The sequence below is a fragment of the Hemiscyllium ocellatum genome, chromosome 28, assembly GCF_020745735.1.
Source record: "Hemiscyllium ocellatum isolate sHemOce1 chromosome 28, sHemOce1.pat.X.cur, whole genome shotgun sequence".
NCBI lineage: Eukaryota > Metazoa > Chordata > Chondrichthyes > Orectolobiformes > Hemiscylliidae > Hemiscyllium > Hemiscyllium ocellatum.
The window spans coordinates 9,089,895-9,666,610 of NC_083428.1; the positions used below are offsets into that span (position 1 = coordinate 9,089,895).

The 576,716-nt window shown below is 43.1% G+C and overlaps 2 protein-coding genes across 33 annotated transcripts; one reads left to right on the forward strand and one right to left on the reverse strand.

Annotated features, from left to right (window-relative positions):
• The first annotated feature begins 6,204 nt into the window (after positions 1-6,204).
• LOC132828805 (CUGBP Elav-like family member 4) lies at positions 6,205-472,849 on the forward strand. Of its 32 annotated transcripts, none has more exons than XM_060845929.1 (15): positions 6,205-6,349; positions 52,754-52,836; positions 261,032-261,083; positions 368,786-368,800; positions 390,198-390,209; positions 415,557-415,685; positions 416,522-416,601; positions 420,669-420,815; positions 455,745-455,892; positions 461,179-461,328; positions 462,545-462,607; positions 464,040-464,042; positions 465,352-465,429; positions 467,399-467,482; positions 472,722-472,849. In XM_060845929.1, exons 1-15 carry the CDS (start codon positions 6,205-6,207, stop codon positions 472,847-472,849), a joined length of 1,317 nt encoding a protein of 438 aa, XP_060701912.1. The 32 variants fall into 32 exon arrangements, with proteins under 32 accessions (XP_060701912.1, XP_060701913.1, XP_060701908.1 ...); XM_060845930.1 differs by having other exon boundaries at positions 415,560-415,685; XM_060845925.1 differs by lacking the exon at positions 464,040-464,042 and having other exon boundaries at positions 462,545-462,613.
• A 40,643-nt stretch (positions 472,850-513,492) lies between these two features.
• On the reverse strand, positions 513,493-542,611 carry rgmd (RGM domain family, member D). Its single transcript, XM_060845973.1, has 3 exons — positions 542,400-542,611; positions 541,415-541,953; positions 513,493-516,714 (listed from the first exon to the last, which is right to left on the reverse strand). The coding sequence occupies exons 1-3, from the start codon at positions 542,485-542,487 to the stop codon at positions 516,055-516,057; spliced, it is 1,287 nt and encodes a 428-aa protein (XP_060701956.1). The 5' UTR covers positions 542,488-542,611; the 3' UTR covers positions 513,493-516,054.
• Positions 542,612-576,716: the final 34,105 nt, after the last annotated feature.

Consider the following 576,716-nt stretch of genomic DNA (forward strand, 5'->3'; position numbering starts at 1 on the left):
GTCTGTCTCAGAATTGTAACAAAACTCACATGTTAATCCACATCTGGTCAGCCAAATATTCCAGCTGTTAAATATGTTCAAGAAGGGCCTCTCAAATATACCAAGCACGCCCCCTTCCTTGGTAATGACTTCTTTCAAAAGGACACAACTTACAAAGAGACCCAACACCAGATTATCTGCCTCACCTCTGCCTTCTACAAACTATGGCAATGAGTGTTTAACAAAACAAAGCCTCTACAAGTCAAAGACAAAACTCCTGGTGTATAGAGCAGGTGTAATTGCCATGCTCCTGTACTGCAGTGAGACCTGGACTGTGCATCAGGAACGCACAAGAGTGTTAGAGAAAACCCATCAGTGACATCTCAACCACATTCATCGAATTCCAGTGAGGACCATTGAGCCCCTTTGTTGAAGCCAGGTCTATAACCATTCAGGCAAAATGCCTGGACAACTAAATACGATGCACTGGATACTGTCTGAATGGCCGAAAAGTGTCTCATCCACCAAGTCCCATTGTGTCTCAATTAAGTAGTCAACGTCCCAGAGGCAGACAAAGAAATTGTTTTAAAGACATTCTGAAGCTCTCCTTAAAGCATGACAGCTTTGACATTAATGTCTTTACCCTTGGGTGGGGAGTTCAAAACTAGAGGACATATTTTTAAGGTGAGAGGAGAAACATTTTAAAAGGACATGAGGGGGAATATTTTTACACAGGGAGTGGTTTGTATGTGGAATGGACTTCCAGAGAAAGTGGTAGCTATAGTTACAGTTACACCATTTAAAAGATATTTGGATAAGTTCATGAATAGGAAAGTTTTGGAGGGATATGGGCAAAGCACAGGCAGGTGGGATTAGTTTAGCTTGGGAACATAGTTGGCATGGATTGGTTGGATGGAAGGGTCTGTTTCCATGCTCTATGACTTTGCCACTATCTGTTCAAATTGTTGACAACTTACCCACAAAGCTGCATCATGCTTTGATTTATAATCTCTTAACAATGAAGCAAAGAAGGAAGGAAAGTGAAGCAAATCCTGCTTTCCAGATCCCATTAGCTCTTGACCCACATGCCCAAAGATCTGCCGGTTGAGAATTAGTTTGCTTGCTCACATAAGGATCCATGGCAGAAATTCTGACTCCAAATGGACAATATCCTCAAATCAGAGGACAGCCACGGATGATGACAATGCAGCAGCTGCATATCTCTGTACCTTATCTCTGTTTAATCAGGAAGGCCAGCAATGCTATTAAACAATGCCATTAATAAATGCAGCTGCTATGTGTAGACTACAGAGAGAAAAAAACTGCCACATCTCAAGAGGCAACCTGAATTTAACCCTTTAACTCTTAACCATTTGCAAATTTCTGACTGATATGTGGGCTAGTCCCAGTCTTTGTCCCATGATGAAAGGACCTGAAAGAAATAACATTCTGAGTGATTCATGTACAGAGCATGGACACCTCAAAAAAGTGAGAAGAAAATCTATTCTGACTTTCCAGTGCAATACTACACGAGTGCTGAACTGTTGGAAGTGCAGTCTTAAAGAAGCATTTGGAACTATTTTGAAGAATGAGAGGGAGTCCTGGAGTACTGGCCAATAGTTAGTGCTTAACCCAAACATCTCTGAAAATAAACAGATTATCTCAGAATTAGAGATTCACAGAATTGTTAGAGCACAGGAGGAGGCCACTTGGTCTGCACCAATTCTCCGACTGGTCAATATACTGGGTATCATTCCCCTGCTATCTCCCTGTAACCTTGAACATTCCTCCTTTTCAGGTAACTATGTAATTCCCTCTTTCAGTGTTTCAATGAATCTGTCTGCATTATACAGAGCATTTGAAATCTTAACCACTCCCTGTCTGAAAATATTTTTTCTCATTTCTCATGCCACGTTTTGCTTATTTTGCCAATACTTTAAATTTCTGACCTCGTGCACTTGATTGTTTCATGAACAGGGACAGATTCTCCATATTTGCTATGATTTTGAATACCTCTATCTGATCTTCTCTCAACCTTCTCTGCTCAAAGGAAAAAATCCCAATTTCTCCAATCCATCTTTATACGTGAAAATCTTCCTTCCTGGAGCCATCTCCATGATCTTTGGGGGTGGCACGGTGGCTCAGTGGTTAGCACTGCTGCCTCACAGCACCAGGGTCCCAGGTTCGATTCCAGTCTTGGGTGACCATCTGTGTAGAGTTTGCACATTGTCTGCGTGGATTTCCTCCGGGTGCTCCGGTTTCCTCTCACAGTCCATGGTTTGTGCAGGTCAGGTGAATTGGCCATGCTAAATTGCCTGTAGTGTTAGGTGCAGCATTCCGAGGGAAATGAGTCTGGATGGGTTACTCTTCAGTGTGGACTGGTTGGGCCGAAGGGCCTGTTTCCACACTGTAGGGAGTTCAATCTTTTCTGTACTTTTTCCAATACCTTCACATCCTTCTTAAGTATGCTGCTTAGAACTGGAGCTGAAAATGTGTTGCTGGAAAAGCGCGGCAGGTCAGGCAGCATCCAAAAAGCAGGAGAATCGACATTTCGGGCATGAGCCCTTCCTGAAGAAGGGCTCATGCCCGAAACGTCGATTCTCCTGCTCTTTGGATGCTGCCTGACCTGCTGTGCTTTTCCAGCAACACATTTGCAGCTCTGATCTCCAGCATCTGCAGACCTCACTTTCTCCCTGCTTAGAACTGGATACAACATGCCTCTAAGGGCTAAACCAGTGGTTTCCACAAGTTCAACATAATCTCAGCAGGTGTGTCAGCATGTGTGGAGAGAAATCAGACTTAACGTTTCAGGTCCAGTGACCCTTCCTCAGAACTGAGTTTTGAGGAAGGGTCACTGCACCAGAAACGTTAGCTCTGATTTCTCTCCACACATGCTGCCGGACCTACTGAGCTTTTCCATCAATTTCTGTTTTTGTTTCTGATTTCCAGCATCTGCAGTTCTTTCAGGCTTTTATTCAACAAAACTTTCTTTCTCTTTCTCTACATACTCATTAATAGATCTAAAATCTGCTGATGATCACATTGTTGCCTGTGTGATCTTGTAGTGCACAAATTGGATATCACACTTCAAAAGTGATTTTACTAACTGTAAAGCACTTGGACATTGTGAAAGGTGCTATATGAATGCAGGTTTATCACTCTTTCTATAATGGCACTACTTGATCCGAATAGGCTGAAAAATATAAAAACAAGTTGCACAAATAAAAGTCCATGCTGTGCCATAAACATAGTGGACGTGTGTTAATAAAGCAGCAGTTTCATTGGCCAAATTTCCAGCACAGCTATATCGTCGTGCAAAGATATTAATTTCCTGAAGAAGACCACACAAAATTTGAGAGGACAGTGACGTAAATCTACTTCTGATAGGTGTCCAATCTGGATTAGCCTGTACGGCCTGCAATGATGCATGGAGTGGAATTGGAGGATTTAATGGTTCAATCGGTCAGATAGTCTCTCTTTATCCCTGGGGCGAGGGTTCAAATCTGGCCCAAAGTGATAAAAGTCTGCTGGCAGTACAGGTCTTATGCGCAGTCTCAAACCAGAGAATTGGGAGGGGGTCAGGCAGGGTGTGAGCCATTGGTATTAAATTGGCAATCTTTGACAGAGATTGCTGGTATTTTGGAATGGAACGGTCATACTTATGCAGGAAATACTTTTAAGAAGATAGCACAGAGGCACATTGTTGGAGCAGAGCGGAGGAAGCTTTAGTCGCTGCCCTGGGGATTACTTGCTGCTGATATTGGGCATCTGAAATGGAAAGTGTGTTGTTGCCAAGCAGTGTAACCACTCACCTCAGTCAGCGTAAAATAGCAGGAAGAAAACTGAGATGGGAATGCAACATTTTATTTCACTTTCTTTCCCCCTCAAGTTCAGATGAAGAAAACACCCTAACCCTATCACAAAGAATGACTGATCAGCCATGTGTATTTTGATAACTGCAAGCTACGTTCATTGAATCTCTACAGTGTAGGAGCAGACCATTTGCCCCATCGAGCCCATGCCAACCTTCCGAAGAACATCCCAGCCACACCAATCCCCTGCCCTTCGCATGACTAATCCACCTAGCCTGCACACCCTGGACATTGTGGGCAATTTAGCATGGACAATCCATCTCACTTGCACATCTTTGAATTGTGAGAGGAAACCAGAGCAACTGGAGGAAACCCATGCAGACATGGGGAGAATGCACAAACTCTACACAGTTGCCCGATGCCAGAATCAAACCTGGGTCTTGACACTGTGAGGCAGCAGTGCTAACCACTGAGCCACCATGCCTTCCCAACACCTTGTATTCTGCCCTCACTTCTTTGGTTTTCTGAGCAGTTCTCAGATGTGGATTGACATTATCTTGATGTTTGGATAAGAACCAGTTTGTCTCTTTATTTATGCTCTCCCCTTGAGTTTAGGCTGAGTGTGTAGGGAGTGGAGAACCCTGAGGTTAAGCAGTTCATACAATCACAGCATTAGGACAGAAAGGAGTTACTTGACCCACTCAAAGGTGAACTTGAATAATAAACATTGACTGGTTGCTAAACTTGACTGGGAGATAAAGACAGAAAATGCTGGAGAAACTCAGGCAGGTCTGGCAGCATCTGTGAGGAGAGAAACAGAGTTAATGATTCAGATTTGGCATGTCTTTTCATCTGAACTTCAGAAGACATCATACCAGACTGGGAACATTAAGTCTGTTTTGCTCTCTCTCTGTAGACCTGCCTGAGTTTCTTTAGCCTTCCCTGTGTTTGCTTCAGGTTTCCATCATCTGCAATATTTTGCCTTAGTTTGGGAGATATGTGCGTGTGTCCTTTTCTGTGCTGACTGCAAAAGTGGCTTTTCTTTAGTTCAAGAATATACTTTATTCCTAAAAATATCTTTATATACATACATCATCACTAAAGCAGTTCAGTTCTGTATAGTTGTATATGAAGAAACAAACATTGGAGTTTGACATTATCCAGCAAACAAACCGAAGCATTTCCTACCTGGATGAGATTATATTCCCATGTAGCTGACACAGCGGAAGGGTCTGATAACTGAATGGCCCTCCATTTAACTTCAGCAGAAAGACCTTAGACGGTGGTCTTTCCCCACTGGGCCTGAGTGGCAGCTGTCCCAAGCTTTACTGTGCACCAGTCCAGCCTTCTATTCAGGACAGCTCATCCAAGCCACAAGTCAGTGACTGGGAAACGCTTTTAAATAGCATTTCAAAATGCGGATCCATGAAGCATTCAGCATCCTGTGGCGTCGGTAAGATCTCCAGTGAACCGGACATTACATGATCATACTGCACGGTCACTCAGGTGTACATTCAGGATGTAAACATGGGCAAGCTATTTTGAGTGATCCTCCCTGACTATCTGCTGTATCTTGAGCCTGAGTGTTATGTCAGTGCCCATGGTGTGCCTGACAGCCTTTAATTTCTAAATAGTCACCCACTATTTTGTCACAGGTGACAAAAACAGAAATTGCTGGAATAACTCAGCAGTTCTGCTATTATCTGTGGAGAGACAAACAAGATTAACGCTTCCAGTCCAGTGATCATTGATGACTGAAGAAGGGTCACTGGACTCGAAACGTTAACTCTGTTTCTGTCTCCACTGATGCTGCCAGACCTGCTGGGTTTCTCCAGCAATTTCTGCTCTTCTGTGTTCCAGATTTCCAGCACCCTCTTCTTTGTTTTAAATTATGGTTATGTTCTGAAATTGTTAAACACGACGTTGAATTCTGAAGGCTGTTAAGGTACCTAGCCAGAAATTATTCCTGCAATGTTCAGGCGGCTGGTTTTAATACAAATACATTCCCTTTACGATTTCTCACTCTGTTACCTTCGAACTGTTTTCATGCAAACGTTTTAAACTGGAGATCAAAAAGAACAACAAAGGAAAAGCATTTCTGCCTTCCAAGGGTTAATTAGCAGCGATCTCTTTAAACCTTGCTTGCTGCTAAACTGAAAGGGGAATATACAAACAGCTTTTCCAGACAGCCAGTCCTCAAGGGGTGTCACCACTGAGCACACAGGCTGAAACAGGAAGTCTTTTTTTTCTCTCTACAGCTGAGTGGTGCCTCCTGTGTTCTTCATTTTGTTGGTTAGCGATGGCCAGACTGAGAGAGGCAGACGGAGCGCAGCAGCAGCAGCAGCAGCAGCAGCAGCCTTCCCAGTACCATCAACCCATGAACGAGGCTGATATTCAGCTCAACCACAGCCAGATGAAGGACCACGACGCCATTAAGCTGTTCATTGGCCAGATCCCACGGAACCTGGAGGAGAATGACCTGAAGCCCCTCTTTGAGGAATTTGGGAAGATATATGAGTTAACTGTGCTGAAGGATCGGTTCACAGGCATGCACAAAGGTTTGAATAACATCAGCACCACCTACAGAATAAGGCAACAAAGCAGTTAAAGGGAAATCATAGGTTCTGATACCAATAGATTCAAAACAAGACCTTATTAATTGTGTTAATATTTCTAGTCATTTTAGTTTCTTTAATTGACTATTGATCAACCTGTTTTTCAGTTAAAAAAGACGATGATCAAATTAACAGAGTTGAATTAATCAAGGCACTTAGGCATTTGATTAAAATTACATTTAAAATGTCGCCACTGAATGATTTTTGTTTCACACTGATCGGCAGAAAAGATTCTTTTATTTACTGTACAGTTATGTCTTTCATTATATTGAAACTAATGCTCGGTGTTTTATTCAAGTTGAACCTGAAATCCAATCACTCTTTATTAATAAGGTTGCAAGTGGGAAAGAAATCATTTCATTTTAACTCCAGGATTCATTGCCCTAGTTATTGTAAATTCAGACGGGATAGTGTGAAGTGCATTCAGCCTATTACAGTGGATGGCCGTTTCGTTAACAATGCTCAGTTTTGTTTTAAGGATTATAAGTTGCATTGTCGTCCTCAATCGCAGTTTAGTTTAAAGAGGCACCGTCTTTAGTGCTTCCCTCGGCGTGAGAACGGTCCTGCTATATCCAGGTCTTTTACTCTGACGTCTCAAGTGATTAGGGTTTTTTTTCTAGCAACGCCACGACAACATTTGGTGCAATTTACCCTCCAACGTTACCCATTTACCAAATACTTTCCCAAAAAGGGAGTGATCCTTTTCAAGGTTTCTAACAGATCAAGCAATGGATCGTTTGTTTTTTTTTCATTGTTCCCCACTTCCCAACCTCTTAATGAAGCGCTGATGCTTGGGACTTGGGAATATTTCTTCATATCAACTTTTAATTGTAAAAGCTGACCATTTAACCAGTAGATCTTGTGTATCAAACAATGCTAAGAAGCCTGCCTTTCTCAAGGAACACGTTACAGATATCTAATTTTTATTTATGCACACATTCCCTCCCAGCGACCGAAGCTGAATTATTGCATGTTACATTAGAGGTTGTGCTGTAGTTAAGAAGATGAGCCTTGTCTAAGATTGTTGACTACAAATGGGGTAAATGATGTGTGTTCTGTGAGAGGTTGTGGTACGGGAGTATTACAGCAAGGAGTGCGTTACAGGGCGGATGTATTAGCTGTTTCCTGTATTAATGACTGGTTATAAACAATACGTTACATACAAGGTTGTAGTTCATCAGAGGGCATTTGAACGGGTTACCCAGTAAATGAAGGAATTATGAGCAGAGAATCCTGGTGTGTTTTACTGGTTCTTTGAGACAGTGTTTGCAGTGGGATATGTTATAGATAAATATTTACAATGTGAACGGTGTAATTTTTAAACAAATTTTAAGCTTAACTGCTTAAAAACTTTATTTACCAAATGGTACAATTGATAGTAAGAGCTCTATGCATTGCAACACTGCAACAAACTGCCCGTCTCATTACTTTGCTTCATATACTATGTTAAGAGCTGCACTTGCTCGATGTCAAATTTTCTTTTCCTACATGTCACGCTTTATAATTAAAATGAAACTGGCTCTAAGATCAGAATTATATATTTCACATTTTACGTTTATATATAAAATTATTTTTGAGTCCTGTGCCTAAATCGGGTGACTTGTCATTCAAGAGTCAAGGATGATGAGCCACTAAATTTGATCATTCAAGCACCAGACAGAAAGAGGTACAGTATTTTTGTTGCCCCTTTTCTATTAGCAGGTGGGCGGCTAGGCGTATATTGTTTTGTAACAGCGTGTTTGCTTGCCCTGGTTCAACATGATAGGGAATGTGCTTAGCATTTCAGCAACGCATGAGTCAACCTACTGCCCCTTTGGTTGACAAAGTCCTGTCGACTTCTCTTCATTATCCTGACATTTCGGAGATTTTTTTTGGTGCTCCCCTTTCATTCTTTGAACGTTTGAGTTTGATCATTTATCCTGTTTTGAACGTTTGAGTTTGAAAATTTATCCTGTTTTGTTCATAGCAAGCTGACTGCTTCTCTATATTTCGCAAATACTTGGGCAAACTCTATTTGGATATATGCACTGTAAGGTTTACCTTCTTGCCCTGTTCCCTCGTGCATTTAAAATTGACTTAACAACGGTTGTAAAGACTTCTTTTCTTCAGACTTGTTGCAATTAAAACTTTTCCAATGTTGAAAAGACCTTTCATGTGCTGGAGTGAGATGCTCATTTATCTTTTCAAACACAAGTCAGCATCACACGGTCTTTGATCTCGATTTACCTTTTCTTTCCTGTTCTTTTTGACCTTGCAAGTGTCCTGTGGTCTTGGTGCTTGTCCCTTCACCTAGGTGATGTCTATTTAAAGCAAAATTCAGCATTTGATCACTAGAAGTAATAGCAATGAAATGATGGGCTGCCTCTCTCTATAGTGGACTGATTTGCACATAGAAGGCATTCAATTTAAATTCTTTTTCCTTACTGCAATCTGCAGCTCTTTGTTAACTTTTAATTTTATTTCTCTTTTCATATTGTTTTATTAAAATATTTAAAATGGTGATAATTGTCCTTGCATTGAGTATTTATTCAAGTGATGGGCATCAATTGGGAATTCACCTGTTTCCAAATAAAAATAGATTGAAACAGTTGGTTGGGTTTGGAGGTGAGTGTTTATGATCTGTCATTAACTGAGCTATACCAGCAGGTTGGTCCTTGGCTCAGTGCCTGCTGATGCTTCAACCTGAGCTATCTTCTTGGCAGTTTTTGTTGTGACCTGTTGCCATTGCCTTCCACTTTGAGAAAGGCAGTTCCCAAGCCAGAAGGGGAATCGGACCTGCGCTATCAGAAGATGCTAGTCTTTTCAGCTTCAAGTCAATCTCTCATCACCTGTGATGTGCTGGTGTTGGACTCTCATCACCTAGCATCTGGAGCCGAACACCTGTAACTGCAACAGTGAGCAATTGATGTATTGTGTACATCAGTGATTTTATGGTGCCCGATTCTTTTTGCTTTCCATATTATGAAGAGGAATATTCTATCAATCAGATTCCTTTTGATACTCAAATCTCACCTAGGTGTTCTTAACCTAACCTTAAATTCTTTCAGTTAACAAGAATGCGTGAAGTTGGATCTGCAAAACATTTATATTCACTTTTTCAATTTTGTTTTAGTTAATTTTTGCAGCTTGTTTCCCTTTAAATAAAAAGATTCGATTGACATTATTCATAAACCTAACTTTCTCTTTGTTAACTTGACTGTCTTCTCTCTTTAGCACTACAAGCTATTTGCCTGGGGAAATCCTCTATGTAAGCTTGACGCTTCCATGAGATTACCTCCAATTCTCTTCTTTATCTAAGCGAATAATCTCAATTTTCTCAACCTTTATTTTAGTTAAGCTCCTGGTGATCTGAATCATATTGGTTTCTCACCCTCTCAGTTAACGCAGTGATTGAAACATACCATGGCAATTTAACAAACTTAATGATAATTAATTGCTAACTTCTCTTACACCATTCTTCATTTTCTTTTCATGTCAAGTCAATATAGTAGAATATCAGACCAGGTATGAAAGAAACTACTGATGGTTCTCTAGCTCATTTTGAACTCTTGAAAGACAAATTTTAATCATTTTTCCCCTTCCCAGTATTGTGAGTCCACCGACACCACATTCACTGAGCTGTGGTTTAAGAATGCTACTCATCACCACTGCTACCATCTTGAGGACTATTAAGGATCAACAGCAAATGTTGCTCTTGCCATTGATATCTACATTCCATGAAAGCTTATTTTTAAGGAAGCTGCCCTTTCTGTCTTTGGGAAGCTGAGACGGCTTCCAATACTCTTAATCCAATAAAATAGAAATGTCACTCTTGAAATGTGTTTGATTGTTCCTTCATGTGATATCAATTTGTAAAGCATACTTCCTAACTTTATAATACTAAAGGCGTGTCTGAACCCACTTTATGTTAGGAACAGACAGTACTATGTGTTGCATTGATCACATTTCTTGTTGTAAATCTTTTTTAGACTAAAATCTACAGAGTGCTACTCTATTGATTGTTCACCTCTGATCCCATGTTGGATTTTAGTTTGGAGAAAGGGTCCATCTTTAATTTAGCACCATTAACTCTTCCTCATTTCTGAATCTGGATTATTATTTCTATATTTCTTGTTTTGTGAAAAAGTTATTACTTGAGAATGCTGTACTCTTGACCACGGTCAGCTGGATTGAGTGCAAAAGGCAAATGTTGGTTCTGACCTTATTTCGAAAGCAGAGCTTTTCGGACTAGGTGTTTGTTGATTAATTAGGTAGCACACCCAGCGGATGGAGAAATCCATTGTAACATCAAAGTGTTATGAACCAAACTGCTGAGAAGTGTGCATCTGCACTGGTCTATTTCTCTGATGTTGAATGTGCAGTTTTCCCTCAGAGGAACACATCTCCTACCTAAATCCAGTGGGCTTGGCTGCAAGCTAGGAAAGCCAAGCTTTAGAGATCTGCAAGTGTACTGTCTAGATGTCAATACTCCTATTGCTTGGCACTAACAGCATGCATAAGGCAATGTGCCACAAAATCTGAACAACAACAGCAAATGTGTGGCTTATTTCTACTATAAACTTAAATGCCAACATCGGAGAAATGCTGAGAGTGACACTGATAATTGAAAACTTGTTTAACATGTTGTTTTTGTTTTAACATGAAATATATCAAAACGGATCATATTTTTGAGCCAAAATGAGTTACTATCACTCCTAATAAGTAGCACTTGCTGAATCAAACTGGACTGAAGCTCAGTGTAGAAGTCAGCTATGATTCAATGGTAGCATTTGCTGGTGTGAGTCAGAGTTTGAGTACCAACTGTGACACTGTCACCTCTGAGTCAGAGGTTTGGGGGTTTGAAGCCACAGATTTTAGCACAGAATCTAGGCTGATTAACTGCAATACAGAGGGAAATGCTGTACATTCAGAGTGAGCACCTTTCCTGTAGGGTGTTCAACTGAGGCCTTGTCTGCTTACTCAGGTGATTCAAGTCACTATCTGCAGAACAATAACAGTGTATCGGCTATTCTTTATTTCTCAGTAAAAGACAGATTGCTACTTGTAGAATCTTGCTAAACTTTTGGCATTACAAATACCTTAAGTTAAAACTAAAAAAAATGATATAAACTGAAAGAATCTCAAATTTGTGCTTTTTTAAATTCATTTGTGGAATGTGGACTTCAGTGGCTGGTTAGCATTTATTGCCCATCCCTAGCTGCTCTTGAGAACATGGTGGTGAGCTGTCTTCTTGAACTGCCGCAGTCCATTTGCTGTGAGTTGACCCACAATGCCCTTAGGGAGGGAATTTCAGGATTTTGACCCAGTGACAGTGAAGGAATGGTGATATGTGTCCTAGTCAGAATGGTAAGTGGCTTAGAGGGGAACTTGAAGGTGGTGGTGTTCTGTGTATCTGATGCCCATGTTCTTCCAGATGAAAGTGGTCATGGATTTGGAAGGTAGTCTATGAGGATCTTCAGTGAATTTCTGCAATGCATCTTGCAGATAGAAACTTCTTCAGCCAGAGAGTGGTGAATATGTAGAATTCATTGCCACAGAGAGCTGTGGAGGCCAGGTTATTGACTATATTTAAAACAGATAGATAAGTGCTTGATTGCCAAGGGGATCAACGGTTACATGGGGAAAGTGGGATTATAGGGTTGAAAAATCCATCAGCCATGATTGAATGGTGAAGCAGACTCGATGGACCGAATGGCCTAATTTCTTCTGCTGAGCATCGGTCATGGAGGCAGAGGATGCTTGTGGATGTGGTGCCAATCAAGTGTGTTGCTTTGTCCTGGTTAGTCCTGGTTAGTATCAAGCTTCTTGAGTGTTGTTCGAGCTGCACCCATCCAGGCATATGGGGAACACTTCAACAGACCCCTGACTTGTGGCTTGTAGATGGTGAACAGGTTCTGGGGACTCAGGAGGTGAATTACTCGCCCCAGTGTTCCTAGCCTTTGACCTGCTCTCGTAACCACTGTGCTTATGTGGTAAGTTCAGTCGAGTTTTTGGTCAGTGATAACCCCCAGGATGTTGATAGTGGGGAATTCAGTGATGGTAACACCATTGAATGTCAGGATCAGTGGTTAGATTGTCTGTTATTGGTGATGGTCATTGCCTGGCATTTGTGTGGCGCAAATGTTACTTGCCACTTGTCGGCCCAAGCCTGGATATTGTCCAGATCATGTTGCATTTGAACATGGATTGCTTCAGTATCGAACTAGTCCTGAATGGTGCGGAATATTGTGCAATTACTGCCAAACATCTGCACTTCTGACCTTATGATGGCGGAAGGCCACTGATGAAGCAGCTGAAGAAGGTTCTGTCCAGGATACCATCCTGGTGAACTCCTGCCCCCCCATGTCCTGGAGCTGAACTGACTGACCTCCAACAACCACGGTCATCTTCCCATGTACCAGGTGAGACTCCAGTCAGTGGAGAGTTTGCCCCTAAGACCCATTGATTCCAATTTTGCAAGGGCTCCTTGATGCCGCATGCAGTCGAATACAGCCTTGATGTCAAGGCCAGTCATTCTTACCTCACCTTCTGATTATAATCATGTAGCATCATGACTCTGAAATGATGCTAAAAGCATGATTCAAATTAATGTGATTTTTAAACAATTTGGGTTCAAAAGTCAATGAGCCATGACTTGTAAAAACCAATGCTCCCAAATTCGCATGACGTACTGCATTATCCAATAAATTCTGTCACATGGATTCTATGGTATGCGCACCAAGTGAGTCAGATTAAAATTAGCCCCTTAATGACTGTATCAAACAAACATGAAATGTTTTGGACTTTGACAGTGTTGGGATGAAATTGTTCCAGGGTTAATATAAAGATTTACATTCAATTTCCTTTGTGTCCAATCGGTTACTTTGAAATGTAACTTATTCTGTTGCATAGATAAACACTTTGTGAAAAATAACTTATAAAACTAATAATGAAGATGAATAACTAGTTTCTGATGCTGTGATTTGAAAAAGGAAAGTTGACCAGAACACATGGAAAATCCCTGGCTCCTTTTGAGCAATGACACTAGTACTAGGTCATTCTGCTCCACATCGGAACAGACAATTCCCAGGTGTTTCCGTGCTAAGTACTGATAGACACTGCTGACCTGTGAACTTACCTGAAAAGTTAGAAAATTGCTTCTAGACTGTAGCAGTCCACAGTTTATAATATGATCTTATCTGAATAAGATAGCATTATAGTTATCCTATTGGACTAGTAATCCAGTGGCCTGGATTAATGATATAGAGAAATAGATTCAAATTCTACCATGGCAGCTTGGGAATTTGAACTCAGCTCAATACAATGAAATAAAAGGAGTGCCAATGCCCACATCCTATGAAAGAATGTTTTAAAAATATCAGCACTATCTTCAGGAAAGGTGCTTGGCAGACTTTTTGGTCGGTTGGAGAAAACCTAAAGACGAGGGTTGCAAATATGCAATTCCTATCCTAACCTCAGGGTGTTCTAAGTGCTTTGTGAGACAACAAATGTTTTATTCCAGAAAGCCAGTGTTGAAGGAGGAAACTGGAACCAATCTTTACATTTGTTTATTGAATGAAATATTACAAGCATGTAGCTCCCAACTCAACCACTCACAGCTTCAGTAAGTGTCCCTTTTTGATAGATATTTTTAATAAACCTTTTCAGCCATATTACAATATCTATCTGAAGTAGGTGCGACTTGGACCCAAGCTTGTGGGTTAAAGGTAGGGACAATACCACTGCATCAGAAGAGCTGCAGTATCCCTTTTAACTTTTTGTTTGTAACATCCAGAAGTGTAATCACAGAGAACTGAAATGATTTTCTCCTGTCACTAAACCATTCATGGTATTTCTTCACTTATTAACAATCACCAGTACAAAGACACAAAGGGCAATACAGCACAGGAACAGCCCCTTCAGTCCGCCATGATTGCGCTGGCACATGATGCCTTCCTAAACTAACCACCTTTTGCCTCTATGTATCCTTCTATTCTCTGTCTATTCATATATCTGCCAACATGCCTCTTAAATGTTGCCCCCTCCCCTACCACTGGCAATACATTCTAGGCACTTAAACCCCTCTGTGTAAAAAAAAACTTGCCTCTCACATCTCCTTAAACTTATCCCCTTTAGCTTAAACCTATGTCCCCTAGATGCCCCCAGATTTTTATATCTTGACTCAGGGAAATAGATTCTGTCTATATATTGTATCCATGCCTCTCGTAATTTTGTAAACTTCCATCAGGTCATTCCTCAACCTTTGACATTCAAGTAGATACAAAGTAAGTTTGTCCAATCTCTCCTCATACTTTTTACCCTCCAAACTAGAAAACATTCTGGTAAACTGTTTCTGTACCCTCTCAAAAACCTCCTTTTTGTAGTGTGGCGACCAGGGCTGTACATAATATTCCAAATGTGGCCTAAGTGAAGTTCTATAAAGCTGCAACATGACTTGCCAATTTTTATATTTTATTCCCTGACCAATGAAAACAAGCATGCTATATTCTTTCCTGACCACCTTATTGACCGTGTTGCCACATTCTGGGAACTGTAGGCTGTGGTACGCTTAGATCTGCCTGTATCTTGATGTCACTAAGAGCTCTGCTAATTACTCTGTGATTCCCTCCTACATTAGATCTTCCAAAATGCATCACCTCACCATAAATCATCTCTGTTCAAAGCCTATTAAGGGTAAATCAGGTCATCCAAGGTGACGAGAGGGGGAAGAGTTTAAATCAAAGTGGAGTAGGAGGAGCAGACAAAGCACTGAATCCCCCGTGGTGCCCACCTGTCTCCAAAGGCATCAAGAGTATTGGTGGACACAGCATGCTCCCTCTCCAAGGACACCTGGGCATGAACATAGCTGCGGAAGAGGGGCAGCCAGTTGGCATCTATGAACCCCTCCACAGCCCACTGCCTGGAACTGGTACTAGCCATCTTGGCCATACCCAAGGGCAGACCAGGCTGGAGGAGGTTCTCTGACTTGCTCACGCTGTCTGTACTGAATGCCTGAGGAGCACTAGTGTCCATTTTTAATATGCTCAAGTGAAGTCACAATCATTACCCCTCCACCTGCATATAATTGAACATAGTCAATTTTATTAGTCATGCTGTAATATTGATATTTTTAATGTGTGTTATAAAATGCATCCAGAGCAGGTAGGACTTGTGCCTGATTAATTTAACCTTTTTAGATAAGTTATAACACATCTGACATAGGTGGGACTTGAACTAGGATCTTCTAGCTTAGTGGTGAAGACAGTACCACCATGCCACATGAAGGCTGTTTTCAGTCAGCATGTTCAAAAGTGGAATGACACACATCCGGGGAATGTGGGATTTGAACTGAACTGGGAGAAAGTGAGGACTGCAGACGCTGGAGATCAGAGTCAAAGAGTGTTGCTGGAAAAGCACAGTGGGTCAGGCAGCATCTGAGGAGCAGGAGAGTCAACATTTTGAGCATGAGCTCTTCAGCATTCCTGATGAAGAGTTTTGCTCAAAACATCAACTCTCCTCCTTGGATTCTGCCTGACACCCTGTGCTTTTCCAGCATCACACTGTGTTTGACTAGAACCTGAACTTCCTGGCCTAGTGACACCAGCACTGTACCACAAGCTCCCTGCTGTAGGTACTATTGTAATGCAGGGTTGTTGTGATTAGGGTTGTTTGTATGCTGCTAAATTGTAGCTCAAATTATATCACTTTATTACTTTTCAGACAAAGCTCAGAACTCAATATTTTTCATCAAGATGATGCTCTATTAAATTTAAAATGTGTAAAAGAATAGTGGAAATTGTTTGTTATACTTACCCCCCACTCCCATGCAACAAATCGTCTCCTATGGAATTGTCCTGGAAGTTCTTGCTATGGTTAAACAGCTCTCTGGTGCGTCAAGTTGACCATGCTTCAGATCTGAGCTTTGTCCATGTTAGAAGGGCTTTTGAATGTGGGGAGGGGGAGGCATCACATCGAAACCAAGAAACCTCTTCTCCTCACTAGACAACCACATAAGCCCATTTCTCAGCAGGAGATGATAATTAAGAACAAAAATAACACAGGAAAAGCAAGTGGTCCTCCCCCAGTATTGGCAGCGACATTGAGAACAGGAGCTGGGGTCTCCTGGACAGTGAGCTAACTGGAGGAGATTGGGCCTCAGCATGGCTAAACACTCAAGAAAGATTATTGAATTTAATTCCTTTATTTTTCTAGTTTATGTTAAGAAGGACTTCAATGTTAACTTTGACGTTATTTATTTATTTTTCTACTTATTCTATGAAAGTAATGCTTAATATTCTAATTTTGTTTCTCTCTTTTACTATTCTGTACCTAATGTTTTTGTACCGAGGCACCTTTGTACCGAAGATGGCACCAGTACACACTTTTCACTATACTCCTGTACTTGAATACATATGGCAATACAATCTAAATTATCAAGGTTTTTGCTTCCCTCCCTAGCCCTAGGATTTTTAAACAATTGCAGTGTCCCAGGTATCTTGATTGAGATCTCTGTGTTGTATGTCCAGAGCAAGAGTGTGACTCAATGCTTTAAAATGTCTGCTCTCATGCTTACAGCTACTTGCCTACAGTTTAGTTTCTTTCTTCTGCAACTAAACACAGATTTAACTAATCACACATAGGGAACCACAGACACCAGATACACATCATCAAATGCCGAGCCATTTTGAAAAATATCATCATGGGATGTGGGCATTGCTGGCTAAACCAGCATTTAATTAGCATCCTCTAGTTATCTTAAACTTTTCAATTGAGTTCAGATAGGAATGCTCCTCTGTTGTGTGTTTTGATTAATCTTCCTTGTATTTGTGTAACTTTCCTCCCACATCTAGTTTTCTTCTGAAGAAAGGCTAAGGTATTGTTTGATCAGGGCTGGTTAGTAACCTGGAGAGGATGCAGAGAAGGTTCACCTGGATGTTGCCTGGTATGGAGGGTGCTAGTTATGAAGAGAGATTGAGTAGATTAGGATTAGTTTCATTAGAAAGACGGAGTTTGAGGGAGAACCTGATTGAGATCGACAAAATCATGAAAGGTGTAGACAGAGTGGATAGCAAGAAGCTTTTTCCCAGAATGGCGGACTCAATTACAAGGGATCATGAGTTCATGGTGAGAGGGCAAAAGTTTAAGGAAGATATGCATGGAAGGTTCTTTACGCAGAGGGTGGTGGGTGCCTGGAACACATTGCCAATGGAGGTGGTAGAGGGGGGCATGATAGTGCCATTTAAGATGTATCTAGACAGATACAGGAATGTATAGGGAGCAAAGGGATACAGACCCTTAGAAAATACATGACGAAGTTTAGATAGAGGATCTGGATCGGCGCAGGCTTAGAGGACCGAATGGCCTGTTTCTGTGCCGGAAGGTTTTTTGTTCTTTGTTCTCACTTCCCTCATCTGTTGAAAGTTGACACCTTAACTCGGACCAGTTGTTTCCATTGATCAAGATAGCGAGTTGACATAAATTTAAGATTATAATTCAAAGTGTGAAGGAAATTTCAGGATTTTTTGTGTAAAGGGTATATGGAATCTGAGTTGAGAGTGTGTTGCTGGAAAAGCAGAGCAGATCAGGCAGCATCTGAGGAGCAGGAGAATTGATGTTTCGGTCATAAGCTCATCATCCAGTCCCTGTACACATTCATCTGCCACAGCAAAGGCCTCCAAGCCTTTTATTTCTTGCTCTCACACCGACCCAACCAGTACCCTTTCACTGACACTCTCATTCACCTGGCTGAACTGGTCCATCTCTACAAAGATCTTGAGTCTGGAATGCTTGACCAGAAACAGTGCTGGAAATGAATCTACAGTAGATTATAAAGATCAAGCTTTGAAAAGTAAAAGAACAAAACAGCATGTACTTTTTTTTCGTCAACAGGGTATAGCTAGGCCAACATTTATTACATATCCCTAATTGCCCAGAAGGCAGTTAAAAGTCAACCATATTGCAATGGTCCAGAGGTTGTGTGGAGCCCAGACCAGGCAAGAATGGTAGCTCTCCTTCCCAAAGAATATTAGTGAGCCAGTTAGGCTTATCCCCCTGACGATTACCCACAGTTTCTACAATTACAGTTACTTAATTCCAGATTTTTATTGAACACAGTTTGGACCCAGGTCCCCAGATCATTACCAGGATTGCTGGGATTAATCATCTAGTGATACTACCACTCGGGCATCACCTTCATTAATTGTACTTTACTTGATGTAGTGTATTGGGACATCTAGTGGCTGTACAGAGTGATAGATAAATCTTTTTGTATGGGGAAAGGATGGGGAATGGGCAAAAGTAGTTTGCTTGTCCAGGCAGGATGAAACAGCTGTTTCCCTTTGTGCTGTAAAGTGCATGATTTTCTGTATGTTCGTAGACATTGAATGTCAGTGAGCTTTCATTTCTGTCCGTCATTGCAGCTGAGCTGTGTACAGTTCTTTCTCAGCATATGTGTACACACCTTTCAACAGATAGCAGTCAAGAATGTCAACCCTGTCAAAAGATCAGCAAACTCAGCAAAGACTGGCAATCAAAGCAGGAATCCTCCTGCTCTGTGTAAACTGACAACACACCTGTAGTAACCACTTGCAGCTGCTGGATTTCCTGATGTGGTCTTTTAATTTCTTTCTAAAGTGCTTATTTGAAAACTGAAGACAGAAAAGAAATTGGCTGCCAGATAAAAGCTCTTGATTCATTTATGATTTGAGTCAAATGTTGCATTTTCTCAGCTGAGATGTTGATGGTTTTCCCTCCCATTTTTATACCCCTTTGACAAAATAATTTTGCATTCAGGGTTTGATAAACCGTTTTAAGGCCTTGAGGTAATCTTGCTCCTTTTAATCTATTTACGGAATCTCAGTGTCGCTGGCAAGATCAGCATTTGTTAACCATCCCTCCTTGCCCTTGGGAAAGTGATGCTGTGTCATCTTTTAGGGTGGCATAGTGGCTCATTGGTTAGCACTGCTGCCTCACAGCACCAGCAACCCGGGTTCGATTCCAGCCTTGGGTGACTGTCTGCGTGGAGTTTGCACATGCTCCACGTGTCTGTGTGAGTTTCCTCCCACAGTCCAGAGATGTGTAGGTTAGGCGAATTGTCCATGCTAAATTGCCCATAGTGTTCAGGGATGTGTAGGTTAGATGCATTAGTCAAGGGGAAAATGTAAAGTAATAGGCTAGGGGAATGGGCTGGGTGGGATACTCTTCGGAGAGTCAGTGTAGACTTGTTCTTACAAATGGCCTGTTTCCACACTGTAGGGATTCTATGATTCTTGAACCAATGCAGTCCATTTAGTCATGACACCCACAATGCTGTTGGGGAAGGAAGTGTAGGATTTTATTCCAGTGACACTGAAGTAATGGTGGTATCGTTTCAAGTCAGTATGGTATGTAGTCTTGGATGAGAACTTGCATGTGGTGTTTCTTTGCACCTGCTCCCCTTGTCCTTCTAGATGGTAGTGATCATAGGTCTGGGTGGTGCTGTCACGAGAGCTTTGGTGAGTTATTCCAGAGCATTTTGTAGATGGTACATACTGCCGGCTTTGTGCATCAGTGGTAAATCGAGCGAGTGGTGAAATTGGATGGAGTGCCAGTAAAGCAGTTGGTTGATGCTGGATTGTGTTGAGCTTCTTGAACACCAGAGCGGTATATATTCAGGAGAGTATTCCATCATATTGTTGACCCATGAATTCAATTGGCGAATAATCTTTGGTGAGTAAGGGGGTGAGTTAATTGCTGTAGAATTTGTAGCCATTCATCTATTCTTACAGTCACCATATTCAAATATAAACATAGAAAATAGGAGCAGGAGTAGACCATTTGGCCCTTCGAGCCCGTTGTGCCATTCAGTGTGATCATGGCCAATCAGCCAATTCAGTACACTGTTCCCATTTTCTCCTGATATCCTTTGATACCTTGGATCTTCAGTGTATTGATTAATAAAATTATCCCGGTACGCAGCCCAAGAATTCCTTGTCTTTGGTTTCGCTACTGATTTGATTAACGCAAGCTATATGCAGATTAAAGTTGCCCATAATTATCATTGTACCTTTATTATTTGTTGATCTGAGTTTCTTTATAATGCCTTCACCAATATTGCTACTACCACTTTGAGGTCTGGATGCAACCCTTACTATTGTTTTCTGCCTCTTGGTGCTTCAACATGTACAGATTCCACTTCACCAGAGCTAACATCCTTCCTCTCACTCACATTAATTTTCTCCTTAATCAGCAGTGCTACCCTACCTTCTTTTTTGTCTGTCCTTCTAAAAACTGAAAAATGCTTAATATTCTGTTCCGATTCCTGATCACCCTGCCACCACATCTCTATAATCTCTGCTATGTCCTACTCGTTTAGATCTTCTTGCATGACCAATTTGTCCATTTTATTGTGAATGCTGCAGTCAGTAACAATTAAGTTTCTGGGATGTTGATAGTGGGGCCTCAGTGATGGTAAAGCCATCAAGTGTCATCGGGCGATGATTAGATTCTCCTTTGTTGGAAATGTTTATAGCCTGGTACTCAAGTGGCATGTAATGTTCATGTCATGCTGCCAGGCAGTCGAGCCTCAATGTTATCCAGGTCTTGTTGCTTGTGGGCACAAACTGCTTCAGAATCTGGCAATTGTGAGTTCATCAGCGAACACCCCCACTTCTGTCCTTATGTAAGAGGGAAGGTCATTGATGAAATAGTTGAAAAGGTTGGGCCTAGGACACTCCCCTGAGGAACTCTGCAGTGATGTCCAATGGCTGTAACTGTTTCCCTTTGAGCTATGTATGACTCCAACAGCGGAGAGATTTCTCCCGATTCCCATTGACTTGACTCCTTGGTGTCACACTTAGGGAGATTTGATATCTGGGAAAGTCACTTACCCCTGGATTTCAGCTCTTTTGGCCATGTTTAGGCCAAGGTTGAGATGAGGTCTGGACCTGATTGCCCCTGTTAGAATCCAAACAGGATATTGATTGTCACACTTTATGAAGGAGTTATTTGATACTTATCAGGAGCTCTGCCTAAGAATAAATTGAATATTTACTTATAATTGTTGTTTGTTTCACCTTACAGATGAATATTGTGGTTTTAAACAGTAAGCTGATATCAGGGCTTTGAGGGCCAATGATTGAACTGAAAGAATAAAATAACCGCCACAAAGATACAGCGGTTTAAAGTTGGCAGTTTTACTAGACTCAATCCCTTGATGTCTTGATATGCACATTTTACGATAGTATTTGACCTGATTAACAGGGTTGAAACCACTGCTTATGGGGTGTCTTTGGTTCCTCAATAGCTGGTAACTTGCCTTCTGGAGAAGATAGAAACTATTGCATTTGTCCTGATACCTTCTGACCTTGCTGATTTTATCCAGTTTCAATGTTGTGGAGATTTGGAAAGAGCTGTTCTGAATGTTATTATCTCTTCATTGAAATTGGGACAAGATTAGTAGCTCAAGATATATGGAAATTAACAGAAATGTGGATTTAATTTCAATAGTAGTTAAATAATAAAATTAAACATAATAAGTGTGCAAGTTCCAGAGGCACTGGAATGTAGCTGGAGCACATTTACCAATGAGTTACAACTCATTCAAAGTTAAAAATCACACAACACCAGGTTATAGTCCAACAGGTTGAATTGGAAGCACACTAACTTGCGGAGCGACACTCCTTCATCAGTTGATTGTGTCTGATGAAGGACTGTGACAATCACCTGATGAAGGAGCGTCGCTCCAAAAGCTAGTGTGCTTCCAATTAAACCTGTTGGACTATAACCTGGTGTTGTGTGATTTTTAACGTTGTACACCCCAGTCCAACACCAGCATCTCCAAATCATGACAACTCATTCATGTAGTCCATGGGGCATTATTGGATGTTTCTGAGTATTCAACAAAGAGAAAAATCTTCTACATTCCTGTACTAAACGAACAAAAATAGAAAGACAAAGGGATGGTCTAATTGCCATTTTTCTGTCTGACTTTCCCTGCATAAACATATGAGTTTCTTGCTGTGGTCTGTGTTGAGTTAACAAATCTTGTTCAGGTGAGTATGGGGTGCCCTGATTGATAGTAAATACCCTTCCCAATGGGTGTAGATAGGGTTCTTCCTCTGATAACTAAGCTATGATCAAATTGGAACTTGTGTCTGAAATTGTGTTGGTATGTTCAAGTTTATATGTTGCATGTTGATGTGCAACAAAACCAGAAAATGATTAGATGGCAATTTCTTTGAGACCTTAGTTGGTGAGCACATTGCTGTGTGTGAAATTGATCTGTGGAGACCCTGAAAGTCAAGAGGCATGTTCGCTGACAATACCCAGCTCCAATCACTATCTCTTCTCCTGACACCACCTCCAGTGTTGCAAAATGATCAGATTGCTTCTCTGGCATCCAGTGCTGAAAATGGGTTGAAGTTTCCTCCAATTAAATATTGGAGAGACCAATGGATCCTACCCTGTTCCCCAGCTACCAACTCCAGCTCTCTCATTGGCAATGCTATGTGATTAAACCACTATCATCTTTAAGACCACAATTCCACCATAATGTTGCTTTCCTTCTACTTAACAGCCATCAAAACCCTCATGACCTCTCTAGATATTTTCTAACCAAATTGTTCAGATATGTTATTATAAACCTCTGGAGCAGGTGTGACTTGAACCAGACCCTAACTGCCTCAGAGGTAGGGACACTGTCACTGTATACAAGTGCCTTTATTGCCTCTAGATTTGGGAATTCCATGGGTTCCTTGCTGTCGATGTCTTAACTCACATTGGGTGCTGTTCACCATACACCCTTGTACTATTGACTACTTTAGTTCCTGGTCGAGCAATGCCCTGATTTTTAAGTTCTCACTCTTGTCTCTGGACCTCTCTGTGGACTCATAAAATCACAGAATCCCTACAGTGTGGAAACAGGCCATTTGGCCCAACAAGTCCACACCTAGCCTCCAAAGAGTAACCCACCCAGACTCATTCCCCTACCCTATTACTCTACATTTACCCCTGGCTAATGCACCTAACCTACACATCCCTAAACAGTATGGGGCAATTTAGCATAGCCAATTCCCCTAACCTGCATATCTTTGGATTGTGGGAGGACCCAGAATAAACCTACACAGACATGGGGAGAATGTTCAAACTCCGCACAGACAGTATCAGGCTGGAATCGAACCCAGGTCCCTGGCGCTGTGAGTCACTGTGCTGGGAGGGGTGGTGATGGGTGAGGACCTGCAGTAACTTGGATAGCCTCTCTTGCTCACTGATCTCCTTTAAGACATTCCTTAAAATGTATCACTTTGACCAAGCTTTTGGTCACTTCATCTAACCTCTCCTTCCAGATCAGAGTCATGTTTTGTTTTATAACACTACTGTGAAGTGTCTTGGGACTTGTTATTACATTTGAAGTATTTTATAATTATCTAAGTGTTGCTGCATTAAGCAACCTTGGCTTGAGCTTTTGCTGATAAATACAATAGGCTTTAGAATCTGGAGTTGGAGAAAGGAAAGTCAGGTCGAGTTTTACGTCACCCTGTAGGACGTTAATTGAGCATGAAGTTGGGTGTTACTGTGATGCATCCACGTGAGGAATACAAATGGCCAGGGCAACTCCACCCACCCCCAAATGAGATTCCAGTCCATCATCAGAGTAGCCATTGTTCACAAATGAAGGCATTGGTGATGATTGTTTTGGCTGGGTCAATGGTTGGGGGGGGGTGCAAGGGGCTCAATTGGTTGGACAGCTGGTTTGTACCACCAACAGCATGGGTTCAGATCCCACAACAGCTGCACTGTCATGAAGGACTGTCCTTCTCAACTTTTCCCCTCATCTGTAGCATTGTGACCCTCCGGTTAAATTACTATCAGTTGCTTCTCTACCAAGATAGCAGAACTATGGTAATTTTGCTTTCACTTTTATGATTGAGGGCAATGGGAATTTCGATTTTGGAGACACAGTCAATGCCATTATTTTCCAAGAGGATTTCTAGAATTTGCCAGAATTGTGATATCTGTTGAGCACCTTTTCTTAGTGTACTTAATTTTAAAAACCCTCTATTTTAATTAAATAAATTGAACAACTATTTCAGACTTTCAAAAGATTAAATGTCATGTGAACTGAAATGTGAGTCAGTTTGAAGTGTATATTAATGCTGTAGGGATAAGTTTAAAATTTTGTATGGTGTGGTGTTAAGTGGATGGGGATGGGGAGGGGGATGGGAGAGGGGGAGGGGGATGGGAGAGGGGGAGGGGGGATGGGGGATGGGGAGGGGGGATGGGGGATGGGGAGGGGGGATGGGGGATGGGGGATGGGGGATGGGGAGGGGGGAGGGGGGATGGGGGATGGGGAGGGGGGGGATGGGGGGAGGGGGAGGGGGGGATGGGGGGAGGGGGAGGGGGGATGGGGGATGGGGAGGGGGGGAGGGGGGGGATGGGGGGAGGGGGAGGGGGGGGGAGATGGGGGTGGTGGTGCAGTGTTATTGTCCTGACTTTTGGACAAGAAAGTCAAGGTTTGAGCCCCAACTCTTACAGAGGTATGTCGAAGCATTTCTAACAGGTTAATTTTTTAAAAATTGCTTATAATGTTGCTGTGAATTCAATGATATCATGAGACATCACACTAAAAGCATGCAATATATCTCGCAAAGCAGTCTGACCTCAAACTCTGTGCTGATAATAATCAGAATAGCTAAAACGGTGGAGTATGTTACCAGAAAAGCAATGTTGAATCTATGATCTGAAGATCTCACCATGGCTGTTTACTGTTCTCCCTAACACATTTGAGGTCAAATCTCAAGGCCCAATTAGGTTGCTTATAGATCATGGACTCTGCACCCATTGGATGAACCCACTATTCCATTGGATGAATTGGGCAACCCATGAAGAACTTCTTTAAAGCTTGCTTTTAAATCAGTCAGTTCAGACATAGCTTTGTGGAAGGTGGGATTTGAACCCAGAACTTGCTGGTTTAGAGGCAGAGGCAGAGCCAGAACCACTATGTGACAAGAGCCACAACCCTGCCTTTAAGGTTATGCTGATTTGGGACTAATTGGATAAAGCTTTCAAAAACCCAACATAGACAAGATGGGCTGAATGGTCTCCTTCAGTGCTGCATTATTCCATATGATTAAGACAAGACACTGACACAGTGTGTAATTGTTCTATTTTTAAACTCTGCTCTTTGCACTTTGCTGTAAGCCAAATGCATTATAGAAAGGTGAATTCCATGTCCATTTTAACCTCTTATCCACCCAGGATTTTAAAGTATCCTTTCAGTGTACCCACTACAACATCTTACTGTAACTTGAATATGTTTAGAGTTTGTTTTACTTTAACCAGAGACATTCCTTCAATTCCCACCATGGCAGCTGGTGGAATCTGATTAATAATCTGGAATTGAAAAGCTCGTAATGGTTGCCACAAAACCATTGTTGATTGTCATAAAAACTCATCTGGTTCACTAACATCTTTTAGAAAGCAAAACTTGTCACTTGTACCCAATCCTGCCTGTGTGTGACTTGAGACCCACAGAAATGTTATTAAATTCTGATGTAAATGGTATAGATGGGAATGTGGGGAAGCGGGGTAAGATAAGTAAGTTTGTGGATGACACGAAGATTGATGTGATGGTTAATAGTAAGGAAGAAAGTTTTAAGTTACTGGAAGATAAGAGTGTTTGGTCAGATGGGCAGATCAGTGGCAGATCGAATTTTACCCTGAAAAATGTGAGGTGATGCAGTTTGGAAGAAATAACAAGTCAAAGATGTACTCTGTCAATGGCAGGACACTGGAAAGAGTTGATAAAGTGTGGAGCTAGAAAAAGCGCAGCAGGTCAAGCCGTATCAGAGGAGCTGGGGAGGTGGGGGGGTCATCAGGACTGGATCTGACCTGAACCGTTGACTCCCCTCCTCCGATGCTGCTTGACCTGCTGTGCTTTCTCCTGCTCCACACTTTATTGATTCTGCCTTTGTAGCATCTGCATTTCTCACTATCTCCAGGACACTGGAAAGTTCGGAGGAACAGAGGGATCTAAAGGTTCTTGTCCACAGATCCCTGAAGGTGGCAGGACAGATTAATAGGGCGATTAAGATGGCATATATGGCACTTGCCCTTTATCAGTTGCGGCACACATTATAAAACCAGGAAGGTTATGCTGCAACTGTACAAACTTTGGTTAGGACTTAGCTGGAGTGTTGTGTGCATTTCTGGTTGGCACACTTTAGGAAGGATGTGATTACACTGGAAGGGGTGCAGAGGAGGTTCACCAGGATGTTGCCTGGGTTGGAGCATTTTAGCAACAAAGAGAAGCTGGATGAGCTCAGGTTAGAGCAGAGAAGGCTGGGAGGTGATTGGTTTGAGGCGCATAAGATTATTTGCAGAAGGAGTGAGTGTGGGCAGGGTGGATAGGAAGCAGATGCCCCCCCCCGCCTTAATTGACAAGGGGCATAAATTTGAGGAGAAGGGCAGGATTTTGGAGGGAATTTGAGAAAACTCTTTTCACCCAGAGGGTGATGGAAATCTGGAATGCACAGTCTGAGAGGGTACTTGAGGTGGGAAGTGTCACAACCTTTAAGAAAAAATGTAGATGTGCACTTGCAAGGCCATACCATTCAAAGAAATAAGCCAAGTGTTAGAAAATAGGATTAGTGTAGATAGGTCAGTGCAGACTCAGTGGTTCGAAGGGCCTTTTCTATGTTGTATGACTCTATTGACTCTTAACTCCACTCTGAAATGACTAAGCATGGCCTTCAGTTGAAGGGAAAATGGGCACGGACAAATTAGATATTTGAAACTCTGAAACTAGTGGTGTCAGGTCAACTGAGAATAGTTGGACAGAGAAATACACCATTTAAGGGCCAATTTTCTAAGATCATTCGTAATAGATGGCAGCAATTTTAGACTTCCTTTTCATGAAATGGTTAAAGCTTAGAAGGAGGCTATTTGGCCAATCGTGCTTCTGCTAGCTCTCTGAAAGTACAACTCAACTAGTCCCAGTCCTCTAAACCATTCCCCATAACTTCACCTATATTTTCTTCTCACTGAGACAGTTCCTCTTTGGAAATCCGAGAATTCCAGGTCCTAACTACTTACTGTGTCATACATGTTGTTCCCCATCCTACCTTTGATTCTTTTGCCATTCATCTTAAATCAATGTGTTCTTGTTCTAGATCCTTCAACCAATGGATCAATTTCTCCCTATCCACTGTGTTCAGGCCTGTGTTGATTTTGAATGCTTGATCAAATCCCCTCTCAACCATACATTCTCAAAGGAAAACTGCCCACTGCTCTAAGCCACCCGCTTAACTCAAGCTCCCTGGAGCCATTCTCTATTGCCACTGTGCATTTGTGGTGGAGGGAGTGAATGCTTGATGGAATCCAGGACCAAGCAGCCTGCTTGGTCAGCTCCCTATCCAATAACTTAAACATTCGCTCCCTTCACCAGCAATGCACAGTGGCAGCAGTGTGCACCATCTACAAGATTAACTGCAGCAACTAATCAAGGGTCCTCTGTCAGAATCTGTGACCTCCTCCACTGAGAAGGGTAAGAGCAGCAGATACATGGGAATGCCACCACCTCCAATTTGCACAGCATCCTGGCTTGGAACCATATGGCTGTTACTTTATTGTCACTCCATCAAAATCCTGGGACTAGCTTTTCAACAGAGCTGGAGGAAATATTCCCTGTAGGCTACAGGTCCACACACATCAAATGACACACCAATGAATTCATTTCTGGTCTCTCCAGCTGTTGCTGTGTACAATCCTCAGAGGTCAAGGGTGGCTGATGAAATTAGTGGACTGTAGGCTGTCGGTGTAGCTATATCAATGCACTGCAGCTGTTCAAGTAGATGGCTCTCCACCATCTTCTCTGCGGTAATGGGTGATGGGCGACAAATATTGGCTTTTTCAGTGGCAGCTTTATCCAATGAAAGATGTTTTAAAAAATATTCTTGTGAATCTTTTCTCTTAAACCTACACATCCCATCCAAAGTGTGGACACAATTCTCTGAGTTTGAAACAGTTCACGCCAAGTTCCTTGCTTTTGTGCCCTGCACCTCTATTTATAAAGACCAGGATTGAGTAAACTGGACTAAAACTCTTCCCCAATCTGCCCTGTCACCTTCAATAATTTGGGCCTATACACATCTAGGTCCCTCCGCTCAGGTAATCCTGTCCGAATTGTATCCTTTCTTTTCAAATTCATCTTGATATTCTTCTGCCAAATTGTATCACTACACACTTCTCTGCATCTACACTCCTGGAGTCTGGGAAAGACCAGTCCTTTCCTCCTGGTTTCCAAGTTACTTTTATCACTGATAAACACAGTATTCAAAGAAAATATGGAGAAGAAATGGGGGAGGGGCGGGGTGGGGGGGAAGGTGTAAAAACGAAAGGCTGGCAATTAAAAAGTGCAACTCTGATTTGTCTGTTGTGTTGGTCACAGCAGTATCTAGGGCATTAGAACAACTCAGTTCAGTTCAGTCAGTCCACACACTGCTATTGAGGCATGCCTCAACCTCCCTCACCTTGATTGACCTATTTCTTATGCACTTGTTGAGCTTCTTTGTAAATGCACTTCTAACGATACAATTCATTTTAACTACACCCTGCGGTACTGAGTTCTGCATTCTTACCACTCTCTGGGTACAGAAGTCCTTCCTGAATTCCCTGTAAGATCTCTTGAAAACTTGAATCCCCTGATTGATAACTTGGTAGTGAACATCTGTTGATGATCTCTAGCTGTGCTCTTTTCTCACTCTCCCCGACAAACACAACCACATGTTTCCGTCATCTTCCCTGCACCATCCCCACAACCAATGTGGTATAGCTACTTTCTTTAGTATGATTTAATGGATTCTCTAAAAACAATTTCTGAGAAGGTGCCTTTTTTTTGCTGAAGCACATTCTCAGTTACTCACTTTCTACTGTGATGTTTGGCTGAAGCTGTGAGCCTTCTGAATCAATCTTTGAGAGTCTACTCACTTCCGCTGATTGGGCAAGTGAATTATTGAGTGCCCCAGTCAAAGTTCCAGTCAATATTCCTTCATCACCCATCCCAGGAGCAGGTACAGGACCCAAAAACAGTCTCAGCTGCACCTAAATTTTTTTTTTGATTAGACTTACAGTGTGGAAACAGGCCCTTCGGCCCAACAAGTCCACACCGACCCGCCACCCACCCATACCCCTACATTTACCCCTTACCTAACACTACAGGCAATTTAGCTTGGCCAATTCACCTGACCCGCACATCTTTGTGACTGTGGGAGGAAACCGGAGCAAACCCACGCAGACACGGGGAGAACATGCAAACTCCACACAGTCAGTCGCCTGAGTCGGGAATTGAACCCGGGTCTACAGGCGCTGTGAGGCAGCAGTGCTAACCACCGTGCCACCGTGCCACCCACGGTGGTTATATAAATCGTCCAAAACCTTTCACAATTTCTAAGACCTCCCTTAGACCACCCCTCAGCCAATTACTTACAAAAGGAAAGAAAAACGCTATTCCTTTTGCCAAAAATGTGCTTTATTCACTATATCTGTAAAAATACATGACAAAACATTTCAGCTTGAATATTACCATGTTTGCAATAAAATTCAGCTTGACTCAATGCAACTAATTTCACTCAATATAATTACTGTAGTCTTAATATTTGCAATATACACTGTATGTTAGGTTTACAGCCCAAGGGCAAAACATTCTAAATTCAAAACTATAGAAAATGCAGTCAAAATAAACTTTTCACTCTACACCGTGTTCCACTCTGAGATGCCTCAATATATTTTTAATATTATTGAGTACCACATTCTACACTTTTTGTGAAGCAGACTGTATAGGTGATCCTACAGATTCCAGATCCTCAGTGGACTATAGCTGAAAGGCCTTAGACAGTGGCCTTTTCCTGTTTAACCTCAGCTGCAGCTGTTGTAAGTTTTATTGTGTCCCTCAGCACATAGTCCTGGAGCTTGACAGTCTGTTCATTATTTTCCTGATGAGTATAAGGTTCCAATTCTAGGGCTACCTTGTCAATCCTCTCTAATGCCTCCATGTTGTGTTTAAGATATGATGACCATCTGAGGTTGGTGGACGAGGCTCCCCATTGTAAGGTAAATAAAAGTATTGTTTCCAATTCCTTTACATGACTGCTGGGAATTTTTTAAGATGTCGAGAAAAACCTGCCAATCAGGAACATCGTGGGTGTGCATTAATTAGGAATCTGCCGTGTATGAGTAATGTCTTTATAACTTACTGCTGTGCGTGTGATATTCTATTCACAACAAAACCTTTTCTGAGGCTCCGGAAAATAAACTCACGTAGGATGTGGGATTTAGCAGGAAAGGTATGAATTCAGGAGGATAGATGTATTTTATTTTTATCTATTGGCTCGTTGGTATAAAGGTGCATACAACGGGGTGACACTCAGAAGGTATGAAGTGTCAGTTGCTGTGTAAACTTAACTTGACTGGGGCATCAGCATCTCTTCCTTGAAGGGTACTGGGGAATCATTGGATCAATTTTTCTCTTGATCCAGAGGCTTTCATGATATTTTTTTTCTCTGGCTCTGGGTCAAATTTACCAAATGTGAAAATTTGACATGGTAGGATAAAATCCTGCAATCTGCAGTTTTCCAACCATTACGCTGCTCAGTGCAAGATCGTGTTAACCGCATAGATTTCCAACTGCCCCTCACTCCAAACAGAATTGATACTGTGCAGAAGGAGACCCATTGTGTCTGTGCTATCCTTCCTGGGGAACACCTTTTTAGGCCATACCTTATATTAAGGTAAAGCGCCATAGTTGTCTGTTGCCCCATTGTGGCTCAAGCAAATGGTCATCCTCTCACATGAGTTGGATGGCTGTTGTAGCTCAGCGTTTTAGTGCTTGTGTCTTTAAGTCAGAAGATTATGGGTTCCAGTCCAACCCCAGGACTTCAGCATGTGATTCAAGCCAACGCTTCAGTGCCGTACCAATGACATGCTCCACTGCTGGAGCTGCCATCTCTTGCAAGAGATATTCCAGCAAGGCTCTGTCTGTTCTCTCCTTTGGGCATCAACATTTTCACAACATTATTGGAAGAACAGTAAGGTAGTTCTCCTTTGAGTCCTGACCAACAGTTAGTGCTCATTCACCTTTACTAAAGCAGATTACCTGGTCATCAGAAGAATTTATAATTTTGGGACCCAGCTGTGTACAATATTTGGCCACCATGTTTTCTTGTGTTGTGGCAGTGATCACACTGTAAGTAGTTGATTGATTCCAAAATCCTCTGGGCTGTCTTGAGAATGTGAAAATTGTGAGGTAATTCTAAATTCTTTCTGGGATTGTGTGTTTTGCAGCTCTGTGTCTGCAATTCAAGGAAGCTTCTTGTACGAGTCTGATCCTGTACTTTCTTAATCACAGCAAACAATATTCAGACACAAGTGCTCCCAGTTGGTCGTCCCCCTCTGACCAACTAAATACACATGATTGAATCTGCTCACTTCCCAATCTGTATTGCTTTGGGCAAAGTGTTTATTGACTGAGCTAGCAACACCGCTCTATGCCTCTGTTCCGGTCACTTTCATATTCACAATAATTTTAATTCACAAGAATGTTTAATTATTAAAGAGTGTGTAATTAAGTAATATTGTTTTGAGACTATGTGCCTTTATGTGATTCACAATTATATTTTGTTGGTGAATCTTCTCTAAGGCAGTCTTTTGAGATTGAGGATGACTCATATCCACTCTGGGTCTGGAATCTCTGATCAATCCATTGTGTCCTCTGCAGATTTTGCCCTGTGTGGGCAGTTGGAGTGTGATGGGTTGGATAAATGACTTGACTAAAGGTTTGTCTGCCCTCTTGACTTTGTCTCTGCATGTTCCTCACAAAATCTCTCTGTGTTTGGTATCTACCTGAATGAGTCTTCTCCATCTTGTTCAGTCACAATTCGGGGGGGTCTCCTGTCAGCATGTTTGACCTCTTCAGAGACATTCCCAAAACATTTCTGCTGTCCTGTTGGGAGCACTCCAAGTGGAGCAGTTGCTTGTAAAGCCTGATTTCAGGTAAATGATCAACATGTCAAGTCCAACAATATTTGTTTTGAATGAGTAACATTTTGATGTGGGGCAAGTTGACTTGGGAAGTGATGCTGCTGATCTATCGCCTTTCTTGTCACCAGATTTGGAGGATCTTGCAAGGGCACCACTAATGGTACTTATTTATGTCGCCTGTTTTAGGGTGTGGAGGAGCCCAAAGCAGGGAGGAACACACAAATCATTGCCTGGTAAACCTTTGCCTTAGTCTCAGTTTTGAGACATTGGTAATCAAAATCTTTGTTCCTCAGTCAGTCAGAGGCTCACTGGAGATGATAATTGAATTAATTGCGCAGAGGCTGGGATTCCGTCACCAAGTCACCTTTTAGCTACATGTGTACAGTGCATGGGCTTTGACCAGCCAGCTGAAAGCCAGTCTCTAGAATGAGGAGACTCTTTGAAACCCCTGTTTATTTGTCAGCCAGGGCTCCCTGATTGGCCCAGGTCAAAAAACCCAATCAGAGAACTCATAATCAGTGAGACCCAGCTCATTTTAATCACTACAATGATGAATTTCAAAATGGGTGCTGGTGAATATGAATATTAAGAAACACCATTAAGAATGAGAAGTGGGAAGCAGTTAGTTGGGTGATGATTTTCCTACACTAGAGCAATTGAAGAAATGTCTCTGACCAACTTGCTGGAAAAGAAATATTAGGGTTTACCGGGCTGAAGATGGCCATTTGACATGTTACACTTAATAACGTAGTTCAAAACTAATCTTCCTGACCTGCTCTATCCCCAAAGCTCTGCATCTCTCTCTCTTTCTCTGCTTGAAATATTTATTCAATTTCTTTTCTCCCTTGAATAACACAATGGGGTCCGATTCCACCACTCCCTTTGGCAAAACATTCCACATTCTGACAGTGTTCTGTCTAAAGAGGTTTCTGTGAGCCTTTCTTTTCATTCCCTGTAGCAATAGTTTTAAATTGATGACCCTTCATCTCTGACTTCCCAATAGAGGAAATGTAGTTCCATATACTGTATTAAAATCCTCATAATTTTAAAAATGTCTCTTAAATCTTCTCTTTGTCTTCCTGGCTTCAGTGGAAATTGTTCCGGTATATCAAGTTGCCCCTCAGAAGTATAGGTTTCCATCACTATTCTCATTTTAAGAGTCTGTGCTGTAGGATTTCAATGTCTTTAATGTCTTTTTATTTTGTAACAGCTGCCAAAAACTGCATGTAGGGTTTTAACTGGTGCCTAATCAGTGTTCTATATAAAATGAACATTATTTCTTTGCTGTTAGATGTCCTGTCACAACTTCTTTAGACCAGTACCAAGTATTGGCAGTTTTTTGATTTGCTGCGGGCTTTGGTTCAAAAATAACTAATTTGACCCTCAATTGGCAAAATGGAAGGGTAATGAGGCAATTTCCTGACATGACAAAGAGTGGAAGGGTAGGTGTTTAGAGGTTGAAAATCATGTCCAGATCTGGAGGACAGAGAGAGCTGTGTGGTCCAGATGATATTATCCTCTGTTGTGCCATCCTCTGGAATCAGGCAGCCATCAACTTGAAACAGATAGAAATATAGCCCTCCGAGGGGGAAGCTGGTATTGAACTTCAACTACCCATCCTCTGTAGTCTTCATAAATTGAGGAGATACTGAGTACTTTAAAGATACAATCTGCCTCAGCTCATGAGTTTTTTTATTGAGAAACCCCAACCTCCTGCTTATCTGAAGGTTACCCTAAAGAATGCTGCAGCACAGAACAAGGGGACATGGAACTGCTGCAGTGAATGATACAGCGGGGTCATCATTTTAATCGTATCAAATTCAAACCAGGCATTTCTCACAGAAATATCTCTATTCAATTTTGATGCTTGTGTTTTGATGGGTCTGTTTCACTTGCTGCATGGAAACTACATTAGCCCCACATCCCATGGTGTTCTTCAGTGAAAAGAAAGGAAATACTAAAAGGAGGGAACCATGCAGAATTGTAGCCCAAACAACAAGCTGCAGTCAGGCAAGATATGAAAGAAAGAGGAGGCAGAGGTACATGAGCATCAAGGTCTGTCAATGGCTGTGAGTGAAGGGTGGTCTGTGGGCCAAAGTCCCACTCCCTCTATAGAGAGATAATTAGTAATGGTTTAACCTTAAGGTCATTACATCGCAGGCAAAGAGAGAGGTTGAGAAGGAGGAACCTTCATTGGAGCATCAGTTGGAATGGGAGTGGACCCTGCACTGTTGGCACCATGCAGCCAACTGAGCTGGTCGTGCAATGCACGCGACCTGTTTCGATCATGTGTGTTCATTAAACTCAAAATCTCAGTAACAGTATTTGTCAGCTGCGGCTCCGTGGGTACTTAATTCTTCCCTCTCATGTTCTCCCCTCTTGAGTCATGAGGTTCTGGGTTCAAGTCCTGCTTGAGGGTGATTATGAAGGCTGTTGCTGCAGTGCAGTACTGAAGGAATACTTGACTGTCAGAATTTGGAGATGCCGGTTTTGGACTGGAGTGTACAAAGTTAAAAATCACACAACACCAGGTTATAGTCCAACAGGTTTAATTGGAAGCACTAGCTTTCAGAGCGCTGCTCCTTCATCAGGTGATTGTGGGCCACAATCATCTGATGAAGGAACAATGCTCCAAAAGCTAGCGCTTCCAATTAAACCTGTTGGACTATAACCTGATGTTGTGTGATTTTTAATTTTGACTGTCAGAGGTAATGCTTTTTGGATGAGACGTTAAATGGAGGCCCTATCTGTCTGCACTGGAGGATGTTAACAATCTCATGGCACTATTTTGAGGAACACCACAGGCATTCTCGCTCGATTTGAAGGAATGGCTTCTGATGATGGAACAATAATCTCGGGTATGGTCTCAGAAGTGGAGAAATGCAAGGATTATGGAGATAATGGCTATCATGAAGTTCACATCTCAGCTTTGATCCTGTGGAACTTCTCATGATAACAGTGCCCTTTAAGAAGCCCTTTCATAATAAAGCAACCCCTCACAGATGGACTAAAATGAGTTGTTATTAATTTGAGTTTTTGGGTGACAGGCATATGGATAAAGACTCAAAACTTCATGATTGATTTAATAAAAATAGAAAGTTTTTGTTTAAATCAATTACCATAATCTTGAAGATCTGATTTTAATGTAATAATGATCAAAGATGAGATTACAGTAAGATACAGAAGGACGGGTCATTTGGGCTGATCAGTGACAAATGCAACTCAATCCAGATAAATGTGAGGTGATGCATTTGGGCAGGGCGATCAAAGCAAGGGATCACATGATGCATGGTAGGACCCTGGGCAGCACTGAGCATCAGAAGGACCTTGGTGTGCATCTACACCGGCCCATTAAGGTAACGGGACAGGTAGATAAACTGGTTAAGAGGGCATATGGTATACTTGTCTTTATTAGCTAAGGCATAGAGTTTAAGACTGGGAGGTTATTCTTGAACTATGTAAAACGTTGGGCCACAGCTAGAGGATTGTGTTCATTTATATAATCCATATTATAGGAGGGATGTGATAGTGTTGGAGAGGGTGCAAAGGAGATTTACCAGGGTGCTGCCTGGGCTGGAGAGTATGAGTTATGAAGAGAGATTGTTTAGAACATAGAACAGTACAGCACAGTAACAGGCCGTATGGCCCACAATATCTGTGCTGACCATGATGCCAATCTAAGCTGGTCCCACATGTCTGCATATGGTCTGTATCCCTGTCATACCCTGCCTGTTCATGAGTCTTTCAAAATGCTTCATAAATGTTGCTGGCTGCTTTTCCAGGGAGCAGAAGAGACTAAGTGGGGACATGATTGGGATGTATAAAATTATGAGTGGCATAGACAAGATAACGAGGAAGGAAGCTTTTTTCTTGATCAACGAGCAGGGGGCATAGACTTAAGATAAGGGGCAGGAGAAAGTGAGGAAATATGTTTCCACCCAGAGTGTAGTGGGCTGGTAGGTGTAGGGAATGGTGGATAACTAGAGAAATTGAGGGTTTAGTTAAGAAAAAGAAGGAAGCATATGTCAGGTATAGATAGGATAGATTGACTGAATCCTTAGAAGACTATAAAGGCAGTACTTAAGAGGGAAATCAGGAGGGCAAAAATGGGACATGAGATAGCTTTGGCAAATAGGGTTAAGGAGAATCCAAAGGGTTTTACAAATACATTAAGGACAAAAGGGTAACTGGGGGAGAATAGCGCCCCCTCAAAGATCAGCAACGCAGCCTTTGTGTGAAGTCGTAGAAGATGGGGGAGATAGTAAACGAGTATTTTACATCAATGTTTACTGTAGAAAAGGACATGGCAGATATAGAATGTAGGGAAATAGATGGTGACATCTTAAAAAATATCCATATTACAGAGGAGGAAGTGCTGATGTCTTGAAATGCATAAAATTGGATAATCTCCAGGACCTGATCAGGTGTACGTTAGAAGCTAGGGAAGTGATTGCTGGGGCTCTTTATAGCCTTATGCTATAAATTCTGTGTCCTACAATCTCATACTCCACAACCACCTGATGAAGGAGCAGCAGTCCAAAAGCTAGTGTTTCCAAATAAACCTGTTGGACTATAACATGGTGTTGTGTGATTTTTACCTTTATTTACGAACAGCTGTGTCCACTTTTACACTTACCAAAAGCAACGACGTTCTTGACTTTACACTTAAATTCATAAGACTAGGAACTGGAATTTCTGTCATGTCCTTCCTGAAGATGTTGACTGAGTTATCGGTCATGCTTTTTTGACACATCGGTCATGTGTCTTTCAAAGTTAGGCATCAGTCTCAGGGTGTCCTCTTCCTGTTTCTTTGCTTCATGGGATGTAGATGTTGATGTCAAGTGTTGCCTGTCACTAACTGCCCTTTACTTAGCGTCTTGCTAGGGCCATTTCAGAGATTAATTCAGAGTCACCATGTTGCTATGTGTCTGGAGTCACATGCAGGCTAGATCGAATAGGTAGGCATTCCCTCTTCCCAAAATGATTTATTTTTTTATTTGCAACAATTGATGTTAGTTTCATGGTTACCATGAGTTTTTGATAGCAGATTTTTCCTTATGCATGGAATTTAAATTCTATGCATTGCTGTAGTGAGGTTGAACCCATGTCTCTGGGTCACTGTCTGTGGTTGTAGAATTATTAATCCATTGACGTTACCGTCTCTCCACCTTCGTCATACTATCGCCATTGTTTATATTTAATTGTCACTTCGTTGTACAGAGCTTGAATACAGGGTCAAGTAAAAGAGACATGCTGATGAAGTTATGCATTTTGCTGTCACCAGACAGAATCACAAGAATGCAAAATCTCAAAGGGAAAACATACTTAGTTTGAGGACTTTCCAAATGCAGCCTATCCAATATGGAATGAGCTGCCAGAGGAATTGGTGGAGGCTGGTACCATTGCAACATTTAAAAGGCATCTGGATGGGTACATGAATAGGAAGGGTTTAGAAGAATATGGTACAAATGGGACTAGATTAATTTAGAATATCTAGTTGGCGTGGATGAGTTGGACCAAAGGATCTGCACAGTTCTACGACTCTAATATCACTGAGATGGAACTGGGAAATGAGAATCACAATCTAATCTTACTCTCACTCTAAACCAGAGGCATTGTATCCACTTGAACCATCCACCTTACCGTCTCAGTTGAGATCTATTGAACCAGGGGGTTGGAAGCTAGGACCTTCCTAGTTTCCAGTGGCTGTACAATTGAACTCACCAAATAATTGCAGGAGCCACTAATTTAATGTTATTTTCATGTTTGTTGTCTTTTGGAAGTATTTTCAAAGCTTCGTTATTTTGGAGGTATTGCAGAGGAAGAAAACATTACAATCTACAGGGTCGTTCAGCATGAAATTGCTTTTCTCACTCAGCTGTCTAACCTGTCCCCCTCTGGGGTGATGTGTGCGCTAACTAACTCCAAGCTCTGGCTCATCACTTCTCTCAACTTCCCAAGTCCTCTCCTGAGACATGAATATAGCTTATATTTTATAAGTATCTGTTACTATGCCATAGGTTAAAAGGTTAATTTGATCCTCAACTCCACTTTTTTTTAGTGAAAACCACTTAGTCATTTAGCAATAGTTTAGGTCTTTTGCAATATGTTGTAAAATCACTTCAGATTGCCTTGTTCTTGTAAAAAGCTTTTAGCACCTTACTGTAAAAACAATTTTACATTTGCCTGTAGCCGTTTTGTCTCTCTCCATTAGTTTACAGCTTAACCATTCATTCTGCTGCAGAATGTCTTAAGGCTGATACTAAACGGTATGATTCTTCTTTAGCTCTAGTAATCCATATGCTCTTAAACTCCTGTTATTGATGATTTAGAGTTAGATATGCTTCTTTTATTTTAATTCTGAATGCTGTGCACAGACTTCACTTTTCTGAGTACAATATTGCATTCAGAGTTACTGAGAGATGGTGGTTGTATTGGTAATGTCATTGGGTTAGTAATTAGGAGGCTTAAACTAATGCTCTTGGGAATTGAGTTCAAATCCCAGCAAGGCAGCTGGTGGAATATGACTTCAATTAATCTGGAATTAAAAGCCAGTCTCAGTGGTGGTTAAACTTGTCTTTTTAAGAACCCAGCTGGTTCATTAATATCTTTTTAGTTGGTCTGGGCTACATTTGACAGCAGATGCACAGTATGTGGTTAACTGAGAATTGGCACCACCTCAGCTCAAAGGCAGTTAGGGACAGGCAACAGATTTTGGTGTGTTTGAACTCGTGTCTGTGGAACATTAACTGGGGTCTCTGGATGACAAGGCAATGAATGCCTTGCCTTGACTGACCCCTAAAAGAATGAGTAACCAGGAACACTTGAAGTACTTTGGCTTTTACTATCTTGAAGGAAGGCAACTTAGAAGTGACAGTGTGAAGGAAATAGCAAACAATATGCAGTAAGAAAATAAGGATCAGCTACCGACAATTTAACTCGTTCTGTTTTTGCGCACAGTAGGCATTGTCTTTGCTAACAGCTCTATTGGGGAAAGCTAAAACCTTAGCAACAATTCATCGATCAGTTGTATTGATGTCAATCAGTTGGCAAATTTGCTGCCTAATGTAGAACTGCAGCAACTCGCATTAAATAGTGTCTTCTCCAGGTACCAAAGTGCTTCACAAGAGTGAAGGTGGACATTGGGTTGGAGCAGAAAATCTAGGAAGGGGGGCTGAAGGCTCTGGATTTTAAAGAGGCTTTTAAGTATGAGGGAGTAAGTTGCGGTGCATTGAGACTTAGGGCAGAGGCTTCAGAAATGATGTGAAACACTCTGCTACTGATGGGAAAATGGAGAGTGGGGCATGTGAAGAGAAAGGTGTGCAGGAGCCAGACGATTGTAGGATATGGGTTGGAAAGTGAGCCGTACAGTTGGTGCTTCCCAAGTTCAGTTCAAAGTCTGTGCCACACTGGGCTGTCTCAGAGGGTGTCATAATGAGCCTCAGTGCTCTGGGCAGCAAAGCCACCAAGTATTGTACTCTTGATCCCTCAATTAAAGTAAACATAAGTTGATGGGGCTAGATGTTGGGTGAGGACAAGGTTGGGTTCCAGCCAACTGACCTCTGATGCCCATTATCTAGACTCTCGTGAGAATTGAATACTTTGTGGAGGTAGCATGTTCAGTTACTTGTGGGTTTGTGGTACCGTAGGACACCAGTGTTGTCAGGAAAGGAGCACATAAAAAAAAAACTGAAGGGGAAATAAATGTACCATTGCTACTCATATTTTAAAAATTGGTCTATATTGATCAGTCTTGTGCCTAACACTGAGCATTACTGGATTAACCAGATCTTGAATTAGCAATTCTGACTGTGATTTGACTGTGTTGAAAGGTCAATAACCTTTGTCTAATAACCCACCTTCATTAGTGTTCAGCTCCATCGCTAATAGTCATTACCTGTCTACCGTGGTGAGGAATAGGGTTCAAAGGTCAGCACAGCTGCACATTATTTAAGTGACACCACTTGTTCTGCACCACCCTCCCCCAACCAACATCCCTTCCCCTCCCTAAAGAGAATCAATAACGCTGTAATTTAACATTAATAGAGATGGCTGGTAGAATGAGCTACATGATGCTGTATTTGATCCAGACAGTGTAGCAATTTTCACTTTGGTTGAAGATTAGATCAGAAAATCAGTACCTTATATTTGATTTTAAATATCTGTTACATACTTGTGTGCTCGATATTACTGGAATGAGTTTGAGTCCTCGCTTGATAGATGGGAGAGAAATATTACTGTTACTACACAGGAGTCAAACTGGGTTAATCCACAATGTTTCAAGTAGCCGTTCTTGATTGACTAACTAGACGGGTTATATGTTATCTTAATGTGCTGGAACTTGGACTGAGGTTCTGCTCACTCCAATTCAGGAGAAAGGGTGGTGGTCAGTTCTCCCCAGGGTGGAGATGGTCTCAGCTGGGAGGACAAAGCTGGAAGTTTGTCAGTTGTGCACCTTTGGTTGGTTACACCGATACTATGACGGAGCCCCGAAAACATGCCTCCTGCTGACAAACACAGGTGCTCCATGACTTTTGTTATGTTCGCTGCTTCCCTGTGGGGGTCAGAGAGTGTACAATTTGCATCAACACTCAGTAACTCTTCTTGTTGTTAATTGCCCTTCTTACTTTTCGGTAGCAGTGGGTTTCTGCCTGTTCAGATGACCAGAGGGTAAGGATGCATCAGCTGTATTACCATGTGGCATTTGAATAAAGAACAAAGAAAGCTACAGCACTGGAATAGGCCCTTCGGCCCTCCAAGCTTGTGCCGATCTAGATGCTTTATCTAAACCTGTCGCTTATTTTCTAAGAGTCTGTATTCCACTGTTCCCTGCTCATTCATGTATTGTCAAAATGCATCTAAAGTGACACTATTGTGTCTACCTCTACCACCTCTGCTGGCAATGTGTTCCAGGCATCCTTTCCACACATGTTTCCTTTAAACCTTTTGCCTCTCACTTTGAACTTGTGACCACTAGTAATTCCCCTACTCTGAGGAAAAGGCTTCTTGCTATTCACCCTGTCTGTACCTTTCATGATTTTGTAGACCTCAATCAGGTCCGCCTCAACCTCTGTCTTTCTAATGAAAATAATCCTAATCTACTCAACTTTTCTTCATAGTTAGTGCCCTCCATCCCAGGCAACATCCTAGTGAACCTCCTCTGCACCCTCTCCAAAGCATCCACGTCCTTCTGGTAATGTGGCGACCAGAACTGTACTCAGTATTCTAAATGTGGTCAAACCAAAGTCTTATACAACTGTAACATGTCCTGCCAGCTTTTGTACTTAATATCCAGTCCTAAGAAAGAAAGCATGTCATATGTCTTCTTGATCACTCTATTAACTTACGTTGCCACCTTCAGGGAACAATAGACCTGAACACTTGGATCTTTCTGTATGTCAATTTTTCCATGACTTTTCTATTTAATGTATAGTTCGCTTTTGAGTGGATCTTCCAAAATGCATCATCTCACATTTTCCCGGATTGAACTCCATCTACCATTTCTTTGCCCAACTCTCCAATCTATCTGTATTCTGCTGTATTCTCTGACGGTTCCCTTCACTGTTGAAAATGTGTTGCTGGTTAAAGCACAGCAGATCAGGCAGCATCCAAGGAACAGGAAATTCGACGTTTCGGGCCAGAGCCCTTCATCAGGAATGAGGAGAGTGTGCCAGGCAGGCTAAGATAAAAGGTAGGGAGGAGGGACTTGGGGGAGGGGCGATGGGGATGTGATAGGTGGAAGGAGGTCAAGGTGAGGGTGATAGGCCAGAGTGGGGTGGGGGCGGAGAGGTCAGGAAGAAGATTGCAGGTTAGGAGGGCGGTGCTGAGTTGAGGGAACCGACTGAGACAAGGTGGGGGGAGGGGAAATGAGGAAACTGGAGAAATCTGAGTTCACTCCTTGTGGTTGGAGGGTTCCCAGGTGGAAGATGAGGCGCTCCTCCTCCAGCCGTCGTGTTGTTATGTTCTGCCGATGGAGGAGTCCAAGGACCTGCATGTCCTCGGTGGAGTGGGAGGGAAGAGTTAAAGTGTTGAGCCACGGGGTGGTTGGGTTGGTTGGTCCGGGCGTCCCAGAGGTGTTCTCTGAAGTGTTCCGCAAGTAAGCGGCCCGTCTCCCCAATATAGAGGAGGCCACATCAGGTGCAGCGGATGCAATAGATGATGTGTGTGGAGGTGCAGGTGAACTTGTGGCGGATATGGAAGGATCCCTTGGGGCCTTGGAGGGAAGTGAGGGAGGAGGTGTGGGCGCAAGTTTTACATTTCCTGCGGTTGCAGGGGATGGTGCTGGGAGTGGAGGTTGGGTTGGTGGGGGGGTGTGGACCTGACGAGGGAGTCACGAAGGGAGTGGTCTTTGCGGAACGCTGATAGGGGAGGGGAGGGAAATATATCCCTGGTGGTGGGGTCTGTTTGGAGGTGGCGGAAATGACGGCGGATGATACGTTGTATACGGAGGTTGGTAGGGTGGTAAGCGAGAACCAGTGGGGTTCTGTCTTGATGGCGGTTGGAGGAGCGGGGCTCAAGGGCGGAGGAGTGGGAAGTGGAGGAGATGCGGTGGAGGGCATCGTCGATCACGTCTGGGGGGAATCTGCGGTCCTTGAAGAAGGAGGCCATCTGGGCTGTACGGTGTTGGAACTGGTCCTCCTGGGAGCAGATGCGGTGGAGACGAAGGAATTGGGAATATGGGATGGAGTTTTTACAGGGAGCAGGGTGGGAGTAGGTGTAGTCCAGGTAGCTGTGGGAGTCAGTCGGTTTATAGTAGATGTCTGTGTTGAGTCGGTCGCCCGAGATAGAGTTGGAAAGGTCTAGGAAGGGGAGGGAGGAGTCTGAGACGGTCCAGGTGAATTTGAGGTCGGGATGGAAGGTGTTCGTAAAGTTGATGAACTGTTCAACCTCCTCGTGGGAGCACGAGGCAGCGCCGATACAGTTATCGATGTAGCGGAGGAAAAGGTGGGGGGTGGTGCCAGTGTAGTTGCGGAAGATGGACTGTTCCACATATCCTACGAAGAGACAGGCATAGCTGGGGCTATAGTCAGCTATGCCTGTCTCTTCGTAGGACAGTTATGCCTGTCTCTTCGTAGGATATGTGGAACAGTCCATCTTCCGCAACTACACTGGCACCACCCCCTACCTTTTCCTCCGCTACATCGATGACTGTATCGGCGCTGCCTCGTGCTCCCACGAGGAGGTTGAACAGTTCATCAACTTTACTAACACCTTCCATCCCGACCTCAAATTCACCTGGACCGTCTCAGACTCCTCCCTCCCCTTCCTAGACCTTTCCAACTCTATCTCGGGCGACCGACTCAACACAGACATCTACTATAAACCGACTGACTCCCACAGCTACCTGGACTACACCTCCTCCCACCCTGCTCCCTGTAAAAACTCCATCCCATATTCCCAATTCCTTCGTCTCCACCGCATCTGCTCCCAGGAGGACCAGTTCCAACACCGTACAGCCCAGATGGCCTCCTTCTTCAAGGACCGCAGATTCCCCCCAGACGTGATCGACGATGCCCTCCACCGCATCTCCTCCACTTCCCGCTCCTCCGCCCTTGAGCCCCGCTCCTCCAACCGCCATCAAGACAGAACCCCACTGGTTCTCACCTACCACCCCACCAACCTCCGTATACAACGTATCATCCGCCGTCATTTCCGCCACCTCCAAACGGACCCCACCACCAGGGATATATTTCCTTCCCCTCCCCTATCAGCGTTCCGCAAAGACCACTCCCTTCGTGACTCCCTCGTCAGGTCCACACCCCCCACCAACCCAACCTCCACCCCCGGCACCTTCCCCTGCAACCGCAGGAAATGTAAAACTTGCGCCCACACCTCCTCCCTCACTTCCCTCTAAGGCCCCAAGGGATCCTTCCATATCCGCCACAAGTTCACCTGCACCTCCACACACATCATCTATTGCATCCGCTGCACCCGATGTGGCCTCCTCTATATTGGGGAGACGGGCCGCCTACTTGCGGAACGCTTCAGAGAACACCTCTGGGACGCCCGGACCAACCAACCCAACCACCCCGTGGCTCAACACTTTAACTCTCCCTCCCACTCCACCGAGGACATGCAGGACCTTGGACTCCTCCATCGGCAGAACATAACAACACGATGGCTGGAGGAGGAGCGCCTCATCTTCCACCTGGGAACCCTCCAACCACAAGGAGTGAACTCAGATTTCTCCAGTTTCCTCATTTCCCCTCCCCCCACCTTGTCTCAGTCGGTTCCCTCAACTCAGCACCGCCCTCCTAACCTGCAATCTTCTTCCTGACCTCTCCACCCCCACCCCACTCTGGCCTATCACCCTCACCTTGACCTCCTTCCACCTATCACATCCCCATCACCCCTCCCCCAAGTCCCTCCTCCCTACCTTTTATCTTAGCCTGCCTGGCACACTCTCCTCATTCCTGATGAAGGGCTCTGGCCCGAAACGTCGAATTTCCTGTTCCTTGGATGCTGCCTGACCTGCTGTGCTTTAACCAGCAACACATTTTCAACTGTGATCTCCAGCATCTGCAGACCTCACTTTTTACTCGGTTCCCTTCACTGTCTGCTACTCCAGTGTCATCTGCAAATTTGCTAATAAGACCACCTATACCTTCCTCCAAATCATTTATGTATATTGCAAACAACATTGGTCCCTACACGATCTCTATGGAACACCAGTGGTAGCAGTTCTCCATTTTGAGAAACTTCCTTCCACGACTATTCTCTGTCTTATGTTGCCAGTTCTTTATCCATCTGGCTAGTACACCCTGGACCCCATGCAATTTCAATTTCTCCATCAGCCTACCATGGGGAACCTTAGCAAACACCTCACTGAAGTCCATGTATATGACATCATCAATTAACTTTGTCACTTCACCAAAGAATTCTATTAAGTTGGTAAGGCATGACCTTCCCTGCACAAGACTGTGTTGCATATCACTGATAAACCCATTTTCTTCCAAATGGGAATAGATCCTATCCCTCAGTATCTTGTCAGGCAGCTTCCCTACCACTGATGTCAGGCTCACCAGTTTATAATTACCTGGACTATCCCTGTTACCCTTCTTAAAGAAGGGAACAACATTGGCAACTCTCTCGTCCTCTGGGACCTCACCCGTGTTCATAGAACATAGAACAATACAGCACAGAACAGGCCCTTCAGTCCTCGATGTTATTCTGACGTGTGAATTAGTCTAAGCCCATCCCCTACATTATCCCATCATTATCCATGTGCTTATCCAAAGATTGTTTAAATGTCCCTATAGTGGCTGAGTTAACTACATTGGCAGGCAGGACATTCCACACCCTTACCACTCTCTGAATAAAGGACCTGCCTCTGACATCTGTCTTAAATCTATCACTCCTCATTTTGTAGCTATGCCTCCTTGTACAAGCCAACATCATCATCCTAGGAAAAAGACTCTTACTGTCTATCCTATCTAATCCTCTGATCATCTTGTATGTCTCTATCAAATCCCCTCTTAGCCTTCTTCTCTCCAATGAGAACAGACCCAAGTCTCTCAGCCTTTCCTCATAAGACCTTCCCTCCAGACCACGCAATATCCTGGTAAATCTTCTCTGCACCTTTTCCAGTGCTTCCACACCCTTCCTGTAATGGGGCGACCAGTACTGTACCACAATATTCCAAGTGCAACTGCACTATCGTTTTGTATAGTTGCATGGACTCCAACATCCCTCTGCACATCCACACTAAAGAATCTTTCCATTGACTCAATATTCTGCCTTCCTGTTATTCTTCCCAAAATGTATGTCCTCACATTTATCTGCATTGAACTCCATTTGCCAAATTCTCAGCCTAATTCTGAAATTTAACCAAGTCCCCCTGCAACCTGCAACATTCTTCCACGCTGTCCAATACTCCACCGACTTTAGTGTCATCTGCAAACTTACTAACCCATCCACCTGCATCCAAGTCATTTATAAAAATGACAAACAGCAGTGGTCCCAAAACAGGTCCCATTCAAGGATGGTGCAAAGATATCTGTTAAGGCCGCAGCTATTTCCTCTCTTGCATCCTTCAGTAACATGGGATAGATTCCATTCAGACCTGGGGACTTCTCCACCTTAACTCCTTTTAGAATACCCAACACTTCCTCCCTCCTTATGCTGATTTGACCTAGAGTAATCAAACATCTATCCCTAACCTCAACATCCATCATGTCCCTCTCCTTGGTGAATACAGATGCAAAATACTTGTTAAGAATCTCACACATTTTCTCTGATTCCATGCATAACTTCCCTCCTTTGCCCTTGAGAGGGCCAATCCTTTCTCTAGTTGCCCATTTGCTCCTTATAAATGAATAAAAGGCTTTGGGATTTTCCTCAACCCTGTTTGCTAAAGATATCTCATGATGCCTTTTAACTCTCTTAATTACTCGTTTCAGATTGGCCCTACATTCCTGATATTCTTCCAAAGCTTTGTCTGTTTTCAGTCGCCTAGACCTTATGAATGCTTTCTTTTTCCTCTTAGCTAGTCTCATAATTTTGCCTGTTATCCATGGTTCCCTAATCTTGTCCTTTCTATTCCTCATTTTCACAGGAACATGTCTCTCTGCACTCTAATCAACTTCTCTTTAAGAGCCTCCCACATATCAAATGTGGATTTACCTTCAAACAGCTGCGCCCAATCTACATTCCCCAGCTCCTGCCAAATTTTGGTATAGTTGGACTTCCCCCAATTTAGCACTCTTCCTTTAGGACCACGCTCACCTTTGTCTATGAATAGCTAAAACTTACGGAACTGTAATCACTATTCCCAAAGTAATCCTCTCCTGAAACTTCAACCACCTGGCCAGGCACATTCCCCAACACCAGGTCCCGTATGGCCCCTTCCCAAATTGGACTATTTATATGTTGCTCTTTTATTATTTCACTTCCTCTCTTCGACTTGCTTTTATTTTAATGTTTTCTAATCTCTGTTCGGCAATGTTGGATTTGAACCTGAGCTTCCTGGCTCAGGGGTAGGGTCACTACCACTACGTTGCCTGTGCTCTGCTGTGCCACCCACTGGTAACATATAACATTTTTTTATTAACCTATCTTTTCTAATCAACCTGTTCAGAGATGTTATTACAGACCTTTGGACCAGATGGACCTTTCAGCACAGGGGTAGGGATGCTACCACTGTGCCACAATAGGGCCCTACTGGTAACACTTTTGTTTTAATTTAACTTAATTTTCTAATCAACCTGTTTAAAGATGTTACTTCAGACCTGTGGAGCAGGTGGGATTTGAACATAGGCTTCTGAGGCTAGGGGTAGGGTTACTATCACTGTCCCATAAGAGGGCCCTACGTGTTCCACATTAAAAATAGAATTAACAGTAAAAACAGCTGGTTGGAATTTAATGCTCAAATTCAAGGGATGCAAGGGAGGGATTGTTCATCTTGCTCCATACAAATTCCTTGCTTTGTTCTCTCTGGTCTCCGAGTATAACAATATAATTCAGCGCCATCATCAGTTATCCTTGTTGCCAACCATCTGGTGTCCTGTGCATTTTTCGGTGCCAACTGTCTGGTGTCCTCCATGACTCACAATGCAAATAGTCTGGTACCCTGTGAGTAATTCTCTGCCAGTTCTCTGTTGTCCTCTGTGGCTGGGGTCCTGCGTGTAACTCATTACCAGACTCTGGTGACCTCCACATTACAGACGAACAAACATCTAGTGCACTGTATATAAGTCAGTGGCAGCATCTGGTGCCCTGTGTGTAACACATTGCAAGCCATCTGGCGTCTTGTGTATAACTCTCTTGCCCTGTATAACTCATTGCCAACTATCCAATGCCCTGTGCATGAGTCACTGCCAACCATCTGTTGTTCTACATATAATATACTACCAGCTATCCAGTGCCCATGCAATTGATTACCAGCTGTCTAGTGCCCTGTGTATAACTCTCTGCCAGTTCTTTAATACCCTTTGTATAACTTGTTGCCAGTTCTCTAATACCCTGTGTATCCCTGGCTGCTAGTTTGCTACATCTCTGTATATGACTCACTGCTAGTCTTCAGTTCTCCAACTCCAAAACTTAATACAGTCAACCATGTCCTTGACTCACACCTGCTAATTGGCTACTATTTTAGATAAGGCACATTTCTGGCTGCCTTTATATACGTCAGAGAAAATAACTATGAGATGTTACCTGGTGTGATTCAATATTGTGGATTGGTCCTTTAGGACAGGGAAGATCATTGAACTGGCTAAAGGATACTGAGTGACCTGCACCTTGGAGGAAGAAAGTCAGCATTATGATCTGGCAACCACTTTTAGAACATAAAAATGAAGAAATAGGAGCAGCAAGGGCTGAAGTAACACCACAGAGACCAGCATCCCATCACCAGGCCATGGTTTATTTACATGAGTGTAGTTCTTTACACTGATTCAGCTCTCAGAGTGAACAGAACCTCTGACACTCTTGTTTATTTTTTTTTTACAAGGTGCACAAATCTTTATTCAATTTCCACCACCAGGAAGATCGGAAAACACCCGAGTGGCCAGTGACAAGCAGTGCCCTTCACATCAAAGGGCAATGCTGTATGAACATTCCTTTTTATTTTATTTTGTTTCTTTATTTTTTTTGTGCAAGTGCGAGACGCAGTGAGAGACACAAAGTGCACAAATCTTTATTTAATTTCCACCACCAGGAAGAAAGGAAACACCCGAGTGGCCAGTGACAAGCAGTGCCCTTCACATCAAAGGGCAATGCTGTGTGATCAAACAGTGAAGGGGAGGGCAGGGACTAAATCAAAATAGAGTTGGAGGGGGAGACACTCTTGTTTACATCTGTCAGACAGGGCTCCCTGATTGGACCAAATTAACAGCTCATATTCTGTGAGGTCCACTTGACCTCGTTACAATCACTACAATGGACAAACTGTCGTTTTGAACATTTACCAACATTCAATGAATCAAGACTGATTTTGTGTGTCATTGCAAAGTTCCATCCCTGCCTCCAAATTGCTAGAGTCTCTTATTATAACAGAGATTCTCTTAGTGCCAAAAATCAATTGAACTTAGTCTTGACAGTATTTAACGATTGAGCATCCATGACCCCATGGATTTCAAAATGTTTGCTTCCTTTCGTGTGAAGGAATTTCTTTCCTCATCCTTAGTCTGAAATTATCAACCTTTTATTCAGAATTAGAAAATGGCTACATGCCCTTTTGAGTCAAAACTGGGTTGGATTTGACGTCGATGCCTCCTGTGGTTGAATAGCCTGCCAGTAATCTCCTTAGAGGGAGAGCGGGCGAAGCAGCATGACTGATGTGGTTTTACATTTAGAAGCAATTAATAAAATCATGTATGAAATATAAAAGACCAATAGGCTCGTTAAATCAGCTCTGTTTTGTCATGAATTCTATCCCAAACATTTAATCTCATGAGGAAAAAGTTTATATAAATTATTTCATGATCACTAAAAGTTGTTAAGCAAATACCAAAATACTTCCTGAACTAAATCCTCAGCATTCATTGCTGGCATGCTGCCTCCTACAGTAAATGTTTTGCCTCCACAGGTAGCAATCCTATGCTCCAGCCCACCAAACAATTTTCCAGTCACATAGGACTCTGCTGGCTCAGAACAGTATTCACAGAATGCACTTCCATTTATTTAGCTTCAACTGTACATCACACTCCTTCCAACTGAGGCAAGTTTTACAAAGAAAGAAATACTTTGCACTTCTCATGACCTTGGGTTCTCCTAACAGTCTGATAATTGAATCCCAAGCTAGATAATGAAGTCTGAAGCGAGACACAATTCCTTCTCTTGATGCTTGGTGTATTTGCAGAGTGCGATTGCATCTACCACTCGCTCAGTAACCCTAGCAGTCTGTCTTTAGTTATTTTTAATCAACTTGTTCAGACATGCTGTGAGACACCTCTGAGCCTTGACCCTAGAACTTCAGGTGTAGAGGTAGAGACGATACCATTATGTTACAAGATCTTAGTGGTCTCTCTTTTTTAATGAAACAGCCTCCAAATTGCCAGTGCGACCAATGACATTAACAGGCACTGCCCACGAAAGGGAAAGAATAGAAGGAGGGAAGGGATTAAATTGAAATGGAACAAGATCAGAAATTGCTGAAGAAACTCAGCAGGTCTGGCAGCATCAGTAGAGAGGGAGTCAGAGTTAACGTTTCAAGCTCAGTGACCCTTTGTTCAGAACTGAGTTTGAGTCATTGGAATCCAAACACTATCTTGGTCTCTCTCTCTCTCTCTCTCTCTCTGTCTCTCCACAGATGCTGCCAGACCTGCTGAGTTTGTCCAGCAATTCCTGTTTGCATGTCAGATTTGTAACATCTGCAGTTTGTGGTTTTAAATTAAAATGGAGTTGGAAATAAGGCATTCCACCTGCTGTGATGCCCACCTCTCTGAAGGCATCAAGAGTGTTGGTCAACATCACGTGCTCCATCTCTAAGGACTTCCAAGCACAAACGTAGCCACAGAGGAAGGGCAGGCAATAGGGGGCTAATGATCTTCTTTCATCACATACTGCATGAACCTGTTGCTGGCTACTTTGGCCAGGATCATGCCCCTAGTGTCTCTTTAAGTATTTTCCAGTCATCTTGTTCAGAGATATCATAACCCCCCTCTGGAGCAGGTGGGACTTGAACCCAGGCCTCCTCACTCAGAAGTAGGGACACTACCACTATTCCATAAACATCCTTACTGATAACTCTAAATACTAAATGAATTAATACCCTTCACCCATGTATCTTTACAATATTGTTAACATTGTCTGTAGCCAACAAAATATTTCTTGAATATAGTGATTGATGGAACGCATACAAATGTGACAGTCAGTATGGGTCCAGAAATGTACCACAAATAGCAGTCAATAAAGTGATCATCATTGATGTTGGCCAGACAATTATCTTGCTCTTCTTGGCTAATTGCTGTGGGATTTTAACAGTACCTCGATTTGTCATCACATCTGGAAGAAGGAGCTTCGGCCTGTGCGTGGTACTGCACTGGGGTGTCTAAATCTCTTGTTGTAATTTCTGGGGATGGATTTGAATCTGCAACCTCCTAACTCAGGAGATGAGAGCCCCATCACTGAGTCACGGCTGAAGGCAAGCAATTGTGAGGCATAGTCAAGATGTAGAAGGAGAGCAAAGTTGGAAATTGGCCAATACGGTTCGTGGGACCTAGAGGACTCAAAATACAATATTTTGCCATATTCATGGATTTGGATGCATGGAATTGTGAAACTCCGAAGTGGGAATGGCTAGAGCATATTTAATATTTTCTCAAATAAATAAAATCAATATTCTTTGGAACTCTTTTATCTAACCCTTGTTGTTCAGATGTGAAGACGATTGTTCTGATCCTGTAGACCACCATATTTCTTTTAAAATATTGGGAGGAATTGATGGAATGGTTGATTTGGCAATTCCAGTGCTGATATCCTGGAGCTTATATGAGCATAGAATTTAGGATTAGGTTGTTCAGTCCCTTGAATCTGCTCCCCCATTCATTAAGATCACGGGGTCTGATCTATTTATTCAATACTCCACGTTCAGATCTTTCCCGAATAAACCTTGATTACTCTGCCTCATAATAATCCACTAGGAGAAAGTGAGGACTGCTTATGCTGGAGATCAGAGTTGAGAGTGTGATGCTGGAAAAGCACAGCAGGTCAGGCAGCATCCGAGGAGTAGGAGAATCGACGTTTTGGGCAAGAGTCCTTCATCAGGAATACCCGAAATGTTGATTCTCCTGCTCCTCAGATGCTGCCTGACCTGCTGTGCTTTTCCAGCATCACACTCTCGACTCGTAATAATCCACCTCTGCTTTAAGAAATATTCACTGAGCCCCACCACCAGAGAGTTCCAAAGATGTGCAGCATTTCTCTTTGTCTCTGTCCGAAAAACCACACCAATTCTTGGTGCCTCAACCAAAGGCTCCTAGTTCTGGGTTTACCCACAGAAGCAAACATCTTTTCCACATCCACGTTGTCAAGACCTTTCGGGATCTTTGATACTTCATTCAAATCATCCCTCCCTCTTCCAAATTCCAGTGGAAACAAACCCAGTTTTGGGGTTTTCAAAACAACCTACTGTTTGCATTTTATCTAGTAATTTAAGCTTGCTCAATCACTTTACCGGGGTCAGGGACAAAATTCTCAGATTTGAAAATGAGATTTTTTTTCCTCTCCCAGGGAATTGTGAATGTGGAGGAAAGTAGAAGGTCATATGAGATTGTAGTATCTGATGAATGGACCTCATGATCTGCTGTAATCTTCTTTCTTTTTAACCTATCTTTTATTAAACATTGTAGTGTGATGCAATGAAATCTCATTTGATTATTTTGGTTTGTTTCTCATACAATACTTCTGTTCCTCCAGGCTGTGCCTTCCTTACATACTGTGCAAGAGAGTCTGCTATCAAGGCACAGAATGCATTACATGAGCAGAAGACACTGCCTGGGGTAAGTTGATACATTGTTGAATAGATTCATATTACGGTATTTCTCTTCTTTTCTCGTTTGCTGTTTGTTTTGTTTTCTGAACTGGATACTAACACTTTTCTTTTTCTGTAAACCAGCTTGTAGGTTAACAGACCTTAACCAGCTCCATCACTTTGTTTACAGCCGAGTGCGGCTGGAATATGTGTTTTCCTGGAGGCTTCATTGTAATTAATGTAAAGTAGACATCCCTCAGGGATAATTTTAGTCTGGGTAACTGCAGGAGATTATGATTAAAGGGCTGTTTTGAGGCCAACTGCTTCTGGTTTTTATTGGCATTGCAAATTTTCAGTACAACCAATCTGAGACCAATTTAGCATTATACGTACAAAAATATAGCAACTGGTCCTCTTGCATGTTTGTGGTTCAACTTCAACTCTAGCCTTCGGTCACTGGGTGGCTGGACTAGCTTCTCTATATTCATATGTTCTGGTGCATCGTCTCGAGTAACAAATAAACCTATCTCAATTTTACCTTAAAGATAGGCACCATTTTAAAAATTTCAGACTGAGGTGATGGGAGTTTCTTACTTGAGAGGGTCATGAATGTTTGGAATTCTCAAGCTTGTAGAGCAGTAGAAGCTTGATCACTGAATATATTCCGAACTGAGATAGACAGATTTTTGACCTAATGGGGGTGGGGGTGTGAAGGTTTAAGGGGAACATTGCAGGAGCTGAGGCCAATGTCAGATTAGACAAGTGTTAGGTGCATTAGTCAGAGGGAAATGGATCTGGGTGAGTTACTCTTCGGCGGGTCGGTGTGGACTGGTTGGGCCGAAGGCCCTGTTTCCACACTCTAAGGAATCTGATCTAATCTAATCATATTGAACGATGCAGCAGATTCGAGGGATGAATGGTCCTATTTCTTATTTTGGGATTCCAATGATAAAATAATTAAATAAATGATGTGCACATCATTTCAATGTGTTTGGACAAGTGATGACATTTCAGTGGTTTATTTTTATTGGTTTGTTGTAGTCACATGTATCTAAGTACAGTGAAAAGCTTTGTTTTGTGAGCAGTACAGACAAATCATTAGCAAAATGGCCATATAGATCATTGCGTGCTTAGACAGAGCGAGGTGCACAAGGTTACGGCTGCACAGGAAGTGCGCAAATCAAGGTCAACATTATTTTAAGTTAGAGAGATAATGAGAAAAGAAGTTTGAGGAAGTCATACCTGGAAATTGATCTGACGGTCTGGGCTGACACTCCAGTCAGCTGCTGACAGTGTGCTGCACTGTCACTGTTCTATCTTCGCATACGACACCAAAGAACCACCTCCTGCTTTGTTTGATTTTGGAAGGGCACACACATGCAGTTCTCCTGGTGGCTTGGCGAGCATTTTGTTACTCACTTGACTTGCTCAAAGCAGGCTGGTAACGTGTTCCAGTGCTGGTTGTGGGCTCTTGCTATTTCCTAAATGGACAGCCTTGTCCAATATAGCAGTCAAGTCACATCTCAAAATAGATTGTTGTTTATGAAGTTCTTTTGTGATGGATTTGAATGATTGTGTGAACTGTGCTATTTCAGTGCAAGTCTTTTAAACTTTCCTTTGTATGTTGGCTTAACAGCAGTGTATCCCATTTCTCTATTTTTGAACAGATTTAATCAGGTTAGATTTCCAGCTGGATTTAATTCTGTGTATCAGTAGCTTGGTAATTTGTGTACTAGGACACTCCCCAATGCAATAATGGAATTAAATACATACCAACCACTGCCAACCCCTGCTTCTGCTTTCCATGTCAGGCCCCAGGAAACTGTTGATTGTGGAAACTGCATCGTAATCAACTGTGCTACTGGGAGTTGGAAAAATGGATGTCTGTTTGAAAAGAAATGTTGGTATCTTGCTGCTGAAGAGCTCAGCACTGGAAATATGCTCATCTTCTGTCTTTTCCTAAGACCATCCTTCAAACCCATTTTCTGGTCTAATATCAAAAACAAAAGCAGGAATTGTTGGTGAAACTCAGCAGGTCTGGCTGCTTCTTCAGAACTGAAGAAGGGTCACTGCACCTGATTTCTCTCCACAGATGCTGTCAGGCTTGCTGCACTTTTCCAGCGATTCTTGTTTTTGTTTTGCTTCTGATTTCCAGCATCCGCAGTTCCTTTGGTTTTTATCTAACCTAATATCTCCTTGTGTGGTTCAGTGTCAAATTTTGTTTGTGAAGTGACTTGGGATGTTTTGCTACATTTAAAGAGGCTATATAAATGCAAATTATTATTGGTTGACAACTATGGATTGAAGTTTGCTCTGAGATTTGAAACGTGGGCTGAATGGCTTATTTCTGTTCCTATGTCTTATGGTATGTACCTCACCTCACTCAAGTAGTACGGAAGCTTGTGTTGTTCATGTTGAGATTCTAACGGCTCTGTTTACAGGCTGTCCGTAGCAGACACTGTCATGCTTGCTTAGTGTTTCTCTATTTTCTAATACAGACGTTCCATTAAAACGTGCGATTCATCAATGCAAATTCACTGTAACGTGATTGGCAAATTGGGGACACTTTCTAAAGCAGAAACTTTTAAAGCTTGTGTTGGCTATAATGTGATTACATCACCAACATTTGTTTCTAAAACACAATTTTAAATTTACACGGGGTAGCACAAGAGCACAACCATTGCGTTATAGAAGAACTGACGGTAAGAGCCTTTGGTGTTGCCAAGCCCTTTGACTGTGGCTCAGAAACTCATGGTTATGAACCCCTACTCTGCAGCCTTGAGCATGAAATCTAGGCTGACCTGCCATGTGGGGCTTGATGGAGGTGCTGCTCTGCCAGAGATGCCCCCACCTTTTAGATAGGGTACACAGTTGAGGTCTGGTCTTGCCTCTGGGGGAGGTTGGGGGTGTGGCCAAAGAAGATCCCACAGCACTATTTTGAGGGTTTGGGGGGTGGGGGGGTGGGGGGAGGGGTGTCGTTGCAATAGTTATCCTCAACCAATACCAGAAAGCAAATAATCTGGCCACTGTTGTTTGTGGGAACTTGCTTTGTGTGAGTTGGTTGCCATGATGTCTGCATTACTGCAGCAACTACACTGTGAAGACCTTTGGGATGGCCTGGAAAGTCTGCTGTATCTTTTTTCATCAATCCACAAGAACTGAAAATTGTCAAAATTGCTGTGTCACAGCTCAACACTGCTGTGAAGATGACGTCCTCTCTTGGTTTCAATTTTACTGAAGTGCCATCCCTATGGTTCAATAGATTGAGCTATACAGGCCACAAATGGTAGTAAATTTCAGCTGTTGTGGGTACAGCCAGCCAGTGTGTTTCTACTACTGACCTTGATTGTTAGAAAGAGTTGGTCATTGCTCTCAATTCTAATCACTATGGATTAGTTGTTTCAGTAACAGGAAACAAAGGGTGATCGTCAATGGCTGCCCTTGCAAAGGGAAAGCTGTTTCGAGCGATGTTCCGCAGGGCTCGCTCATGTTTTGTTTAACACATCAATGATTTGGCCTTGAATACAGGGGGCACAATTGGGAAATTATCGGGAGACACTGAAATTGGCCGTGGAGGGGATAGTGTAAGGGATGGCTGTAAGTTCCAAAATGATGTAAATGGGTTGTTGGAGTGGGCAAGAAAGTGGCAGATGGAGTTCAACTCTGATTACTGCGAGGTAATGCATTCAGGGAGGTCAAACAGTAAAAGGGAATATGCAATAAATGGAAATATATTGAGAGCAGAAGATGAAGTGAGAGCTTTTGGCATGCAAGTTCACAGGCCCCTAAAGGTAGCAGTACAGGGCCTTCAGATTGTAAAGAAAGCATTTGGAATGTCCTCCTTCATTTGCAGACGTTTTGAATAATGATGAAACTGTATAAAATACTGTTGAGGCCATAACTGGAGGATTGTGAGTAGTTCTGGACACCACATTACAGGAAGGATGTAATTGTTCTGGAGAGAGTGCAGGAAAGATTTACTGGAATATTGTCAGGGCTGGAGAATTGTCGCTATGAGGAAAGATTGGAGAGGTTGGTGTTGTTTGTCTTGGATCAGAGAAGACTGAGGAGTGACATGATTGAGGTGTACAAAATTGTGAGGGTTAGAGAGAGAGTAGACAGGAAGAACCTGTTTCCCTTAGCTGACAGCACAAAATCCAGGGGTCATTGATCAAGCTAAGTGGCAGAAAGATTAGAGGGCGTATGAGGAAGGATTTCTTTACGCAGATGGTAGTCAGTGCATGTCTGAAATTTGTTGCTGAGTTGGTGGTGGAGGCAGAGACCTTAAACTCATTCAATAGGTGCTGGGATCTGCACCTTAAGTGCTATAAGCTGCAGGGCAATGAGCTGTGTGTGAGATGGTAGGATTAGAAAGGGCACCTGAGTTTCTATGAATTGGCATAGACAAATGGGCTGAATGGCCCCCTTCTGTGCTGTATAATTTCTGTGGTTCAGTCTTTGGAAAGTGTGTGTTGCTATGTGCGTGTGTATAAAAATATTACTGAAGATTGTCTGTATTTCTGCTCTGATCAAGTATCGAGCTGATACCAATGGGCATGTACATGAAGTATGTGACACAAATGATCTATCCAAACATGATCTTGACTTTATAAAACATATAGAACGAGAATCTGCTTCATTTTAACCTCCTGTAATGCCAAGGCCTTGGCTGAATCTGCTGATGCAGGATTCCCCTGACTCTACATATGGAGATATTTGAAGTTAATGTCTAATTTGATTGCAGTTATGAGTTGGGGACTGTATCATAAATCTGTCCTCTTCCTGCCCCCACCCCATCCCAAGATAACAGACTGAATGCCATTTTGTTTCAGTTGCCTTCTTAAAGCAGAAGTTAAGTTATCTGGAAGTACCAGCTTTTGGAGCACTACTCCTTCCTCAGGAAGGAGCAGTGCTCCAAAAGCTAGTACATCTGAATAAACTTACTGGACTACAGCCTGGTGTTGTGTGATTTTTCACTTTCCGATAGGATGCGCAAGCAAAACCCTGTCTGCCCCCTCAGAGGGGCATCAACGATCGTATGGCACAAATTCAGAGAACAGGACCAAAGTTATTCCTGGCTTTCTGGCCAATATTTATCCTTAATATGAACATGACAATTAAAAAAAAAACAAGTACCTACAAATTATCATGTTTGCTTTATAGCTGTGACCACACCTCAAAAACACAGAATTGGTTGTAAAGTGATTTGGGACCACTGATGAGAGGTGCTGTACTATTGCAAGTCTTCTCTTTCATCACACCACTCCCAACATCTAACAACTCTAAAACAAGTGTTCTGAATATCTAAACTCTGTCTTCCAAGTGTTCAGCTTTGCCCCATTTTGAAGCCAGCTCTTGGCATCTGGATAGTGAATGATTTTTAGACTAAACTTGTTTTTTCTATTTCAGAGGACCATCTCAAAGCATTTATCCAGGCATCCAAAGGGTCTCTCAAATGTCCTTTCATTGTTTCTTACAAATATACAGGGACAGTACCTGATATAAAGTGCCTCTGGAGACTTTGAGATGGCCTTTGCATCTTTTGGACATCATTCCAAGTCATACTCAAACCTTTAAAATGATGAGAAGTTTAGAATTGAGATATGGTTCAAGTTGTTTATGTGATATTTCAGACACGAGAATCTGATCTCCGTTGGGACATTGATCCGAATAGAAAATGGGATAATGGCTTCATGTTCATGTAGCCATTGAATTCCTGTTGATGTCCTCAGGAAAGTACACTTCATCTGTGAAGTCCACTATGGAGGCAGTCTGTATCCATAGATCCTAGGAAAGGCTTTTACTTCACTTCTTGGTTAAAAATCACGCAACACCAGGTTATTGTCCAACAGGTTTACGTGGAATCACACTAGCTTTCGGAGTGCCGCTCCTCCATCAGGTGCTTCCACTTAAACCTGTTGGAAGTAACTTGGTGTTGTGTGATTTTTAACCTTGTACACCCCAGTCCAACACCGGCATCTCCAAATCATGACTTCATTTTTTGGCCAGTGTAGTGGAGTCTTAGGTCATCGGCAAAGCTGCCAAACTGCTTCCTGTTAACAGTAAGTCTGACTCAGCGCTGGAAATCTCCTCACCCTCTCCACCTCTCTCTTTCTCTAAGACATTCCCTAAAAGTAAGCGTTTTATAGGATAAAAGGTTGGCACAACATTGAGGGCCAAAGGGCCTGTACAGTTCTGTACTGTTCTATGTTCTTCTATGTTTGGCCTGATATCTCTTTGAGACCATGGGAACAGGAGTAGGCCTTTCAGCCTCTCCAGCCTGCTCTGTCATTCAATAGGATCATGGCTAATCCGATATTCCTCACATCCACTTTTCTGCTCTTTCCCGGTAACTCTTGATTCCCCTAGTTACTAAGAATCTATTTAAGCCTTAAGTAGACATAAGGACTCTGCCCTCACAATACTCTGTGGCAAGGACTTCCAAACTCTCTCAATCCATTGACAGAAGAAATTCCTCCTCACTTTAGGCTTAAATCCATGCCCTTTATTCTGAGACTATGCCCTCTGGTTCTAGACTGTCCCATGAGAGGACACATCATCTCAGCATTTACCCTGTCAAGCTCCTTAAGAATCATGGACATTTTAATATGATCACCTCTCATTTTTCTAAACTCCAGTGAGTAGAGTCCCGACCTGTTTAACCTTTGCTCATAAGACAATCCCTTCACACCAGAGATTGGCGACAATCCCTTTGTAGGCGGTTGAATCCTGAAAACTTGAAATTTAAGAAAGGGAGATATTTTAGTAAAGAATTCGAATTGAATTACCATGTTTAGAGATTAGAGGTGAGACTGTGAATTGCTGATCTGCGTGTTGCAGTGAATCAGTGCTGATTCTCAACACAAACAAAATGCTCTGGATGAAAATATATTTTATGCAGAGAATGATCTAATGTCTGAAATGACTGGTTGCTTTTGGGTGAAATTCAGTCGTGGACTGGCCTTGATTATTGTGCAGGGAATTTAAAAATGGGTACCGTTTCTGTAATTTGAATTCTGCAGGAGGCACTGGGAAGAGGGCAGGGGTGTGTGTGGGAGGACTCGGGTACTTTGACATTCGCTGAGGATTAAGAATACATGTTTAGTCGTCTCCCACTGTGCTCCAACAGCTGGTGCTAGGCTATGTGGGCATGACTGAGCCTACAGGCTGTTGACAGATTGTGGTAACCATGAGTCATACTCACGTGAATGACATACTGCTCATGGATAAACATGCACAGGAATCTTTACCTCTCTTTATCTCAGTGGCATTAAATGCTGCGTTCCTTTTTGGGATTTTGCTATTTTGGGACATATAGCATAGCTCTCAGCACCATTTCTCTTTAAGGAGTCAAGCAGCTGTTTAATACATTTTATATTTTGTTCTGTAAATTGTTCTTCGTTTCGTTACATAATCAGTGAGCGTTGATGCTGTTAAGTGGGTCCAAGGAATTACTGAGTCCAGCAGCATAAGGGAGCTCAATAATGATTTGTGATTTACTTATTAAACCCACTAAATGATGTGCTTACATTATATTGTTTATAAGATTCTCAATAATGAAGTGATAAATGGAAAACAACAAGATTTATTGTGGTTGAAAAGGCTATCACATAAACCTAATACCCTCAACTTCCTTCTTGGACATATTGACTTGCATATCTAAATAGGTCTAACATTTTTGATTACAGGACTTATGGAATCAAATCATTATATTATATCAATCATTATGTTATAATGTTATATCATTATTATTGCTTATCACTTTATCTTATGGATGTGACTTGGATATAACCAGTTGCCTAATGACAGCATTGTTGTGGCACATCTTGTTGTTCCTGGAATTGTAGACATTGCAGTCCAAAAGATCATTCAGCCCATCTTGTCGGTACCATGCTGACTCTTCAACTTAAATCCCATTTCCCTGTCCTTTTCCGATTATGAAACACTTCCAAATTCTCAAAAAGATATGTGATTGGACATGAATTTATGTTCTACTGAAATGCATTCTTGCCATTCCATAGGATTGTACAACACTGAAGAAGACCATTTAGTCCGTTATACCTCTGCTAACTATTAAATCTAATTCCACCATCCATTCAAACAACACATTCCAGATCAATACATAGTTTCCACGTGTTGCCTCTGGATCTTTTGCTTCATTCATTTGCATAATATGTCCTCATCATAGAATCCTTACAGTGTGGAAACAGGCCCTTTGGCCCAACAAGTCTACAATGACCCTCCGAAGAGTAACCCACCCAGATGCATTCTCCTCCCCTATTATCCTACATTTACCCTTGACTAGTGCACCTAACCTATATATCCCTGGATATCGTGGGCAATTTAGCATGGCCAATTCACCTAACCTGCACATCTTTGTACTGTGGGAGGAAACCAGAGCAAATCTACGCAGACACAGAGAGAATGTGCAAACTCCATGCAGACAGGCACCCAAGGCTGGAATCAAACCCAGGTCCCTGGTGCTGTGAGGTAGCAGTGCTAGCCACTGAGCCACTGTGCCACCCCATGTTGTTAAGCATTGGAATGTTTAACTTGGTTAAAGATGCTATGTAAATATAAGTCCTTGTTATTAACTGTTAATTATTTCGTTGTTGCTCAATGCATTATGTTGAGTGTTAAAACAGTTGCCTTGTTCACCTTCATAATAAGCACACTTCGAAGCTATTGAGTATGTGTGAAGAACACATGTTTGGAACAGCCTGATGTACACAATGAGGGTAATGTAAGTTGCTGGTCCCAGCGCTATTGTGTACTGTTGTTTCCAAAGAAACATTAACTGTTTCGTGAGAGAATAAAACAAAGGATTAAAAAAGGAAAGAAAAGATCTCCATTGATATAGCACTCTTTATGATCTCAAGATGTTCCAAAGTGCCTTATTGCTGATGAAATATGTTTGAAATGTAGTCATGGCTGTAATGCAGGAAACACGACAGCCAATTAGTGTACAAGCTCCCATAAAAGGCAACATGATAAATCCACTTTTCTGATGTTGATTGAGGGATAAATATTGGCCAGGGCACTGCGGATGATTTGCCCCCTCCTCTGTAAAGTGCCAGTAGGGTCTCTTACATTGGTCTTAGAGAGAGGAGACAGGATCTTGGTTTAACGCTATACCCAAAAGACATCATTCTAGCATGCCATCAATACTGAAAACAAAATGTTGCCTGGAGTTTTGTACTTAAGAGCTTCTGAAGTGGGATTTGAGCCCACAATCTTTTTGACTCAGAGGTGAGATTGCTACCATCTGAGCCACAACTAATGCCCACTCCCCCACCTCCTTTATTACAGGTGCTGGTTAATATTCCCATAGTTGAGCTGCTATTCCTGTTTCATTATGAACTGAACTATTGTGTTTTCAGGGCAAAGTAAATCAATTAAATAAGTGATTTTGTTTCACATTACTCTTTTTAATTTTAAAATGAGATGCTGTTCTTTGAACAGTGAATGTTAGTGACAGCATTGGGACAAATGGGTCTGGGAGAATTATGATGGTTGACTATTTAACTGATGATTTAATAGATTAATACACATGATGCAATCACTGAGGCTCGAGAGGTTAATGACGATTGTTACTCATAATTCATTTTCTTCAATGTACTGGACTTAGCAATTCCTACACGAGGCACCAGGGATGAAATCTTCACACACTATTTAGGTATGATATTTCCCTTCAAAAAAAGTAATGGAAATAAACAAAAAAAAATGTTGGTAAAGTTCATTCAAAGTTTTAATGGACCTTTCCTTTGGAAAATTGAATGCCCTGAACCATTTGCTATTCAATGTCCCACAATATGGGATGAAAATTTCCTCCCTCTTTTTCCTGGAGGTTGAGATCCAAAGTGACGTGTTTCCGGCAAGTTGCAGTTTCACAATGCAGCCCATGCCTCAGAGGTAAACGGTAACTTCCCTCTGGTGAAGGAACAACCTGCATCAGGGTTAGAGGTTAAAGTTTTTCCCAGGTTGTGGTGAAGGGCGTCAATCTGAAATGTTCACCCTGTTACGGCTCACTGATGCAATCTTTTCCCCAGTGTTTTCAGTTCTTATTTCAACTCTGCAGCTGCCAAATGATTTGCTTTCGTGTTAATGATTTCTTTCTGAGATTGGGCAGAGTGGAGAAAGTTCTGCTCTTTGTATGAGAGTGCTTGGTCTGACCTGAGAGTGTTTGATCCTCATGCCATGTAAGTCAATGGGAAGAAAAGCCTATTGACAACTTTGTGATACTTACAGAAGCTGAGATTATGCTCCTTGAAGCAGGGAAGGTTAATGGATCAAAAACAGAAATTGCTGGAAAAATTCAGCAGAGCTGACAGTAGCTCTGGAGAGAAAGCAGAATTAACATTGCTGGTCCAGTGACCTTTTTTCAGAATAACAAAAAAATTAAAGGACTGTGGGAGAAAGACACAATAACTCTTTCATAGAACTGGTAACTAATAATGGACTGAATGGCCTCCCTATATCGTGTCTTTAATGAGAAAAACAAACAAAAGAATAAGAAATGTCTAGAGAAACTGCCTGCAGCTTTCCACAACCTCTGCCCAAACAGGATTCAAGTTAAAATGATAGTAATTACAATTGTATTGTCAAGATCTGTGTAGTTTCATACTCCAATCCCAGGCCCTGAAACTGTCTACCTTGGTAGTACACTCAACAAGCTTAAAAGTTTGTTTTGATAGTTGCCGTTGTGATCTGTTTCTAACTTCACTCCTGTCTCCCGCTCAATGTCCATGTTCCCTGTACAAAAGGATTTTGAGATTATTTTCCGTTTGAAAGCTACTTCATTTTCATTGCTTTTGGAAAGTGGAATTTTTTTGCATTCAGTGAAACAGAGCCTAAAATTGTCATTACACATTGGGTTTTTCAATCTGTTTCTTCACATCTCCCAGGAGAGCACTTGATTCAGGGTGGATAGGGAGGGTCTGCATTGGGATGCTTGAGGTGTGCAATTTTGTAGGATAAGCTAGATGGACCAGATTGTCTGCTCCTGTCTGCAGCTATCTTTTAAAAAGCAAAGTCCTGCAGATGCTGGAGATCCGAAACAAACACCAAACTGGAGGGGGCTCAGCAGGACTGGTGGCATCAGTGGAGAGAAAAAAACAAAGTTAACATTTCGAGTTTGATGTGACTCTTCTTTACTTCTGAACAAGAACCATATAAGACTCAAAATGTTAAGCTTTGTTTCTATTGAAACCATTATTGATGTTTTAAATCAGACAATCAAATATGTTCTGTAATATGTTTGGGGCAGATGAGGTGTGAATCTGCATTTTCTGACCCAAAGGTAGAGACACTGCCACTGCTTCCCAAGATATCATTGCAGATACTTTCCTAATCAACCTGTTCAGAGACATTATGACCCACCTCTGGAGCAGGTAGGACTTGAACCCAGGACTATCACTAGAGCCGTCTTGCTACAATAGGACGTTTGCTTGTTGATATTTTCTTATCAACCTAGTTAGAGATATTATGATGCATCACTGAAGCAGGCAGGACTTGAACCATGAGCTGGTGCCAAAAGAATTGACGATATCCAGGGTTCAAGTTTCTCAAGACCAATGGAAGGATTTAACTGATTTTTTACATCCATTCACACCCCAATGAATCGATAAAATGGTTAGTTGTCAAATCAGGATTGCTCACAGCTGAAATTACTTTTGAATACACCTTAATGTCAATTAGCAGTGACCTTAATTCAAATAGAGTCCTATCTCAATCGATTCTCAATGAGGAATTTTTAAATGCTTGAGTTTAATTTTGGCTGACCAGTGGCTCAGCCAGGTGCCACAGGGAATTGGAATTTCAAACAAGATGGAGCTATTGATGAAGTGTCACTGCACAATGACCCTCTTGTAATAATATAAAGTACTGCAAACGCTGTGATTCCTTTTCAGAGAGCAACATCTCTTTTATTCCGTCCCCTCATGATGCTGTTGACTTGCACCAGACCCAGGAGGCGGTTGTTCTTTGTGAATCTGGATCATAGATGCTAACAGGCTGCTTGACTATGGAGGGCATCAGAGCTAACATAAGGCACATGCAAGTTCCAGTAGTCCTTGGTGGTGATCAGTAGCAGTAACTCTAGCTTGCGCTTCCAGAGGTTATAGCCTTCCCGTGACAGAGGCTGAATGCGATAGTCTTACTGTTAGCCAACTGAGATTGGGCAGTGCAACCTTAGCATTTTGTGAGCTTGGTTTGGCTCTACAATGATAAAGAAAGACTGTTGTGGAGTCATGACGTGAACAGCTAGACATGTGGGAGGGTTCATTGATTTGACCCCGTATTTTGTAATTTGTCAAGTGTCGTAGAAAAATGGACAAAGAGATTTCCTGAGCCATGTGATTTGATTTATTATTGTCGCAGGTACTGAGATATAGTGAAAAGTATTGTTTTGCATGCTAACTAGATAAATTAAACTTTATGTAAGTACATAGAGGTAAGAGAACAGAATGTAGAGTATATTGTTGCAGCTACAGAGAAGGTGCAGAGAAAGATCAACTCTCTCATGTGAGAAGTCCATTCATAAGTCTGATAACAGCAGAGACGAAGCTGTTCTTGAATCTGTAGATACTCATTTTCAAACCTTTGTATCTTCTGCCCGATGGGGGAGGGTGGAAAGGTGTATAACTGGGGTGGGAGAGATGTTTGATTAGGTTGGCAGCTTTCCTGGGGCAGCGAGAAGTATAGATAGGGTTATGGATGGAAGACTGGTTTCCATGGTGGACTGGGCTGTGTTCACAACTCTCTATAATTTCTTCTGGCCTTGGGCAGAGCTGTTGCTGTACCAAACTGTGATGCATCGGATAGGATGCTTTCTATGGGGTATCTGTAAAAATTGGTAAGAGCCATTATGGACATGCTGAATTTCCTTAGCCTCCCCAGGAGGTGAGAGGAGTTGGTGTGCTTCCTTGACTGTAGCGCCGACGTGGATGAAGTAGGATTGATTGTTGGTGTGTGTATGGTATTTCATTTTTGCATTCTCAGGAGGTAAGATTTGTTGAGGAGATGCGAAGATTTCTGCATGATTGAAGAAATTTGGGAGATTTGAGTGTCACCAAAGACCGTTGGTACTGAACTTGCTCTGACATAGGTTTCACATTACCAATCAAAAGCTTTCTCTGACATCCACATTCTGTGCACCTGTCGACATCACGTGTTAGTTGTATTCCTTTCTGCATCTGCCTTTTTATTCTGGAATAATAGACAATAGAAAATTCCTTCCTAACAACACAATGGACCAACGTTCTGTGGGGCAACAAGGCAGCACACCATCAGCTTCTCAATGGGCAATTAGGGATGGAAAATAAATACCAGCCTTGCCATCAATGCCCCCATCCTGTGAGTGAATAAAAAAAAGATGAATAATGGTTTTTCTCAGACTTGGACTCCTCTTTATATATGATAGACAAGTAATAAAATCAATCTGCAACATGTGAATATAAGAGAATTGCCACAAGTGGACATCATGTGGGGGGTGAGGGTGGGGAGAGGGGGTGGAATGCTGTCAGTCTTTCTTCTGTTAACTCACTGTATTCAAACAAATTAATAAGTAAAACTGGGAACGCAGCATTAACACAGACTTGGAATCGAACATGCGACCTTTCTGGTCAATGTGGCTCAGCTAATCACAGCCTCGTCCTAGCAAAACCTTCAGTGGAGCCCTTACACATCAGTCTTCACACAACAGTTGCCTGATTTTCAAATACGTTGGTCTTTTTTTAAAAAAAAATCAGAATGCAGACATTCTGTTTGGCAACAAATGAATAATCAAAATTAAAAGATTGAATTAATTGGCTTGATGATGAAATAATATTGGATTGCTACTGATAGAAAAATGCCCTTTGGGGTGGCGTGGTGGCTCAGTTGGTAGCACTGTTACCTTACAGCATCAGGGACCTGGGTTCAATTCTAGCCTTGGGTGACTGTTTGTGTGGAGTTTGCACATTCTCCCCGTGTCTGCGTGGGTTTCCTTCCACAATCTAAAGATGTGCAGGTTAGGTGGATTAGGTGCTGTGCTTTTCCAGCACCACACTATCCTCTCTGATCTCTAGCATCTGCAGTTCTCACTTTCTCCAAATTAGGTGAATTGGCCATGCTAAATTGCCCAGTGTTCAGGGATGAGTAGGTTAGGTGCATTAGTCAGGGTAAATGTAGAGTAATAGGGCAGGGGAATGGGTCTGGGTGGGTTACTCTTCGGAGGGTGGTATGGACTGGTTGGGCCAACGGGCCTGTTTCCACACTGTAGGATTCTATGATTCTATGGTTAAAATCGTACCGCACTTTTCAAAGTTCTGTCGTATCTGATTTATTGGTTGGGCTCGAAATCTATTAAAATGATCTTTTACTCAGACAGTGAACAGACCAGAAAATACACATCTTGTCAGGTCATGACATGGAGGGAGTTGAGCTGAAAATGTGTTGCTGGAAAAGCGCAGCAGGTCAGGCAGCATCCAAGGAACAGGAGATTCGACGTTTCGGTCATAAGCCCTTCTTCAGGAATCTGCAAGGATGCCTTCCTTGAAGAAGCTCTCTTCCTCCCTCTGAATCTCCTGTTCCTTTGATGTTGCCTGACCTGCTGCGCTTTTCCAGCAACACATTTTCAGCTCTGATCTCCAGCATCTGCAGTCCTCACTTTCTCCATGGAGGGAGTTGACTCAGTGTCAGAGTACCTGATGTTGGGGATTCCTGGATCTTTCACTCTCAGCATATTGAGACCTCAATGCAGGTGGCAACACCTTGTAGGAAGGGAAAACTGCTCCTTCTCTACTGGAACTGGGTTGAAGGGGTTCCCGAAGATGATGAGAGGGATGGGTTGGAACCTCCAGGTTGTGACGAAGCTTCAGACAGGACAGGGACATGGAGTTTGAGGAGAATTATTTGGCCCGTCTTAAGTGAAATGCCACACTTTATCCAGGGACTACCTCAGCAACTGTCAGTCTTTAACTGACATAATCAGTCAATCTTCCAGCTTGTGGACACAAGACAGACATTTCTATGTCATAGGAACATAGGCAGGTGATTCAGCCCATTGCATCTGCTCCACGATTCAATAGAATAGAATAGAATTGTCATTCCATTGGTTCAGTGTGGCAGTCTTGCCGTGGTATTGTCTTTTCCTTAACCCATGAGCTGTGAGTTGAACAAAGATGCACTCTGTCTTCATTTAAAAAAAGGTCTTTTCTGTGCTTTCTGTTACTAATACAGGTGCTGTGGTATGGTGACTTAAACACATTTCCCTATGTTTTTTAAAATAAAAATTACAAGTGGCAATAAATGACTATTGTATTTAGTATGATAATGGATGATCAAGGATTTCACTGCCTTTAACTGACCTCCATCCCCATGACTCTATATGCCACTGGTCATTCATAATCTCTCATCTCCACCTTTAATCAAAGATTGACCCTCTTCACCTCGCTGTGATATAAAATTTCAAAGCCCTCATGAGTAAAATAATTTCTGTTTAGTTTTGACTTAAGTGGCATCTATCTTAAATTTAAATTGTGCCCCTAGGTTTTAGGTCTCCAAACAGGGGAAGCATCTTACCTCCATCTACCTTGTCTGTCCTTTCAAGTCAATTGCATTGAGACTTTAGCCGACTGTTCACCAACCCTGCCTCGTCAGGCAATCAAGCTCACCGGTCCCCGCAATAATTTCCAAGATCACATCCACCATTGATTCTTGCCCTTTTCAAAGCATTTCTCACCTTGTGAAGAGAGGAGGCTGCAATCTGCTCATTTCCAGCCCTTGAGAGATTAAAGGACAGAAGCTTAGAGTTGGGTACTGTTTGGGGGCTTTTTGATTAAGTGATTGCTAAGACCGGTCTGTAATCGGCTCTTCTGAGGATGATGGAGAGAACCTCGAACAGTGACTGATCAAAAGGAACTGACCTTGGTGCTGATCTGAGGAAGCTGGATGAAGGTTTAATTTGTTTGAAAGACTATCACAAGTTAGGTGTAAAAGGCAGGATAAATTTTACTGTGAAGGTCAATAGTTTCCATTCCTTTCAAGTGTGCAGTTATCCTTTTTATGGACTTAATTAGTTTCATGAATATTTGAGTTGAAAGGGCACCCATTTATGGATCTGTCTGCTCTCCTATCTACCTAAAGCTTTATCATTTGTGCTCCATATCTATTTAGCAGCCTCTTTCTATGTTTATTGATTTCTTAGAACCAAAGGACTGGTGCCTGGCTCTCAACTATGCCACAGAAAGAGGTTCTTTAGAGGATACAGTCATGAATGGGTTAACACCATGGTGCAGGGATGATTTAAATTGGATTGTTTTGGACTGGGAATTCTGATTGAGAATTCTCTCCACCTCCTCACTGCTTTCCTGTTCTGGCCCAATGTTAAAATGGCCCAACTAATATTGCACTTGAATGACATTATCAGAACCCAATCTCTCAACTTATAAATAAAGAATATGTTTAATTTTAAATTGGTTTACCTCTTGCCTCTCAAGAGAACAGTTTAAGATCAAACCCGCAGGTTTCGTCTGGGATGTAGACAGTTGAGTCCATTTGCGTGATTTTAATTACCTGTCCACGTTTTGCTGAGTTGGGCAAGGTTGAAATGTCCCGTTAATTAATAACATCAATACTATATTACTGGACTTTTATGTGTGTTTTGATATTTTTATTTATGAGCAGAAGAAGTTAAAGCATAGTCAATGACCCCAACTGAAAACTCCATATTACAGCTGTTACTTTGATGGGATGCTTAACAAACCAATAAGCACATGTTGGAATGGGATTCAAAAGACTATCACAGATTTGCAGAGATTTTACTGTAAATATTTAGTTTAGCACAAACACCAGCTCTGAAGAAGTGTCATACTGGACTCAAAATGAGACTCTGTGTCTCTCCCCACATATGCTGCCAGACTTGCTGAGTTTTTCCATCAGTTTCTGTGTTTTGTATCAAATTTACAGCATCTGAAGAAGTTAGCTTTAATTTTTACCAGTTCCCGCTTTTGCCTTATGGATCCTTTCCCTGGCCCGAATCTCAGAACCGCACACACGCACGCATAGACACACTCTCGGTTAACCAACAATAACAAAAGTGGAGGAATGTGATTAAATTAAAATGCAGTTGTGGGGTGGGGAATAATGCACTCCAGCCTGTGCAGTGCTCATCTCTCTTTCAAGAATAAGAGAGTATTTTTGGGAACTATATTCTCCCTCTCCAAGACCACCTTGCAGTTGCAAAAGACAGGAAGGAAGTCAGGAACTATGACCCTGTCCAATGACCTTAAGATCATGAAACCATAAGACATAGGGGTAGAAGTTATGCCATTTGGCCCATCGTGTCTGCTTCACCATTCAATCATGGCTGATAGGTTTTTCAACCTTATTTTCATGCTTCCTCCTCGTAACCTTTGATCCTCATGGCAACCGAGAACTTACTTTTCTCTGTTTTAAATACACTCGATGACCTGATCTCCACAGCCTTCTGTGGTAATGAATTCCACAGATCCCAGCTCTCTAGCTAAAGAAGTTTCTCCTTATGTCTACTCTAAAGGAACTTCCCTTTACTCTAAGGTTGTGCCCTTGGGTTCTTGTCTCTCCTGCCAAAGGAAACAAGTTCCCAACGTCCACTCTGTCCAGGCCATTCAGTATTCTGAAAGTTTCAGTCAGATCCCCCTTTGTCCTTCTAAACTCCATCAAATATAGTCCAAGAGTCCTCAAACGTTCCTCATACGTTAAGCATTTCATTTCTGGGATCATTCTTGTGAACCTCCAAGTGCAGCTAATTTGTGACTTCAAGTTTAACTTGTAGGTGGTAGTTTCCCCAAGCATCTGTTGCCCTTGTCCTTGTTAGTTTCAGGGTTTGTACGATGCAACTGAAGGAGGCTTGGTAAATTGCTGCAGTGCATCTTGGTGTGTGACGATGGAGGAAGTAAATGTTTATTTTACAGTTAGCTGAGTGTTGAAAACAACCCTTTCCAAACCTTGAGGACCACAAGATTCTCACAGGTTAAATGAGTGCAAGTTAGGACAGAGTTAGTTAAGGCTCTGACAGCCATGTTGCTGGGCTGCATTGGGGCCATACGTACAGGCACGATACCCCATTCTACAAAGCCAATAGAATGAAAAAAAATGTTTTGGCCAAAGATTTGATGTTTATCAAAGTAATCAATGCCGTGCTGGCAAAGGTAAGGGATTTTTAGAAACCTTTTTTCTTGGTGAGTTTCATTGTTGTGGAGTGTCAGGCAAGTAGAGCCACAATTCAGGAGCGAGTGACTAGAGGTTTTTGTGGGGGTGGGGGTAGGTGTTCACTGTCTCTGTGTCTGTCTATTGTTAGCCCGTCATATTGGTTGTTGTTGAGGTGGTGGGATGAGGGGTTAGGAGAGAGGATCTGAAATTGTATTAATGTCTGATGGCACATTTATGATGAGGGGCAGGCTTTGTGTGAGAATTGACAAGGTGAGCACTCTGGGACAGAGGATGGAAGAGTTCCTTTACCCAGTGAATAGATTTTTACCATCTTGAGCATTTTGTTCGTCAAAGTGTAAATTGACAAATTAGGACAGGAAGAAAGTGAAAATTATAGTGGGATTTTATCAGAGCAGTGTTGTGGAGGTGGAATAATAAAAGAAAAATAAGTAGGTATTCTTTCACTGTCTGAGATAGATGCCTAATTGCTGCATTTGAGGTGTTTGAAAAGAATATTATTATCATAAGTTTCTATGTTGCTTGTCTCTGTTCCAGCAGTAAAGTTACAAAAAGGAAAGCCATGAAGATTGAGAATTCGAAATAAAAATAGAAAGTGTGGCAAACAGACAGTGTCTGAAAGAAAGATAGATTAATGTTTTGGTTGACAGACAAGCAGGAGAAACCTCTTTAAAGGAATGACTAAGGCAATGTGAGAGGGCAGGCATTTGGTAGAATGTACTTTGAGCTGCTATCAAGAGAAATTTAGCATATGAACTTTGTCCATATAATTTCAACTTGAATGTTGATGGAAAGTCTTGAAAGTAACTACAGCATTGCAGGAAAGGGATTAGTATAATTTGGTCTGTAAATATAGTGAAATGTTCAGTCTGGGCAAGAAGCAGTCACCTAAAAGGGAATTTACAACAGTAAGATATTCAGTTCTTAGGAGTAGCATTCAGTGCACGTAAATTGAAAATATTTGCAGAGAACTGTTATAGACTGCATTTGTGCAGCAGCTAACAGTCTTAAACTGGTCTTTCTGAAGTGCGATGTACTGTCTGCAGCTATACCAATGATTCAGTTCGAGTGCCAATGAGGTTATATTTGTAAAGGAGCTGTGTGCATACAATCCTGAATCCATACTGTGTGCCTAGTTTGTGACATTAAGATAAAATTGACAGAGATTGTGCTCTTGTGTAATATTAAAAGAATTTCATGGAAAATTTCAAAGAGTTCGCCAATTATAAGTTTTGAAATGATGCCAGAGTTATATTGTTACTGATGAGGCAAGATCCATTACAGGTTGCTTTCGGGGTGATTTCATGCGATCGCTTTATGCGACTCCACCTCTGTAGCCCCATCCAACTTGTGTCCTAGTTGCATTGGATCGATCCGCAACATGGAGTGCTCCTCCCTGTGACACTCCGATTGAACAGAACTTATAATATATACTTACAAAATACTTCCCTAACAATATATTTATGCCACCCAGAAATCCTTCTCTGAACTTGTCTCTTAACTCTATCACCTCCTGTTGTTTCATGTCCACTCCTGCCTCCCGACTTTGAGAAGCACTTTAAGAAGGTTGGCTGCGGCCTGGGATCTGTTTGTAGATATTTTTAAAGATGTAAAGATACATCTCTGGTGCAGGTGGGACTTGAACCTACATCTTGTGGTTGGGACACTGCCACTGCACCACAACAGTTCGAAATGATCTGTTTTTGTTTGTCACATAATGGCCCAAGGTGCACCTGAAATTGCTTTGCAACCCACAATTCTTGTATAACTGCAATACAGAAACACCCTGGGTAAGGTGAGTTCCTGGCTCTCCACAGTTATGATTGCTTAGAACTTAGCAGCAGCATTTATACTGGTGCTGAGTTATTATAATCCTGTGGCTTTGTTTATGGCCCTACTGGTTTGGCTGTGTAAGTAAAGCAGCTACTCCTACACTGGAGGCTTCTGGGAGCAGTCTTACTTGGTGCCACTCCTCTTGGGGTCATGGCTCTTGGGACTGTACAATGGGCACTGGAGTAGACCTAAAGTTTACCTCCTTCTCAAACTCTGGCACCCTTGCCACTGACTATACCAAGGGTAAATTCGTAGGCAATCAGGCACACAGTCTACAAAATGAAGCCAAATCAGAGGCAGCACATAATGGATTTTCTGCTCAGGTCAGAGAACCTAGAGATCCACAGTGGTGAGCACTGCTGCCTCACAGCGCCAGAGACCCAGGTTCAATTCCCGCCTCAGGCAGACTGAATGTGTGGAGTTTGCACTTTCTCCCCATGTCTGCGTGGGTTTCCTCCGGGTGCTCCAGTTGCCTCTCACAGTCCAAAAATGTGCAGGTTAAGTGAATTGGCCATGCTAAATTGCCCGTAGAGTTAGGTGTAGGGGTAAATGTAGGGGAATGGGTTTTGGGTGGGTTGCTCTTCAGAGGGTCGGTTTGGACTTGTTGGGCCAAAGGGCCTGTTTCCACACTGTAAGTAATCTAATCTAGTCTAATCTAATCCACGAGTAAAAAATGAGGTCTGCAGATGCTGGAGATCACAGCTGCAAATGTGTTGCTGGTCAAAGCACAGCAGGTTAGGCAGCATCTCAGGAATAGAGAATTCGAGTTTCGAGCATAAGCCCTTCATCAGGAATAACAGTTTATCCATATTTATGCAAAATGGTCAGATCTCTTTCTTTGGCTTGATGTCTGCTTTTGTTTGACTGTAAATTGTTGTTGCTCATTGTCTGTTCAAGCTTGGCACAATACCATGTGGTGCATTTAAATCAGGAGGATATTCAGGGAGCCAGGACATAATTTTATGATGGAATTTGTGACCGCATGATATTCTTTGTTAATGAACTGCGGCAGCTGACAGAAATAAAAAAAATCACCAGACAACTTTATCCCCTATTCATCCTTCATCCCTTAGAACAAACCAGTTCGATACGTATATGGAGATAGCATCGTGGTCAGAAACGGGTGGCACATGGAGATCAAAAAGGACTAAACCCCAGGTTGTGTGGAGTCAACTGATCTGTCTGCAGAGGTGGTCATTGATGTGCTGCACTTAGATCCCTCTGCTTGTGATCTGGGATGGAGGGGAGGTGAAACAGCAAATTGCTGTTAGGAAAACCAGTGATGCTCCCTGGACTGCTATCAGACTTCAGACTACTGTCCAGCAACCCCACAGGCAAGAGAGTGCTTGCATGGATTTCAGACAGACAGCATGTTTGTTGTGCTTCCCCACATTGTTAAATAGCCCCCATTTGCTGTTTGGGTGTGCAGATGAAAAATGAGTTACTTGGGTGAGGTGCGAGAGAGCAGCACATTGGCGAGTCTCAGTTTGTCTTGGGGAAGAGAAAAATCGAGAAGGAAAAAGCAATTAAAAAGAAATGAGGGCTGGCAAGAAGGGTTAGCATTAAATTTAATATTATCAGCTGTAAAAACTCCTCAGACGTGAACAGATTTTTTTTTAAAAAATGTGTGTGAGACATTGTGTGAGGATTAGAGACTGAATTATACTCTGTAGTTTTCCAAATGCAAGCTTGGCTGAAGAATGATTTGCAGCAAAATGTGAAAATTGAACAAGTTAGGATTTGGGACCGACATGAGATGGTTCATGGGTCAGTAATCTTCACAGTACAGTGAAAATCACACCAGAGAAATTTGTTTGAAGCGTTGACAGCAAATGAAACATATGTAGAACAGGAATATGTTACTTTGCTTCCCCCTTCTCTTTCAAGCACTGCTATGTTTGCACTACATCGATTAATGAGAAGCAGCATTTTCACAGACTCTCTCTGCTGTTCTCACTCCATCCTACATCTCTGACAGAAAATTCTCAGTTTGTTTCAGTTAGTGCGAGCCCTCATTCACAGCCCCTTCCTGGGGAAAAAAGAGGGAAGCTAAGATTAGTCTTTGTTGCAGAGTCCTGGTGAGATTGCATCTCTGTGGAAAAAAATGATGACATCTGCTTCAGAGAGGATTGCATTGAATTGTGAGATAATCACAGCAGGAGAGACTGAAGATAATTAGCATTATTACGGGTGAGGGCTTTAACCCCAGCAGCTAGACCTTTGACTGGATAGCTGGGCTGGCAGATGGGTTAGTTTAATAAATGTATTGTGTTTCTAGGTTCTGATGCATGAATAATTAGACTGCTGTGAATTCACCCACTGATTACTCATTAACTAAAGCTGGATACTAGGAACACACAAAGGAACATTGTGCTGAAGGAGTTAGTCAATCAAGCCATCAGCTCCATTAACACGGAGTGTTTTAATATTCTGATTGGATTTGAATTTACGGATATGTGCAAATGTAATTCAGTGCACAAATTGTAGAAGCTGGAGAAAACATAAAACAAAACTGGGCTGGTAGTGAAAGATTATATTCTGCTTGAAGTGGCGCCATTTTGCCACTATCAACAGAAATTTGGCTCAGACTTGATCAGAGCAGCTTTATCCTCAACTAGACGATGCTTTCATTTATCAGGGTACTAAGGGGCTTTCAGTGAATGAAAAAGCAAGGCAAATCCTTTCTGGTGTTCAGATACTGGGATGCAAGGTGCACTGATTTAGGTGTCAGCTTTGGCTCCATTTTGGGTATCAGCTGGTCGACTCTCCGTTCAGTACATAATCTCAGCTGACACTCCAGAGCAGCTCTGTGTTGTTGGATGTGCCATTGATTAAATGAGATGTTCAATCACAGCACCATCCAGCCAGAGGCTCATGTTAAATCTCCAATGGCAGTGTTCAAAGAAAAGCATGGCAGGTGCCCTGGCTAACATTGATCTCTCAACTCACATCAGTGGAGCAGATTATCTCATTATTTCAGAATCGCAGAAATGTTGTTGACTTTTAACTGACCTCTGAAATGGCCTGGCCAGGCACCTCACTGTGATAGTCAGGGATAGGCAATAAATGCTGGTTTTCCTGGGGTCACCACATCTCATGAAAGAAATGTAATAAAACACCTGACCATTTATCTCGATGCAGTTTGTGGTACCTTGCAATCAGTTGGCTTGCTATGATTTCCATTGTATGAAAAGTGTCCGTTTAGCTGTGTTATACCTTGCAATTGGATGTGCAAGTTGCTATGTAAGTATAATCTCGATTTCCTATCTAGGAATGTGCTAGGTTTCCATATTCACTCTGAATGTGATGGTTGCTGGGCTAAGGCATAGAGAAAATCAGGAGCTCTCATGAGAATTGCAAATGACCCTTAAAATAACTCCAAGATGGACGGTATCCCATCACCAAGTCACCCTTTATTTCTACGTCCATAGTACATGATACTGACCCAGCTAGTTCAGAGCTGGCTTTGAGAGTGAGCAGAATGTACAACACTCCTGTTTATTATCTGTCAGCCAGGGCTCCCTGATTGGACCAAATTAACAGCCCAATCAGGGAACTCCTATTCTATGAGGTCAACCTGGCTGACCTTGATCCATTCACTACAACCACCCCCCAAATTAAAAGTGTGAATATTTATTTCCTGTGTAGAAACAGATGGAGCAGTGACAATGATCCCCAGCAGCACAAGGAGTACAGTTCAGGTGACAATCTACAGCATTGTAGCCTTCTTTATTAGGCTGGTCTTTATTTTCTGTGCACTGACATCTGGGGTGGGGTGGGCTGGGGAGGGGTTAAATTTGGCACTTACCCCATGTATGTTAACAGAATTTCACAACTAAAAATGTCCAAATATTTTATACGACATTTGGAGAGAGTTTTTTTTCTTAAGAAAATTGAATTAAACGAAAGTAGAATCAGCACAGAATAACTTAAATAACTTTTACATGATTCAACTCTACCATCAGTTCAGTTTGGCTTCAGATAGCTAGGTGTTGTTTTAACCACATTCTGTTCTCCGTTAGCCAGTCATTGCTATGAGATGCAATTTGACCTTAGAAATTTCCAACCAGTAATCGTGAAGTGAATATGACTTCTCCTGACCTCAAGGCAGCATTTGATCATGTTTGGCATCAGGAAACCCTGTCAAAAATTGAAAATCAATAGGAACTGGGGGGGAGCATTCTGTCCTGACAGGCGTCACACCGAGCACAAAGAAAGATGGTCGTGTTTGATGGAGACCGATTCATTTTCAGCCACCAAACATCACTATAGGTGTTCCTCACCATTGTGCTCTGGACTCAGCAATCTTCAGCCTCCACCATCAATTTGCTGTTTGCTGTTGATTGGTGCTGACCATTTGCTCTCCTCAGGTAACATCACAGTCCTTTTTCATGAGCATTAGGCTCTGGACAGCATTCAGATTTGGGCTAAAAAGTTGCAAGTAACATTCATGCTTCACAACTGTCAGGCAGCGACCATCTCCAATGATGGAGAGTCTCATTACTTCGCTGACATTCAGTGGTGTTGCCATTGGTGAATCCCCCCATGTCACCATCCTGGGGACCACAGTTGACCAGCAATTTAAGTGGACCAGTCATATAAATATAATAGTTACAAAAGCAGATCAGAGATTAAGTTGGATACTTTACTTCCTGAATTCCCAAAGATTTTCCATCATCTGGAAGATAAAAGGCAAGATTGTAATGAAATGTTATTCCTTCATGAGATGTGGGCATCACAAGGAACACTGACATTTAGCGCCCATCCTTAATTGCCTTTGAACTGTGTGGCTTGCTTGACCATTCCTGCAGTCTGGATTCACATGTAGACCATTCCAATTAAGGACGATTGATTCCTTCTCTAAAAGAGTCATTGAATCCCTACAGTATTGTTAGAGGCCCTTCAACCCATTGAGTCTGCACTGATCCTCCCAAGAGCATCCCACTCAGAATATCTACTCCACCCTATCTCTGTAACTCTTCACTAACCTTGGCTAATCCATCTAGCATGTGCATTTATAGGGTTATTTAAGATGGCCAATCTACATAACCTATAGGTCTTTGGACTGTGGGAGGAAACTGGAGCACCCGGAGGGAGCCCATGCAGACACAGGGAGAATGTGCATGTTTCACACCAACAGTTGCCGTGGGTGGAATTGAACCCCGGTCCCTGGTGCTGCGAGGCAGCAGTGCTAACTACTGTGCCGCGGTGCAACCCTGAGTTTAAGGAAAGTCACTTTTTTTGAAAAAATGATGATGTTTCATGGTGAGAATTACTGAGATGAGCTGTTAACACCAGATTTATTAACTGGTGTAGGAGATCTGAGGAAGGGTGCAGGATCACTAGCTTTTAAGTTAATTCCTGGAGGAATTTCCTTCTCTGGGGTGCTAACCCTCAGAGGTAACTGTGTACTTTCCCATCACTCATACACCCACCATTAACCATTCATTCTCATGATATTCTGCCTTCTCATGTTGAATAGAAAGACGCCACACTCTCTAGCATCTAGCAGGATGTCAGATAATCTTTTAAAGCCTGCACACTGATATCTTCGGAGCTGATAACCAAACGCTTTGAAAGAAAATGGAAAAGCAAATGTGGAATTATTTCACTTTGCATTATCCCAGTAATTATTTTATCATGCTTATGCTCAGCATTATCTCGGAGTTTCATCTGTAATTCCTGGTGACTCGTGTTGCTACGTGAGTGTTAAACATTCAGGTTGGTGGGTGGCGTAAAACAGGAGGTCATTTGCTTGATCTACGAATTGTCTAATAACTAACTTCACTGAAATCAATAGATTAAATTTTGGGCACTGTGTAGAATTGGATGGCTGAGCTCATATTGTGTCAGTCAGATTTCTAGCCCTCATAGCCCTGGCCTACTGCAGAGATGATCCACTTGGGTGAGGCACTGCAAAGCTACTAGTATTTGTGCATTGTACCCCAACTAAAGTTCATTCCATCAAAAGAGAATGGCGGGGTAGGAAGCCTTCATTCCAGTGTGGAAGGCTTTCTGTGTTTAAGGTTTGGGCAGTTTACCATGTGTTTGTTACTCCAGAAACAATGTAAGCTTACACTAATGTGAAATATTGATCGCAGCAGTCCACCTACATCAATTCGGCTGCAATACCTTGTGCAGGAAAATATAATTATTGAATTGATTTTTCAATACATCACAAACCCTTCAAAATGGATGGGTTGGTTCATTGAGACTCTTGGGTTCACTGAATATTTCCCTGGATCTGAAAACTCATATAGAGTGAAGTCAAACCATATTTCATCCCTTGACATTTTTGATGGCCAGGTTCTGCTTGGATATGGTGTTAGATCTTGTTTAATCTGATATGTGGAAGGTACCGTGCACTGTAAATTTAGAAAGTGCAGAAGAGGACTGATAAAGGAATCAGAACAAAGAGAGAGTAAGAGAGTAGATTAGAGGGCAACATCGAAGTATTTTATAATATATAACCAGAAAAGGAAGAGTGGAGACTATTAGGGACTTGAAAGGAAATGATCTGGTGGAAGCAAAGAGTCTAGCTGATGCACTAAATGAATCCTTGGCATCTGTCTCATAAAGGAAGAGGATACTGGTAATGTCACAGTAAAGGAGGGGAAGTAAAGGTCAAAATAAATCAAGAAGAGGTACTTAAAATTAGACCATTTGCAGTTGGCAGCAGCCAATCATATTCAACCTGCTCGTGTTTTTAAGCCTCAGAGCATTGTGTCCAATTGATGTGATTCTGTAACTGGACAACATTTCTGGTCTCCTTCCTATCGGAAGGATGTTAAATAGTCAGGATTGTGCTAAGAATTACATTGGAAATTGATTTAAGATGATCAGTCAGGGTTGTCAGTGTAACACTGGGTGTGCTGGAAGCTACTTATATTTCGCCACAAGACCTGCTTTATGCGGACAAAAGGAATTTGTACACATATTACACATATTTCATTGGGGGAGAAAAAGTGATTATAGACTCTACCAATCTCTGCTGAATTCCCATTGCTAACTAATCAGACCAATCAGACACTACCTGCCTGGTCTAAGACTAAGATTGACATTTATGTGTTCTTGCTGCACCTCTATGCTAACAATGGCCCAGCCAATCATAGAGTCATAGAGATGTAAAGCATGGAAACAGACCCTTCAGTCCAACCTATCCATGCCGACCAGATATCCCAACCCAATCTAGTCCCATCTGCCAGCACCTGGCCCATATCCCTCCAAACCCTTCTTATTCATATACCCATCCAAATGCCTCTTAAATGTTGCAATTGTACCAGCCTCCACATCCTCAGGTAGCTCATTCCATACACGTACCACCCTCGGTGTGAAAAAGCTACCCCTTAGGTCTCTTTTATATCTTTCCCCTCTTACCCTAAACCTATGCCCTCTAGTTCTGGACTCCCCACCCCAGGAAAAGACTTTGCCAATTAATCCTATCCATGCCCCTCATAATTTTGTAAACCTCTATAAGGTCACCCCTTAGCCTCTGATGCTCCAGGGAAAACAGCCCCAGCCTGTTCAGCCTCTTCCTGTAGCTCAGATCCTCCAACCCTGGCAACATCCTTAGAAATCTTTTCTGAACCTTTTCAAGTTTCACAACATCCTTCCGATAGGAAGGAGACCAGAATTGCACGCAATATTCCAACAGTGGCCTAACCAATGTCCTGTACAGCTGCAACATGACCTCCCAGCTGCTGTACTCAATACTCTGACCAATAAAGGAAAGCATATCAAACACCTTCTTCACTATCCTATCTACCTGTGACTCCACTTCCAAGGATCTATGAACCTGCACTCCAAGGTGTCTTTGTTCAGCAACACTCCCTAGGACCTTACCATTAAGTGTATATGTCCTGCTAAGATTTGCTTTCCCAAATGTAGCACCTCGCATTCATCTGAATTAAACTCCATCTGCCACTTCTCAGCCCATTGACCCATCTGGTCCAGATCGTGTTGTAATCTGTGGTAACCCTCTTTGCTGTCCACTGCACCTCCAATTTTGGTGTCACCTGCAAACTTACTCATTGTACCTCTTATGCTCGCATCCAAATCATTTATGTAAATGACAAAAAGTAGAGGGCCTAGCGCTGATCCTTGTGGCAACTCCATGGTCACAGGCCTCCAGTCTGAAAAGCAACCCTCCACTATCACCCTCTATCTTCTACCTTTGAGCCAGTTCTGTATCCAAATGTCTAGTTCTCCCTGTATTCCATGAGATCTAACCTTGCTAATCAGTCTCCCACGGGGAACCTTGTCGAACGCCTTACTGAAGTCCATATACTCACATCTACTGCTTTGCCCTCATCAATCTTCTTTGTTACTTCTTCAAAAAACTCAATCAAGTTTGTGAGACATGATTTCCCACACACAAAGCCATGTTGACTATCCCAAATCAGTCCTTGTCTTTCCAAATACATGTACATCCTGTCCCTCAGGATTCCCTCCAACAACTTGCCCACCACCAAGGTCAGGCTCACTGGTCTATAGTTTCCTGGCTTGTCTTTACCATCCTTCTTAAACAGTGGCACCACGTTTGCCAACCTCTAGTCTTCCGGCACCTCACCTGTGACTATCGATGATATAAGTATCTCAGCAAGAGGCCCAGCAATCACTTCTCTAGCTTCCCACAGAGATCTCGGGTATACCTGATCAGGTCCTGGGGATTTATCCACTATTAACCGTTTCAAGACATCCAACACTTCCTCCTCTGTAATCTGGACATTTTGCAAGATGTCACCATCTATTTCCAGTTTATATCTTCCATATCCTTTTCCACAAATGTCACAGCAGTTTTAAAAGGGAGAAGAGCAGACAAAGGAAGCACATGGTGAGGACAGTACAAGAGAGAGAGAGAGAGAGAGAGAGAGAGAGAGAACCTGCACAGTTACTGTCTTTGCTGTTTGAATTCATGTATCGCTGGACATTGGAGTGCATCTGGGAAAATGAACAAACAGTGAAATTCACAACTAATCTTGGAGGAACTGTTGGGCAAAGTTCACAGCACAGAATCAGATAAGTTAATTATTGTTTTAAGTCTGTCCAAGAGAAAGGCTGCTGTAGTGAGTATAGTGGATTCTTTCCTGATTATATGTTTTTGGAGATAAGTCTCTTGATTAAACTTAAAATATAAGCCATAGCTATTAATTTAACCTGCGACAGTGTTTGTAGAGGAATAAGACGGTGTTATTTTCTGTGTTGCTGCTAGTTCTTTTGCCAGTTATGTTAAGGAGCAAAAATGGCCTTTGCAGTGACGTGTATTTCTTGTCAGATGTGGGAGTTTAAAGAGAGTTTAAGGGTTACTGCAGATTATATCTGCCATAAATGCTGTTGGATGCGAATCTTATCAGATCAAGTGGATCGGTTGGAGAGACAGATAGAAGCGATGAGGAATTTGCAACAGCAACAGTATGTGATGGATGGCAGATATAGGAAGGGGGGAAATTCTCAGATACAGCCACATAGATGGGTTAACTCCAGGAAGGGTGAGAGAGATTGGCACCTAGGGCAGGAGTCTTTTGTGGATTTCAATCATTACACTCTTTTCATGGTGTATAAATTGGTGTTTTTTTCCCCCAAGTTTAACTCTTGTATTTTTGTTCTGATGATTAGCTTTAACTTCACCAAACTTGAGAAGATTCTTGGTCCTTGAAAGACCACTCAGTCCAGGTAGGACTGTTGAGTGAAGGAACAATGACACTTGTGAAGGCTCTACTTCTGATTTTCCAATCCTCCTTGGTGGTAGTGCCAGTGGACCAGGGAAGGTAAATGTTGCAGCCTCGTTTAGCTCAGAAAAATGAAGATAGGCAATGAAGATGTAATTTTAAAAGGTGTCCAGGGAAAGTGATCATAACTTGCTGTGTGTTTTTTCTCATGTTGCTGCTTGTTCTTTTGCCAGTTATGTTAAACTGGTTTCTTCTGGTGACTGACACTTCTGTCAATTGAAAACAATTTCTTCAAATTTACTGCATCAGATCCTTCCATAATATTCTTTTATTTCTTCATACATGGGATGTGGCTGTTGGTGGTTGCATCAACATTTACTGCCTGTCTTTGCTATAAGAAGTGCAGCCCAAGCTAGTTTAATCTCTTGACAGAACTGAAGTTCCCAGTTATCACTTTACATTAGCCCCGGAAATTCCTAAAATGTGGCAATCAGAAATGGTCACACCATTCCAACTTAAGAAGTGCTTTCTGGATTTTGTACTCCTATACTTACCAATGCTTTTTAACAACATTCACAACTTGACCTGTCTGACACTTTTGAAGCTTTGTACATTGAACATCCACTTATAATTACACAAGGAATTTCCAATTATACAGCATCTTTCATGTTGTCAAATGTCAAGAAGACCTTCAGAAGAACATTTTGCGCTAAATTGCATGTGAGAAGATATTAGAACAAAACTTTGCTCAATGAGGAACTTCTTGAAGAAGTTAGAGAGAACTAAAGAGGAAATTCCAGAATCCAGGGCTTGAACAGGGTGAATAAAATCTGAGATGTGGAAGAAGCCACAATCTAATAAGGGCAGAGATGTCAGAGGCTGACAAAGTGGGAAACAGATTAGGAAGGGCAAAACCATATGGGAATTTGAAAACAAGAATGAGAGTTTTGTAATCAAGGTGTTTCAGACTGAGTCAATGATACATGGTCATATAGCACTGAAACAGACCCTTCAGTCTCGCTCTTCCATGCTGACCAAGTTTCCCAAATTAAATGAGTCCCATTTGCCTGTGTTTGTCCCATATCCCTCTATTCATGTATCTGGGGATAGTAAGAATTGCAGATGCTGGAGAGTCAGTGTGACTAAAGAGCCGAGCTGGAAAAAGCACAGCAGGTCAGGCAGCATCAGAGGAGCAGGAGAGTCGATGTTTCAGGTCGGAAATTTTCATCAGGACCTGAGACGTTGACTCTCCTCCTCCTCGCCCCCGGTGCTGCCTGACTTTCTGTGCTTTTTCCAGCTCAACTCTTTCTTCATGTGCCCGTCTTTTAAACGTTGGAACTGTATCTGCACCTGGCACTTTGTCTGGTAGTTCATTCCACATATGAAGCACCCTCAGCGAGTCTGGAGGAGGAGATGGGTGGGTGCCTGGGAACGGCTGCAAATGAGGGTACAGGCAGCTCATAGTAACTATCCTAGGTCTTTGTCCATTGGCTAAACTGAATTTTACGCAATTAGATTCCATAGAAAGTGAGAGATGGGGGCAGGGGTTGGTGTTAAGATGCTGCTGAGAAATCTTCCAACATTGAGTTCTTTTTGATAGAGAATTGAAAACTAGTTCCTGGGAGAAGTTTACTCCTTTGCTAAAGCTTCATTTTACTCAATTATTTTCTTTGGGGTTGTTTAATGTATTAGTCCTAATATGTCTCAGCAAAGGCACGTTTAAGACAGAACATTTATTATATATGCCTCTTAATTCATCGCATTAAATTGCTTCCACCACCAGCCAGACATGTACCAAACAATACTTGACCCTAATATTAAATGTAAGCTGCTGTCTCCAGGCGCAACTCAAGTTTGGTAAAATGCAATCCATAATTGCACGGCTGGATGTCTTTACATTTCAAGTAGAGGTGTCAAATGTCACATGTTTACCCTCATGCTTGATTAAAACCCTTGCTATGCTTTATTAAAACCCAAGTGGCATGGCTCTTCTATGCTTTGCTTGCCTTTTTAGATTCAAAGGATGTGACAGAAAGGCTAGTAATTCTGAAAACAGAAATATCTGGCAGAATTGCTGTATTATCTTAAGAGGAACAATTGTGGAAATGACCACTGAATTCCTACAGTGTGGAAAGAGGCCATTCAGCCCACACCAAGAGCATCCCACCCAGATCCATCCCATCCCTGCGTTTCCCCTAGCTAATCCAGTTAGCCTGCACATCCCTGGACACTATGGGCAGTTTAGTATGGCCAATCCACCTAACCTGCACATCTTTGAAATATGGGAAGAAATCCTCACAGACACGGGGAGAATGTGCAAACTCCTTACAGCCAGTCATTGAAGGGTGGAATCAAACCTGGGTCCCTAGCGCTGTGAGGCAGCAGTGCTAACCTCTGAGCCTATGTGCTACACTGTGCTGATCAAGTCTGTGAAAAGGCCATTCAGCCCTGCAATGATCCTTTCTGTGGTATTCTCCTTGTCCAGCATCCAATCTCATTTTTGCCACTCCACCCACTCCAATTTCCAGATCATTTCTAAATTTTATTACAATTTGACTGAATATGTTTTCCGCCCAATATGTTTTCTTGAAAACAAATCGAAATGTGAGGAAAAATTAAACAGTTTGGGGTCTTTTTCTTTTGAAATGAAAGACTTGGTCAATATGTTTAATAGGATGGAAAATTTAGATAAGGTGAACATTGCAGGGAATATTTCCTCTTGTCAGAGAGTTCAACAATTATGGGCCATAAGTACAAGATAGTTCATCATAAATCCGATAAAATGAGAAAGAGAAATATCTTTTCTATGAGATGGTTAGAATGTGGAACTTGCTTCCACAAAAGGTGATTTAAGACAAATGGCTGAGGTGCTTTCAAAAGGAAACGAGTACTTCAAGAGGGAGCTATTTCGATTGGAATATCAAACAGGAATAAGTGAGTAGTTTTCACATTCTGACCACACACTGGTGTCACAGCAACATTATAGACACAGGCATGAAGGCAAACAAATTACAATTAACATCAATTGAATTAAATCCTCCTTGTGAAGTTGATTTCTATTAGAGAAGGGTGCATCCTTGGCTCAGTTTATACCAGTTGCCTTCTGTGGGTTAGGGGACTGTGGGTTCCAGTTTCAGAACAGGAGCAGAAGCATTGATCCAGGCCAATAATCCAGTATTGAGGACACAACACTGCCAGACACGGTTCAATGTGAGCACTGAAATAGATGGATTGGTGTTCATCAAGGACGGGATCTTCATCCAGCTTGTGAAATTAACAATCCATCAATTTCTTGTCTGGAGTGAGATATAGGTACAGTGGAGTGGTTTAGCAAAAGTTCACCAGATGGTTCATGGAATGAGATGGCAGTTTAGTGATGAAAGGCTTAGCAAATTGAGCCTATACTTTTTGGAGTTTACAAGGAGGAGAGGTGATCTCAAACAGATGCAGAAGATTTTGATGCAGCTTGATAGTAGAGACACCAAAAGGTTGTTTGCCCTGACTGAGAAGCCTTGGATGTGGGACTACCAATTTTTTAGGGTTGCAATGAGGAAAGGTATCTTCAGTCTTTGAACTTTTGGAATTCTCTATCCCAAAGGATTATGGATCCTCCATCATTTAAGACTGACATTTTTAGCCTGTTGGAGATTGTGGGCGGCACGGTGGCACAGTGGTTAGCACTGCTGCCTCACAGCGCCTGTAGACCCGGGTTCAATTCCCGACTCAGGCGACTGACTGTGTGGAGTTTGCACATTCTCCCCGTGTCTGCGTGGGTTTCCTCCGGGTGCTCCGGTTTCCTCCCACAGTCCAAAGATGTGCGGGTCAGGTGAATTGGCCAAGCTAAATTGCCCGTAGTGTTAGGTAAGGGGTAAATGTAGGGGTATGGGTGGGTTGCGCTTCGGCGGGTCGGTGTGGACTTGTTGGGCCGAAGGGCCTGTTTCCACACTGTAAGTCTAATATGGGGAAAAGGCAGGAAAATGGAGTTGAAAGCAAAGATCAGAAGTGATAACACTGAAAGACAGAGTAAGCTCATAGTGTACTTTTGCTCCTGCTGCTCTGTTTTCATGTGTTTCTCTGTGGGACATTTTGATTCTGTTGTAGGATCTGGGCATCACTGGCAAGGTTAATCAAATTCACCCTAAATATGCATTTCAGAAGGCACTTGAGCGTCATAGAGTCATACAACACCGAAACAGGCCCTTCGGTCCAACCAGTCCATGCCAACCACAATCCCAAACTAAACTAGTCCCATCTGCCTGCTCCTGGTCCATATCCCTCCAGACCTTTCCTGTTCATGTACTTACTCAAATGTCTTTTAAACATTCAAACTGTACTTCCTTGGGAAATTCATTCCACACATGAACCACCCTCTGTGCAATATCATCGCTCTCCTCTTACCTTAAAATATGTATCCAATCTTGAAATCCCCATGCTGGGGAAAAGAGACCTACCATTAACCCCATCTATATCATGTTACGGTGGAGCTGGAGACACATGTAAGTCACACTAGGTAAGGGTGACAGAATTTTCCTTCCCAAGAAACCAGATGTGTTTTTGCATCAATTTTTGGTTGTAGCATTCCTGAGGCTAGCTTTCAATTCTGGATTTCTTTTCCTTCTTAATTATTTTAATTCAAATTCGATCAGCTGTTGTGATGGGATGTGCGTCCTGGAGGTATTAACCTGTGTTTCTGGATCCTGTTAGTCTGATAATATTACCACCACAGCACCATGTCCCCAGTGAAATCTGAAAGGTTAATAGCCTCCGAAGCACAAGACTGTATGGCTCATGCAAGGCATGCATTGTTGTCCAAAGTGTAAGGAGGACTTTTAAATGATGAGTCATGGAAAATTCCTTCCAGGTCAGCCTTGGATTGACAGGGACATGGATTCTGCTAATACCCATCCATGCACATGTGTGCTTGCAATTTCCTATGTGGGTTTTCTTTTAGAGGGGGCTGTCAGAATGCAGTAGGGCAATGATTCTGTCAAGGCTGGGAACATCTTCAAGAGATTAAATATGCAGCAATTTGCATGCGCTGTGTGCTTCTCTTAGAGAAGTGTTTCTTTTGACACAATATAAAAGGGAGGCAGAAAGCAGTAGGAAATGTTTATGTCAAGGCAACTGTTACATCACGATGTTGTTGCCCAGGTAACGGAAAGTTAATTAAGACCTACATTAAAGACCATAATGATTGCCAGCATTTTTGTGTGCCTCAGCAATGGAAACAAATAATTAGTAACTCCTTTCTCTGATGGATGATCAGTGTATCATTACCCCAACATTTCTGATCCATTAAATTGCAGCAATTTTCATAGAGAAAAGTTTTTTCAAAAAAATTACAGTAGACCAATTTGAATGTGAATACATTTTTTAACGGTTCCCTGAATAGATTGATGTGAGAAAACTGCATAATATCTTGATTGAAAATAATGTATTTCAAGGTGATCCTTGATTCTTTTAAGGCCCATATTCCAAATTACATATATATTTTAAAAAATCACTTTAAAATCCTTGGCGATTTCTCAGATGATGAAACAGTCCATGTTCAAATGCAGACAATATCCAGGTTTGGATGCTGAGTGGCCACTCCAGTGCCACGCTATTGACCATCGCCAATATGAGAGAGTCTAACCATTGTTTCTTTATGTTCAATGCCATTGCCATCACTGAATCCCCCACAATCAACATTCTGTGGGTGTTACCATTGACCACAGACTGAACTGTGCTAATCATATAAATACTGCGGTTACAAGAGCAGGTCAGAGGCTAGGAATCCTGCTGCCCCACACCATCCTGATTTGGAAATGTTTCACTGATCCTTCTCTGCCATTCATCCTGGATTCTCCCCCTGGTGGCACTGTTGGTATATCTGCACCACATGGACTGCAGTGATTTGTCATCACCATCTCAACAGCAAGTGGGAATGGACAGTAAATGCTGGCTCAGCCAGCGAAGCCCATTCCCTCTAAATGAAAAAAATTGTTCCCCACAACACAGAGGAGTTGGTGGCCTAGTGGTATTATTGTGGGACTGTTAACCCAGAGATCCAGGTAATGTTCTGCAGACCCGGGCTCGAATCGTGCCACGGGAGAAAGTGGAATTTGAATTCAGTTTTTAAAAATCTGAAATTAAGAGTCTAATTTTGACTGTTGGGGGAAAAGAAACATCTGGTTCACCTATGTCCTTTAGGGAAGGAAAATGTCCTTTCCTGGTCTGGCCTATGTGTGACTCCACAGCAATGTGTAGTTGACTTTTAACTGCCCTCTGGGCAATTAGGGATAGGCAATAAATGCTGGTCGAGCCAGTGACGCCCTCATCCCATAAATGAATAAAGAACAAAATTCCAGGAAGATCACTTGATATTTTAACCTATTATTCATTCTTAGGATGTGGATGGAGATCGAAAAGAGTGGTGCTGGGAAGCACAGCAGATCAGGCAGCATCCAAGGAGCTGAAGAGTCAATGTTTCAGGCATAAGCCCTTCATCAGGATGAAGGGCCTATGGTGCCTGACCTGTTGTGCTTCTCCAGCACTACTCTTTTAGACTCTGACCCTCCAGCATCTGCAGTCTGCACTTTCTCTCATGTGGGTGGAGATGGAAAGGCTGTTATGCTGAGTGATGATGGTTTTTCTGAAACAGAGTTGGTCACACGCAGTAAGTGGATGGGTCACTTCAGAGAGCAGTTAAGGGTTGATCAAAACGATGTGGTTCTGAAATTACACACAGGTACAGACTGGTATACGCAAGAGGTACCCTTGTGGTGTCTGTGATTTCCAGCTTTTCAAAATTGAAGTAATTCTGTAGTCTTGCTCTGAGAAGCTATAACAGCAGCAGCAACATAACATACCATTAATGTAGTAAAATATTCCAAGGAATGGAATCAAATAAATTTGATGCTGGGACTCTCAAAGAGATATTAGAGCAGGTGACCAAATGGTGAGATAAAAAAGTAGTTTGTAAGAATCAACATTGAGGGTAGAGTGATTTAGGAAGGGATTACCAGTGTTTAGGAGCCAAACAGCTGAAAGCAAGATCACCTAAAGTTAGAGTGATTAAAAATTAAAGATACCATAGAAATCAAACAGGGAGATGGTGGTGCAAAGTTAATGTCACTAGACACGTAATCCAAAGCCCATGTTCTAGAAACTGGGTTGAAATCCCACAAAGGAAGTGGTGATATTTGAACTAAATTAAAATCACTTAATGGTGACCATGTAGCTACTGCTGGTGTTTTGTTTTCCTAAAAATTACACAGCCTGGTTCACTGATGCCTTTTCAGGAAGTAAAATCTGCCGTCCTTACCTGGTCTGGCCTACATGTGACTCCAGACCCACAGCCATGTGATTGTCTTTTAGCCACCCTCTGAAATGCAAGCCACTCAGGTCAAAGGGCAACTAGGGATGAGTAATAAATGCTGGCCCACACCCCATGTACAAATGGGAAAAAGACTGGTTTAGTAACTGAATGTTGTTTGGGATGGGAGGGATGATTGCAGATTTGAATGAAATTTCTGCTTGTCAGACATGCAATCTGATAATTTGTCCAGAGTGGAGGACTTGACAGAGGTGGATGTTAAGGTAGAGCTGGCTGATATCAGCATACTTGTGAAAACCCGCACAGATGCTGCTGCCAGGGGACAGTTTGCAGGAGGAGGAGGAGAGGGATAGATCCCTGGGGAACTCTACAGACAATGGTGCAGGACAAGGAAGCAATGATATTGCCAGTCATAATTTGTTTATGATCACAAATAAATAAAAGTATGGCCTAATATTGACCATGGAACCACTGTTGATGCTTGTAAAAACCCAGCTGTTTACCTAATATCCTTCACTTAAGGATGGCAGATAACTTTTCTTCATCTGGCCTACAGGTGAGTCCAGAATTCTAAAACAAGCAATGACTTTCTGGAAACAATGGTTGAATATGTCTTTGCTTTAGGAATGGATAAATTTTTGAAAAGCAAACATTTAAAATGGCTTGCGGAAAGGGCAAGAGAGTGGGAATTAGTGGATAAAAATTTTGAGAAGAGGTAGAGGACCAGCACGCTGAATAGAGCCTCAGAGCTGGAAAACTCCATTAACTACAAGAAATTTGGCTGTATTAAGAAAAAAACGTTGTATTAGATTCAGGCATGAAAGAAACTCTTAGCGAGTGGCAATTCTGAAGGACAGAAATTCCAGTGTTGGACACTTAGGTTTGAAAATACAGATATCATTTTAATTCAAGTTTTGGTGTGTCTCACCACAAGAATTCAAATCTGAATGGAATAAATTTGCTTTCCAATGAGTTCCTTCATATCTAACTATTTGACCATGTTTTTAATCACCATTCCTAATATCTCTTAAGCACCTCAGTCTTCATTTTGTTTGATGATGCCTCCATGAGGTAGCTTGAGATGTTTTACTAATTCAAGGGCACTGTATAAATGCAAGCTCTTGATGACCGCAGGTCTGGCAATGGCAAGCGTCCATGCCCGTCAGCAGATTGATAGCCCCCTATTGAATTACAAAGCTAGCTTTGGACAATGGTCATTTTGGTAACTCCTTTTCTGAGGATCTTCCTATTCACCTGCATTTTTGTTTTGTTGACAGAATGTCCATTTTGTAACATCAACCAGACATACTAATTTGCTTTAATATGGAATGGTCACGATCATGGAAGACATTCCGAGGTTGGAGGGCCAAGGAAGAGAAATGGTATGGGACAGAGATGGGTTCTATGGATGATTTGAAAAGGAGCCTTGGGGTATGGGAGGGGTAAAGATTTAGGAAAGGAAATCCTTAAGTTTTGGATGGGGATGGCTAGAGACACAAGGTTACCAGTGGCAGAATGATAGCTGGAGGAATACAAAGGATTTCAGAGGATTGGGCAGACGGAGAGGGCTGTACATCTGGAGGAATAATTAGTAAGAAGGGGGGGTGGGGTGGGTTTAAGCTTTTTTGACATCAATCAATTGCTGTTTGGCTGGTCTGGCCATGAGATCTGTGTATTGGGAAGGGCTTGTTTGCAGGATGCATATTTAATACAATGTGTCCATGATGACTCTTCTTTGAGTTTAAATGTTTAGGATCTTCAATACTTACTGCAACATTACTCTCAAATTGTATGGATTAAATGTGCTCGATCCGAGGTTATTAAAGTTGCTTGGCAGCAGAAATTCATATCCACTACCCCTTCAGGCATTTTTAATGATTGGGAGAAGCATAAACAGAGAAGTTGTTTTATAAGCTTATTGTCAACTTCATGCTGTATCTTGAGTCAAGCACTGTGCCATCAGCAAGAATTCCATTGTTATCCTTGCTCTGATTCTTAATTATCCCGCTGGAAGTCTATAGAAAACATCATTGCGCATCTGCTAATTTTGCTTCGGACGGTACTACTAGAGCTCAGCTCAGTGTAATTTTGCATGGAATGAGTAAATATGGTGGCTTTTCAAATCTTTGCTATTGAGAAGCTGAGGTAAAGGATAAAAACGCCATCATGCAGCACAGCATTACACTCAAATGAGGAAGAAACAACAAAATTGAAGAAATAGCCCTTACAGAAATATTGGTCACAACACAGAGGAAGCCATGCAGTCCATTGTTTCTGTGCCAGCTCTCTGCAAGAGCAAACTAGATATCGCGTAACACTGTAATGTCTTCCTGCAATATTTATACATAGATTGTACATTGGAATAATAAGGGTAGGAGGAGGCCATTCGAACCCTCAAACCTATTCCGCCATTCAGCTAGATCATAGTCGATCTTCTACCTCAACTCCACTTTCCCAGGGTTTCCCCATATCTTTCGGTGGGTTGGAAGGCAAATTACAATTGGGTTCAAAGGCCTGAAATTAGGGGCTGTGAAGGGGCACATATATGGCAGATCTCAAACAGGAGGAGCAGAAATTTGGGTTGGCACTAGGCTGAGAGCAGGTATGAGGGGTTTGGGCATTGTTATAAACAGAACTGCGGAAGCTGGAAATCTGAAGCAAAAGCAGAAACTGCGGGGGACTCTCAGCAGGTTTGGTAGCAGTTGTTGCGAGAAAGCAGTTAAAGTTTCAAGTCAACAATTAAATTGATTAATGCTGCCAATTTTTCCTCCTGCTTTTCGTTCATGTTTCAGTCCATATGATGGTTCCCCCATTGATGTGGGTGATGTAGTGCACTGGTGAAGGGAAACCCAACATCTTTCAATTAGATGTTGCCCTGATATTCTACCTCTCTTGATGGCCTTTGTTCCACTGTCTGCCCAGTAATTAAAGTGATCCTGTCTCCAGGGCTTGGGTGGGCAGTTGTCAGTAAGATCATAAGAAGTAGGAGAAGTAGGCCATTCCGCCCATCTAATCTGCTCCACCATTCGACAAGTTCATGGTAGATCTGATCATCTTCAACTTCATTTTTCTGCATTTTCCCCATAACCCTTTAAAAATCCGTCCTTCTTAGTCTTGAATGTACTTAATGTTCCAGTCTCCACAGACTTCTTTAGTAAAGAATTTCACAGTTTCACTTCCTTCAGAGGGAATAAATTTCTCCTCATCTCTGCCTTAAATATGCAACCCATTATTCTGAGATTACGCCCTCTCATCCTAGACTCTCCCCCCAGGCGAAACAACCACTCTGCATGTAATCTCAAACCTCAAACCACTGCACTTCCAGCACTGGAGGTGGTTGCCTGGAATTTCACACAAGACCTCACCCCTCTAGAATGGTATTGTGAAATGCAAAGCTTGCATTTATATTGCCTCAAAGGACATCTCAGAGCTCTTTATAACCAATGAGGCATTTTGGATGTGTAGTTACTATAGCCAGGTAATCTGTCTTTGTGATAATGACCAGGATACTGTGCACAATCCTTCTGCTTTTCTGTAAAATAGTGCCATGAGATTTTCAATGCTCTCCTGAGAGGGCAGAGTGGCCTTGGTTCATATATAAACATATCCGCAAAAGATCATTGTGACTGATCATGGCTGTTCTTGACTTTCCACTTTTCCCCATAATTTTTGATGCCATGACAGATCATCATTCACCTATCTCAGGTTTCAACACTTTCGATGATGGTGCATACGCAATCCTCAGGGGAAGAAAATTCCAAGGATTTAGTGAAGAAATTATCCTCATCCAATCCTCAATGATCAGCCCCTTACTTTAGAACTGAAATCTTGTGTTCTAGATTCCCTAGTTGGGGGAAGCAACGTCTCGGTATCTCCCTCTCAAATCCTTTCATGACCTTGAATGTTTCAATGAGATCATCTCTCATTCTTCAAATCCTCAGAGAATATATACCCAGTTTTCTGAGTCTGTCAGAATAGTATAACCCTCTTATCCAAGGAACCAATTTAGTGGATCTTTGCTGTGTCACCCTCAGTGCAGGTATAGCCTTTGTCTAGACAAGGAGACCAAACTTACATGATTTGGAGCTGCCGGTGTTGGACTGGGATGTACAAAGTTAAAAATCACACAACACCAGGTTATAGTCCAACAGGTTTGTTTGGAAGCACTAGCTTTTGAAGCACTGCTTCTTCACATTCACAACAACCTGATGAAGGAGCAGCGCGCCAAAAGCTAGTGCCTCCAAATAAACCTGTTGGACTCTAACCTGGTATTGTGTGATTTTTAAAATTACATACAGTACTTAAAGTGGCCTCTCACAGAAGCCCCACACAATTGTAGCAAGACTCATTCATTTTTATGCTCCAATTCCCTTGCAATAAAGGCCAACACATCATTTATGTTCCCTAATTGCTTGTCATATCTGCATATTAATTCTTTGTATTCCTTGTATGGGCACATCCAAAATTCTCTGAATATCAACATTTTCAAGTTTCACACGTTGTTTAAAAAAGATAGTTTTACTAATCTTAAGACCCAAGGGAATAATTTCAAATTTCCCAACATCATAATCCTTTTGCCACCTTGTTGTCAACTCCCTTAATTTGCCTGCATCTCTTTGCAAGCTCTTTGTGACCTCCTCACAGCTTGCATTCTAGCTTTGTACTGTCAGCCAATGCAGATTGAATATTCTTTATGTCTTCATCTAAGTAGTTATTATAGATTGTAAATAGCTGAGGCACTATACTTTCATTGCACACTCTGCCAACTTGAAAATACCCCATTTATATCTCCTCTCTGCTTCCTGTCATTCATCCACAATCCCCAACTCTGTGAACCTTTTATCTTCTCTATTAACCTTTTACATGAGACCTTATTGAATACCTTTGGACATCCAACCATTGGTTTTCCTTTAATTATACTCATAGTTATAGGAAGTTTTGAATCAATGCACTCAGACATGTTGTAATGCACCTCTGGACCAGGCGTGACTTGAACTCAGGACTTTTGTGCTAGAGGTTGGGACACTATCACTGCATCACAAAATCCCTAGACAGCATCCGGACGGGTCTTGAACACTGGACATTCAGACTGAAAGTATGATATACCATCTGATTACCTGTGCTGCAATGGTTATATCCTTAAAAACCCCAAATAAATTTGCCAAACAGGATTTTTGATCTATAAAACCACATTGATGTGTTCCAATTATAGTATAGTTTTCTAAGTGCACAGTCAAGACTTTCTTAATAATGGATTCTATTGCTTTCCTGAAGTTGACTTGTGGTCCTTCAAGGAGATCTCCAGCAGTCCAGCCCTTGACTAGGATTTTGGTCTTTGAGTTTTTCTTCTGAGATCCTATTCTATGGTGGGATGTGAAGCCAGAAGCTTGCAGGCTCAGAAGTGAGGATACCACCCACCGAGCAACAGTTAATATTGTAGACCTGCTGATGAACAGTGTGATGTCAATTTCATGTTGGTGAGGATTCTGGGAAGGCAAAGCAGGTGTGGAGCCTGCGAGATGGGCCAGATCTGGAACCAGATCTACAGCCTTTCCCTGATTCCCTTCCATCTTGTGAAGAAGGGTATAACAACCCCCACAAGGAATGAACTCTATATGTAGGAAACCCAGAGTCTCCGTTCAGTCATTGACAAACATGACAACAATTCTATTTATGGCTGGCATAGACAGATATTTTTGGTCTCCCAGGAAAACTAATGGGGAGCAGACAAGAATATTGGGCTGAAACCCAAAATCAATGATAATCATACTGAGTGGTGGAGTAGACAGAACAGGCTATATGGTCTATTCCTTCCCCTATTTCTTATGCTTTTGTCAAATTCAGACCACTTCTACATCTTGCTGCGTGTAGCAATTGCCTGAAATAAACAATCAGAATTAAGCCGAGTATAAACTCCCTCCCTCTGTGTCTGTAGTTTGGGTTTAGTTCAATAGCACAAACATGAGCAACGTTAGTATAAAAGGTTTGTAACATGTAGCCATTAATATGAATTGTCTTCTGACATGTATGCAGTATAAATCCTGACACATATCTAATTTATTTTGCATAAATGTAAATTCACAGCAATTAGACTTGTCTTTCCAAGCCTCGCTGCTATTGGCCATGAAAGGAGCAGTTTAATGTCAAAACAATGGTGTTTAAAATTCAACATTTAATGTTTGCAGTGATCATTTTCATTTCTGAATACCTGCAATTGGTCAACAGTTTCATTTTTATCTCCCCGACAGGTATTGTTAATTTTTTGTTGTTGAGGATTATGCTCCACTGTCTGCAGAATAGCAGAAAATTTATTTACAGCTCATTTAAAAAAAATACTTTTACGTTTGAGCAACTATTCCCTTGCCCTCCCCTCTCCAGACATCCAGTGAGAAACGTTACGTTTGGAAATTGTGTAATTTTGGTGACAACTACTTGCATTCATATAACAGCGTTAGTGTAGGAAGACAACTCAATAAGCTTCATAGGGATAGAAGGCAGAAAGCAGAATCTAACACTGATATGTGTAAAGAGATAGTAGATGTCAAACAGCTTGATTTGAGGTTTAAGGGATGCATTGTAGGAAATGCGAAGTGGAGACATTTAGAGAGAGAATTTGTAGAGCTTAGGGCAAGATAGCTGAAGGCACAGTCACCAACAGTGGAGCAATTAAAATCGTGGATATTCAAGAGGCCAAAACTGAAGGAGCACAAAGAGGATTATAAAGGTTGAGGGAGATATAGGCATATTGAGGGTGAGGCCATGGAGAAATTTGAAAACAAATATGAGATGTTCTGAGCTGCATGTGTGAGTATCAAGTTGATGATAGAATGTGCTGTGTTCCTCTGTACTCAACACTCACACATGTACATTCGTCCACAGGGACTGTGGTCACTTAAACAAAGTATCAGAGGTTTATACATAATTGTCAGTCTATCTATTCTAATCTCTCAACAATTGACTGCAATCAGAAGGTCTTAGAATTGATGCCACGCTCTTGTAGCTTTCCGTCCATTCAAAAGCTTCTCTGGAGATAGTACAATTAGTGAGTTTAGTCTGGAGACAGAGAGAATGAGCGATGGTACTTTTTTTTTCTGGTTAGATTGGGAAGATTACTTATTCAATGAGTATAGAATCAGTATTCGTTGACCTTGTGTGATTTTACCAGACTTTTTAACAAGGCTTGTTTATTAGAAAACATCATTAATCATGGGCATGATTTTCTGATTTGGTTGTAGGTGTGGGGGTGAGCGTGTTGGGTGATGACTAACATGCCATCACTATGGGCAAGATGGCTAGGACAACTGGAGGGCAGTCAACTTGTTCAGACCTGGCGGGAGATTGTGGGTGAGAATCACAGGTCTCGAGTCGCCTCATCAGAACCTGCTGGCAATCAGAGTCTGGTGGATCCAGGCTCCTAGCAGTGGGCGGGCTTCTCCTGTGGAGCAACCAGTGGATAACATTTATACTCCGTCTTGTGGACTGGGGTCATTGGAAATAGAGGTGTCAGGGGTCAGATGCAAGGACAGGGGTATGATGTTTAGAGGCTGCCCCTCTTGACCCTATCTATGCCACTGCTCACCTCCTGATTGGGTTCCCACCAACCTCACCCCCGACCAACCTCAACACATTTGGACAGGTCACTGTTGTTTCCCAGTCAGGGAACTAGCCACTTTTCCTGCCAGCTAGCAAGGCCAGTGATCAAGGAGCTGGTGTGTTGAGGCTGTTCAGTCCCCATTGATTGACCATGTAATTGCTGGGGGTTCGGGAAGGTCACCGGAGTGTGAGCTGGCGAGAAGTAGGTGAGAATCTCTCCAGGGCCAACTCGCCTCATTATTTCCCTTTTAGCGGTCTCCGTGATGTAAAAACACATTTCAATCTAGAAGTAAGACTCTGTGCAGGCATTGCTCTAACAGTGAATTTTGAATAACATCATGGGTTTGTGGTGGGTACAATTTAAAAAGAGTTTCTGGGTGTTTTCCTACTCATTCAATTTGATGTTCTCACAGAGAAATGGGGTGGGAAACTGTTTAAGATATTGTCTGCCATTGTACAGAACCCAGCATCGGCTGGCATTGAAGAAATGTTCTAAATTTGATGAACCACATAATTATCACATAGAAGAAGCTTTTATTTTTGAGTCCCAAAATAGGCAGCCTGTGTGGATATCTTGCTGCAGTTGTACCCTCATTCCTGATGGAGGGCTTATGCCCGAAACATTGACTCTCCTACACCTTGGATGCTGCCTGACCTGCTGTGATTTTCCATCACTACACTCTTGACTCTGATCTCCAGCATCTGTAGTCCTCACTTTCTCCTGCAATTGTGTTGGGTCTTGGTGGGATCCCACTTTGGAATATTGTGTCCCGGCTTTTGTCTCCTTATCTGATGAAGTTAAAAATCACACAACACCAGGTTATAGTCCAACAGCTTTATTTGAAAATACTAGCTTTCAGAGCACTGCTCAACTACCTGATGAAGGAGCAGTGCTCTGGAAGCTAGTTCTTCCAAATAACCCTGTTGGACTATAACCTGATGTCGTGTGATTTTTAACTTTGTCCACCCCTGTCCAAAACTGGCATCTCCAAATCATATCTGATGAAGGATATTCTTGCTCTAGAGGGTGTGCAATTATATGGCAGGACTGATGTATGAGGAGAGATTGAATCAGATTATGTTCGCTGGAGTCCAGAAGAATTAGAGGGCATTACGTAGAAACCTATAAACTCTTAAGAGGACTAGACAGGGCAGAGACAGAAAGGATGTTCCTGGTGTTGAGAGACTCTATCACCATGGGTTGAAAATGTGTTGCTGGAAAAGCACAGCAGGTCAGGGAGCATCCTAGGAGCAGGAGAATCGACGTTTCGGGCATGAGCCCTTCTTCAGGAATGACCATGAGGTCATTGTTAAGGACATGGGGTAAACTATTTAGGACTGAGATGAGGAGAAATTTCTTCACCCAGAGAATGGTGAGCCTGTGGAATTTGCCACCACAGAAAGCAATCAAGACCAAAATATTGTAAGATTGAAAGAAGGTGTTATACACAGCACTTGGGGCTAAAGGGATCAAAGGATCTGGAAGGTGGGGATGGGGGTGGGGGTGGGGAGGGAATAAAGGAGGAACAGGCTGTTGAGCTGGCTGATCAGCCATGATCATAATGAAAGGCAAAGCAGGCTTAAAAAGTCAATTGGTTTACTCCTGCTCCTATTTTCTTTGTTTCTAAACCCAATATCCATCCTGCCTTCATGTCTACTTATTTACATTGGGATATCTACATAGGTGACTGGCATAAAAGATCCAAGTGTCTGGCTGGCTGCTTCAGATTTAGAAGGGAGGTTTTGCATTGCTAGGTTAAGGTGTTGCTGACTATGTGTGGATATCAGTCATGGGCATGCCTTGAATTTAAAGGAGGAGGGCAGACAGCTGTGAGACCAGAACAGGCAGCTCCTCTCCACTGCCTGTGCTAATGTGCTGCACGAGAGGTTGGTTTTTATTTCATTACGTCTGGCATCCGTGACTTGGAGTGTGTTCTTGGAATTGCTTATTTCCTTACTGTCATTTTAATTCCAAACAAGCAGCAATGAATGGGGGATGGGTAAAAAGCCCCGAACAAACTGGCCTTAAGTAATGTGCGTGTGTACATGGCGTGTGTGTGTGTGTGTGAGAGAGAGAGAGAAAAATGGAGATAGAGAGACAGACAAAGATAAAGTACAGGATTATGCTATGGCCTGCAGCAACTCAAGTGCCCGCCTGTTAATGGAAATAGAAATTTGATTGGATTAACTTGCTGATTAAACTGACCTAATATTGTGTAAGCCACAATATCAACAGTCCGATTTGGAATAATGCTCAATGTGTCTACAGTCGTTATACAGACATTAAATGGGTCACTGATTTTAAACCCTATCAGTCCTAAATTGAATGCCAACTCTGCTTGGGCATGTCTGCTTATATTGTTTTCTTCTAAGACTAACTGCCCTAACTCCACAAGCCTGCCATTGCCACACACAATCAGTCACGATTTTGAAACGCCAATGTCACACTCCAGTTGATAAGTGAACGAATACTTTGCTACCTAATTGGAAGATTGTTCCCTCAAGCATCCAATTTTTTCCCTTCCATCTAAATTCTTTGAGAATGGTAAACAAAGATATTCAAAGATCTACTGGCTTTTTACACATCATTTTTAAATGTTTGCTGTGATTATTTACCCAAGCAGTAGCCTGGAGTTGAACCTTCAATTCCTGGGCATTTCAGGGAGCTCCTGGAGTCACAGAGGGATGAGGTACAAAGGGAACATACATGGAGAAATTCTGTAGGTCTGCCAGCATCTATTGGGAAAGAAACAGAATTAGCAATTTGGGTCTAGCATTACTCTTTTTCAGAAGTACTATACAGAATTGTATGCAGGCAGTATGCACACACAACATGTGACTAGGAAGGCAAATGGAATATTGTTTATCATTGCAAGGACAATAGAACATTAGGTAGAAATGTTTTGCTGCTGTTTCATAATGTATTGGTAAGATCCCACCTGGAGTGTTTTGTACAATTTTGGTCTCCTTACTCAAGCAAGAATTTAACTACTTTAGAAACAGTTCAGAGAAAATTCACTCGACTGATTCCTGGGATGAGATGGTTATTTAATGAGGAGAGGTTGGACACTTTGGGACTGTATCCATTGGAATTTAGAAAAATGAGAGATGGTCTTATTGCAAGTCCTGAGGAGACTTGACAGGTTGTATGATGAAAAGGTGCTTCCCTTTGTGGGACAGGTTAGAATACGGGGACAGAGAGAACAATGGAAGAAATCATTGCATATTTTTAAGACAGATGTAGATAGATTATTGACTTAACACAGGACCCAAAGGTTGTCAGGGTGGGTGGAAATATGGTGGTGAGGCCACAATATGTTCAGCCATCGTGGAACAGGCTTGAGAGGCTGACTGGCCTACTCCACTTCCTGCTCCCAGTTCATTTGTTTGTGTAGAGGTATGGTGACCAAAGTTGTAGCTGTTTTGCGATGTGTTCAGATTACCTCATTAGCTGTTTTGTGATGTGTTCAACCACATTTTGGTGGAAGCACCCTAGTTGTTCAAATTTCCAACAGTTTCTAGAGTTATCAGTTTTGGCAGTCATATGACTGATGTGCAGGCCTGTCTTAGTATAATAGGCTTTTTGTTGAGATCTGTGGTCCCAATCAATTTTTTGCTAGCTTTCCAGATCAGGAATAGAGTGATGGGACACAGTCCTGCACCAATACTATGTAACGTAACTACCTTCTACATTCAAGCATGCTATTTAGGTCATTTGATAGAAATGGTTCTTCAGAAGAAATCCCTATAAATTACCAATAGTTTTATTAATTGACTCTAAATAAATGTCTAGCCACTTGTATCAACATCCCAGATCCTCATAGAGCTCACTAGCTGAATAACAAGTAACAGAGTGAGATGGTTTAATTGGATGGATATAGAAAAACTGTTTCCCTTTTTGATGGAATGCAGAATAAAGGGGCACAATCTTAAAATTATCGCAATAATCATTTTTCCAGATGAAATAATGAAAATCTGGAGCTTTCTCCTCCAAAAAGATGTGTTTGCTGCATCAATTGGTATTTCCAAGAGTATCACAGGGTCAATTACAGCATGGAAGGAGGCCATTTGGTCCAGTGACTGGATGCTGGCTCACCACAGAGCAATTCAGTCAGTTTCATACCCCCCTCCCCATTCCATCATCATAACCCCATATATTTATCTCAGTCATCTTTCTCCTTTTGAAATCAATGATTGTTTCCTTACCCACTGATCTCACAGACAGGCAGTATTAGGTAATTACTACTCGCTGCGTTAACAAAGGAAACACTTGCTCCTGCATTTTGTGCATAAAACCCATGTCCCCCTAGTCCTTGTGCTACCCACTAATGGGAAGAGCTTTTTCCTTGGTTTACTTCATGTAAGCCTGTCATAATCTCATTCATCTCTTTCAAATCTCTTCGCAATCCCATTTACTTCAAGGCAAAAATTTTTGAAAAATTCATTCAGGATGTGGGCTTCACTGGCTATATCAGCATTTATTGGTCATTGCTAATTGCCCAGAGTCAACTGCATTGCTGCATGTCTGGATTCACATGGAGGCCAGACCAGGGAAGGATGGCAGTTTCATTTCCTAAAGAGCATTAATGAACCAGGTGGGATTTTTTTTAGATTAGATTACTTACAGTGTGGAAACAGGCCCTTCGGCTCAACAAGTCCACACCGACCCGCCGAAGCGCAACCCACCCATACCCCTACATTTACCCCTTACCTAACACTACGGGCAATTTAGCATGGCCAATTCACCTGACCCGCACATCTTTGGACTGTGAGAGGAAACCGGAGCATCCGGAGGAAAGCCACACAGACACGGGGAGAACGTGCAAACTCCACACAGTCAGTCGCCTGAGGCGGGAATTGAACCCGGGTCTTAGGCACTGTGAGACAGCAGTGCTAACCACTGTGCCACCGTGCCGCCCATCAATTTTCTGGAGAATTGAGTCATGATCATCATTAGACTCTTAATTTCTGATTTTTATTGAATTCAAATTCCACCATCTGCCATGGCAGGATTTGAACGTGGATCACCAGAACATTATCTGTGTCTCTAAATTAATAATCCAGTGATAATACCACTAGGCCAACCCCTTTGAATGATCTCAGCTGTTTTAACCTAACCTGGTAACTAAATATCAACCCCCTCCCATTTCCAGTGCCATTCTGGGAAATGTTCCCTGACCTGCTCAAGGACATTTACAATTTGAGATCAGTAGTTTTTTAAAAATTCAATAAGTATCAGGAGTAATAATGTAAAAATGGAGTTGAGTAAAAGATCAGCCATGATCTCAGTGAACAGTGGAATAGTCTCAAATACCTGAATGTCCTCTGATGTACCTTTGATTCCAAGTTCTGCTTGCAATTGCAATTAACAGGTTGTATGTGGGCCCAAAGGCATATGGAATGAGGAGATTGCCAGGCGTTGGAAGAGGGAGGTGTGACAGGCTGCAAGCAGTCACGTTGCGAGTGCCGCTGGTGTGTATATATAGTATAGCAGGTAGGCAAAAGGCAAAGTATTGTGAAAGTATCTTGTCTTTGTAAATTACAGGAGATAGCCTGGTGAGCTTTTTTACAAGGAAGATTGCCAGCAAAAAAAATAGCAGGAGAAAATTGCTATAGATGCAAATGGAACTGGATTCCTCAGTTAATGCCAGAAAAAGATGGAATATTCAGGAAGGTATTAAGAATTCAGTTTGCACCACATATACAAGTCCTTTAATGTGAATTTATGATTTTTTAATTCTGATTTTGCTTCCAGCAGTTTCTGTACATTTTCATATTTTAATAGTCTTAGTATAAATAGACTGGCCAACCTCAAAATAAAAGCCTTGAAGTTATATTTTCTTTTATGACTGTATTGCTGATTCTTTGGCAAAGGGAAAAAAAGTCACAGCTTTTTAATGATCCTGGGGTAGGATGGTGCAGGGGTTGAGAACAAAACCCTTTACTCTGGAAGTGCTGGGTTTTGAATCCTTCCAGAGCAATAACACAAGATATAATCATGAAATATTACCAACCATTTTATACTATATCTGATACTGTTTAATATCCCTCTTTTATTCAAGCAACTATTTAATTCCCTTCAGAGAATTTAAGAAGTTTGCTTTGAGGTGTAAAGGGAGTCATATAAACCAAGATGATCTAACAGTTCACAATACTTTGACATCAGTAAAAGAAGACACTAGTCTAGAATGAGCATAAGAGAGAGGCCTTAGACATTACACTAGAAAGCGATATTCGATAACCTTATGTGTACGGATAAAAATAAAATAATGCCATAGTACATAAGAATTTGAAGAGCTGATTTGGACACAGACATACCCAGTGTCCCAGATGCTCTGAACCAGTCTCTCAACATACAGGTATTGAATTGAAATAACTTTATTGTCACATTTACTCACATGAGTACAGTGAAAAATTTATAAGTTGCCACTTATGGCACCATCTAAGGTACAAAGGAACCAAGGCACAGACTATTGAGTAGGAAGTCTTTAGAAATTAAAATAGAAAAATAAAGAAATAATAAGTTCAGCAGTACAGATCTTCAAAAGTACAAAATCATGATAATAAATTAGAAAGAAATAAAGAAATAAAAAGTTTGGAATAACAGTCCTTCCACAATAGTATAATAAAACCAGAAAGAAGTTATAAAAAAAGAGAAATTAGTCCATTTCACAGCTCTGGGCTCAAAGGCCTGACTCCCCCCCACCCCCTCTCCTTGGAATCCTGGGCCAGACCCCCAAAGTAATGTCGCCGCTTACCAGACCATAGGGCTGCTCTCCCATTAGAGAGAGATGAATGGTGGTGGTATAAACTCATGTTCACCACAGGGTAAAAACAATGACTGCAGATGCTGGAAACCAGATTTTGGATTAGTGGTGCTGGAAGAGCACAGCAGTTCAGGCAGCATCCGAGGAGCAGCGAAATCGATGTTTCAGGCAAAAGCCCGACTTATTCCTGATGAAGGGCTTTTGCCCGAAACGTCGATTTTGCTGCTCATCGGATGCTGCCTGAACTGCTGTGCTCTTCCAGCACCACTAATCCAAAATCATGTTTACCACATCTCAGTCATAAGGAGTGCATGTAAAACATGTTTCAATAATGGTAGGGAGTTCTGCATTTTTACTTTGCAGGGACCTTTTTCCTATGAGTTTTCCTTGGATTATTTTTGTTTTATTTTAAATTTATGCTTTCTCAAATATAGTTGGTGTTGGTACCTTGCCAAGCAGTAGAAACAATCAATCGCCCTTTCATTAATCATTGCCAGCCCCAGTTGACGTGGTGGAAATCTCCTACCTCCAGCAGGAGTCAGGACCACTTTAGGTATCCAAGAAAGTGGCCAGTTGGCCCAGTTAGACCAGTTGTCAATTGGAAATTGAGACAAATGCCTCAGATGAGATGCTCCCAGCTGGTCAGTTGAGCTGTACAGGCCATGAGGTAGCTGGTGTGAGAGCGATCCTATAAATTTTTATCAGATTGAGATCTTTACTGGAGCTTTGGGTTATGTGGCAGCTTTCAATGTCACATCACTACTGTGTTGCTAAGATTTTCCAATGTTATTTTGTGGCACAAATCTCATAACTTGATATGATTTGCAGGTGAAAATGGTCTTGCGAGCTAATGCAAATTGAAGGATGGTGGATCAGTTGAGTGTAAAATAGACTGCTAAATCTGTTACTCTGTGATGTAGCCCAGGGCCAGTTTTACCTCTCTGTGTCAATGATGTCACGTGGACCTTTCCCCCAGTGTCTCTTCCAGTTCTTTTCCTTATCTTTGCGTATATTTTCTAAGCATTATACAAACATTGTTGCCCTCCAGTTCTCTGCTTGTGATCTGTCTACAATTTGTCATTAAGTTGCGAATCCAGCCCACAAACTTTTGACGCAAGTTAAAATTCCAAAACTTGAATTATAATCTATTCTGGTTTCATAATAATACAGAATAATTTCCAGCTACACAGCCTGCTTATATAGGTCACAAGAGCCTTAATATATTCCCTTGCATAATTGTGCACTTCCAGGAATCTCAGAGAAAGTGGTTACAGCCCATTGGGTCCCTTTCTAATTTTCTGACTTGAAAGCACATTAAGATAAAACTTCAGATTTTTTTAAGACATATATTATGTTTGCAGATCAAAGAACTGCTGAACTGATTAACAGGCAGCCGATGTTTTTCTTGGGCTTTTCTATTCGAGCATACATGCTACTGTTAAATCACAGCTGATGACGGAGTGTGCTGTACAAAGCAATAAATAACATTCTTGCATTCCAGCCACTTAGGAGAGAGTTGGCAATTGGGGAACTGTGGAAAATAGCTGGAAGATTTGAGTCCAATCCAGCATAACATGACTCAATCTTCTATCTGATAAAGCAGACTATTCTAATATTCCTGGGAGAAGTGAGATCGACCAATCACTAATTTAGTTCCGGATTGACATAGGTACTTAGCATAAGGAGTGTAAGATGCCCCTACTTCTCCCCATTATACCCAGTAAATTCCAAAGACACACTTTGTATCATGCAGCCCCAAGATCTGGGTGACTGTCTCAAAATAATCCTACACTCAAGGCATCATACAGACATTAGACCCCTGTGTGCACATGTAAAGTTGCTGTTTTAATCATGGGTTCTCTTGTATGTTGTTGAAATAACTGCACGGAGGCCAGTATCCTGTCACCAACTCATCCTTTATTTACATGTGCATGGTATATTGGCTGTAGCCAGCCAGCTCAGAGTTAGTCCCTGAACTGAGGAGATTCTAAATCTCCTGTTTATTATTTTCTTTTCCTTTTTCCTGATCCAGCTCTCAGAGTGAACAGAACAGTGAACACTCCTGTTTATTTTAAAATTTTTTTGTTTCCCCCCCGCTCCCCCACCCCCAACCCCACTACTGTCTAACAGCGGTAGTGCTTATTTTCCCCCCAGTACTCATGTGGTGTGTGTGCAGGTGTCGGACACAGTGAAGAACAACAAGTGTGTACATCGTTATGTATATTTCACCACCACCGAAGAAAGGAAACACCCAAGTGGCCAGTGACAAGAGTGCAGTGCCCTTCTCAGAGGGCAATTCTGCATGATCAAACAGTGAAGGGGAGGGTAGGGAGGGGAAATCTCCTGTAATTTTTTTCTCTTTTTTGTTGTGTGTGCGCAGGTGTGAGACACAGTGAAAGACACAAGGCGCACAAATCTTTATTCAAATTTCCCCCACCAGGAAGAAAGGAAACACCCAAGTGGCCAGTGACAAGTAGTGCCCTTCACATCAAAGGGCAATGCTGTGTGATCAAACAGTGAAGGCAGGGCAGGGATTAAATCAAAATAGAATTGGACAGGGAAACAATACACTCCACTCCCTGCAGCACCCACCTCTCCCTGAACAACTCCAGGGTGTTGGTGGACACCGTGTGCTCCTTCTCCTGAGACACGTAACTGTGGAAGAGGGAGAGGCATTCGGCCCTAACAACCCCCTCCACAGCCCGCTGCCTGGACCTGTTTATGGCCAGTTTCACCAGGCCCAGGAGCAGACCCACAAGGAGGTCTTCAGACCTGCCTTCCCACCTTCCCGCCTTCCCCCTTCCATACCGGGTGTCCGAAGATCAGGAGCGTGGGACTGAAGTGCAACCAAAAACAGAGAAGGAAGTTTTTGAGGAAATCAAAAAGGGAGTGCAAACGCCCACACCCAGTAACCTTCTGTTAATTTTTTTACCATTTTTCTTTTTTTTCTTTTTTTTTCTCCTGAGTGGTCCAGTGACAAGCAGTGCCCTTCACATCAGGGGGCTGCGTGATTCTCCTGGTTGTTTTTTTTTCTTTTTCTTTTTTTTTCTTTTACACTCCTGTTTATTTTCTTTCTTTTTTACTGCTGTATCTTTTTTTTAGCTCCATTTTTTTTCTTTTCTTTACCCTCGCACTACCGCCTAACTGCAGTAGTGCTTATGTTTTCCCCAGCACCCATGGTGTGTGTGCAAGTGTGAGACGCAGTGAGAGACACAAAGTGCGCAAATATTTATTTAATTTCCACCACCAGGAAGAAAGGAAACACCTGAGTGGCCTGTGACAAGCAGTGCCCTTCACATCAAAAAGGGCAATGCTGTGTGATCAAACAGTGAAGGGGAGGGCAGGAACTAAATCAAAATAAAGTTGGAGGGGGAAATGATGCACTCCACTCCCTGCAGCGCCCACCTCTCCCTGAACAACTCCACGGTGTTGGTGGACACCGCGTGCTCCTTCTTCAAGGACACCCGGGCTCTAACGTAACCGTGGAAGAGGGGCAGGCAGTCGGCCCTCACGACCCCCTCCACGGCCCGCTGCCTGGACCTGTTTATGGCCAGTTTGGCCAGGCCCAGGAGCAGACCCACGAGGAGGTCTTCAGACCAGCCTTCCCCCTTCCATACCGGGTGTCCGAAGATCAGGAGCGTGGGACTGAAGTGCAACCAAAAACAGAGAAGGAGGTTTTTGAGGAAATCAAAAAGGGAGTGCAAACATCCACACCCAATAATCTCCTGTTAATTTTTTTTTCTTTTTTTTTTCTCTTTTTTTTATTTATTTATTTTTTTTTCTTTTTACCCCCACACTACCGCCTAACTGCGGTAGTGCTTATTTTTTTCCCAGCACCCATGGTGTGTGTGTGTGTGCAGCTGTGAGACACAGTGAGAGACATAAAGTGCACAAATCTTTATTTAATTTCCACCACCAGGAAAAGTAGGAAAACACCCGAGTGGCCTGTGACGAGCAGTGCCCTTCACATCAAAGGGCAATGCTGTGTGATCAAAACAGTGAAGGGGAGGGCAGGGACTAAATCAAAATAGAGTTGGAGGGGGAAATGATGCACTCCACTCCCTGCGGCGCCCACCTCTCCCTGAACAACTCCAGGGTGTTGGTGGACACCGCGTGCTCCTTCTCCAAGGACACCCGGGCCCTAACGTAACCGCGGAAGAGGGGCAGGCAGTCGGCCCTAACGACCCCCTCCACGGCCCGCTGCCTGGACCTGTTTATGGCCAGTTTGGCCAGGCCCAGGAGCAGACCCACGAGGAGGTCTTCAGACCAGCCTTCCCCCTTCCATACCGGGTGTCCGAAGATCAGGAGCATGGGACTGAAGTGCAACCAAAAACAGAGAAGGAGGTTTTTGAGGAAATCAAAAAGGGAGTGCAAACATCCACACCCAATAATCTCCTGTTAATATCAGTCAGACAGAGCTTCCTGATTGGCCCAGGTTAACAACCATAATCAAGGATCTCATAGTCCACAAGATCCACCTGGTTCCACTGACTGCACTTGTGGTACCAATTACTGACAGTTTGTGATTGGATGGCATGCTGCCACCGATCCATCTTTTTCACTCTTCTAAACAAAATATTAATCAGGTTTGACACCCCCTGGTGCACCTTCATACTCGATTAAAGCAGTAAACTTTAATTGTGATAAACAACTCTTGTTGGGGCCTGTAACAAAAACAAGATTTACAGTCAACGGAAACTTACAAAACTAGAATAAGAACTTATCGGATCAAAATAACACTCTGTGGGATGATGATGCATCCTCTGCAGTGCCCAGTAGTCTCCAAAGATCTCTATCACAATCCTTCTCTTCACTTTTTTAAAAGCGTTTTTAAACAGACTTAGAATGAAGTTAGGCAGCCCCTGGTGGGGTGCTGTAACAAAAGTACAAACTAATATTAATCAAAACTTATGGAAGGGAATGGAAACTTATCAAATGAAAAAAAAAAGTTGTCTCCCCGTGGAGCCCACTGCTCTGTAAAGATCTTTCTCAGAATCCTTTGATCTGCTCATTTTAAACTGTAAGTTAATAAGAATGGTTAAATGGTCCATGGTGGGGCACCATAATAAAAATACAAATTAATGGTCAATGGATAAGTGCATATAAGGAAATAGGAACTTCCTGAATCAAAATAATGCTATTGGGGTTGATGATGAGCTGCAGCCCCGACAGTGCTCTCTGGTCTCTAAAGACCACAATCACAGTCTGTCTTTGCATGTTGAGGCTTTGAACCTATCTAATTACCAGTGGCAAAGCATAACTCAACACTGAGTATTAACAAGAAAAGGCACCTGTCTTAACAACAGGATGTAGTTTATTGAATGGTAACATTAGATACAAGTTTTATTGCCTGGTTAAGCTTATTTATTAAAATTAACAGGAGCCGGCAATGACACATCTGACCCCACTGGGATCTAGTGCTAAACTCCTTGATTCTCCACCCAACACTGTGTGACATGTTCAGATTGGGTGGAACCTAATGCAAGTCTCCAACATTAACCTTTTCAATAACCTGTGTGGCATAGGTTTAATGTAAGAGATAGAAGACTAAGAGGAGAGTTGAAGAGAGTGGTGGGAGTGTGGAACTTACTGCCTGAAAGGGCAGATGTGTCAAAAGTTCTCATAACCGTTAAGCAGTGTTTAGATCTTCATTTCCAGGCCTAAAGCCTCCAGGGCTACAGGCCAAAAGCTGGAAAAGCTGATTAGTGGCATCTGATTGCTAATGAAACAAGATCTGCAGGTGCTGAAGAAAACAAAAGCAAAATTACTAGAGAAATTCAGCAGGTCTGCAGTGTCTGTGGAGAGAAAGCAGAGTTGGTGTTTCGAGTCCAGTGACCCTTCTTCAGAACCCAGTGACTCTTCGTCAGCAGTTGGTCACTAGACTTGAAATGTTGGCTCTGCTTTCTCTCTTCAGATGCTGCTGAATTTCTCCAACAATTTCTGTTTAAGTTGGACACTGTGAGCTGTATGGCTTCCTTCTGTGCTATAAATGTCCATGACTCAGTGAGAATCGTAACCTTATTGAACAGGGTTGGGAAACTTGCTTCCAGTAGTCAATATGTGTGCACTTCCTGGCCACCATTTTGCCAACTAATGCTGATTAGCTCTTGAGAAACTGGACTACACAACCTATTTACACATGGTTACTTGTTTCTTTACAGATGCAAATAGGAAATTTGAAAATGAATAGGACATACACCCCTTAAGCCTCCCCCAGTGTTCAATAAGACCATGGCTGCTGATCTTGTACACCAACTCCACTTTCCAACCCTATCACTATATCCCTAATTCCTTTACACAGTCCATTTGAATTACATTTTGTAATTGCATTTTCTTGAATTGTAGGATCTGTTAGGATCAGAAAGGGTTAACTAGCATCACAATGTATCGGCCTGTTTTAGGGAAGAGCTAACCAGCCTTTAGAGTTCTGAATTTGTTACCAATAATATGCGATAATGTTTCAACTATAGTAATGTGAACCTTACTCTTAAGTAGAGTCTGATGTCTCTTGCTGTAACCAACTATTAAATAATATGTAATAAACATATTAGGAAATGCGGCCTTTCTCTTTTTTATTAAACAGTTTTTGAGGGATAGAGGCAATGCTGGCTGGCTGGTATTTTTTGCCCATCCCTAAGTTGCCCTTGAGAAGGTGGTGGTGAGCTGCCTTCTTGAACCGCTGTAGTCCACTTGCTGAGAGTAAATCCACAATGGCATTAGAAATGGAATTCCAGAATTTTGACCCAGCAACAATGAAGGAATGGCAATATATTTCCAAGTCAGGATGGTGAGTGACTTAGACTGGATCTTGAAGTTGGTGGTGTTCCTATGTATCTGCTGCCCTTGTCCTTCTAGATGGAAGTGGTCTTAGGTTTGGAAAGTGCTGCCTGAGGATCTTTGGTGAATGTCTGCAGTACATCTTGGAGATAGTACCCACTGCTGCTACTGAGTGTTGGTGGTGGGGGGAGTGGATGGTTGTGGTGTGGTGCCAATCATGTGAGCTGCTTTGCCCTGGATGGTGTCAAGCTTCTTGAGTGTTGTTGGGACTGCGCCCATCCAGACGATTAGGGAGTATTCCATCACACTCCTGACTCGTGCCATGTAGATGTTGGGCAGGCTTTCAGGACTCAGGAGGTGAGTTACTCACTGCAGTGTTCCTAGCTTCTGACTTGCTCTTGTACACTGTGTTTATGTGGTGAGTCCAGTTGAGATTCTGATCAATGATAACTCCCAGGATGTTGTAGTGGGGGATTCAGTGATGACCCAAGATGTCAAGTGTGCATTCTTCCCTACTGAATATCAGTAACTTCGATTAATAGAATAGAAATGTATTGTCAAATGTACTTTTACATGAAAAAGTTTACAGTGTAAAAGTTTAATAAGTCACCCCACCCCACCTACATCATTGACAGAAGTCATACATAATAATTTTAAAAATGTAAAATCAAGATAAAAATCATCACAGTCCAGCCTGGACTCCTGGGCATGGGGAAAACTGATTAAGGAAAGATGGAATACCAGGAAGACACAGCTGGGACAAGAACACTATCCTGGGTTGAGACTATCATTCCAAGCTGTTGGAATGTCTGGAAGCCAATGCTGAAGACGACCTGTACATGGGGTTGAGATCTCTAAACCGAGACTAAACTGACGCACCAGCAGGCCATGATGCAGGACCATCAGAAGGATACCTGGCGGAGTATCCTGTGTGGAAAATAATTCTGCCGAGATATATATCTGGCTTAAGCCCTCTTGTCATTAATGGTTTTATAAATTTTGGCTGTATTGACTTAACCAGTTCCATTCAAGCGCAACCTCTGCATATGCATCTGTTTGAAACCTTTGGCATTTTAAAATTGAAAAGTGTTATGTATTTATAGTACAGTAAAACCCATGGGAGAAGAAAACCATGTGTTAAAAGCAGGGAAGGAAGGAAAGAGATTGGTTATTGTGTTCAATTCCTGCCAAGAAACTGCTTGGTCTGAAGAGGTTTCATCAATTATTAATTAAGTTCCATGTGCCTTCATTAAAAAGTAGGCCTTCGCAATGAATTTCTTATTCCCAGCTTTTTATACCGGTAGCTGATATCAGTAATTATGAGGAGACGTCGTGAATCCAGTGAAACTGTGTTTTTTCTCATTCCTGCATCTGATCTATACCCTTTTCACGGCTTCTTTTTTGCTGTTTTAGGGTCTTCTTCAACTTGCGAAATATTCTTTCACGAGAAGTGAGAGATAAAGCAGCATTTGTTCCCATCTTTAATTACTCCAGAACTGAGTGGCTTGTTAGGTTGTTTCAGAGGGACAGCTACTTTGCTGTGAATCTGGACTTACATGTCAGCCAGAAAAGGATGACAGATTTCCTTATTAATGGGTTTTTAACAGCAACTGGTGACAGTTTCACCATGACCATGGCTAGCTCAATATTCCAGATTTGATACTGAAGTTAAGTTCTATCAGCTGCCATAGGTGGGATTTGAAACCATTCTCCCAGAGCATTAGCTGGATCTCTTAGTTACTTGTACAGCAGTAACATTTCATGCCACCTAGTTGACTAAGTCTGACTTAGTAATCTCTTATGGTTAAGCGTTCCTTCCTTAATAAACCTTTCATGAAAACCTCTACCTTCTTCCTGTCGTGTCTGTTTCTAGTATTCAACCTGTGCTTAACTGAATCTATAGTTCCAAGAAATGTGAGCAGGGGTGTGGGATAGTATACTGAGAAAGGATATTATGATGATACCCAGACATGATGTAACAGAGATATTAGCAAACGTGTGTAAAAGATTGTAAAAAAAGAATGGAATGGTCTGAATTTAGAATAATGAGGAGGGGATCTTACAGAAACATGCTAAATTATGAAGAGAATAGATAAGATAGATGCAGGGAGATTGTTTCCACTGGCAGGTAGAACCAGGGGGCATTAGCCTCAAAATAAGGGGGAGCAGATTTAGGACTGAGTTGAAGAAGAACTTCTTCATTCAAAGGACTTTGAATCAGTCGCATTCTCTGCCCATTGAAGCAGTTAAGGTGAAAGTGGGGACTGCAGATGCTGGAGAATAGAGTCCAGATGAGAGTGGTGCTGGAAAAGCACAGCAGTTCAGGCAGCATCAATGGGTGGCATGGTGGCGCAGTGGTTAGCACTGATACCTCACAGCGCCAGAGACCTGGGTTCAATTCCCGCCTTGGGCAACTCTCTGTGTGGTGTTTGCACATTCTCTCCATGTCTGCGTGGGTTTCCTCCAGGTGTTCTGGTTTCCTCCCACAGTCACAAAGATGTGCAGGTTAGGTGAATTGGCCATGCTTAAATTGCCCGTAGTGTTAGGTGAAGGGGTAAATGTAGGGAAATGGGTCTGGGTGGGTTGCTCTTCGGAGGGTCGGTGTGGACTTGTTGGGCCGAAGGGCCTGTTTCCACACTGTAAGTAATCTAATCTAATGTAGATCCAGAAGCAAGGACCACAGCCAAACTCTGAGCATCCGAGGAGCAGGAAGATGAATGTTTCGGGCAAAAGCCCTTCATCGTTGCTGCTCCTTGGATGCTGCCTGACCTGCTTAGCTTTTCCAGCACTAATCTTGACAATGAAGCAGCTACGACTACCTTGTTGAATGCTTTTAAGGCAAAGATAGATTTTTGAACAGTAAAGGAATTAAGGGTTATGGTGAGTGGCCAGGTAAGTAGATCTGTGTCCATGAAAAGATCAGCCATGATCTTATTGAATGGTGAAGCAGGCTTGATGGGCCAGATGGTCTACTCCTGCTCCTAATTCTTGTGTTCTTATATATTATAATGAAAGGCATACTCTACAGATGACAGTATTATATGCAATAAGGCAAATGAAAGAGTTTGCAGAAACCTATCAGAGTCAAACAGCACCCATTCTTAGGTAGGAGGTGAGCATTACAGGCCACATGCTACCTAGAAGAGACAAGGAAAGTTATCTCTGCAATGAGCAGAATAGAACCTTAAGCTGCATAGCCTCATAACAACACAAACCCAGGGTGTAGATTCTTTGCTTGGAGGAGGAGAAATTTGAGAAAGGAGTTTAAGGGATAAAGAAAGTTTTATTTAATTTGGGGAAACTCGAGGAAGGAATTGCTGGAGTAGATTTTTGTCTTTGTTACCTGGGCAGTGAGCGTTGGCTTGGGGGTGCTCAGAAAGGTAGGGGTCATAGCAAGTAAGGCTTGCCTGTCACGAATACAATCCTTTGGAAACAGCTTTCATTGAAGTGGATGGAGGAAAATATAATGTCAGTTTACAAAGGGGTCTGTCATCTTTCTCTGACAGATCTCTGTACTTTGCTCATTTATTCCTTATTGTCCAGACGCTAAAGTCAGAAATTTACCTCAGTGTTGACATTCAATGTTATTTTTAGATTAGATTAGACTTACAGTGTGGAAACAGGCCTTTCGGCCCAACAAGTCCACACCGACCCGCCGAAGCACAACCCACCCATACCCCTACATTTACCCCTTACCTAACACTACGGGCAATTCTGCATGGCCAATTCACCTGACCCGCACATCTTTGGACTGTGGGAGGAAACTGGAGCACCCGGAGGAAACCCACTCAGACACGTGGAGAACGTGCAAACTCCAGACAGTCTGTCGCCTGAGTCGGGAATTGAACCCAGGTCTCAGGCGCTATGAGGCAGCAGTGCTAACCACTGTGCCGCCCACAAATACCAATGTTGGAAACACTGGCATGTGGGAAGGGAGAAGTCATGCATGTGATTCTGACTGTGGCTGGGCTATTGCACTGAATGGCCTTTTCTACTGTAAATTTGACTTTGTGGAAAATCCAGCTGTTTAAAGAACGCATGAGTTATTGTTCTCATTCATTTACTAGATACAAGTGTTTTTGCATCTCAGCATTTCTTTTGAAAGTTGATCAGATATTGATTTATTTGGAACAATGTTTCAGCAGTTTGGGTTTCCTTACCTCAAGAACGATATTGCCACTGGGGGAGTGCAGCAAAGGGGATAATCCAATGAAGAGAGATTGGCCAAACTCTGCCTGTATTCTCCAGAGTTTTGAAGAATTGGAGGTGATCTCATTGAAAATTACAGAACACATAAGGCGATAGTCGGGGTAGATAGAAGAAAGATGATCCCTTGGTCTGAAGTCTAGAACCAAGCGGGACAATTTCAAAATAAAGGCAATACCACTTTGGTCAGTGATGAGGAGAAATGTTTTTACTCAGTGGATTATGAAGCTTTGGAATTCTGTATTGCAGCGGTGTGGAAGCTCAGTCGTTGAGGATGTTTGAGATAGAATTATTAATATTGTACACGATTATGGAGTAATGGCGGGTAAAATGATTTAAAGTATTTGAACAGCCATAATTGAAAAGTGTTGCAGGTTCATCGGGGCTGAATGGTCTACTCCTGATCCTGTGCACCTATTTTGTTCATGAGTGGGACCTTATGGGAAGAAAACCTGCACCCGAACTTGGTCTGGTTCACATGTGACTCCAGACCCATGGCCATATCTCTGATTTTTAACTTCTCTCCAAAACAGCTGATTAAACCACTCTATTCCATAAAGGTTACGGTTAGGCAACAATTATCGACTTTGCCAGTGACACCCTCATCTTGTGAAAGAATAATTAATGCTAAAGAAGATTGGCAGAAGGCAGTGTGAAAGGGAACAGAAACATCAGGTCAGAGCCACTCAGAGGTGGGGCATGCTGCATTACTTATGAAAACCCAAGAGAGATTGGGCTCCACCATCAATGGCAGAGCCTTAAGGTGGAATTCTCTTCCTAAACTCTCCACATTGCCGGATCTCTCACCACATTCAGACGCATGCTTAAAGTTAGCTTTATTGGTCAGATATCCTAACTGTTCCCATTTACAAAGTAGTGTGCCAGTGGACATACTCATGGATTTTCATGTTAAAGATGAACACAGGATGTGAACACAGGCTCTTCTTATGGCAGGAACTGAACTGGAGTGCTTTGGTGAAGTGATTTATAACTCCCTCAGCTTTTCCATCCTTCACCTTGCTGAGCACAGATGGACAAAAATGATTGCTCAATAGTTCTCAGATATGGCTGATGTGCAGGCTTATAAAATCAGATATTGTCTTTTTAAAAGGCTTAGGACAGTGCTTCATTCCAGAGATTTACCCAGAGCCAAGCCAACATTACAGCTGCTGTTTTAGAAAGATAAGTGCTCCTGATGAACTGGATAAGTATTGATTATTCTGTGAAAACATCACCCCCTCAAAGTGGAAACCAATGCAGATTAAATAGTTTTTTTTTCCATTTCATTCCTATCTGTTGTAATGTGCAGATGTCTATTATTTGATGAGATGGTTTACCACAGACAGGCATTTACTTACATGTAATTCTGTCAGCAATCAATAGAGTAAGAAAATTTGTTGCCTGCATCTGCCTCAAGTTGTTGGGAAGTGAAAAGCGGTTTCTTACTACAAAGGACACTTATTAAGTCTACTTGTCATTTGAGACATCATGTTATTGCCCATTCTTCTTTGGAGTAATAAGCTTTTCTGGTAATATATTTGCTCAAAGGAAGCATTAACCTTTGTGCCATGAAGTGAGCTTCCAAAATCCATGCACGATGTATTCTCAGTTGGCATCTCTCTCACTCTGACTCACAAGATTGCAAGTCCACACACCACACCAGGGCTTCAAGAACATAACCACATAACCACAACGGATATTGCAGCACTGTCATGTCGTGATACAGCATTGTTGCTATTCCTTTTATTTGATTCTAGGGTGTGGGCATTGCCAGTTATGCCAGCATTTATTGGCCATTCCTAACTGCTCTTGCAGAGCTGCTTTGTTGAATCACTGCAATCTAAATTACGCAAGTGCATCCATAATGCTTTTAAGACGGAGCTTTCAGGATTGCGAGCCAGCAACACAGAAGGAATGGTGATGTAGTTCCAATTCAGGATGGTGTGTGGCTTGGAGACCTGCCTTTTAAATGAGATCTTAAACCAAGTCCTTATTTGCTGGCATCCCCAGTGGCTGTAACAAGTTTTCACACATCCACAAATACCATTCAAAGGAATCAGGCCAAAGAGCTAACCATCTTGGAATATTTCTAGACCAACACCCACTGCATGTGGTGCATTATGTCGTATCTTGTACTAATTCCTGCTTCCTTCATCTACTCCACCCCCACAGCCCTGTGTGACATCTGTTTATCTGATCATGAACTCTTGACCAGCCCCCAATCTGAGTAGCAAAAAAAAATTTAAAAATCATAACGCTCAGCAGGTCTGGCAGCATCTGTGGTGTGACATCAGAGTTAATGTTTCAAGTCGGGTGAATATTAACTTTGTTTCCTCTCCACAGACGATACCAGACAAGCTGAGCTTTCCCAGCAATTTCAATTTTTGTTTCTGATTTACAGAATTCATAGTTCTTTCAGACAACCTCAATGGCCTTCTTATTGGTGGTTTGGACTCTAAGCTCTTGAATTCCATAATGAAACTTCTCTGTTACTTTCTATCTCTCTTTCTTCCTTCAAGATGCTCCTAACACCTACCTCTTTGACCAGGATTTTGACTATTTATCCTAATATCTATTGCCCTATGTGGCTTAGAGGCAAATTTTTTTGCATAACCTTCCTGCCAAGCTACCAGTGGTAGAGAGGACAGTCAGATTAGAATAGATGGATGTTGATGATTGGCAAAGACACAATGGGCAAATCCATGCAGTAGAAGACTCCATGGCTCGTATGTCTGAGCGTACTTGTATGTATGGGGGAGAAACATGGAGATGAAACTTCTCAATACCAGTCATGTGGTAAGGGCTGATTGTTAAATGGCTGCTGTTTAATACTACTCCAGAGATGGTTAGTTTTCTTGAGGTATTTGATTTAATTGGAGAAAAACAGAGAGAAACAAAATTATGTTGTTATCATGATTTGGAGATGCCAGTGTTGGACTGGGGTGTACAAAGTTAAAAACCACACAACACCAGGTTATAGTCCAACCTGTTAAACATGAATTATACCTGTTGGACTATAACCTTGTGTGTGATTTTTAACTATGTTGTTATCAGGTTGAAATGTTCTCCAGAATACTTTTGCAGTTTAAGGCCTTGGTAGATCATTTCCATCTGCTCATTTTCTTAGCTCCAAACATAGGACCATAAAACCATAAGACATAGGAGTGGAAGTAAGGCCATTCGGCCCATCAAGTCCACTCCGCCATTCAATCATGGCTGATGGGCATTTCAACTCCACTTACCAGCATTCTCCCCGTAGCCCTTAATTCCTCGAGACAACAAGAATCTATCAATCTCTGCCTTGAAGACATTTAGCGTCCCGGCACACTGTCCTAGCGATGCAGAAAGCTTGGAGAAAGGTTGAAATGAATATGATGTCACACAACACAATGATTGGGCCATATAAGACTGGGATTTGAAGGATTACAGACAGAGCAGTTAAATTGAATGGACTTGTCCATGATTCTGCTTGTCGTGATGTCTATCATTTAAACAGCAATGTGTTTGCTGTGAGCTGCAATGGCTTATGTCAATTGTCTTTTTGATGGTTTTGAGATTATAGGGAACAGTGTGTTCGATGCAACAAGTTTTGATTTAAAGACAGCATTCACCGAGCAAAGAGAACAAAGGGAGAGATTTAAGATGGGAGATGGAGGATCGATCAGGTGTTACTTTGAGCAGTTTAGAAAAACCTGCCCTGACACCTCTGGTCAGAAATCTGGCCTTTCCAGTTTATTTGTTTCAACTGATGTGAATTTCACTCTGATCACTGACATTTAGCAATTCCTGAGACATAAGGACTATGTGGCTCAGTGGTTAGTACTGCTGCCTCACAGCAGCAGGTTCAATCTCAGCATTGGGCAAATGTCTGTGTAACATTTGTATGTTCTCCCTGTGTCTGCATGGGTTTCCTTGTGTAGAACAGATGAATTGATCATGCTAAATTGCTCATAGTTTTGATTCATTAGTCAGAGGGGAGATGGGACTGGGTGAGTTAGTCTTCGGAGGGTCTGCATGGATTTGTTGGGCTGAAGGGCTTGTTTCCACACTGTAGGGAATCTAATCTAATATATTTCAAGGAAGTACAAGTGCTAATTTTGGTGCATTCTGGGCAAAGAATCAAATTGGGATTTGAGGATTATCCAAAGCATTTCCAGTGGTGGGTTTGCTGCTTACTTTAAAATATGTACTGGAAAAGACTTGATTCACAATAGTGACTAACATTGTTCAGTTACGACTCTTCAATAGGGATGAAAGTGAAAGGCTCAAACTAAACAGAAACTGGCAATTTCATATTTGTTCGCCTACTCCAAAATGTTTAGTTTTGGATGCACGAATCAATTAAAAATATATTATTAGGTACTCTTTAGTCGTGATGATAGAAATGTGTTAGTCTGATTCAAGAGTGTAGAGACAGAGAGAAACCTGTGTGAGTCCATGCAGGGGATAGTAAGGGGATATAGCTGGTTAACGCTGAAAATGTGTTGCTGGAAAAGCGCAGCAGGTCAGGCAGCATCCAAAGAGCAGGAGAATCAACGTTTCGGGCATGAGCCCTTCTTCAGGAATTTCTGAAGAAGGGCTCATGCCCGAAACGTTGATTCTCCTGCTCTTTGGATGCTGCCTGACCTGCTGCGCTTTTCCAACAACACATTTTCAGCTCTGATCTCCAGCATCTGTAGTCCTCACTTTCTCCTTAAAGCTGATTAACACCAACCATGCAAAAAAGCAATTGGTTGCCGATAACATAACTGGGCTTTTTACACATTGGTTCAATGGGAAATAAAGTGGACATAAACCGTTGCACCCCACAGTCGACTCTCTGTTGTCTAGATGCATAGAGACCTTGACAAGCTGAGTCATAAGGAGAAAGTGAGGACTACAGATGCTGGAGATCAGAGCTGAAAATGTGTTGCTGGAAAAGTGCAGCAGGTCAGGCAGCATCCAATTCAGGAGAATTCCTGAAGAAGGGCTTATGCCCGAAACGTCGATTCCCCTGCTCTTAGGATGCTGCCTGACCTGCTGCGCTTTTCCAGCAACACATTTTCAGCTCAAGCTGAGTCATAGTCCAGCCCTTAGCCCCTTTTCCCCTACATCACACCCACTTAGTGCATGTTAGAGATGAAAACCTATTTGAGGAAAAAGTCAGGGATTGAACACAGTAGTAGTGAGCATCAACTTGGAATTGTTTGTGACTGGGACTGCAATAGAATGATATGATACCCTCTTGAAACTATGCCTTGAGTGTTACAATATCGGATTATAGGTAAGCGACACTTAATAGCAACTTGGATAGATGCACACCTTGAAAAATTGTGGGCTAAATACTACCCTTTATATTTTTGTATTTCCATTTGTTTCTCAATGTTTGTTTTCTGTATTAGCCAACACTGTAGAAAAAAATGCTAAAAGCAACTTGTCTAATCTGCCAGGTTTATGAAATTCCAGCAAATCAGTGAACAGTGATATCTGGTATTAGACTTTGAAGACTGAATTACTAGGTTCAGGGAGTCTAGTGCATATCTCTGGCTGGAGGAATGCTTTCTAATACTGTACTATAGACTTGAGGTACATGTAGCTAATTGATAATCCAGATGAGGCTAATTAAATTTTTGTCATGAGATACAAATGATACAGATCGAGCAAGTGATCTCAAAATTCATTTATACATGGGTGCGTCTAAACCGTTATCCTTTCATTACATCTGTAAGGAACAGACAAAACAAAAGTGTGCAAGTCTTTGTTGTTTGTGTGTCATTTTGTGTCCTTAGTTATAACTTATTTGGTATATATCAAAATTGTGCAAAAAAAGTAGAAAGATCTGATATATTTCACCAAAATGGAAATATTGGATGTTGGGAGAGATGATGATGATGTGGTGGTGATAATACTGAGTTAATACAGGGGCCTAGGCTAAATTTCTGGGGATGGGGTTAAAATCCAACTGTAGATTTAAATTCAATGAAGAGAGAATCTGGAATTAAAAGCTGTGCTTAGTGATGGTGGCCATGAGAAGTATCATCAGCTGTTGTAAAGAGATGTCAACAGAGGTTCCTGTTTCTGATCAATGTCTAGCGATTAGAACAAGATCAGGGGCATTCTTGTGGTGCAGTGGTAGTGTCCCTGGTACTGGACTGGGAGGTCAGGTTCAAGTCCTACTTGCTCCAGAGATGTGCCATAACCTCTCAGGACAGATTGATTGGAAAACTAAGTTACCTAAAAAACTATATTAACAGAACAGAATCAGAGTCACGTATGTGTGAAGTTGCTTCATGTCTCTGTTCACAATTGCTGCCGAGTTCATTCATGAGCAAGTTGTCAAAGAATAGTGGGTATCTGTGGATCAAGAGCCAAATTCTTGGCGGTTTGTTGATTACATTGTTAGAGATCTGCTGGTAATGGGCATTGTTTGATGAATAATTACGATCACATCCACTGGTATGCTTGAGGTCCTGTGTGACCTTTGGGCACTACAAGCTTTGATATGTATCATCTGTCCGCTAGATATTATTTCAAATTAAATTTATCTTCCCTTAGTAAGTTGTTTTTTACTCCTTTAAGGGGCTGCTAAGTGTCGTTTATGAATTAGTTTAATATTGTTCTTTAATTATTCAAATGTATGTAAAGGAAGTCAGGTGGGTCGGAAAGGTAGTAATTAGGAGGTAAAGATCAGTAAAACTGCACCCAATGACTAGGGGTCATAGCTGAAAAATAAAGAGGCTGTCATTTAAAATTGAGAGGATGAAACTTTGTTTTAATATCTGACATGTTTTTCTTCCAAAGGCAGTGAATGCAGAATCATTAAATATTTTTAAGGCAGTGGTAGCTAGATCTTGATTACTGAGAGGATGAAAGTTTTTTAAAAAAATTCATTCATGGGGTAAGGGGAGTGACTGGCTAGGCAACATTTATTGCCCATCCCTAATTGCCCAGTGGGCAGTTAACAATCAACCACATTGCTGTGGGTCTGGAGTCACATAGAAGCCGGTCTAGGTAAGGATGGCAGTTTCCTTCCCTAAAGGACATGAGTGAATGAGGTGGATTTTTCTCAAAAATTGACAATGGTCATCATCAGACCTTAACTTAAGACTTTTTTAAAAAAACGTCAATTGCAAATTCTACCATCTGCTGTGGTGGGATTTGAACCCAGGTCCCTAGAACATATCCTGTGTCCCAGACCATGCACAACCTCATCACCTCAGGGTATCTCCCACCCACGGCCTCCAACCTCATAGTTCAGGAACCCCACACCGCCGGGTTCTACCTCCTACCCAAAATTTACAAACCTGACTACCCTGGTTGACCTATCATCTCAGCCTGCTCCTGATCCACTGAACTCATCTCAACATACCTTGACAACATCCTATTCCAGGAACTCCGCCACCAATGTTCGGGATACCACCCACAGCCTCCACATCCTCCATGACTTTAATTTCCCTGGCCCCCAACGCCTCATCTTCACCATAGACATCTAGTCTCTGTACACATCTGTCCACCATGACGAAAGCTTTCAAGCCCTCCATTTCTTCCTCTCATGCCAACCCAACCAGTACCCTTCCACTGACACTCTCATTCGATTGGCTGAATTGGTCCTCACCCTCAAGAATTTCTCCTTTGAATCCTCCCACTTCCTCCAGACCAAAGGGGTGCCCATGGGCACCCACATGGATCCCAGCAATGCCTGTCTCTTCATCGTGAACGTGGAATAGTCCATCTTCTGCAGTTACACCGGCACCACTTCCCACCTTTTCCTCTGCTACGTTGATGACTGTATCGGTGCCACCTCGTGCTCCCACAATGAGGTTGAACAGTTCAACTACATATTCTACCCTGACCTTAAGTTCACCTGGACCATAGCAGACACCTCCCACCCCTTCCTAGACCTCTCCATCTCCATTTCCATTGACCAACTCGACACAGACATCTTCTACAAGCCCACCAACTCCCATAGCTACCTGGAATACATCTCCTCCCACCCTGTCTCCTGTAAAAAATGCTATCCCTCATTCACAATTCCTCCGCCTCCACCACATCTGCTCCCAGGAGGACCAATTCCAACACAGAACATCTCAGATGGCTTCCATCTTCAAAGACCACAATTCCCCCTCCCACATGGTTAATGATGCCCTGTAGTGCATCTTATCCAGTTCCTGCATCTCTGCCCTTGAATCTCACCCCTCCAACTACAACAAGGACAGAACACCCCAGTCTTCACCTACCACCCCACCAACCTCCAGATATATCCCATTATCCTCCATCATTTCCACCACCTACAAACAGATCTCACCACCAGGGATATATTTCCCTCCCCACCCCTACCTGCATTCTGTAAAGACCATTCCCTCTGCGACTCCCTTGTCAGGTCCACCACCCCCACCAACCTACCCTCCCCTCCTGGCACCTTCCCTTGCCACTGCAAGAATTGTAGAACCTGCACCCACACCTCCCCCTTCACCTCTGTCCAAGGCCCCAAAGGATCCTTCCACACCCAACAGAGATTTCCATACAAGTCATCTACTGTATACATTGCTCCCAATGTGGTCTCCTCTACTTTGGGGAGACAGAACATCTGCTTGCGGAACATTTCAGGGAACATCTCAGGGACACACGCATGAAACAACTCCACTGCCTCATGGCTGAACACTTTAACTCTCCCCTCCCACTCCCCCAAGGACATGCAGGTCCTGGGCCTCTCCACCGCCAAACCCTTACCAGCCAACGCCTGGAGGAAGAACAGACATCTTCCACCTTGGGAGTCTCCAACCACACAGGATCAATGTGGATTTCACCAGTTTCCTCATTTCCACTCCCGAAACTTTATCCCAGATCCAATCTTCCAACTCAGCATGCCCTCTTGACCTGTCTTAACTGTCCATCCTTCTTCCCACCTATCTGCTCCAGCCTCCTCTCAGACCTATCTCCTTTACCCCCAACTTCATCTACCCGGATGTAGGTTTGCTCGCTGAGCTGGAAGATTCATGTTCAGACATTTCATCACCATACTAGTAACATCTTCAGTGGGCCTCCGGATGAAACATTGCTGATGATTCCTGCTTTCTATTTATATGGTTGGATTTCTTTGGGTTGGTGATGTCATTTCTGGTTCTTTTTCTCAGGGAGTGGTCCAAGTCATAGAGTCATAGAGATGTACAGCATGGATACAGACCCTTTGGTCCAACCCGTCCATGCCGACCAGATATCCCAACCCAATCTAGTCCCACCTGCCAGCACCCAGCCCATATCCCTCCAAACCCTTCCTATTCATATACCCATCCAGATGCCTTTTAAGTATTGTAACTGTATGAGCCTCCACCACTTCCTCTGGTAGCTCATTCCATATACGTACCATGCTCTGTGTGAAAAAGTTGCCTCTTAGGTCTCTTTTATATTTTTCCCCTCTCACCCTAAACCTATGCCCTCAAATCAATGTGTGTGTTGATAGAGTTCCAGTTGGAATGCCATGCTTCTACGAATTCCCATACAGGAAATGACATCACCAACCCAAAGAAACCCAAACATACAAATAGAAAGCAGGAATTATCAGCAATCTGGAGGCTCACTGAAGATGTTACCTAGTATGGTGACGAAATGTCTGAGCATGAACCTTCCAGCTCAGTGAGCTAACTTATGTCCGGAACCTCAACTTGAGCTACAAATCTTCTCAAAGTTCATCTATCTATTGCATTCTCAGCTACCTCCCCACCCCCACCCCCAATTATCACCCAGACTCTTGGGCCACCCCTCATTCCTGATGAAGGGCTTATGCTCGAACAGTCGATTCTCCTGCTCCTCGGATGCTGCCTGACCGGCTGTGTTTTTCCAGTACCGTCTTGTATTAACAGTACAGCCATTATACAACTAGCTCCCGCCCCCTCCATTATTGGGCATATGTAGGAATGTAGATGGAGGTTAGAATCAGATCAACCTTGAATTTATTGAATGATGGTACAGGCTTGAAGGGCGGAATGGCCTACACCTGTTCCTTGCTTACGTGCTTGTGTCTTCGTGAATAGACCTACGATTAATTCTGAGAAATTGTGTCTTGTTTCACACTTCACTGTGTGGCTAGACCCATTTAATACCAACTACCTGACATTGAGTAGGCATGATCCTTTTTGAACAGTAGAACAGGTGAAGCCTGAATGGCCCACTGCAGTCACTACGATCTTCAGGAAAGTAGCAGAGGGCAGATAATTCCGCTGGTTGGAAGTGAGGAAAGGTTGCAGTATATTTGTGGCATTTGCATTCTCATTGGCAAAAAGCATGCAGATCAGGCGCTATATATTACTTATTCCTACTGATGTTAGTTCAGTTCCTTCAATTTTACATGAATTTGACATTAAAGTTTATTCTGATTTCATATTTTACCTCAAAAGAAATCTCATTGTGTCCTGTTCAGAAATTAGTGTCCTTTGACCCTTACAAAACACCAAAGAGCGAGGACTGGATAAATATTTGACTTTGCTCCCATCAAAGACAGAAATCATCAATTCTCATCTTAACACTCAGTCGATTTTTATTTTTCTTTGAAATGTGACCTCTCTTCTTGCAGCTGCTGTATTTTCATTGATCTTTGTGCAAAGCTCAGGCAAAACACAGCCTGCATACATGAGTCTCTGATAAAAATGACAGAAGACCCCATTCCTTTAAGATGTGGATTAAGTGCTGTGAAAAAGTAATAAGAATTCAGCAGGATGCAATCACAGGAGCTTTTCTCCTTATTAAGCAGTGGTGTGGAACCTCTTTATCTTGTTTTCACTGTTCCTATAGGTGGTTGTTTACATTTAACGATATGCTAGAGATGGCTTGGGGATTACCGGAAGAAATATTACCATCAGCAAAAGTCATTGTACAAACGCTTGACATAATGATGCCAAATTTGTCCCTTTCCGATTTTAAGGGAGACGGTAACTTATTTCAGTTAATGCCTTTGAAGAATCTATTGCAAACTGTCTTACAGCCCTCTTCCCCCACCCGTATCTCCAACAATACAAGGCACAAGCTCATGCATTTCTTTGTCACCAACTGATCAGCTGCCTTTGCTCTGTCCATCTGTTCCACAACCCCAGCAGACCAAACTTCCTCCCGTCATCCCTTCCTGCCTTAATACTGAACACATCTCTTTTTCGACTTTCTCTTCTGTCTCACTTTACCCATTATCACTGGGATCCACCTTCGGATTTCCTGATCGTCTTTCCACTGAAATTGCTGATCTCCCAATTCCCTCCTGAACCCCAAGCCAGCTGACAGATTAGATTAGATTAGATTAGATTACTTACAATGTGGAAACAGGCCCTTCGGCCCAACAAGTCCACACCGACCCGCCGAAGCGCAACCCACCCATACCCCTACATTTACCCCTTACCTAACACTACGGGCAATTTAGCATGGCCAATTCACCTGACCCGCACATCTTTGGACTGTGGGAGGAAACCGGAGCACCCGGAGGAAACCCACGCAGACACGGGGAGAATGTGCAAACTCCACACAGTCAGTCGCCTGAGTCGGGAATTGAACCCAGGTCTCAGGCGCTGTGAGACAGCAGTGCTAACCACTGTGCCACCGTGCCGCCCATGGCTCCCTGTATTTGGGTGTTTTTCCTACCTCCTTTAAATCATGTGTCATTGCAAATAAAAAAAACCCGTTGCTATTCTTGAAAATGACAGTCTATTTTCTCCTACCCTTACCCAAATTTTTGAATGTCCTATCACCTCCCAAATGAGTTCATACCTTCTACAGATCCCCATATCTGAACCTCTCCTATCAGGTCTCTCTTTCTCTGTACATTCCCACCACCCCAAATCCCTACTCCTGTTCAAACAATATTGAAATGACTCTAATTAGAGTAAAACATTACACCCAGTTTGAATTGGACCTCATTGTCTTTCTCAGCCTGACCTCCGTAAGATTGACCATCTTCCTCCCATGTCTCCTGCTGAGGTCTTCCTGGGTGGGACTCCCTCCTGGTTGCATTCTTATCTGTATAATCATAAACAAAGTATGATTGGCAATGTCATCACTTCGTTGTCCTGCACCATTGCCTCTACTGTACCCCAGGGATCTATCCCTCTCCTCCTCCTCCTGCAAACTGCCCCCTGGCAGCATCATCTGTGTAGGTTTTCAGAAGTATGCTGATAGCAGTCAGCTCTACCTGAACATCCACCTCTGTCAAGTCCTCCACTCTGGACAAATTATCAGATTGCATGTCTGACAAGCGGAAATTTCATTGAAATCTACAATTAGCTCCCTCCCACCCCCAGGCAATATTCAGTTACCAAACCAGTCTTTTTCCCATTTGTACATGGGATAAGGGTTTACGGGCTAGGCCAGCATTTGTTGCTCATCCTTAGTTGCCCTTTGACCCGCGTGGCTTGCATTTCAGAGGGCGGCTAAAAGACAACCACATGGCTATGGGTCTGGAGTCACATGTAGGCCAGACCAGGTAAGGACAGCAGATTTCCTTCCCTGAAGGGGCATTAATGAACAAGACTTAGTTTCTTTTTAAAAACAGTAAAATGGTCACCATTAAGTGATTTAATTTAATTCAAACTTTACCATTTACTCACATTCCCAGAGCATTCGCTTGGGATTCTGGATTACTACCCCAGTGACGTGATCACTACACCACTGATTGTACTCTTGGATTTATACTTGACCCAAGGTGAGCTTCTGGTCATAGATCTGCACTTTTACAAAGAGAATCACCTTCATAATATCACACCCGCCACAGCTCATTTACTGAGGAGAGGCTTGGACCCCATGATGGAGCAACTGTACTGAGTTATCCATCAGAGGAACACAATTATCTGTGTGCGATATGGGACTGGAGGATATTACAGAGAAGGCTGAGACCATGGGAGGGATTAGAAAACTAGAACGAGGATTTTAATATGAACTTGATGTAGGAGCAAATTACTGCAGATGCTGGAATCTGTTCTGAAAAGAAAAATGCTGGAAATCACAACAGGTCAAGCAACATCCATGGAGAGAGAGCAAGCTAACGTTCTGCGTCTAGATGACTCTTCATCAACCACATGCTATCAGCTCTGATGAAGATTCATCTAGATTATGAACGTTAGCTTGCTCTCTCTCCATGGATGCTGCTTGACCTGCTGTGACTTCTGGTACTTTTTGGTGTCAGTTTTAATATGAACATGTTGCTTGGCTGGGAATTAGTGTAGGTCAGTGAACATTGGTGTTAGGGGAATGAGACTTGGTGAAAACAAAAGAGGTGAACAGCAGAGACTTGGATGACCTCAAGTTTATGAAGGGTAGAATGTGGGAGAGCTGCCAGTTGTGTATTTGTATAGTAGCGATTAGAAAGGCAGGAATAAGGATGTCAGCAATCGATAGGCTGAGGCAGGGTGGAGTTAAACAATCTCACAGAGGTGAAAGAACGCAGTCCTAGAGATGACATGAGTACAAGGTCACAAATTCAACTTGGAATCAAATGTGATATTCAGCTCAAGAACTGTTCACATTTATTAAAATTCATTTGTGAGATGTGGGTGTCGCTGGCTCGCCAGCATTTATGGCCCATTCCTGATCGCCTTTGAGAAGGTGTTGCTGTGGAGAGAGTTGGAATCAGAAGATAGAGACTGGGGTTTTAACAAGAATATAAGAATGCTGACTTCAGTCTTCCCAATATTTAATTGGAGGAAGTTTCTACCCCTCCAATACCGAATGTCAGGGTGTTATGGACCAGGCCAGACCCCCTCAAAATATTTTTAAGAAGGTAGCTTAGACCCTAACTTTTTATTATTTTAAAGGCAGATGTGGAGTGGATATTCCAGGCATGATGCAGTTGGTCAAACCACTCGGCTTTAAGCGAAACAATTTATTTAAACACTATAGTTGAAACACAAACAAAAAAGGGAATTTAGAATAACAATTATTGGAAAATTAACCGACCCAATACAGCAACTTAAAGGAGCTGTTCCAAACTAGTAACATCCCATAAACACACTCCTTGGCAAAAAGGTAAATTTAAACACAGCCTCTTACAGGCTGGAGGGAACAACATACAGAGAGTTTTCAGAAGAGAAGGTCAGTCAGGAATCATTTACTGAAGCTGGCAACCTTCCTGGACTCCAGCATCTTGTGAGTGCCACAGCTAAACTAAACGAGAAAAAACCTGGACTGGGTGACCTGGCCACCCCTCTAGACTCTTCCTAGACCCCTCGGCACCTCTGCCTTTATGACCTCTCTTTAAAAAAAAACCCAAGGACAAAATAACTTTGATAAAGTGACAGCATTGTCACAAGGGAAGCAGTCAAATCATTTCGTGAAGTGGAGGAGTCGAGAGAGAGAGAGAGAGAAGGAGAGGGAAAGAGAGAAAAGGAGGGAGAGGTTCTGGTGAAGTTACAGCTGGCTGTTTGTAACTGACATGGAAAAGCCAACGCTGTGGCTTTGACGATGTTTCCAAGGGCTGTATGTTGTCGAGGAATTGGAGGCAGGCCAGGCATTGCTCTTTGGGAGATACCACCAGTAACAGAATAGGAAGGGAAGCCATTGCAGATGATTCTCTGACTACAGTTTAGATCGATAAAGAACAGAGCCAGGTGAGAGCAGCTACACTTGGCTGAGCATCAGTGGAGAGGCACAGAGGGAAGGCAGGAGTGATCACTGTGTCTAAGGCTGAAGAGAGATGGCAGACCTATCTGATGAAGGTTCCTCGACCTGAAATGGTTCTCTCCCGACAAATGCTGCCTCCCGTGACGGATATTTCTAGCATTTTCAGTTCTTAGTTTATATTTTCATCATTCACAACATTGTGTTAATATTGTGCTTGATGATAGCCCAGCCACCAGTCCTGTGCCCCTTTAGTTGAAAATATCTGAATGTTGTCCCAAAGGTAGTCTACGCAATGAAAAGAGGTGTGGGATAGAATTGAAAAACTGTAGGGGAGTGTCAGTATGCAAAGATGAAACAGATGGATTTTACCTACTTATGTGTTTGTGACTTGACTAAATATTGTTGTTGTTAACTGACCATACATTTGTCCTTTGAATGTTTGGCAAAATTCTGTGGCATTGACCCAATAGCTAGAACTGCAGTATTAAATTCAATTATCTGCTGATTTGATCTTACTTTTGTGTGAGTAGATGCCTGAGAGTCACATTCCAAGACGCGACTAAGCTGATATTGTTAGTATACAAAGATGGGCCAAATGTTGAAACCTTGTGAATAAATGGTAATATAAATCTTGCCAATAACTACCCAATTATTGATTAAGTACTTGGCATCCGACGTTAGTTATAGTTGATAGGGTACAAAGGTTGAGGCATTAGAAATTACAGGAAAGCACATCAAAATGAAAGGACAAATCTGCAGATGAAATAGACTGTTAGGCTGAAGACTTTGGGGTGGAATAGTTTGCAATTTTTTGTTGCCCCAGGTGGCATGGTGACTCAATGTTTAGCACTGCTGCCTCACAGTCACAGGGACCTGGGTTCGATTCCAGCCTTAGGCAATAGTCTGTGTGGAGTTTGCATGTTCTCCCTGTAGCTGTGTGGGTTTCCTTCGGGTGCTCCGGTTTCCTCTCTCAGTTGAAAGATGTGCGGGTTAGGTGAATTGACCATGCTAAATTGCCCATAGTGTACGTTAGGGGTGTTAGTTATGGGAAATGTAGGTTAATGGGTCTGGGTGGGATACTCTTTGGAGGATTGGTTTGGAGTTTTTGGCCTGTTTCCATATTGTAGGGATTCTATGATTCTAAATTGTGGCAATAATAGCTGCAGGTGGGGAATGAGACTTGGCCTCTGACTCTGGGTGAGACAGCACCACCATCTGGGCTATGTTCTTCCAGTTCCACCTGATTTTGCAGAATGAATGGTGACCTTATTGAATTAGGGGACTGAACAAGGGAAAGTCTCGGACCAGAGGACATCATTCTCAGAATAAGGGGTTGCACAGTTAAGGCAGAGATGAGGAGGAATTTGTTTTCTCAGAGAGGAGTGAATCTGTGGAACTCGTTACCACTGAGGGTGGTTGGAACGGGATTATTCTGTATATTCATGGTCAAGGTAGGCAGATGTTTAATCAGTAAGGGGGGGTATCGAGGGTTATGGGGCAAAAGCAGGAAAGTGGTGTTGAGGATTATCAGATCAGCCATGATCTCATTGAATGGTAGGACAGACTCGATGGGCTGAATGGCCTACTTCTGGTCTTCCTTCCCATGTCTAAGTTGTTCGGTTCCTCAGGCAAAGGTGGTTCCTTTGCAAAGTGGCAGAGAGGACTCCATGCCAGGTTCTGTCAGCTCTGAGCCAGACTAACCCAGATGGCTAAGTATGACCATTCTCTCAGCTTTTAAATCAGATTCTAAACCTGAAGAGCCATCCATGTCACAGCGGGGAGGGAAGGCTGGTGTTTAGCTGTGCACATGTCAGCTCCTGCAGCTTGTTCAGAGGCAATCTGTGCACAAAGAGGGGTTTGTTTCCTCTTTTTAAAAACGCACACATTTCTTGATTTCTCTCTTACATTCAACCACAATGACTCCATCTATCCCTGAAACACCCTCAACCCCCTCAACCCTGGCAAAAGAAAAAAAGAAAACAAATCAATTCTTTATGAGTCTGGTATTTCCAACTTCACAGTTCTGCCTGGAAACCTTTTCCATGTATCAATCAAAAGGCCTTCTGATATCACTGCTGTTATTACTCTGTTAGTGATTTGAACCCTTGCCTCTTTGCTCTGTATCCATTTAGCTCCAACTATTTTTTCAGGATAAAGCTGTCCATATTGTTGACTATCTTTGCATACATCCAAACGGTAAACTATCTCCTGTCCTAGACTGACAAGGAAAAGGGTTGACAGTGTTGTCTTTCAATCCTTGGGCCCCTGACATTGAAACAATCAGCCTTGTGGTTCCTCTCTACAATACCTTGTCTAGTATTTCCTGTGTTACTTGGTGACTAGAACTGATGTATATTCTAACTGGTTTGACAGTGATTTCCTTTTGCTTATACTATATTGCTGTAGAGTCATTACAGGTCATTCGGCCCATCGAGTCTTTGGCCTTGCACACCTGCAATCTCTAGAAAGATAAAGGCAGGGAAGGCATAGGAATATTGCCAGCTGCAGGTTCCCCTGTGAGTCACCCATCATCCTGACATGGAACTATATTGGCTGTTGCTCTTGGGTCAAAATTGTGAAATTTGCTGCTCCCCAGCACTATTGTGTACCACTTGGACAGCAGCAGTTCAAGAAGGTGGCTCCCTATGGGGCAATTAGGTATGGGTAGTAAATGCTGGCCTAGCCGGTTATGTGCACATTCTGCAAATGAATAAAAAAAATTAGTAATCCTTCGTGTGGAACTGTGCGAAATGCCTGGAGGCATTTTCCTGCAAATACCAGTTGATGTGGTAGAGATTGTGAATGAGTGATGGAGAAAGTGCATTAATAAGGGAACAAAAATGGAAAATATCCTCGAGGGTAAGAGTCCCTCAACCCCTTTCGGAAAAGAGTGTTTTATAATAATCATCCTCCTTCCTTCTTCATGGTGAAAGATTCCTGCACGTTGTGTGTGAGCTGTGAAAATGGCTGAATTTAATCAGTAAACCAGAATGATTAACTTGAGGTAAATAAACTGAGTGAGAATGGAGTACAGTGATTGCTCAGAGCAGCATCTTCAGAGACCAGTCCGCCCATAACTATCACATTAGCCTGTATAATGACACTCTCTGCCTTCCAATAAAAACACATGTAGTTCATCTTATGGAGTGCATGAAGTTCTTCCTTGTGGTGAGATGTTGTACGAATGTTTGTGTATTCCTGCATTGTATTTTTTTTTAAAATAAAAATCGAGAACCCTGGAGACGGACAAAGAGCCTCCAGATCTGACCTTTAATATCAGCAGCTCAGGCCGAAGGATGGGCTTGGACCGACAGCAGCTCGTTGGGAATTCCTTTGGTGCTGTTGCTTCCGAGGAAGAGTGAAGGGTAATCTTTGTCTCACCCTGTCATCCCAGCAATCACCACACCACCCTCCATAAATGGATATGTTTGTAAACAAGATTCTGCTGATCACCCACCAATTGGGAAATCCTTGATAATTATTTTGAAAGCAAAACAAACTTTTTAATAAATCCCTGAGAAGAGTTTGAGTGGAATTGTGGCATTATCGTGTTTCCCAGCACTGGGATGTGATGGGTTTATTTTGGGGTTTGTATGCTCCCATGAACTATTTATCCCATAATTATAGATTGTTTTATCCTGTACCCAAAAACCTTGGTTGTGATTACTGTTTTAACCAAGTGAAAAGTAACCCCCTGGTTCCTGTGATCCTTTCAGCAGTATTGGAGAAGACTTTGGCTGTTGGAAGCATTACAAGCAAACTGGGCTACAGTAGATTCATTTTCCTTATCCAATTCATTCATACATATTGTGAATAATTGTGGCCCCAGCACTGAACCCTGTGTCACTCCCATAGTTATAGGTTTCCAGCCTGTAAACATCCCCCTTATTCCCAACTCTGTCTTCTATTAGTTAGTTAATCCTTTGTCCATGCTCATATCCTACCCCAATACCTTGGGCTGGTATCTTATTAAGTTGTATAATTAGATTACTTACAGTGTGGAAACAGGCCCTTCGGCCCAACAAGTCCACACCGACCTGCTGAAGCGCAACCCACCCATATCCCTACATTTATCCCTTATCTAACACTACGGGCAATTTAGCCTGGCCAATTCACCTGACCTGCACATTTTTGGACTGTGGGAGGAAACCAGAGCACTTGGAGGAAACCCACACAGGCACAGGGAGAATGTGCAAACTCCACACAGTCAGTCGCCTGAGGCGGGAATTGTACCCAGGTCTCAGGTGCTGTGAGACAGCAGTGCTAACCACTGTTCCACTGTGCAAACACCTTCTGAAAATCAAAATATATTACATCCACTACTTCCCCTTTATCTAGCCTGCTCGTTACCCTCCTCATATAATTCTAGAAAATTTGTCAGGCATGGTTTCCTCTTTGTGAAGCCAAGCTGACTCTGCTTGTTCATACCATCCAACTCTAATGCTCTGCTGTTACAGCTTTTACAATGGACTCAAACATTTTCCCAATCATGGATATTAAGCTAACTGGCCTTTAGTTCCCCTTTTTAAATAAAGCTCTTACATTGGCAGTTTTTCAAATGTCAATGGAATCTCAGTGTAGATTATGTTCTTGGATATTGGAGTAAGACTTGAGGGCCTAAACTGATGACACAACAGCAAGGGACCATCCGTTAAGCTAAGCTGACATTTTAATGTAGAGATGGAAAATGGTGATAGAAGCTACTCTAGAAGTGATATAAAGATTGTTCCACAAGGAAATTGCTTCTGAATCTCTCTGTTTGGAGAAATACTTTTGTCCATTGTGATTTGCCATAGTCATGTGACCTCAGATGCCATTTCTTACAACTTAGAGGCAAACCATTAAAGCCTGCATGAGGTGTACTCTATCTCCCTGCTTTGTATTTTGGTGCAGCTTTATGGTGCTACTACTTGGGCGTCATTTAGCACAGTTAGCCGGATACTAGTTTGCAATGCATGGTGATGGGAACAACACAGATTCAGTTCCTTCACTGGCTGTGGTTATTATGAAGTCCTGACTTCTCAAACTCACTTGGGGTGTAGTAACCCTCAGGTTAAGCTCACCACCAGTGATCTCTCTCTCTCTCTCTCTCCCCCTAGGAGCAAGTGGGACTGTGGCTATTTTACCTTTATCTATTCCACCTACTGTCTGTTTGTTGTGAGTGGCCATATTGTTAGACAGAACAGCCCTGCCAAGGTCATGTGGCCAAACATACACAGGTTTTTAAGGGAGCATTACCTGTCTGGGTCTCTGAGTGACCCATTCCTGAGGTAGTGATTAGAATGCGGTTGACCAGGTGGCTCTCATTGACTGTGAGATCCCTCACTGGGGCTGTTAACCTGATCTAATCAGGGAGTCCTGCCTATCAGAGAGTCTCCTCACTCTAGGGACTGGTTCTGAGCTGGTCAGAGTCCATGTACCATGCACATATGAACAAAGCATGACTTGGTGATAGAATACCTGCCTTTCTGTAGTTAATTCACCTGGTTTGCCCCATAGTCATGCACCAGTGAGGGAACATCGCAAGATGATATTTAGTCCCTGTCCTGAGTGATCGTTCCTCCTGGAGATGAGTCTGGATGCTGGGTATAGGTGGGTTAGCTACCTTTGAGAGGCTTGGTATGGCAGATTCAACACCCTACCTCATCCACACGAGCATTTTAAAGCAGCAATCACTGGATTGCAATGAAGGATAGAATCCCTGACGGATATGTCCGACTCATCCTAGTATCAATGAGGTTAATTATATGGAAGAGATGGTGCAGAAATAGACTGGCCCATGCCTCATCTTCATTCTCCACTTGAGTCTTCTCTCATGTTTCCTCAACTAACTATAGTATTAACTTTCCATCCCCTCTTGTGTTACATAGCCATATGAGCATCTATGTTTTCTTATTCATCTCAATATTCCCCCTGGTAGTAACCTCCAAATTCATAAATGATAGTTGCAGCTCTCCAGCTGCCATTTTGGCAAAAAAACATGTTCCCATCATCATGCATTGCAAACTAGTATCCGGCTAACTGTGCTAAATGACGCCCAAGTAGTAGCACCATAAAGCTGCACCAAAATACAAAGCAGGGAGATAGAGTACACCTCATGCAGGCTTTAATGGTTTGCCTCTAAGTTGTAAGAAATGGCATCTGAGGTCACATGACTATGGCAAATCACAATGGACAAAAGTATTTCTCCAAACAGAGAGATTCAGAAGCAATTTCCTTGTGGAACAATCTTTATATCACTTCTAGAGTAGCTTCTATCACCATTTTCCATCTCTACATTAAAATGTCAGCTTAGCTTAACGGATGGTCCCTTGCTGTTGTGTCATCAGTTTAGGCCCTCAAGTCTTACTCCAATATCCAAGAACATAATCTACACTGAGATTCCATTGACATTTGAAAAACTGCCAATGTAAGAGTTGATGAGGTATGCGTGTGTCTGGATAAATCTGGTAGTAGGGGGATCTTGCCTTCAGTAGTCAGATCTGCAAGGGATCCGGAGAATTGTACTCACTGTTAACCGTGAGGTCTCCCATCGGGTAAACACGCAGTCCCAATAGGAAGTTGCAGTGAGCTGGAAAGGCCTTATTCTGCCCACAGTTAGCTGATCTTAGTCGAGGCAACATCTGGCATCCTATAATTAACCTGAGTGTCCCTTGGGGAAATCGCCCAGCGTTCCTGCTTCCAATGGCTATCCTGTGGTTTGGGAGTGGGGAGATTTAATATTCACACTGAATTTAACAGGCAGTTAAATAGGATCTCCGACTCAAAATAAAGCTATTCCAGGAACTCTGTCTTTTCCCCAAACGTAACAACGTCCTTGACAGACCTGTTTTTGACCTGTCATTTGCAAACCCGTGCACAATAAAGGTATCTTTTTAAAACACATTTAGGTGGGTTTTCTTTTGAGCTGCATTAACAGTTAATCCAGACAATTGCTTCTAGACCAGCTTTATATAAACAGCAGTGTCCCTCTTACCGAATTACTTGAGCTCGAGTCACAAGGCCTTCCTGAAGCTTTTTGAAATGGCGGGCAGGAGAACCTCATCAGGCAGGCGGGAAAAATTCAGTTTCCCAACAATGAGTTAAAGTTCCGCTACTAAACTTTCAGAACCTCTCAAGGTTGGTTGGTTTGCATGATCATAACCTCTTTTGCATTAATGTCTGTGGATATTCATAAGCATTCCAGCCCACTGGAGTTACGTTCATAGATTCAACCTTGTTAAGTAAAAACGGAGAGCATGTATTTACAAGCCCCACTCTCTATCTGTATTGAAACAGGAAATAGGAGTGGGACTGAGCCATTCAGCCCTTCAGACCTGCTCCGCCATTCAATATGATCATGGCTGATCATCCCACTCAGTGCCGTGTTCCTGCATTCTCCCCATACCCTTTTGGTTCCTTTAACCCTAAGAACTTACACATCGAATCTTAGTGTCATAAAGCACAGAAACAGGCCCTTCATCCCACCATGTCTAAGTCAGCCAACAAACACCAAATTACACTAATCCCATTTACCTGAACTTGGTTCGTAGCCTACTATGCCCCGGCATCCAGATGTTTCTTGAATGTTGTAAGGGTATCCATCTCTGTCACCCTCTCAGGCAATGTGCTCCATGCTTCTCCCACCCTCAGATCTCTTCAAAACCATTCACTCCTCACCTTATGCCACCTGGTCTGCCTTAGGGAAAGATTCTCATGGTCAACTCTGTCTGTGCCTCTCTCCATTTTGTACACCTTAATTAGTTTGCCCCTCAGCCCCCTCTGCTCAAAGGAAAATAAACCCAGCCTATCCAGTCAGTCCTCATACCTGTGACTTTCCATCCCAGGAAGCATCCGGGTGAATCTCATCTGCACCCTCTCCAGTGCAATCATATTCTTCTGATAGTATATGAGTAGAATTGCATACAGTATTCCTTCTGTTCCCTAACCAATGTTTTATCAAGACTTCCTTGCCCTATGTTCAATGCCTTTGCCTAATGAAGGCAAACATCCCATATGCCATTTTCACCACCCTGTTTACCTGTGTTGCCACCAGAGATACATTTCCCTTGCCACCTCCATCAGATTTTCGTAAAGACCATTGCCTCCACAACTCCCTTATTAGATCCTTGCCCCTCACCAACCCACCCTCCCCTCCCGGCACCTTCAGGGATCTATGGACTGGTACCCTCAGGCCCCTTTGTTTCTCAGTGCTCTCCAGGGACTTGCCATTCATTGTGCACATCCTTTCCTTATTACGTCTCCTAAAATGCATTGTCTCATACTAATCAGGATTAAATTCCATCTGCCATTGCTCTGCCCAATTTACCAACTGATGGGTATTAGACTGTAGCCTGAGACCATCCTCCTCACTATCAACAACACCACCAATTTTCATGTCATCTGCAAACTTACTAATTATACCTTCTACATTCACAACCAATTCATTAGTGCATATAACAGACAGGATCCCAGAATCAATCCCTGTGGTAAATCACTTTTCACAGACTTCAGTGTCAAAAACATCCTTCCACTATTACCCTTTGTCTCCTATTTGTGAGTCAATTTTGGATCCAGATTGCCAATTTGCCTTAGATTTCATGGTCTCTTGCCTTTAGGACCATCCTTCCATGTGGGACTTTGTCAAAGGTCTTATTGAAGTCCTTGTAAAACACATCAATTGTACTACCCTCATTAATATAGGTAAAAGTGAGGACTGCAGATGCTGGAGATCAGAGTGTGGTGCTGGGAAAGCACAGCAGGTCAGGCAGCATCTGAGGTGCAAGAGAGTTGACGTTTCGGGAAAATGCCCTTAATAGGAATGAGGCTGTGAGCTGAGGGAGTGGTGAGATAAATGGAAGGGGGGGTGGTGGTGGTGGGGAGAAGATAGCTGAGAGTGCAATAGGTAGATGGAGGTGGGGGTACTGAGGATAGTTCAGAGAGGAGGGTGGTGTGGATAGGTGGAAGGAAGATGGAGAGGTAGGACAAGTCATGAGGGTGGTGCCGAGTTGGAAAGTTGCAACTGGAATAAGGTGGGTGGAGGGGAAATGAGGAAACTGGTGAAATCCACATTGATGCCATGGGTTGGAGGGTCCCGGGGCAGAAGAGGAGGTGTTCTTCCTCCAGACGTTGGGTGGTAAGGGAGCGGAGATGGAAGAGGCCCAGGACCTGCATGTCGTTGGCGGAGTGGGAAGGGGAGTTGAAGTGTTCGGCCACACAGTGATGGGGTTGGTTGGTGTGGGTGTCTCAGAAATATTCTCTGAAGTGCTTTCTGAGTAGGCATCCTGCCTCCCCAGTGTAGAGGAGACTGCATCGGGAGCAACGGATACAGTAAATGACATGTGTGGAAGTGCAGGTGAAACCTTTTTGGATGTGGAAGGCTCCTTCGGGGCCTTGGATGGAGGTGAGGGAGGAGGTGTGGGAGTAGGTTTTGCAATTCGTGCGGTGCCAGGGGAGGGTGCCGGGAGGGGAGGGTGGGTTGGTGGGGGTTGTGGACCTGAAAAGGGAGTCATGGAGGGAATGCTCTTTATGGAAGGCGGATAGTGGTGGGGAGGGAAATATATATCTCGTGATGGGGTCTGTTTGTAGGTGGCAGAAATGGCGGAGGATGATACAATATATCCAGAGGTTGGTGGGGTAGAGGGTGAGAATTGGGGGGCTTCTGTCCTTGTTGCGGTTGGAGGGGTGGAGTTCGAGGGCGGAGGTGCGGGACATGGTGAGAGGTTGGACTGGGTGAGGGGGGTGGACAGGTTGAGGCAATCTGCACTTTCCTCTACACCACTGAAGCCAGGTGCCAACTCAAAGACACCTCCTCCTACTGCCCCACCAAACGACAAAGGACTCCAAGCCCTCCGTTTCTTCCTCTTCCAGTGTCCCCACCAGTACCCCTCCACTGACACTCTCATTCAGTTGGCTGAACTGGTCCTCACCCTCAATAATTTCTCTTTTGAATCCTCCCATTTCCTCCAGACCAAAGGGGTGGCTATGGGTACCCGTATGGGCCCCAGCTCTGCCTGTCTCTTCATCGGTTATGTGGAACAGTCCATCTTCCATAGTTACACCGACACCATTCCCTACCTTTTTCTCCACTTCATTGATGACTGTATCAGGGCTACCTTGTGCTTCAGGAGGAGGTTGAACAGTTCATCAACTTTAACAACACATTCCACCTGACGTTAAGTTCACCTGGCTTATCTCAGACACCTCCCTCCTCTTCCTGGACCTCTCTATCTCCATCAATGGTGACCAACTCAACACTGCCATCTACTACAAACCTACCGACTCCCACTGTTACCTGGACTACACCTCCTCCCACCCTGCCTCCTGTAAAAACGATAGCCCTTATCCTCAATTCCTCCACCTCTGCCGCATCTGCTCCCAGGAGGACCAGTTCCACCACAGAACACACCAGATGGCCTCCTTCTTTAAAGACCACAATTTTCCCCTCACATTTGGTTCATGATGCCCTCCAGTGCATCTCATTCAATTTGCACACCTCTGCCCTCGAATCCCACCCCTCCAATTGCAACAAGGATAGAACTCCCCTGGTCCTCCCCTTCCACCCCAACAACTGTATCAATAACCAAAGCATCATCCTCTGCCATTTTCGCCACCTACAAATGGACCAGAGATATATTTCCCTCCCCACAGCTATCCGCTTTCCATAAAATCCACTCCCCCCGCGACTCTCATGCCAGGTCCGTGACCCTCACCAACCCACCATCCCCTCCCAGCACCTTCCCTTGCCACTGCAAGAATTCGAAAGATGCACCCACATCTCCCCCCTCACCTCCGTCCAAGGCCCTAGAGGAGCCTTCTACATCCATCAAACTTTCACCTACACTTCCACATGTCTTTTACTGTATACGTTGCTCCTGATTCGGTCTCTTCTACATTGGGGAGACATGATACCTACTGGCACAGTGCTTCAGAGAACATCTCCGGGACACACATACCAACCAACACCCCACCCAATGGCTGAATACTTCAACTCCCCCTCCCACTCCACCAGGGACATGCAGGCCCTGGGCCTCCTCCATCGCTGCTCCCTAACCACCCGATGCCTGGAGGAAGAATGCCTCATCTTCTGCCTTGGGACCCTCCAACCCCAGTGCATCAATGTGGATTTCACCAGTTTCCTCATTTTGCCTTGCCCTACCTTATTCCAATTCCAACCTTCCAACTCAGCACCACCCTCATGACCTGTCCTACCTATCCATCTTCCTTCTGCACCACCCTCCTCTCCGACCTATCATCTTCTCCTCCACCTCCGTCTACCTATTGCACTCTTAACTATCTTTCCCCCAGCCCCATCCCCCTCCCCCTCCCATTTATCTCACCACTGCCTCGGCTCACAGCCTCATTCCTAATGAAGGGCTTTTGCCCGAATGGTTGATTTTTCTGCTCCTTGGATGCAGCCTGACCTGCTGTGCTTTTCCAACACCACACTCTCGACTCCACCCTCATTAATATATTTAGTCACCTTTTCCAAAAATAACTCAACCAAGTTACTCAGACAGGATCTCTCTTGGACAAATCCATGCTGACTAACTTTGATCAAACGCAAACTTTCTAAGTATGGATTAATCCTGTTGCTCAGAAGATTTTCCAGTGATGGATTTTAAAATCAATAATGCAATGGTCCCAGCCCTCCTTTTTTCTCCCCACACTGTCCCTAATCCCATTCCACCTGAAGCTTCTGTATTCTGGAAAGTTGAGCTGCCAGTCTTGTCCTTCCTTCAACCATGTCTCAGTGATTCCAACAATATCCTATACCCATGAGCTGATCAATGCTCTAGGTTCATCTGCATTACCAATCAAGCTCTCGCATTAAAACATACTTTAACTTTCTGGATCTCCCATGTGCCTTATCCTGGTTGTGTCTTTTCTGTCTACTCACTGGTCCAACCTATATCTGATTGGACCTTGCTCTCCACTCTACATTCCCCCTGCCAAATTAGTTTAAATTCTCGCAACAGCATGAGCAAACCTCACAGCAATGATATTTCCCTTCTTGAACCATCCAGTACTTTGTCTTCAACCACTTTCTATGGTAGAGAATTCCACAAATTCACCTCTGTCTGGTGAAGATGTCTTTCCTCATCTCAGTATTGAGTTGCCTATCCCATATCCTTAAACTGTGAGCGCCAGAACATTAGTGGAGGGTTCTGGATTACTAGTCCAATGACATAACCTTGACTCCGTTGCCTCTCCTCCCTCAGGCTGACTGTGTAGCTTGAGGCTTCCTCCAATCAGGCTGATCACACGCTGTGTGCAGGAAATCACCAGCGTGACAGCGATGACGGTGGGATCTGAGAGTGCAGTACACCAGTACGGCCATCACTGAAACAGACCAGCAGAGAGCCAATCTGTTGAAATATGAATGGCTCAAGGGCTAATGAAGCTTGCTGGTCCAGTCACTATTCTCAGACAAGTGGCCTCCCAGCAAGTCTTTCATGTTCCTGGGTGGGGATCAAAAAATACCAGAGAAGGTCACATTAAAAAGAAATGTAATAAGAGAGGAAAGGTCCCAGCTGATCCTAGTGTGACCTTTTGCCATTCCCTCCTTCTGATTAGACATGGGTTGGTGGGGGGAGCAGAGCAATGGTATTGGTGGAGGCCCCTGGACAAATAGATGAAGTTTTTTTTAATGCCATTTATTGGTCCAGCTAGTTATTAGCTCCCTGAGGTACAGTGAGTGGAGCAGGTTAAAATCGCCACAGTAAATACATGCATTAAGCTGCTTTGGCAGCTGCGAGGTCTGGAGAGGGATTACAGACATTACTTTGTGCCATCTGTCCATCACGTTGGTGCTGTGGATCATTTGCAAGATGTTTGAATACAGCAAAGTCAGGCTTCCATTTGCAGGGACTTCCAGAGTGCAGTAATATGCCCCATTCACATCTCTGAATGCACATTATGCCATTTAAAATCTCCAATTGTGCTTCCAAAGAGACTCAGCAGAATAAAAAGGCAGTGGTCACTGATTGGTATCTACAGTTGCTTCCTCCTACTTTGTTTCTCGGGCTTTATCTAGCTATGTAACATTTGCATAGTTTATGATCAAAGTCCTGCCATTGATATGGCTCGTTCTGTCTTTGTCTAGCATTTTCCTTTGCACCAGTGCCTCAATAAGAGGATGCAATGCCCAGCTTGTGATACAGACTCTTAGGAAGTCACTGGATCCAAAACATTAACTCTGTTTTCTGCCCCCACACATGCTGACAGACTGCTGAGTTTCTCTAGCACTTTGTGTTCTTGTTTCAGATTTCCAGCATCTGCAGTTGCTTGTTTAATTCTATAGTCATGCTAGCCTTTACTGCGAAACTATACCAGGAAACTATTTTCACTTGCAGTCAATAGAAGGTGTAGCTTTAAAATAATGGGCAAAAGAACCGGGGTAAGGGCAATGAGGAGAATATGTAGAGCTGGTAAGTCAAGCTTGTAACATTAGCTCATTTACACATTGAGACACAAACCTATTCTGTACAAACAAATGGAATATATTCATCTTTATGCCTTTTACTTTTAGTTGCCCAGGGGCTTGTGGGGGCCAATGTTTCTCGTTAACTTCTCCATGGCAATACATTATCCAATCAAAGTCAACCTGCCAATCAGTCAGCAAACTTTAATCATGTCATAGAGTCATAGAGATATACAGTACGGAAACAGACCCTTCAGTCCAACTCGTCCATGCTGACCAGATATCCTAAATTAATCTAGTACCATTTGCCAGCATTTGGCCCATATCCCTCTAAACCCTTCCTATTCATATACCCATCCAGATGCCTTTTAAAGCTGTAATTGTACCAGCCTCCACCACTTCCCTGGCAGCTCATTCCATACACGCACCACCCTGTGTGAAAATGTTGCCCCTTAGGACCCTTTTAAATCTTCCCCCTCTCACCCTAAACCTGTGCCCTCTAGTTCTGGACTCCCCCACCCTAGGGAAAAGACCTTGTCTATTTACCCTATCCATGCCCCTCATGATTTTATAAACCTCTATAAGGTCACCCCTCAGCCTCCACCGCTCCAAGGAAAATAACCCCTGACTATTCAGCCTCTCCCTGTAGCTCAACCCCACCAAACCGGGCATCATCCTTGTAAATCTTTTCTGAACCCTTTCAAGTTTCACAAGATCCTTCCTATAGAAGGGAGAGCAGAATTACACGCAGTATTCCAAAATTGACCTAATCAATGTCCTGTACAGCTGCAACATGACTCCCAAATCCCATACTCAATGCACTGACTAATAAAGGAAAGAATATCAAATGCCTTCTTCACTATGCTATCTACTTGTGACTCTACTTTCAAGGAATTATGAACCTGCACTCCAAGGTCTCTTTGTTCAGCAACACTCCCTTGGACCTTACTATTAAGTGTATAAGTCCTACTCTGATTTGTTTTTCAAAATGCAGCACCTTGTATTTATCTAAATTAAACTCCATCTCCACTCCTTGACCCATTGGCCCACCTGATCAAGATCCCATCTTCACTGTCTACTGCACCTCCAATTTTAATGTCATCTGCAAACTTACTAAACATTTCTCGCATGTTCACATCCAAATCATTGATATAAATAATGAAAATCAGTGGACCCAGCACTGATCCTTGTGGCACATCACTGGTCACAGGCCTCCAGTCTGAAAAGCAACCGTCCACCACCACTCTCTATCTTCTACCTTCCAGCCAGTTCTGTATCCAAATGGCTAGTTCTTCCTGTATTCCATGAGATCTAACCTTGCTAATCAGTCTCCCATGAGGAACCTTGTCAAACGCCTTCCTGAAGTCTATATACTACTCTGCCCTCATCAATCCTCTTTGTTACTTCTTCAAAAAACTGAATCATGTGGCATAAATTGTTGTGATCATTTGAAATTTGGCATTCTTACATTTGTCCTCACAAATGCAAGATGAGACGTGGTGTCTCTTTCTCAGCAATAGAATGTTTGTTTTACATGACAAGCTGTTCTGACCTAAAATGTATTGTCTGAAAGCAAAAGGAACAGATTCTATTGTAACTACTATAAGTAAACTAGATGAAGAGGGGCTTTATACATCTCTGCATAAACAGCAGGTCACATGGAATTAACTGGGTATCTATCCTGACCATTTGACACGTGTACAGCAGGAGTAGGCTATTCACCCCCTTGAGCTTGCTGTACTATTTGATAAGGTCATGGTTAATCTGTTGTGTTTTGAATTTCCCATTCCTGTCTATTTCTGATAACCCTCAATTCCCCTGCCTAACAAAAATCTCTCTACCTCCACCTTGAAAATGCTGGATGACCATGTTTCCATTGCCTTTTGAGGAAGAGAGTTCCAAAGTCACACAAACCTCTGAAAGTGAAAAATACCCACCTCATCTCTGTCCTAAAAAGGGAAACCCCTAATTTTGAAATCAGTTCTGGGCTCGCTTATGTGAGGAAACAGCCATTCCACATTGACCTTGTCAACACCATTTAGGAATATTTACACTTAAATCAGGTCACCCTCAATGCTTTGAAACTCCAATGGATGCCAGCCTAGCCTGTCCAACCTTTCCTTATAAAACCTTCACTCTTTCCAGATATCAATCTAGTAAACTTGCTGTGAACTACTTCCACTCCATTTGCATCCTTCTTGAATATAGATTCATGTGCGTCCAGTACTCGAGATGTGTTCGCATCAATACCCTGTACAACTGAAGCGTAATACCCTTATTTCTGTGTTTAATTAATCTTGCAATGAAGGATAACATTCCATTGGCCTCTGTTATTTGCTGTCCCTGCATGCTAGCTTGTTGTGGCTCATGCATGCAATCTGTTTGTACTTCGAAAAACTGCAGACATAAATAATTCTTCCTGAAAAAGTGAGTAATTTCAGTTTCCCAAGTTGTACCCATCTACCAGGTATTTTGCCCACTGCCTCAAATCTATCTACATTTTTAATGCATCTTCTTCATAGAGTCATAGAGGTGTACAGCACGGAAACAGACCCTTCGGTCCAACCCGTCCATGCCAGCCAGATATCCCAACCCAATCTAGTCCCACCTGCCAGCACCTGGCTCATATCCCTCCAAACCCTTCCTATTCATATACCCATCCAAATGCCTCTTAAATGTTGCAATTGTACCAGCCTCCACCACTTCCTCTGGTAGCTCATTCCATACACGTACCACCCCCTGTGTGAAAAAGTTGCCCCGTAGATCTCTTTCATATCTTTTCCCTCTCACCCTATGCCATCTAGTTCGGGACTCCCTTATCTATCTTTATGTGATTTGCAAATGTAATTACCATGCCTTTATTCCCCTCAATTAGTACATTGATAAAAATTATTAAAAAAAGCTAAGGCCCCAGTACAGACCCCTGTGGGACCCCACTTGTCACAAAAAATAATGACCCACTTAGACACAATCTTGCTTTCTGACCATCAGCCGATCTTCTATCCGTGTATATTGTGTGGCAACTTGCCAAATATCTTCTGGGAATCCAAGTACAGACCATCTACAGGTTCCCCCTTATCTACAACATGTGTTGCTCCTTCAAAGATCTGCAATGAATAGGTTAACCATTATTTCCCTTTCTCAAAACCGTCCTGACGTTTCCTGATCACTTCGAAAATTTGTAATGGCCCAGCTACAGTCTCTACACAAAGTGCGTGGAGAGAAGATTGGCTGATGGGCAGAAAGCAAGATTAGGTCAAAGTGGGTCATTTCCTCTTGTGACAAGTGGGGTCCTACTGGGGTCTGTACTAGGGCTTCAGCTTTTTGCAATTTCTATCAATGAATTAGCTTGGGGGAGTAAAGGCATGCAAGTTAAATTTGCAAATTGCACAAAGTTTGAGAAGAAAATATACTGTAGAGGACATAAAGAGGATGTACATCAATATAGGTAGGTTGATTCCCCATCAAAGATGTCAAGCTAACTAGTTTCCTATTTCCTGCCTCCTTCCTATCTTCAGTTGTAGTTGCTACTTTCTCAGCTATTTGATTTTCAGCAGAGGCTCCAGATTTTATTCTGTTTTCCCTTTCAGCTACCTGCCATTCTCGACTGAAGGGGGTGGGGTGGCAGGTATGATTTGTCAAGCTGCTTATGGATGTAAATCACCAGGTTCATCCTGGTTTCAGAGGGCAGCCAATGCCCATAAACTGTGAGAGTCGATCGTAAATGAGAGTTCATTAGAACTTCTTGAGAGCCATACCGTAGTCACTTTTAGATAAGACAGATACTGAGTAGAGAGAGTCCAATCCCTGAGAGCAGCTCCAGGCAGTAGGCTGTGGAGGGTACTGTTTGAACTGACTGTCTGCTCTCTTCTGTGGTTGCTCGGTGTCTAGGTGTCCTTGGAGTGGGAATGTGCAGAGTTTGCCTATTGACAAAGAACAACCTGTAGAGTAGAGGATCAAAACCAGGTGCCTTGATTTCATGGTGGGCAGAATCTGTGAGGAATCAACACTGTAAAGTTGTATCCGGGGCAGGAGCCCTGATACTGCCCTGATACACCCGGGTGAGTGTATCCAACTCCAATCCGAATGCAGAGACCATGCTTCCTCTCCCCCAAAACAACAGCCCTGCCCGTTACCCAACCACAGTGACCCTGCTGTCAACCCAAGCATTGGGCTTTCCGATTATTGGGCCCTGATTTATCACCTCGTCCCAGACCCTGGTGGTATCCACTATGCCAGTGCGATCTAGAGCAGCGGTTCAAAGGTTCAAACCAGGTGGGAGATGATTGAGGGAAATGCAAACAGCAAGAGAACATCTTGTGCAATGATTTTACTCTTCAAAGAGTAACAAATGCACTTTTGAGGAAAGTTGCAATGTTGTTGTATCTGGCCTCTGGCTTAATAGCAGGTCTGAAGTAATTCAATGCAATCTACTGTCACATAAATTCTTGCTTATGGCCTGCATAGTGCACTGTTGATTGCTGAAAAGTAAAAACACAGACCATGAAATTTAAAGGATAATAACTTGGCTATTGATTACCTGATTGTGTTGGCGTGAGACTGAAATGGTTAGCGGTGACATTTGCTTTTGTTAACTTGCTTTTTGTAACCTATTGCATTTGGAGGAGGACAGAGTCTTAAAAGGGGTTCTGAATGTTTGAAACCGGCAATGAGGAGGGGTCTCATGTAAACGGGGTCACACAGAGAGTTGTAGGATTTCAAAACAAATATTTGTAGATGAGGTTAATTTGAGATATTTCTGAGAGGTCTTTAAAGATGTAGGTGTCTCATAAATGTTTTTTTTCTACAGTTTTGGTGTTAGCTTTGCTGCTAAAGAACATTCATTGATATTTTGAATAGGTTTTGCACTGACACATGAAGCTTGATGTGGAAAACTAAACTTTTGTTTTCTGCTGACGTTTGTTTATATCTTCAAAGTCTTTGGCAAATCTGCTAGTAAGCTGTACAATCTCTCTCAAAACTAAGCAGGTGTCATTCACCTACCCATCCTCCATCTTTCTTGTTGTCATTCTTTTCTCGCGCCAACCCCATTTTAGGCTATTTCACGCCATCTGACATTCTCCACCACCTTGCTTCCTGCAGAACAGTAGTGGGCAGGTGATTGAATGGAACTGTACACAGTGGAAGCTTTATAACCCAGATTAGAATCATCTGACTCTTTAAGGTGGCCCAGGTGGATATTAACATGTCCAGGCAGCCAGCCTTGGAGGAGTCATAGAGATGTACAGCATGGAAACAGATCCCTCAGTCCAACTTGTCCATGCCGACCAGATATCCAAAATTACTTGAGCCCCATTTGCCAGCATTTAGCCCATATCCCTTTAAACCCTTCCTGTTCATGTACTCATCCAGATACCTTTTAAATGTTATAATTGTATCATCCTCCACTACTTCCTCTGGCAACTCATTCCATGCACACACCACTCTCTGTGTGAAAAACTTGCCCCTTTAGTCCCCATTTAAATCTTTCACCTCTCACCCTAAACCTATGGACTCCCCCACCCAAGGAAGAAGACCTTGGCAATTCACCCGATCCATGTGCCTCAAGATTTTATAAACCTCTGTAAGATCACCCTTCAGCCTCTGATGCTGCAGGGAAAATAGCCCTAGCTGATTCTGCCTCTTCCAACCCCGGCAACATCCTTCAAAATATTTTCTGAGCCTTTTCGAGTTTACCATTGTACTTAACTTCCTGCCTCTCTTTCTTGGACTGATAGCATGCAGTGTCTACCAGGATTCTTAGGCGCTGTGTGACTGTGGGGAGCTGGGGTGCCATATCATCCCCAGGAAACTATATTTCACCTGAAATTTCCTTTGAAATTTTGGATTTCTTTCGAGTGTGCCTTAGGAGTTGTTCATGCTAACTTTGATTGTAAAGGTATAAATGGCTGAAATAGGAGCCAATTGTAAGCTGTTGACCCCTTGAGCCTGCTCCAGCATTCTGTATGGCCATGGATTATTGGTTTTTGTTTTGAATTCTACATTCCCATTTATCTCAAGATCCTCTGATTCTCCTGCCTAATGAAACTGTACCCAGCTCTGTCTTAAAATATTTAATGTTCCCCACCCCACTGCCTCCTGAGGCAGAGAGTTCTGAAGTCCTACAACCCTTTGAGATAAAATCACCTCCTCATCTCTGCCTTTAAAGGGAACAATAGCTCCCCTTAGTTCAGGACACAGCCACAAAACATTCCTTCTCCGTTCACCTTTTCAGGACCATTATAAGTGCATTAGGGTAACAGAACAGAGAGTAGGACACAATGTTACAGCTGTTGAGAAGGTGTAGAGAGAGATCAATATTAATATTAAAGAGGTCCATTCAAAGGTCAGAAGCTTTTCTTGAATCTGTTTATCCGTGTATGCAAACTTTTTTACCTTCTATCTGATAGAAGACGGTAGATGAGAGTATAACCAGGGTGGGAAGGGCCTTTGATTATGTTGGCTACTTTCCTGATGCAGAAAGTGTAGATGGAGTCAATGGATGGAAGGCTGATGGACTGGGCTATGTTCATACCTCTCTGTAGTTTCTCACAGAGAGGTTGCCATACCAAGTTGTGATGCATTTAGATAGGCTGCTTTCTATGGGGCATCCATAAAAATTTGTAAGTGTCTTTCTGGACATACTGAATTTCTTTAATCTCCTGAGGAAGTAGAGACATTGTTGTGCTTTCTTGACCATCAGGTCGACATGGGTGGACCAGGACATATTGTTGGTGATCATCCCTCCCAGGTACTTGATGGTCTGGACCATCTGCACCTCAGCGTCACCACTGTAAACGGGGTGCATCTTTCATTCCACTTCCTGAAGTCAATAACCAGCTCCTTTGTTTTACTGTCATTAGCATTCACATCAATGCCTTGTACACCTGAAACATGACTGCCTTACTTTGATGTTCTGTTCCTATCATGGCAATGGATATCATCCCATTAGTCTTGATTGTGTGGTATTCCTGCACATTAACCTTTCATGACTCATGCGCCAGAATACTGAATGTCTACTGTACCTCAGGATTCTGCAGACTTACTCCATTTAGTTTAATCTGCTTTTACATTTTCCCTGCCGAAGTGAACAACATCATACTCCATTTGCCAGATTTCTTTCCCTATTCACTCAACTCATCCATATCCATCTGCAACTTCTTTATGTCTTCCTCCTCACAGACTCTCCTACCTATCTTTTTAAAATGGCAGGTTATTGCAGTTTGATTATTATCCATCTCTCATTAGAGAGGACATGCCATTGACCAGCTTTGCAGTGGCTGTAAAATCCTTCATTACATCACAGACCTGTAAGTGTTAGCAAAAAAAAAGCTGCTATCTCAACAAACTATGAAAACAAGAATACGCAGTCGTCATTCAGTTCATCAGTGAGTTGGAACCAGAAGCAGGAAGAGCACATGCCTGTGTTTGCTTCTGTGTGTCTCTGTGTTTCTCTCTCTCTGACCCTTTCTCATCCCCTACTGTAGCCTCTATCTGTGTTAACACAGCACAGTCTGGGAATCAGATTCTGCTTTCTTCAGTTGTAAGAGGCCATGCCAGACTCTGGGACATCAGGGAGTAATTTATCCCTTTATATCAGTGCATAACCATTCATGTGTTGGGATGGGGGTGGGTGATATTTCCAGTTCGTGCCTCGGCCTTGGTTTAATCCATCAATCTGTACGCCTATTCCCCATGAGGAACAGACAATTCCATTCTGTTTCCCTCCCCCACCTACTCCCCCCATGGCAGTAATCATGTTGGGGAAAGTGAAAAATTTACTGTCCCTTTTCGCTCCCAAAGGCTAACGGATTTTACTGGTTTTGTTACTGGCTGCAGGGTTAAGAGGTGATTAAATGTCATCTCCTAATTGATGAACAAAGACACCCAGCCCTGAATTGCTTCAATCCCCCCTCGAGTGTACCTGAAAGCTGCCGTGTGTTCATAAAAAGTGATCTTCACTGAAGTTTTAGAACAGACTGTGCAATTTATCTCATTTTTACAAGATATGTCATCACTTCCACAACAATAACCCAGGTGCGTGTGTGTGCGTCTGTGTCCGATGTTGTCAATACCTTTGCAATTTTGTTTCCCCCTCCCAGAAGGTACAGCTTAGCAGGCCCCACGACCTTGCCCATTAGGGCATTTTATAAGCCTTTAATCATGAGATCTGGAAAACTATTTGCCCTTGCAACTCCTGGCCCTACCTTTCACTTTGTGCAGTGAAATTTTCCTTCCATAGGGTTGACACTCAGGAGGAAGAGTCCGAGCTGATTTCTCCACCCCCTTATGTCCATCCCTGTGCCCCATCATCATTGAATTGAATTGAATTTATTGTCATGTGTACCGAGATACAGTGAAAAGCTTTGTCTCGCGAGCAATACAGGCAGATCACAGAGTTAAATAGCATAGATAAGTAAATAGTAGGTAAGCAGCCGTAAAGCAAAAACACAGTATAGGCGAATGCAAAGAGTTTTTGAGTCCATTCAGTATCACTAAAGTCCCACAGCTCCATCTCTTATTTCCTTTATGGACTGTGGACATTAATGAACTGGATGGGTTGTTTCAGGTTGGTTGTCACTAAACTTCAGTTTAATAGAATTAGTTTCCTTTTTCGGATGTGGACATTAGTGAACTAGTTGGGTTGTTAATGGTTGCCACTAGTTTATTTTTTTTTAAAACATTGCTTTAATGGGATTCATATTTCAGTTAAGATCAGCATAGTGCTGGAAAAGCACAGCAGGTCAGGCAGCATCTGAGGAGCAGGAAAATCGACATTTCGGGCGAAGCCCTTCATCAGGAATGATCTGCTGTGCTTTTCCAGCACCACTCTAATCTTGACTCCAATCTCCAGCATCTACAGTACCCACTTTCGCCCAGTTCATATTTCAGCTGCCTGATTTGAACTCTCATCTTGTCAGGATCAGCCTTGGTTTCTGGATTACTAGGCTTGGGACATTACCACAACGCAACGACTTCTCCCTATTCTTCATTCTGACATTGCCTGGACTTCAGGCACTGACTCTGGTCATGTATTCCACCATCTCTTCTTCACCCTTCAGTGCAATAACAGACTTCTGCTGCTTGCTGTCTTAAATCTTTTTATTTTTAACCTTACAACCAAGTCCCTAGGTTCTAGACTCATAACCACTGGAAACACTGTTTCTGTCCTATTCCTTCATAATCATAAAACACCCACCATCAAATCACCCTGTACTTTATTCTGTGTTTTCATACTCTCATCAAATTTTAAAAAGAATGGCTGACAGGCATTTTATCCGAATTCATAAATCAATATCGACTGAAATTAAAATTAGAATTTGAAGCTAAAGGGAAACATTGAATAAATGTTGAAATGCAATTTTTTCACCGATAGATGCTCATTACCAGATGATACAGACAGACAGTAGAGTTGCCAAGTATTTTAAGGAGGACTGGATAAGTGAGACTATGAACCTATCCATTCCCACTGTAAGTCAATGTGAGCACCCAGCAGTATTCCATTAGTGAATAGGTTGCTTTGCGGCAGAGATTCTCTTTGTTTGCTACTGCAGACCACTTTGTTCTACACTATTGCTGTGATTCATCTTGCTTGCATAAAACTGGCGTAGGCTGTTTCCTTCAGTGTGTATAACCTTGAACCATTGATGTCTCTGAATTGTATTCTAAGAATTGTGATGGAAAAGGATAGACCAGATCTAAAAGTTGCAGTTCTAAATTGAGGAAAGGCCAATTTTGACGGTATTAGGCAAGAACTTTCGAAAGCTGATTGGGGGCAGATGTTCGCAGGTAAAGGGATGGCTAGAAAATGGGAAGCCTTCAGAAATAAGATAACGAGAATCCAGAGAAAGTATATTCCTGTCAGGGTGAAAGGGAAGGCTGGTAGGTATAGGGAATACTGGATGACTAAAGAAATTGAGGGTTTGGTCAAGAAAAAGAAGGAAGCATATATCAGGTATAGACAGGATAGATCGAGTGAATCCTTAGAAGAGTATAAAGGAAGTAGGAGTATACTTAAGAGGGAAATCAGGAGGGCAAAAAGGGGACATGAGATAGTGTTGGCAAATAGAATTAAGGAGAATCCAAAGGGTTTTTACAAATATATTAAGGACAAAAGGGTAACTAGGGAGAGAATAGGGGCCCTCAAAGATCAGCAAGGCAGCCTTTGTGTGGAGCCACAGGAAATGGGAGGGATACTAAATGAATATTTTGCATCAGTATTTACTGTGGAAAAGGATATGGAAGATATAGACTGTAGAGAAATAGATGGTGACATCTTGCAAAATGTCCAGATTACAGAGGAGGAAGTGCTGGATGTCTTGAAACGGTTAAAGGTGGATAAATCCCCAGGACCTGATCAGGTGTACTCAAGAGCTCTGTGGGAAGCTAGAGAAATGATTGCTGTGCCTCTTGCTGAGATATTTGTACCATCGATAGTCACAGGTGAGGTGCCGGAAGACTGGAGATTGGCAAACGTGGTGCCACTGTTTAAGAAGGGTGGTTAAGACAAGCCAGGGAACAATAGACCAGTGAGCCTGACCTCAGTGGTGGGCAAGTTGTTGGAGGGAATCCTGAGGGACAGGATGTACATGTATTTGGAAAGGCAAGGACTGATTAGGGATAGTCAACAAGGCTTTGTGCGTGGGAAATCATGTCTCACAAACTTTATTGAGTTTTTTGAAGAAGTAGCAAAGAAGATTGATGAGGGCAGAGTAGTATATAGACTTCAGGAAGGCGTTTGACAAGTTTCCTCATGGGAGACTGATTAGCAAGGTTAGATCTCATATAATACAGGGAGAACTAGCCATTTGGATATAGAACTGGCTCAAAAGTACAAGACAGAAGATGTGGTGGAGGGTTGCTTTTCAGACTGGAGGCCTGTGACCAGGGAGTGCCACAAGGATCGGTGCTGGGTCCTCTACTTTTTGTCATTTACATAAATGATTTGGATGCGAGCATAAGAGGTACAGTTAGTAAGTTTGCAGATGACACCAAAATTGGAGGTGTAATGGACAGCGAAGAGGGTTACCTCAGATTACAACAGGATCTTAATCAGATGGGCCAATGGGCTGAGAAGTGGCAGGTGGAGTTTAATTCAGATAAATGTGAGGTGCTGCATTTTGAGAAAGCAAATCTTAGCAGGACTTATACACTTAATGGTAAGGTCCTAGGGAGTGTTGCTGAACAAAGAGACCTTGGAGTGCAGATTCATAGCTCCTTGAAAGTGGAGTCGCAGATAGATAGGATAGTGAAGAAGGCATTTGGTATGCTTTCCTTTATTGGTCAGAGAATTGAGTACAGGAGTTGTGAGGTCATGTTGCGGCTGTACAGGACATTGGTTAGGCCACTATTGGGATATTGCGTGCAATTCTGGTCTCCTTCCTATCGCAGAGGGTGGTACGTGTATGGAATGAGCTGCCAGAGGAAGTGGTGGAGGCTGGTACAATTGCAACATTTAAGAGGCATTTGGATGGGTATATGAATAGGAAGGGTTTGGAGGGGTATGGGCCGGGTGCTGGCAGGTGGGACTAGATTGGGTTGGGATATGTGGTCGACATGGACGGGTTGGACTGAAGTGTCTGTTTCCATGCTGTACATCTCTATGACTCTATAATTATGGAGAGCAGAGAGAGAGAGAGAGAGAAAGAAATGGAATATCGAGATTCCCAGAAGCGTTCAAAATTGAATGAGTTTTAGACTTTTCTAACTTACTTATGTGCTTAAATGTAAAGGTCAGGATCGTGGGGTTTTGTGCTGTGGTGTTCGTGTCCCTACTTCTGAGCTGGGAGATCCAGATTCAACTAGGCGAAAGTGAGTACTGCAGATGCTGGAGATTACAGTCAAGAGTGTGGTGCTGGAAAAACACAGCAGATCAGGCAGCATCCGAGGAGCAGGAAAATCGACGTTTCGAGTTCTAGATTCAAGTTCCACCTACTCCAGAGGTGTGTAATGACATTCCTGAACAGGTTCATTAGAACATACCTACAGGTGATAATCATGGGCTCTTGTGGTGCAGTGGTAGACACCATAGCTCTGAAGAAGGAAGCCAAGAATCAACTCCCACATGCTCCAGTGGGTGGCCTAACCTCCATACAGTTTGATAAAAAATGTTTTAAGGATGACAATCTTGTCACTATCACCTTATCCATGTTCTTTGGCCTATGTAACCCATAATCATTTAAAGATGAACAGCCCTCCAGAAAAGGCCAATCACAGCCCAGTTCCTGATAGGGCCACCCCCGAGTTCCTGTCAGTGGTCACCTGTCAAACCATCCAGAATTCCTGCTATCCAGCGACCTCTGCTGGGCAGCATGTGAATGCCACCCAAAGGGCAGGATCCTGTTTAATTATAAAACATTTCATTGACAGTCTGTATCTATGGTGCAGGCTTATACTGTATAGTGGGATTAGTAAGACAATAGAGGACTCATACTCATGAAAAACTGTGCCCCAGAAACAACCGTGCACCCCGGAGGAGATGGGGAAAAAGGAAAGCTGAGGGAAGAGAGGGGAAAGGATTGTGAAAGATGATGCCGATACAAAATTCAATTAATTGAAGTGTGCCATGTTGGAGGTTGGGGGAGGGGGGGGGGGGGTGCGTGAAGTGATGGGAATAGTTCTGCCATGTCAGCACTTTCATCTTTCAACTTCTCAAAGCCGTCTCAGCTGATTGTGTGCTTGCAGCCTAACGGCATTGTAATATGGAAATGCAAATGAATGATGTTGACAGAGAAAATCCAGTGTGAGATGGGGAAAGCAATCTAGACAATACATTTCCCTCTGAAGATTGATGGCATCATGAAGGGTGAGATGTGGGATGTACCACCGCTTCAGTCAGGAGGCTGCTGGTTGAAAATAAAAAGCCTGACTAAGCTTTTGTTAAGCCATCAAGAAACCACATGTGCTAAATTTCAAAGGAAGAGGCTTAGCAGCAATGTTAGGGTTAGAGAGATGAGAGTGGAGACTTCAGTGATTCACATGAAAGCCTGAAGGTGTTTAAACTTTGCTTTTGCTTTAATATTCCTGTCTTCAGAATTGGAGGACAGGAGTGACAATTCAGTTGTGCTGTGCTATTCAGTTCATGACTGAATGTATACCTCAGCACCATGTGTCTGCTGTCTCACTATATCTCTTAATAAATCTCATTGACTTAATAAAACTCTTGTTGATTGTAGTTTTGAATTGTTCGACAGTGTCCACTACCTTTCGGGGGGAATTGTACCACTATCCTTTCTGCGGAAAATGTGGCCCCGATTCCTCTCAGCAATTCTTTAATATGTGCTGCAGCTGCCTTGTCCCTGCCATCCCACTGGGCCTTCAGTGGTAGGTGAGAGGGTAGGTGAAGAGTCCTGCCATACGGGTACTCTGTCAGGGTGCAGTCAATGAAATTGGGTGAACCACGCTTGATGCTGAGTCCTTCAGCAGCGGCTGTATCAAGGCTCCATTTTCAATCAAGATGCAATTGCACTGACATTTGGCTTGGTTAGTAGACTGGAACAGGGGGTAATGAGGAAAGAAAGGTTGTCGAGGAGAAAGAAATGTAATAATTTACTTGTCTAGCACCTTTCACAACTTCTGGATGTCCCGACTGTTTTACAACCAAGAAAGTATTTTTTTTTATATTGTCGTGCAGGGAAATGCACCATCAATTTACACACAAAAGCAGCAACGAAATAAAGACCGTATGTTGTCTTTGTGAAAAATATTGACTGGGACATTGGGGATAACTCTCCCTGTTCTTCTTTGCGATCTTTTTGCATCCAATTGAGAAGGCAGACAGGATTGGTAATGTCTCATCTGAAAGATGGCACCTCCAACAGTGCAGCACTCCCTTAATGCTACTCTGGAGAGTCAGGGTAGGTTACAAGCTGGGTATCTCTGATGGGGGATGCGAACCCGCAACCTCTGACTTAGAGGCAAATGTGCTTCCTATGTTGGTCTGGTGAAGAGAAAAGGAGACCTACAAAAAAGTAGAGCTCCACCACTTATTGAACAAGACACCCACACAATTGACACTGACCACAATGGGAGAACTGCAATATATTTGAAGACTCCGCAATTACAATTGTGAAGTTACTTCAAGGGGAAGCTATATCCCTGGCACAACAAGTTGAGACCGGCTAATATTCAGAGCAACTCAGAGGCACACAGCTATGTTTTAGGGCTCTGCAGTCAGAGAAAACCAATGTACCTGAGCAGTGCTCAATCAGCGAGGAACTACTCACATTTCCAAATCTTATTGAATGGCAGAGAAAACCTGAGGGCCAAATGGCCGCCTCATGTTCCTATGACTTGGGTTTCAAAGCACCTTTCAACTGTACACACTGTCATAATCCTAGGAATGCAGTAGCCAATTTATACACAGCAAGATTCCATGAGCAGTGGTGCAACAGATGTGGCCAGATGTTAGAGACAGGGCAGACAGCTCTTTGCCTCCATAGCTAGGTGGAGTTAGTGAAAAACCCAACCTCCCAAATCATCAGACTGAACACCTTCCTATATAAGAGCCATCATAACCAGGTGGACAGGATCCCGGTTTAGAGCTGACCTGCAGACCCCTGCAATCTTTTAGTAGGCACATTGATGCACCATGTTCCATTTGGACATCAAGTCCTGGTCTCAGACTTGGTAAAGGGAAACTGATGGCTTAGAGAAGATTTTTCCAAGCGTCTTAAATATGGCAGCGGCAGAATTCGCAGATTCTGGGATGCTGACTCATTGGGAGTAATAGGTTGGAGATAGAGCCGTGCCATTGGATGACGGAGAGTGGGTATTTAAGAGAATGAGATTTAAACAGATGCTGAACCTCACTCAGCACAGATTGTGGTCAAACCACAAACCCTAACCGAAACCCTAACTCTAACTCTCACCATATTGCAGTGTGCTCTTTAGGATCCCGAATTCTCACCCTGAGCCTTAGCAACATGTCTGGTTTGAGAGATTTGCTTTTGCATTTTGGTGTGTAAATGTGTACCTCCCTCCCCTGACTGTGTTTGAATAGTATTCTGACCCTGCCTAACAAGATTCTCCGTGAATGATAGCCACTTTGATGATGTACCTGAAGGCAGCCAGTTTCTGTGGAACGTTACCCCAGTGAGGAATCGATGCCCTGAGGACAGGGAAGGAAAGAAAATTGACAGAGGGGAGGGAAAAAAAGGGACTAATTAAAATGGAAAAATCTTTCAAGTTTTAATTGAATGGCAATAATAAACTCCTTGTGTAGTGTCTTAATTGCCAGGTTGATAGACTGGATGATTGACAGACTTGACCTTTTGGCTTGATCTTAAGTCATCGAATCTCTCCTCACTTTGGCAACACAATGCACGTGTACATCTGCAAATGCCTAATTAATACAATAGGGAAATGTCACACGCCCAGAGAAGAACTGTGCCGTTCTAAGTGACAAGCTGGTTTAGTTAACCAGCACCACATTGGAAAAAAGAGCAGCTACAATTTAAAGATGGGTGTCCCAGATGGCTCGGGTGGTGAAGGTGATGACTTGCAGAGTGGAAAAAACACTGAAGTCTCCAGTTCGGTTTCCCACTCTGTACTTACTGATCACAGCTGTGGTGCTACTGGCGATCTTAAATTTCAGGAGTAGAAAGATCTGCCAGAGTTCCTGATCACTATCCAGTGACTGGTTTAATCAAGCTGAGAGCTTTGGCATCACTGTGATGCCTCCTGAGGCCAAACAGCCTGCCAACATGCATTATTGTGCGCTTGCCTGACAAACAGGTGCTTACGTGAGGTCAGGGAAAATGCACGGCACCTGATGTGAAACAGACACAGCAAAGAAAATTGCTGGAAATAGAAAGGGGGTAAAGAAATTGAATAGTTCTTTTTCTTCCCCTCACTCTCTGTGCTGCTGCTTCTTCCTGCTGCTGGAGCTGGTAGTCCACGGTGATGCCCCACGTAGTTGAATGACCTGCCAAAACATCTTGTCTTTATTCATGCTGTGCTGGAGTGCTGTCTTCTGCCAGTGGATCAGATCACAACAGTAAGCACTGTGGTGGTGGCAAGGGTAGGATGGAAGAGTTATTTGTAGCCCTAAAGCCTGGAGAGGGCGAACTCTAAGGTATTAAGTGCTCCTTTGATGACAATTGTGATTTGCGCACTAGTATTTGTCACAAGTGGTACTGCAAACAGGACTTTGGTGAGACCACCCTGGAACACTGTGTGCAGTTTTGGTCTCCACATTGTAAAGCGAAATATGCCTGTTTTGGAGTCAGTACAGAGGAAGTACGCTGTATTACTCCTTGAGATAAGGGGGTTGTCCTATGAGGAGAGGCTGTGTAAATTGGGTCCCTATTCTGTGGCATTTAGGACAATGAGAGGTGATTATGTTGAAGCATACACAATTCTGAGGGAGCTTGACAGCTGTAGAATAGATGCGGGGAGATTCTTTCTGTTCATTAGGGAATCAAAACACAGGGGCACTGCCTGACGATAAGTGAGCAATTATGTAGGACTGAGATGAGAAGAAATTACTTGATGGGTTGTGAATCTTTGAAATTCTCTGCTGCATTGGGTTAAATTACTGAATACAGAGGGCCCCTGATTTACAAACACTCATACCTACAAACACAATCTCGTACAGGGATGTAATTTTAATTCCTTATATTCAAATTTTTCCTGTGCTTGCAAAGAGTTCCTTTATATTGTCCTGCATTGTGTTTCGACTTGTGTGAAACTCAACTTGTGAATGGACTATAGACAGATCTGGCTCGTAACCCGGGGTCTGGTTGCAGATTTAAGACGGGGGTTTCAGCAATTCAAGGCATATGGGGATAGGGTAGGAAAGAGGACTTGAAGCCCAGGATCAGTCATGATGATACTGAATGGTGGAGCAGGTACAATGGACTGTCTGGTCTATATCTGCTCCTATTTCTTCTGAGCTTTCTGTTTAACATTGTCCTCCTCACACAGCATATCGCTTCTGTTATCTGGGCTTTAAGTGACATTTTTTGGTCTAAAATCATCGGGCTGTAGGTCTGATGTTGCACTCTACAAAACAAAAACCAACCAATCACAACTGACAATCTCTGTTAAAACTATGCAGAATTGATGGTATGAGTCCCTGCTGGTTTTGTGTCTGACCTTGAGATAACCTGAAGAAGGTTTTTTTTGAGATAACGTGAAGAGCCAAGGAGCTGCCAATATAACGAAATACCCAACAGCAGCATTAATTAGCCTCGAATTCATCTTGGAACTTATTTAGACTGTGTCCCCGTAGGGAGTATCTGAGCAAGTAGCCTTAAAGGGGCAGGCCGGGCTATCCCAGCCAAACATGCTCCAATCTCCACTGTCACTGAGCAACAGTGATCAGCTAATATTATATCAAAACTGAATCTTTATAGTGGCAGTATTTTTATCCAGGCTGGCTACATTGTCATTTTTGATAAAGCAGTGATACTTTGCAGTGTTTTCATTAACTGTTTTGATGGCTCTCATGAGATTCTTCAAAGCATTTAATGAAAATATTGGAAAGTGTCCGTATTTTATTAAAGGCCGTGTCACATCCGAACGCTTGCTCATCCGTAATATTGAGACTGAAGAGCTAAAGTAAAATAATGGTCTCACCACAGAAAAAAAAATTACGCCTTCAATTGCCGCACGCTGACTGCTTTCTTCTGAATTAAACATTGCAAGGTTTGTGAAGGTTTGTAGCTCAACATTGTTGAGCTTTTCATTCATCCTGGACATGCTCGGTCTCTTTTCTCACTGTGTGTAGCTCTCTTGATCCCAGGTTAACTCTCTTTCCCCTATAAAGTGAAACCCGTAAGTTTGTGAATTCACTTCCAGGCTTCAAGTTTTATAACGATTTACAAGCAGTCAGATTCATCAATGGGATGGCAGGACTGTAGGGTGGATATGTTAAGATGGGCTAAATGGTCTCTTCTTTTATAATTATTATGGGTGAGCACTTTGATTAGATTAGGAATCAGGCCCTTCGGCCCAAACACTGACCCTCTGAAGAATAACTCACCCAGACCCATTTCCTTCTGACTAGTGCACCTAACACAATGGGCAATTTAGCATGGCCAGTTCACCTGACCTGCCCATGTCTGCACTGTGGGAGGAAACCAGAGCACCCGGAGGAAAACCATGCTGACACGGGGAGAATGTGCAAACTCCACACAGCCAGTTGCCCGACGCTGGAATCGAACCTGGAACTCTTATGTTGGGAGGCAGCAATGCTAACCACTGAGCCACCGTGTTGAAGTTAGGACTTTTTTGCTGGTTGTTCTTAACATGTGGACTCCAGTAGTAAGGCCAGCACAGATGGCAGTCAACGGCTTGTGTGCCCAGTTGGGATTGACCCAGGGCGGGGGGAGCAGAGAGAGAGAGAGAGAGAGAGAGAGAGATACGATGTGTGGAAACCCCCCAGTCTGGAATGACTGCAGCATTTGGAAGGACTGTCATGTTTATCTTTTACTTTCATTTCCTTATTTTACTAATTTATATGATGAAGAACTGTAATGCATAACTTTTAGCCTTTTTTCTTTATTTCTCTATTTTTGTACCTAATCTATTTTAGTACCTAAGATTTGTAACCAGGTGCCTTTCTGCTTAAGGTGGCGCTAGGTGTGTGTGGCAACATTGCACACTTTTCACTGTACTCTTGTACTTTTGTACTTGAGAATACATGACAATGAAACCTAATTCTAATTCTTCTTGTCCATCCCTAATTGCCCTTGAGAAGATAGTTGTGACCAACCATGGTATCCCACTGCAGTCAGTGTGGTACAAGTTCAGCCTCCTTGCGATAGGGAACGGGATGAGGTAGGGGTGGAAGTGGACTCCCAGATTTTTGACTCGATGGTAGGTGAAGGGATTCATGACAGATCAGAATTCTGTCATCCTTGGGACGGGCCTGACAAACTGTGGGGGTGCTTCCAGGAACAAAGGCCACAACATGCTATGGAAGGGAGAAGAGATGGCCTGGTGGTAATGAGTTCGTAATCCAGCTGCCTCAGTTAATGCTGTGGGGATGTGGGTTCACATTCCACTATAGCAGAATCAAAAATAAAAAGTGGCCTAATGGTAACTTGATTAACTCATTTGACAATCTATTACATTTTACAGCCATTATTATAAAAGCCCATCCGGTTGTCCAATGACTTTAAGGAGATCTGCCGTCCTTACCTTACCTTCTCATCTACATGTGACTCCAGACCCACAGCAATGCTACAGACTGCTAACTGTCCTCTGGGTGATTAGGATTGGGCAATAAATACTGGTCTAGCCAGCAATACCCACATCCCATTAATGAGTCATAATTTAAAAAAGACCTAGAGGCAAGTTGCTGTCTTTGGACTTGGTTCACTTTCCCTCGAGGACATTGGTGAATGAAATGGGTTTTTCCATGACATTTAACAATGGTTTCATGGCCATCATTAGAATCTTAACTTAATTCAGATTTCACCATCTGCCATGGTGGGGATTTAAACCCAGGTGCCCAAATCATTACTGGGGTCTCTGAATTAAAGTCTAGCCATAGGACAACCACTAGGGCATTGCCTCTCCAATGGATACAATTCCCAAACATGGCCTCACCTGAGCCCGGTACAATGACAGCAAGACACTAGTCTAGTCCTCCACCTCGTGCAATAAAGTCTAAGATGTAACAAAATCAGAAATTGCTGGAAAAGCTCAGCAGGTGTGGCAGTATCTGTGGAAAGAAATCAAAGTTAATGTTTCGGGTCCAGTGACCCTGCCTCAGAACCCGAGCCCAAACGTTAACCCAGATAATGCCAGACCTGCTGAGCTTTTCTAGCAATTTCTGTTTTCGTCTCTGAGTTCCATCATCCACAGTACTGTCGGCTTTTATAAAGCCTAAGGTGTCATCTTCCTTCCTAAATGATTGCCGTACCTACATAGTAAATCTACCATTATACAATTGGTGTCTATGGGATCTTACTACGCAAATGTTGGCAGTTGAGTTTCCAGTTGACAACACTGATGTAACATGAAGGGCACTTCATTGGCTGTGAAAGGAAGCTCTTTTGGCTTTCCTGAGATTCCAGAGATCCAGCTGTAGGTTGTCAGCTCGCCATTCTCATCTGCAGAGTGGCCCCATTGTGGGGGGGGTGGGGGCATCTGGGTGGGTTGGGGATTGGTGGGGAGTGTCAGGTATTTATGGAGAGAGAAAATTAACGTACAAAAGAGTTAGAAACTATTTCTTGGTGGATATTCCATTACAAGGAGCATTAACCTCTTGACACATTGAAATCCAATGCTGTGCTTTTGACATCCTCCATTTGTTTTTCTAAAGTGTTGTTCCCCGAGGTTCTCAAAGGATGAAGCAATCCTTTACACAGGACGGCTAGCAAGCTGTTTCAACCATCAGAAGTGTATTGGCAACAGATTGAGCCTGGCTTAAATGCACCATGTGGCGATTTGCTGAGTATACAGGCAGGAGAGTCAACATTTTGATCCCTGATTTGGGATTAATGTTGCCAGGATTGTCCTGAACTCTCCAGGAATTTTAAATTGATTTCCCTAGACACTGCTGCCTGCAATTCCAGGAGAAAAGTTATTGGAGCATTAAAAATTAAATGTTTATTTCTGAAAAATAGATAGGCTTTCAAAGAATTTGTTGTGCACTCATTAAGATTAATGCAAATTTGGAATGGTCCCAACCAATCAGCACCTATTCCTTCCTGCAGTGCACATTGTTGTGAAGATTTGAAATTTAGTAGCTTGGAGAAAGTGAGGACTGCAGATGCTGGTGAGTTAGTGTCAAAATGGCTGGCACTGGAAAAACACAGCAGGTCAGGCAGCAACTGACGAGCAGGAGAGTCGACCTTCTGGGCATAAGCTCCTCATCAGGAACCCTTCCTGATGGGCAGGGTGCCTACCTTGGATTATAGCATCTGCAATATTTTTGTCTTTAACCCTGGCACTGTGAGACAGCAGTGCTAGCCACTGTGCTACTGTTGGATGTTTGGGGGTGAGAAGGAGAAAGGCTAGCACATCCCTCCCTTAGGTAGGGGTAGCGGGGTGCTAAAACAGCTCATTATATTCCAAAGTAGGCAGGCAGGATGGCCTGCTGTGTTCTTCCAGCCTCCTGACCCTACTTTGGATTCCAGCATCTGCAATTTTTGTCTCTACCCATAATATTCCAAATACAGATTGACTACAGTACCCTGTTCCTGTGTTGCTGTGTAAAAGTGCTGCACTGTCAGAGGTACCATCTTTGAGATGAGATGTTAAACCAAGGCTCTGTCTTCCTCTCTCGAGTGGATATGAAAGGTTATACAAAGCACTGTTTCACAAATAAAGAGCTCTCTCCAGTATGCTGGGCAGCACTTGAACATCACAAAGCAAGGTTAGTGGCCTTTGCTATTGGTGCTCGTTATGCCATTTTGTTATTTATATTGTAGTAGCAACTGCACTCCAAAGTGTTTCATTCCTGTAAAGCACTCTGGAATGTCCTGAGGTTATGAAAGGCACTATACAAATGCAGGTCAGGTGCAAGGAAACATGTTCAGTGCAGAATCCACAGCAGTAAAATAAATTGACCTCACTGCAAGCAGTTTCATAAATATTCCAGCACAAATTCTCCTTCTAGTCCAAGCATTGGCAAAAATCAAATTACAGCTATTTTCGTGAATGCCTGGGTGTGGAATATTTTTAGAGTCGAGTCACCATCAGTGACTGTAATTTTGTTCATCGCACATGGAATATTGGGCGGCATGATGGCTCGGTGGTTAGCACTGCTCCCTCACAGGGCCAGGAATATGGGTTTGATTCCAGCATCGGGTTTCTGTCTGTGTGGAGTTTGCACATTCTCCCTGTGTCTGTGTGGGTTTCCTCTCACAATCCAAAGATGTGTAGGTCAGGTGAATTGTCAATGTTAAATTGCCCGTAGTGTTCAGGGATGTGAAGGGGGAATGTGTCTGGATGGGCTAATTTTTGGAGGGTCGGTCTGGACCTGTTGGGCCAAATGGCCTGTTTCCACCCTGTAGGGAATCTAATCTAATTGGGGTCCAACATATCCAAGCAGGGCAGTTACCTGTGGCTTGCATGCCATTGTGATCTTCAAGCCTGTTCCTTTTATGTAATGTCCCTGCTCGGATTTGTGAGGGATGATAATAGGTAGTAACGGTCAGAAATCTTCAGGATAACATCACAAAGGCAGGTGCACTGCCTAGAAATGAACCTTAATACTGCAAATCTGAAGGATCGGTTGGTTTCCTGGCAGTAGGAGAATTTCCACTTGGTGTCAATGTGATCATGGAATGAAGTTCGTTGGTCAAAGGTGACATCTTTGGAGAATGCCTCACATTGATGTACAGGGAAATTAAGGCACGAAATAGGCCATTCAGCCCAACTAGCAGGTCTTTGCTGGTCTTTATGCTTCACAAGAGCTTCCCCTGTACCCCTTTCACCTTGCCTGATTTGGTATGTCACACGATACTGTAGGCACTGGTTTGAGGATCCAGAGCATCCCAGGCGAAGAGGTTGACCATTTAAGACTTGAGAGGATGAGAGATTTCCTCACTCTGAAGAATTCCCTACCTCTGGGAGCAGTGAGGGATCAGTTTGAATGGTTGCAAGGCAAGGATCAGTACAATTTGAACATTAATGGAGTCAAGGGATATAAGATTACTGTGGGCCTGGAGTCACATGTAGGCTGATGCACAAAGAATGGCAGATTTGCTTCCCTGCGGTATATTAAGGAACCAGATTTTTGTTTTAAAATAACAATTAACATGGTTGCCTTTAAGTTAACTTTATTTTTGAATTCCAGATTTTTATTGAATTCGCTGTCTGCCATCGTGGGATTTGAACCCATAGTCTCAGAACATTAGCTTAAGATTCTGGATTAGTAGTGCTAGTTAATTACTACTGCACCATCATCTCCCTTAATGTAAATCTCTCCAGCCGCATTCCGGAGATGCTTTAATCCTGAATTTATGGAGAAAGTCGTGGCACCCAGCACAGGACAGTAGGACAAGATGTATAAGGACAGACTATGTCAATTGGGATTGTATTCGCTGGCGTTTAGAAGAAATAGGGGAGATCTCATCAGAAGACTGTGAGATTTGAACAAGACATGGCAGGTTAGGTGCAGGAAGGATGTTCTTGATGGTGGGGGAGTCTTAAATAGGGGGTGGGGGTCATAGTTTAAGGATAAAGAGTAGATCCTTCAGCACTGAGATGAGATGAAATTTCTTCACTCAGAGAGTGGTGAGTCTGTGGAATTCATTGTCACAGAAAGTGGTTGAGACCAAAACATGGTGTTTTCAAGAAGGAAGCAGATATAGCTCTTATAGCTAAATAGATCAAGGAAAATAGATGGGATTAGGGTATTGAACTCAATGATCGCATTGAATGGCAGAGCTGGCTCGAAGGGTTGAATGGCCTACTCCTGCTGCTATCCACTATGTTTCTGTGACTGGTTTGGAGGAGCTGACGGTTGTCTACTGTCTCTGAGCTGGGAGCTTGAACTGATGATGGTGAATTTGTGCAGGAATGGCCAATCCCGAAGAATGCTGGAGCAGGAACAAATGTGCCCTTTCCCCACCATTAACCCAAAATCTCCACCAGTCTTCACTAAAGCAGACAAGTGGGAGCAGCAGCAAGCCTATGAAATTCACTTCTTAGCAAGACTGAAAGTTGAGAGCTTTTCCTTTCCCAGCCCAAATATACATCAACATAACGAGCAGAAAATTCTCAAAAAGAGAGACTCAGGCACAATATATTCCTCAATACATTCATTATTTTATATTTATTAAAAAGGTGCTGTGTAGTGGGATTTTCAATTATTTAATAAATTTAAGGTTGTCAAATAAATTATAAAACAGTGGATCACAATATCCATGAATATATGAATAAGTCATTAAATAAATAATGTAAAAATGAAATCATTAAATCAATAAATCATCAAATATGGCTTTATAAATAAATTAGCACAAATAAACGCCATCGTAGCATGAAAGAAAATAACAGAGAAATGGAGCTCATCATTCAATGATTTTTTCATTGAGACTCTTTGGAGTCAGGGCTTTGTTGTTTTTGGGTTAACCCAGTTTTATTGTTACTATGTGCCAGTAAATGCAAGTGGTAAAATTATGAGGGGAAATACAGGAATCAAAATGGATGTTATTTTTCCTTCACCTACTGAATTAATTAAGTTTAATTGAGCTCCATCTTAACAAATGTTGCTTTGGTTTAGTGTTCATTCATTTGTACTGCATTTCTACAACATAAATAAAAATACACTCCTCCAAAAAGTAATTGATTACATGAGAAACATCTTCTGATACTTTGATAACATTATATGTCCCTGAATGAATGGAATTTTATGCTTTAATTCAGTTTCTTTTTAGACGTCATTTAAGTCTGGAATGAAAGAAAGAGGAAAAGAAAGCTAGTGTAATAATGACCATTGTCAAATGTTGTGAAAACCCACCTAATTCATGAATGTCCATTAGGGAAAGAGATCTGCTGTTCTGGCTTACCTGTCACTCCAGACCCACAAAAACGTGGTTTACTCTTAACTACCCGAAGAGCATTAAAGGTGACCAAACTAGTGACACCCACATCCAATGAATGAATAAAAAAAATTCCTCGTCTTGCTTAAAGGAGAATTTTTATCCTAATGACTCAGCATTAACCTCTCAGTTATCATTCAACAAAACAAACTCTGGATGGTATCCAAACCAACTTGTAAATTAGCAGTAAAGGAAAATTATACTGAATTTCAACGTGTCCTGCAGATTCAAGGGAAGGTCTGAAGTGGAGGGATACAGTGAGACTGCAATTGAAATAGAGAACGAAAACAGGGAGGTAGATAGGACCCAATGGCTTCTTCCATATTGGAAACATTCTTGTGCCCTTCTGGAAGCCCTGGAGGGGGGAAGTGAATGGAACTGGGGTGGTTCCAGCCTTTTGGGTGTGGAAGGGTTAACAAGCAGGAAGTAAGTAAGGAAGTTCAGGGAGTGAACTCAGGTCACGATAGAGAAGCTGATCTGAGAGTTTCGTCCATGGAAAGTCCTCACCATAATCATCCTCTGATGCACCAGGAGACAGGCTTTGTCTTATGGGTGGAAAGTGATTATAAAGTAGTCCTGGTAAAATGCACAGTGTATGTTCATGTACAGCCTATGTACTGACAGTGTGGCAGTTCCGCAGTAATAATGCAATGCTGTGTGTCACCACTTACTGCAGCTACCCTACTGACCTGCAGAATGAATAGGGTCAGGACTGCAATGGCCTGCTTTCATTTATATGCAAATGACTCTCTCCTTTCTGCAAGGCTGGAGGGTATATTTCTTTCAGTCCTGCTTTCATGGATGTAGGGTTTGCAGTGATTTAGGATCGGGAAGGGGGCTTTAATCAACAACAGTCTTCTTTCTAAAGTAGTTTCCTCGTGGTAACACAGATTCGCACTGGGGCTATGAATCTGTAGGTCCCACAACGTTATCACCATTTTTCAGGTGCCTACATCAGCAGAGTGTAAGGACTTGTCACAGCCAAGTTTCATCCTGTCCTCATATAGGAAACAGGAGCAGGAACCCCAAATAAATTCTTACCATCTCTGTCACGACTGGACCTTAGACCAATGGGAAGCTCTCAGCTGCTTTCTTTCTTCCTGTGAACCTCTTGGTCCCTTGAATGGATTGAGCGACCATTTTTAGAGAATTTAATAAGCCACATTCAGCCCATCACCCCTGTATCAACCCAGAGAAAGAGTGACGGATTAGGTTCACTCCCCAGCTCCCCTCCAAAGCCCGGCAAATGTTCGTTTTAAAAATGCTCCTGTTTGCTGTTTGCTGTTTAATTTCTACCTCCCTCTTTCAGTACATTCCACATTCTCTGCGTGTCTGCGTGGGTTTCCTCTGGTGCTCCCGTTTCCCCTCACGGTGCAAAGATGCGCAGGTTAGGTGGATTGGCCCCATGCTAAATTGTCCATAGCATTCAGGATATGCAGGCTAGTTGGGTTAGCCATGGGAAATGCAAGGTTACAGGGGTAAGGCATTGGGGGTGGGTCTGGGATGGGTTGCTCTTTGAAGGGTTGGTATGAACCCGATGGGCAGAATGGCCTGCTTCCATGCAGTAGGGATTGTATGATAACATCTAACAGAGTAAAAAAAAACTACTTCTCTCCATTGTTAATTATCTCAAATCTGTGTCATGGAGTCATAGAGACATACAGCATGGAAACAGACCTTTCGGTCCAACACGTCCATGCCGACCAGATATCCCAACCCAATCTAGTCCCATTTGCCAGCACCTGGCCCCTATCCCTCCAAACCCTTCCTATTCATATACCCATCCAGATGTCTTTTAAATATTGCAACTGTACCAGCCTCCACCACTTCCTCTGGCAGCTCATATCCTTTATTACTGTCAGTTTCTCCATCTCTATCAAAACTCTTCAAGATTTGGAACAGCATAATTAAAACTCCGTTAACCTCCTTCACTCTGAGGAATACAGTCCCAATTTTGCTGGTGTCTCCAGGGGATTAAGTTCCTTCACTGGTGTTAACCCAGTTCTCTGTGTTTTTGTTTTAAATTATTTCATGGGATGTGGATGTCACTGGAAAGGCCAGTATTTGTTGCCCATCCCAAATGGCCTTTGAGTTCAGGGGCTTGTTACAATCATAGGCCAGTTCAGAGTCAACCACATTGTCATGGGGCTGGGGATTTGGAGTCAACAGATTTCCTTCCTTAGAGGACATAAGTGAAGCAGCTGCATTTTAAACAACAGTCCATAGTGGTTGATATGGTTACCATCACTGACACGTGAACTCCTACCCCACTAATAGCTGCCATGTTGGGATTTGGGCCATTTTCTCCAGAGCTTTTGTTTGGGCCCCTGGGTGACTTGCCCAGCGACATTACCAATGCACCACTGTTTCACCATATCATATCAGAATTTGTATCTAATTCGGCATCACATGACAGTCTGTCTCAGTGAAGCCACAGCACACCTATTATAAGGATTGGAAACGCCATGGCTCATTGGTTAGCACTGCTGCCTCACAGTGCTAGGGAGCTGGGTTCTATTCTCGCCTCGGGCAACTGTCTACGTGGAGTTTGCATATTCTCGCCACATCTGTGTGGGTTTCCTCTGTGTGCTCCAGTCCTCTCACAGCTGAAAGTAGTGCAGTTCAGGTGGATTGGCCTTGCTAAGTTGCCTGGTAGTGTCCAGGGATCTGCAGGTTATGTGGATCAGCCATGGGATAATGAAACATGATTGGGTAGGGGGAGGGTGGGTATTTGTGGGACATTCTTCTGTGGGTTGGTGTGGACTGATGAGCTGAATGGTCCGCTTTCCCACTGTAGGAATGCTACGAATAGTCCATCCAGGCAAATTGGGATTTGTTGGGAAGGAACAGAGGGAGGTTTACTCTGCATTTTGCTAAACTTGGACTGAGAGTGCGTAATGTTGGGAGCTTGAGAGAGAATATATGCCAGTCCCAATGCTAGTGAACAATCTCCCCCATCCACACATGAAACAACACCACCATGTACACCCCAATCAATCCCCCCCACCAAATGTCTCCCCCACCCACACCCCAAACAATTTGCCCACCCACACACCAAACAACACCCCCATCCACACATCAAACAACCCACCCACATACACCTCAAACAATCCCCCCACCCACACCCCAAACAACAACCCCCCACCCACACCCCAAACAACCCCCACCCACACTCCAAATGTCTCCCCCACCCACACCCCTAACAGTTCGCCCACCTACACCCCAAATAACACCCCTCCCACACCCAAAACAACCACCCACACACACCACAAAAAATCCCCCCACCCACACCCCTAACAACTCTACCCACACCCCAAACAATCTCACACCCACACACCAAACACCCCCACCCACACCCCAAACAACCCCTCACCCACACCCCAAGCACCAACACCCACCCCCACCCCAAAAAACTCCCTCACCCACATCCCAAACAATCCCCCACTCACACCCCAAACAACCACCCCCCCACCCACACCCCAAACAATAACTCCCCCCACACATCCCAAACAAGCCCCCACCCACAACCCAAACAACCACCCCCCCACCCACACCCCAAACAATAACTCCCTCCCACACATCCCAAACAACCCCTCACCCACATCCCAAACAACTCCTCTACCCACACCCCAAACAATCCCATACCCACACACCAAACAACACCCCCACCTACACCCCAAACAACCCCTCAACCCACACCCCAAGCAACAATCCCCCACCCACACCCCAACCAACATCCCAATGACATCCCAAACAACACCCCACCTACACCCCAAACAACAACGCCCCACCCACACCCCAAACAACTCCCCCCACACATCCCAAACAAGCCCCCACCCACACCTCAAACAACTCCCCCACACACATCCCAAACAACCCCCCCATCTACACCCCAAAAAAGACCCACCCACACCCAAAACAGCACCCCCCCACACACCCCAAACAACTCTCCACCCACACCCCACACAACCCCCTACCCACACCCCAAACAACTCCCCCAACCACACCCCAAACAACACCTCACCCACACCTCAAACAACACCCCACCCACACCCCAAACAACCCCCACCCACACCCCAAACAAACCCCCAACCCACACATCAAACAACCCCCCACCCACACCCCAAACAACCCCCCAACCCACACCCCAAACAAATCCCCCACCCACATCCCAAACAACCCCCTTCCCACATCCTGAACAATCCCCACCCACACCCCAAACAACTCCCCCACTCACATCCCAAACAACACCCCCACCCACACCCCAAAACAACTCCCCCATCCACATCCCAAACAACCCTCCACCCACATCCCAAACAAACTACCTACCCACATCCCAAACAACAACCCCCCCGCCCACACACCAAACAAACCCCATCCACACCCCAAACAGCCCCCAACCACACCCCAAACAACACTCCCACCCACAACACAAACAACCCCCTACCCACACACCAAACAACCCTCCACCCACACCCCAAACAACCCCCCACCCACACCCCAAACAACTTCCACACCCACACCCCAAACAACCCCTCACCCACACCCCAAGCACCAACCCTCCACCCCCACCCCAAAAAACTCCCTCACCCACATCCCAAACAATCCCCCACTCACACTCCAAACAACCACCCCCCCACCCACACACCAAACAATAACTCCCCCCCACACATCCCAAACAAGCCCCCACCCACAACCCAAACAACCCCTCATCCACACCCCAAACAACACCTCACCCACACCTCAAACAACACCCCATCCACACCCCAAACAAATTCCCCACCCACATCCCAAACAACCCCGTTCCCACATCCTGAACAATCCCCACCCACACCCCAAACAACTCCCCCACTCACATCCCAAACAACACCCCCACCCACACCCCAAACAACTCCCCCATCCACATCCCAATCAACCCTCCACCCACACCCCAAACAAACTCCTTACCCGCATCCCAAACAACAACCCCCCGCCCACACCCCAAACAAACCCCATCCACACCCCAAACAAACCCCATCCACACCCCAAACAGCCCCCAACCACACCTCAAACAACACTCCCACCCACAACACAAACAACCCCCTACCCACACACCAAACAACCCTCCACCCACACCCCAAACAACCCCCCACCCACACCCCAAACAACTTCCACACCCACACCCCAAACAACCCCTCACCCACACCCCAAGCACCAACCCTCCACCCCCACCCCAAAAAACTCCCTCACCCACATCCCAAACAATCCCCCACTCACACTCCAAACAACCACCCCCCCACCCACACACCAAACAATAACTCCCCCCCACACATCCCAAACAAGCCCCCACCCACAACCCAAACAACCCCTCATCCACACCCCAAACAACACCTCACCCACACCTCAAACAACACCCCATCCACACCCCAAACAAATTCCCCACCCACATCCCAAACAACCCCGTTCCCACATCCTGAACAATCCCCACCCACACCCCAAACAACTCCCCCACTCACATCCCAAACAACACCCCCACCCACACCCCAAACAACTCCCCCATCCACATCCCAATCAACCCTCCACCCACACCCCAAACAAACTCCTTACCCGCATCCCAAACAACAACCCCCCGCCCACACCCCAAACAAACCCCATCCACACCCCAAACAAACCCCATCCACACCCCAAACAGCCCCCAACCACACCTCAAACAACACTCCCACCCACAACACAAACAACGCCCTACCCACACACCAAACAACCCACCACCCACCCCCCAAACAACCCTCCACCCATACCCCAAACAACCCCCCACCCACACCCCAAACAACTTCCCCACCCACATCCCAAACAACCCCCCACCCACACCCCAAACAACACCCCACCCACGCCCAAAACAACCCCCAACCCACACCCCAAACAACCCCCACCCACAGTCCAAATGTCTCCCCCACCCACACCCCTAACAGTTCGCCCACCCACACCCCAAACAACACCCCCTCCCACACCCAAAACAACCACCCACACACACCTCAGAAAATCCCCCCACCCACACCCCAAACAACTCCTCTACCCACACCCCAAACAATCCCACACCCACACACCAAACAACACCCCCACCCACACCCCAAACAACCTCTCACCCACACCCCAAGCAACAAACCCCCACCCACACCCCAAGCAACTCCCCCAACCACATCCCAAACAACCCCCCACCCACACCCCAAACAACAACCACCCGACCCATACCCCAAAAAAACTCGCCCACCCACATCCCAAACAATCCCCCACCCACACCCCAAACAACAACTCCCCCACACACATCCCAAACAAGCCCCACCCACACCCCAAACAACAACCCCTCACCCACACCCCAAACAACAACCCCCCACCCACACCCCAAACAACAACTCCCCCACACACATCCCAAACAAGCCCCACCCACACCCCAAACAACAACCCCTCACCCACACCCCAAACAACAACCCCCCACCCACACCCCGAACAACTCCCCCAACCACATCCCAAACAACCCCCCACCCACACCCCAAACAACAACCACCCGACCCATACCCCAAAAAAACTCGCCCACCCACATCCCAAACAATCCCCCACCCACACCCCAAACAACAACTCCCCCACACACATCCCAAACAAGCCCCACCCACACCCCAAACAACAACCCCTCACCCACACCCCAAACAACAACCCCCCACCCACACCCCAAACAACAACCCCCCACCCACACCCCAAACAACAACTCCCCCACACACATCCCAAACAAGCCCCACCCACACCCCAAACAACAACCCCTCACCCACACCCCAAACAACAACCCCCCACCCACACCCCGAACAACTCCCCCAACCACATCCCAAACAACCCTCCACCCACACCCAAACAACCCCCCACACACACCCCAAACTACCCCCCTCCTACACCCCAAAAAAACCCCAACCCACACACCAAACCCCCACCCACACCCCAAACAACCCCCCCACACCCCAAAAAAAACCCCAACCCACACCTCAAACAACAACCCCCACCCACACCCCAAATAACCCCCCAACCCACACCCCAAACAACTCCTCTACCCACACCCCAAACAATCCCCCACTCACACCCCAAACAACAACCCCCCACCCACATCCCAAACAACTCCCCCACCCACACCCCAAACAACTCCCCCACCCACACCCCAAACAACCCCCTACCCACATCCCAAACAACCCCCACCCACACCCCAAACAACTCCCTGACCCACACCCCAAACAACTCCCCCACCCACACCCCAAACAACCCCTCAACCCACACACCTAACAACCCCCCATCCACACACAAATCAACCTCCCCACCCACACCCCAAACAACAACTCCCCCACCCACACCCCAAACAACACCCCACCCACGCCCAAAACAACCCCCAACCCACACCCCAAACAACCCCCACCCACAGTCCAAATGTCTCCCCCACCCACACCCCTAACAGTTCGCCCACCCACACCCCAAACAACACCCCCTCCCACACCCAAAACAACCACCCACACACACCTCAGAAAATCCCCCCACCCACACCCCAAACAACTCCTCTACCCACACCCCAAACAATCCCACACCCACACACCAAACAACACCCCCACCCACACCCCAAACAACCTCTCACCCACACCCCAAGCAACAAACCCCCACCCACACCCCAAGCAACTCCCCCAACCACATCCCAAACAACCCCCCACCCACACCCCAAACAACAACCACCCGACCCATACCCCAAAAAAACTCGCCCACCCACATCCCAAACAATCCCCCACCCACACCCCAAACAACAACTCCCCCACACACATCCCAAACAAGCCCCACCCACACCCCAAACAACAACCCCTCACCCACACCCCAAACAACTCCCCCATCCACACCCCAAACAACCCCCCAACCCACACCCCAAACAAACCCCCCACCCACACACCAAACAACTCCCCCACCCACACCACAAACAACCCCCCCACCCACACCCCAAACAACCCCCCCACCCATACCCCAAACAACTCCCCCACCCACACCCCAAACAAACCCCCCATCCACACCCCAAACAATCCCCCCACCCACACCCCAAACAACCCCCCCACCCACACACCAAACAACTCCCCCACCCACACTCCAAACAACTCCCCTACCCACACTCCAAACAACTCCCCCACCCACACCCCAAACACCCCCTTCATCCACACCCCAAACAACCCCCCCACTCACACCCCAAACAACCCCCCCACCCACACCCCAAACAACTTCCACACCCACACCCCAAACAACTCCCCCACCCACACCCCAAACAACTCCCCCACCCACACCCCAACAACTCCTACGAACTGAAGCAGCCAGCTACGATATGGGCATTCAACCTCTTGCTACTCTAAGCAAAGCTGCACTCAGTGTAATCATTTATTTTTCATTTTACTTTCGCATTTCCCCAGTTGAAGTCTTGAATTAATGCCATTCAGTTTCATTTCATTTAAGGATATTAATTTGCAGTAGTGGATTTCAGCCGGTTCTATTTGCCGTTATAGCAGCGGCCTGTAATTGGTCAGCTCTTTGTCAGCTTGCTTATACTCTGAATGTTGCAGCTTGCTATTCTCTCCTCGTTTTCTCGTTTGGTTCTGGACTTGATTATGCACAGGGACAGGAAGAAGCCACTCAGCCCCTCAATTGTTCTGCTACATCGAACCTCACAGCTCTCTGTGACCTTACTTGTAACATGTGTTGCCATTGTAAAAAAAGACTATTTCCTAATATACCTGTTCAGCAATGCTATTGGACGCCTCTGGAACAGGTGGGGCCTGAACCTAGGCTTCCTGACTCAAAGGTAAGGATGCTACCACTGCACTACAATACTCTGTGAGTCCAGGCTGAGGCTATCCATCTGTCTGAGTATACCCACCCTGGCCATTCAGTTTTTATGTGGTGGGTTGGTGACCATCTCGCTGGACAGTGACCAGAGGAGCTGATTCCCCCCTTCTCCAGAGGGACTGTAACCCCTTTACCTGACCTTGTTGAGATCAGATTAGCATGCAGAGCATGGATAGCAGCAGATTCCCAAAGTCTGTTGGACAGTATCTCACCACAACCCTGAATGTAAAGATAGCTCTGCATCCACACCCTTTTTGCCTTCAGCAGTACATGATATTACAAAACCCGTAGCCATTTGAAAATGGATTACTAGCCTGGTCGTTTTACCTTTACATCTGACCCTCGAACTTATATTCACGTTGCTCATTACCACATTCCCAAATAGTTTCCCAGCCTCTGTGAAAATGAAGGAAAGACACTCCAAAGAGGAGGTGATGATAAAACAAGGGGCAACGGAGGGTGGAATTTATCCTGTCAATTCTGATGAGCCTTCCCAGAATTGGGAGCAGTATTCAGGTCCTGGACTGAGAGTTGAGAATTCCTGAATTTTGCAATGGTGGCTCGAGCAGCTGAACAGCGAATCCTTGACGTATCGAGAGCTCCTGTCAGTGGGTATTTCAGCCAGAGCTGAACCTGTCCCTGGCTGCTGTGATTACACAGTCCCTGGTAATATGACAAACTCATGCAGACTCGAGGATTATTTGACCCTGGCATCTTCTGGATAGAATCAAAATTGAAAAGAGGAGACCGAGGTGATTTGTGCTGTCCAGACAAATTATTGCTGTCCGTGAGAACTCCCTCAGGGACAGTGCTTACCGGTCATCTCAGCCCTCATAATATATTGATACATCCTGTGTGATATGCAGTAAATATTTGTGACATCTCAAAGTAGAGACGAAGGGAGCTGTAAACAAATTGGGGTCAATGTGAGGTTGAGGCAGGGTGAATTTTTATCTACAAATTCCACTGAAATTTATAATATTGACAATCCTTCCGACATCAGCCAGTGATTCTAATTCAACCCACCAGCAAACTGAATGCTCCCTCTCACCACATAAAGATGCTGATTCATACAGGGGACTCGCTATGTGGGTCTTGTGTGTACCCTGCCACAAAACCTTTCCTATTTCTTCCTCTCCCTCTTGAAAATCTTCCTAAAATATTGATTCCTTTGCTTGTCTTCAGTATGTCTCCTTTAACATTAAGTGTCTCTGGATTGTTCAAGCACAGCAGCATCACAGTCAAATCGAACTCTGCCATAAGGATATAAGACCACGGAGCAGGAGTAGGCCATCTGGCCCCTTGAGCCTGCTCCATCATTCAATAAGATCATGGCTGATCTTTTCGTGGACTCAGCTCCAATTACCCGCCCTCTTACCAAAACCCCTAATTCCTTTACTGATCAAAAATCTATCTATTTTTGTCTTAAAAACATTCAACGAGGTAGCCTGAACTGGTTCACTGGGCAGGGAATTCCACAGATTCACAACCCTTTGGGTGAAGACATTCCTCCTCAACTCAGTTCATATCTACTGCTCCTTAATTTAAGGCTATACCCCCCAGTTCTAGTTTCACCCACCAGTGGAAACAATCTCTCTGCTTCTATCTTATCTATTCCCTTCATAATTTTATATGTTTCTATAAGATCGCCTCTCATTCTTCTAAATTCCAAGGAGTATAGTTCCAGTCTAATCAATCTCTCCTCATAAGCCAACCCTCTCAATTCTGGCATCAACCTAGTGAACCTCCTCTGCACCCCCTCCAGTGCCAATACATACTTTCTCAAGTAAGGAGACCAAAACTGTACACAATATCCTTGGATGCTGCCTAACCTGCTGTGCTTTAACCAGCAACACATTTGCAGCTGTGATCTCCAGCATCTGCAGACCTCATTTTTTACCCCACAATACTCCAGGCATGACCTCGCCAGCATCCTATACAACTGAAGCATAACTTCCCTGTTTTTAAACTCCATCCCCCTAGCAAGGACAACATTCCATGTGCCTTCTTAATTACCTGCTGCACCTGCAAACCAACCTTTTTTGTGATTCATGCACAAGGAAATCCAGGTCCTTCTGCACAGCAGCAGGCTGCACTTTATTTACCATTTAAAAAGTAGTCCATTGTCCACATAGGAATCCCCATCCTCTTCCCCCCACCCTCCCCAACTATCCTCCACACTTCATGAGAAAAGAATTCAATTGCAGTTGCCCAGATGTGACTTCAATGCTAACACGTAGTCCAGAACTTGGGTTTTGCTAAACAGAGAGACATGTTATCTAGTTTTCTTTTACCTTGGACTTATCAGGATAAATGCAAGAAAGCTAAATTTCAGACAATCTCAATTTATGCTCCGGGGAAAGTATGCTGATTAGCATTGGGGAACTATAGGTCCCCGAGTAACTCAAAAATGAGGCATGGCTTCATCCTATTCCTTTTGTTGCAATCAGAAGTGACAGGTTGTCAAATTGTTATGATCGTTTGAAATTTGGCATTCTTGCATTTGTCCTGGTGAATGCAAGACAGAAAGGTTCAGCAATAACTCTCTCTATTCACTGAAATCAGTACATTTGGAAGCTTCTGATCTGCATGACTCTGGTACGCACTGAATCAAACATTGTGAGACTTGGGAACAGCTGCTGTCTGTCAATCAGTGGATGCTGGTGAGCTACTCCACAACGGGAGCATCGCTAGTGCATCCGGGTGCCTGCCTTCATGTGACACCTAAATATCTGGCAGAAATTGGAGATTAGCAATCAGTATTGGAAGCATTAACTGATTTCCATCGCTATCCTTAATCCTGGTGGTGCTGAGTCCAGAGTGCCATCTTTATTCCTCCTGAATTATGATTAGTGAACTCTAATGGGGATGAAATCTGAGATATTTTGATCTGAAGGGCACAATGCCCCACGATGCAACCATTTACGAGTAGCGTTTGATTTTCTTCTCAATATTTGTTTGTGTGCTACCCAGCTGTAAAACGTGTCGTAATGGAGGGATAGGGAGATTTGGACCCTCAAACCTGTTCGACCGCCATTCAGTGAGATCATGCCTAACCTCTGACCTCATTCCATATACCAACCTTTGGCCCCTTATTCGTCAGCATCTTTTATTGAGTGATAGCTATCACTCCGTTATTTAGAGTTCTCAACTGCACATGTGGGCGGCACGGTGGCTCAGTGGTTAGCACTGCTGCCTCACAGTGCCAGGGACCTGGGTTCGATTCCTGCCTTGGGTGACTGTGTGTGTGTGGAATTTGCGCATTCTCCCCATGACTGTGTGGGTTTCTTCCGGGTGCCCCAGTTTCCTCCCAAAATCCAAAGATGTGCAGGTCAGGTGGCTTGGCCATTAAATTGCCCGTAGTGTTGGGTACATTAATAAGGGATAAATATAGGGTGGGGGAATGAGTCTAGGTGGGTTACTCTTCAAATGGTCGGTGTTGACTTGTTGGGCTGAAGGGCCTGTTTCCATACAGTCGGGAATCTAATCTAATCACGTGTGTGCAGAAGAGAATTCCAAACTTCAATCACACTCCGTGCGTGGAAATGGTTCTTATTTCATTGCTGATAGATCTGCTTCCAACTTTGAGGTTTTGGTTGAGGGATGAATCTTGATGAATGTACATAAAGAATTCTCCTGCTGTTTGGTTAGTATCATTGGAACGTTCCCATTTACCCAGACAGGCAGACAGATGTATGAAAGCTGCTACATCTGACTGCCCAGCATCCCACCAGAACTACGCTGAAATGTCAGCCTCAATCATTGGCTCAAGGATCAGAATGGAACTTCAACCTTCTGGCTCAGGGAGGAAACAGCTAGCATGGAGCTAGGGTAATGACGTTTAAAGTATATGGTTACTTGGGAATAACCTGTGAATGATTTGTAAATAAGAAAGAAAAACACAGGAACAAATATTGGATTCAATATGAATATTAATATCTCATGGTGAAGAATGAAGCTTCCTACAGTTGTTTGCTGCACTCCCTTTCCTGGCTGTGCTGATAATGTTCCAGGTACTAAGTGCCCGTATTTCATGGCAGAATGTTGGAAGGTGTTTTTTTCCAGAAGGCCTCGTTGCTGAAATTCTGAAAGCGCACATCTTCCTGTGGTGGTCATTGATGAAGAGCCCCTGCTGATTATTATCCCTCACAGAGGCATTATAGTCCCTCTCCACCCTGGTGAGATCAATTTAATCCAGAATTGCAAATTAGCCTTTCAGAGAGAAAAAAAAGACTTGAACAAGACACTAGTTAGGTCTCAGGAGAAAGTGAGGACTGCAGATGCTGGAGATCAGAGCTGAAAATGTGTTGCTAGAAAAACGCAGCAGGTCAGGCAACATCCAAGGAACAGGAGAGTCAACGTTTCGGGCATGAGCCCTTCTTCAGGAAAGATTCCTGAAGAAGGGCTCATGCCCGAAATGTCGACTCTCCTGCTCCTTGGATGCTGCCTGACCTGCTGCGCTTTTCCAGCAACACATTTTCAGCACTAGTTAGACCTCAACTGGAGTATTGCGTACTGTTCTGAGTGCCACAGATGTGAACACATTGGAGACAAGCTAATTACAAAAATTGGTCCAGGAATGACAAGTTCCAATTATGTGGATAGATTGAAGAGTTGTTTGGGGTGTGCGTGGGGGAGTTGTTTGGGACTGTTCTCCTTGGAGAGAAGAAGGCTGAACATAAGAACATAGGAACCAGGAGCAGGAGTAAGCCAAAGCCCTTCAAGCCTGTTCCGCCATTCAATAAGATCATGGCTGATCATGTCATGGACTCAGATTCACTTACCCGCCTGCTCACCATAACCCTTAATTCCTTTACTATTCAAAAATCTATCTATCTTTGCCTTAAAAACATTCAACAAGGTAGCCTCATCTGCTTCACAGGGCAGAGACTTCCACAGATTTGCAACCCTTTGAGTGAAGAGGTTCCTCCTCAACTCAGTTCTAATCTGCTCCACCTTAATTTGAGGCCGTACCTCCCTAGTTCTGCCAAACTGAGAGGAGGTTTGCTGGAAGTTTTCAAACTTCTTAATGACTGGATAGAGTATGTGGGGAGAAGCTGCTTCAGCTTGTTAAAGAAACAAGAGAAAGAAAGGAGTGGGCATAGCTTTAACATGATGTGCAAGAGAACCAAAGATGAGATGAGAAAAGAAAACATTTTCACACAGCGAGTAGTTAGCGTACTGCCTGGAAATGTGGTGGAGGCAGGTTTTAATGAGACATTCAAGAGGGCGTTGGATAATTATTTGGATTAAAACATTGTGCAAGGCTATGGGAATAAAGCAGGAGATATGCAGTCACTAGCGATGTTTGTCTGAAGAGCCAGTGCACGTACAATGGGCTGAATGGCCTCCTCCTGTACTGTAACAATTCTACAATTTAACGGCACGTGTCCTGTTCACAATACAACCCCAAGTGCTTTACATCCCATGAAGAAATCTAGAAGAAATGCTGTCACTGTTGTAATGTAGGAAACACTGTCTTGCCACGTGTTTTATGCAGTGGTGCGTGGTTACATTCTGCACAGAAAGGGAATGATCTGGTACATTTTGGATGATGGTTGGTGTAGTGATGCTGTCAGTGGGAGAATAATCCAGGTTACTGCTCTGGGGGCATTGGTTTAAATCTCATAGTGGCAGCGAGTAGGACCTAAATTATTTTAATAGATTAATTGGGTTTAAACGTTAGTCTCAATAACAGTAGCCAAGAAACCATCAACAATCGTCATAAAATGTCACTCATGAAATTTAGGGAAGGAAAAGTTTGGTCTACTCATAATGTTAGACACACACTAAAGCTATTAACTGCCCTTGGAAAAGGCCGAATAAGCCACTCACCTATGAGAGATGGGCAATAAAGTCTGGCCTCACCTCATTCCATGAAAGAATAAGCCAAACTAAACAGCTACAGCCTGTGTAAACTGAATCCTATAAAGGGTTGAGTCTGCACATTTGAAAAGAAGGGATGTCAAAGCTGGGAAGTAGATTTATTTCCTCAACCTATCCCCACTGTCAGCATTGTATGATTTGAAAACAAAAGAGAGAGGGGGAAGTGTCAATGCAGAATTCTATCTGCCCCAATCCTTTTGCTTCCTTCAGGGGTGGATTTGCATACCAAGTTCAATAAGAGACCTTCACTTTCCGTGATGTTCAAGTAGCAGTGTGCTATTGGGGATTTGTCCAAGCTCTCTCACTATGGATTAGCTTAGAGCAGTGGGAGTTTCACAGTGGTATTATAGATCCCAGCCTGCAGTGCAGACAAGGTCTTTCTCAGTTCAGGTCAAAAGTGCAGAGTTGTAGGTGGAGCTTACATTGGTAGTCATGGGATAAGCTTTTGCTGATTCTCTGTCAAACCACTTAGCAATTTTACATACTGGCGATTGTGGTCATTTTGTTTTAATAATGTAAGTATTTGGTTGTATTTCAGCTGTCAGCTACATGAAGCAAGATGGTACTGGGAAATCAGCGCTTCAGTACAAATAACAGGTGGTAAATACCGGTGTCTAAATTAGCCAAGACAGCAATTCACCTTCAGTCTATTACACATAGAACATAGAACATTACAGCGCATTACAGGCCCTTCAGCCCTCGATATTGCGCCGACCTGTCACACCAATCAGAAGCCCATCTAATCTACACTATTCCATGTACGTCCATATGCTTATCCAATGATGACTTAAATGTACTTAAAGTTGGCGAATCTACTGCCGTTGCAGGCAAAGCATTCCATACCCTTACTATTCTCTGAGTAAGAAACTACCTTTTGCTTTATAGATGTTTTCTTAATAATTTACTACACACAATCTGGATCAGGATGGGACTTGAACGTAGGACTCCTGACTCGGAATTAGGAACTACATCACAAGAATCCTCTAAACACAACCAAGAACTTGGGGTGGGGTATTATCACAAGAAGATCAATCCAGGGGCCCAGATAATATTTTGGGATTCTATGTTCAAATCCTGCAAAGGTAGATGGTGGAGTTCGAGTTCATTGAAACATCTGGAATTCAGAGTCTGATGATGACCATGATATTCAGAGGTAAAAGCCCATCTGCTTCACTGATGTCCTTAGGGAAGGAAACCTGCTGTCCTCACCTGGATTGGCCTACATGTGATCCCAGACCCACAGTGACGCGGGTGACTCTTAATTGCCCTCTGGGCAGTTAGAGATGGGCAATAAACTCTGGCCTAGCCAGTGGTACCTACACCCTGTGAATAATTGTTTTTAAACTTGTACAACAAGCACTGAGTGAGGGCTCATCTGTGATTTGAACTTGAAACTTCTTGTATGTTGTTTCATGATACATCCCAAAGTGAGAATCATATCCTTGGACCAAAGCCTTTTGTTCTTTATTAATGTGCCCCAAGTCTGCTAATTATGGCTGAATTATGCCCAGATGGGTACTCCCATCCATTAAAACTGGACTGTCACTGTTGTGTAATGGAGATTAATTAATATCCACATACTTTACATTGTAATTACTCAAGCACCTTGGGTTAATGACTGAATCTCTCTGATCATCACATTACACTTACAGTGTGGTGTTCAAGAACTCCATTCAGCTATTCACAGCCAATAAATATTAATCCATGTGTGCCATGGAGAAAGATGTAGGCTACAATGTAATGGAGAGGAATTGGGTGGTGTAATCATAGTACTGCCCTTACGTCTGAGTTCAAGTCCCACCTTTTTACAAAAAATAGTTGTTCCTGTGGGATGAGGGTGTCACTGGCTGGGCAGTTTATTGCCTAATTGCCTCCTTCACAATGAATAGCTTGCTGAGTCATTTTGAAGGGCACTTAAGAGTCAACCACATTGCTGTAAGTTTGGCGTCATATGTATGCCAGACCAGGATGACAGATTTTTCAGCAGATGATGGAAAACATTTTGCATTCTACCCCAGGTTGCCATTTATCTTGATGATGTGCTAATAATAGGGGAGCACTTCGAGAACTCAGAAACAATTCTTAGACATTTCTCCCAGGCGGGCACATGCCTTAGAGGGGAGTAATGTGTGCTCCAGGCACCCCAACTGACCTACTTGGGCTACAGAGTTGACAAGACAAGGTCACACCTGTTGGAAAATAAAGTGAGGGTGATCAAAGGCGCCCTGGCCCCTGTATCTGTTCTGGAGCTTAGGTCTTTCCATGGGCTGGTGAATTATTATGGAAAGTTCATACATACAGCATACATCTTGTCCCAAACTCAAAGCATTTAATCTGTTCCTCTCTCCACAGATGCTGTCAGACCTGATGAGTTTCTTAAGCACTTTCTGTTTTTATTTACTGCAGATAAAGGCTGTTGTTCTTGTGTTGATGAATCCCGTCTAGAGATTCAGATGGCTTATACATAAAATAATGAACACTTGGAGTGAGTTATAAGCTATAACTGAATCCAAAGAGTTCAGATGGTTGAAATATAAAATATTGGATAGGTAGCAGTGGGTTACTGGCAGGAATTTAATCGAGGAATTTGGATAGTTTTTATATAGAATAACAGATACTGGGGAGTGAATTACAGTCTGGAATCTAATTGAAGGGTCAGGTTGGTTTATATATGGAATGATAGATGCCTGGCAGTGAATTATAGACTGGGATTTAATCAACGGCTTGAATGAAATCATAAACTGGAAGACTGAATCGTGAGCAGATTATGACTGCTATCAGACCTCCTCAATTAGATAATTTCCTTGAAACCCTTATTATTTTGCACTGTAACTTTCATAGGGTAGTTTTATTCAGCATTTTTGCTGGCAGCTGACATAAACTAACTTAAACCTTTCGAAGTTGATAACGATGACATCTGCACTTGATCTTGAGCAACCAATAGCAGGGAGAAAATGCAAAATGTTTCCCTGGTAATCATTGGCAAATGCTGTAGCTAATAATTATATCCGGACCGTGAATTCTTAAAATCAAATAATTTTGGTAACTAATATTGTTGTCTGTGTAACGTAATGATTCACTGCATCATGTCACCATAGCCCATTCCTCAAAGCTGGAAAGGTCACAAAGCAGCAGCTACAATATCCCACAAATCTCTTCATCAGCTTTGTTTCCTCAGGGTCAGGACCTTCAGTTTATCTAATCTATTTGATGTATTTTCTATTGTCTCTCTTCGTATCTCTCATGCGGCATGGGGTGTTCACTGACGTGCATCTTCCTCACTTTAAAGAGATGTGGGTGACTGCTGGGGAGCAGTGCAGTCCCACTCACCTCTCCCCTTGTCTGGACACAAATTTACCGCAAACTTACCATCAGAGTAGTGAGCCTGAGGGACCGGGGGATTCTAATCAAACATGTCATCCAGAGGGGATCTTTGGGAGTAGTCCTGTCCCCAGCAAGAGAAGGGACTGGTGGTAATGTCACTTGATTTGTAATCTTAGCCTGGGATGATGGGTTCAAATCCAACCTCAGCATTTGAAAGAATGCCAATTCAATGAATAAATCTGGAATATAAAGTTACTTTCAAAATGATGATCACGGCAGCTATTGTCCATTGTTGTAAAGCCCATCTGATTCACTCATGTCCTTCATGAATGAAGGTTTGCCAATTTTACCCATTTTAGATTATATGTAACTCCAGCTAAAGCCCCACCCGAAAAGGGCTAGCAAGCCACTTAATTTGAGAGCACGTAACGATGGGCAACAGATGCTGATATTGCCAGTGAACCTGCATCTTATGAAAGTATAAAGGGTGGTATTCCTACAGGCTGCAGATGTGGTCCGTGTGATTTGCAGATTATCTGTAACAGGGAAGCACTAAGAATATTAAGGCTTTCAATTACTGAGACCACTTTCTGCCTTTGGAGAATTTTTCCCAGGGAATCCAACCCACATGTCCAGTTTGTAGTTAAAATTGAGCTGGCCTGTGAATTACGTAATTAGACTTTTACATCTGCCTGAGCCTCACACCTTCCTGAGGTAGGGACCGTGTGGGCCACCAATAGAGTACTTGTTAAAATATTAGGGAATAGCTGAGTGCTGGCTCTTAAACAACCACATGTGTTTTCTCTCTCCCTCTCTCTCTGTGACACACACACACACACACACACACACACACACACACACACACACTCTCTCTCTCTCTCTCTCTCCCTGTCTCACACACACACACACACACGTATACATAAGCACCCATGCACACAGTCACAAAGACACAAACACACTTGCATCAGATCTATGCTAGATGTAAGGGATTAAATTGGGGACACACAGTTTTATTCAAAGTTTGGGAGAAGATTTGTAGCTCGGGTGCTAGTTGTTGTGGTTCTGTTCGCCGAGCTGGGAATTTGTGTTGCAGACGTTTCGTCCCCTGTCTAGGTGACATCCTCAGAGCTTGGGAGCCTCCTGTGAAGTGCTTCTGTGTTGTTTCCTCCAGTATTTATAGTGGTTTGTCTCTGCCGCTTCCAGTTGTCAGTTCCAGCTGTCCGTTGCAGTGGCCGGTATATTGGGTCCAGGTCGATGTGGTTATTGATTGAATCTGTGGATGAGTGCCATGCCTCTAGGAATTCTCTGGCTGTTCTCTGTTTGGCTTGTCCTATAATAGTAGTGTTGTCCCAGTTGAATTCATATTGCTTGTCATCTGCGTATGTGGCTACTAAGGATAGCTGGTCGTGTCGTTTCGTGGCTAGTTAGTGTTCATGGATGCGGATCATTAGCTGTCTTCCTGTTTGTCCTATGTAGTGTTTTGTGCAGTCCTTGCATGGGATTTTGTACACTACATTGGTTTTGCTCATGCTGGGTATCGGGTCCTTCGTTCTGGTGAGTTGTCTGAGAGTGGCTGTTGGTTTGTGTGCTGTTATGAGTCCTAGTGGTCGCAGTAGTCTGGCTGTCAGTTCGGAAATGCTCTTGATGTATGGTAGTGTGGCTAGTCCTTTGGGATGTGGCATGTCCTCATTCTGTTGTCTTTCCCTTAGGCATCTGTTGATGAAATTGCGCGGGTATCCGTTTTTGGCGAATCCGTTTTTGGTGTCTTGTTGCATCAAGACACTATTCAAAAGGGCCACAACACACTGCATACACCAGAACTGCAAAAATAGGAAGAAGAACACCTATACAATGTATTCGCCCAAAAAGGGATAGCCGCGCAATTTCATCAACAGATGCCTAAGGGAAAGACAACGGAACGAGGACATGCCGCAACCCAAAGGACTAGCCACACTACCATACATCAGGAGCATTTCCGAACTGACAGCCAGACTACTGCGACCACCAGGACTCATAACAGCACACAAACCAACAGCCGCTCTCAGACAACAACTCACCAGGACAAAGGACCCGATACCCAGCATGAGCAAAACCAATGTAGTGTACAAAATCCCATGCAAGGACTGCGCAAAACACTACATAGGACAAACAGGAAGACAGCTAACGATCCGCATCCATGAACACCATACTAGCTACAAAACGACACGACCAGCTATCCTTAGTAGCCACACATGCAGATGTCAAGCAACATGAATTCAACTGGGACATCACTACTATTATAGGACAAGCCAAACAGAGAACAGCCAGGGAATTCCTAGAAGCATGGCACTCATCCACAGATTCAATCAATAAGCACATTGACCTGGACCCAATATACTGACCACTGCAGTGGACAGCTGGAACTGACAACCGGAAGTGGCAGAGACAAACCACTATAAATACTGGAGGAAACAACACAGAAGCACTTCACAGGAGGCTCCCAAGCACTGAGGATGTCACCTAGACAGGGGACGAAACGTCTGCAACACAAATTCCCAGCTCGGAGAACAGAACCACAACACAGTTTTATTGATAGAGCTGATGTAATCGATTGCCATCTGGAAAAAAGACTTGACTTGACTTAAATAAACAAAAGCTGTATTTTCATTGCGGTCTTTACTTTTTGATTTTTCTCTCGAGCAGCTTTGATTGAGGTACAGTTTCACTGGCACTAACTGTCCTATTGGCCACTGTTCATGTATCACCACAGATAGTGAGTCTCAGCCACAAAGCCTGTCTTGAAACAGTGGCTTCATTGTACTAAAAATGCACAAGCACTTCATCACACCAGTGACAACTTGCATTCCTATAGCACCATCGCTGTAATGAAATGTCCTTGCGCGCTTTGCATAGATATAATAGATAAGATAGATGCTGAATGAAAGAGGGAGGAGGCATTATCCAGACAAAGATTTATGAAAAGAGGAAAGGACAGGAAGGCGATTGGAAAGTAATTCCAGAACATGGAGCAGGGTAGATTAAAGGCATGGTCACCAGTGATGTGGCAAAGCAAGTAGAGGATGCATGTGGCTGGTGACTGAGGGAGGTGTAGGGAGGGGTAAGGATTTGGACAAATGGACAGGGCAGGGGGAGCGGTGTGCAGGGAGGAGTGGGGTTAGGGGCAGTTTAGTTCAGCAAGGACAGGAGCGGTGACCTTCGAGACTTGAGAGGTTGTGACCATCTCGATTTGGGATGTGCTGAAATTTATTATGGATGAGAAATTGGCCGCGGATATGTTGAAATAATCTGGAGTTGACAAAGGCAAGTTGTTCAACTGTGCAAGACATCACAGTTGACCTGATTTTGCCCTCACTTGATGTGCATCTTCTAACAGGAGTAATTGGATATTGATTAAAAGCAGGCAACTGTGGTAGTCTTTACTCTTCCATAGCTCAAGGACACTGAAGTGCTGAAGGGCCAATTAGGGTGCCACCAAGGTTGAAGAGAGTAGCACAGGAAAAAAAGATAAATTAATAAGTAAGGACTTGGTGACACAAAGACTGGGTTTTAAAATCTTATAGAATTGTCTGAATGTAGAAGTGTGGAAGGTTTTGGAGCTTTGACAAAGAATAAGGTAACAGGTTGATGAATCTTTATATCAACAAAGTAAGGATACATGGAAGAGGAAGGATTTGAAAGAGGGCATTGAATGAAGAATAGATAAAATAAAATAGCATTGTTCAGAGGAACAATGATCATAGTAGCACAGGCAAAATACAGAATTAGGAAAGGAAGGAGATGGAACATGGAAAAAAAACTTCATATCCCACCCAGGATTTGTGAATGACATGGCATGAGTGTGAGACTTCCTTAGGGAGGATATTGTACCTGCATTTCTTTTGAAGGTGTGAACATAGACTTCAGACCTTTGGTGAAAGAATCAGAGGGGAAACATAGAGAAATCTTTCAGTATCCAGTTCTGAGCTGGAATGTGCTCAGCAAGGACAGGAGCGGTTTTCAAAAAGAAATTGAATGTCTCCCCAGGGTAGGGGAGGCCAAAACTAGAGGGCATAGGTTTAAGGTGAGAGGGAAAAGATTTAAAAGGGACCTGAGGGGCAACTTTTCATGCAGAGGGTGGTGCGTGTATGGAATGAGCTGCCAGAGGAAGTGGTGGAGGCCGGTACAATTACAACATTTAAAAGGCATCTGGATGGCTATATGAACAGGAAGGGTTTGGAGGGATATGGGCCAAATGCTGGCAAATGGTACCAGATTAATTTAGGATATCTGTTTGGTGCAGCCATGTTGCACTGAAGGGTCTGTACATCTCTATGACTCTATATGGTATTGACAGAGGCTATTCAGCCCTTTATGCATGTACTAGCTCTTTGAAAGGGGTTTCCAATTAGTGGCTCTCAGCCTGCTCTGTCTCCACAGACCTTTTCTGGTAGGTGGAGAATTCACACTTGAATGTTGTTGTTAAATCTGCTTCCTTTCAAGCAGTGTAATGATATAGTAGAACCCCCTATATCCGTGGATTCGGTTTGTGTGGCTTCGGTTATCTGCGGTTTAATGGCCCAAATATAATACATGGAACAGTACAGAAACAATTCCAGGGAGCTGCTGGGGAGATAGGTTTCCCAATTAAATGATAGGTTTCGCTACTAACCGCGGTTTTGGGCATCTGTTGTAGGTCTTGGAACATATCACCAGCAGATACGGGGGGGGGGCGGGGAATTTCTGTATAGATAACGTTGCTATAGCTCTAGCAGACCATTGGGCTGCTTTCTCACTGGAGAGAGAGAGAGACAGAGAGAGAGAGAGAGAGAGAGAGACAGAGAGAGATAGAGAGAGATGACTGCTACGGGTATAATCTGAGGGTCACTATGCCTCAGCTGACAGGTTATGAAAGAAGGGCCTTCATGATAACCTTGACTGTGGAATTGAACACCCACTATTGGCATCACTCTGCATCATAAAGCAGCTGAGTGAAGTGACCCCCACCACCTCCTTGACAGCCTCAAACAAGACAGGAAGGGAGTACTTTGTTCGGATAACTGTTTGTTCAGATAACTGATTATTTGGATAATGGATAAAGTTTTTAGGGGACCTTGAGATCTTGTTCGGATAATCTGAAATTTGGATAATTGATGTTAGGATAATCAAGGTTGTTCTATATGTATACTTGGAAAAAGAAGTATTTTCAGGGATGAGGAAAGAGTAAGGGATTGTGACAAATTGCATTGAACTTTCAGACATCAAGGATTGAAAAAAATGAGTGAAATACTCTCATTTTTGTCATAAGATTCTAAAAGTCACCGTGCAAGTTTAATGTCAGTGCAAGGCTAAAGCCATTTTAGATTGATGTTAAGCCTCTCGCGTGACTGCACTGCCAGAAATCATAGTGGACATTGATTACTTCTACCTCACTAAACTATATGGGGCTGCAAAGTACATAGAGGCACAGTCACGTCTTCAATGGTGTGACTGTTCACTGGACTTTAAGATTCTTCCTTGACATTGTTTTTGCTGCAGAATAAGAGACCATACAAACCTTAGGACAATGGTGATCAGCATCACACAGTGATGAACATGTGGACTTCAGGTCTCTCTGGAGGATGCCTTGACCTATAGAAGATAAAGACCTATAGACAGATGGTCCAGAGAATAGAGAAATTCGCAATAATACCTATGTCTTGGCAATAAAAAAAGCAATGAGAAACTGTGCAACGTGTACTTTACTGTGGATGGGATATTTGTCCCAACAGAAAATTCTAAATCTAAATAAATCAAATTGTTGGTTAAAGACAATGACGTTTGCTCTATAAGTGATCTATGGAGTTAAGACTTCAGAGATGAAAGTCACATGTCCTTTCCCAGATGAGAATATATAAAACATAAGCTATTTTTATCCAAGTCCTACACCCTCACCCAACAAAAATTCACAACTTAAAAGTGATTTGATGGATGTACAACCTTAAGCTGCGTCCCAGTCACATTACAGACTACAACCCATGACATTAAGCATATCCAGGTCAGATGCAGGTCAGATGCACTAGAGGCTCCTCTTTCAATGCATATTAGTCTTGACTGTTGCAGTATCACTGGGTTTACAATCCTGTTTCTGGATCATTGCAGCCTTCTTCCCGAGATGAAGTCTGTTACAGTTTCTTATTGACCTTCCCATCCCCACATGTCTTTTTTGTGATTGTTAATAGAATGGTACCTTTCCCTGGTTACTGGATAGAATTGTGCGTTGTGCCCTTTACCTGTGGCCTCTTGGAACAGAATTGAGACTGAACAAAAAACACGCAGGGTTTGAACCCTCTATGGCAACAGGTTTTCTTGTCACCCACCTCAGGCTGGATTTGAAAACGGGTACTAGAGGCACAAAGGCAGTAACTAAGTATATGATTTCAATGGTGCAGCAAGCTGATCTTAAAAGAAAGATATGGACACCAAGTTTTGTTGTAATTCTTTTGCGATCCAAGGCTTCCTAACAAATACCAAAGCATTTGGGTAATTTTAAAAATTCGCAAGCTGATACTTCAGTGCATTACTGCAGGAGTGTGGCAGGAGTGCTGTATAGTTGAAGATGCTGCCCTTCAGTTAATCATGAACTGACATTCCTATCTTTGTGATTGAAAGGAGAACAGGGTTTTGGTTTTACAATTCCATGATCAATATTTCTTCTTCAAACACCATTGCCAAATAAGAGGCTATTCATTTTCTTCGTCTTTGTGGGATCTTACAGTGAGAAAATTATACTCTGTGAAGGGGTCATCTCTGCTCAGTTATAGAATGCATGCCCTTAAGTCCAAAAGATGCGGTATGAGATGTAAGCTGACCCTCTAGTGCACTTTTGAGGGATTTCTGCACCATCGGAGGTGTTTGTTTAAGACAAACCAAAGCTTTGTTTGACTTCCCAAGTCGATATTATGTGAAGAAGAACAGGGTCTTTCTTCATGTGGTTTCAGTGCTATACCTGAGAGTTTGGGTTCAAGACAAATGAGGAAAAGATGAGGTCAAGGACTGTCTTCAGGCTTAAGCATCTTTAGAAATCTGATTCTTGCATATTAACACTAGATACAGGTATACATGGTAATTGGAGAGATACCAGGCTCAGAGTTTATTGTTACATTATTAAGACTTAATTATCTACATTAGCCTCCCTTCAAAAATAGTTAACATTGCCCACACTGTACTATTTATGCCCTGTGAGCAGCAGCTCCCTGACCACATTGTAGGTTTGTTGCAGGGTCATAAAGCCTTTATGTGGCACAGGGGAGTTCTCTCCAGTATCTGGCTGATATTGATCTCTCTCCCCACATTGATAATGTGGATTAATTGATTACTATTGCTTTACTGTTTGTGGGAGCTTTGTGTGTGCAGATTAGCTGCTGTCTTTTCTACATTACAATAATCGCACTTCAGCATTAGATCATTGGCAGATAGCTTCTGATGACGGACAAACACACACACACACACACACACACACACACATCAATACTATCACTCTAGTACAATAGCGCCTCGACATACGAACGACCCCGTTCACATCGGTTTATGAACAGGATTGTACGTAAAATTTTGCTTCAACGTACGTACGAAATTCAAGGTACGAAAACGCAAAAAGCCTGTGTGCAACCACGTGGTTTCATTGTTCTGCTTTGCTATGCGCTTGTTGAATGCAAAGGCTCTCGGTTCGTCTTTGGCGCGTGCGCTGTGAACAGCGTTCGTTGCTATGTCCAAGCATTCCGAACAATGGGAAAAATTGATTCAGTTCGCGAACTTTTCGGTTCGCGAACCGGGTCCAGAACGGATTAAGTTCGTAAGTCAAGGCACTACTGTACAGTCCCAAGGACTGATGCACTGTAAGAGGTGATGCTTTTCAGACGAGACATTACATTAAATCGCGATCTTGCTGTTTGGGTGAACGTAAAAGATTTCACAGCACATATTCCGAAGGAGAAAACAAGGAGCTATCTCTGGCTTCCTGTCCAATATTTATCCTTCCTGCAACGTTGCAAAAATAGATTAAATTGAAATTAACACATATTTGCGGAGCTTCTTGTACAAATTGTGTTCCTTCCATTGCAACACGGTGACTTTGTTGGTGGTAATGCTCTCTGAGCCATTGAGTCATCATGAAAAGTGCCATCCATACATTCAAAAAAGAACAACATCAGTGCTGGAAAACCCCAGCAAGTCAGACAATATCTGTGGAGAGAAACGGGAACGTGAACCTTGTTTCTTACTTCACAGAGGCTGCCTGACCTGTTGAGTTTCTTCAGCACAATTCCTGTTCCTTTGTAGATTTCTGGCAACCTGAACACTTTGTTTTTCTATAAATGCAATCCTCTCATTCTTATGGAGTTTTCTACAGAGAATTATGGCATATCAATAAAGATAGCATGGGTAGATTTGTAATTTGTCATCCTTAAGTAAAACTATCATTGAGATCTGTCACCCATTATAAAACCTGGCCAAGTTTCAGAAAAGAAGATATAATGGAGTTAATTCACAATGTCACTTTTCTCCAGAAGCAGGGCATTACAAGTGTATGTCCAGTGATACATAAAATTATTGCTGAAGGTATTGTATTTACTCTTGAACAAAATTGTCTTGATTCTGATTTCTCAGGTTATTGGGGGATAAATACCCACACTAACCACACTAGAATTCTGTTTACTTTTCTGTGAGCCAAGTTTTCAATAATTTACTGTGATCCTTGAAATGCTCAGCAAAGCAATCGGGGAAAGGAAAAAACATAGATTAATGATCTCGTCACTTACTATCTCTGTACTGTCTAGCATTACAGTCCTCTGAGATGTGTATGCTCTTCCAATTCTAGCCCCTTTGCACATCAGCAGTTTCATCATCGCAACATTGACAGCTGTTGCCACAGACCCAAGGCCTTAAGTCTGGAATACTTTCTTTGAATTAATATGTCTTGCCATCTTTCCTCTTTTAAGACCCTCCTTAAAGTCTACATCTTTGACCGAACCTTCAGTCGTATGTCCTGGTATCTCTTTGTCTGATTTGGAATCAGAGTTTTGTTGAAGTACTTGCCATATGCCTTGGGACATATCAATCTGGTTAAAAGTGGGGATCGGGACTCTTTATCACAACCGTGTGACTCAGTAAGGAGAAACCTCTTTTTATACAGATAACCTCCAAGGTAAACGAGGTTCATGAGAGAACATAAGTTTATGATGATGTGAATTTGGCTTCAACAGGGCATTTTACTTATGAAAACGTGTTGTGAGGAAGTTATGTTATTGAAGAATCCAGCAGATGTTTATGATACACAAACCTTTGATTCCTCAGATGCACAAGTGTCTGGGCTGATATTAAGCTATTCTGTTACAACAGAGAAACATGCTTCCAGTAGAGTATCATGCTTCATGTGACCTGAGATAAGATGGAGTGTGACACCTTCGTATCCTCAGGTCACATGCTTGACACAATGACAGTGTCATGAATGTGTTTCTTAAATGTAGACTGACAATGTGGCATATCACATAATGCTTCAAATTCTGAGGTGAAGCTGGAATGAAGGGAAAGGAATAACTAATATCTGGAGGTGGGGAGGGGAGATATTTAGCAAAGCAGTGCCAGAACTTGGAGCTGATCGCATGGTCATTAGCGATGGAGTGATTACAATTGCAGATAGATAAGAGGCCACAATTGGAGGAGCAGCGATAATTGGAGGGCTGCAGGCCTGAAGGAAGGAAGAAGGATATTGATTTTATGGGATTGTTTCTTGGCTGGTCATCCAAAAAAAAATGAGAATTCAAATCTGACCAGTTTGGAAATTTAGTTTCCATAAATTGGAGCATTTGAAAATTGTGTGTATTTTACATTTTATTTTAACACTTTATTTTGACAAACGATTGCTAATTAAAATCAAGGTGATATCAGAAAAAAAATTGATTTTGTCCAGATTTCCATAGACCTACCAGGCTACAGGGCTGCTCTCTCATTAGAGAGGGATGACTGTTTTTGGTATATAACCTGATGGCCACCACATCTCGGGCAAGGGGAAGAGATTGAGAATGAGGCTCTGGGCTGTGCAGCACTGCGAGGTTGCATTCACTGACATATAGAAGCCACTGCCATGTACTCAAGGGTCCATCCAGTAGAATAAAAATGTAGCGGGATGTTGGACTTGGTCAGGTTTGTGAGTGATTCCATTGCCACACCAACATGATCGACTGAGCTCAAGTGGTTTAACAATCCATGCAGTTGATATGGAGAAGGCCATCTACCAACAACTTCTTGGGAAGGCATGAGATGGTCAGTGTTGAGAATAAACATTAACATAGACTAGATGGGCCAACCGGTCTGTTTCTGTAAATTCTATATAAATACTTCAAGAAAGTACTCATTCTGAGGATGAAATTAAAGAAAGGATATTGGGAAAAACAACATAATAAGACCAGAAGGCACAGGAGTAGAAATTAGGCCCTTCAGCCCATTGAGTCTGCTCCACCATTTGATCATGGCTGATAAGTTTTTCAACTTCATCCTCCAGCCTCTGCCTGTAACCCTTGATTCCTTTGACAATCAAGAACCTATCTATTTCAGTCTGAAATACTCAATGACCTGGCCTCATGGCAATGAATTCCATAGATTCACCACTCTTGGGTTGAAGAAGTTTCTCCTTATCTCCGTTCTAAAAGGTCTTATCTTTACTCTAAGGCTGCGCCCTCTGGTCCTATCAGTGGAAACATCTTCGCAACATCCACTCTGTCCAGGCCATTCAGTATCCTGTAAGTTTCAATTAGGTCTCCCCTCATCCTTCTAAACTCCATTGAGTATAGACCCAGAGCCCTCAAACGTTCCTCATATGTTAAAACATTTCTACCAATGATCTATTAAAGAGATGTCTTCGATCCAACATCCTATCTTGAGGTCTTGGACAATTTTTGGATGTAGACACTCACCTCCATATCCTGGAGCATCACGTGATAACTGTGAGGTTTAGCTGCTAAATTGTCCTGTCCCTTTAACGTACTTTGAGTCCTTCCTGTGGGAACTGAAGTAATTGTAGCTGCAGCTAAAAGTCAGTGAACTGGTTGTAAACTTCAGGCTTCAGGCTGGTGACTAGTCTTTTCCTTTTGTATTGTCTTGCTTTGCTTGTGATAAATAAGAGATTGTGTTGTTTTAAGGGGTTGCGGAACATTGGGTCTGGAGCGAGGCCGAAGATTTTGGATCAAAGCTTTCAAGAGATCTCCTTCTGGATAGTATATTAATTTTTTTAATGCATTGCCAAAGCAAGTAGCATTTTCTTCAGCTTCCTTTCAGTAGGTAACAAAATCCTTTAATTAAAATAATCATTCCCTACATTTCAATGAGAGAGAAACTTTTGACTGCTCACCCTTTTAGGGTAAATACATCTTTTAGACTAAAAGTGAATTTTTTTTTCTTATATACATTTCTTATGGGACCACATATTGGTTTCATTAATTGATTTAAAGTTTTCATTATAATTGATCAGAAGAATCAGGAAGCTTAGCAAACATTTTGAATAAATTGCAGAAGTCAAGAATTCATTTCCAAATTCGTCATTTTCAAGTTTCATTTGTCACGTGTGTACATGCTGTCAAATCCTTTGAGCTCAGTAACCTACATCAAGAAATGTTAATTCTGAGAAACCTGAAGAGATCACTGTTTTCCATGTTATGCAAAAGTAGCAGCTTGTCTTTAAAATAATATCTCCTGGAGTGTGGGCTGAATTGTTCATAAAATGATAACAGCACAAAGGGAGGGTTTCTGGTCCTTATACACGAATGATTGTTGTGAAAGAACCATCCATTAGTTCTACTTTCATGCTCTTCCCCCACACCCCCATAAATGTCTTGAAGCATTTTCACCATTTCTTTTGAAAGATATTCTTGTTCCAAGTGCTTCCATGATGTATACAATTCGAGGAACTTACAAACTCTCATTCCTGACAGACTCTGAAAGGTCAGAGTTGCTGTCAATATTAAGGAAGTCCAGATGGACTCAAGTCATAAGATTGTTACAGGAGCAAAGTTCTTCAAAAAGAAACATGAATTCAGTAATGTAAAGTACAGAATGTCATTGTGCTTCATAAACAATTTTGCTTCATTCTATTTTTCACGAATTTATTGCATTACAAGCATTTCCTGTATCAGCCTCTTAACTTGGTAGGGAGAGCATGACTCCACTGAAAATGATTTTATCCTGATATGTACTGAGAATCTACAGTGCACTGCCTTAGACCCTGGTGGAAGCAAGTCTGATTGTGGTTTTCAAAAAGAAAATTGGCTAATTATTTGAGGAGAGAAACATCATCAGAACTGTGAGAAAAGGGAAAGGACTGGAACTAGCTGGGTTTCATCTGAGAAAACAGGCACAGACAAGACAAATTAACTGACCACCCTGTTTGCAGCAAGCATTCTGTGATTCTCTGTAAACAGGGTGTAAATTAGGGCTAATTTAATTTAATGCCCTTTTCGTTTGTATTTAGTGGTCCATAATTTCAAACTTTATTTCTTTCTGCATAATGTATTTCTTTGTTCACACAATCTTCAGCTGAACTCTTTAGTTTGAGTGTCATGTTCATAAATCAGGTGCAGACATAAGGCAAACATTTGCAGGTAATAGGCTCTGACAGCCAAAGTATAAATGTGTAATGTTTTGAAATGTGACAGATATACAACTGATCGTCACAAATTTCCACTTTCCACTTGCCTGGATGAGTGCAGCTCCAACAACACTCAGGAGGTTTAACATCTTCTAGGACAAAGTAGCCCACTTGATTGGCATCCCACACACCACTTTCAACATGCACACCCTCCACAAGAGCACGGTGACAACAATGTGTACAACCTACATGTACCATATCAACTCTCCATTCAGTGACACCTTCCAGATCCACGATCTCTACCATTTAGAAGGAGGACAGCAAAGGATTTTTAGGAATGCCACCACTTGCCCATTCCCCTCCGAACCTACACAGTATCCTCATTTGGAACTACAAAGCCATTGCTTCTCTGGGTCAAAATCCAGGAATTACTCCTTTCCGCATTGTCAATGTGTATCTGCAGATAGACTGCATCAATTCAAGAAGCTGGCTCAAAAGAAACTTCTCAAGAGTAACGAGGAATGGGCAATAAATGCTGAGCTAGCTAGTGGCACCCACACCCCATAAAATAATTGTTAAAACATTAATTTTTGAATTCTTTTTGAGTTGTGGGGTGGTTTTCATAAACAAGCAATGGTTTGCAAAATCTTCTTGGATTAATGGTCACGTTGTGATATCCTGTAATTCCTTCCTCAATTTCACAAAAATAAAAACATTCACAGGTCTTTATTTGCTTCAGACATTTCTTCCACCTACAATGAAGACTAGCGTTTGCTGAAACACTGATATTTGATTCATCTTTTCCTGTCTGCTACAATAATCAACTTTCTATTGTGTTGTATCACTTAGTGGGTCTTTCTCCTGACTATCCTGATGAAAAAGGTCTTGCCCTATCCATCCAAGACCATCTGAGCTTTCCCTGAAGACAACTGCACTGCACGTGAACTGAGCTGTGAAATGCTGGGGGGGTCACCAAAGATCTAGAATTAGCCTCTGGAGCCTTCAGGGATTAAATATATAGATCTAAGATGCTGCTCTGAGCAATAGCCAAGAGAAACTCATCGGGGCCACCATTAGCAGAATCTGAACTGGACCAGCAGTACAAATACTCAGGCTACAAAAGCAGTGGGTAACTCACCTCCTGCTTCCCCAAGCTTATCCATCATCTGCAAGGAACAAGTCAGGAGTGTATGGAATCCTCCCTACTTACTTGGATGAGTGCAGCTCTAACAACACTGTCCACCATCCCAGGACAAAGCAGCCTGCTTGATTGGCAGTCCGTCCATTTCCTTCAATGTTCACTTGCTCCACCAGGAATATGAAGATAAAAGATACACTGCTGCAATGCACAAAACCTCCTCCAAAGGTACTTTCAAAAACCTGTGACTGTCCCCACGAGAAGAACAAGGGCAGAAGTTGTTTGGGGTCAGTATGACCTGATTGTTCTCCCCCAAACCAAATAGCACACTGACTTAGAACTGTAATGCTATTTCTTTACTGTTCCTGGCTCAGAAACCTTTGTTCCTTTGCTGACAGCACTGTGGGTGTTCCTATACCACATTGCAGTGTTCAAAAAGGCCGCTCTCCATCAAGGACAATTAAGGATGGATGATAAATACTGGTTTTGCTCATATCTCAAGAACATACAATAACAAAGCATTGAAAATATGGTTCTTTCAGCTTCTTTAATATTGTTATAACCAAATATTCGGTGATGGAGAAAAGAAACAGATTATTTGACCTGGCTTGGCTGTTGGAGGTAGAGTGACTGTAATGCAGCCTTTAGGAATATATATAGTACATATGCAACCGTAAGAGCAGGTCTACATTAAAGTGGGACATCAATTTATTGTGAACTGGGCTCTGCCTTAGGTTAAGAATGCTGTAACTTGTCCTCCTTCATCCTTAATGACTAGACAATTATTAGCGAATGTGTTTTTTTGCAAAGTGTCTGTGAATCCATCTCTTTTATGCACCCACTGGGCTGACCATACTTATTCTGCAAAATGTCAGTAGGCCTTTTATTTTGTTTGCAGTGCAGTTTGCCTGCTAAATGAGTTATGTACCTCAGCTGGGGCCAGCGCGTGTGAGTAGAAGATAGCTGACTCACTGAATGGGAACACGATATCACAGGGCTGCCTGCAGTCTCATCTGACATTTTCACTTCCACTTAATTGACAATCCTGCCTCTCCGAGAGATTCAGTCTCAGGGATCTTCAAAGCTGCAGCAAATGGCAACCATTTCATGAGGCACAGAGAGAAATCGCCTTGGTGGCTTGGCTATCTTATAAAACATTTCCTAGTTAAATGCGACAAAGTCTGTGCATCTGTGCATTTATTATTGCCTTGCTTTGTCTAAGCTGTTTGCTGCTTTGTCTTCGGTTGAGTCTGTACGAGAACGGTAAAGCATGAATTGTGCATGTCAAACTGTAATATTTGTTGATCTCTCGCCATTGCAGGTCAGCTCCCAGCCCCCACCTCCACCCCAATGCTGCTGTGGGATGCTGAGGGCTTTTGTCAGCTCCTGGCCTTGGATGGGGCCTGAAATGAAAGAGCAGTGAAGGATTCGGTCTTTATTTCCACCCCTCCCAGCCTTTGCTGCAAACTCTCCTGTCTGCTGAGCAAACAGTCAGTGTGTAATCGTTACTACATGTCCATTTTGTTCAGCTGAAAGTTTATCACGCTAAAACCTGCCTTGCTCGTAGCGAAGATGGGGAAAAGAAAGCAAAAGTTTAAAATGGCACAGTCATAGAGATGTTCAGCACAGAAACAGAACCTTTGGTCAATATCCTAAATTAATCTGGTCCCATTTGCCAGCATTTGGACTGTATCCCTCTAAACCCTTCCTATTCATGTACCCATCCAGATGCCTTTTAAATGTTGCAATTGTACCAGCCTCCACCACTTCCTCTGGCAGCTCATTCCATACACGCACCACCCTCTGCGTGAAAAAGTTGCCCCTTAGGTCCCTTTTAAATCTTTTCCCTCTCAACCTAAACCTACGCCCTCTAGATTTGGATTCTCCTACCCTGGGAAAATTGCTTTGGCTATTCACCCATGCCCTTCATAATTTTATAAACCTCTATAAAATCACCCCTCAGCCTCCGACGCTCCAGGGAAAACAGCGCCAGCCTATTCAGCCTCTCCCTATAGCTCATACCTTCCGACCCTGACAACATCCTTGTAAATCTTTTCTGAACCCTATCAAGTTTCACAACATCCTTCCGTTAGGAGGGAGACCAGAATTACATACAGTATTCCAAAACTTCTTCAACTCTTTGCATTCTCGTCCTCCAGATATAAAGGCCAATAGTCTATCAGTCTTTTCTCTCCTAGAGCTTTTAATGATCTGAGTATCCTAAGCCTAATGTCTCTTTAAACTTCCCTGTTTCAAGCTTTTCATCATTTACATCATAACCCGTTCTAGCCATTTTTAGGTTAAAAGTGCCTGCATTGACATTTACATACATTAAAATACAATTACCACAGGTTTCCCATTCTCTTAACATAGTAATATTTTTTCATAATTTTATAATGGCATTGACTGCTTTTCTGTGAGCAATGGAATACTTGAAATGAATTACCTTTGGGGCAATTTTGCCTGCTATTTCCTCAGAATAGTAGCTGTAGAAACTGAAGAACCCTTGGGATAATTCCGTAGCTTGGAATTCAAAGATAGGGCAAGCAAGTGGCAGAATTTCACCCCCAATATCTTAAATGTCCACCTAAACAAGCCAGCCTTACCCGAAAGGCTTTGCAAAGTACACCCTCGGGGGTAATCTCGCTTCAACTAAAAAATACAAAAGCTACCCAGGAAGATAGATAAATAGCTGCGTATTGGAGCGCTCAAGCTGAGAAAAGAGCAGCTTCTCCAATCTCTGTAGTCAATCTTTGTGACAGCAACATGGAGGCCTCATTCAACGTGAGATTGCTCTCAGACTGAGGGCACAGCGACGAAGGAGTGACATTGAACAGAATGGTGGATTGGGATTATGACAAGAACACATTTGTGCTGACTGTCCTACCTGTGTGCCCTCTGACTGTGGATGCCTTTGGGAACACTGGCTAATTGAATCTACCAATATGTTGCAATATTAGTTAAAGATCACAATCTGCCTTGTGCTTGAGGCCCTCTCTCAGAAGTGGATGATAAAGATGGGAATCGATTCCTGTCAATGACTTGTTTCTAACCTATTGGAAATCTTCTAGAACTCTGAAACTGGACTCTGTATTGCTGAACCAAAGACCCTGGCTGGAAAATGCAGTTCTCTGAAATGGGCCAAATTCACTTATTTTACAGGGTGCAAGAGGACTATCAAAAGTAGCTTAATGTTTAGCGTGGGCTAATTCAGTATTTATTTATTCTATACAATTCACACACAATATAAGTGATCATTACATGTAGTTTGTGTTTGTAATGGGATAGGAAGGTTGTCAGCTGCAGCTCAAACCATCATCACTGAACTGCAGAGTTCTGGGTTGAAGTTCCACTCCGAAGCTTGAGTGCATAAAGAAAGGCTGACAGTCCAGTCCAAAGCAGTACTGAAGGAGTGCTGTACTGTTGGAGGTGTCAACTTTAGAGATATTAAATTGAGGTCCCACCTGACTGTTCAGGTGGATGTGAAATATCTCATATAGGGGAGGCAATGACTCACTAGACTATTAATCCAGAGAATGAGGCAATGTTCTGGGTTCAAATCTTGTCATGTCAATAAAAATCTGGAATTAGGAGTCTAAAGATGATCAGGAAACCATTGTTGATTGTTGGGGAAAACTCATCCGGTTTACAAATGTCCTTTAGGGAAGGAATTTTCCATTTTCACATGGGCTGGCCCACATGTGATTCCAGACACACTGCAATGTGGTTGACTCTTAACTGCTCTCTGGGCAATAAATGCTGGTCTAGCCTGTGACAGCCTCATCCTGTGAATGAATAAAAAGGAAACAAGATTAAAGATGAACAGGGGCTTGCTCCCTGGTGTCCTGTCCTGGCTGATACCTACTTCACAACCAACATCCCAGATTGTTGACCATGTACATGGTTTATAAATAAACATCAGCAGAATACAGGTAGTCATGTGTCATGCTCATCATGACCACACCAGAAACAGAAAGTTTTTTGTTTGAAGGTTGCTTCAACTCATGGGACAGATGCATGAGCCATGACAAATCAATCGGAAAGGAAGTTGAATGGTCATGGTTAATATGAAGACAACAGAAGTCAATTACCGTGCATGAATTTACACATTTACAAGGGCAGAGTGCTGATTCAAAAGAGCAATACGGGTGTGTATTGAGAGCAGTACTTGTGACTATTTCAGAACATTTAAAAAAATATTGTGGTTGTTTAAGAGACCAATGGTCAGATATTTAGTGGTTTTATTACCACTAAAAATAATCATCAAGGTAAAACATTTCATCTTCAACTTAAACAACATCATTCAATAGCAGCTGGTGTAATTTCAATTATTAATGTGAATAATTAAACAATTAATATTAATTCATGCATTAATAAATGTGGAAAATTAAGCTAGTCTCAATGCTTGTGCAACCACTCTCAATTGTCGTAAAACCCACCTGACTCGTTAATGTCCTTCAGGGAAGGAAATTGCCTGGTCTGGCCTATAAGTGACTCCAGACCCACAGGAATCTGTTTCACTCTTAACTACCCTCTGGAATGGCCTAGAAAGCCATTCATTTTAAGCTAATTAGGGACGGGCAACCAATGTTAGCTGTGCCAATGATGCCCACATCTCATGTAAGAATTGAAATTGCTTAAATTGAAACAGGTTTGTATACTCAGGGAATTGGTTTGCACATATTTGGGGCAGTAAATCTAATTGCTTTATAATCTAATGTAGTGTTTTGATGGACCACATATACGGTAATGTCTAGTAAGGTGGTTGAGAATTGGAGAATTCAATTGAAACACTTTTGTAGCCAAAAAACAGCAAACTGAGCACCCAGCACTGTGCCCTGGGACCTCATGAGTTGTCTTTGGATACAATGATTCTAAATATCTACATCAACAAGAACTTGCATTTGGATAGTGCCCTTAGCATGGTAAACCATGTCAAGCTGTATCATGGGTGTATTAGCAGAAGAAAACGCCATGAGTTATGTATGGATATATTGGAGCAAACAATCCAAAAAACTTGGCCCAAGAGGTTTTCAAGAGCCTGTTAAAGATAGAAAAGGTTACAGAGGGAATTCCAGTGCTCAGGCCTTAGGCAGCTAAAGGCATGACCTCTGGTGGTTTAGTGAAATAGTATCAGGGATAAAGGTAAGGGCAGAATCGACCACACTGGGTAATAATTACAGGAGTCACTCCTTAAAGTTAGCCAGATGGATTTTTATGGTGTGCAAAGTTGACACTTTTACAGTTTTTCACTTCCTGATTGGTATTTTAAAATTTAAGTCCCAGTTCTCAAACTGTTGTGTTCTCTTGATTATTTTAAAGTAAGACTGCTGTAGTACGTGTTCAGCAAAGGAAGCATTACACTACAAAACCCACTGCCATGCAAATCTGTCGACAACTTGGCACAATGTGACACCAATCTACTTTTGGAGTAGATGCAAAATAAATCAATTGGCGTGTATCCATCTTGCCGCTCCTTATCTCTGAGCCCTTGTCCCTTCTTAGCTTCCCTGTTGAACCTCCCATGATTTATTCCCATGGTCAAGATTTGAATTGGACTCTGTCAAAATCTTACCTGAAAGTTGAGGATAGTGACATGTTACAGTGCATGTGGTGACTGTAGATACTCTGGGCCAATTCCTCATTTTTAGAGGTAACAAGTGCATTGGAAGAAAAACATGGATAGTAAAAACATGTTTCCTGTCTCTGTATGAATGTTAAGTGGTGGCCCCACATGTTAAATGCCCACTTTAAGACGAGAACGAAGATTAAGTGAAGCATTTTTTTTTCACCACAGGGTTTTTCTATTGAACAGACTTCATTTGAAGTACAGATGGTATAATGGCAGCGCTGATAATACTCCTGACCATCCGTGGCATAGTTCGAGTAATCATAAAGACCCAAGAACAATGCCGTAACCAGCATTCCACATGTGACTAAACCACAGGGACTGCTGGAAGCAATTCCATCAAGACATTAAGTAAAATTGAGATAATTAAACACACAAACTCTAACGACTGATACAGGTCCAATGTGAAAGGACTGCAGACTCACAATACATAGGACAGTCAACAAAATAGTGTGAATATAGAAAAATAGGATGATGACTGAGTGGCGAAAGAGAGAGGCAATTTTTTTTTAAAAAAGGAAAATGGGAAAAGATGAAGAAAAAGTAAATGGAGAAACAGAAGGAGACAAGGAAAAGACGTGAGAAGGCAATAGAAATTTGGTTATCCCATGTCTCATTCCAGGAAGGATGCATCTGTTGATGTTAGAACAGAACATCTGCAACAATTAAATTGCCTCCTGTGGTCACCAGGTGATATGGCAACAAAATGATGTTTCATCATGAGAAATAGGAGCAGGAATAGGCCACTCAGCCCATCAAGCTTATTCTCCCATTCAGTAATATTATGGCTGATTTGATTGTGGCCTCAACTCCACTTTATTGTCCAACTCTAAAAGCCTTTGAAAAAGTAGGATTAGCTCTTCGTTTCCTCTTATACCAAATGAGATGCAGGTTCTTTGTTTAATTGATTATTCATGTTTGCATGGGAGGTGTACACGTCAAGAAAATGACAAACAGGTCAAATATTTATTCCAAAGGCTTTGTACATTTTTACAAGTGACAAGTTTCAATTGACTATTCCAACAGATGATAATTTCCAATGGAAAGGTTACACATTTACTTAACCCATCTCTACACAATCATGTTTGCATAGTTCAAGTAAATGCATGTTATAATATAAATTGTCTAATTTTATAATTCCACATTCACAACTTGAACTATTAGTACATACCTGGGGTAACAGAAAAATCTGTCCTATTTATTTTTCTCCCCAATCACCTTGAAAGCAACCAAAAATTTGCCTTCTCAATCTTGGAAATTTGTGCACTGAAAACTCCCACAGATAATGACCTAGCCTCTAATGTCCTTTGGAGAAGGATATTCCTCAGACTAGTGACCCTCTGAGAGAAGAAATTCCTTCCATTGTCTCTTAAATGTGAGATATCTTATTTCTGATCTGCACCTCCCAGTTCTAGATTCTCCCAAATAATTCTTATCCTTTTCATTCCCATTCAGGATGGTGAATGGAAAGCTATAGATGCAATTAGACTGGGTGGAGTCTATGTAAATGCTTCACTGACTGGTTGGGGTCAAAAAGCCTGTTACTCTGCAGTAGATTTGATGTGATTCATTGTGACTGCAGGCAATCAATCAATAGTTAGTTGACTCTTTGTCCTTTGCCTCACTCTTTCTCCCCTTTTTGTCCACGATTGGTTTACAGATATTCTCCTCAACAAAAGACTTCAGTCCTAAAACTGTCAAAACGAGATTGAGTGTGTACCGACATACTGCAGATATCTTGCAGAGATGGGTCTTGAAATTGCTCTAGAGATTTTCGTTAAAACTCCAGCAAGACCCACCAGCTATGAGTAAAACTATTTTGTTTCTTTTAATAGCTTCAATACCAGATGCTTTGAATTTAGCTCCGGTTAATTATCCAATAATAACCAAAATGCTGAAGCTTCAGCTGGGAGAGACCTGGTGTTCTCTGCAGCATGAATACTCCTCTGAATAACAGTGCTTTTGAGTCCGATCTGTAGTAGTAGGAATTGTTTATTTTGTGACACCAAATGGGCTGTGTCTGCTGAATAAAAGTGAAAGGGTTTGAGTTTCTAGACCCTTTGGTTGGCTTGCATCTAGTGTGAAGTTTTAGATACTACATCATAAAAGTGACAAAATAACTTTGTTCATTAAGACTGTCATAATTCCCCAACTCTCTCTCTTTCTCTCTCTCTGTCTCACCTCCATCTTGTTTCTTTTACCTTGCTATCAGTACTATTTGCCACATGTGTGGGTGCACAATATTATGAAAGAGCTATAAATATCAAATTAATCCAAGACCTAATCCAGCAAGTGGGCAGAGTATTAAATGGCATTTCTCTGCTGGTTTTAAGTGTAATATTGGATGCACCCTGTTGCCAAATGCCCTCTTTACTGAGGACCTGAGTATGCGGGCCCTGAGAAAATAACAAATAGAAGACTTGTATTAATGTAAACTCCTCCTACACACCAGGGACGCCCTGAACCATTGACAGCTAAGTTATCTGTTTGTTGGAAATTTTCATGCAGAAAGCTCCCACAAATGAACCTGACCATTGGTTTCATTGATGTTGGTTGAGGGACATGACACCCGGATTCTCTGTCTCAGACAACTGCGGAAGCTTAATCATCGAATGTGTTCAAGATCAGCTATCAATAAATTTCTCAAAATTGAAGACATCAAGGGATATGAAAATTGTGAAAGAAAATGGCGTTGTGGTAGAAGATCAGTCATGGTCTAGTTGAATCATAGAACAGGCTGGATGGACCGAATCAGCTACTGCTGCTCCTATTTCCTCTGTTTTCTACTTTCTTCCTATGTTCCTATTTGATCTGCTGTGGAACTCTCCATTTAAACCATTGTTACTCTGGATTATTTTGGCATATTCCTGGCCAGGCCTCCCATGTTCATCCAAAATTGTATATTCCAAGTTCTAACATCCACTTAGTCCTGTTCAATCCCATGTCCTCTGTTCTGATTCCTGTGTAAACTGTTAATATTTAAAGAGAAAACTAACCACTGACGGAAATATTCACGTGACAGGAGTACTTGTTTTAAGACTTTTACTATAATAAACAAATTGAAATCAGCATCAACTAAGCATTACTTAATAGGCCAATAAGCACACAAAACTACTGAAAAGGTATTTGCTATTAACCAATTAACAGAGCCAAAAACCTAACATTATGTTTGTACATCATGTCACACTTCCAGCAGGTATGGAACTTTGGAGTTGGAGTCCCAAACTCCTCCTGGTTACTCAGCTGGTCCTCTTCTCCCTGTCTGGGAGTGTCTTCAGCACTGAAAATAACAAAAACTAGAGATCACAGCGGGTCAGTCAGCATCCAAGGAGAGAGAACCAGCTACCCTTTTTGGAGTCTAGAATAGACGACTCTTCATCAGAGCTGGTGAAGTGTGGAGGGGCCAGAGTTCTGCTTGGTGGTTAACACTCTATCCCTCCACATGACACAACGATAGTTGTTTTTGTTTCTCCGTTCTGGGTCCCTCAGTTTGCCTGAGTTTAGCTCTCTTTTTGTATCCAGGTGTGAAAACTAATATTTGAGTTTCTGACTCTTGACCTGAACCTCTGTTCTCATGATAACTGAATTACACTGATGTGCTTCATAGGCTGACTCCACTGGGTTTTCACCCATTAAGGACATTCTATTCTGTCTTAAAAACAGTTCACAACATGATCATCTTGTAAAGATTTGCACTTGTATTACCTCACTGAACTATATTGGCTCCTGGTTAAGCAACATGTCAATTTTGAAATTCACATCTGCATTTCCAACTATCTCCCTGTCTTTGTAAATTCCTCTTGTGGCCCTTCTCTAATTTTCAGTCTCTCTGATTTTAACCACTCTGTTATTGGTGGCCTTGCCTTTAGCAGTGAAGACCTCATGTTCTGGAATTCTTTTGTAAACCACTCTGTATCTTATTCCTTCTGAGCTCTTTGGCCAAGGCTTTGGCTTTGGCATCACTGCATTTTAATATGAATTTTCTGTGCTATCTCGCTCTACACATCTTTTCTGAAGAGCCCTATTACATTAGAAGAACTACAGAAATCCAGCTATTGCAGGAGTGTAGTGATTATTATATCGGCTGACAGTTGCGTTGAAAAGGAGAAAGTGAGGACTTCAGATGCTGGAGAGTCAGAGTTGAAAGGTTATGGCGCTGGAAAAGCACAGCAGGTCAGGCAGCATCTGAGGAGCAGGGGTGTCAACATTTTGGGCATAAGCTGTTCACCAGACATTCCTGATAAAGAACTTATGCCGAAACGTTGATTCTCCTGCTGCTCGGATGCTGCCTGACCTGCTCTGTTTTTCCAGCACCACACTTTCCGACTTGAGTGGAAAATCAAGGCTGACATTTCGGTGCAGTACCAGGAGAGTTCTGCAGAGGCGCTGTCTTTCAGAGAAGCTGGTTAAACTGAAATCCGGCATTAAAAAATTCCTATGACATTATTTTGATGAAGATTTGGGAGGGTTGCCCTGGTATCCCAGCCAATATTTATTCCTCAATCAACACGGCCCAAATACATTACTGCATCACTGTTTGTTGGAGCTTGCTGAGATCAAATTGGCTGCTGTCATTCCTACATGACAGCAGTGATTGTACTGAATAAGTACTTGCTGGCTATAAGGTCCATTAGAAGTCCATTGGTTACAAAAAGTGCTGGGTAAATGCAGATCTTTTCATGATTTAGGTCTTAGTCTATTCACTTCCCCGTATTGAATTAAAATGTCTTCTGTCTGCTGAATCTCTTCACCATTTATTTAAGCATCTAATTAAGAAAATAATTTGAGGAAACAGTTTGTCACTAAGATCTTCACTGTCAACATGGTATGGAAGTCAGTGCGGAGAAAGCAAGAGAGACCTTTTAAATAAAGTATGGATCAGATGGCCATTAACAGGAGCTTACAAGAACTGTCAGTGTGAGTGCCAGAGTCTGCAAGGGATCGTGCGTCAGAAATTTCTTCTGCCATCATTCTCAGCTGCATATCGAAGCAAGCCTGGAGGAAGGATTTTGGAAGTGATACAACCACACCAAAGCCTTCCACACACTCTCAGCTCAGCCAGAGGAGATCTGAAGCATATTTCCCCTTCTTCTCTTTAATTATCTACACGGTCTCATCAGTGTTCACCCGCGGGTGTTGATGCCATTATTACCTCACCACTGTTTTGCCAGTGAGCTCTCCACAGGCTGTCCGACTGCGGAAGACATCGTAGTTGAACCCGGGTCTAGAGTGACATCCATGATTGTTCACTTTAAGCACCTTTTCAAAGGTATTTAGGGATGTGGAGCAAATGTTGGCCCTGTAGCACTCGGACCCTCTAAAATAATTTAACAAAGAACACCAGGTTTTTAGATTGTGATCCACTGTTGCTAATTTGCTTTAATTTTGACCTTTTATTCTGGCTTGAACAATCCTCGTTCTTTGTTCTAACAGAATCATTCCTGCTGGAATTGCTTTTGTTTTCAATGACCTCCCTCTGCACTTTTTTTATTCCTCAAACTGGATCTACCTCCTTACTTTATGGAAACTGTACCCTCAGCTGGAGGGAATGAAGGCTAGTTGGGATAGCTCAGGTTTCCGGTAAACACGAGGGTCACCTCTACCAGCTTGACATAGTCTTGATTCTTTCAGAGTTAAAGATAACCCTCTCTGTCACTATTGTGCTGTGTCATGTTAGGATTCTAATTTTGGGAAAAAAACCATCGAGAGTATTTTAAAATTTTATTATGGGACATGGGCATCACTGGCTAGACTAGCGTTCATTACCCAACATTAATAGCCCTTGAGGAATTAGTGGTTTCCAATTTTTTTTTTATCAGATTAGTAAGAATAAATAACTAGGCAAATGAAAAGAAATTGGACATTAGAATAGAGCTGGTTTGATTGACAGTTCCTCCCAGTGGTGGAAGGATTAAAAGGGTGGCACGGAGACTCAGTGGTTAGTACTGCTGCCTCACAGTGCTAGGGACCTGTGTTCGATTCTAGACTCAGGCGAGTGTCTGTGTTGAGTTTCCACATTCTCCCCATGTCTGCGAGTGTTTTCTCCTACAGTCCTAAGATGTGCAGATTAGGTGGATTGGCCACAATCTAAATTGCCATAGTATCCAGAGATGTGTAGGTTAGGTGGACTAGGCATGGGAAATGCAGGGATGGAGGGTGGGGGGTGACACGAGGTGGTGAGTTCGGGTAGGATGCTCTTCAGAGAGTTTTGATGGATTTGTGGGGCTTAATGGCCTATTTTCACACTGTAGGTATTCTATGGAAGAGGACACAATGTGGCCTGCCAACAGAATAGGACAGGAAGTCTATGTCACTGACATCATCAATGTGCACCCAATGGAACAGGAAGTCTGTGTTACTGATGCCATCATGATGCATCTACTCCACAATAAAACAAGAAAGCGGTGCCCAGGATCTAGTGGTTTGTCATCCATGGTGTTATCTGTTGCTTTCCAGCGAGGCTCTGGCTCACTCACTGCCCTCCCTCTCTGCCCCCCATATGATCTCCTTTGCCCCTTGTTGTGCTTATTTTTCTTGGAGTTTAGAAGAATGGGAGGTGATCTTATTGAAACGCAAGATTCTTAAGAGATAACTTGATTTGGAAAGGTCGTTTCCCCTTGTGGAGAATCCAGTACAGTGGGCATAATCTCAGAATAAAAGGTTGCCTATTTAAAATTGAGAGTAGTGAATCTTTTGAATTCTTCACTACAGGGGGTTATCGAGGCTGGGTTATTAAGAACATTCAAGGCGAGCTAGGCAGCTTTCTAATAATCAGGAAAGGAATCAAGGATAAGGCAGGAGAATGGATTGAAGATTACCAGATCACCCCCATTGCATTTAATGGTGCGGCAGACTTGATGGGCTCAATGGTCTACTTCTATATCATACAGACTTGCCACTTTGTCTGAAGAGTGGAGCAGTGAGTGAGGTGGCTTCGAGGCAGCAAGGGCACAGGGATTAGGAGGATTGGCGTGATGGCTCGACAAGAGAGGCAGTGAGTGGGAGATGAGTAGGGCGATAAGTAGGGCAGTGATTGAAGGGCATTCAAAATAATGTCCTTTGCTGCAGGCAGTGACAATACAGGCACTGTTGGAGGTGGTGGGTTTTAACTTAAAAGCCTGATTGACAGTGGCGGTAGAGAGATTATGACTGAACCTGGACTGGTTATACTCAATTACTTGTTTTATAAGGGATTAAGCAATATGACTGAGATAAAGTCATGGAGCATCAAGCCTTGCCTTTTAACCAGCTTGCCTTAGCACACTACAGCCTCCGAACATCTTCCAAGATCATCAAGCCTGGTTACTGATACAGCACCACTGTCACCTCCCCTTCCAACTCCCCACTACTCCACCTATACTAAAGGCTCTCCTGAGATAGAGCAAAGATTTGGCCCCTAGATATAGTTTGACCATCACGTACTCTTGATATCCCATCACGTAACCCAGAGAGTAATACTCTGGGCCGAGTGTGAGAATTTGTTACACTATCCTGTTTCCTTATGTTGCTATTGTCTTTGAGCTGAGTGGTTTGCTTTGTCATTTCACAGTCAGCTGCAATGCATTGGGTCTGGGGACATATGCAGGCCAGAGCAGAGTAGGTTGGCAGATTTCATTCTCTGAAGGACATCCATCAAGCAGCTGGAACTTTATGATAATTGGTGATGGTTGCAATGGGAATTGATTTTTTTTTTAAAAGGTTGTTCATGAATATGAGCAAGACCAGTCTTTATTGCCCAGTTCTAACTGCACTGGGACTAAGGCTAGTTGCTGCAGTGGGATCTAAATTCCAGTCCCAAGGGAATTTACTTAACCCTAGAGTACTAGCCTGGTGGCATTACCTCTACCATTGTCTCTTCTCTGGTTTATGCCAAAATGAATTGGCTATGTGTAAGCATGTGTGGAGGCTAATATTAAACTCATTTGGAAAAGTATCTCAGACACATCTGGAAACCATAACCACGCAGGAAGAACTTTGGGAAATCTGTGATGTAGCCACAGAGTTATTAATGACTGAAGGAGACAGCTTGGCCCAATGTGTCTGCACCAGCTGTTTGGAAACTGCTGTCCCGCATCACTCCTCATTACCTTTCCCCATCACCTTGTGGTTTTCTTCCCCTTTTCAGGTTTACATCTGTACACTTAGAAAACTACTTGCGTAATACATCAGCATCTTAAATACAACATACTGACTGCCAGAGTTGCCAGTGAAACTATGTGCTTTAACTTATTACAAGGCCTTTAGTTTTTGGTTTGCAAGTAGAACAAAGTGTAATTGGATACTCAAAAACATTGGAATCCCATGTAGTGGGAGGAGCGTTTTAATGAATCATCAGGCTGCGATGGGTCAGCAGCTTGGAGTTGATGATCGTTTAAAAACTTTCATTTCATTTCAATATACATTGCACAAGTATATGGAATAGAACGGTAGTGCACACACCTTTAGTCCTCTACACACCAATTTTCGAAACAGAAGTTTATATCATAATGAGCAGTAATTTGACACTTAAAGATGAGACTCAACGAGTATTAAGTTGCTTTGAAAACAATGAGGACTAAAAATTAAGTCAAATATTTTCTTGTATAAAGTACAAACATCAAAACTCTTGTTATCTGATCTTCCCCCACAGAACAAAATTAGCATTCCAAAATTTTAAATCTTCATTCTTACAATTTTATACTGTAATTTGGAGGCAAATGGAATGGGCCTCCGCTCTTGATGATTGTTTATTGAAGAGCTGGTATTTGTGGGCCCATGAGCTTTTTAAGCTGCTCCGTCCCTTCGGTGTAACATTCTAATATGCCATTCACAAAGGGAGCTCTGTCTTACGGTGATCACACAAATGTGATTGACAATATGCAGCTCAAGAGAGTATCTCAAAGCTCCCATCTCCTGCCCCCATTCCCCGTAAATAACATCAGCCTGAGCAATTCCCCTGTAACTCTTAGGGATCAGATTTCCCCACCAGCTAATCTGTTGCTGTAACATGTCCTTTCCCCCACTGCCATAATCTCAATACAATTGTAAATTCATTGGACAGAGTGAAGAGATGCATTAATGATGTGGACAGGGTGTATATATATAAATGCTTAGTGACAGCGAACCAGTTGAAAAAAAACAAAAATAATGTGGACAGATAGGTGAATCGAGGTTAATTGAAAATGGTTGGGCTTGTTTTTTTCTCTGGTGGGATTAAAATTCCTTGCGTACTGGCTGTTGAATCCACACATTCCATCAGGTCAGAGCTCAGCTTTTAGTGTTGTGATTTTTGATGCAGGATTCGGGGTTTCAATCTGAGGGAAGAGAGGGTTCAGAAGAGTTTGACTTGAGCTGTTCAAAATTATGATCTAGGAAAATAGATGGGGAGAATTCTTGCTGCTGGTGAACACTTAATTTAAGATGTTCAGCAAAAGAATCAATGCTGACAAGAGGAAAAGCTTTTTTGATGCAGCGAGTGGTTTGGATCTGAAAGTGTACATCTGTACTTTTGGAAAACGAAGTTAAATATCACACAATACCAGGTTTTAGTCCAACGGGTTTATTTGGAAGCACTAGCTTTTGGAGTGCTGCTCCTTCATCTGGTGACAACCACCTGATGAATGTGCGGCGCTCCAAAAGCTAGTGCTTCCAATTAAACTTGTTGGACTATAACCTGGTGTTGTGTGATTTTTTTTTAGCTTTGTACACCCCAGTCCAACACTGGCATCTCCAAATTTGGAAAATGACTACAACTGCATCTTAAAAAGTAAAATAAGCTTTCTGTCAAGAGTTGCCAGTGACTATTTGGTTTGACTCATTACAAGGCCTTTGGTTTTTGGTTTGCAAGTAGAACGAATTGTGTAATTGGATACTCAAAAACATTGGAATCCTGTGTAGTGGAGGAGCACTTTAATGAGTCATCAGGCTGCGGTGGGTCAGCTACTGTCTCACAGACATGATTTGCAGATTAAACCTGTTGGGCTAGAATCTGATGTTGTGTGATTTTTAACTTTGACTCACAGACAGGCATCTTGGAGTCAATAATCGTTTATTGAGGAGCTGGTACTTGTAGATCCATCAGCTTTTAAAATTGCTTGGAATGTTCCAAAATGCCCTTCACAAAGGGAGTTCTGTGTCTAACCCTCATTGCACAAATGTGATTAATGATACACAGATCAATGAAACAGTGGATCTGGAAATGCACTGCTGGAGAGTATGGTAGCGATAAGATTCAATTATAGCTTCCGAAAGAGAATTAGGGAAATATCTGAAGGAAAAGGTACATTTGCAGAGCTATAGGAAAAAGGGCTGGAGAGTGAGGTTAGTGCAACTGCTGTTCCAGAAAGCCAGCATAGAAACAATGGGCTGAATGGTCTCTTGCTGTGCAGTACCTTTTCTGTGATTCCATGAATTGTATGTTTTGAGAAATTGGCTCTGAGGTGAATGTGAAATTGTCAGTATTAGTGAGACTCCTTTGGGCCATATTCCAGTGAGTAGGGTTGCCAACTCTGGTTGGACAGATTCCTGGATATCATATGACCCTCTGGCTCCGACCGCTGTGCTCCCTACACAACAACTGAAGACAGATCGAAAAGAAAATACTTGCGGTTATATCGCATCTTCCTTGACCTCGCGGTGTCTCAAATCGTTTTTAGTGTGTGCAGGAAATGCAGCAACTAATTTGTGCACTGCAAGCTCCCACAGGCAGCTATGGGATAGTGGGCTTTTGTCCCAAAATTTGATATTCCTTGCTGTTTGGATGCTGCCTGACCTGCTGCACTTTTCCAGCACCACTCTGACCTTGACTCTGATCTCCAGCATCTGCAGTACCCACTTTCCTCTAGCTAGTGAAAATGACTGGCTCATCTGTTTTAGATTGAAGAATAAACATTGGCTAGGTCTCCAGGAGGAATATCTCCCTTCCGCTTACTTTTGTTTGAAATTGTGTCCTGCTTTTTTTTTGCCCAGCCGAGAGGGCAGACGGGGCGCTCCCTAAGAGTATCTTGTTCGGAAGATGCCATCAGAAACATTGCAGCACTCCTTTGGCACTGCCCTGGCACTGTTGGGCTGAGGTTAACCCCCTCCTCCCCTTCATTGCCTCTGAGGCCAGAATGGGGCACAGCTGAGCCCATGCTTTTCAGTAGGGCCCAAGGATGGCAATATTGTGGGCAACGTCCAATCAGAGTGCAAAATAAATAAGTGACAGTAAGGATAATGTAGTGATGGTGAATCGGACCCTTTGGGAAATCGGTTCTAAAGATGCTTCTAAACATCACTAACGTGAGTGTAATTAGAGCCAAAGTCCCTGTGTGCTGTTATAATGTTGTACAGTCTCCCGCTATTACTCATCCTTTGCAAGGAGCTCCTCGATCGGACTGGAAGATAAATGATAAGAATTAGCTAGGTGCAGCAGCCTTTGATAGCTGCTTCTTTATTCTGGGTTGCTATTTATTTATTTTGTACTTGTAGAGGGTGGGAGAGTGGTGGCTGAGCTGTTATAATTGGTTCCAACAAGAAGGCTAACCTGGCAACTTTGTTTCATCTGACATATGAATTCAATGTTATTCTCCTTTTTCCTGAATACTCTGACTCTCTACTGGAACTGCAGTGGCCAACCAGCTCTCCCACACCTTGGCCCAAGACTTGGTTGGACATTTGTGGGCGGCACGGTGGCACAGTGGTTAGCACTGCTGTCTCACAGCGCCTGAGACCTGGGTTCAATTCCCGACTCAGGCGACTGACTGTGTGGAGTTTGCACGTTCTCCCCGTGTCTGCGTGGGTTTCCTCCGGGTGCTCCGGTTTCTTCCCACAGTCCAAAGATGTGTGGGTCAGGTAAATTGGCCATGCTAAATTGCCCGTAGTGTTAGGTTAGGGGTATAGGTGGGTTGCGGGTCGGTGTGGACTTGATGGGCCGAAGGGCCTGTTTCCACACTGTAAGTAATTTAATCTAATTTGCATGCAGTAGCCATTACAGCCATGATTCTATTCTGACCACATGACATGGCTGTGCAAACATGGGATCGCCTTAATGAAGATGCCTGGTGTTAAATCATGGGGACACTTTCCATTCTTTGCACACTGGGGTGGCCCACCACTAGGTGTGTACCAGGAATGATACTCTCTTCCACTGAGTATGTCCTCTTGGGTTGAAACATTGTAATATGTTCCATTGGCAAAATAACACAGTCATCAACTTTAATAAAAGAGTCATAGAGTAATAGAAATGCACAGACCCTTCGGTCCATCTGTCCATGCCGACCAGATATCCCAACCCAATCTAGTCCCACCTGTCAGCATGCAGCCCATATCCCTCCAAACCCTTCCTACTCATATACCCATCCAGATGCCTTTTAAATGTTGCAATTGTAACAGCCTCCACCATCTCCTCTGGCAGCTCATTCCATATACACATCACCCCCTGTGTGAAAACATTGCCCCTTAGGTCTCTTTTATATCTTTCCCCTCTCACTCTAAATCTATGCCCTCTAGTTCTGGACTCTTCCACTCCAAGGAAAAGACCTTGCCTATTTACCCTATCCATGCCCCTCATTATTTTGTAAATTTCCAAAAGGTCACCCCTCAGCCTCCGCGCACCAGGGAAAACAGCCCCAGCCTGTTCAGCCTCTCCCTATAGCTCAAATCCTCTAACCATGGCAACATTCTTGTAAATCTTTTCTGAACCCATTCAAGTTTCACAACATTCTTCCGATAGGAAGGAGACCAGAATTATAGAGTCATGTGTGATTGGTTTGTCTTCACTTCCACATTCATTTCCTCCTGTATTCCAGACAGTTCCTGCTATGCTGTAGTGCTGGCTTTTCCATTTTTTTTTGTTCTTTATTCATTCACAGGATGGATAGGCAGTGTCACTGGCTAGGCAGCATTATTGCCCATCCCTAAATGCCCTGAGGGCAGTTAAGAGTCAACTACATTGCTGTGAGTCTGGAGTCATATGGAGGCCAGACCAGGTGAAGATGGCAGGTTCCTTCTCTAAAACGATTTGGGAACCAGATGAGTTTTTCCTGACAATCCACAGCAGATTCATGGTCATTATTAGATCTGAATACACTAATGCCATGGCGGGATTCAATGCCAAGTCCCCAGAACATTATCAGGATCAACAGTCCAGTGATAATACCACTAGGTCATCGCTTCCCCTTTTCTTTACGGCTGCTTGCTGTTGTGTTCTGGGGCAGTCTCCTGCCCTTTGTGCTGTATGTTTTATACATTTCATTTGCTTCAGACCAATGAGAAATGCCACTGGTCTCTCAGTGTGCAGGAACTATATTTAGGGAACTTGATACAATGCTTTAAAATTCCTATCCATTTATGTTCTGAGCAGCTCCCTGCTTCTTCTCTGGTTTACTGTATATTCTTCTCTGAGTCAGCACCCGGTCTCAAACAGTCAAACACAGTGAGCATACGTCAATTACCGGACTCGCACACTCCAACACAAAACACTTGAACCACATAAGTCTGCATTAGGATACCAGAATTTGGATAAAGGATTAAAAAGGAATGCTTGGTATATCTAGTGTAGAGATGGGGAACTGGTCATTGCAATGATCCAGGAAGCAGTCTGCTTTCCCTCAAATTCCCAAAATCTGCTCTCATGGTAGGATATGCATCAATGTGCCTAAAGTTCTGTTTTGGAATGGAACAGCTCTATGTGAAATATACACTGCAGGAGTGAACAATAGTTCTGACTGATATTAGTGGCCAAGCTGAGCTTTCCATAGAGGTCCCAATTCCTCAACCTCACCCCTCGCCTCTGGTATAGTGACCTTCAGGCCGAACCACCACGAGTCGTTACTTTTAATGAGAGAGTAGCCCTATGGTCCTCTGGGACTATGGTGACTTTTCTTTTATCTGAGGTCCACAGGCACTGTGGTGGCTCAGTGCTGTGATAGGCTGAGTTCAGCCAGTGATGTTCCGGTCACCCAGTTATCGGAAGGATATTATTAAGCTAGAGAGGGTTCAGAAGAGATTTAGTAGGAATTTGCTGGGTATGGAATGTTTGAGTTATAAAGGAAGGCTGGATAGGCTGGGACGTTTTTCACTGGACTAAAGGAAATGGGGAGGTGACCTTCTAGAGGTTTATAAAATCATTCGGGGTGTAGATAGCGTTAAGGGTAGGTGTCTTTTTCCCTAGGATGGGGTATTTAAAGACTAGGGCCATATTTTTAAAATGGGTGAAGTGAAGATTGCTGATGCTGGAGATCAGAGTCAAGATTAGAGTGGCGCTGGAAAAGCACAGCAGGTCAAAAAGCATCTAAGGAGCAGGAAAATCGGCGTTTCGGGCTGGAACCCTTCATCAAAAAAATTCCTGATAAAGCTCCTGCTTGAAACTTTGATTTTCCTGCTCGTCGGATGCTGCCTGACCTGCTGTGCTTTTCCAGCGCCACACTCATCTTGACCCATATTTTTAAAGTGGCAGGAGAGAGATTTAAAAAAGACATGATGAGCAATTTTTTTATACAGAGTGTGGAATGAACTTTCTGAGCAAGTGGTAGGTGTGAGCACAGTTACAAGGTTTAAAACACACTTAGATAAGTACATGGATAGGAAAGGTTTTAAGGGTTATGGGCCAGGAGCAGGCAGGTGGGTCTAGCTTAGTTTGGGATTATGTTTGGCATGGACTGGTTATACCAAAGACTATTTAGACTATGATTCTATGTTCTTGGGAATCACGAGCTGATGGGCCATGTATGCTCAATCTCTGTCCAGTGACCTGGGATTGAAAAAGCACAGGCCTAGCAATTAAGTGAGGGCAGAACCGGGATCAATGTGATGCCTACACAGTCAAATAGGCCATCAGCATTCAATGCTCAGGCTAGCACATAAAAACTGTTACTTTGTGATCTGCTGGAGGACAGCTAGTCAAGTCAGAAGGTTGTGGATCTTCGGAATCTTCTGTCCCAGAGAAGTCTGCTAAGCCATCAAGTGTATTCAACACTGAGATCAATTGATTTTTGGTCATTGTGGGAATCAGGATATATAAGGATAGAGAGAAATATCAATGTGTCAAATTCTGCCACAATCTAATTGCAGATTGGAGCAAGCCCCAGGCAGGTCCCATGCTTTCCCCTTCTCCTATTTCTCTTTTCAATCCTTCAAGAGAGGCAGTGGTGGAACCCAGCTGAAAATTCAACTAAGCCCCACCACCCAACCATACTGTTTGGGATGAAAAATCAATTTACTTGGACCTGATGGTGAACGTGGAATTCAATAGACAACAGTAGTGAGAGAGAGAGAGAGAGAGAGAGACAACTGAATGTGTATTGGGGAGTATGAGTAGAATCCAATAATGCCAAAAGCCAAGAACAAGAAACAAAGATAGGAATTGCTGGAGAAACTCAGGGACGTATAAGCGACTCTTGGATAGGCACATGGAAAATGGTACAGTGAAGGGTATGTAGGTTCGTCTGATCTTAGAATACAAGGCTGGTACAACATCGAGGGCTGAAGGCCCTGAACTGTGTTGCACTGCTCTGTTTTCTATATTCTATGTCTGGCAGTATCTGTGGAGAGAAAGCAGAGTCAACGTTTCAGGTCCAGTGACTCTTCTTCAGACCTGTTTGGGAACTGAATTGTTAATTCTGTTTTCTCTCCACAAGTGCTGCCAGATCTGCTGCATTTCTCCAGCAATTTCTATTTTTGTTACAGAGGTGATACAGAGTTGAGTGTAAGGGCAGATAGGTGAGAGTGAAGACCTAGGAGAGAAGTTGTAAGGGCCAAAAGGAAGGTTGCAGCAATAATGGAGAGATGATAGTTGGGATTCTGGAATGTGTAATAAGGAAGCTGTCAGTCACTGTAATTGACAAGTAAGTGTTGCACAATGGGAAGGAATTTTCAGATTAGTGTGTTGAGAAATAAGTTGAAGTTGCTGTCTCTCCAGAAGATACTACCTCTTACAAGAATGCCGTTCTACAGGTCCTGACAGAGCTCTGGTACCTAACCATGTGGCTGTTTTTGGTGTGCAAGCTATTTGACTACAGACAGGGAAAAACAGCTGAGTGTCACCTAGCCTGAGCTGAGATGATTGGATGTGTGTGAGGAGTGGGAAACCTCTCTAACCTAGGGCAATATGGCCAACTACAGACCTCCAGCTACCATTATGTCAACAGCCAACTCATACATGACCAAATTTGGGATTGCCTGACTTGGTCCAATTCCCCATTAAGAACAAAACCCATTGGCAGGGTTTGAGCTGCAATCCCTTCTCTCTCCACTTGTTGGAGGCAACCCCCCCTCGCCCCCACCAAGAGATATAAATACAAATACATGTAACATTGTAACAGGTAAATTTAAATAATAAAGGTTAAAAGCACATACATGGTCTCATTCATCATAGCAGCACACAGACAGGTTCAAAGATTTTATGAACACTTTGTAAGTTCAGGTCAGGTTGTTATATCGCTCAAGTTGGCTGTGGGCTTGCAGTGCAACGGGAGTGTGTCTGACTCCAGATCAGAAGGTTGCGTGTTCAAATCTCGTCAGGCTCACTGTGCTTAATTGAAGCTAAATTTCTGGGGTGGCATGGTGGCTCAGTGGTTATCACTGCTACCCTGCAGCACCAGGGTCCCAGATTCGATTCCAAACTCGGGTGACTATCTGTGTGGAGTTTGCACATTCTCCCCGTGTCTATGAGGGTGTGCTCCAGTTTCCTCCCCTATCCTTTGGAGGGTCGGTGTGGACTGGCTGGGCCAAAGGGCCTGTTTCCACACCGTCGGTAATCTAATCTAAAAAAAAGTTTGTCACAGCTATGTAACTTACTTGCAGCCAGCAGTACTCTTTCTGATGTATTTGAAATATAACAAGCTCCATATACTGTATTGTTCACAAAATAATCACTTGGTTCGACTATCTGGTGATGCAACAGGTAAAAATCGAAAGAACTGCAGATGCTGTAAATCAGAAACAAAAACAGAGGTTACTGGAAAAGCTCAGCAGGTCTGGCAGCCTCTGTGCAGAAAAGTTAAAGTTAATGAACCATTATCTTTTATTTCTCTCCGCAGATGCTGCCAGACTTGTTGAACTTTTCCAGTAACCTGTTTTTGTTAATGCAATAGGTACCCTCCCTAACCCTAGAACTGGAAGATCTCAGGTTTACGACCCATTCCAGATACTTGTTGACCAAGAATGGTTTGTTTGTAATGTGTCCAAATAGGGTTGAGTATCCATCTGCAAATTCTCCCAACAAACACCAATGACAGGTGGTAAGCTGCCGAGGTTCCTGGTTGCCTATGTAATGGAAAGAAAGGATCCGCTACCATCGCTGTCTCTATCTCCAGATTACCATCTGTATGTAAACGTATGTTGACATAGCTACTTGGACTCCTTGGGATAATCGTTGGCTAGGTGGCATGTCTGGATTGGATTAATCCTGCTGGGAGCTGTGACCCCCGAGGTGATTTTGGTACCTGCCTCCTTGCCCAATTGTTCGAGGCACTTGCCTTTAGCAGAGAGCAGAAGAAGAATAACTTGCTTGTACATAATAGTTCTTCCATCGTTGATAACCTTGACCGTAACAGCTTTTGTGCTGTAGTAGACAGCTTGATTGAAGAAACTCAAAACAGTCAGAGATGGATATGGAACTGATTGTTCATAGAATCATACAGCATGGAAACAGACACTCCCATGCCAATCAACTTCTCCAAACTAAACTAGTCCCACTTGCCTGATTTGGCTCGTATCCCTCCTTACCTATTCATGTACCTATCCAAAAGTCTCTTAAATGTTGTAATTGTATCTGCATCTACCACTTCCTCTGGCAGTCCATGCCACCTGTGAACAATGCTGTACTCAGGGACCTTAGTTAGAAAAATTAAGTTTGAGATGCGCAGTAATTGCTGAGGATTGGGAGCTTAAGAATTTTTTTCTTTGAGGAGGAGGAGCCTGAATGAAGACAGGGGAACAACACCAATGCAAAAGAAATCAGTAGAAGCTTCCACAGTCATTGGGCAAGCAAAGATCATTGATTGATCAGAGGTTGAATGGGAAGAGTACAAAAGGAGAAGAGTTTGATGAGGTCTGGGAAAGGAGACAGCCGGTTGATGAAACTAGAACAAGGTTGAAGGAGGGGTGCATCAGGAACAAAATAATTTAAGGTTATCAATGATAATAAAACTATGAGTAAATGGGAATCGGTTGATCTGGGGAGATGCTGGCCTTGTGATATTATTGCTAGACTTTTATTCCAAAGACCAAGGTAATATTCTGGGCCAAGAACTGAGAACTAACTCTGATTTCTGTCCACAGATGCTGCCAGACCAGCTGAGCTTTTCCAGCAATTTCTGCTTTTGTTTCTGATTTGCAGCATCTGCAGTTCCTTCAGTTTTTAATGTTCTAGGCACCTTGGTTTGTATCTCATTTGGCAGTTGTTGGAGTTTGAATTCAAGTAATCTGGAGTTAAGAGCCTGATGATGATCATGAATTGTTGTCGATTGCTGTAAAACACTTTTGGTTCACTAATGCCCTTTAGGGAAGGAAATCTGTAGTCCTTACCTGGTAAATATGTGACTCCAGACCCACAGCAATGTCCCCTTTGGGCAATCAGGGACAATAACTGCAAGCACATCCTCATCTTATGATTGAATTTTTAAAAATCAGGAGTATGGAAAAACACTGGAGTCTTTTCCAAAGGATTTTGAATTCTTTGGGGAATGTATGAGGGAGGATAGATGAAGGAGAACCAGTGGACGTCCTGTATTTGGATTTTCAGAAAGCTTTTGATAAAGCCCATATAGGAGGTTATTGTGAAAATCTCAACCCATGGGATTGATAATATTACATTGACATGGATTGACAATTAGTTAGTGGACAGCAGACAAAGATAAGGAATAAATGGGTTCTCTCAGGAATGGAAAATGGTGACAAAACCACAGACTTGTTATAGTGGAGAAGGAAGTCATTTTCCCCATTGTGTATGCAATGGCTCTGAGTATTTTAATTTGGTGCCAATCCCCGGACCCTTAACATTGTTTCTATTTAAATAGCTATTTCATGCTCTCTTGGAAGCCTCAGTTGAACGTGCCTCCACCCTGATCCCAGGCCGGTACCTTCCATATTACAACTATTACACTTTCTCACCTCACATTTGCTCTTTTGCAAACTAATTTTGAACATGAATGGGAACAATTTCACCTGATCCATGATGTCCAGACTGGTCATATTTTTGAAAACTATCAAATTTCCTCTTAGCCTTCTCCTCTTAAAAAAAAATCCCTATCTCTCCACTCTTTCCACATTCCTGACATGTTTCATCCTTGGCACTATTCTTGTGAAACTCTCCTGCACTCTGTCCAATGCATTCACCTCCTTCCTCTACTGTCATAGTGTCATAGAGTCATACAGTCTACAGTCTAGAGTAAAAGTGTCATAGGGCTATACAGCATGGAAACAGACCCTGAGATCCAACTTGTCCATGCTGACCAGATATCCCAACCCAATCTAGTCCCAACTGCCAGCACCCGCTCCATATCCCTCTAAACTCTTCCTATTCATATACCCATCCAGATGCCTTTTAAATGTTGCAGTTGTACTAGCCTCCATCACTTCCTCTGGCAGCTCATTCCATACATGTACCACCCTCTGTGTGAAAAAGTTGCCTCTTAGGTATCTTTTATATCTTTTCCTTCTTACCCTAAACTTATACCCTCTAGTTCTGGACTCCCCATCCCATGAAAAAGACTTTGTCTACTTATCCTATCCATGCCCCTCATGTTTTTATGAACCTCTATAAGGTCACTCCTCAGCCTCCGATGCTCCAGGGAAAACAGCCCTAGCCTATTCAACCTCTCCCTAAAACTGAAATCTTCCAACTCTGACAACATTCTTGTAAGTCTTTTCTGAACCCTTTCAAGTTTCCGATAGGATTGGCCCCCAGATTGTACACAGCGCTTCAGCTGAGGTCTAACTTAGATATATTTTATATAGGTTTATCAGGACTTGCCTCTGTCGTACTCCATGACCCATATCGTGAAATTGAGAGTATTGTATGCTTATTCACAGCTCTCTCTACCTCTCCTGTCATTTTTAATGACTTCTGTTCATATGCACCCAGGTTTCCTGGCTCCTGCACATCCTTTAATTAGTCGCCTTTATTTTATACTGTCTCTCCATGTCCTTTCTACCAAAATGTATCACTTCACACTGCTCTGTAGGTAAAGACAGCTGCAAAGTATTCATTTAACATATCACTGCCATGTCTCTTGCCTCTGAATGTTAACCCCATCTTATCCCTTTTTGGCCTATTCCTCCATTTGCCACCTTTAACTATTGATAAACTTATAGAATGTTTTGGGATTTTCTTTTAGCTTAGCTGCCAGTCTTTCTTCATGCTGCATTTTCTATGACAGTGTTGGACTGGGATGGACAAAGTCAGAAGTCACATGATACCAGGTTATAGCCTAACAGGTTTATAGAGGAACCTCGATTGTCCAAACGACATGGGTGGGGATTATTTTGTTCAGATAATTGAATGTTCAGGTAGTCGAATGCCGGATAACACAGTTTAATCAAGCATCGGGACCTTGTGATCTTGTTTGGATAATCTGAAATTCAGATAATTGAATGCCAGATAATTGAGGTTCCTCTGTATTGGAAATCACAAGCTTTGTGATGAAGGGGCAGTGCTCTGAAAGCTTGTGGTTTCAAATAAATCTGTTGGCCCAAAACCTGGTGTCTTATGACTTCTTTTCTTCTGATATTTGGTTTTTCACCACTCTTCTAAATCTGCACTCAGCTTGGTCCTTAACAGTGTTTACCACCTGGCACCTGTCATAAGCACACCTTCCCTTCTTTACCTTAATTTCTGACCCCTTAGTCATCCAGGGAGTTCAGGACTTTTTGTCCCACCTGGACTGCGCCTGATCCATCTCCTCTTTGAAGTAGACCATTGTTCAGCTACTGTTTTTTTTCTGCCAATCTTTGGCTCCAATCTGTCTGGCCCAGTTCGGTTCTCGCCCCATTGAAGCCTGCTCTCCACAGTTGATTATTCTTATTCTGGATTGACCAATGTCGTTTCTCACTTATGATACAATGACCTCAAAATGTCCACCCACTGTCTCCTGGTTGACGTGGTCCATCTCTTTCCCAAGAGTCAGATCTTGCTTTCTTGTGGACTGGACACATACCATTGTAGGAAATCCTCCTGAACACAATGTAGAAATGTTTGCTCCAACACTACTACTTTCCCAATCGATATACGGATAATTAAAGTTACTCATAACTAGTCTCTGATGTTTACACGAGTGTGTAATTTCCTTGCAGATTTGTTCCTCTATATGCTTCCCAGTCACTGCTGGTCTATATATTACATCAAGCAAAGTAATTGCACCCTTCTCATTTCTTAGCTTGAGCCAAATCAATTCTGCCCTTGAACCCTCTGAAGCATCCTCTTTCTCCGGTACTGCAATGCTCTTCTTAATCAAAAACACCCATCCCTCCTCCTCTTTCTTTTTTCCTATCTTTTCTGAACACCTTGTAACCAGGAATATTTAACACGCAATCTTGCCCTTCCTTAAGCCAAGCCTCAGTTATCACCACAACATCATAACCCAACAGGCAATCTGTGTCTTTACCTCCTAAACTTATTAACTAGACTTTGCACATACATATAGTGTAACCGTGATTCCAGCTCATTACTTTCTCCCTTACTCTCATTCAACCTAATAACTTACTATTCTCTCTCTAAATGTAATCTGCCTCTCTCTGTATTTTATGCACCATTGTATTACTGTGTTATATTCTCTCCCAGTGTTCATACCTCTCTTGTTTTGCTTAAACCCTCTGGAAGTGCTCTAACAAAACATTCTGTCAGGAACTCAATCCCAGCTTTGTTCAGATACAACCCATTTGGCTTGTCATCTTGCCCAGAGCTGGTCCCAGTGTACCAGGAATTTGAAGCCTTCCCTCTTTCATCACCTTCCTTGCCACGCATTCATCTGTCCTATCTTCCAGATTCTGCACTCACTCACATGTGGCACTGGAGTAAACTGAAGATCACTACTTTAGAAGTCCTGCTCACTTAGCTTCCTAAATTCCATTTGGAGGTCCACATTCCGCCTCTCACCTCTGTCATTAGTGTCAATCTCGACCATGACCTCTGGCTGTTTGCCGTCCTCCTGAAGAATGTCCTACAGTTGTTCTGTGACAGCCTTGACCCTAGCACCAGGGAGTCCCAGTGACGGCTGCAGAAGTGCCAGGGAATACCCCAGAATATCAGGAGCAAAGAATGGATGATGTGGTGGTTCAGGCTATTTAGATGGTTTTAGGTAGAATGTCCATAAGCCTACGGTGCATACTGAGTAAGATGAGGGCTGGAGAAGAGATGGGGTTTGAGTGGCTTGGTATAAAATAGATATCAAAGACATAGTATCCATCAGAGGGTAGATCATGATGTTTACCTGATGCATTGTCAACTCGAATTGGAAATTGGCCAGTGTACTGCTGTTAGGAAGCTGTAAAAGCAAGTCATAGCTTGGTGCCTGAATTTCTTGCAATACCTTCCTCCAACACACACACCATGTCTCACACACACACAGTCTCCACATCCTGACTGAACTGTCTGTGGCACTCAAGTAAAACAAAGTGTGTGTGGGAGGAGAGTGAACAAATAAATAACATCTTGAGAAAATAGAATTACTTGTAGAAAAATGTATCCCATTATTATCAACTTCACAGACCTGCCTTTTATTGCTAAATATTTCTATTATTGAGGTTGTAACATAATCCACTTGAATATATGTAGGGGCTTAGTCAGGGGTTTTGTGTGATCATATATCTTATTAATGAAGTTTAACAGGACTCCGGAAGATCTGAGCTTTGTTGTATTATTAAAATGGTGCAGAAATGCTATTACTGTACTCAAAGGATTATAAGTCATGTTCCATCTATCTCCATAAACTTTAATCCTTCAATTTAATAAACTGTGTTACCAAGTCAACTATTGGTACATGCATGTGTACACACGGATGTACTACTGCAACTTACTCACAATGTCATCTCTCTCATATTCAGCTGCACCTTTTCAAACCCCCTTCTTTCTCTCCTCACCCTCCCAACGCTGAGAATTGGTCTTTGCATTGTTTTCCTTACACCATCCTTTCCCAAGGCCTTGCTTCCCTTGAAATACCTTCTACCTAAATGATCAAGAGTTTAAAAGTATTGCAATGTATCACTTTCTTTTGGTTTGATGCAAAGAGATAAATAATAGACAGCCAAGGAATGGCAGGACAGGTTTGAGGGGCCGAATAGATTTTGTAACACTCCCTGATGGGACAGAGGGTGGACACTTCAGTGAGGTTCTGTCACCAGTGTTACACTTTAATTTGAAATCTCGTCCCTGGCCATTGCTGTTAGATACTTCATTGACCAAAAGTAGGAAAATGGAAAGCAGGAAAATATTAGCCATTGCTTTCACGAGCACATCATGTGTGTGTGATTTCATTCGACTGGTTTTTCTTGCCTGAGGGGACCATAAGGTGAATGCTGTAGAGTTTCTGCTCCCTGACCCTTTTCTTTCTTGGCCCAGGAGATTAGGTGGCAGCGTGAGGGAGTTGAGGGCATTCAGAGTGCTTTGGCAGCCATGGTGCGGAGGTGCCGGTGTTGAGATGGGGTGGCCAAAGTCAGAAGTCACACCTGAACTTCACCTGATGAAGGAGCAGTGCTCTGAAAGCTTGTGATTTAAAATAATCCTGTTGGACTATAACCTGGTGTCATGTGACTTCTGACTTTGTCCACCCCAGTCCAACACCGGCACTTCCACATCCTCACATTTTCCCCACATCACTTCACACCTAATGTTAGCATCCAACAATCCATGATTTAACATTAAGAATTGATCTAACATCGATTGTTGTTTGCAGAGGAGAATTCCAAATTTATTCCACTCTCTCCCAACTTATCCGAATGTTTCTAAATCTAACTCCCAAAAGGTCCAGCTGTAAGTTGTTAACTAATCCTTCAGTCCTAAAATTCTTAACCAACAGAAATAATTTGTCTCACTTTATCCAATCTGTTTCCTTTACTGTTTTGATAACTTTGATCTCCTTAACTTCCAAAATTTTAGGAAGTATGACCACAGTGGGCCCAACCTCTCCTTGTAACTTAACCCCTGGAGGCCAGGATTTATTCTGGCAATTCTGTCCTGTACTCCTGCCAAGGCAAATATACCCTTAATGTTTTAATGAGACAGCCTTCAACAGTTATGACCTGAGCTTGTAACCATGAAGTCACTGAGATAATGAACCCAAATGTCCCTACTTATATTGTGGAAATCAAAAGTAATGCTTCTGATGTTTGTTCCGACTCTCAGAAAGCATAATACACCAGAATACTGGGCCAATATTTATTGTCAAAATAAAATGAATAAGATTCACTTAAGGAGAGAAAAACACTGATGGCAACATGCTGATAATAGAATAGTTCAGAATAATTTTAAAAAATCAGATCTTGGGGCTGAGTTATCCTTTTTAAAAGTTTTGCCAGGACAATAAGCATCACCCTGTTTTGGGCGATACAATCTTTCACAGTCGTGTGTGTGTGTGTGTGTTCAAATCTTTCACTAAACTGAAAGACATCTGAGTAAATTCAAGTTTATTTGATCATCCCGGTTGAAAGACACCACAATGCAATTCATTGATTAGATTACTTACAGTGTGGAAACAGGCCCTTCGGCCCAACAAGTCCACACCGACCCACTGAAGTGCAACCTACCCATTCCCCTACATTTACCCCTTTTACCTAACACTATGGGCAATTTAGCATGGCCAATTCACCTGACCTGCACATCTTTGGACTGTGGGAGGAAACCGGAGCACCCGGAGGAAACCCACGCAGACACGGGGAGAATGTGCAAACTCCACACAGTCAGTCAACTGAGTCAGGAATTGAACCCGGGTCTCTAGCGCTGAGAGGCAGCAGTGCTAACCACTGTGCCACTGTGCCGCCCACAACCAATTGCATTGGTCGTGATGGACACACATGATTCGATGTCAACTTGTTCTCATGCACCTGTGAAAACCTAACTAGCCTTAATGAAAAAAAAACTTGAGAGCTTGATTACTTTGAGGAGTAAGAACTTACCTGAATTCCACAAAGCATCCATTTTGACCTCAGGTCAATCTTCCCTCCAACGGTTCTGAAATGGAATAGAATGTAGAAATTCAATTATTTTGGTGAAACAAATCTCCTGTCAGGTAACCAGGAGCTTTGACTGACACCGCTGAAAATGTGTTGCTGGAAAAGCGCTGCAGGTCAGGCAGCATCCAAGTAGCAGGAGAGTCAATGTTTCGGGGAAGTGCCCTTCTTCAGGAAGAAGGGCTCATGCCCGAAATGTCGACTCTCCTGCTCCTTGGATGCTGCCTGCCCTGCAGCGCTTTTCCAGCAACACATTTTCAGCTCTGATCTCCAGCATCAGCAGTCCTCACTTTCTCCTTTGTCTGACAATCCTTAGTTGTGGTGAACCCAACTCTGTCCTGGATTTGTTCATTTCTGTGCTTGACTCTTGTCTGTCCCCAGAAATGGTCTCGCAAGCCACTCAAGGGCATTGAGACATGGATGACAAATGTCCCATCCCAAGAAAAATTAATTGTCACAACGTTATCTGGGAAGAGTTTAAGGACAGCATCACTCTGTATACCTGGTCTTGGATATGCCTAATGCTGATCTTGGGGGCTTGAAATGTAGACAAAATTAGCATCAATGACTGTACTTATAGATATTTTTAATCAGTGCTTTCAGACAAGTTATTATATGACCCGGGAACATGTGAGACTCCAGCCCTGGTCTGCTAGCTCACAAATAGAGATATTAGCACTGCATCCCAAGAGCCATCAAATTTGTATAATGCTTTTACTGTGGTAAAACTTCCACAAATAGGGGTGTATTTGAACAAAAATTGGATCAGTTAAGGAGACATTTGGGCAGATGCTTTGTCAAAGTGGTACGATTCAAGGTTGTTCTTAAAGGAATGAGAGAGAGATGGAGGGAGCGAACATTGGAATTGCAGAGACAAAGGCATCAGTAGCATGCCAATTAGTTGGCGGTGTGTAAGGTGAGGGAGAGGGTAGAGATGCAATGTTGAATGGAAAGGGTGAGGGGGCAAATGAGCAGAGTTGTAGAACTGCAGATTTCTCAGAAGGTTGTAGCCATCATGGATTGTCACCCCCTCACCTCACTAAGTGCAAAGTTCACGAAAAAATGTCTTTAAAAACCATCATTAAATCAGAACCCATTTCACATTATTGGCAGCTGTGTTTATACCATGGTGTGATCATTGCCATTCATATTTTGTTCAACTTCAATTAGCATCACCCTGTTGAGTTTTTTGAAAATTTACCTCTTTTATGACCAGAAATATAAACATTAAGAGTATCAAAAAAGTGTACAATCTTTTCAAGATGAAGAGGCTAGCTTCAGTGGAAAAGCAACACCCTGTGTCTTACTGACCACCATAAGTCATAAAGTTATCATTTGCAGGAAGATTTTTGGTTCTTTATTGCTTTGTCTGAATTCAGTATCAATATTTGACCGGTGAGTGACTAAGTGAGTAACCCCACTGGTTAAAATGGACAAAGGGGACTTTATTTCTGCAAGCTTAAATGGAGAAATTCTGAATTTAAATGAAAGTATGCCATCTGATCAGAGTGGAACATTTGATTAACTGTTACTCACAAGACACCAACATATTCCCCACTTCAGCAATTACGATATGTAAAATGATAAAGAAAAACTCCCTCCCAATAGGAAGAATCATATTTCCTGTTTTACACGGTGCAATACTTCTTGCTTCACATTTGGCATTCATTCTGTGCATCTTTTAAAATCAAAGCTAATGACTTGGCAGTCACTTTGAATGATTGAAAGAACAAAAGAAGTCCCACACTCTCAATGTCTGCAGCGCTTTTAATTGACCTTGGCACAAACAAAGCCAGAATTTGGATCTTCAGTCCGAATAGTAATTAATCTTTGATTGAACTCATTCGTTGATGCCAATCAGACTTTATTGCCTCATTGAATGCACACCATGATAATAGCAGCAGTCAGATACAATGTACTTTACATAATATGGGGCTCTTGTGGTGCAATGATAGTCTCTTTACCTCTGAGCCAGAAGGTCTGGGTTTAGGTCCTGCCTTCTCCAGAGGTATATCGCAGCAGGTTGATTAAAAATGTCTACTTTTTATAATATGATACATCTGCCCTTGCAAAACTATACTTATGTTTGAATTCCAATATAAATTCTGATTTCTCATGGAAATTGCCTGTGTGAAATTTCACATTTCACCGTGCACTTCTGCAAGTGGCAGTGGTGTATTGCCCCCATTGGCAGGAGGTTGCAATTACAGTTTAATCATAAAGAATGATGTTGTCAGATTCACAATGGAATAAATGAGTAGGAAGTCTATTTAGATGTATTTTTATTTAGATGTGCTTGGGGGGTGGGGGGGTATCTAATTATTTTTAAGTTAAATGGTGTAATTTACTATAGACTGTAAATTACTGGAGGAATGCTGGTGGATCTGGAGAATCCAGGACTAATAAGGAAATTCCACAATCACTTGGATATCTATAGCAAAGCATCAGCTCTCTATTTTGCGCCATGATAAAGTAGCTGATGAATGCTTAAAGTCATTAACCTGAATGTTGTTCCTTTACAGGTGTTAACTAGTTATACAAGATGTTTCACTGAGATATGGAGAAAATAGTTTTAGTTCAACCACATTTTTGAAAATCTTGCATTTATATAATATTTTTCATGTCTGTCTCAAAGCATATGGCAGCCAACTCGTTACTTTATTGAAGGACCTTTGCTGCTGGTAAACGGAAGGTCTGTACACAGCAGAAAATAGCAGATGAGATGTGTTGTATGGGTGTGCCAGGTCACTGTGCTATATCAACTGTTTCTTACGTTGAAGGTTGTTAATCACCAGCCTCTTTAAGTGTAGAAGTGTATGAACCCAGAGAGGAAAACTACTTCCAGGTCTCCCAGGAAGAGTCTCTTGAAATGATCAAAGTATAGAGTAATGCATGTCATGAACCAATTACAGCTTAGATAGAGGAGGAGGTGATGTTATACAATAGGATCATAAGCAGGCCATTCAGCCGACCAAGTCTGTCCCACCATTCTATGAGATCATGGCTGAACTGATAATCCTTAACACCACTTTTCTGCCGATTACCCATAAGACTTGATTCCCTTACTGATTACAACTCTGTCTATCTGAGCCTCAAATATACTCAATGACCTACCCTTAATGGCCCTCTGTGGTAAATAATTCCATTGATTCAAACCCTCAACAGACAGTTGAGGAATGTCAGATCTGCCACGATCTCATTGAATGGCAAAGCAGACTCAATGATGTTGCTTGCTTTTGCTCTGACATTTCTGGTTGTGGGAGTGGATATTATTGTATTTACATTGTCAAAAATATTCAGCATTTCCTCTTCTCACCACCTCAAGCTTACAACCATTGCATGACCAACAGATTTGTTTCCATTCATGTGAAATTTGTACAAATGAAAGTATTTTTCATAACTTTTGTCCCTTCGATTGTCTGGATTTACGATATAATGTCAGATTGACTCAGCCTTGGCCCATTGTTGTGAAATGATGGATACCATAATTTCAGCTCTTGTTCATGTCAGATGATGCTGTGTTGCAGTGTTGAGGTTGAGGGGACGATATAAACTGTGGTTTTATTCAATGATTAGCAGTGATGGATGTGAGGAAGAATATCTTCGCACAATGATGTGGGACACACTTACTAAGAGGTATTGGAAGTAGGGATGATGAACAATTTCAAAAGAAAATCAGATGGACACTTGTGGGAATTGAACTCATGGGGCTGTAAGGAGCTAGTGGGGGCATGGGACTGACTGGACTCTTCAACGAACTCAGTGAACTAAATGGCATCTTGTACTGCAGTGACACTATCTTAATGATCCCAGGACAGTATTTAAAGGTTTGGTATCCAAAACTAGGGCTCACTATTTCAAAGTCAGTGATGATCCAGTAAGGAGAAATTTTCTTTTCTTGGAAGGTGATGAGTCTTTGAAACTGTCTTCCCAAAAAGTGGTGGAAACAGATCCTTTGAATATTTTTAAGGCAGTGGTAGACAGTGATCAGTAAGAGGTAAAAAGTTATTGGGTAGTAGGCGGGAATATTGAGTAATCAAATCAACCATGATCTTATTGCATGGATGAGCAAGTTTGAGGGGCCAAATGGCCTACTCCTATTCCTAAATCCTATGCACCTTTGCAGGTGGGATTTGTCCTGATTAAACAATTGTCATTCAACCAAAAGAATTGATAAATCCCTCACATTGGGGCTTGAGAAATTGGAATTAGATTAGTTAGGTGATTGCATCCTTGCCAGTAAGAACCAATGGCCCAAAGGTCCTTTTTCTGTGACGTAGATCTCTATGATTCTAAATTATTGCACACAAAATGGCTGCCAATTTTAACACAACAGCTGTCCCCATGTATATGAGTCACTTTGAGACATTTTGGAAAGTTATGACTAGTGGCAGTGTCAATCCCAATCCCCCTTTCATGATGAATTATTTGCCTAAACTATAGTTTTTCGGTGACAGTCACATGTCCCAACATCCTCACTGGCCAAGCTATATGCTAAACACTCACAAAATGGCTGCTTCCACCATGAGGCAGGCTTTAAGTTTGGACAATGTGAAAAGATTTGAGCAGCAGCCAATTCTTATTTGAGTTCCCAGAAGGAAGATGATTGAGGGAAGCTTTGGTTTTCTCTCCAGAATTTCTCTTTAAAAGATAAATAACAAGCTTAAATGCGCTGTGCTACATAACAGGCTGCATTTGCTATCTGAACACTGCTGAAATATTTTCAGTTGGTTTTTTTTTGTTTGCTTCCAGAGTGTAGTGTGCCTCTGGCACACACTCCTGTCAGGAGACGCGCCAGAGCCACATTGAAATCTTTTGGCATGTCTCCATAATGAGTTTTCTCTGGGCAAAAGCTCATAAGCAGATCTGGTTTCTGGAAAGTTAGATGTCTGAGCAGAATGTTATATTCCCCACCTTCTCCATAATCTTCCGCCACCCACCCATCCCCGCTCCACCATAGCCTCCCCTTCGCATGAATGCTTTGCTTCTGCCATCTTAAGCTGCTTCAGTAGCTAGAGGCAAAGCACAAAGAGATGGGAAAATGACAAACTGTTTTATTTTTTTGCCCGAGGCAGGTTGAGACCCTGGAGATAAAGAGGGCTGTTTTAACCAGATCGACATTGTTCCCAAATACAGTAGATACTGCATTAAAATATCCATTAGGGATTTGGTCTCTTACAAAAGTTGTGTCATATGTGTGTACAATATATACATATTTTGCACTTGTGCTTATATTGCATTAGATTTATGGTATGGCCGGAGAGGGGGAGCAGTGAATAGAGATTTCCTCAGAGCATGGTTGTAAACAGTTGACACTTTAGGAAAATAAACTGAATGTTCAGGCGCCAATCATCATCTGAGAGAAAAATTCACGTTAACATTCTCGGCGAGGATTGGTTCTTCCTCTTTCCGGTGTTATTCAGTCAGCTGTGCTTTTTCCAGCACTTTCTACATTTAAAGGAGAGGAATGTTGCTTTACTCTCAGACGGTAATAATGAGGCATGCCGTTGTGGTGCCAGTGGTAGTGTCCCTCCCTCTGAGTCAGGAAACCTGTGTTCAAGAGCCACCTGCTTCAATGGTGTGAGAAGCATCTCTGAACAGGTCAATTAGGGGGAAAAGTGGACTGGGGTGATGGCCTAGTGGTATTATTGCTAGACTTTTAATCCAGAGACTCAGGGTTGAAACTGCACTGCGGCAGATGGTGCAATTTGAATTTAGTAAAAACATCTGGAAATAAGAGTCTAATTGTCAATTGTAGGGGAAAAAATCCATTTGGTTCATAATGGGGGCATTTTCCTTGGAGCGTCAGAGGCTGAATTTATAAAATCATGCAGGGCATGGATAGGGTGAATAGTCAAGGTCTTTTCCCCAGGTAGGGGGAGTTGAAAACTAGAGGGCGTAGGTTTAAGGTGAGGGGAAAGATTTAAAAGGGACCTGAAGGACAACCTTTTCATGCAGAGTGGTGCATGTATGGAAGTGGAAGAGGCTGATATAATTGTAATATTTAAAGGGCATCTGGTTGGGTATATGATTAGGAAGGGTTTAGAGGGATATGGGCCAAATGCTGGCAAATGGCATGAGATTAATTTAGGATATCTGGTCAGCATGGATGAGTTGGACCGAATGTTCTCTTTCCATGCTATACATCTCTATATCCCTTAGGGAAGGATACTGTTTGTCCTTACCTGGTCTGATTTACATGTGACTGTAGATGCACAGCAACATGGTTCACTTTTATCTAACCTCTGGAGGTAATTAGACAAAACTGCTGGTCTATCCAGTGATACCCACGTCCTGTGAAAGAAGGAAAGAAATTCCATTGGCATTCAGTCCCTTGAGCCTGTTCTCCCATTCATTTACACCTCTGCTGCTGTGTAATCTTACACCATTTTTAGATACAATGGTGCCATATGCATGGCATAGAAAGGGTGGACGATGGGAAACTGTTTCCATCAGGCGGGGATACTAGGACACATGGGCACAACCTTAGAATTCGAGGGGGTCAATTTAGAATGGAAATGAGGAGACATTTCTTCAGCCAGAGAGTGGTGGGCCTGTGGAATTCGTTGTTACGGAGCGCAGTGGAGGCCGGGACGTTAAATGTCTTCAAGGCCGAGATTGCTAAATTCTTAATCTCACAAGGAATTAAGGGATATGGGGAGAATGAGGGTAAGTGGTGGTGAAATGCCCATCATTCTAGATCAGTGGTGCTGGAAGAGCACAGCAGTTCAGGCAGCATCCAAAGTGCAGCGAAATCGATGTTTCGGGCAAAAGCCCTTCATCAGGAATAATGAAGGGCTTTTGCCCGAAACGTCGATTTCGCTGCACTTTGGATGCTGCCTGAACTGCTGTGCTCTTCCAGCACCACTGATCCAGAATCTGGCTTCCAGCATCTGTAGTCATTGTTTTCACCTCGTTGAAATGCCCATCAGCCATTATTGAATGTCGGAGTGGACTTGATGGGCCGAATGGCCTTACTTTCACTCCTATTTCATATGGCCTTATGGTCATATCCTTTTGAAGCGTTGTGTAACAAATAGTTTTCAATCTCAGATTTAAAATTAAGACTTCTACTATGTTAGTGGGAGAGAGTTCCACATAACTACTGACTTTTACACAAAGACCCATTACCTAATTTCTCTCCTAAATAGCCTGGCTCTGATTTTAGACTCCCCACCAGCTGAAAGAAAAAAACCTCATTATTTCTCCTGTCTGTTCCTTTCAAGGAGACGTGCTTAGTTCATTCCATAAAAAGCATTATAGGTGATGGCAGTATGAAAAGCGAGAATTAATTCACTCAGAATTGTTACGAGATGTTAAACCATCTGCTTGTTCCAATAGCTCCAGTGGATATTAAAGATCCCATGACACTTGTCAAAGAAGAGTAGGGAGTTCTCCTTGGCCATGATTCATCCACTAATTAAAGCAATGAAATAGAACTCAGCTGGTCATTTATCTTAATCTTAATCAATGGGATCTTGCTGTGTGCACATTGATGATTGGGCACAGCCACTGTGTTACACAATTTTAGCAATGTGTCTTGAATCAACATACTGTCTTTTTGCAATAAAATCTCCTAAGGCCTTTCTCAGAGATATTGGGCTGAAGTTCTTTCAGGTGTAGAGGTGGGCTTTGGTGTGCGAATGGCCACACTTAGTTTTGTTTTGTTGGCAATCGGACTTTCTTGCACATTTCTGAGGTGAAAATTGATGTAAATGCCATTTGCCTCTGGCCTGTGGGCGGGTGGGGAATGCTGAATGTGAAAACATGCATCCTCTTTGTTAGATAACTTTGCAGTTCTGCCAGTAATCCTTTTGTTTGGTGATGTAAAGTTTTGAAAATCCATAAAAATGTTACTAGATTTGAGAGTTTATGCAAAAAAATTGGACACCCTGCTTAAGTGTATAAAATAGTCTGAATGATAAATATAAAGGGTTTTCACGCCTTCAAATATCACTATTAGGTGCCACAATATTAGATTAGATTACTTACAGTGTGGAAACAGGCCCTTTGGCCCAACAAGTCCACACCGACCCGCCGAAGCACAACCCACCCCTACCCCTACATTTACCCATTACCTAACACTACGGGCAATTTAGCATGGCCAATTCACCTGACCCGCACATCTTTGGACTGTGGGAGGAAACCGGAGCACCCGGAGGAAACCCACGCAGACACAGGGAGAACGTGCAAACTCCACACAGTCGCCTGAGGCGGGAATTGAACCCGGGTCTCTGGTGCTGTGAGGCAGCAGTGCTAACCACTGTGCCACCGTGCCGCCAAACTGTGCCACCGTTTATACTTATAAATTATAAGTATATTTTTAATGTAGCGATTCATTATAGGCATTTATCCTTTAAGGATCCTGTGTATTTGTTCACAGGCACTGCGGTGATTTTCAAACAGAGAAAGGAGAAATATTACCAAATGCCCTATTAGTCTTTGCTGTAATTCTTTTTCTACTGTGAATTAAATGGCTCCAGCCCATTTAAGAAAAAAAGCTTTTTAACATTTGAAGGGAATCTAAATTTAATTAATCAGCTGTTACCTTGCATTGTTTAAATGGCACTCTGCTGTTAACGTGAATTGAGCATCTTTCGATGGTTCGTTATCCCAACTTGCGGTTTATTGTTTACACAGCTGAATGCTTGGCTGAGTTTCAAGTGTAGAGGTTTTCCAATCATGTGAGAATTAATTTTCAAGAAGTCATTAATAATTGATCATTCTTTTGATGTGGCTTTTGGTTTGTTGACGTTATCCAATAGATTACAATGATTGTAATAATGCTTTCACATGGTGGAATGTATTATTTCAATATTAATGATAAGTAGGTTTTTAATAGATAAGGCAAAGATTTCTTTTCCCAAGGAATGTAGGATATTTTCCATTGATAATCAATGGGACTCTGAGGACTATACATAGTGTACACTTGGTGAGTGGCCATGGAACATAAACGGGGACCATAGAGATGGTGTGGACAGTCTAAAGTAGAATGGGCTGGCGTTTGGGGGTGAAAGAGTTGAGGGATGGGTTTAGGGGGTCGTTAAAACACTTTCAGGAGCTGAGGTGCTGTGTTGGGCACCTAAGGCTGCCCTTCTAACTGATCCATCTCCACGTCCACTCTGTCCACAAACTCCACTGTGATTCTTAAACGGCAATGATCCCAGTGTCACTGACAAAAATGAAGTGGGAAGTCGGCACGGTGGCACAGTGGTTAGCACTGCTGCCTCATAGTGCCAGAGACTGGGTTCAATTCCCGCCTCAGGCGACTCTCTATGTGGAGTTTGCAAATTCTCCCCGTGTCTGCATGGGTTTCCTCCGGGTGCTCCGGTTTCCTCCCACAGTTTAGGTAAATTGGCCATGCTAAATTGCCTGTAGTGTTAAGTGAAGGGGTAAATGTAGGAGAATGGGTCTGGGTGGGTTGTGCTTCGGCGGGTCGGTGTAGACTTGTTGGGCCGAAGGGCCTGTTTCCACACTGTAAGTAATCTAATCTAATCCAAAAATCTAAAACATGGGCTGGATGTGAATTTGCCAGCTGCAAAAGTTGCTGTTTGAGTTTTCCTGAGCCCAGAGGAAGCTTCAGAAACTTGCATCAGAAAACAAATGTTTGGTCAGAGAGATATAGAGTCATACGGATGGACAGCACGAAAACAGACCCTTTGGTCCAACTTGTCCATGCCATTCAGGTATTCTAGATTACTCTAGTCCCATTTGCCAGCACCTTAAATCCATGCCTCTAATTTTGGACTCCCCTATCCTAGGGAAAAGACTGTCTATTCACCCTATCATGTTTTTATAAACCTCTGTAAGGTCACCCCTCAGCCTCTGACGCTCCGGAGAAAATAGCCCCAGCTTATTCAGCCTCTCCCTGTAGCTTAAACTCTCCAACCCAAGCAACATCCTTGTAAATCTTTTCTGAACCCTTTCAAGTTTCACAACATCCTTCCTACAAGAGGGAGACCAACATTGTGCACAATATTACAAAAGTGGTCGAACGAATGTGCCGCAACATGATATCCCAACTCTTACATTGAATGCACTAAATTTTATAGAGTGACTTAAAGAAGGAAAGAAATCAAAGTAATGTGGGTGGAGAGGTGTATTGCAAGCTTGTTTCCTGGACCAAAAATTGATTATTCTCAAGAAGCTGGAATGAGAGGGCTCAGAGAATTGTCGGGCTATTGGACATAACAGAACCTCTTACAGACATTTCTAAGAGAAGGAATGGGGATCTATGCAAATGCAAATCGAATTCAGTATTAGTTTTTGTATCTGTACACTGTACTGGGTGGGTTGTACAGATCCATAGTAGAGGAGTTGACAATGGCTATTACTGTGTACTGTTTCTTAGAAGCAATTGTCATTTAAATTGAGCATGTCTTTAGCCCAAAACTTTCATATCAATAAAAATTTTATCCGATTGCAGTTAATAATTGAACTGAAGTTCACAAGAGTAATGACGTGGATTAGTAAAGAGCGGACACATATTTCATGCTTGAATGCATTCTCTAGTTATCAAAGTATCTTTTACATTTTATACATAATATGCATGCATTTTCTGGATAACGCTATGTAATTCATATAATCGTACAACTTTCCATAATATGTGAACCCAGGGCTGCTATTTATACAGCTGAATAAACAATATATTTCAGATACATATTTTAGCTGTCATAATTGCCACACAGTAACATAAAGACAGCAAATTCAATAGGACGTGTGAATTGTTTATCTGTCTGTGTACCAATTCCTCTTGCAATATCTATATATATCTAACTGCCTCTCTGGCTCCATGTCAGTTTATTTATCTCTCTGTCTCTCTATCTATCTAACTGTCTATCTATCTCTGTCTCTTTATTGGTCCATCCATCTTTCTGTCTCTCTTTCTGCTTCCATTACAGTTCAGTATCTCAATGACCATGGCAGTCTTTAATGAACAAAGGGATTTTTTTTCAGGTTTTCTCAATTGCTTCCTGATTCTTTCCCTTTCAATCTTTTGACGTTCTAACCACATTGCCACCTTAGCTCTGTCTTGCCACTTTGTCCCTCGGTCTCTCCCTATCGCTCCATTATTACGTCTTGTCTGGCACAACAGCTACTTGCCACTGCCACCTCCTCAGTCCCTGGCATGTACAACATTACAGTGGAGCCTGAAATAGGGAGCAGATGTTTGCAGATTTCAAAATGTATCTGGGGACAAACTGTTCTTGTTGAGTAAAGGGTTAATTATACCTTTACTCTAAGAATAATTACTTAGCATATGCATAGAGAGCTGTCTCATAATGGCATCAGATCACATGGAGTTGGAATCAGAGTCTGGAGGGTTTCAGAGAAGTCCTCTCTTACTGTATCATGTAGATAATATGTTCAATTAAACCTATTCCTGTTCATTCACATGAGAGTAGACCTGATATTGCTATAGCTCAGTTGTAGGAGGGTCAGTATTTGGGGAACTTGAACTGATTGCAATGTCGATTCACTCGATTTATACCAGGAATGAGTGGGTTGTCCTATGACAACTGTATGAGTTTACAGTTTACGGAGTTTAAAATAACAAGAGATTAATGTATAGAATCAATAGAATCATTCAGTACAGAAGAGGCTTTCAGTCCATCAAGTCCACATCACCAAAATGCTATCTCAATCTACACTAGGGGAGGTGATGTCTGAGTGGTATTATTGCTGGTCAGTTAATCCATAGCTGAAAATGTGTTGCTGGTTAAAGCGCAGCAGGTCAGGCAGCATCCAAGGAACAGGAAATTCGACGTTTCGGTCATCCTGATGAAGGCCTTGTGCCCGAAACGTCGAATTTCCTGTTCCTTGGATGTTGCCTGACCTGCTGCGCTTTAACCAGCAACACATTTTCAGCTCTGATCTCCAGCATCTGCAGACCTCACTTTTTACTCAGTTAATCCAGAGACCCAGTAATGTTCTGGTGACCTGGGTTTGAATCCTGCCATGGCAGAAGGTGGATTTGAATTGAATAAAAAAAGAACTGGTATTAAGAATCTAATAATGACCACACAACCATTGCTGATTGTCAGGAAAAGCCCACCTAGTTCACTAATTCTTTGAGGGAAGGTAGCTGCTATTTTTACCTGTGAATCCAGACAGAGTCAATGTGGTTGACTGCCCTCTGAGCAATTAGGGTTAGGCAGTAAATGCTGACATGGCCAGCAACACCCCTATCCTGTGAATAAATAAAACAAAACTTATCCTACTTTCCACCCCTTAGCGCAATGTCTTGAATGGTATGACGTTTCAAGTCCTCTTCCTCATACCTTTCAAATGTTGTGAGGTTTCCCTCCTCATCTGCCCTCCCAGGCAGTTCATTTCAGATTCCTAAACCCTCTGGGTGAAAAGAAAATTGCTCAAGTCCCCTCTAAACATCCTGCCTTTCACCTTAAAATGATGCCCCCCTTGTGATTTACCCTTCAGCTAAGGGGAACATCTGCTTCTTTCCCCATCCTGTCCATGCCCCTCAGAATTTTGTACACTTCAATCTCGTCTCCTCTGAGCTTCCTCTGCTCTAAAGAACACAACTTGAGCTTATCCAGCCTCTCCCATAGTTAAACTGCTGAATCCCAGGCAACATCCTGGTGAATCTATTCTGCACCCTCTCCAGTGCAATCACATTCTTTCTGTAGTCCAGCTATGGCCTTACAGAGTCCTGTTCAGTCTCAACATGACTTCCTACTCCAATAAGCTATGCTGTGATGCAATTGAAGCTTAGAAGATTCTTAGTTGTCTTGACAGGCTAGAGGCAGAGATACTGTTTCTCCTTGCTGGAGAGTCATGATCATATTGAATTTGGATTAAAGGGCCAAATAATTCTTGCTCATATTTCTTATTTTCTTCACTGAGCAAATAAATAAATGGGAGGTGAGGAGAATGTTGCAGTCAGTTGTTACAGTCTAGAATGTTCTGCCTGAATGGATACTGGATGCAATTTCTATAAAAAAATTGGGAAAACAAAATTTGAAGATGGAAAGTTTTCACAGTATTAAGAAAGAACAGGTGAATGGGTGTACTTGGATGGTTCCATTGAGAGTAGACTCAGGTAAATGGGCTGAATGGCCTCCTCATTGGTATCAGCTTAGTCTTCCTCGGCTGAAAGTTAGGGTGTGATGTTTACATGGCTTTAGGATCCATGGTTGGTCAATTTGCTTCTATGGATCTGTAGCTACTGGTAAATTTAGATTAGATTAGATTACTTACAGTGTGGAAACAGGCCCTTCGGCCCAACAAGTCCACACCGACCCGCCGAAGCGCAACCCACCCATACCCCCACACTTACCCCTTACCTAACACTACGGGCAATTTAGCATGGCCAATTCACCTGACCCGCACATCTTTGGACTGTGGGAGGAAACCGGAGCACCCGGAGGAAACCCATGTAGACACAGGGAGAATGTACAAACTCCACACAGTCAGTCGCCTGAGTCAGGAAATGAACCCAGGTCTCAGGCGCTGTGAGGCAGCAGTGCTAACCACTGTGCCACCGTGCCGCCCAAATTGCTGCAGTTAACTGGAAGTGAATAAACTTCTTGTGAATTTCAGGCTGTCAGCCAGAAGAATCTACAACAAATTGCCTAACATTCTCTCATTTAAAAATAGTTTTGTCTTCTTAACAAAGGATGACTTGCTTTGCTGCAGAGACAAAGAAACTTTGAAAAATATATTAGAAGTGGAAGATGGAATCTAAATGCAGTTTACAATTTCCAATTAGTTGTGTATCCTTAAACTCTCAAAATGTGAAGATGTTACAGACATGCCAGTATCCATTATGGAACTTGCATAAGAATAAGACTCTGGTGTTACTTAACAGCTATTTTATTAGGCAATAGATCCCAGATCAGACTGGCCTGTTTCTTTAAGGCAAATCCATGGCATCATGACATGTGGTGTTCTTGTATAAAGGTACCTGCCTTTCCTGCAGTCATTCTCCATGTGTAATGGAGTCAATGTAGTCAGCTGGTTATATGTATGCACAGTAACATCAGTAAGCACAGTATGTGTAACCCTGTAATAGTGTAAATAGTCATTGTTGTAAACGTCAAGACATCTGTCTCAATAACAACCAACTCGTTGTGGTCTGTGTTGCACAGGCTAAGATATAGGAAACCTAAAACTGCGTCAATGGTGATCCATTAACCAGGTTTTGTGTCTAAATAAAAATGTACTTCAAAAGCAGAGATGGGAGTTTGAGTGTCAAACAGAAAGACCCAATGTTCAGTCTCCAGATCATGTTGATTTCAACACCACATGCTTAAAAGCTTTTGACTATCTAAATCAATTTTGATCTTTTCAGTGCATAAGGCTAAATATTTTTAACATAGACATAGAATCCCTTCATTGTGGAAAAGGACATTTGGTCCAACAAGTCCAAACCGACCCTCTGAAGACCCAGACCCATTCCTCACCACTAATACTCTACATTTCCCTTGACTAACCCACACGTCCCTGAACACTGGAAAAATTAGCATGGCCAATCCACCTAATCTGCACATCTTTGGACTGTGGGAGGCAACCCACTCTGACGTGGAGAGAATGTGCAAACGCCACACAGACAGTCACCTGAGGCAGGACTTGAAGCTGGGTCCCTGGCGCAGTGAGGCAGCAATGTTAACCACTGAGCCACCGTACTCTTAGCTTAGTGTATGGCTCTGATCATTAATGTTGCAATGTATTTTATAATTAGTTCTTGTAATTGCTGATCAGTTAAAGTCAATCAACATCATCTATTTTGAGGGTATTGAAGACCTTTATATTTCAGTCCTTTACTCTCTTATGGTCCAATCCATAAATTTCAAAAAGTGAAACCTCTCTGGTTCACTAATGCCCTTTAGGGAAGGAGACTCTCTATGTGACTTCAAACCCATAGTAATGTGTTTGATTCTTAACAAATAGGGATATACAGTAAATGCTGGTTGAGCCAGAGAAGCCCACATCCTATGAATGAATAAAAAAAAAACCTTGAGGCATTTTGTTGTGTTAAAGGCATTATGTAAATTCAGGCTGTTATTATGTACTATACCTATTTGTGGGTGGCACTGTGGCACAGTGGTCAGCACTGCTGCCTCACAGCGCCAGAGACCCCGGTTCAATTCCTGCCTCAGGCACATTCTGCCCGTGTCTGCGTGGGTTTCCTCCGGGTGCTCCGGTTTCCTCCCACAGTCCAAAGATGTGTGGGTCAGGTGAATTGGCCATGCTAAATTGCCCGTAGTGTTAGATAAGGGGTATGAGTGGGTTGTGGGTCGGTGTGGACTTGTTGGGCCGAAGGGCCTGTTTCCACACTGTAAGTAATCTAATCTAAACCTATTAGTACAGTAGCATTGAATTTCATCCCTGTTTCCTGATCCAGCTGTTTATAGTCCAAGCCTGTTTCTGTGATAGCCTGTGATAGATTGACTTCCATATTTGACTATTTTTGAGGCTAATTAATACCGGGAGCTTTCATTTGCAATCTGGACCCTTCCATTTATCACCTAGCTGACGGTAATAGTTGCTGCTAACCTGAAGTCATAGCTTAACAAATAGTTTGCCAGAATCTTAGTTGCATTTAAAGGGGCAATGATACCTGCTCAGATGCAGAGTGGGGTCCGGCAACTTCAATTGTCAAAATTGGTCAGGAACAACAAAACTTCTGTTCTTACTGAATCATGATTTAAGTATTATCTCTGCAGGACGTTCATAGACTATTTTTGTTTTATGTAATTATGGAATGTAAGTGTCACTGGCTAAGCCAATAATTATTGCCCGTCTGAAAGCTCCCTTGAAAAGGTTCTAGCGAACCACCTTCTTGAACTGCTGCAATCCTCGGTGTGTAGGGACACCCACACTGCTTTCAAGAGTGAGTTATTGGGTTTTGACACAGTGACAATGACGGAACATAGAACATGGAAAATTACAGCACAGGAACAGGCTCTTTGGCTCACCACGACTGTACTGACCATTCTAAACTAATCCCATCTGCTTGCACAAGGTCCATATCCCTCTATTCCGTGCCTGTTCATATGTCCACCTCAATGTCTCTTTAAACACTCCTATCGTATCTGATCTTATCACATCCTCTGGCAGTGCGTTCCAGGCACCTCCCACCCTCTGTATTAAAAAAAACTTTCCTCACACATCTCCCTTAAACTTTCCTCCATCACCTTAAACCAATGCCGTCCAGTATTTGACATTTCCACCCTAGGAAAAAGATTGCAGCTATCCATGCTATCCTCAATCTCCAATGCCCTAGCAAAAATGAAACCAAGTTTGTCCAACCTCTCCTTATAGATAACATACTCCAGTCCAGATAATATCCTGATGAACCTCTTAAACACCCTTTCCAAAGCCTCCACATCCATCCTATAGTGTGGTGACCAGAACTGCACACAATACTCCAAATATGGCCTAATTAAACTTTTATAAAGCAGCAGCATGACTTGCCAACCTTCATACTCAATGCCTTGATGGATGAAGGGAATTGGGCCCACTTTACCACCTCATTCACTTGCGTTGCAGATTCAGCAAGCTACAGACTTGCACTGCGAGATCCCTCTTTATATCAGTACTCCTAAGGGCCATTTACAGTATACTTTCCTCTTGTATTTGACCTCCAAAAATGCATCACTTCACACTTATCCAGCTTAAACTCAACTGATCTATATCCTGCTGTATCCTTTGACAAGCTTCCTCACTATCCTCAACTCCACCAAACTTGGGTTGTCCTCAAACTTACCAGCTGAAAATGTGTTGCTGGTTAAAGCACAGCAGGTTAGGCAGCATCCAAGGAACAGGAAATTCAACGTTTCGGTCCAGAGCCCTTCATCAGGAATGGAGGAAGAGAGCTTCTTCAAGGAAGGCATCCTTGCAAGAGGATTCGCAGTAGGTTAAAATCTTCGAGTAAAAAGTGAGGTCTGCAGATGCTAGAGATCAGAGCTGAAAATGTGTTGCTGGTTAAAGCACAGCAGGTTAGGCAGCATCCAAGGAACAGGAAATTCGACGTTTCGGGCCAGAGCCCTTCATCAGGAATCCTGATGAAGGGCTCTGGCCCGAAACGTCGAATTTCCTGTTCCTTGGATGCTGCCTAACCTGCTGTGCTTTAACCAGCAACACATTTTCAGCTCTGATCTCCAGCATCTGCAGACCTCACTTTTTACTCAAACTTACGAATCAGACCACTTATATTTTCATTCAAATTATTAATAGGCATTACTAACTGCAGAGATTCTAACACTATCTTGTGGAAAACTGGTCACAGACCTCCAGTCACAAAAACACCCCTCTGTCTTCTATGACCAAGCCAATTTTGTATTGAACTCACCAACTCACCATAAATCCCATGTGACTTAATGTTCTGGACCAGCCTAACATGAGGAATCTTGTCAAATGTTTTAGTAAAGTCAGTGTAGACACCACCCATTATCCTACTCTCATTAAATTTCTGAGACAAGACCTCCCCCGCAAAAAAGCCATGTTCCATATGACAGTGGGTTTGATGGGGGCAGCCACAGCACCGTGTTTCTTATATATCTCAGCCCTTTCTTTCTATCAACATAATACTCTCCAGCCTTACATCCTCTGTGACCTCTCCATTTCTCTAATATTGTCCTGTTGAACATTCCAAATTTCATTCCTTCATCATTAGTATCTTGTGTTTAGCTACCAGGGTCATAAGTTCTGTATCTCTCCCTTCAAGACAGTCTTTAAAACCTACATCTTTGACCAAACCTTTTGTTGCCTGTAACAATACCTCATCATGTGGATTGGTGTCAACTTTTAGTTGACGATTCCTCCTAAATTGTCTTGGAACTACACCGATGGTGCTGTTAGGAACATTGGAAATGAAAGGCAAGTGAACCATAGAAACAGAACTTTCCCCCTTTTTACATGGGTTGTGGTTACCTGGTTAGCACTCAGTCTGTTCTCTATTCAGGACTTTTGTTGAATTGAAGCTTCACCACCAGCCATGGTGGGATTTGAACCCATGCCGCAAGAGCATCAGATTGGGGTTTTAGACTGCTAATGCAGCTGCACTGTTACCTCCCCTATAACTGGCCAACTACCTTTACATATTCACTTCTCATCTCTGTTTAAAATGGTCAGAGAGCTGAGTTGAGATTTGTGTGGCTGAGTGCTCCGTTCTGCGGTGTAAAAGATGGGAGAGGATGTGTGGGAGGGATTGGTCTCTAATAACACAAGAGAAAAAGCTAAAATTGAGCTTTAGTAGATACATGCGCTACTTAGTCTAGTGCTGACTTGTAATAGATTTGAAAGCCGTAGGAAAGATTATTGTTTGGTATTGAATTGATTAATCTGAGCTCAAGGGGATAATCAGGTTATCATGAGAGGCTTGAATACTGGTAGAAAAGGGAAATATATAAGGGAAAATGTTATGAACATGTGAAGGAGATGGTAATGGAAAGCTATTTGGATAAAGAGGGGGGTCAGTTAGCTCAGTGCGCTGGGAAGCTGGTCTGTGATGTAGAGTAATGCCAAAGTCATGGGCTCAGTTCCTACAGGCTGAGGTTACCACGGAGGACTCTGCCTCTCCAGCCCTCCCTTACCTCAGTCATGGTGGCCCTTAGGTTAACTACCATCAGCTGTCTCTCTAATCAGAAAGCACCTGTCTAGTCTGGCCAGACAATGGTAACTTTACCTTTGTTGATAAAGGAGTCAGAGAAGGCTTCTGAGGTGCTAGTATACTGGCATGGACCCAGTTAGGCTGAAGGGCCTTTCTCTGTGTTTAAGTACTTTGCAATCAATTAGATTTTTCATTTATTGTTGTTCATGCATTTCCTCTTATTAATTTTTATTCATCCATTGGATATGGGCGTCACTGGCTTGGCCAGAATTTATTGCCCATCCCTATGTGGTAAGAGTTAACCACATTGCTATGGGTCTGGAGTTGCATGTAGGCCAGACCAGGTAAGGATGGCTGTTTCCTTCCCTAAAGGGCATTAGTGAACTAGATGAGATTTTACAATGGTTACATGGTCATCATTAGACTCTTAATTGCAGGTTTTTAAAAATGTTGAATTCAAATTCTACCAGCTGCCATGGCACAATTTGAACTCATATCCCCACAACACTGCCTGGGTCTCTGGATTAATAGTCTAGTGATAATACCACTAGGCCATCACCTCCCCAATTTACAGTGATATGTGTCTAGATGTGGGTGACAGGGTTGGACAATTGATTCCTTCTCCCATATGAGTGTATTAGTGAGTGAGATAGAACATAGAACATAGAACATAGAAGGATACAGCGCAGTACAGGCCCTTCGGCCCTCGATGTTGCGCCGACCGAATCTTACCTAACCTATACTAGCCCAATAACTTCCAAATGCCTATCCAATGCCCGCTTAAATGACCATAAAGAAGGAGAGTTCACCACTGATACGGGCAGGGCATTCCATGAACTCACAACCCGCTGTGTGAAGAATCTACCCCTAACATCTGTCCTATACCTACCACCCCTTAATTTAAAGCTATGTCCCCTAGTAACACCTGACTCCATTAGCGGTAAAAGGTTCTTAGTATCTACCCTATCTAAACCCCTAATCATCTTATACACTTCTATCAGATCTCCCCTAAACCTTCTCTTCTCCAATGAGAACAGCCCCAAGTGCCTCAGCCTTTCCTCATAAGATTTTCCTACCATTCCAGGCAACATCCTGGTAAACCTCCTCTGCACTCGTTCTAAAGCTTCCACATCCTTCCTATAAAGATCTCCAGAGTAACTCACATTTGTGGAGTTAGAACTTTTAGGAAATCAGAGGGAGGAAATTGTAATTGGCAGTAGAACAAGGGAGCATAATCTGAGAATTAGGGCCAGGACATCTGTTTGGAAGCACTTCCACCCAGAAAGGGTGGTAGATGTTTGGAACTCTTTGCCATAAACAGTAGTGGATGCAGGATCAGTTGTTAATTTTAAATTTTTTCTCAATAAATGTTTGCTACAGTATTAAGGGATATGGGCCAAAGGCAGGTATATGGAGTCAAGCCGCACATCAACCTCGATCTCATTGAATGGTGGAACAGGCTCGAGGGGCTGAGTGGCCTACTCCAGTTCGAACCATTTGGGAAATGAAGCCAATTTTCCTTTTGACACAGCAATTCGGAATACACCGCCTGACAGCGTGGACGAATCTGATTCAAAGTAAAGTCAAAAAGAATTTAGGCATAGCATTAGAGGGGGCTGACTTTCAGAGCTGTGGAGCAAGTGGGACATTCTGGACAGTCCTTTCAAAGATTCCTGAAGAAGGGCTTATGCCCGAAACGTCGATTCTCCTGCACCTTGGATGCTGCCTGACCTGCTGCGCTTTTCCAGCAACACATTTTTCAGTCCTTTCAAAGACACTAACAGTCCCGATGGGCTGAATGGCCTCCTTCTGTGCTGCATCATCCCGTGCAAACATGGATTTGAAGTCAGTAAGTGCAGACAAAAGAAACTTGACTCTGTAAACAAAGGGTTTCTAGATAGTGTTGCTGCTGTTGCTTGTATCTGGGTCATTGCCCACACAGTGCCAGTGTTCTGCCAGCAGCGACGGTGATGAGCCCTAGATTCAAACCAGTTCTGAAAGCCTGTGACAGGATGCAGCAGTATCATCAGGAAGGACGTGACTGAGTCCTCAGTGAAGCTTATACTCCGCAGGCTCAGAGCCTCTCCCCAGCAATGTCAGCTTTGCTGCACTCGCAGACAGTTCTAGTGAGTATTTACAACGGTTGAATTTATGGGCTAATGTTCCCACTCTGGGTTTAGTCATTTTCAAGGTGAGGTTGGGCACTATCAGCAATAAGCGAAGTCATCCCTGCCTGCTCCCCCATATATCAGATTATTATTAGGACATTTTGAAAAGCCATTATGGAGTTCTCCTTGAAGAAGTGTTTATGGGATTGTAATGACAGTAAAACAGATCTTTTCCACGACTGTATTGGGACTCTTTGGAGACAACAGCAACATGCAGGGTAGGTCATACTCCCTTAAAACTGCTAAGATCCAAAACTGAGTACTGTTTGATGTGGAGATTTGTGTTGCCACTAACTGGCTGAATTCGATTCACAAAACAGTTCTGGGTTTCACTCATTTTTTCGGGCTGATGTCTACTGAAGGAATATATGAGCCATGGTTAATTGCCAGTTGATGATAATAGTGGCAAATGCTTAATGTATTTGTAGGGCACTCTTCTTCAAGCTATTTTAAGGGAGAGATTAACCCACTTACTCCTAACAATGAGCTCAACCCCACTCCAGGACTTGAGCACATAATCTAAGCTAGCATTTTAATGCGGCATTTTAATTTAGACAAAACTTTAAATTAAACCAAGTCTGCTCTCTCAAGTGAACATAAAAGATTCCATGGTCACTATTTTGAAGAAGTTGTAAGATGGGAGTGGTTCTCCCCAAGGGCCCTGGTCAATATTTATTCAGTAACCCTCATAGAACACGTACTATCATGTCATTATCACATTGCTGATTGTGAGATGTGTAAATGTGTTCCTGTGTTTCCTAGAAGTGCTTATGTCGAAATTTTTATCAGTTCATAGAATGTGCGTATAATCACTGAATTTTTAGCCCATTACTAATTACCTTTGAAAGCCTTAGTCTGTTGATTGGAGGTACATTCACAGTGCTGTTAGGAAAGACGTTGGATGCTGGCTGCATAGTCTGGTTTCATCCCATTCTCGTTTTACAGTTTTAATACAATGGAGCATCTTGCTAAGCCACTGCTGTAGGTCTGGAGTCACATGTAGGCCAGAGCGCGTCAGGGTGGTGGATTTCCCCTCTCTAAAGAACATGTGTGAGCCAGACGAATTCAAAATTCACCATCTGGCGGGGCAGGATTTGAAACCATATCCCCTGAGCATTAGCCTGGGCCTTTGGGTTATTTGGTCCAATGACATGACCATGACTGGTCTATCTCCCCGATTGATTGGCTGGGAAGCATCTTAGGACACTCTAGGAATGTGGAAAGCACCAAATATATGGATGTTTTATTTTCTTTTAATGGGTAATGTTTCTGCACAAATTGGATGGAGAAAGATTCATGAATGCATTAACTGCAACCCACTATTATGGAGAGGGGTTTCCAACCTCAAATGGTAATGAGGAGGGAAAGTGGAATGAGCCACAGACCATGAGGGGTCAGGGTCAGCTCTCTCTAATGGAGGCAAGTGCCTACATACCTTGGGGTTATCACCCAATGTCCAGCATGAGCAAAGAGGTAGACTTCCATGGACCACAACTGGGGCACTGGGACCGAACCCGTGCTGTTAGCAACGTGCTTCAGCTACTGAGTCAGTTGGTGCAGGCTGACCACACTTTCAACTCATACTTTTCTATAGAATGAAACAATACTGGGGGAGGCCATTCAACCACTCTTTGAAAGAGCTCTCCAGATAGTCACACTCTCCTAATGTTTTCCCTTTGACCCTTGATTTTGTTGTCCATCTCCTTGTATCGATTTGATCAATTTCTGACGATAGCATGGATTTTCAAAAGTGGTACAAGGAAGCCCACAGCAAAATGTTAGGAGCTCCAGGCAGCACAAAGTTTTATTCACTCAGTCAGGGTTGATATTCTCCCTGTACCTTGTGACTTATTGGAACATTATTTCTGTTGTTGTACACAAATAAAACTCTTTAGCTAAATGAAAAACACTACACTAATGAAGCCATCTATTGAAGGTTAAATAGGAGGCCCTATGGATGTATTCACATTTGCAGGCTATCCCAGGGATGTGTTAATATTTATGGTGAGTCCCAGAATTATGTTAATTTTTGTGGGGGGGGGAACGGTGGGGGGAGTCCCAGTATGTGGAATGAACTGCCAGAGGAAGTGATAGGTTACAACTTATAAAAGTCTTTAGGTAGGTACATAAATCAGCATGGGCAGCATAGTGGCTCGCATTGCTGCCTCACAGCGCCAGGGACCCGAGTTCGATTCCAATCTTGCGTGACTGTCTGTGTGGAGTTTGCACGTTCTCCCTGTGTCTGCATGGGTTTGCTCTGCTTTCCTCCCACAATGCAAGGACAGGCAGGTTAGGTGAATTGGCCATACTAAATTGCCCATGAAGTTCAGGAATGTGTAGGCTAGATGCATGAGTGCAATGAGTCTGGCTGGGTTACTTTTTGGAGTTTCGGTGTGGACTTGTTGGGCTGAAGGGCCGGTTTCCACACTGTAGGGACTCTAATTCTTAAAACAAAATCAGAAAAGGTTAGAGGGAGATGGGCCAAACTCCCACAGGCAAGTGGGACTAGGTTAGTTTGGGAATCTTGGTCAGTGTGGATGCATTGGGCCAAAGTGCTGCAGTTTGCATGACTCTCTGAGAAGTGTGTTAACATTTGTGGAGAGTCCCAGAAGTGCATTAATATTTACAGAAGGTCTCAAGAGTGTGTTAATATTTGTGTAGAGTCTCAGGAGGGTGTTAATATTTGTGTAGAGTCTCAGGCGTGTGTTAATATTTATGGAGAGCCCTAGGAGTGTTTACAAGGGTACCTGGGTCTGTGATAGTATTTGTAGGATGTCCTCAGTTCTGCCTGAATATTTACAGGGACCTCCAAGGAGAGGATGAGGATGTGCATTTTGTATCTTAGTATTTGCAGGATGTCCCTGTACGGTGTTAATATTTACAGGAGATACCGATGATTGTGTTAATGTTTGCATGATGACCTCAGGTGTGTGTCACTGTTTACTGCATATCACAGGAATGTTGCCAACCTTCATATGCCTGCATTGTACACAGCCTTCATTGTGGGTATCCCTCAGTTATATTGTACTGCCTCACATGTATCATATACTATGGAAAAGTATGGAAAAGTTTTCAAGTGGCTTGCACATTACCTTTCCAATTATTGTGTAATCATGCATAGGAACATTGCTCTGGAGCACATTAGTAGTAGAGAGCGTTCTTACATGTTAATATTTCCAAATGATTACTGATTAGACTTACAGTGTGGAAACAGGCCCTTCGGCCCAACAAGTCCACACCGACCCGCCGAAGCGAAACCCACCCATACCCCTACATTTACCCCTTACCTAACACTACGGGCAATTTTAGCATGGCTAATTCACCTGACCCGCACATCTTTGGACTGTGGGAGGAAACCGGAGCACCCGGAGGAAACCCACGCTGACACGGGGAGAACGTGCAAACTCCACACAGTCAGTCGCCTGAGTCGGGAAATGAACCCAGGTCTCAGGTGGCGTGAGGCAGCAGTGCTAACCACTGTGCCTGATCCCCAGGACCGTGCTGGTGTTTACACGACGTCCCTTGGGAACACATCAAAGTTTCCAGAAGGACTTGGGGAGCATCTCCCCATTTACAGAGACTCCCCAAGGGTGTTTATTGTGGGGTCCCTAGGAATGTGTCAGTATTTACAGGCAGATCCCCAGGAGTGTGTTAGTATTTACAGGTGGGTCCCTGGGAGCGAGTCAGCATTTATAGGGTGTCCCTGGGAGTGAGTCAGCATTTTCAGAGAGATCCTGAGAGTTTGACAGTATTTATAGGCATGTGTCCAGGAGTGTGCCAGTATTCCAGGGCGTAATACAGAGAGCCCCTGAGGACTGTATCAGTATTTACTGGTGTGCACCCAGGAATGCGTCTGTATTTACAGGGGGTTCCTGGGAGTGTGCCACTATTGACAGATGGATTCCCAGGGAGTGTGTCCGTATTTACAGAGGGGCCCTGAGGGTGTGATGGTATTTGCAGCGCTTCCCGGGAGTGATTCAGCATTTTCAGGGGATCTTGGGGAGTGTGTCACTATTTACAGGGAAACCCCAAGATCAGTGGATTGAGTACTTGCTGGAGGGACTTGACAGGGACTCCCTGGTGTGTGTCGGTGTTTCTAAAGGATCCCTGGTATTTGGGTACCAATATTTGCAGGGGGTGTCTGAGAGTGTGACAGTATTTATGGGGGCGGGGATTCCTGGTAGAATGTCAGTATTTATAAGGGGTCCTTGGTGTGTGTCTGTATTTACAAGGGGTCTCTGGAATTATGTTATTAGTTAGAAAGGATTCTTCCAAGTGTATCAGTATTTGCTGATAGTCCCAGGAGTATTCTGCTAAAGTACTAATGATTTCTGCTATAGTCATATCAAAGCAAAATTGCACTTTTTAACAATTTGAAAGCACCATTAGCTGGAGGGATGGCTGGCTCCACTTGGAATATGGTAGCATCCCTGCTGGGAGGAGACATAGGGGACATTAGAAAAGAATGGAGCATTATCATTTCATGTGATAGTCTCTGGTACCTGGATAATGGACAGTGATCAAAGTTCTTATCATCTTTGACACTGCCCTTTATTCATTGTTTGGGATGTTTTGGGATGGTGCAGTGGCTCAGTGGTTAGCACTGCTGCCTCACTGCACCAGGAATCTAGGTTCAATTGTAGCCTTTGGTGACTGTCTGTGTGGAGTTTGCACATTCTTCCTGGGTCTGTCTGGGCTTCCTTCGGGTGCTTCAGTTTCCTTCCACAGTCCAAAGATGAACGGGTTAGGTGGGTTGGCCATGCTAAATTGCCCATAGTGTCCAGGGCTGTGTGGGTTAGATGGGTTAACTGTGGGAAATGCAGGGTGGTAGGGGGTGAATCTGGGTAGGATGCTCTCCAGAGAGTCGGTTTGTACTTTGGGGCCAAAAGGCCTGTTTTCACCCTGTTATGATCCTATGAGATATCTTGGTGACAGTGTTAGTGGAGGCTGGTGGGTGGTATTGGGGTTGGGGATGCTGAATGGGAGCTGATGAGGGTGATGGAGGTGCATGTATGGAGGGGACTAGGAGGTGAGGCTAGGAATTTGAAGACCCTTTCCTATAACAGCGCCTGTGTCCTTTCTGTGCTGATCCTGGGTGTGGTGTGACAGCCAATTGCTGGGGAATTAACAAAGACAACTTTTCATGTGTAGTTTCTTGTGTTTCAGCATTCTGTTATTCTGTGCATAGTAGAAATAAGTTAACATTAGTGACACTGTAAATGCTATTGTGTGAGAATAATGATAAATATAATGTGTCTTGAGGACTTGTAAGGTTTTTCTTGTCCTTCATCGATCTTATATAACTTCAATAACATGTTCCAGGGAAGAGATTTCTGTGTGCATGATTTGGACTGTAAGTTTGACAAAATGTTGAACAGAAATATTCAGTCTGAACTTTTCTGTTAATGAGACTGACTCTCAGAATTGATATTTAGAAAGCACCATTTCCATTTTCTGGTCATCTCAAAGGGCTTCTCCGTAACGAGTTATTTCTGCAATATTATTATGTTTGCTCATTGACAGTCATAAAACAGAGGAACAGAAGTAGGCCATTCAGCCCATCAGGTTTGCTCTGTCATTCAATGAGATCATGACTGATTTTGATTATCCTCCACTCCACTTTCCTGTCTTTTCCTTTTTCCTTGATTGCACACAAGGTAGGAAGACTCAAATTTATGTAGCACTTATCATGACCTTCAGAGTGTCTCAAAGTGCTTTTGAAATGCAGTCAGTGCTGTAAGGTAGGGAATCCAGCAGGATTGTGCTCCAGCTGCAATGTTGTAATGACCAGACTATCTGCTTTTAGGGTGTTGTTTGAGAGATGGGTATTGACCATTTTAATCATTCCCTCGTTGTTCTTGAAAATAATGTGACGTGATCTTTACGAGCACCTTAAGCAGGTGGACAGGGCCTCAGTTTAACATCTCACTCAAAAGCACTCTGACAGTGCAATAACCGTCAGCAATATGTCGTAATGTCTGCCCAGATTTCTGCATTCAAGTCCTAGACTGGGACTTGAACTCTCAAACATCTGACTCGGAGGTGACAGTACTGTCAAAAGAATTGCTAATGATAGTCAGGTCCCACAACAGCTGAAGAGTGACTTTCTTCGGTTTGATGGATTAGTATTGGTCAGTGAAACTCCCATACTCTTCTTCAAATAACTGTCATAATAGAGTTAGCTCAGTTGGCTGGATGACTGGTTTGAGTGTGTGTTGCTGAAAAGGCACAGCAGGTCAGGCAGCATCTGAGGAGCAGGAAAATCGACGTTTCGGGTCAGAGCCCTTCATCAGGAATGAGGCTGGGAGCCTTGAGGGTGGAGAGATAAATGAGGTAGCCTCCTTCTCCCCACCCCCACCCCTCTCCCATTATTCTCTCCACCCTCGAGGCTCCCAGCTTCATTCCTGATGAAGGGCTCCGGTCTGAAACGTTGATTTTCCTGCTCCTCCGATGCTGCCCGATCTGCTGTGCTTTTCCAGCAACACGCTCTCAACTCTGATCTCCAGCATCTGCAGACCTCACTGTCTCCTGGATGACTGGTTTGCAATGTGTAAATAATGCCACAGGTTCAATTTTCCCCAACCAGTCGAAGTCACCAGGAAAGCATTGCCTTGTCAATCGCTCCCCTTACATGAGGTGTGGTGGCCCTGAGCTCAAGCTAGCTACCTAATGGCGGAGTTACCTCTGGGACTGTAGTATCTTTCATGGAGGCAGAAGGGAACTTCAATTCATCACCTCACTTGCTGAACATCATCTGCAATGATGTAGTACTCCCTCACTACTGCACTGAAGTTTCAGACTGGCTTATCTGCAGTAGTCCTGGAGTGAGGTTTGAACCCATGATATGTGAACAAGAATCCTGTCACTGAGCCAAGGCTGGCATGATGCCAAATTGAAATTGCTGTTACCAAGAATATCAGCCATAAACTGTGTTCTCCTCTTCCTAGTGTAAAGTACTTGAACGTTATTATGTGTTAGGCCCTGATTTGTCACTTACGGGACTTGGTCTCAAGTCTATTGCAGACCCATGGGATGAAAGATTCAGAGAATTAGAGATTGGTGTATTACAGTTAGAAGCTATTTGGCCAATTGTCCCATGTTTTGCAGGTTGTCCAGGCCTTGTTTCACTTGGGCATGGACTGCATCAGTACCTGAGGAGTTAAGAGAAATACAGAACATTGTGCACACATCAGTGAAAACTCCCATGTCTGACCTTTTGATGGAGGGAAGGTCATTGATGAAGCAACTGAAGATGGTTAGGCCAAGGACACTGTCCTGGGGAGCTCCTGTAGCAATGTCCTGGGGCTGACATTACTGACCTGCAACTGTTATAACCATCTTGCTTGTGGCTAGGCATTGGGCGACTAGCAGAGAATTTCCCTTAATGCTCATTGATTCACTTTGATAGGGCTCCTTGATGCCACACTTGGTCAAATGCTACCATGATGTCAAGGAGCAGTCACCCTTACTTCCCTCACTGGCTACTTAATTAATGTGATAGTACAAAGCTTCCTCTAGCTGGAACACTCACACAGGAAGATCATAGAAAGTGTGTTAGAAATGGAAAATGTCCCCCTCTCCCAACCAGGATTATTCTTCTGAGGTTGGAATTGAGGCATATTGTAGTGTAATAGTAACACTATAGACCATAGGATATAAGAACAGAATTCGGCCATTCGGCCCATCAAGTTTGCTCCACCATTCAATCATGGCTGATATGTTTCTCAACCTCATCCTCCTGCCTACTCCCTGTAACCCTTGATCCCATTACTAATCAAGAACCTATCTATCTTAGTCTTAGATACACTCAGTGTTGTGGCCTCCATGGCCCTCTGTGGCAATGAGTTCCACAGATTCACCACCTTCTGTCTTCGTAACTTCTCCTCATCTCAAGTTCTAATGGGTCATCCCTTCACTCTGAGGCTGTGCCCATAGGTCCTAGTCTCTCCTAGTAGTGGAAACATCCTCTCTACATCCACTCTGTACAGGATGGAGTTTGATGTTTATTTGCAGTAACTTTCCTGGGAATGTTTAATACTACGGTGAATGTGTTTAATATTGCATTCGGTTGTGGGAATGGGTGGAATTTTTCTCCACAAAACTGGGAGAGGGATTACAGTAAAAACTGCAGGAATATGAAACTGGATTGCTGCTTTACCATCCTCACCAGGATTTTCTTCTTGCTAGAAGTACTCTTGTAGCGTAATGAAAATTACATTGTGCATTTTGTTCACTTGAGACTACCATAGGTCTATGTACCAGCAGAGAGGGTCTGCTAAGGAGAGATAAGAAATGATCCATGTTTTACAATTCATGCTGGCTAACTCCGTCTCGGGCTGAATAAACATAAAACCATTTCTATCTAAGAACTTGACATCCCTGTACTTTTCTGTGCTGAACATGTGACACCACTTGCTGAGATTCCCAGTGCAGCTTCCTATATCCTGTCACAGATGCTGCTGCAAGGAAATAGCGATAAACTCTCCCTCTACCACTAGTGCACAGTGGCAGCAGTGTGTTCCATCTATAAGAGGCATTGCAACAACTCAGCCTGATTCGACAGCACCCTCTCAACCCCCATGACTATTCCCTTGGAAGGGCCAGGGCACATTTATGGGAGCACACCCTCCAGGCCACACCCCATTTTGATTAGGAGGCAAATTGTTGTTCCTTCAGTGTCATTGGGTCAAAAACCTGGGAACCTCCTTCCTTATTGCACTGTGAATGTACCTACACTGCTTGACGTGGAACGGTTGAAAAAAGTAGCTCACCACCTCCTCCTTAAGGGCATTTGGGAATGTGAAACAGTGGTAGTCTCCTTACCTCTGGTTCAGGAGACTCACACCCAAGTTCCACCTGCTGCGGAGGTGTGTAATCACATCACCGAGCTGATGGATTAGAACATTTTTATGAAAAGAGAATAGGGGATGAGAACAGACAGGGCGATCCAACTGGAGGAAGAGAGTCTTGTAGAGGTTGGCTCTTTTGCCTTCGGTCACCCTAACGCTGACCTGTTGAAGGTTCCATACTGAGGGGAGGGCTTGAAATGACACTGCTAGGAATCTAGCTAGAAAACAAAAGAACAATGGATGCTGTAAATCCGAAATAAAAATGGAAAAGCTCAGCAGATCTGGCAGCATCTGTGGCGAGAAATCATGGTTGATGTTGGGTTCTGAGGAAGGGCCACTCGACCTGAAATGTTAACTCTGATTTCTCTCCATAGATGCCACCAGATTGTTCGAGCTTTTCCAGCAACTCCTGTTTTTGTTTCTGATTTCTAGCATCTGGAGTTCATTAAATCCCTGCAGTGTGGAAGCAGGCCATTTGGCCCTTCGCATCCACACTGACCCTCTGAAGACATCTCACCCAGACTACCCTTCAACGCCATCCCTGCATTTCCCATGGCTAACTCACTTAGCCGACAGATTAATGATGGTAAGATTCACAGCAAGACTCCATTATGAGTATTGACTGAGAAGTGGATTCATGGATGTCCCACATTGCTGGATCTCCAACTCAAAGAGGAGAATTGGCATCCTGATTCTTTAGGATAGGTGAGCACAGAATGCGTCATGGGCATTTAATGCTGCTTTTGTGGAGCACCTCTCATCTAACAACATGTTCATCCACCAACTCCTGCTTTTGAGCTCTGAGCAGACTTCTTCCCATCCATTGCAAAGCCACAGATAACCAGACACACCCTCTCAAACCTCCGGAAATGATGCACCTTGCCTGAAGTAATGTGAATCACTGCTGAGACATTCAGCAATTATGCCCTTCAATCACTATTCCAAGAAAGAAGCTGATTAGAAAGCCCTGGATAATACGCCTTGAAGAAAATATTTATTAACTCAATACAAATCTCATTCTTTTCTTCCCTAGTGGAATTGGTAATGTCTCTCGTGTAACAATGCAGCAAGGACTGTTGATTCTAATTTTTTTTTGCAAAGTAAGACGTTGTCAATGACTTGAAATGTACGACTGGTGCCTTGAAGTGACATTGTGATTTATAACACGCTAAAGATGCTACTTTCAATAGAAATTCTAATCTCCAATTCCTCTTTTTTTATCTTCTAGATGAATCGACCCATTCAGGTGAAGCCTGCTGACAGTGAGAGTCGTGGAGGTAGTTGTCACTGTTATTTTATTGAGGGGGGAATATCAGTCACTTGGACTTCCTTCATATTCTAATTTCACAGCAACTGCAATGAACGCAATGCATTGGGTTGAAGGTGGATTTAAGTATTTATATTCCAGTTGCCACACTCATTTACCTGGCTCCCCACCCTCTTGCCAAACTGCCCTCCAGAGGTTGGCTTTTGAGACTGCATTGATGCCAACAGAGCTTCCTCTGAGGGAAGAGAAGGTCTTAAAAGTGAATAACTCCACACACATGTCCATTATCAGGGACAAGAACTATGGCTTGTTCTACCTAAAACCAAAGAGGTTGTGGAGTGAGATGAGTTATAGTGTCCATTGCTGTGGCCTAATTGCAGTCAGCTAGTTTAACACTGATTGTGCCAATCTTGAGACCTTGCGATGGTACATGGTTCGGTATCTCGTCATGAGACACACCTACCTTTTAATCCATGGAAGTAAATAAATAGCCTTTTCATTTATGAAATGAATAATATTTGCTTGAGCTGCATTGTTGTTGGCACAGTGAGAATCATGGGTACATGTGATATTTCAGCATACCTTCAAGATGGCCATATCTACTGGAGGTTAACTCTTGTGATATGTTTATGATTCTTAATTAAACATAGTCTAAGGTTTCAAATTGATGCGAAACATTTTGCGATGTTTTTCTACACTAAATGTATGAATGCAAATTTTTGGTTCAGTTAGAAATTATTACCTCAATGTTGTATTGTAGAAAGTGGCCATTTGGCCCATCATGCTAATGCTGGCTCTTTATGAATGTAGGCCATTCAGGTTGTCAAGTCTCCCTCAGCATTTGGTACAATCATGGCTGATCAAACAGTTTCATGTCATTTAACCCATTCCTTCCCCATCACCCTGTTCCCCCACTGATAATCAGAAAATTATCAATTTGTACTTAAATGTACTCAAAGATTGAGCTTCCACAGCCCTCCATGATAGACAATTCCAAAGACTTTCTGTTCTCTCATTTCGGACCTAAGTGGCATCCCCTTTATTTTTGAATTGTGTCCCCTGGTTCTGTACACCCTGACCAGCCAGTCTCCAGTCACGCACACACACCCATCTCCCCACACTCAGTCCTTCCCCATTTCTTTTATCTTTCTCAAGTACAATCTGGCTCTCATTTGGAAGGGAATCTGATTCCACTCCCTCCCTGTGCATCCAAAGTATATAAGGGTGGGTTGGCAGTAAGGATACTATAACTGGTCTCACTCTGTTTGAGAGGGAGAAAGGGAAATGGTTCTGGCTATTGCTTACTGTGTAGTTATCCCAAATGGAAACATGCTTGAACAGGGAGCTGGTGTTGATGGCTGGAGTGTGCTTAGACTTGGTCATTCCTCCATGTTGCACTAATGATACAAGTCCATGGTGGGATAAACTGATATTACATTATTGGTTGTATCATACAAGTGTTTGAGGTACAGCATCTTGTGGACGGCTTTCTCAGATGTCAATACCCCTTTAATAATTTCATAATATTTTGATAATGGATACTTTGGGGAGAAGTATGGGTGGATTGTGAGGAGCATCAATATTTATGCCTCTGTGGTTGCGATGACTTTATTAAATGCGCAGTCACATTTTTTAAGACGCAATGAGCAATATGGGTGCCTTGTTTTACAGGCAAAATTGATCTGAAAATCAACAAAGGAGCTATTTAAAATTCTGTTGTACCACGACACAATCTTTGTTAACAAGAACCTATTGAGGCAGTTTCACGCCCTTCCAGAAAGTGCCAGCTCTCACGAAAAATGACAGTGTTATCACGGTCACTTTCTCAAAATTCCTGGAGGAGGTGAAATGAGTGGACCGCAGCAGGATTGGGGTGAATTGAGAGCCAATCTTTCACCCCACTTTTCATTCCACAGATATTCACAGAAGAAAGCTGAGATTCATAATGTAGATTTGCTCGGGCAGAATTTTACAGTACCCCAGCTGGTGGGATTGTAAGCGGGAGTTGGGGGCTGTATGCCTAGATTGTTGTGCTGTTGCTCTCTGCCGGAATTTTTTCTGGGGCGTTGGAGCTCGCAAGGTTTCGGTGTTCTCCTCACCTTCGACATAGCTGTAGCCCTTAAGTGGACAGTTACGTACCACGTAAGGACTGCTTCCTGCTCAGTTTCAAACTTGAGGTTGGCTGGAGGAGAGCAGAGCAGTGGGTACACCTGGCAGGTCATCCTCTTCTGGTCACAGGTGTTAAGAATCCCTCCCCAACCAAGACTATGATGGCAGAGTTTGCGGAGCCACTCTCTTGCAGATACTGTAAAGTCTTATGCAAATAATAATGTTTAGAATGTTACAATCTCTAAATTGTTTGTGGGGAGAGAGGTGGCTGAAATGATTGGATACCAACCGTATGAAATGGGCTGGTGGTCAGTTGTCCAGTTCATTCTTCATCACGTATAAAGTGCCTCCCTCCTAATCTCTCCATCCAGAATGCCCCCTGCTCAGGTCTTTGCCCATGAGCCCCCTGAACAACCCTTCCCCAACACTAACTAGGTTCCAGGCATTAGAAATTGGGGACTGGACTACTACTCAGAGCTAGGCGAAAGTGAGGACTGCAGATGCTGGAGATTAGAGTCGAGAGTGTGGTGCTGGAAAAGCACAGCCAGTCAGGCAGCTTCCGAGGAGCAGGAGAATTTACATTTTGGGCAAAAACCCTTCATCAGGAGCTACTTCTCAGAGCTACTGACTAACCAGCTTGACCAGCTGGTTTCTGAGGTAGGGCTTCCTCTGGAGTAAGAGTTGGGTGTCCCATTTCCAGGCAGTTCCAGTATTCACATTGCTGCATTGATCGATGGTGATCTGTTCCTTCCCGTCTCTTTGGGTAGCAGTGCAGGAAACCCAATCAACACGAAAAGTCCTGCCCTCACCTCCCTGTCCCCTCGACCTGCTTTGGAACTAAAATCCTTGGCAGCATTTTGTCCAGGGATGTGCCCGTTAGGTGGGAATAGTCAGGATTAAGAAAAAAAGCCTGGGGTTTACAAAGATAGGGTGGTTTTGGATATGATCTCTTTGGAAGGTCAGTGTAGACTTTATGAGCTGAATAGCCCCTTTCCCCCCTGTAGGGATTCTAATCTATGATTTTCCAAGTCATTTGGAATTAAAAGCTGGCGTGGGTAAGAGGTTGCAATTTGTCATGAGTCTGTTTGCTGTCTGGTGGGTCTGAGCCAGTCTCACTCCCATGATTTTGTCAATCCTTGGTATCAGTTGTTACTTTATGTCTTGACTCTTGGCTGTGATTAGAGGAATCTCATTGGGCTTTGTTCTAGATGGCACATGACGTTGTGAGGAACATTGGGAGGGTGGCAGTCAAAAGGCAGGCGAGAGTTGCTCAGTGACCAGCATGAATGGCATTGGCCAAATGGCCTCCTCCTGTGCTGTCAACTCCACAGCAGTTTGATGCTTTTACCATTGTGCATTATACATTTTAATTATGTTTTGCACAGGAGTGACATGAATTACCTCTCCTTAACCCTGCATTCGCAAAGCGCCTCTCAATTAACTTGTGAATCATCAGATAGAAGTTGATATTTTCTGCATTATAAAATGTCACTCTTGCCCAGCCAGATCAAGATGGCAGTCAGGGGCAACATTACATTTTGTTTTAGCCAGCGTGGTGTTGGTGGACAAAATAATTGATGCACAGGTGAAGTATCTGAGACAGCCAGTGTAGAAACTACAAAGCTTTTTTTCCATCTAAAAATAAATGAGGTTACAATTCGTACTTATCTCCAGCAGCAGCAGCATCTCTGCTTGTGCAGCTGTGCTGTGTTGTGTGGTAGCAGTTACCAGCTGTAAATTAGGGAGGGATAAAAAAACCCTGATTGCTTTATTCAGTCATGAGGGATGACAGGACGGGAATGAATCAAGTCTGACCTTTTCAAATTGACCTTCCAGTTCCAAAGAGCCATCCTCATCACCACACTCGCTTTTTTTTTTGGCCATCATTAAATGGGACTGATTCAACCCAGGGCTGCTTTGTTCACAATGTGCTTCTGTGGGGTGCTATTCCCCATCTTTTTTTCCTTTTTCCTCTAGCCTTTGAGCAGCGAGATGATTTATTGTTGCAGAAAGCCCGGGAGGACAAAGTAAATTAGTTTTTTTTTGCTTTGTGAAGTAGAGGCAGGCAAACACAGCTTGAGCCGAGACAGCTTGGGGTCTACAGCAAAGCTTTTATATCTTAAAACTGATAGAGATTTCCTCCTGTCTCCGTCCCAGAGCGACTTCTTCTGTGCTAGACTGCTTGCTATGTACCAGCCGGCAACCAGTGCTGTCTGTCTTTGTACACAAAGGGAGATTATCAAGTTGGAAAATGTTCTGGGCTGCTCTTCATCAACTCATCCTTTTGTTTATCAGTTTTTTTTTGGCAAACGTTTATGTTGTTGATTTGCGGTTTTGAGAATATCAATGCTAGGAATGTCTTTTTAGTTTTGAGCTCAGCGGCATTACTGGGTAGTGTGGCTCAGCATTAGAACTGTGTGTGATGGAGCGATTCAGAGTGAGACCAAGTGAGGCAGAGAGAGAGAGAGAGAGAAAGAGAGAGGGGGACCGAGAGATGGATGATCAATGTTTCATTCCATCCTGCACTCTCAACCGAAGTCAAGCGACCCTTCATGAATTCCCTAAATTAAACCCAGTCTGAAAACCTGTGTCTGAAACAGAATCATTTATCGACAGAATATACTTGACCTACTTTGTTTTGGAAAATGGGTAGTAATGTTAACAATCAAGGAAGTCATCTAACTCATTGGTAAAATTGAGAGGTGCTATGCCATCTGCTGTGCCACAGGAAGATTGTCGATTGAGTTGACATTCAGTGCTGTTTTCTCTTTAACGTCTCTCTCCAAGTAAGAATAGGCAACAGGTGGCCCAGGATTATCCAAGTAAGCAAAAGATTCCAGTTAATTTAGAAACACAAGGATATTGCTGGGCTTGGAGGATTTGGGCTACAGGGAGAGGCTGAATAGGCTGGGCCTTTTTCCCTGGGGCATCTGAGACTGAAGGGTATCTCCTAAGAGAACGTTTATAAAATCATGAGGGGCATGGATAGGGTGAATAGCCAAGGTCTTTTTACCAGGGTAGGGGAGTCCAAAACTAGAGGACATAAGCTTAAAGTGAGAGAGGAAAGATTTAAAAGGGACCTAAGGGGCAACGTTTTCAAGCAGAGGGTGGTGCGTGTATGGAATAAGCTGCCAAAAGAGGTGGTGGAGGCTGGTACAGTTGCAACATTTAAGAGGCATCTGGATGGGTACATGAATGGGAAGGGTTTGGAGGGATATGGGCCAAATGCTTGCAAATGGAACTAGGGTAATATAGAATATCTTGTCGGCATGGATGAGTTTGACCAAAAGGTCTGTTTCTGCGCTGTACAACTCTATGATTCTAAATTATATTTTACGCAGAATGAGCTGGGAAATGCTCAGCAACAATTTTCATCCAGGATCTTTTATGCATTTCTTGCAGTGGCTACTTTTGTTTTGGTAACATTCCTCTGATCTGAACTTTGCTCTGGAGAGCTGCTGGTGGGAGCAAAAGCACTAACATTGAAGTGAGCTCATTGCCTTGTTAGCATGTCATCTCCATGCTAATCTGGTTTCTGATAATTCATTTGGTAAACTAGGGGCCATTAATACAAGGTAATGACTAATAAACCTAATAGGGATATAAGGAGAAGTGTCTTCACTCAGAGGGTGGTTGGAATATAGAACTCACCGCTACAGGAAGTATTTTAGGCAAATAGCTCTATTAAGTTCCAAAACAAGCTAGAAGAGCAAATGAGAGAAACAGAGAAGGAAAGATCGGCTGAAGGACTGGGGTGAATGGAATAGGAGAAGTTTTGTGTGGCGTGTAAATACCAGCAGAGATTTGAAACAAAAACAGAAATTGCTGGAGAAACTCAGAAGGTCTGGCAGCATCCCTTCTCAGGAAGGGTCACTACACCAGAATCATCAACTCTGCTTTCTCTCCATAGATGCTGTCAGACCTGCTGAATTTCTTCAGCAATTTCTGTTTTTATTTCTGATTTCTAGCATCTGCAGATTTTTTGTTTTTTTTTTGACCGGCAGAGATTTGTTGGTCTGAATGAGCAGTGTTGGTTCTTTCAGATATTTCTATGTTAAACTGTGTTGGAACAAGTTTTGTCTGACAGAGGTAAGGCTTGCGCTATAGAATATGACCTGAGTCAAAATGTTTGCTGAAATCATTTTAGTTGCAGAGGTGGCTGGATATTAATAAGGTCCTTCAAATCCTGCAACCTTCTTTTGCCATTGAGTTGATTAGCATGGTTGTGTAGATCTCCCGAAGGAAACATAAACATATTGTTTTAATATATAAATACTCAATGGGAGTATTGTATTCAATTCTGGTCACCTCACATTTGGAAGGATGTCAAGGCATTGAATAAGGAACAGAGGAGAATGTCGTGACAGGTATGTGGCAAGACTGGAGAAGCTCGGATTATTCGCTTAGAGTAGAGAAGGTAAAGGAGAGATTCAATAACATTGTCCCACAATACATGGATTTTTTTGAAAGGTAAATGGCAGGAGGATTAGAAATTGGAGGAAACCGGTTTAAAATATTTCACAAAAGAACTAGTGAGGAACAGTATTTTATTTATGCAGAGACTGCATAATGTGGGGTTGATTTCCTTAGAACAGAAAAGTTCTGAGGGACATTGACAGAGCAGGTAAGGAGAAAAGTTTTCCTTTAGTAGAGGGCTCAATAACCAGAGGGCACAGTTTTAAGGAAATGAACAAAGAGATTTAGAGGGAATTTGAGAAAAAGAGTGATGGGTATCTGTCAGAAAGGGTTGCAGAGGCAGGAATCAGCAAGACGTTGAGAAACTAATTTAGATGAACACTTGAAACACGCAGGGCAACATGACAAGTACTGGAAAATGGGATTACAATAGATGGATATTTGATGATTGGCTTGGACATGATGGACCATGTTCTAAAAACTCTATTACCCAATGAATTGTTATAAACTAGAATGCGTAGCCTTAAAGGGAGATGGAAGAAAATTAAGTACCATTCAAAGGAGGATCGAACGGTTATTTGAAAGGAAAATTGTGTAGAGTTTTGGGAAATAGGGTCATGTGTGATTGAGCTTTCAAAAGATTCCCTAGGGACAATGGATCAAGCTGCCTTTTTCTTGGATGCCCCACTCAAGGAGATGGGGAATTTTAACTCTTGTTTGGGAAGCAATTACTCAAGGGCCTCCGATCTGAGACTTGATCGAAACTGGCCACAGTGCATTTCCAGCTGACTGGCCATTCTGCCCACCTGAGACAGGTGCGACATGGCAGCGGCCTACTGTCAAACGGGCAGAGGTGACAGCAAGTGGGTAAGGCATACAGGTGTGGATGGGCAGTGTCTTGTGTGTGGGTAGTGGACTCCTGGACTTTACAATGGTACAGAATTTCCTTTTGGAACGGCTCCTGCTCTTCGAGGCATCACCAAAGCTTAGTTCAGAATGTATAACTGTTAAGACCTCTGCTCTGTTAGCTGACCTCTGACCTGTGGAACAGAATCAGCAAATGGCTGCAGCACAGCAGCTCACCATTCGGCCCATCGTATCCATGTTCTCTCCGAGCCCATCCTTTTTCCTTAGCCCTTGAGATTTTGCCTCCGCTGTACTCTCAGTCAGTGTACCCTTTCTAAAAAATCCAAGACAGATCAAGGCTCAGTTCAGGAACCATAGTGATCATTAACATGGGAAAGCAAGAAAATAGGAACTAGGAGCAGATGCATGGCCATTTTGCCCCTCCAGCCTGCTCTGCCATTCAACAAGATTCTAGCTGATTTGATTGAAATTCCACATGCTCATCTACCTCAATAACCTTGGATTTTTGTTTGGGCAAGGGAGTCTATCTATCTCCACCTTAATAATGCCAATCACCCACAGCATGACGGCTTACTGGTTAGCACTACAGCCTCACTGCACCAGGAATCCAGGTTCAATTCCAGCGCCAAGCAATGCCTGCATGGAGTTTGCACATTCTCCCTGTGTCCGTGTGGATTTCCTCTGGGCACTCCACTTTCCAAAGATGTGTAGGTTTGGTTGATTGGCCATGCTAAAAAAAAATGTCCCTGAGTGTCCAAGGATGTGCAGGTTAGGTGGGTCACATGGAAAAAATTGCACGTGGAGTTATGGGGATGGGGTGGATGGGCGGGATGCTCTCGGAGCGTCATTGCAGACTCAAAGGGCCGATTGGCCTTGTTCTGCACAGTAAGGATTTAGTGATTCTACCTTCTCAGGCAAAATATTTCAAAGTATCTCCCACCTCCCTTCCTGTATAAGCTTGTGGTCACAGGGGAGGCAATGGTCTAATGTTATTCCAGAAACTCAGGAAATGTTCTGGGTCCGGGCTCAAATCCTGCCACAGCAGATGGTGGAATTTGAATTCAATTTTTAAAAAAATCTGGAATTAAGATTCTAATGATGACCATGAACCCACTATTGGGGTCGGACAAAACCATTTGGTTCACTAATGTCCTCCAGGGAAGGAAATCTACCATCCTTACCTGGTCTGGCCTACATGTGACTCCAGATCCACAGCAATATGTGCCCTCTGGGCAATTAGGGATGGGTAATAAATGCTGCTTAGCCAGTGACGCCCTCATCCCGTGAATGAATATAGAAAAAAGAAAATGGGTTGACTGTGCCCTAAATCTCAGTAACCAGCATTCACCATAACCTGTCAATTGCAGGAGCACATAGACACATTATTCCCATTCCACATGTTGTAAAACATGGAGAACCAGCCCAATATTGTCCAGAATCAGCAGTGATTCCATTGCGCATGGAGTTGAAGATTCAATGTTGAATGATGGAATGGTTTTGAAAGATGGGTGACCCTCTCCTGGTCCTGTTTTGCATGTTTGTACGTACAAATGCTGTTGCTGTAAACCTCAGAGACTGTACCTCATTGCTAAGCAGGAAATCAGAAATGTTTTTGATTTCTATGACCTGTCTGATGTGCAGATTATATAGTTGGTCTATGCAGAGGAGGTGTGTAAATAGCTAACCTCAGCTCCCAGTGGCCAGTGTTGCTGTGCAGAATCTGCCTGATGGTGTCACGTAGCATCTGGTCTAAGGTACAAACTGAGCAAGCTCAGGAATGAAGCTGTGTTTCATGAATCTAATAACTAGCCAGGTACTGAGTGACGGGTGGAGAAACAATAGTAAAGCACCAATAAAGTGACGTCACTCCTTCCAATTTTACATACCATGCTTACCTTTCAACCCCAAACAATGGAACTCAAATTTAGAATACAGAGGAACCTCGATCATCCGAATGAGATGGGTGGGCACTATTTCGTTCGGATAAGTGATTATCCGGATAATCGAGGTTTCTCTGTAGTCACTAATAAACACAATTCGGAAGATACGCCTTTACCCAGGGAGTGGTGAGGATTTGGGTCTTGCTCACCAATGCAGTGGTTGATGTAAAAAGCCTAGAAATATTTAAGAGGAAGCCAGATAAGCACAGAGGGAGAGAAGAGAAGGATGTGTAAAGCAGTAGTGAAAAGGTTAGCTTGGAGAGCACTGACAGAATGTCAGCAGTCACACAACACCAGGTTATAGTCCAACAGGTTATAGTCCAACAGGTTTACTTGAAATCACAAGCTTTTGAAGCGATGCCCCGTCATCAGGTGAACCTGACAAAGCAGCAGTGCTCTGAAAGCTTGCGATTTCACATAAACCTGTTGGACTATAACTTGGTGTCATTCGACTACTGACCTTGTCCACCCCAGTCCAACACTGGTACCTCCACATCATGGCTACTATAGAATTGACAATGAATGGGCTGAATGGCCTTTTTCTATACTATAGATTCAAAGTAACATTGTAAATCTCCATTGTATTAATCATAGGAGGGTGGTTATGGAGTGGATCATTCACCAACATTGACACTGTGCATTCTCAGACCAGCCAGTGATCAAAGTTCATTCCCTTTACCTTGACACGTAGCTCCGACTTCCTGAACTCAGAACAACATTGCAATCTGACTGCCTTCCACATTTTGTACATGGCATTATTAAGACAGATGTTTCTGATGCCTCTCCCTGCCATGCTAACTCAATCATTGACCTGTTTTATAACACATTTTGTTTTGGACAACAGTACCTGCTAACCTTTGGTGCCAGTTTGTTTGAAATCTTGGACGGTGGTGCTTAATGCCTCCAGGATCTGGTTAAAACAGTCCAGACCCTGGTTCAGGTAACAGCTAGCATAGAGAGGTGGCTATCAACTTGTCAGCCTGAGCTGGAATCGAACCCAGATGCCAGTATGACCAGGGCAATGTGCCAGCCCACTACACTACACCTTTTCTGTGTATTTTAAACTAAATTTGAGTTAGTCAGTTTTTTGTGCAGTAATTCCCTTGACACTTTCTTGTTCACACCTGGCCCACAGCAGCTCTTCCTGCTTTGCCTTCCCTCTGAACAAGTGCTCCCCCAAATTTCCATTGATCCACCAGAAACATCACTCTTCCCCATCCACTCTCTCCTGGAAAGCTATTTTCTCAGTCAAGTCTTTGGCCAGCTGTTCTTATATCTCTCCAAACAGAAACCCAAGGAACTGCTGGAAATCTGAAACAAAAATAAAAACAGAAATTGTTGGAAAACTCAGCAGTTCTGACAGCATCTGTGGAGAAAAAGCTGGAATGAATGTTTCTAGTTCAGTCACCCTTCTTCAGAACAGTTCTGGAGAGGGATTACTGAACCAGTAATGTTAATTCTGCTTTCTCTCCACAGATGCTACCAGATCAGCTGTGTTTCGCTGGTAATCTCTAATATCGCCTTAAATGACTCTTTGCCAAAGATTTGTTTGAGACTGCTTCTGGGATTCAACTTAAGATGCTGTAAAACATTAAAGATGGTATATTCGAGATCCAAGATGGCGGCGACTCAGCAAGTCTGAGTTTACAGTGCTCTTCCCAAAACCTGGGTAAAGTGAGTTACTAACCCCCACCACACTTACCAAACCACCCAAAAAAAATTTCTAACCTTAATTAGCTGCTTACTATTATATTTAAGCAGTTTAATATTAAGTGGGTAATGAGTAAACCAAAGGGATCCCGCAGCTCTCAGAAAACAAAGACCCCTCCCCCACCCTCCTCTCCTCCTCCGGCTGCAGCTGATGTAAAAACAGGCCTTGAAGAGATGATTGCCAGGCTGGAAACGACACTCGTCAATTTCATCGCAGAATCCAGACAGAGATGGAACTCATTCGAAGAAAAGTTACAAAAGCACAGCCAGGCTCTCGAGGAATTACAGGGCCGAGTGAAGGGGGCGGAGCTAATGGCCACGACCTCCGAGGCTGCAGCACAAACAGCTGCAGAACAGGTGCCAGCTCTGGAGCAGAGAATCAGGGCCTTTGAAATCTACATGGATGACCTGGATAATAGAAATCGGAGAAAGAATATCCGTCTTCTGGGCCTCCCTGAACAAGAAGAGAAGGGACAGTTAGTAGTATTTCTGGAGCGATGGCTGCCCCAGCTTTTAAACCTGGGGGCTGAAACGGACCGGGTAAGGGTGGAGTGGGCCTACCGGGTCGCAGTACGCGGATCTGGCCCAAACCAGCGCCCACGCCCGGTCCTGTTCCGGCTGCAGAGTTATAGGGAGAGGCAGATACTCCTGGACGCCTCCAGAAAGCTTGGAAAGGATCCTAAAGCTATAATTCATGAAGGATCCAAGATTATGTTATTTCAGGACTTCTCCCCGGCTTTGGCACGAAGGAGGAAGGCGTTTGATGAGGTGAAGAAATGTCTAAGGAACTTAAATATTCAATACACCTTACGCTACCCAGCGACGTTATGCTTTAACCACGAAGGATCCGAGTATAATTTTAGATCACCAGAACAGGCTAAGGAACTTTTAGACTCGTTTAAATAAATCATAAGAGACAATTTATGTTGGCTTGCCTCTTCCACACTCCGTGGGGAGAAATGGATACTTTACTTTACTTTTGCTTCTGGGAGCAGGATTGTCTTCCCTTGCTATTTTATGTTATTATACTTAACTGTAATTTGTTGGAGTTGTAATTTTATAGTTATGTGTGTTTGTACGTGGCATTGATGCTATCAGATATACTCAGGTATGGGTGGGGAGGGGTGGGGGTGGGGCGCTCACTGTTAACTCTAGCTCGGTATTATATCTAAATCCTATTAAGGAGCGCCCGGGTCAAGGGTGGGACACTGTTTGGGAGAGGATATGGTGGACCTTTAGAAAGGAAGTAAGGCCCCCTGAGAACAAGGGGGAGGATCTCCATTCAAACATGTTTTATTTTTTTTGTTCTTATTGTTTGGAAATAGTTTCCTTTTTATTATACTGTTATGAGTGTATTAGAGAACATTTTCTCTTGTTTGAAGGATGTAAGTGACTCAACTATACACTCTGGATAATTGTGGATTAGATTAGTAGTTAACTGAGTTTCATTGTTTTTCTTTCTTCTTTAGTATCATTCCTTTGAATTTTGATGATTATATATTTAAGATCTATTTTTATATTAATGTTTGTGCTTGAAAGTTCTGTTTATTTTTGTAAATCTGTCAAAATATTAGATTTCTAATAAAAATATCTTTAAAAAAAAATGGTATATAAATGTAGTTTGGCATTGTGCACACAAATAGGATGAGATGAAATAAACGAACTGCGGACACTGGAAATCAGAAGCAAAAAAATAAATTGCTGGAGAAATTCAACTGGTCTGGCAGCATCTGTGGAGAGAAAGCAGAGTTAATATTTCCTCTGCAGTGACACGACACTGCTTTCCCTCCACAGATGCTGCCTGACTGACCAAGTGTCTCTAGCAATTTCTATTTCTGTGAGTAGGGTAGGTTGCCTCTCTACCTAGGCTCTCAGAAGATTGAGGGCAAGAAGATGTGAAGATGGTTTCTGAAGGTTGTCCATCAAATTTCCTCCTATGTTATAGTGCTGTGACCTATCTCTACTCACTGCGGTTGTGCTGTTCCATTGTGAGTTGGGGGAATGCACGTCACCTCCCCATTTTGGTCCTAACATCACTTCGCCACGCGGGAGCGCCTCCAGGGTAACACGCTTTTTCAAAACTGGCAATTTTGCAGCAAACTAACCAAAGACACACTGCTATACTGATTGGAACTGAGAAAATTGAGAGGCAACCATTAAAGAAATATACAATGTTCTCAGGGTACTAAGATTCTGAAGAGACCTGCTGGCACAAGCTTGAGAGGCTGAATGGCTTTCTTCTGATTATATTCCTATGACTTAGCTGGGTAGATATAGAAAGATTGTTTCCTCTTGTGGGGGAGTCTAAGACCAGATGGCATGGTCTTAGAATAAGGCATTGTACCTTTTAGACAGATGAGGAGGAATTTCTTCTCTCAGAGGGCAGTGAATCTGTCAAATTCATTACTGCTGAGGAGTGTCAAGCCTGGGTTATTAAGTGTATTGGAGGCTGAGATAGACAGATTTTTAATCAGCTAGGGAATGAAGACTTGTGGGGAAAAGCCAGAAAAGAGGCATTGAGGATTATCAGATCAGCCATGATCTCATTGAATAGCAGAGGAGACTTGATGGGCTGAATGGCCTACTTCTTCTCCTGCATCTTATGATCAAGTTTGTGCCCTGGGAGAACAATACCAATACAGCCTCTCAGTTATGCCATCCTGTAATTAAACAGTGTTCTGTCATGTCAGTGAGGTGTGGAGAGAACTGTCTCTGCTGTATGTCTGTCCATTGACTGTCCATGTTCTTATTCAAGGGTTGTCAATCCTCCAGGATTACCCTGGAATCTCTAAACAGTCAACATTAAAACTCTCGGATACTGTACAATCGACGAAAAAGAAAAATCAATAGAGCATTAAAAAAACAGCGATTTTAAAAATATCTTTCTGCATTTTTCTTTTAGGGTTATAAAAATTGAAGCTGGGCAATTAGACTAATTGATTAGGTTGGAAGGCTACAGGTCATGCCATTAAATGTCCAGGAATGCATCCAATCAAAGTTGGCACTGTACCATTGCACAGCTTGATACAACTTTTTAAGTCAGGATGTAAAATCAAGCTAAGTTTATAAGGTTAGGTTACACTGCACAGTTCTGATCTCTGGTTTTATATATGGAGATTGGAAAGGGTGCAAAAATATCTTAACATTAACACCAAAACTGAGAGAATGTACTTATCAGAAAAGACTCAAGCGTTTCATCTAGAAACAAGTCTGTGAAGTGACTTAAAAAGATCCTGAAAGTAATGAAAAAGTTTGAAGGGGTAACTGAAGAGAGAATGTATGGGATTTAGTGTTAAGTTGTTCTGTGTGTATGGGAGTCCGGTAACTAATCTATGTTCACTGTGCTTGATTGGTTAGGCCTGGGTGTGGACTCAAAGCAAAGTAAACAAGACACAACAGAAACTATAAGAAGCTGAGCTCCAAGCACAAATGCAGACATTCTGTGATTGCAGAGATATTTTAAATAAGCCTGCTACACACTCAGTAGCTAGAGTCATCTCTGCATTGCTCGAAGGTAAATAAAATGGCCAAAAACTTCGCAACTTCCACCAATGAAGGGGAACACCACCACTGTCTGGTTTCACCTCTAACCTCACTTGGGAATATATTGCTACTCCTTCCCCTGCACTCTCCCGGAAACCCCTGTTCCTGACAGTGCTGTGGGGGTACCCATACCACAAAGATTGTAGTGACTCAAGAAGGCAGCTCACTACCACCTTTTAAAGGCAGTTAAATGTAAAAAAAAAGTCAGACCTTGAAACGTTTGAAATAAGAGGGTGAATATATAATATTGTCACTTATGAATCTATTAGGGAGTTCAGGATGAAATCGTTCTTTCCCCTATAAGATGGGAAAATGTGGAATTCTATAGTCCGGAGTAGTTAAGCCTCAAGGCATGTATGTATTTAAGGTAAAGCAAAATAAGCACGTAATGAGAGAGAACAGAATTGGGTTATGTGTTAATGATAGGGTTAGATGAAGAAGGAGAGGGAGGGGATTCATGTGCAACACAAACACAGGCTAGTTGGGCTGGATGGTTTGTTCATGTACTTTTGATTTGATCCAAGTTGATCTAAGAATAAATGTGGTAAGCATTGTGACCTGGCATGTTGTCCAAGGTATGTGGGGCTGTGTTGATGGGTGGTGTACTTGTCAGACTGTTGACGTGGGCTTTGCTTAACTGATGGGAAACATGCAAAAGCCAGCCTCTGCTACACTTGGCAGTGCTGAGGTTGTTCACATTTTAAGAATACCAAAGGTGGCGTGAAAAATATGTCACTGTAGCTCTGCTAATCATATCCCATAAAAGGCAAAGATGCTTTCAAAAGACAGAGTGGGATTGGGCAGTGCCATTTTTCTGCTGGCCGTGTGAACTGCCCTGTTATTACAGGGCTCCGCCGTGTGGCCTGGAGGAGGAATTACAAAGTGTGTTCCCACTGAGGTTGGTGGGCTCTGTCAGCTCGTTCTAGAGCTTTGAAAGAAAGACAACTTGCATTTATATAGCACCTTTCATGATCTGAGGATGTCCTAAAGTATGTTGCAGCCTTTGATGTATGTTTGAAATATAGTCATGGAAATGTGACAATGAATTTGTGCACAGCAAGCTTCCACAAACAGCAATTCATTTAGTGACTGAATGATCTGAATTTCTTTTCCTGATGTGGGTTGAAAGATAAATATTGACCAGGCAACTGGGGAGAACTGTCCTACTGTTCTTCAAAAATAGTGTCATGTAAATCTTATCTGTTCAGTGGAAGTGACAGACAGGTTGACCTCATTAATCTGCATTGCAAAGGAGTTCTCCCATGTGCTATCTGCCTCTATCATAGCCATCACAGTCTCCAAACTACCCAACAGTTTTGACACAATTTCAATACAACCTCAATGTTTTGATCAACCAGGGTCCAATCCTGACTTCCCGACTCAGGCGACAGACTATGTGGAGTTTGCACATTCTCCCCGTGTCTGCATGGGTTTCCTCCGGGTGCTCCGGTTTCCTCCCATAGTCCAAAGATGCAGGTCAGGTGAATTGGCCACGCTAAATTGCCCATAGTGTTAGGTAAGGGGTAAATGTAGGGGTATAGGTGGGTTGCGCTTTGGCGGTTCAGTGTGGACTTGTTGGGCCGAAGAGCCTGTTTCCACACTGTAAATAATCTAATCTAATCCTATCCATTGCTAAGATTGTTTACCTCCCTTATCTCCTTGCTCCCATGCTAACATTTCTATCCTGGGTAGAAATAGGCTTACTAATAGGGTTATTATTATAGCCTAATGCAAGCTGGAGAGTCAGCAACTTCTACTTAGACATTTTACAGTCTTCAGAACTCAACATGGAGTTCAACAACGTCAGACCGTGAATGCTGACTTCCATTTTATTTGGACCCTTTCCCCTGATGTCTTCTTTGCATGGTTTTGTTGTCAGCAGGGTTGTACTACCTCCTGCTGTTAATGCTTACTGCTCATCTATGTCATTCATCTAATATCATTTGCACTCCCTTTGAGCACCATTACCACCCACTCCACCTGTCTTACTTTTCTTTTCAGCAGCATAAAACCCATCACCTTTCAATCTTGTTTCAGTTCTGAAGAAGAGACTGGACTTGAACTGTTCACTCTATTTCTCTCTGCATAGGTGATGTCAGATTTGTTGAGTTTCTCCAGCATTTACTGTTTTATTTTGTTTATTTCCAACCCCTGAATCCTGCTCATTTTTGTCTATTCTGCCATCGAAACACTTAACTATATTTTCATCACTTTTTGACTTGATCTCTCCACACTTTATCCTCACTCAAATAGAGTCGTTGAATCATATAGCATCGAAACAGACCCTTCTGTCCAACTCGTCCGTGCTGACCATGTTTCTCAAACTAAACTAATCCCGCTTGCCTGCATTTGGCCCTTATCTCTCTAAATCTTTCATATTCATATCTCTGTCCAAGTGTCTTTTAAATGTTGTAACTGTACCTGCTTCTATTACTTCCTCAGGCAGTTCATTCAATATATGTATCACTCTCTGTGTGAAAAAGCCTCCCTTCGGTGTCTTTTAAATCTTTCCCCTCTCACCTTAAAGCTATGCCCTTTAGTTTTTACTCTCTGACCCTAGAGAAAAGACCTTTGCTGTTTACCTTATCAATGCCTCTTGTGATTTTATAAATCTCTATAAGGTCACCCCTCAACCTCATAAGCTCCAGGGAAAAAAAAGTCCCAGCCTATCTAGCCTCTCCTTCTAACTCAAACCCTCCATTCCTGTTAACATCCTTGAAAACATCTCTGCACCCTTTCCATTTTTATAATGTTCTTCCTATAGCAGGATGACCAGAACTGTACACCGTACTTCCCATTCACTTACCAATCACCATCCTCCCTGCCTCAGTGTGAATGGATTTAATTTCAAATCTTAGCCGTCATCTACAAACCACGAATCCACGTTCTCCCTCCCCCCATCACTCTCAAGCTTTATATGGGATCATAGAATGGTTACCATACTGAAGGAGGCCATTCAGCCTGGCATAAATGTGCTAGTTCTCTGTAAGAGCAGCTCATCTAATGCTGCTCCCTCTGTAAGTTCTTAGTTCCAGATAATGATCGCGACCCTGACCACCTCTTCATTGTTTACTCACTCCAAATCCTAAGCACAATAGCAGCAGTGTGTACCATTTACAAGAGTCACTGTGGCCAGATACCAAAGTTTCTTAGAAACCACTTTCTAAATCCATCATCACTGCAGTCTGGGACAGTTTATACATGGAAACACCACCACCTCCAAGCCATTCACCATCCTGTTCCTTCAGTGTTGCTGTTTCAAAATCCTCAAACTCCCTCCTTAAAGGGTTTTGGGGGTATACCTCCATCCCAAGGATTGCAGCAAGTCAAGAAGGCAGCTCTCCAGCACCTGCTCAAGGGCAACTAGGGATGGGCAATAAATGCTGGCCTAGATAGTGACATCACATCCCACATCTAAACAGATAACCATGATCTCTACCATCTAGAAGGACAAGGGCAACAGTACATGAGAATACCATCCCATGCAAGTTCCCCTTCAAGCCATAGACCATTCTGACTTGGAGATATATTGCTGTTTCTTTATTGTTGTTGGATTAAAATCCAGAAAGTCACTTCTTAACAGTGATGTGGGTGTCCTGAGGGCTGCAACAGTTCAAGAAGGCTGCTCCACCACTACCTTTTTGCGAGGAGTTAGGAATGGGTAATAAATTCTGACCAACCCAGTGATTCCAACATTCCATTAACAAATTTAACAAAAAGCAATAAATACTCTTTGTTCCTCTGACTCTGTCCTCCATCTCTCTAATCCATCTTTGGTGATAATGCCTTTAGCCATCACAGCCCTAACCCTTGAGACATGCACACAGAACCCTTTTGTCCAACTTTTAGCTTTCAGAAACCATCTCAAAACTCATGGTCTGTGCTGTCCACTTCTGCTGGATTACTCAGGAGGGCTCGTCTCCCATCCCATTTCTCCATCAGCAAAGCCTGGGCGCATTGATAAATGTCACACGTTGTTGTTATCACACAGTACATCTTCCCTGTGCCTAATTCTTCATAGACATTCACTTTTATTCATCTGCTCAGTGGAGAACAAGTTGTTTTGTTGAATGCCACAATGCTCGGGGGGGGATTGCAAACAGATTTTCTTAGCGGGAGATATAATTCAGAGACTACCTGTTTCTGATAGACGGAAAAGGCTGTTGATGAACTTTTTCTTCTATAAAGAAATAACTGATTCGATTAAAATTCTGCTTTGTCTTTTTCAAATGTTATCCCTCTTACCCCTCTCCTTCACCTGAAAATGCCACAACGTGCAAAACCCTGGGACTGCTTGTTCACTGCTACCTAGGCCTTGTGACCACAATTCACAGGGAATTCAAAATGTTATCATTTTCAATGGTGAAGGTCTCCCCTAAACCCTGGAATTGCTCAAATAAATTACTGTATGCCTGTTTATGACCCTTTCTCCACTGTTAAGACTCATTACTACTCACCTCAGTGAACCATTTTCTGGATCCTCATTTTAATATCTTCTGACATGGCTTCATGTCAGGTTTTGTTTGATAAAACTTCTATGAAGTGTCCTGGCATACTTTGCCATGTTAAAAATGATATGGAAATGCAAGTACCTGAGCATTCCACTAATGGCCCTGAGCTGTCTTTGATCTTTCGTCTATTCTGGGATGCACAATAGAAAGCCCTCTGTAACAGCAAGGAGCTTCCCCAATATCCAACTCCTTTCGATCATCGTCATTACCCTCCCCCTCTATGATTCATCAGACACACCATTCCAACACTGGGAAACAGACCTCAATTGGACATCAAGAGTCAACAGCAGACAATCCTGGGACAAGCATAGGACCAATGCACTGATTGATGTGATAATTAACCACACAAAACAAGGACTTCTGATGTTAAATCTTTTCTGATCTTTCCCATGGCAACAAAAGCATTTTTAAAATAACAGGCTAATGTGTCTCCAGCCTAAGGAAGTGTGAAAAAAATGATTATCCGGTCTTTCCATTCCTGATTATTCCGCAGGAGTTTTCCTAGGACTGAGGTTGTAGTGGGGTGAGTGGTGACAGTTTGGTGGGGAAATTGCACCCCTCACCCACTTGCTGATGAGATGCCTGAATATTCTTGGTGATGGAGCCTGAGTACTATCTGTCGGTGAGGAACGTTCGGGCAAGTTGACTTAGCTCGCAGGTAAGCGGGAGCAGGTTATTGTGCCCTTCCCAGCACTCTCCTCCCCCAGGCTCCCCAGGTGAGGGAGACATCATTGTAGCTATCTTTGGTTCCCTTAATAGCATTTATTTGGATATTCTGCACCAAGGACCAATGTGTAGGGCGAATAGCAGATCTTCTGTGTGATAACAACAACTTTTGGCATGTCTCAATGTGTGCTGTGAAAAGCATGTTGGCATTTCTCATAGAAGTAGAAGCCATTTTTCGATATTTGAAGCAGGCTACACTACCTTTTGCAACCAGGAACACTGGGTACTCCGCTCAAAGAGCTCATGAAAATGGAATTGCATGGATTAAAACTCAAGGGTATGCGTTAATAGCAGAATGTGGGTTAGGTCAGCTGAGAGCAAAACCAAGAGAATCTGACAATTTGTGGGAGTGGGAGGAGGTTGGACGGTGGTGGTACAAAGTGGAGGATGGAGTTTGCCCTCTGAACTGTCCCTAACCTGTCCTTCTGTTCCATTTGCTCCTGAACTTTTTTATTCTACAGTGTGCCTAGTTAAGCCAGTCAGCTGGATGGCTGGTCTACAATGCAGAGTGAGGTGTGTTACAATGAAGGAATCCCCTTCTCAACTTTACCTCTTGCCTGAGACTTGGTGATTCCCCAGTTGGCAATTTTTAATGTGAGACCAGCTGTATGGTCTGGTAAGACTATCAGGGAACTCTTGTGATTGCTGTGGTAGCATCCCTACCTCTGAGCCAGGAGGTCCAGGTTCAATCTGCTCTTACTCCAGGGCTCAGTTATAACATCTCTGAGCAGGCTGATAAGGAAATATCAAGTTAAAAATATTGTTCTACATATTGCATCAGTGTATTGTTCAACATATTGCACTGTGATCTTTTGTTATAAACTGTGTGTCCTATGATCCTACCTCACTAGCGACCTGACAAAGGAGCAGCGCTCCGAAAGCTTATATTTCCAAATAAACCTATTGGACCATAACCTGGTGTCGTAGGATTTTTTTTAACTTTGTCCACCCCAGTCCAACATGGGCGCCTCCAATCAAGGAAATATTGAAAACACATTACCTCCTGAGCTTTTTTTTTCCATTTGTGCATAAGAGACATTTTGGATTCAAAGCATCGCCTCTGTTTCTCTCTCCACAGATGCTGACTTTCTCCGGCACTTTTTATTTATGTTTCAGATTTCCAGCATCCGCAGCCGTTTGATTTTGATGTAATATTTTCAAGGCCTTTAAAACCTACTTAGAACCAAAGCTGTTCTGAAACCCTCTCTGAACAGCTGAAAACTGACCCTGGTTGCTCTCCATGGTCCTGAATTCAGCCTGCTGACTGTGTTATATTTGTCCGCGTTAATAATCACACAACACAAGATTATGGTCCAACAAGTTTAATTAGAAGCACTCGCTTTCGGAGTGGACACCACCTGATAAAGGAGCAGTGCTCCGAAAGCGAGTGCTTCTAATTAAACATAATATACTATAACCTGGTGTTGTGTGATTTTTAACTTTGTGTACCCCAGTACAACACCGGCATCTCCAAATCATATTTGTCAGAGTCATACAGCATTGAAGCAGACTGTTCACACATCTCGTCCTGCTTTACAGAACATAGAATCCCAATAGTGTGGAAACAGGCCATTACCATATTGAGTTCACACTAACCCTTTGAAGAGCATCCTACTCTATCCCTGTAGTCTTACATTTCCCATACTAAGACACCTAACCTGCACATCCCTGGATATAGGCAATTTAGTCTGGCCAATCCACCTAACCTGCACATAGAGTCATAGAGATGTGCAGCACGGAAGTAGACCCTTCAGTTCAACTCATCCTTGCCGACCAGTTATCCTAAATTAATCTAGTTCCATTTGCCAACACTTGGCCCATATCCCTCTAAATCCTTCTATTCGTGTATGCATTCAAAGACCTTATAAATGGTGTAATTGCACCAGCCTCCACCACTTCCTCTGGCAACTCAGTCCATACATGCAACACCCTCTGTGTGAAAAAATTGCCTTTTACGTCCCTTTTAATCTTTGGACTGTGTGAGGAAACCAGAGGAAACCCATGCAGACATGAAGAAAATGTACACATTCCACACAGACAGGTGCCCATGGCTGGAACCAAACCCATGTCCCTGGTGCTGTGAGGCAGCAGTGCTAACCACTGAGCCACTGTGATGCCCCTAGGCTCATAGAGTCATTTGTTCATGATATATTGGCATCTCTGCATTCATTGTCCATCCTCAGTTGCCCAGAGGGCAGTTAAGAGTCAACTACATTACAATGTGTCTCTTGTCATGTGTCAAATAAGGATGTCAGATTTCCTTCCCTAAAGAACATTTGTGAACCAGATGGGTTTTTACAAAAATCAACAATGCTTTCACAATCACCCTTAAGTTCCCTTTTAATTCCAGATATTTTAAAATTCAGATTTCACAATCTATCAGAATGGGATTCAAACCCATATAGGAGAAAGTGAGGACTGCAGATGCTGGAGATCAGAGCTGAAAATGTGTTGCTGGAAAAGCGCAGCAGGTCAGGCAGCATCCACGGAACAGGAGATTCGACATTTCGGGCATAAGCCCTTCTTCAGGAATGAGGAAAGTGTGTCCAGCAGGCTAAGATAAAAGGTAGGGAGGAGGGACTTGGGGGAGGGGTGTTGGAGATGCGATAGGTGGAAGTAGGTCAAGGTGAGGGTGATGGGCTGGAGCGGGGTGGGAGCAGAGAGGTCAGGAAGAAGATTGCAGGTTAGGAAGGCGGTGCTGAGTTTGAGGGATTTGACTGAGACAGGGTGGGGGGAGGGGAAATGAGGAAACTGGAGAAATCTGAGTTCATCCCTTGTGGTTGGAGGGTTCCTAGGCGGAAGATGAGGTGCTCTTCCTCCAACCATCATGTTGTTATGGTCTGGCAATGGAGGAGTCCAAGGACCTGCATGTCCTTGGTGGAGTGGGAGGGGGAGTTGAAGTGTTGAGCCATGGGGTGGCTGGGTTGGTTGGTCCGGGTATCCCAGAGGTGTTCTCTGAAACGTTCCGCAAGTAGGCGGCCTGACTCCCCAATATAGAGGAGGCCACATCGGGTGCAGCGGATGCAATAGATGATGTGTGTGGAGGTGCAGGTGAAATTGTGGCGGATATGGAAGAATCCCTTGGGACCTTGGAGAGAAGTAAGGGAGGAGGTGTGGGCGCAAGTTTTGCATTTCTTGCGGTTGCAGGGGAAGGTGCCGGGAGTGGAGGTTGGGTTGGTGGGGGGTGTGGACCTGACAAGGGAGTCACGGAGGGAGTGGTCTTTTTGGAACGCTGATAGGGGAGGGGAAGGAAATATATCCCTGGTGGTGGGGTCCGTTTGGAGGTGGCGGAAATGACGGCAGATGATATGCTGGATATGGATCTAACCCATATAGCCAGTACTAAAGCCTTGGGTTTGAGATTACTCGCCTAGTGATATTAATACTAGACCATTGCCTCCCTGTTAGTACTTCTGATGTTTGAATGAGAAATGAGCAATTGTGAAAAAGATTTGCATCTCTTCCCACCAACATTAGCTCAAACTACATGAAAGGTTATGGTATTTTGGGCAAACAATGAGGGCTTAATGCGTACACAAGAGTAAAAGATAAAGTTGCCATAGTCCTACCAGACCATAGGGTGTTCTGTTAGTTAGAGAGGGAGAGACAACTGGTGGTGGTTTCACCTGAAGGTCACCATGCCTTAGCAGAGGGAAGAGATTAAGAAGGAGAGTCCTTCATGGTAACCACATTCAGTATATATGGTGTGTAGAACAGAGATTTTTGAATAACGTATACAAAGGATCCAAGCTAGTAGTCTGTCTTTTTTCTCCATGGGGAAAATGTAGAGAGGAGTAGGATTAATTGGATTTTTTTTGCAAAGAGCTAGTACAGTCATGCTGGACTGAATGGTCTCCTTCCACATTGTATCATACTGTGATTCTAGAATTCTCAGCAGGATTTTTTATTTAATACATTAAATATACAAACCTCTTTGGACTGGGGAAGGGCTCTACTTCACCCTCCACAACAATAACACAAATTTATGTAGCACCTTTAACCTATAGTATAATGTCCCAATGTGGACCTCAGGAGTACAATTGGACAAAAGATAATGTCTGATAAAAAAAATTGGACAAGTACAAAGATATCTCAGACGCTGCTAACTTTTTTTCAAATTATCACTGACTGGGTCAGCTTTTAATGCCCATCCCCTTGAGAAGGTGTTGGGGGCTGACTTCTTGAACTACTTCAGTTCATTTGCTGTAGGTAGACCCACAATGCCATGAGAAAGAGAGTTCCAGGATTTTGACACTGAACAAACGGTGATATGTTTCCAAGTCAGGATGGTGAGTGGCTCGGAGGGGAGCTTGCAGAATCTGTAACTCAAGGAAGTTGACAAGGTAAGAATGGGAGAGGCCATCAATGACTGGGCATTTGAGCATTCCCCTAAGACTGTCATGCATCCTGCATGGAAACATTGACTGTTGATTGGGAGGCTCCTACAAAAATTTAACTTTGAAAGCAAAATGCTGCGGATGCTGGAAATGCAAAATGTAACCAGAAAATACTGCAAATGCTCAGCAGGTCTGGCAGCACCTTTAGACTTTAATTTGATTCTTATTCTAAATCCTAAATTTGATGAGATTCATCTAGACTCAAGCAAACTGACTAACAAAATAAACACTGGAGAATCATATTAAAGAGCAACTGCAGATGACTAATTGCCGAAAGATTTTTTTTTAAACACAATTAATGGAAATCAATGTGATGTCCAAATTGATCGGTGCTGTGCTAATTTTAACATTGCAGCACCCAAAAGCTCTGTCATACTTGCTTATCAGTAGTTAGAATACAGGTGTCTATGTTGGAAATGTTTTCATCTCCTCCTTCTGCCCCACTGAATGCACGGAATCAATTCTAACAATCAATAAGTGCTGGCTGTTTTAAGAAAGTCATGCATCGAGGAAGAAAGTGCTGTAAGACAGTGAGAGACAATATTAGGTACCTCAGGAACTGCAGGAGATGTAGAGCTGGTTTTGATGGTGCTTTCTGCAGACCAGCTGAGTAAGTGTGGCAGATGGTCTGAGACACAAGGGCATGTCACTGGGATTGAAAAGTCATTTGCAGCGTGCGTGCCTTTGTTGCCTGTGAGATGTTCTGTGCAGTAGTTTCTCTCCAAACTGTCCTGCAGTCAGGTCATTGGCAAGGTTGTTAAAAGTTTTCAAAAGTTGTATGTGAAGTTTTCAGTGTTCCAATTTAATATTCTCGGGAGTTGAGCAGTGGGAAGGCTAAATCTCCTTGATTCCTTTCCTTTCCTGAAGGTGCTGCTGGAGCAGCAACAAACATTTGCAATTATGCAGCACCTTTAATGTAGTAAAACATTCTGACACATTCTTCTGGAGTGTTATCAGACTTGCACTTGGGTAAGTCAGCACTGATGCTACCAGTAGCTCACCACAAAGCTGAATACAGGAATGTAGGGTGTGACTGTTGACAGCTAAACAGCAATGAGTTAGTGGTCAGATGAACACGGAATTAAGAGATGGTACTAGCTTTGTACTCACAGATCTCCTTGATTGTGTACAGTTCTGCCCCCTCACCAAGGCTGGATGTAACAGTGCCTTTTCCTTCATCAAATGCTGACTGAGCTTTTGTTGTTAGGGAGAGCAGATTGGGGCTCTTTTCCTCCCAAATTGTGTATTTGGACCAGCGACTACTAGCCAATAGATGAGACAGAATGGAGTATAGAGAATGGGACAGATGCAAGTGCCTTCCACGACATAATTAATAAATACATTGCCTGAACCATAAAGACAGAGGTCACTGGCATGATCATGAATGAATTTTGCTGTTTTGGAAATGATGGTGACAGGTGAATTATATGAGAAGGTTTGTTTCTCTGATAGTTGGTGACCAGTGATTGATTTACAGCTGCTTTAGCAGTTTGGCACTGGCTGAGATCTCCTAGTTTAGATTTGCTCTGGTATAAGAAACAAACAAAAACAGAAATTTCTGGCAAAACACAATAGGTCTGTGAAGAGAAAATGCAGTTCATGTTTCATTAATATTTCAACCATAGTTCTTTGTTTACTATGGTATAGAGAGATTCCTTCTACTCTCTATGTCTTTCTTCAGCCTTCTTGTGTCTATTTGATTTGAGCTTGTAGGTTTTGCCCCTGGTTCTTGCATTCTAGTAGCAGCCTCCTACTTGCATCCCTGTTGTTCAACATCAGCTTGGATGAGCTGTCATTCAGCCAGTCTTTGAAGTGTTTGCAACTCAACCTCCCTTAATTCACTGACGTGTGGCATTCTGGAATCCTCCAGGATTCATATCTTGCCCAACACAATTAGTTTTGTGAAAGCAAAATACTGTGGGTGAAATCTGAAACAGACACAGAGAACCCTGGAGAAACTCAGCAGGTTTGGCAGCAACTGTGGAGAGAGAAAGAGAGTTAATGTTTCAAGTCTGATATGACTCTGATGGCAAGCCATATCAGACTCAAAACATTAACTCAGTTAATGCTGGACCTGTTGAGTTTCTTCAGCATTCTGTGAGTTAGTTTGTAAGACAATACATTCGAGGTTAGGCAGACTGAATGTATTGAGGACTTCATTGTGATGTATTTTTGAAATGGATAAATTATGAAGTAGTCAATGTGGTGAAGACTCAGGGGAAGCCAGAAGATTGGAAAGCCTCTAAAAGTCAGCAGAGGATAATTTAAAAAGCAATAATGGGAAGAAGATGAAATATGAGAGTAAGCTAGCTAGTAATATAAAAGAAGATTGCAAGATGTTATTTTTGAGATCAAAAAGGTAGGAGAGAAAGCCAAGAGTGGAAACTGGACCACTGAAAAATGAGGCTGAAGAACAGGTTGTTCTGCTATAATGTGCATTTCCTCAGCGCAAATATGCTGTAACACGAGTGACAAATTGGGGACATTATTTGTAAAGTGCAAAATTTTAAAATGTGTGTTGGCTGTAACATGATTACATCGCTGACACTTTAAGCACTGGTCCTGAAGTGCCATTTTCCTATAACGCGGGGTTGCAGAAGAACGTGACCATCGCATTATTGAGAACTGACTGTAACAGGGAACAAAGAAATGGAGGAACTAAAAAGGTACTTTGCATCAGTGGACCACACCAGGGTAAGAGACAAGGTACTGGCAGAAAGCAGAGAATAAGGATAAAGGGATCTTTTCAGGATGACAGTGAAGTTCTGCAGGGTCTGTGCTGGTACAACTATTCATGTTATACATTAACGATCTAGATAAAGAAATTGAGGGTTTCACTGTTAAGTTTGCAGATGACACAAAGATAATTGGAAGGTTGAGTAGTGTTAAGGAATTGGGGAGGCTACAGAACGACTTCAATTGGCTAGGAAACAGGGCAAAGATATGGCAGCTGGAATACAATGTGGGAAAATGTGAGGTTTTGCACTTTGATAGGAAGGATAGAGGTGTAGACTATTTTTTAAATGGGGAAAGACTTCAGGAATCTAAAGTACAAAGGGATTTTGGAATCCTAGTTCAGAATTCTCTTAAGCATAAATACAGGTTCTGTTGACAGTAAAGTTAGCATTCATTTCGAGAAGGCTAGAATACAAGAGCAGAGGTGTACCGCTGAGGCGGTGTAAGTCTCTGATCAGACCACATTTAAAATATTGTAAACACTTTTGCCCCTGTACCTAATGAAGGCAGTGCTGGCCATAGAGGGGGTCCAGAGGAGGTTTACGAGAATGATCCTGGAGATGAAGGGCTTGGCATATGAAGAGTGGTTGAGGACTCTGAAGCTGTACTCGATGGAGATTAGAAGGGTGAGGGAGGATTTGATTGAAATCTACAGAATACTGAGAAGTCTGGATAGAGCAGACATGGAGATGTTTCCACTCGTAGGAGAGAGTAGGACCCATGGGCACAGCCTCAAAATAAAGGTAAAACCTTTTAGAACTGAGGTGAGGAGGAATTTCTTCAGCCAGAGGATGGTGTGAGACTCATTGTCACAGAGGGCTGTGGAGGTCAAGTCATTGAGTGCATTTAAGACAGAGGTAGATAGGTTCTTGATGAGTAAGGGGATCAATGGTTACGGGGAGAAGGCAGGAGGCTGTGGTTGGGAAACGTATTGGCCATGATTGAATGCCAGATCAGATTCAGGGGGCTGAATGGCTGAAGTCTGCTCCTTTATCATGTGGTCTAACAAATGAAGAAGAATTTTTTTTATTGTTTAGTTTCAGCCTTCAAGTTTCCATGATCACAATTTAAGAAAAATCATTTGATCTATCTCCATTCATTGATTGGGACATTAATGACCATAAGGCACAAAATATGGGGAGGCTTAACCATGTCCATTCTATTCCTGTTATTCTTTTCATTTTGGCAGGGTACTCTGAACTTGAACATTTTAAGCCAAATCCAAACTTAAAAGACCACAGTATGAGTCTGCTGTTCTCGCTGCTCACAATATGGTTTCACCTCGATTGAGGAGACGAAATGCAGACTAGGTGACAGCTTTGCAGAGCACCTACGTTCTCCTGTAAAAATGATCCGAACTTCCGGTTGCTTATCACATCAACACACCACCTTGTTCCTGGCCAATATTCCTGTCTCAGGCCTGCTGTAGTGCTCTAGAAAAGTTCAGAGCAAATGAGAAGAACAGTACCTCATTTTCCATTGGTGGATCCTGCAGCACTTCAGGACTTAATATTGAGTTCAATACTTTTCGAGGCTGAGTATCTTCTTCCATGTCCTCCCCACCACCTCTCACTCCCCAGGCCCTTTCATGGTATTCAGCACCTACTCATTTTCACTAACTCATTGTCCCCATTAGCAGCTATTCTCCTTTCCTGGCTCACTGTCAACCATCCTTTGTCTGCCCAACTTTCTCTCTTTCTGGGCTCCATCTCCACTTATTCACTCACTCCTTTCTCTCTCACCCATCCCTGTCATCAGCATGAATGCCACCTTTTCCTAGCTATCATCAGTCTTGAAGAAGGGTCATTGGACTTGAAAAACTGACTCTGCTCTCTCTCTATGAATGCTGCCAGACCTGCTGACTTTCTCCAGCAACTTCTGTGTTTATCTTGGGGATCATGTGTTCTATTCCAGCTGTTGTGTTCTCTTGCTGTCTGAGATAGCCAACCTGGTGGGAAATGCCGACACCTCCTACAAGTTCCCATGCAGTTTCTTTTGAGAAAGTACAATCTGAGAGAATGACACAGGTTTGATTCTTAATAGCTTAAACTCCAGCAACCTGAAGGCTTGTAAGAGTAATGTCTCTTTACGATAAATTTGATCACAGAAAATGTCAATAAAACTATAGGATTTGAGGCTGTCAAGGGGACTGTAAAATCACTATTGTGACATTTAGAATAAATCTTTTCAAGGAAAGTATTCCATACGGACCGGCCCCTTGAAAAATGTTTCCCTGGAGGTGTCTTCAGTGAAGAATAATGACGATGTGTAGTGTCAGCATGCCTGTGACTCTGTGGGATGATGGAAGCCATCATCCTCATAACTGGAAGAAAATGTCATGAATAGCTTTGCTTAACCATTATAATACCAGACAAGAAGTTTAAGTTCTGGGCAAGAACAAATTATTTAAACCTTTGTATTCTGGTCACATATCTCCCAAAATGTGTGCATAAAAATGTGATTCTTTTATTTTACAGCCTTTTTAAAAAATACTCAACAAGGTGAGCATTGACAGTTCTGGGGAAATATTATATTATATAAATTTGCATATTTTCTAATGGACCTGAACCTGTGTTTTCTGGCTTCAAGGCAGGGACACTACCTCTGCTCCACAAAAACACCTTCCTTTCTTGTATCTAATAACCTGGAATCATGTCTACAATCTCAACTCAACCCCAACAACAGGTTTTAATCCCAATTTTGGAAATGGTCCCCATGACGGTGAACGTGTAGATTGCTTACTGAAAGGAAAACAGTGCTGGAGATTACAGTGGGTCAGGCAGCATCCATGGAGAGAGAGTAAGCTAATGTTTCGAATCACTTGATTACTCTTAGGAGCTTGCCAGCCACCTAGAAAAAGAGTGGCAATTTAGTCCGTCATTTTGGAGCAGTTGGTTGTGTTTTTTTTTCTCTTTTTGTTCTCTTGATCTGCCGGTTCAGAAATCAAATGCCGCTCAAGACTATCAAAGTGATAATGAATCATTTCTTTAATAATCCACTGAACTCTCAGAGAAACCAGCCTTCAAATGAGATATTAAGCCGAAGTCCCATTCCTCTAAATATTTTACTAGTTTCATCAATTATAAATGTGCCATGGCACAATTTGAAAAAGAGTGGGACATTGTGTGGTGTTTAGTTCCTACTCACTCCTGTTAAAATAGATTGACTAGCCATTATTCTTACTATAGCTTGTGGGATCTTGCTGTGCGCAGGTTGGTCAATGCCTATGCTGACATAATTGCACTTCAGAGAAGTTCATCACGAAATGAAATATTGCACCAAGGCATATTAAGCCAGCATTTATTGAGACATCTTTAGTTTCATATGTGCACTGAAAAATAACAAGAAATGAGTTGAAGCTTTTAAATGCCTGAAAGCTGTGTGAGAAAGTCTTCCTTCCAGCAGCCTGAGCTGGATATAAATGCCAGTTTCTGTATGTCAAGTTGTTGTATTCCAAAGCTGTAGAATCATAGAGCACAGCAGAAGGTGATTCACTCCATAACTTTCCAGTTTCATGCTGTATTAGATTAATTTACGCTTTAGTTGATTCTGGATCCTATGCTACTAAACCTACTTTACTTTGGACTTGAACCTCTTTTGTATAGTTCTTACTTGCTCTGGTTCTGATGTCCATCTTGCGCCTTGGCCTTGTGTTCTTGTTTTTCAGTTGTTTAATGGAATAACTTGATTTCTTTCTTGCTGTCCTTTCCCTTCTAATTTCTTCCAATACATATTTTTCCCTCAATTGAACCATTGGTTCCTTACTTGTGTCTTGGAATTTCAATACCTTTCCACTGAATGAAAGGATTGGCTGTGATTCAACAAAGCTGGGAAACATCAAAATCCATTTGGTGATTGATGAGTGACGAGCTAATTTGGAATGAATGAGATTAATAAATGTTGACCAGAGCATTTGATTAACTTTTGGTCATATGAACTGTAGCAAGTTCCCAAATCTTTGGAGAGGAAATAGTTTCCTTGATTTAATATCTAATTCAAATGATGGCACCTCACAACATCAACAACTTGTAATTCACACTTTTGTTGAGATCATTTGCTAATATATTCATTTAAGTATATAATTGTGTAAACAGTTAAGTCAAAATATAGTGCAAAGTCACTTGATGCACCAACTATCTTAACCTGCAAAATGAACAACATTTAACAAAATGAGTCTCCCATTAATGTCCCATGTTCAATCCCTCAGCCTGCCTTCAGTCCTGCATTAGTCAGAAACAGATAATATGACAACTTTTAGCACAGTGAAGCACAAAAGTACTTCAGTTATCAAACAAAATTGAACATCATAAGGATATACTTAGACACATAACCAAAGAGGTTGGTTTTATCAAATGCCTTAATTATGAAAAACAAATGGTTGGATCTTCCATGCTTCAAATAGGTGTGTTTATGATGGTCAGGGGCATTGAAATAGATTGGATACCCAATCTGCCATCTTCCTGCCAACCCCCAAACCCTGAAATCAGCATATAATTAAGGCAATAATTAAGACTGAAATGAAATCTCAGTATACTCCCTATAATACATTTCTTATGCTGAAATGTGCCTGGTGGAGAGATGGATGGGATAGTGCAGCCTTTTTGTAAACACAAAGTTGAGAAGGGAGGTGGCACCCTCCTTATGGAGACACACCATGTGTGCATCATGGTATCCTACATGGTGCCAGCATCTCCTTCCTTCCATTCCATTTTGACCAATTGAGCCTGGCCTCCAACACCCCTTTCCCTGCTCCCTGGACTCTACGATCCCTCCTGACTGTGAAACCTCTGGAGGATTTACCTTCCAGGGGAGTCATGTTCCCCTTTCCTGCAGTTTTGGTAATGCCCAGTACTGAGCTCTGGAGAAACTGGGCGTGATGGGAGTTCCCAGCTAGTCTGTGGCTCCCAGCTCCTCAGGTACTCCTGAATGAGGGGTGGAGGAGCTTCCACTTTTAAGCAATTTAGCCCACCCCTACTGTCCATTCACCCCGTCTTCCCCTGTCCCATGTAGAGCCAGAGAATTTATGAATTCCAGTGCTTCATACCCAGGTGGCTGAAGGCATACTGCCAGTGTTAGGATGCAGAATATTGATGAAGTGGTGGAAGCCTGAATTGGAGGAGCACCTCAATCTCAGGGAGCTGTAGGACTGGAGGAGATTACAGAAATATTGAGGGGCAGGACCGTGGAAGTATTTGAAAGCAAAATTTAAATTATGACAACAAGGAGTCAATATAGGTTAGCAAGCAGAGCATTGAGGGTGAGCCGGACTTGGTTTTTGACTTTGGACTCAGGAAGCAGAACTCAATCAATTTCCTTATCCCAGAACAAATAGCGTACCGATGGAGCCAAGTGAAAGTGCAAAAGTTAAACCTTGTTCATTGTGCATGTTTAAAGGTTGCGCCTAGACTTGTGGAGTTAGGACTCCCAGTGATAACCTGAAAGTCTTAGGGATTTGATCAAGAGCTGAAGATTGAAAAGGTGAGATGCTGGAATTCCAGCAAATCTGAAAAGTCTAAAATCATGCAATTCTGAGTAAGATTGGCAGCTGAGGATTTTGTCCGAGTTTGAAATACAGTTTGTGTTGTGCATAAACTAGCCAGCCTGAGAATTTAACATCAGGCAACCAAATCCTCTCAAAGTCAATGTGAGAACTGACTTTTCTTTTCCCTCTAATCCTCACAAAAAATGCTGAAGTCCTGACTATCCATTAAACGTCATATACTGAAGCATCCAACCATACAGTACACAGGCCTTGGATGGTAGCAGAATAATCTCGCTCCTGTGTCGATAAGCCTTCTATTTAATTCCAGTCTGAAAGTGGTTACGATTGGGGCTGGTGCCAGAGACCACTATTTGAGCATTGGAAATATTCTGAGTGTCATTTTTTAACAAGTTAGAGACAGAAGTTGTCTCAGATCTTTGGTCAGTTAACCCTGGAATATGTAGTGCCTGAGGAAGGACAGTTTGTTACGTAGAATTGTCAGCACAGAAACAGGTCATTCAGCTCACCTGCTCAATGCTCATTTATGCTTCACCTGAACTCTTATCACTTTATCACTAAATACTTTTTTAATTTCTCAGTATTTACCTAGCTTCCTTCCTTTGCTATTCCATTAGCATTGTCTGCATTTCTTTCCGTACACCAGTTAAGGACAGAAAATGAACAATAGTTTGAACTATAATCATTTGGAATGTGTTGTGATGCTTCCTGTTTTAACAATCTCAGCAGATCAGAGAGCTGACCATCGTGACTAGCGTTGAGGAATTGCATCCTATCAGAAATGTTTCAAAGTCACCCAATAGCTGCCCATTTCCCTGCATCAAAATTGAATGTTCTGAATTCTGAAAAGCTGCTCATAGTCAGGATGAGCTCCTGCTGTCAGTGTGGTTAGAGAGGAAGTCCCAACACCAATGAAGGAATGTTGATGTAGTTGCAAGTCAGGGTGGGGTGCTACTTGCAGGGGAAACTTGCCAATGCCAGTGTTCCCATGGATCTGTTGCCTTTATACTTTTAGGCGGTAGAGATTGTCGAAGTTGCAGTTGAATGAAACTTGGTAGGAAGAAAGTTTAGATTAGATTCCCTACAGTATGGAAACAGGCCCTTCGGCCCAACAAGTCCACAACGACTTGCCGAAGAGTAACCCACCCTGTCTCATTTCCATCTGACTAATGCACCTAGCGCTGTGGGCAATTTCTCATGGCCAATTCACCTGACCTGCACAGCTTTGGACTGAGGGAGAAAACCGGAGCACCCGGAGGAAACCCACGCAGACACAGGGAGAATGTGCAAACTCCACACAGACAGTCACCCGAGGCTGGAATTGAACCTGGGGCCCTGGTGCTGTGAGGCAGCAGTGCTAACTACTGAGCCACTGTGCCACCCCTTTTTTTTTGCTGCATTGTTTCATGTAGATGGTGGAAAGAGCGAATATTGGAGGTGGTAGAATAGAACCATCCAGGCAAAGAAAAATATTTCATCACACTCCTGAGTTGTGGTTTGTAGGTGATGGACAAGTTTTACGGAGTCAGGAATGGGGTTACTCACTGGTATTCCCAGTCTCAAACCTTTTGTAACCATTGTATTCATATGGCTTGTTCAGTTAAGTTATTTTGTCAGTAGGGACACCCAGAGTGTTGATTTTAATATTTATTAGTTCATAGGTGTTATGTGGCATGGCTGGGCCAGAATTTGCTTCAGAGTCTACTACATTTCTGTGGGCCAAGAGTCACATGTAGATTAGACCAGGTAAGGTCTCTCTTCATGGAGTTGATCATTCTCCAAATTGTTTACCATAACTTCAATAGTAGGCAGTGCAACTGCATTGTTAAGTGGCCTTATGCTTTTTTTCCATTACTCCTCCATCTCAGATAGCATGGAGAAGTAGGAGTGCTTCTGAGGAATGTCCGATTGGTTCTATGACAATGGTCTTTGATAATATGAAAGAAACATTTAAGTTGACAAGATCATTGTTTTAATGACATATTGTAAATAAGCGGTATATAAAATAGCATTGATCCGATTATATGACTTATGTACATGAATAGGGAAGGTTTAGAGGGAGGTGTGCTAGGAGCAGGCAGGTGAGACTAGTTTAGTTTGGGTTTATGTTCGGTATGGACTGGTCAGGCCTAAGGGTCTATTTCTGGATGTAGGTTTCATCGCTGAGCTGCAAGGTTCATTTCCCGACGTTTCGTCACCCTACTACATAACAGCTTCAGTGGGCCTCAGGCGAAGCACTGCTGATAATTCCTGCTTTCTATTTATATGTTTGGGTTTCTTTGGGTTGGTGATGTCATTTCCTCTGGCGAAGTCACTTCCTGTTCTTTCTCTCAGGGGGTGCTAGATGGGTTCTAACTCGATTGTTTGTTGATAGTGTCCTCTAGAACCTCAACCTGAGCTACAAATCTTCTCAAAACTCACTGGGGTCTATTTCTGTGCTGTATGACTCTAAATTGCATTGGGATTTTAATTATGGTGCCACTTTAAGGTGGTCATTAGACAGGATTCAGCTACATAGCAAGTTTGACGTTGACGGGTTTGACACTTTGATAATTGTGTCAGGCTTATGCCTTGCAAGGTGAAGCATCTCCCCATCTCAAGCTTGCTCATGAGATCTCATCAATATGGACAGGAAACTGAGTCAGAGCCATATTTATTCTCCAGAACACTTCCCAAGAAGAGGTGTTTTGCTGCATATAATCATAATTAAAGTACAACACAAGAGAAAGGCAGACATTATAAAATCTCCCCAATCATCAACCTTCCCTGTAGGGAAAGATCTGTATAAATGCTTCCTGATCCCAGAGACTATCCAGCACACCTCAGAATATTCATCAAAAGAATTAGAGAAATTTCCTTTGCTACTGGGCACCTTTTTCGTTATGTACACACATTTGCCATTTACTGTTCCAACATGCATTATCTTCTATTTATTTAGCTGCACTGTTTCCTGATTAAACAGATGGGCTATTGCATGATATCAGTCGGGGAAATTTGTCACTGCTTAGACAATCATTTTACTTGTCCCACAGATGGCAAATCTGGTCAAGGTTCTTTGCACGACACTTCAGCAGGTGACAGGGAGTGGGGATTGCTGCTTTGTTGCTATAAATAGAAGGAGCATGGTCAGACTGAAGGTCTGTCATCTGTGGACTAAGGGTTGATGACCAGCCCCAGGAGGTAAGATGGGTGCAGTCATGGGCCACATTGTACGCAATGACACTGAGGTTGGCAAATTGACAATCTTGGTTGGAGTGGCTTCAAGGTGACAGATATAGGAAGTGAAAACTGCAATGTCACAGAGTTGCAGAGTTGGGGCTGGGTAGAGCGAGTATAACATGTTTTATTTCAATTGTCTCCATTTCAGATCTCTACTGTGAAAGCTTAGCTCATTTGCAGACAAAGTTGGAGGCTCCTATTTCTCAGTCAGATCTGGTTAAATTAATCTTGTCATTTCAGCAGGAATATACTTGCACTGAAATCAGCTTGCAAGGTTTCTGGGATCAAAGGGCTGCTTTATGATGGAGTGTTGAGTAGGTTGGGTCTTGATGCATTGTGAAACAGGACCTTCAGCCCAACAAGTCCACACTGACCCTCTGAAGAATAACCCGCCAAGACCCATTCCCCTACTATCCTGCATTTACCCTGACTAATGCACCTAACCTACACATCCCTGAACACAATGGGCAATTTAGCCTGGCCAATTCACCAAACTTGCACATCTTTGAATTGTGGGAGGAAACCCACGCAGACATGGGGAGAATGTGCAAACTCTACACAGACAGTCGCCTGAGGCTGGAATCGAACCTGGATCCCTGGTGCTGTGAGGCAGCAGTGCGATCTCCTTATTTATAAAGGATGTAAATGCGTTGGAGACAATTCAGAGAAGGTTTGCTAGCTTGATATCTAGGATGAGTGGCTTAGCTTATGTGGAAAGATTGAACAGACTGGGCTTGTTTTTGCTATTGCTTAGAAGAGTGAGAGGTGATTTGAATGAAGTTTATAACATTCTGAATGGTCCTTGTGAATTAAACATGGAAGAGTTGTTTCCTCTTGTGGCTGAGCCCAGAATTAGGGGACACTAATTTTAAAATTAATGGTTTCCCTTTAAGACAGGAAGGGTTTTTTTCTCTCTCAAAGAGTTACGTGATTTTGGAATTCTCTGCCTCAGAAGATGGTGGAAACGAGGTCATTCAATAAATTTAAGGCGGAGGTAGATTGATTCTTAAATGAAATTAAAGTATGGCAGATGCTGGAAATCTGAAATGAAAACAGAAAATGTTGGAGAAACTCAGAATGTCTGGCAGTATCTCTGCAGATGGAAACAGAGTTAATATTTCAAGTCCACTATGACTCTTCTTCGGAAATGAAAGGGGCTGGAAAGCAAAGCTGTTGACAGGGGGGAGGGGGAGCTATTGGAACAGATTGTGATGAAAGGAGTAATATAAGAGGTAGAGGAGAAATAGCCATGGAAAATGAACACTTTTCGGTCTTTTCAATTTGGGATCATCGCTCTGTTTCCCTCTCCTATCTCTGGACAGATTCTGCTTGACTTGCTGAGTTCATCCTGCATTTTCTGTTTTTATTGCAGATAGATCCATGTCAGGCAAAGGAATCAAAGGCTATTGGGGGTAGATGGGAATGTTGAATTTGGAACACAAACAAACCTCTTGAAGGACTGAGTGGTCTACTTCTGCTCCTGATTCACGATATGTGTATTTATTGCAACATGAGGCTTTGGAGGGACTTGACAAAGTACATACTGAGTGAGGTAGCCCAGTTCCAGAATAAGGGGCCACCCATTTGAAATGTAGATTAGATTAGATTAGATTCCCTACAGTGTGGAAACAGGCCCTTCAACCCAACACTGACCCTCCGAAGAGCAACCCACCCAGACCCATGCCCCTACATTCACCCCTGACTAATGCACCTAACACTACGGACAATTTAGCATGGCCAATTCACCTAACCAGATGAGGCAGGGTGGAAAATGAAGTTATGATCACAATTCAATAGGGCACGATCTTCAGAGCTGGTTTAATGCTCCATCTCTGCTCCTGCTGCTTCTGATGCTGGTGTTGGACTGGGGTGGACAAGATCATAAGTCACATGACTCCAAAGGTTAGGGCTTGTGATTTCAAGTGAACCTGTTGGACTATAACCTGGTGTCGTGTGTCTTTTCAACCTGCTTTTTATGAATTGCTTTTCTGATGGGGTTGTTAACCTTTAGGATTCTCAACCTCATTGCTTCCTTCGGCACTCATTGCAGAGTTACATGAAGGTCATTTTAATTAAACTGTTTAGGAGTGGGCCTTTCAGATCGGATCGAATGCTGGGTGTAGACCCTGTTCAATATTGCTATATGTTAACTTTAACAGGATATAAAGCCTGATGGGCATTGCTGCAGGTCCCATCAGTTTTGCGACAGGTTGGTTAGAGTTGCATTGCTCCCAAGACCATTGTTCTGAAGCACTGTAATGACAGAGACAGGCTGGCTGATAAGCTATGTGTTTACTTCCATTTGTTATGTCCGCCTCTTACAATTTGTTGCTGTGTGTTACAATGAGACAGCACGCTGTGCCGCTGACTGACAGCCTTGCAGTTTAAAGCCTTCTGAAGGGCAAGCAGCTTTCCTTTTTGGGAAAAAAACAACCCACAATCCTAGAATTATCTGATGTGAAACCAGTCAGTGTTTTTTTTAAACAAAATCCAATTTCATTTGGGTTTCTCCCTAATCTCAGCAATAGTTTGAAGCTGGTGGCTGATGGGATATCACCCTGTCTACTTTGAGAGCGGATCTGTGAAAGGTCTATTAATCTCAGCTGCAACAATTCTGGCACTCAGTAGCTGGCCGCTGTAAATTCACCAGCAGTTGCTGATCTTAAACTTTGCGCAGTGTTTAAGGAAGTTGAAGGGACAATCAATTCCCTCTTTAGTGTGCTGAGAGAAATCTGCATAGCCAAGTAAAAGGGCAGGAAATCTCCACAAAGCCAAAATGAAGCATTACTGTACACTGAATGCCCTGGGAAATAGTTATTCATTAATTCCATCTTTCCAATTGACTGAGAGACACTAAATGTCTGTAGTACATCAAGCTCTCCATAGACTGTACACACAACTCTCTTCCCCTCGTAGGCTCCCTTCCCTTCACTGGGTGTTCAGTCCACTGTGAAGGTCCTCACTGTCTTTCATTCATGAGAAACTGATCCCCCTCATCCCACCCTTCACCAGATCCACTGCGATTCCCCTACTCTATTAACCAGATGCAGACTTACAGTAATTGCCATCTCTCCTGCTCTCCTTTCTAAGAAACTAATCCCAACTGCAACACTTCTTCTGTATATCTATCTAGTAAATGTTCTCACATGATTGCTATGTGTTGTCCTTACCTGCAAACAGATTAAAGAACTGACAGTTTCCAAAAGTTAAGATGACATGTGATAATATCCAAGTGTCAGCAGTCAGCTCTGAACAGGTGTTATAACATGTACATGCACAATTCAGTTAATTAGATGGGAGAATTATTTTGGCCTGAACATAGGCAAGGATGTGAGTGAAGGAACCCCTGCAGGGTGATAGCATCTTGAAGTTCTGTGCCAAGCTTTTAATGTATCTTTAGACAGTGCAAGGGGAATAGTGGGGGTTGTAGGAGCCGAGTACGAATGGTTAATGTTACACATGTTTAGGACAAACTAGCAAGGGAAGGTTTCTGTTTAACCTATCTTGGCCAGTCAGATTGTTCAACTTTTCCTGGCACTGCCCTTAGTGCTGTTACAATTCTTGTGACACTCACTGCAAGCCCATTCGCTGCTTAGTCCCACAGCCTCTGTTAAATCTCTGACTCTGTATTGGAGAAACAGGTTGTGCCTGACAATACTTCTGACATGGCTTTTGTATAACAGTTTTCTGGAAATGCAGGATGGAGACGAAGGTGGAAAATCAATGTTTAGATTCTACAACAGTGGATTGTTTCCTGTGCACTGTATCAGAGAGCTCCTTACCTCAGACACCACCTGTGCCTTGAGCACACCCACACTGAGAAATCACTTTGACCTCACAATTTGTTGGGGATGGGCGGTTGCTGAGTTACAGGCCCACAGGATGAGTTTGGTTTCTCCGTTACTCTAATTCAGCTTAATCACAAACAGAAAATCTATGAAAAAGCCCCAAAGAACTATGAATGCTGGCAATCAGAAATAAATTGCTGGAGAATCTCAGCAAGTCTGGTAGCATCCGTGGAGGGAAAGCAAAGTTAACATTTTGCATCCAGTGAGCCTTCTTCAGAAGAAAATCTATGAATGTTATTTTTGAAACTGTAATCTATTTGTTGCACTTTGTGTAGGTTATAATTGGGGAACATAAGTAGTTATTTTGCTTATTAATTATCTTGCAAGCAATGGATATTTAAACCTGCCTGTGCCTTCCTAACCCCATTTGTCTCTGTATTGGGCTCCACTAGAGACATCATCTGCCAATGGTTGCTTGTGGTTCACACTTCAGGAAGGAGGTCAAGGCTGGGTCAAAAATTCTGGAACTGTCTCCCTAACAACACTGTGGGTACTTCCAATACCACATGTACTGTGGTGGTTCAAGAAGGCAGCCAACCAACACCTTCTCCAGGACAGTTAGGGATATGCAATAAGTGCAGGCCATTTCAGAAACTCCCATATCACATTAATGAATTTTATTTTATAAAGGCCTTAGAAGAGATTTCATAGATTGGTATTTGAGTGAAATTTCCACTTAGTTGGAGACAAACTGGGGTTATTCGTAGGGTCAATTAGGAGAGAGTGAGGGCTGCAGATGCTGGTGATCAGAATCAAAAGGTGTGGTGCTGGAAAAGCTCTTCCTGATGAAGAGCTTATTCTCGAAACGTTGACTCTCCTACTCCTCAGATGCTGCCTGACCGGTTGTGCTTTTTCAGCACCGCACTTTTTGACTCCTTATTCTTAGGGTCGTTAACCCTTTGGGATTGGTCTCTAGGAATTAATGATCAATTTTGGGGGCAGTGCTGTGTACAACATTGGAGGAAAAGAAATATAGAGACATTAAAAAAAAAGATCTTTCTTGACCTTTTCTTTGAAAAATCCTCTTTAACAGACATTCAAAAGGGGGTGGAAAAGCCTGTTTGGCCGGCCCTGAAGCATGATCCAATTGGAAAGGGGATAGATAATGACTTTTGTTGCTTTCTGATTGGTGTCGGACAGTAATGACAAGCAATGTAGCATTCTGAGAACTGCTATTGCTTCCTTAACCTGTGGATTATCTGGGGATATAAGAGAATTAAACACTCTCAAATTTTGAAATGACTTTCCAGCATTGGTTTTGGTTTTGGTTTTGGTTAACATTTGACCCTTTTAGTTCTTCATTCCTGGCATATGGGTGTTGCTGGCAGGAGCTGGTGAGCTGCCTTTGCAAACAATTGAAGCTTGTATGGTCAGGAAAGGAGATCAGGCATTCTCTACCCTTGGGTGACAATGCTAGTAAAATGCTATTTTAATTGGAGAATGGATGAATATCTATTTTAAAAGAAATAATTTTGCAAAAGGATTGAAATCTGCATTTCAAGAGCAATGGGCACTGCGGGAGCTGGAGCACATGATTTCCCCTTCCAACATCATTTTGTTTTGTTAATATATTTATTAGCAAATTTTTTTGACTTTACAAACATATAAAATTATTGAAAAATACAATCAATAACAAATATCAGTATAATAAAAAGAAAACAAACACAAAAACAATACAACTACTGTCTCCTAACTATTAACCCACCCTCTAATACAAAACAAACCCTAACATTGTGCAAAGCAACCTCCGGGTGCTCCGGTTTCCTCCCACAGTCCAAAGATGTGCAGGTTAGGTGAATTGGCCACGCTAAACTGCCCGTAGTGTTAGGTAAAGGGGTAAATATAGGGGAATGGGTGGGTTGCGCTTTGGCGGGTCGGTGTGGACTTGTTGGGCCAAAGGGCCTGTTTGCACACTGTAAGTAATCTAATCTAATCTAATCTAAAACAAAAGAAAATAAAAAAAACCCCTACAGAATGCAGATCAGCTATGCTTAGCGCAAAGCTCCCAAATAGAGGAATGGGAGCATTGTATATATACCTGTATTAACACAGGAGACCTCCTCCAGGGCCCAGCTCTTGACAAATTTAACCATCCTAGTTAAACAAATGCCCGAGTGAAGACAACTGACAAATCTGTTTCCAAATAACTCAAGTAGGGCTGCCATGTCTTATAAAAATGGTCTGTTTGTAAAAAGGTCCAAGGGAATGTGCTCCATAATTAATTTCTGCCATCCCAGCAAGGTTCTCAGACACCCAATTCCCGACATCGTTTTAATTTAGTTCCTCACTCTTCCCCTAACCTTCCCTTTTGTTATTGTTGGTGATGCAACGTGTTCTTTTATCTGGTGACACGGATGATTTGGTGGTGTTTTATTAAACGCAGGTCCAGGGTTTTGACCCAGTGATGATGAAGGAACAGTGATAGAGTACCAACTCAGCATGATGCGTGACCTAGAAGGTTCTTGCATTTCGTTGTGCTTCCATGTGTCTGCTGGCCTGGTCCTTTTTAGGTGAGGAAGGGACATTGAAGAAGCCTGGATGACATGCTACAGTGCATCTTGTCGATAATTCACACTGTGGTGTGGTGATGGAGAAAGTGAATGTTGAGGTGGTGGATGGGGTACTATCCAGATCCAGTTTAGTCTTGGATAAGAGACCGCATTGCTGGAGAGTGGGGTTGCTCCTCCCGACTGAGTCATAGCCAAGCAAGAGATAATCTTGACTCTCCTGCTCCTCGGATGCTGCCTGACCTGCTGTGCTTTTCCAGCAACACACACTTGACTCTGATCTCCAGCATCTGTAGACCTCACTTTCTCATACCCAAGCAAACTGAAGAATAAAGCTGATATTGCAAAAATCCAACCTCAGTTCAGTGGCACTGAAGTGGCAAGACAGTTTCCACACCTGCCACCCTTGTGTTCTATTGAGTGGGTTTATCTACCTACTGCACAAGTCAGGAGCTGCATTGCGATATGACCAATGCTCCATGGCAATTAAGCTACCGGGTCCAATCCCATTTCACGCTGCATCCTGAAAGTTAACTGACAGAGTGAGACTTTAATGCAATCCGCCCGGGATAGATCTTACTTTTTCATGCAATGTTTGACACTAAATTGATATTCATAAACAGGCGGTGCTCACAGGTTTGCTGAGTGTGTGAAACTCTTGCCAAGAAACTCAGCAAAAAAATGCACCCAATTCTTTGCTTCTGATTTTGAAGCAACTTGTCTGATTCCTTCTGCTCTCCTCTGCAAAGTATCTGTTGTCAAGTCGTAAACATTTATCCAGGCCATTGAATGTTCCACCCTTTCCACTCTTGCTCATTTGCAAACAAACCATTTTAAAAGCTGTTCTCCCTTTCCTGCTATCTCACTACATTGAAACTGTGACTCTTTAATATCATCCTTCGCTCCCTTCTACACCCATCCCACCTTGCTTTAACACATGCCTTCCTAAAACTGGGAAAACTTCCCCTTCAAGAGTCTGTCTTCCCTTCCCCTACAGTCTTCAGTCTTTCTGGGGCATCCATGTCCAAATACAACAAGACCAGGTTAGCTTCCTGCCTTGGGCTTCCAATTGTCAAATAACATTCATGCCATGTAAATACCAAGCAATGACCATTTCCAACAAGATAGAATCTAATCTTCACCCCTTGACATCCAATAGTATCTGAATCCCCACTGTCAACATCATGGGGGTTACTCTTGACCAGAAACTAAACTGGACTAGCCATGTAAGTACTGTGGCTACCAGAGCAGGTCAGAAGTTAGGAATCTTGCATTGTGCAGCTCCAGGAACATTTAAGGAGCTTGACACCATCCAGGACAAAGCAACCTGCTTGATTGACACCACAAACACGTTCAGCCTCCCCACCACCAATGCTCAGAAGCAGCAATGTGCATCATCTACAGGTTGCACTTGGAAATTCACCAAAGATCCTAAGATAGCATCTTCCAAACCCACGGTCACTTCCAGCTCAAAGAAGTAGGACAGCACATGCATGGGAACACCACTTCCTGCAAGTTCCCTCCAAGCCACACAGCACCATGATATGGAAATATATCTCTGTTCCTTCACTCTCATGGGTCAAAATCCTGGAACTCCCTCCCTAATGACATCATAGGTCTATGTACAGAACAGAGGTTCAAGAAAGCAGCTCACTATCACCTTCTCAACGGCAACTAGGGATGGGAAATAAATGCTGACCCAGCAACTGAGATGCTCACATCTTGGGAGTGAATAAAACAATGAACCAAACATGGCTCTGGATTTCTTAGCTTCCCCACCCTACTTCACCTCCAGTCACCACCTAGGCAATGCCAACCACCCTACAGGCTCCCCAGAGGGCAGGAGAAGATGGCCTACAAGCATTGAGTAGACAGTTTACACAATTGAAAGTCTGTTAAAAGCATGGGTTGACTGTGATTTCCTCTTCCATCCAGGTTCCGGGAGATGATAGGGCAAGAGTCCAGTTGCCCGGATATGAACTTCCATTGTGTTCTCAATTGAGCTGGCTGCCAAACCTCCAGGCAGTGTTAGAGACCCTCCTTCTTTGCTCTGGCTTAACAATCCCAGATAGCCTTGGTGGGGGCGCGGGGGTGGGGGTGTTGGGTTAGGGGGTTTGGGGGAGGGGGGTTACCCTGCTCCAACAGTGTTGACCTGACATGACCACAAAAAGCCAGTTATTAATTTGATATTTTGAAACTATTAGAGAGAGAGAGAGGGGATGGTGCCATTTTAAAGCACATTCTCTCTTGATCGCCTGTCATGCCATCCTGCTGCTGCTTTCAAGCTGGTGGATTTCAATAGGCTCGACGGCATTGAGAACTGCCCTTGGGATGGTGAGCTGCCAGTCCGGCCATTAATTGGCTGTTCCAGGGAAAATCACATTGAGTGACTGCACAGATCTGACCCACATCCGAGCCTGACAAGGGGATTCAGAATCCCACAGGGAAAATTCTGTTCTTCGTGTCACTAAACTCTTACTTGTTAATATATAAATATATATTCTGTTTTTAATCGCCCCTTCAGCATGTATTTTCCTCCTGAGCTGCCTTCTTCTTTCTTTCATGTCATTGACTTTTCATGATTTTTGAAAAGGTTGGGTGAATATTAATTATTTATGTTCTGTCTCAGTGTTCATTTCCTCAACCACTTTCTCCTTCTTTCCTGCTTTTCTCTTCGTGTTCTTTGACTTTCATGACTGTTGTCACTTGGTCTTCCTCGGCCATTTCTGATGTGAATATTATCTTTTCCCAGGGATCATTGGCTTCACTTTCACTTTATTGCCTTGAATTCCTCTTTTATTTCCCTTTGCTTCCATCGGGCTGTGTTTCTTTCTTTCAATTCTCCCTTCGTTTGCTTTCCTTCAGCCTCCCTCTCACATTTTCTCTTGTGGTAATTTTAACCCAGGGTGATATTGCAAATGCAAAGTGTTGAATCAGTCACTAATTATGCACTGTGCCTGCTTTTCACTTCCACCGAGTTCAATGGAAAGCTCGATCAAGTGGAGGACTTTCAGTGCCCATTTTTACCGCACACCCCATTCATTAAAATTGCCCCCTCTCGCAAGCTGCTGCTCTTTGCCCGCTCTTGCGTGGTCCTACTTTCTATCTGTTCTGCCATCCTCTCTTCTTCTCAGTAAAAGCAGAGCAGTGTGGATGCTGGAAATTTGCAACAAGAACTAAAGCTGCTGGAGAAACAAAGCAATTCTGGCAGCAACTGTGGAAAGAGAAACAGAGTAAATGTAAGAAGAGTCATACTGGACTCGAAACGTTGGCTCTAATTATTTCACCACAGATGCTACTAGATCCATTATCTTTCTCATCTGCTTTACCTCCCATCATGGGCATAATTTCCACCATCACAACTTTAGCTGGTGGAGTGGATCACCTTGTATTGTAAAACATGATTAGTAATGTGCTTGTAAACTGTTAATTCGAGTCATAGTGATCTACTGTACACAAAAGGCCCTTCAGCCCATCTTGTCCAGCCCATTCACAAGTAACCGTCTGACTATTCTAGTCCCATCTTCTCGCACAAGTGCATCACAAGTGCACACCTAAAATACTTCTTTAAATATTATGAGGATTTCTGCTTCTATCTTACAAGCAGTGAGATTCCCACTACCCTCTGGGTGAAGGGTAAACACTAGAGGCACTATTGAAGGGAACATGTGTATTGCAGCACAGATCTTCCCAATTCACTTCACTCTATGTCCCCATTTTGCATTGTCATGGCCCTGTTGTAGATAGGGTGGAGTACTGTGAGGATGAGAAGGAGCTTGTCAAAATTAGAAGTTGTTATGATTTGGTCAGAGCTCCCCAACAACTATTTATGTCTTGGCGCTTGTGGCCCCCAAATTTAGGCTTGTGGTCATTTGACGTCCAGTACCCTACTCTGAGCAGTACTGTTGTAGCAGGCAACTTCTGGGATTTTTCCTGGGGAATCAGTTTTACAAAAACTGATGGGCAGGCTAAAGGTGTAGAATGCATATGCTGTTTTTTATTCATTCATGGATAGAGGGTGTTGTTGGTTCGGCCAGCATTTAATGCCCATCAATGATACCCCAGAGGGTATAAAGAGTCTGGCACATTGCTGTAGGTCTGAAGTCGCATAAGGTCAGACCGGGTAAGGATGGCAGATTTCCTTCCCTAAAAGACATTAGTGAACCAGATGGGTTTTTCCTGACAAAATTGATAAAGATTTCATGGCCGCCATTAGAATCTTAAATCCAGATTTTTGTTGAATGCAAATTCCACCATCTTACTTGGATCTCTGGATTAATATCCAGCAATAATACCACTAGGCCGTCACCTCCTCATGACATAATTTTGAAAAGAGAGGTTGGCAACACTGACATCAGTAGTCACAAGGGCAGCAAATACATGGGAAGAGCACCACATGCAAGTTTCCTCCAAGCCATTCACCATCCTGACTTGCAAACATGTCACTGTTTCTTCAATGTCACTGAGTCAAAAATACAGGAACCCTCATTATGGGTCTACCTGTAGCAAATGGAGTGCAGCGGTTCAAAAGGCTGCTCACTCCCCACCTTCTCAAGAGCAACTAGGGGAGGCTCATAAATCGTGGTCCAGTCAGTGACAGCCATATCCCACATTCAAATAAAAATTATCCTATTGAGACTCAGAGAAGGGAGGCTATAGTAGAATAACCTACACTAGAGGTGTAAGTATCATGTGTGATAGTGAGTAAATAAAATAATTTGTCAACACCCCTCCTTTCATCAGTGCAGTCAGACAATGGTCACTCCAGATAAGACAGAGACACATTGAAGCAGCCCATTAAGTAAAGATGGTACTGTCTGAGGCAGCAGTCTCTCAGCAGTGTGGCACTTCATTCCTTAGCTCAAACCTCATGGCAGCTTAGTTCAGCAGGGGGCAGCTTAGTTCAATAGAGGGTCAGTCAGGCAAATTGAACTTGGTGTTACTATAGTGCAGACAACTCAAATCAGGGAGTATGTCCACCTTAGAGTCAGAGATTTTGGATCATGCCACAGTCCAAATTGTCCAACCACAACATCTCACTTTTTGGGATCGGACATGAAGGCAGTGGAGGCAGAGCCATGGAATAATTTTTAAGGCAGAGATCTTTGTTCAGAAAGAGAATCAAAGATCATCAGGATAAATGGGAAGGTGGAATGCGAAATGAATCAGCCATGATCTTATTGAATGGGGAAGCATGCTGGAAGGACCGAATGGTCTAGTTCTGTTCCAATTTCATTTGTTTGAATGCCAGTAAATAAAGCCCATTGCCCCCTCCCCCTTAAATAAATAAAAGAAATCATCACAACACAATTCTTCTGGCCTCTTGTGTATGCCATCTTTACTTCCCAATTGGCAGCTGAGCCTTCAGGAGTCTAGGCCTTAGAGTGGAATTGGCCACTTGAATCATTCTCCGTATCTCTGTTCCTTTGCGATCCTCCTTAAATCCCAAGTCAGCTTCAGATATTTTAGCCAAACTAGTTTTTTTCTTTGGCTTGGCATTCCTGTTTGTCTGATTACTTCCTCATGATGCACCTTGAAATACTGTTCTGTGTTATAAAGCCCCTGTAAGTTTGAGTTATTAGTTCTGCCATTGCCTTAATCATAGAGGAGCTAATTTGCTGCTGTTATTGTTTGCTACGTATGTTTGTGTCTTCGTAAAGTTGGTATTGTGATTTTTTTTTCCCCAGGGCCTGGTCGGCAAGTTGTGACTTTCTTTCTTTTCTGTGTCTCATTCTAATTAGCAGCAAACTTCCTCTGAATAAAGTTCAGCACAGTGTGTCCACAGGTTGATTATTTGTTCCCTGCTTCATCAATACCATCATAGGCCTCGATTTTGATCTTCTTTTTCCGCTGGAAGGGAAGGGAAATTTGTTGGCGGCAGCTTAGTTGCAGCTGTCAAGGAGGAGAGTCAGACTGTTTATGTGAATCACTTCACCTAACTTATGTAGCTATTTAGCTATTCCATCTGTCTTGGCTGTGATTGGGAACAAACTGATTGGACTTCTCGTAAAAAGACTTTTATCTAGGTCAGGAGCAGGAGTACTCTGTTTTTAAGTTAAATCTTCCTCCCCTGTGCCCAGTGCTAATGACATTGGTTGAAGTGAGAAGGCAATGAATGGGAAGTTGTTGCTGCTAATTCTCATGTCTCCATCTGTCACGTCCATCTTGGCACTTGCGGGAGGTAATTGTCTTCTCTCTGTGTCCTATGTGTGAGAGGTTCATTAGCTAGATTAGTGCAAATGCAAAGGATTCTTGTCTGCGCTGGCTTAATGGCGGATTTGAAATCAGGTGCTGTTCTACTTCTGTCTCGTTTCTTTTCCTTCTTCCTTTTGATCTGCTGAGACAGTGATGACAATGGCACTAATGACTAATGAAGCCAAATGAAGCCTTGACGGAATGAAAGGGGGCAGAGCTAATTCTGCTGATTGGGAAACTGGATGCTGTCCAAGATTGAAAATACTCAACCCAGAACTGAGAAACAACATTATGTTTTCCCCTTTTTTTTCCTTTAAAATCTGCGGAATGGAATGCATTTTCTGATGCATGATGCCAACATCCACCGATCCCACAATTGATCACAACTCATTTAGTTCACTCTGAGAAATCAGGTCAGGATGTCGGAGATAATCTTGCATTAAAAACATGCCGCTTGCAAAATTACAGCATGTGCAGCTAGACTTGAATGCCATTTAGGCTTAGGGTGATAAGATTGTAGGGTATACCTCCCTGTCTTCTCTCTCAACCTCCCGCAGTATCAGATGAGCACCCGATAGCTTAACGGTTACCCATGTCTCACATCAACTATCCCGTAGTTGCTTTCAATATGATTACCAACTCAGTTTTAATTGTGGATCTAAGTAGATTCAAATGTCAAATGTGCCTTTCAGATCCCATTTGAAGACTGTGCTTAGAGACAAGAATATTGTGTGATGCCTCATTGTCAGGTATGCCATTATACTATTAAAAGATACAGTATGGCACTTACAGACTCCATTTTAACTTGGAGCACTTGAAGCATGGCATGCTGAATGTTACATCCTGTGACACAATAAGTAAAAACTTGAAAAGCAGACAGAGGCTGATTTTTAACAAGTGATCTGAAAGATGGCACCAAACAGTGCAGAACTCCCTGGGTTCTGGCACTGCAATGTCAACCCAATTTGTGTTCTCGTATCACTGGAGAGAGCCTGAGAACCAAGGCCCATCCCACTCTGAGATGAATGTACTATCAGAGAGCCACATCTCACAATGAAAACAGATTGAGCACAAAGCAGCATTAACTAGCTGCCTTGTTAATAGGACATGGCATGGTGAAGGAAACAGCCCAAGCAGAAACAACAATTTCACAAAGTATGAACAAAGGTGCATTAGAAATGCTAGTGTGCTATCCTACTTTCATAGACACAAATTAGAATGGGAGGTCATGCTACTGTGCACCAAATAAGGAAGTATTAGATTTTTTTTTTAGATTAGACTTACAGTGTGGAAACAGGCCCTTCGGCCCAACAAGTCCACACCGACCCGCCGAAGCGCAACCCACCCACACCCCTACATTTACCCCCTACCTAACACTACGGGCAATTTAGCTTGGCCAATTCACCTGACCCGCACATCTTTGTGACTGTGGGAGGAAACCGGAGCGCCCGGAGGAAACCCACGCAGACACGAGGAGAACGTGCAAACTCCACACAGTCAGTCGCCTGAGTCGGGAATTGAACCTGGGTCTACAGGCGCTGTGAGGCAGCAGTGCTAACCACTGTGCCACCGTGCCGCCCATAGTTCCAGTCTTTCTGAGAAGTTCTTTCCATGTCACAATTCTTGAATTGTACTCCATTGCATTTAGGAGCCAGTCATTCAGTTCACAGCTCTACACTAGTGTCCATATTCTCTCTGAACATTCTCCCAACCATCTACATTTAAGTCTATCAACATATGTATCTATTCACTTTCCTTGCTTTATTTTTCTAACTTCCCCAGAATGCGTGTCTCTCAGCTATTCCTTGTAGTGAGTTCCATATTCTAACCATTTGGGGTAAAGAGGCTTCTCCTGAGATCGTCACTGAATGTATTAGAAACTGTGAATACCAATCCAATTGTCCTAGAAATGACAGAAACATTTCTGGAATGTAGTCCCTTCAAGTATTGAAGTCTATTAAATCAGTCAGCCCAAAACCAATCAAGGTGGTTCTGAAGGAGAGTCAAATTGGGTTTTCTCTCTCAGTTTCTCTCTGCATCAATGTTGCCAAATCTGCTGAGTTTATCTAGCTCTTCTTGTTTTTATTTCAGACTTTCAGCACCTGTGGTTTTTTGCTTTTATATCTGCTCAGAATCAGATTACTTCAATCACTAAAATTAATAAGTTGAAATAAGGTTTGTGTCCAGGCAAATAATTGTCTCTATTGATCAATGTATCTTTCCTCATTTTGTGAAGACTTAGGTTATATTGCCAGAAGTTGATCCCAGAGCCAGACAGATACTTGATTCCAGCACTTAACCAATTATAAGAAGCTTCTCTTCATAAAATATGTTAACCCATGGTCAGGTTGTAGTAACTGGCAGAGATCTTGCCACATGATATGACCAGGGGCAGTCAGTTCTCCTAGAGAACTTCATCCCTGAAACAAGAATAACTCATCACCTACCACATTGCTGCTTGTGGGAGCTTGCTGTGAGCAGGACAGCCACTTGTCTGCACTTGAACTTCATTCATTGTGTGAGCTATTCTCTGATATTTCTGTGAGATTGTGTAAGATCCACAACAAATGGGAATCTTCAGTTGGAGCTGTGAAAAAACAACTTTTCTTTGAAATGAATATTGCAGCAAAATCATGACTTGGAGCATTTTAATGCTTGTGGTGAAAACGTTAAAGAACTACTAATATTGCCAGGGTGAAACTGTCACTTCTGACCTAGAAAGTTGTAGGTCCAAATCACACTCCATAGAGTTGAGTATATTGTCTATACGAACACTGCAGCAGCAATGATGGAGTGCTGCACTGTCTGAGATTTTGTTTACCCATTCAGGTATGAAAACAATGAAGACCTTTCTTCCCTTGCAGATAGACATAAAATATCCATAGGTGGTATTTCAAAGAAGGTCAGAGGATTTCTCCAGAGTGTCATGGTCAATACTTAACCCTTAGCCAAAATTAAAATAGACAATTAGCTTATAATATTGCTAATTGTATATGGCAGCTTGAATTAAACATCTACTGCTGTGCTTTCTGCAGTATAACAGTGACTACACTTCAGAAAGTACTCTATTGGCCATAAGATATTTTGTGACATTCTGAGTTTTGTGAAATGTGCTACGTAGATGGAAATGTTTCTTTCTGTACCGTCCAGTAAATATTTTTCTCTTTTAAAGAAAGAATTTTCAACTTTATAAACCTACGTATCTGCTATTATTTGGCTGCATTCCCGCATCAAAGCTAATAACTTGCCAATGGCACATAACCTGATTCTTTTCCTACTTTATTACCTGTTGGTATATAGTGCTGTTACCATGGATACTTATGTCAAAGTCAATGTTTTTGAGACTGAACGTTTAAGTGAAAAGACAAATAATACTTTCTAGTGGTTGAAATTCATGTTGTGTTTGTGGAGCGTAGTTTTGGTAGCAGGGTTTGAGCTTTAGGGAGAGCCTGAATAGGCTGGGACTATTTTCCCTGGAGCTTTGGAGGCTGAAAGGTGACCTTATGGTGGTTTATAAAATCATGAGGGGCATGGATAGCCAAGGTCATTTTCCCAGGGTAGAGGAGTCCAAAAGTAGAGGGCATGGATTTAAGGTGAGAGGGGCAAAATTTAAAAGAGACCTAAGAGGCAACGTTTTCATGCAGAGAGTGGTGCATGTAGAAATTAGCTGCCAAAGGATGTGGTGAAGGCTTGTACAATTGCAACATTTAAAAGCCTTCAGGAGGGGTACAGGACTAGGAAGGGTTTAGAGAGATATGGGCCAAATGCTGACAAAAGGAACTAGATTAATTTTGGGATGCTTAGTTAGCATGGACAAATTGGACCGAAGGGTTTATTTCCACGCTGTATGAGTGGTAAGACTCTATAATTGCTGATTGTGACCCTGGCGCTGGTTGCTGTCCATGGTGCTGGATTCAGCAGGGAATGCCTGGCATGGGCTGTCTTTTGGTCCTTCTGAGGTTTAAATGAAAAAAGAGCAACTGAGAAAAGGACACACGTGTGGTCCAACAACTCCACTCCTAAAACTAGTCCCAGGTATCTCAAAAACGAAGGATTTTTTGGTCCAAAAGACTTTTACATGAAATCAGTTGTAACTTGAATGTACAAAATAGATCAGGAAGGAAAATAACTTCATGGTGCTCCAGTAGTTTTGCATCAGCATTAACACATGGGACAAGGGTTTCATGAGCTTGGGGAGGTTGTTTATTTTTCCTTTCCTTATTTTGGGCTTTGTTAGCTTAAGTTGATTTCCTTTTCTTCTAGTTTTAGTTGATTATTTATTGTGATATCGTAACAGATAAGTGTGTGAGTGTAAAGCCTCCTCTGGCTTTTCTGCTTTTTTTTAAGGGGAGCCAGTGATATTCCAGACATGATTTTGTTTTCATTCATAGAAATAATGTGGTTCACCAACAAGGACAGCATTTAATTTTCATTTCTAATTGCCATTGAGGAGATGGTGGTGAGTTGCCTTCTCGAACTGCTGCTGACCTTTTGGTGTAGGTAGGTCTGCAACACTGTTAGGGAAGGAATTACAGGATTCAGCCATGGTGACACTGCAGCAACAGCAAGATATTTCCAAATCAAGATAGTGCAAGGTCATGTGATGGTGCATGTGATGGTATTCCTATGATTCTGCTGCTCTTTCATTCTAGATGGTAGTGGCTGTGGGTTTGGAAGGTTCTGGCTGAGGACCCTTAGTGAACCTCTGCAGTATTTCTTGTACAATGGTCCTACTGAGCCTCAGCGATGGAGGGAGTGAAGTGGATGCGGTGTCAATAAAGTGAGCTGCTTTGCCCTGGTTCCCTCCTTTAATGTCCCCTCTTCTTTTCGAGGAGATGTTGAAACCTGTATCTAGCCCCTTGTTGCTTAATCTGAGCTGAGAAGAAGAGAATTCAAACAAATGATTTTCCATGCTCTCTGATGATAAAATGATGCAGTGCAGGTGGAAGGCCACTTTGCCTATTGTGCATCTCCTGTCTTTTGGAAGGCTGGTTTTGATAATTCCTCTTCCCTGCTCTTTTCTGATCCTGTAAATTGTGTTGGATAATAGGACCAAAAGAAAGAGATGTCCCAGCATCTCTCTCTTTGAGAGTGACTGGTGGTGCCATGCAGTGGCACTTTAATATTAAAAGAAAATCAAGGAGTTAGTTTTACCAACATCTAACTGATACCTCAAATGATTCCTTTGGCCATGTATTAGCTGCTAAATGTGGGATTGGAAGTGCCAGTAGACAGTCTGGGTAGACATCCCTGGCTGAATTCAGGACCACAGACACCAAACTAACTGCTTTTTTTGGCCTACAGTACAACATTGACGAGACTTCAAGATTATTTAATTGAATGTAAAGGGCAATGAGACTATTCTGAGGAATCATAAGGTAATATATAGATGCAAGCTTTTTCTGTCATTAAAGTGTAAATAATGGTGGGGGGTAGGGGAGCAGGGTGTGGAGTTTGATGAGCCTCTGTTGCTTTCAAGTGCCCCTTAGGGGTCAGAAAATGATACAAGTTTCAAAGGCTCACACCGTATACCTCTTGCCTCAGAACAGGTGGAGTCTGGGGAGAACAGAGTCCAAAGCTATTTCAGCACAAAATTGCAAAGAATTGATCGAAGCAGTCATGAGAATTGATGATGTGTGAAATGGACAGTGTATTTACTCAGAGTAAGAATGAAGTTTCTGACTCTGGTGCAGACAACGGGTTGTAACAAAATGGGCATTGTGGCCTTGTTCCTGATTGTGCTGCCTGCTGGCCCCAGGGGTTCAGGAGTAATCACTTGCATTACAGATGTGATCAAAAAGGCATTGTGCTCAATAATACAACAGGGCCAACTGTTTCCTCCATTGACTTTCAGTTTGCCAGTAATTATTTGGATTCAGAAAAGGTTTAAGAAACCACTTCCTGCTTCACCTAAAGTAGATGGTATAATCCAGCTTTGGAGTGGGAGTCCTCAATACCCGTGGAATGCCACAACATTAGATTAGATTACTTACAGCCTGGAAACAGGCCCTTCGGTCCAACAAGTCCACACCGACCCACCAAAGCGCAACCCACCCAGACCCATTCCCCTACATTTATCCTTGCACCTAACACTACGGGCAATTTGCGATGGCCAATTCCCCTAACCTGCACATTTTTGGACTGTGGGAGGAAACCCACGCAGACACGGGGAGAATGTGCAAACTCCACATAGTCAGTCGCCTGAGGCGGGAATTGAACCCGGGTCTCTGGCGCTGTGAGGCAGCAGTGCTAACCACTATGCCACCCTAAATGGTGGCACATCTTGCCATCTTGCAGTTCAGCCTTTGAATGAGCTCATTTGTGGTTGAAAAATATCTTTAGGCACTAATTAGCCCTCATTGCCAAACCCATCATTGGAAGAGGTGGAGGTGAGAGTTTGTTACCAAACACGAGAGAATTTCTCCCATAAGATCATTTCAATTATGTAAAACATTCTGGTCATTCTGTGCAGTTAATTGAGAAATTCTCAGTCAATCACCTGATGACCTGGATAACCACCTGATGAAGGAGCAGCGGTCCGAAAGCTAGTGCTTCCAAATGAACCTGTTGGACTATAACCTGATGTTCTGTGATTTTTAACTCAGTGGAGACATTTTTGAAACTGTTAATTCACTTTTCAAGAGTGCTACTTGAGAAGATTAATGATCTGATAGAGCTGTATGCACCCCACTTTATGTATCTTTTCATTGCAGTGAGAATGGAAATATATTTCACTCCAATGGGAGAACGTGTTTGGAAAATGTTTAGTTTTGTTTAAGGGGGCCTAGCCAATGTGCAAATTTGAGACATTTGAGATGGGTTTGGGCATGACTATAGCTCTAAACCTAATGGATGGTTTGGTTGAATTACCCGCATAAATAAAAGTTTTAATTAGTTTTGCTCCAGACATCACAGACCAATGTCTCAAAAATATCAGGAAAATGGAAAGAGAGCCAGTCATTCCCTGTCACTTCGACCTGAACTGCACTGGAACACTTTTAAATACCCATCCATCTACAACAGTGATTAGCCACTAATGGATCTCAGGATATTCTTGATTGCTCAACCATGAAATAAGGAGACTTCAAGGGAACTGGACACGTTTAAGACAGAGCTACACATCAAGAACAGAATGATTTTAGTTTCACCTTTGTAATGCCATCCACCATTGTAACATCAGTGAGCAATGCCACAGAGTGTCTACTTGTAAACAGAATAATGAACAGCAAGAGTAAGTTAGAGGCTGAATTCTACTGCCTTGGTTTGGATAGTTTGCCGATGAGGAAACTTTGTTTTAAATATTCAACCATAGGACAATGGTTGGCACTGGCTAGGCCAGCATTGTTTGCACATTCCTCATTGTTAGGGGGGCAGTTAAGAGTCAGCCATGTTGAAAATTCAGGGTGAGAGTTGCAGGTTAGAATCTCATCCAGAGTTAATGCACAGAATAATAGATTCCCTAAAGTGAGTTTCAAGGCAGAATATATCCCCAGAAATTGGAATGTAACTGAGAGGTTCACACAACTTGCACATAGAATAATGGCGCCCCAGAGTGTTTACAAGCTGGAGTAAAATTTGAGGGTTTTAGAGTTTTCATATGAATGGTTATGCATCAAGGAATGATGAAATCTATCTGAGATGTTGAGGTGATTTATACATGTAGTAGATATCTGTAAATGTTACAGATGGAAATTGAAGGGTTCAGGTCATTTTATATATAAAATAATGTGGAGCTAAGGTGAAGCACTGTCTGCCAACATTGGGAGAGGTTTTGATAAGCTAACTCTAGAAGAATAGAGTAAGTTACAGGGCAGAAATAAATCCAAGATTTAGATGCTTTATATATGGAACAATAACTACCTGGAGTGTGTTACATCCAAATCCTATTAGGGTTCAGATCAGTTTTATATAGATTAATGGAAGAACCTAGGAATGAATTACAGTGTGATATCTAACTGAGGACTTAAGAAAATTTGTGTCGTGCTGAACATGAGTAAGACTAGAGTCAGTCCATGCTGTGGTTATTTTTTTTTGGGAACAATACATGTTTTTTTTATGGCTGTGGTTTTTTTGTCCATTTCATAATGATGAATCACACTGAAGGATTAACGATAGTGCAATCAGTAATTTGCAGTTAGTTAATGAGCAATTCTAAAACCAGTACAAGTTTTGGCTGATGCATAGAATAGTCCCATCCATTATTCCGACAATAAACTATCCCAGCTCCTTGATTAGACTCCAGCCTGTAACTCACTCTTGGATGTTCTGTGTATGAACTGCCCAAATCTCAAGTCAGTAATCACTTGTAGATGTCTACTTTTCTATCTGAAACCCTCAATTACATTCCACTCTGCAACAAACCTTCAATTATCATCTTTATCACTGGGTAAACTGCAAGATTCTGCTTTGTAATGCTTTTAGGATGTATTTCTGAGTGTTTTCACAAATTAAACCATTATATCTGCTTTGTTTGGTGAGTTGTGGGGTGGTTACTATCTTGAAATCTGCTCAGTGACAAAACTATGTTTGATGGCAGTCTTCTTGTTAATGGTAACACCAATGCACAGATTTGAGTGACTTGGTTGGTGGACATAGAACTGTTCAGTTGGGCTATGTGCAAAATAAGTTTCTAGGTTTGCCTGGCTTGTGGGTCTGAATTTTGTGATATTGTCTAAGTGCACTGAGGTTTTTGGAGGGTCTTTCATCAGGAGGCCTAACAAGATTTTTTGCTTAGCTTATCAAATTTGTCATATCAATGACCTACCCTGCTCCAATGTGGTCCTGTCATTCAATTCCAGCCCTATATTGCCACCAAATCCAGAAAACTCACCAGTCATTGGATATCAGATCTGCATTCCTCGCACCCATGCCATCTTTAACAGGCCGTGTACTCATGGACAGGTGTAGGCAGTCCAGACTTGCCCTTCACTGGCAACAGAGTGGTGCAACAGCCACAAAGCTGCATTGCTCAAGGCTCATAGTAAGTGCAGCTGACACCCTCTTGCATATAATAGCCCGTTCTGTCTCCATCATTATGATTTAAGCACCAAGGCGCACTGTTGATCTGTCCTTAGCTACATCTTGTCTAACCACTCTCTGTAATTCACCACTACCCTGTTCCCACTGGCCACAGGTGACCTGTATCCTGTTGATGTCCAGTAGGGAAACATCATGTGCAGGTAAGCAGTTTGGACAATTCCAGACATAAGCAAACCTACACAAATATGAAAAAAAATATGAAAAGCTCCAGCTGCTGGAATTCTCAAACAAAATTAGAAGTTGCTGGACAAGCTCAGTGGATCTGGCAGCATCTGTGAAGAGAAAGCAGAGTTAACATTTTGGTTCCAGTGACCCTTCTTCAGAACTGATTGTATTGGTATATATGCTGAAGATGCCAGGTTCTCCCCCCACATCCCCATCACCACCATGTCTTTTTTCACCTCGCACTACAGAACCAACCCATTTTCACCCATCCCCTCCCCAATGCAGAGACTTATGTCATTGGTCTCCGACTCTAACCCTGAGTGCCAACTGAGTGCTATCTTTGTGATCATCCCCCCGGTTTCTGCCAATGGCCCCATCCCCTCCTCAATGCCTTCTGATGCTTTTCTGCCCAATACCTCATGTGCCTTGTTTTCCCTTGTCACCACCCTTGTCTTGACCTTTATACATGCCTCTGCTCCCCTCTGGCCAACTGAGACACCCCAAGCCACTTTTGGCATCCCCCCCATTGCTCCTATAGCACCTTCCCCTTTGCATCCTCCTCAACGCATTTACCCCCAAGTCTGCACTTCCCCCAGATCTCTGACGTTTCAAGCAGATGTGAGATATGACTGACAAGAATGCTATGTTTACAGCTTCCCTCGAATAATAAGACTGATTACTCTGGCTGTTTGTGATGGCCCTACAAGACTGACTGATGCCTACTGTCCAGTCTGTACTTGGATATATCTCCTGACTCTACCCAGCACGAGTGTATGACTGATCCTCATAGTGCCCCTGGACTGTGTGTGGACTGTGCCCAACATTGTTGAATAACTGTGCCGTGTATTTGCTGTGTTGTGCAGCAAGCTGTTACCTCACCCCCGCCCTCCTGATCTCCCTGTGTGCCTGCACAAAACAGTGCATCAGCGTGGCAGCATTTAGACTCTGGCTGAAGTGTCATTGCACGAACAGCGTGGCATGGCAAGATGGGATGGCAAGGCACAGATGCTACATGCATGCACGTTGGCACTAAATGGGCAAGTGCTCAGAGAGAACACAAAATGAACTCCAGTCCAGTCCATGCCTGTCTGTGGGTGCAGTCTGTCCCATGCTGCTCTTATGCAGCCTGTAGGTGGATTGAAGAGATGCCAAAAGGATTGTGAGATGTTGGCAAATGTTGGATTCCAATGTCCATGGATGAAGGGTGTGTCCTGGGGTGTTCTTCGGTGCTGAACAACATGGAGGTTCTTTGCGGCCTGCAATGATCTATATCGCAAGGTACTTGCTCTGACTTCCATGTCAAGAATTCTGGACATTCAAATTGCGAGCTGTGTTTGGTGAGTTAGTAGCTGAATATTAATGAGGCAAATTAATAAGGTGTTTAACAAGCAATAATCTCCCTTAATTGTCAACTTGCTGCTGCCTAGTGAGGAACTCACTTCGCTCCCTAGCAGATATGTAACAAATATAGCAAGTTGCTCTTGATGCACAGACAGGCCTTACCAGGAGTAGGTCATGCAGCCCTTCAGATCCGCTCCACCATTCAATTGGATCATGGTTGATTTTCTATGACAGCATCATGTTCCTCCTTTCTCTCCATACCCCTTGATGCCTTTAAAATCTAAAAATGTATCTCTTTTCTGAATATATTCAGTGACTGACGAGAGCATTGAGAGATTACGGCTTCACCCCATCAGTGGCTGAGGGGAAATTGGAGGCATCGGGTAGCTGGACGACTCCAGAGATAGCCATGAGTGGTCAGGAGCATGCTGCAACCCTTGCCAGACTTTCTTTTGCAGTCTTTGCCAGTTGTGAAGAAAAGGTGATAGGGAGAAGCTAGGGAAAAATGTAAGGTTGACAGTTTTAAATTCTCACTCACTCACTGTGCTTTCTCATTCCTGCTGCTGACCTCTTTGCTGAATGTAGCAATTTTGCCTCCACAGCCTTCTATAGTCAAGAATCCCCCAGGTTCGCTACCCTCTGACTGAAGAAATTGTTCCTCATCTCAGTCCTGAATGGTCTACCCTGTATCCTGACACTATGTTCCCTGTAACTAGACTCCCCAACCCAAGAAAACATCTGTCTAGCCCTGTTAGAATTTTATTTGTTTTGATCAGATCTCCTCACTCTTCTAAATCCTACTAAATAGAGGGCCAGATGTTTTGTTTAATTCTGTCACAAATCCAACCGTAGCCCACATGCCTCGGACCCCTGTATGATTCTGCCTTTGGTGTGTGTCAGTGACAGAGCTTGGTTTTGTAAGAGGAACATTCAGTCTGCTGCTTCTGCAGTGTCCAGCCACCCCTGGGTGCTGAGCTGTGAACACTGGGTGAGGGAATTCTCGGTGATATTCATGAACTAAACAACCCACTGGCAGTCCTTGTTCAACCTCATACATGACAGACCTGTGAACTGTGTCCCAGCAAGAGCCAGAGTGCATATTACTAAGAAGAAAAGGAGGCAAGGAGATGCCAGAAGAGATTTAAGATTGACAGTGTTCAAGTCTTGTATTGCCAGGTAACCTGTGCACCAGCAGCCATTAACCATCATGAGCTATTATTTATTTTGTAGGCGCCCAGGGTCAGAACACAGCAGTGCTTAGATGTTGAAACACATCTGACAGGAGCATTTAGAATTTGAGGTTTGGTGGACGTGGCAGGAATAAAACTAACAAGAGCAGCACATTTCTGGCAATAGCAGTCCGTCAGCACCTATGCACCATCCAATAAAAAGAAGGGAGTACTGAGAGCTGACTGACAATTATCTTCACCCCATCAGCGGCTGAGGGAGAACTGGAGGCATCAGGAATCTGACTGACTTCAGAGACAGTGATGAGTGGTTGCGGGCATGAAGCTGGTATGTTTGCCTTTCAAGGTGACCTGATTTTTTAAAAAATCAACCTGACCAGACATATTATGTCAGATGTTGAGTGGGACTTGAACCAGGGCTTCTAGCCATGAGGTAGGGACATTACCACTGCACCACAAGAGTCCTCAAAATGACCTGATAATCCTGAGCTGATCGTCGAGTTACTATCTGGAAGAATGCATTCCAGACAAAACTATTTGCTTTCTGTTGCTGAAGATGCTAATATGAGGCAAACCAGACACTGTGTAGGCTGTTTGACCTTGGGGTGGGGTTTATAGCTAAAGACTGATTCTGTCCCACATTTTTGGCAAACTTCACCAGCAGGACCTGTGGTGGATTTTCCCTTGAACAGACCATGTGTGAGAAGAGCAACATAGCGTTCAGTTGGTAGCATGCTTGCTCTTTATGTCCAGGAGGTTATAGATTCAAATCCCACTGCAAATCTACATCACTGAACTCTCAGCTAATGTTCCAGTGCAGCACTGAGGGAGCACTACACTTCCTGAGATGGCACTGCCAGATGAAATGTTAAACTGAGGCCCCGTCTACTCTCTCCGGGGAATGTAAAAGGTTCCATGATATTATTTTGCAGGCAAAGAGGGATTCTCAGGAACCTGTCCCTCAATGAAACCTGTTAAAACAGACTAGTGGGTCACAATGACATTGCTGCCTTTGGAAATTTGGCTGTGGCATTTACCACACAATAATAGTGATTACACTTTAAAAGAGCTTCAATTAATCATGTGGTGATTTTTTTTAAGATTAGATTCCCTACAGTTTGGAAACAGGCCCTTTGGCCCAACAGGTCCACACCGACCCTCCGAAGAACAACCCATCCCCCTACTTACTCCTGACTAATGCATCTAACACTATGGGCAATTTAGAACTTAGAACAAAGAAAGTATACAGCCCAGGAACAGGCCCTTCAGCCCTCCAAGCCTGAGCTGATCCAAATGTACTGTCTAAACCTGTTGGCCAATTCCCAAGCATCTGCATCCCTCTGCTCCTCACCTATTCATGCATTTATCCAGACGCATCTTAAATGAATCTACCATGCCTGTCTCAACCACCTCTGCTGGCAAAGTGTTCCAAACACCCACCACCCTCTGTGTGAAGTACTTGCCACGTGTAACCCCCTTAAACTTTCCACCTCTCACCTTGAAAGTGTGACCCCTTGTTTTTGAATCCTTCACCTGGGAAAAAGCTTATCTCTATCCACCCTGTCTATACTCTTCATGATTTTGTAACTCTCAATCAGATCCCCCTTTAATCTCCTAATGAAAATGAACCTAACCTACTCAACCTTTCTTCGTAGCTAGCACCTTCCATACCAGGCAACATCCTTGGTAAACCTTCTCCAAAGCGTCCACATCCTTTTGGTAATGTGGCAGACAGAACTGTACACAGTATAGTTTGGCACAACCAATTGACCTGGCCTGCACATCTTTGTGATTGTGGAAGGAAACCAGAGGAAACCCATGCAGACAACACACAAGCTCCACACAGACAGTTGCCAAGGTGGGAATTGAACCTGAGTCCCTGGTGTAGTGAGGTTGCAGTGCTAACCACTGAGCCACTATGCTGCTATATGAATGCAGCTCTTTCTTCAGAAGATCAATGGGGCCTGTTTTGTAACACAATCACATGTATTTATACAGCATCATTAAGGTATAAAATGCCTTGAGGTGAATCTCAAGAATGTTATCAAACACAAGTTGACACTCAACCTTTTATGGAGATAATAGGATAGTTGACCAGAGAGATATAATTTAGGCAAGTCTTACCACATAGGGTTGCAGTATGTTGGCACTTGTTACATAGAACGTTGCACATGGCTTACGAGACATGACATAGAGGAATTAAAGCAACATCACAAACTGTCAAATGCAATAGCTGAGACATTTATCAGTTAGACTATTATCCTGATCTCTTTGCATTCTTCAAGTAAACACCATCTTTGTTACTCAGTGTAACGCGACTGGGTAGAACTTGTGAGGGCAGTTACACAATGTGTTTCCTTGAACTTAATTATCTCCTCACATCAGGATCACATTTCCTAACTGTGACAGATTGCCTGAATGTGTGATGTGTAAATAACAGGGAATGTTAAATTTATGTTTAGCAACACGCAGAGTTCAAATTCCAATCCTGATATTGACATGGGATATGCAGGTGGTGGAGGAGGAATAAAAGAAAGAAGTGCATCTATATAGCACTTTTCATGAATATCACAAAAAGATTTTATGGCAAATGAGGTATTTTTGAAGGGTAATGACTCTTGTAATTTAGCAGCCAATCTGCAGACAGCAAGCTCCCACAAACAACACTATGACAATAACTAAATAATCGATTTTTGTGAAGTTGACTGAGGGTTGAATATTGAGCAGGAAACATGAGGCTAACTCTCCTGATCTTCAAAAAAGTATTATTGGATTTTTCACACCCACCAGAGCCATCCGTTTCATGACTAATCTAAAAGAGGACATCTCCGACAACAATGTATTCCATCAGTTTTCACTGGAGTACTGCGCTGCATTCTTTTCCTCAAATGACATGGGTCCGTTCAGTTCGTTTGGGAGTGGTAGGGAAGTGGGAAAGAATGAGTGAGCATGTCATTGAAGAGAGATGGAGAAAGAAGAGGGAATAGGAAAATCAGAAATGCAGAATATTTCTAATATGGGAAGAGACTGGAAAGTGTCAATGTTCAATAGGATTTGGGTGTATCTGTTCATGAGTCAGTGAAAGCTAACAGAAAGGTGCAGCAAGCAATTGGTAATGCAAATGGTATGTTGGCCTTTTTTTTGCTGCAATTGCATACAGCCTTTGTGGGTGGCACAGTGGATCAGTGGTTAGCACTGCTGCCTCACAGCATCAGGGACCCAGGTTTGATTCTATCCTTGGGAGTTTATGCATTCTACCCATGTCTGTGGGGGTTCTTCCAGGTGCTCTGGTTTCCTTCAGCAGTCCAAAGATGTGCAGGTTAAGTGGATTGGCCATTGCTAAATTGCCCATAGTGTCCAGAGATGTGCAGGCTAGGGGGATTAGCCATGCAGGGCCATAGAGATAGAGTAAAAATAGGTGGGACTAGGTGAGATGCTATTTGGAAGGTCAGTATGGACTTGATGGGCTGAATAGTCTGCTTCCACGTTGTAGGGATTCTGATTGGATTATTGTATAATTTTGGTCTCCTTGTCTAAAGATAATATCTGGTATAGAGCAAATGAAACAAAGATTCACCACATGGAATCATGAGAAGACATAATTATTTTATGAGGCAAGGTTGGAACTGTATTCTCTTGAGTTTAGAAGAAAATGAGGAGTCTGGATTGGAACATATAAATGATAACGGGACTTGACAAAAATATGTGGGAATGGTGATTTCCCTAGTTGGAGTTTGGTAGGGGTTTGGTCTAGAACAGGGGACACAGTTTCAGAATAAGTGGTAAGCCAACTAAGATTGAGATGAGGGAGAAATTTCTTTACTCAGGGAGTGTTGAATTGAATCTTTAGAATTGTCTTCCATTGGGATGCTGGTAGTGGGCTGGATATTCTGTCCTTGAGAATGGTCATAGGTGAGATTGTTGCATTCTTTGGCTGGAGGGGAATCTTTATTAATTCATGCGATGAGGGCTTTGCTGGCTAGACTGGCATTTATTGCCCATCCCTAATTGTCCAGAGGGCATTTAAGAGTCGACCACATTGCTGTGGGTCTGGAATCAGATACAGGCTGGACCAGGTAAGGATGGCAGTTTCCTTCCCTTTGGTATCTTTGTTATTCTCTTTGGTATCTTTGGTATTCTCAACCACAGAGAGCTACTGACTAAGTTCAGAACAGATATTGATTGATTGTTAGAGATTACAACCGTCATGGTTTATAGGAAGAATGCAGGAAAATGGTGTTGAAGTGGAAGATCAGCCATAGTCTGGTTAAACAGCAGAACAGACTCAAGGGGATGAATGGCTAGTTGCTATTCCTATTCCTCACATCTCTAAGTGAAGAGACACAAAATGAGAGAAACGGTAAAAGAGGATGAGAGAAGTGAAATGGCTATGTTGGCACTAAACCAATGAGTCTGATGTCAGTGGTGGCTACGTTATTGGAGGGAATTCTGAGGGACAGGATCTAAATGAATTTGGAAGGGCAAGGACTGATTAGGATAGTTGACAAACTTGGTGCGTGGGAAATCATGTCTCACCAACTTGACTAAATTTTTGAAGAAGTGACAAAGGGGATTGATGAAGGCAGAGTGATGGAAGTTGTCTATATGGACTTCGACAAGGTGTTCAAAAAGGTTCTGCATGGTAGATTGTTTAGCAATCTAGGGAAACTGGGGATAGATAATGATTTTGGTTACAAAAATTGGCTTGAAGATAGGAGACAGAGGGTGCTGGTGGAGGGTTATTTTTCAGCTTGGAGGCCTGTGACCAGTGGTGTGCCACAAGGATCAGGGCTGGATCCACTGCTTTTTGTCATTTATATAAATGATTTGGATGTGAAAATAGGAGATATGGTTAGTAGGGTTGCAGATGACACCAATATTAGTGGTACAGTTGACAGTGAAGAAAGTTACCTCAGAGTACAATGGGACTTTGATTAGAAGGGCTAATGGGCTGAGGAGTAGCAGATAGAGCTGAAAATGTGTTTCTGGAAAAGCGCAGCAGGTCAGGCAGCATCCAAGAAACAGGAGAATCGACGTTTCGGGCATAAGCCCTTCTTCAGGAATGCCTGACCTGCTGCGCTTTTCCAGCAATACATTTTCAGCTCTGATCTCCAGCATCTGCAGTCCTCACTTTCTCTTCCGAGTAGCAGATAGAGTCTAGTTTATGTAAATATGAGGTTTTGCATTTTGGTAAGGCAAATCAGGGCAGGACTTATACAGTTGATTGTAGGGTCCTGGAGAATTGTGCTGAACAAAGAAAAACCTTCATAGTTCCTTGAAGGTGGAGTCACGGGTAGACAGGGAGCGAAGAAAGTATTAGGTTCATTTGCCCTTATTAGTCAGCGCACTGGGTAAAGGAGTTGGGAGACCGTGTTGTGGCTGTACAGCACATTAGTTAGGCCACTTTTGGTCTTCTGCATTTAGTTCTGGTCTCCCTGCTACAGGAAGGATGTTGTTAAACCTGAAAGCGTAAGATTTACAAGGAAGTTTTCAGGTTTGGAGGGTTTGGGCTATAGGGAGAGGCTGAAAGGCAAGAGATTATTTTCCCTGGAACATTGGAAGCTGAGGTGGTGATCTTATAGAGCTTTATAAAATCATGAGGGACATGGATAGGGTGAATAGCTAAAGTTTTCTTCCCAGAATAGGGGAGTCCAAAATTAGAGAGCATAGGTTTAAGGCAAGGGTTTTATGCAGAGGATAGTGTGTGTGTAGAGTGAGCTGCCAGAGGAAGTGGTGGAGGCTGATACAATTACAACATTTAAGAGGTATTTGGAGGGGTGCTTGAATAGGAAGGGTCGAGAAGGATATGAACCAAATGCTGGCAAATGGGACTAGATTAATTTAGGATACTTGGGACAGCATGGATGAGTTGGACCGAAGGGTCTGTTTCTTTGCTGTACAACTCTATGACTCTAAGGCACATCTCAAAGCTGCATTGAACTGTGTCTCTACTTGGTGTGAGGCAATGTTGTAGGTAAGTGAGAACCTCTCATCTGAGATTTGTCCAATCTTGAAAGCTCTGAAAAGCAGTAAAACCCAAGAGAAGCATGTGAAAGATTTAGGATAAAAGGATTAGCTTCAAAGGAAAGGCCCTGAAGGTGGAATAGGAAAGCTCACTTGTTCTTAAAGAAATTGTGAAACTGAAAGCTGGAAGAATCCCCAGGGTTTATTTCTTACACTCAAGGAGTTAAATAATGAGCGAAGAAAGAAGTGAGGTGCTCGGTAGAGTTCACTCTGAACAGCCTTATCCAAACATATCATGCAGCTAATGTACTGGACCATTGGCAGATGGATGAACAGTGTGAGCCCTCATTAGCAGACCATGCAGCTCTGGGTAATTGAGAAACCTTCATTAAAGCTTCATCTGCAGATACAGGGGAAGGGCCATTACAAGCTCAAAGTGCATTTTATAACACTCATATCATAATTAGCTTCAATTTGTATGACAAAATAGCACAGAGTGCAACAGTGACATAAATCTGCAATGTGACTCACCACAGCTTTGATTCCATTTTCATATTCACAGTGAAATGGGCCTTCTGTTAGCCATTCCTAATAGAGGGGAGAAAATAAATGAGCCATTTACTATTTAACTAAACACTTAATTCTGTGGTATTCTTCTCAATTGCCTACATCCCTTTGCAGGAATGTTTTCACCTGAGGATCTTATAATAAAACTGTCTGCGTCTCACTGTACAAATGGTTGAGTGGGAAATACATAACAGCACCACTAGCAACCAAAACAGGAAAGATGGTGGGTTAATGTCACTCCTGTCAATCGTTCTGAAGAAGGATCTATTTTTGGACGTTTAAAAGCATAAGGCTTGAAATCAGTGGCTTGGAACTGGGGCTATAGAATGATTACAATATAACAGAAGGCCATTTTAAAGAATTCATTCATGGAATATGGGCCAGCATATATTGCTCATCCTGAGTTGCCCTTCAGAAGGTGATGCTGAGTTGCCTCCTTGAACTGCTGTAGTGCAGGTACATCCTCAGTTCTGTCAGGGTTGGCAATCCCAGAACATTACTAGTGTAGTGATGCGAATAGTGTGCTAAGTGATGTTGGTTTAGCTCAGTTGGCTGGACAACTGATTTACAATACAGAGTAATATCAACAGCCTGGGTTCAATTCCTGTACTGATTATGATTACCACAAAGGGCTCCCCTTTTCAACCTTGCCCCTAGCTTGAGGTGTGGTGACCCTCAGGTTAAACCGCCACCAGTTTTTTATTTCTCTCTCCATTGGGACCATGGTAACCAACTGCACAGATTAAACTTTGATGTATCAAGTCAGTTTTAGTCTAGAGTTTCACTTGTCCAATATTAGCATCAACTGAGTTCATAACAAAGTCGAGAAGTGACGGTTGGATTCTGCCTTGTTGAAGATTGTCATTGCCTGGCATAAATGTTACTTGGCATTTATCAGCCCAAGCCTGAATGTTGTTCAGGTCTTGCTGCATTCGGCCATGGACTGCTTCAATGTCTGAGGAACTGCAAATAGTTGGTCATATTGGTGCCAAATCATTGTAGGTATAATTCACCTCATCCCATTCCCCTGCCCACACAGCCCTTCAACTATATTCTATTCAGATAATTATCCCGTCCCTTTTTGAAAACCCCAGTTGAATCTACCTCCATTGCTGTTTCGGATTATGCATTCCAGATCCTAACCATTCGCTGCATAGAAGATGTTCCCTTGTGTTGCCATCATCTTTTTTGCCCTTCTCCTTAAACCAGTGTGAAGTTGAATCTTAAATAAACTCTCCTTGATAAAGCAGCCTATTAATGCCCTGAAGTTCTCCACATCACTGAATCACTTCTTCAGTATCCTCACTGCTTTTTAGTAAATGCACCCAATTTGTGCATGAGGTCCCACAAGTGGCAATGAGTTAAACGATTAGTTAGTCAGTTTTTCATTTGCCTGGTCTAGGCGGAGAAATAAACATTGGCCACCAAACCTGGAGGCCTCTATGTCCTTCCACAAGAGCTGCCATAGTAATTTTTAACAATACTGCAGCTTTCCCCAGCCTGTATCCCTGCCCATATTTTACCCCTGCAGAGTACTTCTTGACTGTGCCGCGTGTAAAGAAAACGGTGACAAATAAGCTTCCAAAAAATAGTTTCCAACTTATGGAAACATTTGCAATTTATGCAGTGTAAACAGCAATGATACCGGTTTCCCTTTCTATTTGGGAGTATTTCTGGGATTGTTGACGGGTTTTTGGAATGTGCAGACACATGGGTTAATATAGTCCGGGTTGTACAGGAACACACAGTGCACCCCTCCAAGTGCTCACTACATTGACCCCTCAAAGGATAGTTTGCTAATGATTAGATGCTCAGTAGAAAGGGTCTATAATCTTCCTGAGTTTAGAAGATTGAGAGGTGATGTCAGTGAAACATGTATGATTATGAAAGAGCTTGACAGTGTTGATGCCAAGAGGTTGTCTAACCATGACCGGAGAGTCTAAAGCCATGGGGAGAAATCTCAAGGCAAGGGTAAATCAATTAAAACTGAAGTGACAAGAAATTTCTTCAATCAGATGGTATCGAGTCAAATCTTTAGAATTCTACCCTTGAGGATAATTAAGGCTGACATTGTTAAATTTTTGGGCTGTTGGCAAGTCTAAAGATAAGGGATGGATGGGAAAGTGAAGATCAGCTGATGGGTTATGAAAGGCTATATGGCCTCCACTTGCTCCCTTTTTTAATGTTCCTTGGGTGTCAGATTTTGGAAGAGATTTCTAGAAATATGTGAATGTTTGCGCAGAATTCTGTGCGTTGAAAGGATTCAGATATGTGTTCATGTAATGCTTTTTAAACAGCTCAGTGCTGGCCTTATTAGCTCACCAAGTATTCACTTAAAATATGCCATTGTGCGCTGCCTTGATAGCCGTGTGTTAATAACTGAAGAGCTGCTGGGTTCTGAAGAGTTCACTGTGAGGGCCTTGGCTGAGCATGAGGTTCTTGCTTAGAATCAGCTACAGGTAAACCAGAATACAACAATGGCGGCTTTTACTAACACACTCACTACTCTGCTTTCTCCTTACTTCTTCTTACAGCTCCATCTACTGGTGTTTGCTGTATGGCAGCTACAAATGAACACTATACAGTAAACAGATTTCGATTTGTCTTTTATTTAAAAAGACACATTTTGTGAAGCTGTTCATCCTGTACTCATCAGGACAACTCTCAAGAATACCAGTTTAAATAGAAAACCAGCGTTTTTATTGCATGGGAAGAGGGTAATGAGTGGTTGTCTCTGGAGTCTGATTGATAGAGATGTCAATTGACAGACGACTGGCATGGCCCACTTTCTATTTATGTGTTTAGGTTTCCTTGGGTTGGTGATGTCATTTCCTGTGGTGACACCATTTCCAGCAATCATGTTATTTTCAGTTCTTTTTTCTCAGGGGATGGTAAATGGGATCCAAGTAAATGGGTTTGCCATGCTTCTAGGAATTCTCACGCATGTCTCTGTTTGGCTTGTCCTCGGATGGATGTTTTGTCCCAGTCGAAGTGGTGTCCTTCCTCATCTACATGTAAGGATACTGGTGAGAATGGGTTTAGTCTTTTAGTGGCTAGTTGATGTTCACTTATCCTGGTGGCTAGTTTTCTGCCTGTTTGTCCAATTTAGTGTTTACTACAATTCTTGCAAGATATTTTGTAAATGATATGAAGCATGGCATTCCAATGGAACTCTATCAACAAACTCACTGACTTGGATCCCATTTACCAACCTCTGAGAAAAAGAACAGGAAATGACATCACCACAGGAAATGACATCACCAACCCAAGGAAACCTAAACACATAAATAAAAAGGCTACTACCAGTGCTTTGTCCGGATGCTCACTGATGATGTTAACCACTGTGGTGACGAAATGTCTGAATATGACCTTTCCAGCTCAGTGAGCAAACCTACATTCAGAACCTCAACCTGAGCTGCAAATCTTCTCAAATCTCGCTAATGTCGATTGACATTTAATGGCCAGTTTTGTTTAAATTTTAAATAGTATATGTTGACTTTGATTAATCAGGGCATTGCCCTTAAAAATGAACCAGTGAGCAGATGTAATCTGTTTGTTGGTTGAATCAGGCGCAGTGCATGTTCTTTTAGTCTGCAAAAAACAGAGCTCTGTGCATTAATATATGTTACTGTTGGCGTGCACATGTACACCACGCTGTGAGCCCAACTGAAAATTGCTAATTCAAAATAATACAACACTACTTTCACAGATTCATCTCCTTGTTTATCTTGAGTTAAATAATTTCACCTAGTGTGGTAAGTAATGCAGAGCTGCAGTTGATTTCCATGTTTCTGTATAAATGAGGAGTAACCAGCCAGAATACCATTAGTATCATTGGAAAGGAAGGCTGGTCATTTATAACTTGTCGATATCCCAAAGTGCCAATGACATAGTCCTACAACAGCAAGATCCAACAAACTGCCATGAGATCATGGTCAGATTTTATTGATGTTGGTATAACACATCGTGGAGAACTCTTGTACTCATTTTTAATTGCATCCATTTGAGGAGGCAGACAGTCAAAGGAAAAGACAAGACCTTCTGGAGCCCAGCATTCCTTGGGATGAGCTGCCAGAGGAAGTGGTGGAGGCTGGTACAATTACAACCATTTCAAAAAGCATCTAGATGAGTGTCTTTGCTACCTTCCCCCACCCTCCTCTCTGACCTATCACCTCCATCCCCACCCCCATTCACCTATTGTACTCTATGCTAATTTCTCCCTACCCCCACCACCCCTCTCAGTTATCTCTCCACCCTGCAGGCTCCCTGCCTCTATTCCTGATGAAGGGCTTTTACCTGAAACATTGATTTTCCTGCTCCTCAGATGCTGCCTGACCTGCTGTGCTTTTCCAGCATCACTCTAATCTATATATATGAACAGGAAAGGTTTAGATGGGTATGGACCAAATGCTGGCAAATGGGACTAGATTTAGTTAGGATATCTGGTCAGCATGGATGAGTTGGACTGAAGGGTCTGCTTCTATGCTGTATGACTCTATTCGTAGTCCTGCGGTAGGAGCATCAGCTTTGCTTCTATCTTCAAATAAAAGACTTGCTTTCAGGTGGTACCATTGCTGACTTCAGGATGTCCCATGTGTTTTATAACCAACGTAGCTTTTGAAAACTATTAATTGGTGTAATATGAAAAATGCAACAGTCAGTTTGCATATGGCAATTTCCACAAACAGCAATGCAATAATGAATAGTTGTTTTAATGGCACTTGGTAGAAGTTCAATTGTGACCAGAACTCAGCAGCGATCTCTCCTTCTTCAAAATAGTTTCATAGGAATGATATAGCCATAAGACTTGCTTTATTGAAAAATAGCACCTTTGGTAGCGCAGCATTCTCTCGGTATTGCAGTGAATTTTTCTTTTTGAGTGACAGGAGATAGAGAGGCTTAAGCGCACAACTTTTGGACTCTACTATCGGAAGGATGTTGCAAAACTTGAAAGGGTTCAGAAAATATTTATAAGGATGTTGCCAGGGTTGGAGAGTTTGAGCTATAAGGAGAAGCTGAACAGGCTGGGGCTATTTCCGCTGGAGCATTGGAGGCTGAAAGGTGACCTGATAGAGATTTATAAAATTATGAGGGGCATGTATAGGGTAAATAGACAAGGTATTTTCCCCAGGGTGGGTGAGTCCAAAACTTAGAGGGGAAAGATTAAAAGGGACCTAAGGGGCAACTTTTTCACGCAGAGGGTGGTGCATGGATGAAATGAGTTGCCAGAGGAAATGGTGGAGTCTGATACAATTAGAATATTTAAAAGGCATCTGGATGGGTATACGAATAGAAAGGATTTAGAGAGATATGGGCCACATGCTGGCAAATGGGACTAGATTGGGTTGGGATATCCGGTCGGCATGGACAAGTTGGACCAATGGGTTTGTTTCCGTGCTGTACATCTCTATGACTCTATGACTCAGGTGATAATGCTACCAACTAAACTAACTGATACTATGAACTCACTAGTGAGCTAACAACTCCCTCCTGCAACTCAATGTTGAATGAGATTGGAAGCAGGCATTTTGTAACTTTGCCCTCCCCCTGAAGATGAGTGTGTGCTGATGCCGTTTAGAGTTGCACATTAAAATTCACCACTGAGGCCAGGTAGCACAGGACAAGTGTTCCACGAGGGGAGGAAAATTGGCAAAGAAGAAAAATAATCTTAACGATAGGTGGCATTCTGTTTGGTGTTAAATTGCACTGTCTGGTGGTAAGTTATAGTGTAATATTCAACTTGAATTTCCTAATTGTCTCTCTGCTCTTATGAGCAGATACCTATCCTTAGGACATGAGGATCTGATGGATAACATTTTCACATCCTGACTCTTATTGTGGCAAAAAGGTTTTAGTTAACAATCACTGGAGATTGTCTGAAAAGCATTCCAAGGGATTCAATTGGTAGATAGTTATCTAATTGGACCAATCCAAAAGAGCGAGTAGATGTCAGAATAAAATAAATGAACATGCTGGAAAATACTGAGCGGATAGAATTAGGTGATCATAGACAACCCATTGATACAGCTATTTGCTAAACCAAATGATCTCATTATCATTAGTTGGAGCTTACTATACTTTCAAAGAAAAAAAATCTAAGAAGTGTTTTGCGAGTGTAGAAGTCTGTTCTTGGGAGCAATGTTTTGGGGGAATAGTGGGTTGGCTTTTATAATGCAAGTCTTTTCATCAATCTGGAATGTTAAATCATCTTTTACATGACCAAGTGAAGTTTTATCTTGAGATTGAAAATATTTATCAGATGGCTAGTTCCATTTTGGAATGGAAGAACATCTAGAAATAGTGATATAAAAAAGTTATTGGTATGTCCTTGGGGATGATTTTCTTTGGGTTTTCTGGAATGTTGAGTTGGTGTTGGCAGCTCTACATAAAGTTCTTGGCTCCTTTTCTCCTAAATCTTCCTCCCTTCTGTCAAGTCTTTAATGTGATCTTCTTTGTAGTGCTGCATCAAACTTTCCATATCTATACTTCCTCTTTTGTACTTCAGCTGCCTTGAATTTAAAGGATTTAGCTCTGCTTTCTGGTACATCATACTTCACACGGAGGTTAAGCTTGTGACCTCATCTCTTATGTAAGAATCCATTAAAGCAGGGCTAGGTTGGCTTTTCCTCCTTTTTTTTTCAATTCTAACTGGATTCAAGCAAAATGCAGAAGTCTTCACTATGTTTGTGTTGTTTTATCCATCCTTAGACGTCTGAGTGAGGTACAAGAGGCAATTGAAATTTTTCGACATGGTTGAGCTACCTGAATTTTCCGTTGTATACCTCAGAATTTTTGTCCTGTCACTCATTTTGTCTACATTTCTTTCATTTCGTGAGAGCTTTGCTGGGATGGTGTTTGCTGGTTTATTTGAGTGTACACTCACATATAAGCTTAAAGAATGTGAGTTGGTGGATTGATGGACGACAAAGATGTGACAGCCATGCCTGACCTAATCCTTACCAACCATCCTTGTGAACATCCTTCCTCAAGGACAGCTGAATAGCAATCAGAAACTTGGCTCATGTTTCCCTTCCCAATTCAGGAGTACTGAGGTAATTGTAACTCTCTAACACAGCCTCAACTGTAACTAACTACCTGAGTACAATGGATCATAGGAGACCATTTCGTACATCATATCTTTGCTTGCTCTTTGGAAAAGTTATCCAATTTAGTCCCATGTCTCTGCTTTCTCCTCATAACTGTAAAATGCTACTTTTATTAGAAGAAAAACTTTCTTTTTGTTTGAGAGATTACACCAATTCTTTGAGAAACTCTAAACCTACACTCAATCCTCCATTCTTGGATACAACTGAAATGTAACCTTGTTTTTGAATTTGGCATGCACAGTGGAAGAGGCTGAAAGTTATACAGCCCTATGCATAGAAATAGTTCGTTCATTGTAAAAGTCATCCAACAGTTTTCTGGATGCTGAAATAAAGTCCTTGCAGGATGTTAGACATACTACTTTTCTCAAGCCTGGCTTTTTGGATCCATGGTCCATATGGGCCCTTGGAGATAACACTTGGCTCAATTCACAGACAGGGAATAAATAGACTGTCACCCAAGCTGCTATCAGGCAATCTGGAATCCTGGCAAGGCAGGTATTCAACAAGTATTTTAATAAAGGCAGCAATTTGAAAAAAATGCAAGAGATAGCAGGATATATTTTACCAGCTTGCACTCCAGGGACAGAAACTAATGGCCTCTCACAAAGGGAGATATTTAATCAGGAGGCAAGGATTTTCTGTCTACATGGAAATTTCCTCACTGTTTCTTTGTCTTGTCTCAAGACACATAATTAACTCATTGCATTTTCCAGTATGTAAAGTATTACTTCATGGAGAATTATTTCTGTGGCAAGGATCTGATAATGATTCTTAACCACCTTAAAAGTATAGTAAGTGCATGTTCGTGTTGATAAATCACAGGCTGATCACACAATTTCTCAACATGCAAGTGTATTATCCCCTTGGATCACCCTCGTTATTGACCTACCTCCCACCCAAGATCTGCGTGGACCGAATACGTTTTGCTCGTCATTTATTTTAATTTCGGAGTCAAATATGGGGGCGCAAATTCATCTCAGATGGTGGCACAAAATAAAAGTCATTTGATCGGGCCAAAATTATGCACCACAGCAGAGATGAATTACTGTCCCAAGGTCTGGTGTCGAGGTGCCGGTATTGGACTGGGGTGGACAGGTCAGAAGTCACACAACACCAGGTTATAGTCCTAGGACACAGTAAGGATTGTAGATGCTGGAAGTCAGAATCAGTAGATGTGAAGCTGGAAAAGCACAGCAGATCAGACAGCATCTGAAGGGCAGGAAGATCAATGCTTCGGGCCAAAATGGATGCTATCTGACTGCTGTGCTTTTCCAGCTTCACATCTACTGACCAGGTTATAGTCCAACAGGTTTATTTGAAAACACAAGCTTTCGGAAGCACTGCGTCTTTGTCACCTGACGAAGGGGCAATGCTCTGAAAACTTGTTATTTCAAATAAACCTGTTGGACTATAACCTGGCGTTGTATGATTTCTGACCTTGCCCCAAGATCTGTACAATTGTCTCTTGTCTAACGTGTTGGCATGTATACTTTGATTGTTCCGAGGACATGGTGTCCTGCCTGGTCCTAGCTGAATGTTCTGTTTATGCCATGCGAGAGACTGTTAGTCTAACGATAGCTACGGTGCCAGTATTAGCGATTGTGCGCTGATTAATTTTCGACCTGGCAGGGGTCCGTTGCTGAAGCGGCAAGCTTGTGGCACACTCTGATGGCTCAGTCAGGGTGCACTGAATGGAAATGAGAAGCTCTGCAGAGTCACCAAATGATAAACACAGGCTTCCTGCAGAGATCTTTAACAGAAATCAAAGGAATTCAGCCAGCCCCTTGACTGCAACCGTTTACTGACTTTTGTCAACCAGAGTGAGATTAACATCTTACCGCATATTGGGGCACACTGAATAAAACCTTTTCAAATGTGTTCCATTGATATAATTCCACTCAGGAGTCATACCTAGAGTCACAGTTATGGACCTGCAACCCATCATGAATTGAACCATGGAATCTATTCAACCTCAATACAAAGTGTCAATTTTCTTTTAAAAAAAGTACTTTATTTTCTGACAGATTCATTATTTCATGAGGTAGCTGTTGCAGTGCTCTTGGTGGGGAAGCTAGTAGTCTGTGTACGTGCTCCTCATCCTCCCAGTATCTTCATCCTTGTAGGTAGGCTGTTATGATGCTGAATTTTGCTAATCAGGGCTACCTTTGTAAAACAAGATGGCAGCCTTTTTTAACGTAAATGCTGAATTTGGAATGTCACCTCAGTGAAGCAGTACAAAATGGAGTAGGGATGAACGTCTCTCCTCGCCTGGGTGGAATGCAGACGCATCACACAAGCTGCTGCCTTACAATCAGTACCAGTGGATATCTTATCCTGTACTTAGGGTTGGGTTAGTTCTCACAATTTTTCATTTTAAATACCTCCCCCCACTTCAATCCTCTCTGGCATGCCATGGAAGATTAATGTTACCTCCTTTATATTACCTCGCAGTAAAGCAACAACAACTTGCATATATGTAGCACCTTTAAAGGGATACAGCCCTTCTGCTTTATTTGCTCTGAGCATTTTCAGCGGTCCCAATATGAAAACTGAATAAGGGAGTGATGACCCTTGTGTGACCATGGGTCATCCTCCTGTACTAATTGTACCCAGGCGTTATGCTATCATGACCCAATAGGTGACGACTTTTGTGGACTGACTATGGGGATTGTATTTTGAGGTGCATGACTTTTCCTGACTAGAGATCTGCATTGAGCTGCTGGTGGATACAACCAGCTATTTGGGGTCTTCAGTGAGACTTTCTCAGAGTTTATGGTTTGGATGTTTGGTAAAATAGAAGGTATCATGGTACAAACAAGGGGAGCTCTTCAGTTTCTAATACCTTGATGATTGATTATTCCATTGATCAGAAATGTAGCTCCCTATTTCGAATGAACATTTGAATGATGACAGAAGCCACAGTGGAGCATTGGTGCTGACTCATTCTCTTCACCCTTTGTCAGAAACAAATTAAATATATTTTTTAAAAAAGTCTTTGTTAATGAGGCTTCTGTCAGCATTTATGGACCATTAACTGGAAAGGAGATTGAAAATCCTACTTTGAAATCCCAAAAGTGGGAAAAGCCTCTATTTAATTGAAGGGGAGATGGAACAGGAAAAAAATGAAGTTAACTGGAATGGCACTAAAATTTGAATCTTCACAGATTAAAAGATTAAATCCAGATATTTGTTTTTTAATATTTACTATGAGCCATCTGGTTAGCAAGGACAAGGTTTTAAATGTCCTCAAGATTGTATCTTCATGAGAGGTGCGCATTGCTGGCTGCACTAGAATTTATTTCCCATCTTGAATTGCCCAGAGAGGAGTTAAAAGTCAGCCATATTGCTGTGAGTCTGGAGTCACATGTACTACAGACAAGAAGAGGGTGGTACATTTCCTTTCCTAAATTGTTAATGAACCAGATGTGTTTTCATGAGAACAATCAGTGGTTGCATGGTTAGCATTAGACAGGAATTTTATTTAAGTTTTTTGTTGTATATTGAATTCAAATCTCATCATCTGCCATGGTGAGATTTGAACCCAGATTTCCCTGCCATCCCCTGACTCAGAGGCCTGATGAGATCCACTAAATGCAATGGGGTTTCTCTAGAAACTCTCTCCCTGAAAAGGTTAGGGTAACAGATTGGAAAACTGAGGGAATTCACCTCCCTTTCCCTTTATGAGCAATTCAAATTGCAAACGAACAAAAATGGAGTTTGGCAGCTTTAGCTTGAGTTTCTGAGCTCAGGTGCAATGCAGTGGCCCTGAAGGCTAGAGTTGATTGTTTTGTTATGTCCTCCTTCATGCTGTCCTACAGTACATTACAAAGCTGCTTCTCCTTGGCTGTGTCATTTCAGTAAAATGCCATTACTTGTTCAAGTTGAAATAAGCAAAGCATCAATGCCGAGAGAACTCATTTCTTGAAAGTGTCCTGAAAATATTTTATGTGTGGTGGTTTGTGATGAAATTTCCTGGGATGACGTTACTGCCCTATGAGGAAATTTTGGACCCATGTTCTACGGAATTTGAAGTGATCACATTGAGTTCTTAAAGGGATTGACATGGTCAATGCAGGAAGGGTGTTACCCCTGGCTATATGGTCTGGAACAAAGGGACAGACTTATCAGATTGGATACTGCAAAGGCTACAGGCTCTGACAAAATTCTGGCAAAGCACTGAAGATGTGCTCCAGAACCTACCACACCCCTAGCTTGTTCCAATATAGATACAACATTGGTATCCACCCTACAATGTGGAAGTTGCCCAGGTAAGTCCTGTACTTAAAAACAACAGCAGGACAAATCCAATTAATGCTCCATCAATCTACCCCCGATCATCAATAAAATGATGGAAGAGATTTTCAGCAGTGCTATCAAAGAGCACCTGCTTCACAATAACCTATTCACTAACATAGAGTATGGATTGCAACAGGGAGAAAAATAATCTCCCTGTTTAGGCATAGTGTTATAGTGTTATTGTCGCTGCATTAGTAATCTCCTGACACCTAAGTGGCAGTCTGAGGATATGGGTTCGCATCCCACCCAAGCAAGTCTCTTTTAAACAAAAACTGAATTAGAATCAAATGAAAACATTGAAACCATCTGGTTCATTAATGTCCTTTAGGGAAGTAAATCAATGCTATTAGTGAGCAGCTTCACCTCTTGGTAGTGTAGCGTTAGTTGATTTCAACAATTATCATTAATAGTCATAAAGTTATAAAGGGCTGAAACTGACGCTTCAGTCCAACTCATTCATGTCAACCAAGTTTTACAAACTTCATCTTGAGTGTTTCTGAGCTCAGGTGCTGGGAGAATGAGCCAGGGTCCATATTGTCAATGTAAATTGTGTACATGTAGCGAATAGGGGATCAGTTGTATTGATTCACACTGTTGACTAACTCACTGTCTGGGAACCCACTTGAAGAGGGGAATTTAATTGGTCCATCATCATTGGGGCCTATGACATTGTGTGCGTTGGCATGAATTCCAACTGGCTGGATTTCAGAGAAAATTGGAGAAAAGAGAAACTAAACGTTAAGTTCCACAGGAAAGAGAAGCTTCTTTTTCCAAGTGATCAGAAAAGCTAATTAGAGTTTACCTGACTTTTTGTGAATCTCCATTAATCTGAGGAGATAGATTCACTTTGTCAGGCAGTCTACAAAAGTGCAGGAGAGAGTTAGCTTTAATATACCTCCCGCCAGGAGACATTCTTATTTGATGGCCCTCGCTCTGTCACTTTACACATTTTAACATCACCCTTAAAACTTACCCTCATCATTTTAATTGAAAGGAAAACACTTCTGAATTGAAATCGCAGCTGAACTGGAACCAAATTCATTTTTCTAAAGAAAAGTTTAGATTGCATTTGAGATCAAAGTTGAGTTTAGGTACAAATTATCTTGGAACAGAGGGGATGGACAGACATGGTCTATTTGGAGATGACCTTCTGCATAATCTCTAATTAATTACTGCAGTTAAGTGACAGGAATGTGGTTTAAAAAAAACTGTAATGTCTCACCATTTAAAGGAAGGGGGAAGATTTGCCAATTTTAGAATTTGAATCCAAAAATGCTCATTCGGTGAACATTTCAACTGTGACAACAATTTCATCCAAAAGGCACCTTTTGTGGAAACTGGGAAGGAGTTATGTTTAAAATGACCAATCTGGAAATAATTCCTTGAGACACTGCTCATCTCATGGTTTCTCCATTATCTTCTCCTTCCTAGGGAGAAATAGGTGCAGCATAAAGGAAAAAGGACAAAGAAGTACGAGACAGAAAGGCAGGATGATAGTGGGTAGGAGGAATAAGTCATATGAAGCAGTCAGAGAGAGAGAGATGAAAAGGATGAGGGTGGCAAATCATGGGGTAAAAAAAGCAAAACTGGGCAAGAAAGCAAGTTTGAATATTGGCTAGAAAGACTCAGGAAATGCATAGGAACATAGAGGAGTAGAGCAAGAGACGCAGAAGGGAAAATTAGAGAAATGTGAAACAAAGTGAGAGAAAAGTAGGGTCCAAAGTATGTGGGAATTCCGGTTAATGCAGCATAAAAATGAGGAGCAGGAGTAAGCAATTGACCTTCTTGAGCTTGCTCTGCATTCAATACAATCATGATCTCATCTTGATCTCAAGTGAATTAGTGATTGATTGAAAGAGAAGAGACAGGATCACAGAGAGTGTGAGAGGAGCAAAAGAGAGCAAGACAAATTAAAGAGAAAGGAGCCAGAGGGAGAGAATGATGGGCAGCACGGTGGCACCGTAGTTAGCACTGCTGCCTCACAGCGCCAGAGACCCGGGTTCAATTCCCACCTCAGGCGACTGACTGTGTGGAGTTTGCACGTTCTCCCCGTGTCTGCGTGGGTTTCCTTCAGGTGCTCCGGTTTCCTCCCACAGTCCAAAGATGTGCAGGTCAGGTGAATTGGCCATGTTAAATTGCCCGTAGTGTTAGGTTAGGGGTATGGGTGGGTTGCGCTTCGGCGGGTCGGTGTGGACTTGTTGGGCCGAAGGGTCTGTTTCCACATTGTAACTAATCTAATGTTGGTCTGTATTATTGAGGACAGTTGCGAATAAAAATTAGTAGCAAGTTAGTAGACCATGCTAATGGCCTATTTGTTCATATTTAGATTTGCAACAAAACCTCCCACTCCTTCATTGACAAAAAAGAACTTTACTCTTCCTATTAAAATGAATGGACTGTAAAACAGTCAAACTAACAAAGTGGCTGCTGTGCCCCAGAACAGACATGAGCTAAATCAAGGTGAAAGTTTCAGACTATCACCTCAGTAGTTGGAGTGAATAGGGATTATGTGAAGTTATGCCTTTAATAAGCATGCTACAGTGGGATAAGATGAAGGCTGAACACAACTTGTCAACGCAGAGGGCATACTTGCTCCTGTTTTAATCTAGAGAGACTTCTAACATCCATACAGTTGTCAGGATACAGCAATTGTCAACCAGATCTAGGAGTTCCTCCACTATGGTCTATGATGACTGCTCTCCATAAAGTACATCCTGGAGATTGGATACCAACAGTGGCAGTATTTTGACTTATACTCTGACCACGGCAGAAGTGGGTACTGCAGATGCTAGAGATTAAAGTCTAGATTAGAGTGGTGCTGGAAAAGCACAGCAGGTCAAGCAGCATCCTAGGAGCAGGAGAAATCAATGTTTCAGACAAAAGCCATTCCTAATTTCTGAAATATTGATTTTTTCCTGCTCCTCAGATGCTGCCTGACCTACTGTGCTTTTCCAACACCACTCTAACCTTATACTGTGACCATGCTTTGTGACAGATGTCATTGATCATTTGCTTAATCAATGCACACTCATTGGTCAACATCAGCACACCGTGTTCCAATTATAGAGGGATGTGAATGTCGATGTGGAACTCACACTCCAACAATCTCTATTATAAAAACTAGACTCACTGCAGGCATAATGTCTGGATTACCATTCACCCCAGGAGGACAGGGCACTCTCCTCTGTGCCAACTGATCTCTCACTAACTGCCCACCATCAGCACCTCAATAGGCAGTTCTCATGTAGAGTCACCAGACTCGAAATGTCTGCTTTCCTCCCAGGACCTGCTGCATTTCAGCAGCAAGTTACTTCTGTTTCACAGTATGCTTGTTCTTTAGTGTCACAGGGCAACTTTGCATGAATGCACGGAGATGCTTGCTTTAGGTGCAAGTGTTGAAGAATAATGCTTAGATGAGTGCTAATCTTTACTAGTGCTTTATAAACCACTTTATTCTTCTTACTCAGTGTACAGAGTGGATGGGATATTGTGAGAATGTAAACACTTATCCTCTTGGGCATTGTTATATCATTAAAATTAATGCAACAGCTTTACCCCAGGGTAGAGGAGTCTAAAACTGGAGGGTTTAGGTTTAAGGTGAGAGGGGAGAAATACAAAAGGGTCCAGAGGGGCAATTTTTTCACACAGAGGGTGGTGAGTCTCTGGAATAGGCTGCCTGAGGGAGTGGTGGAGGCATGTACAATTTGTCATTTAAGAAACGTTTGGATAGGTACATGGATAGAATAGGGATATCGATCAAAAGCACATAAATAGGACTAATTTAATTGTGAAAACTGGGCTTAGATGGATTAGATGGACCAAAGGGCCTGTTTCCATGCTGTCAACCTCTACAACTTCATGACATATCAAACGAATCTAATCATTGATGATAAAGGCACAAACCGCTCTATCTGCTTATCTGTCACATCTCCAGAATTCCAGTACCTTCCACATTTTTCCTTCTGAATAATTCAACTATTACTGTGTCATGATTGTTTCTGTTCAGATAATCCATCGCCTGTTCCATTGTGTGTTTTTGATATTTGGCAGTTTATGACAATACATTGGGAAAGAGGGTGGTGCAATGAGACCTGGGTGTCCTTTTGCACCAATCACTGAGCATGCAGGTACAACAGACAGTGAAGAAGGCAAATGGTATAAGCCTTCATAGTGTGAGGATTCAAATGCAGCAGGAGGAATGTCTTGCTGCAATTGTGAGACCACACCTGGAGTACTGTCTACAGTCTTATCTGATGAAAGATAATCTGTCAATGGAGGGAATACAAAATAAAGGTTTACCAGATTGATTCCTGAGCTGGCAGGACTGATGAATGAAGAAAGACTAGATTTGTTAGGACTATATTCATTGGCTTTTAGAAGAAAGAGTTTGGAACCACATAGAAACTTATAAACGTTTCTGGACTGGACTTGGTAAATGCAGGTACAATGACTGGGGAGTCAAAATTTAGAAAGCACAATCGGAAAATACGGAATAGGACATTTTGGACTGAGATGACAAGGAATTTCTTCACTCAGAGCAGTGAGTTTCTGGAATCCTGTGCTACAGAAATTGGTTGAGACCAAGCCATTGGATCTTTCCAAGAAGGGGTTAGGTAAAGCTCTGAGGACTAAATGGATCAATTGGTATGGGGGAGAAAGCAGGAACAGGGGACTGAGATGGATGATCAGCCATTGTCATATTGAATGGTGGAGCCAAATGTCCTCCTCCTGTTCCTATTTCCTACATTTCTACTCCTATTTGTTTATGCAGTAGAGGCATCAAAGACTTAATGGAATTTACTGCGCAACCCTAGTTGTCCTTGAGAAGGTGGGTATAAGGCACCTTTCTTAGTTCAGCTGATGAAAGAGTTTCTACAGTGCTGTTGTATGTATGATGTACTTTGGGTAACTTTATAACTTCAATTTCTGCATTACTTGTTGCAATCTTTTTGAAGTTTAAATTTGTCACTATAACTTTGAAGTCGGCACCTTTAGATATTGCTGCCTGATATGTCCCTGCATAGCATGGGCTGTACTTTACAATGATATGAGTGCTAACCCTTCTCTCAGTTGCCCATCTCCTTTCATTCCTCCAACTTATTCCTTAGAGGAATTGACTGTCTTGGTATATATGGAAACTGGTTCTCCAACCTCTTTCTCCATGATGCAAACACAGCCTGTCCCTAGTTGCTAAATTAGACAATCCATAATTTCCACAATTAAACTGCACATTCCACCGTTTGTTAATGGACTCTTTGTTTTTTACATTTATCCCTGTTCAATGACTCCTCGACGGGTGCTAATTTTCCACGAGCACAAGTGAAATTGCACATTTGGAAAGTATGGGGGTTTGTGATTTTAGCAAGTTGTGAATTATAATAGAAAGATGAAGATTTCTGGGAAATGTTTAGTCTGTTTTCTTTTGTAGCGCATACAGACACATTCACCACAAAATGCAGACTGGACAGATTGACCAGTGGCTCATGGGCTTTAACCCACAGCCATCTGGCTGGGAATTAAGCGCTGTTCTTGCTCACTTACTTCGAAGCTGTTTCCATCCACCATACTCTCTGACCAAATTACTATACAGACTAAGGCAGGAATTATTTTCTTTTCCTGAGTTACTTCAGGATCATAAAGAGGGAGACAGATAAATACCCTCACTGTTTATACACAAAACAAATGTCCAAGAATACTATATTTCTGAAAATGAAAAATGACACTAGATTCATGTCGGTGCTGAAATCTGGAGTGATTTTGAGACGCTGTGAACAATTAATTTTAGATAATGTTAAGTAAAGGAAATGGGATCTCTTAAATGTATAATTTACTTGGACCTTATTTTATACACTTGAGTGTAATGTGATTGCCTTACAGATTTATGAAGATTACAGTGGGATGGATATTTTACACAACTGACCTCCCTTGCCATGAATATGATAAAAATAGCAAAGAATTAGATGACCGAGGCAGTGAGTCATATATCCAGGACAACCCATGGTACTGTTTTCCATCGTTGCAAAACTGGTGTTTACCAATTACATGGAATGGTGAATTAAACCTTGCTTGTAAGCAATTTCTATATTGAAATCTGGTTAAGGTGATTGATTTGGATTGATCTCTAAATATTCTGGAGGATTATATCACAGCTGAGAGGTAGGAGCTATCAAGGTACTCTGAGCTGGCTAGAGCTGTTTTCTTAAGGAAAGAGAGGGCTGTGGGTTGGCCTGTTTGAAATCTTTAAATTTTGAAGGGGTTTGACAAGACAGACCAGGGCCAGGGTTCAGGGGTCTGGGTTGGGGGGGTTGGGGGGAAGCTTGAACATTAGATTTTAGATTTAGATTAGGTCCCCTACAGTGTGGAAACAGGCCCTTCGGCCCAACAAGCCCACACTGACCCTCCGAAGAGTAACCTACCCAGGCCTATTTCCCTCTGACTGGTGCACCTAACACTATGGGCAATTTAACATGACCAATTCACCTGACCTGCACATCTTTGGACTTGGGAGGAAGCCGGAGCACCCAGAGGAAACCCACGTAGACACAGGGAGACTGTGCAAATTCCACACAAGACAGTCACCTGAGGCTGAAATCGAACCTGGGATCCTGGTGCTGTGAATTAGGGCTTTAAATATAAGATCATGACTAATTAAGGATTTGATAGAGTGATTGGGATGTGATTGGGAACACGTTCAGTAGCTGAGGCGAATAACATAGATAACCTGAAGGGAAACTAGCTAAACTAGCTAAACATGTGAGGGGGAATGGAATTGAAGGCATGAAGACAGAGTTAGCTTAAATATAGTGAGAAGCCAGTGACATGAATTGTAAAGAATAGTACAGAGCAGTTGTCTAGTTTCTGTGACTTTAAATTCTCCACAATTCTATATAGTTGAACTATCACCAGGACTGAAGGTATAATCTCCCCACCATGTGGGCCAAGAACTGAACAAAGGGCTAACATTTTAAACAGTCTGTTATTGATTTGCTCTGTTTACCTGGCTGATGAGTATTAGGTTTTGGGAGTTTGTGCTCACAGTTACCTCATATAGTTGACCATTTGTATATCATATTCCAATAGTTTATTAAATTTGCTAAGAACTATCAGTTTAGGTATGATACATTAGTCAATTAAACAAAGAAGGTATTTGAGGAATAGAGGAAAGTTAATTGATTTCAGAATGACAAATAGGCTATTGGCGCAGAATGTGTCCACCTTCTTAAAGATATGAAGACAGCATCCTGCTCTTCCCTGGGTTTTCCTTGTCCTTTTCTGGTCCATTTTTCATCTGAAGAAGACAACTCCATGATGAGGACTGCTGCTACAAGGACCACCTGATGAGGACCACCCCTCAGCACTTGTTGATGTACCCCATTCTAGGAGAAAGTGAGGACTGCAGATGCTGGAGATCAGAGCTGAAAATGTGTTGCTGGAAAAGCGCAGCAGATCAGGCAGCATCCAAGGAGCAGGAGAATCGACGTTTCGGGCATGATCCCTTCTTCAGGAATCCCAGTACCCAATTCTAGGACTGGTAGCTCAAGCAGCATCAATCAACTGTCTGACTCCTTGTGCCAATGACCTTGGAGCAGCTGCACATAATGTCGAATGACCATTGTCCCCTTGCCATTTGAAGATTAGCTGTTATTCCTTCTAAGACCAAAGTAGCCTATTTTCCAAACACTGCATTGATAATGGGATAATGTGGCATCCAATAATTTTTTTAATGTTTGTGGGAGGCTTGTTACTCCTGTAACACAGTTAATAACCCATGCTACCGAGGAAATACTAAATATGAAATACAAAAAGAGCTCAGTTTTAAAGGGGATCCCAAATTCCGACATTAGTGAAATCTTTGGGCACCTGAACAGACAGAAACTGCGAGTGAATATTTAGATCTTTGTGGTTTCATTAACACCTGAATTGGACAGAGTTGAGAATTGTCATTAAGCCCACCCACCTCTTGCATTAGATCTGATGCATCTTGATTTGTTTTCTCCTGAACCATAGAAACATCTAGAACCAGGGAGTGTGGAGGTTTACAGCACATGAGAGGCCATTTGGTCCAACCTGATTTTACTGACTTAGGTGGTGCTGGATTTGGTCTTTGTTTTATAGCAGAATGTCAGCCCTAACCATCAATTCTCTTTTGGAAAGTTTTAGGACTTGGCGCAAAAGCAAATTCACACAGAATTTCTGAAGCTGGGATTTGTCATTCACGGTGCTGCCAGAAATAAATTGTGGACTGCCTCTGTGGAGCCATCCATCAGTAAGGTCAATTGGTCTGATCTGACTGTGTCTTTTTATGTGCTGGAATTGGTGATGGAAGCCCTGTAAATGGTTAGGCCTTCCATCACCCAGAGGAGAGAGACAGCAGATACATGGGAGCACCATCAACTGCAAATTCCCCTCCAAGCTACTGACCATGCTGCTGTGGAAATATATCACCATTTCTTTATTGTTGCTGGGTTAGCATTTTGGAACTCCCTCCCTGAGAGCATTGTGGGTCTACCTACAGCGCATAGACTGCAGCAGTTCAAGAAGGTCACTCACCAGTTATAGCTGGGCAGCAAATGCTGATCCAGTTAACAAAGCCCATGTACCATGATTGAATTATAAAATAAGTCAGAGCTGAGTTTTTAAAAGTGATCTGCGTAATAACTTCTGCTCAACAAGCATCATTCTCCTGAAAAATGAATAGAATATTTCTCAATTATGATAGACACATAGAAACTAGGGACAGGAGTAGGCTAGTTGATCCACTGAGTTGAAGAGTGTGGTGCTGGAAAAGCACAGCTGGTCAGGCAGTATCTGAGGTTCAGGAGAGTCGACATTTCAGGCAGAAGCCAAACGTTGATTCCCTCCTGCTCCTTGGATGCTGTCTGACCTGCTGTGCTTTTCCAGCACCACATTCTTCGACTCTGACCTTCAGCATCTGCAGTCTCTCACTTTCTCCCATTTGACCTACTGAACCTGTTGTGCAATTCATTTATAATCATCGGGTTCATTCAACTGAATAGCTTGTTTCTGTTTTTCCTCCATAACCTTTGATCTCTTTAGTCCCAAGTGCTATATCCATTCCTTCCTGAAAGTATACAATATTTTAGCCTCAACTGCTTTCTGTGGTAGTGAATTTCACAGGTTCCCCACTCTGTGGGTGACAAAATTTCTCCTCATTTCAGTCCTAAACAGCCTACTCCATATCTTTAGATTGTGACCCAGGTTCTAAACTTCCTTTCCATTGGGAACATCCTTCCTGCACCTTCCTGTCTCACCCTGTTAGAATTTTATAGACTTCTGTGAGATCCCCTCTCATTCATCTGAACTCCATCAAACCCTAAGGAACTCAGTCTCTCTTCACTTGTCAGTCCTGTTATCCCAGGATGATAACTTACTTGAATTCCTAAGTTAAGTGTTATAAATTATTTAAAAAGAAACAAAGTTTGTTTTTGATATTTCATTTATTTAATGTTAATTCCACATGTAAGTTCTGAGCTTTATTTCACTTGCTGTAATTCTTTATAAAAGAAATGATTTGGTTCCTTTCTTTTCTGTCAGTGAGAATGCTTTAATTTGATTGGCTGCTTAGTTTGAAGTTCACCACACTCTTACACACCTTCTTATGTTCCCCCACCTTGCTCTCCCTTCCTGCATCTATAATCTTCTTTATGTACAGGTTGTTCCACTATAAAGTGCATTTCCTCAACATGAATCTGTTGTAATGCGATTGTGTAAAGCATGAATTTTTAAAATGTGTGTTGGCTGTTACGCAATTACAGCGCCAACACTTTAAGCACTGTTTCCAAAGTGTGATTTTTCTATAATGTGAGGTTGCACAAGAACACAACCATTACCTTATCGACGAACTGACTGATATTTAGAGTTTTGGACCTTCTTGCTTGTTCAGTAAATTTACCATCTCTTCTTCCAATACAATTTTTGCTTCTGCAAGGCAGCTTGATTTTTTAAAACCACGTTAAGAAGCTATATAAATGCAAGTGATTCTTATTCTCCAACTGGAAAAAAACTGTGAAAGTCATGATTGATAATGGCCCTCTGAATTGGTGTTCATGCAGCAAGTGTCACATATTGAGAAACTTCACCTGGGCAGCAGTACAGCCTACATGAGGAATAACCATCATATTTATTCCAACAAAGAATAATGCAATGGCTGGTTAATATATCAAATCTGTTCCAACAGATTTGATAAAGTTTACATATTCTATTCATATTCTAAATCAAGTACTGCAAAGCTTAACCATAGAATCCCTACAGTATGGAGGCAGACCATTCAGCCCACCAAGTCCACACTGATCCTCCAAAGAGCATTTCATCCATTTCCACTCCACTACCCTATCCCTGTAATCCTACATTTCAAATGGCTAATCCACCTAGCCTCCACTTCCCTAGACGCTATGTGCAATTTAACATGGCCAATCCACCTAACCTGCACGCCTGTGGACTGTGGGAGGAAACCGGAACACCCGGAGGAAACCCGCACAGACACAGGGAGAATGTGCAAGCTCCACACAGACAGTCGCCTGAGGCTGGAATCAAACCTGGGTCCCTGGTGCTGTGAGGCAGCAGTGCTAACCACTGAGCCACCTGACACTCAAGACTGTTTGAGACCTAACTTACTGAGCATAAGTGAAGCTGGAAAGAGTTAGAATTTCTTGTTGGTACAGAGCAGTTCAGAATCATAGATGATTCTGAATGATTTTCTGATTTTCTAAAGCCTATCCACCTTCTACAAATCACTAGTCAGGAGTGTGATGAAATAATTGCCCGGATGTGTGTGGCTCCAACTCTCAAGAAGCTTGAGACCATCCATGACAAAGCAATGTGGCTGATTGGTATCCCACCTAGCATCTTTCACATTCACTCCTCCCGCCATCTGCACAATGGCAGCAGCAGGTGCTACCTACAAGATAAAACACACTGCAGAAACTCACCATGACTCCTTGAACAGCACCTTCCAAATCAACAACTATCACAATCTGAAAAGGCAAGGACAACTGATGGATTGGAACAACACTACCTGCGGTTCTTCCACTGTCATGGGATCAAGATCCAAGAACTCTCTGTATAATTGCACTGTGGGTGCCCCTACACCAAACGCACTGCAGCGGTTAAAGAAGGTAACTCCTTTTCTAGAGAAATTAGGGATAGATAATAAATACTGGCCCAGCCAGCAATACCCACCTCTCGTGAGTGAATGAAAATAAAGTTGCACAAATCAGTCTCTTAGTGACAAATTGTAACCAGAGGTGGACCAATTATATCATGGGAAGGAAAGACATGCATTTCTATAGATCCATTCAGAACTTAGGAGAGTCAATGAAGTAATGTATAGTCACTATTGTAATGTTGGAAAGGCAGTGGTCAAATTACGCAAGCTCCACCCAGGACATGGAGCAGAGGGGTATCAATAACTGGGGCCCAAGGGTCTCATGGGCCCACTGTGTACAGGTCAGTGGTCGGGGCCTGGGATCAGGAGCAGCATAAGGGTCTGTGATTTGGCCTTTCCCCAGCTCCCACAGATAGCAATATGATAATAACTGGATAATTTTGCTTTCAGTTGGCTAAAGGATGAATATTAGCCACAACATTCAAGGATAACTTGCCAATTTTTCTTCAAAGTAATGGGATCTTAAACATCCAGCAGAGGGGCAGATGAGGACTGGATTTAACATCTCGTTAAAAGATGGTATTTCCATCAATTCAACAGTTCCCTCAACACTGCCTAGATGTTGTACTTGAGTCCTTTGAGGGGAATTGAATGTGAAATTGATCCTAAAGGACTCTGCAGGCTAATTGATTATGTTCAAGACAGAAATTCATAGATTTCTAGACACTAAGACCTCAAGGGGTTGAAGATAGCACTGAGAAAATAGCATTGAGGTAGACGATTAGCCATGTTTGAATTGAACGGCAGAACAGGCTTGAGGGGCCGAAAGTTGTACTCCTGCCATTTCTCATATTTGTATATTTCCAGACTCATGAGCAAGAGAGAGTGACTGACAGTGTGACTCTGTAATCTGGGTCTACTTGTTAAGCATTAGAGTAGCCACTGGTTGCTAAAAAGAATGATGGTGTGCGGTTCTTTTTCTAGAAATGAGATTTCTAGGATATTGAGACTGTTACATGACCCAGAAACTGATTCTGTTTGAGAGCTATTAATGAGGCCAGCATCACCCTCTTTAAAACAATGAGCTGTCATAGCTCCTATAAACACTGTCACGAGGGGGAGGTCCCATTTGGTTGGAATGGTAGACAACGTAGATCTGAAGAGATATGATGGTGGCTTGTCAATGACATAGAGCCCAGATGCGTTTGCTGAGATGAATGGGTGAACTGACTGAGCAGGAATGCTCAGAGCTGGGCATTCAGATCTCAGTGCTTCCAGCATGCTGCCAAATGTGGCACGACACACACATAATCAATCCTATTAATAAACTGTGATCTTTTTAATGTGTGCTACAGGTTTCCTTTCTTCACCCTCATCTTACATGTTTAATGCTCTGACTTTGGCCTTGGGTACAGGTCCACAGCATTCTCTCAGCACCTCGGCCCAACTAATTGCCAATTCTTTACTGCGTGAGGCTGGGTCCTCTGTGAATGTTTCACCGTGTTTGCCACTAGTAGGTGGAATCAATCCGACATTGGTTGATGACAATGTGCAAAGCTGACTGTTGTCATATAGCCCAGTGATATCCAACATGTGTAGACCCTCGTGGGGTCTTCCGGGAGGAAGATAACTGATTTCCTGTGGAACCTTACGAATTGTCTTCGGGCAGGAAGACAATCCTCAATGTTCGATGCCGAACAATGTGGTGGCAATAGGCAGCGTAAAGCATTCATCCCACAAAACCTCACAGAGATGTGTGCATGTGGCACACTCAGTGCAGACAGAATTCAGAACGCAATCGTATTGTATCCTAGCAACCTTAAATCATAGAAACAAAATAAGTCAATGGTGCCTACTCCTTTCATTCGTGACTACGAGTGCTTCTGACTTTGATGAATTCCCTGAAGAATTCTTAAATGGCTGTGAGCATATGTTGTGCACTAAAAGATAATTCACACTCAAGTGCCTTTATTGCCTCTCTGTTTCTTCCTTGGCTGACTTGGTAGCTCTCTCCCTCTGGGTTAGAAGGTTGCGAGATCAATTTCCTTGCCAGAATTTGAGTTTGCAATCTCAGCTGACAGTCCATTTCAGTATTGGGGGGGGGGGGGGGGGGGGGAGGGGCTGCATTATCAAAGGTGCCACCCTTCAGATGGGTTATTAAACCAATGTCCAGTCTGTCTGTCTGATTAATTAAGGTGGATGTTAAAGATTCCCGGGAATTACTTGAAGAGGAGCAGGAATTTTCCCGGCAGGTGCTATTTAACCTTCCTTCTTCAGCCAACTCTGCAAAATAAACAGATTAGCTTTGCTGTTTCCACTCTGGGGAACTTTGTTGGTTCACTGTTATGTGATTGTTTGTAACAAACCACTCAAATAGACAGGAGATAGTGAGGACTGCAGATGCTGGTGAATCAGAGTCAAAAAGGGCGGTGCTTGAAAAATACATCAGGTTAGGCAGCATCTGAGGAGCAGGAGAGTTGACTTTTCAGGTATTCAAATCCCTGCAGTGTGGAAGGAGGCCATTCAGGACATCAGCTCTGTACTAACCCTGTAAGCCCACATTTACTGTGGCTAGCTCACCTCGCCTGTACATCCCTGTGATACTGTAGCATGGTCAATCCACCTAACCCGCACATGTTTGGACAGTGGCAGGAAACTGAGCACCCGGCAGAAACCCACACAGTGTGAGAGGAGAGAATGTGCAAACTCCACACGGACAGTTGCTTGAGGCTGGACTTGAACCTGGGTCTTTAGCACTGGGAGGCAGCTGTGCTAACCACTGAGCCACTGTCTTAACCCAGCAGGTTTATAATATATTTGTGCTTAATGGGAGGCTTTAATGATAAGTACAGAAGGGAGAAAGAAGAATAATATGGTGATTGAATGAGGTAAGAGGGAGCTCATGTTGGTTATAAACATTAGTCACAACTCTTTGGCAGAATGGTCTCTGACTGGGCTATGTAAACCTGGGGACCTCATGCTGTGAAGCACTTTGCAAGTGAAAAGGTGAGTTTAAACCTTTCTTTCCTCCAAAACCAGAAGTACCTCAGCTTTCTTTGTTCACATTTTCGTTCATGCATGCCGCACCCTTCAAAAAATGGCAAACAGCTCAAATCTTTATTCCAAGAGCAAAGGCCTTATACTGTTTATACAAGTAACAAGATTCCGATCAACTGTATCCACAGACAATAATAACCATTAAAAGGTTATGTACCTATTCATTCATTTCTCTATTCAACCATGTTCATATAGTCTGTATTCTGAGGTTAGTACACACATGACTGTATTAACCATCATATTCATGTGATGACATCATCCAGTCCAATAATTACATGTTCACATCTTTGATATGGACCGTGTGATTATCATTAAACCTATCATGTCTATTTTCCCTTTCAGTAAGTTTCTGAGAGGTGTGAGAGATAGAATCATGGCATCATACAGCGCAGAACAGGTCCTTCATCCCATCAAGTCTCTACTGTCAAAAATACACCACTATCTACTCAAGTCCCACTTTGCCACAATAGGCCTATATGTGGAAAGGGTATTATATCAATGGAGATACAGCAGTCCCCTGTACCCGGTGGGGGGGGGGGGGGGGGGGATATACTCCAGGACGTACAGCGGAAGGCCGAAACCGCGGATAGGAGCAAACCCATTAATTTAAATGGGAAACGTACCTCCCCAGCAGCCTCCAGGTCCCTGGTTCTGGAACATTCCCTTTTATATGTTCAGGCCGCAGGAAACTGTCGGTAACTGAAACTGTGGAAAATGATTCTGTGGATATGGAGGCTGCCCTGTATTATCAATGTATTACCCTTTGGGAGTGTTAAACATTGGCTTGTGTACTTACAGTGCTGGAGAGCACTGGATGTAGTAGGCTTTCCGAAAACATGAATGTCCAAATACGTACTCACCATAGGCCACGAGGAGCTCAATGTGTAGCTGTAATGAGACTATCAAGGCAGTGACACATTCCTCCTTAGATACTGCGAAAAAATTGATGGGTACTCACGAGAATATCAAAGTCTGGAAGCCTACCCATCTACTATGAGATCATCAAGGACTCATCAACTGAGATTACACAGATACTGTCAGATGACCAGGTAGCTCTTTCTAACCTCTCACGAGGCTAGGTTTGTCAGCTGTGATTGAATGTATTCCTGGAGGTTTCAGCATGACGTGTGCCTACATTGCAGCCATTAGTCTTCCACCACATCCATTCTTGCGATACATTGTCACCCTATTCCAAATGGAAAGCAAAAATTTCAGTATCCAATTAGATGATGCTTGACTGTCAACCAAACAGACTTTACATTTTCAATATATTTATGTCTGGTAGAGATAAACATTCAAAAAAAGATGTGAAGGGGTATGGGGAGAAAGCACGAACATGCTACTGAGTTGGATGATCAGCCATGTTCATATTGAATGATGAAGTAGGCTTGATGGGCTGAATGGCCAAGTCCTGTTCCAGTTTTCTATGCTTCTATGTAAAATGACATAAAAATCATGTTTCCTTTTAATGTCGTGATTTTTCTCCAGGTTACACATCGCAGTGGCCTGGAGATTAATCTCCCATCTCAAACAACTCTATGTCAATCCTAGAAGGTTGACAACCAACCTGAGACTATGATGATCTGAATAAGATGATGTCGCTAGGGATCACAGATCAAATATAAATTCAGTGCTGGATTAGCAATAATCTTTTGCTGATCCCATTTTTCCAAAGAGAATCCACAAATCTATACATTTATATAGCCTTTTCAGGAACTCAGTTCAGATCTTCACTACATCACATGTTTTTGCAGCAATGTGACTTGTCATTGTTTATGGTGTTGATTGAGGGATAAACATTAGTCAAGACACCAAGCAAAATCTCCAGTTCTTCTTCGACAGGTGCCACAACGTTTATTACCAGCCAGGAGCAGATAGGTCTTGTTTAGCACGTCACCTGAAAAGAGAACATATTAGAAGTGGCATCTTGAATTGCACTCGAGTCTTTGGAGTTAATTCTTGGTGAAATGTGGACACAATGGAAGCATTAACACTGGCATCGGAAGTGAGAACTAAGTGCCCCCAAATAATAACAATACATTTAGAGATTGGCTGCCTTTAATGTTGTGGTCATAAAAGTGGGAAATCTTTGGTTGGATTTGGTCGCTGTTGTTGCTCATATACATAGGGTTCAGTGCAGTCGGTCACACCAGGGCGTGCGTTAGTGAGCCTTCTTGCTTTTTTCTGCACAAATCATTTACACTCCTTGTCTGCTGTCTTGCTTCTGAGTTGGTCAGACTGGGCATTTGAGTCTAATTCCAGGGCTTAAGCAACAAAGTCCAGGCTGACATTCCTGCAGCACTGCAGGGCTGCTGAACCATCAGCAATGCCTTCATTCAGATGGAGTGTCAAAGCAAGGGACTGTCGGCCCCTTCAGATGGAGATAAAAGATCTCATGGAATCATTTTGAAGAAGATCAGCTGAGTTATCTCCCTGCTGTCCTGACCAATATCTGTGTCTCAGTCAAAATTGCATGTGGTCACATCATATTGCTGTTAACAGGATTGTGTTGTGTTGAGTAGGTTGGGCCTGTACTTGTTGGACTATAGAAGAATGAAAGGCGACTGTAAAAATATTCGAGATTCTTAAGGGATTTGACAGAATAGATGCAGAAAGGTTGTTTCTCCTTGTGGGAGAGTCCAGGACCAAAGGGCTTCAGAGGAGGTGATGCCTGAGTAGTATCATTGCTTGACTAGGTAATATTCTGAGGCCTCAGGTTCAAATTCATCCATGCAGCATTTCAATTCAGTTAAATTCTGGCATTACCATGTAACCACTCTTGATTGTTGGGTAGAAACCTATCTGGTTCATGAATGTCCTTCTGGGAAGAAAGCTGTTGTCCTTACCTGGTCTGGCCTACATGTTGCCTTTGATCAATTAGGGATGGGTAATAAATACTCATCTAGCCAATGATGCCCTCATCCTGCGAATTAATTATAAAACAAATCTCAGAATTTCACATTTAAGACAGTGATGAGAAAGAACTTCTCTCGGAGTGTTGTGAATCTGTGTTATTAAGTATATTCAAAGCTAAGATAGATTTTTAATCAGGAAGGGAATCAGATGTTGTGGGGAAAAGGCAGGAAAGTGGAGTTGAAGATCATTGGATTCAGCCACAATCTCATTGAATGGTGGAACAGACTCAATGGGCTGAATGGCCTACGTCATCTCCTATATCTTACACTCTCATAGGAGCTTGCTGAGTGCAAATTCATGGCTATGTAGCTTACATTGCAATGTGACTACATTGCATTAACTTAAACTTCAGGATATTCTGTAGGCATGAAAGGCACTATATAAATGCAAGCTTTTTTTGTCCCTTTTCTTTTTGCTCCAACCTAGAAATAGTCCAAATGAGTTTCGAGGCAGGGGACGATGCTGAGATTAGATTAGATTAGATTAGATTACTTAGGATTGGGTTTGCTATTTAGCCCTGTTAAAAAGAGATACTTTTCAAATTTAACATTGCTGCTTGAAACTCTCCTCTATTTGATGAAAACTTGCCAAATTTTGGGTATCTTTGTTGGCGCCACTTTTCTCACTGCTACTTAATAATGTGTGCAGCGCCGCATATATCAGGCAGATCCGAATAGGTTGGCTGGCTATCCATTAACAATCCAAGTCGGGGAATGTCATTCAAAGTCTAGCAACCCTATATCAAACATCCCTTCTAACGATGAGGTGACAATTGCTATCAAAATAATTGTTTACTATCATTATTTAAATCAGCCATCTATATGGAGGATTGATTCTTTCATTTTTAAGAAAAGAAAATTACTCAGAAGTCATGATTATTTCAACGGTTTTTCTGTGTGTATTTTCTTCAGCCTTGGCTATTTTCCCATTGCAGTGACTTCAGCTGCAAGGTCTGGCGTCTGGTGTTTTAGACTTTATATTTCACTTTGAAGAAATGCCACATTTGTCAATCATTCCTGTCTCTCATAGAACATTTAGATATAAATCCGTTTGAAATTGACTTGAAAGGTGGGTGTTTTAAAGTCAGACACCGCAGTGTGTGAGGGTGAGTGTGTGTGTATAAGAGAGTGTGTGGCGGGGGGTGGGAGGTTGGTGGTGAGTGAGGCAGAGAGAGAGAGTGAGAATCAGTGGTGGCAGTCTAGACTACACTATCAGAGTGTATGGCATGCTGCAGTTTCAGTTTTGGACTAGGAAAATCAAAGACCATGAATCTTACCAGGAAACTGAGTTCAATAAGTCTGTGGGCTAGAATCAAGAAGCATGATGGTAAAAGGTGATGAATTATCATAATTTTATTATCCATCCTTTAGAACCTAGATGATCTGGCTAATAGATTGATTCATATCTATTCTTACATCAGGTTGCTTATGTCCTGAGTTTCTGTAGATTACATAGATACAGATAGTCTTCAAACAGACTACTTGGCCCAAGTAGTCCATCTCGGCATTTATGCACCACTCAAGCTTCTTCCTGATCTTCCTCATCTAAATCCATCACCATAATTCTCTATTCCCTTCTCCTTCACCTGCTGGATTAGCTTCCCTTTAAATCCATGAATAAATTCACCATGATCCCCTCCTTGTGTTGGCACACTCCACAATCTCACCACTCTTTAGATAAAGAGGTTGCTTCTGAATTCCATATTAGATTTCCTGGTGATGATCTTATATTGATGGCCTCTAGTTATGGCCTCTAGAGGGCAGTTAAGTGTCAACCACATTTGTTGTGCGTCTGGAGTCACATGTAGGTCAGACTAGGTAAGTATGACAGTTTCTTTCCCTAAAGGGCAGATGGTTTTTTCCCCAACAATGGATTCATGGTAATCATTAGACTCTTAATTCCAGATTTCCTTTTTATTGTATTCAAATTTCACCATCTGCTGTAATAGGATTCAAACCCAGGGTCTCTAGTTTTAACTGTCCAGCAATAATTCTACTAGGCCACTGCTTTCCCCTTGACTGTGGAGTGTAGTTGTGTTGTGGCAGGTCTTTGTAAGATCACAGTTCAGTTTCTCTGAGACTGCAAACTGAGAGAAGTGACTGAGCATCTTGTGTAAACATTTCGCAAAAGATTTCCATCTCTCCTAAGTACTGAAGCGAGTCTGTGGTTAGTCGTCAGGTTGTATTGATCTGCACAATGGATGATCCTGTGGGGATCTTCTCTTTTTATGCACACCCAGTCTATTTTTCTATTTTTCTCGTCATTGCCATTATCAACCTTTTTGGTCATGCATCACTCCAAGAAATGCATCATTTTGTTTTGACGTTATTACTCTCAGATGATCAGTCAGTGGACACTGGCGTGTCAATATTATGCTTGATGCCCCTCAGAATGATATATATACTGGTGCTGTATTAATATCAGACTATACATCACTATATTGAACACTTTTGTCAGACCTGGGTTGCAGTTAGAAGATTGTTTTGGAGATTTTTTTTTCTTCGCACTGCGTTCTGTATGAATGGAACCCTGAAGAACACTTTTCAAGTTTAGATCCATTTAGGCCTTTGCTACAGTTTGTATTCCTCATCCACTCTGTCGAAGGTTCTTTCCCACAAAAGTGCTCATGTGGAGGCAAAAGATTGCTAGGGCATCCACTGCCTACAGGAGGTTAACTGCAGATGGGAGAGGTTGTTTCACTTTCAGACCTTACCTCACCACTATCACTGTCCTCTCATTTCTAAACTTCTTTTTAACAAGTACACATTTTTGGCCTCTTCTGGAGCCTATTACAGCTCTTAATCCCCCTGTGAACTTACTGGTTACTGATAGTGCCCATGTTATCTTATTTTGCTATGCTTTAAATGAACAATGCTCCAACCTCATATTGCCATCACTACTTCTTGTACAACAATCTTGTTTCCTAATATAGAAAAAAATATATTTAGTTTGCGCAGAAAAGAAACAAAAACTGGACAACTAAACTGAAGTTAAGGAAGTAAAAGTGAAAATATTAGGAAAGTAACCAAAAGCTTGCATATGTTACACTTTCATTCACCGCCTTCCTAAACTGAAAAACCTGAGAAAATGTCTACTTACAATCTAGTCTTTCAGAGTAGGGATCAAATTTCCATTTGCCCGGATGAATGAAGCTCCAACTACACGTAAAAAGTACAACACCATCCAGGACAAAGCAACTGATTGTAGCCTTGTCCAACATCGTAAGACTATGTCCCCTTGTCCTAGAAAGCAGTACCTCTACTGCATTGCTCCAAAATGACCGGCTAATGTTTTGACGTTGGGGGTGGTGGTCTATTCAGAGGGTACTGCATTAACCACCCAGACTCCAGGCACTGGTTATACACAGTTAGCTGCATTCGGTGAACAACATTGACCACTTGCCTGACAAAAGACATTCAAACAAGCTCTCCAATCTGGAGAGAAACACCTGGGAAGGAGCCAACCTCGCTGACAGGCCCTGGTGCAGGGTAAGTGCAAACAATGGAAGAAAATGGGCGGCGTGATGGCCCAGTGGTTAGCACTGCTACCTCACAGTGCTAGAGACCCGGGTTCAAATCCCGCCTCAGGCAACTGTCTGTGTGGAGATTGCACATTCTCCCCGTGTATGCGTGGGTTTCCTCCAGGTGCTCCAGTTTCCTCCCACAGTCCAAAAATGTGCAGTTTAGGTGAATTGGCCATGCTAAATTGCCTGCAGTGTTAGGTAAAGGGGTAAATGTAGGGGAATAGGTTGCTCTTCAGAAGGTCGGTGTGGATTTGTTGGGCCGAACGACCTGTTTCCACACTGTAAGTAATCTAAAATCTGTAAGTGCACATTCCATCCACCTACATCTTCACCCACCCACTTGCCCCATCATGTGGTAGGGTTTGAGGATCCAGCACCTGACTGCTTAGCTTTCTTAGGAACCATAACTCCAGAGTGGAAGAGAGTGACCCTCAGTATTGAGAGAAAAGCCCAACTAATAATTAGGTTTATTTGAGGGAGTGGGTGTGGTCTGGAACACGGCGAATGAATATTTGTGATTTAGATGAGATGGCAGTCCAATGGGCTGCTTTGTTCTGAATGGTTGTAGAGTCATAGAAATATACAGCGTAGAAACAGACCCTTCAGTCCAACTTGTCCATGCCTAGCAGATTTCTTAAATAAATCTAATCCCATTTGCCAGCACTTGGCCCATATCCTTCCAAAACTTTTCTAAACTATATTAACATATCCATTCAGATACCTTTTAAATGTTGTAATTGTACTAGCCTCTGCCACTTCCTCTGGCAGCTCATTCTACACATGCACCACCCTCTGCACGAAAAAGTTATCCCCAGGTCCCTTTTATATTTTTCCCCTCTCACCCTAAACCTATGCCCTTACTTCTGACTTCCCCACCCCATGGAAAAGATCTGTCTCTTTGAATGGAAACTAGCGATTGTGGGTCCTGTCTTTTGGTGGCTAGCCCACACACCTACCAACTTAAACAGCAACTAATGAACCTAAAGGATCCATTAGATACTGCCAGTAAAACTAACGTCATTTACAAGATACCATGTAAGAACTGTAAAAACCATTGCATCAGACAAGCAGGAAACATGCCACCAGGATGCATGAACACCAATTAGCCACTAAAAGACGCGACCCACTCTCAACAGTTTCTATACATACAGACAAAGAAGGTCACCACTTTGACTGGGACAACACACACATCCTAGGGCAGGTGAAACAAAGACACACATGAGAATTCTTGCAGACATGGCACTCTAACCAAAACTCCATCAATAAACACAGTGATTTAGATCCCATCTACCTTCCCTTTTAAAAAAAGAACCGGAAATGACATTACCCACCTTAAGGAACCAAGACCTATAAATAGAGAGGTGGGACATACCACCAGCACATCACCAGAGACTCTCACTGATGATGTTACCTAATATGGTGATGAAACATTGGAAAACAATCCTTCCAGTTCAGTGAGCTAACTTACATACTGATAATATCCTTCTTATAACTAGGTGACTAGAACTGGACATTGTATTACAGATGATGTTGAACCTCTTGAGTGTTGTTGGAGCTGCACCCATCTAAGAAAGCAGGGAGTGTTCCATTACACTCCTGACTTCATAACGGACAGGCTTTGGGGGAAGTTAGGTGAAGAGTTATTTGCTGCAGGATTCCCAGCCTCTGAGCTGCTCTTGTAAACATAGCGTTTGTATGGCAATTTCTGGTCAATGGTGACACCCATGATGGTGATAGTGAGGGATTTAAAGATGATAATGTCGTTGACTATCAAAGAAAGATAACTTGGTTCTTTGCTGAACGAGTAGGGTGTGAAACCTATCTTGTAAACAAAGGTTTTCACTGTATCTCGGTAAATGTGACAATCAATCAGTCAATCAATCAATCAATCTAGTGCCACCTCCTGATTGAGATCTTTTATCCTTAAACTTTGGACAGTTCCTGCTGAACTTTTCTGAAATGTAATCGCAAAGAGACAAAAAAAAGTTTCTGCCTGATCCAGTGGGATAATACAAGCTCTCAGATAAGTAGTCATGCGACCTGACATGTAATATTTGCTGCAGAAGCTTTTTTCTGTTAGATTAAGCTATCCTGTCCCCTCACCTCAGACATTTGTCTAATTCTGAGCAATTAATAACCTGTACAAGAGAACAGCTAATACCAGTGTGCGCCTGAGGCTCAGCCCAAGACTCTACAACTACTTGAAATATAATAAGATCACATATATAATTCAACAATCATTTATCTTTGTCACGTACAGTTTAGTTTGGCAGCTGAGGCCCTTTATATTACACAGCACTTATGGCTGCTGTCCGTTTGCATTGAAAATGACATTTTACTGATTGAAATCAAAGCCTTCTTGCTTATGTGTTCTGTCAGAATACCTAAGATGGTCCATTGGGAAACAGTAATCTGAGAACGAATCTAAAACAAATCAACACGATGGTCCTCAAAGTAAATAATCTCTCACTTCTGACCAATTTTCATCCCTCCTGTCCCTGTTGGCATTGACTGTCACTGAGGTCCATTTCCAAAGGCACCACCCGCACTTTAGAGCTTTCCCTCCCTCGACACTTGGGTTTGGAGGTCATTATATGTGCATAAGAAATTGGAGCTGGAGTCAGGCCATTCAGCCCTTTGAATCAGCTTTGCCATTCAGTGGATCGTGGCTGATTTACCTCAACTCCACTTGCCCACATTATCTGCATATCCCTTATCTCACCACAATGCTGCCGGACCTGCTGAGTTTTTCCAGCAATTTCTGAATTTGTTTCTGAGAAAATGCTTCACTGGTGGGGAATCTAGAAAATGGAGCCACAACCTGATAAATGGGCCAGCCATTTATTAGTGAGATCTTCATTCAATGGGAAGTGACAGCTGAGTGGTATTTTGGTCTACTGTTTATCCAGCGACCCAGGTAATGTTCTGGCCACCTCAGTTTGAATCCTGCCACAGCAGATGGTGGAATTTGAATTCAATAAAAGAAATCTGGAAGTAAGAGTGTAATGATGACCATGAATTTGTTGTCTGATTATTGGGAAAAACCCATCTGGTTTATTAATGTCCTTTAGGAAAGGAAATCTGCCATCCTTACCCGGTCTGGCCTACGTGTGACTCCAGACCCATTGAAATGTGGCTGACTCTTAACTGCCCTCTGGGCAATTGAAGATTGGCAATAAATGCTGCCTAGCCAGTGATATCCTAATCCCATTAATGAATTTTTAAAAATGTTCTGAGCACCCCAAAACCTCTGTCTTTCGACGTCTGTTTTGAATAAACTGAATGACTGAGTATCAATAGCTCGCACACACAGAGACTGCCAGAGCTCCTTAAGCAAAGCACACAACTCAGCTTTGTGAACATATGTCAATTCTAAATCATTTGTTTAAAGGTTTGAAACCGAGAGTTACAACGTTAGCCCTCATGTAAGATGACACACCAAGAACAGTGCCAAGGGAGTGCTGCATTGCTGGAGGTGTCATCCTTTTGATAAGACACCATAAGGAGCCTCAGCCAGCGCTGTACTCTTAGAAGAAAAGCCAAGTGTTCTCAGATATGCTGGCTACATCCCTTCCTCAACTTACACCATAAAAGCAGACTAACTGATCAATCATTTCTTGGCCATCAATGGGGTATATTAGCTCTTTATTATCTTTATGGAAGTTATAATATACAGACAGGCAGTTCATTAAATACTATATAGGTTTATGTTCTAACTATATTCAATCAATCTGTTCCAAAACTCTTCAACCCTTTAGCCCTTTATCTGCTTATCCAATATAATCTTATATGTCGACATAGTTACTGCCTCAATGACTAATGTAGGAAGTGAATTCTATAGGCTCTGTGTCAAGAAGTTTCTCCCGCTCTGTCCTACATGAGATGGCAATGCAGAAAGATAAGAAAGGCATAAGTCACCTGAGTCCTCAAACCTGCGCCGTCAGTAAATAAGATCAGGACTGAGCCTCTGCACTGACTCCACTGATTCACCTGATCATAATATCCCTGAATTCTTTCGTGCCAACAAAACAATGAATCTTCAAATATACTCAGAAACTAGGCATCCAGGTCTCTGTAACAGAGAATTTGGAAGGAAGAAAATCTAAGTGAAAAAATTTCTTCTTATCCTAATCTTCGATGGCCAAACTCCCTATTAGCCTGAAACACTGATTTCTTATGTTTTCTTCTGTGTCCTTGGCAACATGAATATGCCCCATTGGCCATTGGAAACTATCTGTTTCAGTTTATTCTCCAGTGTAGCTTGACTTCATCCTGTCATTATTTTAATATCGTTCCACGATTTTACTACTGTGCTGTATGGTGTTTGAATGAAAATAACCCAAGAGTTTCCCTTCCTGGTTGTGTTCATGAGATGCATTGCAGAAATTCACCAAAGGATCCTCAGACATCGTCTTCCAAACCCACGACCGTTTCCATCTAGAAGGACAAGGGCAGCAGATATATGGAAACACCACCACTTTCAAATTCCCCTCCAAGGCACTCACCATCCTGACTTGGAAATATATCACCATTCCTTCATTATTGCTAGGTCCAAATTTTGGAATTGTCTCCCTAATGGCAGTGTCGATTAACCCACAGCAGATGGACTGGAGTGGTTCAAGAAGGCATCTCACCACCACCCTCTCTCAAGGGCAACTAGGGACAGGCAGTAAATGCTGGCCCAGCCAACAATGCCCACATCCCAAAATGAAACTTAAAAATGCAAATAGCAGCCCAGGGATTTGGAATTGTGTGCTTTTTAAAGCCTTGATATCCTTCCCATGGTGTGGAGCCTTTGCAAAGGTCATTTTTATTTAATGTAGGGACCATTGACTAGGCAATCACTTATTGTCCATCTGTAATTTCCCATAAGGCGGTTAAGATCACATGATGGATTCCAATAACAACATTCGAGAAGCACCTTGAGGAATACATGAAGAGGCTTGGACAGTCGAAGGGCCTGTTCCTGTATTGTATTGTTTACATTGTGTGGGTCTTGGAGTCACATATAGGCCAGACCAGGCAAGGAAGGCAAATTTCCTTCCCTGAAGGACATTAGTAAAGCAGATGTTTTTATTTTGCAAAAATTGACAGTGACTACATGATTGCCATTTATTCCAGATTTTCTATTAAACTCAAATCTCACCATCGGCCATAATGGGATGTGAGCCCATGTACCTCAGAGCAGGGTTCTAGGTTACAAGTCCAGTGACATTAACACTGCGCTACCACCCCTACCTCTCCCCAGTTTACGTGTTGTGTGAAGTTATTTTGGTCATATTGGTTTATTAGTGTTATCACAACATGCTTACATCTTGAGGGAAACTAAGAGAAATATATTCCTTTTACCCCCTCATATATCGGAGAGTCTGTATGGACTTGTTGGGCTGAAGGGCCTGTTTCCACACTGTAAGTAATCTATCCATAGTTCTACATCTTCTAAAACAGTGGTGTCACCTTGTAAACAGTCATGCCATGGTTCACTGTACCCCCAGCCTGTGATCTAGCTGCATGGATTGGCACTAACGAGTTAGTCTTGCATAGAGAGAGGGCACAATAATGAGTGTCACATTCCAGCCGCATTCCTTTCAGACCACCTTTAAAGGGCACAGTGAGAGCAGAGTTGAGCAGGCTTTGACTCTGCCCATGGCATTTCATCTTCTGCTCAAAGTGCCTTCCCTTCTGCGGCAAGCTCAGGAACGGTTTCAGCCGATGTACAGGGGATGGGAAGTCGGGCTGCCCGGAGCTCACTTTGACCCAACCTCGGCCAGAGAGGAAACAGGTTTCCTTCCATTTGTCACTCTTTCCAGCTCCCACCTGTCGACGCTGAAGCCATTGAATTAGTGCTGTGTTCGGTTAAATTTTGTGCAGCAGACTCCTCGGACTGATTTCCATTTGGAACTGGATTGAGTCTGCCACAATTCATTTCACTTGTGAATCTTAATAGCCGCCAGAAAGAGAAGACATTCATCCTCACTGTCTGGGACAGATTCAAACCCAAGTCCCAGGGGGAAGGCAGCCAATAGTAATAGGCAGTGGAAGATTCTCTACTTTAACATCCAGTGACAATATTAAAGGCTCTTAGATCAGGTATGGCATTGTGACAATTATATAATCAATCCCTGAGGCAAGAGATGACGCTACCAGGCAATTTCATGTACTGCATTCCCAGAATTACATAGATCTCTGTCCGTGATTCCACGTGGAATTTTATAACGTCTCGGGAGACTAAATGAATTACTCAATGTCCAATGCTCTGTGGCTCTTAAAAGGACAGTGCTGCCTGAAAATGGTTTGGTAAACCCGGGGTTTTTTTTTCAGTACTTGGTCTTGCACAGTTACGGCCCACCATCAGTTTCCTGTCTGAAAGGTTATGCTTTATGTGTCAGGCCAGGCCTGGTTGGTTGGCAGGCTATTTGACTGCAGAGGCGTCATGGCTACACTTGCTGAGAGGGCTGACTGGATGACACTCAGCAACGGGAACACCAGTAAATTTTTCCCCCACCCGTGTGGTTCCCACATTGATTGTCCCATCCCTTTCTGCTGTTACTGCTGATTGGCTGACTCAAAACGTAAGCCAGTGATCAAATCTGGAACTTTCTCGAGTGTGGTATGGGGCACATTACCAAGTGCAGTCCTTATATTTACTCCTTTGTGGGCACCCTTGTAAGTGAATAGCATTGGAAGTGACATCAGTCTGTTCCACGGGTGCCAATGTGTATGCCATGAAGGAGGGAGTCACTGAGTGTTGATCGCACTATTGCTGCTGGAAATGCCTAAGTGGGCAAGTTGATGACAAGATTGGACTTTACTATGATGCTCCCATGGTTGAATAGTTTACCCGTTCTCAAGGTAAGTAATGGGTCTGGTTTGGTCAGTTGGCTGACTGGTTTGTGAATGTAGAATCATAGAATCCCTACATTGCGAAAAAAGACTATTTGGCCCATCCAAAGAGTGTCCCACCCAAACTGAACCACCCCCCCCATAACCCCTCATTTCCCATGATTAATCTAACTACAAGCAAATTTAGCACAGCCAATCCACTTAACCTGCACGCCTTTGGACTGCAGGAGGAAACCAGAGCATTGAGTAGAAATCCACACAGACATGGGGAGAACGTGCAAACTCCACACGTGCAGTCATCTAACGCTGGTGTCAAACCTGGGTTCCTGATGCTGTGCAGCGCATGTGCTAACCACTGCACCACTGGAGTATGTCAATGTAAAGTGTTCCCCACAGCGTGGATTCGAATTGTACACTGCCTGAGGTTACCGCGAAGGTCCTGCTTTCTCAACCTCTCTCCTGAGGCATGGTGACCCTCAGGCTAAACCACCACCAGTCATCTCTTTCTAATAAGAGAGCACCCCTATGGTCCTCTGGGTCTGGGGTACTTTTAATCATCATTTGTCCTACTTCAGAAAATACACTCAAACAATAGGAATCCTACAAGAGAGAAAATACAGAGAGGTGATTGCTGAGAAATAAAAGGTTGAAAACCTACTGCCAAGACCAAAACTAACCACCCCATTGTCTGCAAGTGTCTTTTTAAGAATGGTTTAGGAAAATAAATATATAATAAAAAGAGACTTGCAATAATAATCAGTTCTCAGAAACAAAGTGATTGGCACAATGAACAGCCATGAAGCTGTTATTTCTGCAGTTGTGTTGTCAAGTGTGGAAGCCATTTTACTTACAACAAATACATTTTTGTTGAGCTTTTTTTCCAAAATCCCATGAGCCACGGAGCTGATTAATCTAATTGTAGTGTTGTTGGTTGAGGGAGGAAAGAGATCATTGAGATGAAGTACATGGCGAACAACTATTACAATTAACTTGGGTCAAAGTGGCTCGTTGCCAAGAGAACCTGTTTGATTGGGGGCAGCCATTTTGTTTGCACTGAGCCAGTGTGTTGTCACGACTTGCTCCCAGCTCTGGTTGTCTCTGTGGCAAACAAAATCTTCTTTAGTCTGTGATGGAGTTAAATTATGAATTAAGTGGTAATCACAAAATATTAGACAACAAAGCAGCCACCAGCCAAGTTTTGCTGCTGTTCTGTGCTTCAGTGTAAATAGCTCCCTTGTGACAATTAAACAAGTAAATTACTCGGGTTACTGACACATTATTGGCAGAATATTGCGATCTGTATGAGCTGCGGTTCACGATGACAACAGCTAAGTACATAAGAAACTGAGACTGCCCTTTACTTCATTGTGAAGGTTAAGGGGCATTTGACATGATGTTTTACGGATTTTATAAGGAATTAATAGGGTGGAGAGGGAGAATCTTTTCCTACTGCTGGAAGATCCAGGACAAGGGGGCATTACTTGAAAACTGCAGAAACTGGGAGAGATTTACTCTCAGAAGTGGCCGGTCGAATGTGTGATAGTCTCCACAAAGAAATAATAAAAGCTGTTTGTTCAATTAACTGTTTTAAAATCTGAAATTGCTGGGTTTTTGCAAGTCAAGGATATTAGGGATAGGAATGGATAAGTGATACTCACTCAGAGAATCCATTCAGTCCAGTGAGTTCATGCTGCCACTCTGAAGAGCTTCCTACCCAGACCCATTCTCTACCCTCTCCCAGTGACCCTCCATTTCCCATGGCTAGTCCACCTAACCTACACATCCCTGGGTACTATGGGTAATTTAGCTTGGTCAGTCCATCTAACCTGCACAACTTTGGACTGTGCAAGGAAAGCGGAGAACCTGGAGGAAACTCACAAAGGCACGGGGAGAACATGCAAACTCCACATAAACAGTCACCGGAGGGTAGAATAGAGCCTGGGTCCTGCTGCTATGAGGCAGCAGTGCTAAACACTGAGTGACCATTGTGCCCCATACTCATTTCCCAAAGATCAACCATGATATCAGATAGCAGAGCAGGCTAGAAGGGCTGAATGGTCTCCTTCTATGTTGTTCAGTTCCTTTGAGCAAACATTTTGTGACCTGGCAAGGTGTGAGGTGAGAGATTAGATTAGATTACTTGCAGTGTGGAAACAGACCTTTCGGCCCAACAAGTCCACACTGACCCTCTGCAGAGCAACCCACCCAGACCCATTCCCCTTCACTTACCCCTTCATCTAACACTGCGGCAATCTAGCATGGCCAATTCATCTAACCTGCACATTTTTGGACTTTGGGAGAAAACCAGAGCACCAGGAGGAAACCCACACAGACATGGGGAGAATGTGCAAACTCCACACAGACAGTTGCCTGAGGTGTGAATTGAACCCAGGTCTCTGGCACTGAGGCAGCAGTGCTAACCATTGCAGAAGGTCAGCTAGGCTTGGTACCTGTTATTAACATCACATATTCTCACGCCTGATGCAATACAATACAACTGCTTCCCTCAGCCATGCTTCCTAAACCCTACCTTAGCCATTACGTTATCTCCCCAGATGAGCTAGACAAGATTAGAGTGGTGCTGGAAAAGCACAGCAGGTCAGGCAGCAAAGTTTCGGTCAAATATCCTTCATCAGGAATGAGATTGGGAGTCTCAAGGGTGGAGAGGTAAATGGGAAGGGGGTGGGATTGTGGGGAAGGTATCTGAGAGTGCAATAGGTGGGAAGGAAGGTGGGCCCTGCAACCCCATGGTATCAAAGTGGACTTCACCAGTTTTCTCATTTTCCCTCCCACCATCTTACCCCAGTTCCAACCTTCCAGCTCAGTACTGTCCTCATGACCCCCATTTGTCCATCTTCCTTCCCACCTATTCGCTCCACCCTCCTCTCTGATTTATCACCTTTACCCCCACCCCCATCCACCTATTGCACTCTCAGCTACCTTTCCCCCAGCCCCACTCCTCTACCATTTATCTTTCTACTCTCCGAGGCTCCGAGGCTCCCAGCCTCATTTCTGATGAAGGGCTTTTGCCTGCTCCTCGGATGCTGCCTGACCTGCTGTGCTTTTCCAGCACCACTCTAATCTTGACTCGGATCTCCATCTGCAGTGCTCACTTCTGCCTTGGTGAGCTAGACAGTCAAGCTACATTGATTTTATTCTTTCATGGGATGTGGGTTTTAAAGGCAGGACAGGATTTGTTGTCCATCGTGAACTGCCCTTGAGAAAACGCTGGTCAGCTGCCTTTTGAACTGCCCTAATTGATGTGATGTAAAGTTAGATTTAGATACCATTTAGGTTTTATTGTCAGATGTACTCAAATACTATAGCTGCAAATGTGTTGCTGGTCAAAGCACAGCAGGTTAGGCAGCATCTCAGGAATAGAGAATTCGACGTTTCGAGCATAAGCCCTTCATCAGGAATAGTATACACAATAGTAGAGTGAAAAATATGCACAATGTGGCTCCATCGTAGGTATGAAATATCTAAGTACAAAAGTTTAGTTACAGAAGTAGAAAAATAAAGATATAAGTTAAAAAGTTTAGCAATATAGTCCTTTCTTAAGCCATGGGCCTGATAGGAAGATAGCCCCAGGATCTTCAACTGGTTACTGAAGAAAAAGTGGTATAGATTCAAGTCAGCATTAATTAGTCATTTGGCAATACAGAGCTTGAGTATTGCTGAAAAAAAGCCACATTTTGACAATGATTTTGTACTGGAAGTTGCATCTCATTTCACAGGGCCACATTCTTTGCAGGTGGAAAGAACAGATACATGTACTGTGCCTGTTTCAACTTCACAAAATAGGTGACGTCCATTTGATATCCAAGGGCACTGCCTTGCCCTATCCGAATCAACTTGCCTAATTTAAAATTTAAGCAACTTGCAAGTTAACTGTTAGTCATCACTGACTGGTACATTCTTCATGGCAACACCTCTGCTGATCAGAGTCCACTTGTCAACTAATCAACACTCTCTTCTCATACAGTATGAGTGTTGATTTCCTCTTACTTTGGCATTTCTTGCAAATTGTCCTGCTGAGCGAAAGGTGAAAAGTTGTCTTTTCCCCAGCAATAGTCAGGATTAATTCCTGTGTCCCTCTCAAGGGTTATGGAAAGTGGAGTTGGGGCGGCAAATAGATTTGAGACAGTCTTATAAATGGCAAAGCCGGCTTGAGGAACTGAAGAGCCTACCCCTTCCCCTGATTGTTGTGTTCATGAGTTGTTGAGGTATGTAACGTAGAGTGAACTTACAGAGGGTCAAATATTATGAGCAGAGGAGATGCTACTTTTATAATGGAGAGGAGTCTGCAGATTATATCTGGTGAATTTTAAGATAGGAAATGACAATAAAATGGTGGAATACAAAATACAGTTACAAAGTTTGGAGTTTATTGCTGCGTTCATATCAATATCTCAAAGTGTATTCCACAGTTGGCGATTTTTGAGAAAATTTGTAGCTCACGTTGATGATAAGTATGCAAGTTAGCTCGCTGAGCTTGGAGGTTTGTTTTCGGACATTTCGTCACCACACTAGGTAACATCATCAGTGAAGGTTTCTGGTGAAGTGCTGTAGACAGGGTCTAAATCTCTTGAGAAAAAAAATAAACGGAAATGACATCACCCACCTTAAGAAACCAAGACCTATAAAGAGAGAGGTGGGACATACCACCCGTGCTGCACAGAACACTCTGACTGATGATGTTACCTGGTATGGTGACGAAATGTCTGAAAACAAACCTTTAAGCTCAGCGAGCTAACTTACATACTTGTTTTCCACAGTAAATGGCTTTTCTTAAGGTACGGCCATGTTACTGTGTGGACAAACTTAACAAGATGGAAACATGCCATGAAAATACTAACAGCACCAGTTATATTGTCAAGGTTCACCAAACCTACGAAAAGCCTCGAGACCAGGAATTGGAAAACTCTGGAACAGTATGGCCAAATGCCTTTGAATTCCTGAAACAAAACCAGAAATTCCTGGAAAAGCTCAGCAGATCTGGCAGCATCTGTGGAGAAAAAGTTTGGGTCAGGTGACCCTTCCTCAGACCTCCTTCCCCCCTGAATTCCCATTGTTTCTTAGAGTGCTCTGGGCTACTGAAAACCTTTTGTTGAAGACTAAACAAGAATTATTGAAATAATATTCATTATTTAGGGGGAAAAAGTGAAGGAATGGATTCTAGTCATTGCAAATTCTGAATGGCTGTTCTTTCTTAATAATTCTTATATACATTACTGAAAATATTGAACGAATCTCTGAATAGCAAATTAATAAACTTTTTATTCATTCGTGGGATGTGGGCAGTGTTAGTGTTTATTGTTCATAGGACAGCTAAGGATCAACCAAGCTGTGGGACTGAAGTCACATGTAGGCCTGAGCAGGTAAAGGTTGCAGATTTGCTTGCTAATAGATAGTAGTGAACCATGTGGGTTTTTATGACAATCAAAATCACCCTTTAGCAAGCTTTTTGATTCTAATTTTACCATCTGCTGTGGTGGGATTTGAACCACACCCCTAGAACATTAGCCTGACATTCTTGAATTACCAAACGCAGTGACATCACTACGATAGCATCATTGAGAGAGGCAAACTGCATGAATTCTATCACTCCGTTTCTTTTCAGAGGTATTGACTTTTGCCTTGGGAAACCTCCACATGAGGCAGCAGGTTCACTTCTATATGAATAATGTGTGAACTTGGTGACAGACATTCAATGAGTTTGCCATTGTTGGATCCCCCACTGTTGACATTCTGCGGGTTGTCATTGACTAGAAACTGAACTTGACCAGCCATTGAAATACAATGGCTCCAAGAGCAAGTCAGAAACTGGAAATCCTGCAGTAAGTAACTCATCTCCTGATACCCTGAAGCCTGTCCACCATCTACAAGGCACAAGTCAAGAGTATGATGGAATATTCCCCAGTTGCTTGGATAAGCAGCTCCAACAATACTCAAGAAGTTTAACACCATCCATGACAAAGCAGCTTGATTAGCAGCACATCCACAAACATTCAAACCCTCCATGATTGAAGCTCAGTAGCAGCAGTGTGTTTGATCTACGAGATGCACTTCAGAAATTCACCAATGCTTCTTAGCACCTTCCAAATGTCACAAGGATCGTTACTGGGTCCACTACTTTTCATCATTTTATAAATAATTTGGATATGAAGATAGGAAGTATAGTTAGTAAGTTTGCAGATGACACCAAAATTGGAGGAGTAGTGGAGAGTGAAGAAGGTTAACACAGATTACAACGGTAATTGATCAGATGGGCCAATGGGCTGAGAAGTGGCAGATGGAGTTTCATTTAGGTAAATGTGAAGTACTGCATTTTAGGAAAGCAAATCAGAGCAGGACCGAGACACTAAATGGTAAAGTCCTGGGGAGAGTTGCTGAACAAAGAGACCTTGGAATGTGGGTTCATAGCTCCTTGAAAGTAGAGTTGCAGGTAGATAGGAAGATGAAGAAGGGGTTTGGTATGCTTTCATTTATTGGTTAGAGTATTAAGTATAGGCATTGAGAGGTTATGTTCCGGCTGTACAGGATGTTGGTTAGGCCACTTTTGGAATATTGCATGTAATTCTGGACTCTTTCCTATCGGAGGGATGTTGTGAAACTTGAAAGGGTTCAGAAAAGATTTACAAGGATGTTGCCAGGCTTGGAGGATTTGAGCTTTGGGGAGAGGCTGAATAAGCTGGAACTGTTTTTCCTGGAGCGTTGGAGACTGAGGGGTGACCTTATAGAGGTTTATAAAAATTATGAGGGGCACCGATAGGATAAATAGACAAAGTCTTTTCCCTGGGGTGGGGGAGTCCAGAACTAGACAGCATGGATTTAGGGTGAGAGGGGAAAGATATAAAAGAGTGCTAAGGGGCAACTTTTTCACACAGAGGGTGGTATGTGTATGGAATGAGATGCCAGAGGAAGTGGTGGAGGCTGGTACAATTGTAACATTTACAAGGCATTTGGATGGGTATATGAATAGGAAGGATTTGGAGGGATATGGGCCACGTGGTGATAGATGAAACTAGGTTGGGTTGGGATATCTTGTAGGCATGGTCAATTAGACTGAAGAGTCTGTTTCCATACTGTACATCTCTAGACTCTATGACTTTGACTCTATGACATAGTGAGTGAGTATGGCTGTGATCTCATTGAATGGCAGCGCGGATTGGAGGGACTGAATGGCCTTCTGCTCCTATGCAGATAAATGATGACATGGGAGAATCCAGACCTACTTTTACAACAGCAGAAAGCTCCCCCTTGACCGATGGGGATGCAAACACATCTGCAGACTGGCATCAGGCTGGCAGGAAACACTGTGCAGGGAGTTGGCCACATTGGCATGAGATGGTGCCATGAGACAGCCATGTCCTTGGGCATTACTGACAGGAGACTGTGAGGGAATCATGCCCGCTGAGTGAGAAGTCTGCCTGCTGTCATTAGCTCACACGAGTAGCTGGCACATCTGCCAAAGGGACCCTCGTCACCTTGGCACAGTGCCAGCAATAAGTTATTGAGCCAGGTTGCTGCAGATTTGAAACTCGAGTGTCCTAAATCCTTCCTCGCACGCCCACCCCTATCCTCTGTGCCACACATTATTCTCTGGGCAAAAACCAAACCTGTAATGATGTGCTATCCAATGCCAACAGGAAAGAGAACAATAAAGATAGTCATTTTGATTTTGTTATAGTTTAGTGTGTAATATTTTGGCTACGTTAGCATTACTTATTGGGAAAGCTGCATATTTGCTTTCTATTGTAAAAACATTCTCATGTCCACAACAAGAGAGGACATGTTGGCATCTGGTGCCCAGCAGAAACTGACAGAAATGATATATTTCTTAACAAATTAATTTCTAGATGAAGCAGCAAGTAACTTTGTAGCAAAGAACAGAAGATTTCTTGGGTTTCAGAACTTACCCCTGTCACACTGAAGAAGTGCTGCATTGCTGGAGACTTTAAACTGAGGCCTTTTTGATGAGTGAGGGAGCTCTCCCAGTGTCATAGCTCACATCTATCCCTCAAATGACACCATTGTGGAAGGGTATACTTAAATGGAGAGGGTTCAGTAAGGATTTACCAGGATGTTGCTGGGACTGGAGGGTTTGAGGTATAAGGAGAGGCCATATAGGCAAGGACTTCTTTCATTGGAGGGTAGGAGGTTGAGGGGTGGCAAGAAGGAGATTTACAAAATCATGCAACATCAGGTTATAATACACCAGGTTGATTCGGGAGCACTAGCTTTCGGAGCGCCCATCTTTCAGGTAGGTGATGACAACTATCTGATGAAGAAGCAGTGCTCCGAAAGCTAGTGCTTCCAAAATAAATCCATTGGACTATAACCTGGTGCTGTGTGATTTTTAACTTTGTCCACCTCAGTCCAACACCGGCTCCTCCACATTGTAAAATCATGAGGGGCATAAGTAGGACAAATAGCGCTTTTCCCTAGGGTATTAGAGTTTGAAATTATCAGGCATACTTTTAAGGTGAGTGAAGAAAGTTTTGAAAGGGGCCTGAGGGACAACTGTTTCACACAGAGGGTGGTTATTATGTGGAATGAACTATCAGAGGAAGTGGTGGCTGAAGGTACAATTACAACATTTAAAAGACGTTTGGATAAGTACATGGATCGGAAAGGTTTGGAGGGATGTGGATCAGATGCAGGCAGATGGGACACATTTAGTTTGGGAAACAAGCATGGACGAATTGGACTGAAGGATCGAAAAGTGTGGTGCTGGAAAAACACAGCAGATCAGGTAGCATCTGAGGAACAGGAGAGTCGACGTTTTGGGCATAAGCCCTTCATCAGGAATGTGGGGGAGGGGACAGGGGGCTGAGAGACAAATAGGGGGTGGGGATAGGGCTGGGGCTGGGGGAAGGGTAACTGAGAAGACGATAAGTAGATGCAGGTGTCGGGTGATGGTGATAGGTTGGAGGGGAGAACGGATCAGATAGGTGAGAAGAAAGATGGACGGGTGGGACAGTTCAAGAGGGCAGTGCCGAGTTGGGGGGTTGGATCTGGGATGAGGTGGTGGGAGGGGAGATGAAGAAACTGGTGAAATCGATGTTGATGCCATGTCTGTTTCTGTGCTGTGGGACTCTATGACTACTATCTCTGGTTACTTGGGTCAGCTATGGCTCAGTTGAGAGTGTTCTTGCCTCTGCTCACAAGCCTTTGCATCAAATCTTCATCCAGGACTTGATCAAACAATTAAGGCTGGCACTTGGTACTAATGGCGTGCAGCATGGGTGGAGATGGCAGTGTTCAGGCAGCACTTTAAGCTGACCCGTATCTGGCCTCACAAGTAGATGTCAAGGATTCCAAGGTGCTACTTTTAAGAAGAACAGGAGATATCCGACTTGGTATCCTGATCAATCCTGGGTTTGTCTCTCAATCGACATCATGCAGAACAGATTGCCTCATCATTAACACATTACTGTTGGTGGGAGCTTGCTGTGCTGTGCCCAAGCTGGTTGCCTTGGAAACCGCAGGGATGACACTGTAGAAGTAGCACGTTGGTTATTTAGTGTCTGAGACATCTAGGGGAAGTGAAATGCATTTAATTAATTCAAATTGTTCTTTCCTACTGTGAGCAGTGAACTGATCTTAACTGTGTATTGAGATAGAGATAAAACAGCCAGTTTTCCTGGGAGGTGATTAGCATCCCCTGAAGAACATGTGTGTTTGTGGACACTGGGTGATGACAGGGCCAGGTTCAATGTGATGCTCCACAACAACAACTTCCACTTACGTAGCTCCTTGAGCATAGTAGAAAATCCCATTGACTTCACAGGAGCTTTATCAATCAAATGGTAGCCACAAGCCACATAGGAAGATATCAGGAGAGACAAATGTTTGACCAAAGGAACACTTTATTAAGCAACTTAAAACAAGAGGGAGGTGTAGAAAATTGGAGAGGTTGAAGAGTGAATTCTAGAGCTTAGGGCCAACACAGTTGCTTGCCTAGCTGTGATGGAACAAATGAAGTTCGAGGGTGTATTAGATGCAAGAACTGGAGGAGCGCAGATATCTCAGAGGTCGTGAGACTAAGCAGTGAGGCCATGGAAGGACTTAAACACAAGGATGAGAATGTTAAATTGAGGAATTGTCACGGTGGTGCTATCATGGGTCAATGAGCATAGAAATGATAAGTGATTTAGACTTAATACACGGTAGGGTTTGGGTTATTGAGGTTTGGATGAGTTCAGATTTATGGGGGGGGTGAAAGGCCGAAAGCCAGAGAGAAAGTTTCTTTGATTTAATCATGGAGATGTGAGCTCTGATCTCTCATTGTCCTTGAAGTGAACAGCTTTCTCAGTTGTTTCAAGATTGGCTACGAGTTGACCACATTGCTATGGCTCCATAGTCATGCACAGACCAGACTATGGAAGGATAGCAGTTTTCCTTCTCTAAAGAACATAATAATGACCACTGAGCTGAGAGTTCAGACGGATCAGGAGATTGTGGGAAGAATGCAACTAGAAGGGAATCAGTGACTTGAAGAGGGAAAGGAAATAATCACCAGACTGAATGCATCTGAAATGAGACTCACTTACAAGTTCCCTGTTCAAATTACCATTATCCATGTGTGAGCCCAGACAGTGAGGGTCCGTTAGAAAAGAATTGGAAACCATGGCTACTTCCACACCAGAGATATAGTGGCTGGGTGTGGCGCCAGTGGTGTTTTTCCATTTTTTTAACAGATTCTTGAGGTGTGAGCGTAACTGATGAAGCCAGCATTTGCTGCACAACTCTAACTGTCCTTAAGAAGATGCTGGTGAGCTGCTGTAATACATCTGATGTTGATACCCCCATATTACTGTTAGGAAGGGGGTTGAAGGATTTTAATCAAACGGCAGTGAAGGAACTGGAACACAGTTCCAAAGCAGGATGGTGTATTTCTTGAAGGGGAACTTTCTGTGATGGTGCTCCTGCTATTATAAATCTACCAGGTCGGGGTCACAGTTTGGAAGGAGCTGTGGTGATTGTGGATGGTGGACTTTGCTACCACTCTGTGCCAGGGGTGAAGGGACTGAACACTTAAGGGGTTGGATTGGGTGCCAGTCATAGGGTGCTGTTTTCTAAAAAAAAACTGAAGGAATTGCAGATGCTGTAAATCAAGAAACATGAACAGAAGTTGCTGGAAAAGCTCAGCGGGTTTGGCAGCATCTGTGAATTGAAATCAGAGTTAACATTTCAGGTCCGGTGACCTTCCTCTGATAATTTGTAGATGGTGGACAGAATTTGGGCGTCAAAAGGTGAGTTACTCAGCACAAAATTTCTAGCCTGCTTTTGTCGCAGCAGTATTTATATGGCTGACACTGTTCAGTTTCTGGTCAATGGTGAGTCCATGACATTGACAGAGGGGTATTTGGTGATGGTAATACCATTGAATATCAAGGGGAGATGTTAGATTCTGTCGTTGCATGGCACTTATGTAACATGACTGATACTTGCAATTTATCAGTTAGTTTGAGAGTTGTCTACATTTTGCAGATTGTGGGCACAGATTGTTTAATTTAATACAGTGTTGTCTCGAAGTGAAAGTTGAAACCCTTCAGCAGAGAACTTCAGCATATTAGATTGTTTATGGAGGGGCATTACTGGGGCACATTGTAGGATATTGAGCCTGCACAGAATGGGAGAAAGGAGTAGACTCCATATAAATACTGCTGCTACAAAAGCAGGCTAGAAATTTTGTGCTGAGTAACTCACCTTTTGACTCCCCAAATTCTGTCCACCATCTACAAATTATCAGAGGAAGGTCACCGGACCTGAAATGTTAACTCTGATTTCAATTCACAGATGCTGCCGAACCTGCTGAGCTTTTCCAGCAACTTCTGTTCTTGTTTCTTGATTTACAGCATTTGCAATTCTTTCAGTTTTTATAAAACAGCACCCCATGACCGGCACCTAATCCAGCTCCTTAAGTGTTCAGTCCTTCCTAGCTGCATTTACAGCTAATGACAAGGATTGAACTGAAGAAAAATCAGACTGGATTCGATTCAATAACTCTGTCTCTCCATTGATGCTGCCAGACCTGCTGAGTTTCTCCAGTATTCTCTGAGTTTATTAAGGATTGGTCTGTATAACTTGTAGTCTGTACAATTACATTACATACTGAGCTGAATTTATTTCCATTTTGCCAACTATTTATTATAGTTCTGACAAGCATTGTTAATTGTGTAAAGGGATTACTAGCAACAAATGTAATTATTACTTTATAATTTCCTTGCTATTCATGCTACTTCTAAGTGTTAGCTTTCGGGGGTAATAGAAAACTCCAACACTGGATGATTAACTCATTTATTGCCTTCATTGAATCATGTTTTGAATTTAATGGACTCGTTTTGCACACAGAAGTTTCAATGAAAATGTTCATCAAAACCTGCGCTTTCTTCAATTTTATTCTTCATGCTCTGTCCTTCCTGAGCAAGCTGAGGTAATGACCAGATAGTGAATTATGGAAGGCTAACTGTCCGTGGAGTATATAGATAAGTTCCATGCCTGTGGTACAGAAAACGCTCATACTTCTTGCCAGTTGACTCTCAATGGGCATCCTCTGAATATCATTGAGATTCACAGTGTCGCACTGGAGGCTTGGGAACATAATCTAGGCTGACACTTCCCATGCCATTACTGGAGGAGTGCTGCACTATCAGAGATACCGTCTCTTGGGTAAGGCGTTAAATAGATGCCCTGACTGCTGTCTCCCCGTGGTCAGAAACAATGACACTGCAGGTGTTCGCGGACTTAACTGATTTCCATTGATGTTTGTGGCACTTTTTTTTATTCATTCATGAGATGTGGGCAGCACTGGCCAAGCCAGCATTTCTTACACAGAGGGCAGTTCAGAGTCAACTCATTATTATGGGTCTGGAGTCACATGTAGGACAGACCAGGTAAGGATGGCAGTTTCTTCCCCTAAAGGACATTAGGGAATCAGATGAGGTTTTACAATCCTACAATGTAGAATCAGGCCATTGGCCCAACAAGCCTACACCCTCCGAACAGTATCCCACCCAGATCCATTTCCCTCCCCCTATTCCTCTACATTTCCCCGATTAATGCACCTACCTACACATCCTGAAATTATGGGCAATTTAGCATAGCCAATTCACCCTAATCTGCACATCATTGGACTGTGGGAAGAAACCGGAGCGCCCAGAGGAAACCCATGTAGACACGGGAATAATGTGCAAACTCCACACGGACAGTTGCCCAAGGCTGGAATTGAACCTGGGTCCCTGGCGCTGTGAGACAATAGTACTAACCAGTGAGACACCACGCTGCCTGTGTTTGGTGCAACAATAGTGCTTCATTAGACTCTTAATTCCAGATTTTTAAATTGAATTCATATTCCACCGTCAGCCATGGCAGAACTCAAACCCAGGTCCCCTGAACATTGTACATGCACACACAGAAATTGCTGGAAAAGCTCAGCAGGTCTGGCAGCATCTGTGAAGAGAAATCAGAGATAATGGTTTGAGTGACCCTACCTCAGTTCTGATTTCCAACTCTGATTTCTGTCCACAGATGCTGCCAGACCTGCTGAGCTTTTCCAGCAATTTTAGCTTTCTGATTTACAGCATCCACAGTTCTTTTGGTGTTCCCGGAATATTATCTGGGTCTCTGGATTCAATAATACCACTAGACTATCGCCTCCCTGAAACTGTGAGTATAACAGCCAATGGAGAGGTGAGAGAACCCAGGGTGGTTCAGGCCCAGAACTGGAGGAATGCAGAGTTTGTAGAGCATTAGCGTGCTGAATGAGGTTACAAAGCTGGGGCATGGAGGGGCCATGGAATGATTTGAAAATAACAGTGAGAATTTTAATTTTGACATAATGCAAGTAACCAAACACAGTTACAGTGCTATCTTTAGGTACCTTTTACTACCTACGCATACTGTTGCCTGGTGGCTTCCTGCACTCATTGTCAAAACCAGGTCACTGTAAAGTAGAACACTTCCCCGATGGAGAGTAAAAAGCCAGGACATTGTGCTGGGAGGTATCAGTTGTTATAGGCCAGACCAAATCCCCTACAAATATACAAAGGAGATAGCCTAGACCCTAACTTTAATCGTATTTAAAGGTAACTGTAAGGTACTGTGTTCCGGATGTAATGTAAGTCACACTACTCGACATTAAATTTTATTCTTACCCCAAGTTAAAACACAAACAAAAGATAGAAGAATTGGAATAACAACTCTATTGGAAAACCTAACAGAGTAACAGATTATTTAACTATTAAATAGTAACTGTTCCAATATATTAACATTCCATAAACATATCTTTGGCAAAGATCACACAGATTGTCTCAAATTTGAGACAAAAGAAAAGAATCCAAGCTTTTAACTGTAACAGAGAGAAAGATGCAGTATCTTCCACAACCAGCAGCCACTGAAAACTTAACCAAAACCCTGGTCCTGTAGGATCCTAACTCCACCCATGCATGCTGTTTCTAATGTTCCGATTTTTCTAAAAAGAAATCCCCAAGGCCTCACAAGCTGTTTGCTTTATTGGCTTGGAACATACCACCCGTCACCTCTGCCTCAACTTCTCTTCATAAAAAATAATCAGGACAAAAGCCATAGTATCATCACACAGTTTTGAGACTCACTATCCGTCAGAACAAGTTGGCTGAACAGCAAAGGTTAGGGTGACAGCTGCAGCCTGCTTTTCTCTTCCAAATCCCTCCATTTTGTGTTATGCACAGGCTGACTGTGAAGTGACAGGAAACACAACAATTACACCTGACGCTCAGGGTTCCGAGGAAGAGTCACTGGATCCATTAACTCTGCTCTCTCTCCACAGATGTTGGCAGATCTGCTGAGTTTCTTCAGCAATTTAAGATTTCCAGCATGTGCAGCTCTTTGTTTTGCTTTAGAGGTACACTCAACGTATTCTCTGATGTGGCAAACCGTGGGACCCTGACCTGTGACCTTTGTTTCCTGAAGCGAGCAGTTCAGCTGCTGTGGTCTCAGTTGGAGCCTAGGCCCATCACTGAGCTTGTTCAGGGCCTGCTGTTCAACTATATAAATGTGCCATTAAATTCCAAATTAAAAATTTATCAGTGTAATCAGAGGCAACATTAAAGTTCAAATCAAATGATTGAATATTTATGTGTTAAATACTGTTCATCGATCACTGCAGTTACCACATGTTGTAGAATTACAATCACACTCACATTCAGGCCAACATCCTCAGATAAATACTCACAGACATACACTCTTTCAACAACAACTGGTACTGATATAGTGCCATTCACATAGTGTGCAGTGTGTATGCAGGACAATAAAGGGCTCCTCAGGTTGGCCCTGTAGCTGTGCTTGGTTTGTTGCTTCCCAGTCCACCGATGCTTCAAATTTAAACTTGGGAAAGGCCTGGGAGCTAATATCAATTTGCAAATATGGAGTTCACCAGGACTTGTGAGTGAGGATAGAGATAGCAGCATTTCAGATGACACTGAGGGTGTTTGGACAAGGTAACTGAGTAGGAGAGCTGCAATTCATTGGATTTCTGCTGTCCGTGCTGGAATTCAGGCCTGTAAATTTACAATTGTCTTTGAGTTTGCTGGTGGTCTCAAGATCAGGACCTTGAGGAATCGATTCCACCTTAACAGGAAAGGAAACTAATTGGACAAATTGAGGCTTTGAGCTGCTCACTCTGCCAGGCAAGTGGTAAATCTCCAAAGGGTTAGCGGAGGTGACGTTAAATTATAGGAAGTTGACAGAGAGTAAATAACCTTAGAGATGATGAATGCACGGCTGAAAGACAAGTGTGAGAGAAATGGCTTTCTATTTACAAGGCACTGGCGTTGGTATTGGAGAAAGTGGAAGCTGGCTTGATGGAGCAAGGAAAAGAGATAGAACTCAAGAATTTGGATAAGTCCATGAATAGGAAAAGTTCGGAGGGATATTGGCCAGGAGCAGGCAAGTGGGACTAGTTTAGTTTGGGATTATGTTCAGAATGGGCTGTTGGGGTCAAAGGGTCTGTTTCCTTGCTGTCTGATTCTATGATTCCTATAAATGTCAACCTGCACTGCCATATTATCAAAAATCCCACTGAGTTTACATTTTTGTTTTTTACTGTTTGTTTTATTCTGTGCGCTTCACAATTCATTCTTCGAGATCATTGTCCCTGATAAATAAAGTTTCTATGGTACTCACTATCAAGATATTGATGATATGGAAGAGCCAATGTTGGACTGGGGTGGACAAAGTTAAAAATCACAAAACACCAGGTAATAGTTCAACAGGTTTATTGGAAGCACTAGCTTTCAGAGCACTATTCTTTCATCAGGTGGTTGTCCTGATGAAGGACCAGTGCTCCAAAAGCAGATGCTTCCAAATAAACCTGTTGGACTGTAACCTGGATTTGTGTGATATTTAACTTTATTGGGGGCCTTTGGGATGAGAGCAGCTCTGAAGAAAGTTCAGTAAAACAGATTGTCTCATATGCAATTTTGGCAGCAGAGAGAGAACGCAAGCTTTTCACTTCCTCCTTAGTCAGTTATGAAATCTCCAGCTAGTGTGCTCATCCACACAAGTAATGCATCATTGCTGCAATCTTAGATTTCCTTAGATGCCAGGCCACTCCTTATCTACCCTGGGGCTCAGTTGCACAGTGCAACTTTAGTTCTGTTTAATGGAATTCTTCCCATCTGTTTCAACTGCAACACAGAACTTGTTCAGTTAGACAAGAAACAGAAACAAATGAAAATATTATTCTCCAAAATTGAAACCAGCCAAAGATTTTTACCTGCAGAGCAAGCGTTAATAGCTTAGCACTGCTGTGTAATTTACCAAGAAATCATTCATTAGTGTGGAATGAGAATCAGAATGCTTTACTTTGTTCAAACAGTATCCATTTCTGAAATCATTGGACATTCAGTATTTTGTCTCAGTTAATGTATTTCTTAAGTGGTAAAATGGCAATAAGATAACAAAGGACCATTGGAATAGGAGGTGGCCATTCAGTCCCTTTAAGCCTGTTCCACATTTTGATTAGATCATTGCTGATCTGTATCCGTTCTCTATCACTTTGAACTTTGCAATCGATCTCTTGTCTCTCTGTGGAGACAGTTCCAGATTTCCATTATCTTGGGGGTGGTGAGGTATTCCCTAGCATCACTCCTGAATACTGGCTCCAGCTTTAAAGTTATGCCTCCTTAAAAAGACGTAGGTTACCATTGGAAATAGTTTTTCTCTACCGACTCTGTCATCTAAACACTCTACATTGTCTATAAATCCATAAGATGTAAAAGCAGAAATAGGTCATTCAGCTCATTGAATCTGCTGTGCCATTATGACATCATGCTGATCTGACAATCTTCAACTCACTTTCCTGCCCTTACCCCATAACCCTTGATTTCTTTATGGATTTCTGCCTATTCAGTCTTGAAATTATAGAATGTCCCAGCTACAAAAGGTCTCTGTGGTGAAGAATTCCACAGATTCACCACCCTCTGAGAGAGGAAATTCCTCCTCATTCTGTGTCTTAAATGTGTGACCCCTTAGTCTGCAATTATGTCCCAAACTCTCTCACAATATTTATGCATCTTCCCTGCCAAATCCCTTAAAAAAATCTTACATGATTCAATATGGTCAGCTCTCATTCTTCTAAATTCCAATGAGTATAGGCCTAATCTAAATCTCTTCTTATAAGATAGTCCCTTTATCTCTGATATCTGCCTGAAGAACCTTCTCTGGACTGGCTGCAATGCCAACATACCTTTCCCTAAACTGGATCATCCTGCAATCTTCTATCAAACAATGTTTTCTTCACATTGTTTTTATTATTAACACTGAGTTTATTTAGTTAGCATCTTATTTCTGTCTAAAAGACAATGGAAGGAACTTTCTGGAACTTTACTGAAAAAGTTCTTCTGTAAGGACTGAGTTGGTTCGACTATAAAAGGTTGATTTTCAACTTGTCGTCCAAGCATAAAGCTAGCATTCACTTGTCCTCAAAACTGCTGATATTCATTTCCAATAATAGCAAGGAAAAACATGTAATTTTATAAAGTGCAGCTAATTTGCATTGTTAGTTTGAAGGTCTCATGGCAAGTTGAACACTTCTGGGATCTGGATTTAACTCCTCAGATTTATAGATAACTTCACCTCTAACACTCAGCTGCAGCATGGTTAGTAATATCCTCATCTCAATAATGAGGAAGCTTTTGTTTAAAAAATGCTTCCATGGAATGTGGCTCAACCAGCATTCATTGCCAATCACTGATTACCCTTAAGAAGGTGGTGGTGAGCTTCCTTTTGGGATCATTGTAATCTTTGGGGGTAGGGACTCCTACAGTGCAGTTAGGAAGGATGCTACAGCACTTTAACCCAGCAACGTTGACGGAACAATGATACAGTTCCAGCTCAGTATGGTGTGGGAGTTGCAGGGGAACTGATGGTGAAAACAACAAATGCTGGAGATCACAGCGGACCAGGCGGCATCCATGGAGAGAGAACAAGCTAGCATTTAGAGTCTAGACAACTCTTCATGAGATAGTGGTGTACCTATGCATCATCCCGGAGGCTTAGTGGTAACCTTATAGAGGTTTATAAAATCATGAGAGGCATGGATAGGATAAATAGTTGAAGACTTTTCCCTGTGGGGGAGTCCAGAACTAGAGGGCATAGGTTTAGAGTGAGATGGGAAAGATATAAAAGAGACCTAAGGGGCAACTTTTTCATGCAGTGGGTGGTACGTGTATGGAATGAGCTGCCAGAGGAAGTGGTGGAAGCTAGTAAAAAGACATCTGGATGGGCATCTGGAAGGTTTTGGAGGGATATGGGCCAGGTGCTGGCAGGTAGGACTAGGTTGGGTTGGGATATCTGGTCGACATGGATGACTTGGATCGAACTGTTTCCATTCCATACATCTCTATGACTATGACTCTATGACTATGACGATGTCTCCTTGTCTGGGTTATCTGCTCCTCAGTGAGACTTAGAGCTGTGATACAGCTTGCAGCAGTTTGTCATCAATGCTGATAACAGGTTTACTACTCTTACCTTGATCAGTCTTTTGATTCAGATCTGTTGATTTTACATAGTTTTGCTGCTGAAAATGGAACAAGTTGCATTTCTATCTCACATCTCTTTTTGCGTTTCCACAGAAGTATGGAAATGAAAAATGCACAGTCATTCTGGTTTACTCAGGACTTCAAAAGTTGCAGACTACAGTTTTAATTCTCCCGAGTGTTTATTTTTTCAGTAGCTGGCCATGTTGCAGCTCTGAACATTCGTACAGTCTCAGCTTCACATTTCTGACAACATAGTTTAAGGAATTTACAGCAGAGTTCGAGATTACATAGCCGCAGTAATCAGCAGTATACAATGCACAATACACTTCTCCATAAGACCAGACATCCTGCTGTTACTTTATTAAAGAAAGGATGTTAAATGAGGGTGAAATGTTGGCAGGGTACCCCGCCCTTCTTCAAAATAAGTGCCCTGGTATCTTAAAAGTTCAGCTGAGAGGGCAAAAAGAATCATAATGCAGACATAGAGATGGACTTCTCAGTCTAAAGATCTCACCCTGGAAGGGCAGGGTACCACCCAAAAATTGAAGTGAATTTTGGCTTTGATGGGTTTCTGTATTTTTCAGCAACATTTTGCATTTATATAGCACCTTTAACGTGGTAGGGGTGTCAGTGGTAGGAATGTAGCATTACCACCCCTTAAACAAGATGGGGCTCAATCTTCTTTCGCCCCTGTGCCAACCAAGCCCCACTCCAGGCAAAAGCAGCAGTCTGTTCTTTCCAACTTGCCACATGAGCTGCTCTGTGGTCTCCCAGAGACAAGCTGTTTAGTACCAATTAATGCAGAAATATAGAACTTGCAGCTATTAGGTGCTGGTTTGGAAATCTGCTCCAGCATCCTAAGTTACAATCTCAGGACAGGCATTTCAACACATCAAACAATGCACAAATTAGGTGAAGATGTTTGTTTAATCTGAGGTTGGAATCAATACGCATATTGAACACTCTTTGAGCTTCAGTAAACTACTGGCATTGGTTTACTGAAGAAAGCTTGACAGTGCAATAACTACACATTGGCTTGACTGTCAGCATTAAACACTGTCACTTGTGCAGAATCTATTTGCAGTTAGTCCTTAACTGTGGCCAATACTTCAATATTAATGATAATGAGAGGCAGAGAAAAGCAGCTGCTTGGAATTGTGCGGTTCAACTTTGCACATTAGTATGCAATTCTTCTGGTTTGCCCTGGGACAGTCAGACTTGTATTTATATGGTGGGGTGGTGGTGGGGAGGGGAGGGGGTGGGGGGGTCGTCACAACATCAGAATGTCCCAAAGCACCTACAGCCAAAAGGTACTTTGGAAGTGCAGTCACTACTTGAATGTTTTGTTGGTGTATAGGGTCGCATGTACAATGTAATGGGTTTTAAAGGGTTAATGTTTGAGATCCATTGAGCTCTACCCAGACTGATGATGTCACACAGACATTAGGTGCAGAATCTGATGGACTCCAGCATCATCCCCTGGAGGAGACCTATGTTTCTCATCTACCTCGCATTTGAAATAGTTAATGTAGTTAAGGGGTAATCCAACCTAATTCTCTGTACATATTTGCTAAAATCTAACTACCATGTTCTGATATCTAAGACAAGAGCCTCTTCTGTTATGATCTATTCATGGTCCATCCTCCACCACAGACTACTGGACAGCTCCTTTCACAACCAATAATATCATTGGCAACATTCTACACCAGCCATAGACTCCAGTGCTTGTTACCCAGACAGCACACTAGAATACCACAGAGTCTAACTCTCTTTAGTCTCCCAAAGCATTGTTGCTGGGGCCTATGCATCTTTCTGCAAGAAGTAGAGATCCACAGGATGTGAAACACTAACTCTGCTTTCTCTTCACCATTGCTGCCAGACCTGTTGAGTTTCTTCAGCCATTTCTGCTTTTGTTTCAGATCTTCAGCAAATGCAGTTCTTTGTTTTATAGAACATAGAAAAGTACAGCACAGAACAGGCCCTTTGCCCCACAATTTTGTGCCGAGATTTAATTCTAATGTAAAATATTGATTGGGCATTGGATAAGCATATGGAGGTTATTGGGCTAGTGTAGGTTAGGTAGGCTTCGGTTGGCGCAACATCAAGGGCCGAAGGGCCTGTACTGCGCTGTATTTTTCTATGTTCTACGTTCTAACTTAACCTACGCACCCCTCAACTCACTGCTATCCATGTGCATGTCCAGCAGTCGCTTACATGTCCCCAATGACTCTGCTTCCACCACCACAGCTGGGAACGCATTCCATGCATTCACAACTCTCTGCGTAAAGAACCTACCTCTGATCCTCCTAATATGTTCAAACTATGACTCCTCGTACCAGTCAATCCTGCCCTGGGGAAAAGTCTTTGGCTATTGGCTCTATTCCATTCATTATCTTGTATACCTCGATCAGGTCTCCTTCCTTCCTCCTTCTCTCCAGAGAGAAAGGTCTGAGCTTATTCAACCTTTCTTCACAAGGCAAGCCCTCCAATCCAGGCAGCATTCTGGTAAATCTCCTTTGCACCCTCTCCAAAGCCTCTGTATCTTTCCAAAGTAGGGCGACCAGAACTGGACACAATATTCCAAGTGTGGTCTCACCAGGGACTTGTAGAACTGTAGCAAAACCTCGTGGCTCTTAAACTCAATCCCCCTGTTAATGAAAGCCAAAACACCATCTGCTTTCTTAACAACCTAGTCACTTGGGTGGCAACTTTGAGGGATCTATGTACTTGCACACCCAGATCTCTCTGTTCCTCCACACTGTTAAGAATCCTGTCTTTAATCTTATATTCAGCATTTGAGTTTGACCTTCCAAAATGCATCACTTCGCATTTATCCAGTTTGAACTCCATCTGCCATTTCTCAGCCCAGCTCTGCATCCTGTCTATATCACACTGCAGCCTGCAGTAGCCTTCGATACTATCGACAACACCTCCAACCTTTGTGTCATCTGCAAATTTACTAACTTACCCCTCAACCTCCTCATCCAAGTCATTTATAAAAACTACAAAGAACAGAGGCCCAAGTACAGAGCCCTGCGGGACCCCACTCAACACTAACCTCTAGGCAGAATACTTTCCATCTACAACCACTCTCTGCCTTCTGTCAGCCAGCCAATTCTGAATCCAGATAGCCAAATCTCCCTGTATCCCATACTCCTGACTTTATGAATGAGCCTACCATGGGGAACCTTATCAAATGCCTTGCTGAAGTCCATATACACCACATCCACTGCTCGACCTTCATTGACCTGTCTTGTCACATCCTCAAAGAACTCAATAAGATTTGTGAGGCATGACACGCCCCTCACAAAGCCATGCTGACTGCCTTTAATCACACAATGCTTTGCCAAATAGTCATAAATCCTATCCCTCAGAATTCTATCCAAAGCTTTGCTGACCACAGATGTAAGACTGACTGGTCTGTAATTGCCAGGGATTTCCCTATTACTCTTCTTGAAATGAGGAACAACATTCGCCTCATTCCAATCCTCCGGTATGACTCCCATGGAGAGTGAGGAAGCAAAGATCCTCACCAGTGGCTTAGCCATCTCCTTTCTCACTTCCCGGAGCAGCCTAGGATAAATCTGGTCTGGCCCTGGGGACATATCAATCTTAATGTTTTCCAAAATTTCCAGTATATCAACTTCATCAATCTTGATCTGGTCAAGACTGTACCCCACTCCTCAAAATTTTCATTCACAACAATTTGTATTGTACTACTTAGGGAAAACAGCCCAAGCCTTTTCAGCCTCTCCCTATATCTCAAATCCTCCAACTCTGGCAACATCCTTGTAAATATTTTCTGAACCCTTTCAAGTTTTACAATATCTTTCTGATAGGAAGGAGACCAGAATTGCATGCAATATTCCAAAAGTGGCTGAAGCAATGTCTTATACAGCTGCAACATGACCTCCAAACTCCTGTACTCAATACTCTGACCAAAAAAGGGAAGCATACCAAACGTCTTCTTCACTATCCTATCTACCTGCAACTCTACTTTTCAAGGAAATATGAAGCTGCTCTCCAAGGTCTCTTTGTTTAGCAACACTTATCATTAAATTTATAACTTCTGTTAAGATTTGCTTTCCCAAAATGCAGCACCTCGCATTTATCTGAATTAAATTCCATCTGTCACTTCTCAGCCCATTGGCCCATCTGATCAAGATCCCATTGTAATCTGAGGTCACCTTCTTCAAGGGTTCACCTACCTCCAATTTTGGTGTCATCTGCAAAGTTACTAACTGTACCTCTTATGCTCGCATCCAAATCATTTATATAAGTGATGAAAAGTAGTGAACCCAGCACCGATCCTTGTGGCATCCACTGGTCACAGGCCTCCAGTCTGAGAAACAACCCTCCACCACCACCCTCTGTCTTCTACCTTTGAGCCAGTTCTGTATCCAAATGGCTAGTTCTCCTTGTATTTCAAGGGATCTAACCTTGAAAGATCTAACATCTTGAAAGCTTTGAAGATATACTTTGAACCCTTTATTAATGTTACTTATGAACGATATATGCACAAATTTGGAACTTAAGAGACTATTAATCAGTATCAGAAGTCACATGACACCATGTTATAGTCCAACAGATTTATTTGAAATCACAAGCTTCCGGAGTGCTGCCCTTCAGGTGAAGTGGCAAAGGAGCAGTGCTGTGAAAGCTTGTGATTTCAAATAAACCTGTTGGACTATAACCTGGTGTGGTGTGAGATCTGACCTCAGTCATCCAGTCCAACACCAGCACCTCCACATCGTATTGATCAGTATGAGATGGCATGGATGCATTCAACCAAATCCTATGTCTGGACAACGGAAACATAATCTAATTAGTGATAGGAAAGTCACCGGCACAAGAAAATCCATTGTGAGAGGTATGTGTTGAGAGAGGAAACACATACTGTCAAGAAAGCTATTGGCATATACAGGAACTCTGGGGTTGTTGATCTTCTGCCAGAGTGTGTTGTTGAGAGGAAAGATGAGGCTTTGCATTTCACTGAGAGACATTCCAGGCCAAATGAGAACAATGCGTGGGAAAAAAGGAAGAAATATTTGCAAAGGAGTCAGCAGAAGCATCAAGATCAGGGTGTTTCCTGGGCTGGTGAGTTAGGGAGGTTGGATAGACTGGGGTTATTTTCCTTAGAGCACAGGATACTCAGGGAGGACATGATTGAGATGTATAAAATAATGAGGGAGGGTCATTGATAGGGTAGACAGGAAGGAACATTTCCCCTGCTGGAGGAATCAATAACCAGAATTAAGGTAAGAGTCAGGAGGTTCAGAGGGGATATGAGGAAATATTTTTCATCCAGAGCGTAGTGGGAATCTGGGACTCACTGCTTGTAAAAAAGCATCAAAACATTTAAAAAGTATTTAGCTGTGTATTTGCATTGCCAAAGCATACAAGGCAATATGAAAACGTGTTGCTGGTTAAAGCACAGCAGGTTAGGCAGCATCCAAGGAACAGGAAATTCGACGTTTCGGGCATCAAAGGAAAGGAAGCCTGACCAGTGTGAGAAAGCAGTGTTCAAACTGCAAGAAGGTTTATTAACAAATGTTCAGTTAGAAAGAAGCAAATCATACATGGAAAGGTAGCTGCTGGAGACATGTCAGATGATGATTTTTATGAATCACTGTACACCATGGAACATTTTGGCATTGTCAGGTCTAAAGGTGGTCAATGGTTTGTCATTGTTAGAATGTTAATCAATGAAGGAGAGCATCAAGTGAATATAAGGTGTCAGATAGACACTGGTGCTTCAGGCAACGTCGTGAGCATCACAGACTTGTACAAAGTGACTCATGATGGTAATCCACAAATGAAACCCTTGAAAGTGAGGTTTGAGGCGAATAATGGAATGAACTTATTGCCAAGAGGACAAATGAAGCTGAGAGACCAATGCAATGGGAAGCATGAAGATTTGCAGTTCCAAATAGTTAACATTAAGCAAAATCCATCCATCTCGGCTGAAATAAATCTAAAACTTGTGACAGACAACACACAGAGGTGTTTGAAGAGATTTGCAGTGTTTCTGACTATTAAGTCATTGAGTGCTGAATGGATTGTAGAACATTTCAAAGATTTTTTTTCTGGTATTGGATGTTTTCCTGATGAATATCATCTCAAATTAGACGAGAAAGTGAGACTAACTCAGCATCTGCCAGGGAGAGCTGCAGCTGCTCTTAACTCTGCCTGAAAGGCAAGACAGAGCTGGAAAAGTAGGGAGTAATCAATAAAGTGACAAGTCCTGTGAACTGGATTAGTGGTAATGTAATAGTTAGAAAACCTGGAAATCTGAGACCACATATTGATCCAAAAGATCTCAATATAGCCATGAAGCAATCTTGCTACCAAATGCCAACCATCAAAGACTTTTGCCAGAACTTACCATAGCAAAGATCTTCACAGGCCTCAGTGTAAAGAATAGTTCCTGGCAAGTGAAGCTGGGTGAAGGCAGCAGTTTTCTAACTACATTTGGGAACCCCTTGGAAGGTGCAGCTGGTTGTGCATCCTGTTCAACATTTAATGAGATAGACTGTGACCTTGCCAGAGTGGGAGTTATAGCGATTGATGTGCTAATCAATGGATTTGTAGACATGATGAAATAAGTCTTTGCAGACCACGATCAGAATCCAGTGTAACTGCTGGAGAAAGCTCACCAACTGAACCTGAAGCTGAACAGGAAGCAGATGCAGTTGAAGGACATAGGTCATGCACTGACAACAAAGGACTTTGCCTGGATCCTGACGAGGTGACAGCTGTTGCAGAGATGCAGCAACCAACAGATGTCGAAGCAGTGTAACAATTTGCTGGACTTGTTAACTATCTTGCTGTTCCCTAATTTGACATTAGACTGTGAAACACCTAAGCAAACACACCACTAGATAAGTGTAGTGGCTTGATGACACAGAACAAGAAGCAACTTTCACTAGAATCAAATGATGAGTAATAAAAGCTCAACATTTTCTGAACTCACCAAATCAGCAGTGACAATTAATCTGCAAGTTAAGGAATTAATTCTAATCAAGCATTTGCCATCAGAATGGCATGTCCTGGAGAAGAAACTGCATTGCAGGAAAGGGCAGATACCAAACAAATTGACAGCAACCAAATACCATTTGAATACATAAATGTTTTAGAGATAATGGATGAAATATGTGTGCGGAAACTGATGAAAGTGGAACAGACTGGAATTATCATTCATTTGTTTATGAATAATACATATAATAACATTACAATAAATGAACACTAGTTTTGTTGTTTTTTAATGAAAAGAGAAATATTCAGAGAAATGCATTTATGCATAATGTGCTGCCAGGCTTGCTGTAGTCATTTGACCTCTGTCATTGTACCTTCCTTTCACTTTAGTTTATGGCAAATATTTAACACATGATTGCGAACATAATCAATATGTAATAGTGAGAGGTTGTTGTGGGTAAATTGGCTGCTTTGTTTCCGACAGTACGTTGTAGATTAGGTTAGTTCAGCTGGGAAGAAGTACTGAGCTTTGAACAATGACCAGTTTATTACACATCAACAATATTATAATGACTTACAGAAGCATGGCTAACTAATGAAGCATGAAGCTTCTTTCTCTGAATAGCTCTCTCAAGTGACCTTTTATGTCATCACAGTGAGAGGTGTTACTCACATTATTCCAGACAATAATCTTTCAAATCCTTATACTAAACAAAACAATAGTTGGACAAGTTACCTAATATCCATTCAAGTACTTTTGGATTTTCTGAGGTCATGCTGCAAAGGCATGGGGTTCCTTTGCAGCTGACAGCAACGTGTCATGTATCTCCATTGTGTTGATCTTATGTCAATGGATCATGACTGCCCAAGTGAACTACAAACTGTGGTCTGGGTGGCTTTCCATTCTTACCATCCTCAAGTTCAACCAGGTGGCAAAATTGTCACACAATACCTACCAGTCCACCAATGCCCATACCCGTGCACCTGTGTGATTTTCCTAGCATTAATATGATTTCACACTTGTAAGACAGCCAAAAAAATCAAAGCGACACATCCAATAATAACTGATGTTTCTGTTCATGCACGTGAAATTCAGTTTAAAGTACATCTTTCAGTTAACTAGGCCTGTGAGAAAGGTCTTGTGTTGTTCCAACATGGTGACTGCACAATCAACTTTGACTTCAAAATCAGTTTTTCCCAAGATGTCAAAGGAACATTGCCTTTTTTTAGTGGTGGGTGTGGGTGAGGAAATATACATGAACACAAATATTTCTTGGCATTACTTAGCGATAAATAGCCCGTGTCTACAAACTTAACAAGAAAGATGTATTGGAGATGAGGAGTACAAGTATAATGAATAGTTTTAAGATTGAATAGTCTGTGGTTATTTTCTATTGAAAACATAAGGCTGAGGGATGACTTATTATTTCTTTAAGGTTATGAAAGGATTTGATAGGTTGGTCACAATGATGATTTTTCCTTCATTGCTAAAAAAAATCTGGTTGGAAATTCAACAGAAACCTTTTCATTAAGAAAAATATTAGAGTCATAGAGTCACACAGCACAGAAACAGACCCTTTGGTACAATGTCCATGCCGACCAAGTTTCCCAAACTAAACTAGTCCCACTTGCCTGCGTTTGGTCTATATCACTCTAACCTTTCCTATTCATGTTCAAATGTTTTTTTTAAATTTTGTTACTGTAACTGCATCTACCACTTCCTCTGGCAGTTCATTCCACACATGAACCACCCTCTGTGTGAAAATGTTGCCCTTCTGGCCCCTTTTAAATCTTTCTCCTCTTAGTGGAATTTGCTGCCATGTAGAGCTGTTGAGGTGAATAGCACTGATGCATTTAAGAAAATATAGATAAACACTTCAGGGAGAATGGAATGGGATGAAATGGTAATAGAATGAGATGTGGGTATAAATGTATATGGAATGTAAATGCTGGTGTGGGCTAGTTGGTCTGTTTTACTGTTTCTAGGGATAGTCCTGAAAGACACAAGTAGCTCAACTAATTCTGATAGTAGTGAGCCAATGCACCTGCATTAAGGTTGGTTTTTGCATTGTGTGTTTAGCAGCATGTCTGACACTATATACCAGGCAGTGCATTGTTTCATAAGCATTGCAATGTACTACTATCAGTGTGATGTAATGCTATTGTGGCATCCTTTCTAATAAAGCACTACAGATCTAACATTAGAAAACATGCATTGAGAATTTCTATCTATATCTGTCCTCTTTCTCTCTCTAACAGTCACAGAGTACACTAGAGAAACTTGGCAAGTCTGACAGCATCTGTGGAAGGAGAAACAGAGTTAATGTTTTGAGTCCAACATGACTTCAGAACTGTTCTTCTTCAGAGTTCTTAAGAGAAGTCATATCAGACTCGAAACATTAACTTTGTTTCTCTCTCCGCAGAGGCAGCCTGACCTGCTGACTTTCTCCAGCTTTCTCTGTATTTGTTTCAGATTTCCAGCATCCATAGCAGTTTGCTCTAGATCTTTCCTTCTCTTTAGCAGATGCTCATATTTTATAACTTTACTGGATACATTGTCCAGTGTCATTCTGCATTGACCATTCCGCTAGCACAATGAAGCTAGGGGGAAAAAAAACTTAATTTCTTACTTGGTTTGTCTCTCTGACTTCATGATGAATAAAAGATACAGAAATGTTATGAGGAAAATCTTGTTCAGGTACTGATTGACTTGGGTTTGGAATGCTATCCCAGAATCTGATGGCTGCAGGTTCAATCGAAGCATTCAGAATCGATTGACGTGGTTATTTGAGAAGAACAATATGCAAGACGATGGGGAGATGGCAGGGAAATGTCAACTGAGTCATTTGTTCATTCTGAGAGCTGGCACAGACACAATGGACTGAATATAATTGCACTGTAACAAATCTGTGGTTCTCATGTTTCTGTCTATCTCACAACACCTCGAGAGATGAAATGTTACGTTCAATCCTCCTCTTAATAATAACTTACCCAGTACATACCAGAGATGTCGTTTTTGCAAATCTCCGACTCTGCTTTTTCAGTATGTGCATCAGACCATGGCCAAGACCTGTTTCAAAGCATGGCTAGAGGGCAGATTGGTTGGCATCTTACCAGGCACATCCCAGTTGCCACTTCTTTTGGCTTTCCTGCAGTGCTTTGCACTGTTGCAAGATCAATAACCAGTGGCAAAAGGATGAGTACAAAACTAATAATACTAGTCTACTAGAGCTCTATTTTGAAGAGTGTAAGATGAGCCACACCAGTATTTGTCAATCATATTTAACAGGTTTTCCTTTGGGAAAGAATGTGTAGGGCTTTAGGCCATTCAGTCCATCTATTTGCTCATTCATTTAGAAAACTCATGCTACATCCCCCTCCCCCCCCCATCATCACAACATCCAGTGTTCTCAGAAATTATTTTGTATTTTGGCCACCGCATCCTTCACTCAGAGTCCATTCCAAATGTTGCAATACACTTCCTCTGAGCAAGAGCTTGCTGGAATCAGTCTCTCAGCTGCCTCTCGCTCGGATGAACCCTGCACTTCTGTCCGATTGTCTGTTATGGACCGGATTTTCAATTGAGATTATGACCAGCAACCTCTGATAGTAACCGATCAATATTCATCTCCACAGTTCAATTAAAATGAAAATCAAGTGCCCTCTATAACAGGTGACTGAGCTGCAAAACCACTTTCATGCTGGCTGTGAATTAAAAAGACTGACTCTCTCTCTCTCTCTCTCTCTCTCCACATCATTGATTTTTTTTTTCCCAATTAGATATTTTCCTGATTCTCCTTCTTCTGTTCGGCTCTGTGGCAGGCTGAAAAGCTGCTCACCAAGGGATCAGTTGAGTTGCCTGTCTCCCCGTCTCTGAAAACCTACTTCTCACGTGTCCTGCCCACTCCATCTGAATTTCAGTTAGCAACAAGTGCTCACATTTACATGACACTTTGAACCGAGAAAACAATGTCCTCAGCTGCTTCACGGAGGCCAAAAGGCCATGTAAAAATACCAGTGAGCTGAAGAAGCAAGGGCAATCAACAACTTGGTCAAATACGTGTGCATTAAGATGGGCAAGAGTAGCAGGTGGGCATGGTACTGAATGGGGTAGAGAGAGATGGAGGGCATTCAGGGTTTAAAGTGTCATTTTGGCATTGATGGCAGGGCAAGGGAATGGATTGAGTCACTGTTGAGATTGAGGTTTGTGATAGGGATCAAAGATTTCTGGCTGTGCTCTTCCCAATCTTTAGCCCATTCCAATTGCTGTCCATTTGATAAAACTGTCTATCTAGGAGTGAGTGGGTAGAGAGATTGCAATAACAGGTGAAGATTTAGAAACTGGGTGTCATCTACATAGAGGTTAAATTGTGTCTATGGATGATATGCCAAGCAATAGAGTATCTGGGAATATTAGAAAGTAGGATCAGGTGTAGGTCATTCAGCCCTTTCAGTCTGCTGTACATTCAGTATGAGCATACAACTCATGATCCTAATCCCGCTTTCATCCCATATCCTTTGATCCTTTTTCTCCTTGAGCAATATCCATCTACCTCTTGTAAACATTTTATGTTTTAGTGTCAATACACACAATGACAGCAGCGACAACTTATATTTATGTTTCACCTTTCTGAGGCAGAGGATCAGCCATGATTTGGTCAAATGGTGTTGAAAGGTCTACTCCAGCAAAAACACTCATGGGTAACACCAGAACCAAGTGGTTCTAATTTACAGGGACACTGACTAGCTGGGACTCTTTACAACAGAGACGACTGAGTAAGGATTGACTCAGAGCTGAAAATGTGTTGCTGGAAAAGCGCAGTAGGTCAGGCAGCATTCAAAGAAGCAGGAGAATCGACGTTTCGGGCATGAGCTCTTCCTGAACAATGAGCTTTTCCAGCAACACATGTTCAGCTCTGATCTCCAGCACCTGCAGTCCTCACTTTCTCCCTAAGGATTGACCCAATTGAGATCTTTACAGCGATGGAAGGGTTGGAAAAGATGGGCATTGTCAAAGTGTCTATTTTGGTGGAAGTTCAAAACTAGGGGCCAGAAATTTCACATAGTCACTAGTAACACCAATAGCGGGAATTCAGGCAAAACTTCTTAATTCTTACAAAATGTGTAACTTGGGTGTATTTGAGATGAGACTGAGATAAGGAGGAATTTCTTCTCTTGACGTGTTGTGAGTCTTTGGAACTCCTTGCCACAGAGAGCAGAGTCTTTTAGTACATTTAAGGCAAAATAGATAGATTCTGGGTCACTCAGGGAATTAAGGGATACCGAGAAAAGACTGGCAAGTGGATGTGAGGAATGTTGTATCAGCCATGATCCTATTGAATACTGGAGCAGGCTTGATGGACCCAATGGCCTCGTTTTGTTCCTATTATGGTCTTATGGTCTAATGAGTAACAGATTATTTATATCTAAGTGAGATAAACACATGAGGGCAAAGGTGAGCCATAAACACTGACATTGATCATTTGGGCCCAGTGGCCTGTGGTAAATTCGATGCAAGTGACTCCATCCTAACATGTTCTAATCTTGATGACCTCTTTCAGGGCACCCCTCTCCAAATGTCCTTCCTCCCCTCACCAAAAATTACGTCAAAAATCCCAGAGGTTTTCAACAAAATTGAACAGCATCAAAAGGGGAGGAAAAAAAAACTCTGGCGCTGTGGAAGCCTTTACAAAATCATGATGGACTTCTGGGCAAATAGCCCTTTTTGCTTTGTACGTGTAATAGAGGCTCAGGATCCGTGTGTAATCTTTCATCGTGTCAATTAATGCCGGTAATTCTTCTACTACATGTGTATCTGTCCGAGAGAAAGAGATCAATTTCCTTAACAATGAGTCAGCATTAGACAGATGATGCTGTTTCACACATTGCACCCAGTGACTGACAGGCACGGTGAAGCAGGTTACCATGGCAACTGACAAATATGTCTGTCAATTCTACATTTAGGCTGCCTGATAGTGAAAACAGCCCTTTATTATGAAAAGGCTAGTGTTCTTGGTTTAAAAAAAAATAATTTGTGTAATACTAAACTGGAATATAAGCTGGCTTCAGTGGCTTTCTCGTGACTGCTTGCTCCATAGGCCCTTAGCTCTCTGATGCTTTGTCCATGTACTCAGTCCTCATTCCTCTAGACAGCACTGTCACCAGGATGTGCAACTGTTAGGGGCTTCACACCCGAGCCTCCTCTTTCTCTCATACATTCCAAATTTCGAAAGCTCAGACAAAGCACCCAAGCAACCCTCACCCCTCTTCTCCTTGGCCTAGCCCTGTGGTACTGAGGTCAGCAGTGATTGATGTACCCTGTGAATTGTACCCCAGTGTATATTGGGAATGCAATTGTAAGAGATGCCTATGCTGACCCCTTCTGGGAAATTGTGTTCTTGGTTGGTATCCGGTCGGAAGATGAGGATGGTCAATGTGCTGCCACTGATCCCTCACATTAGTACTCATGAAATACATAGCTGCCAGAGGAAGTGGTGGAGGCTGGTACAATTACAACACTTTAAAGGCATCTAGATGGGTATATGAATAGGAATTGTTTTACAGGGCCAAGCGTTGGCAAATGGGACTAAAGTAGGTTGGGATATCTGGTCGGCATGGACAAGTTGGACCGAAGGGTCTGTTTCCGTGCTGTACATCTCTATGACTCTGACTCAATCACATGTCTTTATCAAGAAGGCATGTATTAATAAGGGGGATTGGTGGCAACATTCTACTTCCTAATACTAAGTGGTCAATGGTGAAAGCTAGGTAAGGCTCAGCAGAAGAGGCTTGTGCTTGAATCATAATGGTTGATTATGTAATAATAAGATACAGGTTATAATAGCTTAAGGCTCGTTTAATATATTAACCTGGCTAATGTAGATGGCTATGCAGCGATATCAAGGCTAAACCTAAGCTTAATCATGGCTCCTTCTCGACTGACCAATGGACACCCAGAATGTACTGACCAGCACCCCCCAGACATACTCATTACAATCTCAGTGCTAGGTGATGTACAAAAGTGTTACATTAACTCCTTTTGGGCTGTTGTGTTCTGCCTCACAGCTTATATATACCTGAAAGCAACATGCTCATGATGTCATCGCCATATCTTGACGTGTGACCTAATGGTATAAAGCTCCTGGAGTGCTCTGTGGTGTTGTGGCAATGTCTCTACCTCTAGACCAGAAGATCTGGCTTCAAGTCCCAATTTCCTCAATAACATATCTGAACAAGTTGATTAAAAATGTAACTATAAAGCTCTCAGTGTCCATCTTATTGATCTGAGTTCTCTTGGAGCATGACATATTGAGGGAAGTGTACTGCAGTAAATCTGTATTGCTTAGTTTGGGCCCAGGTACACAGGTGCTTGTTTTCTGTATATATGCAAATATTAGGAGTTGTAATAAAAGCTCATTGAATTCTTCAGCCTGATTTCATTTGTATTTATGTTCTAACATAATGATTAACATTTGTATCACAGCACCATAGTTACAGATCATCAGTACATCTCATGATACATCATGTCACAGGCTAACGGGGCCATATGCAGCACAAACATGGACCTTCTGCTGTGTGTGGCTTGATGGTGCACAAGGTTCTGCTTTTAACCTGAATGTGTTACAAGAATTATTTGTAAAGATGAGGTTCGGAGATGGTTGCATTTGTGAAATCCTTTATCACACTTAAATATCTCCCCGTGTCTGCGTGGGTTTCCTCCGGGTGCTCCGGTTTCCTCCCACAGTCACAAAGATGTGCGGGTCAGGTGAATTGGCCAAGCTAAATTGCCCGTAGCGTTAGGTAAGGGGTGGGTTGCGCTTCGGCGGGTCGGTGTGGACTTGTTGGGCCGAAGGGCCTGTTTCCACACTGTAAGTCTAATCTAATCTAATCTAATCTGAGTCAAAGAGAAAATGGAAGACCTGTAATTCTACAATTGCCTTTCACAACTTCAAAACTTCACAAAATAATCTATAGTGATTTAGATGCTGGTTGAAACACAGTTATTGTTGTCATGTCAGAAACCCATCTTGTGCACAGCAAGATCCCATAAACAACAGTGTGATAATGACTAGATAATTGATTGTAGTGGTATTGGTTACTGAATAAATATTGGCCAGGATCCTGGCAAGAGCCGCTCTGTTTCTCTTCAAATTAGCACAGTGAGATTAGTTATGCCCTTGACATCAGTCAGTAAGTGCGTCGCAGGATCAATCGTCAGAATAAATTCAGTGCTGAGCCACACAGGAAGGTATGAGGAGTGATTGAAAGATTGGACAAAGAAACAGGTTTTAAGGAACATCTTGAATTTGAAGAGATAGAGATGTGGCAAGGTCTTGGCAGGGAGTCCTAGACTTTGGTTGGAAGATACTTTTGTAACCGTGCCATGATATCCCTATCCATTCAATGACTTCCCATTATCTTGACTGGTTCAAACTTGGTCCTTTCCTTCATCCTTTTACACAGGAAGCATTTTTCTAATATTGGTGAATAAACCTTCCCCCAACTTCCTGACTCGCCAACCTGTCTTGTTTCCCATTAAACGATGAAACCAGTGTTATTTGAATGGTGCTGCTAGATTCGAATTAATAAAGCAATAAGGCCATGTGTTGCAGTCGTGTTAAATTGAAAATGCAGAACAGGATAGAAACAAAAGCCATCGTGACGTCTGGAAGCCCATCTGTGGATTCTCTGGGGACTCAACTGTGATGGACATGCTGTGTAAGAAGAAGGTTAAAACTGAGAGTGAAACAAATGCTACCTGTTTGAGGGAAAATAAAATGATATTTCTGCATGACATTTATTAAGTATTCAAGGTGTGAATCTCACAGCTGTCACCACAGAGACAAGCATGTGAGTATAAAAGAAATCATTTGAGAGACTTGTGATCCAGTCTGATGCACCAAGGCGCCTCAAGAAGAAGTATTGTATCCTTGGAAATGAGACATTAAACGTGAGTTCCTCTCTGCTTCTTCGAGCTGATATCTAAAGGAAACCATGGCATTTTACAAAGAAGAGCCGGGAACTTATTCTGAGGATCAGCAGCAGCTCACCTGGTAACGCACTCAAGTCTAAATCACAACCTTCCAGCTTCAAGTTCCAGTCTGGGACTTTGGGCTCAATGCTGACACTCTGGGGCAGTTCTGAGGGGGTGACTTTCAGATGAGATATTAAACTAAGGCCCCATCTGCCTGCACAGGTGCATGTAAATGATGCCATTGCCTTATTTTGGAGAAAGAGCAAGGGGCGATATCCCTGGTATTTCCCAGTCAACATCACAAAGAATAGCAGATTATCACATTGTTATCTATAGTAATTAACTGGGTGTGTAACAATTCGATTTAATATAGTGAATAATCAGACACTTTTTCCCAGGACAGAAATGGCTATCAAAAGGGGCATAATTTTAAGGTGATCGGAGGAAGGTTTTGTGAGATGTCAGAAGTTGGTTCTCTACACAGAGAGTGGTGGATGCGTAGAATGCACTGCCAGAAGTGGTAGTGGAGTCAGATACATGAGGAATATTTAAGCGACTCTTGGATAGGCACATGGTTGATAGTAAAATCAAGGGTACGTAGGTTAGTCTTCCCTTCCATCAGCTGGCCAAACCTATATCCAGGCTAATATACTAGCCCCAACACCATGGGCATTTGTCTCATTAGAATATAGAACAGAAGATAGGATATCTTTTATTGTCATGTGTACTCCAGTACATGAGTACAGTGAAAAGTTTGTACAATGGCTGCATTTATTGGCGCTATCTTAGGTATCAAGTACAAATCTTGGATACAGAAGAGGAATAAAAGGAAACATAGTAGCATTATTTACAGTGTCTAAAAAAATTAGAAATAAGGTAGTTATGACATTGTTAAAGGATTGACATTATAGCACATGGTCTGACCACCTTCACCAGGCCCTTGACCAACAACTGTCCTACTCTGCTCCAGCCTCCCCCAGTGCGCTCCTCTCCAAGGTAAGTCACGCTGCTCTGGGACTCGCTTCCCCTCACATTGCTCCAGGACTCGCTTCCCCTTGCGCTGCCGCAGGACTTGGGTTTTCCTTCGCGCTACTCTAGGATTGCTAAAAAGAGAGAAACAAAAAGAAAAAGAAGAGGTGGAGCAGAGGATCCCCAGTGGGAGCGACTTACTCTGCTGCCGTCTTGCTGGAAGGAGCCTTAAGTGTAGTAGCCTTATGTAACACCTTATCAAACAACTTTCAGAAATTCAATACTTTACATCGACTGGTTCCCCTTTTATCTATCATGCTTATTATCTTCTCAAAGAACTGAAATAAATTTGTCAGGCATGATTTCCCCTCAGGAAGCCGTGCTGACTCTACTTGATCATATCATGTGTTTCTAATGCTTCCCTTATAATAGACTTTAACATTTTCCCAATGGCAGATATTAATCTAACTGACCTATAGTTTACTGGTTTTTGGTCTCCCTCCATTTTTGAATAAATGTGTAACATTGTCAGTTTACTAATCCTGTGGGACCTTTTCAGAATCTAATGATTCTTGGAAGATTACTATCTTCTGTGTGTGTATCTTCTGTATCTGTACTATCTTCTGTATATCTGTGTGTGTGTGTGTGTGTGTGTGTACACGCGCATGTGTGGTGTCATGGTCTGGAGGGTTGTCGGGGCCTGGAGGAGTTGTAGCTTTTGGTGTGTGACATAAGTATGTGGTCAATCCAACAGTGACTCAGGAATTAGACTAAATATTTAATAGTCTAACTTTTCTTGAGTTACCATTTACTTACTTGCATCAAAACTCTCCTAATTCTCCAATTTAGGTAGTGGGTTCTGAAGGTTTGCAAGTGGAAAGGAATTGTCTGGTAGAAAATTCAATTTCTGGGGCATTTCCTTTGCACGCAATGACGACGGGGATTTACAATCCCATCTACTCTGCAATAATGACTGTCTGGCCGGCAGAAAAATTTTGAGAGTGCAGGACAAAAATCAAACCAGCTGATTAACAGTAAGTCCTCCTTAAAGGAATAAATCACAGCAAAATCTTCTGCGCCTCCTGATTCCATCAACTTGCTTGCTGCTTTTACAAAACCACCAACTGTAACTCTGTAAGATGACCTCCAGTTTCCAGGTTCAGCCTCAGTACGGATGCACAGACACACGATGATTCTACATGACAGAAGCCAGAACCATGTCTGTACATTGTGACACTTTCATTCTGTACTGTCACAAGCAATAAACCTTGTTTTTATTAATCTTTTAGCACTAACAGGAACCTCTTAGCTGCAGCTGTTTGCAATGAATGTATTCCTGGGTGCTTTTAAACAACCCATGTTGCAATGGTGTCAGGATATTAAAGGACTTCAACCATCCTGGCTGAATCATGTTTGCTTTATTCAGTGAATTCTTCTCAGCTTTATTTATTTAGACAATTATATCCTCACCATTGTGACCAATTAGTAGACCTTTCTGGTTCAAAGGGCAGAACTAGCTGGGCCATCAGTAATTTTCCACAATCACATCTCCTGTCATGACATGCAGCTCAACTGAAGATAGAGGAGCACGTCAGGTGCTGCTTGCTGTCTAGTGAGATAATAAAATTATGAAGAATATTTAGAGAACACTGGTTTGGCCTCAATAGTGCCCAGTTCTGGGCACCAGGCTTCAGGACTTTCACAACCTTTTGGACTACATATTGAGTTCAACACCTTCAAATTGAGAAGCAACTCCCATTCCTTCCCCCTGCCCCATCGGGACTGTCTGTTCTTTCAGTCTAGCAATTGGACAGACCATTGTTCTTCATCAGGTGTGTGTGTGTGTGTGTTGAGAGGGGTGGAAGGGGTCTGAGAGATAAATATTTATCTCTCAGCTCTCTTAACCCCCCCCCCCCTCCCCATCCCACATTCCTAATGAAGGGTTTATGCCCGAAATGTTTATTCTCCTGCTCCTTGGATGCTGTCTGACCTGCTGTGCTTTTCCAACACCACACTTTTCGACTCTGATCTCCGGCATCTGCAATTCTCACTTTCTTCACACCATTGTTCTGTCGTTTTCACATTCTAATCACTGAATCTGAACTATCAACATCTTTTCTCCCCAAGCACTCTGCATCTAAACCCACCCTCAACTACAGCATAAATGCTGCCCCCTCCACACTTCACATCAGCTCTGCTGAAGAGTCATCTATAATCGAAACATTAGCATGCTCTCTCTGCATGGATGCTACCTGACCCATGGTGATCTCCAGCATTTGTTGTTTTCAAACCTCAGAAAGGATTTGATTTATTATTGTCACACATACCTACGTATAGTGCAAAGTTTGGGTTTGCATGCAGTACAAGTAGATCATGATGTGGAGGTGCTGGTGTTGTACTGGGGTGGACAATGGAAAAATCACATGGCACCATGTTATAGTCCAATAGATTTATTTGAAAGTACAAGGAAAGGACCGCAGCCCCTGTTGGACTAGGACCTAGTGTGATTTTTTACTTTGTCCAGGCAGATCATAGCATACAAAGTGGATTAGGGTGACAGAAAGAGTAAGGAATCCAATGTTACTGCTGCAGAGAAAGTGTGCAAGAAGCGAGATCAAGATTAAATTTAAAATTTGATAGGTACAGTCCGAAGTCTAAAAACAGCTGACAAGAGGCTGTTCTTGAATCTATTGGAGCGTGCGTTTAAGCGTTTGTATCTTCTGCCTGACAGAAGAGGTTGGAAGAGATTATAACTGGGGTGGGAAGGGGTCTTTGATAATATTGGCTGCCTTCCAGAGGCAGTGAGAAATATAGATGGAGTCAATGGGTGGAAGGTCAGCTTGCATGATGGACTGGGAAATAAGGCAGGGCAGGTGATTGAGGTGTCAGTGGGGGGAGCATTTTGAGGCCAGTGACTGTAATTCTATTAGTTTTAAAATAGTGGTGGAAAGGATAGACCAGATCTAAAAATTTAAGTTCTAAATTGGAGGAAGGCTAATTTTGATGATATTAGGCAAGAACTTTCGAAAGCTGACTGGGAACAGAGGTTCGCGGGTAAAGGGACGGCTGGAAAATGGGAAGTCTTCAGAAATGAGACAACGAGAATCCAGAGACAGTGTATTCTTGTTAGGGTGAGCGGAAAGGCTAATAGTTATAAGGAATGCTGGATGACTCAAGAAATTGAGGGTTTGTTATGAAAAAGAAGGACGCATATGTCAGATATAGGCAAGATAGATCAAATGAATCCTTACAAGAGTATAAAGGCAGTAGGAATATACAGGAGGGCGAATAGGGGACATGAGATAGCTTTGGCAAAGAGTTAAGGAGAATCCAAAGGGTTTTTACAAACACATTAAGGACAAAAGAGTAACTAGGGAGCGAATAGGGCCCCTCAAAGATCTCAAGGCGGCCTTTGTGTGGAGCTGCAGGAGATGTGGGAGATACTAAACAAGTATTTTGCATCAATGTTTACTGTGAAGAAGGACACAGAAGAAATAGAATGTATGGAAATAGATGGTGACATCTTGAAAAAAATGTCCATATTACAGAGTAGGAAGTGCTGGATGTCTTGAAACATATAAAGGTGGATAAATCCCCAGGACCTGATCAGGGGTGTACCCGAGAACTCTGTGGGAAGCTAGGGAAATGATTGCTGGGCCTCTTGCTGAGATATTTGTCTTATCGATCGTCACAGGTGAGGTACTGGAAGACTGGAGGTTGGCAAACATGGTGCTACTGTTTAAGAGGGGCAGTAAAGACAAGCCAGGGAACTATAGACCAGTGAGCCTGACTTCATGTTGTTGGAGGGAATCATGATGTACATGTATTTGGAAAGGCAAGGATTGATTAGGGATAGTCAACTTGGCTTTGTGTGTGGGAAATCATGCCTCAGGAACTTGATTGAGTTTTTTGAAAAAGTAGCAAGGTGGATTGATGAGGGCAGAGTGGTGGACGTGATCTATATGGACTTCAGTAAGGTGTTTGACAAGGTTCCCCATGGGAGATTGGTTAGCAGGGTTAGATCTCATAGAATACAGGGAGAACTAGCCATTTGGGTACAGAATTGGCTCAAAGGTAGAAGACAGAGGGTGGTGGTAGAGAGTTGCTTTTAAGACTGGAGGCCTGTGACCAGTGGAATGCCACAAGAATTGGTGCTGGGTCCACTACTTATTGCCATTTACATAAATGATTTGGATATAAGCATAGGAGGTACATTTAGTAAGTTTTTAGATAAAGTTGGATGTGTAGGGGACAGCAAAGAAAGTTACCTCAGACTACAATGGGATCTTGATCAGATGATGGGTTGAGGAGTGGCAGATGGAGTTTAATTTAAATAAATGCGAGTTGCTGCATTCTGGAGAAGCAAATCTTACCAGGACTTATACACTTAATGGTAAGGTCCTGGGGGGCATTGCTGAACAAAGAGACCTTGGAGTGCAGGTTCATAGCTCCTTGAAAGTGGAGTCATGGATAGATAGGATAGTGAAGAAAGTGGTTGGTATGCTTTCCTTTATTGGTCAGAGCATCGAGTATAGGAGTTGGGAGGTCATGTCGCAGCTGTACAGGACATTGGTTCAGCCACTTTTGGAATACTGTGTGCAAATCTGAACTCCTTCCTATCGGAAGGATGTTGTGAAACTTGAAAGGGTTCAGAAATGATTTACAAGGATGTTGCCTGGGTTGGGAGATTTTAGCTATAGGGAGAGGCTGAATAGGCTGGGGCTGTTTTCTCTACAGTGTCGAAGGCTGAGGGGTGACCTTATAAAGATTTATAAAATCATGAGGGGCATGGATAGGATAAATAGACAAGATCTTTTCCCTGGGGTGGGAGAGCCAGAACAAGAGGGCATAGGTTATGGGTGAGAGAGAAAAGATATAAAAGAGACCTAATGGCAACTTTTTCACGCAAAGTGTAGTGCGTGTATGGAATGAGCTGCCAAAGGAAGTGGTGGAGGCTGGTACAAATGTAACATTTAAAAGACATCTGGATGGGTAAACGAATAGGAAGGGTTGAGAGGGATATGGGCCGAGTGCTGGCAAATGGGACTAGATTAGGTTTGGATACCTCGTCAGCATAGACGAGTTGGACTGAAGGTTTTTGTGGTGTACATCCCTATGACTCTATGACTGGGCTGGGAGGTGAAAGTTTTAGAGAGGCAGTAGAAAAGATTTACAAGAATGGTTGTAGGGATGAGGGTTTTCATTTATCTGGATGGATTGGTGAAGCCAACGTTGTTCTGCTTGGGGAGGAGAAGGTTAAGAGGTGCTTTGATAAAGGTGTTGAAAATCAAGAGGGATCCAGACTGAGTTAACAGAAAGACACCGTTCTGTTGGTGGTATAGCTGAAACTAGAAAATGTCAATTTCAGGTAACTGGGCAAAGAAGCAGAAACAGATTAAATGACATAATGTAACAGAGGGCATGATTAGGATCAGGAATGCACTGCCAGAGCATGTGGTGGAAGCAGCTATAAGTGTTGCTTTCAAAAGGAAATTGAATAGGCACCCAAAGATATGCACAATGTTATGGGGAAAGGCAAGAGAGTGCGTATAGCTAAATGACTCTTACAGAGACTAGTGAAAGCTTGATGGGCCTAATGGCCTCTCTCTGTGCTGTAATAATCCATGATTATAGTTTTCGTTTGAATTGCCAGCACCCCGTGTGTATAGCCATGACTCATGAGTAGGCTTTGGGTTCCAGTACCATGTCAGAAACCTGAGCCCAACATCCAGTTTAACTCTGACACTTCATTGTAGGAGAAACCCCATCGCCCACACAGATTAATGTCACTCTCCCTGCTGTCCTGACTAATGCTTACCCCACAACAAATGTCACACAAGTGGATAACCTATTCATAGTTATAAAAGATAATCAGTAGCTGAAAGCTGAAACATACCAAGTGAATCCCTGCCCATCAGGAATGTCAAGGACAGTTTCTGTGAGGAGCTGGTGATTTTAACTCAGTTCTCATTCATTTCCAATTCAGGTTGGAAGTTCAGTGCTGAGTTCTAAGTAACTAAACAGTAATATGTACTTACTGTTAAGTCTAGGCTATGATCTCATAGCAAGTCTCACCTAACGCGGTGATTAACCTTAATTCCTATGCAAAAAATGTAATTGTTTATCAAGACTGGACTGCTCTTCTGCCAAACACTTTGTGTGGACATCCTTGGTATAAATAATCTATGCTCCCCCCCTCCCTGACTCCGGGGGGATATGACCACAACATACAGCAGTCATTGTCACCTTATTGTTTTAGTGGGAGCTTCAAGTGCACAAATTGATTGCTGCTTGCAACAGTGATCCTCTTCATCAGTGGCTGAGACTGTGTCCTGAGATTGTAAAAGCAAGGCAGCCAATCACCCTATTTTTTTTTCCAAGTGAATCCAATTGTGCATTTTAAATCACTGAATTGTTGATCATCTGAGGAAGGAATACTGAAGGTGGTGACACAGCTGGAGTCACAATAGATGATGCAGAAGGGAATACTGACTCTGATACTGTGAAGGTACACTATGGTGGGCAGGCAGGAGACTAAACTGAAACTTCATTGCCCTCTAGTCAGACATTTTCAAGAATATTTTTCTGAAGTTGCTCAGTAATTTGGGGCAAAATGTGTGGCACTGGAAAATCACAGCAGATCAGGCAGCATCCGAGGAGCAGGAGAGTCAACGTTTCCAGCATAAGCCCTTCGTCAGAAATGTGGAGGGGGAAGGAGTCTGAGAGATCAATAGGAGGGGGTGGGGCTGGGGGAAGGTGGCTGGGAAGGTGATAGTGGATGCAGATGGAGGGGGGGATGATGATGATAGGTCGGAGCAGAGGGTGGAGTGGATAGGTGGGAAGGAAGGTGGACAGGTAGGGCAGTTTTAAGGACGGTGCCAAATTGGAGGGTTGGATCTGCAGTGAGGTGAGGGGAGGGGAGGTGAGGAAATTGGTAAAATCGATGTTGATACTGTGTGATTGGAGGGTCCCAAGGTGGAAGATAAAGCGTTCTTCCTCCAGGCGTCAGATGGCTGGGATTTGGCAGCGGAGGAGGCCCAGGACTTGCATGGCCTTGGCACTGCCCTCTTGAACCTCTCCCACCTGTCCATCTTCCTTCCCATCTATCCGCTCCACCCTCCACTTCAATCTATCACCATCAACCCCGACCTTCATCCACCTATCACCTTCCCAGCTACTTTCCCCCCCACCCCCACCTTATTTATCTCTCAGTCCTCTTGCCCTCACCTCCAAGACTTTCTTGCTCCTTTATTTCACGCTCTGGCTAATGAAGGCAAGCATCCAGTGTGTCTTCTTCCCCACCCTGTCTACCTGTACAGACATCTTCAGGGATTAATGGATTTATAAATCAAGGTCTCTTCTTTCCTCAATATTCCCTAGGGATCTACCATTCACTGTGTATAACCTTTCCTTATTAGACCTCCCAAAGTGCATCACCTTGCGCTTATCAGAATTAAATTTCATCTGTCTTTGCTCTGGCCAATTTACCAGCTGATCAACATCAGACTGCAGCCTGAGACCACCCTTCACACTATTAACAACAACACCAATTTTATGTCACCTACAAACTTAGTAATTAAGCCTTCTGCATTCACATCCAAGTCATTAATGCATATAATTAGTAGCAAGGGTCCCCGCACCAATCCCTGTGGTACACCACTAGGCACAGCTTCCAATTACAAAAACAACCCGCTTACATTACCCTTTGCCTCCAGTTTATAAACCACTTTTTGATCCAGTTTGCCAACTTGTTTTGGATCAATCAGCTTTTGGACCAGCCTTCCACTTTGGGCCTTGTAAGGTCCCACTGTAGTCCATGCAAACCACATCAACTACATTAACCTCATCGATATATTTAGTCACCTTTTCAGAAAACACAGTTAAATTATTCAGACAGGATTTCCTTTTTTTAAAGTCCTTTCTGACTAACCCTGATCAATCCTTACCTTTCCAGGTAATAATTAATCCTGTCCCTCAGAATTGTTTCCAATAATCTCCCTGCCACTGATGTAAGACTAACAGGTCTGTAATTAATTGGTCTATCCCTGCTGCCCTTCTTAAACAAAGGAACCAGATTAGCTATCCTCCAGTCATTGTAGCACTTCATCTGTGGTCAGCGAGGTATTAAATCTCTTCAACAAGACCCAGGAAATCTCCTCCCTTACCTCCCATAATAGCCTGGGATACATCTCATCAGACCCTAGGGATGTATACATCTGTGTGCACACTAAAATGTCTAATACCTCTTCCTTATTAATCTTTACATGTCCCATCATCCTAACTGACATCCTTGGCTACAATGGTTTTCTTCTCTGTGAATACAGATGAGAAGTTTTCATTAAAGACCCCAAATACATCCACTGGCTAGACATTCAGAATAGATTCCCTACAGTATGGAAACAAGCCCTTCGGCCCACCCATCCGAAGAGTAACCCACCCAGACCTATTCCCCACATTTACCCCTGACTAATGCACCTAACACTATGGGCAATTTAGTATGGCCAATTCACCTGACCTGCACATCTTTGGACTATGGGAGGAAACCAGAGCACCCAGAGGAAACCCACACAGACACAGGGAGAATGTACAAATTCCACACAGACAGTTGCCCGAGGCTGGAATTGAACCTGGGTCCCTGGTGCTGTGAGGCAGCAGTGCCAACCACTGAGCCACCATGCCGCCCCTGACTAATGCATATAACCTACTAAAATTTGTTCCTTTAGTCTCTAATAGGTGCCACTCTTTCCCTGGTAATCGTCTTAATATATTTATAGAAAGCCATAAGATTTTCCTTGATCCCATCTGCCAAAGATATTTTGAGGCCCCTCTTTCCCTTCCTAAATTCCTTTTCAAGCAACGTCCTGCATTCTCTATACTTTTGAATGAGCTGTACCTACATATGCTTCCTTCTTTGTCTTTATCCAACTCTCGATATCCCCTGACATCTCGGGATCCCTGGACTTGCTGCGCTTGTCCTTCTCTCTGAGAGAAACAGGCTGGTCTGGAACTCACAAAATGCTACTTTTAAAAGACTCCAACTTTCCAAATGTAGGCATACCTGCAAGTGTAACAGGTCCACTTTGTTTTTGCCAAAGCCGGTCGAATGATTTTGAAATCAGCACTTAAATTCTGCATTATCTTTATTCCCTTCCTTAATGAAGCTTACAGAGTTTTGGTCACTATCCCCAAAATCTTTTCCCACTAAGGGCCTCACAGCGGCAGGGACCTGGGTTTGATTCCAGCCTTGGGCGATTGTTTGTGTGAAGTTTGCACATTCTCCCCGTGTCTGTGTGGATTTCCTCTGGGTGGTCCGGTTTCCTCCCACAATCCAAATATGTGCAGGTTAGGTGAATTGGCCTTGCTAAATTACCCATTGTGGCCAGGGGTGTGTAGGTTAGGTGCATTAGTCAGAGGTAAATGTAGAGTAATAGGGTAGGGGAAGGGGTCTGGGTGGGTTATTTTTTAAAGGGTCGGTGTGGACTTGTTGGGCCGAAGGGCCTGTTTCCATACTGTAGGGATTCTCTGAAAGCCCTTTCTATGAGACTTCAACCACTTGACCAGCTTCATTCCCTTGGATTAGGTCTAGCACAGCCCCATCTCTAATGGCCCTATCTATACACTGGCACAAAAACTCTCCTGGACATACTTTAAAAATTCCACCCCATTCAATCATTTCACACTAAGATGATCCTAGTTGATGTTAGCAAAGTTAAAGTCCCCTACAATTATACCCTGTTTCTCTCATATCTTTTTATATTGTGCCCATACATCTGCTCCTCTATCGCCCTCTGTTTGTTGGGAGGCCTGAAGTATAATCCCGGTAAAGGTTGTCACTTGGTTTTTATTTCTAAGCTGTACCCAAATGGCCTCATTTGAAGACCCTTTGAGGACATCCTCCCTCATTTCTCCAGTGATAATTTCCTTGATCAAGAATGCAATGTTCCCACTACTCTTTCAACACCCCATTACGTTTGAAACTTCTGTAACCTGGAATGTTGAGTTGCTAGTCCAGTCCTTCCTTTATATCTTGATCATATCTTGAGGATTTCAGTTTGCAGTCGAATGCTGTTGAGTCCATGTTGTCTTAGTGACATTAAATGTTTGCTAAATGGTAAAATGTATATATACATCTTATGTGATAATAAGGTGATACAGCATAGAAAGAGGCAGTTCAGCCCATCGTGCCTGCGCTAGCTCTTTGGAAGAGTTACACAATTCAATTTGTTTGTTCATGAGATTGTATACAAGGCCAGCATTTCTTGTGCAATCTGAATTGTCTGTGAGAAAGTGGTGCTGAGCTGCCTTCTGGAAACGCTGGTCTACGTGGTGTATGGATGCCCACAGTTATGTCATGGGAGGAAATTCCACAATTTTGATTCAGTGTCAACGAAGGAATGGCAAAATAGTTCCAAGTCAGGATTTGTGTATCTTGGAGGGGTACTTGTCGGCCGGGATATCCTTCTACATCTTCTGTCCTCACCCTTGGAGTGGTAGATGTTCTGGTGGTGCTGTTGAAAAGCCTTGTAGAGGCTGCAGTACATCTTGTATGCAGCACACACTGTAGTGGAGGGACTGAATTTCTTAGATAGGGTGCTAAACAAGTGAGCTATTTTGTCTTGGATGGCATCAAGCACTTTGATTGTTGTTGGAGCAGTGCCAGCTCAGGCAACTCGTGAGTATTTGTAGAATCATAGAATCCCAACAGTGAGGAAGGAGGCCATTTGGCCTATCAAGTCCACAGCGACCCTCCAAAAAGCATCCTCTCCAGACCCACCCCCTATTCTATCCCTGTAACCCTGTATTTCCCCAGTGCTAATCCACATAGCCTACACATCCTGGACACTATGGGCAGTTTAATGTTGCCAACCCACCTAACCTGCTGATTCCTGACTCATACGACGCAGATGGTCAGCAACTTCTGGGGAGTCAGGAGGTGAGTTGCTCAGCCTCTGATCTGCTTATGTAGCCAAAGTATTTATTAATCTTGCATCACTGCCCTTTTCCCCACAACCTGATAAAAATCTCCTTTGTGTAGTTCTCATGGCTTTTTTTGTGTGGTGCAGAACGATTTCACTGCAAAACCTGCTGATGTTTTCATAAAGCTCCACAGGGTAATCTGAAACCTTTTATCTCATTATGAACAGGTATGGAAGCAGTGGCCTTCAGCATTTTCCATTCACCAAAACATTGGACAGGTGGAAACTGTCATGAAGATCACTGCTGCTGATGGAGCTACTGAGTACAGCACTGAATCATAGCAGTTTGCTGTCAAATATAATTTTACATTAGTATCTTTTGAGACACATGGCATTCTGTTTCTTGGTGATGTGGATATCATTTCACTTGAGTCCCAAAGTGTATTCCATTCGATTCACATGGTATTAAACCTCATTCAGTTCCATTACCTCCCGCAGTGCTGAATCATCTCTTGCAATTGTTCTAATGTACGTATAAGTTGTGCTTTTTACCTTAATTGCTCTGCAAATTGATTATCATGGAAACTCAACATAGAGCTGATTGATGATGCTGGTTTATGAGATCATTGGAGGATAATCTCACCCCCCCAGTGTTTCCTTCCTCTTAATATCTCAAAATTCTTCTTTAAACTTAACATTGACATTGCCTGATTATTACTTCCTGATCTATTTCCTTGTCTCTTACTCTTTTCAACCTTGGCGCGCTCTGCACTATGGGTGTTTGTTGAGATTTCTCCGTTAAAAGCCTCTTGGGTGCAATCCCAGACTGGAGTCCTTGTTAATGGGGTGTGTGATCTGCTTTGGAATGGTAGAATTTAAATTTAAGTGAGATGCCCTAACTGTGACTCATGGGATTAGTGACATTGGAATGGAAATGACGCAGCCTTCGGTGTCAAGAAGTCTTAGCTCATCGTGACTGGGACTTCTAATGATAAAAAGCGACTAAAAGAGAATGAAAAGCAGTTGTCACCTTCACTGCGTTGTTTTATTCTTGTAGACAGTAGGTTGCTGTGAAGGAAACTTTTCCTTACCTCCCTCCTAAATGATCTGGCCCCTTATTGTCAGAGTTTCAGGACAAGGGGCCAACCATTTGGGATTGTAATGAGGTGATATTTCTTCATTCAACGGTTGTGAATCATCAGAGTTATGTAACCCAGAGTCTATCTCCTTGGATCAGTCAATCCACTCTTTAATCCTCACAACCCTGCATGTTTATTTTACCAAGTGCCCGTCCAATTTCCTTTTGAAATCATTGGTAGGCCCTATTTCCATTACCTTCATGGTCAATGGATTCCTGGTCTTTATTACTCAGTGTCTGAAAATGTTCCTCCTTCTGTCTGGGGCAGATCAAGTTATTGAATGATGGGGCAATTTGAGGGGCTGAATGGTTTAATCACGCAACTGTTTCTGAGGTGCTAATCTTCTCTTTTATGTACAGTTTTCCTATTCAGTAAATATTAGAATGGTGGTTCCAATCCCATCTGAGATGATAGGTTTTCATGGGGATTAAATAGACAAAGGGAGTGGGCTTAAAAGGTTGGCAGTCCTCAAAGCAGAAATGCCAACAGGCCTGGATAGGACTCGTGGTGGGGTGCTGAGGGGAAAATAAGGTTGGAGGCTTTTGAAACCAAGAGGAGAATTGGATGGAGTAGGCAGGGGGACAAAGGATGTATCCATTGGCAAGAAGCAAATGGCACCAATTTTACAGAGATTGGCAAAAGGAACGCCTGTAACATGAGGGAAAACATTTCTATGCTGTGGGGGTGTGGAGATCACTGTCTGAGAGGGTGGTGGGCGTAAATCCAATCAAGGCATGCAAAAGGGAATTGATAATTAACTAAAGGGAAAATATTTGCAGGGCTATGGGGAAAAAGGCAGGCGAGTAGGACTTGCAAAGTTGTGAACAAATTGCACAGATAGAACAGACTGAATCACCTCCTTCTGTGATATGACTCTGTTTTATGATTTGTATTCTGGAGTTTGAGGTGGTGGTTGGGCGTGGAGAGGGTCCTGCTTGGTGTTAACGTCTACTGTCTCAGATGTGATTAGGCACTGTTTGAATGGCCTGAAAATGACAAATGCTCCACAGATGCCTCATACTTTGATGATCCAAAAGCAAACCGCAGCTCCCTGTAAACAATTTCACCCCTAGATATAGATCGACAGGTTCTGGAATACACTAAACAATATATCTCTTTGTTTCAGAAGACAGAAAATTATTTGTGGGCATGCTAAACAAACAACAGACAGAGGATGATGTGTACAGACTCTTTGAATCTTTCGGTGTGATAGAAGAATGCACAGTTCTACGAGGACCTGATGGCAACAGCAAAGGTAAATCTTTCGCCATCAACAGGAGATCATTGTCTTTTAATGGTTTCAGTTTGAAATGATACTAGAGTTGACAGCTTTTTGCTATCAGGAAAGACTGGGTCTATCCTATCTTTAAGGAGACATCGAAAAAAGCCTTCTACTTATGGCACAGACCAAAATTGGGTCCATAAATAGCTTCTAAATCAAATGACAAGTCCAGGAGAAACTTACTTTCTCCAGGAGAGAATCATAGAATCCCTGTAGTGTGGAAGCAAGTTGTTCAGCCCATTAGGTCCATACGGACCCTCTGGAGAGTATCCTACCTAGACGCTACCGTCCAACCTATCCCTGCGTTCCCCATGACTAATCCACCTAGCCTACATATCCCTGGACACTACAGAGCATTGTAGCCTGCCTAATCCACCTAACCTGCACATCTTTGGACTGTGGGAGGAAACTAGAGCACCCAGAGGAAACCCACGCAGACACTGGGAGAATGTGCAAATTCCACAGAGACAGTCGCTTGAGGATGGAATCAAACACTGGTCCCTGGCACTGTGAGGCAGCAGTGCTAACCACTGAGCCACCATGCTGCCCACCTGTGGAGCCTGTTATCATTTGAAGCAATTATGCATTTCAGGGGAAACTTGATAAACACATGAGAGAGAAAGGAATAGAAGGAAATGCTGACAGAATTGGATGAAATTGAGTACTGGGAGGCTTGTGTGGAACCTATGTACCACCGCAGTCACAGTACACTAAGTACAGTCTAATGGGGCTGAATGGCTTCTCTCTATGCGGTATGTTGCTAATTCTACCTTTGTTGTCTCTCCCCCGCCCCGATGTTATTTCTGCAGGTTGTGCATTTGTGAAGTTCTCCACACACGCTGAAGCCCAGGCAGCCATTAACGCACTACACGGCAGTCAAACAATGGCGGTGAGTCCTGCTGTGTCAGCTACAGCTCAGCATTGCACAAGAGGTGTTTGTGTGAGGTGTGAATGGTGACCTCAAGCAGATTGCATGGGACAATAATACTTCCAAACCTCTTTGGGTGCCAGTTTAACATGTATCGTAATTAATAAAGCTCTCCAGCCAAATTAATGACAGTGCAACTCTTTCTGACGCTAACAGATGAATGTCTTCCAGTTTGTTTGTTGCTTTTTAAAAATCTTTTCACTTGATGAGGCATTTGCAGATAAACAAGGAGCTAATAAGGATATGTTAAAGAAGCCAGGACTGTTCCACTTGGAGAGAAAAAGACTGAGAGGTTTGAGAGAGGTTTTCAAATTATGAGCAGGCTGAATAGAGTAGATAGGGAGAAAGTGTCCCTGCTTGTAAATGGAATAGGATCTAGAGAGCATAGATTTAAAGTGATATGCACAAGAAGCAAGGGTGATGTGAGAATAAACTTTCTCACACATCAACTACGGAATGCACTGCCTGGAAGTGTAGAGGAGGCAGGTTGAACTGAGACATTCAAGAGAGCATTGGATGAATATTTGGGTAGAAATAGTATATTGGTGGACAGGGGAAAAGCAGGAAATGGGTCCATTAATAGCTTCTAAATCAAATGGCAAGTCCTGGAGTAACTTACTTTCTCCAGGAGAGAATCATAGAATCCCTATAGTGTGGAAGTAAGTTGTTCAGCCCATTAGGTCCATACGGATCCTCTGGAGAGTATCCTACCTAGACGCTACCTTCCAACTGGGTGATGATGCTGATTTGAGGAGTTGGTGCAGGTATGAAGGACCAAAAGGCCTTGTTCTGAGCTGTAACAACTCTGTAAGTCTGTTATCATTCATTCAGGCCAAGGCAGGGACACTGATTGACAATTGTCAATGACAACATTCAGAATAAGTGCCAAGAAATAAAAGAGCTGGCGCAGTTCTCCAGGAAGTACTGTAGAGGCTTGTGCATGACCTTGAAATTATTGATGATGGCACTAAGGGTTTGGAATAGAAGGTGACCAGTTCCTAAGCCTCAGTCTAAGATATTCTAGGAGCACAAAATCCACATTCAAAGGTATAATGAATTAATTAAGCACAGAGTACCTATAGCTCTGCTGTGCTAAAGCCAATTATAAAACTATCCTTTGGTTGTTCTTTGTTATCCTCATACTACACAACTTAGTAGTTTGCTTTTCCCAAAGAGGGGATGAGCATTAATCCAAAAGACTAAAAGTAATATGTGGAAATGAATGGGTTCAGCCTAATAGCTCAACTGTTGACCAGTAATTGGTTGCTAAAGATAACAGACACACACCAGCAGGCAAGCACATTCACTAATTAAGTAGCTGCTCAAGCTCTGGCCTGGTTTGTTCACTTTATTGCTCCCCTGGTCTCAGTTAATTGGAGTTTCTCCTTGGCAGGAAGGCAGTGGTTTATCCTCAAGTCTGGTCACTCCCTCCACCTTCCAAGCTGCCCCTTGATTTAATTTGATTTGTTTTATCACATGTACCTAAGTACAGTGAAAAGCTTTGTTTTGCAAGCAGAACAGGCAGATCTTAGCAAACAAGGACATACAGGTCATAGGGTGCTTAGACAGAATGAGACATACAAGGTTACAGTTGTACAGGAGGTGCATGAAAGCAAGATCAACATTACTTGAAGTTAGAGAGATCGATTCTGGGGTCTGGAAAGAAACTGTTCTTCAACCTGTTGGTGCGAGCGTTGAGGCTTCTGTATCTTCTACCTGACAAGGAGATCATTACAAGGAGTGGAAGGGTCTTTGCTGGCAGCCTTTCCCAGCAATAAGAAGAGTAAATGGAGTCTATGGATGGGAGGTCGGCTTCTGTGATGGTCTGAGCTACAAACACAACCTTCTGTAGTTTCTTACGGTCCTGGGCAGAGCAGTTACTATACCAGGCCATTATGCACCCGGACATTGTTTTCAGCAGTGCATCTGTAAAAGTTGGTGTGGGTCCTTATGGATATGTCCAATTTCCTAAGGTGTCTGAGGAAGAAGAGGTATTGTCGTGCCTTCTTGAATATTACATCTACATGGCAAGTCCAGGACAGATTGTTGGTTATCGTCATTCCTACGAACTTGATGCTCTCAACCCTCTACACTTCAGCTCCATTGATGTAAATAGGAGCATGTCCTCCTCCTTTCTTCCTGAAGTCAATGATCAATTCTTTTGCTTTTCTGACATTGAGAGAGAGATTGTTATCATTGCACCATGAAACCAAACATCACGTCCCCTGTATTCTGACTCATCATTGTTTGATATCCATTTTTCCACGCGATATCGTCAGCAGACTTGTAGATGTTGTTCTTACGGAATTTGGCAACATGGTCATGAGTATACAAGCAGTACAGTAGGGGGCTGAGAATGCATCCTTACAGGGCACCAGTGTTGAGGATTATCGTGGAGGAGGTGCTGTTGTCTATCTTCACTGATTGTGGTCTGTGGGTCAGGAAGCTGAGGCTCCAGGATCCCTTAAAGTTGGTGCTGAAGCCTGCACCCTCTCCACCCCTCCCCACCATCACCACCTCATGAAACAATTGGACAATCTACAGTGGAAATGTCTCATTGAAAAGTGTATCAATCCTTAAACACTTCCTCCACACAATCTGTGCCATTTGTAAATTGCATTCAAGCCACTTTCCAAGGTTCTTTAGTTAGTGGGTTCCAAACGTATGTTCTCTACCACTTTAAAAGAGAACACTGCCACCTGCACATTCTCCTCTTAGCCTCACACCATCCTGACCTGGAACTATATGGCCATTCATTCATTGCTGTTGGGTCAAAAACGAGAAGCTCCCTCCCTAACAGCATTGAGGAGACACATGTAATGATTCATGAAGGTGTTTCACCACCATCTTCTCAAGGGATGGACAATAAATGCTGGCCCAGTTAGTGACTCCCACATCCTGTGAAAGAATGCACTCTTAAAACATTGATCTTGGCCTGCTATTCCTCCAACAGCCACACACTCAATTTGTAGACTCCTAGCAAGAGTTACTATCCATAGTCATCAAGGAAAAGTTGGAGAAAACTTTTTGTAATCTCATTTCAATGGGAAATGCTTTAAAATCTCACCATGATCTCAGTGAAGACAATGCATTGTGCTTTAAAGATTTAGATATATTTTTCTCAAATCTCTCCTGAGACATCCCTCATAGAGTCATAGAGCTGTACAGTACAGGAATAGACCTTTCAGTCTAACTCATTCATGCCAACCAGAGATCCTAAATTAATCTAGTCGCATTTGTCAGCATTTGGCCTATATCCTTCTAAACCCTTCCTATTCATATTCCCACCCAGATGCCTTTTAAAAGTTGTATTTGTACCAGCCTCCACCACTTCCTCTGGCAGATCATTCTATACATGCACCACCCTCTGCATGAAAAAGTTGCCCCTTAAGACCCTTTTAAATCTTTCCCCTCTCACCTTAAACCTATGCCTCACCCTGGGGAAAGGACCTAGTTGATTCACCCTATTGATGTCCTTTATGATTTTATAAATTTCTATAAGGTCACCCCTCAGTTTCTGATGCTCCAGGGAAAATAGCCCCAGCCTATTCAACCTCTTCTCTATAGCTCAAACCCTCCAACCCTGACAACATCCTTGTAATACTTTTCTGAATTCTTTGAATAGAGGAGTTGGGAAGTCATGTCGCAGCTGTATAGGACATTGGTTAGGCCACTTTTGGAATATCATACTGGTCTCCCTGCTACAGGAAGAATGTTCCTAAAGAATAATTGGGTGAATGGTTACATTAATATTTGGCACAGATTGTAAAGGAACTCATTTTGTTAAGCACAGTACCATCTTGTAATGCATGCCCAACTTCATACTTCACAACCAAGTGCACAGGCAATCTCCTGATGCCATGGCAAACTGTCTCTCTAAACTAACGAATGAGTTTAACTGGATATGAACTGCCGGACTCTGTTATTCAGTGGGCATGTCCATACAATAGAGGCAGGAAGGTGCATGAGCTGATCCGTGTCGTTGATATGCTTTTCTTGTGTGTGTGTGTGTGTGTATGTATTTCCAGGGGGCGTCCTCCAGCCTGGTGGTGAAGTTTGCCGACACAGACAAGGAACGCACACTGAGGCGCATGCAGCACATGGTGGGTCAGTTCGGGATGTTCAACCCCATCCCACTGCAGTTCAACAACACCTACAGCTCCTACGCCCACGCGGTATGTACCTCTGTCAACATCGCAACGGCATAAGAGTGAAAACATTTCTGATGCTAAACTGCCAGAGGTTTCTGATCCCCTTAGCCTTCTGATAGGAAGGTGAACTTATATAACACCTTTCACAACAGCCTCAGAGTCAGTGAAATGGTTTTGAAGCAGAGTCTCTGTTAGAATGTAGGAAACGTGGCAGCCAATTTGCACACAGCAAGTTCCCACCAATACCAATTTGATAATGACCAAATAATCTTGGTGAGGTGTTGGTCAGAGGAATAAAAAACATTTTCATGCAGCATCAGAATGCACAGCCTGGAAGTGCGGTGGAGGCAGGGTTATTTGAGGTATTCAAGAGGGAATTGGATAATAATTTAAATAGAGTCAATATATGTGGTTATGGGAACTAAGGTAGGGGTTTGGCAGAATAATAAAGTGCTCAGAGAGCTGTTGCAGACAGGATGGGCTGAATGGCCTCCATCTGCACTCTAACAATGGGTGGTATGGTGGCATAGTGATTAGCACTGCTGCCTCACAGCACCAGAGACCCGGGTTCAATTCCCACCTCAGGTGACTGTCTGTGTGGAGTTTGCACGTTCTCCCCGTGTCTGCGTGGGTTTCCTCCGGGTGCTCCGGTTTCCTCCCACAGTCCAAAGATGTGCAGGTCAGGTGAGTTGGCAAACGTAAGGGAATGGGTCTCGATGGGTTGCTCTTTGGAGGGTCAGTGTGGACTTGTTGGGCCGAAGAGCCTGTTTCCACACTGTAAGTAATTTAAATCCAAAAAAAATGTTGCCTATGTGAAGTATTGTCCTGGACATTGGGAGAAACCTCTCCACTCTTCTGTGAGTAGTGCACGGTTTCCGATTTTCTCTTGGCAGAAATATACTTTATTCATAAAATATCTAAAATAACTTGCCAAAATATTTTGATCTGGACATTATAGCTAAATACAATTTCCCTTCATTGAGCAAACTGCACTCTTCAGTGCCTTAATCCAGTTGCAGTGCAGGTGATATCGATATACATTCAATGGCAAGCATATAGCTCAAGAGGTTCTGTAAATTACAAGCTGCTTAGTACACTATGGCTGAAAGGCCTTGTATAGTGGCCTTTCCTGACTCTCAGAGATCTCTTATGCTCCTTTGTTGGATCAAATGGAGCCTCGTCTATTGCTTCATCTGAAAGGCAGCACCTTCTACAATGCAGCTATTCCTGTGTAAAGCACTGCAGTGTCAGCCTAGGTTATCTGGTGAAACCTCTGGAGCAGGATTTGAACCATCTTCCACAGCACATTTAGTTTTTGTGTTTAGTCAGCACCACTCGCAAGCTGTGGGGGATTAACACTGACATTGTTGCATCCAGATGGTAGGGTAGACTGAGGGTTTAGATCAGTGTCTGGCAATAGACTGAACAAATAGATAGCCATTTGGGGTTGTGAACTGAGCTAAAGACATTGGCTTCTTTTGGGGTGCAGTTTCATAATGGCCAGGAGACACTGTATCTCCACGAGTGAGTGTTTCTCATGTATAAAGCTGGATTGCTATCATTGATTAGATACGATTCGATTAGATTAGATTCTCGACAGTGTGGAAACAGGCCCTTCGGCCCAACAAGTCCACACCGATCCACTGAAGAGTAACCCACCCTGACCCATTTCCCTACCCTATATTTACCCCTGACTAACGCATCTAACACTATAGGCAATTTAGCATGGCCAATTCACCTGACCTGCAATCTTTGGACTGTGGGAGGAAACCGGAGCACCCGGAGGAAACCCACACAGACACGGGCGGGGAATGTACAAACTCCACACAGACAGTTGCCTGAGGTGGGACTTGAATCTGGGTCCCTGGACTGTGAAGCAGCAGTGCTAGCCACTGAGCCACTGTGCCACCCCAAATTGGCTGGATATTAAACCACTAAATGCATCACAGGCTCTTCCTGACCTTAGTATGTGGCCAAGTGTTAACCCATTTGTCGAGATGTCGAGTCATTTTCTTTGCTCACCTGGCAATTAACAGCTGAGGCTTAGCAGTCAGACAGTAATTGTCTGCTCAGTTCCTACAGTAACGCAACATCAATGCGTGTACATTGGAATGTCCAGGCTGGACATTCTGAACTGGATCTGCCATATAAATATTGTGGCTCCAAAACCAGGCCAGAGACTAGGAATATTGCAGTGAGTAACTCACCTCCTGAATCCCTAAAGTCAAGATTAGAGTGGTGCTGAAAAGCACAGTAGGTCAGGCAGCATCCAAGGAGTAGGAAAATTGATGTTTCGGGCAAAAGCCCTTCATCAGGAATGTTGATTGCTGCCTGACCTGCTGTGCTTTTCCAGCAGCACTCTAATCTTGACTCTAATCCCCAGCAGTTCCCACCTCCCCCCTTCTGAATCCCTAAACCCTGTCCACAAACTACAAGACACAAGTCAGGAGAGTTAAAGAATACTCCCCACTTGTCTGGATGGGTACAGCTCCAACAACACTCAAGGGACTTCATGCCATCTGGGATAAAGCAGCCCGCTTGATGGGCACCACATTCAAAAACATCCACTCCCTCCTCCACCAATGCTTAGTTGCAGCAGTGTGTACTACCTACAAGGTGCACTGCAGAAATTCCCCGAAGATCCTCAGGCAGCACTTTCCAAACCGGCAATCATTTCCATCTAGAAGGACAAAGGCAGCAGATACATGGGAACACCACCACCTTCAAGCTCCCGTCCAAGCCATTCACCATTCTGACTTGGAAATATATCATCATTCCTTCAATGTCGCTGGGTCAAAATCCTGGAATTCCCTCTCCAACAGTATTGTGGGTTTACCTAAACTACGCAGACTACAGAGGTTTAAGAATGCAGCTCACCACCATCTTCTCAAGGACAACTAGGGATGAACGATAAATACTGGTTCAGCGAGTGATGCTCACATCCTGTAAATGGATAATAAAAAGAGTTTATTGTCCTTGGCAAGTCTGGCATCTACTGCCAAGCACCATGTCCATGTATTTGTCTCTGATGGACTGAAACATCCTCCAGATTCTTCACAGGAGTGATACCAAGCAAGATTTGACACTGAGTCAGATAATGAAAAAGTTTGGTGAAGGAAGTGAATTTTAAGGATTGTCTTAAAGGAGGAGAGGGGGAGGAAAGAAGGTTTTTGGGCAGTGGCACGTCTAATGCTCAGGGTCTAGGGAGCTGATGACTCAGCTTCCAGTGATTGGATGAGCATACATATTTCAGAGGAAGGAGGTTACAGAGTTAGGGAAAGGGAAGACCATCTGTGGTGACCCCTTGTGAAGATGATGGTGAGCCATCAGTGGGCCACCACGGTCCATGTGGTGAAAGTGGTCCCACCGGACTGGTCTGGAGCTCTGAGAACCTGACCACAGAGCATGATAGTTGTGTGGCTTTGGAGGCTTGACCCTTCATGTGAAATATTTGAAATCTGTTGTTTGCGTTAACTGATGTTGTAACTTCAGCAGCTGTTGCGAACAAATTTCGAGGTTAGTGTTCTGATATGCATGAACAAGATCACATTATAGACTCTGATCGCTCAGTTCCCCCACCAGCCAATCAGGAACAGAAATAGGGATCAGCTTGGGGTTGCTAATCCTCCAGAATGTCGATTCTCCTGCTCCTCGGATGCTGCCTGACCTGCTGTGTTTTTCCAGCACCACACTCTCGCCTCCAAGAATGTCCAGGACACAGCTGCCCAAGGAGAATTGTTGGAGCATTAGGATTTTTCTTTTCTTCCTTTGAACACTTCTGCCTTTTTAAATAGTGAGAAGGAAAGGCTTTTTGATTGCCAGCCAAGAATTGACTGATTGGGTCAAGAAGTGTCATTGAACCAATGGTGGGATAGCTGGACAAAGGAGGTCACATGATGGAAGTTTTGGGAATGAACTCACCCAGAGTTGGCCACATTAGTTCCTGGTGCAGGTCTGAGTTGCCCTCTACAGCAAAGTACGTCACACAGTATCGTAGGGCATAGTGCACCTAGTATACTGTCGGTTCGCTATAACGCAATAGTTCCATTCTCGTGTAATCCTGTGTTATAAGAAAATAGCATAATAGCAGCACCATTTAAACTAATGGGGCTGGAATCGCATTATAACCGATACACGCTTTAAAAGTTTGCACTTCAGAACCAGTGTCCCCAAATTGTCAATCGTGAATTTGTGTTGATGAAATGCATGTCACAACAGAACGACCTGTTTTATCATTTGAGAAAGCAATATATTTAAGGAAAGATCCACCCTGTGTACATTTCAACTTACTGCAGTATTATAATCTAGAATTTCCTTCCTTCCTGCTTTTCTGCAAACAGACTTTTATTTGTGACTGGTGAAATACCCTGGTTTGAATCAGAACTCAGTTATTTTTACCATTGTGCCTTTAAGAACTGCACAGTTAGCAGATGTCATGATGTTATTGTCGGCAGCTTTCATCAGCATCATTTAATCCCTGTGTAAACGCTCACATCTCAACGCTGGTCATGTGGAGCCTGCTTATTATTCTGTCAACTTGTCAAATGCCTGGTGGGATCCAGACAATTCTGTGTCCCCAGATTGTAGCTTTTCCGACTGAAATCCTATTGTACAAAAATGAAGGTCTCAAACCAACCAAGTTGTAATGTTAACTTGGCAAAATGCAACCAATTAACCTGTCAACGGCGTGACAATACCCCGCAACCATCAGTACAGGCCAGAACAGACAGAACTAAGCACAAGTCAAATGACACGTGGACAGTTATAAGAGAAAGTGTGCATTGTTTTAGTGTCTTTCTGCATCTCTTTGCAACGTGCCCAAAATGTTGAACTGCTTTTGGAATGTTGCTGAGCCAATCACGGTAGAATATTTTGTGCATAGCAAGATCCCATAATAATTGGGACAGTAATTAAGTTTCTGCTTCCAAGGCATTGACTGCAGAGGCAATCTCTTCTCTAGAACCATGGGGAGACACCTAAAGAGATGCAGAAATTCCATGATAAAGCATGAAATGCTAAGTGTTGGTGATTAAAAAGTTATGATTTTTAACCTTTGATCAATGGCACTGCTGAAAAATGCACTAATTGAGTGCTAATGTTGTTGGCCTTAGTCTTACAAACTCTCGAGTTGAAAGGAAAAGTGCTTTATCATGCAGAACTCCTGAAAATTTCAGTATGAAAGACAGGACTCCAAGTCTGACAGGCTGAACATCTGGGTTCCTTTGTCTAGAAGAGCGAACATGTGTATGGTAGTCCAAAACTAGAAACCATAAACAGAAGACGGCTTCTACTAAATCCAATAGGGAATCCAGGAAAAAAAGAGCGTGGTTTGAATAGAGAACTCACTGACACATTGAATAGCTGTTAATATTAATACCTTTGATACATTTAAGTAGAAGCTGGTTCAGCATAGAAAGCAGAAAGGAATAGAAGGATATTGTCATAGGCACTGTGATGCCAACCACTGCCAACTTATTGGTGGTAGTTTGCTACTGTTGTCCTTTTTTCTTGACTATGTCTAAGGGCCTGCTTGTTTTACAGTAATAGAAGTGTATCATTAGTGAGTCTTAACAAGAAGAGGCATTTGTTTTGTCTACAGTGTATTATATGATTACAGTCAGGCGTAAGTTATATTGAGTTCAGATGAAAAGTGATATGGGACATACTGCCAAACTGCTGTGTTTCTCCAGTACTCCCTGTTCTTATCCCAGATCTTCAGCATCCACAGTATGTTTTATCCTGCAAGTTACATTACTAAGTTAGATATTGTTGCTGCCTGACCTGTCTTGAGAAAGTCTTCACCTTCATCCCCACCAAAGTCCTGATTACATTATTAGGTTAGGTTAGGGCTTAATGCAGTCTTCAACATTTACCATTCCGGAACCATTACCATTTACAACATCTCTCCCAAAGTTAGCATCTCTCCATTCATGTACATTATTACATTTACAACTGCTCTATCTCACCCAAACTCTCTGACTTCACAAATTCAGGTGATCTAGACATTTTACATTTCTTCCAGAATGCAGTCTGTAAAGCCTCTTCATGCCAGAGGATCTTGTATGTTTTAGATGTCCTTCTCTAAGGGTGTCATTCCTGCTGAACCTGATCGTTAGCCCATTACCTTAAGTGGAAGTCTCTGAGTTTCCTGATTTAGTTTTGCAACAGAACTCTTCACAGTGTCCCTGCTGTAGCCTTTTAAAGACAGCTTGATGAAAGAAAGCTAGAACTACTAGTTACACTGGTAAGGTGTCTATATTGTGAAATGCTGTTGGTGTGAAATATTGTGCTTTCAATCAGGTCAATCAATCTTTGCACTGGCCACACTTCAACACAATAAAGGTAAGAGGTAAAGCCAGCATAGTCCTAGAAGACCATGGGTTTCTTGTTCAAGAGAGATAGGCCTTTGGTGGTGAGTTTACTGTGAGATTCACCATGCCACAAGTGAGGGGCAGGGTTAAGAAGATGGAACCATCATGGTGACCTTAGCTAGTGCAGGAATTCAAACGTATTGGTAATACATTCTCAGTCAGTCTTTCATTCTTGTTGAATTTGCTTGAGCCTATTTTGGCTTCCTGGACACTGAATCATGGAGTGATAGAGCTCTACAGCATGGAAACTGACCCTTCGCTGTAGCCCATCCATACTGATCATTTATCTTAAGTTAATCTACCACCATTTGCCAGCACTTGACCCATATCCCTGTAAACCTTTCCTCTTCATATACCCATCCAGCCTTTTAGATGTTGTAATTGTACCAGCCTCCATCACCTCCTCTGGCAGCTCATTTCATACACACATCACTCTCTGTGTGAAAAAATGTCCTTAGGTCCCTCTTAAATCTTTCCCCTCTCACCTTAAACCCAAGTCTTTTAGTTTTGGACTTCCCCACCCCAGGGAAAAGACCTTGCCTACTCAACTTATCCATGCCCCTCATGGTTTTATAAATTTCTATAAAGACACCCTCAGCTCTGATGCTCCAGTGGATACAGAACTGACTCAAAGGTAGAAGACAACCTCTTCAGCTTTTCTCTGTAGCTCAAACCCTCCAACCATGGGTGGCACGGTGGCACAGTGGTTAGCACTGCTACCTCACAGCACCAGAGACCCGGTTCAATTCCCGCCTCAGGCATCTGTCTGTGTGGAGTTTGTACATTCTCCCCGTGTCTGCGTGGGTTTCCTCCAGGTGCTCTGGTTTCCTTCCACAGTCCAGAAATATACAGGTTAGGTGAATTGGCCATGCTAAATTGTCTGTAGTGTTAGGTGAAGGGGTAAATGTAGGAGAATGCGTATGGGTGAGTTGCTCCTTGGAGTGTCGGTGTGGACTTGATGGGCCGAAGGGCCTGTTTCCACACTGTAAGTAATCTAAACCCTGGCAACATCTTTGTAAATCTTTTCTGGACCCTTTCAAGTTTCACAACATCCTACCACTAGCAGGGAGACGGAATTGAATGCAGTATTCCAATATGGCCTAAACAATGTCTTGTATAGATTAGGTTAGATTAGATTACTTACAGTGTGGAAACAGGCCCTTTGGCCCAACAAGTCCACACCGACCTGCCGAAGCGCAACCCACCCATACCCCTACATATACCCCTTACCTAACATTACGGGCAATTTAGCATGGCCAATTCACCTGACTCGCACATCTTTGGACTGTGGGAGGAAACCAGAGCACCCGGAGGAAACCCACGCAGACACGGGGAGAACGTGTATAGCTGCAACATGACCTGGCAACTCCTATACCCAGTGCACTGACCAATAAAGGCAAGTGGGCCAAATGCCTTCTTCAACATCCTGTATATCTGTGATTCCACTTTCAAGGAACTATGAATCTGCACTCCATACATTCCCCAGCACCTTACCACTATGTGTATAAGTCCTGCCCTGAGTTGCCTTTCCAAAACGCTGCACCTCGCATTTATCTAAATTAAACTCCATCTGCCACTCCTCGGCCCATCGGCCCATCTGATCAAGATCCAGTTGTACACTGAGGTAACCTTCTTTGCTGCCCACTACACCTCCAATTTTGGTACCATCTGCAAACTTACTAACCATGCCTCCTATATCCAGTGGAGGACCCAGCATCAATCCTTGTGGCACACCATTAGTCACAGGCCTCCAGTCTGAAAAGCAACCCTCCACCACCACCCTCTGTTCTCTACTTTCAGGCGAGTTCTATATCCAAATGGCTGGCTATCCCTGTATTCCATGTGATCTAATCTTGTTAACTCATGCGGAACATTGTCAAACGTCTTACTGAAGTCCATCTAGATCACACCCACTGCTCTGTATTCATCAGTCAGATTCTACTCAGCTGAATGAAATGCATTTCTAATGCTATCTTATTTAATCTCAATACATTTTTTCAAGGTCTTGGATTTATGAGTCTAGGAAGGCTGATGAAATGTTCTGTGCATTGTTCCTTCTCTGCTTGTCAACAACTTTTTGTCCCCAGATCTGAGAAGCTTGCCTTTGGCTTAACCTGGTCCCTATTGATCTATTTAATATTCATTACAGCTATTGCAACTCCTAATACTTCAAGAAAGTGAAAGCAAGACATGCATGCTCATGGACGAGGTTCCCTGATTACAAATTACATGTGCATTCTATTCTATCTGACACCTGGTATGTTGTAGTGTTGCTCTAATCTTGAAAGCTGTTCCACTTGGATCAGGCTGTAACTTCTGTTTATCTTCACCCATAGTAAAAGATCTGATAAGTCAGTGATACTCACCCCTTTGTCAAGCTCACAATTGTTGAGATACTCATTTACATAAAGAGGTTCTGTCAAATCTGGACTAGTTGGATCTAATAAAAATCAAAAGAACTGAAGGTAAATCAGACACCAAAGCCAAAATTGCTGGAAAAGCTCAGCAGGTCTGGCAGCATCTGTGAAGAGAAGTCAGCGTTAATGTGACCATCCCCCAGGTCATCGGATCCAAAACATTAACTCTGATTTCTCTTTACAGATGCTGCCGGATCTGCTGAGCTTTTCCAGCAACTTCGGTTTTTGTTGATTGGACTTAATGTTGATAGCCGTATGGATTTAATATCCTTGCATGAGCAGTTGTTTGATTTTACGGACAACTTCTGTACATTTTCTGGAAGTGACCTGTAGTTTTACAGATATATGATGTACATTAGCTGGACACGATATTGCCAGTGAGGCTTCATTGTTCCATTGTTGTGATACTGACTGTTAGTATCTGCTAGGTAAAAACAATAACTGCAGATGCTGGAAACCAGATTCTGGATCAGTGGTGCTGGAAGAGCACAGCAGTTCAGGCAGCATCCAACGAGCAGCGAAATCGATGTTTTGGGCAAAAGCCCTTCATCAGGAATAAAAAGGGCTTTTGCCCGAAATGTCGATTTCGCTGCTTGTTAGATGCTGCCTGAACTGCTCTGCTCTTCCAGCACCACTGATCCAGAATGTTAGTATCTGCTATTGAGTCTTTCATGTTTTTTACAACTCACAAACTGAATGAATTTTGTTGCATTTCTGTACTAAAGTTATCCTTCTCATCCTGGATTTTTCTGTGATTCTTCCTAATTTTTAATTCCAGTACAATCTGACTAGCTTTCTCAAAAGTCAATTGTCCTTTGGACTGTAATAACTTTGGCAAAGACTCATCTGTAATTCCAACAATAGTTCTCTCTCTCATGAAGCCTGATTTCAAAGTTGCGTAGACAGTTTTCATTAATCTGTGGAGAACATTAATATCTGTAGTTTCCCTGGTGCCGAACTCTTCCTCATGTTATGCTCTTTCAAGAGTTTATTTGGCCTAAGATGAAAGTAATTGTTAAAATCTTGTAGATGTTTATCAAAATGATCCATTCTTTCATTAGTTTCTCTTATTTATTTCCCAAGTTGATTATTCATTTTTCTTACTTTGCAGCTTTTTAAATCTGTAGTATCTCAATGTTGTTTTAATTTTATTCACAAGTAAATTCTTATTTCTTCAATATAGTAGTGCTATTTTACTATCCTTTACCAAAAGGTTTTAAACTCCGACATAGCAAAGTTATTTGTCTGTACTGCTTGCTGGTGGTTACCTGCATTTTTGCAGTCAAAATGGAGGTGCCTGACTATCTGCAGACAAAATGGAGGATTTCTGCCTTTTGTGGACAAAAATGGACAATTTCCTGCCATTCACAGCGTCACAAACCACAGCCATCCTTTTCTACGACTTTCTCAAATAAAGCATCTTGCCTGCAGCCCTAATAAATTCTTCAGTCTGGTTTGTGGGTTAAATTATGGTTTTCCTACTCTTACTGGAGCCTCTATAGCTTCCTTACTGTCCTTGACTGGATTCTGTTTTGGATTTTACACTGTATTTTGTTGCCACAATTCAGGCTTCATGACTTTGCTGGGCTGTTACCTCAGTTTAATTTAGTTCTATGCCCCATATTTTTCACTACTATAGTCCTTGATTTGTGGCATCTACTTGTTATGATGGTACAGTCTTTGTTAGATGTAAGTATTACTTTTATAACATTGAAACATTAAAGGGATTTTTAACTTTACTCATGTAGCTCAAATGCCTGCTGATTTCTTAACTGATTGTCTAATCAGATTGTTCCTACCCATTCTCACTTCCCAATGGAATCGATAGCTGCAAGCTATGACTAGCTTCTAGCTTCTACTTACTTATGTGCTTCTGAAGTGGAGGCTTTATCATTAAATTCTGTTTCTCCCTTGTCAGTCTTTTCTGCTGTTACAGCTGCTGACTGATATAAATAGTTCTTCAAGTGGTTAAGTTTTCAAAGTTGTAAATGTCCAGTCCTGCTCCTGGCTCCACTGAAATTCTTACGTTGTTACCGTGTAGTATTAACCAATGACACCTGCTACTGATCACCATGTCACAAATGTTGTGATGCCAGACTTGTGGTTGGGGTAGTTTGCTGCCACTATCCTCCTGCTATTGATCCAAGGGCCTGCTTGGTAACGGTAGACGTAATCCACTTGTATGTCTAATTAAAATAGGAGTAAAAAGTGAGGTCTGCAGATGCTGGAGATCAGAGCTGAAAATGTGTTGCTGGTTAAAGCACAGCAGGTCAGGCAGCATCCAAGGAACAGGAAATTTGACGTTTCGGGCACAAGCCCTTCAGCAAGAATGAGGAAAGTGTGTCCAGCAGGCTAAGATAAAAGGTAGGGAGGAGGGACTTGGGGGAGGGGCGATGGAGATGTGATAGGTGGAAGGAGGTCAAGGTGAGGGTGATAGGCCGGAGTGGGTTGGGGGCGGAGAGGTCAGGAAGAAAATTGCAGGTTAGGAGGGCGGTGCTGATTGGCTCTTGTCTGAAACAATATATAATTTATTGGATGATATCATTCAGGTTCAAGTTACATTGCTAAATTAGGTATTGTTATTAAGACCATTAGGAAACAATGGTCTTCACCCAACAAGATCCTAAAATGTTCTACCTTAGCCCACCTAATTCTGTATGATGTTATCAAATTGCTGGGACTTAATGCATTCTCTAAAACTCTCTCACAACCAAATGCCTTCTACAACAGATGTGCTGGTGAGTTTCAATGAAGTAGAGTGGGAAGAGGCTTGTGTGGAATGGATGTGCTGGGCCGAATCTGCTGAAAATTCACTATAGGTGCCTCACCATAACCTATCATGGTCTGGAAGGTTTGTGCGAAGCATAAAATGTGTGATAGACCAATTGAGCCAAATGCTCTCTTTCTGTGCTTTAGCTCCCTGTAATTCAGTGCAATTCAAATTTCTTCAAAGGTGTAGCGATTTTATGACTGGATTCCCTCGTTGCTAGGATCTAAGCCATTTGTTTTTCAGCTGTGAGTCACTCCAAGATGTGTGAGTGGTTAGTCATGGAGCTGTACTTCACTGTAAGTCATGCTTCCTGCCCTGCCAGTCTGGCTCCAATGTTGGAGGAAGCTTTGCAACAGACAGACATTGCTAGGACTGTGTGAATGGGTCTATGAACCTAACCTGCCCAATGCCAGACCTAAAGTAGCAGACTGTGCAGAAATGCTGACAATGCTGGCTTTAGTCACATTCATTGCCGTGTTCTGAGCCATCTTAGGAGGCACTGCATTAGTGGGCAGCTTCATCATTGTTAACACCTCAGGTTAATATAGAAGGAGCACTTCACTCCCCGAGTGTTGGGAGATATTTAACTGACAGGCCTCTCAGGTAGATGTTAATGTTGTGTTAGACAATGCATTAATGCAAGTCTTTCATTCTTTAAATTTACAGTATCAATTCTGATTCTGTAAGGTAGAAAGGACTCCATATTACAACAACATCATGCAAGGCTGAGCAGGTCAAAGTAGAGTTCTGTATGGTCAAAAAGATGTTCACTGGCACAGTGGCTCCGTGGTTAGTATTGCTGCTTCACAGTACCTGGAATTAAGGTCAATTCCATCCTCAGGCTACTATCTGTGTTGAGTTTGCGCATCCTCCCACGCGGATTTCTTCTGGTTTGTGTCCACGCAGATTTCTTCTGGTTTCCTCCCACGGTCCAAAGATGTGCAGGTTAGGCGCATTGGCCATACTAAACTGCCCATAGTGTCTAGGTGGATTTGCCATGGGAAATGCAGTGTTACAGGGATTGGGTAGGGGTGTGTGTCTGGATGGGATGCTCTTTGGAGGGTCCGTGTTGACTTGATGGGCTGAATGGCTTGCTTCAACACTGTAGGGATTCTATGTTAGTTATAAAGTTTGTTTCTGAATCTTTTTGTGCTGCTATTTCTTAAACATCATCTGAACCCAAAGATAATAAAAACAGAAAGTACTGGAAAGCTCCTGTAAGTAAGGTAGCATCTGTGGAGGCCAGTAGAGGTCGGGGCCTATTTGTCCTTTGAGGTGGATAGCTCAAGTCAGGAAACATTTTCAATTCCACACACCCTCCTTTGTTAAAAAAAAACGCCCCGCTACACATAGCTCTTGGTCTGGCCATGATATGATTTGGCTGGAAGCCCAAGGCATTAAAAGCATTTGCCCAGTGGGAATTCCTGTTTCGACAACTGAAGTACATTATTGACTTTGCTTGATTAGCATCTTAGTTATTCTTTTTAAGATCTCTTTTGTCAATGTCTCAATGTTTGTTTGAATAAGATTAAGAGGTGCCAAATATTTGAGGCCTCTATTATTGATACTTTAGTGGTCTGTCTGATTGACACATTCAGGGAGTTGTAGGAAATGTATTTAGAAAAGATTGCAAATGGGTGTTTTTTTCACTTCCGGCAGTTCCGCATGTGTGATTGCTATACTATAGATTATTGGTCGTACAGGCTCCAAATACCAGCTGAATGGATCAGGGAGTTGGTATGGAAGATTTAAGGGTCCGTGGGAGAGTATGGATTTTTTATTCATTCCCAAGATATGGATAACATTGGCTACTTATCATTTATTGCCCAGTGGGCAATTAAGAGTCAACCACATTTTCTATAGGTCTGGAGTCATATGTGTAGCAGCCCAGGTAGGGACAGCGGTTTCCTTCCCCAAAGTGCCTCTTCCTGACAATCAGCAATGGTTTCATGGTTATCATCAGACTCTTGATTGCAGAATGTTATTGGGTTCATTCTGTTACGGCAGGAATTGAACTCAGGTCCCCAGAACATTTGAAACAAAAATTGCTGGAGAAACTCAGCAGGTCTGAGTGGAGAGAGAAACAGAGTTGAAATGTTAGTTATTTTTTCTGTGTGATGGGTGCCCTGTGCTGTCTTCGGGATACAATAGACCTTTAGCTTAAACAGAAGCCAAGTCAAATCTCTCAAGTGAAGACACAACAACTGGACTCTGCGTAGAGCTGCTGTCACAATGCCGGGTCGCAGCATTCATCTGTCCCTCAACCCCACTACATTTCTGGGAGATTATTTTGTTACTGATTAATAGTCTGATGATACCAGGCCATTCATTGCCCCTCTGCGTTGGCAGTGAGTTGGAATGGCATGGGTAAGACTTTTTTGAACTAACCATTTTTCCTGAATCCAGACAATGTGATCCGTGAGTCATGTGACATTGGCTAGGTCCCACAAAAAATGCAGCAGGTTTAGGTGATGCCTCCTGCCCCTGTGAAGGTGGCCAAATTAGGATGGAAGATGCAAGCTCGCTCTTAGCACTGAAAACTAGGATCACCGGACCAAAGTTTCAGGTCAATGACCTGCCTCAAAGTCTGTTTTTTAAAAAAAAAGGTAAATATTAATTGAGAAGAAATCGGAGCTGTTTCACATGACCTCCTTAAAGGAGAAAAACTCTGTTTTGTACATTTAAATTGAGCAACACAAACAGATGGGCTGTGAACTGAGGCTGTAACCATCAGAATTACGATCATACAGTCACTGATAGGCAGTACTGTTTGAGTAAAACAGAAGTGTAAATATGTGTTATGTGTGAAAATTATATGCATTTTAGATATCCCAAAGACAGCACAGGGCACCCATCACACAGAAAGAATAACTAACATTTCGACTCCTTTATTCTTCCACCTCCACAACACTGCTGCAGTGAAATTCCCCTATAATTTTGACTTCCCTCCCATTCCTAATTTTAACAATTTGCACTTCAAATAACCAAAACCATTAATGTACACATTCACCAGCTGCTTTGCAGCTGCTCAGTCACTGACAACCGCTGATAACTGATTCCCCCAGTGCTGCTGTGGTTCATCTATAGCTGCCATCCTAACAGTTCGGTAACTCACGGCCACTTTGGGATAATTGTTTGGTACCTGTTCCTTTTAGATCAGCGTTGCTCATTACGATCTAAATGCTTACCAACTTGTGGCTGTCACCATATTCATTACAAGTTGTAAAATCTGTACAAGGAATGGTGTGCACTTGGTAACAAAATAATCTCCCAGAAATGTTAGTGAGGTTGAGGGACAGACGAACACTGTTGCCCTGCACTGTGACAAGCAACTCTGCGTAGAGTCCAGTTGTTGTGTCTTCACTTGAGAGATTTGACTTGACTTCTGTTTAAGCTAAAGGTCTATTGTATGACTGCAGTGCTGTAGGACTCATTTCAGCTACACACAATCTTGGTTAGACCACATCTGCTTTCAGTTCTGGCTACCACGAGCGAACATAGATTAGCCATGGAGAGGTTGCAGCATAGATTTATCAGAATGATACCACAGGTCCAGAGGTTAAGCACAAAGAGGAGTTAAATAAACTATGAGAATAGCAAAATACTGTGGACACTGGAGATCTGACACACACAAAAAAGAAGTAAGTGCTGCAGGAACTCAGCAGATCAGCTTTGGTGATGGCTGCAGCAATGTGGTTGATTCATAACTGGCTCCTGGGAAAGGATTGGCAATAAATTCTGACCTAGCCAGCGATAGCTTCATCCCATGAATGAATAAAAAAAGACAGAAGCAGAGTTAACGTTTTGAGTCCAGTGTGACTCTTCTTTGGAATTCCACTCTACAGTTCTGAAGAAGTCCCATCAGACTCAAAACATTCATGAATGAATGGATGATATGAATGAATGAATGATTTTTATTGTCACATATATTTTTCAGAGAGAAAAACAGTAGAATTAGCATTATTGTCACATGTACTCAAATGAGTACAGTGAAAAGTGTACAAATCGACATCTTTGCTACAGTGGTTAGATTAGATTTCCTACAGTTTGGAAGCAGGCCTTTCTGCCCAACAAGTCCACACTGACCCTCTGAAGAGTAACCCACCCAGCTCATTTCCCTAACCTATATTTACCCCTGACTAACACACCTAACACTATGGGCAATTTATCATGGCCAATTTACCTGATCTGTACATCTTTGGATTGTGGGAAGAAATTGGAGCACCCGGAGGAAACCCACATAGACACGGGGAGAATGTACAAACTCCACACAGGCAGTCGCCCAAGGTAGGAATTGACCCCAGGTCCCTGCTGCTGTGAGGCAGCAGTGCTAACTACTGAGCCACCGTGGTCTTCCAAGCTTTTCCATTGTTGCCATGATCTGGCACCATTTTGAATAATTTTAAGGATGAAAAACAAAAAGAAAGATGTGGCTTAAAGAGATAGATGTTGCCAGACCTGCTGAATTCCTCCAGCACTTTCTGTTTCTATAAATGAACTGGGGTTTTTAACTGGAATTTAGAATGTTAACATAGGATCAGGAGTTGGCCATGTAACTCCCAAAGCCTGTTCTGTGATATGATAATTTAATAGTTGTTTGCAAGACAATTATAGGAACAGATAGGCTGGATTGATAGAACCAATCTCTGCCAGTTTAAGAATCTAGAATTAGAATGGTTGAAAATAAAGTCAGAGCCAGATTTTCAGAAGTGAAATTAGAAATCACTTCTTCACATAAAAGCTTGTTTGAAACCCTCTTCTGCAAACACAATTGGTGCCAAATTAATTGTTAATTTTGAAAATGTGATTCATTGAATTGTATTAGCCAGAGGTATTAAGTGATATGAAAAGCCACAAATCAGACATTATCTTATTAAATGACAGAAGAAACCCAAGAAACATAATGGCTGAGTTCTGTTGCTATGAGACGCCAGCCTAGATAATCTGTGAAATGGGTTGTAAACACATAACTGTCTGACTCAGAGTCGGGTGTGTTAACACTGAGCCACAGTCAACACCTTAAGAGGGTAATTGTTGTTGATTTCCCACCACGAGGCCAGGCTCGAGGGGAGCATGGGTCAAATGAATTAGGGGCAGGAGTAGGCCATTCTAAAGATCATGGCTGATCTGATTGCAACGTCAGTTCCACAGTCTTGCTTGCCTCCAATAGTTATCGTCTCTCTTGAGATTAAAAGCTACACTGACATGGCCTTGTTTTGACCTGTATTCCTTTGGAGTGAAGCTTCTGAGCTAAGGGAGGAAGAGCGCACGATTACCCGACACGATATTACGAAACCAAAATTCAGTCAGGAAAATGTACACTGCATTTATTTACATAGACTTTCCCTATTTTCACTTTGAAAAATGGCAACCATTAGAGTTCATCGACAACCATTCTCAATGCTTATGGTTTGTTAGTGAGCGTGCTGTTTTATAGCAGGTGCTAATTTAATCTAACCTTGATGCAATGTGCAGTTGAATGTGGTAAACGCTTGTCAAGCTGTGACTTCAACCGATCAGAAAGACTCCTCTTGCGTTTTAAAAGGCTCATTGTTTCTGATTAACTTCAGGCCCAACTCATGAAGCCAAAGAGAAAAACAAATCTGAGGGTTTGGGGAATTGGCCGAGAATAGATTTGATCACCAACGAAAGTTGTGCGCCATTGACCGGCATGTCTTAGCACTGGAAACCATTTTCATTTTAGTCCCACGTCATCGTTAGAATCCTGGTTTGGGATCTTCCCATTCTAGTTTCCACGAAGAACTACTCAGTGATCTTCTGAGGATCAGGCAGCTGATTGGTTGTGACTCAATTTCTACAGGAATTATGGCCCCAGATGAGGAGGCCCCGTTTGCTTGGAGCGTTTGGCCAATCAGAAGCAGACGGTGCCATGGTGGAGGGCATGGCTGTTGCTGGGAAAACTGTCCCCAGATCCCCCCCACACCACACGCCTAGGGTGGAGGATTGTAGATGGGGGAATATGGAGGGGTGGGAGTGGGGGTGTTTCTAGGGTTGGGGAGATGTGGAAGCGTGGATGTTCAAAATGAGGGCACTAGACCCAGTCTCTTGGCTTTGTGCAACTTAATGCAGATCAAGGAACAAAGCCTACATAAACTGACATCCTGCTCAAACTGGCTTCCCAGTTGTGTAGGCCGATGGTGTCCCCTCTGCCTCACCTAAAGCTGAAATAATTGCAACCCAGCCAAAATATCTAACAAACAAACCCAAAGCATTTCTTACTTTTACAAGACTATATTACATATACATGAGGCACTTCCTCTCCACAAATGCTGCCAGACCTGCTGAGTTTCTCCGGCAATTTCTGGTTTAGATACTTCCTGGTCTATATTTATCCCTCAATCAACATACCAAAAAATATAGATTGTGTTTGGTCATTCTTGTAATGCTGTCAGTGGGAGGCTATCTGTGCTCAAATCCTGCTTTTCTACATTACAACAGGGACTAAATTTCAAAAGTATTTCGTCATTTGTAAAATGCTTTGTTCATGCAAATGCAACATATTTTCATTCTCTCAGAAAACCTTACACCAAGGTCATGCGTTGAGTTGGGTCCTTTAGACTGTAGCTTATCAGGATGCATGATCTTGCATTGTGTAATTATTAATGATAAATGGATTATGATTTGGAACAATATGATAACAAGTAGGCTTCAGTGTGTCCTCTCCCTAACAGATTACCTTGTCAGATTCACTAATTCAGTGTCAACCATTTGACACCCTTCTGTCAGAGAGAATTGCAAAACAAACAAACAAAGCTCTGCAGCCCAGCAAAGAGAAGCTTCAGAATGTATCTCTCATATCTGAAAGGTGACTTTGTGGATGGCTCAGTTGATAAAAGCACAGGCTTACAGTAGGATTTATGCATAAAGACCGGTGCCATTAACTCTGAGTTGATAGCACCCTCACCTCTCAGACTGAACCATATGCATTCAGTGCCTCTCCAAAGCTTGAGCATGAATGTTGGACTGATCCTGATGTGTGACTGATGCACTGCTATTGATTAGATTAGATTACTTACAGTGTGGAAACAGGCCTTTTGGCCCAACAAGTCCACACTGACCCGCCAAAGTGCAACCCACCCATACCCCTTACCTAACACTACAGGCAATTTAGCATGTCCAATTCACCTAACCTGCACATCTTTGGACTGTGGGAGGAAACCAGAGCACCTGGAGGAAGCCCACGTAGACACGGGGAGAATGTGCAAACTCTACACAGTCAGTCGCCTGAGCTGGGAATTGAACCCGGGTCTCTGGCACTGTGAGGCAGCAGTGCTAACCACTGTGCCACCGTGCCACCCACTATTGGTGTTATTGCCTTTCAGTTATTTGGGACATTAAACTGTGTGCTAGATTAATGTAAAAGCTCCCACTGGCACTGTTCTGAAAAGAGCTGGGAGTTCTCCTTGCTGTCCTCAGAACCACAGGAATGTCATATTATGGAAGGAGGACATTCAGCCCCTCATATCTGCACTGTGCCCAGACCAATAATTATTTCTCAACTAATCTCACAAACACAGTCTGGCCATTATCATAGTGCTGTTTGTGAGAGCTTGCTGTGTGCAAATTGATCCCTGTGTTTCCTATGTTACAAGAGTGACTGCACTTTAGAAGTACTTAGTTGGCTGTAAAATGCCTTATGATGCCCTGAGGTTGTGCAAGGTGCTATGTGAATGCAATTTCAACGTGGTCCCCGCTTCAACCCATAGTCTGTGTTTGATGATTAGAACTTGGTTGTTCTCCATCCTGGGACTTAAGAAGATTTGGAAAAACAGTCAATATTTTCGATTCTTGGTCCCAGCAATTTTGAGTCAGTTATCTAAGGAATGATGTACTAACATTGGAGGCAGTCTGGAGAATGTTCACTGGACTAAGACCAGGCATGGAAGGAATGCTTATGAAGAGAGGTTAAGTATGTCAGACCTGGAATATAGAAGAATTAGAGGTGACCTTATTGAAACATACAGTGTTCATAAAGGATTTGACAAGATAGATGCAGAAAGGTTTTTTTTTCCCCTTCTGGGAGAGTCTAGGAAGAGAGAGAGGGAATAATCTCAGGGTAAGGATTCCCCCATTTATGATAGAGATTAGGAGGAAGTTCTTCAATCAGAGGGAATTCTTCATCCCTGAAGGCTGTTGAGACTGGGTCATTAACTATATTCAAGGCTGAGATAGATTTTCAATCAGTAAGGGGATCAAAGGTTATGGGAAAAAGGCAGGAAATTGGAGTTGAGGGTTATCAGATCAGCATTGATCTCAATGAATGCTGGAGCAGGCACCAAGGGCTGAATGGCCTACTTGTGTTCTTATGTCTTATGGTCTTAACCCCTGTGCAGGAAAGGGGCTGGATTTAGAAAGCCCAGTTGTGCAGGCCTTTGGGAGAGATCACTTTGCTAACTATAAAAGAGAATGAGACACTTCCTTGCATTCCCAACACAAAACTCCTGAGCTTTTATCTTGGAATGTGTGTGCAACTTTGGGATTTGGGGCACGATTGTGTAGATTGGCAGCTGGTATTGGCTCCCAATAAGTCTGTGTGATGTTGCTTCTCCTTTCCAGTGCAGCTGTTTAATGAAGGTGTGCCAAGTTTCAAATAGGATGGTAGGGAGGTTTGCACAAAGCCCCCTGAGGTGGCACAGCCACGGGTTAAAGGAGAAAACGGAAGACCCCATTATGGGGTGGGTGTCTCCTTCTTTCAAGGACTGGAGCCTATAGTTAGAGCATATTGTTACAACAGAGCAGAGTTTTACTCAACATCCAAACCATAGCACACCTTACCTCGTGATACTCATTCCTGAGATGGGTGTGTCAGAAAAAAAGAAAATACTAACATTAGGGTGGCACAGTGGCTTAGTGGTTAGCACTGCTGCCTCACAGTGCAAGATCCCTGGTTTGATTCCACCCTCAGCTGACTGTCTGTGTGGAGTTTGCACATTCTCCCTGTATCTGTGTGGGTTTCTTCTGGGTGTTCTGGTCTCCTCCCACAGCCCAAAGATATGCAGGTTAAATGAATTGGCCATGCTAAATTGCTCAGTGTCAAGAAATGTGAAGCCTAGGTGGATAAGCCATGGGAAATGCAGGGTTAAAGGGATAGATTAGGGAGTTGGGTCGGGCTGGGATGCTCTTCAAGTGCTGTGTGGACTCGTTGGGCTGAATGGCCTGCTTCCACGCTGTAGGGAAAAAGCATCTTGATTTGTGAAGGTGAGGTTAGAGGTTCAGATTTATGATGCTGGATTAGTAATGTAGTGTATGAGAGCCCATTGTGACAAATCCTGAGATGAGGACATCACCATGGCGATTGCTTTTGTGCTGGGGAAATGTCCAACTGGTCAGCCATTGAAGCTCCAAGCTTTACCCCCTGTTTAACTTTTCATTCCCTCAGGGCTTCCTGGGGGATAAGGGTGGCACGGTGGCACAGTGGTTAGCACTGCTGCCTCACAGCACCAGAGACCCGGGTTCAATTCCTACCTCAGGTGACTGACTGTGTGGAGTTTGCACGTTCTCCCCGTGTCTGTGTGGGCTTCCTCCGGGTGCTCCAGTTTCCTCCCACAGTCCAAAGATGTGCGGGACAGGTGAATTGGCCATGCTAAATTGCTCATAGGGTTAGATAAGGGGTATGGGTGGGTTGCGCTTCGGCGGGTCGGTGTGGACTTGTTGGGCCGAAGGACTTGTTTCCACACTGTAAGTAATCTAATCTAAGTAAAGCCTTTCCACTGCTGCATGACATAGGATGTTGCTGGGGTTTTGAGGGAGAGGCTGAATAGGCTGGGGCTATATTCCCTGGAGTCTTGGAGGCTGAGGGGTGACCTTCTAGAGGTTTATAAAGTCATGAGGGGCATGGGTAGGGTGAATAGCTAAGTGTCTTTTCCCCAGGGTAGGGGAGTCCAAAACTAGAAGGCAAAGGTTTAAGGTGAGAGGGGAAAGATTTAAAAGGGGCCCATGGGATAACATTTTCACGCGGGGGTGGTGCATGTTTGGAACGAGCTGCCAGAGGGAGTGGTGGAAGCTGATACAATTACAACATTTAAAAGCCATCTGGATGGGTATATGAACAGGAAGGGTTTAGAGAGATGTGGGCCAAATGCTAGTAAATGGAAATAGATTTATTTAGGAAATCTGGAGGAGTTGGTTGTGTTACCGTGATGTACAAATCTATTACGCACTAGGAACAGTTTTGTAAGAAAAACATGATAATGGCTGCTCACATCAAAGAAGTGTTAGAGTGAACACAATGAGACAGCAGCGCACACTGAACAGCGAAATAATTATTTGCAAAGAAACAAAGGTGTGGGCAAAGAAAATACTGTGGGAAAGTCGTGGTGTCAACACCTCCAGGCCACACCAGTCGGGTTCAAGTGTTTTACAATATGAAGAAAAGATTCATTTTGGAAAAATGTAAAGCCTTTTAAGCAGATTATTGTACACAGGCTGGCGGAGTTTTGAAAGTGAAGAAAGAGAGCAAGATAAAGGTGTGGCCTGAGACAGCAGCCTCCCAATGTGAAGCAAGGAGACAAGCTCCCATGGGGAATCTGTAGGTGAGGGCAGGAATTTATATCGAACCGTGGATCCACGCCACAGAATTATAAGTATTAGGGCCCACAACCCCCTCCCTGGGATATTAATGTACTTGTACATTTGTCCTACATCTGCTTAGGCAAAAATTTTAACCCTTCCCTGCTAAACATCATCCTGCTAAGGAGAGCTTTCAGACAAATGTGCTCAGCCAAAGCAGAATTGCAGGCTGCTTCAGCACAGAAAGGGTTAATCAGTTTGTCCCTTTTTAACAATAGAGAGCTGCCTGTTGTCAGCTTTATAACAAACATTATTTATGCATATTAAAAATGACAAACATCCATACTTCATAATGATCCACAGAGTGGTGCTGACATCATCGAGACAAGCTAGGGAACAATCACCCCAATAAGCAATTAAAATGCATATCAGCAAGGACCCATCAGGTTTCATTTCCACACTAATTTATCTTGGTAAATAGACAACGGATGTCCCTCATTCATCAAGATGATAAAATTATGCAAATGATAAATGAGTTTATAGATAGCTTCACCGCGTCTTGTTGTAATGGATGATTCGATGTAGATGATAGTTCTGTCATGCACAACCCAGGCGACTTTCTCTCTCTCCCTCTCTCACTCTCACTTATGTGACAGTCTTACTAACCATAAATAATTGTTTACTGAAGACAGGGCTGCTAATTTAGGGCAATGTTTTTGTGTGTTTTAATCGTCTCTTAACGTGCTGCTGAGAGAAGACAGAAGCTGTTACTCCTGGTTAAACACAGTTATTGGGGAAGGGAAAGCATTGTGTCTATTGGTTCTTGTGACTCTTTGAGATTAAACAGACACCACACCGCAGACTTTGTTCCCAGGACGACACTATTGTACTCTTGCTGATGGTTTTGTAAAAATGCCTAATGCAGTGATGCCAAAGCGCTCTCTCTCTCTCTCTCTCTCTCTCTCTCTCTCTCTCTCTCTCTCTCTCGTTCCCTGTTATTTCAACAGAAGAGCTGAAAATGTGTTGCTGGTTAAAGTGCAGCAGGTCAGGCAGCATCCAAGGAACAGGAAATTCAACGTTTCGGGCATAAGTCCTTCATCAGGAGAGACCCAATGGTCAATATGAGTTAAAACAGTGGGTAAAAACAATCTGCCACAAGAGTGCAATTGCGTCCTAGGTCTGTAATCTCAGACACTATGCTCTGGTTGAGATGTTACCTGCAATTCCTTAATCTTCTTAAACAAAGCATCTTCTTAATGTTTGTGAAAAGGAGGAATTTCTTCTTTCAGAGGGTTGTGAGTCTTTGGAAACTCTTGCCACAGAAAGCTGTCGGAGGGGAGTCCTTGTGTGTAGTTAAGGCTGAGATAGATAGAGTCTTGGTCAGTTAGGGAATCAAGGGTTATGGAGCACGGGCAGAAAAGTAGAAGGTGAGGAGTATTGGATCAGCCATTGATCCTACGGAATGTCAGAACAGGCTGTAGAGGCCAAATGGTCTGTTCCTATGTCTTATGGTCATCGTGTTCTTATCTAGATGTTCAAGATTACTAGGGAATTGAAGAAAGGGACAAGTGTCCTCTGGTGGGGTTGGGAAGTCAAGGAAAAAAGGATACCTAGCTTAAAAAGCTGGAACTCTATCACCTCAGCAACTGTTGAGACTGGGGGTCAATTGAAAATTTCATAACTGAGACTAATTGATGTTGTACAAGTTATTTAACTCAGAGCAATAAAAGAATGCTGCTAGTTTTTAGATGTCTAATGGGTTTAATTCAAAGTGCTTTAAAGTGTCTGCTTCATGCTTTTAGCTCTTTGCTCCCACAGTTTATTACTTCTGTCTGTGTCCACACCCATGCTTCACTTCAGCACAGTGAGCATTAATAGTAAACAGACTCACACACTCAAACAGAGAACAGTTGAACACTGTAGCAAATGTCTGTTTGGCAAGGGTTATTAAACTTCCCTGAACTGGTATATAGAGGTAAGACACAGATTAGTCATGATCCAAACAGATTGCAAAACTAATCCTGAATGGTCTCCTTTTTCTGTTTCTTGTGGAGGTCCAATAGATGTTTTAAAAATCAGGTAGGGTTCAGATGCAACAACCAGGATAAGAATTTCTTCTGAGGTTGGGGGATCAATGACAAGGAGAAATCAGTTTTTTTTTTGTTTAGTCATTCATGGAATGTGGATGTCATTCACAAGGCCTATGCTTGCTGCCCAATTGTCTTTGAGAAGGCAGGGATGAGTTACCATAAGGTGGTGTCAAAGGAGCCTTGGCAAGTTGTTTGAGTGCATCTTTGAAATGAGGGGTGATTAAGGACTAACCAATTTTGCAATGAAACAGTTCCACCATCCTCCCCACAAGGGGCTGTGTCCAGAGGTCAACTGGAAAATTCCAGTCAACCTCAGACACTGAGCTTTAATAGGCCTTTCAAATTAACAATTGACAAATCCCCAATTTTAATGACACCACAACTGATGTTATGCCTTTAGCTGTCCCGATCTAAAACTCTGGAACTTCTTGCCTATTTCTCTCTGCCTCATTACTTCATCTTCCTCTTTTCAGATAGTCCTTAGAAACTGTGTCTCAGACAGTGTAGTTTAGATGGTAGTGTAGATGAGCAGAGAGATCTCAGTGTCCATGTACATAGATCCCTCAAAGTTGCCATCCAGGTTGATAGGGCTGTTAAGAAGGCATTCGATGTGTGAGCTTTTATGAGTAGAGAGATGGAGTTTCGGAACCATGAAGTCATGCTGCACCTCTACAAAACTCTGGTGTGGCCGCACTTGGAGTATTGCACGCATTTCTGGTCACTGCATTATAGGAAGGATGTGGAAGCTTTGGAAAGGGTTCAGAAGACAGTTACCAGGATGTTGCCTGGTATGGAGGGAAGATCTTATGCGGAAAGGTTGAGGGTCTTGAAGCTGTTTTCGTTAGAGAGTAAGTTGAGAGGTGACTTAATTGAGACACATAAAATAATCAGAGGGTTAGATAGCTTGGACAGTGAGAGACTTTTTCCTAGGGTGGTGATGGATAGCACAAGGGGGCTTAGCTTCAAATTGAGGGTTGATAGATATAGGACAGATGTCAGAGGTGTTTTTTTTTACTCAGAGAGTTGTAGGAGTGTGGAATGCACTGGCTGCAACAGTTGTAGACTCACCAACTTTATGGGCATTTAAATGGTCATTGGATAGGCATATGTATGAGAATAGAATATAGATTAATTGGGCTTCAGATTTGTTCCACAGGGCAGCGAAACATTGAGGGCCGAAAGGCCTGTACTGTGCTGTAATGTTCAATGTTCAATGTTCTAAACCTTTGGTCATCCCATGTGACTTAATGCCAGTTTTTGTTTTATAATACTTCTGTGTAGCTCCTTAAATTGTGTTATGAGTTAAAGGTGCTATATAAATATAAATTGTCCTTAGTGTTGAATCAATCACAGTTCATGGACGAGAGTTCCATACTCCTACCACATTGTGACTGGAAATATTTCAGATTTCTGTCTTCAAAGATCTGGCTTTAACTTTTAGACTGTGGGCCAGAGATTTAGAGAAATCTCTCTATGTAGGTTGGTTTCCACCATAACTAGTTAGTGTTTGACATTTTGGGGACATCAGAGTGATAAAATAAAGTGCCATTTCAATGCAAATACTTTTTCTCTTGCCTTTGTTATCTGTTGATTTATTTGAATCATGTAGATCTGAAAGTTCAAATTTTTCATACGCTTGGTTGAGGAATGTGTGATCAGAAACCTGAAACGCTTTAGTATCAGCAACTTGAAATGTTTGCAGGTTGGCGGAGTCATTAAGTTAAACTTTACATCTGGTCCCTATAGCTCCAAAGAGCTAACTGTTGAATAAATGTAAACATCTTGTTTAGTGGAGTTGCATTTTGGGGAATTTAGATAGGGCCGTGAGGAAACAGAGAGGAATAGACAGATATATTGGTTGAATTAGATAAAATGGGATTGGAGGAAGCTTGTGTGCAGTATAAACACTAGTAAGGACCAAATGGGCTGCTTTCGTGTTTGTACTCCTGAATAAGTGATATAGGAAGATGTCTTTGTTGCTTCACATTTCTCTTGAATTGAACAGATTAATTATTTGATGTTGGAGTGTGGTTAACTGAACAATATTGTTTATTCTTGTGAGTTGTGAGCATATCCTTTGAAATGCCAGTGCAGGCATTTCCTATTTGTTCCTGCATTGTTTGACTGTTGAGCATTTGAACAATCCACAGACTTTCTTGATTGAGCCATGATTCTTGGTTTTCTTTTGTTCATTGGTGGGATGTGAGTTGTTGGCTGGGCCAGCATTTGTTGCCTGTTGCCCCTTGAAAAGGTGGTGGTGAGCTGCCTCCTTGAACCATTGCAGTTAACCTGTTCCTTTGGGAACAATTTCTTATCCATTTAATGATTTACTCACAATGTTTGGTGAAATTAATAGACCTTCCTTTGAAACATTACCTAAAAACCTTTTGGAAGTCAAATATTTTGTTTATTCTTGCATAGATCATGTTTATTCTTGCACTGTGTAGCTTACTCATTCCCAATTGCCCTTGAGAAGATTGTTTTCACTGGCAGTGAAACTAGAACAAGTGGACATAGCCTCAAAATCAGAGGGAACAGATTTAGGACTGAGTTGAGGAGGAACTTCTTCACCCAAAGGGTTGTAAATCTATAGAACTCGCTGCCCAGTGAAGCAGTTGAGGCTACCTCATTGAATGCTTTTAAGGCAAAGATAGATTTTGAGCAATAGATTTTCAGCCATGATCTTATTGAATGGCAGAGCAGGCTCGATGGGCCAGACGGCCTACTCCTGCTCCTCGTTCTTATGTTCTTATGTTTCTTAAGATGGTGGTGAGCCACCTTCCTGAGCAGCAGATGTCCATGGGCTGTAGGTGCTGTTAAGGAGGCACTTCCAGGATTTTGACCCAGCGATAGTGAAGGAACAGCACTAAGGCTCAACGTCGAGATGGTGTGTGACTTAGAGGTGGTGTTGTTTCCATGTATCGGTATTCCATGGAGCGGGTAGATTGGAGACTGGAGAGGAGAGTTTAAAATACTCACGTGTGGAGGTAACAAAGACTCAGGCAAGAGTTTCAAGCAGCAGATCAGTTGGGGTGGGGCAGAGGAGGGTTCTGATCAATGTTCACTCTAGGCCTCACGGCGACTTTGAGATTCCAAACACAACGGTCATGTGATCATAAGTGATAGGATCAGAATTCAGGCATTCAGCCTGATAGACAATGCCAAGGCATTGACGTCTGGTTACCCTGTTCAGGGACCTCCGACATTGGTGCACCAAAAAAAGAGAATAAGTGGGAGTGTTGATTGTGATGTTCTGGAATTGGCAGTGGATGGGTTAAAAGTTTCTCTCCTGCACATCAGTAAAGAAAAATGCCTAGCATCAAATCTGCATAAAATATGAGAGTTAATATTTCCATGGATGGTGAAACATTAACAACAATGAATTTGAAATGGGGAAAGAAGGAAATCATAAGATAATTTCACACAAGAGTTCATGAGAATGTGGGACAAGTATAGGGATTGAAAACACTTGCCAAAAATAATAGCCCTTTAGACCAAGAGAACAAATTGATTCCTCACACAAAACATTTAATGGGAATCTAGTTTATTTAAAATGATTTCAGAAAATAGTTATGAATTTGAAATGTTTGTAAAGAAATGATTTTGTTTTTAAAAAGGCAACAGTTGCTCAGTCGCTATATCGCTAACAAGCAAATGCTTCACTAATATCTACAATTGCATTACTTTATTAAGGAACAGCATAAGGCTTAACGTTGAGATGGTGCGTGTCTTAGAGGTGGTGTTGTTTCCATGTATCGGTATTCATGTATAGTCAGCCAAAGTGGTATGTTCGTTTTGATTGTTGGTCCCATTTTAGCTTTATTTTAGGTTTTTAGTTTAAATTCTTATTTTCCTAACTTATACTATATACCTCTGTAACATGGCGGAACTTATTTTCCTTATTTGCTTTCTTCTTTGTACCAAAGATTTGTACCTAGGTACTTTATATTTAAGATGGCACTGTGAGCTGGTGACATTGTACATTTCTCACTGTACTCCTGTTCTTTTGTAACTTGATTACACATGAGAATAAATGCAATTCTAATTCTAATTACTATTTCCAACCATCATTCAGTTCCCACTTCATAAGATTTCCTTCAAACATTTCATTGGGATTGTCTTCCCCTCATCCTAGAACCCATGTCTGTCAGTTAGTTTACTGTTTTCTCAGACCACAACCACCCCCTGCAGCTTCTTTTAAAAGCACAGTGGACTATTATAGCCTGGGCTGTTTGTTGAGTCTATTATTTGAATCCATCGAGAAAGCCGTTTGTCTCTTTCACATTCTCCAGGCATTTTCCATTCGGAAAAGACTCTTGAATCCAATCTTCCAATCCCTTGTGTTCATAACAAGCAAACAGCAGTGTCACTCACTTTGTCTGTTTTATCTCTCCCCTTTTTTTCTCTCTTGGTTCAGCACTGGGTTTATTTTGGAAAGTCTGTAACAGTTAATTTTTATTGCAGGTCATAATTGGTAAGGTAGTATTTTCAAAAAAAGTTTTGTTTTATTCTGCACGGTGTTATTAATTCAATCAGGATTAGACCAATACTCGATGAAGAAAAATATTTTATGTTTTCAAGAGAAGAGCAGAGAAATGGACGAGTTGGTGCAATATGGAATTAATATCAGCTGGAGTGCAATACATTTGCCTTTAACCTGTTGTGATTGTTATATGGAGGAACCTGTTTATGAGAAACGCATTGACTGCACAGAACCAGTAACCCAAGAGATTTGAAAAGGGTGAGGACAGTCTTGAAAAAGATCTTCCACAATTACCAAGAAGCCATTAATCAAATGCATGGCATACTCCAGTGAGTGACTGCCTAACAATCCTTGACAAATATAGTGTTGTATATAATAGGAGAAAAGGTTCTAACCGAAGAGGGAAAAGCAAGATTGTTTGTGAAAATCCAGCTTAGCAACAGAAACGGGGAGTTATGCAACAGTGACAACATATTCATCTTGGAATTTGAGAAAGGTTGTCCAGTTTTCTTTCACGTTGCTTTCATTGCTCCAGTTGCCTTATTCCCAGAGCTGACTCCAGTGCGGCAACTCCATGGGTGTTCTCTCTGTGTCAAATGCACAGCTGAAGAAGTGTGTGTGCGTTTGAGATGTTTTTGAATGCAAGACACTAATATGTTAAGAAATAGCTCTAATTCTATTGCAGAGTTGCAGTTCAGAATCTAGACTTTATAAAACCAGTTCTACATGAACTTGGTAAAGACACCTATGGTATTGCCACACAGTAGGTGCTTTTCACAGATAAAAGTTGAGTACAATAGTACTAATTGAATTCATAAAATGATAGAATTCGTACAGTGTAGAAGCAGGCGATTTGGCCCATTGAATCCACATTGCCCCCTCCTGAAGATGATTCAGACTCATCTCATTAACTCTGCATTCCCAATGGCTAACCCATCTAGCCTGCACATTGCTGGAGTCTATGGACAATTTCCCATGGCTAATCCATGTAACCTGAACATCTTTGAGCTGTGTGAGGAAACCGGAATACCTGGAGGAAATCCACACAGACGTGGGGATAATGTCCAAACTCCACACAGGCAGTCACACAAGGCTGGAATCAAACCCAAGTGCCTGGTGCCCTAAGGCAGCAGTGCTAACCACTGGGCCACCATGCCACCCCATTGGTGTGGAATTGGTGCAGTCTTGGTGGGCTGAAGGGCCTGTTCCTGTACTGTAACTGTTCTTTGTTCTTTTGCAAACCAGCACTTAAACTCAACACCTTCTATCTGCCTCGCAATCCATCCTGCTTTTAACATTCCTCCAAATGTTGAACCATTTTATTATGATGAAGACACTACATAGATACTAGTTGTTGTTGAAAAGAATTCTTCTTCCTTCTCTATTCCATGATTTGCTCAATGCTTTTTGTTTAGTTAAAAGACTTCCATTTGAAACATAGCCTAAAATCTATGTTCATTCTTCTGCAGAATGTGGGTGTCAGTATCAGGGCCAGCTTTGATTACCCATTCCTGATTACCCTTGAGAAGTTAATGGTGAGCCACCTTCTTAAAATGTGGTGTCGGTGCTGTTAGGGAAGGATTTTGACTCAGCGACAGTGAAGGAACAACCAAGATGAGATGTGGCTTGGAGAGGGACTTGCTGGTGATGGTATTCCTGTGTATCTGCTGGTTACCTGTTGGCTGCTGTCCTTCTAAGTTCCTATGTGTCTGTTGCCTATGTTCTTCTAAGTGTTGGAAGTCTCAGGTTTGGAAGGTACTGCCTAAGGAGCCTTGATGAATTTCAGCAGAACTTCTTGCAGATGGCACAGATGGCTATTGCTGAGCGTCGGTGGTGAAGAGTGTGGTTGCTTGTGGATGTGCCAATCAAATGGGCTGCTTTGTCACAGATGGCATCAATGGCTACTGAGCAGCGGTGAGGGAAGGAGTCAGTGTTTGAAATGGTGGATGGTCTACTTTATCCTGGATGATGTCAGGCTTCTTGAATGTGGTTGGAGGTGCAGTCATTCCTGCCTATGCGAATCCTCAACTGGAAACAAAAAATGCTGGCAATTGCAGTGGATCAGGCAGCATCTGTGGAGAGAGAGCAACCTTACGTTTCAAGTCTAGTTGGCTCTCTCTCCATGGATGCTGCCTGACCCACTGTGGTTTACAGAGGTGTTGTTTTCAGTACAGATTCCAGCATCCGCAGTCATTTGCTTCTACCTTACCCTCAAATGCTGTGTATTTTTTTCTCTCCAGGTCTCCTTAGATTCTCTAATCACCTTGAGCTGGAAAAGCGCAGCAAGTCAGGCAGCATCCAAGGAACAGGAAATTCGACGTTTTGGGCATAAGCCCTTCATCAGGATTCCTGATGAAGGGCTTATGCCCAAAACGTCGAATTTCCTGTTCCTTGGATGCTGCCTGACCTGCTGCGCTTTTCCAGCAACACATTTTCAGCTCTGATCTCCAGCATCTGCAGACCTCACTTTCCCTCTCTAATCACCTTGTCAATACTTTTTGGCAGATATTTGTTAAGGTTCAGACTTACTGTCCAGGGATCTGGTCAGATAACAGCGAGCTGCAGGATCTTAACCTGTGTGAGATCGCAGCTTCAGCAGGGAAGGAGTTAGAGGAGGGGCAGGATGCAATGAACATTTACAGTAACATTCATGGCCTGTGGGTGACACTGGCTGGGCCAGTATTTATTGCCAGTCTCTAGTTGCCCCTTGAGAAGATGGTGAAGCACTGCCTTTTTGAACCACTGCACTCCACAATGCACTTCGGGAGAGAATTCCAGGATTTTAACCCAGAGACAGTGGAGGAGCGGTGATGTATTTCCAAGTCAGGCTGGTGAGTGGCTTCAATGAGATGGTGTTCCCATGTATCTATTGCTGTTTTCCTTCAATTGGAAGTGTCCTTGGGTTTGGAAGGGACTGTCGCAGGTTCTTTGGGGAATTTTTGCATTGCATCTTGTAGAAACCTGGAGAGAAAAAAATACACAGCATTTGAGGGTAAGGTAGAAGCAAATGACTGCGGATGCTGGAATCTGTACTGAAAAGAACACCTCTGTAAACCACAGTGGGTCAGGCAGCCTCCATGAAGAGAGAGCCAACTAGACTTGAAACGTTAGGTTGCTCTCTCTCCACAGATGCTGCCTGATCCACTGCAATTGCCAGCATTTTTTGTTTCCAGTTGAGGATTTGCATAGGCAGGAATGACTGCACCTCCAACCACATTCAAGAAGCCTGACATCATCCAGGACCAAGTAGACCATCCATCCACCATTTCAAACACTAACTGCTTCCCTCACCGACGCTCAGTAGCCATTGATGCCATCTGTGACAAAGCAGCCCATTTGCATCTTGTAGAAAGAACGCACTGCTGGCTACTGAGCGTCGGTGATGGAGGGAGTGGATGCATGTGAATGTGCTGCCAATCAAACGGGCTGCTTTGTCCTGAATATTTGCAACAAACAAGAGTAAATCTGTTTAATGCACATCACTTACATCACTGGCTAATAATTTTACAAATGACATCAGTGCGCCCACACTGAGTGGTGACACCCCTAAGTGTATATCCATGTGAGTATGAAAGTCAGTCTATCATGTAGGACGTACAAACAGCTAAAGGTTAATGAGTATGTGACACAAGCCCCTGATAAAGACTGTAATAATCCAAACAAGATTTCCAGCAATAGCCCCTAAAAGCATTGTAATCATCAACTGCAGGAAAAAGAACATGGCTTGTGTTTAAAACTCCAACAAATATTTCAATACATTTCACGTAAAAATCAGGTTGGAGGTTTTATCAGGTAACATCTTGCTTCTTAATCAGTCAGCTGAGATAAACAGCATTTTTTTCTATCATCCTTCTCCAATATCTTTATCGCCCTGAAAGCAAAATGGAAAAAAAAAAGCAAGCAGAACATTTCATTAAATGCTCCTGAAGGTTGATGAAGCGACTGTGCGTTGAACAATCTTCACGATGGGAGTTACGGCAGCCATCTTGGAACTGTTGCTCTGTTCCTTCTTCTTTCTTTTCCAAAGTCTCCCCCACCATTTACCCCAAAAACACTTGGAATTGTTTCATTTCTCACTTTTGTGCAACTTAAGGGGGCTTTCTCTTTAGTTTTATTAATAGGTGTTTGTTTTACCCTCTTTGTTTTCCCATGGGATGTGGGCGTGTCATCCCTAATTGCCCCTCAGACTAAGTGGCTTACTTAGCCATTTCAGAGGGCAGTTAAGAGTCACCCATATTGTCATGGGTCTAGAGTCCCATGTAAGAACAGATCAGATAAGGACAACAGATTTGCTTCTCAGAGGAACATTATTGAGCCAGATGGGTTTTTACGACAATAAGTGCTTCATAGCCACTCCAACTGAGATTAGCTTTCAATTCCAGATGTTATTAATTGAATTCAAATTCCACCAGCTGTTAAACCCATGTCCGCAAGCAACATTCTGGGCTTTTGTTTCAATTGTCAGTGACCTTAGCTCTACACTACCATCTCCTCATGACGATGTGACTTTGACTCCTGCAGCGTATTTTACCTGATGTGACAATGCTTGTGTTATCCCTCATCACATCAGCAACTGGCCGTGGAAATTGCAGTTTTGAAGAACCCAATATATATTTATTACGACCAATTGTCGTGTGTAATCATTACATTCACCAGCATCTCAATGTCTGGGCTAACGTTCAACAATTAGATTCCAGCAGAGCAGTATGCTTCCAATTGTGCGCCATGCTTCAAGTGATCTGTGGTAAGATAGAGTCTGAGACCTTCATACCTGCTGGCAACATGCTATGGTAGCAAAGTGATATTATGAGCATATCTCTTAAAGGTATGCGGATCATGAGACTTGACACAGAAGTTAGTTCATTCGTCGAATGTGCAGGGGAGTGGGAAGAGGGAAGGTGAATAGCATTCCGTGAACTGCTCCTTCAGAGTCAGTGTCATAGAGATGTACTGCATGGAAATAGACCCGTCGGTCCAACTCGGCCACGCCGACCAAATATCTCAACCTAACCTAGTCCCACTTGCCAGCGCCCGGCCCATATCCCTCCAAACCCTTTCTATTAATGTACGCAACCAGATGACTTTTAAATGTTACAATTGTACCAGCCTCCACCACTTCCTCTGGCAACTCATTCCATGCACGTACTACTCTCTGTGTGAAAAAGGTGCCCCTTAGGTCTCTTTTTAATCTATCCCATTCACCTTAAACCTCTGCCCTCTAGTTCTGGACTCGTCTATTTACTCTATCCATGCCCCTCACGATTTTTTAAACTTCTATAAGGTCACCTCTCAGCCTCCGATGGGCCTGAATGGTCATGATGGGAAAATAGCCTTCCTTTCAATTGTGACAATTCTATGATCCTGTCATTCTGGGTGTTGCTTGTTTCTGCTGCAGAGTATTTTCTTGGAGTTCACTTGTAATCTTATCCCGGGAGGTTAGCTTTTAGCTCACAGACACCCCAGAGCAATCTTGGAGGCCTGGCGATTCCATACAGACTAAGTTAGTTTGAAGAGCAGTGAACAGTCTTGGTGTAGTGGGAGTGCTGTTGGTTTATTAACCTCCTGCCTCTGGGTCATGTGCTGGGTCTGGCCCTGGGCATCTCCTTGGCCTGTTGCTCACTGCATCAGTCTCCATGTCTCAATAGTATGAACCTGCCTGTAATGTGATTTTGTTCAGAAGCATTACAAACAGAGAATACTGGAATGAATCTGCAGGTCAGGCAGTGTCTGTGGACAAAGGAGCAGAGGCAATGTTCCAGGGAATGGGAGAAAGGAAGAGAGGGTAGATCTCTGACAGGGTGGAAGAGAGGGGGGAATTGAAAAGAATAGTGGGGGAAGGGAAAGGACAGTGGTGATGGAAGATGTAAAGCAACAGAAGATGGCTCTCAAAGAGATGCAATTGGAGTATTTGAGGTTATTGTCAAAGCCCAGTTTCAAGTTAAGTCACAGAACTCATTGTCTGTGTCTAAATCGTCTCCTGGACACGCGAGTGGACAAATCAGCCAATTTCCCACCACATATCCTTCCTCAGTTTAAGGGAAAAGTCATCCACTGTCTCAGCCACAAATGCAAAAGCAAGTGTAGTTTAAAAATGAAAAGGAAAGCAATTACAGGGCTGAGGACCAGAGCAGGGCAGGGGGGTGGCTTAACTTGTTTGCTTTTTTGCAAAGAGCTAGCACAAAGATGATGGGTAAAATAGCCTCTGTTAGTGCTGTCCGATTCTGTGGATAGTGGGTTCCTGGAGAAATGAAGCTTGGGCTGAAGTTGATTAATTTTTCTTTTCTCTCTGCAGCTGATGCAGCAACAAGCAGCTATTATGGCAGCCAGCACACACACTGGATACCTAAACCCTACTGCTGCCTTCCCCACTGCGCAGATGCACCACATGGCTGCAATCAACCTGAACGGACTGGCAGCTGCACCGCTCACACCCACATCAGGTAAGGCCTCCTGACCCACCTGGGCAACACACCTGAGAGTAAGGGCCAGATCCCCACCTCCCCAAAATGCTCTAGTCCCCTCTCACGGGAGGGAAATGGGTAACAGACCATCAGCCACAGCCCTCTTGAGCCAGCTCCCCCACCTCCCGTGTAACACTTGATGAAATGTGCACCTGACCAGCATTCCCTCTCAGGCATCTGGAATGTTCCAGGCAGTGCAACAATAGGCCACACACGTGCACCACTGGCGACAGGATGTGCAGCTACATTGGCAGTCTTAAAGGCATCACATGGAACAAAATAAAGGTCTTACCCATCCGAGAGAAATTTCTGGTAATATAGCACATGTGCGCGCATACACACACACAGACTCTCATACACACACGCGCATACACACACACACACAGACTCTCATACACACAAGTACGTGTGCACACACACACAGACTCTTATGCACACATGTGCTCACACGCACATACACACACAGACTCTCATTCTCACACGTATGTGTGCACACACAGAATCTTATGCACACGTGCTCACACACACGTACACACACAGACTCATTCTCACACAGACTCTCATACTCACACGTACGTGTGCACACACACAGACTCTCATACACACACAGACTCTCATACACACACAGACTCTCATACACACGTGCACACACAGACACAGTCTCTTTCACACAACAAACAGTCTCATACACATATGTGCATACACATACGCACGTACACACACAGACTCTCATGCACACACACACACACAGTCTCTCATACACATACATACGCACACAGACACAGTCTCTCAGCCACACACACAGTCTCATACACACACGTACACACACGCATACAAACTCCCATATATACACGCACACACAGACTGTCATACATACAAGCACGGGCACACACAACCCGCACACACATGCACAGACTCACATAAGCACATGCACACACAGGCACAGTCTCTCTCTCTCACAATCAATCTCACACACACACACAATCCCTCTCTCACACCCACAAAATCAATCTGATACACACACAATCTCACACACACACAGACTCTCACGCTCACACACACAATCCCAGACACACACAGTCTCTCACACACATGCACACACAGTCTCATACAGGCACACACTGTCTGTTTTATACGCACACAGTCTCATATACACACATGCACACACAGTCTCATACTCATACACACACACAATCTCGTACACACATAATCTCACACATGCACACACTCAATCTCATACACATGAACACATACAGTCACATGCACACTTACACACACACACAGTCTCATAGACATGCACACACACAGTCTCATAGACATGCACACACACAGTCTCATACATGTGTATATATACACACATACACGCACACTGGTACACATAAACACACACATACATGCACAGAGTCACAAACAGACAAACATGCAGGTGCACACATGGCTTTGTACCTGGACATCTAGCTCTGGCTTAAGTACACTCAATGACCCGGCCTCTGCAGCCCTCTGTGGCAATGAGTTCCACAGAGTCACCGCCCTCTGGCTGAAGAAATTCCTGCTCATCTCAGTTCTAAAGGGTTATCCCTTCAATCTGAGACTGCACCTCGGGTTGTAGTCTGTCCTGCCAATGGAAACATCTTCCCAATGTCCACTCTATCCTGGCCTCTCAGTCCACTCTATCCTGGCCTCTCAGTCCACTCTATCCTGGCCTCTCAGTGTTCTGTAAGTTTCAATGAGACATCCTTCTAAACTCTATTGACTACAACCTAGGGTCCTCCACTGCTCCTCATATGACAACTCTTTCATCTCCAGGATCATTCTTGTAAACTTGCTCTGGACCACCTCCAATGCCAGCACACCCTTCCTCAGAAAGACTTCTGATTAGAGCCTTAGCAGCTCATCTCTGCTGTTGTATTCTTGTCCTCTTGAACTGAATATGAACATTGCAGCTGCCTTCCTAACTGCCAACTGATCCTGCATGCTAGCCTTAAAAGAATCCTGGGCCAGGACTGCCAAGTCCCTCTGTGCTTCAGATTTCTGAAGACTTTCCCCATGTGGAAACTGTCCATGCCTCTATTCTGACTCCCAAAGTGCATTACCTCACACTTTCCCACATTGTATTCTATGGGGAGAATGCGGGTAAGTGTAGTTGAAATGCCCATCAGCCATGATTGAATGGCGGAGTGGACTGGATGGGCCGAATGGCCTTACTTCCACTCCTATGTCTTATGGTCTTATCTGCCACTACTTTGCCCACTCTCCCAACCTGACCAAGTCTTTCTGCCGCCTCCTTGCTTCAGATAACTCAGTGTTTGGTGGAGGAGGGTCTGGGGGCCAGGGGAGAGAGGTGAGGGATGTGAATGTCTGAGTAGTACTGCTTTCCCCTTGATGCTGCAGAATTTTTTTTAGATTCCCTACAGTGTGGAAACAGGCCCTTCGGCCCAACCAGTCCATGCTAACCCTCTGAAGAGTACCCCACCCAGACCCATTTCCCTCTGATTAATAAACCTAACACAATGGGCAATTTAGCATGGCCAATTCACCTGACCTGCACATCTTTGGATTGTGGGAGGAAACCGGAGCACCCGGAGGAAACCCAAGCAGACACGGGGAGAATGTGCAAACTCCACACAGGCAGTTGTCCGAGGTTGGAATTGAACCTGGGTCCCTGGTGCTGTGAGGCAGCAGTGCTAACCACTGAGCCACCGTGCCTCCCCCATCACTGTGCCCCCTCCCCAATATGCTAATTTGTCTCTTACATAGGTCCTTTATTTTGGCTGTTCTATCCTTGGTCAAAATAGGCTTGAGTTGCTCATGTGAGGAACCTTCTGGCTGCCTTGCCACTATATGAATGAACTATATAAATGAAAAGGATTGTTGTTGGCACATCTTGTCCACCAACACCTCAAAACTGTGTCGACCTCCTGGCATTAAAACTGAGATTTGTGTTCTGTAAATAAATCCCACTGGAGGCAGGAAAATGGCAGCATGAGGGAACAGGGAAAGTGAGTGGCATGTAGGAGTAAAAATGAGGGCGGGTATCCTTTCCACCTTTAGAGCGACTAGCAGTGCATCTGCAAAAGCTCATAGGCAAAAGATAACTGTGTGTGTGTGTGTGTGTGTGTGTGTGTGTGTGTGTGTGTGTGTGTGTGTGCGCGTATGCACGCCTGTATATGTGTGTGTGTCTGTGTTTGTGTGTGTGCGCGTGCGCCTGTGTGTCTGTTTGTGTTTCTGTGTGTGCGCACCTGTGTGTGTCTGTTTGTGTTTCTGTGTGTGCGCACCTGTGTGTGTCTTTGTGTGCGCATATGCGCCCCTGTCTGTGTGTGTGTGTCTGTCTGTGTGTGTGTGTGTGCGCGCGCGCGCCTGTGTGTATGTGTGTGTGTGTCTATGTGTGTGTGTGTGTGTGTGTGTTCTAACTGAGCTGTCACCCTGCATTGCCTATCCCCCACAACACAGCATTGTGGATAGACTCTTCCAGCACTTGCTCAGTTTTAACGATGTCAGAAGCACTGACCTCCAGATTGCCCAGTGGACAGAATTCCAGAAATTCCTTTCAGACCCTACTTTCTGTGATTGCTTCCCCACCCACCCACCCCCTTCCCCCCGCACCAGCTAATCAGCTTAGCCCTTGCCCCCAGCCCCTCAATTACCCGCCTCTTCTCTACTTGCTACCTGCCCCTCACCTGCTTGCCACTGACCCGAATGAAACATCATTTTTACAAATTGAGTCACTTTATTTGGTGTCTTTGTTCTTTTTGTGAGCAGTGATCTGTTGTGCTGGATTGAGCATGGGAAGGGTTAGGGATCTCAGAGTGGGAATGACAGAGCTATGAACTAGGCAGTTCAACTGCATCTGCATCACAACGCCCCTGATTGTGCCTTTGTGCTGGGCAAGTCCACATTCATTACCCCCAGGGGGTGATGTTTGATGTCCAGTTTATGTTCCTTCAAGCGGCACAGTGGCTTGGTGGTTAGCACTGCTGCCTCACAGCACCAGGGACCTGGGTTCGATTCCAGCCTTGGGTGACTGTCTGCGTGGGTTTCCACTGGATGCCCTGGTTTCCTCCCACAGTCCAAAGATGTGCAGGCCAGTCGGATTAGCCATGCTAAATTGCCCATGGCATTAGGCGCATTACTTGGAGGGAAATGGGTCTGGGTGGGTTGCTCTTCGGAGGGTTGGTATGGTCTTGTTGGGCCGAAGGGCCTGTTTCCACACTGTAGGGCAAGTCTAAGATCATTGATGAGGAAAAGTCAAGATATATGCATATTGTGGAGAGGAGCTTTGTTTTGAAATTAGCATGGGTGTCGCTGGGTAGGATGGCGTTATTGCCCAGAGGTAATTGATGCTCCTCTGTCCTCACCACCTCACAGTGTTACCCTCTGTTTAGCTTGGCAGCCCTCCAGCACTGCACTTTTCTTTTTTAACTAGTTCACAGGATGCGGGTATCACTGGCTGAGCCAGCATTCATTGCCCATCCCTAGTAGTCTATGAGAAGGTGGTGAGCTGTCTTCTTCAGCGTTTGCAGTCAGGGCAGTGTAAGGAGACCTCACATTACATCTAGGATGGGGCTTCCACGATTTTGACTGGGGGGATACTGAGGAATGGAAATATAATACCCAGGTCAGGATGGTGTTTGGTTTGGTGAAGGAAGTGTATGTCCCAGTGAAGGACCACTCTCTGGAATGCTGCAAGTCAGGGAGCTAAGTCATACAATCCCTAAAGTGTGCAAGGAGGCTATTCAGCCCATCCACCCAGACCCAACACTTTATCCCTGTAACCCCACATTTCCCAGGGTTAACCCACCTAACTTGCACATCCATATAGGGCACTATGGGCAATTTAGCATGGCCAGTCCACCCTAATCTGGATTTGGATCGTGGGAAGAAACTGGAGGGCCTGGAGGAAACCCACATGGACATGGGGAGAATGTGCAAACTCCACACAGAATCACCTGTGGGTGGAATGGAACCTGGGTCCCTCGTGCTATGAGACAGCAGTGCTAACCGTTGAGCCACTATGCCACTTCCATCAGAGTAATTAAAGACTACATGAGTATTGTCTTAAAAAGCTCCTGGAATATTCTTGTTCAGAAATAGCTGGGTTGGGAGACGGGAGAGGAACCTGGTTGACTGGGAAGGACCAGTCAGTGCTGGGAGATCATATCCATTCTCCGTGGAAGTGTTGGAGCTGAGATAGTAACCCAGTGGCAGAGCCGGGAGGTACTGAATTTGATGAGGAAAGTGAAATGTTGGCAACGTTTGTGTTTTCAGGGTTGTCCTCTCCTCCTGGGATTGCGGCTCCTGCTGTGCCCAGTATCGTATCTCCGATCGGGGTGAATGGCTACACTGGCCTCTCCACTCAGCACAATGGGCATCCCACAGTCGAGGCTGTATATGCCAACGGTATCCACCCATACACAGGTTTGTACAATCTTCAGCTTCGAAACAAATCTCTGCTTTTGCTTTCCCGTGAGCCGAGTGTGCAGCATTGTGCAGTGAAGTAGCTTTTCTGTATTGAGCGATCTCATTATAAAATAACCAACAGCTGTATAGCCTGTCTTAAGAATGCATGCAACATAAGATACATCAATGAAAACTGAAAAATATTTATTCAATGGGACATTGTCCAAACACTGTTTGTAGAAGGTAAATGACATTATGACAATTAGGGGCACACACTAATCTATCTTTTCATCTTCCCATCCCCTCTTACCCTCATGCTTTTCCTCCTTTTATTTGAATTTCTTTCTCTTTCCTTGTTCTTCCACTGTTTTCATGTTCCGTATTCTTGCACTTGTCCACTTTCTGTTCATTCTCTTTCTTCACTTTAATTCGCTTCCGGTTTTCATCTGTTTCCCTCCAATATCTATCAAAACTGTTCTCTTATTGTGTCCTTTGAGTTTAAACTTCCTGGAACCTGATTCCTTGCTGTCTTTATGAATTATTTATATTGTTGCTGTCTATCATTTTCTCTTATTCTTATTTCCCTCTTTCTCATACTTTATTTTTATCCCTTTGCCCACTCTACCTTTTTCCTCTTTTTTCCATTCCCCTACTTGTTCCCCCTTTTCAATCTCCTCCTCCCTTTGGCTTTTTCTGTTTCTGCTTTGCATTCATACTTTCCTTTTTATTTTCACATTCTTCCCCTTTCTCTCTATTTAACAATTTGCTGCTACTTTTCTATCGTTAATCTGTCCTCTCTCACCTTCTCTTCATTCCTCCCACCTTCCATCTCTTCTGTCTCTCACCTTTTTCTCTATCACTCCTGACTTGTCCACTTCCTCTTTATCTCTCCTAACTTTCTCACTTTCCCTCAATCTCTCTCACCTTCTTTCCATCCCTCCTGTCTCCCACTTTCTTGTCATCATTTGCATCTCTCACCTACTCACCAAATCTTCCATCTCCCACTTCCACCTCCCACCTGCTGTCTGTCTCTCCCATCTCCTACTGTCTCTCTCTTCATGTCTCCTGTCTCTTACGTTGTCTCTACCTCTCTCATTTCCCAACTTCCCTCCATTTCTCCTATTTTCCACCTGCTCTCTCTGTCTCCCATCTCCCACCTCTCCATCTCTATGATCTCTCACCTTCTCTCTCCCTCTCTCCCCCCATCTCTCCGTCTGTCTGATTTTGTTTCTAGCACAAAGTCCGTCTGCAGCCGATGCCCTGCAGCAAGCTTTCACTGGGGTCCAGCAGTACACCGGTAACTGCATTTCTCATTTGCTTGTATGCTTTTAGACAGGGGCGATGTTTCCTGATAAAATTTATGACCCTTTTGGACTTTACAGAGTTGATCAACTCTGCTTTAACGTGTGCTTCCTGGGTGAAAATTCAACCTTCAACACAGTACCTCTCTGGTCAAGAATATCTCTGAGGTTTCAACTCATCAGCTTCTTTTACAAGCTGCTGTCAGTTTTACAGGAATGAATGGTCACAGGGAAATGAGGTGGCCCAATGGTTCACTCTCTCGAGTGCTCAAGCAGGACTGTAAACAGGCAAGGATGGTCTGATGGAGAAGCAACATGACTGACTCTTTCCCCAGGAGTGATCTCCTGCTAGTAATTTAAAAATAAACCCCAAAATACCTGCATTTTGAAGAACAGCAGCAGTACACTAAGGTACAGATGGATCTAGAGTCGAAAAGTCTGGCTCTGGAAAAGTGAAGTGGATCAGGCAGCATCTGAGGAGCAGGAGAGTCAATGTTTTGGGCATAAGCCCTTCATCAGGAATTCATCAGACATTCCTGATGAAGGGCTTATGCCCGAAACGCCAACTCTCCTGCTCTTCGGATGCTGCCTGACCTGCTGTGCTTTTCCAGCACCAGACTTTTTGACTCTGACTCTCCAGCATCTGCAGTCCTCACTTTCTCCTACAGATGGATCTAGGTGATTAAGTGCATGAAACACAACATGTTAGTGTGTGTAGGCACAGCAAGTGATTATGTTCTATGTTCATTAAAGAGTCATACAGCATGGGAACAGACCCTCAGGTCCAACCAATCCATGCCGAACGTAATCCCAAACTAAACTAGTCCCACCTGCCTGCTCCTGGCCCATATCCCTTCAAACCTTTCCTATTCATGCACCTATCCAAATGTCTTTTAAACATTGTAACTGTGCCCACATCCACCACTTCCTCAGGAAGTTCATTCCACATGCGAACCACCCGCTGCGTAAACAAATTGCCCCTCATGTTTTTTGTAAATCCCTCTCCTCTCACTTTGAAAATGTGTCCCCTAGTCTTGAAATCCCCCATCCGAGGGAAAAGACACCGACTATTAGTCCTATCTATACCCCTCTTGATTTTATAATCCTCTACAAGGTCACCTCTCGACCTCCTATGCTCTAGGGAAAAAAGTCTCAGCTTATCCGGTCTTTCTTTATAATTTAAACCTTCCAAACCTGGCCGGGAAATCTCTTCTGAATCCTCTCCAGCTTAGTAATATCCTTCCTATAACTGGGCAACCAGAACTGGGCACAATATTCCAGAAGGGGCTTCTAGGAGATAGTGAGGACTGCAGGTGCTGGAGAAGTCAGGGAAAGGCCTCACCAACATCCTGTACAATCTCAGAGGAGAAAGTGAGGACTGCAGATGCTGGAGATCAGAGCTGAAAATGTGTAGCTGGAAAAGCGCAGCAGGTCAGGCAGCATCCAAGGAGCAGGAGAATCGATGTTTCGGGCATGAGCCCTTCCTGAAGAAGGGCTCATGCCCGAAACGTCGATTCTCCTGCTCTTTGGATGCTGCCTGACCTGCTGCGCTTTTCCAGCTACGCATTTTCATCCCTGTACAATCTCAACATGACGTCCCAACTCCGATACTCAAAGGACTGAGCAAGGAAGGCAAGTGTGCCAAATGTGTTTTAACCACGCTGTCTATATGTGACGCAAACTTCAAAAAACTATATACCAGCACCCTGAGGTCCCTCAGTTCTACCACACAGCCCATCAAGAGGAGTGGAATATTTAAATAAAGATAAAACAAAGAACAGTGGGTGCTGAAGATCTCAAATGAAAGCAGAACAAAAGCAGAAATGCTGGAGAAACTCAGCAGATCTGGCAGCATTTGTAGGGAGAGAATCAAAGTTAATGTTTCGAGTCCAGTGACTTTTCTTCAGAATAGATTGTTCTCAAGTGGGGTCACCGGACTCAAAATGTGAACTCTGTTTCTTTCTTTTTCTTTCTTTCTCTGTCTCTCTCCCCACACATGCTGCCAGACCTGCTGAGTTTCTCCAGCAATTTCTAGTTTTGTATTGAAGTTATGCTTCAGCTGAACAGTGAGATGACATCTCAAGCAGTGTGTGTGGTTTTGGTCACCTTTTTAAGAAAGGGTATAAATATCTTGCTGGGGATTCACAGGAGGTTCACTTGATTGTTAACTGGGATGACGGAGTTTGTCTTATGAGGGAATGTTGGGCAGGCTTGTTTGGAAGAGTGGGAGGTGATTTGATTGAAGATCCTTAAAACAGTCTTGACAAAGTGGACTTGGGAAGGATGTTTCCTTTCGTTGGTGAGTCCAAAACTAAGGAGCACTGTTTAAAAACTAAGGGGTTTTCAGGACAGAGAAGAGGATAATGTTTTCCTCTCAGAGGGCTGTATGACTTTGGAACTCTCTGCCTCAGAAGGCAATGGGGAAAAGAGTCATTAACTATCTTTAAGATGGCAGGGGGTGGGGGAGAGATTGTTGTTAGGCAAACGGAGTTGAAGTTTATCAGGCATTGATGGCAAGGAATTCGAAACCGAAGCAGATAGAGTCATGATTTTATTGAGTGGAGGAGCAAGTTTGATGGGCCGAAAGGTCTACTTCTGTTCGTAATGTGTTTGTTTGGAGATGGTCAGGGAGTGAGTGGCAAGAAAAAACGTGGTTGGGTTACTCACAACCGTGCTAAAGGAGATTTGTTTGCTGTATTCAATGGTTTATTCTCTTTTCTCTCTTCTTTCTGATGAAAAGCCATGTATCCAACAGCGATTGCCCAGATCAGTCAAGCATTTCCACAGCCGCCACCAGTCATAACACAACAAAGGGAAGGTGAGTCTCTGAGACTATAACACCCACAAAGCTTCATGAAAACACTTTCAATCAATTCCACATCAGATACAGTTCAGGCTTCCCCTTGTTGCAAAGCTAACAACCATAACCTGCATTGGGGTAGCACCTTTAACACAACTCAGACCGAATTCAAACAACTCCAGCCCCGGCTGACCCTCTGAGTGGAGTTTGCACATTCTCCCCGTGTTTTCTCCGGGTGCTTCAGTTCGCTCCTACGGTCCAAAGATGTGCACCTCAGGTGGATGGCCATACTGAACTTGTCCTGCAGTGTTCAGGTATGTGCAGGCTGGTTGAATTAGCCATGGAAAATATGGGGATATGGTAGGGCACCAAGTCTAGGTGGGATGCCCTTCAGAAGGTCAGTGCAGATTTGATGGGCCAAATGGCCTCTTTCTGCACTGTAGGGGTTCTGTGATTCTATGAGCCCGCACGGGCAAAACCCAAATAAAAGGTCTGCTGTTTGATTCTGTGACTGGGCGGCACTTGATAAACGATCGTGACTGTGTCAATGGCTGCACTAGCGACCAGTTTAAGTTGAGTTTGTGATGTGGCTCGCTTTCACTTGTTAGAAGTGACACACCGTCATACAGACAGGCTCATTCTGTGCAGACACAAGGAATATGTTGAAACTTCATGTCTCATTTGAATTACCGCAGAGCTTGGGATCCTATTGCTGTCTCTCTACAGCGATGCCTCTGGTTGACTTAATAAATGATCAGCAACCTTTCTCCTGTTGTATTACCCACTGCGATTGTTTGAAATTTGGCATTCTTGCATTTGTCCTGATGGGTGCCAGATTAGATTAGATTAGATTACTTACAGTGTGGAAACAGGCCCTTCGGCCCAACAAGTCCACACCGACCCGCCGAAGCGCAACCCACCCATACATTTACCCCTTACCTAACACTAGGGGCAATTTAGCATGGCCAATTCACCTGACCCGCACATCTTTGGACTGTGGGAGGAAACCGGAGCACCCGGAGGAAACCCACGCAGACACGGGGAGAACGTGCAAACTCCACACAGTCAGTCGCCTGAGTCGGGAATTGAACCCGGGTCTCTCAGGTTGTGTGTTGGTCATCCACCATTCGAAAGTGCTTCATGACAGAGTGGTCAAACAATATTTGACACCATGCCACGTAACAGGACAGGGGGACCAAAAGGCTTGATGATGCTAAAAGGAGGGAGCAGTGGGGGGGACAGGTTTAGGGACGTACTTCCAGAGCTTGCAGCCCATTAATCCAAGGCTTGGCTTCCAACAATGGTGCAGAGAAAAATGACTAACATTCGAGAGGGTGCATTTTAATGGGAATACCACATTACCCATGATCTCCCATTGACGTATTTCCCCTCTAGTGTCCTGTCACTCTATAACTCTCCCATTGTAACCCCTCTCACTCATGCCTTTGAGTCAGCCTAATGTTGGTGTTAAATGCCCTGTATATCTGGGACTTACCCTCGCTGATTGAAGTGATGACAGCACGTAGCTGAGTGGTTAGTACAGCACCAGGGACCTGGGTTCAATTCCACCCTTGGGTGACTGTCCGTGTGGGTTTCCTCCAGGTGCTCTGGTTCCCTCCTACAATCCAAAGATGTGCAGATCAGGTGAATTGGCCAAGTTAAATTGCCCATAGTGTTAGGCGCATTAGTCAGGGGTAAATGTCAGGACATGGGTCTGGGTGGGTTACTCTTCAGAGGGTCGGTGTGAACTTGTCGGGCCAAATGGTCTAGTTCCACACTGTACGGATTCTGATGTTTATTGGTCTATTATTAAGCTTTTTATGAAAGTAACTGAGTTCTTTTATTAAGCTTCTGTTGTTCAACACAGGATTAGAATTTCTTCAAAGTGTCTTCAACGATTACCCCCATGGGGTCAGCCTAGTGGCTGCTCTGTGCAGTGTTGCACGTTCCTCTCTGCTAATATCTCTTTTTGTCTCTCCTTATCCAGGGCCAGAGGGCTGCAACCTTTTCATTTACCATCTGCCCCAGGAGTTCGGGGATAGTGAACTCATGCAGATGTTTCTGCCCTTTGGCTCCGTCATCTCGTCCAAGGTCTTCATGGACCGAGCCACCAATCAGAGTAAATGCTTCGGTGAGTCTGGCTAGCTGCTGCAGGAGGTGTCACCACATGTCGGTGCTGTCCGAGACGAACAGTTACCATCAATACCTCGGAGAACTTAGCGTTTTTCGGTGAAACTGCACCATCTCTGGAATCACCAGTTTAATAAGTTACGGCTAGGGTAGAAGTTGGGAAGGTACGAGAGAAAGGAGCAATTTGAAGCGATGTGTGAAGGAGGCAAGGGTGTTTGGAGAAAAAGCTTTTCCCATTCAGTGAGTAATGAGGGTCTGGAATGTGCTGCCAGGGCACGTGGTGGAGGCCTGTTCAATTGAGACACTGAAGAGGGCATCGGCTGATAATTTGCTTAGAAATAGGGGTTTGGGGGAAGAAACTGAGGACTGGCACTAGGTAACGCTGCCCGTTTGAAGAGCCCATGCGTGTGTGATGGGCTGAATGGCCTCCTTCTAGCCTGTGATCTTTCCTTCTGGCAAAGACTGTGAGCACTGACTGGCAGTTGGGAAGGACAACTTTCAGTGTAGGTGCCAAGAGATACACCAATCGGTGCACAGCGAGATCCCACCATGTGATAATGGCCAGTTGACCTGGTACCTTCAATAATGCTGACTGAGGGATAAATGTTGACCAAGGTGGAAGGGAGAATTCCCCTGAGACCCGGCAAGTAGTGCCACGGGATTTTTTGAGGGCAGAGTCTTCGATTAAGATCTAATTGGAAAGATGGCACCCGAAACAGTACAGCACTCACTCAGCGCTCCATCTGCATAAGGGAAAGGGGGTTGTACTGTTCCAGTGATACTGGATTTAATAATCCAGTACTCCAGGTCAATGCTGAGGGAACATGAGTTCAAATCCCGTCACGGTTGCTGTTGGAATTTAAAATCAGTCAATAAATCTGGGATTAAAAACTGATGGCTGTAACGGTCATCAATTACCATTTTGTAAACAAAGCTCTGGGTTGCCATCATGCCCTTGAAGGAAGGAAATCTGCCCTCCTTCTGTGTAACTCCAGATCCACACCATTAGGATTGACTCTCTCAGCAAGCCCCTCAGTTCAAGGGAACAAAGGGACAGGCAACAAAAACTGTCCTGACCAACAACACCCACATCCTTGAAAGGACGATCAAACAAAAGCCCCTTGACTGAGATTTGAACCCAGAATCTTCCAATTTTAAAGGTGAGTGTCACAGAGTCAGAGAGATCTACAGCATGGGAACGGGCCCAACCTGCCCAGTTTTCACAATTTAACCTAGTCCCATTTGCTTGCACCTGTCAAATGTTTCTTAAATGTCAAAACTGCAGTCGCCTCCACTGCTCCCTCTGGTAGCCTGGTCCTGACACTCACCATCCCTCTGTGTGAAACAAATTGCCCCTCTGGACCTCTCGTACCTCTCCCCTTAAACCTATACCCTCTGGTTTTAGACTCCAGTGCCTCTGGGAAACGCTATTGTTATAACTGAGCAACAAGAATGTCGCTCCTGAGTTTTTTTTTCAAAAATTGTATCAATAAGCTCCAAACTGCGAGTTTTTAAAATCCAACCTAAGGCATCCGTGAATGATCATTTTGTGGAGGTGAGGAGGAATGCCTTCATTCAGAAGCTGGTGAGTCTTTGGGATTCTCTTGGTGGTGGAAACTCAATTCTACAACAAGTTCAAGACAAAGTTAAAAATCACACAACACCAGGTTATAGTCCAACAGGTTTAAAAGGAAGCACTAACTTTCGGAGTGCCACTCCTTCTTCAGGTGGTTGTGAAGGACACAATTGTTAGTCACAGAATTTATAGCAAAAATTTACAGTGTGATGTAACTGAAATTATCCATTGAAAAATACCTTGATTGTCTGTTGAGTCTTTCATCTGTTCGAATAACATGATAGTTTCACTTCTTTCACGTGTAAATCACAAAACTTTTTTTAAAAGTTGCATTCTCAGGTTAACTGTAACAATGGGTGTTAGCTGTTCAAAACGTTGAAGGTGTTAGCCCCCTGTGTTCTCTGTCTATGCCATGATGTTTAGATTGATTCTAATCCTGGACATAACCTGGTGTTGTGTGATTTTTAACTTTGTACACCCCAGTCCAACACCGGCATCTCCAAATTGTAAGTTCAAGACAGAAATCCAGGTGTTTCTGGACACTTTTAACATTAAGGGATATGGAGATTGTGTAGGAAAACTAGCTGGGCCATGGTTTAGCATGATGGGACAGGCTCATTGGGCTGAATGGCCTACTACTGGCCCTATGTTCTTATTTCTCGATCCATTCTTCCCCGTCCAGCGAGTTCAGCCTTGCTGGTATTCTGCAGAATTTATTTCACTTGGATTACTCAACCAGCCAGACTTCCTGATGTTACTGTGTGGTGGGCAATGCTGCCACCCAGTGGAGCAGTGGAAAATTGGAATCAATGTCTGGCCAGAGCAGCTTGACAGATCAGTGTATCAGACTGGGTGGAGCTGCAGAATTCAGAATCAGTTTCCCACCCGTAATATACACACCTTTCACGGTGCATCCATTCACTGCTTCATTGCCGTAACATGATAAAGCAAGGTTTACCTTTTGCAATGCTGTTTCAGAGTTTGGTTTCTCACCTTGAGAGTGTTTTGTGTGCCAAACACAGGCTTAAAGGTTGAAGTGTTTACTAGAGTGGTAGCAAGGATGCGAAACTCCAGTTTTGTCAGGATAATGAAGGAGCAAGCCTGGTGTGGTTTGAGTGGTGTCCTCAGTCAGTGAGTTCCTTGCAGCGATTGGCATCTCTCAGGATCCCCTCTTGCCTGGCCTAACATGAACAAAATTGAACACCTTCTTCCAATATTTGTCTTTAACAGCTTTGAATCTTATAATTATTTGGTTAGTTGAATTTGTGTGATAGTTCTCCTTCTAGCGGAGATGCTGAAGGAGTAATCCGATAGCGGTGTTCAGGATCTTGAAGCGTTTTGCTGAAGTAAACCAGCCAAAACTATTTTCAGTCAGTAAACTGACAGTGTAGATTTACAGAGCTCTGACAGCCTGTTCTTGAAAGCACGGCTGAAAAGACTTGTGGAAGCAAACATAATTTCTTTTTGGAAGAGAATTTCCTAAGTGCTTGATGGGGAATGCTTTGCAAATCTGCAAAGGAGGTGAATGATGGCTCAGTGGTTAGCACTGCTGCCTCACAACACCAGTGTCCTCGGTTCGATTCCACTTTCAGGCGACATGTCTGTCTAGAGTTTGTACGTTCTCCCTGTGTCTGCGTGAGTTCCTTCAAGATACTCCGGTTTCCTCCCACAGTCCAAAGATGTGCAGGTTAGAGTGGATAAGGCCATGCTAAATTGCACATTGTGTTCAGGGATGTGTAGGTTAGGTGCATCAGTCAGGGGTAAATGTAAAGTAATAGGGTAGAGGAATGAGAATGGGTCTGGGTGAGATATTCTTTGGAGGTTCGGTATGGACTTGTTGGGTCAAATGGCCGGTAGGGATTCTATGAAATGCATTACCTCACACTTAAGAGAGTGGTCATGTGGTACTCTTTCACGTCACATAGAGAAATCCCCCAAAGGCTTCGAGATTCAACATGCTGAAGTGCAGACTGCAGGCAAAAATGGCAGCAAGACTGTTCCAACCCCCCTTACAGTTGATGTGTTATCCAACCCATTGACTGGGGGGGAGAATGTTGGCCAAGGCATCAGGAGAGCTCCTGACCTTCCCTCACATAGTGTCTGCATTGGATATTTAATCGCACAGCCTCACATTACTGTCCAAATTTTATCTCGAAGAGGGTGGTGCTGGAAAAGTATAGGTGGTCAGACAGCATCCGAGGAGCAGAAGAATCGACGTTTCAAGCATAAGCCCTTTATCCAATTCAAAGTTTGGGAGAAGATTTGTAGCTTGGGTGCTCCCCTAGACAGGGGACGCAACGTTTGCAACATGAATTCCCAGCTCGGCGAACAGAACCATTATCCAATGTTACAGTCCTCCCACAAAACTGCTCTGAACTATCCGCCAAGTTTCATGGCTTCATCTCAAGAGTACAGGTTCAGCCTGAAGTGTGGTGTCTCAGGGGCAAAGGTGCAGCCAATGTGACAGAGTGGGAGATGGAAGAGAGTACACAATTCTTGCTTTTCCTTTCTTTTAAATTGTCATCTGATCGTCTTCCTTCCTGCTTTGATCTCTCACTGGGTGAGCCTGTTTCAGGAAAGCATTGAGAAGGAATTCCTTCTCTTAGAGGGGAGTGAATCTGTGGAATTCTTCACTGCAAAGGGTCGGGCCATGAGGTATATTCAGGGCTGAGACAGACAGATATTTACTCAGGAGGGGAATGAAGGTTAAGTGGGAAAAGGCAGGAAGGTGGAGTTGAGGATTACCTCATGAATCTCACTGAATATTAGTTCAGACTGTATGGGTTGAATTGCCAACTGCTGCTCCTAGGTTTTATGGACATTCACGGGTCTCACAGGTTTGCTTTAGCTTCTCTGAGTGGCCATTACTGCTGTCAACCTCAGCAATGGATGCCAGCAAGATACTTGACTTTCTCATGGTTCAGCCCTGGCCTATCAGCATTGCAAGTGAGGGCAGTCTTCATGGTCAATTCAGAGTTGCCAGTGACAAGGTGCTGGTGAGGCAGGCATTTCGTTGAGCTGCTGGGGTCTGGGTGGTCAAAGTGCACTTACGGTACAGTTCCAGCTTTTCTGACCCAGTGCTGATGAAGAAACGGCTGTTTGAACCTGAGTCCTGATGCAGCGTGATTTGAAGAAGGACTTGGTGATGGTACCGCTCCCATGATTCCCCTCTCCTTGCCCTTGGTGCTGGTGAAAACCGTGGGTTTGGGTGGTGTGCGATGTCGGGATGTGGGATTCATGAACAAACCCAATGTGTCCTTCTCTGAAATGGGATTGCAATGGCGGTCGTTGAATTGCTGGTTGGGGCTGGTACTCCAGGGTCAGCAGGAAATTGTAAGAACCCCATGGTCCCTCAGGTTGAGAATGATCAGGCCCCTGTGCAGCTCAGGTTTTGAATCTTTAGGATATAGGATCACTCAGTAAATGGTCACCTCAGCCTAGTGTCTGTGTGTGGAGGTACACCACCGCCTATTGTAAGAGGGAAGAAAATACCTCCAGTCTCGATGGGGAAAAGAGAAACAATTACATTGCCCATCTCATGAAGTGGATTCCCTCACTTTTACATGTGTTAAAAATTTCTTCTGCCTCTTCTTATTTTTCAAAGGTTTTGTGAGTTTTGATAATCCCACCAGTGCCCAGGCTGCTATCCAGGCTATGAATGGTTTTCAGATTGGAATGAAGAGGTTAAAAGTCCAGTTAAAACGGCCAAAAGATACCAGCCGCCCGTACTGACTGATCATGATTCAGGGGCAAGAATTTCTGATTTTCTAGGTAAGGTGTAAGCTGTTTGTGTCTTCTGTCTTCAGCAAGAGGAGTTCTTTAAGCTTGATGTTTAATTTCTCAAAGTCAGAATAGAACTGCTCAAGGAATCCATTTGTATTTTCATCCTCATGGAATTTGGGATTGGCATCCTTTGCCACTCCCCCACAAAAAAAAGCACAAAGCTTGAACATATTACTTTGTATTTTGAACTTGCGCTGCCTATAAACTCTGTTGCGTTCTCCATGGCAACACCTCAGCCAATCAGAGTTGACTTGTCAACTAGATTATGGAATGTAGAACAGCACAGTACAGGCCCTTCAACCCTCCAACCTTTCAAGCTGCTCTAAGATCAAACTAACTTACATACCCTACATTTTACTATCACCAATGTGCCTATCCAAGAGTCGCTTCACTCTACAACCACCGTTGGTGGGTCATTCCATGCATCCACCACTCTCTATGTGAAGAACCTACCTCTGACATCTCCTCTAGACCTTCTTCCAATCACCTTAAAATTATGTCCCCTCATGATAGCCATTTCCGCCATGGAAAACATCTCGGGCTATCTATCTATGCCTCTCATCATCTTGTACACATCTATCAAGTCACCTCTCATCCTCTTCACTCCAATGAGAAAAATCCAAGCTCCCTTAATCTTTCTTTATAAGACATGCCCTTCAGTCCAGGCAGCATCCTGGTAAACCTCCTCTGCACCCTCTCTAAAGTCTCCACATCCCTCCTCTAATGAGGTGACCAGAACTGAACACATTTTCCATGTGTGGTCTAACCAGGGCTCAGTAGAGCAGCAGCATAACCTCATGGCTCTTAAACTCAATCCCCCTGCTAAGGAAAGCAAGCACATCATATGCCTTCTTAACAACCCTATCAACTTGGGTGGCAACTTAGAGGGATCTATAGATGTGGACCCCAAGATCTAATCAGCGTGTTTTTTTCCCCCTAATATAAATTGTTGTGATCGTCTGAAATGTTGGTATTCTTGGTATTTGTCCTGATGAGATAAAGAAAACATTGACACTGTGGTTTTCTTACCAGCAAGATTCAGGCTCTGTTGTTGTTAGAAGTAGACACCTTGGGATTGCGAGTCATAGACTCAGAGATGTACAACATGGAAACAAACCCTTCGGTCCAACCGTCCATGCTGACCAGATATCCCAACCCAATCTAGTCCCACCTGCCAGCACCTGGCCCATATCCTTCCAAACCCTTCCTATTCATATGCCCATCCAAATGCCTTTTAAATGTTGCAATTGTACCAGCCTCTACCACTTCCTCTGGCAGCTCATTCCATGCACGTACCACCATCTGCATGAAAAAGTTGCCCCTTAGGTCTCTTTTATATATTTCACCTCTCACCCTAAACCTATGCCCTCTAGTTCTGGACTCCCCAACTCCAGGGAAAAGACTTTGCTTATTTACCCTATCCATGTCCCTCATAATTTTATAAACCTCTATAAGGTCACCCCTCAGGCTCCGATGCTCCAGGGAAAACAGCCCCAGCCTCTCCTTATAGCTCAAATCCTCCAATCTTGGCAACATCCTTGTAAATCTTTTATGAACCCATTCAAGTTTCTCAACATCGTTCCGATAGGACGGAGACCAGAATTGCACGCAATATTCCAACAGTGGCCTAATCAATGTCCTGTACAACCACAACATGACCTCCCAACTCCTGTACTCAATACTCTGACTAACAAAGGAAAGCATACCATTTGCATTCTTCACTATCCTATCTACCTGTGACTCCATTTTCAAGGAGCTGTGAACCTGCTCTCCAAAGTCTTTTTGTACAGCAACCCCCCACTCCCAGGCAGACTCTGGAGAAAACCCTTTCTTAATAATTTACCTCAGTTTGATAGCTTTAAACAACAGTTTGTGGATATTCTCCTCTCTAGAATGAAGTTCATGTTTCGGATTGAAGCAGCTACTGGGTGGAAAGGGGATCTGAGGCCGGCTTTAAAGTTGATTTGACGCTGACTATGATGATGAGCAGCGGCTATATTTCAGGGCAAACAGTCCATAGCTGAAAATGTGTTGCTGGAAAAGCGCAGCAGGTCAGGCGGCATCCAAGGAACAGGAAATTCGACGTTTTGGGCATAAGCCCTTCTTCAGGAAAGAGGGAGGAAGAGAGCTTCTTCAAGAGGATTCGCAGTAGGTTAAAATCTTCGAGGAGAAAGTGAGGTCTGCAGATGCTGGAGATCAGAGCTCCATACCCTGGAGTCCATACCCTGGGAAGGGTTCTGAAACAACAAGGCAATGGTCTCTGCTCAGGAGGCGATAGGTTTACAGTTGGCTAAATTGCCACTGGGTCAATCACAATGTGGTAGCTTTCCCACTCCTGACAATCAGAGAGTTTTTATAGCATGGGGCTATAATCACTGGACTGTGAATCCAGCGACCCAGATAATGTTCTGGGGACCCGGATTCAAATCCTGCCACAACAGATGATGGAATTTGAATTCAATAAAAACAATCTGGGATTAAGAATCTAATGATGACCATGAATCTATAGTCAGAAAATTGGTTCATTAATGTTTTTAGGGAAAGAAACTGCCACATCCTTACCTGCTCTGGTCTACATGTGATTGAATGTGGTTGAATCTTAACTGCCCTCTGGGCAATTAGGGATGAGCAATAATTGCTGGACTTGTTCATCTCATGAATGAATTAAAAACATTATAAAGTTCAGTCCATCATATTTGCTCTGGTAAACAATTATCTGACGTAATCCCATTTTCCAGCATTTTGCCCCTTGCCTTGTATTGCTGAGTTCTACGTCAGTGCCCAGCCCTCCAGCTGTGCCCAAATGTGGGCATCAGGCAAGGACAAAATCATGATACCACATTGTTCCACCACCCAAAGTTTGAACTTTGGCCACTGACCTTTTGGGTGAGATCTCTGACCCAGCTGAACCCTGGAGCGCTTCATCTGATTAAGGAAGCTGCAGGTTTTGACGATAGAGTCTATGACAGTGAGTGTGATATGGCTCAGAATAGGCCCTTCAGCCCATTGAGTCTGTGCTAACTTATTTACACAAACTCCACTTTCCAACTCTTGGCCCATAGCCTTGAACATTATGACACGTTAGGTAGGTACTCATCCACGTACGTTTTAAAAAATATGACAGCATTTGATAGCTTTCAAGGGTGTGGGACAAGTGCAGGAATTTGCAATCAGTGCACTTTTGGTGGTAGTTATGTCGGTGCAGAATCGCTGGGCTGAAGGGCCTCTCCTGTGCCATGTGAATCTATAAATTAATAAACAGATTAATGATGTGAAGTCCTGTGGTAATACTCATTGTGCCATTTAATTCGTTGCCTTAATCTTAAATTAATGCTGATTTTGTTTTTGAAACAAAGGGTATTTTTTTCCCTCTGGCAGCTATCATCTCTGTCGTCCAGGGTGCCACGTGTTTGAATTCAACACTGACGATGCTTTTTGTCCTTTCCCCAGGGCAGGACCAGTGTGGATTATGAAGAAGTACCTTTTTTGAGAGGGCTGAGACCCCGATATCAGTGCTGAGGGGGAGATACTGAGACACAAAACTTGAAGAAAACATTTCGAGAACCCTGAAAATGTGAAATTTCATTGCAGCTATTTAAGAAGACTTGGATCTGACAATAGCACACGTGATATAAACCGATGTAGGGACAGCTGAGTCTGAAAGGCTGCAAAGGAGGCTGCTTTGGCACAATTCTGTGTCACCAAGCACCCAGCTAGGTCTCCTAGGCGATGGTTGCCATGGCTGGGGTTTTTTTGTGTGTGTGTGTGTGTTTTTGAATCCATATGGTTGACATGGTAACGCAGAACACATTGAGTCTTTATCTCTCAATCCTCCGACATTCAGGGATCAAAAGGACCAAACAATTTTTTTTAATTTATTAAGGGGGCCTGTATATGTAATATATGAGTTCAGCTTTCTTTACTTATCTTGATAGTGAAAACAAGGGGAAAAATAAGAGCTAAAACTGTTTAAAATTTTAAAAAAAGCAGCGCTTCAGTGGTCTTAGAATAGCATTATACACTGGGAAATCTATACAAGGAGCAAGATACATTAGAAACTCTACAGGAGTTAGTTCTTAAGAAGAAAACAAAGGCTAAAACGTACTCTGTGCCTCATCTGCTTAAGGGCACAATGGTACTGCATGCAAAACATGACTGAAAATTATAATTATACATAATGGTGTATACATATTCTGCTCCTTATATTTCTGAGAAGATTACTTAAGAGAAGAGAGAGTGTGGGGAAAGAAAGGAATGCTTTCTTGGTGATGTTTGGCTCTCTTGAACCATTTGAGGACCTATAGTTGCCGCATTGATTCAGTCAAGTTTGGTAGGTTCATTCAAGAGGTTAACTTGGAATAGGGCCTTCTGAGATCTGTGCTTTAAAGAAGGTAAGCGTGAAAAGAAATAAAATCCCTCATGGTGTAGCTTTTTCTTTTGAAAAGAAAGGACATTGTAAATAATCCCTGGAGTAACAGCACATCCTTTCTGATAACTGGTGAGGACATTTATTACTACTGAGTGTTAGGGAATGCAGATGTTCAATGGTGTTACCAAATTGTTGGGGTGGGTCGGTTTTATGAAAGAGGGTGGGGTCAGCACAAACAGGTCTGTTCCCCCTCTGGGTGAAGTCAGAAGACATAGGGGCTGGTTTAGATTTGAGTTCAGGTCCTGGGGTGAGAGAGGAGTCGGGAACTGGAATTCCTGACATCAATTCCAATGTCCGTCCCTGTCTATAAAGGCCAAAGGAGTTGATGGTGAAACAAAGTGAAAACTGTGCACACCCCCAACATCCCGTGGCCAAAATCTCCTGCATATGAGACTGTCCTGTTCTGGAAATTGACCTTGCACCAGACATGACCTACCCCCACCTTCACAACCCCATTCTCCCAATCCTTCATCACCCAAGGACTTAACAGCACAAACCCACCTTTCATTTGAACCTCACTGGATAGATCTATGTGGAGAGAGAAAAGAGGGACACGCATTTATATGGCAATGTTTTCTGCAAGTTTGGGATTTCCCAATGCGCTTTTTAAAGCTTCTTGTTTTGAATTGGATGGGAAGTTGCTAGTAATCTTGGATGTGGAGCAGCCTAACTAGTGTACAGGAAGCTCCAGTAAACAGCACTGGAACAAATGACAAGATGATTGTCCCTCACTGCCGATAAAGAAGTGAATTTTAGCCAGTGCTATCGAGGGAAGTTTTCTTCAAAATTGTACTGTGTGATCTTTCACATGTAGCTGAGATGACAGGAGAAGGGCTGTGCTGGTTGAACTTCACATCAGAGAGTCGGTACCTCTGACACTGGAATATTCTCTCAGTACTACGCTGGAGGGCACCCTGAGACTTTGTATTCAATTCCCTGCAAGTGGGGCTTGAATCTGCAATCGGTGCAGTTGGAGGCCCAAGCGCTACCCCCTAAACCATTCACAGCGATGGGATGATGAGTTGAGGTCAAGCGTTGAGCCAGATGGTCAGAGACGATCATCATGGAGTTTCAACCTGACCTCAGTGTACCTAATGGGAGTACACAGTTCGGATGCAAGGAAAATCATTAATTCAAATGCTGGAGAAACTCAGCAGATCTGGCAGCATCTGTGGAGAGAGAAACAGAGTTAAATATTGCAGACTGTTCTTGGGAAGTCTTCAGTATTTGCCTTTTAAATAATTTGTTCTCCACGTTGACCCCCAATTATCTTCATTAAAACATCAAAGTGGCAGGGTGCTCCTCATTTCTCCCCCTGTTGGATGTTCCTTTGGGGTGGATACCCAGCTGAATATTTGAAGCTGAGGTTAGACCCACCATGACAGCTTCGGTGGTAACCTGCAGCTCATTGAGAATAGGAACAGTGACGTGCGTTGATTATAAAACTGGAGGCTTCTCCTCAGGATTTTGTTCACTTCAGTCCGATAATTTTGGAAAAAGCATATCCAAACATGCTGTTGGTATATTAATTTTTTGATTTAACCAGTCAAATACAGGTCAGCTACAGAAATTGTCCTGAGTCCTTTTCTTTCATAGAATCATTAGATCCCTACAGTGTGGACGCAGGCCATTCAGCCCCTCCAGTTCACACTGACTTCCCAAAGAGTATCTCACTCAGACCCACACCCCTATCCCTGTAACTCTACATTTCCCATGGCTAACCCACCTAGCCTGCACATCCCTGAACACTGCAGATAATGTAACGTGGCCAATTCACCTAACCTGGACATCTTTGGACTGTGGGAGGAAACTGGAGCACCTGGAGGAAACCCACGCAAACACAAGGAGAATGTGCAAACTCAACACAGACAGTCACCCGAGGGTGGAATCGAACCCATGACCCTAATGCTGTGAGGCAGCAGTGCTATCCTCAAAACAAAATGGTTTTCTAACATTGAAGACTTCACTGCTCTGACTAATACTCCTCTGTTTTCCCAATGATGCTAGGTAATGCTTCAATGGGCGCAGCTAGCTCTCTGTACTTTTGTTCATTGCTTGTGAATCTATGTAGAAAATGCTAGTGTGCTATTCTACTGTGGCAGTCATTGGTTATCAAGCCAATTCCTTTTCTTTCTGCACAGGCTTCTTGTGTGGGTAACTGATATCACACAGGAGGAGCAACTCTGATCTGGGTTTGCTCATCTCCATGTCAGGGTCTGTGGCTCTGTGCATCCCTTTCACTGTTTCCTCCCTCACCCTTAAAATAGTCAAGAGGGACAGAGAGAGAGATAAATGCTTAGATTTTAAAGGCGTCAAGTGGTGTGGTAAGATGGTGGGAAAATGACATTGAGGTATTGAATCAGCCATGATCATATTGAATGGTGGAGCAGGTTCGAAGGGCCGAGTGGCCTACTCTTGCTCCTATTTTCTATGTTTATTTATTTCAGTATTGGCTGAGATTAGCTGGGTCCAGTTCAACGCCCACAGAGCTTGAACCTGCGCTCTCCCTGTTCTGAATGTCTCAGCCGTACAATGGATCCTTTTGCCGTTTCATTTGAGGAAGTTCCTTAAGAATAGTTTGGGCCTACTGTCAACCAGCAGCTTCCTACAAATTTCACAGTGAATGCCTGTTGCATTTCATTACAATACTTGTGTTTGTCTTGGCCTTCTGTCAGATCAAAGTACCAAATGCAATGAATTAATTTTGAAATGTGTTTCCTGCAGCTCTGTAGGAAAACATGGCAGTGCTTGTACAACTGAGTTCACTGCTAAGTGACTAGTGTCTTGTTGCCGATGATGAGATTATTCTATGTAGAAGGATTAGCCGGGATAGGGGCATTCAAAACGGTAAATATTTTTCATAAAATAAGTAATGACAAATTATTTCCAACAGAATCAAAGGTTGGGAACTAGAGGCTACAGGGACAATATTATTGGAAAAAGAACCAGAGAGACATCAGTTTTCTGAATAAATCCGACAGACCCCTGAGGATGGGTGGGAATGTGGAATCAGATCGGCCTTGATTGTATTGAATGGCGGAGTAGGGCTTGAGGGGCCGAATGGCCTATTCCTGCTTCCAATTCATATTTTCCCTGGAATGAGTGGTTCTCGAATTTATCATATATGTGCGTGTATAGGTCGATCTTGTGTATAAGAAGACCCCTTAGGTTTGGCCAAAAGATCTTGCATTCCCCATATATCTCGTGTATAAGTCAACCCTAGTTCTTCACAGTTACAGGTCAACATTTATGAGTCAGTGTGTTCTGCCCTTTGCGCTCCACTCAGCCTCTCTGGCCGTACGACTCCATTCTGGGTCTTCCAGTCCACAAGCTGTTATGCTCCGTTCCAGGTTTTCAGAATTACTGTAATGGTATAACAGTACAGGGTGACCACCGTATTTGGGGAGTCGGTTTCAGTTACCTGCGGTTTACCATGGTCCGAACGTATCACAGGGAATGTTCCAGAACCAGGGACTTGGGGGGGGGGATGCTGCCGGGAAGGAAGATTCCCCATTTTACCTATTTTGTACATAAATATTCATCCCCTCGAAAACAATACCTCCTAATTACCCCCTAATTTCAGATTTAAAAGTCCATCTTCAAAGCTTGACCCATACACGAGTATAGATGGAGTGAGGGATGACTGACTGACTGAAGTGCATATGATCCTGACGGGTCTTGACAAGCTGGTTGTGGGACAAATGCTTCCTGCAGTGAGCAAATCCAGAACTGTGGAGCACTGGTTTAAAATAAGGCCTCGCCCTTCTAGGACAGAGATGAGGATTTTTTTTCTTTCAGAGAGTTGTGCAACGTTGGACTCTCTGCCTCCGATATTTTTAAGACATAAGTGAGTAGAGTCTTGTCAGGCAGGGGAATCTCAGGGGCAAATGAGAATGTGGAATTTGAAATACCAACAAATCAGCCATTGAATGGCAGAGCAGAAGGGCAGGATGGTCTGGTCCTGCTCCTATTTCCTATGTGCATCTCTATCTTTATTACTTGGCATTGTGACTGTAGATCGGTTACCTGAAAGGCATGGAGGTTGACGCAGATTCAGTAAGCACCCGCTAAAGAGATTTGAATCAATACAAAAATGGGATAAACTCTTTGTGGCTGTGGGGAAACACCAGGGATGTTGAGTCTAACTGAGCACCATTTTCCCAGGAGATATGATGGGCCAAATCCCTATGCTAGCTCATTTTATTGTTCTATATGAGTTGAGAGAGGAATGTTTGGTGGAATTTGTCCTTCGGGTGACTCTTCCAGCAGACTATTTCGTACCTTTAACTCACCCTAACCTCACCCCGAATTGCTTCAAAGACATTAAGTGTAAATGCCTCTGTGTAAGTAATTGTCTTTGGTGCTGTTTTGAGAGATGGTATGGCCTTTATAGAACCAACCTAAAATTATGATCTGCTCCACCAGGTTACCAGGTGAATAGCTTAAGTCCACTGTGAAGGTGAACCCCTCTACTCCACATTGTGAGACAGGGTCATGTGTAGCCTTGGACAGAGGTACAGGTGTCAGCTTGTCTTTGCTGTAACATATCAGTGAAGCATTACCTTCGCTGTATCTCCAATTCTTGGTGTAATCATTGACCAGAAACTGATCTGAACTAGCCATATAAATACTCAAGCTGAAAAAGCAGGGCAGAGGCTGGAACTTCTCAGGTGAGTAACTTGCCTCCCAACTCCACGAACCATCTACAAGGAGTGTGATGGAATACTCCCCACTTGCCCTGGAAGAGTGCAGCTTCAATAACACTCGAAGCTTGACACCATCCAGGACAAAGCAGCCTGTTTGACTGGCACCACTCCACAAACATCCACTCCCTCCATTTCTGACGCTCAGTAACAGCAGTGTGTACTATCTACAAGATGCACTGCAGATAATCACCAAGGTTTCTCGCACAATACCTTCCAAACCGTGACCTGTGTCATCTTGAAGGAAAAGAGCAGCAGATATGTGGGAACACACTATCTGTAAGTTCCCCTCACCATCCTGACTTAGAAATATATCGCCATTCCTTCACTGTCGCTGAGCCAAAAGCCTGGAACACTCTCTCTAACTGCATTGTGGGTCTACCTTGTACACACGGACTGCAGCAGATCAAGAAGGCTGGTAGCCACCACCTTCTCAATGGCAGGTTAAGTATCCCAATGCCCCAAGGACTGCAGTTCAAGAAGGGAGCTCACTTCTCAAGGGCAATCAGGGGTTGGGCAAGAAATGCTGACCTAGCCAGTGACATCCATATTCCATGAATGAATAAACTGATTGAGTCTTTAAAATAATCCAGTAACTCATGGCCATTCACTTCTGGTACTGTCTCACCATTAACCAGATTGAGTTAAATTCCACAATATAACGTGATGGATTTTAACTAGTGATTACTAATTGTGTACCACAACCAGTGCTGACAACAGGACTGGTCTCTTCAAACAGTACCTTGTTTCTTAAGAACAGCATTTAACTATGCAGAATTCTGCAGTGTGTCACAGTTTAAATAATTGACTTTGATCCTGGTATGGTCTTCAGTATTGTGGGTAAATCTGTTAGCTGCCACTTGTATGCAACTTGTACCTAAAAATGTAATTTTCTTGTTTGTTTTAAGAACAGTGCGAATACTTGTTAAGGGTCCTTAACAATAGCATCTTGAGATATACTGCATGGGCGATCTGGGGATTGACATGTGGTGAGTGTGGCATGTCTGAGTGCCGCAGGTGCCTTTGACCTATGATCCCCACAGTTCTCCAGCACTGGGGAGTGGGAGAGCTGTCCTCATTCCTGGGAAGGGAGAATGCTGGCCTCATTTCCTGCTTGAATCTGCGATAGACTTATAGATAATGCTTGCTGGTAACGATCAGACAACAACTCTTGTTGTACTGTCATGTGTCTACCAGTGTGAGGGAAGCCAGTTTAGCGTGTATTTTGGACTGCTTCATATTTTGACATTAACCTTGAAGGCATCTCAATGGGACTGTTGCTGGTAATAAAGAGTGAAGAGAGATTGGATTCCAAGTGGAATTAGTTAATCGTAGGAGGGACTTTTTGGGCAGAATTTGACAGCTTGACATTGCTAAGAAGTAATATAGTTATTCTGTTCCCTCTGAGGACAAGATTTCATTTAATTGGGGACAGACAAGTAAAGCAGGATAGAAAAATTGGCCTTTTACCTCAGGGGCCTTAGTTTCACTCCAGCCCAATGTAGTGGGTTGAATGGTCTCTTTCCCTTTCATGGAAAACATGAAGTGTGTCTTTTATCAGTTTCAGCATGGTAAGGGTGAACCTACAGCACACAGAGGTTCCCCTCCAATGGGCTGTCTCATCAGAAACACACAATGAAGAGTGAACTTTGAAAATGAAAATGTTGAGAACGGAATTGAGGTGCTTTCAGGGCCATTTGTCGAGCATTTGGAATTCCCTCCCTGGGGCTATTCTGGGTCTACCTACAGAATATGGACTACAGTATTTCAAAATGCAACTCACCGCCACCTCAAGGGCGACTAGGGACAGGCAATAAATGCTGGCCCAAGCAGTGATGCCCATGAGCAAATGCAAAAAGAATGAACCTGCGTGGAATCTGTGCTAGTGGACGGAGTATCCACCCAAATGTAGCTGGCTGCAAGAGAGAAAAAGAGCTTGCATTTTTATAGAGACTTTGACAACATTATGATGTCCCCAAAATCAAATTACAGCTGATAACAGTCACTGTTGTACTGTAATGTGCATTGTTGTCAAAGTTAGTTTCCAGTACAGCAATCTGCTTTTGATATTCACTCTGGTAATGTTCTGGGGACTCGGATTCAAATCCTGCCATGGCAGATAGTAATATTCGAATTCAACAACAAGTATCTGGAATTAAGAACCTACTGATAACCATGAATCCATTGCTGATTTTTGTAAAAACGCATCTGGTTCAGTAATGTCCTTCAGGGAGGGATACCTGCCACCCTTACCTTGTCTGACCTCCACATTAGACTGTAATGTAAGCCTCTATAAAACCTCTCGAGTGAGATTGGGGCTGGGCTTACCCCAATGAGCCACAGCCAATGGATTCACAAACACTAGAGGTCAGGTATAAGTATGGGGTTGCAGACTCAAGAACTGATGACAGTCCCCCAGCTTTGAATAAATGACTTGCAGTGAAAACCTCAGCTTTGTTGTATTAAGATGTTGTCGTTTCCTGAGGGAAATGGAAACAACTGCCCAGAGGGAATAAAGTCACGTCTCCATTTGGAAACGATTAAGCTTCATCTTCCAGCAAACAAACTTGTGCAGACGATAAGTGTCCCAAGAATGCATGAATCAACGTTTCCCAGAGAATGTCTGAATATTTGGTTTAATATGTTAAACCTACTGCACAGCAAGTGCTGATGGATTAAATAGCCCGACCTGGGAACAGAATTTGATTATCCCAGCGAATGTATTTCCCAGGAGTATGTTTCTGTTGAAAACAATGGATTTTGAAACTAATGCATGTACTTGCTGATTGGTTTTGAATGTGCCTGTGCTCTGCTGGCTAGATTGGAGGCAGCTGCTGCGGGGATAACGGCACATTGTCCTGCAAAGTATTGACAATCAAAGCTAATTATTATCCATTCCATTGTTAAATCCTTAATATGTTCCTGTCCAAGGACATTGTTTGCTTGCAAAAGCGAGATATTGTAAAATCAACCCTGTTTATTGACAGTTCTGTACATTTTCGTCTCTGATTTCCCTTTGCTTTCTCTCTATATTTCAAAAGAAAGGGTTTTATTTGACTTCAATTTGTGTGTTTCTCCCTTTCCTTCCCTATCATACTCATTCCCTTTCTGGTCTTGAAACAACAAATGTAAAGGGTTTGAATAGAGCCCAGTGGGATGGTTGCCTCTCTGAACTTGCTATCTTTCTGTTAGTTTCTATTCACTGTGCGTCAATCTGCAATCTTGGGTCATGTCTCTCCCACTCCTGTGTCTCTACTGTCTTTAGCTTATAGTTTCTCTTTATGTCTCACGTCATTGTGACTCTGTCATCATACCAACCAAGAAAAAAAGCACTCATGTGTACACCAGCAGCAGCCCACTCTTGACTCTTCCACAGTCTCTAAACTGGTAAGCTGTTGTCAGATGTGGATCACTAAATATTGCTCATGTGTCTCAGTCCCTATCCACCAACTTTATCCCACTTCCAAGCAATAGTCTGATGCTGAGCCAGTCTGCACTTTGGATATTTTCCTATTCAACCTGCTCAGAGATGCTGTTAACACACCTCTGGAACAGGTGGGACTTGACCCTGGGCCTCCTGGCTCAGAGGTAGGGAACTTACCAGTGCACCACGAGAACCCTGCAGCTAACCTGTTCTCTTCCTTGGTGTCATAATTGACTCACCCATATCACTTGGACTTGCTTATTTTGTTAATGGGGAGACCAAAAATGACAACTTTCAATTAAAAGTAAACCCAATTCATACAGCAAAGCCTTTTGACAAGGTCCCACATGGAAGAGCGTAGGTAAAAACACCTGAGACTCTGGGTAACTTGGAAAGTTGGTTCCAAAATTGGCTTTGTGGTAGAAGACAGAGGGTGGTGGTAAAAGGCTGTTTGCTGAACTGGAGGCCAGTGGTATCCAACAAGGACCAGTGTTATGTTCCTTATTGTTCATGATATATATAAATGATAAGAGCATTTGGGGGGGGGGGGGGGGGGGGGGGGGGGTGATAGGTAAGTTTGTGGATGACGCAAAGATTGATCTCGTGGTTAATAATGAGGAGGAAGGTCTTCGTTTGCAGGAGAATATAAATTAGTTGGTCAGATGGACAGATCAGTGGCAGATGGAATTTAACCCTGAAAAGTATGAGGTGTTGCACTTTGGAAGCAGTAACAAGACACAGGAGTAAGCAACGACACTGGAAAACTCAGAGAAACAGAGGGACTGTGGGTGCATGTCCACAGATCCCTGGAGATGGCAGGACAGATTAATAGGGTAGTTGAGAAGGTATATGAGACTCTTCTCTTTATAAGTTGTGGCTTGACTAATAAGAGCAGGGAGGGTGGGGCTGTACAAGTTAGGCCCCAGCTGGAATACTGTGTGCAGTTCTAGTCCCCTGTAAGAAGGTTGTGACTGCACTGGAGGGGGTGCAGAGGAGGTTCACCAGAATGCTGCCTGGGATAGAGCATTTCAGTGATGAAGGGAGGCTGGATAAGCTCGAGTTATTTTCTTGAAAGCAGAGACTCCCGAGGGGGATCAGATTGAGGATGTTTCGGTAAAGATCATGGACAGGGTGAATAGAAAGCAGTTGTTTCTTCTAACGGAAGAGTCAATGACAAAGGGGCATAATTTTAAGGTGAAAGGTGGGAGGTTTCGAGGAGATTTGAAGAAGATGCTTCTCACCGAGAGGGTTGTTGGAATCTGAAAAGCATGTCTGGGAGGGTAGTTAAGGAGGGAAACTTTACAGTGTTTAAAATGGATGGGCGCTTGAAATGCCATAACATTGAAAGCAGTAGGCTGAGTGCTGAAAGTAGAACTAGTAGCGATTCAGTGTAGCTTCTGATAGTGCAGACTCGATGGGCTGAAAGGCCTCCTATACTGTATAATTCTGTGATTTTATACCCTTTTAATTTTGTCAAGCATATTCATTTGTAACTTAAACTTGCCTTGACCACTTTATTAATATAGTTTGCTGTAACTTAGAGGCCATGTTGGATGAATGCTAGGGGAAAGTGAGGACTGCAGATGCTGGAGATCAGAGTTGAGAGTGTGTTGCTGGAAAAGTACAGCAGATCATGCAGCATCCAAGGAGCAGAAGAATTTCAAACGCTGCCTGACCTACTGTGTTTTTCCAGCACCACACTCTCGACTCTGATGTTGGATGAATGCACCAACGTTCCATGGAGTGCCCTTCCTTTTGTATTCTCCATTACCCAGTTGCCCGTTCTCTTCACATGTGATCCTAGAAACTGTCGGTCACCTCTTCACTTAGATCACATCTTGAATCCTGATCCTCCTCTGAGCTGACCGAGGTTGGAGTGCAGCAGTAGGCAAAACGTTATGGAGGAGAGACTGAGCTTAGGGAAAAGGAATTCCTCGGAATGATGAATGTGTGGCCTTCATATTATAGGTGGAATGCTGAGCATGAATTCATTAGACTGCTGCCCGAAATGAGGAAATACGAGTTCCATGAAAGACTTAGTCAAACTGAGACAGTTTTTGTTTGCAGATAGTTGGGTGGCTTGACAGAGGCAGTTAAAAGACTAACCAAGGAATGGAACAACATTGATAAAAACAGACCAAATCTATTGATCAAAGTTCTAGAAGAAGGGGACAGCGATATGAGATTAATTTTCAGACGTTTAGGACAGGGATTGAGTGTGCTGCTTTAAATGATAGAAGCAAAAGACCATACCAACAATGAAGAATGTGTTTGTTCATTTAGACAGGGCTCGGGGATGTTTTACAGTTTAAAAATGCTATATAAATGCACTGTGTTGTTGCTGGTACCTCTCATTTGTGTCAGGCTGGAAGTGTTATAGGTCTTTCAAAAGAAAAGAGCGTGGTATGAGTGAGTCTTTGACAGGACTTTCCAAACTGGGGCTCAGGACCTCCAACTGGGGTCTTGACCTGAAATTTGGAGATGTGACCTTCAAGAAGCAATGACTGACTGCTGCCCATCCACCTTCCCATGTGTTAGGCCATCTCCACTGCCCCCTGACCCCTAGCTCACTAAGGGTCCACTAGTTTCAAAATACAGTCCCAATGGGAAGGTATTTGGGAAGCACTGGTTTATGTGATTGGGGCTGCAGCTCCTGGGAAGAGCCCATAATGCACAGATCAGTTGGGGCAAATCAACTGTTTCCACATTGTAACTTCCCATTGACCAAACTTTTGCTGAAACCTAGTTAGAGAGACGCATTCGTGTTAGCTGTATTTCTGAAGAAAAGGGGAAGGTAGTGACAGGAAGGAATACAGGACAGAGGTAGAATTCCACCAGATTGTAGCATCAGGACAAGAGGCTGAGGATCTAGCTCTCTCGGATATCGTTCACAGCACACTACCCGTGTCGATTGACACCAATGCACTTGTTGCAAATTTTACAATTTGGCACGATCTCCACACCTTTGCAATTCAGTGATGTTTTTGTTTTATTCGAGGTCTGAATTGTAGCCTTGTTTCACAGCTGGAGTTCAATCCCTCAAACACGCAAAGAAAGCACTTTGAGACTTACTAGAAAGTGCTTGTCCCTTGGCACAGTGATCCCTGTGATGTTCAACACCCATCTCTCTCCACTCCTCTCCCATCTCCCTCCCCTCGTCTCTCATCTAATCCCCTCCTCTCCCATCTCCTTCCCTGACATTTTCCCCATTCCAAGGCAATCTCCCCTTCCTACCCCCTCCAACCCTACCTTTTCCTCAATTCCATATCCCCCCACTTTCCCCACCTACTGCTGGTCTTTCCTACCTCTCCACATCCCCCACCTCCTCCTCAAATCCCTCGCACATCCACTCTTTCGCCAACCAACTCATACTCCTAATTCCTACATTCATAGGTTCAATCCCTTCCCTCCTCCCCCGCACCCCCCCCCCCCGCCCCGGCCATCATCCCTCCATCTATCCCTTTGAGATTATTTTACCACTGTCTCTTGAGTCCAGTGTGCAATGTGATTGAGTTTGTGAATGGTGGAGGTGGGAAAGGGGCTGGATTTCTCACACAATGGAAGCTATACCCCTATGGCACACTCTGTTCTCCCAAGAAAGCAACATTGGAGTAGGCTATTCGGCCCTTTGAGCCTATGCTGCAGATCCTGTTGGTTTGCTGGCTGCCTGATGCAAATATGGAGAGAGGCACCAGAAGTTCATGCCTCGAACTGAAGGACACCCATCATTGATTGTGTGAAAGCTTGGGCAGTGCTGCCACTAATGTATAAAATAAAACGTTTCTGAGATTGGAGCCTCAGTTATGCAGAAGATGCAACAAACGAATGAGTGACCAATCCTGAGGGACTTCAGTCACTGACAGCAGCTCCGCTGGACATTTCTCAATGACTCAATGCCAATGTGGTTAAAGCTTATCAGAAACAATCAGTAGTAAAAGTCCATTGGTTTGCTTGTGAATCCATGTTTTATTGCATCTTGAGTCCATGTACACAAGATATTTGTCAATGCAAATGCTCGCGTTTCTTTTAGCGTGCTTGTGGGAGTTTAGCTAAGCCCTGAGGGTCTACTGAGGAGCCATTGCTCAGGTCAAAGAAGTGGAGACCCAAGAGGTAAGTACAATCCTCCAACAGCAACACATTAGGTGCAGGAGGAGCTTGTTAGAGTGGGTTGGGAGAGTAACCCAGAATAGATTTCCCAAATCATATCTGGTCAATAATCATCTGGTCTGTCATTTCCCAAACTGGAAACCAATGTGATTGTGAGTGGTCAATCCACAGTGACCCAAAGTACGTCACGATGGGTAATCGACCATCAAGCATTCCCGTGGCCCAAGTATGGCATTGGTTCATATTCAAAGTTCCCTCCTATCCCAAAGCTGTGCTGTAAACTAAGAACAGCCATTCCCATACTAACCCATAGGGTTATGATAACTCACCATCCCCTCTCCAAACCCCACTTCCAAGAACTTACCCTTCCCACATCACGTCCATCCTCATAGCCTTTCGTGCTGTGTGGAATCTGGACCAAACCCTCTCCTGCCTCCCATTCCCGTTGCTGGGAGCGTGGGGATAAATCCAGCCAGAATATTTGACGTAGGGCCTCCTTCAGGACAGAGTAGACAGAAGAGTTACATCCCATCAGCCTGGGCTGGATTTGAGCTTGGATGTCAAAAGGATGCTAACTGTGGCATCCGGTCCCCACCAGGTTTTGTGGGTTTTTTTTTGCTCATTTCTGCAGATAATTTGAAAGTCCTCAGTGGGTTATGCAGTGCAGGGCTGCTGCTGCTCCTGCTGATCATCCATTCTACTGGGTGTTCTCCGAAGAGCATTGAAGATGACACTGGAAAATTCCATTTTTCGTTGACATTGTTTATTGTTTACAATTGAAAACCGTTCCTGCAGATTGAAAATTTGTGGAAAGTTTTCCCTTATTGCATTTTCCAAGGAATTCAAAACGGCATCATTCAATTTGTAATTACCTGGATATTTTAACCTGAATGATGAAAGGTTCCAATTATCTCTGTACATACTTTGACTTCTCTTTATAATTTATATATTTATTGTAATGGTTCAGTTGCTGAAGAGCTTTTATTTAATGGGTACTCCTTGGCTGTCCTTGACAATGGTACAGTACTTTTTTTATATATAAATATATTTGAATTATTTGTATAATGTGTTATTATTTCTGTGTTACATATTCATGACAGATGAGATTCTGAAAAAAAACATAAGCAAAACAATGCTCTATTCACTCAGGCTGATAAGAAATACTGTATCATACATTAAAGAAATTTAAATATCGAAGGCAGTTGAGTCTGAGTGTCTTTAGTGGTGCAGTTGGTTAACATGACCATTAAGATTTTCAGTCACTTGTTCTCATTTAATTGTGGTTCAACTATGTCTGTTGCATATGTCCAAAATGGCGTTAACATATTCCTTCTTAGTATTTTCTCTCTTTTTCCCCTTGTACTTATTTTTAGGCTAGAAGAATAAAAACAAGGGAAAGACTCTGATGATCGGATTGTACTGGGGTTGATAGCAATACTGAAAGCCCCCAATTAAAACAATATACCTTGTAGTTTAGCTAAATTCTATCCCAATAACTAAGTATGTTGGGATAGTGCTTGTCAGAATACTTCAGTGCAGAGGAACCTGGGGATTCTCTTGCCTAGTCAGCAGGTAACAAGGAGAACAAACCAAATTCTTGTATCTATTGCCAAAAGAATTCAGTAGAAAAGTAGGGAAATATTGTAACTATACGAGGCATTGGTGAGAATGCATCTGTGTATAATTTTGGTCCCCACACTTGAGGATGGACAGAATCACATTGGAGGCATTCAGAGAGAGCTCACTAGAGTGATTCCCGAGATAAAAGGAAGGGGATGGATTAAGAGGAGGGATTGAGCAATTTAAATGTGTACTTGTTAGAGTTTAAAAGAATGAGAAATCTAACTGAGGTATCTAAGAGGTTAAAGGGAATTGAAAAAAAATTCCACATCGAGTGGATGTTGCTCCTTGTGGGGCCATCTAGAATGACATCATAGTTTTAGGCTAAAGGGTGATAGATTTAAAAAAAACACATGAGGAGAAAATACTTTTCTCAAAAGGTCGCGGGTCAGTGGAATTCACCACCAGAGTATCATGGAGACTGGGACACTGAATAGATTTAGGGAGATGGACATATATTTAATTAGTAATGGGTTATGGAAAGCAGGCAGGAGTTGAATCTGGGATGAGATCAGCCATGATTGTATTGAATGGCAAAGTAGGCTCAAGGAGCTGAATTACCTACTCCTGCTAGTTCTTATGTTCTTAATACTCAAAACCCTGAATTAAAACCCTACAGCCTGTAGTTTAACCAGAGAGCAACCCTTCCCAATAATTAAGTACATTGGGATGGTGCTGTGTTCCCAATTATACCTCTGAATTTCCCCTGGTGCAGACTGCAGCTTTTTGCTACCTTAAGTCTGAGGGGATGTTTATATGGCACAACTAGATGGGCCATTCATCATCATATTTGCAGTGAGTGATGAGGATCTGGATTGTGCTGCCTCAGAGTGAGCTATGAAGACAGCTTCACTCGAAGGCTTTCAACAGAGAGTTGGGTTGTTACTTGAAAAGGAAGAATGGGCTGGACTGTGGGAGAGAAGGTACGTGGCTCACTCGGAGAGCTAGTGCAGACTGTGATGGGCCAAATGGACCCTTTCTGTGCTATAACAGTTCTGTAATTCTTCCTGACCCACATCAAACACAATGTTGTGTTCCACCAGCAAGACATCTCTGTACCCCGAGTCATCCTCGAATTCAACTTCTTCTGTACTAAAAGCCTTCTGGAACTTGGGAATTATAAGCAGGCCACTCAGCCCCTTGGGCCTTCTCTACAATCTATCGACCTCTCCCTGAAAAATATTCAAGAATTCTGTACCTAATACCTTTAGAGGCAGAGAGTCATAAAGACTTAGACATCTCCTCTAAGTCTGAAATGGGACCCTTTATTGTTCAACAATGATCCCTAGTTCCAGATTCTTTCACAAGAGGAACCATGCCACAGTCTGTCCAGACTATCTCAGAATCTTACACATTTCAATCAAGTTGCCTCTTACTCTTCCAAACTCCAGCAGATATATGCCTGCTATGTCCAACATTGCCTCATAAGATCACCTGCCCATTCCAGCTATAAGTCCAATACTCGCTCCAATGCCTTTTGCATTCTCACCTCCAACAGTCAGTTGGAGAAGTTCTAGAACCTCCTATCAGTGGTTAGCACTGCTGCCTCACAGCGCCTGTAGACCCAGGTTCAATTCCCGACTCAGGCGACTGACTGTGTGGAGTTTGCACGTTCTCCCCGTGTCTGCGTGGGTTTCCTCCGGGTGCTCCGGTTTCCTCCCACAGTCCAAAGATGTGCGGGTCAGGTGAATTGGCCAAGCTAAATTGCCCGTAGTGTTAGGTAAGGGGTAAATGTAGGGGTATGGGTGGGTTGCGCTTCGGCGGGTCGGTGTGGACTTGTTGGGCCGAAGGGCCTGTTTCCACACTGTAAGTCTAATCTAATCTAAAAAGGTTGAGACCATCTATTCAGCTGCCCCTTTCTCTCCTTTTCTCTGTTCCTGCCTGTTGGTATTTCTACCAAGGCCTAAGAACAGATATGAACTCATGTCTCTCTCCATTTTTTTATCCATTTCCCCTCATGCTTAAGTTTATTTTATCCATTAGAACCATACCTTCCTAAACTTCCAATGATGCAACTCGTCCTCCTTGGCACCATGAAAACTGAAACCATTAGAAATTTCCTCTTTTCATCTGGATTACATCTTTGACTCAACAAGATCTATCGGACCAAACGTCTTCCAATCACTACAATCTGTGTTTAAGTTTCAAACAGGACCCAGGGTCACAGTACTTAAAACAAGATCTTTTTTTAATTAAGGAGGTGTTCAGTCTATAAGACTAAACTGTTATACTCCAAAAAAGCTGAAGATGACATCATCACATCACATTCTTATAATTGAGTCCAACTTACTTAGATAAATACACAACAATGTAAACATATATTATCCATACTGTAAGAAGACAAAGGCAGGGTCATTTTTATATGAAGCCTTTTATAGCGACGCCTCCCTCACCCTAATCATATTCAGCTTTATGTGTGAAGATACTTCCCTCGATCAACCAGCTATTTTTCATATGAGCATCACAGTGCTTAAAGTCTGGTTGAAGATTTGTAGCTCGGGTGTCCGTTGTTGTGGTTCTGTTCGCCGAGCTGGAAGTTTTTGCTGCAAACGTTTCGTTCCCTGGCTAGGGAACATCATCAGTGCTATTGGAGCCTCCTGTGAAGCGCTGCTTTGATGTTTCTTCCGGTATTTATAGTGGTTTGTTCTTGCCGCTTCTGGGTGTCAGTTTCAGCTGTAGTAGTTTGTATGTGGGGTCCAGGTCGATGTGTCTGTTGATGGATGTTCTTGCCGCTTCCGGGTGTCAGTTTCAGCTGTAGTGGTTTGTATATGGAGTCCAGGTCCATGTGTCTGTTAATGGAGTTTGTGGATGAATGCCATGCCTCTAGGAATTCCCTGGCTGTTCTCTGTCTGGCTTGTCCTATGATGGTAGTGCTATGTCATGTTTTTCACATTCACCTGTGTCTCTTATCTCAATGATCCAAGGTATTAACTATTAAGGGGATGAGACTTTTCAAATCCATACGTCCATAGAAATAAACAATTCCCACAGTCTCAGGTTCCCAGGTGTTTGCTGTGAGTAAGGCCTTTTTAAACTTCATATAATTTTCCCATCACCGTGGCATCTTTCTATATTGTGTCCTAGTTCTAAGTTTTTCCAATTTACAAGTTCCCAATAATGTTATATCTTAGCTTATAATAATAAAGTTAGATTTTTAACAATTAGTAGTTTATTAATCTTACCCCAGTGTCCTGTATTAATCACCTGAAAAATCCATCATTTTGATACATCAGGTTCCTACACTCTTCCTCACCCAAATGCATCATTCTTATTGGTTAATATTCCATTCTTCATCCCATCACCACCCACCTCCCTCAAAATCCCAAATTTCCAACAACAAATAAATGTTTTAAGTATATAAATATATTTAAGAAAAGTATATAAGTTTTATATATATATATATATATATATATAATTTTTCAAATGGTTCCCGTAATTTCTGACTTGAGTTGCCAATTCATAGAGTCTATGGGCCATTTCTGGAGGATTGATATCCTGAACAATGATTTGCTGTCTGATGTCACTCTGTCACAATGCTAACAGCTTCCCATGTGTTATCACCATATGTTTTTGTTTTAAACAAATTATCTAATATTTTAGAAAATGCAATGAAAAGCATGCTTTCTTTAAAAGATTTTTTTTGTATTCCTTGCTTTTTTTTGCTTACAGTTTGAAGGTGTGTAGTTTTTTTTATCACTTCGTCTACAAATAGTAATTTGATAACAATCAAATGATCTTGGTTGAAGGATATAGTATTGGCCATGACATTCTCCTGCTAATACTGTTCCCTACAAAAGCATTCATTCTGACCAGGCACCGTGATTTTCAAATTAAACGGTAGCTTTCAAAAGGGAAATATACACACTTGAAAAATAAAATCTGTATTTTTAAGAAGAAAGATTTTGAAGGTTAGAGTTTCAAAGAATGAAATGTAAGACTCTGCAGGTAAGAGGTAGAGGTAGGATAGATGAAGAAATCTGGAACTAGGAGGCACAGTTTAAAACAAGGTGTCTCCCTTTTAAGGCAAAGCTGAGGAGGAATTTGTTCTCTCAAAGGGAGGTTAATCTTTGGAATGCTCTTCCCCCAAACTAGGGAGTCAATCAGAATAGCCATGATCTTATTGCGTGGTGTAGCAGGTTGAATGGCCTCATCCAGATCCTTTTTTGACGTTACCCGAGTTGTATAAAAGAGAAGGAATATGCTGGGCTTTGGGGAAAGTGCCAAGGTAATGGAACTAATTGGTTAGCTCTTCAAAATATCTGACAAAAGCATGATGCAACACAGACTCTTTCTATGTAATTAATTCTAGTATCTTACTAGCTATGTTAATTAAAATAACTTGCTGATATTGAAACCACTTTTTCCCTACTTCAGGGTCTCCAATATGCACTGCACAATCTGTGTCAGTTGATCTCAACCCCAGCTTAGACAATCTGTGGGATCATTCCCCAGCCCAGTGTCATCACCCTGGCAACATCAGGCATAAATCCTGCTGTGTGTAATGGGAATGCAGGATGGTCAGGTGGTAGGAAGTGCACAGGAGTCATCATGTCTGGTACATTTCTGTCAATTCTTAAGCATTTCTCCCACTGAAATCTGTAAGGTCTTCGAGGGTGTTGTGCCAATGGCTGTAAAGTGGGCAGCCACATAATCTGTTGGAAGGAAGAAGTCCATGGAACGTTCCTATATTTCTTGAGTTTATATGGTCATTAAAGAGTAACCTTACTTAATTAATGATACTGACATTCAAAGGGCTATTACAAGAAGCAAGCTCAGAAAGGGTAAAGTTTCACCACCTCTGGTCCAAGATGACCCCCAGGGTGGTGAAGAACAGGACAATAAAACCATAAGACATAGGATCAGAAGTAGGCCATTCAGCCCATTGAGTCTGCTCCATCATTCAATGATTGTGGTTGATCTGATAATTCTCCACCACAATTTTCTGCCTTTTCCCATAACCATTGATTCCCTTGCTGAATAAAAATCTGTCTAACACGACTTGACAACCCAGGCTTGACAATCGGAGTATCTGGTCATTCGAAAAGTCATTCAAAAGCAACTGCTTCAGCTGGACAAACATCAACAATCCTGATGCTCCTCCAATTCTAGCCTCTAACCTGAACATCACAGATTTTCTTTCCTTCACCACTGGCAGTCATGTCTTATTCTAAGACTAATCCCTGGAATAAGATTAGATTAGATCCCTTGCAGTGTGGAAACAGGCCCAACAAGTCCAAACCAACCCTCTGAAGAGTAACCCAACCGGACTCATTTTTCCTACATTTTACCCCTGACTAATGCACCTAACACTATGGGCAATTTGTTGTTGAATAGCCTCCAAATTGGAGCAAGAAGTAAGACAAGGAGAATAAAACGGTTCCAGAAATGGTGCAAGGAGCCTTCAGTATTAGCATAATGAAGTTAAAGAATAAGAAGTTTAGGAAGGTTTCGTTGAACTCTTAGGAATTCAGGAGAGGACAACTCAGGAACAATGACCCTGAACAAAATAGAGATCCGTCCTCTATATGGATCCTTGTGACCCAATGACCTGTGAGAAAAATCTTTACTTTAAAAATATTCATCTCAGTGATGAAGTAATGACATCCTTGAACATTTCTGAATTCAAATTAATTGTGACCCGTTACGACATCATTGGCATTCTGTTCTTCCTATTTTGAATCTAATAGTTGACAGTTGCATAGCAACAATTTCACTATAATGGAATAGGATTTTCCTTCTAGACTACTGGAACTATAAAAACAATTAATTGGATGATATTTGTCAAGTTTAATATGCCCTGTCTATGAAAAGTTCTCAATTCCTAATTGTTATGGTTCATTCAAGAATTGGATATTGTTCTTACATCTGCTTTTATTTTACTCCTAGACAGGATACAAGAAACACCCTATAGCCTGATGGGTAATGTCTCTCTCTCTCTCTCTGTCTCTCTCTCTCTCTCTCTCTGTGTCTCTCCTGTTGAATTGCTCTCACATTGACTCTCCAATTCTTCTCACCCGCGAATCGCTTTCTCTTTGTTTAATAGGATATTAATTCATGTGAGCACTGCCTTGAGGTAGGCTCTCAGTTCATCTGCTGATGCTCCATCTGGAGCCATTTTGTTAGCCGTTGCTTTTGATGATGGTTTTCCATCACTTTCCATCACTGTCAGGGGCACGACAGGGAGAGAGGTCCCAACTCACCTCCACCTGGACAGGACACAAACCCATACTTCTAAGCCACCATCTGAGCTAACTGACCTCTCACATAGATTATGTTATAAGTGAATTTCTGTCTAGGCTTTCTGAATCTCTGGAGAATAGTTCCTGACACTTGGCTAACTATTCTAACTCTAGGGATCTGATTCAGAACAACCGGGTCCTGCCTCCGAACTCTGCCAACCGCGGACTGTCCTTTAACCCTTGTGTCAAGGGAGACTGTCCGCAAGGTTAAGTTCAAAAAGGCGAACTCCAAGTTGACTGGTATCAGCCCTTATCCCCACCGGCTGTCACTTTTCCCGTGGCAAATCGAAATACTGCGAGACACACACAAACGGAGCAACAGATGTTTATTCAATCTTCGAAGATTGGGCGAGTTCCAAAAGGGACTTCGGAAGTCGCAACGGGAGATTTTACAGCACTAATACTTATACATTATTTTTCCATTCAAATACATTAGTGATAATTTCATTGGTTTAAACATCTCACGCTATGGATTTTTCTTACATGAAAAATCATTAATGACAATTCCATTGGTTAAAGCATTTCACGCTTTTCTCTGCCAATTTCTTTAATTAAAATGTTATATTATTTTACAATTTCTGCTACTAGTTATAACATTTATTGATGTCATGAAAAGAGCTTTCATTGTATTTTGCCCTCTGTGTCTAATCGAAGCATTCCTTGGTTTCTTGCCCAAGGTTACCATGTTCCTGGCATAACAGAGGTGACTTCTAGTTCATGCTTCATTATGGCCTGGTCGATCATTAGTTTCATAATTTAGTTTTTATTCATTAAACCTCAGTTTTAGTACAGTGAGTGTGTGTGTAGGTGTGTGAGTGAGTGTGTGTGTATGTATGTGTGTGAGAGTGTGTGTATGTGTGTGTGTATGTGTGTGTGTGTGTGTAGGTGTGTGTATGTGTGTGGGTTATGTGTGAGGTTGTGTGTGTGTGTGTATGTGTGTGTGTAGGTGTGTGTATGTATGTGTGTGAGTGAGTGTGTGTGTAGGTGTGTGTATGTGTGTGGGTTATGTGTGAGGTTGTGTGTGTGTGTGTGTGTGTGTGTTGTGTGTGTGTGTGTGTGTGTGTGAATGCATGAAACTGCAGAAATTACATTAACCATATCAATTAGACAGCATAGAAACTAGCTGTTTAGCTCCAAGCAGTCTATATCATTGTTTATGTATCATGTAAGTCTCCTTCCATCCGCCTTGTCTAACTCTAATAACAGAAACGTCAACCCCTTTCTTCAAGTGGGCATCCAGATTTTAAACACATCTATCCGAATCACTTGAACTACTCCTTGCAATAGTATGTTCCATATTCTCACCCTTCGCTTTGGTAATCAGTCTTTTCCGAATTCCCAGTTGGATTTCTTGATGATTGACTCTTGTTGATGGCCTGATTAGGCTCTTTCCCGCAAGGGCAATATTGGAAAGCCACATTAAACTTGGCTGAAGAGATTTCATACAAATCCTTTATTTGTCCATTGAGTCATAGAGTGTTTGCTAAGAGACCCTTCGGCCCATCATATCCAAGCCAGACAAGCTGTCCTAAAGTTATGACCCCTGGTTTTGAACTCCCCCAAAAGAAGAAACATCTTCTCAATATCCACAATGTTGGTTCCCCTTCTAGCCGTAAAGTCTTCTCTGGTAGACAGTCCCAGTTATTTCTGATAGTTACAGCCATCCTTATTGTAAATCTTCCTTTGCGTCTTGACTGAAGAATTCTTGCCCTTCAAAGGGTGATTTGCTCACTTTATTTTCTCAATACACTTGTTGACTATTATTGCATTTATCACCCAAATTATTCCCTTTTCCCACTCAAAATGTGGATTTAGGCTTTGTGTGCAGTTCCATAGGAGTTGTTTTTCCAAGGGGCCATCCCATCTGTATGTGTTAAGATATCGAATATTATTATCAGAGCTGGGTCTGATCCATTTCCCACCCAAAGTCCTCCAAAGTCTACAAATGGCAGATGGCAGTATGGGGAGGGGGTGGCAGAGACATCATTGGGATACTGACACTTTTGCCATTTCTAACCCAGGTCACTAGGGGCAGTAATAGCACTCCCTGATGTCACAGGGAGCCAAGTGAGCAATGATCAGGGGTCAAACTAAGACCACAATATGGCTCAATACAAGGACACATCCATTCACAAACTTGCTACCCAATGTCAATTAGCACCTTGACCACAAGTTGCAGAAATAGTCGTGAGGTGGCACAGTGGCTCAGTGGTTAGAACTGCTGTCCCACAGCACCAGGCACCTGGATTCGATTCCAGCCTCAGGTGACTGTCTGTATGGAGCTGGCACATACTCCCCACGTCTGTGTGGGTGCTTCCTCCGGGTGCTCTAGTTTTCTCCCACAGTCCCAAGATGTGCAGGTAAGGGTGAATTGGTCATGCTAAATTGCCCATTGTATTCAAGGATGTGTTGATTAGGTGCATTAGTGAGGGAGAAATATAGGGGAATGGGTGGGTTACTCTTCGGAGGGTCGGTGTGGACTTGTTGGGCCAAAGGGCCTGTTTTCACACTGTCGGGATTCTATGAGATTGATGGTGGTGGTTACCCTTTACCGAGTATTCAGAGGTTCTCTTCTTTTGTCAATTTGTTCAATGACCTCACTCTGTGACATCGTTTTACTGCTCTTGCAGATGCCCCACGTGGCAAAAGAAACGTGGGAAGTGGAATGGAGGAAATCCAAGTGATGCAAAGCCCATCTTTTGTTGGAAGAGCCATGAATCACTTTACAGGGTAGGAGTGGTCGCAGGTGGTGAGACCCTGCCTTGCTGCCTCCCAATGGGAAACAGCAGGACATGAGGAAAATCCCCCGGAGGTCAGTTCCCGATCGTACTGTGTCAAACAAAGCCGGTTACCCCTGTGGGTTTTCAAATCCCCTCTTCTTGGCCTATATCCAGAATGGAGGAGAAAGTGAGGACTGCAGATGCTGGAGATCAGAGCTGAAAATGTGTTGCTGGAAAAGCGCAGCAGGTCAGGCACATCCAAGGAACAGGAGAATCGACGTTTCGGGCATAAGCCCTTCTTCAGGAATGAGGAAAGTGTGTCCAGCAGGCTAGGATAAAAGGTAGGGAGGAGGGACTTGGGGGAGGGGCGTTGGAGATGCGATAGGTGGAAGGAGGTCAAGGTGAGGGTGATAGGCCGGAGTGGGGCGGAGAGGTCAGGAAAAAGATTGCAGGTTAGGAAGGCGGTACTGACTTCAAGGGATTTGAATGAGACAAGGTGGGGGGAGGGGAAATGAGGAAACTGGACAAATCTGAGTTTATCCCTTGTGGTTGGAGGGTTCCTAGGTGGAAGATGAGACACTCTTCCTCCAGTCGTCGTGTTGCTATGGTCTGGCGATGGAGGAGTCCAAGGACCTGCATGTCCTTGGTGGAGTGGGAGGGGGAGTTGAAGTGTTGAGCCACGGGGTGGTTGGGTTGGTTGGTCCGGGTGTCCCAGAGGTGTTCTCTGAAACGTTCCGCAAGTAGGCGGCCTGTCTCCCCAATATAGAGGAGGCCACATCGGGTGTAGCGGATGCAATAGATGATGTGTGTGGAGGTGCAGGTGAATTTGTGCGGATGTGGAAAGATCCCTTGGGGCCTTGGAGAGAAGTAAGGGAGGAGGTGTGGGCGCAAGTTTTGCATTTCTTGTGGTTGCAGGGGAAGGTCCCGGGAGTGGAGGTTGGATTGGTAGGGGGTGTGGGCCTGACGAGGGAGTCACGAAGGGAGTGGTCTTTGCGGAATGCTGATAGGAGAGGGGAGGGCAATATATCCCTGGTGGTGGGGTCCGTTTGGAGGTGGCGGAAATGACGGCGGATGATACGATGTATATGGAGGTTGGTGGGGCGGTAGGTGAGGACCACTGGGGTTCTGTCCTCGTGGCGGTTGGAGGGGCGGGGCTCATGGGCGGAGGAGCGGGAAGTGGAGGAGATGCGGTGGAGGGCATCGTCGATCACGTCTGGGGGTGAATTGCGGTCTTTGAAGAAGGAGGCCATCTGGGCTGTACGGTAATGGAACTGGTCCTCCTGGGACCAGATGCAGCGGAGACAAAGGAATTGGGAATATGGGATGGCATTTTTACAGGGGGCAGGGTGGGAGGAGGTGTAGTCTAGGTAGCTGTGGGAGTCAGTCGGTTTATAGTGAATGTCTGTGTTGATTCGGTTGCCTGAGATAGAAATGGAAAGGTCTAGGATGGGGAGGGAGGAGTCTGAGATGGTCCAGGTGAATTTGAGGTCGGGATGGAAGGTGTTGGTAAAGTGGATGAACTGTTCAACCTCCTCGTGGGAGCATGAGGCAGCGCCGATACAGTCATCGATGTAACGGAGGAAAAGGTGGGTGGTGGTGCCAGTGTTCCACATATCCTACGAAGGCATATCTGGGGCCCATGCGGGTGCCCATGGCTACTCCTTTGGTTTGGAGGAAGTGGGAGGGCATAGCTGGGGCCCATGCCAGAATGTAAAGAACTCCAGTGGAAAAGATTCAAGGACTAACTGAAGATAACTTGGTGTTGTGTTATTCTTTTTCTACTGGATGTGATCATTTTTATTTTTAATTTATTTTTCTTGAAAATATTTATTTGTAAGATTGTGATACAAATAAAATATTTATTCCAAATGGTAGGAGCTACAGATTGGATACCGAATCCTGATTGGATTGGAAACACCGCATGTTCCCTGAACTATATACTTGGATAACTTTGTATTAAGTTTAAAAAAATGGCTCGGTTCTGAATGGGATGCCAGTGCCCAAACATGTGGGAGTGGAGGCAGATTGAATCGTGACCTTTAATAGGAAACTGGGTGATAATCAGTAAAGATAGCTTTGTGTGGCTACAGCGAAAAGGTGGGAGGATGGGATTTACTCTCGTAAGAGAGCTGGAAGAGATATGATGGGCTCACTTTAACGTCAGAGTCCCTCTGACAGTCTCAGAGAAACACCTTGAAGTTTCAATCTTAAATTTTCTGCTGAAGTCACGACCATAACTAAAAACAAATGGTGTGACCATAGCTGTCTGAAGGAGGTGCTAAAGTCTCCCACCCAATCAATCGTTTTCATTTCATTCTGTGTTTTACCTTCAACATTGATTCTTAGTTAGTCGCTGCTTTTTGCTACAGTAAACACACATTCTGCTATCATCAACCTGATCTAAGACATCACCAGTACCTGAGCTGAATTGCTCAAAGGATCTAACTTTCAACTTATTCCATAGCAACTACACTAAGGCAGGATCCAACGTAGCCCATGAATCACTTAAAGCAGGAGTGCGACTAGTAACATCAGATCAGAGGAACATCCCTCAAAAGATGCTCTCCTGTTGACAAGGGCTATAATATCACTTCTCTGCTCCATCAGCGTGATTTCAGATGTTTGTCTTCCCTTCATCTTTGTCAAATTATCAGCTTAGTGCCACGACTGTTGCAAATTTAGTAACCACTTTTGATGACTTGTTACATTTTCCGCTGTAAGTTTAAGCATGGGGGTTCCAATTACAAACATTGTGGATAGTTGCTACGTGTTCAAGAAATCCAGTTCACGTACCAAGACACAATATCAGAAATTGCTGGAAAAGCTCACCAGGTCTGATAGCATCTGTGGAGAGAAATCAGAGTTAATGTTTTGTCCAATGAACCTTCCTCGGAACTGCTGGTAGCTAGGTTGGAGAGAGGTGCAGAATTTCCTCAAGGTGGGAATGCCACCAAGACAATGTACCAAGACTATCTCTACATCTTTCTGGAGCGCTTATTGTGTTCTAAACTGGGGCTAAGAGAAAACACTAGTACAAGTCCATTTGCTTCCAAAACCGCATATGAGCAAACTTTCTTCCCAAGGACAAACTGTCAAAGGATATAGTCACAGCCTCATCTCTTGAATATTCAAGAACCATCTTTAGATTATTTTCAGTTGTAAATTTACCATCACGAGGAATACAATCTCAGCAGGGCACGCCTGTAGCCAATGCTGTCCATATAAATGTTAGCAGAACATGGATTTGTGACGCTGACACACACTGAACAGTAGATGGCCATTCAGCTCCTTTAGCCTACTCTGCCAATCAATAAGATCATGGCTCTCCTCATTATTTCACTCTCTTACCTACTCCTGATAACTTTTCACCTCTTAGCAACAATCTTTGCCTTACAAATATTCAAAGACTGTGCCGCAAGATCTTTTGAGGAAGAGAGTCCCAAACCATGACTTCCTCTGAGAAAATATTTCTCCAGATCTCCTGCAACTCCTAATTTTTAAACAGTGATCCCTTGATCTTGCATCTCCAGCAAAAGGAAGATTTTGTTCTCTCAGCATCCACCCTATGAAGACCTCCTCAGGATCTTACTGTTTCAATTGCCTCTTACTCTGCTAAACTCAGCAGATACAAGCCTACCTCATCTAGCCTTGCCTCATAAGGCAACCCGTAGATGCAGAAGGACATTAATGAAACTAATTGTACTGGGCAGTAATTTAGTGTTTGATGGTAGACATATGTGGGACATTTTCTTTCCTATTGTATTCACACAAGTACATATGGACATTTTGGATCTGCAGTCATGGCGACAGGCCTTTCAAGAACAAATTCATTTACTTGAACCTATGAAGCATCTTAAACATGGTGAAATGTCCCAAGGCATTTCCCTGCAGCATGAAGCAAACAAAATGCTAATACTGGCTGTACAGGGAGATATCAGGACAAGTGACCAAAAATTGTCTCACAAGAATGGATTTTAAGGAGTGTTTTAAAGGAAGGAACAGAGACAGAGACGTTCAGAAAGGGAATCTCTAGAACTTGAGTACTTGGCAACAGCTACCAATAATGGAGTGATGGAAATAGGGAATGAGCTAGAGTCCAGAAGTGGAGAAGGAGTGCAGATATCTGAGGGCTGGTAGAGGAGCTTGAGTTACATAAGAACATAAGAAATAAGAGCAGGAGTAGAGCTATCAGACCTGCTCCACCATTCAATAAGATCATGGCTGACCTTCTCTTGAACTTAGCTCCACTTATCTGTCTGCTCACCAGAACCCTCAATCCCTTTACCGTTCAAAATCTATCCATCTTTGCCTGTCCCACAACCACCTGATGAAGGAGCGATGCTCTGAAAGCTAGTGCTTCTAAATAAACCTGATGGACTATAACCTGGTGTCGTGTGATTGTTAACTTTGTCCACCCCAGTCCATTACTGGCTCCTCCATATCATATCTTTGCCTTAATAACATTCAACGAGGTAGCCTCAACTGCTTCACTGGGCAGGGAATGCCACAGATTCCCCATCCTTTGGGTGAAGAGGTTCCTCCTCAACACAATCCTAAATCTGTTCCCCCTTATTTTGAGGTTGTGCCCCCTTGTTCTAGTTTCGCTCAAGGGTGGAAACAATCTCCCTGCTTCTAGCTGAGTTAGAGATGTTAGTGTCTTACCTTAAAAATGGCACTGATTTGCTCTCAGTTGGGTTTATGTGGTGTGATCCTCTCCCTGCCTCTCTCCCTTGTTTCAGTCTGCCTTGTTTACCTTTGACTGCTTATAATCTTTGAAACTTTGAGGGTTAGAAGGGGGTGGTGCCTGGAGAGAAAGGAGAGATTTGACAGCTCGGTGTTTTTGGAATTTTCCCAGTGGAAGGACTATAATCTGAGAGCTCACCACATTCCTGTGGAGTCTCATATTTTGCCTGTCCTTTTGCCACCATTCTCTTTTCCCTTTCTTAGTCCTCTGGGAAGATACTGTCAATGATCTAGCATTCCAGTGGCCCAGTTAATGTTCTGAGAATAAAGGCTCAAATCCAATTTCAGCAGCTGGTGGAATTCAAACCCCGTTAATAAATCAAGATTATGGTGATTACTCCAATCATCATCAATTGTGCAAACTCATCTTGCTCCCTGATGTTCCTCAGGGAATGAAATGTGTCTTCCTTAACTGGTCTGTCTCCATGTGATTCCAGACCACAGTGACATGGCTGACTCTGAAATGGCTGAGCAAGCCTCTGAACTGAAGGGGTAGTTAGAAATGGGCAACTTCTTTTTTATTTGTTCATAGGATGTGGGCATTGCTGGTTAGTCCAATATTTATTGCCACCCTTAATTGTCCAGGGAACTTATCAGCAAGACACATCCCATGAAAGTGAAAGAAAAGGTCCAGTCGTACTTTTTTTTAATTCACTCCTGGACTTGGAGTTATTGACTGGGCCAGCATTTATTGCCTGCCCCTAATTGCCCTTGGGAAGGTGGTGGTTAGCTGCTGTCTGCACGCTGTAGGTTGACCCACAATGTCCTTAGGGAGGCAATACCAAAATTTTGACCCAGCGACATTGAAGGAAAGGCGATATATTCACTGCAGGGACTCTATGATTCAGGATAGAATGCTATTCTGACATCCTGTTTGCCCATTCAATTGGATGTATCAGATTTGATTTATTATTGTTACGTGTACTGAGATATAGTGAAAAGTATTGTTTCGCATGTAAACCAGACAATCATATCTTACATCAGCGTAATAGAATGGAATGTAGAATGTAGTGTTACAGCTACATAGAAGGTGTAGAGATGGATTAACTCAAATATATGAGAGGTCTGTTCATAAGTCTGATAATAGCGGTCTGATGGCTTTACTTGAGGAGCTGGGGAATCCCTGTGCTGTTCTGATCAATATTGATCATTGAACCAACACTGAAAGAACACAACACGGGAACAGACCCTTTCGCTCACCGGGACTGTGCTGATCCATGTTGCCTTCTAAACTACAAAACATTTTGTCTCCAAACACTCCATATCCCTTTATTCCCTGCCTGTTCATAAATCTGTCAAGATGCCTCTTTAATGTTATTATCATATTGGTCTTCGCCACCACCTCTGACAGTGCATTCCAGATACTTAACCACCTTCTGTGTAAAAAAAAAACGCTTGCCTCTCACATCTCCTTTAAACGTACCTCCTTTTACCTTAAACCTATATCCTCAAATAATTGACATTTCTACCCTAAAAAGACCCCATTAGCTATTCTATCCATGCCCCTCATAATTTTGTGAACTTCTGTCAGGTCGCCCCCTCACCCTTCAACGTTCAAGTGAAAACAAAAAACGTTTGCCCAATCTCTCCTGGTAAGTATTACCAGGCAATATCTGTACCCTCTCTGAAGCCTCCACATCCTTCTGATAGCGTGGCAACCAGAACCGTAAACAATATTCCAAGTGTGACCTGACTAAAGTTGCAACATGAGTTGCCAATTTTTATACTATATGCCCCCAACCAATGAAGGCAAGTTTGCCTTATGCCTTTGTGACCACCTCATCCACTTGTGAAATTAGATATGATTAGTGGGGGCTTGTTGGGTGTAAGTGCCTTGCTACACTTTCTGCGTTACAAACGTCGCTAAGCTTCAAAAAGCATTCCGTTGTCTCTGAGGGGCTTTGGGGCACCTTGAGGTCATGAAAGATGTGTAATGCAAATCTTTTTAACAGAACTGCCTCAGCATCCCACACCTACTGTCAAACAGCAAGAGAAGCCTCAGGGCAAGGTTCCTTGCTGATGACTGCTGGAGTGTGTTGCCAAAGCGAGGAATAGATTTGAGCCAGTGTTCATTTTTTCACTCAACAAAGTGACAGGCACACTAAAACCAGATACTGTTTTTAAATCAAAATGGGTGATTGTCACTTCCAACTGGTGCCTCTTGGCAGCTCTGAATTATCAAAGGTGTCACAAAGCTACACACTCTGATAGCCTGTCATAATAACCAGACTTCAAGATGATTGTTCGAGAGGGATTATCAGGACAAGGTTACAAGGGTAATTCTGAAACAGTTATCAGGCTGACTGTTGACAGAGCTATCAATCCTAATGCTCTACAGAGGGACTTTGACGTGGCAATTTCAGACAACCGTTTCTTCTTTTTAATTTCTCACCTTCCCAGCAGATGGTACAGAGCAATTTGCTTTATTTATTCACTTGCCTGTTAGTTTAAAATTCCACTTCCCACCCCCAGACTACCCAGGTCACATGAACAGTATTCAGCTCCTTTCATAAATCAAGATAGTTCTTGGTTTACTGTAAAGCTAGAGAATACTCAAGGGGAGAGATGTTACCCATTGCCTTACCACTACCACCAGCCCCCCACACATCCCCCCGTGCCCCCACCACACACACACACACACACACACACACCCACCAACCCGACTTGAAGCCTTGGACTCAGCCCTGGGAGTGGACAATAAAGCATGAGGAGTCTTGTGTGTCTTATTTTACCCTCAGCACATACGCACCTCTGCTAAGGTGGTGGTGGTGTAACAGGAATGATATTACGACTGGCAAATCCTGAGTAAAAACCAAAAATAAGTGGATGCTTTAAATCAGAAACAAAAACAGTAATTGCTGGAAAAGCAAGCTGGGCAGCATCTGGGAGAGAAATCAGGGTTAATGGTTCGGGTTGAGAAGGTTTTCTAAGGAAAGGCCACTGGACCCAAAATGTTAACTCTGATTTCTCTCCACAGATGCTGCTAGACCTGTTGAGCTTTTCCAGCAATTGCGGTTTTTGTAGCAAATCCGGAGCCCTTGGTTAATACCCTGGGGATGCAGATTCAGTTTGTCATATTTGAAATCATTAAAATTGTTGGTTATTGTTCAAACTCTATCTGGTTCACGAACACAATTTACCGAAGGAATTTTTTTAAAAAATTCACAGGATGTGGGTACGCTGGCTAGGCCAGGATTTATTGCCCATGCTAATTGCTCAGAGGGCAGTTAAGAGTCAACCACATTGCTGTGGGTCTGGCGTCACATGAGTAGAAAGTGAGGACTGCAGATGCTAGAGATCAGAGTCGAGAGTGTGGTGCTGGAAAAGCACAGCAGGTCAGGCAGCATCCGAGGAGCAGGAGAATCGATGTTTCGGGCATAAGCTCTTCATCAGGAATGAGAAACGACGATTCTTCTGCTCCTCGGATGCTGCCTGACCTGCTGTGCTTTTCCAGTACCACACTCTCGACTGGAGTCACACAGGGTCAGTCCAGGTAAAGATGGCAGTTTCTTTCCCAAAAAGCCAATAATGAACCAGATGGGTGTTTTTCATGACAATTAGAAGGGGATTTATGGTCAACGTCAGAATCTTAATTCCAGACTTTTCTTATTGACTTCAACTTCTGCCTTTGGCCATGGCAGGATTCAAATCCAGGTCACCAGAATATGACCTGGGTCTCTTGATTAACAGTTCACCAGTAATGGCACTAGGACATCACCTCCCTGCAAATCTATTGTCCTTAGCTGGTCTGGCCTACACGGGACTCCAGGCCTATAGCGTTGTGGTTCACTTACTCATAGCCCTCAGGGCAATTAGAGATGGAGCAATAAATGCTGACCCAGCCAGAGATGACTATAAGCCATAAATGACTATGAAGAAAGTCACTGTCCATCCTTTGTTTCTGTGTCTCCGTGTCCTCTTAGTGGGCACTATCTGGCGATCACATGCATGATCGCAATGCCAACTCCCTTCTTTGAGAGACATTCATAAACCAGTTGGGATTTTACATAAGCTCTTCATTGATCGTTTAAGAATAAAAGAATTAGAAGCAGGAGTGGACAAACAGGCTCCTTGAAACATTCCACCATTCAATGTAATCAGCTGATCTTTTACATTGACTTCACTTTCCCACCAACTCTCCACAACCTTTGATTCACTGAGAGGAGACTCAACATCAATAGGAACATGGAATGAGGAGTAGGCCCTTCAGCCCATTGAGCCTGCTGTGCAATTCAAGAGGGCTATAGCTGATTGAACACTTCAATGCCTATTACCCATCTCCATAACCCTGTATGCCATGGGTAATTGTAATCTATCAGTCTCAGTCTTAAATATACTCAGTGTTGCAGCATTCACACCCTCCAGGACAGAGAATCGCAGTCCTAAATGATCAGCCCCTCTTATCCCAAAAATGTGCGTCTGTGTTATTAATTACCCAACTGGGGGAAGTAACCACTAAGATTCCTGTGTGCTTCAATGAGATCACCTTGTAGACCCCAAGGAGTATAGGCCCAGGTTACTCACTCTCTCAGAGTAGGGTAATCCTCTCCTCACCCTGGAAACTTTGCTGTACCACTTCCTTAGATATAGAGACTGTTACATTACGCCACAGACAGGCCAGTACCTTTAAGACAGTTACATGATATCACTGCAGCTGCCTCTCTGTGCAATCGGACATGTCCAGTCAGTCAGCTATGTCCATGTAATGTCTGGGGACTCCAAGAAGCACAGAATCCAGACTGTGTATGTGTGTAAGTCTGTGATATTGTAGCTGTGTAAATAGTTAACATTGTAAATAAACTTCAACACATCTGACTGGACAAGAATCCAAGTTCTGATGTCATGGGCTAACATATAGTAAACCGCAGAGTCCAAGTCTACACACCATTCCGTAGGTGTGGACCCACTAATGTACTCACAATGGTCGCTAAATATCTTTAACCCTGGACCCTAATATCCTTACAATAAAGGCAAGGGCACAATATGCTTTCTGAATTGGTGCTGTGTTCCATGTTCATGCACACCCAACCCTAGTATTCTCTGGGAAGGCAGGAGATTGCAGAGATTAGATTAGATTACTTACAGTGTGGAAACAGGCCCTTCAGCCCAACAAGTCCACACCGACCCGCAACCCATCCAGACCCATTCCCCTACATTTACCCCTTCACCTAACACTACAACCCTCTCTGAACATTAGCATTTACAAGTTTCAAGCCTTTTGTAAACACATTCTGCTTTTATGAATAACCTCACATTCGTTTCAAAAATGTCGCTGTCTGCAAAACACTAATGCCTGAGACACACCCAATACCAAATCACACAGGCCTCAAAACACCAAGTTTGGAAAAACTGCTTTTTAATGCCTAAACTTTCAGGAGACTTACAACACACAACCACTTGAGAATTAACGGTTTTTGCTTCCATTCTCCTCATAACAACTTCATTTGTACAACTCCTTGAACATAACGTCCCAAGGTATTTTCCAACAGTGCCTTTGACACAATTTCACACTTAGTCACCCTCGAGGACAGAGAATCTCAGTTGTAAATGATTGGTCCCTCTTATGCTGAGAATGTATAACCGTGTTATAGATGACCCAACCGGGAGACATTAGGGCAAATATGCAAAATCTGAGTCAGGGCAATAGGTTTTGAGAAGCACTGAAAAGGAGGAGAGAGGGACAGGTGAAGAAGTTGAGGGGCTAGTAGCTGAAAGCACAGTCACCAATGAGGGATCAGTGAAACTCCTGGCAAGAAGTCAGTTTGACCTTTGCATTGATCTAAACCACAGCAGGTTGAGAACAGGCATAGAGTCACACAGCATGGAAACAGACCCTTTGACACAACTCTTTTTCATTGACCAGCCATCCCAATCTGACCTAGTCCCATTTGCCAGCATTTGGCACGTATCCCTCTAAACCCTTCCTATTTATGCACCCATCCAGATTCCTTTTAAATGCTCTAATTGTACCAGTTTCCACCACTTGATCTGGCTGCGTATTCCATACACACACCATCCTCTGCGTGAAAAGATTACCCCTCAGGTCTCTTTTCAACCTTCCCTGTCCCACCTTAAACCTATGCCCTCTAGTCTGGACTGCCCCACCTTGGAAAATGACCTTGGCTATTCACCCTATCCATGTCCCTTATGATTTCATACACCTCTATAAGGTCGCCCCTCAGCCTCCAGTGCTCCAGGGAAAAAGCCCCAGCCTGTTCAGCCTCTCCCTATAACACAAATCCTCAAGACCCAGCAACATCCTTGTAAATTCTTTCTGCACCCTCTCATGTTTAACAACATCCTTCCAATAGAAGGGCGATCAGAATAGTACGCAATATCCTAAACGTGGCCTCATCAATGTCCTGTACAGCCGCAACATGATATCCCAACTCCTTTACTCAATGTATTGACCAGCGAAGGCAATGGTGTCAAACGCCTTCTTCACCACCCTATCTGTGACTCCACTTTCAAGGAACTATGAACCTGCATGTTATGGATTACCAATTTATTGTGTATCTTATTTGGTTAGTTTATCTCAAAGTAACACAGAAATGAGACTAATTCTAAGGTTTATTTACAATATTTTAAAATATCTTCACTTGCAATATTTCTACATGCATGCTCTCAAAAACCCAGGGTTGATTCCAGAACCTTTTGCCGATGTTCGTTATTTAATTCTCTAGCTTTATCCATAGGTTCAAACAATCAAAGTAGGGAACATAGGCTTAACAATTAAACACAGATTAATGAAACAAACATCAAAGAGGGTATAGAGGTATGGAACAAGTGGATACTGTTTAACAGACTGTGGAGATTTGATGTTTCTGTTTATACTTGTATATCTCTTGTTTCTCTACCAATTTTAAATTATTGGCTTTACAGTTGGAAGGATTTATCCTCTGCCTTGTTTCCTGGATCGTGGAACAAATCCCAGGTTGCCCGTAGCACACTAATGGGTTAAAGGGTAAAGGAGTGATTTTACGTGGATCCAACCACATAAAATTACTTTTATTTATCCATGCCAGTCAGCATTTGTCACAATTAGTTAGCACTGGGGATCTGCAAGTCTCCAAAGATATGCAACGAAGTGTTTAACAAAGATCAGGAAGTTCATAAAGAATACTGTCAGTTAGGATTTGAAAATGGGTGTGATGAGATTGACTGAGGTCCTTTGTAGTTTAAATGGTCTCTCATTTTTGTTCAGAACAGTGCAGGTATGGGTGAAGTGGATGATACTCTTGCTTTGAGTACAGAAGATCCTAGTCGTTGTCGATATTATATCATGGAGCTGTGCAGATGTCACCCAACGAGTACTTTTATTCACAATGCTCTAAAATGTCTGCTCCATGCTTCAGGTCTGGCACCCAAATCTTTTTAAAAGTTTGTTACCCTTCCTCCTGAGTTCACACCCAGGTTTGACCAATCAAGCACAGTGAGCATCAACAGTAATCAGACTCACGTAATAACACAGAATAATTAAACATCACAGTGTGGTTTCAAGCCGCAATTGAAGCTGCAAACACACCAATTCTAAGTGAATATACCCAGTGCAGGACTAAGGGAGTGCTACAATGTTGGGGATGCCATCTGCTCTCTCGGGTAGATGGAAATAATTCCAATGGGACGACTATCCACAATGATACTACTGTCGGGCGGGGGTGGGGGGGGGGGGGGGGGGGAAGTGTATCCTGAATAATGCTTATTCTTCAATTAAACCCATTAAAAATAGGTGAACTGATCATCATCACTTTGCTACTTTTCCCCAAATTGATCTGTTCAGGGATGTTATTACACACCTCTGAAGCAGGTGGGACTTGAACCCACACCCTGTCTCAGAGGCAGGGACACTATTGTTGCACCACAAGAGCCCAAGTCAGCACATTGCTGCTTTTGGGTTTAAATTAGCGACATGCTTCCTACATCCCAATGACAACTACTCTTCAAAAACACTTAGTTGAGGCCATTGTAGCTGGATGAGGGTGGGGGTTAGATGGAAGGGTAGTTGTGGAGGTGACAGATTAGGTTAGATTCCCTACAGTGTGGAAACAGTCCCTTCGGCCCAACCAGTCCACACCGACCCTCCGCAGAGTAACCCACCCAGACCCATTCCCCTCTGCATGATGCACCTAACACTGTGGGCAATTTAGCATGGCAAATTCACCTGACCTGCACATCTTTGGACTGTAGGAGGAACTGGAGTAACTGGAGGAAACCCACGCAGACACGGGGAGAATGTATAAATTCCACACAAACAGCCACCCGAGGCTGGAATCGAACCTGGGACTCTGGTGCTGTGAGGCAACAGTGCTAACCACTGAGTCACTGTGCCGCCCGTAATCTGATGATTCAGAGTCACCTAATCACCTAATGGGTGGCATGGTGGTCAGCACTGCTGTCCCACAGCGCCAGAGACCTGGGTTCAATTCCTGCCTCAGGTGGCTCTCTGTGTGGAGTTTGCACATTCTCCCTATGCCTGCGTGGATTTCCTCCGGGTGCTCTGGTTTCCTCCTACAATCCAAAAAAAATGTGCAGGTTAGGTGAATTGACCATGCTAAATTGCCTGTAGTGTTAGATGAAGGGGTAAATGTAGGGGAATAGGTCCGGGGTTGCGCTTCGGCGGGTTGGTGTGGACTTGTTGGGCTGAAGGGCCTGTTTCCACACTGTAAGTAATCTAAAAAATGACTTCAATTTATTTTGTTGAATCACAAAATTGTGATCTTTCTGCTGGTCAACTCATTCACAGTCTTGCTCGAACACACAAACATAACTTCCAGAAGCTCTCCTGCAAATATGGGACCAAAGGCATTCCTTAAGGAACAAGGTATTTAAAACACGGGACAGCCCTTAAAGTACAAGGCTGTTGGTTACCCGGAATGGGAAGCTTTGAAGAACAGTTCTGAGAAAGGACTCCATTCAGATTAGAAAGGTTAGCTCTTCTGTCTCTCTCCTCATTGATGTTGCCAGATCAAACAACCTTCTCTAACATTTCCTGTGTTTGTTGTGGAATTAATAATTGGAGCAGCTTGGTGACTCAGCACCAGGGACCCAGGTTCAATTCCACCCTTGGGTGACTGTCTATATGGAGATTACACATTCTCCCCATGTCTGCATGGGTTTCCTCCCACAGTCCAAAGATGTTCAGGTTAAGAGGACTTGCCATTGGAAATAAAAGGCTACAGGAATAAGGTAGGGGGCAGGTCTGGTTGGGATGCTCTTCACATGGTCAATATGGACTTGATGGGCCGAATAGCCTGCTTCCCCGCTATAGGGATTCTATGAAATCTAATAATTTCTACTGTAACATGTAGCAAAACAAACTTGCCCTTCTAAATGAAAATATACTCCATCTGATAAATATCTATTCAAGTTCCTGTACACAAAAATAGTCAATGCCCTTTTTCCATTTGTGCTCTGGTTATTGGCTCCTGTGCAGATTTTACACGGCAGTACCAGCAGTTATCTGCAGGTGGTGGCATTGAGCAGTTACTGCTGGTGGCTCAATGGCACCACCTGCAGAGCAGTGAAGGTACAACAGTTATTTCCATTCCCAAACCAACTTAATGGTTCAAAAGATTAAGAAAATGAACTAATCATTTGAGGAATATGGCAACACCAGACCACTTTTTCTTATCATTTGTTGACCATGAGACACTTGGGACATTTTCTTCAGCCAGTGGATAGTGAAGGTGTTTAATGACTCTCAAAGTAGGCATGGGGCTCCACAATTAGCCTAATGACAGTGAATAACACTGGCTTTTTTGCATCCAAATCAGGTTGGAGCATAGCTCAGGAGTTTAAAACTTGTGGCAGCCCCATGGCCCTGTTCTGCTCAGGGCTAGAGGTCACAAGTTCATGGTATATTGTAGGGGGAAAAAGACCATAAGACATAGGAGTGGAAGTAAGGCCATTCGGCCCATCGAGTCCACTCCGCAAAAGCCATCAGGAGTGGCCCTGTCGTCAGCACTGCAGCCTCTCAGTGCCAGGGACACAGGTTCCACGCCAGCCTTGGGTAACTGTGTGGAGTTTGCACATTCTCCCTATGTCTGTGCAAGTTTCCTCCCACAGTCCAAATCCATGCAGGTTAGGTGAATTGGCCAATCTAAGTTGCCCATAGTGTCCAGGGTAGGTGGATTAGTCATGGGAAGTGCAGGATTATGGGGAAGGGGTTGGTCTAAGTGGGATGCTGTTCAGAGGTTGGTGTGGACCCGATGAGCTGAATGGCCTGTTTCCACACTGTAGGAATTCCATGAGTTGCTGCAGCAAATTCTGTATATTACACAGATGTGTGTGAGAAACACAGGAGAGGCAAAGTGAGCTTCACTGTCTTCAGGCCTTTATCTGGAATAGGATGTGACATCACACATTGGCTACCACAGAGGCGAGGCCATCCAGCCCACACTGAATCTTGACAGAAGTGCTTCACCTTGGCCCCATTCTAACTGCTTTTGAGAGGCCTGCACAATCATTTCAGTGGAGGCTTCGACAGAAGGGACAGTAAAGGGGACTTTAGATCAGTTGTGTCCTATTGAATAGACATCAGGCCTAAGGGCAATAACCTATTCCAGGGTTTTATTGAATACCTTTTTAAAAGTCATGTTGAACCTACCTCCATCACAGTGCACTCCAGATCCCAACCACTCTGCTGAAAAGCTTTCCCTTATGTGGTTGTTTGGCAGTGAACTGGTGTCCTCTAACTCCTGAACCTTCTACCAGTTGGAAAGGTTTTCTCTACCAACTCTGCTTGCACTCTTAGAATCAAGCAGAAAGAGAAAGAAGGGGATGAGATTGAGAGAGAGGAAGAGTTTGAGTGCATGTGTTTGTGATGGGGAGGGTTGGGACTTAAAGGAATATCTTTCAACAGCACCCATAAGCAAAATAGCAAACCCAAACATCTCCAACCACATAGGAAAGACCTCAAAAGCACTTTCGCACAGTATTTTTTTTAATAGGCAAAGATTAGATGCCCATCTGATATCATTCCCGGAAAAAAAAAGCATTCTTAAAACCACGAGTACGCAAAAAAAAAACTCTAGTTACTAACAAAGGTTCTCAACATACAATTCATACAATACAACTATATGTACAGGCACTTTACACATCATTTTCACATATGTACACTTCAATATATTATTATATAGACAATTTGCATTCTGTGGGTATACACATTCACTACATGAGGGTTATTGCTAAGACAAGACATGCCAGGTAAGTGAGGGCTGTCTGGTGACAGGATGGAGCTCCATTCCGACCCTCCTCAGTCCTGGGTGAACTGTGCAATTTGAGAACATTGAGGTGCAGTGCTTTCAGGTCCTCCAAGGCCCCATGGGCGGCCATGGAGAATGCCGGGTCCCCTGTCGTCAGGAGGTCGAAGACACAGGACTGGAAGTACACGTCCTCCACCTGGAGGATCTCCCGGCACTTGGCTGTTGCGCTTTCCACCGTGTATGCCTGGTGGGGGCGCTGCAGCCTGGCACCGGATGGCCTCCTGGGTAGCGTGTGCTCCTTGATAAGCTCGTTACGGGGGCAGCCATGCAGGCAGAGCTGCAGGCACACGTTCTCATCCGCGTAGTTCAAAGTCTCTTCGGGGACCCTGATGGCAAAGGTCAGGTAGTCACCCACCTGGCGCACAATGATGGTGGTGCCAATATAGTGGGCTTGGATTTCCACCTGGGCACTGCCCGCCTTCTCAAGTATTCTCAGGCTGTTCTCACCTTCCTTCTCACTACCACCTGTCGTACCATCCACAAACGCCGACGGAAGGTCATCTGTGGTCGCTTGATAAACCTTCTGCTCTGTGCAGCCCTGAAAGCTCTTGAATATGATTGTAATCTGCAAAATAAAAAAAGCAAGAGGTCAGAATTAATAAAAGATACCTCAAAATTTCTGAAGTAATTGACGAACACAAATTCACAGTCCCTTGTACATTAGAGGGATTATGGGTAACTGGGTTAGCAAAGGCCAAAACAAAACAACATGGGGGCTCAGTGGTTAGCACTGCTGCCTCAGAGCGCCAGGGACGCGGGTTTGATTCCCGCCTCCGGCAACCGTCTGTGTGGAGTTTGCGCATTCTCCCCGTGTCTGCGTGGGTTTCCTCCAGGTGCTCTGGTTTCCTCCCACAATCCAAAGATGTGCAGGTCAGTTGGATTGACCATGCTAAATTGCCCATAGTGTTAGGTGCATTAGTCAGAGGGAAATGGGCCTGGGTGGGTTACTCTTCAGCGGGTCGGTGTGGACTGGTTGGGCCGAAGGGCCTGTTTCCATGCTGTAGGGAATCTAATAAAATAAAATAGATGAATGGCCTCTTGTCGTGCTGAGTCATTCCATGTTAAAAGGTGGCATGACTAGACAGAATGAACGGAGAGCCAATGGAACATGAGGAGGCAATCAAAAATCTAGTTAACGGCATCTAGAGAGTGCGGAGTCCACAACATTGAACATTTGAGAAGTTATCGTTCTTCAAGCTAAAGGTAATAGAATGAAAGCAAGAACAGGGTATCGAGTTGGATGATCAGCCATGATTAAATATATGATACTGAATGGTGCAGCAGACCTGAAGGGCTGAATGGCTAAGTCCTGCACCCATTTTCTAGGTTTTGAGAAGAGTGAGAGCAAAATCAAGAGAATGAGGCTGCCATTTATGGAGATTAAGAAAATTTGAGATTGATGGAACAAGGCCCATACAATTTGTATCCCGGAACATCTCTCATGATAGCTGACCAATCTGAGATATCAGCCTCAGAAATTCACTTAGCAAGTCACTAACTTTTAAAACATTTAGAAGAGATATGCTATAATGTGAAAAGCCCATCACATTGTAACCCGCGGGAGACCTCAATTACTGATGGTCGGATGTTCATTTGAACCAAGGAACCCTTTTTTCTACAAAAAGCTAACGTCTCGGTTAAAAATTAATTACTGTTGGAGTGGATTGTCGCTACTTCAAAACATCTTACTATTGTTGCGAAGAAAATCGTACTGAAATGGAATGGATAATAATCCATGGTCTGTGAAGGCTTTATCCTGAAGGATTCAGTCACACCTGAACACCGAACAAAAGCTTCACATTGTTTGGATCCAGCAAGTTACAGTAGACTTTGTTTTAACCAGCATTTGACAAACTGGTAGAGACCATATAACTCAAACACCTCCAAGTTTTATTGCGTTATCACAATCTCTGCCAGGAAGGTGCAAGTAAGAAGACAATCTGCCAATAAGTTTTATTCAAGGCAAAGTTGCATTAAGTGATTTGTGCTGTAATTAAAGTATAACACACATAGATACACCCCCCTCCACATTACATTTTTTTAACTTAGTGTTTTTCATTGATTATGTGGCTCTCTTGATCAACTGGAATGTTTGATCAACAGACACATTCCTGGTCCCATACATGCTGGTTAATAAAAGGCTTGCTGCAGTTTTCTTAAAGTTTCTGTCTTTATGGTCTGGGAAAAGGAGGGAACTGGTCCTCAGATTGGACAGCTAGGAGTATCTGGATAAGCTAAAATTTGTCAACTCTTTAGATTCAAGTCAAGTCTTCTACAATGTTAGAACATATCGGCACTTAGAGTCTATTTGATGCAACCCTACAGCAATTAATTAACTAGCAGCATTAAATATCGTTGTTTAATTGCTGAGCGACAGCAGCTGGCAAAACAAATCATTATTTAAAACTGCTTGCTGCAACAAGTGTGCTAGGAACTCTAAACTCCCATTTCAAAGACCGTTTTTCTGGAGTATCGACTTCATAGACATAGATCATGGGCCTCTGCACCCACAAGTCTGATTAATTTTGCACAAGGCACTTACAAGAACAAATTGCATCGACCTGTGTAGAATCGACGGGGCAGAACAGGTCATTCAACCCATGTGCTAATTCCACAGATAAAAGAAAAGTGATTGGATGGAAGACTGTCGCTGGCAAGACCAGCGTGTGCTGCCCATCACTAAGTTGCCTTGAATAGAAGGGATTGCTCAACCCTTTCAAAGGGCTGTTAAGAGTCACCCACATTCTCACGCTTATGTTCCATACCATTCACTTCCAGTGCTCTAGCACATCCTTTTATATCCTTCTCCCTCTCTTGTTTATCCTTAAATGCATATTTACCTCAACCAGTCAGCAAGCTCCACATTCTCCCCCCTCCCCATCCCCCCCTCCAAAAGTTAGTCCTGAATTCCTTGTTGGACCTGCTTCTATTTATGACCCCAAATTTTGGACAAAATCCCCAGAGATTCCATCCAGATTACAACCAATCACTGAGGAGGCGACAGGAATTGAAGACAGTCTTTCCCAAACCTTTCTGCTCTGAATAAAATGGAATGCCAGTAAGGAAGGAGTAGAATTGTGGGGAAGGATTCCTGGTTTTGATTGGGTGGTTCACGCTCAAGGTTTTAGGAATAGCAACCACTAACATGGAGTACAGGAGGTGAAAAGTAAGGTCATTCATGGATAACGAAGCCCCATTGCTTTACTGTCAAGGTGGTGCAATAGAATCTGACTCGATTTGAATAAGTTTCCAATAATTTGTGGTGGATGACCTTTGCCTGCTTGGGATTTAATCAATGAAGCACTCAGACTAACATTGTTTTTTTGACAGGTGCATAAATACTCATCTTCAGCATCAACTTCAAATATTCAAATCATGATGGATACATGAAGATGGACTGGAACAACTCAGGAAGGTGGCCCATCACCAACCACTCAAGAATGATTAGGACTGAGGGACAAATGCTGGCTTGCCTAGCAATCTCCAATCCCTTGAATGAACAAAAGTAATTAATAATGTGTTAGTTGACAAGGTGGCCTTGCAAGGAAATAGTGTTACCAGACCTAGAGAGTGAAATAGCTATTGGCCTGCCTATTCACAATAAAACAAAATACTGATGCACTTTCCTATCCCTGGAAAAACTTTCCGCTGTTTCGGGTAAAGTCTCCCATGAATGGAGATAAAGACTCTATCCAGGACAAACAAATGAGGAGCAGCCTGATTCTGTGGACAAATTGGAGAAGATTGCAACGGCCTTATAGTCAAATGTGTGGATTGCACAGAGTGTGTGGTGGTTTGAATCTTGAGTTATAAAATAGATTCAATTCACTTTTGTGCAAGGAAAACATCTCTGCAAATAGTTTGGTTTCGGGGTCCATTGATTCATTTAGTCAGGATAAGCTCGTCTGTGTCAACGCTTCTTTTTCTAAAAAGACAGTGGGCACCTTGGCTAATATCTCACTTGCTTCTCATCAGAGAGGTTGCCAATGATCATTGTTATGATCAATAACCTCAAAAGACTCTCACACAGACTAAAGTGCTGTATGCTGATTGTTCCAGGGTTCTTGGAGTACAGTGATAGTATCTGAGCCAGGAGACCTTGGTTAAAGCCCCCCCCCCCCGCTTCAGGGTTGCGTCATAACATCTCTCTCAACAAGGTGATTATAAAATATCTATTTCACATGAGATTTGGATAAATTAAGCTTCCAATTTAATACTTGCATTTGTATAGCGCCTTTCACGCCACAAGGTTATCCCATTGTGCTTCACAGCCAGTGCCATCCCTGTCACAGCACACTGAATTCCCATAGTTTATACACAAAGAGATCATGACCAGATCACCTACTTTAATGATAGGTCTCAGCCAAAGTTCCCAGAAATAAAAACCCTGTCCCCTTTGAATTAAGCAGCATTTTGTCTTATATGGCCACAGAACAGATAGGAGTCTGGTTAACATCTCAGATGAAAGATGACAGCTCTCAACATGTGGGCGGTTCAGTGGTTAGCACTGCTGCCTCACAGCACAAGAGACCTCAGTTCGATTCCAGCCTGGGGTGACTGTGTGGAGTTTGCACATTCCTCCTGTGTGAGTTTTTGCTCCAGTTTTGTCCCACAGTCCAAAGATGTGCAGGTTAGGTGGATTAGCCTTGTTAATGCGTCCATTGTGTTCAAGGGAGATGGATTAGCCATGGGAGATGCAGGGTTATAGGGTTGGGTGTGGGTCTGGGTGGGATGCCATTCAGAGATTCAGTGTGGACTCCATGGGCCACACTGTAGGGACTATGATCAACAGTGCAGCACTGGGACAGTTAACCTGGATTACACACTCCTGTGTCAGGAGTAGGACTGGAATCCACAACTTTCCACCTCATCAGGTGGGAATGTTACCAATTAGGTACAATTGATATACAAATTACTGTGTCAGTTAACTTAACATCTCTGAACATCCAACACACTGCTGATGCTTTAAAGTTTACACTCATCAGGATAAATGCAAGATGCCAAATTACACCAATTTATACTGGAGGGGAAATGGAGGCCAAATTCACCAACTGAAGTGTTGCCGTGCAGTAAGCAACAGGGAACTTTAAACTCCTGAGAACCCCAGGTAATTAAAATAAAATATAGGTACAAGGATTCGAACATATTCCTCTTGTTTGCAGGGAGTGGGCATGGATGCTGCTTCTAGCAAATAAAATAGGCCACATTATGAGCTCAACCAAGTATCTTAATTTGGTTGTTACTGCAGTTAGTAGCACACTTGCCTGTTCAGCAAGTACCATCCAAATCATAGAACATAACAGAACAACATAGGCCCTTTGGCCTTTGATGTTGCACCAACCTGCAAAACCAATCTAAAGCCCATCTATCCTACACCATTCTATTATCATCCATATGTTTATGGAATGACCATTTAAATGTCCTTAATGTTGGAAGTCCACTACTGCTGCAGGTAGGGCATTCCATGCCCTTATGACTGAGTAAAGGACCTACCTCTGACATCTGACCGATATCCATCACCCCTCAAATTTAAAGCTATGCCCCGCGTACTAGTCATCACCACCTGTCTACTCTTTCTAACCCTCTGATCATCCTGTATACCTCTATTAAGTCACTGCTTAACCTTCTTCTCTCTAATGAAAACATCCTCAAGACCATCAGCCTTTCCTCATAAGGCCTTCCCTCCATACCAGACAGTATCCTGGTAAACCTCCTCTGCATCTTTCTAATGCTTCCACATCCTTCCTATCATGGAATCATACCTGGTCAGAGACATTCGCTTCTGGGTTTTGCAGCTTATACTGTGCTTATTGTGAACAACCCTACCCAGCATGTCAATGCTTTGGCATTATGTCTCTGTTCTCAACAACAGTCCATCTGTTCTTGGAACCATTTAAGCGTACATTGTCTTTAGGGTTACCACCTCTCCCAACCTTTTAGGTAGCAACTTCCAGAGACCTACAACCCGCTGGGTGCAAAATCATTTGCTCTAATCTTGGCTAAACCTTCTGCTCCTTACTTTAAAACTGTGCCCCTGGTTATTGACCCCTCACCCACCCTGTCTATGGCACTCAGAACTTGACACACCTCATCTTGGAGTACAGGAAAAAGGATGTCTTGCTGCAATTATACATGGCCTTGGTGAGACCAAACCTGGAATAGCGTGCACAGCTTTGTTCTCCTTATCCAAAAGATGGATGTTCTTACTATAGAGGGAGTCCAGCGAAGGTTTACCGAATTAAATCCTGGGGGAGCAGGACTGATGTAGGAGGATTGAGTCAGTTAGGATTCTATTCAATGGGAGTTTAGAAAACTAAGATGGAAATTGCATAGAAACCTATAAAATTCTAACAGTGCTAGACAGGTTAGATGCAGGATAGTCCCGATGGTGGGGGAGTCCAGAACCAAGGGTCATAGATAAGGATAAAGAGTAAACAAGGAGAAATTTCTTCACCTGGAGAGTGGTGAGCCTGTGGAATTCACAACCACAGAAAACAGTCAGGGCAAAAACAGCATCTTTTCATGAATGAGATAGATTTAGCTCTTATGGCTAAAAGGATCATGGGTTGCTGGGGCTGGAGGAGACATTTAAGGTATGGAGCATGATCATATTGTGGTGCACCATGTTCGAGGGCGAAAGGGCTTACTTGTCCTCCTATCGTCCGTATTTTAATCAAATCCAACCTTTGTTCCCCGCGTCCCCACCCCCCAGCCCACCAAGCCTTCTCTGCTCTCAGGAAAAGAACTCCAGTCTATCTGGTTTCTCTTCATAACTGAATCAGTCTATCCCAGGCAGCATGCAAAACAAGTAGGAATAGCAGGCCATTCAGCCCCCTCGAGCCTGCTAGGCTATTCAACAGGATTGCGGTTAATCTGACATTCCTCAATTTCTCGGTAATCCTTCATTGCCCCATACATACACACAAGGACTCTGCCCCCACTTAGCTTCAAAGACACTCCAAATCAGGAGAAATTTCTCATTTCTGTCTTAAATTGGCACTCCTTTATTCTGAGACTATGCCCTGTGGTCCTCGACCCTCTTCCAAGAGGGAAACATTCTCTCAACATTTATCTCACCGAGCCCTTGAAGAATCCTGTGTTTCAATGATATCACCTCTCATTCTTGTAAATTCCAGTGAACAGGGTTCCAACTTATTTAGCCTTTATTCACAAAATAATCCACACCAGGGACCATCCTAGTGAACCTTCTCTGAATGGCCTTCTGTGAAATAATATCCTCCTTTAAATAAAGGGGAGAAAAACCTCAGAACTGCAGATGTTGTCTTCACCAGCACATCCTGGTGAATCCCCTTTGCAACAATCCCACCCTTCCTTTTGGAAAGGACATTTGGAAACCAGATGAGATGGTTACAATAAGAGTTGCCATGGTCACCGTTACAAAAACAAGTTCAATGCTCCAGATTGTATTAATTGAAATTAAATTCCAAAAGCTGTTGATATGAACCAATGTCCCAAAAAGACCTCTACATTCAGGCAATACCTTCCTTCTTAACATCAGATATTTGGCTTGAACTCTGGTATTAAGCAGCACTGAACAGGCAGTGCCCAGCCTCCCAGCAAACCACACAGTTTAACACTACTCCAGGCCATCGGGGAGGGGAGGATGGGGGGGTCCCATAATTAAGCCTGGAATGTTGGAGATCGGAGGCAGTGTGCGAGGAAGAAGGGACAACTCAGACTCTGGATTCCTTCTGGGTTTCAAACAATAAAGCAGCTCGATTATGAAGCTGGGAGAAAGTGAGAACTACAGATGCTGGAGATCAGAGTTGAGAGTGTGGTGCTGGAAAAGCACAGCATCAGAGAAGCAGGAGAGTTGATATTTCAGGCAAAAGCCCTTCATCAAGAACGAGGTTGTGAGCTGAGGGGGTGGAGAGATAAATGGAAGGGGTGAGGCTGGGGGGAGGTAGCTGAGAGTGCGATAGGTATACAGAGGGCGGGGCAATGGTGATAGGTCAGAGAGGAGGGTGAAACAGATAGGTGGGAAGGAAGATGGACAGGTAGGGAGGGTCATGAGGGCACTGCTGAGTTGGAAGTTTGGAACTGAGATAAGGTGGGGAGAGGGGAAATGAAGAAACTGCCAGGCGTCAGGTGGTGAGGGGGAGGGAAAAGAGGTCACCGATGGAAGAGGCCCAGGACCTGCATGTCCTTGGTAGAGTAGGAGGGGGAGTTGAAGTGTTCGGCCATGGGGCGATGGGGTTGGTTGGGGCGGGTGTCCTGGAATTGTTCTCTGAAGTGCTCTGTGAGTAGGATTCCTGTCTCCCCAACGTCAAGGAGACTGCATCGGGAGCAACGGATACAGTTAATGACATGTGTGGAAGGCTCCTTTGGGCCTTGGACAGAGTGAGGGGGGAGGTGTGGGAGTAGATTTTGCAATTCCTGTAATGGCAGGGGAAGGTGGGGGCATGGATCTGACAAGGGAGTTGCGGAGGGAATGGTCTTTATGGAAAGCGAATGGGGGTGGGGAGGGAAATATATCTCAGGTGGTGGTTTCTGTATGTAGGTAGCAGATGTTGCGATGTATATGGAAGTTGGTGAGGTGGAAGGTGAGGGAGGATAGGGATTATGTCCTTTTTATGGTTAGAGGATGGGGTTCAAGGGCAGAGATGTGGAAGTGGATGAGATGCACTGGGGCATCATTGACCATATGGGAGGGGAAATGGAGGTCTTTGAAGGAGTCCATCTGTTCTGTAGTGGAACTGGTCCTCCTGGGAGTAGATGCAGTGAAGGCAGAGGAATTGGGAATAAGGAATAGCATTTTTACAGGAGACAGGGTGGGAGGAGTTGTAGCCCAAGTAGCTGTGGGAGTTGGTGGGTTTGTAGAAGATGTCAGTGTTGAATCGGTCACCATTGATGGAGATGGAGAAGTCCAGGAAGGGGAGGAAGGTGTCTGAGATGGCCCAGATGAACTCAAGGTTGTGGTGGAGTGTGTTGGTGAAGTTGATGAACTGTTCAACCTCTTTATGGGAGCATGAGATGGTGCCAATGCAGTCATCAATGTAGCAGAGGAAATGGTGGGGAACGGTACCAGTGTAACCTTGGAAGGTGGGCTATTCCACGTAACCAACAAAGAGACAGGCAGAGCTGGGCCCATGTGGGTGCCCATGGCCATCCCTTTTGTCTGGAGGCAGTGAGAAGATTCGAAGGAGAAATTATGGAGGGTGAGGACCAATTCAGCCATACGAGTGTGTCGATGGAGGGGCACTGGTGGGGACACCGGGAGAGGAAGAAACGGAGGGTTTGGAGGCCTTTGTCATGGCGGATATTTGATCATGAAGCCAACTTCCTACCATGAGACAAGGGAGGCAAGTGCCTGTAGAACTGGTGGGATTGTCATGCTTCTAGGGGCAAAAGGGGGATTATAGGATGGGGTAGGTGGGTGTGGGATGGGGGGGAGAAAATCAAGAGCAGGCTGGCACCTTGCCAGATGCTGGGTGAGCTGCTGACTGACGTGCACAAGGACCCACCTTGGAACAGTAACTACGTTCACACACTGACACACATGTTTCCACAGGTAATGTTTTAAAGTTGTGAAAAGCTCTTGTGTAACTCTCCAACACACTGCCTTTTTAATGCTTGTTGATACTGGAGTTCAGCCCAACTATCTAACATGGGCAACTGTATCAGCCTGAATATAGGGTCAGGGAGGGGGAGCAAGAACTGTAGTACTTCAAAAATCTTCCTGCAAGGTCCTAAGATTATAACCATTTCAATGTCTAACACATCATCTGAGCCACAGACACACTCAGTGGTGGTGGTGGTGGTGAGGGGGTGGGGGGGGGGTGGGGGGTTGGTTATGAGGAGAAAGAGACACACAGACAGAGAATGACAGAGGGGGAGACACACACATAGGGAGAAGAAAAACACTTTGGTGGGGGCCAAAAGTGGGAGTCAATCAATACTGCAAGCGAAAACAGGTTGTATATGGGGAGGTGGGGATCTGGTCTATGACCTGCTCCCCCTCTTCCACGTCCTGAATATTGGAGAGGAAGGGGTAGCTGATTCTCACTGGTGAAGACATCCTAACCCATGTGGCTGGATGTTATACCCAGGACAAAGCACCAACACAGCCCAGAAGGGCATGCAGTATTGTGACCTGCCATGCTGAGAAAAAGCAATGTACCACAAGGGGGCACAAAGATTAGATTACTTACAGTGTGGAAACAGGCCCTTCGGCCCAATAAGTCCACACCGACCCGCCGAAGCGCAACCCACCCATACCCCTACATTTACCCCTTACCTAACACTACGGGCAATTTAGCATGGCCAATTCACCTGACCCGCACATCTTTGGACTATGGGAGGAAACCGGAGCACCTGGAGGAAACCCACGCAGACATGGGGAGAACGCGACATCTCCTTTGCTTCACAGCCTTAGACAGGGGCAAATGGTCATCTTGCCACTGGCCTACAAGCTAATGCTTCGGGGAGATGGGTTCAAATCCCACCATAGCAGATCACAAAATCTAAAGACAATAAAAATCTGCAATTAAAACAAAAACTGGCCTAATATTGATTGTGTAACCATCGCTGATTATTGTAAATCCCCCCCAAGGTTCACTGATGCCCTTCAGGGAAGGAAATTTGCCATTGTTACCTGGTCTGACCTACATGTGACGTCAGGCCCACGCCAATCGAAGGAAGATAATTAATTCAACCTGAAAAGTCCTTCAGGATCACTAACTAGGCCTGAACAGATCTTACTCCATCTTACTCTGCACCTCAGGTTTCTGAAGAGCGCCATAGTGATTTGCCCAGCTACCTCCAGTTCCAATCAGACGTTATATATGGGTGTTGCCCCTGTACCATGCACCAGTACCCACAAGCCTTCTGCTCTTCACATGAACCAACCTCCTCCATAGCATTTGGACCATCAGAGCACAACGCCTCTTTAATCAGCTGTACTACACCAAGTTTGTGTACTTAGTTTCTGGTCAAGCAAAATATCTTGCAGGAATATTAAAACAGTCTCGGTTTACCATGTTTATAGACCTGACTTGCACATCTAGTCAACTTAATAAATTGAAACAAACTCAAGTGTTAACCAAAGAGATAACAGAAGGATGGCGATGGAGTCAATGAGAGTAAACCTTTATCCAGCAGTTGTGGTGAATTGGAGGCCATAAGAGATTCAATGCAAGAAACTGGGTAGGAATATGCAAGAGAAAATATTTCAGAGTTGGGAAACAAATTCAGTTCCAGGATTTGAGATGGAGGAAGAACTTTGTCAACATTCAAGTTTAGAAGGGATGGAAGGATATGAAATCAGGGAGGAAAAGTAGACAAAGCGCAGAAATAGAAAAATGGGAGGAGTAGGCCATTCAGCCCTTCAAACTTATTCAGTGTGATCATGGCTGATCAGGAGTTTGCAAGCACTGCAGATGCTGGAGTGGCCTGAAGAAAGGTCTGCTCTGAAATGTTGACTCTCCTGCTCCTCAGATGCTGCCTGACCTGCTGTACTTTACCCAGATCCACCCTTTATCAACTCATGGCTTATCATCCAACTCTGTTCCCACTGCTGCCCAATACCCTTTGACCCCTTTAGCCTTAAGAACCTTCAACGCTTTGGCCTCAACCACTTTCTGTGGTAGAAGATTCCAACACGCTCTGGGTGAAGAAATTTCTCATTTCAGTCTGAAATGGCCACCCTTGCATCTGTGATCCCTGGTTCTGGACTCCCCTGTAATCTAGAACATGTTTCTTGCATCAACCAATCTTGAAGACCATTCAGACACCAATCTAGGCTGAATGAATATCTTTTTAACACATTGCAGCTTCTAAACATTGTTTTACGTCTTTAATTATCTGCATATGCTTCACAGGGATCAGTGTTTGCTTACTGCAGGAGGTGGGGTCCACACCCAAAACATGTGGTTACAGTGGCTGTGACATCACGACATTCCACCAGAAACTGTGGGACAGCAAAATGCAGAAGAACCCAACTGCTCACTCCAAAAAACTGCATCACGAAAGACATTGATGCAATAAACCCACCTAAACTCTTAAAAGGCAACACATATTGTGCGATTGCAAAATTCAAGTTCAAACAGATTCATCATGCAACCCATTACCAGCTCTCCGAACACGACACCGTTTAATAAAATATTAAACATGTGCAATTTATATCAATTCGATAATGCAAATGGGACCTGCTGGCAGCTTGCGTTACAACTCATCAGCTTAACAAAAATGGATCTTGGATTTAAAATTAACTGATTTAGCATCAATTTTTGCCATTTGTAGGAGGAAATTCGAAACATCTTCCATCCTGTGTGTGTGTAGAAGTGCTTGCATAAAGCAAAATCAATCTCGCCATGAGACTTCACTTGTAAAATCAATATCATGGACCGATTTTCTCCCAACATCCTGCTACTCAGCCAGGCGTTACCTGCGGAGCCCAGATGACGTGCTGCAATACTCAGCCAGAGATGCTAATACGAGGAGACTAGCTCCACTCACTGCTCACAACGTGGTCTCCTCTGCACTGGGGAAACAAAGCGCAGACTGGGTGACCGCTTTGCAGGACATCTACATTCTGCCCACAAACACTGAGCTTCCAGCTGCCTGTCACTTCAACACACCGCTGTTCCCTGGCCAACATTTGTCTCAGGCTTGCTGCAGTGTTCCAAAAAAGCTCAGGGCAAACTGGATGAACAACACCTCACTTTCCACATGGGGACCCTGCAGCCCCCCAGACTCAATACTGAGTTCAATAATTTTAGGGCCTGAACTCTCCATGTCCTAGCCCCCTAACCCACACACCAGGCCTTGTTATCTCATTACACATTACCTATTGTTAGCCAAAGTTAAAAATCACACCATGCCAGGTTATAGTCCAACAGGTCTATTTGGAAGCACTAGCTTTTGGAGTGCTGCTCCTTCATTAGATGAACCACCTGATGAAGGAGCAGCGCTCTGAAAGCTAGTGCTTCCAAATAAACCTGTTGGACTATAACCAGGTGTTGTGTGATTTTTAACTTTGTCCACCCCAGTCCAACACTGGTACTTCCACATCATATTGTTAATCATTCAGTTTCCATTAACAGCTATTCAGCCTCCTGGCCAGATTGTTATCCACTCCTTTGTCTGTCCAACTGTTCTCTCTGTGGGCACTATCCCCACTTATCGTTTACTCCTCCTCCCCCCCGCCCATCCTATCCTCTGCATATAATTCCACATTTTCCTAGCTACCATCAGTTCTGAGTAAGGACCATCGAAATGTTAACTCTGATTTATCTTCACAGATGCTGCAAGGTCTTCTGAGCTTTTCCAGCAATTTCTGTATTTCAAATTTACAGCATGCAGAGTTCTTTTTTGCTTGTATAAATTATAAATTTGCACTTGCACCATACAGTTTGACTAAGGCACAGGGTCACAGTGATAGGAACTGGTCCATTAAATATTAATGCAAAGTTGCTTTTTTTTGAAAAGCTTACTTCTCAATTCAAACTCTCATGAATGCAAACATTTTTCCTTACACAAATTTTCACTTTGCAGTGTTAAGTAAGCTGCTTAATTCAAACAACAGGAATGATTTGCAGTGAACTGTACTGCCTATTGAGAACGTGGTCAGAAACTGCGCCCTTTAAAGAAAGTTCAGATATTTGATACGAAGGAACGAGACTAAAAAAGCAACACGGGCGCACAGAAAATATATTTTTTAAAAACACACTTGAAAAGGTCCATTAAGAAGCAGAAACATCTGCGTTCAAGCAGAGCCTGAATGGTACGGGGAGTTTGAATGCAGTGCCTAGACATGAATACAGCTTGGGCTGACTGCATTCAAACAGAGATTGGTTCTTAGGGGAGTGAGTGCGGGACCATTTCCCAGAGGACCAGAATCCACAGCACAAAACTGCTTATTCACCACTAATTGGAAGCTCGTTTGTGTTACCAATTTAGTACTGCAGGGTCCCTCATCCCAATGGAGAGAAAGTAAAATTGGCAAATATCCAGTTTTTGGCTTGACATAGCCGTAAAAATGCTGCTTCTGTTCACGTCCCATGTAAAAAGAGAAAGATTTCAACAGCGTGCAGAAATCCCTTCTCTCTCACCAGAGATTATGGAATTGCTTCAGTAACTTCAGACTTTAGGCCCTACCCCCGCATTTTGGTTTTGATTCCACACCCTTTGTTGACTGGGTCTTTTAGCTCCCCACCCCCCCACCCCCAGTGTTCTTTATTCTCACCTTTTGAAAGCATATGCTTAGAAATCAATTTGAAAGCCCTATCGTATCCTTAAACCGCTGTTGTCTGCAAGTAATCTCCTGCTTCTGTGTCCATTTGTTTGCATACCTCCTTTGCTAACAGGGAGTCTGTTAATTCTGCAATTGCCTCAGAGAAATTAATTATGCAGTTCAAAAGCACTACAGTATCTGCGGCATTTGTGCTTATAGTAGTTGACTGAACTTTCTCTGGATTGAAGCATGCATCGTTCCATTGTGGAATTACTCTGCTTCATAGAAAGAGAGAGAGAGAGAGAGAGATCAAACCCATAGATCATTTGTGACTATAGTTGTAAAAAGTTAATTAAACTGTTGTCATGGCTTTAGAAAATAAAGCACATTGAGGACAAGGGATAGATTTTACCAGAACCTGAGAGTACTGGGCGACAGGCCACTACTTTCAAAAAAGTACGATAGCTAGATTAAAAATACTCCCACGTGTACAACTGTGGCAAGAACTGTCTGTAATATTGATCTGCAAAACCTTCCCACAAGGAGGAGATCCGCGACTGTTGGAATGCTGGGGTCCAGGACTTAAAAGACCCACAAAAAAAAAGTCTCGAGGGCCAACTTCCTCCATTCCCTTGTTAGCTGTCCACTGGCATTGGCGAGCTTGTGGTGGCGGGAAAGCACAGCAGGTCAGGTAGTATCCGAGGAGCAGGAGAATCAAGGTTTCGGGCATAAGCCCTTCATCAGAAAGGAGGCTTGTGAGCCAAGGGGGTGGAGAGATTAATTGGGTGGGGGAAGGTAGCTGACAGTGTGATAGGTGGGGGAGAAGGTGATAGGTTGGAGAGGAGGGTGGAGTGGATTGGTGGGAAAGATGACGGACACGTCGTGACTTGTAGAGAGAGGCAAACTTCTTTAAGGTAAGCATCCTTGGAAGATGCTTCACAGTAAGGCATTGCCCTATCACTGCTACCTATCCATTGTTTTTTTTTAAATGGCCGGGGGGGTATATCAGCAATTGCAGCAGGCTCCCTTCTGCCTCAGAATCTTAAGTTCAAGGCCCATTCTAGTCCAGCACTGAGGGAGTACTGCACTCTCAAGGCAGGCCATCTTCTGAACGAGACACTCAAGAGGCTGGAAAAAATCCTTGGCATTTTCAGAAAAGAAGAGCAGCCCTCCTTGATGTCCTCGAAAACACGGACCATTAGCTCACTGCTGTTTGTGGGAGCTTGCTGTTTGCAAATTGACTGCCACATTGTCCTACAAGATGACACTGACTATATTGCAATAAGGTGCTTCTTGGGGCAAAAACACTTTGGGTCTTCCGGAGGGCAAGGCTCGATAGAAGTGCCGACCTAAATTGCTAATAAAAGGGAATTCCCAATCTTCGCCAGTCTACTTTATGTTCCAGTTGTTGTTGTAGAACCAAGGCCCAGATATTTAAGCCTAGCAGGCACATATCTTGGACAATACTGCAAGTGGAAATGCCGAGGATCTGTTTGCAAAGTAATGCCATCTGCAACTAGAAACAGCTGATGTTCAGTATTTTGAGGGAACTCCTGATGCATGAAATCTTGGCTTGTTGGTGCTACACAGCAGGAGTTCTTGCCATTCCATCAAGTCCCGTTTTCTAAGTGAAGACCGCAGATGCTGGAAATCAGAGTGGAGTGTGGTGCTGGAAAAGCACAGCAGGTCAGGCAACAGCTGAGGAGTAGGAGAAGCACTTATTCCTGATGAAGGGCTTATGCCCGAAACATCAATTCACCTGCTCCTTGGATGCTGCCCGACCTGCTGTGGTTTGCCACATGCTCCACCCTGTTTTTAGAGAAAGGCAGGCAGCTGCTTCTGTCACTGCATATGTGGTACCCCTTGTGTTGGTCAGCAGTGGTTAAGAAAAGTGGCCTCTTTCCAGATACCCTGAGGTCTAAAAACTGAAAATAGCTGACCTCCACTCCCACTGAACCCCTTCCTACCCTAAGGAGTGATTACCACAAAAGCAAACCCATGTGCCATCTTGAAGCTCCCAAGAAATGGAAGGTGCTGGAGGTGAGAGAGATTGGGAAAGACCAGGCCACGGAAGGATATGTAAAATTAATTGGCCTAACAACAGCCAAATCATCACTGTAGCAATTGCTCAAAAACTAAGAATACTGAAAATATTGAGACTGCTGGAAATCGGAAATGGAAGAAGCAAACACTGGAACCCATGCAGTTGACAGACAATCCAGGTTCATGTGGGCCAACAGTGCTGAAGGTTGGCTGGAACCGCTCACTGTGTGCACGTCCTCTCCAGATGCTGGCTGATCTGCTGGGCATTATCCAGTAAATGTGTGCCTTGGCAGCTTACAGATGAGCTTGTTCTAGGGTTCTTGTGGTGCACTGGTAGTGATCCTATCTCAAAGGCAGGAGACCCAGGTTCAAAGTTCACCTGCTCCTAAGATGTGCAGTAACATCTCTGAATAGGTAGGATTACAAAATATCCTAGCGTATTATTTTGGTTTGTTAAGTGTCTCTTTAAAGGTCAGTCTGCTGTATCATGACAGTGGTGTCCCTGTACGTCCCTGCACTATACAAATCGTGCCAAAAACCACTATATAAAACTGTTATACCTGTCAGTAGAAAGCCTGCATTAATCAAACAATGCCTACAATTTGATCGTTGTGAGCCAATCCGTGCTGATGAAATACACATCATAGCACAACAAACTGTACTTTTTAAAAAAGTTTGCATTGACCATTTGGTTGCATCTTTGCTACAGTGCCTCAACAGAGGCTCTCTAACCATTTGCTGCTTTAAATGAGTAAAACATATCTAAAGATAATAGGAATAGTTTGGAGGGATATGGGCCAGAAGCAGGTCGGTGGGACTAGTTTAGTTTAGGATTATGTTCAGCATGGACTGGTTGGACCGAAGGGTCTGTTTCTGTGCTGTATGACTATGATGAGCTCATCTCTGTCCAAATAATCTTTTGCCTCATTTATTTCCATTAAAACCTTCACCTAACTACATCAAGCAGTGGTTTACTTATAAAATGTGATCTTACTCTTGAAGCTCTCTCCCTTGCCACTCCACAGCAGCCCAGTCCAAACACACATCAGGAGCAGTAAGCTTTGAAACTTAGCCATGTCCCTGATTCAGCTGTCTAGCTGCCAGGTCAGCAACTGTCTTTTCTGAATCCATGTGTTCAGTTATCATTGACCAAAATTTATCTGGCACCAGCCCATGGTACCACCACACCCACTGCCTGGAACCAGCTTTTAGTTCGCCAAAGCCCATGCTATTTTGTAAAGCTACATGCCACCACAATACAAGTAAACTAGGCTATAAACACTAGGCTAGTCTGTTATAATGTGTACCATAGCAGAACCTGGATATCCCCTTGGTTTGTGTACATTTGGCCAAGAAAAGACAGGAATACAGTCACATTCAGATTTGCTTTACAATTAATGTGACTCAGCAAATTGCAATTAGAGTCAATTGATAACACTAGATATTTAGCTCTAGCACACTCAATGATTACTATTCTCAAAATAAAAATCGACCCTTTATCCATGTATTCGCCAAATTAATGTCCCAATTTCAAAGCTCAATGCTCTCTCCAGAGTCCTAGACTGTGTCTTCACCTCCTAAAGTCAGTTCCCTCCAACTCCATTTCAGTTTGGCAACATCCAGATGACCCAGATCCAAATTCATCCAGCTTCCTGCCCCATCACTGGAGGCTTAATCTTCATGCAACCAGGTTCCAACACTGGAATCATTTCCTTTAACCACACCACTGTTCTCTTAAAAATAACATCTTAGAATCTTCAACAGGGCTCTTGTGATGCAGTGGTATTACCTCTCACTCTGAGCTAGAGATAACATCTCTGAATAGGACAATTAGAAAATATCTTGAACCTAGACTTTAGGCCCGCTTCTTTGGCACTATATCTCACTATACTTCTGTTACACTCAATGGGATGCCATTAAAAAGATACTAGACAAACACAAGATATGCAAACGGCTGATGTAATGCACCTCTTCAATCTTTCAGAGAGCCAATCACACCACAGCTCTTCTGTACCTTTCCAGTTATCTAAATTCTCCCTTTGAAAATCTGATCTTTTGTACATTCACTCATGCACGAGGGAGGGCGATGGCCTCATGGTATTATCGTTGGACTGTTAATCCCGAGATTCAGGTAATGTTCCGGGGACCAGGGTTCAAATCCTGCACAGCAGATGGAATTTGAATTCAATAAATATCTGGAATTAAGAATCTAATGATGACGATGAATCGATTATCAGAAAAAAATCCCATCTGGTTCTCTAACCTCCGCAAGGGAAGGAAATCTGCTGATCTTACCTGGGCTATCCTACGTGTGATGCCAGATCCACAGCAACATGGTTGACTTAACTGTTATCTGGGCAATAAATGCTGCCTAGCCAGTGTTGCCCTCGTCCCATGAATGATTAAAAACTCCCTATGCCTCAACAACCGTGATCTTCAACTGCGTAGAACTCACGTTCTGGAATTTCCACCTATGACTGCCATTACTCCAAATTCAAACAAGTCTTTTTTTTAAAATAATCCTGCCTATGCTACCTCACTACTTAGCAGTGATATAGACAAAAACATGCCTTGTATTCTCCATGGAAACATCACTACCAATTAGTGCCCGCCTGCCCAGCAATCAGCAATGTCCTCTCATACAGCATGGTTTCCTTTTTACATTGGTATTCGTGAGAATGGGCCTGAACGCATTTTTCAGCAGCACTCAAAAGTCAAGTTGTTGTTGGTATTCCATGTAGAGTGTACACACACCCACAGCACCCGCCCTCAAAATTTCTGTTGTCTATTTTCTGCGTCCCAGTTGAGGTCAAGCATATGGTTGGAGCTGAAATTCAGCGCTGTAGATCTAATAAAATCTACTTAACACACTTCAGATTGGCTGAATCGTCTGTATAGCTTCCCTCTCCCACATGTTGCATGTTGTTGCCATCTTCCCCAGCCACTTGCCCTCTCACTCCACCTTTATGTTTCATTGGGTCGCAACTGGTCAAAAGTAATTGAAATTATTTTTAAGTTGAAAGCCTTAGCAAAAACAAAATAACCAATACTACCAAATGGAGGATATGTCATTTGAAAATTTGGATTACTTCTGCCAGTAGTTACCATCATGGCAATTTTTTTTTAAAAAACAAAATTGATTTTGCAACCACAAGAGCGCTTGATGGAGCCACTGGGTTTCTTTATGTTAGCTGAAAATGTGTTGCTGGAAAAGCACAGCAGGTCAGGCAGCATCCAAGGAACAGAAGATTCAACGGTTCGGGCATAAGCCCTTCTTCAGGAATCATGTTCTTTATGTTAGACAGACTACTAGGGTCAGAGATATCAAATGCCTTCAACAACAGTGAACAGGAGTCAAGCTGCCTCTTTGAAACTTCTCCTTTAATTTCTGATGTCCTGCTGCAGCATTTTGCCAGTTTGGTCCAAATGGGTGCACTCCTGCCTTGGAGCCGAAAAGGTTCTGGGCTCAGACCCCACTCAAATTATACGTATTATCTGATAATTAAAGGGAAGGTTGCTTTGCTTATTAAATTGGCCTCGAGCACTGAAATTTCCTCTCGACACCACACCACCTCAGTCCCATCCTTAAAGATGTCCTTAAAATCCACCTCTTCGACCAAGCTTTTGATCATCTGTCCTAAGGTCTTTTCACTCTGGCTTCAGATCAACCTTTGTTCGATTACGGTCCAGTAAAACGCCCGAGGTCATTTTACTAAGATTAAAGCTCTAAGTAGACGTTGTTGAACAAACCCGAGAATGTATAATTAGCATTGCAGCCTTCTGAGAAAAAGGTTGAAAAATCCAAGGGACTGACCATCTCCTGCCGTGAACAGGAAATATTCCCAATCACTGCTGGGCAAACAGCAGGAAATGTCACCCAGTGTGCCGGACAACATTCCCCCTCCGACTAACATCACAATCCAACCAACCAGCCCTGATTAAATGTGAAATATTGCTACAACACAAAGCTGAAAATCGAAAATAGTGACCCAAATTGATTCAGTGGTTTGAAACATTCTGGGAGAATCACGAATAGCTATACTGGCAAGCGTTTAATTTCTACAATTCAAATGATTAAATTTTAAAATACTAAATATATTACACAAAGTGTTGTTACAAATATGACAATGGAAGCTTAACTTGTTAAAGTTGTCTAACAAATCATTCAGTACTCAAATAGGATTGTGCAAACAAAACTATCAAAAGGGCAGAATGAATGGTGTGTAACGTTTCAGAGACATACACACAAGATAGATATTACTGGTTAAGATCAACTATACTATTCTGTCAACCATCACTATTTTACAACATTGATTGATAGAATGATAACACCAGATTCAACATAATCACAACAATCATCATTAAAACAGGACCAAGGGACTTGAGTAGAGTGCTGCACTGGTTCAAAACACATGTCACACCTACACTTTGATGGCCCATTTAAACTTATGTCCAATTAATAACTGAGAAATTAGAAGCCATTTATTTGAATTGCAAATCATCTTTACAAATTGTAAACAAAGAGACTGTCAATTCATGTAAAAGAACTTCCCTGTTACAAGTTTAGAAATATCCGAGATCAATGCTAAAACTATTCCCTTTCAGGGACTTCTCCCCACCTGACAAAGCCCATTGGCAATAATATTCAGGAAAATTTAGACTTAACATTTCTGCAACTTTCGAATGGGTGTCGAGGGAAAAATTAATGCTTGAGAGAACACGGTGGTTTTTAATTAAGGTTCACCCTGAAAAGCTCCCTAACTCAGGACTCTACTCCAAGTACTATCTAATATGATATTCCCTTCTCAATCTGACAATCGCTACAGTGTGGAAGCAGGCCATTTGGCCCATCAAGACTGCACCAACCCTCCGAAGAACATTTCACCCAGACCCACCTTCCTACCATATCCCGACAACACTGCATTTACCATGGCTAACCCACCTAGTCTACACATTCCTGGGACTTTATGGGCAATTTCCCATGCCCAATCCACTAAACCTACATATCTTTGGACTGCAGGAGGAAACCAGACCACTCGGAGGAAACCCATGCAGACATGGGGAGAAGGTGCAAACTCCACACAGACAGACGGTCACCCGAGGCTGGAATCAAACCTAGGTCTCTAGTGCTGAGGTGACAGTGTTGACCAACTGTGCTACCCCAACATATTTGCAAAGGAACTGAAGGGCAACAAATATCCCTGGATGGAATTAATGGCAAATATTCCAAACTAACAGAACCCAAACACATGAACAAGGAAATAGAGGCCATTTCAGCCCTTCTAACCTCTTCTGCCAACAATGAGATCATGTCCAATCTAATTTTAACCTCAACTTCACATTTCTGTGTATTCTGATAACTCTTCTCCCCAATTAGAATGAAAAATCCAACTTTACGCTTAAAAATTTTCAGAAATTCTGCATCCTTAGTCTCTTTGGGAAGAGAATCCCAAAGACTTCCAACCCTCAAAACTGCACAACCCAATGCAAACGTAATACTTTTTGAAACAAAAACATGCAATGGTGTGAATGGGAATGAAACGTCAGTTGCACTAAGAGGACAAAAACATAAAACTCAGACACAAAACCCTTTGAAGAGCAATACTGCAATCAATCAATGCCAAACGCAGAATAAAGCACTTGAGTGCATCTTTGAACTGTGTTTATGAGCTGCACTGAATTGTTTTAAGATTCTCTTTGAATCTATTTTTAAGCAACGTTTATGACTAAATGATTGTTCTTGTGGGGTGGGATGGTGGGAGAAGTAGGAGGGAAACATAATATTCAGCATTGCCAAATCACAGATAACATCCAATGTTGAAATTGTTCCTGATTTTATTGGTTTCCCTTTCACACTCAGCTTTATTTGAGGATGATATGTGCTCGCTGTATTCTTCCACACTTCCCATGACACCAGAGTGGGGCAAGTCGCTCCTTGCAATTTGAAAAAGTTACACAGTGCATACAACAAACTGTCTGTACCAGTGAAAAACAGCACAGGAACTGCACCTATTTGCTGATCTGAGCAAAACTGTGGAGTGTTTGTCTTTAAAAGCTGTTCCCAAACCCCCTTGCAGATTTCCTTTTACTACCAGCCCCAATTAAAATCACAGTGCAAGGTTACAGTTCATTAGCTGTGTTGTCACACTTTTGAATGATAACAGGTGGTGGGGGGCAGGGCAGGCTAAAGGAATCAAACTGGCTGCAAGCTTAACCCTTTCAGATACGCAATGAAAAGCAAATGCCGCAAGTTCCTTATTTTAAAAAGTTTAGGCAAATACTAAAGAAAATCATTTTAAAAAGGTTTTCCAAATTAAATTTATACTAAAAACTTTCAGAACTTATCCTCAGACTGTTTTCGAAAGTTGCGCATGCACAATACATTTTAAAAACAATTTTCACACAAAACATATTGACAATTAATTCAGGAGGTAACTGTCGGCAAATCGCTGGTATTGAGAATAAGTTTCAACAATAGTTTTAAGAGGGTATTCTTTACCTGATGTAATGACAGTAATAAAACTGATGGGATAGTGGTTAATCAGGATTGTAATACAGTTAAATGTAGCACTGCTTTGAAAAAGTATCTAATTCATTTTTCTTTGGTACAGAATCTACATACACATTTCAACCGAGGGAAAGCATATACTGGAGGCTGTTTGGCCCTTTGTCCACATGCCAGCTCATCCAGAAAAACTGTTCTGTTCACCTCCCCCCACCCCGAACTCCATGCATTCTGACAATTTCACCCTCCATTTCTTCCAACTTCGATCCAATTCCCTTTTGAAAGTTGCCTTGATTATTGTTCAACTTTCAAGCAAGACACTCCCATGTGCTCACAGCTCATGGACACAAACAAACCCACACACCCTTCTTGGGTCATTCGGGTCAATGATCTGAAAATCCTTGGCCAATAGACCCTCTTGGAAATCAGCAGAGGGCAGCCTCAATTCATTCATTCAATTCATTAATAACAAATGTGAAAAGGGCAAGGGGAGAAATTTCATTTTGATGGGAAAGGGTTAGTGGTGATTGTGCAAAACTGAGATGTTCACCCAGCGCTACCTTGCGCTGTGGGGGAGAGAGAGAGAGAGAGATAGATATAGAGAGAGAGAGACAGATATAGAGAGAGAGAGAGAGAGAGAGAGAGAGAGAGAGAGAGAGAGAGAGAGACACACACACCCCTTGAGAGTGGCTGCAGTGCAGAGACACACACACACACACACACACACACACACGGTTACCTCGTGAGTGGCTGCAGTGCAGAGAGACACACTATTACCTGACGAATGGCTATGGTGCAGACACACACACGGTTACCTCGTGAGTGGCTGTGGTGCAAAGACACACATGCACACACACCGTAACCTCGTGAATGGCTGTACTGCAGCGACACACACAGTAACCTCACGAGTGCATGTCTAACAGACACATAGTTACCTTCCTGGTGGCTGTGGTGCAGAGATAACACACACACACACAGTTACCTTGCTAGTGGCTATGGTACAGACAGACAGACATACATACACAGTTTTGTGGGTAGGGCAGTTGATATGTATACATGGACTTCAGTAAAGTCTTTGATAAGGTTCCACATGGTAGGCTGTTGGAGAAAATGCAGAGGGGTGGGATTGAGGGTGATCTAGCAGTTTGGATTCAAAACTGTCTTTCTGAAAGGTGGTGGCCAGTGGTGGTTGATGGAAAACATTCAACCTGGAGTCCAGTTTTGAGTGGTGTGGCACAAGGATCTGTTTTGGGACCACTGCTGTTTGTTATTTTTATAAATGACTTAGACGCAGGCATAGCTGGATGGGTTATTACGTTTGCAGATGACACGAAAGTCGGTGGAGTAGTAGACAATGTGGAAGAATGTTGCAGGGGGACTTGGATAACCTGCAGAATTGGGCTGAGAGGTGGCAAATGGAGTTCAATGCAGCTAAATGTGAGGCGATTCACTTTAGGAAGAATACCAGGAAGGCAGAGTACTGGGTCAATGGAAAGATTCTTGGTAGTGTGAATGCACAGAGGGATCTTAAGAGTCCAAGTACACAGATCCCTGAAAGTTGCCACCCAGGTGGATAGTGCTGTTAAAAAGGCATACGGTGTGTTAGGTTTCATTGGTAAAAGGATTGAGTTCCACAGCCGCAATGTCATGCTGCAACTATACAAAACGCTGGTGCGGCCACACTTGGAATATTGCGTACAGTTCTGGTCCCCATATTTCAGGAAGGATGTGGAAGAATTGGAAAACGTGCAGAGGAGATTTACCAGGATGTTGCCTGGTCTGAAGGGAAGGTCTTATGAGGAAAGGCTGAGAGACTTGGGTCTGTTCTCATTGGAAAGAAGGTGACTAAGAGGGGATTTGATAGAGACATACAAGATGATCAGATGATTAGATAGGGTAGACAGTGAAAGTCCGTTTTCTAGGATGATGACGTCAGCGTGTATGAGGGGGCATTGCTACAAATTGAGGGCTGATAAGATTTAAGATAGATATCAGAGGCAGGTTCTTTACTCAGAATGGTAAGGGCATAGAATGCCCTGCCTGCCATTGCAGTTAACTCAGCCACCTTAGGGAGATTTAAACAGTCCTTGGATAGGCATATGGATGATGATGGGATAGTATAGAGGGATGGGCTTAGGTTAGTTCACAGGTCTGCGCAACAGCAAGGGCCAAAGGGCCTGTTCTGTGCTGTATTGTTCTATGTTACTTTGGTCGTGGCAGGGGTACAGACTGACAGACACACACACACACAGTTACCTTGCTAGTGGCTGTGGTACAGACAGACAGACAAACACAGTTACCTTGCTAGACGCTTTGGTACAGACAGACAGACACACACACACGTTACCTTGCTAGTGACTGTGGTACAGACACACACACACACACACACACAGTTACCTTGCTAGTGGCTATGGTACAGACAGACAGACACACAGTTACCTTGCTAGTGACTATGGTACAGACAGACAGACACACACACAGTTACCTTGCTAGTGACTGTGGTACACACACACACACAGTTACCTTGCTAGTGGCTGTGGCGCTGGAGCCCTCTACCACCGGTACATTGGTGACCTGTACAGACAGGTAGACGTTGTCGATCAGGGGCCAAGCTCCCTCTACCTTGCAGGTCTGAAACTCGTTCCGAAAGGTTCTGAGGTGGGGGTCCCCGAACAAGCCGCAGTGAGCGAAGGAGAGGGGCTGCGGGCCGGCGCCTCTCAGCGAGCTGCCTTTGCTCCGGTAGCGGCAGAGTTCCGGGACACGGCTCCTCTCTGTAGCCACCGGCCTGACCGGGGCCGTGGGTCCCGTCTTGGAGCAGTTGTGCTGCAACATCAGGTCGCTGATGCCCAGCACAGCCGAGTGGTAGACCAGGTCTCCCCGGCAGTACTTAGCCGTCTTCCTGGTACATTGGGAGTAAGCTCGGAGAGCGATACAGAAATCGCCGCTGTTTCCTCCAGCAGTGCTTCCAGCTCCCTCGCCTTCCTCTTGTAATCCAATCCCCGGAGAAGTTGCAGCTACAAAATCGGCGTTACACCTCTGAATCCTACACTGCTGGCAATGCACTGAGAACAGCAAGGAGAAAAGTTAGCTCATTTCTCAAATGCTGGAGTAAAAAAAAATCTTTCTAAAACGTTGCATTTAGCAAAACAAAATTCCAACGAAACAAATCTGCAAACTTTTAAGACAAAGGTAAACTGAAAACAGTTCCCAAACTCCAGGCCCCTGAACGAAAGCGATCAGAAACTTCCACACAAACTCCCAAATACGTTTTTTTTTGCAAACTTTTATAAATCAGGTCCACAAACTCTTCCAAATTTCCAACTTGTTTTAAAACACACACAACCAGGTTGTGAAACTGTCAGGAAAGTTTACAAATTTCAAACCATTTTTGAAAAAAAACCCTTTCCCAGAAGGGTTGCATGCAGTTTCCCCTCCTCAAACCCTGCCAGAAAAGTCGTTTAGCCCAGGCACACACAAGAAAATAAAGTTTGCTTTCAAATTTTCTTACCTGAATTCAGACACAGAGAGAAAACGAACATTGTAACAGCAACCGAACACAGCCTTTTAGCCAAAGGATAGCGGCTTCCTGTCCCCATACCAATCCATCCAGCGTAGCTTGAGTTTATCGACTGCTCGGCAAACACAACAACGCTCGTTCTGCAGAAGAAAAGTTCCAAAAGAATTCGAGCCCCAACCTATCAGTCAAAGAGCCCAGACAACCCAACCTGCTGAGGCCAGCCTGATAGACAGGCGGTCTGACAAATCACCAACAGGAAGGCGGACTCCAGCGTTAAAGGGGAGGGTCGAATCTGGCGTGGGGACAAAAAAAAGGCAATTTCTTAATCCAACCCCATAAACTTCAGAAACAAAAAGCAGGCAGTGCTGGAAGAACTCAACTTTGGGGTTGTTTCAAACGAGGATGCTGTTTTCTAAGCCATTCATCTGGAGTCATAGAGTCCTCCAGCATGGAGACAGGCCCTTCAGCCCAAACTGGTCCATGCTGACCAAAATGGCCATCCACACTAACCCCATTTCCCCGCACTTGGTCCATATCCTTCTAATCCTTTCCTATACAAACATTTGCCCAAATGGGGTGGCACGGTGGCTCAGTAGTTAGCACTAGTGCCTCACAGTGCCAGGGACCTGGGTTCAATTCCACCCTCTAGTGACTGTCCATGTGGAGTTTGCACATTCTTCCCTTGTCTGTGTGGTTTTCCTCCAGGTGCTCTGGTTTCCTCCCACAGTCTGAACATGTGTTAGGTGAACTGGCTCTGCTAAATTGCCCGTGGTTAGAGTCATAGAGTGGTACAGCATGGAAACAGACCCTTCGGTCCAACTTGCCCATGCCATAGTGTTCAGGGATGTGTCGGTTAGGTGCTTTAGTTAGGGGGTAAGGGTGGGTTACTCTTCGGAGGGTCAGTGTGGACTTGTTCGGCTGAAGGGCCTGTTTCCACACTGTACGGATTCTAAATACCTTTTAGATGTTGTTAATGTGCCCAATTCTACTGGCAGCTCATTCCAAATGTGTACCACCCTCGGGTTCCCTTTTATTCTTTCCCCTTTAACCTTAAACTGATGCCCTCCAGTCCTCGATTCCCCAACCCTCGGAAAAACAGAGTGTATTCACCCTATCCATGCCTCTCATGATCTTATACACTTCTATAAGCTCCTCATCAGTCTCCTCCACTTAATGAAAAAGTCCTGACTTCGCCTTTGTGCAGGTGAAGATTATTTTAACAGTAAAATCGACGTTTCGGGCAAATGCTGCCTGAACTGCTGTGCTCTTCCAGCACCACTCTAATCCAGAATCTGGTTTCCAGCATCTGCAGTCATTGTTTTTACCTTATTTTAACAGTGGCAGCATGGTTAGAGAGTAACACAGCGAGAATCGTCGGAGCAAGTGACTGCAGATGCTGGAGTCTGCACTGAAAACAACACATGCTGGAACTCACAGCGGGTCAGGCAACATCCAGGGACAGAGAGCGAGGAAACGTTTCCAGTCTGGATGCTGCTCATCAGAATTGATCAGCGCCGCCAATTCGTGAATAAAATCGCAGCTTCTGATATCCACTAGAAGAAAACGTGACACTGGATTATTTCTCCAGTGTTGTGGAATGATTAGTCAGTGTTGGATTGTGTGCGTTGGAATGAGCGTGTGTTTCAGAAGTTTGTTTTGCTAGCCTGGCCAGTGTTGTGTTCCATCGCCCCTTTAAGTGCCTGGGCAGACAGGAGAATGAGAAATGGGGCTTGGGACTGATCCAACACGTTCGGATGAGGTAGCAGGAGGTCCGGGCGAGTGGCTGTTTTTTTTTCGCACTGACTCCGCCTTGCAGCCAGAACTATCAGAGGTCAACATCTCCGAATAAAAGCCCACTGGGTGCAATCAACAGCAGTGACGAGTATTTACAAGCACATAACCTGCAAACCCCTTATCAGAACGAGAATCAGACAGGGAAGGTTGTACGGTCAGAGGCGATGGGCAATCACTGGGGAGATCGAGCCTTCAAAAGCCTTGAAGGTGGAAAGTTTGCCAAGGCGTTTAAATGATGTTCCTTGTCTCTTTCAGGAGGCAGACTTTGCATGACTTTATTTCAGCGAGAGGCTCCCTGTTAGGGAAGGTATCTATGCGGTTATTTTAGAGATTTATATATATGTGTGTATCTCACAAGTGAAAGTAATAGATTGGATCTTTCCCATTTTATATTTTTAAAATATTATAAACACACAGTCGAAGTCCTTTATATGTTCCTTTGGCTTATATTATCTGTATTTTTGCATTTACCATCAGAACCCACCTCCCCCCCCCCCCCCCCAATAAAGACAGAACAAGAGCGTGTGTTTATAGAAAATTAAAATCACACACCATCAGGAGCTGCTCTCAGTTCTGAGGAAGGGTCACTCAACCCTGAAACATTAACTCTGACTTCTCTCCACAGATGCTGCCAGACCTCCGGAACTTTTCCAGCTATTCCTGTGTTTGTTTCTGATTTACAGAATTCTCAGATCTTTTGGTTTTTTTTATTTAAGAGTAAGGAAAGGACTGGCTCTCGTTATTAGGTTATTTCCTCTAAAATCTCCAACCTGCAGAAATAGTTTCCCTCTACCCATCCAAATTGTTCCTCTTAATCCCCTTCCAACAAGTCACCCCTTAACAATTTTTTTAAATTCCCAAGTTTTATAATCTCACTTGAACATTAATTTAACTCTTGGCATCCTGGCATTGTTTTGGTAAATTACTCCTGGCCTTTTACTGAAGTCCTTCATAGGGTATAGGGCCTTGAACTGTTTACAGTACTGTGCGTGCACAGAGGTCAATAGACATAGTGGCCTGCGAGTGAAATTGGAAATCACTTCCATGCGCAAAACCAACTTCGGAAGGTAATAATTGAAGCTCAATCAATTGTATATTTTAAACCTGAGATTCATTGTGAGATTTTGAGTTAGAATTGGGTGACAGATCGGCCTCAATTTCTGAGAATGACAGAACAGATGTGAGGCTCTGAATGTTAGTGTGTGTTGGAGGAGAAATCGGCCAGTCAGCTCACCAAACAGTGAGGTCATGGTTGGTCTGATAATTCTCAGCTGAAAATGTGTTGCTGGTCAAAGCACAGCAGGCCAGGCAGCATCTCAGGAATAGAGAATTCTCAATTGAAAATGTGTTGCTGTTTAAAGCACAGCAGGTCAGGCAGCATCCAAGGAGTAGGAAATTCGACGTTTCGGGCATAAGCCCTTCATCAGGAATCATTCCTGATGAAGGGCTTATGCCCGAAACGTCGAATTTCCTATTCCTTGGATGCTGCCTGACCTGCTGTGCTTTAAACAGCAACACATTTTCAACTGTGATCTCCAGCATCTGCAGACCTCATTTTTTACCCTGATAATCCTCAACTCCACTTTCCTGCCTCTCTCCCACAAGGGGAAACAACGACTCTACCCTTTCAACAAAACTTTTCACTGTACTTAGGTACATGTGACAACAATAAATTAAATGAAATCAAGTCCCCTAAGAAACTTATATGCTAAAATAAGGTCAGCGCTCATTCTTCTAAACTCTTCTAAAATGACACAACTTGTTCTGATAAGGAATGAATTCATGTAAAACTTTGTTATCTCACTTTTTAGATTAGAATCAATCTAAACATTATAGCATAGATAGAGAAAACAGGGGGCTAACACCTTCAACATATTGTCTAGCTAACACCAATTGTTACAGCTAACCTGAGTGCAACATTTACAAAAAGGTTTTGTTATTTACACACGAAAGAAGTGAAACTATCATGGTATTCGAACAGATGAAAGAATCAACAGACAATCAAGGTATTTTTTGATGTATAATTTCAGTTACGTCACACTGTAAATTTTTGCTGTAAATTTTGTGCCTTATAATGGTGTCCTCCACAGCCACCTGATGAAGGAGCGTCGCTCCGAAAGCTAGTGCTTCCAATTAAACCTGTTGGAACATAACCTTGTGTTGTGTGATTTTTAACTTTGTTCTGATAAGAAAATCTCTCCTCTGCACTTGGGATTAACTAGTGAACTTTCTGTGGAATGTCTTCAATGACAGTTCCCATGTTCCTGTCCCTCCATGCTCATTCCTGTTGAACAAGGTGTTAAACAATGGCCAGTTTATGTTTTGGATAATAGTTTCAATAATGTGTTGTGAGTGAAAAATGAAAAAAAAGAGTTGGTGACAGAATTTGTAAGGCCAACTCAAATCTTCCTAATACAGAGATGAAGAGTGCACATGGTGATGAAGTGGAGATACACATTTTTTAAGTGTGCTAATGAAGATTATAGGTTAGAGCTGCAGTTATTCTACATTTGATTTATCCCTTAACTTCAACTGTCCTCCTTGATTCAGTAGCACTTTGTGAACAGAGAAGTCCATTGAATATAGATTAATCTGAATGACAGATACTTTCTCACCAGAAGAATAAATATGTTAGCAAACGTGAACAATTATAATGTTAAAATGTGTTCAACATTGAGTGGAATGCAGCAAAAATGACATTGAAATTCAAATGTCTCGGTGAGAGTTTGGTTCAGATTCCTTCACCTCCCATTGGAATGCATCAGACAGTCTGCATAGGGGTTATAGGGGCTGCATTTGGAAGGATTGTGCATTATTTAGGAGGTGCTACCTAAACCCCTAGGGGGTGGGTCCTTGTATCACGATTCATTAACTGGCCACAAAAGAGAAAACAGCTTAAGTAATAAGGGAGAGGGGGAAGGGAAAGTGGTAGTTCTTGCAAAATCGGAGAATTGCACCTGATGGGCTTCATGTCAATTTGATACAATATGACTCCCTGAAATATCATCTGAGTATGTCATTGGATATAGGCACACTGGCTTATTATTCAATAAAAAGGATGAGTTAACAATGGATGCACTTCACACTGGGCTGAAGGTTCTGGTTTGAAATCTGATAAAAGTCACACAACATTCGTCGGGTAACTAGTGGATCAGGATCATGAGACACAAAATTTATAGCAAAAGATTATAGTATCATGCAACTGAAATTATATATTGAACAAATCCTTTGCTATAAATTCTGTGTCTTATGGTCCTGCTTCACAACCACCTGACGAAGGAGCAGCGCTCTGAAAGCTAGTGCTTCCAAATAAATCTGTTGGACTATAACCTGGTGTTGTGTGATTTTTAACTTTGTCTACCCCAGTCCAACAGAGGCTCCTCCAAATCATCATCTGAAATCAGTAACTACAGTAAACCTGCTGTTTTAGTGGAAGGCTACAAATTATAGACACAACATCCTTCTGTTCTCCTGATTACTCATTTCTTACTTTTATCACAATAAAACCAACCACTGAGGAAACTGGGCCCTTAACCACAAATAAAAATGTGTAGCTTTTTGGAAATTACTTTTAAATTAAATTGAAGTTTTCAGATATTCAATTCCCTTTTTCTTGAAAGCAGAAACTAAAAGGTTCAAAGATGTTAAGGGGGAGGGACTGTTGCAGAGATTTGTTTTTATGAGTTTGGAACAAACAGCCACTGTAGGCCAAACAAAAGTGATACTGTCTCTTTAAACCTCTCGACAGCCAACTGCTGAAGGCTGTAAAGTGCAGATGTTCTCATGCCACGTAGAAACACCACTGGCCTCTGTAAAGTGGTCAGTTCCAATTCCTTGTCTTCTCGGCTGGCCTTGGTGCCACTCTCTTACTCACATCCCACTTTATCAGAAAGACTGCACGTTTGCTGGGATCTAGGTCACCTCCCTTAGCTTCTCTCCCACTCCCTTTCCACTTTGTTCCTGGTAAAAGGACCCCTGGGACAAGTGCTCATATAAAAGGCGTAAATGAATACAAACGGGTGACGTTGTGAGGGAAAGGACCAGCATCTGGTAAAGTGTTTCTCACATTTGCTCAGTCTTTTGAATACAGGAGTTGGAAAGTCATGTTGAGGTTGCACAGGACGTTGGTGAGGTTTCTTCTGGAATATTGTATCCAGTTCTGGTCACCCAGCTGTAGGAAAGATATTATCAAGCTAGAGAAGTTTTAGGAGATTTACTAGGATGTTGCTGGGTACGGAAGGTTTGAGTTATAAGGAGCAGGAGGTTGGGACATTTCTCACTGGAGCACAGGAGATTGAGACGTGACCGTAATCGAAGTTTATAAAATAATGAGGGGTACAGTTAGAGTTAAGGTAGTTGTCTTTTTCCTAGGATGGGCGATTTCAAGACCAGGAGGTACGTTTTTAAGATGAGAAATTTCAAAAAGACATAAGATGCAAACGTTTTACACAGAGGGTGGTTCACATGTGAAATAAACTTCCTCAGAAAATGATGGATGCGGGATTAATTACAGTGTTTAAAAGACATTTGGGTAGATACATGAATAGGAAATGTTTGGAGGGATGTGGGCTAGGAGCAGGCAGGTGGGACTAGTTTAGTTTGGGATTATATTTGGCATGGGCTAGTTGGACCCAAGGGTCTGTTTCTGTGGTGTATGATTCTATGACTTCACAACCAATATTTTTTCACATGCTGTTACTGTTTTGTGGACAGACATGCACTGCAGGACCCCATCAACTGCCAACCAAAGAAAAAGTACCCGTTTCCACAGCACTGGTCATGACCTCAGGACATCTCAGAATATTTCGCAAGCCATGAAGTTGAACCAATGAAATGTTTGAAACGTAATTCTACTTTTAGTGTCAACAAAGAGGCCAACTTATGTCGAGCAAGCTCCCACAAGCAGCAAAGCGATCCTGACCTGAAAACCTGCTTCTTCAATGGTGTTTGAAGCTTCACTGTTTGAACAGTAGCCAGGACAATGTAACTGCCTGACCGTTCAACAGATCCTCCCAACATCCAATGTATCAGCTTGGATTATAGAGTCCAAGTCACTAGACATGAGCCCACCACTTCCTGATTCAAAAGCAATAGCATCGCCACTGAGCCGCACCAGAATAGTGGCCAGTTAATATGTTTCAAGGCTTTGATTGAGAGATATCCTTTAACCGGGGATATCTGGAGAAACCTGTGTTCTTCTACACATAGTGCAGTGGGATCATTCATACCCACCTGAGATAGCATGAAGGTGCGTTGATTTTTTGTCCAAAAGAGATGGCACCTCTTACAGTCAAGCACTACCTCAATACTGCATGGAAATTGTTTTGCACACTGCAAGTGACCTTGGAGTCAGCTCACCGGGAACACAGACAGCGCAAATAGGGCTTTAACTCCCTCAATGCACACTCTAATCTGCTCTGAGGTGCAAAAGGAGTGCCAGTTCATGCCCATTTAGTGAATGGGGTGGGCTAAAATTGCTTCATGCACAGGAAATACTTTCTGTAACAGTAAGAATGAGAAGCTGTAAGAAATAGCTCTACAAGTCAGAGGCAAGGAGGACTAAGCTGCTGTCTAACTTGGATTTGGAGAGATTTGAGAATTAACTCGCTGGTTTAGAATTTAATCAGAATGGCACTAGGGATATAGATCTGCAGTTTCATGGAGCGATCAATGAGTTTGAGATTGTTCTCCTTAGCACAAAGAAAGTTAAGAGGAGAATGGAGTTTAATGCAGCAAAATGTGAGGTGATTCACTTTGGAAGGAGCAACAGGAATAAAGAGCAAATGGTAAGATTCTTGGTAGTATAGATGAGCAGAGGGATCTCGATGTCCAGATACATAGATTCCTGAAAGTTGCCACCCATATGGTTGTTAAGAAGGAACACTGTGTGTTAGCTTTTAATGGCAGAGGGCTTGAGTTTCAGAACCATGAGATCATGCCGCAACTGTACAAAACTCTGGTGCGGCTGCACTCGGAGTATTGTGTACAGTTCTGGTCACCGCATTATAGGAAGGATATGGAAGCTTTGGAAAGCTTCAGAGGAGATTTACTAGAACGTTGCCTGGTATGGAGGGAAGGTCTTATGAGGAAAGGCTGAGGCTCTTGAGGTTGTTTTCATTAGAGAGAAGACGGTTGAGAGGTGACTTATTGGGACATATAAGATAATCAGAGGGTGGACAGTGAAAGCCTTTTTCCTCAGATGGTGATGGCTAGTACAAGGGGACATAGCTTTAAATTGAGGGATGATAGATATAGTAGAGATGTCAGAGGTAGATTCTTTACTCAGAGTAGTAGGGGCGTGGAACACACTGCCTGCAACAGTAGTAGACTCACCAACTTTAAGGGCATTTAAGTGGTGATTGGATAGGCATATGAACGAGAATGGAATAGATTAGATTAGATTTAGATTACTTACAGTGTGGAAACAGGCCCTTCGGCCCAACAAGTCCACACCGACCCGCCGAAGCGCAACCCACCCATACCCCTACATTTACCCACTACCTAACACTACGGGCAATTTAGCATGGCCAATTCACCTGACCCGCACATCTTTGGACTGTGGGAGGAAACCGGAGCACCCGGAGGAAACCCACGCAGGCACGGGGAGAACGTGCAAACTCCACACAGTCAATCGCCTGAGGCGGGAACTGAACCCGGGTCTCTGGCGTTGTGAGGTAGCAGTGCTAACCACTGTGCCACCGTGCCGCCCGAATAGTGTGGGTTAGATGAGCTTCAGATTGGTTTCACAGGTCAGCGCAACATCGAGGGCTGAAGGGCGTGTACTGTGCTGTAATGTTCTATATTCGATGTTCTCACAGTGAGGGGAGGTTGTGGTTTTGAAGGTGGCTCTTGGCAGCCCAGCCTTGTGAACCCTCCAACTGTCAACAAAAATAAAGGAGAGGGCAACATCTTCAGGCATTTCGAAGCCAAGTGCAGTGAATGAAATGTTTGAAATGGTTGTTAGCAGGCACACAGGGAAACATGAAAAGGGCAGTCATTGATAATGCTGTGTTGTGTGCTCTCCCTCCGCTGCACAATGAAATCTCAGGATGCAGCCATATGGAAGCACTTCACAGGAACTCAGACTTTTTTTGAAACTTAATAAGGAAGTGATTGTTAGAAAAAGCAGGTGCAGAGAAGATTGCGCATAGTTTCCTTAATCACAGTGGAGCCTCAGCTATCCAGCTTTGCTTGCTGCAGAAAATTCCCACCGTTTGCACCTTGGTCATTTGTGAGTTTGTTTACCCTCGCCGCCAACCATTGGGTGCACCCTGTCTCCCAACTACGGCATCAATGCCCTCTGAAAAGGCAAAGACGTGATGGGAAAATGTAGCACAAATAGGGAAGCATTTGAGAATTCGCTCATGAAACTGTAACAAGGTCTACCTACAACTGAGGCCAACATTAATAACCCTGCTCTCGCTCACTCTTAATGTAATCACGAGAATGGGGTTGGATGGGGATATGAGTAAGTGTTGAATAACAGTGTGGAGTTTGAAGTTGTATTTGTTATTTTAAGTCTTAAATTGTTAGAAATATATATAAAAAAGGATTAGGTGTAGGCCATTCAGCCCTGGGAGCCCGCTCTGCCATTCAATATGATCATGGCTGAATGGTAGGTACCTGAATGTCTGATGGACTGTAGAGTCATAGAGTCATACGGCATAGAAATAGACCCTTCGATCCAACTAGTCCATGCTGACCATGTTCCCAAACTTAACTAGCCCCACTTCCCTGTGTTTGATCCAAATCACTCCAAATCTTTCTAATTCACGTACTTATCGAAATGCCTTTTAAATGTTGTTACTGTACCTGCAGCCACCACTTTCTCTCACAGTTCATTCCATATATGAACCACTCTCTGTGTAAAAATGTTGTCCCTCATGTCCGTTTTAGATCTTTCTCTCTCTCCTTAAAAGTAAGCCCCCTGGTTTTTGAACTCCCCCATCTTTGGGAAAAGACCCTTGCTATTCACCTTATCCAAGATCCTCATTATTTTATAAGCCTCTATCAGGTTACCCTTCAACCTCCTGTGCTTCAGTGAAAAATGTCCCAGCCTATCTCTGTAACTCAAACCTTCCAGACCTGACAACATAAGTCTTCTCTGAACTCTTTCTAATTTAATAATATCTTTCTGAAAGCAGGGAGACCAGAACAGTATACGTTACTCCAGAATAGGCCTCACCCACATCCTGTACAGCATCAACATGATGTCCCAACTCCTATACTCAAATATCGGAGCAATGAAGGCAAGCGTGCTAAATGTCTTCATACCAAACTGTGTGATGTAAATTTCAAAGAATTATGTACCAAACCCCCCAGGTCTCTCTGTTCTGTAGCACTACCCAGGACCCTACCATTAATAGTATAAGTTCTGCCCTTGTTTGTTTTATCAAAATGCAATACTTTGCATTGATGCAAATTAAACTCCATCTGCCACTCCTTAGCCCATTGATCCAATTGATCAAGATTTCTTTGTAATCTTAGATAACCTTCTTCACTGTCCACATACCATCAATGTTGGTGTAATCCACAAACTTACTAACCATGTCTCCTGAATTCTCATCCAAATCATTGATATAAATCGCAACGAAAGTGGACCTAGAAACTGATCCCTACGGCACACTGCTGGTCACAGGCCTCCAGTCCTAAAACCAACCCTTGGCCACCACCCTCAGTCTCCTACCATAAACCTAATTGTATCCAATTTACAAGCCTACCCTGAATCCCATGTGATCTAACTTTATTAACTAGTGTACCATGTGGAACATTACCAAAGGCTGCACTAAAGTCCATGTGAACAACTTCTACTGCTCTGGCCTCATCAATTGTTTTGGTTACTTCCTCAAAATATAGAGGTGGATGCTGTGCTGTTGAATTCATTCCAGGAATATGGGCATTGCAGGAAAGGGCTGCACAGTGCCCCGCCCATCCCTCCTCTTGATAAGGTGCTGGGACACTGTTCATAGAATCAACTAGAGAAAGTGAGGACGCTGCAAATGCTGGAGATCAGAGTCGAAGCATGTCATGTTGGAAAAACACAGCAGGTTAGGCAGCATCCGAGGAACAGGGGAATCAATGTTTGGGGCTAAAGCCCTTCATCAAGAATGAGGCTGGTAGACTCGGGGTTGGTGAGATAAATGGGAGGTGGGTGGGGCTGGGGACTAGGTAGCTGAGAGTGCAGTAGGTGGATGGAGGTGGGGGTGAAGGTGATAGTTCAGAGAGGAGGGTGCAGCAGATAGGTGGGGAGGAAGATGGACATGTAGGAACGGTCATGAGATGTGCTGAGTTGGAAGGTTGGAACTGGAATAAGTGAGGTAAGGAAAATGAGGAAACTGGTGAAATCCACATTGATGTCGTATGTTTGGAGGGTCCCGAGGAGGAAGATGAGGTGATTTACCTCCAGGAACAGTAAGTCCACACTGACCCTCCGAAGAGCATCCCACCCAGACTCACATCCCTGTAACCCTGCATTTTCCATGGCAAATCCACCTAACCTGCACATCTTTGGACTGTGGAAGGAAACTAGAGCACCCGGAGGAAACCCACACAGACTCTGGGAGAATGTGCAAACTCTACACAACTAGACAGTCACCCAAGGATGGAATCAAACCCAGGTCCCTGCTGCTGTGAGGCAGCAGTGCTAACCACCATGTCACCCTGTGACAGATTTCTTTCTCAAAAGAACAGGAGATGTGTTTATAATTACAATCTGGCAGCTATATGGTCACCATTCTGATATTCACTTTTAATTGCAGATTTAATTAATTAACTTAATTGAAGTTCTCCGGTTGCCATTGCCAGATTATGAGTTCATGTCTCTAAATCATTAATTCAAACTTCTGATTATTAATTCATCTATAACCACATTTAATCATACTCCTATCAAGTGCATTGTTTTTATGTGCATGTGTATTGAGAGAGTTTGAGTGCAGTTATGCATGGAGCGAGTGTGCAGGTCTGTTTTTCTCTATGGTTCTATTAAGCTCATTTACCACACCCATGATTTGCAGCTACTTTATGTCCTCATTTATACCTGGTCCGTGAGCATCATTGGTAAGACAAGCATTTGTTGACCAGCCTTAATTGCCTTTGAACTGAGGAGCGTACTGGGCCATTTCAGAGGGCACTTGAGAGTGAACCACCTTGCTGTGGAGCTGGAGTCACATGTAGGTCAGACTGGTTAAGGATGGCAGATTTCCTTCTTTAAGTGGCTTTCGTGAATTAGGTGGGTTTTTTTATGACAATTGAGAACAGTTTTATAAGCACCATTAGATTCAGGTTTATATCCAGATTTACTAGTTGAGTTGATCTCACTGGCTACCACGGTGGGATTTGAACCCTTGTCCCATGCCAAAACCTAATGTCATTGTCTCAGAGTGAAGCAGAACCCCGAGGAAACATACTTACGGCAATGAGTAGGTCCAGGGTCTCGTCATGTTCATAGTCGGCTGGAAAAGATGAGAGAGAGAAGCTCCGGTGACAAGTTCATCAAATTTTACGCATAGGCATGTTTGCACCATGCTTAATACACACATTGACCCATTTTGTTTTCAGAAGGGCATTTCTGCTCCAATTACTGTTGTACTTAAGAATTGTTCATTCACAGGTCTTTCTCGCATTGAGGATATTCTCCCTTTTTTTATGCTTATGGTGTCTTCTTGGAGTTGAACCGATTTGATTTCTGAAAACCAAAAGAACTGTGGATGTTGTGAATCAGAAACGAAATAGAGGTTGCTGGAAAAGCTCAGCAGGTCTGGCAGCATCTGTGCAGAGAAATAAGAGTTAACCTTTCGGTTCCGGCGACCCTTCCTCTGAACTGTTCTGAGGAAGGGTCACTGGAACGGAAATGTTAACTTTGATTCCTATTTAATTTCTAGACATGCAAATCATTTTTAAACTGTCCTTAGGTTAAAAAAAGTTTCATTGTACTATTTGAAGGAGAGCAAAGGAAATTCTTCCTATTGTCCTGGTCAATTCTTATCCTTGAACCATCATTATTTAAACATTATTGGTGGGAGCTTGCTATGTGAAAACTGACTGGCGTGAAATCCTTACAGCGTAGGGGCAGGGCCACACTGACCCTTTGAACAGCATCCCACCCAGACCCACCACCTTACTCTATATTTCCCATGGCCAACCCACCTAACCTACACATCTTTGGACTGTGGTAGGAAACCCACACAGAAACGGGGAAGAATGTGCGAACTCCACACAGCCAGTCACCTGAGGCTGGAATCGAACCCAGGCCCCCTAGCACTTTGACGCAGTAGTGCTAGCTACTGTGCCACCCTGTGGCATGTTTCCCTGCATTGTTACGCTTCAACAGCACTTCATTGGCTGTGAAGGTCTCTGGGAAATCTGAGGTCCCTGAATGCAAGTGCTCTGCTTAAAAGTTAAAGTCTTCCCAATACTCAAGGATCCACAGCCTTTCCATCGGGTGATCTCTCCTTTAGCTACAGACAGAATGGTAAACAGGGCGAAAGAGTGAGCCCTTCATTCCTGATGAAGGGCTCCTGCCCAAAATGTCAATTTTCCTGCTACTCTGATGCTGCCTGACCTGCTGTGCTTTTCCAGCACCACTCTAATCTAGAATGGTAAACAACCTACTTTGCCAGTTCTGCTGAGTGAGGGAGAGTCGCCATTTTGTTGGCTTGCCAAATTACCACCGTGGTTGCCCACTGGTTGGAAATTCAAATCGATCTGAGTGACATCATGAGGATAGCAGAGCAACACTCTCCCACCAACAACTTTTCTGAGTAAAGCTGGCTGTGAATGTTTCTTATTTTTTTTTCTGGCTTTGTTTAGATTGAATTGCTGGAAGAATTATAGAAAGTGTAATAAAGTTGCTTTATTGGTTAATAAAAGTTTAACCAGAGGGTTTGAACGTCTGCTTGGTCATGTTGATCTGAGCACTATCGTTTCTTCCTCAGAAGGCTGGAGGTTGAAATGAAAGTAAAGTAAGACTGTAGATCCTGGAGATTGGAATTAGAAACAGAAAACGCTGAAAATCCACAGTCCACCTGTGAGCATCTGAGGAGGCAGAAACAGAGTTAACGTTTTGAGTCCAATCTATTTCTGTTTAAATCCCATTACAGATCATAGAACACAGAACAGTATAGCGCAATGCAGGCCCTTCAGGCCTCAATATTGTGCTGTCCTTTTACCCTACTCTAAGAACAAACTAACCTACATATCCTTCATTTTACTATCATCCATGTGCCTATCTAAGAGTCTCCGCCCTCCTAACCTGCAATCTTCTTCCTGACCTCTCCGCCCCCACCCCACTCCGGCCTATCACCCTCACCTTGACCTCCTTCCACCTATCACATCTCCATCGCCCCTCCCCCAAGTCCCTCCTCCCTACCTTTTATCTTAGCCTGCTTGGCACACTCTCCTCATTCCTGATGAAGGGCTTATGCCCGAAACGTCGAATTTCCTATTCCTTGGATGCTGCCTAACCTGCTGTGCTTTAACCAGCAACACATTTTCAGCTGTGATCTCCAGCATCTGCAGACCTCATGTTTTACCCTATCTAAGAGTCGCCTAAATGTCCTTAATACATCTGACTCTACTACCACCGCTGGCAGTGCATTCCATGCACCCACCACTCTCTGTGTGAAGATCTGACCTCTGCCATCTCCCCTAAACCTTTCTCCAATCACCTTAGAATTATGCCCCATTGTGATAGCCATTTCTGACCTGGGCAAAAGTCTCTGACTATCCACTCTATTTATGCCTCTCATCGTCTTGTATACTTCTACCAAGTCACCTCTCACCCTTCTTTGTTCCACTGAGAAATTATAGTTTTAGCTGACACTTCAGGCCAGCATTGATCCTGCTGGAGTTTTGCATGATGCACCTTGGCCCTTTTTCTAGACTTCTCACATTCAATTAATGAGGTTAGGACACCCTGTGGGTAATAGTAAAGGAACATAAGGTGTTTTATCTTGTTTTCCTGAAGCCCCATTTTCCAGTTCAATACACAATGCAGTCTTAAAAAGATATCACTGATCTATTCCCTCTCCCTTACCTACTTAATCTTCTCACCTCATCCCAGGCCACACAGTCCCTGCAGGTGTGTGCAGAAACTAACATTCCACACATCTTTCACATTCTGAAGTAGCTCTTTGCCATACTAACCCACTGTGTAACCTGATGCGTTATATAACAACACTATTGCTGAAGAAATTAGTTAGTGCTATAGTTTACATTTTTTACTTTGGCGAGTAAAACAAAGATTGATTGAGAGTGAAACAAGGAGTGGGGTGAAAGTACGCACGCATATCTAGATTGGGTTCTTTTTGTAGTTAGCAACTGTTCGCCACAATCATCATACTATCTTATTCAGATTCCAGCTCACTCTCAAGCTAACTCAGACCTTGCAATTTTCAATCATCCTTCAATTTATCATCTCATTCAAAGGACAACACTCATCCAGGCAAGTGGGGAGTATTCCATCACACTCCTTCTTGTGCGTTGTAGATGATGGACAGGCTTTGGGGAGTCAGAAGGTGAGTTACTCACTATAGGATTCCTAGTCCATGACCTGCTCTTTTCACCATTGGAAGCATGTGGCTAGTTCAGTTTTGATTTTGGTCAATGATAAAACCCAGGATGTTGATAGTGGGGGATACAGTGATGGTAATGCCATTGAATATGAAAGAGTAGTGGTAAGATTGTGTCATATTGGAGATAGTCATTGTCTGACATTTGTGCAGTGTGAGTGTTATTTACCACTTTTCAGCCAAGCCAGGATATTGACCGGGTCTTTTTGCATTTGGACATGGACTGTTTCAGTATCTGAGGGGTCACAGTGAGGCTAACCACATTGTGCAATCATCAGCGAATATCTACGCTTCAGTACCTACATTGAAGGGAAGATCATTGATAAGGCAGCTGAAGATGGTTGAGTGAAAGACATTACCCTGAGGAACTCCTTCAGAGCTCTCTTGGAATGAAGATAACTGACCTTGAAAGGCCACAACCATCTTTCTATGCTCCAGCAGAAAGTTTGACTTCTGATTCCCATTGATGTTAGTTTTGATGTCAAGGGTTGTCACTCTCACTCACCTCCGGAATTTAGCTCTTTTGCCCATGTTTGAGCCAAGGCTGGAATGAGGTCTTAGAAGAGAAAGTGTTGAGATGAGATTTGAGAGCCAGGTTCAAAGTCATGAGGGGTCCAGACTGAACATATAGGGGTAAACAGTACCCATCAAGGGATGATTTGGGAACTAAAGGATAGTATTAAGTAGCTTAGGAGAAAAAAAACTAATGTAGTCATGAGAAAAGACAGTTTTACACCGGTTATGAACTGGAATACACAACTTGATCACATGACAGTGGCAGATTCAATCCCAGCATTCAAAGGGGAATTGGCTAATTATCTGAAGAGGCTAAATTCGCAGGGCCAATGGGAACGGATGGGTGGAGTGGGACTTGATAAGCTGCTTTTGCCAGCATGGATACAGTGAGCCAAGTGGTTCTGATTTGTAATCATTCTGTGGCTCTGTTTGGAGTATTGTCCTGGATAATGTCCTTGAATGCTTGCTGTGAGGCTATCAATTTGCAACGTTCTGACACAGAGGGAACACTGCTACTGACTGAGCGAAGGCTGTCATGAGCTGATGAGTTGATGTTATGAAAATCTCTTTCTACACTCAGGAAATCAGGTGGATATGATGTTGTAGGTAATTGAATAAGTAGGATCTATGACCGTATGTGAGATTTACTGCAAACCAAAGACTGGATGAACCAATTGACCGCCTTCTATGGCTAGCACAGGTACGATGGGCCGAAGAACATCCTTCTCATACTTGACACGTCTATGCTTCTAAATAGATTTTCCTCATCCACATTTTCTTACCTTTGTCAAAGCTGGCATGAAAGGGTGTCTCAGTTCAATTAAGCTCCAATCAGAATGTGAACCTCAAACTGGTCAAACACAGTGTTGTACAGGAAGCCACAGCCCTTATTTTCTGCTCTCATGGAGTTCCAACATGTTGTATTGATCAACAATTTTTGATCAACAAGAGGGACTTTTAGCCATGGCTCTGCCCAGGGTCTCAGTGGTTGATCATTGAGTGGGATGTGAGGTGGGTGAAGTTCCAACCTCTGTTAGTGAAATCTTGATGTTCAGTCGGGTTCTTCCAATGGGATCAACTTGCCTGAATGCAACATATTGGTAAGTCATGTCTCCTTTCCTAATTAATGAGTGTGTTACCAATCCATCTGTAACATTCTTGAGCTTTCAATGAAGACTCAGAGCCCTATCAATGACAGGCTAACCAGCTCACTTCAAATAGACAGACAACTAGTTAAGCACATCAGTATCCCAATACCCAAGGGTAGTAATTGACTCACATTGATCTGATCTTAAGCCGTTCTGTTCAACGCTTAACTCCCCATAGCTTGTACTGATTACATGGAGATGAAGTTGCTTTGTTTGTACATCGATATAGTGCCTGCACTTTGATCTAGTGATGTCAGGTCAATGTGTGCACCTATAACATGTCAGCTGATACTGCGTAAGGAATCCTATTGAACTCTGAACTGAAGGCTATTCCTCATCCAGCAGAGGTAGTTACCACCAGACCCATCCCCGCCCAATCCCAATTCCAACTGCAAAAACCTGTCCAAATGCTCTGCCTATTTCTCTTCAAGGCACAACCTGACAGTCTCACTCAACAAGCCTCCTCTTCAAGTCTGGCACAAAGACACTCAAGAAATTGGAAGAACAGAAACTGTTCCAAAATGGTAGTATCTCATACCCAAAATATATAGGTTAGTGCCCTATGTGGAACTAACAGTACAGTGGCTCAGGGGTTAGCACTGCTGCCTCACAGCACCAGGGTCCCAGGTTCGATTCCAGCCTCAGGCAACTGTCTGTGTGGAGTTTGCACATTCTCCCCGTGTCTGTGTGGGTTTCCTCCCACAGTCCAAATATGTGCAGGTCAGGTGAATTGGCCATGCTAAATTGCCCATAGTGTTAGGTGCATTAGTCAAAAGGAAATGGGTCTGGGTGGGTTGCTCTTCAGTGTGGACTGGTTGGGCCAAAGGGCCTGTTTCCACACTGTAGGGAATCTCACCTAATCCATGTGTGCTGGTGAAGGGATTAGGGCTGCCTGAAGGTGTGTTTGTTTATTCTTTCTGAAAGACAATAACTTCTTTCCAGTGCTTTTGTCGAGGGCAATGTTGGAGGAAGAATCTTTGATGAGTCCACGGACAGCTACGAAGCAAACCTGTGACAAGTAGACACAAGACGTTCCTATAATCTCATTCCAGCTGCCGCTGTTGATTTTTCATACCTTCAGGATAACTGACCTGGCTCCATGGAACCTTTGTGAATTTGACATCCCCAGGAGACATCTTTATTCAAACTTTGACTGCACTTATGGCTGTCAATAATCCAAGCTGAAGTGTAGTCAGCAGGAACAGCAACACATCTGACCCTAGGCCCTTTCTGACAGGGATTACCCAGCCCTGGTCAGCAGGCTCCCGTTTTCTCCTTTTGATTTTATTTCTGTCTTCTTCCCTTTCCTCGTTCACTGGTCACTCTGGGCCCCTCTGATTGGACACTCTCTCTAGTGTTTTCACTCAGGCATTTTCTAGCAGGTGGATCACTGGGCAGGAGTGTAAAGCCGAGGTCTTTGGAGCCTAATTTCTGAGACTTAAGAGTGAGATGATGGGTAGAACCTTCTATAGGAGAGTAATACGTTTTAAAAGGGTTACTCCCAATTTCAAAACAAATAAATTAAGACTCTTGATAAATGTTTACTTGGTTAAGCATAATAATGCTGTATATGAATTGCAAAGAAAATATTTAATATTAAATTCCTCTATTGCCTTACCCTTTCTTATCTCTTATATCTTTTCCCAGCACTAAATTGCCTTCCAAAACCTACCAGCCCCCCGCTAATCTAACTTCAAACTCTTTTACACCTACTAAACCACTCCTTTGTTCTGAAGATGGGTCACTGGACCTGAAATGTTAACTTTGTTCCCTTCCCAAAGATGCTGAAAGACCTGTAAGGTCCGAGGGAATGTTGCTGAACAAAGAGACTGTGGGGTGCAGGTTCATAGTTCCTCGAAAGTGGAATTGCAGGTAGATAGGAGAGTGAAGAAGGCATTTGCTTTGCTTTCTTTTATTGGTCAGAGTATTCAATACAGGAGTCAGGAGGTCATGTTGCGACTGTACAGGACATTTGTCAGGCCACTGTTGGAATATTGCATGCAATTCTGGTCTCCTTCCTATCAGAAAGATGTTGTGAAACTTGAAAGGGTTCAGAAAAGATTAACAAGGATGTTGCCAGGGTTGAAGGATTTGAGCTATAGGGAGAGGCTGAACAGGCTAGGCCTGTTTTCCCTGGAGCGTCGGAGGCTGAGGGGTGACCTTATAGAAGTTTACAAAATTATGAGGGGCATGGATAGGGTAAATAGGCAAAGTCTTTTCCCTGGGGCTGGGGAGTCCAGAACTAGAGGGCATAGGTTTAGGGTGAGAGGGGAAATATATTAAAGAGACCTAAGGGGCAACCTTTTCACAGAGGATGGTATGGGTATGGAATGAGCTACCAGAGGAAGTGGTGGAGGCTGGTACAATTGCATCATTTAAGAGGCATTTGGATGGGTATATGAATAGGAAGGGTTTAGAGGGATATAGGCCGGGTGCTGGCAGGTGGGACTAGATTGGTTTGGGATATCTGGTCGGCATGGACTGGTTAGACCGAAGGGTCTGTTTCCATGCTGTACATCTCTATGAATCTATGACTCTATGACCTGCTGTGTTTTTCCAATCATTTTTGTTTTCATTTCTCACCCCCTTCACCTCTCCAATGGTGTGTGTACTATCTGCCACTGGATCCCATTCTTCTGCAAACTCTGTTCCTTCCTTGCCTCCCTTGTGAGGATAATGCAGGGTGTTTGATCAGAATTCCATCCACAACCTTAAACATTCTGTCCCTCCACCATTGCCACAGAGCTGCAGCAGTGTGTACCATCTACAAGAGGCACTGCAGCAATTCCTGAAGCTCCTCTGACAACACCTTCCAAATCTATGACCTCTGCCATGTAGAGGGACAAGGACAGTAGATGCATGAGAGCATCACCACCTTCAACTTTTCTCCCAAGTGCTACATCATGCTGAGTTGAACCTATATCACCGTTCCTCCACTGTTGCTCTGTTAACATTCTGGAAATCCCTTCCTAACAGCTCTGGGAATGTTCCTACACTGCACGGATGACAATGGTTCAAGAAGGCAGCTCTCCACTGCCTACTCAAAGGTAGCCATGATGTGGAGGTGCCGGGGTTGGACTGAGGTGGACAAGGTCAGAAGTCACACAACACCAGGATGTACTCCAACAGGTTTATTTGAAATCACAAGGTTTGGGAGCACTATGTCTTTGTCTGGTTACAAAGGAGCAACACTCCAAAAACTTGTAATTTCAAATATACCTGTTGAACTACAACCTGGTGTTGTGTGACTTCTGACTTTGAGAGAAATTAGAGATGGGCAACAAATGCTGGCCTTGTCAGTGATGCCCATATCTTGTGAACTAATTGATTGAAGGGTTTATCTTGTTGGTTGTGGGACCTATACATTGCTGCTGTGTAGCCTTACATTTCACCTTCATTCAGAGTGTCCCTGGCCAGTGAGAGATCCTTCCCACCCATCCAGGAGACTAAGTGGAGGACGAAAAGGAAGCTGAGTCCAAAACTGATGAAGTCTCAGATATGGCACCTCAGTCAGGTGAGCTTTCCTTGATGCTTTGCTTAATTCTTGCAAATACCTCACGGCAGAAGAATGTTTTAGCTAGTTCGGCTTCTCAACCATTCTCAGACGGCTGACTCATTCTGGCAATTGTCAACATCTGTTGAAGGCCCCAAACCAGCAACCTCAAGGACCAATGTCTGCTTTGTACAGAAGCTGTTAATTAGTCCAGTTTCCACGATTTGTTGGCACCTTGTTAAAGACAAAGAATAATTTTTGTAGACTCATTTTACTGGTTACTGGATGTTGTATATATGTGTTGGGAAGCTGCTGGCACAGTGTGCTGAAATACTTAAGACACATTTGCTCACTCACAATATAGGTCTGATTTAATCAGAGCACACAGTAGGCTGAAAAAGTCTCTCTCATGTCAGGAACATGTGGGTCTGCACATTGTATGTTTCTTCTTCTACTCATTTGTAAATACGTCTCCTCCCTTTTCTTCACGGTGACCTGTTTTAGTGAAGCTGGCATGTTCCCACTGGAGTTGTTACCAATGGTTCACTTGGTCACACACTCAGTCAGTGTCAGAAGGCTGGAGGTTCAATTCTCATTCTGTAAGACTAGGAAGGGTTTGGAGGGGTATGGGCTGGGTGCTGGCCGGTGGGACTAGATTGGGTTGGGATATCTGGTCAGCATGGGCGGGTTGGACTGAAGGGTCAGTTTCCATGCTGTACATCTCTATGATAACTATAAAATCTAGGCTGATACACCCAGTACAGCACTTGGGGAGGTTTCCAAAGATTTGAAAGAGATGGAAAAGTTCCCAAGGTATTGCTTTGGAAAGAAGAAGGGTGTGCGTTATGATCTGGTCAACATTCATCCCTTAACCACCACAACCAGAAAGATGGTCTGATCATTGTTTGTGGGAGGTTGCTGTGTGTAAAGTGTCTGCCACATTTCCTACGCTTTAGTCATGGGATGTAGGCATCACTGCCCAAGACCAGCATTTGTTGACTCTGCTGAGGCATAGCAAGTCACCTGATTATACAAACAATCAGAGCTACAAGGGATGGGCAACAATTACTCCCCAGATAGCATTGGCTTGTGTGATAATAACTAATTAGATTGAACTGATTGTGGCTTTTCTCTTTGGAAAAAGACAAGAATTAGAAGAGACCAGACAGTGTTTTGAAATTATAAATGGGTTGGATGTGGTTGATACATAGAGAATGTTTTCATTGCAAGGAAATATAGTTCCAAAAATAGAGCGGTAAATACTAATAAATCTACTGGTGAAATAAGGAGAAACCTCTTTACTCAGTATAGCTGGAAGGTAGAATTTGTTGTCACAAGAATCGATTGATTGATTTATCATTGTCACATATATTGAGATGCAATGAGAAGTGTTGCTTTGTCTGCTGTACAGATGGATGGTATCATACAAAGTAAATCAGGGTAGCAGAACAGAGTGCAGAATCCAGTCTTATAGCCGCAGAGAAGGTGCAGAGAGAGAGAGATCAGAATTAGTATTTGAGAGGTGCATTTAAAAGTCTGTTAACAGTGGGGAAGAAGCTGCTCTTGAATCTGTTCGTATGTGTATTCAAACTTATATCTTCTCCCCGACGGAAGAGGGTGGAGGAGAGCATAACCGGGGTGAGAGGGGTCTTTCCTGAGATGCTGCCTAACCTGCTGTGCTTTGACCAGCAACACATTTGCAGCAGTCTTTGATCATATTGGCTGCTTTCTCGAGGCAGCTAGAAATATATATGGAGTCACTGGATGGGAGGCTGGTTTGCATACTGGACTGGGCTGTGTTCATGACTCTTTGTAGTTTCTTGTGATCTTGGGCAGAGCAGTTGCCAAATCACACTGTAATGCAACCAAATAGGATACTTTCTATGGTGCATCTATAAAAATTGGTATGAGCCATTACGGACATGCTGAATTACCTTAGCCTCCTGAGGAAGTAGAGACATTGTTGTGCTTTCTTGACCGTCACACCAACATGCGGAGATAAGGACTGATTGTTGGTAATCAGCATGCCCTGGAACTTGACGGGTCTGGACCATCTCCACCTCAACATCGTTGATACAGACAGGGGTGTGCCCTCCACCCTGTTTCCCGAAGTCAATGACCAGCTCCTTTGTTATACTGATGTTGATGGAGAGATTGTTGTCTTTACGCCATGCTGCTAGGCACTCAGTCTGTTCCCTGTATTCTGTCTTGTCATTGTTTGAGATCCGACCTACAACAGTGGTGTCATCAGCAAACCTGTTCATGGAGTTGTGAAGGAATTTGGCCACAGAGTCATGAGTGTATAAGGAGTACAGTAAAGGGCTGAGTATGCAGCCATGTGGGGAACTGGTGTTGAGGATTATGGTGGAGATGGGGTTGTCGCCTATTCTTACTGATTGTGGTCTATAGGTCGAGGATCCAATTACTGAGCGGGGAGCCGAGAGCTAGGTCTCGGAGTTTAGAGATGAGTTTATATGGAATCATGGTGTTGAAAGAGGAACTTTGGTCAATAAGCCAGGAGCCTGACATAAGTAGCCTTGTTATCTAGATTTTCCAGGGATGGGTGTAGGGCCAGGGAGAAGGTGTCTGCTGTGGACCTGTTGCACCAGAAGATGAATTACAAAGGATCAAGGCAACTGATAGGCTGGAGTTCATGGGAGCCATGACTAACTTCTTGAAGCACTTCATAATTATGGAAGTCAGAGCAAGTGGACATGAATCATTGAGGCTTTACAATTCATGTTGCTTGAGAAATCATTAAAGCAAACACTTGCAAAGTAAAACTAGGCAAGCTTGTGGAGAGAACCGAGAATAGAAAGATACGTTAAAGATTGAGACGAGGCAGAAGAAATGGGAGGAGACTGGTGTGGGATATAAGGAACATCACAGATTGTTTGGGATGAATGGCCTGTTTCTGTGCTTTGTTTTCTATGTAACTCTAAGTAACAGTGAATTTTCTGATGTGGGGAGTTGCAGCCTGGGGAATCGTGTGAACAAGGTTTGGAAACCAGTCTGCCTGGCTTCCCTCTGCAGACCTGGTGACGAGGCAGCTGCTGGCTCCATTTCCCCCCATGCAGCTGTTCCGAATTTATTGCGCACGCCTCGTGTAGCTCCCTTCAGAGACAGCTGCAAATCTAACTCGGCCGCTCCAGCTCAAATCCTCCAGCCAGCAATCCATTTACTGTTTTACTGTATTGCCCATTTCTTAACATAGCCATTTCAGCTCTCCCATCATTTGAGATCATTCACTGGCCTACATCAGAGCCTGACTTGGCATTGCCTCAATTTTAAAATGATTACTCTTTAAAAGCACCCCATGGCCTAATCCCTCTGTGAATGGGACATAGTGCAAGATATAAACAAGCAGCACAATGTTAATGTTTAGGCAGGACAATCAAAGTGAGAAGATGGAATTTGAGTCATAAACAGATCTACCATGACCTTATTGGATAGTAGAGCAGGCTCCAGGGGCTGAATGGACTGCTTCTACTCCTAGTTCATATGTTTGTATCTGCTCAATTTTACAGAGTGTGGAAGGCAATAATTGGAATGGCAAATAACGAAGGTGGAGAGTTCCAACATAGTGACAACACCATGTGGGCACAGTGTCATCATTCACCCCCACATATATCTCCTACCTCTGGACTCCCTGAAGCTTGTCCACCATCTACAAGGCACAAGTCAGGACTGTGACAGAATACTCCCCAATTGCATGGATACTGGCTGCTCCAATAACATTCAAGAAGTCCAACACCATCCAGGATGAAGAAGCCCGCTTGATTGGTACCCCATCCACAAGCTATATTAGAGTGGTGCTGGAAAAGCACAGCAGGTCAGGTAGCATCTGAGGAGCAGGAAAATTTATGCTTCGGGCAAAAGCCCTTCATCGGGAATAGAGGCAGGGTGCTGCAGAGTGGAGAGATAAATGAGAGGGGAGATGGGGGTGAGGAGAAAGTAGCATAGAGTACAATGGGTGAATGGGGGTGTGGTGGAGGTGATAGGTCAGAGAGGAGGGTGGGGGAAGGTAGCAAAGAGTACAATGGGTGAATGGAGGTGGGGATGAAGGTGATAGGTCAGAGAGGAGGGTGGAGTGGATAGGTAGAAAGGAAGATAGGCAGGTAGGACAGATCATGAGGGCAGTGCTGAGCTGGAAGGCTGGAGCTGGGGTGAGGTGGGGGAAGGGGAAATGAGGAAACTGGTGAAATCATTATCTCTCCACTCTGGAGGCACCCTGCTTCTATTCCTGATGAAGGGCTTTTGCCCAAAACGTTGATTTTCCTGCTCCTCAGATGCTGCCTGACCTGCTGTGCTTTTCCAGCACCACTCTAATCTAGACTCTGGTTTCTAGCATCTGCAGTCCTTGTTTTTGTCCCATCCACAAGCATCTACTCCCTCCACCACCATTATTCAGTAGTTGCAGTCTGTGCTATCCAAATAACTTTGAGTATTTCAGAAATTCATCACTGCTCCTCAAACAGCACCTTGCAAACCATGACCACTTCCATCTAGAAGGACAAAGCAGCAGATACATAGGAAACACCACTGCCTGCAAGTTCTCTTCCTTGCCATCCCGACTTGGAGATGAATTGTTGTTCCTTGACTGTTGCTAGGACAAAATCCTGGAACTCCTTCCCTAGTGGAATTGTGAGTCTACCTGTAGCAGTTTGGGATGGATGGTTTGCAATGCAGAGTCATGCCAACAGCATGGGTTCAATTCCTGCTCTGGCTGAGGTTATCATGAAGGACTCTCCTACTCAACCTGTCCCATTGCCTGAGGCGTGCAGACCCTCAGGTTAAACCACGAGCAGGTCATCACTCTCTCATGAGAGAGGAGCCCTATACTCAAAAATGAAGAATGAGCATTAAATTAGACTCTGTGCATATTTTAGATTTAAAAATCACACAACACCAGGTTATAGGCCAACAGGTTTATTTGGATGTCCTAGCTTTTGGATCGCTTCTCCTTCATTAGGTAGCTGTGGGGCAGGATCATAAGATACAGAATCGTTAGCAAAATGTTACAATGTCATGCAACTGAAATGATACGTTGAACACACCTAGATCGCTGTTAGGTCCTTTATCTTGTAGAATAGGTTGCAGGGTTCGGTTCATTTTATAAAACTTTAAGTTATCTTGAGGATGTGATGTGAAAGACATTCTGGGACTTACATTTTAATGAACCAAACTCTGCAACCCATTCTAAATAGCAATCTAGGTTTGTTCAATATGTCGCATCAGTTGCACGGCACTGTGATCTTTTGCTATAAATTCTGTGTCTTATGATCCTGTTCCACAGTTACCTGATGAAGGACCACTGCTAGTGTTTCCAAATAAACCTATTGGACCATAACCTGGTATTGCATCATTTCTAACTTTGTCCACCCCAGTCCAACACCGGCTCCTCAACATAAAATTTCAGATGTCATAATGTCACCGATCAAGCAACATCATGACGCTGTTGTAGTAGAGTGGCCATTCTGCGCCACAGCAACTGAGGCTCAGGCTGCAACTGGTCTTTAGGATCTATGACCCAACAAAATCAATTGGTTTTATCTTCAGGTGACAGCCAGCAACAGAACATCAGGACAGGGGAAATTGCCAAAGGTCAGTGTGGAAGTGACTAATAGTATTCTGCAAATTACAGTCTGCTGCATTCATATAATACTTTTAAGGTAGGAACATCTTACAGGAAACATGATAGAAGCAATATCAGACAAAACAAAGATGCAGAAATACAGAAGTAAATGATAGGACAGATTAGTGAAGGAAGAAGGTTTTAGGCTATGTCATGTAAATAGCTATAGCCTACAAGGGGTCACAGACCTTAGAGAGAGAGCATCAATTGTAGTGGGGCCCTCTATCTCAAACCTGACTCAAAGCAATGGGCTCTGTATAAGGTACTACAATCAACGCAACGACTGAACCCACATCTTGCTATAATCCTTCATTGCACTCTAATGTATTGAGCCAAATGGAAGCCCCCCCAACTCATCTCAGCCACTACTGCCCCCCACCCACCCACTTCCTTTCCACTCCAAAGCCACCAGTGGATTTTAAGAAATTTCAAAGCAGAGTAAGTGTGAGGTGGTGTGGTTTTGGAAGGGATATCCTGGTCTATTAGGGTCTCAATGATTGAAGGTGGGCCCATTAATATTGGAAGGAAGGAAATGATGGGATTTAAAAAGAAATGGTTCAAATGATTTATATCTACTTTATAAATAGTGTTCCAGTTTTTCATGAATGGACTCATGCCTTATATTGCACCACATTTCAGAAACACTTTATAACCTTTGAGCACTAATAACCTCTCAGGAATACCCAATCCTGGTCTCTTCATATGGATCCTCTTTCTGTGAAGTGCCTCAAAATATTTTTACAATTTTGAAGGTGCTATTCAAATGCAGTTGTCTTCTAAACTAGCACTGTCATGTTGAGCTGATGATAGAGAGAGTGAACACTTAAGGGGAGTACGTGAAGCAGGTCCCTTTGTCCTGGTAATTGGCTTCTTGAATGTCGCTTTATTTGCATTCACCCGGCAACACATTCTCCCTGTGTCTGTGTGGTTTTCCTCCGGGTGCTCCGGTTTCCTCCCATAGTCCAAAAATGTGCAGGTCAGGGGAATTGGCCATGCTAAATTACCCATAGTCTTAGGTGCATTAGTCAGAGGGAGATGGGTCTGGGTGGTTTACTCCTTGGAGGGTCAGTGTGGACCTGTTGGGTCGAAGGGCCTGTTTCCACAACGTAGGGAATCTAATCTAATCTAATGTAAAATGGACAGTATTCCATCACACTCCTGATGTACACATTGTAGATGGTGGATAAGTCCTTGGGGTAGTGAGAGTTGAGTTAGTCATTGTAGAGTTCCCAGCACCTGAACTGGCCTTGCAATTATAGTACAAATACCAAAAGAAGTGTCGATGCTGCAAATCAAAAACAAAAAGAGAAATTGCTGGAAAAACTCAGCAGGTCTGGCAGTTAACATTTAGGGTCCAGTGACCCTTCCTCAGAACTCCGATTTCTCTCCACAGATGCAGCAAGACCTGCTGAGCTCTTCCAGCAATGTCTGTTTTTATTGCTTGTGATTACAGTGATTGGTCCAGTCAATTTCCAGTTAACCCCGACTCCCCAAGATGATGGGGGAAACAAAGCTGAAAGCTGGCTAACAATCCAGAATCGGAACAATAGCTTCCACTGGAAGGTTTGAGGACTCTAAGGGGTTAAGGTAGCTCAAAGTAGCTCATAGGAAAGGCATCATGCGATAAATACTGAATCACCATTTTGGCTGCGTGCAAAGGATTAGACAATAAATTTGAGATCAGTTTAGATTAGATCTTGATTAAATACAGAAAATAAGTAGGGATGTTCACAGAATTTCATTGTCAATAAGAACAACAGTAAATGTATTGTTTGATGCATTGTACATGTATTAAGTAAGACATTCCATGGGTGTAGTGTTATCTTGGGTACAGTATACCTGCTTATCTATATTGCAGAGATAACATGGTCTCTTTCCCTTGATGATTGTTCAGCTGTACAATAAAATGGATTGATCTCCCAGATTACAGCTCAGATGAGTGAAAAATGTCACAAGCTAATGAGACAGAGGGGGAGTTTATGGCAAGATAACACTTTCTTTTTATAAACTGTTTACTTGTTGTTATCTGTCATTAAGGTAGGTGCAGGAGTGGATTACATCATTTACCAGATAAGCCGATGACTTTATCTTTCTGTATTAATGTTCAGAAATAAAACAAAATGCTGAAAGTGTTCAAATAAAGAGCATGCTAATGAGAAATGACCCTTAGCTAAGCACCTTTTTCCTCTTTTATTATTTATCCGCTCCCTCCATCCAATCACGTCTTGCCTTTTATTCTTGTGCTTCATTGTCCCCCAATCATCCTCCCACCTCTCTACTTGATGTGGCAGGGAACAGCGAAGGTGTCATGTATGTTGTATCAGCAACCAGGAATGTAGGACCCCTTCATTTCCCACTCTGGCTGAGAGACAGCTGAGGAAGGATTTTCAATATGATTCAGTCTGTCGTCCCAGCTCACCCAGTCTAAATTAGCATCAGACTCTGTTGCCTTTATACATTTTTCAATAGGTATTAATCTTCTGAAAGCCGAGTGGGGAGTGGGTGCCAGGAAAGAGGAGTGATACATCATGGACACAGCCTTGCGCTGTTAGGGTTGAATGATTGTATTGAAGGGCCAAATGGCCTACATGTGCTCCTAGTGATGGGGTGGGGAGATTAACTTGCCGGCCTGGATTAACACTCCCTCCACCACCTCCCCAAATGCTTCCTGGCCCTAAAGACATTCTTTCCAACCTTTCATTCCTGGTTATCTCTTTAATCGGACAGCATGCAGCTCAAAGCAGACCATTGAGTTAGAACTGAGATTGTGGTAACATTCTGGGGAATTCGTGCTGCGTTCCTTCCATAGTGAATATATCCTTTTTCTAAAAAAGATGGCAAAAACTGCACAAAGTACTCCCAGGTGTGGTCTACCCAGGGCTTTGTCATTCTGTAGCAATGCTCCATCTCTTTTCTCTGCTGAAAGCGAACATTCACTTAGACTTTCTGGTTATTATTCAGCCCCGCCTGCCGGTCCAGTTTCCAGAATCTGGCACCCTGGGGACTGACAACATACTGGATTTCAGATCTTCCTGGATTTGGATTGCCCGCGGATCAGATAAGAGCAGACAGACGATGATGATAAGCTTTTCACTTTCAAGTTTCTGAAGTGGCCTGAGGTCGTTCTATCTTTTGTTTCTTGGGTCCACAATCCCCTCCAGCCACCTGTCCTAACTTATCAGACACTCTCGGAAAGGTCAGTTCCTTGTATTTGATCCTGCGATCCAGGCTTTAGAGTGAGATGGCCAAAAAGATCAGTGGTCACAATTATTTCAAGCTTCCTACAAACTGTTATATAATCACACGTTGTTTTTCAAAAGAGTTTGCAACTGTTCATTTCTTTTTCCATTCATCATGTGGGTAGTTGGAATCGGGATACTTTTTAAACAATTCATTTAGAGGATGTGGCCATCACTGTTTAGGCCCATATTTATTGCCTATCCCAAAATGCCTTGAGGGCAGTTAAGTGCCAATCACATTGTTCTGGCCCAGAGGGCTGGACCCGGTAAGGACAGCATTTCCTTCCCTAAAGGACATTAGTGAACCAGGTGGGTTTTTTTTCTGACCAGCAACAATGGCTTCATGGTCATTATTAAACTCTTAATTCCAGATCTTAATTGAACTCAAATTCCACCATCCGCAGAGTTTGAACTTAGGTCTCTCAAACATTAGCTCAGTCTCTGGATTAACAGTCTGTGATAATACCGCTAGGCTACCACTTTTCCTTACTGTAACTGTGATACATTTCAGTGATACATGTGCGTGTGAATGACCTTCATCACCTCAATAGTTTTTAGCAGATGCAGACATTGCTGGCTGGGCGAGCATTTATTGCCTCTCCCCAATTCCCTCTTCTCCTGAGTGGCTTGCTAAGACCATTTCAGAAGGCGGTGTAGAGTAACCATAGACACACGTAGGCCAGAGCAGGTAAGGATGCTCGACTCCCTCCCCTCAAAGGACATTAAAGAAGCAAATGGGTTTTTCTTAAAATGACTGTTGACAATGGTTACTTGGTCTTCATTAGACAGTTTTTAATTCCAGATTTTTAAAGAATGCTGAAATCAAATTTTGTCATCTGTTGCGTTGGGATTCAAAGCAGTGTCATAGAAACATAGTCAGTAGGAGTGGGAGTAGGCCATTCAGCCCTTCCAATCTGCTCCACCATTCAATATGATCATGGCTGATCATCCGACTCAGTACCCTGTTCCTGTTTTCTCCCCATTACCTTCAATCCATTTAACCCTAATAACTATAGCTAACTCCCTCTTAAAAGCATTTAATGTTCTGACTTCAGCCACTTTCTGTGGCAGAGAATTTTCCACAGGCTCACCACTCTCTGGATAAAGAAATTTCTCTCCATCTCAATCCTAAATGGCCTACTCCATATCCTTGCACTGGGACCCCTGGATTCTGGAACACTGTCCCTGATCATCCTTCCTGTGTTTACCCTGTTGAGACCTGTTAGAATCTTAGAGGTTTCTATGAGATCCCCCTCATGTTTCTAAACTCCAGTGAATATAGTCTTGGCTGACCCAGTCTGTCATCATACATCAGTCTTGCCATGGAGAAAGTGAGGACTGCTGGTGATCAGAGTCAAGAGTGTGGTGCTGGAAAAGCACAGCAGGTCAGGCAGTATCCAAGGAGCAGGAGCATCGACGTTTCGGGCATAGCTCTTCATCAGGAATGAGAAAAGTCGATTCTCCTGCTCCTCAGATGCTGCCTGACCTGCTGTGCTTTTCCAGCACCAAGCTCTCGATCCAGTCCTACCATCCCAGGAATCAGTCTGGGAAACCTACGTTTTACCATTCAACTGCCCACTAAATGCATCCTGTCCCTTTGCTTTCACTCCCACTTCACAGTATCGCTCAGTTGCAAATCTTTAGATATTTCTACAGTCTAACACACACTTCTCTTTTCTCCATCCAAGGACAAACCAGCATGTGAATGTTTACGAACTTCCTTTAATTGTTCATCCCCATTGGATGTGGCAGGACTGTAGAACTTTGATCTCACTCATCAGTTGTGGGAATGCTTAGTTCTGACTGTACTGCACAAGAATGCACAGACATCGAGGGTGTGCAGAATACATAATTAGAGTGTAGAGAACACATTTTGAGAGGTCAGTGTTCATAAACCATCTGCTGGCATGTTGTTATGTAGGTATGTGAGTCTGCAGATGAAATCTGAGAACTGAATTTCTGTGGATATGCTCTGGGATCACAAGGGCTGGTCTTTCAGTGTCCTAGCTGTAAAAAAAGTGTAGAGTACAGCAAATGGAATTGTACTTTTGCTGTGGTTAGAGATACTGATCAAGTACGCAAAGCTGCATTTAACAAATACCCCACCCATCCCATCCCTAGCACCAGGCATGTTTGAGGGGGCTTGCGATACAGGTCAATGGCCAGCCCACTAATTTCCCATCTGTGCCTAAATTCTCCCCCACATATTGCAGAAGACGAATTCTAAAATGGGCAGCTCCCTGCATTTGTAAATCAGTACCTCAGGATCCATTGGTCTTGTCAGAAGCTCACGGTATTCCCATAAAGTGATTGCTACAGCTAGGCAGGCAGAGCACTTTATTGTTAAAAGTGTGGAAGTAAAGGGGTCTGGCTTCGTTGGGTTCTCCTGTCCATTCTGGGCTCACCTGCCAACCCTCTGAAAAGAGGGTGTAATCCCCTTCCTGCACAGTAGTTGAAATCCTCTCTAAAGTGGTCAAATCTTCTCTGCTCAAATCCCCCTGAATTGGCCCACAGGTTTGGCGTTATATTCAGCCTCCTTCAGGAACTACGTGTCCTCCTGGCTCCAGGGCAATCAGATTGGCTCCAAATGGTGGGCCCTCTTCCTACTGATGGACAAATTCCCATCCTGCATCAGTTTGATCATGAACGCAGCATTATAGCTATGGGACTGGGTGCCGACTTTCCTTCTAAAAGTGGGGCACGGGGAGAGCAGTCTGCCCCCAATTTTAGTAAATTCTGCCCTTTATCACTAGTGGACAGTGGGACTTCAAGTAAGAGGAGGGGGTGTAGCACTACTAATCAGAGAGGGTATCACAGCTACAGAAACTTCCATTGTCGAGGAAGATCTGCCTACCGAGGCAGTATGGGTGGAAGTTAGGAACAGCAAGGGAGCAGTCACCTCGTTAGGGGTTTACTACAGGCCCCCCAATAGCAGCAGGCTGATTGAAGAAAGCATAGGTCGACAGTGAATGTAGTAGGGTTGTTGGTAATGGGTGACTTTAACTTTCCCAATATTGATTGGAACCTCCTTTGAGCAGAAGATTTGAATGGAGCTGTTTTTGTAAGGTGTGTTCAGGAGGGTTTCCTAACTCAGTACATTGACAGGCTGATGAGGGGAGAGGCCATTCTAGACTTGGCGCTCGGAAACGAGCTGGGGCAGGTACCAGATCTTGTGGTGGGAGAGCATTTTGATGATAGTGACCACAACTGCCCCATAGCGATGGAGAAGGAGAGGATTAGGCAAAATGGGAGGATATTTAATTGGGGAAGAGGAAACTATGATGCGATTAGACGTGAGTTAGGAAGCATGGACTGGGAGCAATTGTTCCATGGTAAAGGCACTATAGACATGTGGAGACTGTTTAAGGAACAGTTGTTGCAAGTGATGAATAAATATGTCCCCCTGAGACAGGCAAGAAGGGGTAAGATAAAGGAAACTTGGATGACAAGAGCGGTGGAGCTTCTCATCAAAAGGAAAAAGGTAGCTTACATAAGGTGGAGGAAGCTAGAGTCCAGCTCAGCTCTAAAGGATTGCAGGCAGGTGAGGAAGGAGCTCCAAAATGGTCTGAGGAGAGCCAGGAGGGGGCACGAGAAAGGCTTGGCAGAACGGATTAGGGAGAACACACTTATGTGAGGAATAAGAGAATGGTCAAAGAAAGAGTAGGGCCGATCAGGGATAGCATAGGGAATGTGTGTGTGGAGTGTGAGGTGGTAGGGGAATCCCTAATTGAGTTTTTTGCTTCTGTCTTTACAAAAGAAACTAACTTTGTAGTGAATGAAACCTTTGAAGAGCAGTTGTGCATGCTGGAATGGATAGAGATAGAGGAAGCTGATGTGCTGAAAATTTTGTCAAACATTGAGGTTGACAAGTCGCCAGGCCCAGACCAGATTTGTCCTCGGCTGCTTTGGGAAATGAGAAATGCAATTGATTTGCCACTTGCGAAGATCTTTGCATCCTCGCTCTCCATTGGAGTCGTACCTGAGGACTGGAGAGAGGCAAACGTAATTCCTCTCTTCAAGAAAGGAAATAGGGAATTCTCCAGTCTCACGTCTGTCATCTGCAAGGTGTTAGAAAGGATTCTGAGGGATAGGATTTATGATCATCTGGAGGAGCATGGCTTGATTAAATGCAGTCAACATGGCTTTGTGAGGGGCAGGTCATGTCTCACAAATCTTATTGAATTCTTTGAGGATGTGACTAGAAAAGTTGATGAGGGTCAAGGTGTATATGGACTTTAGCAAGGCATTTGATAAGGTTCCCCATAGTAGGCTCATTCAGAAGGTCAGGAGAAATGGGATCCGGGGAACTTAGCTGTCTGGATACAGAATTGGCTGGCCAACAGAAGACAGTGAGTGGTAGTAGAAGGAAAATATTCTGCCTGGAAGTCAGTGGTGAGTGGTGTTCCACAGGGCTCTGTCCTTGGGCCTCTACTGTTTGTAATTTTTATTAATGACTTGGATGAGAGGATTAAAGTTTGCAGACAGCACAAAGGTTGGAGGTGTTGTTGAGTATAGAGAACTATTGTAGGCTGCAGCCGGACATTGACAGGATGCAGAGATGGGCTGAGAGGTGGTAGATGGAGTTCAACCTGGATAAATGTGAGGTGATGCATTTTGGAAGGTTGAATTTGAAAGCTGAGTACAGGATTAAGGATAGGATTCTTCGCAGTGTGGAGGAACAGAGGGATCTTGGTGTGCAGGTACACAGATCCCTTAAAATGGCCACCCAAGTGGACAGGGTTGTTAAGAAAGCATATGGTGTTTTGGCTTTCATTAACGGGGGATTGGGTTTAAGAGTCGTGAGATCTTGTTGCAGCTCTATAAAACTTTGGTTAGACCGCACCTGGAATATTGCGTCCAGTTCTGGACGCCCTATTATAGGAAAGATGTGGATACTTTGGAGAGGGTTCAGAGG

Bases quoted from the DNA above. Each gene is read 5' to 3' on its own strand.
- LOC132828805 (XM_060845914.1), top strand. From the start codon at position 6,205: ATGAAGGACCACGACGCCATTAAGCTGTTCATTGGCCAGATCCCACGG. The intron at 415,686-416,521 runs GTAAATCTTTCG...TTATTTCTGCAG, and splicing joins ACCTGATGGCAACAGCAAAG to GTTGTGCATTTGTGAAGTTC. The intron at 462,614-465,351 runs GCATTTCTCATT...TCTGATGAAAAG, and splicing joins CCAGCAGTACACCGGTAACT to CCATGTATCCAACAGCGATT.
- rgmd (XM_060845973.1), bottom strand. From the start codon at position 542,487: ATGGGGACAGGAAGCCGCTATCCTTTGGCTAAAAGGCTGTGTTCGGTT. The intron at 541,954-542,399 runs GTAAGAAAATTT...TGCTGTTCTCAG, and splicing joins CTCTCTGTGTCTGAATTCAG to TGCATTGCCAGCAGTGTAGG. The intron at 516,715-541,414 runs GTAACTGTGTGT...TTTATTTTGCAG, and splicing joins GCGCCACAGCCACTAGCAAG to ATTACAATCATATTCAAGAG.